A 576716-nucleotide genomic window follows, 5' to 3' on the forward strand; every position below is an offset into this window, starting at 1 on the left:
GCGAAGGTAAGGCACAGTTTACAGTACCTGTCCCCCTCAACGTCTGCCAAATGGCTCAATAGTAGGGTTTGAGGGTCGACCTGAAGGTTCGACCCGGTCACAGCATTTAGCGTAGAAACCACTTCCTCCCAGTAGGGCTGGATTTTGGGACATGACCAGACCATGTGCCAGAAAGTGCCCTCCTCCTGTTTACACCTTTTGACAATTAGGGTCTCTTTGGGGGTAAATCCGCGCCAGCCTCTGCAGGGTGAAGTAGGCCCTATGCAGGAATTTAAATTGTATAAACCTGTCTTTTGCGGCTATCATTGTTGGAATGTAAGAAGTCAGGCACTCCTCCCATTCCTCCTCCCCTAGGGACGGAATGTCCAAACTCCACTTCTCCCGGGTTTTGGTCAAACTAGTATCATGTTCCACCGTTAGGTAAAGATATAAGGTCGACAGGGTTCTCCCCATCACCCTGGAAGTCAGTAGGCGTTCAATGGAGTCCAATTCCAGAGTCAGAGGGGCAGGAAACTGAGCCCCAAAGGCGTGCTTCAGTTGCCAATATCTGAACTGGAAAGAAATTGGAAGCTCATATGTACGTCTCAGTTCTTGGAAAGTCATTAGCCTACCCTGATGAACTATGTGCTTTAAAGTGACGATTCCTCTTTTCGCCCACAGAGAAGGGTCTGGGATACTATTCAGGTGAGGGAGCATGGGGTTGCCGCATAGGGGCATATGTGGGGAGATGTGGTTGGGCTTTCCATAGCTCCTCCTTGCCTCCCGCCAGACCCTCACCGTGGTACGCATCAAGCCCGTCATGGAGGAGCTCGCTCTAAGCCCCCAAAATGGTAGGTTACTCAGAGCTGCATAGGAGCCAAGGATGGCTGCCTCCAGGGGGGCCGCCGGGTTTTGTGTGGGCTGGGAGAACCACCACCGAATTGTGACCAAAACGGCCGCCCAGTAGTAGATCTGAAAGTTTGGGAGCGCCAGGCCCCCCCCGATAGTGGGAGATATAGTATCTGCTTAGCTACCCTGGGGGGTCTCCCAGCCCAGACAAAGGATATCAACAGACTCTCCAGTCTCTTGAAAAAAGTCCTGGGGATGTGGATGGGGGTATTACGAAAGAAATACAGGTACTTGGGGAGATAGATCATTTTTAACAAATTGAGACATGTTACTATTTAACCACCTAGGGGCCATGGAGTTCAGGAGAAAAATCAATTTTACCTCCTTCTGTAATAGTGTCCTATCTCTGTCCCCTCTTCTGTTAGACAATTCCAATGTATGCATAATCATGCACTGCAATCCAGCTGGCTTTGCATCATGACTATCCCTAAAATGGACTGCCACTGGAGATGTCCTCTTTAGTGATAATACTTGAAATGTGTTCTCCTATTCTTTTACGGAACTCTCTTATGGTTTTGCCCACATATATATTTCCACATGGGCAAATGGTTTAATCCTGAATGTATGTTTACCAGTAGAGTCACTGAAAACATTAGTACTTTTAACGTACTTGCATACAGCGCAATGCATGAAAGATTATGCCTCCAAAAACATCTGAAGGTATTTATTATTTGAGAAGTTGGGAAAACATTGAGATTTATTGGACAAACCAGATTTTGGTGGTGGGTCTAAGATTGCAGACTCTATCCAAGTGTCGATGCTAGGCATTTTCGGGAGTATCAGTACTCGTGAAAATGCTCCGATACCAGAAACCGATACCGGAAGTGACGTCAGCTTGGGCGGATCTCGGGAGCAGATAAGCTTGCTGCCTCTCCACATGGCGGTGAGTGCTACATAGTTACATAGTTAGCCAGGCTGAAAAAAGACACAAGTCCATCCAGTTCAACCTTAAAAACAAATAAATAAAATAAAAAATAATCGTACAATCCAGACACCCAACCCTACGCCCACAATCGATCCAGAGGAAGGCGAAAAAAAAACCCAGCAGAGCATGCTCCAACCTACCACAGCAGGGGAAAAAAAATTCCTTCCTGATCCCCCAATAGGCGATCGGATTTTCCCTGGATCAACTTTACCTATGTTAGTACCTAGTTATATTATGTACCATCAGGAAAGTATCCAAGCCTTTCTTAAAGCAATCTACTGAACTGGCCAGAACCACCTCTGGTGGGAGTCTATTCCACATTTTCACTGCTCTAACTGTGAAGAAACCTTTCCGTACTTGAAGCTGAAATCTCTTTTCCTCTAGACGTAAAGAGTGCCCCCGTGTCCTCTGGGTTGACCGTACAGAGAACAACTCAACACCAAGTTCACTATATGGACCCCTAATATATTTGAACATGTTAATCATATCCCCCCTTAATCTCCTCTTCTCAAGAGTGAATAAATTTAGTTCCTCTAATCTCTCCTCATAGCTGAGTTCCTCCATGCCTCTTATCAGTTTGGTTGCCCTTCTCTGCACTTTCTCCAGTTCCCCGATATCCTTTTTGAGAACTGGTGCCCAAAACTGAACGGCATATTCCAGGTGAGGTCTTACTAATGATTTGAACAGGGGCAAAATGATATCTCTTTCTCTGGAGTCCATACCTCTCTTAATACAAGAAAGGACTTTGCTCGCTTTGCAAACAGCAGCTTGGCATTGCATGTTGTTATTGAGCTTATGGTCTACCAAAACCCCCAGATCCTTCTCCACTATGGATTCCCCCAGTTGTACTCCCCCTAGCATGTATGATGCATGCATATTCTTAGGCCCCAAGTGCATAACTTTACATTTATCAACATTAAACCTCATCTGCCACATAGTCGCCCAATTAGACAGTGTATTGAGGTCGGCTTGTAAATTGGAGACATCCTGTAAAGACGTTATTCCACTGCATATCTTGGTGTCATCTGCAAAGACAGAAATATTACTTTTGATGCCAGACCCAATGTCATTTATAAAGATGTTAAAAAGTAAGGGTCCCAACACTGAACCTTGGGGTACACCACTGATAACCTTATGTGACATGTCTGTTGCTAGTGCTACATGGCTGCCCCACATGGCGAGCATCTTTACACCATGTCCCCACATGGTGATCGGTGAGTGCTGTTATTGTCCCACATTGTCTGTTCTGTTTTTCTTCTTACATGTCCCGCATGACGGCCGGTGAGTGCTGTTACATTGTCCCACATTCTCTCTTGCCTAACATGTACCGCATGTGTCTTTCTGAGACCATCCTCTGCTTTTTGTATTGTTACCAACCATTACAATACTGATCGTACCCGACAGATGGATTTCATGTTCCCCGCTGGTTTACTTGACTATACCAAGATGCTGGATGCAGCAGGAAATCATTATCATTAATGAATATATCTTGAAAAACAATAGTAAGTGTCGTGTGAAAAAAAAAGATTAAGGCTCAAATGTGTTTTCACATTTTCCTAATTTTTTTCCCCCCTAACGTATTTCTGTCTTTAAGTGCAATGCAAAGGGATGTGACTGCCAGCAAAATGTCAGCTGTCTGGAAGGTTAAATTAATGAAACCAACCAACGCATTGCAGACTGAAAACTTTGTTCTGCAAAAATATCAAGAGCAGGTTCAAAAGTTCTTATGATACCAGTAATCTCATAAACGCCTCAAAATGAAACACAAGACTGAGGATGGAGAATTTACAGCTGTTACTAGCACTTGCACTCAGCAGCTGACCCTGCAGAAATCCCTTGCCAGACGTGAATAATTTTCCATTGATAACCCAAGGGCTATAAAAATATCTGAGGCGGTTACCCAATTCATCGTTCTTGATGATCAGCCACTATCAATAGTTAACAATGTGGGATTTCGGTGACTTATGAATGTTTTGGAGCCTAAGTACGAAATTCCCAGTCGTCGTCATGTCACAGATGTCATCTTGCCACAATTACACAACACAGTGAAAAAACACATTACCAACATGTTACAGGAGTACACAAAGGCTATCAGTTTCACTACAGACATTTGGAGCAGTAGTGTGAGTCCCGTGTCTCTAATTAGTTTAACTGCACAGTGGATTGATGCCAATTTCACTCAGCAGCAAGTCATGCTGCACGCAGCGATATTTCAAGGCTCTCACACAGGCCAAGCTATAAGGAGCATACTTGAAGAAAAGCTTGACACTTGGGCGATTTCCAAACATTCTGTCCATGTGGTAGGCTGTGATAATGGCAGAAATATGATAAATGGTGTACAAGATGCTGGTCTTCAGAGTCTTTTATGTGTGGCATATACACTGCAGCTGGCTGTCTCAGATTACTTTTATCACAACGCAGCAATATGGATGCTGTGGGAGTTGGGCGCAAAATAGTTGGCCACTTTAAACATTCAAACCTGACATATTCTCAGCTGCAAGATACAGATCCAGCTTGGCCAATGCATTTCAAGACTTCAACAAGATGTTCAGACTCGCTGGAACAGCACTTTATACATGCTGCAGTCTCTGATAGAGCAAGCAGGCCATTGGAGCAAATGTGTCAGAACATGAGCTGCCTGCAATTATTACTGCAAGTCAGTGGAATCTCATGGAGAAGATGATCAACATCTTGGCTCCCTTTTGAAGAATTGACTCTCCATGTGAGTTGTTTGGATTCTTTTGCCTCGGATGTAATTCCTGCAGTTACTGTGCTACAGCGATTCTTATCGAAAGTGGATGAGGACCACAGTGTTAAAACGATGATGAACACATTGCTTGGTGCTTTGCAGAAACGCTTCTCTGACATTGAGCAAAATCCACTTTACTGCATTGCTACCTTACTCGATCCAAGGTAATCAATTATTTATTGATGGCTGCTATTTTGCATTGTTTTTATTTGAATAATTATTGATGTTTTTTTGTTTTTTATGAAGGTGATATTTATAGTGTTATCACTTGCATTAAAAAAAACTATTGCAAGTGATAACACTGTAAATATCACCTTCATAAAAAACACAAAACAAAATCGATAACAAATTACAAACATATATTCTTACCTGCTCTGCCTCTGTGTAATGGTTTTGCACACAGCAGCCCCGACAAGTCCTTTTTTTCCGGGTCCCCCGCTGTTACCTTTCCTTCTAGCAGTGCCCCCACAGCAAGCTTCCACAGTTGTTGCTTTGCTTGCATTATGTTTTTTTTTTTTTCTTCTTCTAGGTATAAAGATCGGTTCTTCTCAAATGCAGATGCTGACAGGCAGGCCAAAGATATGTTCCTGTTGGAAATGCAAAAAATATCTGTACAGGTACTACAGGCAGCTACACCTGAGGCTGAGGTGCTTGAGAAACCAGCTGCCAAAAGGCCTCTCACTGAGCAACAGCCAGGTACCAGTGTAGACAGTGTTTTTCAAGAAACTGCTTGTTCATCTACATTTGAGCACAGTGCTTTCACAGCTGCTACCATACAACTAGAAGCATATCTTGGAGAGGTCACTGTGCCTTGTTCGGGTATTGGGCAGTCAATAAACTGCAATTTTCCACTCTTGGCAAAATGCCACAAAAATATCTTTCAGTTCCTTGCAGTAGTGTGGAAAGTGAGAGATTGTTCAGTGCAGCGTCACACATATTGACTAGCACCAGAAACCGACTTCTAACTGAACATGCAGAGATTCTTTTGTTTGTTAAAAAAAAAAACTTGCCACTTGCGTTTGAATTGGAAAAGTAATCTACTGCCTGTTACTGTCCAACTTTAAAGCATCATGCACGGTTGCACGCTGCAGCTCAAAGCAACTTCTCCACCTGGCGTTTTAGCGTTTCCTCTGCCTGTAAACTGCCCTGCCACTAAATTCCTGAAGTAAAAAAGTGAAATCGCCTATAGTATGCAATGCATGAGGGACACATCGCCAAATATGGAGGCATAGAGTTAACATGCAAACAAAGCTCAAAAACAGGGAGCTCAAACACCTGTAGGAGCAACTACTTTGAGCTGCATTGTGCATGTGCCCTTACTGCTGCTAAGTCCTTGCCATCCTGGAATGAACATAAAAAAAAATTTTGTTCTGTGAAATGTTTGTTTCACGAGTTTCATAAGAAGTTGAACTAGAAGCAAGAAATGTTGTTTGTTTTTTTTTATTTTAAAAATATTTACAATATAATGTAAGCGAGGTGCTTTTTCTAGTTGCTCCTCCTCATGCCTAACATTATTTAACTGTATTGCACTTTGGTTGTTGTGAACTTGTAATGTTTGTTTTACATGTGACATCATCAATGACATTTATTTTCTTGCATCAGGGGACACAGAGCCATAGTACTTACTATGTGGGTTATGGGGCCACTGATGGGTGATGGACACTGGCACGCCCTAAGGCAAGAAATGTACTCCCTATATAACCACTGCCACTACTGGGAGTGCACAGTTTTTTCGCCAGTGTCTAAGGCAGTGATTCTTAACCAGGGATCCGTGGAACCCTAGGGTTTCTCCAGAGGTTGCTAAGGGTTCCTTCAGCATTTGGCAATTTCTGCCTCTGAGATAAGTTCCCATTGACACCATTGATCTTTTTAACTATCTGTAAGGAGGTAATTCTTCCCAATTACCACAAGTGTAAGGACCATTCTTCCAACTGACCATCACACTAATGTATCATGAGTTGTAGATTTCTAATTTTTAGCAGGGGTTCTCTGAGACCGGAGAACTATTTATGGGGTTCCTCTGTGTTGAAAAGGTTGAGAAAGACTGGTCTAAGGTGTTGGTCGTGAGTAAAGATGTGCTCTGCTGAGCGCCACTGGAAGCTTCCCTGCTGGGCCTAGCCATGCTGACTGGATCCATTCTGATGTCCTTTCATGGGCTAAATGAATGGTACCTGGGCCTGGGTTTTGCTTTCAAACACTTCTCTTTTAGAAAGCTGGACCCTGGGATCCAGTACTTTTTGGTAGTAAGGCCATGAAGGTTTTTACTGGCAGGGAGCTGTCGCAGGTCCAGGTTTGTGGGTAACCTGAGGTTCCCCTGTTCCTGAAGGTTTCCTGATGGTTCAAGCCCACCGTGAAGGGTGAAGATTGGGTTTATCTCAGATAACCCTGCTGCGAGGAAAGGTAAGGGAGATTTTCTCAGGAATTTCTCCTATGTAGAATGCTGTTATGCCTATGTCACCACTGGGGGCTGTATTGAGCACTCACGGCCTGATGCTGGAAACAGAGCAGAAGCCTTCATTTCTCCTCTCCTCTGGCCACAAGCAGATCCTCCGGTAAAGAAAGGGGGGTCTGGTCCTCCTCCTGCGCCCCCAATGTTGGTCTTTTTTTGATATGCCAAAAGCAGTTTCCTTTAAAAAAAAAAGAAAAAAGGGGGGGGACGAGAGACCGCACGGCTGCTCAGTGGAGGATTTACCCCCCGCCATGTCTGCTGTTTCACAGGAGGCCTGAGCCGCCGCTCACGCGGGAAAACACTTTCCTTTGAAAGAAAAAGGGGCGCCCGTAATTCACGTGGGGGCGTGGCTAACGGCGTTGGATGCCAGCCACACATGGAGGAAGTTGTTAAAGCACAGAGCAGGAGGATGGCTTGTTCCAGGTTAGTGACACAGGCATTTCCCTTTGGCACATTATACTTTACCAGGCTAGGATTAATAGCAGCTTATAGCTCTAGACTATAGCCTAGAAGTGTACGTTATTTTGCTGGTAGTGCCTCTGCTTTATGCTTTAGGCTATGAGTGGTAATTGGACCAGGAACTCCTCTAAGGGTTCTAAAGGTCAATGGTTTCACAAAAAAACAAATACATTTCCAAAAGAATGTCATCCTCTTCTGAGAGGGATGCAGCTGGTCAGATTGAGCTGTCTGGGGAAACTGTTGTTGCAGCTGCCCTAGACACTTCAGTCCCTGTATATATCACACAAGAGGTTTTTTCTTCTACCATTTGTAATTTGGAAAGAAGATTGATGCTCTATCTCTCCATAGTGGGGCTAAACATAGCAGATTCCCATCTAGTGCTCAGGACCCTCTTATTGAGGTGCAGGAGGCTGGGGATCAGGTAGATCTTCCCAAATATTTGGAAGATACTTATTTATCCTCTTCTAAGGATCCTAATATAGGAGTAGCCTCACAAGACAGGTTGCTTGTGCACTCCCTTACTAAATTGTTTCCTTCAACATTTTTGCTGCCTCTTGAGGAACCAACCTCTAATTTGGGTTCATTAGAACCTCCCCCATCTGGGGATGTTTTTTCCTATTCATGCATGGCTAAAAAGGCATATGTATTCTGAATAGGAACATCCGGATAAACAGTATTATCCTCCTAAGAAATTCTCCACACTTTATCCTGTGGAAGAGCATTTCTATGAAAAAAATGGGGGGGGGGTTCCAGCAATTGATGCTGCAATCGCCTCAGTGAGCAAGAATCTCACATGTCGGTGGATAATGCGCTGATGTTAAGGAATCCAACAGATAAAAAGTTGGCACTTCTTTCTAAAAGCAATATGTCTTTAGTAAGTTCAGTAGCCGGTTCTTGCTGCAATTGGTGTATCCTAGTCCATTAAAGAACAGTTTGTGGACATACTTAAGATTCTGCCTGATCAGCAGGCCCAGCAATGGGCCGGCATATCAGACACACTATGTTTCACAGTAGATGCTATGAAAGATTTTTTAAACCTCGCGGCTTATGCTTGGACTAGTGCATTCTCAGAGTTCTATGGCTGAAAGGGTCAGAAGAGATCTTGGGGCAGAAAGCCCACAAAGCAGGATGTTAAAGCCTCCTTATGAAGGTGCGCCCTCACTCGCTCGGTTGGGGGGAAGGCTCCTGCATTTCTCAAAGATCTGGCAGAAACAATGTCAAGACAAATGGGTGGCTTCTGCAGTTTTCTCTAGGTTACAACTAGAGTTCCGAGCGTTTCCATCTCCTTGTTTTTCTAAGGGCAAATGTTCCCAAGGATCCAGAGAAAAAAGTGTTTCTGGCTCTGGGTTATCTATTATCCCAGTCGGTGATATCAGAGGTTTCCTTAGTGGAACAGGGCACAGGTTTTGATTTTTCTTTTTTTTTGCCAACTCAGTAAAACCAGTGATCTCCGAGGAAAACCAGGTCCTCATATCCGCTGATTGCTCAGGTTACCTCTCATCGCTTTACATCATGGTGGCTGTTTTTTTTTTTTTTTTTCCATATATCTATGATATGCTAGATCCAAAAGCTCACATGGCTTAATATATTCCCGCATTTATCTAGTCGACATCTCCCTTAATCACCAATCCCCTCCACCTCCCGCCCACTATAACCCCCCCCCCCGCCCCCATCCTACCTAGTAGATAATTTTTAACTTGACAATTACTCATGTCTATACCCGTTTGGGTCTATACCCTTAATCCTTCTGAGGTACTCCAACTCCTTTTAAATTCTTGCCAGCTATTCCATTTCTCCAGCGTGTGTTTATTGCTCCTGCCCACCGAGCTGTCCTCCATACATTCCATCTTGTATATCCCTTCTACGGCGTCCACCCACTCCCATATCGTAGGTGCCTCCGGCTCTTGCCATTTTTTTGTGATTAGTTTTTTCCCCGCATTTAATAGATGTGGGATCAAGGACATCTTGTACTGTTTTATGCTGCCCCCTGTAGCATGAAACAGAACTACCCATGGGTCAGCGATTACCACAGAACTGGTTATAGTTTTAATATGCAGTAGGATCTGGTTCCAGTAGCTCTTGATCTTCGGCACCCCCACCATATGTGAGCCATTGTACCTATTTCCCCACATCCACGCCAGCATTCCCCTGACGTGTCTGATTGGAATTAACTCTATCTGGGGAGTAATACCACCTCGATAAGCATTTATAACTCATCTCTGCGGTTTTAGCGTCGATGGCTGAGCTATGGGCCAATTTAAATACTTTACCTAACATTACCTTATCCTTTTGTGAGCCTAATTCCCTTTCCCATTTTTTAACGAATGGAGGCATTCCCACCTCCCCCGCTGACAGCAGCAACTTATACCACCTAGAAACTATCCCCTTGGAGTTCTTTGTTGTACATAATTGTTGCAACGTGCTCAGTTCGTCAGCCGCCCTAATCGGATGTGGTAATTTTTTTTATAAAGCGGGAGAGCTGGCAGAACCTCCACTCGTCAATCACCATTATATCTGTTTTTTGTTTTATTTCGTGAAAAGGTGCTATATTGCCATCCCTCATTACATCTTTAAGCTGTGCTTCCTTTTTTACCCAATTACCTCCTATCTCCGAGCAACCTGGCAAAAAATATTTATTATCCTTTAGTGCCATAAGAGGTGAGTTATATTTTCCGTTAACGTGCTTTTATACCATGTCCCATATTCAAAAAGTGTTACGTGTTAAATTATTTCCTATCTCTAGCTTCTGCCTTTTATGTGGGGGATTCCATATTTGTTTACCTAATTGTGCTCCACAACTTTCGTGTTCAAGTTTTACCCACTTTTTTTCTATATTATCCCTTTTGGTCCATTCGCTCACCCTCGACAGGACCACCACTTTATAGTACATCTGGATGTCTGGGATCGCCAGCCCACCTCTGTCTTTTGGTTGTCTCAAGCTAGCAAAGGCTATTCTGGGTTTTTTATGCTTCCATATAAATTTATTTAGTACTGATTTTAGTTTAACAAAATATGTATTAGGCAACGCAATCGGTAGCATCTGAAAACGGTATAGGATTTTAGGAAATATTATCATCTTCACTATGTTTATTCGCCCCAACCATGATATTGACCCTTTACTTCATCTCTTACACTCCGCCTGAATTTCATTCAGTAGTGGTATGTAATTGACTCGGTAAAGTCTCTTCTCAGAGTTAGCTAATTTTATGCCCAAATATTTAAGCTCCTTTCTCCACGGGAAGCTCCAATTCTGTTGAATTGTTTGCGCCTCCATCTTGTTGGTATTTATATTTAATATTTCGGATTTTGATCGATTTATTTTAAAATTGGACAGTTCTCCGTATTTTTCTAATATCCTTATTAAATTTGGGACGGACCGTTTGGGGTTGCATATGTAAAATAGTATGTCATCTGCGAAGGCGGATAGCTTATGTTCCTCCTTCCCAATTTTTACCCCCATTATAGCCTGACTATCTCGGATTGATGCGAGGAGGGGTTCCATTGACATCACGAACAGTAGGGGCGACAGGGGACACCCCTGTCTTGTCCCCCGTTTCAGTTCGAATTTAGCGGACTCCTGTCCATTAACTTTTACCCGCGCAGTGGGTTGGTTATATAGAACTCTCACCCTCTGTATTATTTTCGGGCCTAATCCCATCTCGGCCATTGTTTGGAACATAAACCCCCAGTCCACTCTGTCGAAGGCCTTCTGTGCGTCCGTAGACAGAAGCAGACTGGGGGTCTCCCTCCGTCGCATCTGTTGGAGCAGAAATAGGGTTCTCAAGCCATTGTCTCTCCCCTCCCGTCCTGGTACAAACCCCACCTGATCTGGATGGACCAGGCTCTTCATCAGATGCCTTAGTCGCTCTGCTAAGATCTTCGCATATAGTTTCGTATCTGTGTTAAGTAACGAAATTGGCCTATAGCTGGTGCATTGAGCTGGATCTTTCCCTTCTTTATAAATTAGTGTAATTGTGGCCGATAAGCCCTCATTACTCATACTGTATTTCTCACCCAACCCATTGAAATAGTGACATATTTTTGGTGTTAAAATTTCTCTATATATTTTATAGTAAAGTATTGTGAAACCGTCCTGTCCAGGAGATTTTCCCGACGCTGATTTTGTCAAAGCCTTGTTTATTTCTTCGACCGAGATTGGCCGATCAAGAATCTCCCTTTCCAGCGTACTGATTTTGGGTAATCTAATTTTTTTTTAGGAAAGCTGCAATGTTCTTTTCGCACATCTCGCCCTGTACCTTCTGCTCGCTGTCTGAATAGGTCTCTTCGAAATATTTCCTAAAAGTTTCTGCGATTGCTTTCGTTGAAAATGTCATATTACCATTTTTATTCATTATTTTGCCAATAAAATTTTTTGTTTTTTCTTTTTGCACCATCTTAGCTAGATATTTACCCGTTTTATCCCCCCAGAGGTAACGTTCACGGGCCCGACCGTTAAAGACCCTCCTGGTTTCTTGTTCCAGGAGATCCTTTAATTCCTCTCGGGTGTTAACTAATTTTTTGTATATTCTATCTCCTTGGGGCTGACTTTTTTTATGCTCTTGTTCTAAATTATAAATCTCCTCCATTAATCTTTTGATTTTCATATCCATTTTTTTTTTTTTGGACCCTACTGCGATCAATATTCCTCTTATATAGGCTTTATGTGCCTCCCATACTATTTGACCTGGGGTTTCCGGGATATCGTTCAGTGCAAAATAATGTTCGATTTCTTTGCCAATCCTAATTCTATCCTCTTCATCATATAGCAGGTCTTCGTTGATCCGCCATGTTGAGGGTCTTATCTTATTGCTTAAATTGTTTATTTTGATCTTAACAGGAGCGTGGTCTGAGGGGGTAGTTGCTTCTATACTAGCTTCGACCATCTGATCTAATAGCCCGTGGTCTATAAAGATATAGTCAATACGGGAATATGTCGCATGTACCGGGGAGTAGAATGAGTAATCTCGACTCTTTGGATTCATATCTCGCCAGGCATCTACCAACTGGTTAGTATATAATTTTTGCTGAATGTTCCTTAGCTGATCGTTTCTCATCCTCTGTATCCCGGACGTGCTATCTAATCCCAGATTGAGGCAAAAATTAATGTCTCCTAGCATTATCACGTATCCCTTCTTAAACTTGGTTAACTTGGTTAATATCGTCTTTAAAAACCCAATGGGATTGGCATTAGGAGCATAGATATTGACTATGGTGCAGTCCATCTCATCTAGTGTACCTCTCAGGAACAAATACCTCCCTTCCACATCACTCATCCTATCCACTAATTGGAATTTCGTTTTTTTTAAAAGCCCATCGCAACCCCTCTATTCCTTGTGGATATTGTATCGCTGTAATACCAACTAGGGAAGTGCTTCGAATATAATCTAATGTTTGATGTCAGGGAGATATGTGTCTCCTGAAGAGCCACCATGTCTGCCTCGTATCGCTTTAACTCTGCCAAGATCTTATGCCTCTTGGTTGGGGTGTTCAATCCCTTTACGTTATATGTTAAAAAATTTATACCGTTCATTTAGCGAATAGCTTCCTAATTCCCTGGCACCTCCCTTCTCCTACTCGGGTACAAATTATATTTTTCTAATGATCTACTTTTCCTCCCTATCCTTCTCACCTCCTCCCCCAGTCCCCCCCCTCACCCCTCTCCCCATCCCGCCCCTCACCTCCCCCCCTCTTCCCTTACCCCCCTCCCCCACCTCCCCCCACCCTGCGGCCAAGGCTCGGCCCTTGTTTGGTAGATGGTCGTATAAGCCCATACCATCTACCAGACGACTTGTTCTGAGGGTCTGAGGCTCCTTGACCTACGCCTCCTCTCTCCTCTCCTATTTAGGCAGGATGAGAGGGTATATCGCCTGCATCCCCTACCCTCCTTCCGCCATCCCCACCAGCCACCTTCTTCCCCCTCTTCCCTCCTACTCCCCCCTAACTGGATTCTATCTCATAATTCCTCTAGATTGTGATAGACCCGACATCTATCATGTCCAGCCTGGAAGTTCCGGAATGCACAGATCTAATCTCTTACAAAAATCTGCCAGATCTTCCGGGTATCTCAACTTCGCAGTTTGGCCATTTTTGAAACCCATTAAACATGCTGGGAAACCCCAACTGTATTTTACATTTCGCGCACTCATCTCTACCAACAGCGGCTTCATAAGCCGTCTTCTCGCTAAAGTCGCGTATGATAGATCAGAGAAGATTTGTATCTCGCGTCCCTTATACTGCAGTGTGGTCTTCCCTCTGAGCTTTCTCCAGAGTGTTGCCTTTTCCTCGAAGTAGGTAAATCTTACAATGATATCTCTGGGTCTCTCTGTGGACGGTTGGCGTATTTTGCCTATCCTATGAATCCTGTCAATTTTTGGGGGACTTTCTCTCCCGTTTCCCCAGCAATCGGAGAATATGCTTTCAAATATCTTCCTTAAGTCTTCTCCCTTTTCCTCCAGGACGGATCGAATCCGTAGGTTTTTTCTTCTACTTTGATTCTCTTGATCTTCCAATTTATACCATATCTCCCTCTGCTCTCGTCTTATTGTTTCTACTTGCTCCTTCAATTTGCATACTTCCTGGGATTGTTCAATGCAATTCTCCGTAGCCTCTACTCTCTCTAGCAGGCTTCCGAGATCCTCTCGGAGCCCACGGATATCCACCTTGATTGCATTTTCAAGACTCAGAAGCATCTCCCGCATTTCTCCTTTTGTAGGGGGAAGGTCTATTACCCTTGACTCATCCGCTTTGCTGTTGTCTATGTCACTATCTATCCCAATATCCTCTCCTAGATGCGAGGTAATATCCTCCTTATGTTTACCTAGACCTTTTTTCTGCTCTTGGTCAGGGTGCTGTTTCTTGCCGGTACCTGTATGTTTGGGGCTTCCTCCTTGCGTTAAGTATTGTTGGATAGTAGTATCTAGACCTTTCTCTTTAGAGGTCCGCGAAGTTCCGCTTTTAGCGGCTTTATTGGCCGATTTACTCATGGTATCTTGTGCGGTCGTTTACCTCCTTCTTGTTTTATTGCTTCCTTCTTCTCCTTGCCCCCCCTCACCTCTTCACTTCTTTTACTCCCCACCTTTAATAGTGTTCTGCCCGTGGTTTTGACGCTATGGTACTCGATTTGTAATAAAATATAGGTGCTAAAATATAGTGTAAATTTGAAGCTATAGTTAGTCTGATGGGACTTACTCCATTTACTTTTTCCTCAATTATAGTCAGGTTTACCAGTACACTGGGCTCCTGTGTGTTAAAACCCTTTACAGTCCCGCTCTCTCTATTGATAGTAGTCTGAGAAAGCTTGTATGATCATATCTATGAAGACACCCCTCACCTTTGTGTAAAATCTACTTAGCTGACCCTACATGTAGTGCACCCAGTATTAGCTTTTCGTATTGCTGACTGTATTGGGCATGCGTTTCAGGGCCTACAGCATATGTACGGAGGGAGCTCCTGGGGCAAAAAAAAAAAAAAACGGGAAACAACAAAGAAAGAGATGTCTCTGTTCGTTTTGCTAAAGCAGACCAGGATATATCCAAAATGACTTGCCAATGTTGGTCCTGACTTCTCATTCGCTGTGGAAAAAGCATATGCTTATACGTTTAGGTTTATCAGAACTGAGCCCAGATGGCTATTCATGCTTTACCTGCTTAAGCAGGATTAATACTGGGTTATTGCTGGATATATCTAAAAGTTTATAACAACTGAGTCCAGATCGTTTTTCTTACATTGCCACTTAATCCGAGGAATTCTGCAGGATAATACACGTTTAAGCTATACCACACTTTATGGGAGAAAAACTAGCCTATAGGAGAAAGTCGTTGGCAGCGGGTCACACCCGGGATATGTCACATATAATTTGTCTGTGTTAGTCCTGATTTCCCATTCGCTGTAGGACATTCGTGTACTTATATCCATAGGTTTATAAAAACTGCACACAGATAGCTATTCGTGCTTTACCTGCTTAAACAGGGTTATACAGGGTTGTTTCAGGATATATCACATTGAGCTTATCTCTTAAATTATAGATAGAAAACCCATCTGAGAATAAGAGTTCTTTAGCTAAAGCCTGTCTGTGAATAAGAGTCCTTTAGCAAAAGGGGGGGGGGGGTTCCCCGTCTCACCTTTGGAGCACAGCCCTGTCAGCATAAAGCAGTTATATTGCTCAGCTAGGGTAACAGTTCACCAGACTCTACACTCGCAGAGAGCATCCCTTCCCCATGCTCGACTGTGCAGACAACAGGCATTTGAATTCTATCACTCTAATGGGGTACAATACCGTCCTTGTTTTTCTGTGCCCTTGTTGTTCTCCGTTCCCTAATGTTCCTGTGTATTCTCCGGGGTTTCGTCCATGCTCCCTGTTAGTATGGAAAGGGGGTGTAGGAGGACCGGGGAACCGCCGGCCAGCGGCTCTCTATTCGGACGGTCCGACTCTGGTGGCGGAGCGGGGGATGCGGCACAAGTGGCGTGTTGTAGCAGGGGGGTGCTCGTATTCGCTCCGGACGGAGCCGCACACTTCCTCTGATGAGAACGCGGCGCCCATCTCCAGCTCCCCGCACACACGCCGCTTGACAGTGCAGGTCAGCCCCTCCCCTCAGGCGCGCCCAGCGACCTCACGTCCTGCGCCCGCCCCTCATGCCAGCTGACATGGCACAGGTTTTGATTTAAACCTTTCACGGTTCCAGAACCAAACAAAGATGTAAGACCTATTCTAGATCTCAAAGATCTGAATCTGCACTTATCACATGGAGTCAATCCGATCGGTTGTGTCCATCCTGCAAGGAGGGGAGTTTTTGGTTTCAATCAATATCAAATATGCATATCTCCACATGCCAATATTTCCCGCTCACCAGAAATGTCTGTACTTTGAAATATAAAATCATAATTTTCAGTTGTGGCCCTGCCATTTGGTTTAGCCACAGCACCATGGGTGTTCTGAAAGATTCTGGCACCTCCTTTAGCCAGATTGAGGGCTCAAGGCATAACTGTTCTAGCTTATTCAGACAATCTACCTTTAATAGATCATTCAGTCTCAGGTCTAAACCAGAATCTGGAAGAAGATTCTGTCCAGGGGAGATGATGCAGGTTAGAGGGCCTTGCCTATCAACATTTTGGAAAATTCGGGCAGTTCGTCTGGCCCTAGAATCTTGGCGGTCAGACTACGGGACTGTCCTGTCAGGATTCAGTCCAACAAGGCCACAGCTGTGTCTTAGATCAATCACCAGTGGGCATGAGAAGTTGTGCAGCCCAAAAAAGAGGTGAATAATATTCTAGCTTAGGCAGAACACATTCCTTGGCTATCGGCAATTTTCATTCCAGGAGTAAAGAATTGGAAGGCAGACTACTTGAGTCTCCGACAATTATTTCCGGGAGAATGGTCTCTTCCCCTCGACATCTTCCTAGCGATATGTCAGAGGGGGGGTATTCCGGACATGGACCTATTCATGGACCTATTCACATCCAGATTCAACAACAAAGTCGACAACTTTGGGTCAGGAGCAAGGGATCGGCTAGCAGGTGGACCAGATGCATTAGTCTTCCCATGGGATCAGTTTAACGATCTATGCGTTTCCTCCAGTTCTTCTACTTCCGCGCCTTCTCCGCAGGATCAAGCAGGAATCAAAGGAGGTGATTCTGGTGGCCCCAGCGGGTCCCAGAAGATCTTGATTTACCAAGATCATGAAGGTGGCAGTAGGAGTCCTTCGGACTCTGCTATTATAGCCAGACCTTCTCGCACACGGTCCGGTATTCCATCCTACCTTACGGACGAAAAATGTATCAAGTTTGACTGTTGAATCCCACTTTATAAAGGATCGTGGGTGCTCTCCTTCGGTAGTGTCTTCTTTTATTAATGCCAGGAAGCCGGCTTCCAGAATCATTTACTATAGAGCCTGAAAGGCATATGTTTCTTGGTGTAGAACCAGGAGTTGGCACCCCAGGAACTATGTCATAGGTAGGATCCTTGATTTCCTGCAAATGGGATCTGAAATGAAGCTGTCCTTGACTTCTATCAAGGGCCAGATTCTGGCCTTGTCGGTGTTTTTTTTTTTTTTCAATGGCCTCTTGCTTTCCCAATCTTGGTGCGTAGCTTATTCAGGGGGTAACGTGGCTTAATCCCCCCTATCAAGGCACCTCTAAATCCTTGGGATTTAAATTTGGTCTTATCAGCTTTGCTGAATCAGCCGTTTGAGCCTTTACGAGAAATTCCCTTGGTTCTTTTGACAAGAAAGATAATCTTTCTGGTTGCCATTTCTTCTGCTAGAATAGTATTGGAATTAGCGGATCTGTCTTGTAAAGAGCCATATTTGATCATGCATAAGGATGAGGTGGTTTTATGTCTTCATCCTGAATTCCTACCAAAAGTGGTAACAGGTTTTCATTTAAACCAAGATATTATTCTTTCTTCTTTCTCCCCAGAGCCCCAATCTAGGGAAGAGAAGGCACTACATTCCCTTGATGTAGTGAGAGTGATCAGAGTCTATTTAAAGGCGACTGCACATATTTTGTTTGTACTGCCAGAGGTCACGAGGATATTGCCTTTGGCGCAGCATAATGCAGGCTGCAGTAGGAGTCCTCTGGCCTCCTGTTTTTGTTGCCTCCCTTTCTTCAGTTACCATTGCTATGGGACATCCCACATAGTAAGTACTATGGCTCTGTGTCCCCTGATGTAAGAAAAGAAAACTGGATTTTTAAATCGGCTTACCTGTAAAATCCTTTTCTTTGATGTACATCAGGGGGCACAGAGGTTCCGCTCTTCTTGTATTGCTTGGCTACAAAACGGAGGACTCCCATTAGTGGGAGGGGTTATATAGGGAGTATACTTCTTGCCTTAGGGCGTGCCAGTGTCCATCTATCAGTGACCTGTAACCCACCTAAGTAAGTACTATGTCTCTGTGTCCCCTGATGTACATCAAAGAAAGGGATTTTACAGGTAAGTTGTTATAAAAATCCTGTTATTTCATGTTCTGTGAAATTTGAGCTTTTCAATTTCAAGGCATAATGCCTGCACATGACTGCACAGTTGTACAATGCAGCTCAAAGCAGCTGCTCCTCAAGGCATTTGAGCTTTTTTTTCTGCCTGTTAACGCCTCCCCTCCATGCCAGCCAATTGCACACCATATGTCATTTCAGGAGTTTAGTGGCAGAGAAGTTTACAGGCAGAAAAAAAATCCAAAGGTTTCCATTTCCAATTTCTTTGGATTTTTTTTGCTGCCTGTAAACTGCCCTGCCACTAAACTTCTGAAACTGCATATAGTGTGCCTGGCCATGAACACATAAGCTAACATGGAGGAGGTATAATAAAAAAAATCTGTGCTTAGTAAAAACGAATAAATCAGCAGCTAAACACCATAACCAGAATACTGGGCACAGAGAAAACAAAAGAAATAAAGTGCAGTGCTTGGCCAATAAATGTGAATATGGCCTAATAAATATAAATGTAAAACAAAAAAACTGTGAAATCAAATACACAAATATTGTGAAAAAAACTTGTTATAAGATGCTTCTGAAACTCAAGTGTCCAATAGAATCAAAAACAGACTGTGAATCCAAATAACCATAAATAAATTGATGCAGCAAAATAATGCAAATAATGTCCCATGTGAATATAAAACAGAACTAGTTAATCTTGTTTGTTCAAAAATACTTGACCACGTGGACCCTTCACCTTTATACACCACTAATAGATGGAGGCTTACCAGATCCTCAGTGACCCCCTGTTAGGGGAGGTCAAACTGCGCAGATTTGATCATGAACCACATAGACGTCTCGATACAGGATGCCAGAGAACGTGCATCAGGTAGGTGAGCGGGCTCTGGACCAGAGAGGAGCAACTAACAGAAGGCACACGTGGTGTGCAACGTTGGAGCGATACAGCAGAAGGTGATACGTCGTTTGGAGGCCTGCTGAGAGTATCCGAGCGGATTTGAAGATCACGTGACATCCGAACGATTGGGACGTTCTCCGGCATCCTGTATCGAGACGTCTATGTGGTTCATGATCGAATCTGTGCAGTTTGACCTCTCCTAACAGGGGGTCACTGAGGATCTGGTAAGCCTCCATCTATTAGTGGTGTATAAAGGTGAAGGGTCCACGTGGTCAAGTATTTTTGAACAAACAAGATTAACTACTTCTGTTTTATATTCACATGGGACATTATTTGCATTATTTTACTGCATCAATTTATTTATGGTTATTTGGATTCACAGTCTGTTTTTGATTCTATTGGACACTTGAGTTTCAGAAGCATCTTATAACAAGGTTTTTTCACAATATTTGTGTATTTGATTTCACAGTTTTTTTGTTTTACATTTATATTTATTAGGCCATATTCACATTTATTGGCCAAGCGCTGCACTTTATTTCTTTTGTTTTAACATGGAGGAGGTAACAGGTAGAGGAAAAAAAAGCTCAAAAGATCTAAAACACCTGGAGAAGCAGCTGCTTTGAGCTGCATAGTGCATGAGGCCTCACTGCAGTGCTAAATGCCAACCAAACACACATCCTTGCCATCCTGGAACCAACATAATTAGTTCTGTCTGTGAAATGTTTTTTCTTTTTTTTTTTACAAATGTAAACATTTTATAATGTCTTGTGAGTTGACTGAGGTACTGTACAGTTCTAGTGTTCTTGCTTCTCCTCATGCCTAAACATTGTGAATTTGCAATGTACATTATTTTATATAACATGTTCTGTGCAATTTGCGCTTTAATAGCTTTGTGACCAGCAAATAAAAATGTTTTATTTCTTTCATAATATCTTTTGGGTTTCAATTCCTCATATTATAAGGAAAATTTAATAATCTTTCATTATTTAAAAAAAATCACAGCACAAAACAGGTATTGATAATTGGTATCGGCGAGTACCTGAGTTAAGGAACAGTACTCTGTGTTAATAAAGTGGCATCAGTGCATCCCTAGTAATTAGACAAGCAAAGACAAGGGCCTGAAAGAAGTGAAGGGAAGCATTTATGGGCTTAGAACCAGATATAGACAAATTGAACAAAAAAAGTATGGATAAAATAGGCTTGGTGACCATGTATGTAGTGCGTGCCGGGACCATCTTAAAGGGATATTGGGCAAACATTGGCAGTCATGTTGGATAACAAGTTAAAACAAATTTTGGGCCCCTGACCTAGTGTAATTTCCAAACATGCGCCCACAATAGGAGATTCTCTAGTGCACAGTGAATATACCCGTTCAGTGGTAAAAAAAAAAAACTGCTTTAACATCAGTTGCAGCACATATTGAGGGTATGTACCCCGTGGGCATTGCGCTGTATGCAAGTACGTTAAAAGAACTAATGTTTTCGGTGACTCTACTGGTAAACATTCTTTCAGGATTAAACCTTTTGTAAATTGTTCTACTACTTACCTTATTTACCAAATAATTTGCCCATGTGGGAATATATATGTGGGCAAAACCATAAGGGAGTTCCTTAAAAGAATAGAACACATTTCAAGTATTATCACTAAAGAGGACACATCTCCAGTGGCAGTCCATTTTAGGGATAGTCATGATGCAAAGCCAGCTGGATTGCAGTGCATGATTATCCATAAATTGGAATTGTCTAACAGAAGAGGGGACAGAGAGGACGCTATTACAGGAAGAGACAAAATAGATTTTTCTCAACTCCATTTACCCCATGGGGTTAAATGGTGACATTTCCTTGCAATGTTTTCTATAGATGCGCTATGTGCATGTCCAACCCTTATGTAGATACCCGTTCTTTTATATATACACTTCTCTTACAGAAAAGTTGTTTTCCCTAATCGTCTTTCAGGACAGCCACTATGAGAGATAGACTCCTCCTCTTCCTCTGGAAACACTGCACCAGCCCATAAATTCTTACTTCCCCTGCCGGACCTCAGTTATTAGTGTTTCCTCCGGCGGGGAGACACTGTGCAAGGAACCAGGCCGATCAGTCGGGGAGGCTGTGGCCATTTTTTCATTAAAGAACCCGGTTGAAAGAAGCAGGGGCTTCGTTTGGAGAAAGCTGGGTTCAAACCGTTCGAAACCAAGCGGGTCGAATGGTTTACTTACCTCACCAGGTACTGCCACCCCTTCCTAGTCGAGCGCGGCTTCGGGTTGTGGGGGACTCCTATCGCGTCTACAGGGACGCAGCTGGCAAGCCTTTCGAAAGATTTCCCTGTACAAGGGTACAGTCCGCACTTTTTTTCTTTGAACCGAGCGGGCCGAACGACGGGCGACGTCGTATCCGGCGGAAACGAATGCTTGACTTCGAATAAGATCGACTTCCGGTTCCGGGTCGTGGAGCTGATAGGAGGGCCGGGCACAAGCTGGAGATGAGTTCGGAACGCACACAGGCAGCGTGGAACTCTGTAGTAAACAGCCACCTGCAGTCATGTCGGAAGCTGAGGCTCAAACAACAGACTCTATCTCCAGCATTCCTAAGGTAAGAGCACTCTGGGGAGGGGTACTCTCTATCTAGGATCCCCCCACCCCAATGTATGGTTCTATCATGGGGGGGGCAGACCCCCTGGGTGGCCAGGGGGGAGGGGAGGCTCAGATTCCTTCTTTTAAAAAAAGGGTCTAGTGCACTCCCAGGGTTGTATCCCGAGCTTTGGATTGACTTTGTCTTTTTTCAGTTTTTTATTTTTTCCTATTTTTTTAGAAAGCTACGGAAAAAACTAGGTCTACGCATAGCTCTAAAAAGAAGTGTGCCTCCTGTAGGGACATTTTAGGGGAATCTTGGACCAAAGTGTTGTGCAACGGGTCCATCTCCCCAGGATACAACCCCACCTCTAGCACAGAGTTCTGCTCCGGTCCAACCTGCTAGTACAGGGGGGACAGAGGTTGCAGACCCTTCAGGGACAGCTAGGGAACTTCCAGACAGTTCCTCTTCCGATTCCCAGGAGGGTTCAGAGGGGGAGGACCAGGACGGGGGGTCCAGGAAAGCCTCCAGATATAAATTATCCCTTGATGAGGTAGAGGACCTCTTAAAGGCAATTTATACAACCCTCGTTATCCAGACGGATAAGAAGCCCCTAACCCTGCATGACCAAATGTATTCAGGTTTGGGGGGAACCAAAAAGAAGGGTGTTTCCAGTGCACAAAGTTTTAATGGAAACAATTTAAAAAAAAGGCTGTATTGACTCCCTCGTTAGGGAAAGGGAATCTGAACAGGAGTCAGGACTAGCAGCTTCAGTCAAAGAGCTCTCGTCCACCTTCTCTTCTTTTAGGTCCCTTTTTGAAAAATGTCAGCTTCCCGAGGACCCGGCATGCCTTTGGAATAAAAATCCCAAATTGAATGCCGCTTTCTCCCAGGTCTCCAGACACACAGATTTGGCGTCTGAAGACATGGGGGCCTTGGCAGATGTCATGGACAAAAGGATTGACTCTCTGCTTAAAAAAACGTGGGACTCGGCTATCGGCAATCTAAAGCCTGAAATGGCAGTTACAGTTGTGGCTCGCAATTTAGAGCACTGGCTCTCACAGATCCAACAACATATTGAGGCAGGCACAGATAAGGAAACCATTCTGTCATCCTTCCCTACTATGCTGCGAGTGTTCACTTACATAGCAGATGCCTCTGCTGAGTCCGTCCGGATGTCGGGCAGAACGGCGGCTCTAGCCAATTCGGCCAGAAGGGCCCTCTGGTTAAAAACTTTCTACCACAGTGGGAGACAATATCCCCCAATCAATTTATTTTAGGGGTAATAAGAAGGGGTACCTCTTGGAATTCTTAAGACCACCCCCTCAAAGGCTCCTTGTCACGCATCTACCCAGGTGCATGGTAAAGGCCGAGGCCTTGCTAGAAGCTCTGAGGGAATTGGAGAATCAGGATGTTATTCTCAGGGTCCCAAAAGCAGAAGAGGGAAGGGGGTTTTATTCTCACATCTTCGTAGTGAAAAAACCCTCAGGAAAGTTCAGATTGATTCTGAACTTAAAGCCCCTGAATGCTTCAGTGAAATACAAAAGATTCCGCATGGAGTAGATTTTTTCAGTAAGGGCTTTTCTGCCCCGCAACCGTTTCATGGTATCTCTGGACCTAAGGGACGCGTATTTACACATCCCTATAGCAGAGGCCTCGCAGAAGTTTCTACGCCTTGCCATAGATTTAGGGGGAGAAACAATACATTTTCAGTTTCAGGCCCTGCCATTCGGGCTATCCTCTGCACCCCGCATTTTTACCAAGGTCCTGGCAGAAGCCATGGCCTTTCTTCGGCTCCAAGGGATATGTATAATAGCCTACCTGGACGACCTGCTTTTATTTGCAGCATCCCCAACACAGTTGGTTAAGGATCTCGATCTAACCAAAGGGGTCCTTACAGACCTGGGGTGGCTTCTGAACTTGGAAAAGTCCAGCCTGATCCCCTCACAACAGATCCCCTATCTAGGTTTCCTGTTGGACTCAACACTGTTGAGAGTTTTTCTACCAAGAGAAAAGGTACAAAAGCTGGACAGAGCAGTGGCCTCTCTTCAGAGCAACCAGCTGGTTTCCATAAGGGTTCTGATTTCAGTATTGGGTCTCCTAACATCTACCCTCCCAGCAGTGCAGTGGGCAGGGCTACATTTTCGTCCCCTACAGACCTTCATCCTAGGGGTGTGGGACCACAGTCAGGAGGCTCTAGACACCCTAGTACATATTCCACACCAGGTAAAGAGATCCCTCTGGTGGTGGAGGAAAGTGATGAATCTGTCGCAAGGGCGTCTGTGGCTCATCCCGGTTTCTCGGGTAGTGACTACAGATGCAAGTGGAAAAGGTTGGGGGGCACATTTGGGTTCCCTTCTAGCCCAGGGCACTTGGGAGGATGGCGAGTTGACTCGATCGTCCAACTGGAAAGAATTAAGGGCAGTGGGACTAGCCCTCAGATTCTTCAAAAAAGAGCTCCGGGGTCACCACATTCAGGTGCGGTCGGACAACTCTTCCGTAGTGGCCTATTTAAACAAGCAGGGTGGCACGAGAAGCGGAGCCCTGTTGTCTTTAGCGACAGAGATCCTGTCCTGAGCCGAAACCTACACCCTTTCGCTCTCAGCAGTTTTCCTGAGGGGGGAGAAAAAAGTGGTAGCAGACTTTCTCAGCCGAAAGAGGCTGAGGGAGGGCGATTGGGTTCTCAACCAGGAGGTTTTCAATCTCATAATAAAGAGCTGGGGGTCTCCAGAGGTGGACCTTTTCGCGTCCAGAAACAATTCAAAAACCCCCTGTTTTTTCTCCCTAAGAAGGGGAGAGGGAGCCTTAGGTGTGGACGCCTTGAACCAGAATTGGCACTTCAGAACTTGCTATGCCTTCCCACCTCCAGCATTGTTGCCAGCAGTTCTGAGAAAGTTTCAAATGGAAAACACAGCTCTGATTCTGGTGGCTCCGCATTGGCCCAAGAGAGCATGGTTCTCAATGCTAAAGCAGTTGGCGGTAGAACCTCCCTTACTCTTGCCCCCTCGGGACGATCTCCTCTCTCAGGGGCCAGTCCTCTGCCTACGAGTACACCAGTGGAAGTTAGCGGCCTGGCTACTGAGGAGGGTTTATTAAAATCTAAAGGTTTTTCAGAGAGACTAGTTTCTACCCTCCTGGACAGTAGGAAAAAGGAAACTCGCCAGATCTATGAAAAGGTCTGGTTACGTTTCAACAAGTGGTGCGCAGAGAGCTCTTTCTCAGTACGGAGCTCCTCCGCAGTTTTGGAATTTTTACAATGTGGGGCAGATAAGGGCTTATCCATTAGTACCCTTAGGGGTCAAGTATCAGCCCTCAGTGTTTATTTGGAAGATCATTTGGCTGCCAACCCATGGGTAGTCAGGTTCTTTAGGGCCCTGTCCAGACAGAGACCGGTCCAGGGTCTGTCCTTTCCCAGATGGAATTTATCTTTAGTTTTACAGAGCTTAACTGGACCCCCCTTTGAGCCTTTAAAGGAGTGTTTTCTGAGAGAACTTACTCTGAAGACAGTGTTTCTGGTAGCAGTAACAACTGCCAGGAGGGTCAGTGAGATGGAGGCCTTATCAGTCAGGGCTCCCTTTTGCGTTATTTTTCCAGACCGGATAGTTTTAAAGACCGATCCGGCCTTTTTACTGAAAGTGGCATCCAGCTTTCATAGAAGCCAGGAAATAGTTTTGCCCTCTTTTTGTCCCAATCCCTCAGGCGAGAAGGAACTAAAATTTCATTATTTGGATGTTAGGAGATGTATCCTACACTATCTAGAACTGACCAAGACATTCAGAAGGTCAGATTCCTTATTTGTTTTGTTTTCCGGGGCCAGAAAAGGTTGTAAAGCGTCCCGGCGCACTATTGCTAGATGGCTCAGAGTAGCCATCGAGCAGGCTTATAAAGTTGCAGGGAAAGAGATCCCAGTGGGTATTAAAGCACACTCCACTAGAGCTATGGCAGCCTCCCAGGCAGAAAGAGCGGGAGCAACGCCAGAGCAGATTTGCAGAGCAGCAACATGGTCCAGCTATTCCACTTTCGTAAAACACTACAGAGTGGATCTGGTGTCAGCAGGTGAGCAGACCTTTGGGCGAAAGGTTTTGCAAGCTGTAGTCCCACCCTAACTGGTAAGTGCTCGTTTATCCTCTCATAGTGGCTGTCCTGAAAGACGATTAGGGAAAATTAGAGTTACGCTTACCGGTAACGTCTTTTCCAGTAGTCTTTAAGGACAGCCCTAGTTCCCACCCGAAAATTGGGGGGAGTCTTACAAAAGACCAGAGCGCAGCAAGATAATGGCATTTGATAAATATGTTATTAATGTGTTCTTGTGTCTCCCCAGCTGGCCGGAGGTAATCTCGATATAAACTGAGGTCCGGCAGGGGAAGTAAGAATTTATGGGCTGGCGCAGTGTTTCCAGAGGAAGAGGAGGAGTCTATCTCTCATAGTGGCTGTCCTGAAAGACTACTGGAAAAGACGTTACCGGTAAGCGTAACTCGAATTTTTTATACTCTTTGTACATTATGTTGAAGTGCACGCTATTCTGTGAATCTGGGTTGCTCACTTATGGGCAACTAATGAAAATAATAGGAATCTTTCTATCTATGACTGAAATGGGGAATTGATATGTGTATAGGTTTGCCTATCTATGATCACCAACTGTTTGCTATGTGCATAAACATTGCTTGGTCTCCTCTCAATAGCTGGGTTTAATGACAGAGGTATTTGCCATCTGAACAGAGCAGGATACACAATGGTGGATTCAGATTTAATCAAGGAGTTGCCTGTATCGGATGAAACCAAAGGATTTCATAAACTCGGGGTTTAAAACCGTTCCACCCACTTAAAATAGATCTTAAAATAGATCTGCACATGTTACAATAGACTTGGAAATAGCCTGAGTGTGTATGATCTATATCCGACGAGCCTGACATGCTAAATCAAATGTTGGGCACGTCGGATGGGATATCAATGTCGTATGATGTGAAGTGTTTGTGGGATCGTCTGGGCGCAGACGATCTCAGATGGGATTTCATTCTTTATTTGGAACCTGGATAGCCCATGCATGAATTGATTATTTTATGGGTTTATTTAGGACTACGTGGATTATAGTGATTCGGGATTGACATTGGCTTATAGCCAAGGATCCCATTAGCTTTAACATATGAGACGATTATACAATATACAAGCTATCTATTTTTTTACATAGTAAGGTTGAATAAAGACACCAGTCCATCCAGTTCAACCTGAGTGAGTGTCTACAATTGTCCCTATCATTGAATAAATAGCCCTCTATTGAATGAAGCAGTTAAAATATCCTATATTGGTAATATTCCCACGCAGCATTTAGATGCAGAAAAAATTGTCACTTTGTGATGTTTTCTTTAGTCCAGGGCAGCACACCACTATGTTTTTAAGCTTGAAACTTTACCTCAGGTGTGGAATTACTATAAAGTAACAAATGAGTTAATAACACCTTGTACTCACTGTAGATAATTGGGAGTGATTTTGTGGTTTTGTATTTAATGGGTGACTACTATTCCCGAAGTTCTGGCCCCTCGGAACGAAACATGTAAACTCTATGCTGGCAATTGACAATAAGGACCTAATGACCTTAGTTACGATGCACATGCCTGAAGAAAAACTTGTGCCTGGATGATTATTTTACAACTACCTCTTGTCTGACTCCCTATCCTTCCCTAAAGGATTTGGGAAGAGAGGATTGGCGATAGGATATTGTGAACATTGGCTTTATAAAAACTCCCGCAGGAGAACTACAAATGCCCTCCCTTCTATTTTCAATACACTGTGCTAACAGAAGGGAAAACAAGGATGTATATATATATATATATATATATATATATATATATATATATATATATATATATATATATATATATATATATACACACAGATCGATCCCGACTCAAGGTTTGAACGATCTCTGTAGAATCACCGGATCTGTGCGTAACCCATACTAAGAGAGAGATTACCTGCAAGCTACAGGAGCCCTGTTTGTGGTTACATTAAATGTATCTGTGAGGACTGTTCTATTCTTACTTAGGTTCAATAAGTTTTTATTGTTCTTTTTCAAAGTAAAAGCATTTGTAAACAGCGAGATCGAAAACGAACCGAGCCATGGAGACAAGGTTCTACCATATCCCTTAAGAGATAAGGGAGCATACAGTGGTGTGAAAAAGTGTTTGCCCCCTTCCTCATTTCCTGTTCCTTTGCATGTTTGTCACACTTAAGTGTTTCGGGAACATAAAACCAATTTAAACAATAGTCAAGGACAACACAAGTGAACACAAAATGCAATTTGTAAATGAAGGTGTTTATTATTAATGGTGAAAAAAAATCCAAACCATCATGGCCCTGTGTGAAAAAGTGATTGCCCCCTAAACCTAATAACTGGTTGGGCCACCCTTAGCAGCAACAACTGCAACCAAGCGTTTGCGATAACGTGCAATGAGGCTTTTACAGCGTCCTGGAGGAATTTTGGCCCACTCATCTTTGCAGAATTGTCCTAATTCAGTTACATTAGAGGGTTTTCGAGCATGAACGGCCTTTTTAAGGTCATACCACAACATCTCAATAGGATTCAGGTCAGGACTTTGGCTAGGCCACTCCAAAGTCTTCATTTTGTTTTTCTTCAGCCATTCGGTGGTGGACTTGCTGGTGTGTTTAGGATCATTGTCCTGCTGCAGAACCCAAGTTCGTTTCAGCTTGAGTACACGAACAGATGGTCGGACATTCTCCTTCAGGATCTCTTGGTAGACAGCAGAATTCATAGTTCCTTTTATCACGGCAAGTCTTCCGGGTCCTGAAGCAGCAAAACAGCCCCAGACCATCACACTACCACCACCATATTTTACTGTTGGTATAATGTTCTTTTTATGAAATGCAGTGTTCCTTCTACGCCAGATATACTTGGACACACACCTTCCAAAGAGTTCCACTTTTGTCTCATCGGTCCACAGAATGTTGTCCCAAAAGTCTTGGGGATCATCAAGATGTGTTGTGGAGAAATTGAGACGAGCTTTGATGTTCTTTTTGCTCAGCAGTGGTTTTCTCCTTGGAACTCTGCCATGCAGGCCATTTTTGCCCAGTCTTTTCCTGATGGTGGAGGCATGAACGCTGACCTTAACTGAGGCAAGTGAGGCCTGCAGTTCCTTGGATGTTGTTGTGGGGTCTTTTGTGACCTCTTGGATGAGTCGTCGCTGCGCTCTTGGGGTAATTTTGGGCGGCCGGCCACTCCTGGGAAGGTTCACCACTGTTCCATGTCTTCGCCATTTGTGGATAATGGCTCTCACTGTGGTTCGCTGGTTTCCCAAAGCTTTGGAAATGGCTTTATAACCCTATCCAGACTGCTAGATCTCAATTACTTTCTTTCTCAATTGTTCCTGAATTTCTTTGGGTCTCGGCATGATGTGTAGCTTTTAAGGATCTTCTGGTGGACCTTACTGTGTCAAGCAGCTCCTATTTAAGTGATGCCTTGATTGTGAACAGGTGTGGCAATAATCAGGCCTGGGTGTGGCTAGAGAAATTGAACTCAGGTGTGGACAACCACAGTTATAGTATGTTTTAACAAGGGGGGCAATCACTTTTTCACACAGGGCCATGATGGTTTGGATTTTTTTTCACCTTTAATAATAAACACCTTCATTTACAAATTGCATTTTGTGTTTACTTGTGTTGTCCTTGACTATTGTTTAAATTGGTTTGATGTTTCCGAAACACTTAAGTGTGACAAACATGCAAAGGAACAGGAAATGAGGAAGGGGCAAACACTTTTTCACACCACTGTATGTTGATAGATCAGGATGCATGTGAGTTCTTGGGGTGGCCAAGAGTGGCCTAAGAAGATAGTACAGGAAAATTAAAGTGAGAATAAAAGATGGGAGGAAGGGTGGTGAGAAGGATGGTAAGGAGGGGAGGGGTATAGAGACAGCGAGCCTCAGATTTACTGAGAATTTTATATTCCCGGGCCCAGGGCAAAAAAGTTGGGATTATTTGGTTTCTCAGGTAGTATTCGTCATCAAAATTATTTTTTAATTTATCTGAAGTAGAGTAATGCCTCCAGATACGCCTATGATGAAATGTACACCCTTCTACTGTGAAACACGGGTGTATCACTGATGTTTTGGGGATGTATGAGCTACAAAGGCACAGGAAATTCAATCAAAATTGATGGCAAGATGAATGTAATATGTTGTCAAATACTGGAGGAAAATTTGCCTTCATTAACCAGGAAGCTGCACATGGGACGTACTTGGACATTCCAACATGACAATGATCCAAAACAAGCCAAGTGAGTTGTCATTGGCTACAGCAGAATAAAGTAAAGGTTATTGAGTGGCCATCTCAGTCTCCTGACCTCAAAATCATTGAGCCACTCTGGGGAGATCTCAAACGTGCAGTTCATACAAGGACAGCCCAAGAATTTACGGGAACTGGAGGCTTTTTGCCAACAGGAATGGGCAGCTTTACCATCTGAGAAGATAGAGCCTCATCCACAAATGCCACAAAAGATTTCAAGCTGTCACTGATGGTAAAGGGAGGCAATGCACGGTATTAAGAACTGGGGTTCCGTAACAGTTGATTGAAAATGGCTTCAGCCAAACACTAACCATGGGCAAAAGAAAGGTTTTCGTGTTTTCGTTCATATTCTCTGAAAAATGGCCAAGAAACCATAAATTCTGCCAGGGTATGTGCTGATCTATAGGAGGAAAGAAGTCTTCTTCCTCTATACTCACTTTTATAAACTGGCTGTTTGTGATAGAATGGTTGTGTGCTGTGATGGAAAGCAGAGACCGTGTTTTCTGCTCCTCATCTCAGCTACATAAACCGGTACATACCTGAGATCAGCTGTGATCCTGAGGATAATGGCTTTTCTCTGTTTCATAAACAGACACCTAATCACCTATACAGCTCTTAGGAATTGTAGAAAAGACAATTTGGTTGCATTAGGCCTTTGGCTGGGTGATCAACTTAATGAAAAATCTGCTTTTCAGCCCACACTTTGCCTAGAATACTTGGGTCTTTCTTTATTGTACATCACAGGACACAGCCAGTTATTATAATAACTACTTGGGTTATACACCACATATAGGTGAATGGACACTGGTAGATCAATCAGAACAATCAAATAGGAAGTGTTTCCCTATATAACCCCTCCCGTACAGGAAGCCAGGAAGCACTTCAGTTTTTTGCCAGTGTCTGTAAGGTGGTGGTCACTGATGTGATGCATGTACTCAGGGAGCATACTTGGAGGCCTGGACAGTTCTATTTAGAATCATGGACTTCATTCAGATCCATTCAAAGGGGCTACTGGCCAAAATGGATGGTACCCGAGCTTCATTGGAAGGAGAGAAGATTGCACAAGGTTTTGCCTGTAATGCAGCCTTATGGACCCTGTGTAATGGAGCCCTGTGCAGTGTTTGTTCTGACCAAGGTGCTTTGCTACAGGGTGCTATACAGGTCCAGAGGAGTGGACCCCACATTAAGGGGAACCCAGTCCCTGAAGATCTTTTATGACAAAACTCGCCATGATGGGTGAGAATTGGACGCCTGTTATGTTCAGAGTCCTGCAGCGGGAATGGTAAGTCTGCATTTGTTTGCAGTTTCTCTTTATAAAAAGATCTGACTGTCTGGTGTTCTCTCAGTAGCTCCTAGGGCCTGTGTGCTGTTTAAAACATGCTCTGTAGACTTCATAGTAGTATAGGCAGGAAGTGGAGTGTTGGCCAAGTGCTCAGCAGATTCAGCTCTTGATACATAATGGCAGCCCATGGATACTAATGAAGTGTGAGTACTTACTATGGGAGAACCGTGTGGCTAGACAAGTCATGATTACATAATGCATACTTACTAAATGTCTCCAGAAGCGAGAGGCGGAAGAGGCAGGTACACCTCCCTCAGGTCCAATGATCTGGCAGTGTTCAGGTCCCCTTTTTGGAGCAATGGCATCAGGGGGTATCTGAACCACCTAATCTCGGATCAAGCCTGGTTAGTACTTGGATGATAAACTGCCCAGGAATAACGGGCTGCAAGTTTTTTTTTTTTTTTTCTCCTAATTGAAAGAGGCATCTGAGACTTCAGTGTTTTGAAAGCATCTCAGACCACAGGTTTTTAGGGCAGTCTGAGGTGGTTTGCTCCTTCTTTAACCAGCAGAAACCTGGTAGGTTAAGTGCACCTCTTGGGACTGTCTTTTACCTTGCATTGGCTTTTGGAGCAGACATTATCATCTCATTATTGTGGGCCAATTAAATGGTAGCAGTTCCAAAACCAACTGAGGACATGAGGTATATCTTAAGATCTCAATCCGTTGAGCATCCTTCTGTTTCATATAGCCTAGATCTGTTCAGTGATGACCTCTGCAAAAGGTAGCTTTCGGTGTCCATAATCAGTAAACGCAAACACTGAGGTGGCAGAAAAAAAAAAAATATATATATATATATATATATATTATATTATAATCAGTAATTGCACGTCTTCCCGCGGTTGTTTGTTTCCAGGCTCATCAAAGATTTCTGTAATTGCAGTGGAAAGTCGTCATTTTTTTTCTTATTTTTTTTTGTGAATCTTCCGTTCTGAAGCTCTATACAGTGCTGGGCTTGCTGAAGACACCTCAATACTCATTACTTGAATATTTTTTTCTGAGGAAGCAGTCAATTCCAGGGGTTCCTTCAATATATTTCTGCAGGAGGAAGCTGTGTTAAGGTCGAAGCACATTCCTTACATACAGTCTTACTCCAGGTCTTGGTAGAGGATCATTCTCTGTCTGGAATCTGAAGATCCAGGCATTGGATTGCTGTGGTGGAAGGCTCTGTTCCCAGGGTGTTGCAGAGCAAAAATTGGTTGATATTCTTTTCAAGAATTTGAAAAATAACCACTGATGCCAGTCTCTCCAAATTGATTTGAGGCTGGCTACAGTTCAGTGGGCTTGGTCTCCACAGGAGAGAATACTGTCCATCATTATCGCAGAAATTTTGGCCAGTACGCCTTGCTCTGGATTATGGGACAAACAAATTGTAGATTCAATCTGGAAATGCCTCTGCAGACATATATATCAAGCACCAGGACGGCACCAGAGGTCATGCATTCACCAAAGGTCATCGCATTCTGTCTAGGACAGTACAAGTGCTTTCCCTATCACCAATACATATTCCAGGTATAGAATAGTGGCAGGGGGAACTCTGCAACTGAATCTACTAGATTCTAAGTTCTACAACAGGTTGGGACAGGTGTGTCTGGGAAGAGAATCCCACTGCCAATAGGAGTAGATGGTACTGGTAACACCTTAAGGACCAGTCCTCCCTTATTTGACGTGTTTCCTCTGTTTTTTTTTTTTTTACATCAGGGGACACAGAGCCATAGTAATAACTGTGGGTTATATCAGCATATCAGGTGCTGGACACTGGCACGCCCCTTAAGGCATGAACTTCCCCCATATAACCCCTCCCATTACTGTGTGTCCTCAGTTTTTACCTGAGTGTAGCCCTGTTCCTGAAGGTTTCCTTTCAAGGCCTCGGAGCCTACCGTGAAGGGCGAAGATTGTTTTCCTTGCAAACCCTGCTGCGAGGAAAGGTAGGGGAGATAATCTCCCCTTCCATGTATTGTGTTGTCATGTCTGTGTCACCACTGGAGGCTGTATTGAGCACTCACCATTCTGACGCTGGAAACGGCAGAAGCTCCACTCTCCTCTACGTTCAAGCCAGCTCAGACCCTCAGGTATGAAGGAGGGTCTGATCCCTTCCTGGGCCCCCAGATTTGCTTTTTGATCTATATGAATGCCAGCTGCCTCTTTTTCTTAAAAAAAAGGAAAACATTTTTTTTTTGGGCAAGTTGCAGCCGCTCGCTGAGCGAAGGATTTACTCCCCCCGCCATGATGCCGGTGCTCACGTGGGAGATTTGCTTCCCAGTTTGACGCAGGCAGGGGTGCTTTTTTTGCGTGGGGGCAAGGCTACATGTCAGATGTCGGCCACACGTAGGAAGTAGTTAGAGCTCTGCAAGAGAAGCTACTGCCTGGTGGTGGAGGGACAGAACAGAGTGGTTGCTGGTCAGGTTTGGTGACATTTTCCTTTTGGCAACATTGTACTGTATAGCTAGGACTAATAGCAGTTATTGTACTGTACTATAGAATAGCAAGTGAAACATTCTTTTGCTGGTATTGCCTCTGCTGTGTACTGTAAGCTATGAGTGACAACGGGACCAGGAACCCCTCTAAGTGTTCTAAGGGGTTAATGGTATACAACAAACTAAAAACCCTTCCAAAAGAATGTCTTCCTCCTCCGAGAGGTAAAAAGAAAAATACGGCCAGTCAAATGAAGCTGTCAAGGGTAGAACACTTCTGTCCCTGTGTATTTCATAAAACAGGTTTTTCTTCTACCATTTAAAAGATTATTGCTATGATGTCTCTCCGTAGTAAGACTAAACACAGCAGATTCCCATCTAGTCCTCTGGGCCCTTTTGTTGAGGTGTAGGAGGCTGGGAATCGGGTAGATCTTCCCAAATATTGCAAGATACTTATTTTTCCTCTTCAGAGGATCCTAACAGGGAGGGAGTAGCCGCACAAGTCAGATGTTTACTCCCTTACTTAACCGTTATGTTGCCTGCCACAGGCTTTTGAGGTATCTACCTCTAATAGGGTTCATTTGAACCTACCCCACCTGGGGATGTTTTTTCCTATTCATGCATAACTTATATATTTGGAATGTGAACATTTCTATGAAATAAATTGGAGGTTCCAGCTTTTAATGCTGCTATCACTTCAGTGAGCAGAGTCTCGCATTTCCAGTGGATAATGCACTGATGTTAAAGGATCCAGCAAGTTAAGGTTGGATTTTCCTTTTAAAGACAAGAGTACTTTTTCAGTTCTGGCTGCAATTGGAGTAGCTCAGTCCATTAACCCTTTAATGTCTGCTCCACTATTGTGGTAGAGCACATTTTGAATCATGCCAATGTATTGGAATGTGGACTCCAAGGGGTTAAGCAACAGGTGTGAGATATCTGAAAGTTCTGCCTGATCAGCAGGCTCGGCAAGAGGCCGGTGTATTTGATGCTCTGTGTCTCACAGATGCTATGAAGGACTCGATCATTTAAGTCCTATGGCTTATACTTGGACTAGTGCATTTTTGCAGAGGTCCATGGCTGAGATATTGATCAGGTGAAAACCTTTAGCCAGTCTGTGTCCCTTCCTTGGGTACGACTATTTAGAGTAGATAAGTACATCCAAAAGGGGTAAAGCTCTCTTTACCAATAAAGGAGGTTCAAACAGTTCTCCTTTAAACATGCAGCCTCTCCTAATGCCTGGGGTATCTGCCTTTAGGCGGTCTCGACAGGGGCAGCACCAGAATCTTTGGGCAGAAAGCCCATGAAGCAGAATGCTAAGGCCTTCTCATGAAGGAGCACCCCCATTCGTTTGAGTGAGGGGAAAGGTCCTGTGATTCTCAGTCTGGCAGGAACAATTTTAAGAGCAGAGTGATTTCTGCAAAAAAAAAATTTCTCTAGGTTACATCTAGAGTTTCAAGAGCCTGGATGGCCCAGTCAGCTTTTGATCTGAGGGTCCGGGTCCTGTTTGTTTGGGTGCTGCCTGTGGGGTTCTTGGGGCTGCTGATGTGGCAGTCTTTATGCAAGGAAATTCCCCTGGATAATCTTTTTTGCTTACCATTTCTTCTGCAAGAAGGGTATTGGAACTAACAGCTTTGTCTTGTAAGAGCCATATTTCATGCATAAGGATGAAGTGGTTTGATGTCCTTATCCTGAATTCTTACAAAAAGTGGTAACAGGTTTTCATTTAAACCAAGATATTATTCTTCCTCGTTTCTCCCCAGAAGCCTTAATCTGGGGAAGAGAAAGCACTACAGTCTCTTGATGTAGTAAGAGCAATCCGAATCTATTTAAGGGCGACTGCTCAGGTTCACAAAGCTCATGTTTTGTTTGTACTGCCAGAGGGTCCAAGATATGGACAGGCAGCGTCGAGATCCTCTATTTTCCAAATTATTTGTCAAGTGATTGATGAAGCTTCAGCTTAAAGAAGAAAATTCTTCCTTCTCATATTAAGAGCACATTCATCCAGGGCGATTAGTGACTCTTGGGTGGTGCATCATCAGGCCTCTATGGCTCAGATCTGTAATACCGCAACATTGGTCTTTGGTTCAGACATTTATCTGATTTTTTTCAAATCGAAATTAAAGGTCATGAGGATATTGCCTTTGGGCACAGCATACACTGCAGGCTGCAGTATGAGTCCTCTGGCCTCCTGTTTCCTTGATTCTGTCTCCCCCCTTCAGTTGCCATTGCTATGGGACATCCCACATAGTTATTACTATGGTTCTGTGTCCCCTGATGTAAGAAAATAAAATAGGATTTTTAAAACGACTTGCCTGTAAAATCCTTTCTTTGATGTACATTAGGGGACACCGAGGTCCCTTCCTCCTTCTTATACACTTTGCTTTGGCTACAAAACTGAGGACTCCCAGTAATGGGAGGGGTTATATGGGGGAAGTTCATGCCTTAAGGGGCGTGCCAGTGTCCAGCACCTGATATGCCCATATAACCCACATAGTTATTACTATGGCTCTGTGTCCCCTGATGTACATCAAAGAAAATTATTTTACAGGTAAGCTGTTTTAAAAATCCAATTTTTGCTTCTGCCACATCTTTTGCGAAGAATCTAGGAGGTGGAAACACTGATATTAGTGTTGGCCAAATTAGCCTGGGAGGGCTTGGTACACTGACAGTAGCGAGTCTTGTGGGGTCGCTCCTTGGACTCTCCCAGTCCAATGGGACCTAATGGTCTTGAGTCCTGTATCTCAGCAATGTTGAGTCCCTGGAAGCCAGCTTCAGGGAACTTCGATTACAGGACTTAGATTTTTTTTTTTTTTTTTTTGCCTGGGGTGAAGCCAGGAAGTGGCATCTGCAGAAATATGTGAGTGGGAGATTTTTTTTTTTCTCCAATCGATAGTGGAAAGGAGATTGGCCTTGAGTACCATTAAGGGTCAGAGTTCGCTCCTATCCTTTTTTTTTTTTCCAGATGCCATTCTTTCTCTCCTTGATTCATACTTCATACAGCGTGTGACTTGGACAGTCCCACCTGTATGGCCATTATTGTGTCCTTGGGACTTGAATTTGATCTTGACTGTCCTTTCAGGGGCCACTTTTTGAACCAATCGGGGAATTCTATTGGTCATTTTATTTCGGAAGATGGCTACTTTGGTTGCTATCACTTCACTAGGTGGAGTGTCAGAGTTGGCGGCCCTTTCATGCAAGGAGCCATTCTTGGTCTCACATAATAAGGTGATGTTCGGTCCTCATCCATTTTTATTGCCTAAAGTGGTTTCTAGTTTTCACTTGTACCAGGACATTGTCTTGCCTTTTATTTTTCTCCTAATCCAAAGTTCGGCAGGAGAAAGATCGCTACATACTCTAGAGGTTGCTCAGGATCTACTTGAGTTGTCGACACAGATCAGGAATCCAGATCTGTTGCAGTATCCTGGGTCTTTAGGCACCCAGTCTCTGTCACCCAACTCTGTAAGGCCACACCTGGTCTTTTGTTGGTATATTTTCAAAGTTTAATAGGGGGATGTGCAGTATTTTGTGCATTTAACTTTACGACTGCAAGGTTCTTGCTGCGGAAATCTGAGCTTGGGTTTACCCTTGTTTATTTGGTCTGTTTCCACAGTTCCGTTTGTTGCCCACCCTTGTATTAATTGCTTGGGGACATCCCATGGTGTATGGATATATTGCCTTTGCCCTGTGCTGTATGATAAGGAGGCATTTTGAATCGACTGTTAATTTTTATTTATTAGTGGATCCAAATTATTAACTACTGCAGTAGGGAACAAACACAAAATATATACTTGGTATCTTTCCAAAGAACTTTTCTGTTTGGTGCAAAGTTTTTTTTTTTTTCTTCTTTATATACATATGCCTATGTAGGTATCACATTAATATTACAAATGTATTTTTATGGTAACAAGGGGCGTAACATATAGTAAGTAGGCAGGCTAAGTTGATGCGGCCCTGGGGAGTGGGTTGTCATCTCATCCCTTTAAAACCAAACACATATACAGGTTCTGTGTCTGATTAAGGTGGTAATTAACCTCCCTGCCGGTATTCCCGAGTCTGGCTCGGGGTAAGATTTCATTACCATAACCGGTAACCCGAAGCCAGACTCGGGATCACATCGCTGGATGGAGGGGGTTACTTACCTTGTCCCCTGGATCCAGCAATGTCTCCCCGCACTGTGACCTGCGAGCCGCAGTGTCTCGCTCGGTCTGTGACAGTGCCGAGCTCCGTTCCCTGCGAGCGTTGCGACGCACGGGTACGGAGTTAGACGCCAAATTCAAAAAGTAAAAAACAGTATAGATACAGTATACTGTAATCTTTTAGATTACAGTACTGTATCAAATAATTACACATCCCCTTTGTCCCTAGTGGTTTGTCCAGTGTCCTGCATGCAGTTTTATATTATAAATACTGTTCTTCATGCCAGGAAACTGGAGATTGTCCCATAGCAACCAAAAAATGTCAGCTTACATCAAAAGTGGTTATAGACTAGCTAGAAAACAGCGATAATAAATTAGAATCACTCACAAAATTGAGCGATAGTAATTTGTGGGGAAATATGTCATCAAACACTAAAAGTAATGACAGCGACAATTCTGCAACTGAGCAAATTTCTGTGTTTTTGATTTGATTACATTATTGAATAATTTTTGTTATATTATTTGATTATTTATAGTTATATATATATATATATATATATATATATATATATATATATATATATATATATATATATATAAAATATTATAATTTATGATTTCATATTTCAAATTTTATCATACCCGGGATGTCTATTAGACTCTTGTTTGGATGGATTTAAGTGAATTTTTTCTAAGAATTACAAGCCTACAATATAAAACGCCAAATTTCCATGCATAATAATTGTACCGCTTTCAGCACCTAAAATCCGTCATAATCATACCGCCAGGGAGGTTAAACTCATTTAGTGCCTTATCTGCATTAAAATGGCCTCAGAATGTGTTTGATTTTAAAGGGATGAGGTGACAACACTACCCAGGGAGTGGGGCGAAACATTGTCTGGATGAATTGAGCTGAGGCTGCTTTTACTTGCTACTCAGACCTGGTGATGTTTGCATGGCTGGGCTACCTTTTTCGATTTTTGCAGCATACTTTGGATCTTGACGGACCTTTCCCCGGCCTGCACCCTCACTGGTCAGTGGCATCCAATACATAGGCTCATCCTCCACCAAGTGAATAACCTGCTCACCTTAATTGCAAAATAAGACCGCATATGGTAAATGATACTCCTGGCTGACGTGTGCAAAGACTCACTCCTCAATCCTCCTTTCTGCTCTCTGGATGACTGTTTCCTCCAACTCCACAACAACTCTCATGTCCACAGTATTGTAATATGTTGGCTGACTGCCAGCTTGAATCGTTCACCTGAAATACTAATCTGAAACTAGCGGGGGGTGGGGGGGTTCTGCTAGGTCAACCCAACATAAGTCTGCCAACATATCAACATATTACAACACACAGCAGGTTTATGCAAAATACAAAGGGACAGATATTGTGTACTTCTGCTAAAGAACACAATAAAACATGTTTATTCCGACAAGCAAAGACATACTAAAATGCAGATAATGAAAAGTGTTTCAATCCAATAGCCAGATGCCGGCTCATCTCCTGGGCGAGAGAACTGCGTGATGTCACGGGCTCGACTCTTCCCTATCCACGTGGCATCCATGTCATTGGGCTTAAATACCCATCATTCCTGTTGCCATAGAGGCATGTACACAACCTCTACTCACCAACCAGGAAGTGTGCATATAAACATGCCACTCATGATCTCCACATTTATAAAACATAACTGCTCCGAGTAGCTGCATCTTTGTGTCCATGTACAACCCAAATGGTTAATTATATTAAACATATAAAAACTTATATAAAAAAAAATGTAAAAATCTGTACAAACATAAAACAAAACCTAAGCCTTCATACACAGCTCAAATAAAACAACCTACACATTTGTCTACCATAATTGGATGTCAGTCATTTCTAATAAAACAGTTGAAGTCAAAGTCAACGTTTAACGTTTGAGGTCAACTGTCATCCAAAATGACTCAAGCTGACTTAAAAATCGAACAAAGCCCCCCCCCCCCCCATGCTCATGAGCTTTTCCATTTTAAACTCCTTGGGTCCCTGTTATGGACCTCCCTAAAATGTCTAGCTAGAATATGATCAGTTTTCCCTTTCTTAATATTATTCATGTGGAAGATCAGGTAAGTTCCCCGTGGGCAATTCCTTGATTTTATTATCCAAAACACACGTTAAACATCATTGGGTGCAAAATATGTTTGAAAATAGGAGCTCTGGTATACAAAATGCGGAACAGTTTCAGGTAGAGGAAGGTGCATGCATAATTTAGAATTCCTTTTATAAAGTGATTAAACTATATTCAAATAGATTTCCATAACTTTTAATTCCTATGACCATATGATATACACAATACCCCAATGCATTTCAACCTTGGAAAAAATTATTACAGTCTTCTTCAGAGGGGCTCCTTTCACATTTCTGCAAGTATATCAAAAAGGACAAATTTTAACATTTCATTATATTGATTTATATGAGTTGCTTTCCCTTTAAGACAACCCGTAATATTTACCCTTTCCACCAACACGTCTCTTCCACTGAAACCAGAGACTTTCCTTAAAAGCAAAAAACCTTTTCCTGCAGATCTTTCCCAGGGCTCACCACAGACACTGCCCACACCACAATAGAGAAGGGGAATGAAATAACCCATCCCATGGATCTAAAGATTTGCAAGAGTTGACAGTATAGTAACCCCCCCCCCCCCCCCCCCTGCACACACAGCAGAGGGTACACCTTTAGTGTACCTAAAAATAATAGTTATAAAGCTATTCATTTATTAAAAATTATTGTGTATGCATTACTTACTAGGATTAGGGAGAGGGCAGGCTTGAAAAATTCTTTGAATATGTACATAGCCATATGGGAGTTTGTATAATTTATTTATTATTTTTTATTTTAAAATTGGTTTATGGCTAACTTCGTTTTAGAATTAAAGATGTGATATATATACAGTGCCTACAAGTAGTATTCAACCCCCTGCAGATTTAGCAGGTTTACACATTCGGAATTAACTTGGCATTGTGACATTTGGACTGTAGATCAGCCTGGAAGTGTGAAATGCACTGCAGCAAAAAAGAATGTTATTTCTTTGTTTAATTTTTTTTTTTAATAGTGAAAAGTTTATTCAGAGGGTCAATTATTATTCAACCCCTCAATTCAACAGAATTCTGTTTGGTTCCCCTAAAGTATTAAGAAGTAGTTCAGGCACAAAGAACAATGAGCTTCACATGTTTGGATTAATTATCTGTTTTTCCAGCCTTTTCTGACTATTTAAGACCCTCCCCAAACTTGTGAACAGCACTCATACATGGTCAACATGGGAAAGACAAAGGAGCATTCCAAGGCCATCAGAGACAAGATCGTGGAGGGTCACAAGGCTGGCAAGGGGTACAAAACCCTTTCCAAGGAGTTGGGCCTACCTGTCTCCACTGTTGGGAGCATCATCCGGAAGTGGAAGGCTTATGGAACTACTGTTAGCCTTCCACGGGCTGGACAGCCTTTGAAAGTTTCCTCCCGTGCCGAGGCCAGGCTTGTCCGAAGAGTCAAGGCTAACCCAAGGACAACAAGGAAGGAGCTCCGGGAAGATCTCATGGCAGTGGGGACATTGGTTTCAGTCAATACCATAAGTAACGTACTCCACCGCAATGGTCTCCGTTCCAGACGAGCCCCTAAGGTACCTTTACTTTCAAAGCGTCATGTCAAGGCTCGTCTACAGTTTGCTCATGATCACTTGGAGGACTCTGAGACAGACTGGTTCAAGGTTCTCTGGTCTGATGAGACCAAGATCGAGATCTTTGGTGCCAACCACACACGTGATGTTTGGAGACTGGATGGCACTGCATACGACCCAAAGAATACCATCCCTACAGTCAAGCATGGTGGTGGCAGCATCATGCTGTGGGGCTGCTTCTCAGCCAAGGGGCCTGGCCATCTGGTCCGCATCCATGGGAAGATGGATAGCACGGCCTACCTGGAGATTTTGGCCAAGAACCTCCGCTCCTCCATCAAGGACCTTAAGATGGGTCGTCATTTCATCTTCCAACAAGACAACGACCCAAAGCACACAGCCAAGAAAACCAAGGCCTGGTTCAAGAGGGAAAAAATCAAGGTGTTGCAGTGGCCTAGTCAGTCTCCTGACCTTAACCCAATTGAAAACTTGTGGAAGGAGCTCAAGATTAAAGTCCACATGAGACACCCAAAGAACCTAGATAACTTGGAGAAGATCTGCATGGAGGAGTGGGCCAAGATAACTCCAGAGACCTGTGCCGGCCTGATCAGGTCTTATAAAAGACGATTATTAGCTGTAATTGCAAACAAGGGTTATTCCACAAAATATTAAACCTAGGGGTTGAATAATAATTGACCCACACTTTTATGTTTAAAATTTATTAAAATTTAACTGAGCAACATAACTTTTTGGTTTGTAAGATTTATGCATCTGTTAATAAATCCTGCTCTTGTTTAAAGTTTGAAGGCTCTAACTTATTTGCATCTTATCAAACCTGCTAAATCTGCAGGGGGTTGAATACTACTTGTAGTCACTGTATACACATACACACACACACACACACACACACACATATATATATATACACACACACACACACACACACACACACACACACATATATACACACACACACACACACACACACATATATATACACACACACACACATAATATATTCCATTTATTTATGTATAGTTAAAGACAAATACAAGTAAATTATAGGGGCGTGGCCTGACGCGGGTTCCGGATGGACGCATAATCCCAGAGCTCCGGTGACAGGGGACTCTAGCGGCCGAAAGCAGCACCATCCGTGCCTTCCACTAGCAGCGTTCTGCTGCGGAAAGCCTCCTCATCCCCCGGGACTATGCCCGGTAAGCAGCGTGGAGTGGAGAAACCGCAGCGGCTCACGGACTTCTACTCCAGGATACCTGACAGGGAGTCCCAAGATGTCGCCCGGGCCTACTCACCGCAGGCAGCCTCACCGCGCATGAGGGGCGCTGAGTCAGGTAAAATGCGGAACAAAACAGCCTCCACTACCAGCCGCCACTCCTACCCCCCCTCCCCATCCACCAGCATCCCAGCAAAGTCGAAACCCAGGCTGGATGGCGGCGGATTGAGCGGGACGGGCAGCCCAGCCACGGACTTAGGGGATGACACCCGGGAGCTACCTGAGCCCATCGAGTCGTTTCCCACTCAAAACCAGCCGGTTTTAGACACAGTACTGAAAGACATGTTACTATCACTCCGTAGCACCATCCAGTCGGATTTGGCTGCTTGTATGCATAGTTTCAATAAGGATCTCAATGCCATAGGTGACAGAGTGGACCATATAGAAACAAAGATGGGGGAATACGCTGGGACTATAAATGACCTGGTTGACGCTAATGAGGAGAAAGAAGGGGAGGTGGAGAGGCTCAAAGAGAAACTGGCGGACCTGGAAGACAGATCACGAAGGAACAATATTAAAATTAGGGGGATCCCCGAAACTGTCTTACAGGCCGACCTAAATGCACACGTGGTGACTGTTTAAGCAAATTCTCCCAGCACTATCAGACCTTGATGTGACGATTGACAGGATTCATCGTCTCCCCAAGCCAACTCATCTGTCTGATCAGGTCCCGAGGGATGTATTGCTCCGGCTACACTTTTTCCATGTGAAAGAGGACCTTATGGCAGCTATGCAACAAAAAGAACGCATCCCGCCGCAACATCAACACTTGCAGTTCTTCACAGACCTTTCACAATACACTCTCCAGAAAAGGAGAAACCTGAATACTATTACCAAAGCTTTGAGGAATCATAAAATAGTTTACAGGTGGGGATACCCCACAAAACTGTCTGTGACTAAGGACAACCGTACATACATCGGAGCTGGAAATGTGCGCAGCTTTGTCTAATGCCCCGAAGCTGATAGATCACGAGTGGAAAACTGTTACAGCGCAGAACGCCAAGTCACATTCATAAGGTTGGACGGATGTACTTGTCTTATTCTGAGGTCCCACTGTCACTGTTCTTAGGGAACCTCAGGCTGAACTTCCCCCCAGTTAAATTTGCAGTGCACGCTGCCCACTGTTCTTATTAGTTTGCGCTCTAATTTGAAGAGAGTGGATGCTAATGCAAGGTCTAACACCTGTTCTGTTTTACTTTTTTCTTTTTCTTCTTCTTTTTTTTTTTTGTTGGGATGCTGAATCATACGAGAATTGCAGGCCGCCTAACATATGATGGACAGCAGAGACTGTTTATCCCTCAATCTGTTGCACAGCGAGAGTCGGTGAGACTACACAGAGCCATAACCGGATGTATCTTCCATGCAAAAGTGAGTACTACTCTAGACACAGTCTATGGGGTAACCTCAGGGATGCTGGAGGACCTCCGTGGACGAGGGGGGGCCTCTTTGGAGGGACCGGATAGCACGCTCCTCTGCACTAACTACCCATATTCTTTTTTTATGGCTCTGAACATCTTATCAATTAATGCTAAGGGGCTTAACCACCCCATGAAGTGACACTCGCTCTGGAAAGAAGCAGAATTACACAAATGCGACATTGTTTGCGCCCAGGAGACCCATTTTATGACTGCCAACGCACCCAAGTGCTCGCACAAAAGTTTCCCACACATATTCACAGCCAATGCGGATACCAAAAGGAAAGGAGTTCTAACAGCCATAAAAGACTCCGTGGCCTTTCACCTGCACGAGACTATAAGTGATCCCCATGGTATATTCCTAATATTGATATGTGATCTAAACTTGACTACCTATACAATTGTGAACGTGTACTCCCCCAACACCCACCAGGTGAGATTTTTTAATGGCCTGATGCAGAGAGTGAGGAAAATTCAAAAGGGGTTGCTAATAATGTGTGTGGATTTTAATTTAACTCTGGATCCAACCATGGACTCTACGTCACGGTCCACTAGGCTACGCTCAGCTCTGCAACCCACTATTCAGCAACACGGCCTCTACGATGCATGGAGATGTTTGCACGCCAACGAGAGGGACTTTACTTATTTTTCACCTCCGCACCAGGTTTATACTAGAATTGATCTGTTTTTGGTGGATCAGCAGACTCTGCTGAGGACATCTTCTGTGTCCATTAAACCGATCACATGGTCTGATCACGCGTCGGTGCTCTCCATGGCGGACTCGGCAGCTGTTGATGCGAGGCCGTTATGGAGAGTCAACACCTATGTACTGCAGAGGGGGGAGTGCAGAAAGTTTTTTCAGGAACGACTAACCGAATTTTTCGCTACTAATGTTGAATCTGTTACAGACACATTTGTGTTGTGGAATGCGCACAAGGCGTATATGCGAGGTATTTGCATTCAGATAGGAGCGCGGTTAAAGAGGCAGAGGCAAAGTACATTTACAGACTTGGTGACGGCTATTGAGGATTTAGAGCTGATCAACAAGTCTAATCCGACAGATCATATATCCCAAAAACTTGCCCAGCATAGACACGACCTACGCTTATTGCTACTTGAAAATTTCGAGAAATATAGTAAACGGAGAAATATGACGTTTTATGCCTGTGACAATAAGCTTCTAGCCCACAAAATCAAGGGCCATAGATATAAAGCCAAAATTCCTTATATCATTCATCCTGTCACTAAACTGAAGGAATCCCACCCTAAGAAAATTGCTGACGCTTTTAGCTCCTATTCTAGCTTGCTTTATAACCTTAAAGATGACCCCACGACTCGCCAACCAAAAAGGGAACAAATTGTTGACTTCCTCTCTCGACTATCAATTCCATGACTCAGGAACAACTGGACTCACTAAATGCTCCATTCACTGAAGTTGAAGTCCAGAAATCAGTAGATTCATTACCATCTAATAAATCTCCAGGACCGGACGGTTTTAGTGGCGAATACTACAAATTGTTTAAAAAAACACTCTTACCCCGTACCTTACTACGATTTTTAACAAAGCTGCTGCCTCTTTCCCGCCGGAGATGTTAGAGGCGTTGATCATAACTCTGCCTAAGCCGGGGAAGGATTCAGTCTCTCCGCCCAACTTTAGGCCGATTTCTTTGTTAAATAGCGATCTAAAAATATACGCCAAATTAATAGCAGCTCGTATGGTGGACATCCTTCCTACGATTATTCATCCTGATGAAACAGGCTTTACTAAGAACAGACAAGGCTCTGATGCGACCTGGAGATTAGTTAATATAATTCATTTAGCTGAAGCGCAGGAGAGGCCTTCTCTGCTTCTAACATTGGACGCAGAGAAGGCCTTGGACCGTATCCATTGGCAGTATCTAAGAGAAGTGCTGAGGGCCTTTGGGTTTGAGGGGGGCATTGAGTCAGCAATTATGGCGTTATATTCCAAACCCTCGGCCAGAGTATAGCTGTCCGGGGTTCTCTCCTCCCCATTCCATATCTCGAATGGTACACGTCAGGGTTGTCCTCTATCACCCTTGATATTTAATTTATTGATGGAACCCTTGGCCATCCACATTAGATCTCACCCACGAATAACAGGATTCAAGCTGGGGAAGGAGAGTCATAGTGTCAGCCTATTTGCTAATGATGTGATTTTGATGTTGACCAACGTGGAGACTTCCCTGGCTGAGGCACATGAGTCCTTATCATTGTTCAATCGTGTTTCATACTATGAGGTGAATGAAGGAAAATCCCAGATATTGGGATTGGGGATAGATGGTGAAACGCAAACTAAGCTGCAGGGCATCTTCCCTTATACTTGGAGTTCCGAGGGTATCAAGTACTTGGGTATAGTGTTGTCTGATAAAACCGGTAAATTGTTCAACAAAAATTATTTGTCCTTCCTGGGGGGACTAGAATCTAAACTGCTGTCTATTTCTAAAACAGAAATGTCATGGACAGGAAGATTAGCTGCTTTTAAGATGATGGTTTTACCTTAATTCCTCTATCTATTTAGGACCCTCCCTATTATAATCCCGAATGGCTTTTTTTCTAAAGCACAATCCATGATTAATAATTTCTTATAGCAGGGAAGGAAAGCCAGGTGCGCTTTCAAGAAGCTGATACAGACGAAAAGAGCAGGAGGGGTGGGTCATGTTCTTTTGAAGGACTACTACCTGGCCGCTATCCTGGCCCAGGCAAGACAATGGTTTGTGCTGGGCCAGGGGCCTAGGTGGTTGGAGCTGGAAAGAGCCCAATGTATTCAGCATAATATGGGAGATTTATTGCTGACATGTACACTACACCCGCGGGAGGTTGGTATTTTGTCTCCCGCTATGAGGGCCACGATAGCAGCTTGGAAGACACTTCTAAGTTAAGTTCGCCTGAAACAGCCCACCAAGTCAATCCCTTTGACCGTATCGAGTCTGCGGCTCCTCATTCCTCATATAAACATCAAAAACTGGCTGGCGAATGGAATCTCTTCAGTGCAGGATATTATGATAGGCCCATCCATTAAAACATTTAGGTCACTGCAGTTGGAATTTGGGTTGAAAGTAAGGGACCAATATACATATAATCAGATCTCACACCTAATAAATACAATCCCTACAACCCAGATACCCCTTCCGGTCAGAGTATATCTGTACTATCAAAATAACAATACAACAATTAAAGGTATATCATTGTTTTATAACTTCTTAAATCACAAGTCCGAGTTTCTGTCGTCTCCGTCTATGAGGTCTTGGGAACTCGAGTTGGGAATTTCCTATTCTGTGGAACAGTGGCAGGAATCCATAAAGGTAGTTTATATAGCGACTAAATCTGTTAATTTATGGGAACTCTCTACTAAGATCCTCCTCAGGTGGTATCTAACTCCGGTGAGATTGGCGGGCTTTCATCCCCATACGTCTCCGCTCTGCTGGAGACTTTGCGGACATAGGGGGTCACTGGGACATATACTTTGGGCGTGCCCAAAGTTGGACAATCTCTGGCGCCAAGTCTTCAACTTGATTGACCGAATCGCTGGCTCTCATATGAGTAACGACCCGGGATTGGCAGTTTTGTCATTGGGGATAGATAGATTCCCAATACGTCACAGGCTGGTGGTTTTTCATATATTAGTGAGCACTAGATTAGCGATTATGAAACGGTTGAGAACGGAAGGTATACCTAAGCTAATAGAGATAATAAGAGAGGTGGATTTACACATAAACTATGAACTAATGTTCGCTGCTTCACAAGGTAATTTAGCATCCAAACAAGCTTTATGGCAGCCCTGGCTGGACTGGTATAGTTCTGCTCAATATAAGTGAATTTGAATACAACTGCGAGATGGTATTCTGCTATAATCCTTGAAGTGAAGGTTTAGCTTTTATCTTGTGTTAGAACATGCACATATGAACTTTACATATCTATATCTAGTTATTGCATCCAGTTATTTTACTTTTCTTTTTTTCTTTCACTGTACTTGTAGTAATTGATATCACTTGTTCTAATACCATACATGGTTCACTGATAATTTCCAGAACTGATTGTATAACTGCTTGACTTTTGTATAAGTTTGTGATATTCAATAAAAACTATTGATACTAAAAAAGTAAATTATATATCAAATTATTATTGGGGTTAAAAAATACCTTTTTTTTTTTTTCAAAATTGTGATTGGTGGTATTGGCAATACCATTACGTGTGTTGATAGCAGTATGTATGTTAAACATATGCTGTGTGATAAATCAGGTGATGTGATCAGAGTGGTAACTAATGAATGTGTGGTGAAGATAATGAATACTCTAATTAAATAAATGTGCAAATAAAAAAAAATAAAAATAATTTGATGAAGTGAACTAGTGACAGTGATAGCGAGAGAGAAATCCATAAAATTGTGATGAGTGCGTATGAGTGTGCTAGGAATAACAAACCTGAATAGGTGAATAAGTGATATGTGCTCATGTAAAACTTTGTACTGAATGAGTAATTATTATGTGCTAATAGGAAGCACTATCAATGAAAGACTTTTTATACGTGTCACAAATGTAGCGATGGTGCTATTATTCAAAAGTAGCTAAACTGATAAATGAAATATTGACTTTTATATTTGCCATTTGAATTACCTCTTATTGTTACTTGCTGTGCAAGAAAAAGCAACCCAGAGAAAAGGTACATGGCCTCTGATAGTGCCAGAATGTCAGTCAATCTAGATTGCAACAAAAATATTTAATCAACATAAAATAATAAACCAAAGAGGAATGAAGAAAACCTCTGCTGTAGTGTCCTCTTACCTTTCCTTACTGCATGTTTGCAACAATCGCCGAGGATCAGCTGATCCAACCCAGCGTGTGCTCTATTTTATATGCTTACTTGATTGATGATTGTGTTCAGGTGCCGAATATTGCTCCACCCACTGGTAATCCCATGGGGGGGGGGGGGGCACCTGAGTCCCAGAACCATCCATTGCCTCTGCCGCATTATGCGTGACGTAATGGAGGAGATAGCCCCGCACATGCTCACTGCGATCCCCACGCCGTCAACGTAGAGGCACCGCATTGTGCGCAGCTCATCCAAGGGGGTATCCCCGCACTTGCACACCACGAGTCCCACACAAGCAGCGCAGGGGTCCCAGCGCGCCTGCGGACCGATACCCACACCGACAGCGCAGAGGCACCGCAATGCGTGCATTGCATACAAGGGGACATCCCTGCACATGTGCACCACGAATCCCACACAGGCAGAGCAGAGGTCCCAGTGTGCCTGCGTGCCGGCTCCCACCTCCCGTCCGGCGACAATCGCGGAACGCCGCCTCCACGGGTACTGCTCCCTAATCCTTCCATAGGAGGATAGGTGTTGTTATGGGAACTAAAAAAGGGAGACAGCCACAATGTGTGTCTCCCCTCCCCCCATTATGGGAAGTCCACGACACCCAGGGCGGCACCCCCAATCAGACAGGGATGGACAGGTCACGAACTCCATGAGATCTGCAAGGAAAATATAATCACCCAAAAGGAAGCATTATAATAATCATGATAGAATAAATTTAAGTAACATTATCAGTATCCATTTTCATAATTTAAGTTATTCATGTGCTCCCGCACCCTAATTTATATATTACTCAAGGTGTGGCCAACATATTGTTTGGTGCACAAAATAAAAACTTTAATGGTATATTTATTTCCTATTGCTGTGGTTACAAACTATTTTTGTCTTAGGTGCTTTCTTGTCTATAAATGTAGGCACTTGAGGTAAGACCTTAACCAATGTTGTATCTCCTTAAAGCGGAGGTCCACCCTAAAATGGACCTCCGCTCATCGGAATCCCCCCCCCCCTCCGGCGCCACAATTGGCACCTTTCAGGGGGGAGGGGGGTGCAGTTACCTGGATAATCCAGGTAACTGCACCCACTTCCGGGATAGCTGTCTGCGGAAAGGGGCGTAGATTACGCCCCTTTCCGCAACTGCCCGCCCCTTTGCGCAAGTGCCCCGCTGCCTGCTGGGAAACACACAGTTCCCAGAGGCAGCGGGGACCGTCCGGATTGCGCCGCGCGGCTCGCGCATGCGCAGTAGGGAACCGGGCAATGAAGCCGAAAGGCTCCATTTCCTGATTCCCATACCCAAGATGGCGGCGGCAGGACCCGACAGACGACCTAGCGATCGGCTTCGGGTGCCGACATCGCGGGTGTGCTGGACAGGTAAGTGTCACTATTTTAAAAGTCAGCAGCTGCAGTATTTGTAGCTGCTGGCTTTTAAAAAAAAAAAAAAAAACGCGGAGTCCCGGTGGACTCCCGCTTTAACAAAATGTTTGTCTCTCCTAAATATGTTCTCTACTTTTTTGCATTGCAAATTATAATACATGAGAATTCTAATCTACTCCCCTTCAGGACTTGCTTCTAGAGTTCTTTTTGTCCCTAACAAGCTCATTACATTCTAAATTCTTAATCTCTTCCATTTCTCTCTGGATCACTTCCTCTTTATAACCTTTTTGGATAATTTTTTTTCACTCTGTATAAGGTATTCATCTATAGGGGATACAGTTTCTGCACACTCTTACAAACTGTCCCTTTGGGATGTTACAAAGCCATGGCTTATGACAGCCATCTAGAGCTATATATACATTACGGCCAGTCTACAGTAGTTTCTGGTGTATATTCTCCCTTCCACATTCATAATCTCCAAATCTAAAAATACTATACTTGTAAAATCATGTTTCCAAGTCAAGACTGTTTTTATCGTTCAACTTAATTCTGTCCATGAAAAGTGAGGAGGCTCCCCTCATCCCCCTTCCATTTCATGAAAAGATCTATGAATATGTGGTAGCTAATCAATTCTATTAGTCCGTTTACCTCATTAAGGCCCGGACCATTTGGCTGGCCAAAGACCAGATCACTTTTTGCGATTTGGCATTGCGTCACTTTAAATGACAATTGCATGGTCGTGCGACGCGGCCCCTAAACAAAATTGACACCCTTTTTTCTCCACAAATATAGCTTTCTTTCGGTGGTATTTGATCACCTCTGCTGTTTTTATTTTTTGCGCTATAAACAAAAGAGTGCCAATTTTGAAAAAAATGCTTTTTTTTTAACTTTTTGCTATAATATCCCCAAAAAATATAAAAAAAAAAAAAAGTTTTTTCCCTCAGTTTAGGCCGAAATGTATTCTTCTACATATTTTTGGTTAAACAAAAATCGCAATAAGCGTATATTGATTGGTTTGCCCAAAAGTTATAGTGTCTACAAATTAGGCAAATGGTTTTATGGCATTTTTATAAAAATTTACTGTTAATGGCGGTGATCAGCGATTTTTATTGTGACTGCGACATTATGGCCGACAGGTTGGAAAATGTTGACACATTTTTGGGACCATTGGCATTAATACAGCGATCAGTGCGATCAAAATTGTATTGATTACTGTAAAAATGTCACTGGCAGTGAAGGGGTTAACACTAGGGGGCAGTGAAGGGGTTACTATGTGTTCTAACTGAAGGGGGGATGGGAATATGCAGGGAAACGTCATTCTCTGTATGAACAGACGATCTGTCAGCTCACTGCTCAGAGAACCGGGTACTCGCATTGGCTCAGGGAGCGAGCAGGGGGTGGTGCACAAGCGCCCCCAATTGGCCGTTGGTTACTGACGTCATAAAGGCGATTCACGCAGCCGAGCCATGCCACCTCAGTACAACTGTGGCAGCTGGTTGGCTAGCGGTTAAATACCACCTCTGACTCATAGTGGGCCAAAAATAAATTGGCCATACTGGGAGCAAAACTGGCTCCCATAGCTACTCCTGTTGTCTGTAGAAAATTCTATTATACCAGAAATGGTTGTCCAAACTCAATACATTTCAACAATAACCTCTGATGTCTCTATTTCATATGCTTTAAAAAAAAATCACAAGCTGTTAAAAGCAATAAAACAAAAGCAGCGCTCTTCATGTTATTGCACACCTTGCTTCCAAACAGTTCAAGATGAATACACCCTGTAACGGGTGAGTCCAAATAATATTTTCTCTGAGCGTACTTTGGGGATCCATCAGATGTAGTGTATAGAAACGCAAAAGCATTCACCACACCTCATGATACTGCTCCCCTCAAAATTTGCACTCACTAGATATACAAAGTATATACACCTTTTGATCATATCTTTCACATCGAGTCACTCAAAATCAGGATCTTCCACCAGTCTCCATATCTCATGACAAAGGTAAACGGACCTGTAATCCTGTTAAGACTTTTTATTCCCATAAGAACAGTCCTTACAAGTTTACACTTACAATAAAACTATTCAAAACCATTAAGTATATATGATCACAACCGTGCAGCCTTCACGGTCTCTCTCACCAATCCTTAGAATTCCTATGCGCGGTAATTCCCGGGTAGAGTTCATAGCTGCTGGCAGTCATTCAAGCCCTGTGGTCATTCCATCTTTGTCAAAAGGCGTCTGTCTACTCGCAAGATCTGAGCTCTCCAATGCCCATTTGACTGATTCCAAAGCATCTATGTTTATTCGTGTAAAGGGAACTAACGTCCACTGTTTATAAGATATAAGATTTATTGGCTGTTATACCCTCTATGATCTTGAGCAGAACCTTAGTATCTTTCAAGTAAGCACTAATAGAAGAGACTATGGCTGTAAAAAAAAAAGTATCTAAATATTGACCCAACCTAAAGTTATAAGAATCCACTCCGTTTACTATGGGCCTCCTGGGGAGGGTTAGCTAAATCTTTGTATTTTCTGAAATGGCAGAAAATGTCAAATAACCGGTGTATGACATCCCAAGGGGTTTAAATATTCTGCTTAGTTTTTGGTAAGAATATTTTTCTTCAAACCTCTTTATTAACCTAGACAATTCATCTCTATAGTCCTTCACAGGATTATTATTTAACACCTTATATGTATTACCAAAATCAAATAGTCTTTGTGTTAATGTCTAAAGAGTATTATAAGAAATAAATACAACACCCCCCCCCAAATGTCAGTCTTTCCAGTAACTACAGTGCTTCTGTAAAGTATTCACAACGCTTCACTTTTTTACACATTTTGTTGTTACAGCCTTATTCCAAAATGATTCAATTCATTATTTTCCTCAGAATTCTACAAACAATACTCCATAATGACAACATGAAAGAAGTTTTAAATCTTTCCAATTTTAATTTAAAAAAAAGAAATACACACAAACATAAGAATTCACAGCCTTTGCCATGACACTCAAAAATCTCAAGCGCATCCTGTTTCCACAGATCATCCTTGATGTTTGATTGGAATCCACCTGTGGTAAATTCAGTTGATTGGACATGATTTAGAAAGGCACACACCTGTCTATACAAGGTCCCACAATTAACAGTGCATGCCAGAGCCCAAACCAAGCCATGAAGTCTAAGGAATTGTCTGTAGACCTCCAAGACAGGATTGTATCGAGGTACAAAAATAGTTCTGCTGCGGTCCCAATGAGCACAGTGGCCTCCATCATCCGTAAATGGAAGACGTTTGGAACCACCATGACTCTTCCTAGAGTGGGCCGCCTGACCAAACTGAGCAATCGGGGTGACCTTTTATTTTTTTTTTTATTCTTTATTTAAATTTTTCATTTAAGTTGCATACAAAACATAATCAAGTATTATAAAAGAAAACCATAGGACCAAAATACATTCATGCCCTTAAATTTTTCACATTATCCTGGTTTTCTTTCTTTACTTCTCGAGTTCTTCTAAAATATCTCCCTCCCACCCCTATCCCCACCCCTACCGACCCATTACCTCGTTAAAAATCATAGATTGTCTAAAGATTTTCCAGTATTTCCATTTCACATGGAATTTCTTTCTTTCTCTTTCTTCCTCCATTCCCAGCCCTTCAATACTATACATTTCCTCAACTTTTCCTAGCCATTCCTTTACTTTGGGTGCTTCTATTTCTTTCCATTTTTTCGGAATCAGGCTTTTTGCCACGTTTATTAATGAGCTTGTGAGGGAATTCCTATACTCCTTAATTGGGGTATCTACTGCATGGAATAGGCATAACCATGGGTTCTCAGGTAACTGTATTTTAGCTATTACTTCTATATATCTTATTATTTCTCTCCAATATTCTTTAATCTTGGGACAATCCCACCATATATGGGCCAAACTTCCCGTTTGTCCACAATTCCTCCAACATTTCCCAGATTGTCCCTCCTGGTACTTTGCCATTATATCTGGGGTCCTATACCATCTTACTAAAATTTTATAATTTGTTTCTATCATCTTACTATTTTCCGTGGATCTGTGCACCATCTTCAATATTTTTTCTATATTTTGGTTTTCACCCCGTGCTCCTATCTCTTCTTCCCATTTTTGAATGAAAGTTGGTACCTCCGCTTCACATTCCCGTCTCAAGACCTTATAAAGCTGGGCAATACCTGCCCTTGGGGATTTCCCCTCACATATCCGCTCCAAGGCAGTCAAATTTTCTCCATCTCTAAGCGGTTGTGGTAGTCTTGAGACGAAATGTCTAAGCTGCAGGTATCGCCACTCATTCAAATCCATCCAATCATTTTCTTTCTGTAATATTGCTAGTGTTTTCAATTTCCCCTCTTTAATTATGTGTCGTAATTGCATATTATCTTGTTTTATCCATTTCCCTCCTATTGTACTTTTACCAGGTGCAAAAAAATCATTATCTTTTAAATAAATTAAAGGGGAATTATATTTCCACTTATTATGTTTGTGTATTCCCTCCCATACTCTAAACACATTTTTTGTGACCAAAGGTGTTGTCTTCCCTAGTGATCTATATTTTAAAGGAGTCCAGATTTCTCTACCTAAATTTGTGCCTGATAAACTGTGTTCTATTTTTCCCCATCTTTTTTTACTTTCTAATTTTGCCCATTCCACCACCCGTGTTAACACTGCTGCTTTGTAATATTTTCTAAAGTCTGGGACATTCAGACCCCCCTCGTCTTTTCCCTTTTGCAAAGTCTTCAGTGGGATTCTAGGTTTCTTGTTGTTCCAGATAAATTTAGAAATTAAAGAATTTATCATTTTAAAATATTGGGGGGGGGTATATATTGGTAATAGCTGAAATTTATAAAGGATTTTAGGTTGAATAATCATTTTTAAGGCATTAATTCTTCCTAACCATGACAGGGGCTTTGTTCTCATTCTCCTTATTTCTTCTCTCAATTCTTCTAGAAGGGGGATATAGTTTATTAGGTACATTTTTTCTATTGATGCAGTCAGTTTAATCCCTAAATATTTAATTTCCTTTTGCCATAGAAATGGGAATTCTCTCTTAATGTCAAGTTCTTCTCTCGGATTTATATTTACGTTTAAGATTTCTGACTTGCTTGGGTTGATTTTAAAGTTAGATAATTCTCCGTATTCCTGTAAAGCCTTTAACAAGTTTGGCATGGAGATTCGTGGGCTGGATACATAAAACAGAATATCATCCGCGAATGCGGCTGTCTTATGTATTTCCCCCTCTATCTCAACCCCCTTTATATCTGGGTTTCTCCTTATCGTCTCCAGGAGTGGCTCCAATGCCAGAACGAACAATAGGGGGGACAGCGGACACCCCTGTCTAGTCCCATTGTTCATTCTGAAGGCTGTTGATAGTACCCCATTAACTCTTACCACTGCCTTGGGGCTGTTATATAGTGCCTTTATCCACTTCAAAATTTTGGGACCAAACCCCATTCCCCTTAGGGTACCCATCATGAATCCCCAGTCTACTCGGTCAAAAGCTTTCTCAGCATCTATTGATAGGAGTAGACTGGGGATTCTACTCTCCTTCATCCTCTGAAGCAGTAATAATGACCTTACTCCATTATCTTTTCCTTCTCGCCCCTCAATGAATCCCACCTGATCTACATGGACTAAGCTAGGCATTAACTTCTTTATTCTAGCGGCCAATATTTTTGCGAACAATTTAATGTCCGTATTGAGTAGTGAGATCGGTCTATAGTTTGAGCATATTGTATTCTCTTTTCCCTCTTTCAATATCGTGGAGATTGTCGCAGTGGAGGCCTCCTCGCTCAGTCCATATTTTGTACCTAGTCCATTATAATATGCACATAAAATTGGGGCTAGTATGTCTCCAAACTTTTTTAGATATTCTATTGTATAGCCATCAGGCCCTGGACTCTTTCCTCCTTTGGTCTCTTTTATTGCCTGTATTACTTCTTGGACTGAGATTGGATTCTCCAATTCCTGCGCCAATTCCCCCGGTATTTTAGGGATATTTGCTTGAAATATATAGTCTTTGATTTTTCCCCTTCTCTTCATCTCTTGCTTTTCTGTCTCTTTTTTTCTCACGGAATATAACTGCCCATAATATTCTCTAAAAACTTCTGCTATTTCCTTAGTTTTATAGACCGACTCTCCCTCTTTATTTAATATTTTCTCTATATAATTCTTCGATCTTTTTTTCCTCAATATCTTTGCTAAGATCTTACTATTTTTAATGCCGCTATAATATCTCTCTTTATTAATCCTATTATATATCGTCCTCATTTCCTGTTCCATTAATTCCCCGAGTTCCTCTCTTTTCATAGCCAGTTTATGTAATAGGTCCACTACCTGTCCACTTTCCCTGCCATTTGCCTTTTTATGTTCTTGCTCTAATCCATGGATTTCCTCCCTCAACTCTCTACTCTTTTTAATACCTTCTCTCTTCCTATTTGTACCTAGTGAAATATATATCCCTCTTATATAAGCTTTATGTGTCTCCCAAATAATATTTTCCATATTCTCTTCATTTAAATTAGTGGTAAAAAAAAACTCCAATTCCTTTCTAATTATTTCCTCTCCCTTCTCGTCCAACAGTTCCCTATTCAATTTCCAGGAAAAAGGAGATTTCTGAAATCCTGGGATTTTGATCTTCAGGCATATTGGAGAATGATCAGACCATGTTCTAATTCCTATATCTGTGGATATCACCTCGTCCAGAACCCTATGTTCCACTAACCAGTAGTCGATCCTTGTGTACGTCCCGTGTACCGGGGAATAGAACGAGTAGTCTCGTATCCTTGGGTGCATAGTTCTCCACACATCCATAAGCTGGTACTGATATAGCCTGTGTTTTATTATTCTCCTCTGCTCCTTCCCAATCCCCTGCACACGGGACGAACTATCCATTTGCGGATTCATACAAAAGTTCATATCTCCAGCTATAATTACTCTTCCTCTTTTAAAATCCCATAATTTCTCCAATATTCCTTTCAGAAAAACCGTTGGACTTCTATTTGGGCAGTATATGTTAGCGAGGGTATAGTCTACTCCCCATAGTTTCCCCTTCAGAAAGAGGAATCTACCCTCCGGGTCGACTAATCTTTCTTCTATTTTATAGTATACCTCCCGTCCTATACCGATAGCTACCCCTTTTGAGTTCCTTGAGTAAGAATCTCCATAAAACCACACCGGGAACCTAGGGGAGTATATTCTAATCTTGCTTTCGTATGATAGATGGGTTTCCTGTAAGAACACTATACCCGCTTCATATTGTTCTATTTCTTTCAGAATTTTAAACCGCTTTGCTGATTCATTTAGCCCCCTAACGTTATATGACAAACAATTAACTATAGACATAGCTTTTAGTCAGGCTGGTTTCTCCTCTTTTCTCACTTAACGAGGTTCTCTGCTGTCGGGTCTTCTTTCTCCCCCCACCCCTCCCACCCCCCCCTCCCAACCTCCTCCCAACCCTCCCAGACCCCTCTTTGGTCCTTGTACCTATATCCAGAATATATCCCCATCCTGGAATATGTACCTCACCCCTTGGGGTGAAGCTCCAAGCCCGGCATTCCGTGTCCCTCCACTCCCCCCCCGGCCTTGAAGGCCCGGTAGACATAGGGGGGGAGAGGAGGGAGCAGATAGTCCAGGGAGGCTCTTCCCGTTTTCACCCATACCCACATTAACTTTTATTTACTTTACCTCTCCCATCTCGTTTCTTTTGTAATAAATTACACCAGCCCCCCCTCCCCCCCTCTCCCCCTACCCCCCCCCTTTACATTAAGCTCTCTGCCCTATTCCCTCTTCAATTAGTCTTTCTTCTCTTTCCGATCGCTTAGGTATACTAATGGTTGGAATCTGTAACTCTGTACAAAAGTCCTGTACTTCTTCCGGAAATTTCAATCTAACCGTCTTTCCGTCCCTATGTACTATCAATGCTGCAGGAAACCCCCAACTATATTTAATATTAGCTTGTCTTAAATGTTCTAGTAATGGTTTTAATTGTCTTCTTCTGGATAATGTTTCACTTGACAAGTCCGCAAATACTTGCAAAGTTGTTTGCTCGTATTGCAACGGGTGTCTCTCTCTGAGGTTCCTCCATATTTTCTCCTTATCTGTATACCGATGGAATTTAACAATGACATCTCCTGGGGTCTCCTCCTTCATTCCTAGAGGCTTTCTAATTCTATGTACTCTATCGATCTTTAACTCCTCGTCCTCTTCTCGTCCTAGTAGGGGGTTAAATATTTTCCTTATTTTTTCTTCCAGTTTCTCTCCAATTTCCTCTGGGAGGGCTCTTATCCTTAGTTTTTGGCGTCTATTTTGATTTTCCTGTGCTTCCATTTTATAGAAGGTATTTCTTTGGTTTATTTGCAGTGCTTTCACTTGCGATTTTAATTCTGCGATTTCTTGTGTTTGTTTCTCAGTTCTCTCCTCAGCCTCTTCTACTCTCCGCAGCAAATGGCCCAGATCCATCCGGACATTTGTAATCTCACTCTTAATTAAACTTTCCATCCTTTCAAACATTGCCATCATCTCGATCTTCGTGGGCATTTGAGCTATACTTCGCTGTTCTTCCCCGTCCCCCTCGTAAGTTTCCATCTCTCTCTCTGTTTGTGTTTCTTCTCTTGTTTTATCTCCTTGGGCTCCTTTTAACTTAGCCATTTCCTTTTTTGCGTTTTTGGTTGGCAAGGATGTTTTTTTTTCTACATCTGGGCTTTTTTGGTTACCCTCTTTAGTTGTCAAGTATTTTTGTATTGAACTAGCGGTTACACTAGTATTTAAACTCTCCCTCGGGGTTTTAGATTCTGTTGTTTTATGTGATCTTCCCCTCATCATGTATCTTGTTCACTTGTCTTGTTTGACAAAATAGTTGTCCTGTATAGAGGGGAGTACCTCTCGGTTCCAATCTTTGCTTTTATTGATTTGAATGGAGGGGCAAGGGGAGAGAAGAATATCCTGCCGTTTCACCTCTCAGGCACCCTAGTTTAGATGGAATACTTCTCTTCACTTTTGCTTTAAGAATGTAAAATTCTGCGACTTGATGGATTTTTTTTTTTACTTTTTTTTTTTTTTTTTTATTAGGGCACCTGTAAAGATCCTGTAAAGGAACAATAAAAAAAACAAAACGTACCCTTCGTCCCTTTTTTCCGATCTCTATATAGCGTAAGAGGGGCGGGAGCACACGTAGAGAGAGAGGAAAAAAAAAAAAAAAAGAAAACGCATAAGGAACAAAAAAAAAAAAAGGGGAATGTCCTTATACTTTTGCAGCTCTATTTCTACTTGATCCAATTGTCTAATCAGCTGCTATCCACCACATAATGGAAAGTTACTCTCCAGAAAATATCGCTCCAAGCTTATCGCATAGTTAAATCGCAGAGTTCATCATTTAATTTGCAGCTTAGTTCATAACATAGTTCATAACCTTTTCAGTCAGTACTAAGCTGTATCAATACTTAGTCCTTAAGTGAGCTTAAAACTCAGTACTAGTTTCAACTATCAGTTTAGTAGTTTCCAGTACTTCCAGCATTTAATCAATTGAGCCACTCCTGGATTCATAGTTTTCAGACAAAATCATTGCTCCATCAAGACCTCTCTTATGTCTCCAGTCACTTAACCCTTTCAGGCCCCCTAGTTTAGATGGAATTGAAAATTCTGCAACTTGGTGGATTTTTTTTTTTTGTATTTTATTTTGCTGGGGCACCTATGAAAATCCTATAAAGAACCTATGAAAAACGTACCATTCATCCCTCTTTCCCGGTCTCTGTATAACGTAAGAGAGGCGGGAAGATACGAAGGAAAAAAAAAAAACGCAGAGGGGGGGGAGGATTCGGGGGGAAGAAAAAAAAGGAATGTCCTTATGCTTTTTCAGCTCTATATTAGCTTAACCCAATTATCTAATCAGCTGCTATCCACCACAGGAAGGAAAGTTACTCTCCAGTAGATATCGCTCCGAACTTATCGCATAGTTAAATCGCAGAGTTCATCACTTAATTTGCAGCTTAGTTCATAGCATAGTTCATAACCTTTTCAGTCAGTACTAAGCTGTATCAATACTTAGTCCTTAAGTGAGCTTAAAACTCAGTACTAGTTTCAACTATCAGTTTAGCAGTTTCCAGTAATTCCAGCATTTAATCAATTGAGCCACTCCTAGGGTTATTAGGCAATCATTGACATTTAAACAAGTCCTCTCATTGGTACGTTCTTACAAACATTTCAATTCCGTAGCTCTCATAGATTCATAGGTTTCAAAAAGAATCATTGCTCCATCAAGACCTCTCTTATGTCTCCAGTCAGTTAAATTTTAGCCAGTCCCAGCTGCTGCATCTCTCCCTCAGTTAGTCATCAAATCTCTTTAGCTTCCACAGCAAACACAGTTCAAACACAGTTCACGATGCAACAGCGCTGGATAACCTAGGGGCTCTGGAGGGTAGTATGCAGAGCATAATATACAGAGGACACAAAGGCAGAGATAAGAGGGGGGGCGTATGGAGGAGACAGAGGGGAGGCCAGCAACCAACAGTCACTCGTGGGGTCTCAGGATCAGGTGTTTTCTCTTGCAGCCATTTTTTTGATTGAACCAGGGATATCTCTCACTTACCCCTGTTCAGTTTCCTGCATCCTTTACTGCTGTCCACCCCGATCTATCAGTCGCTCCTCCTTGGTCTCCTGATCCAATATCATGGGGAATAGGCATCTGCGGGGGTCACCATGTGCTGTCCTCTAACACGGTGTTCTATCCCACTTCACCAGCATCTGCATCAGACTTGCTGCCATGGATCTCCTGCCTCCCCTTCCGTCCTCACAGACACCGCCTCGGGCTCCTCCCCCAGCTTTCCCACATCACATCCTCCCCCAGCTTAGCCCAATGTCATCCACCCACCCCTTCGGTGTATTCCTGAAGGTGACCTTTTAGATGTATGTCTGAGTCTCTTAAAAATATCCATACTCCCCACAGTCACCATCAATTGTGGGAGAAAGTGCCACATCCTTATAGCATTAACTGTTTAGAACCCCCTACGCAGTTTAAGGTTAAACTGCTTCTCCAGTCTCCTTGTGTGCCTCCGTGTCCTTATACAGGACTGAATAGTTTTAATTCCTATGCTGGGATCCCCATTTGAGATATTTCTGATCACTAGTATGTCTCCTCTCAAGCGTCTCATCTCCAGCGAGAATACATTTTGTGTTTGCAGCCATTCCTCGTAATTGAGGTCCTCCAGTCCCCTTCATATGTTTGCTGCCCTTGTTTGGACTCTCTCCAGGTCCAGTGCATCCCTTCTGACAGAAACCTTGAATCAGACTGAGACAGAAGTACAATCAAATCACAGTAGCCTGATCGGGTAGTCAGCCAGTCCAAAGTTCATTAACCAGATTGGGTAATCAGCCAGGCTGAAGTCAGGGATCCAAGGAGAGCAACTGCAAGCAGGAAAAGAAGCCAGGGGGGATGTCAGCAAGCCAGTCTTGAAACAGCAGGAGATTGTTCCTTGTAATGTGACCAACGCGATGGCAAATGAAAAAGTGAGCAGGAAGGCTTTAAATAGGCAGGTCTGACGAGCATCATCGGGAACAGCTGGTAACTATGGAAAGAGAAGAGAGCTGGCAATTAGCTGACAGCTGAGCGGCCAGCCCTGACAGTACCCCCCCCCCCCATGACCCCTCTCCCTCAGAGGGCCACCGGGCTTGAGGGGAAGCCGTCTATGGAACTCGCGGAGGAGAACAGGAGCATGTACGTCAGAGGATGAAACTCAAGAGCGTTCCTCTGGACCGTACCCCTCCCAATGCACCAGGTACTGTATGCGCCCACGGAACCTACGGGAGTCAACAATGGATTGCACCTCATACTCCTCATGGTTCTCAACCTGAATAGGGTGAGGACGTGGCACCGAGGTGGTAAATTGGTTACAGACCAACGGTTTCAATAAGGAGACGTGAAACATATTTGAGATGCGCATACTAGGAGGAAGGTCCAACGCGTAAGCTACTGGGTTAATCCTGCGAAGGATACAGAATGGCCCAATAAACTGAGGTGCAAACTTCAGTCAGGGAACATGAAGCCGGAGGTCGCGAGATGACAGCCAGACCCTGTCCCCAACCTGGTAGGAAGGCGCAGGCAGGTGTCTGCGGTCAGCATGGAGTCTGTACCTATCATTAGCATGACGCAAAGCATCCTGGACTTGTACCCAAGTGTAACGAAGACCATGGAGATGCTCCTCTAAGGCAGGAATACTCTTCGGAAACCGAGTCAGGCAACATGGAAGGTTGGAAACCATAATTCGCCATAAATGGAGACAATCGGGGGGCAGAATTCAAGGTACTGTTGTGAGCAAACTCTGCCCAAGGTAATGGGTCAGATCAGTTGTTATGATGGTCAGAAATATAGCAACGTAGGAATTGCTCCAAGGACTGATTGGCTCGTTCTGCGGCCCTATTAGACTGCAGAAGGGAACGCAAGCTGGATTCCCAACTGTGCACAAAAGGCTCGCCAGAACCGGGAGACAAACTGACTGCCTCTGTATCAGAGACAATCACCTTGGGTAGCCCATGTAAGCGAAAGATCTCCTAAGCAAAAAATGGAAGCCAGTTCCTTAGAGGTAGGCAACTTCTTAAGTGGAATACAATGACACATCTTTGAGAATCGGTCAACCACCATAAGCATAACAGTGTTGCCTTGGGAGTTGGGCAATTCCACAATGAAATCCATAGACAGGTGAGTCCAGGGCCTCTCTCCATTGGGTAAGGGTTGTAGGAAGCCCACTGGAAGGTGTCGTGGAGTCTTACTCTGAGCACACACGGGACAGGCAGCTACGAAGGCAGTAACATCAGCTCGTAGACTAGGCCACCAGAATTGTTGGTAGATGGCCCAAATGAGTTGATTATTTCCAGGATGGCCAGCTGTCTTGGAAGAATGGTAATTCTGGAGCACTGCAGTATGGAGACTTTCTGGGACAAAGCAGCGGTCACAAGGTTTATCAGGAGGAGCATGGACCTGAGCAGCAAGAATTTTGTCACCCAAAGGAGAATTAAGACTGGTGCGAACCGTAGCCAAGATACGATCAGGAGGAATCATAGGAACCGGAACCGACTCTGACTTGGAAGTGGAGGAAAATTGTTGTGACAAGGCATCAGCCCTTACATTCTTAGTACCGGGTAAGAATGAGACCATGTAATTAAAGCTCGACAAGAAAAGAGCCCATCGCGCTCTTCTGAGAGAGAGTCGCTTAGCCTCAGACAAGAATGTAAGATTCTTATGGTCCGCAAGAATAAGAACGGGCACAGTGGTACCTTTAAGGAGATGTCTCCATTCTTTCAGAGCTAAAATGATCGCTAACAGCTCTCTGTCACCAATCTCATAATTGCACTCAGCAGGTGACAATTTATTGGAAAAGTAGCCACACAGATGCATAGCGCTCTCAGAGTTAGGATGTTGAGACAGAAGGGCGCCAACTCCAGTCTCAGAAGCATCAACTTCTAGGATAAAAGGCAGCGTAGGATCAGGATGTGCCAACACAGGAGCAGAAACAAAGGCAGCCTTGAGAGTCTCAAAGGCCTTAATGGACTCCAGAGACCAACTCTGTGGGTTACCGTCCTTTCTGGTCATATCTGTCAGAGGCTTGACCAGAGACGAGAAGTTACGAATAAACTAACGATAGTAGTTGGCAAAGCCCAGGAAACGCTGCAGAGGATGTAAACCCACGGGTCGAGGCCACTGTAGGACTGCCGAAAGTTTTTCTGGGTCCATCGAAAAACCAGCGTTGGAATTGACATAACCCAGGAATGTAACCTGTTCACGATGGAAATCGCACTTCTCCAGTTTACAATAGAGATTGTTGTGGTGGCTCTCCAGGGACTTGGAAAATATGAGGATATCATTGAGATAAACCACCACACACAATTGCAACAAATCTCGGAGGACATCGTTAATAAATTCCTGGAAAACTGCCGGGGCGTTACAAAGGCCAAAAGGCATTACCGGGTATTCATAATGGCCTGTTCTGGTATTAAATGCAGTTTTCCACTCGTCGCCCTCCTTAATGCACACGAGATTGTATGCCCCTCTCAAGTCAAGCTTTGTGAAAACCGTTGCTCCCTTGAGGAGGTCAATTAACTCCGTAATCAATGGAATCGGGTAGGCATTCTTAATCGTGACACGATTGAGACCCCTATAATCTATCCAAGTCTCAGCTCACCGCTCTTCTTTTTCACAAAGAAGAAACCAGCACCAGCAGGAGACGAGGACTTGCGGAAGAAACCTCGAGAAAGTGCATTAGCAACATACTCCTCCATGGCCTTATCCTCCAAGACCGACAAAGGGTAAACCCGGCCACGAGGAGGTATGGCACCAGGTTGAAGGTCAAGTGCGCAATCATAAGGCCGGTGTGGAGGCAAACTACCAGCTTGACCTTTATCAAAGACATCGCCAAAATCACGGTACTCCTCCGGCAAGGAGGGGAGTGAAACGGTGCACAGGACCTTGGATACCTTCAGGAAGCATGTCTCACTGCATTGTGGTGACCAGAAGAGAACCTCAGCACGGAGCCAATCAAAAGATGGGTTGTGCCTCTGTAACCAAGGATAACCAATAACCAGCGGAAATCTGGATGAGGAAATAACTTGGAATTAGATTCTCTCATGGTGAAGAGCCTCTACGGCCATGGACAACGGAACCGTCTCATGAGTCACATGGGCAGGCTGTAAAGGTCTCCCATCAAAAGCCTCAATGGCAAGTGGAGTGTTACACAGCTGCAGCGGAATAGGGTGCTGCGAAACAAATGCAGCATCAATGAACAGGCCTGCAGCCTGTCGATTAGAGTCGATTAGAGCCTGTATCTCGATGGATGACTCGGCCCAAGAAAGGGTGACCAAAACCAGGGGCTTATCCTTCTGGATAACTGGGGACGAAACAACGCCACCTAAGGTCTGTCCAAGACAGGACCTCAAGGTTCGGGCGTTCCCTGGACGGGTCGGACAAGACTTCAAAAAGTGACCTGCCTGGCCACAATAAAGGCACAATCTCTCCCTCCTCCTAAAGGCTCTCTCACCCGCAGAGAGACGCGTGAAGCCCAGGTGCTCTGTTTGATGGACATGAGGCACTTGGCAGCAGAAGCGGAGCACGCGGAACGTCAACAACCCTTTTAAAGGAGGCCACAAACTGAGGGTAACTCAAGACAACAGGTTTTTGCGTCTCCCATAGAGGGTTAGCCCAGGCCAAGGCTCTCTCAGAAAGCAAAGATATCACAAAACCTACTTTGCTTCTGTCCGTGGGAAACGCCTGGGGCAGCATTTCAAAGTACATCTCAACCTGATTGAGAAACCCTCTGCATTGAACTGGATCGCCCCCAAATCGCTGGGGAAGCGGAGCCAAACCAGACATACCTCTTATATAGGTAATACTTGAGGCGGGTGCCTGCACAGAGACTGACGCAGCAGCAGGGGCGGCCTGCTACTCGGGTTGTACCGGAGCAGCCACCGTGGGGGATTCCAGGTGAGCCATGCGATTCAGAAGCATTTGTAACGCCATGGCAAACTGATCCATGCGGTGATCTTGCTCATCCAATCTGGAAAAAATATTACCAACAAGTGGATTGACTGTATCTTCTGAATTCATGGCCTTCGCGTACTGACAGGAACCATGAATCAGACTGAGACAGAAGTACAATGAAATCACACTTGTTTATTAATAAAAATAAAAAGGTAAAAAGAAAAAGCGTAATTAAGCATAGCCAGAGTCCAGTAGCCAGATCAGGTAGTCAGCCAGTCCACAGTTCATTGACCAGATCGGGTAATCAACCAGGCCTGAAGTCAGGGATCCAAGGAGAGCAACTGCAAGCAGGTAAAGAAGCCAGGAGGGATGTCAGCAAGCCAGTCTTGAAACAAACAGCAGGAGATGGTTCCTTGTGATGTGACCAACATGAAGGCAAATGGAAAAGTGAGCAGGAAGGCTTTAAATAGGCAGGTCAGACAAGCATCATTGGGAACAGCTGGTAACTGGAAAGAGAAGAGAGCTGGCAATTAGCTGACAGCTGAGCGGCCAGCCCAGAGGAGGAAGGGCTAAGCCAGCCCTGACACCTTCAGAGGACTGGTGACCAGAACTGGTTGGAAAAGTCCAGATGAGGCCAAACCAGAGTTTTATAAAATGGCTGAATTATAGTTTTGTCCCTGGAATATATCACTTTTTTTATGCATGCTAATGTTCTTCCTGTTTTGGTAGCTGCAGCTTGGCTCAGCATGCTGTTGCTCAATCTGTCATCTATTGGCACCCCATGGATGGAGTCTCGAGTCTTGAATCTCCCATCAGTTCTCCCCCAGCGAATATTTTGTATTCATGTTTTTTTGCCCCAAGTCCATTACTTTACATTTCTCCACATTTAACCTCATTTGCCGTTTACCCACTCCTCTATTTTGTTCTGGTCATTCTGCAAAATTTCTATCTCCTGATGTAAGTTTATTACTCTGCTTATCTTTGTGTCTTCCGCAAAAACTGAGACTGAATTCGTTATCCCATACTCTATCATTTGTAAATATATTGAATAGAATTGGTCCCAAGACAGAACCTTAGGGTACCCCACTCACCGCTCCAGACCAGTCTGAGTACGTTATTTATCACTACGCTTTGGCCCCATCCCTGTAACCATTTTTTTTACTCAAGGACAAACCCTGGGGTCCAAGCCTGCAGACCTCATCTTGTAAATTAAACGTTTATCGGGGGAGTGAATCAAATGATTTTGCAAAGTCCAGATGCACCACATCCACGGGCCTCCCCTGTCTAGATGACAGCTCACTTCCTCGTAGTATGTTAGCAGAATGGTCTGGCAGGAACATCCTCTCAAACCCATGCTGATTATCACTACTGATATTCTTCTCCTCAGTAAAGCTTTGGATATAGTCCCTAATCATCCCCTCCAATAATTTACCTTCTATTGATGTTAGGCTGACTGACCTGTAATTCCCAGGAATTTGTCTCTGCCCGTTTTTGTTTTTTTTGTTTTTTTTAGAGGCTCAACTCTGTCACTAGGGTAACCACTATTACTGCGTTATTGCATGCCTCATTGTTATTTCCTTCTACTCTTGGATTGGGTCTAATGGGTGTAGTGTTGTGGGAAGAATTATCCTACTCTGCCAGTTTCTTTTGCCATCTAAAAAGTCCTTATCGCTTGCATACCTTAGATATTTTTCCACTTTTTATCTTTTACCTCTAATTCCCATTTCTCTACTTTGGCTTTTAATTCATTAGATAATCTCCCAAATTCCTGCCGGTCTTTATGGGGTTCTACAAATTCTTTAATTGTTGGATCTGTGCATCCAAATTCTTAATTTTTGTTTGTGTTTCAATAAGGCTGCTTTCACACTGGAGCGGGTGGGTGCTGACGGTAAAACGCCGCTTTTTTTAGCTGTACTTTACCGTTGTTTTTGTGGAGGTTTTCACCCACTAGTGGGCGAAAAAGGGTTAAAATGACCCACATCAGCGCTTTGCCGGCAGCTCAACAGCTCTGCCCATTCATTTCAATGGACAGGAGCGGTGGAGGAGCGCCTTCACTGCTCCAAAGATGCTGCTTGCAGGAGTTTTCAACGTTCTGCCAGCGCATCGCCTCACTGTGAAAGCACTCTGGCTTTCACACTGAGACTGCAGGGGAGCCTTATTTCAGGCTCTTTACAGGTGTGTTTTTTAGCTCAAAGGTGCCTGAAAACACCTTAGTGTGAAAGGAGTCTAAGAATTGTACTAGTTCCACCCTTTTCCTATTAACAAAATTTATACCAATCCCGTATAGACTCCTTATCCATTAAACCAGGCATATGCAATTAGCGAACCTCCAGCTGTTGCAGAACTACAAGTCACATGAGGACATAGCAAGATTCTGACAGCCACAAGCAGAGACAGATGCATGATGGGACTTGTAGTTTTGCAACAGCTGGAGGTCCGCTAATTGTATATCCATGCATTAAACCATTGTTTGCTACTTCACATCTTAAGTGACGTGGGACCATATTCGCTCCGATTTATTTAGCTTAAGATACTATATCCCACTATGTTCGAGTCTTTTTCTCAAACACGATTTACATTTCTTAAAAAGCTGGCTCAGATCCTCTACTTTCTGGAATGGAAAATACAAAGGCACAGACCTTAGTGTACTTCCGCTAAAACATGTTTATTCACACAAGCAAAGACATACACTTAAGAGGTTTTCGGTAACATGGTCAGTAATGAATGGGATCCTGTACTTTCTCTGTATTACCTTCCCCTAAAAACACCTCATACAAATCCCTTTGTTCTAGTGTAGTAAACACATCAATGATAGCTGCTAATTAGATGTAAAATATGATTAAAACAGTAGTGATACGGGGGCGTGGCTTGACAGAGCATGGAGTAGGACCTATCATGCCCAGGGCTCCGTCCATTGATCCTGTTTACACACAATCCATCGCTCTGAGAGACACCATGCGGGTGGCTGGCTCCTCTGGAGACCCTCCTTATGCCTCGCCTGTTTCCGGGTCTCCCGGTGGTCCGATTCGGCCACGATTGTCCCGCCCGGGGGCCAGTGTTTAGGCGAGCCCCCCGCTTCGGCCTACCTGCGGAGGTCTGCGGCCATCTTGGGACACCCTCCCTCGGAGTTGTGCTGGGCCGGTGGACGCTGTTTTCATCCTGTTCCTCCTGGGCTTCACCCATCCACAGGCTGAGCGGAGAGGTGAGCCTGTGCTAGGAGCTTTGCCTTCAGGAGGGTCCGTGGCTCCAGCCTATACACGGAGGCCGGCGACCATCTTGGTACACCCGCGACCCAGCAGCAGGCCCTGTACCTGTGCCTGTGAACTCCTATACATTCTGCACGATCTACCCTGCCGGGTTCTGGGTGCTGTGCCTGTGCGTGCTATCATGTTCACTGAGGCAAAGCTGGCACAATTCCGCCACACTGGGGGAGAGGAGGCGGGGGATGATGGCAGTGCTGAGCGGACGGTGGGGGAGCGTGGACAGGGAGACGCGGATAAACTGTTGGAGGCCATTACGCTCTGAAGGACATCCCTCACTGCTCAGATTGAGGGGGTCAAGATGGATATGTCTTTGATTAAACAGGACTTTCAGAAAATCCACAAACGGGTCACGGAAACGGAAACCCGTATCAGTACGGTGGAAGATATCCTGTCGCCGTTACAGTCTGGATCTGAACACATGCAGAGGCAGATTACCCAGCTGCTCGCCAAGCAGCACGACATGGAAAATCGCCTGCGGAGGTGTAACCTCCATTTCATCGGTCTCCCAGAAGGGGCGGATGGTAAGGACCCGACGGTGTTCCTGGAGCAGCTACTGGTGTCCACGTATGGTCGGGAGGCCTTCTCTCCCATGCTGGTGGTGGAGAGGGCTCAAAGGATGCCCGCTAGACCTCCTCCTCAGGGCCCCCCCATACCGTTATCGCAGAACTTTTAAATTACAGGGACAGACGCTGTGCTGAGGCTGGCCAGAGAGGGGCAACATCCCAGTAGGAAACGTCAAGGTGGCCATATTTCCTGACTTCTCGGCTGAAATACAGAAACGTCGACAGAGCTTTATGGTGGTCAAGCGCAGACTTCGTGACTGTCATCTGAAGTATTCTATGCTCTTCCCTGCGTGCCTGAGGGTGGAACATGATGGCGGAACATGATGGCTGGGTGTTGTTTTTTGAGGACCCTCTCGCGAGGTAATCTCCTGGCTGGAACGTGGGCCTGCTCATGGCAGGGGCGACTGACCGCACTCTAGGTGTGCCACGTGGCGAGATCCTCTTGCCTCATGGTTACGCCAATACTCGGCCTGTCCTGACTACTTCTGCCTCATTACCGCCTTGACCTGTATCACACCTTTGTGACTTCACCTCATTATGTCTCATCAGCCTGGAGACACAGGTGGAACCCTACACCTCTGCCGATCCCACCACCGCAAATTCTCTTCTCTTCATTCGTTTAGATACTCGGAGTGGACTTCATTTACATTATTGCTCCCCTTATGAGAGCCTTTCTTCTTTTTTACTACTCCTACATTTATCCATCACACGGAGCTGTGGAAGTGTGCTGGTCCTACAAGCTGCATGCATAGTGCGGCGAATTTACGCCCAACCAACCACTGGGAACCACTATGTAGATGAACGGAGGAATTGTTTTGTGCTGCCTATTCTTCAAACCATCTTGCAGGGGTGCTCAGTTAGACCCCATTCTTATTACCCTACATGGCGGCTGGTACGGAACCACTATGACCCAGTGGCTAAAACTGTTCCTCGTCTACTCCTTTTACATGCAGTCTCCTTCTTTCCCAGATGGAAGTTCAGAGTTGTTTAGGGACTATGCCTGCACAAGTTGGGGTGGGTGCAAGGCGGGGAGGGGGAAGGTGGTTGTCCAACAGTTGTTTTTGCAATTTTTCATTGTGCACATTGTGCCCCCAGAACCGAGTATGGGAAGACGGGCATTGGCTGAAGAGGTGCCTCACAAGGTGGTCAACGCACCTCAGTTCTACTCCACATTGTATTTTCCACTTGATCTCGAGTCGCAGTGATGCCTGGCTCCACTAATCCTTGGAAACCGGCCTTGCCAGAATTCCAGAAGGAACTGGGACCTGGCACTGGCTCTTCTTCCCAACTTGCACAGCTATGCAACTATTGACCACTCAGCAAGAATATGCTAGACCAGAGGCATTGGCTATACACAGGGGCTGCATTTTTGCGGCCTTTCTTTTTTCTTCCTTTTTTTATCCTTCTTGTTTTTCCACCTTTTTGTTGCTCTTTTTTCACGTTGTCTGGAGCTGGCACTCTGGAGAGGTAGTTCACAACTGTTGAGGGATGATGCCCGCAAATGTTGGGGTGGGGAGGGGGAGGGGATATTTTCTCAAAATTTCAGTGCACAAGTGTTATTACGAAAGGAGATTGTAACAGGTACATGTCTTAACTGGGTACCCTATCCATGTTTAGCTATATGGCAGGTTTTCATACTGCTCATGTTCTTGGTACTGCATGACCTTCTAGCGGATGTTCCTCAGGAGTACATCCTAGTGAGGTGTTATTTTTCATATGTTATACAATGACATCTATAAAGTTCCTGACATGGAATGTGAGAGGCCTGCGTGAGCAAATTAAACGCTCGGCGACCCTTTCATTCCTAAAGAGGCAGAGGGCAGATGTAGTGGCTCTGGTGGAGACGCATATAGAAGGGAGGCTTCTGATGGCCCTCTGACGCCCGTGGGTGGGGTGGGCATATCATTCCACTCATACTACTCACGCCATAGGTGTTTCACTTTTAATAGCCAAATTGGTACACTTTGAGCTGTGTGAAGTAATTACCGACCCACAGGGAAGATGTGTTTCTCCATGCCAAACTATATGGTCAACAGTTTCTCCTCCTGGCCTTTTACATACCCCCCATTTAGTTTGGCTGTGATTATGGAGGGGCTTGCCCTTATGACCCGCCGCCCCGCAATACCAGCGATCTGCATGGGAGACTTTACCACCCTAGGGCCAGCACTAGATAGATTACAGACTTCACAGGGGACGGCCACAGATACCAGGGAGACAACATTTTTCTAAACTGATCTCCACTCTCCACTTAAGACACTTGATGCTACAAATTCCCTCTTGCAAAGACTTACTCTTCCCACAACTCCATGTCCCACATTGATTTTATTCTTGTATCCAAAACCCTAACGCCGCGGCTATTAGAAGTGGCCTTTTGCCCAAGGTTGTTGATCACAGCCCATATTGGATCTCATGGAGTATTCCAGTCGGTAGGCCCCCAAAGCCTTGGCGCTTAAACCCATTCTGGCTGTCCCTATTCCCGGACGATGATGAGCTCCTGAACCTATGGAAGCTATACTTTGCAGAAAACGAACAAACTGCCTCTATTTCAGTGGTTTGGGACTCTTTCAAAATATACGCGCGCATGACCCTCGCCTCCCACATAAATGCGATTAAGGCGAAATCCGCAGATGTCTTTGATGGGGCAGTAGCGGAACTCGTCTCCACAGAACGGGAATTTGCTAGCAGCCCGACTCAAATTGCAATCTAGAGTAGCTACCCAACTTCAGTTTACAAAGGCCAGGAAAAAGCTGTTTTTCACTAAGCAAAAATTCTTTAAGCATGGGGAAAAGGCGGGTAAGCTGCTGGCATATATGGTCCACAGTGAAGATAGACCTCCAGTGGTCATCACCCTGCATGGACCGGGGGTACAACAGATCACGGATCTGCGTAGTGTAACAGCTGGATTTCGAGATTTCTTTACAGATCTGTACCGCACAACAACAGGCCCCACTGACCAGGGAACAGCCTTCCTTCATGGTATAACCCTTCCCCAACTGACGACTGACCAGATTGATCTTCTTGTGGCTCCCCTCACCACAGACGAAATAGCCTCGGCTATTGCCAGTTTTGCCAGATCCAAATCCCCTGGCTCAGACGGCCTCCCAATTGAGGTTTACTCCCAGTGTATTTCTTACTCTGAAGTTACTCGTGCTATTTAACCACCTTTTTGAGACCTTTTCTTTACCACCGTCCATGAGAGAGGCAGTAATAGTATGCATTCCCAAACCAGGGAAAGATTTGGGATATCCGGAATCATATCGCCCCATATCTCTACTCCAAACTGACATTAAAATCCTTGCTAAAGTGCTGTCACTGAGATTGAATAAAATTATCCTTTCTCTAATACATGTTGACCAGGTGGGATTTGTGCCGGGACGTAATGCATCCTTCAACTTGCGCAAGTTGTTTATTAACCTGCAAGCCATGCATTGGGAGGCAGGATCTCGGGTAGTAGTAACCTTGGACATGGTGAAAGCCTTTGACTCCATGGAGTGGGGGTACTTATGGAAATGTCTCAGGGGGTATGGCTTTGGCCCCAAATTTATTAAATGGGTGCAACTTCTATACCAATCACCCACAGACAGGGTGTCGGTGAACGGATGGCCCTCCGAGCATTTTGACCTCCGCAGAGGTGCAAGGCAGGGCTACCCCCTTTCTGCGTTGCTGTACGGCCTGACAGCTGAGCCGTTAGCCATATCCATCCGGGACAATCCGGAAATTAAGGGACTAGGCTCCGGTACTCTGATTGAGAAAATGGGTATGTACGCGGACGACACCTTGCTGTACCTAGCCGACCCAGGCCCCTCCTTGTGTGTGGCATTACACACAATTGAGCAACTTGGGACCTTTTCTGGGTTCAAAATTAATTGGGAGAAATCTCAGACACTACCAATCGACACTTTCCCACCAACCGAGTCACAAGCCATGTTACCTCTTCAAAGAGTTAGTACCATTAAATACCTTGGGGTACAGGTGTCCAGAATATTGGCAGACTACATACATCTAAATATTGAACCCCTTTTATCCTTAAAACTAAACTCAGGATTTGGGCTCGCCTGCCACTGGGAGTATGGGGGAGAATAAACTTAATTAAGATGATTCTACTTCCCAAAATTTTATGTGATATGGCACTCCCCAACATACCTACAGTACCTTTGAAATATTTTAAGACTCTAGAAGCCCTCCTTAAACCGTTTGTCTGGGGTCCTAACAGACATAAACTGGCATGGCAGGCACTTAAAAACCCTACAAACCTGGGAGGTATGGCGTTGCCTGATCTCCACTTATATTATATTGCGTCCCAATTGTACCACATAGACAAGACAGACAGAGAGCGGTTCCTCCAGCTGATGTGCGCCAGATGCACGGAAGATTCATTGTATGCGATAACAGGCCCCGGAAATGCTGGCTTGGGGAGCGGGGAGAAGGCCCTATTGCGACAATACAGGCGTGTATGGGACATCGCTTCTGCCAAGCAGGGGATTCCCCAATATAATGATTTTACCCCATTATGGCACAACAGGACCCTACTTGAGTTATGGCGAATCCCGGATGTGGATTGCTGGTCCGCTTATGGAATTTTCTACCTACATCATTTAGTTGCGCATGGGACCCTAAAAACTTTTAACGCACTCAAAGAAGAATACAACCTTCCTGATCACATGTTCTTCAGATACTTACAAGTCAAACGCGCAACCCAAAATCAATTTCTACCGTCTCCTCCTCAACCCACTCCGAATGTAATCATGGCGATAGTCAAAAATACAGACTCAAAAGCTTATATCGGCATTCTATAACATGCTCTCCACTCCTGTCACAAATAAACTAGCATATGGCCTTAAGCCTTGCTGGGAAAGGGCTGTGGGACCCCTAGAGGACGAGGAATGGGGGGAAGCCTTGGAACTTTGTAAAACGGGTTCGCCAAGGCTCTTGGACAGACTGACCCAAACCTATATAATCCATCAGGCGTACCTCACCCCCCTTAGGGTAACCAGATACAGAAACTCTGTCCACTTTGTGCCCAATGTGTGAGAGGGAGACGGGCACGTTTATCCACCTGTTATGGTCATGCCCCAAAATACAGGGACTTTGGACACAGTGAGATTCCTTCATGACGATATGGGCTCTCCGGCCACGCATGACCCAAAAATGTGCCTCCTAGGACGCATGCCAGACTCGACCGACAGGTACACAAAGGTATTTCTGCATGAGACGCTATTCATAGCGCGTAAGGTAATAGCTAGGAAATGGATGAGGACTTGCCCCCCGAACATAGCAGACTGGAAGGCAGAAATAAACCATACCCTCCCATATAAAAAATGTATATACACTAATAGAGGATGTCCTGTGAAATACTATAAAATCTGGTACAGGTGGCTGCGAGAGTCTGACACTTGCTTATAACCTGACCTTTGCACTGCGCACGGGGAAAGTAGATGATTCGTGGATTACCAAGCCCATGGGTGACAAAGCGAGTCCCAATATACTGAATGTCCATGTTCTTATTTATCCCATGCATTCCCTGGATATGTTATGATGTGATGATAAAGATCTGAGATGTAGACACAACTGTTAATTGAAGTCACGTATGATATGTACCGTGCCTGAAACTGTACACTACAACATGTATACACTGTAAACTAAATAAAACCTGTTGATTTAAAAAATAAAACAGTAGTGATACAATTAATCAGCTCTATCAAACTAATAAAAAATTATAAAATAAAATACCGAAAATATTGAAATTCTATATCGGAAGGAAGGGTCGCCACTATGTCAACATCCAATAATTATAAAAATGATTGAATGAGTCAAACTCCATCAAAGTATACCACCACAACATGAGTCGGCAGTTTTAACAACGTAAAAAATCTTTATTATACAAGATTTTAAAATTACATATAACATACCGAGACACCCTATTACCAAACAAGGTCAACAGATAGACAAATAGACAAGGAGCTTAGGATTAGATTGTGTGAAATATTGTATAAACCTTAATTGTGTAAGAATTTCACTTGGTAGAGTCTATAAAATCCTTCATGTCAATGCGTTTCACTGAAATTGGCTTCCTCAGGACTTTTTTGGTTATGTGCTAGTAAACCCTGAGACACTACATACAGACAAAGATGCAGAACAACAATTGCTTTTCTCCTGCCAAATGGATAAGAATAATACGCCAGTAGTATGCCCTCCCATTAGTGGGGAGGGAAAGAGATCGCCTCTAAAACAGCCAGAGGTACCGAAGATTCCAGTATTAAATCAGTCCCATTGGACCGTGTGATAAAGATAGATACTCGTCTCAAATATCCCATCCAGAAGATAGCATAATAATGGAAATTAAAGTATTTCATCCAGTGGCATCAAATAGGTACATCAAATATCACTCCAAACTAGCCCATTACCAATGTTGTTAGCTAGTATAGGCAGGTTCACCAGTGTTTTAAGAGATGGGTGGGCTTATAAGGTGAAGCCACAACCATATAGTCCCTCAAAGGCAATGGTAGATGCCTCCTGGATATCAGATCGCTGTTATGTTACCAGCAGGAAATACCCTTAACAGCATAAAAAAAAAACTGTGTGCAGCAGCCCCCCTAACACTTACCTGAGGTCCCTCTCTGTCCAGCGGTGCCCACAAGTGTGTCAGCCATCCGAGGTTCTCCTTCCTGATTGGCTGAGACACAGCAGCGGTGCCATTGGCTCCTGCTGCTGTCAATCAAAGTCAGCTAGCCAATCAGGAGAGCGGGGGCAGGTCTGGGTTGGGGTTCCTGTCTGCTTGCTGTGGGGGCACTGAATAGGGGTGAGGGCCAGGATCACACAGGAGGGGCCCAAGAACAGGAGGATCCAGGCTGCTCTGTGCAACAGAGCAGGTACATTTCAACATGTTTATTATTTTTATAGGAAAAAAAAAACATAATGACTGACCAGGCTTTTTTTCTTCTCTACTTGTCCTTTGTGCCCCTCTTGACTCTAAACTACTATTACAGCAGATACAGTATCTCACAAAAGTGAGTACATCCCTCACATTTTTGTAAATATTGTATTATATCTTTTCATGTGACAACACTGAAGAAATGACACTAGGCTACAATGTAAAGTGGTCAGTGTACAGCTTGTATAACCGTGTAAATTTGCTGTCCCCTCAAACTCACACACAGCCATTAATGTCTAAACCGCTGGCAACAAAAGTGAGTACATCCCTAAGTGAAAATGTCCAAATTGGGCCCAAAGTGTTAATATTTTGTGTAGCCACCATTATTTAATTTTATTTTTGCCTTAACCCTTTTGGGCAATGAGTTCACCAGAGCGTCACAAGTTGCCACTGGAGTCCTCTTTCACTCCACCATTATGACATCACAGAGCTGGTGGCGGTTAGAGCCCTTGCGCTCCTCCACCTTCCATTTGAGGATGCCCCACAGATGCTCAATAGGGTTTAGGTCTAGAGACCTACTTGGCCAGTCCATCACCTTTACCCTCAGCTTCTTTAGCAAGGCAGTGGTCATCTTGGAGCTGTGTTTGGGGTCCTTATGTTGGAATACTGCCCTGCAGCCCAGTCTCCAAACAGAGGGGATCATGCTCTGCTTCAGTATGTCACAGTACATGTTGGCAGTAGTTTCCCAGTGCCGGCAGCATTCATGCAGCCCCAGGCCATGACACTCCCACCACCATGTTTGACTTTAGTAAAGACACACTTGTCTTTGTATTGCTCACCTGGTTGCCACCACACACGCTTGACAAAACAAATAAGTTTATCTTGGTCTCATCAGACCACAGGACATGGTTCCAGTGATCCATGTCCTTAGTCTGCTTGTCTACAGCAAACTGTTTTCGGCTTTCTTGTGCATCATCTTTAGAAGAGGCTTCCTTCTGGGACCACAGCCATGCAGACCAATTTTATGCAGTGTGCGGCTTATGGTCTGAGGACTGACAGGCTGACCCCCCCCATCCCCTTCAACCTCTGCAACAATGTTGCCAGCATGCATACGTCTATTTCCCAAAAACAACCTCTGGATATGAGGCTGAGCACGTGTGTTAAACTACTTTGGTCGATCATGGCGATGCCTGTTCTGAGTGGAACCTGTCATGTTAAACTGCTGTATGGTCTTGGCCAACGTACTGCAGCTCAGTTTCAGGGTCTTGGTAATCTTCTCATAGCTTAGGCCATCTTGATGTAGAGCAACAATTCTTTTTTTCAGATCCTCAGAGAGTTCTTTGCCATGAGGTGCCATGTGGAACTTACAGTGACCAGTGTGAGAGTGATAACACAAAATTGAACACACCTGCTCCCCATACCTGAGACCTTGTAACACTAACAAGTCGCATGACACCGGGGAGGGAAAATGGCTAATTGAGCCCAAGTTGGACATTTTCACTTAGGGGTGTACTCACTTTTGTTGCCAGTGGTTTAGACATTACTGGCTGTGTGTTATTTTGAGGGGATAGCAAATTTACATGGTTAAACAAGCTGTACACTCACTACTTTACATTGTAGAAAAGTGTAATTTTTTCAGTGTTGTCACATGAAAAGATATAATAATATATTAACAAAATGTGAGGGGTGTACTTACTTTTGTGAGATACTGTATGTGTTTCATATAACTTTTAAACAGCACTATTCTTCCTTACTACGATGGACTGCAGACAGTGACAACATAAACTATAACCACCAATCAATACAGTTCGATTAAGGGAGTAAAATAGGTTATGTGTCCCAAAAATGCCTTACTAATTAACCACTTCAGCCCCAGACCATTTTGCTGGCCAAAGATCAGACCACTTTTTGCGATTCGGCACTGCGTCGCTTTAACTGACAATTGCACGGTCATACGATGTGGCTCCTAAACAAAATTGACGTCCTTTTTTTCCCACAAATGGAGCTTTCTTTTGGTGGTATTTGATCACCCTGCGGTTTTTATTTTTTGCGCTATAAACAAAAATAGAATGTCAATTTTGAAAAAAAGCATTATTTTTAACTTTTTGTTATAATAAATATCCCCCAAAAATATATAAAACAATTTTTTTTCCCGCAGTTTAGGCCGATGCGTATTCTTCTACATATTTTTGTTTAAAAAAATCACAATAAGCGATTGTTTGGTTTGCGCAAAAGTTATAGCGTTTACAAAATAAGGGATAGTTTTATGGCATTTTTTTTTCACTAGTAATGGCAGCGATCAGCGATTTTTATTGTGACTGCGACATTATAGCGGACACATCGGACATTTTTGGCAAATTTTTGGGACCATTGTCATTTATACAGCAATCACTGCCATACAAATGCAGTGATTCCTTTGTAAATGACACTGGCAGTGAAGGGGTTAACCAGTGGGTGGCAGTGTAGGGGTTAAGTGTTCCTAGGGGTGTGTTACCAACTGTGGGGGGCTGGGCTTTCTTTTAGTGAACACTGATCTCTGCTCCAATCACATGGAGCAGGGATCAGCGTCACTTGTTGCTAGGCAGAACGGGGAGATGCTGTTTACAACGGCATCTCCCAGTTCAGCCGCCCCGTGAGACGATCGCGGGTATGCCCACGGCGGTTGAGTCCGCGGGACCCACGACCGGACTCACGGGGGTCCCAACCACTCACGTTGGCAGGGCGGCATTAAATATTGGACGTACCTGTACGCCAATATGCCTGCCCGTGCCATTCTGCCGACGTACATTGGCGTGCGCTGGTCGGGAAGTGGTTAAGGAAGTCTGATAACTCAAATGTAAACGAAGGGCTTACATCAAGTAGCTGATTATCCTAGGCAAAAGATCGCCAGCTGTTCTGGAAATTTTATACACAGGCAACTCTTCTCATATTGATTAGTGATTCCAAATGAAGAACTACTGCATTGTACACAAAATATACACCCAGTATCTTTCCAAATAACTGTTCTGTTTGATCAGCGTAATTAAATCTGCATACGCAGATGTGTGTACTCGGTTTCCGGAGGTTATACTGGGATGATGCCTGCACCTGCAGGCATTCTCCCGGTACTGATTTTTAGAGCGGGCAATCGGCTTTCCAGCCATAACAACCGATGCGGCTAAAAGCCGCTCAGCTGTTATGCTGGAGGAGCGGGAGGGGACGTCCCCCGCCGCTCTTATCAGGGCTCCAGTTCAATCGGGATGCACGATCCAATGCCTCTGGCGGCTAGGGAGGGGCTTACTGCTTCATTCCAGTCTCCTTGACGTAAACACGGAAGCGACGTCCGGTTTACTTGGCTGCCAATGGTGCAGGATTTAAAAATATATACAGTATTCAGAATCGCCGAAAACCGGTGATCTGAATACTTTGAAGTGTAAAGGAGGGATCGGGGGTCTTTTAGACCCCCGTTACCTCCATAAAGAGTACCTGTCACCACCTATTACTTTCACAAGGGATGTTTACATTCCTTGTGACAGCAATAAGTGATCAATTTTTTTTTTAAACAATTTATTAATTTTAAAATAAATAAGAAAAAAAAAATGTCCCCGCAAGCGCGCGCAGCAAAGAAAACTCATACGGAAGTCGCACCTGCATATGTAAATGGTGTTCAAATCACACGTGAGGTATCGCCCGGGATCGTCAGAGCGAGGGCAATAATTCTAGTACTAGAACTCCTCTGTAACTCTAATCTGGTAACCGGATTTTTTTTTTTAAAGCGTTGCCTATTGAGATTTTTAGGTACCATAGTTTGTCGTCATTCCACGAGTGCGTGCAATTCTAAAACGTGACATGTTTGGTATGTATTTACTCGATGTAACATCATCTTTCACATTATGCAAAAAAATTGGGCTAATTTTATTGTTTCGTTTTTTTTAAATTCATGAAAGTTTCCCGTTTCCCAAAAAGTTGTGTTTAAAACACTGCTGCGCAAATACCATGTGACATAAAATATTGGAACAATCGCTGTTTTATTCTCTAGAGTCTCTGCTAAAAAAATATATATAATGTTTGGGGGTTCCAAGTTATTTTCTAGCAAAAAATATAAATTTTAACTTGTAAACACCAAATGTCAAAAATAGGCTTAGTCATGAAAGGGATAAATTATACACATGCTTACGTAGGTATCACATTACTATTACAATTGTACTTTTATGGTGTCTTGGAAATTCCACTATACTTTAGTGCTATTGACCGCCCTTTCAGCATAATGGTATAATGCATCCTTAAACAACCCATGTCTCTTCTTTTCCCCAAGTAAGCACAGTCACCGTCTTGGCTCCATCGCTCCTCTGACTACTCTCATCTCTTCCTTGGAGTAGGGATGGGCCAAATTCCCCCCCCCCCCCCCCCCCCGGTTCGGTTCGCACCAGAACATACCGAACAGGCAAAAAATAAGGCAGAACACACTGTCAGAATGTTTATACTGAAATAATAAAAAATTATTGTAATTAGGAAAATATGCAAATCTTTGATTTGGGATTTACGATTTTCTACCAATACCAAAAAGAAATTCAGGTTTGTTTTATCCGTGCTATTTTGAAGACAAGTGACACAAATGATTATTGCTTAAAAATATATATTTATTAACTAAAAATACAGTGCAAAATAATATCAGGTATATTTCGTGATGAAACAAATGAATAAATGTATACTTCTACTTATCAGAGATAAATGATGATAAAGATAATATTCTTCACATTTCTATTATTCAAGTTCTTATAATAAAATACCGCATTTCAATACTACCTATATACCAATAATATTTAAGACTTGGTAACACTTAGTGAATATTTTCCTGTGTCTTCACGAGCTAGTGTAAACACTGTGTTGTCTCTTCTCATAACAGAGCTTCATCTTACACTGTGCACAGCTTGATAATTTAATCAAGACTTATTTTTAAATTTAGAGTGAATTTATTTTACACATATCTTGATAATAAAACCATTGTACCAATATTGGCTTTAGCTTTATGAAAACAGACAAAACAGTGTACCGTATATACTCGAGTATAGGCCGACCCGAATATAAGCCGAGGCCCCCAATTTACCCCCAAAAAAACTGGCAAACTTATTGACTCGTGTATAAGCCGAGGGTGAGACATGCCTGTCCATCCCTGTGTGTGTGTCCGTCCATCCCTGTGTGTCCGTCCATCCCTGTGTGTCCGTCCATCCCTGTGTGTCCGTCCATCCATCCCTGTGTGTGTGTGTGTCCATCCATCCATCCATCCCTGTGTGTGTGTGTCTCCATCCATCCATCCATCCATCCCTGTGTGTGTGTGTCTCCATCCATCCATCCATCCATCCCTGTGTGTGTGTGTCTCCATCCATCCATCCATCCATCCCTGTGTGTGTGTGTCTCCATCCATCCATCCATCCCTGTGTGTGTGTGTATCCATCCATCCCTGTGTGTGTGTGTGTCTCCATCCATCCATCCATCCGTGTGTGTGTGTCTCCATCCGTGTGTGTGTGTGTGTGTGTGTGTGTGTGTGTCCAGCCTACCTGTGTCCCGAGCCTTTGTCCCGAGCCTCCGTCCCGTGTCGTGCCTTGCCTTCGTCCCGTCCCGTCCCGTGCCGTGCCTTGCCTTGCCTCCGTCCCGTGCCCTCTTCGTCGGCGGCCATTGTAAAATTCAAAAGCCGCGCCTCCTCCTTCGCCTGTGATAGGCGGAACACTGAATTTCCCAGCAGCCTGTGTTCCGCCTATCACGGACGTCGTATCATCCTCGTCCGTAGTACGAGGATGAGACGATGCCCGTGATAGGCGGAACACAGGCTGCTGGGAAATTCAGTGTTCCGCCTATCACAGGCGAAGGCGGAGCCGGAGGCGCGGCTTTTGAATCATAGAATGGCCGCTGTCTGTCTGCTCGACAAGCTGATCGAGCGGGCAGACAGCGATGACTCGAGTATAAGCCGAGGGGGGCACTTTCAGCCTCAAAAAAGAGGCTGAAAATCTCGGCTTATACTCGAGTATATACGGTATTTGGAATATAATTATTTCATACTGCAGTTAAAAATAATACAACTCCAATTTGCTCTGCCATATATATTTAAATGGTCTTAGTGATGTATATGCAAAAACAATTCAAATACCAAAAAGGTATACATGGAAAGATCAATACTTTACCAGAACTTTAAGAAGTCTGTCAGTTTGAGAAGATTCCATTATGATGATGAGGAGTCCCCCAGAGGGACCTCTTCCAACCTCCCTACATTTCTCCGTCTTTCAGTGAGGTATAGACGGCTCCCTAGAGATCTCTCAAAACTTCCCATGTCTCCTTTTCCCATCAGACCTCCGATCCCTCTCTGCTATAACACCTTTTATCTCACCCCATAAGTGGGTGTGGATGTCTCATTATTGTGACTGATGTCATATGATGGTGTTTGTTTCCATGACAACCACGACCAACACCCTTTTTGAATAATTACCAATTTCAGCCTCTTAGGGGCAGTGTTTTATCAGAAATTACTTTTAAAGTGGTTGTAAACCCTTAAAAACCACTTTGACCTACAGGTAAGCCTAGATTAAGGCTTACCTGTAGGTCCAAGAAATATCTCCTAAACCTATACGGTTTAGGAGATATTTACTTGAAGACAGCCAACGCAGGCGCACTTGGCAAGCTGCAGATCGCGGCGATATGCCGCGAGTGTCGGCTCCCATGTGCATGCGCGGGAGTGACATCATCGCTGCTCCGGCAAATCACAGCGCCGGAGCAGCGAGACCCACCAAGAAGATGGATGCTCGGAACTACAGAGGACAGCGGTGACTTCGCTGGCTCCTCTGTCAGTTAAGTGACACATAATGGACTACTATTCAATGCATAGTAGTCCATTATGCTTTACCTTTGCAGGGAATCAAAGAGGATTTAAACCCGTCAGGGTTTACTTCCTCTTTAATGTGAATAATATAACCTTCTGACCTTAGCTTAGCAAAACACAATTGTCTAATGGTTGATAATCAAGTGTCAGTATTCCCAGGCACTATGGCGTTTCTTAAAATATATGGCTTGAGAAAATGTACCCCACACAATTAACTGTGTTTGTAAATGTCATGAAAGTGAAGTCATGGTTCTTACGATAAGCCTAAAAAGTTGTTTATGAATGGTTTCATTAATAAGATATCATATTTGCAACCTTATAATAAATATATATATTTTAAACATATTTATATATGAATAATTAATACAGATATATAACCAAATTAGAAAGAGAAAAACATGAGTTAACAATTCAGCACTGCGTCGGTTTAACTGACAATTGCGCGTTCTTGCGACGTGGCTCAAACAAAATTGACGTCCTTTTTTTCCCCCACAAATAGAGCTTTCTTTTGGGGGTATTTGATCACCCCCGCGGTTTTTATTTTTTGTGCTATAAACAAAAAAAGAGCGACAATTTTGAAAAAAAGCATTATTTTTTACATTTTGCTATAATAAATATCCCCCAAAAATATATAAAATGATTTTTTTTTACCTCAGTTTAGGCCGATACATATTCTACATATTTTTGGTAAAAAAAAAATTGCGATAAGCGTTTGATTGATTTACGCAAAAGTTCTAGTGTCTACAAAATAGGGGATAGTTTTATGGCATTTTTATAATTTTTGTTTTTTTTTTTTACTAGTAATGGCGGTGATCAGCGCTTTTTGACACATTTTTGGGACCATTGGCATTAACCTCCCTGGCGGTGATCCCGAGTCTGGCTCGGGCTGGGATTTCAGTACCACGAGCGGTAACCCCAAACCAGACTCAGGATCGCATCGCTGGATACAGGGAGGACACAGGGAGAAGTTACTTACCTTGTCCCCTGGATCCAGCAATGTCCTTCCCGCTGTGTGATCGAGCTGTCCTCTGCCCAATTCACACAGTGCCCGAGTGCCGCCGAGCTCCATTCACTGCGACGTTACGGCGCACTGGAGCAGAGATCGGCGCCAAATTCAAAAAAGTAAAAACACACAAAACACACACAGTACTGTAATCTTACTATACAATAAATGTGTCATACGAGCTTGTATAGGTTCCACACGTCACAAATGATTCATGTACGCTGGATCGTAAGTCGCACTCAGAGCATCCGGTATCCTCTCCGTTAACCAACTTCTGGATCGATTCACCAGGGTGTGAGGCTCCACAAGTCACAACGAACTCCCAGCTGTATCTCAAAGGTTCCAATCCAAAGTAGCTCCGAAGGGGCTCACCATAAAAAGGAAAGTATGGACACAATGCCTCGCATAGTGAAGTTCCACCATTGAAGGTTTATTTATAAAAGATGCGAATTACATAAAAATGACATAAAAAAAATCACGTGATCAAATGAGTTAAATAAAAGTATAAAAGAAAAGCAATATAGGGAGCAGGAAACGCTATCCCTACGCGTTTCGACCTCTAAGTCATCTACTGGGGCATTACCAGGTAATGCCCCAGTAGATGACTTAGAGGTTGAAACACATAGGGCTAGCGTTTCCTGCTCTCCATATTGCTTTTCATTTATACTTTTATTTAACTCATTTGATCACGTGATTTTTTTTTTATGTCATTTTTATATAATTCGCATCTTTTATAAATAAACCTTCAATGGTGGAACTTCACTATGCGAGGCATTGTGTCCATACTTTCCTTTGTATGGTGAGCCCCTTTGGAGCTACTTTGGATTGGAACCTTTGAGATACAGCTGGGAGTTCGTTGTGACTTGTGGAGCCTCACACCCTGGTGAATCGATCCAGAAGTTGGTTAACGGAGAGGATACCGGATGCTCTGAGTGCGACTTACGATCCAGCGTACATGAATCATTTGTGACGTGTGGAACCTATACAAGCTCGTATGACACATTTATTGTTTAGTATTTTGTGTCCACCACCTCTGGTAAGAGTACCTACCTTTTTCTGAAAAATTCTGGCTGTTGATTGAAGGCTTTCCATGGTTTGGGTCAACGGAATATTTGAACTTATTTATTTCGTGCACCATTTGCTTCAGTTGGACATTTAATCACTTGTTCACATATTGATTGCTTATTATATTTTTTATAATTTATTTCACACAAAATAATTCTTATTCATTTTTTCCTATTGGGCAGCATAACATGTATTATGCATGCTGTCAATAAGTAGGTCTTTTCATTACTAAACTTATTGGGTTTAGGAGTGATTTACATTTAGTTTTTTTCACATTTTATGATATTCCAGCGCTACATTTTTTTGGTTACATTTAACAGACAATCGGTGACAGCCTCAGTAGAAAGCACGAGGAGAGGTTTGGTTACGCTTACCTCTCCTCGGTCTTCAGCTCTGTGACCCAATCACGGGACACCAGCGACGATTGGGTCCTGCGGCGATGGTGCTCAGGACCGTGTCGCGAGTGCACCTCCGGCGGCGCGCTCGTGACCCAAGGCTGGGAACTTAAAGGGCAACGTACCTGTATGAGCTTGTACCCAGCCGTTCCATTCTGCCGACGTACATCGCCGTGAGGTGGTCCTTAAGCGGTTAAAATACATAATACAAAAGTAATTGTGAATAAGCCCTCTGGTTTCTTTAGCTTACTCTGAAATACTATTGTGAGCTCAGATTTTGTCTGTAGAATCTCCCTATATATATATATATATATATATATATAATGTGTGTGTGTATGTATGTGTATATATGTATGTATAACCTGGGAGAGGGTACAAACTTCTCCTTGTAAAGCCTCTCACGCACGATAGGACTTTGTACAAACTTTCCCTTAGATGTTTGTACAAAGGGCGTCGGCCCTGAACTTGTATTGCATACACACAGCAGGACTTTTTCAGCCAACTTTCACCGAATTGTGTGGTTTTTCTGCTCTTTACCGCCACCTTTTGTCAACTTCTGTATTGTTGTCTGATCTTTTGCATTGGTTCTGAGCATGCCTGTTTGTACTTTGTACAAAAGTCCTATGGTTTTCTGTACACACGATCAGACTTTGCTCCATCAGACTTTTGTTGCCAGAAAGTTTGTCCGTTGGCACAGCCAACAAAAGTCTGCTGAAAACCAAAAAAGTTTGTCCAATGGAGCGTACACACAGTCGAAAGTTCCTCGGAAACAGCTAATTTGCATGTTTGTTGTCAATATGTCTGATCGTGTGTATGGGCCTTTAGACAGAAAACAATGTCTATTCATTAAAGACCATAAACTCAACTTAACCTCCTAAAAACAAATAATAAAAAAAATAAAAAATAAAAAAAAAACACTCCATTTTACAAGATGGCTTTGGTTCTGCTCAAAGCTTAAGAAAAATATACATGATAGAAAGGCATATATATATATATATATATATATATATATATATATATATATATATATATATATATATATATTATGAATATAAATTCTTTTAAACCCAAACCTTCTGGCAACACGAACACTTTTAAGTCTATGGGACATGAATAATCAAAAGTGCTGATTTTAAAGGCTTATGTAAGTTATTGAAATAAAGTGTGTTTGGGGACCTGGGTCCTGCCCCAGGGTACATGTATCAATGCTAATTGACACAAAGATACATCTTGGGACAAGTTCTTTATTAAAAAATAAAAATGTCCCACACTGTCCGTTCATATTCTTATATCGATCCGCCGACGGACCAAAAAAGAACAAAGAAAAGCCGCCTCCATGGCAGGCTCCTGCCGTGTGATGCTTCATCGCCTTTGACAGTTCTTATATAACTGTGGGCGGGGCCACCTGGTGATGTATCTGGGTGACTCCACCCCCTCTGTTGCACAGGGACTTCCCCTTGGCTTCCCCGTAGCGTCAGAGGGGGCAAGGCCACCTACTTATGTAAAAAGGTGACCCTGCCCCCTCTGACGCCACGGGGAAGCCATCGGAATGTCCCTGGGGCATCAGAGGGGGCAAGGTCACCCTAGTACGCCACGGTTGGCCCCGCCCTCAGTTATATAAGAACTGTCAATGGCATTGAAGCTTCACACGGCGGGTTATTCTTTTTCGGTCTGTCGGCGGAGAGATATGAGATGATGAATGGCCATCGTGGACATTTTGATTTTTTTATGAAAAAAAAAAAAAAAGTCACAGCTTGGGACAAGTCCTTTCATTTATTTTTTTTAACATTTTGACACTTTTTAGTGTAATGGTAGGGGTAGATTTGTACACTGTTAATATTTCACACAGGGGGAGGCTGGGATCTGGAGGTGCCCTTGTTAAAGGGGGCTTCCAGATTCAGATAAGCCCCCCACCCACAGACCGAGCAAGGGTTGTGGGGATGAGGCCCTTGTCCCCATCAGCATGGGGACAAGGTGATTTGGGGGGCTACCATAAAGCACCCTCCCCATGTTGAGGGCAATGTGGCCTTGTACAGTTCGGGAGGTGGTGCTCTCTTGTCCCCCCTCTTTTCCTGCAGCCTGCCAGGTTGCGTGCTTGGATAAGGGTCTGGTATGGATTTTGGGGGGGGGGACATCTAAGCCATTTTTAAATAAAAAATTGGCGCAGGGTTCCCCTTAATTTCCATATCAGACCCGAAGGGCCTGGTATGGATTTTAGGCGGACCCCCACGCATTTTTTTTAAATTATTATTTTGGTTCGGGGGTTCCCCTTAATATTCTGGTAATGGTTTGGGGGGGAGGATCCCAATGCCGTTCTTTTTCAATGAGTTTTATCTATATTGCCGAGACCTGACCATTCATTACAGCCGCAGTCAGTTTTAAATGATGATTTTTCCTGTGGTACTGTTCTAAACATGGAAAAAACACTTTACAGGCATACTATAGACACCCCCCAGGTACGATATTTAAAGGAATATTTAATTTTTATTGTTTCACTTTAAGCATTAAAAAAATCACTTGGATAAAGAAAAGTGCAGCGCTTGCATCATAAACCTGTATCAATAACCTGTATCTTATAAAGTGCAAATGTGCAAAAAATACAACTACATAAAATTAAATATGCATGTATCAATGTGAAACCAAACAATGCGCCATATAACAAGATGCAGCACTAATGTACAATAATAAAGCATAACAAATGTGATCTCCTGGGTGCCTCCTATCTGGAGCCTCTGTGTCCCGGGCGGTGTTCAAAGCAAGTGTCTCAAGTATCCAGAGGAAGTGCAAATAATGCAAAAAGTAAAAACTATCGACTAAAAAGAAAATGATCATTGTCTTTTTAGGAAAATATTAGGATAAAAACAGGTACAATGCTACATGTAAATGCTGCATATAGGTAATCTGACTCCACCAAGTCTCCAATCCGCACAAAGCAAGGGAAAACAATAAACTTGCTTGCAAGGAATTTAGTCACTTATATGGACTTTTTTTTTTTTTTTTTTTTTTTAATATGTAATTATTACATTTCCACAATTTTAGTACAAACATAAAAGTAAAAAAGGAGAGGGAGAGAGAAAGAAGAACAAAAAGGGGAATTATAAAACTTGCTCATCTCTGTAATCTCCAGGTAGATCCCCATTTTTCCTTTCCCCTTCCCCCCCCCCCCCCCCCCCCCCCTGACCCTCCCATCCACCTTCCAATATAGATGGATGGGAGGAAGGGGAGGCTCCCCCCGTCTAAAGTCCCCGAACCTCAGCGTATTTCTTTGTTTGAATTTCATCCATGCCTTCCTCTGAGGCTCCCTACCTATATCCTCATCCCTAAGTTCTTCCATCCTGCATATTTCATCGATTTTTTTTTTTTTTCCCACCGCTCACTTATTTTTGGGGGTTCTACTTCCTTAAATTTTTTTGGAATTAGACTCTTTGCCGCATTTATCAGATGGATTGTAAGGGAATTTTTGTACACTTTCAATGACAAATCCATACAATGGAAGAGACACACCCAGGAGTCTTCAGGTATATGATTTTTAATTATTATCTTAATATATTCTAATATCTCTCTCCAGTATTGTTTAATCCTTGGGCAATTCCACCATATATGTCCCAAATTTCCTGGTTGTCCACAGCCCCTCCAACATTCTCCAGTTTGCTCTTTTTGATATTTTGCCACTATATCCGGTGTCCTATACCACCTTAATAAACATTTATAGTTCATTTCTATTATCCTACTATTTATTGAAGAACCGTGCCCCAGCCTCAAGATTCTATCTAAGTTTTGCTTATCACCCCGTGATCCTATTTAATTTTCCCTTTTTTTTTTTCGAGAAAATTGAGCTCACAAGGCATATGTTAGAGGAATGTATATTTCATTAGGGGTAAGGACAGAGAAAATTGAGTACTGTCCGTGATACTTTTTTTATTTGCACTAACATACAATTTTTCAGGACAAGCTTTCGGGTATGTCCCCTTCTTCAAGGTCCAAGCAGTACTGATTTACAAATTTTTAAGCAGAATGTAAAAACAAAACAAAAAAAAAAAAACACCTCTGAGGGAAAGAAGAGAAAAAAAACAACAAAAAAACACATACAAATCAATGGCAATAAAGATAACAGAAGAGTTAGTGAGATAAGACAGAGGGAGAGCTATGGAATGGAGGGGGGGGGGGGGGGGGGTTGCTAGTCACAGAGGGGATTGTAAAACTTTAGTATAATGAGTAGGGAAACCTATATCTAAATTCAGGCCATTATTTTTTGTGTCAAAAAGAATTATCATTCTTAGTTCAAAGGTTTTCTTTTCCTGGATAGTTCTGAAATTCCCTTTAAGAACTAAGACATTGAGGTCTTCTATAGTGTGGTCCGGTTGTGAGAAGTGATGTCCCACAGGTGTACATAAACTGTCTTCTTTATGTTCCTTGATGGTATGTCTGTGTAAATTCATCCTTGTTTGCAACTTCTGTCCTGTTTCACCAACATAAGATCCTTTGCTGCACCTTTTGCATTGGATGAGGTACACAACATTGCTGGAGGTACAGTTATAAGATCCCATGATATTGAAGGTCCCGTGTGTGTGTGTGTGTGTGTGTGTGTGTGTGTGTGAGACACTTTTGGATAGATTGATCTGGTTGCATAGTTTGCAGCGCTTTTTATTGCAGGGTTTGCTTCCATTATTTGTGACTTCATAATCAGAGTGAAGTTTCCTGCTGATTAGTTTGTGTCTGAGGTTGGGTGGTTCTCTGAAAGCCAATAATGGGGGTTGTTGGAATATTCCTTTCAGAGTGTCATCCTCTGTTATAATGGGTTGTAAATCTTTGATTATCTTTTTGATCCCTTCTAGTGCTGGGTTGTATGTGGTGACTAGAGGTACTCGGTTATTTGTTTTTTTCTCTGTGTATTGGAGGAGATTTTCTCTTTGGGTTTTTAAGGCTGTGTTTATGCTGTTGATGGTTTTCTCTTTGAAACCTTTCTTGTGGAAGGAGTCTGCCAGTGTTCTGAGATGTTTATCTCTGTCTTCTGGGTCTGAACAAATTCGGTGGTATCTGATGGCCTGGCTTTGTATGATGGCCCGTTTACATTCTGCTTAAAAATTTGTAAATCAGTACTGCTTGGACCTTGAAGAAGGGGACATACCCGAAAGCTTGTCCTGAAAAATGGTATGTTAGTGCAAATAAAAAAAGTATCACGGACAGTACTCAATTTTCTTTGTCACAATTGCACTAATACGGCTACAATCACATTAAGTATATATTTTTTTAGAAATGTTGGCACCTCCATCTCCTCCTCCCAAACGAATATCTTATATATCTGTGAGATCCCACCCCGGGATGTTTTCCCTTCACAGATCTGCTCAAAGGCTGTCAATTTCTCTCCATCTCTCAATGGTCTTGGAACCCCCAAGACAAAATGTCATTCAGGTCAAACAAATCTTTCTCTTTAGTGCTTCTAATGTGTTAACCAGTTGCCGACCGCCGCACGACGATGTACGTCGACAGAATGGCACGGGCAGGCATATGGGCGTACCTGCCCGTGCCTTCCCGCGGGTGGGGGGCCCGATCGGTGCCCCCGGTGCCAGCGGCGGTCGGAATCCGTTCAGGAGCGGTCCGGGATGAGGGGGCGGCCATTCGTTCATGGCCACCCCCTCGCGATCGCTCCTGACGAATGGAAGTGCAGCGTGACATCACTTCCTCTCCCGTAATGTAAACACAGGCAGAGGAAGTGATGTAATCTCTCCTCTGTGTCTGTATTTTTCGTTCCGGCACCGAGGAGAGCGGATCGGTGAGTTGCACCAACACTACACAATACAGTAGAACATGCCAGGCACACTCTCACCCCCCCTTCACCCCCCGATCACCCCTGCACCCCCAGTCACAGTGACACCAATTGCTTTTTTTTTTTTTTGCATTGGTGTCATTTGTGACTGTAATAACTGTTAGGGCAGTTAGGGTTAGCCCCCTTTAGTTCTAGGGTACCCCCTAACCCCCCCAATAAAGGTTTAACCCCGTGATCACCCCCCGTCGCCAGTGTCACTAAGGCTGGGTTCACATTGCAGCGGTTTATGAGAACGGATGTGATTCGCACCGCACTGCAGTGCAAATCACATCCGATCTCTGTGCGATTCGAGTTCAGCCATACAGATAGTATGGCTGAATTCGCATCGCACCCGCCGCAAACTCGCACGGGACCCTTTTTTTGGTCCGCAGCAGAATCGGATTGCATGGGTGTTCACACCATGCGATCCGATTCCTGTCCGAGTTTGCAGATTGCACTGCGATATGCGAACTGATCTGGGGGTGTCATTAACATTTCACTGACACTCCCAGCAGTTCGCATAGGGCAGTGTGATGCGGGAACCCGCCGCGGATTCGTGGCGTTCCCGCATCGCTCCAGTGTGAACCCAGCCTAATAAGCGATCGTTTTCTGATCGCTGTATTAGTGTCACAGGTGACGCTAGTTAGGCAGGTAGGTATGTAGGTTCCCTGCAGCTTTTTATAGCGCCAGGGACCCCCATATACTACCGCATAAAGCCCCCTGATTGCCCCCTAGTTAACCCTTTCACCAGTGATCACCATATAACTGTTACAGGTGACGCTGGTTGGTTAGTTATTTTTTTATAGTTTCAAGGCACCCGCCATTTATTACCTAATAAAGATTTAACCCCCTGATCACCCGGCGGGTGATATAAGTTTGAGGGTCAGATAAGGTCTGCGTCGCCCCAGGCAGCGTCAGGTTAGTGCCAGTACCGCTAACACCCACGCGCAAAGCATACACCTCCCTTAGTAATATAGTATCTGATCAGATCTATATTAGCGTCGCCAGCAGTTTAGGTTTCCCAAAACGCATTGTTGGCGGGATCAGCGCAGATACCTGCTAGCACCTGTGTTTAGCCCCTCCGCCAAGCCCAGCCCAGCCCACCCAAGTGCAGTATCGATCGATCACTGTCACTTACAAAACACAACGCACATAATTGCAGCGTTGGCAGAGTCAGGCCTGATCCCTGTGATCGCTAACAGTTTTTTTTTGTAGCGTTTTGATACAGTCGCTGACAGCCTAGGTGCTTTTTTACCTGTGAGTCTCACTAGTGTACCCCTAAATTTAGGGGTGTCTACTTTCCAAAATGGGGTCATTTGGGGGGGGGGGTTGTGCCATCTTGGCATTTTATGGCCTTCAAAACTGCGATAGGTAGTGAGGAGTAAAATCAAAAATTTACACCCTTAGAAATCCTGAAGGCAGTGCTTGGTTTTCGGGGCCCCGTACGCGGCTAGGCTCCCAAAAAATCCCACACATGTGGTATCCCCGTACTCAGGAGAAGTAGCAGAATTTATTTTGGGGTGTCATTTCACATATGCCCATGGCATGTGTGAGCAATATATCATTTAGTGACAACTTTGTGAAAAAAAAAAAAAAGTTTGTAATATTCCCGCAACTTGTGGCAAAATATAAAATATTCCATGGACTCAACATGCCTCTCAGCAAATAGCTTGGGGTGTCTACTTTCTAAAATGGGGTAATTTGTGGGGGTTTTGTGCCATCTTGGCATTTTATGGCTTCCAAAAAGTCGACCACATGTGGTATCTCCGTACTCAGGAGAAGCAGCAGAATGTATTTTGGGGTACAATTCCACATATAACCATGGCATGTGTGAGCAATATATCATTTAGTGACAACTTTGTGTAAATCGCTTGAGGCAAAAAAATAAAATATTCAATGGGCTCAACATGCCTCTTATCAATTTCCTTAGGGTGTCTACTTTCCAAAATGGGGTCATTTGGGGGGGGTTTGTACTGCCCTGCCATTTTAGCACCTCAAGAAATTAGATAGGCAGTCATAAACTAAAAGCTGCGTAAATTCCAGAAAATGGACCTTAGTTTGTAGATGTGACAACTTTTGCGCAAACCAATAAATATACAATTATTGACTTTTTTTTTACCAAAGACATGTGGCTGAATACATTTTGGCCTAAATGTATGACTAAAATTGAGTTTATTGGATTTTTCTAATAACAAAAAGTAGAAAATATCATTTTTTTTCAAAATTTGCGGTCTTTTTACGTTTATATCGCAAAAAATAAAAATCGCAGAGTCAGTCAAATACAGTGGTGTGAAAAAGTGTTTGCCCCCTTCCTCATTTCCTGTTCCTTTGCATGTTTGTCACACTTAAGTGTTTCGGAACATCAAACCAATTTAAACAATAGTCAAGGACAACACAAGTAAACACAAAATGCAATTTGTAAATGAAGGTGTTTATTATTAAAGGTGAAAAAAAATCCAAACCATCATGGCCCTGTGTGAAAAAGTGATTGCCCCCTAAACCTAATAACTGGTTGGGCCAACCTTAGCAGCAACTGCAACCAAGCGTTTGCGATAATGTGCAATGAGGCTTTTACAGCGTCCTGGAGGAATTTTGGCCCACTCATCTTTGCAGAATTGTCCTAATTCAGTTACATTAGAGGGTTTTCGAGCATGAATGGCCTTTTTAAGGTCATACCACAACATCTCAATAGGATTCAGGTCAGGACTTTGGCTAGGCCACTCCAAAGTCTTCATTTTGTTTTTCTCCAGCCATTCGGTGGTGGACTTGCTGGTGTGTTTAGGATCATTGTCCTGCTGCAGAACCCAAGTTCGTTTCAGCTTGAGTACACGAACAGATGGTCGGACATTCTCCTTCAGGATCTCTTGGTAGACAGCAGAATTCATAGTTCATTTTATCACGGCAAGTCTTCCAGGTCCTGAAGCAGCAAAACAGCCCCAGACCATCACACTACCACCACCATATTTTACTGTTGGTATAATGTTCTTTTTATGAAATGCAGTGTTCCTTCTACGCCAGATATACTTGGACACACACCTTCCAAAGAGTTCCACTGTTGTCTCATTGGTCCACAGAATGTTGTCCCAAAAGTCTTGGGGATCATCAAGATGTGTTGTGGAGAAATTGAGACGAGCTTTGATGTTCTTTTTGCTCAGCAGTGGTTTTCTCCTTGGAACTCTGCCATGCAGGCCATTTATGCCCAGTCTTTTCCTGATGGTGGAGGCATGAACGCTGACCTTAACTGAGGCAAGCGAGGCCTGCAGTTCCTTGGACGTTGTTGTGGGGTCTTTTGTGACCTCTTGGATGAGTCGTCGCTGCGCTCTTGGGGTAATTTTGGGCGGCCGGCCACTCCTGGGAAGGTTCACCACTGTTCCATGTCTTCGCCATTTGTGGATAATCGCTCTCACTGTGGTTCGCTGGATTCCCAAAGCTTTGGAAATGGCTTTATAACCCTTTCCAGACTGATAGATCTCAATTACTTTCTTTCTCAATTGTTCCTGAATTTCTTTGGGTCTCGGCATGATGTGTAGCTTTGAAGGATCTTCTGGTGGACCTTACTGTGTCAAGCAGCTCCTATTTAAGTGATGCCTTGATTGTGAACAGGTGTGGCAATAATCAGGCCTGGGTGTGGCTAGAGAAATTGAACTCAGGTGTGGACAACCACAGTTATAGTATGTTTTAACAAGGGGGGCAATCACTTTTTCACACAGGGCCATGATGGTTTGGATTTTTTTTCACCTTTAATAATAAACACCTTCATTTACAAATTGCATTTTGTGTTTACTTGTGTTGTCCTTGACTGTTGTTTAAATTGGTTTGATGTTCCGAAACACTTAAGTGTGACAAACATGCAAAGGAACAGGAAATGAGGAAGGGGGCAAACACTTTTTCACACCACTGTACCTTTAAAAGAAAGCTCTATTTGTGGGAAAAAAAGGACGCAAATTTTGTTTGGGTACAACATTGCATGACCGCGCAATTACCAGTTAAAGCAGCGCAGTGCCAAATTGTAAAAAGACCTCTGGTCATTGACCAGCAAAATGGTCCGGTCTGAAAGTGGTTAATTTTCCCCCTTTCAATATGTGTCTTAATTGAACATTTAAATTTTTTATCCAATTCCCACCCATAGTGTTTTTACCTGGTGGAAAGAGATCATGCTCTTTTAAATAAATTAATGGTGAGTTATACTTCCATCTATTGTTTTTGTGCACTCCATCCCAAACTCTTATAACATTCTTTGTCAATGTGAGTGTTTTTCCTCCTAGCGTTCTACATTATGGAGGTGTCCAAACATTTATCCCTAAATTTATTTCTGCTGTACTATACTCTATATTAACCCATCTTTTTTTACTCTCTAATTTTGTCCATTCCACTACCCGTGTTAGTATTACCGGTTCATAGTATTTTCTTAGGTCTGGTACGCTTAATCCTCCTTGATCTTTTCCCCTTTGTAACATCTTTAAGGATATTCTAGGTCTCTTGTTTTGCCAGATGAATTTTGAGATTAGAGTTTTAATAATTCTGAAATACACCGGGGGAATATAGATGGGGAGCATCTGGAATTTATATAATATTTTAGGTAATATTACCATTTTAAGGGTGTTTATTCTTCCCATCCAAGATATAGGTTTTCTTATAATTCTCCTTGTTTCTTCCTTTAACTCATCCAGAAAAAGTATATAATTCACCTGGTAGATCTTGTCAATTGATGTCAGTTTTACCCCTAGATATTTAATTTCCCCCTTCCATATAAAGGGGAATTCCTTCTGGATATTCTTTTCTTCTTTCGGGTTGATATTTACATTTAACACTTCTGATTTCCTCGGGTTAATTTTAAAGTTATATAATTCTCCATATTCTTTAATAACTTTTAACAGATTTGGCATTGAAATTCTAGGGTCGGAGAGGTAGAACAACACATCATCCGCAAATGCGGCAACCTTGTGTGACTCTTCCCCCACTTCTACCCCCTTATATTGGGATTTCTTCTCGTTTCCAAGAGGGGTTCAAGTACCAACACAAATAGTGGCGACAACGGACACCCTTGTCAGGTTCCGTTGTCCAGCCTGAAGGGCGGGGATAACGTGCTATTAACTCTTATTACCGCAGTTGGCTCACTGTAAAGTGCTTATATCCAGCTTAAGAACCTGGTGCAAACCCCATTCCCTCTAGGGTACCCATCATGAATCCCCAGTCTACTCTGTCGAGCGCTTTCAGTGGCTATCGACAAGAGCAGACTGGGGACTCCACTCTCCTGCATTTTCTGGATCAGCAGCAACGTCCTTACTCCGTTATCTTTCCCCTCCCTTCCTGCTAAAAATCCCACCTGGTCAGGGTGGATCAAGCTCGGCATAAGCTTTTTTTATCCTAAGGGCTAATACCTTGGCAAACAACTTGGTGTCAGTATTCATTATTGAAATAGGTCTATAATTAGAACAAATTGTCCTCTTTCCCTTCTTTCAATACCGTAGTGGTTATAGCTGTCGAGGCTTCTTTACTCAATCCATATCTACTTCCCAATCCATTGAAGTATGAGCAGAGTTTTGGGGTTAATATTTCTCTAAACTTTTTTAGATATTCCATAGTAAAGGCATCCGGCCCAGGGCTTTTCCCTCCTGCCGATTCTCTTATTACCTGATCCACTTCTTGTGTCGTTATTGGGTGTTCTAGCTCCTGGGCTAGTTCCTCTGTTAGTTGGGGGACTTTTGCTTGAGTTATATATTCCTTAATTTTCTCTTTTCTATTCCTCTCTTGTCCTATCTGTCTATGTTTAAATGAATATAACAGCTCGTAGAATTCCCTAAACACTCCTATATCCTTAGTGTTATATACCATCTCCCCCTTCTACCAAACACAATACTTCTCTTTTATTAGGCGAAGCAGTGGACTTCCACTTTCTCAATATAGTTAATCTGGCCGCATATAATATGTGCATAACTAAAGTGCGACAAGAGGAATATTTCCATGTTTATACTTAAAAGAGCCTGCTCAGGTCTAAGCGGATTTAAAATGCCTGTTATCCGTGCTATTACCTTTGCGATTGCACCCCAGAAGCTGCGCACAGATACACAATACCAAAGCATATGTGCTAAAGTACCCACCTTGCCACACTCTCTCCAACACAAATTTTAACCACTTCCCCCAAACTTCTCCATTATGTAAGGGGTTCTGTACCACCTCCACGTTATCTTTTGAGCAGCTTCTCTAAAGTTTGAACATCTAGTAAGGGTGTAATTGCATTTAATTGCGCTCAACCATTGAACTTGTGTGATTTTTATGTTTAAATCCTTTTCCCATTTAAGCAGTGGGGGCATCATTTCAAATTGGGACTTAGTGACGATAATACTATATATCCTCGTAATTCCTTTCCTGTGACTGAACGCAGGTTGCCACATTTCCCAGATTTGTTCTGGGACTGCAAGATGGTAGGTGCCTGTATTAGGTACTATGCTCGCTAGTCTTGCATAAGTCAGAAACTCAGTCGCAGGCAATGAATATTGGGACTGAAGTTTACTAAAGGGCTTTAAATGCTTGCCTTCCATTAAATCGTGGACAAATATTATTCCATGAGCTAACCAGTTTTTTAATCTTAAATCCGTGGTGAAGAGCGATAATGTCGTTATCGGGATGGGGATAGTTCTATGTTTAGTTGCTACATCTCTATTGTTTATAAGATAATTCCACCTGAATTGTGGCTGCAATTGTGGGGTGTTGAGGACACTGTTTTGGATTGCCGATAACCGCAGCATAAATAAGCTCCACTAGGGTACCCCGAGTTACTTGACTTTGTTCACAACTACACCAATACCTCAGTTCAGGAGAGTAAAACCAGAACCGAAGTTGATCTATAATGGCCGCTACATGATAGTCCTTAAGGTTCGGTACTCCCATGCCCCCCGCCTTCCTATGTGTAGTCAGAATGTTAAAGTTACACCTTGCCTTTTTCCCTGCCCATATAAAGTTAGTTAACTGACATTGTAACTTACGGTAAAAGGATGAAGGCAGCTGTATTGGAAGCGCCCTAAACAGATAGAGCAACTTGGGGAGCAAAAACATTTTGTAGGCCGCTAGCCTCCCTGACCAGGACAAGTAATACTTTTTTAGCCTATTTATTTCTTTCTCCAATTCCCCTATCATAGGTTCGAAGTTAAGACTAAAAAGATGAGAGATAGAGCTGGACACCTGAATCCCCAAATATTGCAACGCTCCCTCTGTCCAAGGATACGGGGTCCTGTCCTGAATTTGTTTCTTCACTTCCGAATCAACCCCTAAGTTCAAGATACTGGATTTTGCAGCATTGATCTTATAGTAGGAGATATTATTGAACTCCTCCAGTATTCCATGTATAGCAAACAAAGACCTTGCAGGATCTTCTACAGACAAAATAACGTCGTCGGCGAATAGTGTGATCACATGTCTAGATTTCCCAATCTATATACCTTTAACGAGAGGGTGGGTCCTAATCCTCTCCGCCAAGGGCTCCATCAGTAGGGCAAAAATTAAAGGGGACAATGGGCAGCCTTGCCGTGTCCCATTGGTGATACAAAATTGTTCTGAAAACATTCCTTCAGCAAAGACATGCGCTGATGGTTTCGAATATAGAGCTGAGATGGCGGAGAGAACCTGGCCCTCAAATCCAAATTTCGAAAAGGACTGCTGAGTGGTAACCCCAGTGGACTCGATCGAAAGCTTTCTCGGCGTCCAGGGACAGAAGCACCGCTGCGCTTCTGCCCCCGGACGCCGAGTGGATCAAATTTAATACCCTTCTCGTAGCGTCCGTCGCTTGCCTGCCCACCACAAAACCAACCTGGTCAGGCTGTATCAGGGAAGGAAGAAGCCGGGCTATCCTATTCGCCAACAGCTTGGCGTAAACCTTCAGGTCCACATTCAAAAGAGATATGGGCCTGAAGTTTTGTGTCCTATCTGGCTCCTTCCCCGGTTTAGGAAGAGTGATTATCGTAGCTTGTAACATTTCATCTGGAAATAAGGCCGACAAGGCAGCAGCATGGAACACCTTTTGTAGTTTTGGGATCAGAGTGTTAGCAAAGCATCTATAGTACTCTGAAGAAAACCCGTCTGGGCCGGGCGCTTTATTAACCGGTAGGCTCGCTATTGTTTTTTGAATCTCCAGCATTGAAAAGGGGGCATTCAAAATGTCCAGGTCTGCTTGTTGCACAGTAGGGAGATTAATATTCCCCAAAAATTCTTCTATCAATTCTGTTGTGGGTTGGGGGGTGTTAGGGTCCTCTTTAAGGTTATAAAGACTACTATAATAAAAGCTGAATGCATCAGCTATGTCTTTAGGATTAGTAAGTTTGACACCGGAGTCGGGATGAATTATGAAAGGGAGTTTTTGTTTGATAATCCTATCTTTAAGTTGGGTGGCCAGGAGCTTACCTGCTTTATTGCCATAGGTATAATGATTTGCCTTAAGAGTGTGAATATTTCGTGAGTGCTGGGCTATCAACATGGCTCGTAATTCGTTCCTTGCAGCCGTTAATTTATTACTAAGCAAGAGTGAGGGGTTTTTCTTATTGTCACTTTCTAAGTCTGCTATTTCTTTCAAAATGTTATCCATGTGCTGCCTCCTTGACCTTTTCAATCTCACACTCTCCTTAATTAGGATACCTCTCATGAATGCTTTATAGGCATTCCATACTACAAAGGGGTCTACTTCAGCATTATCATTAATATCAAAAAACTCCTCCAACGACTTTGCTATACCTTGAGCTATACCTGGTACATTAAACAACTGTGTATTGTTCTTCCACCGATTAGCACGGGTGGAACATACTGTGTCACCTACTGTGACAGAGATTGGAGCATGGTCTGACCATTCTATACAGCCAATGTCTGACTGTGATATACGTTGCAGCAGGAACCTGTCCACCAAGAACATGTCAATCCTAGAGTATGATAAATGAACACGTGAGAAATAGGAAAAGTCCTTTTCTGTGGAGTGCTGGCATCTCCACATGTCGTACAAACCAGTGGATCGTGAAAATTTCGTTATAGTGGGTCTACGATAAGATGTAGCCATCGTATTCGCAGTGTCCATTTGGGTGTCCATTACAGCATTCAAGTCACCACACAGAATTAGATGACCCGGCTTGACTTTCTGTATTTTTTTCCACAATTTATTTAAGTAGCTAACTTGTTTGGAATTAAGGACATATGTATTGACCAGCGTATAGACCACATTGTTAATTTCTCCAATCAGAATTAAATATCGTCCAGCACTGTCACAATGGTGAGATATATACTTAAACGAAACTGTATGCCTAAGCAATATCGCAACACCTCTTTTTTTTCTTTAAAGCATTGGCTAGGTAAATGAGGATACTGCTTATGCGTCAACAGGGAATGAGTACCATCTCTGAAATGTGTCTCCTGTAAACACAGGACGTCACACCTCAGAGAGTGTGCCGTTCTCCACATCATATGCTGTTTGTGTGGCATATTTAGACCATTTACATTTAGAGATGAAATTTTAAGACATTGTGCTCGAAGGGATATATTCCTAAGCGACTGACTTAATTTCTGTGGCACTCTGTTGGTGGCTTGCCCTGCTTGCAAAAATGAGTGTCGAGTCAAATCCAGGCAGTCAAAAGGAACTCAGGTGAAGGCGAGAGAAACTGTCTCGTCTGAGCCGGAAGATAGGAACAAAATCCAGTAACGAATGAACTATTAGTGGGTGTACTGAGGAGGAACGAAAAGTAACAAATGAAAACAAAAAAAAAGCTCGCTAATATTAAACAGCGAACGTAAGGCACTGCCGTAGTGCTCAATTAACGTAATAAGAACTTCGCGATTCTTACAGAATCTGAGCTTGTATCAACAGCTAAGAGTAGGGGGTAACGAAACGTATGGATGCCGGGTGAGACGTCCAGAACTTGAAATTCAGTCGAAAACATAGGGCAATGTCCCAAGAAGTAATCCTCAGCCCAGGTCGGCCATTGCCGGAGAACCCTGTCGGCTTCTGGGGCTTGCATCATCAGGTGAAATTATCCGCCAATTTTCTAATGGGCGTAGGCCTTCCTCTAGCGTGTTTACTCGGTAATCCCGGTCGCCTTTGTGAATCACCAAGGTAGCCGGGTGATTCCAACGGTAAGAAATGTTGTGATTTCTTAGGGGCTTCGTTACAGTCATCAAGTTACGCCTCCTCCTCATAGTATGAGACGATAGATCAGGGAAAAAGGACAGTCCTTGTAGACTCAGGGGGGCTCATCCATTTGTCTAATGGCATGCAGCAGCCGTTCTTTGACGCGATAATAATGTATTCTGGCTATGGTATCCCTAGGTAGCTTGGCTGGAATGTGTTGCGGTTTTGGGAGACGATGTATACGATCTATAATCAATTCTTCCAGGGGCAGGTCGGGTAAGGCATCTTTCAACACATTTGTAAAATAAGCCATTAAATCCTGGGGTTGGACCGTTTCAGGGATGCCTCTAATTTTTACGTTGTTCCTCCTGGAACGGTCTTCCAGGTCCGCGACCTTAGCTTTGAGCCAGGTGATGTCATCGTCATGGTCGTTGTGAGCGTCAACCATGCTGTTGAAAGTATCTGTGAATTCCCCCATTTTATTTTCTATGTGCGTGACTCGCTCCCTGACCTCGGTCACTGCTGATTTACACTGAGACATTAAGTGCAGCATATCTGTATGAATAGCACTCCTTAGCGACATCAACATGTCCTTTAGAGTGGAATCCATAACCGGCAGGTTATTAGTAGGAAAGGACGCTATGGCGTCCTGAAATTCCAGCGTGTCATCTAATACTGAGTTTGTCTCCTTCTTCCCCCTCTCTGTAGCCTCAGGTGATAGTCTGGGCCTGGATTTAACTGGGCTAGTGGCGCTGGATGAGGGCTGGGAAGAGTCAGTCAGTGGTCTAAGCTGGCCTCTCTGCTTGCGATCGCCACCTCTCTCTGCTGCTGCTCTGTCAGCCTGTGTGTCTGAGAGGTTCCGTACATCGCCGGCGCCATCTTGGATTAACGAGCGGCCGGAGTGCGGATAAAAGTCCGTCATTCTACGGGATGCTTCCCCGTTTTCCTCCTCCGCGACATCCTCCGAGGCTGTGCAGGTAGTTAAGCACTGGTTGCGGCGTTCGTTGCTGCCCTCCGTCGCTTCTAATGTCGCTGGATGTTTCAGTCCGCCAGGAGCTCCTGTCTCATGCGACCATGCTCCTCGCACGCCGGCTCCGTCCCCCCGCAGACCTGGGATTCTCAATTTCATAGTCATTTGGGCATGATCTGACATAGTTCTTATTTCTATATTTGAAGACTTCATAGTCTAACACCCTGTGTTCCACCAACCAATCCTTGTGTACGTTGCGTGTACAGGGGAGAACAACGTAAAGTCCTTTATCTTCTGATGTTGCGTTCTCCACACATCCATCAGCTGATACTCATGCAGCTGATGTTTAATTGCTCTAAACTGTATATTTCCTGCCCCCTGAACTTGCGATGTACTGTCCAGTTCTGGATTCATACAGAAATTCAAGTCACCCGCCACTATCACCATCTCACTCTTGAATTCCCATCGTTTCTCAAGTGTCTCCTTCAGAAATATTGTTGGACCTCTGTTAGGGGAGTATATATTTGCCAGAGTGTACTTTATTCCCCATATCTTTCCCTTTAGAAATAAAAACCTTCCTTCCGGGTTACATAATCTGTCTTCTAAAGAAGAACACACCTCCCTACCTACCCCTATGGCTACTCCTCTTGAGTTACTTGACATTGAGTTGCTATAATACCACAGGGGGTACCACGGGGAGTACAATCTGACCTTACTTTCATAGGATTTGTGAGTTTCTTGTAAGAAGACCATCCCCGCGTCATACTGCTCGATCTCTTTCAAGATTTTGTACCTTTTTGCAGGAGTGTTTAATCCTCTAACGTTATAAGTCACAAAGTTAACTGTAGCCATACACTATAGGTAGTACCTCCTGTCCCCTTATACATTTAATCGGCCCTTGATTAAGTATCCCATTTCCTGTGGTCCTGACCTGTAAATTCCTACCCCCCACCCCTCCTCCTGCTCCACCTCCACCCCCTGGCCATATCGCGGCCTCTGTACCACCGACCAGGATATACCCCTGTCCTAGTCGCATACCTTACTCCTAGGGGTGAAGCTCAGATCACGGCCTCCCCATGTCCCGCCTCCCCCCAAAAACCAAGGGGGGGCAGGAGCGGGCACCCGTTCAATTACCAGTTTCACCCACCCCCAGCCTCACTTCATATCACAACATATTTTAAACAGAAAAAAAAGTGAAAGGGGAACCCGCACAAGGAGTACCCTCTTCCCCCCCCCCATGTCAGTCTGTTTTTATTCCACTCTCTGCCAGCTTCCTTCTCCACTTGACATTTCTTCTCTATATTGTTCTTCTCCTTCTAGGATGTTTGGGGCAGCTGTTCCTATTTTTTTTGCAGAAGTCCTGCATTTCCTCCACAAATTTTAACTTCCGCGTCCTTCCTTCTCTCTGTACAATTAAGGCGGCTGGGAAACCCCAGCTATATTTGATATTAAGTCTCCTCAATTGTTCCAGTAGGGGTTTAGGTTTCCTTCTCCGTGCCAGTGTCACTGCTGAGATATCTGCAAACACCGGCAATCTCACTTGTTCATATTGAGGTGGGGGCTTTCCTTTTAATCTACTCGATATTCTTGCTTTGTCAGTGAACTTATGGAATTTAACAATAACATCTCGAGGAGGTCCCTTCTTCAAGCCTGGGGGTTTCCTTATCCTGTGCACTCTATCTATCTTAAACTCCTCCCCCTCTCCACGCTCCAACAATGGGTTAAAGATCCTTCTCATTTGTTCCTCTACGTTTTCTTTGTTCTGTTCTGGAAGCGCTCTTATTCTTAAATTTTGGCATCTATTTTGATTTTCTTGGTCTTACAATTTATAGAGGAAATCTCTCTGATTTGTTTGCAACTCTTTTACTTGCATTTTTAATTCCATAATCTCCTGTACTTGTTTTCCCATTTTCTCTTCTGCTTCCTCCACTCTCCTTAGCAAATGTCCCAAATCCATCCTCTCAAACATTGCCATCATCTCATTTTTTGTAGGCATTTGGGATAGACTCCTCTGTTCTTCTCCTTCCCCAATGTCCTCCCCTCTCTCCATCTCTGTCTCCTCTCACGGATTATCTCCCTGTGCCCCCTTTTGTTTAGCTGTTTCTCTCTTAGTACTTTTTGGTACTTTGTACTTTTTTTTCCCATTCCCGGACTTTTAGGGTTTCTCTCTGTAGTTGTTAAATATCATACCATCACTTTAGGGGGGCGTCCTCTCATATTTTATCCTTGTTTTCTCAAAAACAATCTACACAATGAATAAATATATCAATAGATAAATTAATTCACCAATAGAAAACAGCGCATAGCACTACATACATTAGCAATAATAGTCGGGTGCAATCCTCTATATCAAATCCTACAAATAGTCCCCTGTAAGTCCTTAGTGTGCACTCATTTTATAAAAACGACACATATATCCGACTTGTGATTCCGCTTCAATATTCATCAATTATGTAGCCCTTCCACCAGGAATACACCTCCACACGTGCACAAGTAACACGAAAGCCACACTGAGAGATATGTGGAGATAAACAGATCCCCCTTTGGTGTTGCTCTTACCAGACCCTGCTGGTTTCACAGGCCTTTACAAATCACTTTTGCTGGCTCCAAATGCTGGGTTCCATCAACGTCATTGGCCACAGGTGTGCGGAATCTCGCTGAGTGTGTGCTCTCCTCCTGTCGGTGCTCGCACTGTATGAGACTCTCCAATGGTGTGTGCTCAGCCCTTCAATGGCTCATCTGCTCTCCATGACACAGACAAGGAGCCGCTGCTGATCCCCCCCCCCCCAGGTACAAACACGCATATTGAGTGTAAGCGCCTGGAATTGTTCAGCTAACGGGGCGGAGGTTACCTGTAACAAAAGGGTTGATTATCCTTGTTTTCTGTCTCCTTACTTCCCTTAAAGAAAACAGAGACCCGATTGGTTCAGAGCAGAGTCTTTTCAGATCAGTTCATCCAGTATCAGGATGAGATAAAAACTTTTTTCCCAATAAGGGAAGGAGAGAAGCCACCACCCATTACCAATTACCATTAACCATTCAATATTTTTACAAGTCCCCTTTCAGTTTTCTTATAGCAGTCTCAAAGCAGGGAAGCACTCTTTATATCACACTGTCTTTCATATACGAGTGTACCAACATACCAGCCCTTTTCTATATTATAGCGTTTCACATTTCACCCCCGTGCGGCTTATGTTGTTTCTTACTTCAGAGGTGACAGGGTATCTCAATCCCTATTCCAGATGACAGGGAATTTACTTTCTTTATACTTCCACAGCTGAGGTTTAAAAGCACATCCGTATCTCATTTCCTCCCTTTCCACAGAAGGAAATAGTTTTTTGTTTTGTTTTTTCACAAAGTTCCTTTAGTCCTCAACCGACTCACAACCACCAACACATGTATCCCCAAAAAATCACTTTAAGATACTTTCACATAAGGGAGACAGATATGCAGGGTAAAAGGATAAAGAGAGGAGCAGAGGACTTTTCCTTCCACAATTCAATCTTCATTAATCTCCACTTTATATTCGCCAACTTTTTTTTTTTTTTTTTTTTTTTTCAAAACCTCCCCTCTCATAGCCCATGCAGTCATAGTCCCAGAAAGGTATATGATATCCAGTAGTCTTCAGCCACTTCACGAATCAGAGGGGGGGGGGGGCAGGAGAGGGAGGAATGGGGGGGGGTCATGATACTATGCAGCATACAGGCATTTAATCAGTCTGTCTGTATATACACCCAGGCAGGGTTTGCAGCAGCTCTCACACTGCTACCGCTCCCCCCACCTATCTACCTGTAGCCAATCGCGTTCCTTTCTGATGCCACACAAGTGCTGGGGTGCACTGTGTCTGCCGATGCCTCCGCTTATGGTCTCTCCAGTGCCCGACCGTTCTCACTCAGCTGCCACCTGGGTCCTCATCACGGCTGGCGTCCTCTCCGGGCGCTCTCACAGGCGCTGTCCTCCGGCTCCTCCCCGAGCGTCAGGTCCGCATTTCCTCCCCAGAAACACTGTTGTTTGAAGGCGTAATGCAACCTTAGCTCCTTATATGGACTTTTTATTAAATTTTTATCACATTTGTCACTTTTTATTATTGCACATTATTGTTGCTTCTTATTCTATGGCACATTGGTTTCACATTACTTGATACATTCATATTTAATTTTATGTAGTTGTATTTTTTGCACATTTACACTTTATAAGATATAGGCTATTGATACATGTTTATGATTCAAGTGCTGCACTTTTCTTTATCCATTTGGCTTTGTGAATAGTATTTCGTTTATAGTGTTCAGCTGCTGTTTGATGTATTTTAAACTGAGCGCAGATATTTTACATTAAAAAAATCTGTGCTCCTAAAAATATGGCCATTTTTTAAAATGTTTTTTGCATTGATGTCCCCTGGGGCTGGGCCCAGGTCCCCAAACACTTTTTTATGACAATAACTTGCATATAAACCTTTAAAGTGAGCACTTTTGATTTTTCATGTTAATGTCCCATAGACTTTAACAGTGTTCCAGCGGCATTCGAATTTGCCCTGAACACTGCATATTGTTAGCTGTTCGCAGGACATTCGAACAACCAAAGTTTGGCCCAAACTTATGCTCATGCCGAACCGTTCGCCCAGCCCTACCAGGGAGACACTTTTTATTCATATAAACAATAGAGCCTCATGGTTTCATAATTGACAAATCAAGCACATGCATTCCCTCAAACAGGAGGGGTTAGACAACAATCAATGAACAATGACTAGGGGAGTCTTATGGGCATGTCTGGGCATGGGCAGCGTGTATGATTTCCCACCCCCTGTCTCTGCAAGCTATACTCAGTTAGACAATGGAAGCCACATGTCTGGGTTAAATCATGGGCGCTGTCCGACCATAACGCACCCAAAGGCTCCCGTTTACAGTTTTTAGTGAGTCCTTATTCTGCGTTGTTCAGAGAACAACGCATACCCAGACTATACTACCATTTCTGCTGATGGGAGATTATCTGCAGGTGTATGCCATGGCACCCAAAATATACAGGGGTGACATGAGCGTACATTCGCTAAACTGATAATGTCTTTGCAGAGCTAACACATCCCCCCAAGATGATCGTTCTATGGATCGCACAGGGGCCCTTAGCTGGCGGACATTTTCCCACTCTGCAAAAACTTCCCTCTAACCTCAGGAATTTTTCCACTACCAAACAGATCTCAACACTGGGAGACACTATGACAATACATATTAAAATACATCTTCATAAAATTTCCACAACAATGGTAACAAGGGGTGTAACATAGGCAGGCTAAATTCTAATTAGGATTCGAAAGCATGCAACATGTAATCAAAACATTAGTGCTGTGTGCACAATACATAGGCAAAGCATATGAAATAGAATACAGTTATATACAGAATTTATTTTACAAATATCTTAAAGTACAGTACAGGATACCCTCCTTAAATTCTTATTGTTACTTTGCATTGCTTGCTATAAAATTGAGGAATCATGGAGGTACAACGCTATCACCTATGGTGTATGAAAATGCTGCCTGTGTCCTGTACTGTATTTTAAGATATGGTATTTACAGGCAAGTCAAATTTCCTTTGTTGTTCAGAGACCAGCAATTGGTAGGGGTGGAGCTTAACATGCTTTTAAAATACTTATTAACTCCCACCTCATGCAGTAGGTTGTGTGCAACAAAATGGCACTGGATATTTTGTGGGATTCTTTCCTTCAGTTGTGTTATCTACAGTCTCTCCTAATGTATTCCAGCTTGTGAGCTTAGCAAATGAGGTGCAAGAATACAGCCGATCCAAGAAACAGGAAGTAGTCTCATTTTCAAGTCATTCATCCATTGGCATAACAAAGATTCCCAATCTGACTGAGGTTTTCTTGTACAGTTATTGCTACATTGGACTAATGACAGGTAAGTAGTGAATCTGTCAATCTGTTGAGTGTGTTTTTTTTTTTTGTATGGGTGTGTGTAAATGTATGTATACACACACACACTGTATAATTATATATATATATATATATATATATATATATATATATATATATATATATTATATATCTTGTATATCCAAACTTGACTGGTATGTGTTGAAAAATGCAGTTGATCCCCAGCGATTGGCCACAACAAACCAACAGGCACATTTACAGTATAATGCATTCATTTTCAGTGCTAAGAATCCAGCACTGGGTGGTGGGGCCTTTGGTGCCCAAAAACATGTCAAGTTCTGCAATGTGTCCCTGAAATCTAAAGTATCTGTCACACTGAAGCATGTCCCAAGATTTAGTCCTAACCCTAACTAAAGTGATCTAGTTAGGGTTAGTAGTAATAGCACTAGTAAATAACTGACCGCACACATAAGCTATATCACATGGAGGATCTGCTTGTAGCTGTGTCTAATGTGAAATTGAATACACCAATTCTCCATCATATAATGCTTTGCCGGGGTGCAAAAGACTAATAGGCAGGCTTGGGCCTCGTCATGTGCAATGTGGTTATAGCTAGGTTTTATGTAATGTGACCATATGCATAACTGGGTCAGCAGGGCTCCATCCATTGCTGGGGGAGGGAAGGGTACTTTCTGACACCTATTCTCTTAGTGATAGGTTGCCTTGAGCCATTTAAGAAATTCTGCAATTGAAATTAGTTCAGTTTGCCATATTTTTATTTATTTTTTTAAATGTATATTTATTGAAAAAGATTTTGCATAACAGAAAAGAATATACTTTCGACACAAACATTCAGGATTGTCGCTATAGTTATAACAGCAAAAACCGCCGCAGGCGGGGTGTAAAGTGTTGAGACAGTTAAAAGTCACATTAGAGGAGGGGGGTAAAAGGATACACCACAGATTCAAAAACAGAAGAAACATAATGAAAATAAAAATTGTAAGTTGTAGAAGGGACGTATACTTAGAATCCCGAGACCTAGCCTTAGTAAAACATTCCTGGGCGTTCGTAACATCATATTAGAATGGCGTCTGTGGATTAAACGTGGAGTTGTCCCACCTATCCCATATCTTGGAGAACTTTGGAAGGGAATCCTGTACCAGTGCAGTCATGTGTTCCATCCTACGCATATGTGCTATAGCGGAAATCAGCTGTGAATGGGTAGGGGGGGTAGGAGATAGCCAAAGGGCAGGAATCACTCTCTTGGCAGCTAAGAGTATAAAAGCTGTCAGCTTTTTGGCGTGTTTAGATAGCGCTGTAATAGGCAGGCCTAGTAAATAGTGTCTAGGGTCTAGAGGTATATCTATTCCTAACACAGAGTGGAGAACGGATCGGACCGAGGACCAAAAAGGTACAATTAAAGGACAGCTCCGTAATATATGGTAATGGGAGCCGTCATTTCGTAGACACCGCCAACATAGTTTAGATACGGTGGGATCATATTTGTGCAACACTTCTGGGGTTTTGTACCAAAACATCAGTATCTTGTAGGCCGTCTCTCTCTACACACCTAGAAACCTTAGAAGTGGACATCCAGATCTCCTGCCATTGAGAAAGAGTTAAGGAAATCGGTAAAATTTTGGCCCATCTCTTCATATAGAGGTGGGACTCCATCGCAGGAGGGCTGGAATTGTGGAGGATGTGGTATACAGAGGATATGAGGCCTTTCTGACAAGGGCCCTGAGTGCATAAAGTTTCAAAGGTGCTAGGGTTGGTTAAGGTCAGGGCAGGGGATCTGGAATAAAAATAGTGCTTAAATTGGAGGTATAAAAAAAGGAGTTGATTCGGAATGTCGTATTTATTCTGAAGCTCTGAAAAAGATAGGAGTTTACGGGATACCAGATGAACCAAGTGGCGGAGTTGGAAGATGCCTGAGCTAAACCATGGGAACATATTCTTCACAGAGAGACTGTCTGGCAGATCTGGGTTGAAGATGACATTCAACAGGGGAGGACAAGAAGAGGAGAGAGAGAACTTCCCATGACACTTTTTCCATATGGATAGCGTAAAGAGCATTGGCCCAAGGTTTATATGCCTAAGCTGAGCTATAGAGGAGGACAGGTCTGACCACAGCATAGAGCAAGGATGGACAGGGCTAATAACACTCATTTCCAGCTCCGCCCATCTACTGGTAGCGAAATACGATGACCAGGAGATAGCTGCCAAAAGATGAGTTGCATAGTAATACTTCACTATGTCAGGGGCTCCCAGCCCACCATGAGAACGTGGAGCAAAAAGCACTGTTTGGGCGATTCTGTGCGATTTATTCCCCCAGATAAATTTAGTGAAGGCCCGTTGCATATTCCTAAGCTGTGGCATGGGAATAGCTATTGGTAAAGTTTTAAAGAGATATAAAAACTTAGGGAGTATGGCCATTTTTTTTTTTTTGGAAAACTGACATTTTATTGAAATTTCAAATACTACAAAGATATCAAAGAAGGAACAATAAGGTACAGGTAATCAAGGTAAGCAGTCACAGACTACAGAACTCCGCGTGACGGGCTGCCCATACCAAACGGGCCGCCGATGCTTCTGTTCAGTAGTGTGGGCATAAGATCCCAGCTCTTTGGGTCCAGAAACAAAATAGCAAAAGCAAAGAATACAACATTGCATCAACTCAAGCATTACATTACAATGACGTACAGTTACCGGGGGAGTTAGACCCCTGCAGTCTGCTTCTGATCAATTTAGCAAACCTCCCTGTGACCAAAAGAAAGGAGCGTAAAGAGAGCGAAGGAAGATAGGAAAGGTGAGCAAAAACACGAAGAATCGTGCGAACAGCCCCCGAACGGGAGAGAAAAGGTACAGATTAGATAGAGAAGAAGAAAGAAGTGAAAGGAGAAGGAAAGGAAAGTAAAGTAAAGGACGCGCATCCGACCGACCGACCCCGCGCCCCTGCCACCTCCACACTCATAGGGCGAGTGCCTCCATCTTATCCCAAAGGTCCCATACCTTGTTATGTTTGTCGAGCGTGTTATTTAGGGAAGCTGTAAGATATTCCATTCGCCTGACATCTCTAATTCTAGTATGTAACTCAACTAGCGAAGGAATTTCCCGTTTCTTCCATTTTAGAGCAATTAGACAGCGCCCAGCCGTCAGCACATGGGCTAGTAGGTTTTGGGAGGATCGGGAGAGTGTGGTAGGAGGGAGGCCCAGGAGAAATAGCTTGGGGTCTAATGGTATTTGTACTTCAAAAATGGTACGTAATAAGGCCCGAACCGTTTCCCAATAGGGGACAACTCGTGGACATGTCCAGTAAATATGGAACAGTGTCCCAACTGCACTACGGCAGCGCCAACAGCGGGAGTCCGCGGAGGGGTAGATAGAATGGAGCAGGGACGGAGTTTGATACCAGTGCAGCATAACCTTGTATTGATTTTCCTTATATAAAGTGCAAACGGAGCTTTTAGCTGCACGTGACCACACCCGCTGCCAGGTCGCCAAGGGCACGGCCTCCCCCAAGTCCCTGTCCCACTTATCCATATAAGCATGCCGCGGTCCCGTCAGAGAGGAATCCGCTATCAGAATTTGGTAGGTACGTGAGATCATGCCCTTCGGAGACGAGCCCTCCAGGCATATTTTTTCAAACTCACTTAAAGGGGAGAATTGTAGGGTCGGTGTAAAAGATTGTGCGAAGTGGCGGATCTGCAGGTAGCTATAGAATGTTTGTCTAGGTAGATCATATAAATCTTTTAATTCCTGGAAAGATCTAAGTAACCTAATCCTGGTATCCACCAGCTGACCAAAACGAAATGGACCTCTATTAAACCAGGGTTGGGACATTCGAGATGTCAGACTGTCTGGGACAGTGGGTGTAAACAAAAAAGAGGTGGCCGGGGAGGTTGTGGAGGACAACGGATATTTTTTTTTGGAGCGGAGCCACAGTGTGCGAACCAGCGCTATTGGCCCCAATGATTGATATTTACTAAGACTAACTTCCGTACTCCATAACATGGAGTTAGGGTGCGTAGGGGCCAACCAGAGCTTCTCAATTTGAGACCAATGGTTATAGGCGCGTAGCGTACTCCAAGAAGCTATCGGTCTAAGTTGGGCTGCTAAATAATATTTGGTTATATTGGGGAAGGCAAGACCTCCCTGATTCCGTGGGGCAAATAATACAGACCTGGGTAGCCGGTGCCTTCCGTAGTTCCAAAAGAACCGTAGAAGGTCACCTTGGAGCGTCCTAAGGTGCGCCAGAGGGATTGGGATGGGTAGCGTCTCGTAAAGGTAGAGAAGTCTAGGGAGGATTGTCATCTTAATGGTCGCTAACCTGCCAAAGAGGGACAATTTTAGTAATTTCCATTTGACCAGGGACGCCCTAATGTCCATGGCCATTTTTAATACATTAATCCTGCCTAAAAGAGACAAAGGGCAGGATGTCCAGCTCCGAAGCAAGCTATGTGTTTCCGCAATTAGGGAGATAAAGTTGGCTTCATAGAGAGAGCTGTATGTGGCGGTCAAGTGAATGCCCAGGTACTTGAGGGAGACAGGTCACCAGTGATAGGGGAAATTGTGTTTCAAAGAAGTGAGGGTGGGATATGGATGGGGAGCGCTTCAGTTTTAGTTGTATTAACCTTATATCCCGAGAGTCCGCTGAATGTGTCTAAAAGGGTGTGAAGGTTGGGGAGGGAGATATGAGGTTTCGTCAGGGTGAGGAGTATGTCGTCTGCAAAAAGAGATAACTTGTACTCCTTCTGTCTGAGGGAGACACCGCTTATGTCTGGGTTCGCCCGTATAGCTGCAGCTAGAGGCTCAAGACATAATATAAACAGTAAGGGGGAGAGGGGGCATCCCTGTCTAGTGCCGTTGCTGTGTGTAAAAAGCGGTGACATATAAGAAGCCAATTGGACCTGGGACGTAGGAAGAGAGTATAAAGCTTGCAGGGCTGATAGAAAAGAACCGGAAAAACCAAAACATTGAAGAGTGGCAAACATGTAAGGCCATCCTAGCCTGTCAAAAGCTTTTTGTGCATCTAAACTCAGGATAATGGCGGGGCGAGATGTTTTATCGAGTAGGTCTATGAGGTCGATGGTACGTCTGGTATTGTCACCTGCCCATCTACCCAGGACAAACCCCACCTGGTCATTATGGATCAAGGTAGGAATCATAGAGGAGAGCCTATTAGCTAGGATTTTAGTGAAGATTTTATAATCGGTGTTAAGTAAGGCTATGGGTCTGTAGTTGTCTGGTAAAGTAGGAGATTTACCCGGTTTCGGGATAACTGTAATGTGTGCATGGAGAAACTGGGAATGTGGTACTATACCCTTCTGTAGAGAGGTAAAAAGATTTAGCAAATGGGGGCTTAATGTCGGGAGGAAAGTCTTATAATAAATATAGGGTAGTCCATCGGGCCCTGGGGATTTATGGGATGGGAGTTCTTTTACAACCGCTTCCAGTTCTTCTTGCGTGACAGTAACATTGAGGGAATCTACTTGGGATGAGGACAGCACTGGCAATTTCAAGGAAGTACAGAAAGCATCAAAGCTATCCTGAGTGAACACGTGTTTGGGATCACAAGCTAGGCAGTTGTATAATTTTTTGTAGAACGCACCGAAGACTTTAGTCATTGTTAAGGGGCAATAGGTCAGAGAGCCATCGGACTGGAGAAGGAGTTCAGGATATGAGTGAAATGGACAGGGCTTGAGCTTATTCACCAACATCCTATGAGGCTTGTTGGCAAACTCATAAAATTTTTGTTTCGCCCAGAGTAGGGACTTGGAGCATTTATGCATATCTAAAGATTTTAACCGTTCACGTAGGGAGGTCACTGTGCGCAGGCGCGGTACCGAAGGGGAGGACAAGAGCAGAGCTTCAGCCTTTCGCAGTTGCGAGAGAATGTCTAGTCTCTGCGCAGCCGAGTTCCGCTTAAAGCGGGAGCCGGCTGAGATGCACAATCCTCTAAAATAGGCTTTGTGGGCCTCCCAGAGGGTGGACACGTCCCGCACGGACCCTTCGTTAAGTTGAAAAAATTCGGCTAAACTTTGTGACAGATGGGTTTTAGTAGCTGGATCGCGTAGGAGAAAATCGTTGAGTCTCCAGTGGCAAGTTCTAAGGGTGGAGGAGGAAAGAGTGAGGTCGAGTTGAACTGAGGCATGGTCCGACCACGTCATGGGGTTCAACTCCGAGGCCACTGCAGACGTTAGTAAGGGTGCCGTAACAAAAATGTAGTCCAATCTGGAGTACATCTTGTGTGGGGGGAATAGACGGAAAATTGCCTATGTGTAGGGTGCTTGATCCTCCAAATGTCTAATAAATTGTGGGACCTAATGAGTGTGCGAAATGCAGTAGATTGACGTTCTGTTTTAGAGGAAGGGACATCTGAAAACAGGGTTTGTCTGTCTCTTTTAGCGGACATGGTCATATTGAAGTCCCCTCCGATGATCATGAATGGCTGGGCATATATGCCCAGATTTCCCAAGACCTCAGTGAGGAATTGAATCTGACCCGAGTTGGGAGCATAAACATTAATCACAGTAAGAGCGGGACAGGTAGTCGCAGTCCAAGAGAATGTATCTACCCTGCGGGTCAATAAATGAAGACTTAACCCGTAATGGACAGGTTTTTTTAATCAGTATTGCAACCCCAGCTTTACCGGAGGGGTCGGAAGCCATAAAAGAAACCGGAAAATGCTTGGCAGCAAATTTAAGAGAGCTCCCTGGGCGAAAATGAGTCTCCTGGACTAGGACCACGTCTGCATGAGAGGATTGGAACTCCTTCAAAGCTAACCAACGCTTATGAATAGAGTTCAGTCCCTTAACGTTATAAGTACCCTCAAAGCCATCGCTTACAAAATAATTTTAGCTTAAAGTATCCATAGTAAACAGACATTGACCTGATAAAACCATACAAACCAAAACAATGCTGGGTTCCGTGGTGTATCCTAGAAGTAGAAAACCTGTAGTGGTATATAATAACAATAATGCATCTAAAGAGTGAAATAGAAAATAACCATACTGAGTAAAAAAAGGAAGAAAGGGGTGCGCATGCGCGAGGCTTCCAAGATGGCCGCGATCATCTAAAGCTCCGCTGCCTCGCGGAACAACGGAACCCCTACCGCACGGCACGGCTACCCTTCCGCTCCCCGAGCTATAGGGGCGGAATCCCGAAGTGTTGGGGCACATTTCTGAATGACCGGTGGACTGGCTAAACGCAATCTCGGCCCGCTGTTCGCTTCATTGGACGTGAGGGAGAAATCCAAGATGGCCACCGCAGCACAGCTCCTGTCTCAGGATCACAGATCCGCAGGCACAGTGGATTTCAGGTCAGATACAGACTTTCCTCCCCTCCACGCCACCCCAGGCAACCCCAGGGGTCTCCCCAAGGAAGCCACACCGTCCCCGGCCTCCACGGTCTCTCTGCTGGAACGCACCATCCAGGAGTTCTCTCCCTCCCCAGCGGGGACCTACAGAGTTACCCAGACCGCCATGGCCCCCCACGAGGCTGCTCATACAGACCCAGTCTCCCACATGGATGCCCTGTTTGGCAAATTCTCTGAATTATTAGAGAGGGGCCTCTCCCAAACTGCTTTGCAAATCACGGGGGAATTGAAAGCTGATTTTATTAACCTAGGCTCCCGGATCGAAACGATCGAACATAAAATGGAGGATACCATAGCCAGATCCATCCAAAACTCCAGACACATCTACTCAGTACAGGAGCAATTGGACATAGCCATGGCCCGTATAGATGACCTCGAAAATAGGTCACGCAGATATAACGTCAGAATTCGCGGGCTTCCAGAATCAATAACTGATGTGTCCAGGGCGGTGCAAGACCTCATTCAACAGCTAATCCCTGACATCCCAGCTACTAAGCTTGAACTTGACCGGGTCCATAGAACCCTCGGCCCCCCTAGGAAGGATGGCACCCCGCGAGATGTTCTGGCCAAGCCACATCACTTCTCGGTGAAAGAAGAATTCATGAAGAGAGCCAGATCCCTGCAACACGTCAATTACCAGGGTCACCAGGTTCAGATCTTTGCGGACCTCTCCCCCTCCACGATACAGAGACGAAGAGCTCTAAAACCCCTCTTGCTTGCAATGTCCCACAAAGACATAAAATACAAATGGGTATTCCCTTTTGCGGTCAGGTTCACGGACAAAGGGAAGTCTTTTGCCTTCTCCACTTTTCCCGAGGGGGAAAAGCTCCTCACCAAGCTGAAAATCATCTCTCAAGAAGCTGACATGGACACTTCTAACCCTAGCCAGGGATCTAACAAACGACCCACTCCTAACAGCCCACAATCCCCGTTGTGGACCTCCGGAAGAGCCAAGAAGGTCAAGGATAATGCACCCACCTGAGCAACTTCCAATCCCATTATCAGTCTCTCCATTTTGTGACTGACCGTCCGAGGTCCTGGAGAGGGCCGGAGGACTGCTCCCCAAACTTGGAAAGTTTGGCCCTCCAACCCTTTTTGCCCTCCCCTTGCCTAGGACTTGTGCTACCCTTGTTCTACCCTTATACCCATTGCCTCCAATAATCCGGGACGCTATGCAGTACTTTGTCCATCTACTGGACTGCCCATAACCCCGCATATATTTTTTTTTTGTTTACATACCCTCGAAATGGGCCCTAAGGTTGCTTTGAGGATTTCCCAGGGGGCTGCATTCCTCAGAACCCCCCCTGGACGTACCATCCTTCCTTATGCCTTAAGAACAGAGTTCATTTCTTAGCCCCAGTGTCTTTTAGGCATTATGTTTAGCCGTGCCTCACAAGAAAAGTTCCTTTTTATGTATATTGCAGCTTTTATGTTATTGCTATTTAAAGTTGATTTCACAGTTCGGGTAGTTACCCGACTAGGGGTCCCCAGTTCCGCGAGGGACCACATGTGTAACTCTCCCTCCCTCGGCCTTTCCCAGGCGTCTGAGGGTCGGGACTCCTGACCTTATGGGTCGGATGTCTTCATTGTGTTTGCTTGGGATTTCGGGGGGTGTCTCCTGCCCTGATCTCCTCCTTCTCTTCTCAGGAACCCTTTCTTTCCTTGCCCTCTCTCCCCTTCTCTTCCCCCTTGCTGGTAAGCTTCCCCCGTTGAATGTTTGCATGACACTATTTTTTTTCTCCTCAGGTTGGGCTGAGCCAACCCAGTCGACATGGTATCCTGGGAGACATCCTCGGGCCACCGTTCTCAATGCCCTTACCAAGAACCCAGCTATAGATTGGGTAAGTGAGGTCGTTTTCAGATGCTGGGCTCCCCCTCTGCTCCATGGCTGATCCACAGGCTGCTAGGCTTAAGATAGCCTCCCACAACATTCAGGGTCTTAATTCCCCCATCAAACGGAGAAAAGCCCTCGATTACTACAAATCCCTGAAACTTGATATAATTCTGCTTCAGGAAACCCACTTTCCTATCCGGTATAGTCCCAAGTACCTACATGCCCACTTCCCTCAGTTCTTCTTAGCCAACGCGGAATCCAAGACCAAGGGGGTGGCCATTTTGATGGCCAAAACATGCAAATTCAATAAGAGTTTTGAAAAAGCGGATCCGGAGGGCAGATTTTTACTTGTAAAGGGCACTGTGGGGGACCAACTTTACTCCTTGGTCTCCTACTATGCCCCGAACACGGGTCAGGCCAAATTTTTTGAATCCATGCTACGTATCTTAGCACCTCTTTTAGAGGGGACGGTTATTGTCGGAGGAGACTCTAACGTCGCCTTTGATCAAGGACTTGATAAATCCTCCCCCACACGTCCCCGCTTAACCAGGCCCACAAAGGCAAGCTTACGGATTGCCAAATTGCTACACGCTCATGGGCTATCCGATGTCTGGCGGGAATTAAACCCCACAAAGAGAGACTACACTCACTTCTCAGCGCCTCACCAATCATATGCACGCATAGACCACATACTTGTCCCCTCCTCGCTCCTTCCCAGGATGCTCAAAGCCTCCATCACTGACACAGTGATCTCAGATCACTCTCTTGTAATTGTGACGGCCCTGGGGGGCTCGAGTGGGAGACATCCTAGGCATTGGAGGTTAAATGAATCCCTCCTTTCGGAGCCATCACGAGTTATAGATCTCGACAAAGCATTGAAGGAATATTTTTCTATTAATGCGACTCCTGATGTCTCCCCCGAGACCCTGTGGGCGGCGCACAAAGCTTACATTAGGGGAAAATTCATGCAATTGGGTTCTCAAATAAAACGGGAAAGGCAATCAACCATCCTGAAGCTAGAAGAGGAATACTCTAAACTCAGAGCTCTTCACAAAAAGGACCCCCTCCGTACCCCCACGGCCTTACTAGACAGGACTCGCTTAGAACTAAATCTCGCCCTCACCACGAAAGCTGAAAAATCAGTTAGGTGGGCTGGCCACAAATTTTACTCACAGGCGGATAAAATAGGCACTCTCCTGGCCAATAGACTCTCCCCTAGAACCAAGCTGAGCACCCTCCCTCGGATCAGAAGCGCGGGACTCCCGCCCACGTCTAATCCGGTCACAGTTCTGAATGCCTTTCAGAAATTCTACACCTCTCTCTACAGTAGCTCCCCACCCCCCAAAGATAACCTCCTCCCAAAGTTTTTGGAGGGTCTGCCCATCCCGGCCTTATCGGACGTTCACAAACAAGTTATGGAAGCCCCCTTCCAGACAGAGGAGATACTGGAAGTCATCAAGACTCTTAAAAAAAGCTCCGCCCCTGGTCCCGACGGCCTTTCGATCCCTTACTATAAAGCCTTTGCCAACACACTAGCTCCCCACCTGGCCAATCTCGGTAACCATAAAGCTAATGGAGACCCCCTGGATCCCCACCTTAACACGGCGTATATCACGGTCATCCCCAAACCTGGCAAGAACTTGGAAGATGTCAGCAACTACAGACCGATTTCCCTTATTAATAATGATCTCAAAATTCTTACGAAAGTTATGGCCAATAGGTTAGCCTCCTTTATTGGACGCTATGTCCACAAGGATCAAGTCGGTTTTATTCCCGGCAGACAGGGACCTGATCAAATTCGGAGGGCGATCGACATTATCTCCATCTTGCAGTCTAATTGGGAAGGGGGACCCGGACAATCTGGCTTCCTCCTTTCCTTAGATATTCAAAAGGCTTTCGACTCGGTCTCATGGCAGTACATCTTCCAGCTCTTTGACAGGTGGGGATTTGGGGCTCGCTTCCTTGGCTTATTACAGGCCTTATACTCCCAGCCGAGGGCCCAAATTCGAATGCAGGGATACCTTTCTGAGCCAATTCCCATCACCAGGGGGACCAGACAGGGGTGCCCCCTATCCCCCCTCATATTTGCAATAGCCATTGAAACACTGGCGATCGCAGTCCGCCACAATATGGACATTAGAGGTGTCCAATGCGGTAGTCAAACGCACAAATGTGGACTCTTCGCGGACGACATACTGTTGTTCCTCACTTCCCCCCTCACAACCCTACCCAACTTATCCCGGGTATTGGACGACTTTGCCAAGGTCTCAGGCTTGAGGGTTAATTACTCCAAGTCTGTGGCGTTGAATGTTTCTCTCCCCACTCACCAAGTCCTCTCACTCAAACAATCCTTTCCGTTCCAATGGAGTGACACAGCCATCCAATACTTGGGTATCTCCCTCACACCTAAAATAGAGATGCTATATGCCCACAATTACCCCAAATTATACAGACAGCTGGAAACCGACCTCTCCTCATGGTCTAAACATGAATTATCCTGGCTTGGCCGGATTAACTCTATAAAAATGACCCTTCTCCCCAAAATCCTTTACTACTTTCGAGCCCTGCCAATACCAGTTCGGAAGGACCACCTTTGCTCTCTGCAAAGCAAAATACTGAAATATATTTGGGGTAATAAGGGATACCGTCTACCGCAAAACACGCTCTTCCTGCATAGACGCAGAGGGGGGCTGGGTCTGCCTAACCTCCACAAATACTACCTTGCAGCTCGCCTAGCCCAACTCTCCTCGATCTACTCCAAATATGAGAAACCGGACTGGCAGTCCATAGAACGCTGTGCGGTACCCTCCTATACACTAGATTTTTTATTATGGTGCCCGCCCAAAGCCAGGCCGCCCATTATGTCCCCATCCCTTTCTCACTCCTGTGCCCTATGGGACGGCCTTCGCAAAGAGCCGTCCCTAGTCTCCACTATAAGACCCCTTGCTCACATGTTCCGTAATCATGACTTCCCCCCCGGTCTGAACATTGAGGCCTTCAGATGGTGGTTGGACAAGGGACTATACCGGATAGGTCACTTTTTTAATTCCAGGGGTCCGATTTCCCTAGCTTATTGTATCGAACACTTAGAGCTACCAAACACAGAGAGGTTCCGCTTCCACCAAATATCTCACTACTTGAACTCACTTTGGAAAAACAAACCCCTTCCTCCTCCCTTTACTGAATATGAAGCCTGGTGTGGTAGGATCGGGGAGCAGAGGGGTGGTATTTCAGTGATCTACACGGCTCTCACTTCCCCAACGGGTAAATCCCCCTATATGACGGCTTGGGAATCTGATCTCCAGACCTCTGGGAGTCTCGAATCCTGGCAGCTGGCCTTAGCCAGATCCTTTCGTGGGATCCAGAACACCTCACTAATGGAGGCTAGCATCAAATTGATAACCAGGTGGTACCTCACTCCAGTAAGGCTAGCCAGAATATATCCCACGGCTAATCCCTTATGTTTCAGGGGGTGCCAACTTCGTGGCTCCATGATCCACATCTGGTGGGAATGCCCTAGACTCCGTTCGTTCTGGACTAAAATATTCAATTTGATTTACTTAGTCACAGGCTGCCGGGTTTCGAGAACTCCAGAGGTTGCGTTACTCAATACCCCGATTCCTTTGATGTCTGGTAACATTCAGAAACTAACTTATTTTATTCTATTAGGAGCCAAAATTGCGATTGCCTCCGCATGGAAGCAACCCAAACCCTCCTTCCTCGCAGTTAAGAGGAAGATATCGTGGATAATGTCCCAAGAAAAACTATCAGGTATTCTGTCAGACACCACACCTAAATTCCGAAAGGTGTGGGACCCTTGGGCCCGTTACATGGGAATCTCTCTGCTGCCGGGGGTTCCCCCAGGCCCTCCCCTAGGAACCAGACCTCACCCATAAAGCACTCATTCTTACACTGATTGTGAAACATTCCCTCGCTTTATCCTTCCACCCTTTCAGGACATAGCTTACCTCCCCCGACCCCTCTGTTCTCCTCTTCTCCTCCTTTCTTCTCTTCTCTGTCCTTCTAGTCGTTCTAAGATTTTGGTTTGCTCAACAGAGCTGTAATTGACAGGTTCACCATACAGTCCAATTTAATGTAGCGGTACCCACGGCAGACGATCCTCCGACTGTTTTTCCCCTCTGCGAGGGAGGGGCCTGGGAGGATACTCCCTCATCCTGGCACAGCAAGTTCCCTATTAGGGGTGTCGGGATGGGGGCTCCTGGGAGTTACCCTAATAGTCCTACCTGGTGGGCTCTCCCGGGGGGGACACCCTCCGTTTACCTCTTATTGATGTAGCCCCTCGATAAGGAAGGGCTTGCCGACTGTACACTCTTGATAGTATCTGTTTTTCACTAATGTCTCATGTTTTTTTACTTACATTGTGACAGCAGGCCCTCCCTGCTACTGCTAGTTTGTGTACTGTTTTACGTATGTAAGTGCCTTTAATATAAAATAAAATATTTTGAAAGTAAAAGGAAGAAAGGCCAAAAAGTAAAAAAAAAAAAAAAATTGTAGAAAAAGAGCCTGGGGGGTAAAAACCACCCAGGAGTCCACAGCCGCAGCCGTGGAACAAAAGGAGGCACAGCAGGGGTTCCAGCACATCTGGAGAGACCCCCACCACCTTCCAACAATAGCAACAGGTAGTAGGAATGTTATACTATAGTCCCAACAACCAAAAATATGGATAGAAGAAAAGTTACAACCCCTGGTTAGGGGTGCAAACCCCCCCTGTCGGGGGGAAAAAAAAAAAGAGGAACATGGTGAGACAAGGGCCGAGGCCAGAGTTATCCAAACACAGCACATGAAAGTTCTCTTCAAGGAGGGACCCTGGGAAACGGGTTACGCTGGGGAGTAGAGAAGGACTTCTGCGATTTCTGGCGGACAGGGGTCCAAATCCTGCCTGGAATGGTCAAAGGCCTGGGTGTCGCCGGGAGCGGGGTGGGATCTTCGTCTGGTAGCGGTGGTAGACCCAGATTGTGGATGAATGCTTCACTTTCCTGGAGGTCCCTCATGGAATATTGAAACCCATCTTTAGTGGCCGAGAGACGAAAAGGGAAGCCCCAGCGATACGGGAATTGGTGGTTCTGCAGATGTGTAGTTACAGGGCGGAAGCTGCGACGTTTAGCAAGGGTGATTGGGGATAAGTCACTGAAAATTTGAATCTTGGCTCCCTTAAATTCCAAACGAGATTTGTTGCGGGTGGCCATGGTCAAAGCTTCTTTGCTATCGTAGTAGTGGAAGCGTACTATGATGTCCCGCGGGTTGGCCCCAGCAGGGGGTTTTGGGGCCAAGGATCTGTGTGCTCTATCTAGTCTCCAATCTATATCTGGGATTCGAGGAGCGACAACATTGAAGAGGCTGAACAGGTATGGTTTGATTTCTCCCTCGCTGACGGTCTCAGGAACCCCTCTGATGCGTAGGTTTTGGCCGCGTTCCCTGTTCTCCAGGTCTTCCTGTTGGGACTGGAGCTGAGAAACAGATTGCTTCAAACCGGCGTTATCTTCTTCTAAAACGTGCACGTACTGTATTAAGTCATCGAATTTAGTTTCCAGGACATCAGTCCGTTCGCCAATTTGAGCAAGCTCCCCCCGCAATTCATGGGCCAGTTTGCCCATTTCCTTGGAAACATTACTTGTCAGGTCTTGCAGGAGAACTCGCAGCTTGTCATCGAGCACTTCTACTGTCACGGGGGCAGACATTGTGTCCGGGTAGGTGCCTGGTAGGGTATGTGGAATATCTTGAACTGCCGATTGGGAGGCAACCTGCTCATACGTGGAAGAGCCCGGAGATGGGAATGGGGATGCAGACCTACTCAAAAAGCGGTCTAGGGTTTGCGAGGGCCGTAATTCCGGAGATAGAGACTGAGGAAGGTGTTTCGGCCCGTATTTCACCATGAGGCGTTGGGACTAGGTATATATTAGTTATATGCAACGGCTCCCATGAGGAGGTGGCGACTGTGCGTTGCAGGGGAGCACAGGAAGGTGGCAAAGGTCAACTTAGAGTGATTACATGTCTGTCAACCGAGGAAACCCGGGATGTGACCCTGAGATGGAATGTTGCAGAATATAGATCACAGTCCCACAGGAGGGGGTAGCAATTAGACAGCAGCGACACCAAACAAGTGGGGACCTCAGCACATACAGCCACACCAGTTAGCAGAGTGGACAAGGGAGGAACCAGGATGGAGAAAGGCGAGGTGTAGGCTTCAGGGGACAAAGGAAGGGGTTGGGTGGTCAAAGATGGCCGCCGGCTGGGCCAAGGTCACAGTCTCAGGGGATGAAGGCACTGAAGGGATAAATGAGAAGCCTTCCTGGGGTGGTCAGACTCCGCTGTGGCAGAAGTGAATGCCTTCACCCAGGGGAAAGGTAAGGTTAGGGCTGGAGGGATTCAAGTAGAAGATCCTCCGGGTGTAGCAAGATGGCCGCCGGAGCTCACCTCAATTTCTGGAGTGTTGGTGTCCTCTGAGGCTTCCGGGAATTGGCCGCTGGCTCCTTGTCACAGGCGAGGGGTGTCCTGGATGGCTTGCAGTGGCGGATGCTTGCGGGAGTCACCGTGCCTCCGCTGGTCGGAGGACCTGGAGAGCGGAGTAGGCCGCAAGATGGCGGCGCCCGGCCTAGTGCGCTGCTCGCAGCCGCGAGCCGGATCGTGGCGTCAGGACCGGCCAAGAACAGCTCCAACACGAAGCCAAAGTGTCCCGCGGCACAGATGGGTGCTGTAGCGGGCTGAAAAGTGTGTCCCGAGGAAGGATGGACGTGGATGGCGAGAGGCACCAGCGGAGCTCCTCTCGAACACGTCCGTCCTCTTCAGCTTCCGGCCACGCCCCCCAGTTTGCCATATTTTTGGCTAGCATAACACTTGACTTCTCTGCAGCACTTAACCCGTGACACAAGCACAAAACTAACCTTTGCAGCAGCAGACTTAGTTCATCCTTAGAAAAAGAGAGCACTTCCAAAAATTAAAAGTGCAGATTAGCTAACTTTAGAAACATTTAGTAAACCACATATACTCGAGTATAAGCCGAAGCACCTAATTTTACCAAAGAAAAATGGAAAAACGTATTGACTCGAGTATAAGCCCTAGGGTGGGAAATGCAGCAGCTACTGGTAAATTTTCAGGATGCAGTACAGCACTCACAACAAAGAGGCTGCCGGCGTCACTGTGCCCATCATTACAGCCTCACCATGCACATCATTGTAGCCTCACTGTGCCCATCACTGCAGCCGCACCGTGCCCATCGTTGTTGTCTCACACCCATCATTGCTGCCTCATTGTGCCCGTCATAGCCGCGTCAATACTAGTGACTGTGCCCATTCATACAGTCTCAGCAGTCAGTAGCTGGATTGCACAGTGGGCATTTTCCGCTGTATTTTGGAGCTCAGTCTGAAATGTTGTCACCACAGCACGGCCGAAAAGTCCCGCCCTCCTCGTAGACCAGCTTGTTTGATAGACGCAGTGTTCTGTCTATCACACAAGCTGGTCTAGGAGGAGGGCAGGACTTTTGTCACAGAGCGGCCAAAAAATTTCAGTCAGCTCCGAGACACATCGGTCTCCCGCTGTGTAAGGGAGAGAGAGAGGGGAGCGCTGCGGCCCCAGGGCAAGCAGCCTAATGCCCAGTATCCAGCCCTGCCCTCACTCGAGTATAAGCTGAGGGGGGCTTTTTTTCAGCATAAAAAAATGTGCTGAAAAAGTCATCTTATACACGAGTATATACGGTAATCTATATTAAGAATAATGGGCGGGGGGCGTGTCCAAGATGGCCGACTGAGCGGACGCACTAGCTGAGAGCTCCGCTGACCATCCGCTGTAATAGACTCCTAGCCCTGCAGATATCGCCCGTGGAGCAGCTTATCCTTGTCCAAACGGTCCCGGGAGGGGATGACCAAGGGTAGGGGTAGCTCCGGTAGCCGTAGGACCCCCGCATCGGCCAAATCTAAGCCGCGGCCTAACTCCGGCCTATCTCCGGACCCGAAGCCTGCGGCCCGCATGGCGTCCCCGTCGGAAGATCCGGACCCGGCGCTCTCGGAGCAGTCAAATTTCACGGCACTGATGCAGGCTATTACCACCTGCCAATCTACCCTGACGGGGAAGATCGAATCGGTACAGCTCGATATCAGCCTTGTCCGAAGGGATATGGATTCGTTCCGCACCCGGTTGACTGAGGCGGAGCGGCGGCTGGGCGACTCTGAAGACGTTCTACGGGATCACTCCGGGACACTCCGAACGTTGCAAACCAGGGTGAAGATACTGGAAAGTAGGGCGGAAGATTCTGAGAACAGGAATCGACGGAATAACCTTCGTATTGTGGGACTACCTGAGGGGGCGGAAGGAGCGGATCCCCACACCTTCACGGAGAACCTGCTCCGCAAGCTCCTGCCTCAGGCACCCTTTTCAAATTTTTTCACGGTGGAGAGGGCACACAGAATGCCTGCCACCCGGACTATTCCGGGGGCTCCTCCACGTACCTTCATCCTTCGCCTTCTCCACTTCAGGGACCGCGATTTGGTGTTGCGGGAGGCCCGCAAGATGGAGGCTCTTACCTATGAGGGGGCGCGATTGATGATCTTCCCGGATTATTCCATTGATACCCAGAAGCTACGCCGATCGTTTGACCAGGTAAAGCTGAACCTCCGCAACAGACGAATTAAATACAGCATGTTGTTCCCGGCCCGACTTCGTGTACAAGACGGTGAGACGGTTCGCTTTTTCACATCGCCGGAAGATGCTGCGCACTGGCTGGAAACCTTGCCAAGAAACAGAGATGACCGATGAGCTGCCCTTAGGGTGTTGTTTGTTTGTTTGCCTTCCACATGGACCCTACATTTAATTTGAACGGAGCCCTGGCCGGACTTGATAGGCAGGGGCCGGTTTGAGATCCGCTTAGTGGCAATGGCGGTGTTTCTTTCTACCACTTTGTTTCCAGTTTGACTGTCTTTACTGTGCCTGAGCCTACTTTGACTATGACTTTCCTTAATTGGTGGCGATATGCTCCCCCCTTTTTTTGTTTTGCAACAGTTCTCTTTCAAGAATTTGCCCCCGGCTATGGCCGGGTGAATTGAATCTAATCCATCATGCCTCTGCAGGGCCCTCTTATCCGACAAATGGACTGGGCTGGACCTGCGGTGCTCAGACGATTGCACTCATGGTGCTCATCTTTTCATGCACCCCCATGGTTGTTACCAGGGCGGTTTGGTTTGGGGTTAGGGCACACCGAAGTTTGGGGGGTGGTGTCGGGGTGGGGGGTGGAGGGGGGGGGATTTTGGGTATCGTGTTCAGGACATTTTTTTGTAAGTATTATTCACTATATATATCAGTGCTGTTGAGGTCTGATTTTTGGTATGGTTTTGATGTGTCAGGGGAGGAATTCTGGAACTGTCTATTTACTGATGTGGGGGGGGGGGGTTCTCTGGGGGGGGGGGGGTGGGGGGATTTGGAATCGCGGGCTGTTGGGAGATCTCCTGGGGGCTGGGTTGTGGTTTCTGGGAGGCCGCGTCCATTTCTGTGAGATGAATCTATGGCTCCTTTAACCATTCTATCCTGGAACGTGCGAGGCCTTAACTCGAAGCTCAAGCGTTCCCTGGTTTTCACGTATCTTAAGCGATACTCTCCACAGATTTGTATACTGCAGGAGACTCATCTGGCGGGTGGAAGGACGCTGGCCCTTAAGAAACCCTGGGTTGGGGCATACTATCATTCTACTTACTCTGTATATGCTAGGGGGGTCAGTGTTCTGGTGCACAGGTCTCTTCAATTTAACCTATTGGATCTCCATTTGGATCCGGGTGGCAGATATGTGGTGATCCATGCCATCTGTAATGGATTAGAGATGCTGCTGCTGGGAGTTTATGTTCCCCCGCCGGCTACCATGGAGCTCCTTAACAAATTAACCCCTATTATGGCACTGTACCCAGATGCCGCTGTTTTGATGGCGGGTGACTTTAATATGGCCCCGAACCCCTCACTAGATAGGTTTCGGGGGGGGGTGGGTCAGAACTCCCCGCTTATGACCTGGATGGATCTTTATGGGCTCACTGATATCTGGCGGTGGAAACATCCTACTGACAAGCAATACACATGCCACTCTGCCACCTATGCTTCCTTTTCAAGAATTGATCTGCTGCTGGCTGACGCTCTGCTACTGCCCCGCACACTTGATGTGGAGGTCCTGCCAAGGGGTATTTCAGACCACGCTCCCATGCTGCTGCGGCTGGAGGTGGGCCCCACTTTGGGCCCCGCCATGTGGCGGCTCTCCGGGTATTGGGTGACGGACGAGCGGGTTGCCCCGGAGGTTGAGGGGGAATTAGGTGTTTACTGGGGGATAAATGCTGGCACCGCGACGACCACGGTGCTCTGGGACGCTTTTAAGGCCTATGCCAGGGGTCAGTATCAGACTGCCATCTCCAAGGCCAGGAAAAATTCTAGGTTGGCACTGGCAGAGGCAGAGAGGAGGGCGCAGGAGCTTGAGAAAACGTACACACAGGGGGGTGATGAAGCCTCTTACTCGGCCTTGCAGTCGATACACAGGGAGATTGCTTTGCTCAGGACAGAGGGTAGTAGGAAGATTCTGTTGGCCCAATCACAACGTATTTTTGAGCAGGGGGAAAAGACGGGCAGACTCTTGGCCTGGTTGGCTAGGGAAAGGGCCTCTGTGGCGCATATCGCCAGGATCAGAGGAGAACTTGGTGAGGTGCTATCAGACCCCTCTCAAATTAACGACCGATTTGTACAATTTTATAAGGCCCTTTATGCACCTAAGGAGGTTTTTACTCTCGAAGCACTTGGCCACTTTTTGGACCGGGTTGCCTTCCCGCAGCTCTCTGATGAGGACCGTACCCGTCTGGAGGGCCCGATCTCTCTTGAGGAGGTTCAGGCGGCTATTGTCTCCCTCAAGAGCTCAAAAACGCCGGGCCCGGATGGCCTACCGGCAGAATTCTATAAAGCGCACGCGGATACGCTTGCGCCACGATTTCATGCACTACTCCGTACTATGCTAACTGAAGGGAGTCTGCCCCCCACGATGTCCGAGGCGGTGATAGTAGTTATCCCTAAACCGAATAAGGACCCTGAGTACTGTTCCTCCTATCGCCCAATCTCTCTGCTTAATGTCGATGCGAAGATAGTGGCAAAAATTTTGGCAAATCGGCTTAACTCTGTTATTCTGACCCTGGTTCACGGTGATCAAACGGGCTTTATGCCGGGCAAGGGCACTGACATCAACATTAGGCGCCTCTATACCCACGTTTCTAGGGCTAGGGTGGGACAAGGACAGGGAGTGGTTGCGTCGCTCGACGCAGAAAAAGCGTTCGACTCTGTTGAATGGCAATTTCTCTGGGGAGTTTTGGAGCGCTTTCGCTTTGGCCCTAAATTTATTTCCTGGATTCGGCTGCTTTACAATCACCCCATGGCCAGGGTTCGAACCAACGGTACGGTTTCGGAGGAGTTCGCGTTGGGTAGAGGTACGAGACAGGGGTGCCCTCTGTCCCCTGGCCTCTTTGCACTAGCCATAGAGCCCCTGGCCATTCTTTTACGGGCATCGGAGGCATTCGGGGGGCTGCAGGTGGGTCCCCTTGAAGAAAAAATTTCGCTGTATGCGGACGATGCACTTCTTTACCTACCTGATGCATCTGTCTCCCTGCAGAGGGCCTTGGGTATGATGGAGGAATTTGCTTCCTTCTCGGGAATTAGAATTAATTGGGATAAATCCTTGTTGTTCTCACTCCCCCAGGATCCTCGTGCTGAAGTTACGCCGACACCACTGAAATTTGTTCAGGGGTTCCGTTACTTGGGGATTCTGGTGCGGGGAGACCCTAAGCTCTATCTAGTAGACAATGTGTACCCTATCCTAGACGACCTAACTGTTAAGTGCCAGATGTGGAAGTCTTTGCCCTTATCACCGGTGGGTAGAATTAACCTCTTGAAGATGACCTTTTTGCCAAAGTTCTTGTATGTCTTTCGGAACACCCCTACCCCGATCCCGAATTCTTTTTTCCTCAGGGCAGACCGGGTGATCAGTACGTTTATTTGGGCCGGAGCGGTGCCCAGGGTGGGGAGGCTAGCCCTCCAGCGACCTCTTTCGGCTGGGGGCCTGGCCCTACCATGCCTGAAACAATATTATTGGGCGGCGGTACTGGTGACAGTGCGGTGGTGGTTTGTACAATCGAGATCCAATCCGTCGGTCAACCTAGAGGCGGCCATCCTGGGGTCTTATGCTGCGCTTAGTAATGTGGTATTTAGGGGCCCTAAAGCTCACCCTGCGGTCACGTCGAATATGGCGACGACGGTGCGTGTATGGCTGCAGGTGGCGAGGAAACTTAATGGTCCTTTGGAGGTTTCACCTCATACGCCGTTGTGGGGCAATCCGCAATTGAGCCATTTCAAATCTATCCCAGATCCTGCCCTGTGGGCCAAATACGGCATCACGACTATACAGCAGATTATGCCTAGGGGGGTCCTCCTAACCTTTGATACTCTTAAGAGGGAGTTTGGGCTGCCGAATAAGATGTTTTTTAGATACCTGCAGCTGCGCCATGCGACACGGGCCCAATTCCCTGCCCCAATCTCGGTCTGCTCGAACCAAATTGAAAAGTTTCTTATAGGCAAATATGCGGATCGGATCCTCTCCTCCCTGTACCTTAGGCTCTCCATTTCGGAACCCGAGACGGAGTCTGCCCTTTTTAGCAAATGGAGGTCTGATCTCCCATCACTTGAGGAGGACTGGCAGGAGGGCATTCAGAATTACATTCCCCGGATGATCTCTGCGCGCGACAGATTTATCCAACTGAAGTTTCTTCATAGGGCATACTACACTCCACAGAGACTTTCGAGAATATACCCACTAAGCTCAGATAGATGTCCGAAATGTGGTGTGGAGGTTGGGACATTTCTGCATGTGGTGTGGGAATGCCCAGCTATTCAGACCTTCTGGAGGGAGGTGGTGGGAGTGCTGAATTCGGTGGGGGGCCTCTCGGTGGGGCTGGACCCTGTGGTCTTGCTGTTGGGGGTATGTGACAAAGTGGTGGTGGGTACACATAGACAACTGTTTGTATTTTATGCGGCATTTTATGCCAGGAAGACTATTCTCCTTAACTGGAAGAAGGCGGACCCCCCTGGGATTTCACAATGGAAAGGGCTGATTGACTCCGCCCTTCCACTATATAAGCTGACATACATGAGTCGTAAGTGCCCGTCCAAATTTGATAAGATTTGGGGATCCTGGGTGGGAGTGTAGATGGGCAATAGCGGGATGGGTGGTTGCGGGTTTCAGGATGTTCGGATGTTCTCCTGTATTTACTTGCTCATTGCTCAATGGTGTGGGTTAAAAGCGGTATTGATGTGAACTGTTTGTCACTATAAGCTATGTCTGGAGATGTGATTTTTGCTCTCTTTCCCCCCTTCCCCCCCCCCCCTTTTTCCTCTTCCCCTTCTTTCTCCCTTTTGCCTTGTTTCCTTCCCTATACCTTTTGACCATCATCAGCTAAATTATAAGTCTGTTTAACTGACTATACACTGAACACTCTGTTATGTTGAGATGTGCGATGCGCTGTTGTATCGCACCAATGTTTGTTTCATGTATTTAATGGTGATAAATAAAAACTTACCTGTTAAAAAAAAAAAAGAATAATGGGCAGTAGGTACACCCATGTTTGCATGCATATTCTTCATGGAGGTGTTAGACAAGGTGCTATGGGTCATTATAAGCTATAAGCAACAGTCCATGTAATATATTAGGGGTGCTGAAATTAATCGCTGCACCGATGCATCGCGATTCGGGTGTCCCCGATGCGGCACCGATGCATGCGACAGTATTAATCGATTACCGTGACGTCATTGCCCCGCCCCTCCCGGCACAGAGCTCCGAGTGTATCCCCTGTTGTTTAAAATGCTCTCCGGCTCACTTCCAGCTCTCCTCACGTCAGCGGAGAATTCTCAGCCCCGCCCGCTGACTGTCACTATCAAATCAGAAGAGGTGGGCGGGGCTGAGAATTCCTGCTGACATCAGGAGAGACGTGAGCCTTGAGAGTAGAGAGGCGGGCAATGTCGGGACACAGTAGGGAGGGACTAATGAGGGAACTTGAGATACCCATTGGCAGAGAAGCTGCTGCCTACTTAGCCAATGGGTGCACAGGGCGGCCTGTCCATCACATTCTTTGTACCGTGATCTTCCTCTGCTGGGCTCTGCAATAGATGATATCATCAGTCAGAGCCTGGCAGAGAAGTGAGCAGAGGAAGTTTTCTTTGCTATCACTGCACTGGCATCCCCAGCATCCGTTTAGATGAGAAAAAGCAACAGACGAGAAAAGTGAGAGGGGGATGATTCTTCTACAGAATTCCATATGGATCAAGCAGCCAGGTAAGGAGCACCAGTGCCCCCCTCCCCCACTGACTGGCAGTGCCTCCAAACTGCCCCATTGGGCACCAGGACCCCTATCTCCCCTCACTAAGCACTTTAGCCTCCTATCTCTCCCCACTAGGCCCCAGGAACCCTCCCATCTCTCCCCACTAAGCACCAGGACCCCCCATCTCTCCCCACTTATCACCCCCATCTCTCCCCAATAAGCACCAGGACCCCCCCATCTCTCCCCACTAAGCACCAGGACCCCCCTAATTGAGCACCAGTGATCCCTTTTGTCCTCCTTGAAAAAAATGGGGATATTTGTTATAGCAAAAAGCAAAAAATAGTGTTTTTTTTCAAAAGTGTTGCTTTTTTTTTGTTTATAGCGCAAAAAATAAAAACCACAGAGATGATCAAATACCACCAAAAGAAAGCTCTATTTGTGGGAGGAAATAGGACATCAAAAAGGATGTTAATTTTGTTTGGGTACAACGCCGCACGACTGCGCAATTGTCAGTTAAAGTAACAGTGCCGAATCTCAAAAAATGGCCTGGTCATTCAGCAGCCAAATCTTCCAGGGCTGAAGTGGTTAAAGTGGTTGTAAACCCTTACAAACCACTTTGACCTACAGGTAAGCCTAGATTAAGGCTTACCTGTAGGTCCCCTAAGCCGCAGATATGCCGCAAGTGTCGGCTCCCATGCGCATGCTCCCATGCCCATGCGCCGGAGCAGTGAGACTCAGAGACCCACCAAGAAGATGGACGCTCGGAACTACAGGGGACAGTGGTGACTTCGCTGGCTCCTGTGTCAGGTAAGTGACACATAATGGACTACTATGCGATGCATAATAGTCCATTATGCTTTACCTTTGCAGGGAATCAAAGAGGAAGTGAGGTTATTTTTAATTCAAAGTTCCAGTAAATCTCTTTATTAAAAGTCAGCAGCTACAAAAAAAGTGTATCTTCTTTTAATAAAAAGTCACTCACCTGTCCCACAATCCAGCGATGTGGCCACCCAAACCCTCCATTCTCTCCCCCGCCTGTCCACGGCGCTGGCAATACTACTGTGGGTATCCGGCTGTGACAGCTTGCAGCTTCACAGCCGGGTGAGCATGTCTCACTGCGCTGTCCTGAATGGGCGCGTAATCTTTTGGGACCTGTGATGTGTCCCAGAAGATTGCAGGGTGGAAGGGCCGCCTAGGCGGCCGTAGCAGAAATGGGAGTTTGTCAGTAATCGTGATGCATTGTGGAATCGAATCGTTGACCAGATAATCGTAATCGAATTGAATCGTGAGACCAGTGAAGATGCGCACCTCTAATATATATATTTCTTGATCATACATCACGGGATACAGGAGCTTCATTACATAGTGGGTTATATAGGCACCTCTGGTGATTGGACACTGGTTAACCCCAATTAAGGAGAATTCCTCCCCTATATAACCCCTCCCATATGGGAGGCACCTCAGTTTTTTCGTGAAAGTGGGGAAAAAATGGTGTAGCGTTGTGAGTGAATAAAGGAATAACTCAAAAGATTGTATATTAAGGAGTGATAGTAGTAAAACTAGTACTGTACCACATACAAGTGACAAAATGTGTAAAAATGCGTGAACCGAAATACAAATATTAGTTCGCTAAATATGTAGATACACAATATATGTATAAGTGCATACAACTTTTGGTGGATGTCAGTGACTGAAATATAAGTCCCAGCAAAACAGTCCACATATGTTGGGTAGTGAACAAGTATCAATGTTAGTCTTCCCAACGGAAAGATCAGGCAACCCACAGTTCAGTTGGACCGGGAACGACTTGTCTGGAGTAATTTCAGAAAAAATAAATCCTCTTACCAGAGAAAATGGACTCATCTGTTGTATGACACTGGGTCAACTGCGCTTGTAATCCCAGGTGATTTCAATCAGGTATTATAAGTTGGTGGTAGGTCCACGTAAATCACTGCGCTGTCTCTGGATTTCACGGACTTCCAGTATTGGAGGCTGTGACGTACGTCTCCCGGGTCAACAGGGTCCAGTTATTCGCATTGGGGTGCCGTCCCAAGTACAGTGGATATTCAAAAAAAGGAAAAGGAAAAAAGCCTCCAAATGGTGCAGGTCAGACGGTAACCATTGGGCTTATTAAGAAAGGTCATAAAAACCATAATATAAAAACATGTGATCACAAAATAAAATAGAACATAGAAAAGCAATGTGGGGTGCAAAATGCAAGCCCGATGCGTTTCGACAACAAAAGGTCTTCAACAGGGGCATATTGTAACTCTCCACATTGCTACTAAATTTATAAACTAACAACCGGTCCGCCTATTAAGGGGCAGAGCCGGAATTAAAGTCAAGGTGTGTGTAAGGTAGTCGTCCAATGGGTACGCATCAAAGAACCCATGGGCAGTCCGCCCTGCACATCATAGCCAATGGGTGTCAGGCCGTCAATCCCACGTACCCTCTGTTTAAACACAGATGAGCCCCGTACATTAAAAAAATATATATAGACACCATAGCCTCAAATGATACAGTTAGAGCACAGCACTCACGGCTAAGCCTGAAATTCCACATCTCGCTCTCATCCTATATCCCAAAGGATGTGTTTGCCAGTGCAGTTATACATCATCCATCGGAGCATGTGGGGACATGGGAAGTTGCGGGCGTATGAGTGGTCAATCCGTCAGCTGATCCACGTCAGACAAGCCAGGCGCTGGGAGTATACAGCCGTCCAAACCCCTCTCATACAGGGGTTGGGCGCTCACCTTGTATCTCAAAACGGACAGCCTTTACTGAAACAGCGGTGATCTTGCCTCATTAGGTAGATATCGCTGTGTGGATCCTACGGCGTCCATGACATGTGTTTTCCTGTTGCCATGACAATGTGCAGGACGCTGAACAGGCACTTCCTTGTTCTAGATCACATGACTCCCGACGTCAGCGTTCTGTGTATTGAACACAGGCGCTCAACAGACATCATCACTGATAGTGAAGTGGGCGTCGCCGCAGCCTGTGTCCCCATACACAACTTTAGGCAAACAGAACTGAATCACACAACATGTGAGGGAAAACAATCAGTGAATTAAGATACAAATTATGCGGATTATAACCTTAAATATAATCTATCTTGCCTGTAATGTACAATACAATGGCACAGAAAAAGAGCTAAATAGACCTCTATATTTGTAGCAAAATGTAACTTCTGCATGAAAAATGGAACATAATAGTGAGTGTAACCAAAGAAAGGGATAAAAATATAGTAAATGACACCCAATATAAAAACATTGGGATATATAGATACTATGTGCAAAAATTCAATCGTATGAAAGAGGATGTATATAAACATGATGATACATATTTAAATTATAAAGCGCCAAAAGAGTAACAGCAATGGCTATATGCAATCAATAGATTTATGTAGGATCATATTAAACTTATATTAGTAATAATTTTAGAGCACACTTTATATTTCTTCACAGGCTAGTGCCAGAAATATGGAACACCAAAAAAAATATATAAAAATATAATAAAAGTGTATAAGGAGCATATTCGTCTGATGAAAGATGTGTATCTCTTTTGAATACAGATTTATGCTTGATTAAAATTTCAGAATTTCAGGCTTAGCCATGAGTGCTGTGCTCTAACTGTATCATTTGAGGCTATGGTGTCTATTTTTTTTTTTTAATGTACGGGGCTCATCTGTGTTTAAACGGAGGGTATGTAGATTGGTTCACACCCAACACTGCTGGGGGAGGATGTGATGCGGGAAGGCTGGGGGAGGAGCCCGAGACGGTGTCTGTGAGGACGGAAGGGGAGGCAGGAGAACCATGGCAGCAAGTCCAATACAGTTGCTGGTGAAGTGGGATAGAACACTGTGCTAGAGGACCGCACATGGTGACCCCCGCAGATGCCTATTCCCCACAACATTGGATCAGGAGACCAAGGAGGAGTGACTGATAGATCGGGGTGGACAGCAATAATGGACACAGGAAACTGAACAGGGGTAAGTGAGAGATATCCCTGGTTCAACCAAAAGTGGCTGCAAGAGAAAACACCTGATCCTGAGACCCCACGAGTGATTGTTGGTGCTGGCCTCCCCTCTGTCTCCTCCATGCGCCCCCCCCTCTTATATTTGCCTTTGTGTGCTCTGTATATTATGCTCTGTATACTACCCTCCGGAGCCCCTAGATTATCTAGCGCTGTTGCATCGTGAACTGTGTTTGAACTGTGTTTGCTATGGAAGCTAAAGAGATTTGATGACTAACTGAGGGAGAGATACAGCAGCTGGGGCTGGCTAAAATTTAAACGACAGGAGACCTAAGAGAGGTCTTGACGGAGCAAGGATTCTTTTTGGAACCTATGGATTTATGAGAGCTACGGAATTGAAATGTCTGTATGAACTGTACCAATGAGAGGGCCTGTTTAAATGTCAATGACTGCCAATAACCCTAGGAGTGGCTCAATTGATTAAATGCTGGAAGTACTGGAACTTCTAAACTGATAGTTGAAATTAGTACTGAGTTTTAAGTTCACTTAAGGACTAAGTATTGATGCAGCTTAGTACTGACTGAAAAGGTTATGAACTATAATATGAACTAAGCTGCAAATTAAGTGATGAATTAAGTGATGAACTCTGCGATTTCACTATGCGATAAACTCGGAGCGATTTCTACTGGAGAGTAACTTTTCTTCCTGTGGTGGATAGCAGCCGAATAGACAATTGGGTCAAGCTGAAATAGAGCTGCAAAAGCAGCTGATTAGATAACTGGGTTAAGCTAATATAGAGCTGCAAGGGTATAAGGACATTCCTTTTTTTTTCTACCCCCTCTCTGTGGTTTTCTTTTTCTTTCCTCCCGCCTCTCTTACGCTATACAGAGACCGGGAAAGAGGGATGAATGGTATGTTTTTCATAGGTGCTCCAGCAAAATAAAATACAAAAAAAATCCATCAAGTCTCAGAATTTTCAATTCCATCTAAACTAGGGGGCCTGAGAGGGTTAAGTGACTGGAGACATGAGAGACATAAGAGAGGTCTTAATGGAGCAATGATTTTGTCTGAAAACTATGAACCCATGAGATCTATGGAATTTTGCATGAACTGTATTAATGAGAAGACCTATTGAAATGACTACCTAATAACCCTAGGAGCGGCTCAATTGATTAAACGCTGGAATTACTAAACTGATAGCTGAAACTAGTATTGAGTTCTTTGTTTACTTAAGGACTATGTATTGATACAGCGTAGTACTGATTTGAAAGGTTATGAACTATGTTACGAACTAAGCTGGGAATTAAGTGATGAACTCTGCGATTCAACTATGCGATAAGCTCAAAGCGCTATCTACTGGAGAGCAACTTCCCACTCTGTGGTGGATAGCAGCTGATTAGACAATTGGGTCAAGCTGAAATAGAGCTGCAAAAGTATAAGGACATTCCCCTTTTTCTTTTTTTTTTTCTTTTTTCTCTTCCTCTCTCTCTCTACGTGTCCTCTCGCCCCACTTACGCTATATAGAGATCGGAAAAAAGGGACGAAGGGTACGCTTTTTATAGGCCCTGTACAGGATCTTTACAGGTGCCCTAATAAAATAAGTAAAGGAAAAAAAAAATCCATCAAGTCGCAGAATTTTCAATTCTTAAAGCAAAAGTGAAGAGAAGTATTTCATCTAAACTGGGAGCCTGAGAGGTGAAACGGCAGGATATTCTTCTCTCCCCTTACCCTTCCTTTCAAATTAATAAAAGCAAAGATTGGAACCGAGAGGTACTCCCCTCCATACAGGACAACTATTTTGTCAAACAAGATAAGTGAACAAGATACATGATGAGGGGAAGACCACATAAAACAACAGAACCTAAAACCCCGAGGGAGAGTTTAAATACTAGTGTAACCGCTAGTTCAATACAAAAATATTTGACAACTAAAGAGGGTAACCAAAAAAGGCCAGATGTAAAAAAAAAAAAAAACATCCTTGCCAACCAAAAACGCAAAAAAGGAAACGGCTAAGTTAAAAGGAGCCCAAGGAGATAAAACAAGAGAAGAAACACAAACAGAGAGAGTGATGGAAACTTACGAGGGGGAAGGGGAAGAACAGCGAAGTATAGCTCAAATGCCCACAAAGATCGAGATGATGGCAATGTTTGAAAGGATGGAAAGATTAATCAAGAGTGAGATTACAAATGTCCGGATGGATCTGGGCCATTTGCTGCGGAGAGTAGAAGAGGCTGAGGAGAGAACTGAGAAACAAACACAAGAAATCGCAGAATTAAAATCGCAAGTGAAAGCACTGCAAATTAACCAAAGAAATACCTTTTATAAAATGGAAGCACAGGAAAACCAAAATAGACACCAAAATCTAAGGATAAGAGCCCTCCCAGAGCAAAACGGAGAGAGACTGGAGGAAAAAATAAGGAAAATATTTAACCCCCTACTAGGACGAGAAGAGGACGAGGAGTTAAAGATCGATAGAGTACATAGAATTAGAAAGCCTCTAGGAATGAAGGAGGAAACCCCACGAGATGTCATTGTTAAATTCCATCGGTATACAGACAAGGAGAAAATATGGAGGAACCTCAGAGAGAGACACCCGCTGCAATATGAGCAAACAACTTTGCAAGTATTTGCGGACTTGTCAAGTGAAACATTATCCAGAAGAAGACAACTAAAACCATTACTAGAACATTTAAGACAAGCTAATATTAAATATAGTTGGGGGTTCCCTGCAGCTTTGATAGTATATAGGGACGGAAAGACGGTTAGATTGAAATTTCCGGAAGAAGTACAGGACTTCTGTACAGAGTTACAGATTCCAACCATTAGTATACCTAAGCGAATGGAAAGAGAGGAAAGACTAATTGAAGAGGGAATAGGGCAGAGAGCTTAATGTAGAGGGGGGGTGGGGGGGAGGGGGGGCTGGTGTAATTTATTACAAAAGAAACGAGATGGGAGAGGTAAAGTAAATAAAAGTTAATGTGGGTATGGGTGGAAACGGGAAGAGCCTCCCTGGACTATCTGCTCCCTCCTCTCCCCCCCCTATGACTACTGGGCCTTCATGGCCGGGGGGGAGTGGAAGGACACGGAATGCCGGGCTTGGAGCTTCACCCCAAGGGGTAAGGTACATATTCCAGGATGGGGATATATTCTGGATATAGGTACAATGACCAAAGAGGGGTCTGGGAAGGTTGGGAGGAGGTTGGGAGGGGGGGTGGGAGGGGCGGGGGGAGAAAGAAGACCCGACAGCAGAAAACCTTGTTAAGTGAGAAAAGAGAAAAAAACAGCCTGACTAAAATCTATGTCTATAGTTAATTGTTTGTCATATAACGTTAGGGGGCTAAATGAATCAGCAAAGCGGTTTAAAATTCTGAAAGAAATAGAACAATATGATGCGGGTATAGTGTTCTTACAGGAAACCCATCTATCATACGAAAGCAAGATTAGAATATACTCCCCTAGGTTCCCGGTGTGGTTTTATGGAGATTCTTACTCAAGGAACTCAAAAGGGGTAGCTATCGGTATAGGACGGGAGGTATACTATAAAATAGAAGAAAGATTAGTCGACCCGGAGGGTAGATTCCTCTTTCTGAAGGGGAAACTATGGGGAGTAGACTATACCCTCGCTAACATATACTGCCCAAATAGAAGTCCAACGGTTTTTCTGAAAGGAATATTGGAGAAATTATGGGATTTTAAAAGAGGAAGAGTAATTATAGCTGGAGATATGAACTTTTGTATGAATCCACAAATGGATAGTTCGTCCCGTGTGCAGGGGATTGGGAAAGAGCAGAGGAGAATACTAAAACACAGGCTATATCAGTATCAGCTTATGGATGCGTGGAGAACTATGCACCCAAGGACACGAGACTACTCGTTCTATTCCCCTGTACACGGGACGTACACAAGGATTGACTACTGGTTAGTGGAACATAGGGTTCTGGACGAGGTGATATCCACAGATATAGGAATTAGAACATTGTCTGATCATTCTCCAATATGCCTGAAGATCAAAATCCCAGAATTTCAGAAATCTCCTTTTTCCTGTAAATTGAATAGGGAACTGCTGGACAAGAAGGGAGAGGAAATAATTAGAAAAGAATTGGAGTTTTTTTTTACCACTAATTTAAATGAAGAGAATATGGAAAATATTATTTGGGAGACACATAAAGCTTATATAAGAGGGATATATATTTCATTAGGTACAAATAGGAAGAGAGAAGGTATTAAAAAGAGTAGGGAGTTGAGGGAGGAAATCCACGGATTAGAGCAAGAACATAAAAAGGCAAATGGCAGGGGAAGTGGACAGGTAGTGGACCTATTACATAAACTGGCTATGAAAAGAGAGGAACTCGGGGAATTAATGGAACAGGAAATAAGGACGACATATAATAGGATTACTAAAGAGAGATGATATAGCGGCATTAAAAATAGTAAGATCTTAGCAAAGATATTGAGGAAAAAAAGATCGAAGAATTATATAGAGAAAATACTAAATAAAGAGGGAGAGCCGGTCTATAAAACTAAGGAAATAGCAGAAGTTTTTAGAGAATATTATGAGCAGTTATATTCCGTGACAAAAAAAGAGACAGGAAAACAAGAGATGAAGAGAAGGGGAAAAATTAAAGACTATATACTTCAAGCAAATATCCCTAAAATACCGGGGGAATTGGCGCAGGAACTGGAGAATCCAATCTCAGTCCAAGAAGTAATACAGGCAATAAAAGAGACCAAAGGAGGAAAGAGCCCAGGGCCTGATGGCTATATAATAGAATATCTAAAAAAAGTTTGGAGACATACTAGCCCCAATTTTATGTGCATATTATAATGGACTAGGTACAAAATATGGACTAAGGGAGGAGGCCTCCACTGCGACAATCTCCACGATATTGAAAGAGGGAAAAGAGAATACAATATGCTCAAACTATAGACCGATCTCACTACTCAATACGGACGTTAAATTGTTCACAAAAATATTGGCCGCTAGAATAAAGAAGTTAATGCCTAGCTTAGTCCACGCAGATCAGGTGGTGGGATTCATCGAGAGGCGAGAAGGAAAAGATAATGGAGTAAGGTCAATATTACTGCTTCAGAGGATGAAGGAGAGTAGAATCCCAAGTCTACTCCTATCAATAGATGCTGAGAAAGCTTTTGATCGAGTAGACTGGGGATTCATGATGGGCACCCTAAGGGGAATGGGGTTTGGACCCAAAATTTTGAAGTGGATAAAGGCACTATATAACAGCCCCAAGGCAGTGGTAAGAGTTCATGGGGTACTATCAACAGCCTTCAGAATGAACAATGGGACTAGACAGGGGTGTCCGCTGTCCCCCCTATTGTTCGTTCTGGCATTGGAGCCACTCCTGGAGACGATAAGGAGAAACCCAGATATAAAGGGGGTTGAGATAGAGGGGGGAATACATAAGACAGCCGCATTTGCGGATGATATTCTGTTCTATGTATCTAGCCCACGAATCTCCATGCCAAACTTGTTAAAGGCTTTACAGGAATACGGGGAATTATCTAACTTTAAAATTAACCCAAGCAAGTCAGAAATCTTAAACGTAAATATAAATCCAAGAGAAGAACTTGACATTAAGAGAGAATTCCCATTTCTATGGCAAAAAGAAATTAAATATTTAGGGATTAAACTGACTGCATCAATAGAAAAAATATACCAAATAAACTATATCCCCCTTCTAGAAGAATTGAGAGAAGAAATAAGGAGAATGAGAACAAAGCCCCTGTCATGGTTAGGAAGAATTAATGCCTTAAAAATGATTATTCAACCTAAAATCCTTTATAAATTTCAACTATTACCAATATATATCCCCCCCCCTATATTTTAAAATAATAAATTCTTTAATTTCTAAATTTATCTGGAACAACAAGAAACCTAGAATCCCACTGAAGACTTTGCAAAAGGGAAAAGATGAGGGGGGTCTGAATGTCCCAGACTTTAGAAAATATTACGAAGCAGCAGTGTTAACACGGGTGGTGGAATGGGCAAAATTAGAAAGTAAAAAAAGATGGGGAAAAATAGAACACAGTTTATCAGGCACAAATCTAGGTAGAGAAATCTGGACTCCTTTAAAATATAGATCACTAGGGAAGACAACACCTTTGGTCACAAAAAATGTGTTTAGAGTATGGGAGGGAATACACAAACATAACAAGTGGAAATATAATTCCCCTTTAATTTATCTAAAAGATAATGATTTTTTTGCACCTGGTGAAAGTACAATAGGAGGGAAATGGATAAAACAAGATAATATGCAATTACGACACATAATTAAAGAGGGGAAATTGAAAACACTAGCAATATTACAGAAAGAAAATGACTGGATGGAGTTGAATGAGTGGCGATACCTGCAGCTTAGACATTTCGTCTCAAGACTACCACAACCGCTTAGAGATGGAGAAAATTTGACTGCCTTGGAGCGGATATGTGAGGGGAAATCCCCAAGGGCAGGTATTGCCCAGTTTTATAAGGTCTTGAGACGGGAATGTGAAGCGGAGGTACCAATCTTCATTAAAAAAATGGGAAGAAGAGATAGGAGCACGGGGTGAAAACCAAAATATAGAAAAAATATTGAAGATGGTGCACAGATCCACAGAAAATAGTAAGACGATAGAAACAAATTATAAAATTTTAGTAAGATGGTATAGGACCCCAGATATAATGGCAAAGTACCAGTCTGGGAAATGTTGGAGGAATTGTGGACAAACGGGAAGTTTGGCCCATATATGGTGGGATTGTCCCAAGATTAAAGAATATTGGAGAGAAATAATAAGATATATAGAAGTAATAGCTAAAATACAGCTACCTGAGAACCCATGGGTATGCCTATTCCATGCAGTAGATACCCCAATTAAGGAGTATAGGAATTCCCTTACAAGCTCATTAATAAACGCGGCAAAAAGTCTGATTCCGAAAAAATGGAAAGAAATAGAAGCACCCAAAGTAAAGGAATGGTTAGGAAAAGTTGAGGAAATGTACAGCATTGAAGGGCTGGGAATGGAGGAAGAAAGAGAAAGAAAGAGATTCCATGTGAGATGGAAATACTGGAAAATCTTTAGACAATCTGTGATCTTTAATGAGGTAATGGGTCGGTAGGGGTGGGAAGAGGGGTGGGAGGGAGATATTTTAGAAGAACTCGAGAAGTAAAGAAAGAAAACCAGGATAATGTGAAAAATTGAAAGGCATGAATGTATATTGGTTCTATGGTTTTCTTTTAATACCTGATTATGTTTTGTACGCAACTTAAATGAAAAATTTAAATAAAGAATTAAAAAATAAATAAACGGAGGGTATGTGGGATTGACGGCCTGACACCTATTGGCTATGATGTGCAGGGCGGACCGTCCATGGATTCTTTGATGCGTACCCATTGGACGACTACCTTACACACACCTTGACTTTAATTCCGGCTCCGCCCCTTAATAGGCGGACCGGATATATGTTAGTTTATAAATTTAGTAGCAATGTGGAGGGTTACAATATGCCCCTGTTGAAGACCTTTTTTTGTCGAAACGCGTCGGTCTTGCATTTTGCACCCCACATTGCTTTGTTCTATTTTATTTTGTGATCACATGTTGTGTTTGTTATGGTTTTTATAAACCCAATGGTTACTGTCTGACCTGCACCATTTGGAGCCTTTTTTCCTGTTCCTTTTTTTGAATATCCACCGTACTTGGGACGGCACCCCAATGCGAATAACTGGACCCTGTTGACCCGGGAGACGTACGTCTCAGCCTCCAATACTGGAAGTCCGTGAAATCCGGAGACAGCGCGGTGATTTACGTGGACCTACCACCAACTTATAATACCTGATTGACATCACTTGGGATTACAAGCGCAGTTGACCCAGTGTCATACGACAGATGAGTCCATTTTCTCTGGTAAGAGTATTTATTTTTTCTGAAATTACTCCAGACAAGTCGTTGTTCCCGGTCCAACTGAACTGTGGGTTGCCTGATCTTTCCGTTGGGAAGACTAACATTGATACTTGTTCACTACCCAACATATGTGGACTGTTTTGCTGGGACTTATATTTCAGTCACTGACATCCACCAAGAGTTGTGTGCACTTATACATATATTGTGTATCTACATATTTAGCGAACTAATATTTGTATTTCGGTTCACGCATTATTACACATTTTGTCACTTGTATGTTTCACTGAACTTTGTTTGGGTGTTAGCCGCTGATCCCCACTTTAGCTATAGCGCAGTGTTTTTCCCCTCCAATTCACCTCAGTTTTTTCGCCAGTGTCTATGGTGGTTGGTCACATAAAACTTTAGCTCTGTGCAGGTCCCTGCGGGGGCCTAAGGGCTACAACAAACCGGATCTATACCTCGGGCCGATATTTGACTTCCAAGATGGTATGGTACCCGGGCCTCGTCGGCCGAAGAAGCGAGGTTTGGCCTGTAAGTCCTCTCCTATTGGAAGACTGGGCTCTTGAAAACCAGACTTGGTGTACTATACAGAGCGCACAAAAGTTTCTGGCAGAGTCTTTTACATGGTCCAGGTAGGAGGCTCTTTCCAGAAAGAGCCCCAGATAAACCTGAAGGTTGGCTAACACTGCCCGCCGTGATGGGTGAAGGCTGGAATTTGTCTGTTTCAGCAATTCCTGCGGCGAGGACAGGTAAGGGAAGTTAATCCTATATATGATGGATTTCTTCATTTTGAGTAGTTGTATGTCTTACCTGGTTTCCACCACTAGAGGGAGTAAGAGCAGCCTGATGCATACTTGCATGCCTTTCAGTACACACGCTCAGTGAAGCCTGGTTCTCCTGCTGTCTCACGTCTCCACTGCAGTCCCTGCCACAACAAGGTAACGCAGGGGTCCCACATAGTCTGGGGGTCCCACGCAGCTCCGGTGGAGTTCTCCTCCCCCCCCCCCCCCCCGATCCCGCGGTCCTCGTGCACGCGCGCCGGGCGCGTTCCCAGCCTAATGGAGGAGGGGGAGTGTGGTTGTGAGCCGTGCATGTCAGTGTGCATGGCGCTGTACTGCGCAGGCGCCAGGCGGCAGATTTAAAAAGCCCAGAGCGTCAGGGGGCTGTAAGTGTGAGACACAGGAGCTGTGGGCAGTAAGCATCCGAGGGGATTGGATCCAGGCAAACCTTAGACACTACTCAGCATCAGGTTGTGCAGTTTAAGCATATATATTTGTGAGACTTTAAGCACAACAGTGATTGCATTTGTACTAGTACCTCTGCTTTGTAGCTTAGGACTATGTCTCCTCGTAAGAGGGTCTCAGGGGGAGGTAGCAAAGGCACTGGTAAATCACCGCCTAGGTCCAGGGGTTCTAAAGGTGCCTGTAAGTTACCACCCCCCCCCTGCAAGACTGGAGCCAGCCTCTCAAGACGAGTCAGTGCCCCTGTCAGGTTTTGCAGCCTCTCCTAATGTCCCAGCCCCGGTTTATGTCACTGAGGACTCCCTTAGGGCTACATTGGAGGGTTTTGAAGGGAGAATAATGAATTTTATTTCTGCTTCCCTGAAAGATAGCAGGAAAAGGGGTAGATCCCCTCCCTCTGCTGAAATTCCTCTCTCAGATGATTCTTCTGAAAATGAGGAGAGATCCCTGTCTTGGGACAGGGATCAGGAGCAGTTGGATGATTCAGAGGAAGAGGAGAGAGTCCCCTCCTCCCAGGCGCTCAGAAAACAGGTGCAGTATTATACTGAATTGGTGCGTACCACATTCAGAATGCCTGCTGCTGAAGTCGCTACGTCCTCTGTTTCTTCCCTGGGAGCCAGGAAAGCCCCACAGACTGCCTGTTCCTTTCAAAATCATCCCTTAATGGATGAATTGTTGTATGAGGATTGGGGACATCCCGATAAACTATTTGCTCATCCTAAAAGGTTTTCTATGCATTATCCTCTGGAGAAAAGTTTCACCAATAAGTGGGGGGTCCCATCTGTTGATGCGGCTGTTTCTTGCGTGAATAAAAACCTGACTTGTCCCTTGGATAATGCGCAGATATTTAAAGATCCAACTGATAAGAAGCTGGAAACCTTATTAAAAGTCTCCTTTTCCATGGCTAGCGCTGTAGTGCAACCTACAGTCGCAGCCGTGGGGTTGTGCCAGTTCCTCAAGGAACAGGTTAAGCAGATGCTTGGGCTCCTTCCCAGCGAGGAAGTAGAGAAGTATGCAGAGATGTTTCATATTCTGTGTTTCATGATTGATGCGATTTTGGATTCTGTCCAACAAGCATCACGTTTGTCCCTCATGTTGGTACACATGCGAAAGGCTCTATGGCTAAAGAATTGGGCAGCTGAGCTGTCATGCAAGAAGCATTTGATTGGGTTCCCGTTGAAAGGGGAATGTTTGTTTGGAGAAGAATTACACAAATTCGTCCAAAAAATTTCAGGGGGTAAATCTACTCTCCTTCCAGTCAAAAGGAGCAAGCGTCCTTCATTCAGACGTGCTCTCTCTCCCAGAGCATCAAGCTCTAAGCAGTGGCGACGGCCTTCTCACCTCCTTCAGAGCTGAATGACTCCTGGTTACTGCCTTGGTGGTTTATATAGGCCACTGCTGTGGCACTGTTTGACTGAACCCTGATGGGGCAGTCCTGAAGCTTCACCATCCAGGATTATAGGGCTAGTTGTACTGCCCATAATTCTAGAACATTGATGGGCAGGGTCTGCTCTATCCCTGACCATTTCCCCTGGACTGTGAGCCAGTTTACATTTGTAGTCAGTACTCTCTAAGTTACCAGGAGAAAAGATTTTTCCTTTCGCAGGTTCTGATCCTGCAACCACCAGCTTAGGCTTAAGCATGCCTGAGGAGATGAGCACATTGTATAATCCAGGGCTTTTCTTCCTTTGTTCCAAGCCAACAAGAATATCTATAATCTTGTTTATTTTATATTTTAAAGCGGGGTTCCACCCTAAAGTGGAACTTCCGCTCATCGTATCCCCCCCCCCCCCCCCCCGTGTCACATTTGTCACCTTTCAGGGTGGAGTGGGGTGCAGATACCTGTCTAAGACAGGTATTTGCACCCCCTTCCGGGGTCTATGCCGTTTCCTGTCCCGCCGCGCTGTCTGCTGGGACACACACGGGTCCCAGAGACGGCGTGGACCATTCCTAGTGTGCTGCGTGACTCGCACAGTAGGGAATCGGGAAGTGAAGCCTTGTGGTGGCTTCACTTCCTAACTCCCTCACCTAGAATGGCGGCGGCAGCAGCTGAGACCCGAGCAATCGATCGGTCTCTGCTGCCGACATCGCTGGACCCTGGGACAGGTGAGTGTCTATTTATTAAAAGTCAGCAACTGTAGTATTTATAGCTGCTGGCTTTTAATTTTTTTTTTTGTAGGTGGAATCCCTCTTTAGGCTGGGTTCACACTGCTGCGGGGGGAGATCCGGATGTGATTCGCACCGCAAATCACATCCGATCTCCGTAGCGATGCGAGTACAGCCATACAGATAGTATGGCTGAATTCGCATCGCTCCCGCAGCAAACTCGCATGGGACCCTTTTTTTGGTCCGCAACAGAATCGGATCGCATGGGGGTTCACACCATGCAATCCGATTCCTGTGCGAATCGGCAGATCGCACTGCGATATGCGGACGGATCTGGGGGTGTCATTAACATATTGACACTCCCAGCCGTCCGCATAGGGCAGTGTGAACTGCCGGCGGGAGTAATGCGATGCGGGAAAACGCAGCGGATTCGCGGCGTTCCCGCATCGCAGTGGTGTGAACCCGGCCTTAAAGGAGAAGTTTAGCCAAAGCTTTTTGGGCTATACTTCTATGGATCACAGGATTTCAGTTAGTACTGCACTCCTGTGACCTGTTTTAAGCCCCCAGCATGCAAAATATGGTAGGTATCTGCCCAGAATCTTGGACTGGCGGCTTGCACAGCCTCTCAGTGAGTTGCTAAGAGCCTGAGCCACCTGCTCTCGCCCTCTCACAGCCAGAGGGGCAAAGCATTGATCTGGTGATTGACAGTGTCACCAGCTCTCTTCAGGCTGAAGACCAAGAGCTAAGTGATCAGCAGTATTAGAGGTGGCGGGGGACAGCTGCAGCTGGTTCCGGTGCTGCAGCGATCTAGGTAAGTCTGATTGTTTAGTTTTGATTTTTTCTTAGCCCATACTGTTTCAACTATTTAAAGACTTGGATAGTTTAGGTCAGTGTTTCTCAACATTTTTCCAAACGGGGCATCCTTCAAAGGTTTTTTTCAGTCTCGGGGCACCTCTGTCCAAGGTATGGTTCATGTTACTGCATGTTGTGAAACAGACAAATGCTCTAAAACGTGATGTGTTGCTCATTATACACTGAAAGTAAAGCTGTGTCCACTCTAAGGTTTAAACAAATTTTAGATTGCAAGCTCCTATGAGCAGGGCCCTTAAAATCCAATTGCTAACTGTTTTGATAAATGTAGCACCATATATCCTGTAGAATTATTTTTTTCTTTTACCACTTAAGCCCCTGACCATTTTGCAGGCCAAAGACCAGAGCACTTTTTGCGATTTGGCACTGCGTAGATTTAACTGACAATTGCACGGTCGTGCGACGTGCCTCCCAAACCAAATTGTCGTCCTTTTTTCCCCACAAATAGAGCTTTCTTTTGGTGGTATTTGATCACCCCTGCGTTTTTTTATTTTTTGTGCTATAAACAAAAAAAAGTGACAATTTTTGAAAAAACTTATTATTGTTAACATTTTGCTATAATAAATATCCCCCAAAAATATATAAAAAACTATTTTCTTAGTTTAGGCCGATACGTATTCTTCTACATATTTTTGGTTAAAAAAATCGCAATAAGCGATTGATTGGTTTGCGCAAAAACTATAGCGTTTACAAAATAGGGGATTTTTTATAGCATTTTTATTAATATGTTTTTTTTTTTTACTAGCAATGGTGGTGATCAGAGATTTTTATCGTGACTGCGACATTATAGCAGACACATCGGACATTTTTGACACAGTTTTGGGACCATTGTCATTTATACAGCAATCAGTGCTATACAAATGCACTGATTCCTGTGTAAAGGCACTGGCAGTAAAGGGGTTAAGTGAGCCCTGGGGAGTGTTTCTAACATGGGGGGGTGTGGCTGTGTATGACGCATTATTGATCTCTGCTCCGATCATAGGGAGCAGAGATCAGTGACACTGTCACTAGGCAGAACGGGGAGATGCTTGTTTACATTAGCATCTCCCCATTCTTCCTCCCCGTGAGACGATCGCGGGTATCCCCGCAGCAATCGAGTCTGTGGGACCCGTGATCGGAATTATGGAGGTCCCGACCAGCACGCACGCAGCCGGCAAATTTAAAGGGACGTACCTGTATGCCCATTTGCCTGTCCGTTCCATTCTGTCGACGTACATCGGCGTGCGCCGGTTGGAAAGTGGTAAAAGCTAGTAAATGAATCTACCTAATTTTGTTTATACTTTCAAAATAAAAGTATATTATTGAGCTTGTTATGTTTTTTCTTTTTTTTTTCTTTTCTTTCTTTTATTTAGTTTTTTTGGTGATGTGGGATGATGTGAGGAAGTATAGATATGACTGTCCAAGTAACAAATATGCCCAAAATAGAATGGAAAAGTAACTTTCTCTGAGCAAGCTTGCTGCGCCTGCAAATACATTTGGAACTGCGCTAGGTCAATTTATGCACTGCATTTGCGCCCGTTCAAGTGCTCTGGTTCACTGCGCCGGCAAAATCTTAATAAATGTCAAGCCACGTAGATTAATTTGTATAAGTTGAACAGGCGCACCTCTCGACTTATTTTTTATTTTTTTTGAGCTGGTTCACTTCTATAGGTTTTTTTTAAATCTATTTGCACACAGGTCATGTTGGCATTAAGAAAAAAAAAATGAAGAAAAAAAAATGTTTGGGGGTCCCCTGAAATTCCATACCAGGCCCTTCAGGTCTGGTATGGATATTAAAGGGAACCCCGTGCCAAAAACAAATAGCGTGGGGGTCCCCCTCAAAATCCATACCAGGCCCTCCAGGGGCTGGCATAGGTTTTAAGGGGAACCCCGTGGCAAAAAAAATGGTTTGGGGTCCCCTCAAAATCCATACCAGACCCTTATCGAAGCACGCAACCTGGCAGGCCACAGGAAAAGAGGGGGGGACAAGAGCGCCCCCCCTCCTGAACCTTACCAGACCACATGCCCTCAACATTGGGAGGATGCTTTGGGGTCCCCCCCAAAGCACCTTGGCCCAAGTTGATGAGGACAAGGGCCTCATCCCCACAACCCTGGCCGGTGGTTGTGGGGGTCTGCGGGCGGGGGGCTTATTGGAATATGGAAGCCCCCTTTAACAAGGAGACCCCCAGAAACCGGCCTCCCCCCTGTGTGAAATGGTAAGGGGGTACAAAAGTACCCCGACCATTTCACCAAAAAAGTGACAAAAGTGTTAAAAATGACGAGACAGTTTTTGACAATTCCTTTATTAAAGTCTTCTTTCATCTTCTTTCTTCTGGTCTTCCTTCTTCCTTTCTTCATCCTTCGGTTTCTTCCATCTTCTTCTTCCTCCGATCCTCTTCTTCTTGTTCCGGTGTGATTTTGAGGGGGGCCACCACGCCATTTTTTTTTTTTTTTGGTGTGGGGTTTCCCTTAATATCTATACCAGACCTGAAGGGCCTGGTATGCTCTTGGTGTAGAACCCATGTCGTTTTTTTTTTTTTTTTTTAAGTCTCCTAGCCTGGGGGCAACTTTAAAGCTGTGTTTGTAAGTCGCCCCAAGTCGCGCTGTGATTCGCACTCAAGTCATGTCCAAGTTGCCTCCCAAAGTCGCACTGGAAGTCGTGTTGCCCCTGTGGACTGTTAATGATACGGCGTGCATCAATTGTGCCGGCATATGCGTGCGCCGGTTCATACACTCACTTGATAATTTATCTGGCGCACAAATGGAGGTATGAACCGGCACAGCACATTCATCTTAGTAAACCAGCCCCAATCTGACACCACCGTTTTTATCTGCGGCTAAAATAGAGGATTATTTCTCCTCAGCAGGTCTTTATAGACTGCCCTCCCCAATCCGTAATAGCTTGGAGGTGCCAATCTCTATGGAAGAATTAAGAACAACGATAAAGTCAGTTAAACAAGGGAAAGCACCAGGCTTTACAATGCAATATTATAAAAAACTTTCGGTCAGTGTTGGGTACATATGATAAACGCATTCAATGTGTTCGGCCGGACTGCCGCACTCCCTCCAGATACACTTATGGTGCTGAGACGGAAGGAGGACGATCGGCTGGTTCCGGAAACTTTCGGCCCGCGACGGAAACCTTCGGAAGATCTACACGTGCTCACGCCCTCAGCGGCGTGTGAGAGCGGAGTACGCACCTGCGATCCCTGCAGAGGGTTTGTCTGCCAGTGCTAACGACTCCGTTGGTCTGGAGTCCATCCTTTGCGGTAAGAGTCAAACTTTCCCGGTTTCCTTTTGGCCTGGCATCAGCCCAAAGAGTGTTTAACAAAGTACTGGCTCCAGTATTGGCGTTGTTGAGACAACGCAGGATCACGATCGTGGGTTACCTAGACGATCTCCTCCTGAGAGCTTCTTCTGCCTCTGAATTAGAGGAGGATGTGGTGATCACCTTGCAGTCCCTGCAAGAATTTGGGTGCTGTTGAACCTAAAGAAGTCGTGGTTGTACCAACTCAGCATCTGTAGTACCTGGGGTTGCTGTTGGACTCCGGGGAAGCGAGAGCTTTTCTCCCTTCAGACAAATTGCTGACTCTCAGATGTGCGTTCAAACTACTGATGAACCGCAAGTGGTCATTGCTCCGCTTTTGCATGTGGGTGCTGGGGCTCATGGTAGCCTCCTTCGAGGCAGTACCTTATCCCCAGTTCCACACCAGAGTCCTGCAGAAGGAGATATTGACAAAATGGGACAAATCTCCATTGTCCCTGGATCGGCAGATGAGTCCCAGCCAGTCAGGGACTCTCTGATCTGGTGGTTTAGGTCCCCGGTGATTCAGTCCGGAAAATCGTTTCTTCCTCTGAAATGGACGGTGATCACTATGGACGCCAGTCTATCCGGCTGGGGTGGAGTGATGGGGATTCAGTCGGCTCAGGGCCTCTGATCGACGGAAGAATCTAAGTTGCCGATCAATCTGCTCGAATTGAGAGCGATCAGGCTGTGCCTCCACACGTGGTTGATGACCCTCCAAGGGTGTCCGATCAGTATACAGTCAGACAACGTCACGGCTGTGGCGTACATAAATCACCAAGGAGGAACAAGAAGCTCAGCCATTGCTCGGGAGGTTGCGCACAAACTTCGGTGGGCAGGGCGACATGTACCGGCCCTGTCGACCATTTACATCCCAGGGGTGGAAAATTGGCAGGCGGACTATCTGAGTCGACAGATGCTGGACCCAGGAGAATGGGCATTACATCCGGAGGTGTTCAGGCTGCTGTGCCTGAGATGGGGCACACCAGGTGTGGATCTACTGGCCTCCCGTCTCAATCGGAAGGTACTGAGATTCGTGTCCAGGTCCAGAGATCTGTGGGCAGACGCGCTGGTGGCTCCGTGGGATCAGTACCAGCTGATCTACGCCTTTCCTCCGCTGATACTGTTGCCATGTCTGCTTCGCAGAGTGGAAGCCGAGGGGATTACAGTAATCCTGGTTGCCCCAGATTGGCCTCAGCCGGCCTGGTACGCAGACCTGGTGTGCCTGGTGGCAGACACTCCCTGGTGACTGCCGTTGAGAGAGGACCTCCTATCTCAAGGTCCAATCCTTCACCCCGCTTTACCATTGCTGGCTTTAATGACCTGGCTGTTGAAAGCCAGGTATTGAGGAACCGGGGTCTGTCGGACTCTGTGATTCCAACTATCTTCTTCCAGGAAGATACACCATCGTACTTGGAAGGCCTATATCTCCATGTGTGAGAAGGGGTGGCATCCGCGCTCCTTCTCTATATCCAGGATCCTGCTGTTTCTTCAGCAAGTGTAGACCAGAGGTTGGTGTTGAGCACCATCAAGGGGCAATTTTCAGCTCTGGCTGTCTTTATCCAGCGACCCCTGTCGTCTCACTCATTAGTGAGTACCTTTTATGCAGTGGGTGCGACATGTAGTCCCTTCGGTGCGTCCTCCGTTACCTCCATGGGATTTGAACCTGGTGTTGTCGGCGCTTCAGAAGCCGCCGTTTGAGAATATCAGGGAGATTCCTCTGCTGACCTTTCACAGAAGGTGGTCTTTCTAGTGGCCATCACATCGGCCAGGAGGGTTTCGGAACTGGTAGTCCTTGTCCTGCAAGTCGCCGTATCTGGTCATCCACAGGGATAAGGTGGTGTTGCGTCCACAACCGTCCTTTCTTTTTTTTTTTTTTTTTTTTAAACCTCACAAGTTTATTGAACAACTCAGTTATAACAAGATATTACAGTAGGTACAAACATTAGCCTCTTCATAGGTGACGGACAGAAATACATCGTACATTAAGGAAAATTCCTGACAATGATAATATATACTCCAATATAGCTCACTCCACACACGTATGCAGATTTTCCACCCACCTATCCCATATTTTGTGGTATTTGGCTGGACACTCATGATTTCTATACACCAGTTTAATCAAGGGTAGCTTATTATTAATGCCCATTACCCATTCCCGCATAGTAGGCATGGTTGGACGCATCCAGTATTTAGCCACAAGCTTTCGCGCGGTAAACAGCGTAGAGTGCAAAAATGTAGCCAAGTATTGATCAACAGAGGTATCAGGAAATATACTATGTAGGCAACTCTTAGGGTCAAGTTGAAGGGGTGAACCCATGTGGTCATGTAGAAACCTGACAATCTGCCCTCAATACTCCTGGACCAATGGGCATTGCCAGAGAAGATGGTAGAAAGTACCAGTCGTACAAGAGCAACGGGGACACTTCGGGTTATAGTCAGGATGATACTTAGCTATCCGGATAGGGGTGAGATAGGACCTGTGTATCACATAGTACTGCGTTAGTCGGTCAGGTAGGCTAAGCGAAGCCTGTTTAACGTTCTCAAGGGCATCCTCCCATTCCTCCCCATCAAAGGGACCTATGTCCTCTTCCCATCTCAACCTGGCCCGTTCAGTGGTTTGCACCACCAAGCGGGCCCAGAGTAGGCCGTATAGAGTCAAGATCAATTTAGCCGGTTCGTCTCCCATAATTACATCTGTCAAAGCTAGCGACTGTACATTCGGGAAGTCCTGAGCAAATTGCGCACGGAGCGCGTGTCGCAATTGCAAGTAGCGAAAGTGCATATGAGGGGGTATGTTAAATTCCACTTGTAGGGAGGGAAAATCCCTTACGCCCATAGGAGTCACCACCTGATACAGAAAAAGTATCCCTCTAGAAGCCCATAAGTCTACATCTGGTAAGCCAGACAACTCGCGAAGCAGGGGGTTGCGCCATAGCGGTGTATGTGAGTGGTAATAGTCAGCTCCCAGTAATCTAAGGGCTAGTTTCCAAATACTCCGGTGGTGTGGCAGGTTTCGGGACCGGGCATCCCTAACCCCACCACCCCGAAAAATCATCTGAAGGGGAGTATCAACAAGGGATTCAGCCCTCCCGCCCACCAAGGCCTGATATCTGTGACTATCCGCTCTATGGAGGTGATAAAAATGGGAGATCTGGGCTGCTATGTAGTATGTGTGTGTGACAGTGGGGTCACTTTGGACACAGGGTGAATAAAAGAAACCCCCGATATGGTCTGTGATAGCCATATTCAAGGCTGTATATACATTGTATATAGATTGGATGTATACTGTATATGGGGGTTAAGTATCATTGCTGTGAGGAATTAAGTTGTTTTGCATTTTTATTGTTCATTTAAGTCTGTCCTTGTGTGTATTGTAAAGTGCCAGACAGACTGGCTGCCAACCCTTTGTGAAAAGATGTGTATTGGGTGGGATCGTTTGAAGCCTAGCAGACGTCAGGATGAGGTGTTGAGTCTTGGGATGTGTGGGTGGAGCTGGGCCCTTGTTCATGTTAAAGCATGTGCCTTGAATTGTGTATAAAGGTACAATGTTTCTCATTAATAAAGTCATTCCTACTACAGAAGAGACAGAGTGCGTCTCGTCTTTTTGCCAGAGGGGTCGGCTCCTATAGGAAAGGGTCGTTTAGCTGTGGATATTGGTAGCGAGTGGATGTGTGTCTAGGAGAGGGAACATCGTAAACGGCGTTAACCCCCTTTATATTAGGGGTGCCGTTACAGTGTGGAAATCAGGGAGAGCCAGTCCCCCCATAGATGTCGGGTTTTTAAGTGTGTTCCATGCCAACTTATGTCTAGATGGGCCCCAGATAAAGGTGTTTAAGACACCGTCTAATGTTTTAAAGAACGCCACGGGGACCATAACAGGGGAATGCCAAAGTACATAAAGGAATTTCGGCAGGAGGATCATTTTAGTAATATTGATCCGTCCCATAACCCCAATGGGGAGACTGGACCATGCCTTAGTCTTCTCCCGCACATACAGAAGCAGTGGTTCAAGATTAAGATGAATATACTCCCCAGGTTCCCTCGTAACCTGCACTCCCAAATACTGAATGGAGGATACCCTGGAGAGCGGGAGAGAAGCTGCAGCCCGATCCGGGGAGAACAAGTCAATCTGTAGAACCTGCAACTTGGTCCAATTAATACGCAGACCGGAATGACCACCAAACTCCTCTATGACCCCCAGGGCAGCCTCCAATGACCGACCCGAGTCCTCTAAAAACAGTAAGGTATCATCCGCATACATACTTACCGAGTCCACCAGAGAACCGCGTCAGAGGCCTACTACAGCCGGGTGTGCCCGAAGTGCAGCAGCCAACGGTTCTGCCGCCAAAGCATATAACATAGGAGAGAGCGGACAACCCTGACGTGTGCCACGGCCCAACTGAAAGGGGTCCGACACCCATCCGTTAACCGCTACTCTAGCCATTGGGCGATAGTATAGGAGAGTAATCCATTTAACCAAATTGGGGCCAAACCCAAATTTACCCAAGCATTCCCAAAGATAATTCCACTCAATGGAATCAAACGCCTTAGCGGCATCCAGTGACACCACCACCCTCGAGCCCACTCTGTCATGCTCAGCCTGGATATTCATATATAACCGGCGGATATTAATGGCCGTGTTTTTCCCGGGCATAAATCCCGTTTGATCTGGGTGAACAAGTGATAGGATGACTCCACTCAGACGGGTGGCAAGTACTTTAGCCAAAATTTTTATATCTGCTTGGAGCAGCGAGATGGGGCGATAGGAATCCGGGGAGTGGGGATTCTTTCCTGGCTTGGGTATCACTATAATAACTGCCTGCCGTAGAGTATCAGGTAGGGACCTGGAGTCAAATATGTGTGTATATAATCTCAACAATTCTGGCACAAGTGTCTCAGAGTAGTGGGCATAGAAATCCAGGGGAATACCATCCAGTCCAGGGGCCTTAGCCGTTGCAAGGGATGCCACCGCTAGCCTAATCTCATCTGCCGATATCGGGGCCTCAAGAGACTCAACCTGAGCCTCAGACAGGTGGGGAAGAGAGATATCTCGGAGGTACGCCCCCGTCTCAGTTCTCAGCCTATGTACCTGCGACTCATAAAGGGCAGCATAGTAAGCACGAAACATGGTGGCCACTGTTGGCGGATCAGTTACCTCCTCACCCCCATTGTCAGTCAACGAAACCACCACTGGGGGCTTGGAGTCCCGATGCGCCAAGTAGGCCAGCAACTTTCCCGCCCTCTCTCCTTGTTCAAACACCCGTTACTTAACAAAAAACAACTTTTGCTTAGCCTGCTCAATGTGGAGGTGATCTACTAGCCTTGTGTGGTGATGTAATACCTGGGCCTTAGCAGGTGTGGGGTCAGTAGTGAAGTCAGTGGTCACCGAGTCCAGCTCCCGTAGGGCATTAGATAGCAAAGTCTTGGAGGTACGCTTCAACCGGTTAATCCGGTGTGTTAAAGTGGAGCGTACGTGCAGTTTAAAAGCCTCCCAGGTACAGTCAACCGGAGCCGTCCCCTGATTAGTAGTAAAGAAAAAACCCCATTCGTCCCCTAAGTCTTCGCTGTCACTCAAGGCGGTTAACCAGAAGGGGTGAAGCCGCCATGGTTTCGGTCCAGTAGGTCGGGTCAAGGAAAAAGTCGCCCAGCAAGGAGCGTGGTCTGACAATGATCTAGCATAATAGCCCGTGTCTACTAGCCTGGGTAACAACTGGGCGGACACAGCAATATAATCTATACGTGACATGGTGGAGTGAGTTGCAGAGAAACAGGAGTAAACACGTTTAGCCTGATATTTAAATCGCCACAGATCTGTAAGAGAGAATTCCTGAAACGTGCGACCTAGGCCAGTATCTCCCGGTAAATGATCCCCTCGGGTAGAGCTCATTCTATCCACCCCCGGATTCAAAACCATATTAAAATCACCTAGCCAAATTGCTGGGACATTAGGGTGTTGAGCCATAAAAGATAATCCCTCTGTAATTAGTCTATGATCGTAAGGCGGGGGTACATAATAGGTGAGAATAATGTACTGTTCACCGCGCAATAAGCAGTGGATAAATATATATCTGCCCTGCGGGTCTGTCTGCAAAGAAACCAAGGAAAACTGTGCCGTTTTAGATATCAATACAGACACCCCGCGAGAATAGGACGTATAGGTGGCGTGGTAGGCCCATCCAATCCACGGGCGACGCAAAGCTATTTGCAATCTCCCAGTTACATGCGTCTCCACCAGAACTGTGATATCCGCTCTATAAGTTTTGAGACACCCAAACACTGCCGCCCTCTTAATTTTATCCCGAATCCCCCTGACATTCCACGTCAGCAACTTCAGGGTACCCATTGCATGGTCTCAGCCAATATCACAAGGAGAAAAATAGTATCCAAACCACCCGTCAAAACAGTATCCATTCCCATATTCATCAGAGTATACATGAAAAAGAGACATTTGTCTGTTCCATGACCAAATAAAGCTTGTGCCATAAACTAAGCATAAAACATAACATACTATAACATACTATAACATAATAACTATAGCCCATCCCCACCCTCCCTGCTCTCAGCCCCCCCAACTTGGCTGGAGTTCCCTTCCTAAAACAAACCATAGATCACTAGGCAATGTCAAAAACAATAAGCCAAGGGGGTGGACTTTGCCAGATATGGACTCAGTGACAAGACCAAGTCTTCTCCCGTCATAACCCGGCTTGTAGGCCGGAGCCGGACCATGCGTCCATTTCCCACCCCACTCCCATTGGTGCGGTGCCCAGTTCAGCAGCGGGACATAACAGTCCAAGAAAGGGCATGTATCAGGAGAAAGTCAAAGTTCTGCAGTCCCATGCAACAAGTCCAGATGACCCGCGTCCCCCCCACCCCCCCAGGGAAAGGGCCCAATAGAGCCCGCCAAGCGGGTCCCCCAAACTAAGAGGGAGGGGGAAGGGGTATTGTGTAACGAACCAGGGGGATGCCCGCAGAGCGTGGCCATAGGCAGCAGTATATGTTCAGCCAACAAGAGCATCGGCCATCCATGTTAGAGAGGGGGAACAGAAGCATCAATTCAGGGACTGAGGATAGTGAACCACGCATAGGCAGTCCAACAGCGATCTGCTTGCACACGGGCAAATAGAGAGGGGGGAGCAGATAGAGTACTCACAAATCTTCCAATGATTTTAGTCTCGAGGTGGCCGATTTCGAGCCGCGTCTCTCTGTTCCAACCAGGAAACCGCCATCTCAGGATCCTCAAAAAAGTAGGCCTAATCTTCCCCCACTACGCGAAGTCTGGCCGGGTAAAACATGGCGTACTTGAGGTGATGTGCCCTGAGGCGCCTCTTGACTTCCACGAATCGGGAACGACGTTTTTAAACTTCTGCGGAGAAGTCAGGAAACACTGAGATATGTCCGTTCTGAAACGGGATGTTGCCTTTTTCACGAGTAAGGCGAAGGATGGCATCCCTATCCTGGTAATTTAACAGCTTAGCAATGCACGTGCGAGGATGTGCCCCCTCCGGTGGCGGGCGGGCAGGCATTCTGTGGGCCCTTTCAATAATAAATGAGGTAGAGAACGCTTCCCTACCGTAGGCCTTAATCAGGAGAGATTCCAAAAATGTCGCTGGGGTCAGCCCCCTCGGAGCCCTCCGGCAGGCTGATAAAGCGGAGGTTAGATCTGCGGGCCCTATTCTCAAGGTCGTCCTGTTTCTGGGCCAGCTGCTGAAGCTGCCTTTGCACATCCTCCTGGGCATGCTGCAGAGGGAACAGGACATCTTCGGCCTGACTGATCCGGGTTTCAGTTTCCTTCACTCTGTCACGCAGTTTAGCCATGTCCTGTCGGATAAGTGAGACATCCACCTTAACCTCCTCAAGTTTAGTTGTCAGTGTGGTCTGGCAGGTAGAAATCGCCTCATGCACCTTCGCTGTGTCTGAGGTAGCAGGTTCTGCAGCCGGAGTGGACTGTCCGCCATGTTGGCCCTCATGGTCCCGCCGGAACTTTTCAAGAGATGCCGCCGCTGCAGACTGCTTCTTCGTCGGCGACATCGTCCCAATGTATACACAAGAAGGTAGCGGGTATTACACCGGTAAAATCGTAGGTAAAACAGTCAGTGGGCACCCAGGATCACTACAGGAGATCGCGGTAGGAGCGGAGCTCAGGTCACAAGCGTCCTACTCCATTGCTGTCCAGGCCACGCCCCCACAACCGTCCTTTCTACCAAAGGTGGTTTTGGCTTTTCATATCAATGAGGACATTGTATTGCCATCGTGTCCTAAGCCACAGCACCCCAAGGAGGTGGCCCTTCACGCTCTAGATGTGGTTAGGGCTCTGAAGGTGTACTTGTCTGCCACAGCTTCCTTTCAGAAGTCAGACTCACTGTTTGTTTTGGTGGCTGGTGCTAAGAAGGGCATGGCGGTCTCGTCTGCCACCATTTCCAGGTGGATCAGACAGATTGTATTCCAAGCCTACGCCTTAAAGAGGCAGGTGCTTCCCTTTCCAGTCACGGCCCACTCTACAACCAAGCAATCGGAACGTCTTGGGCCTTCCGACACCAACGGTCGCTCAGGTGTGTAAGGCGGCGACCTGGTCGTCTGTCCATACGTTTACCAAGTTCTACAAGGTAGATGTCAGTGCATCGGCTGATGCTGGTTTCGACCGCAAAGGTTTTGCAGGCGGCCATGTAGTTGCAATTGAGTTTTTTCCTGGTGTTCGACAAAAACGCAGTACTGTTTTGTTAATGCTCGGTTGCTTTACCTCTGCACTGTTGCGGTCTTGGGGTTCGCTCTTGTTGAGTATACCCGGTTATATGGTGGAGTTTTTCCACATACTGCTGTTTTTGTGGGGGTTTAGTTTCACTAGTTCCCACTTGGTTGAAGTTTTTATGCTGTTTTTTTCCCACCCCTCATTTGGCACTGCTTGGGGACGTCCCATTTAGTTACAGAGAGGAGCTGTGTCAGTCGGTGAATATAAGGGAAAATAGGATTTTTTGTACTCACCGTAAAATCCTTTTCTCTGTAATTCACCAACCGACACAGCACACACCCCTCCTTTTTTCTACTTTGTACTGCTTGTTGACGTACTGAAGCTGCTGGGAGCAGGAGCAGGGTTGATAGCACAGGGCCTGTCTCCGAGGCGGGATTAAAGTTCTGTGTATTGTGTAACAATTTTGCCTAGTTTCTCCTAATGGCAGGCTATACAACCCATTTAGTTACAGAGAGGAGCTGTGTCGCTCGGTGAATTACAGAGAAAAGGATTTTACGGTGAGTACAAAAAATCCTATTCCATTTCATATTTTTGGTAAAAAAAAATCGCAATAAGTGATTGATTGGTTTGCGCATGTTAAAAAATAGGGGATAGTTTTATGGCATTTTTATTAATATATGTATTTTTTTTTAAAATGGTGGCGATCAGCGATTTTTTTTATTTATCGTGACTGCGACATTATGGCGGACACATCAGACATTTTTGACACATTTTGGGACATTTGTCATTTATACAGCAATCAGTGCTATACAAATGCACTTATTCCTGTGTAAATGACACTGGCAGTGAAGGGGTTAACAAGGAGGTGGCAGTGTTGGGGTTGTGTCCTAGGGGCGTAGCTGTGTTGGGCACATCACTGATCTCTTCTCCAATCATAGGGAGCAGAGATCAGTGTCACTTGTTGCTAGGTAGAACGGGGAGATGCTTGTTTACAATAGCATCTCCCTGTTCTTCCTCGCCGTGAGGCGATCACGGGTATCCTCGCGGCAATAGAGTCAGCAGGACCCTCGACTTGCGGAGCTTTCCGAGAGCACGCCTCTGCCGCTTCTTAAAGGGCAATGTACAAGTATGCAATTCTGGCTGTACGTGCCCCTCTGCTGACGTATATCGTCGTGAGGTGGTTAACGGTAATGGAACTGTCCGAATTGGTGTGACGCCACGCTTCCCTAAAGTAGTTCCTGTACTACTTTGGGCGACTTCAGGAGGCGATTTCTTACCTCCCAACTTCTTGAGATGGGTATAAGGGACACCTATTAGCAAAAGTATGTAGGCATAGGACATTTCTTAAAGGAGAATTATTAAACTTTTATATATATATATATATATACAGTGGTGTGAAAAAGTGTTTGCCCCCTTCCTCATTTCCTGTTCCTTTGCATGTTTGTCACACTTAAGTGTTTCGGAACATCAAACCAATTTAAACAATAGTCATGGACAACACAAGTAAACACAAAATGCAATTTGTAAATGAAGGTGTTTATTATTAAAGGTGAAAAAAAAATCCAAACCATCATGGCCCTGTGTGAAAAAGTGATTGCCCCCCTTGTCAAAACATACTATAACTGTGGTTGTCCACACCTGAGTTCAATTTCTCTAGCCACACCCAGGCCTGATTATTGCCACACCTGTTCACAATCAAGGCATCACTTAAATAGGAGCTGCTTGACACAGTAAGGTCCACCAGAAGATCCTTAAAAGCTACACATCATGCCGAGACCCAAAGAAATTCAGGAACAATTGAGAAAGAAAGTAATTGAGATCTATCAGTCTGGAAAGGGTTCTAAAGCCATTTCCAAAGCTTTGGGAATCCAGCGAACCACAGTGAGAGCCATTATCCACAAATGGCGAAGACATGGAACAGTGGTGAACCTTCCCAGGAGTGGCCGGCCGCTCAAAATTACCCCAAGAGTGCAGCGACGACTCATCCAAGAGGTCACAAAAGACCCCACAACAACGTCCAAGGAACTGTAGGCCTCACTTGCCTCAGTTAAGGTCAATGTTCATGCCTCCACCATCAGGAAAAGACTGGGCAAAAATGGCCTGCATGGCAGAGTTCCAAGGAGAAAACCACTGCTGAGCAAAAAGAACATCAAAGCTAGTCTCAATTTCTCCACAACACATCTTGATGATCCCCAAGACTTTTGGGACAACATTCTGTGGACCGATGAGACAAAAGTGGAACTCTTTGGAAGGTGTGTGTCCAAGTATATCTGGCGTAGAAGGAACACTGCATTTCATAAAAAGAACATTATACCAACAGTAAAATATGGTGGTGGTAGTGTGATGGTCTGGGGCTGTTTTGCTGCTTCAGGACCTGGAAGACTTGCCGTGATAAAAGGAACTATGAATTCTGCTGTCTACCAAGAGATCCTGAAGGAGAATGTCCGACCATCTGTTCGTGTACTCAAGCTGAAACGAACTTGGGTTCTGCAGCAGGACAATGATCCTAAACACACCAGCAAGTCCACCACCGAATGGCTGAAGAAAAACAAAATGAAGACTTTGGAGTGGCCTAGCCAAAGTCCTGACCTGAATCCTATTGAGATGTTGTGGTATGACCTTAAAAAGGCCGTTCATGCTCGAAAACCCTCTAATGTAACTGAATGAGGACAATTCTGCAAAGATGAGTGGGCCAAAATTCCTCCAGGATGCTGTAAAAGCCTCATTGCACGTTATCGCAAACGCTTGGTTGCAGTTGTTGCTGCTAAGGGTGGCCCAACCAGTTATTAGGTTTAGGGGGCAATCACTTTTTCACACAGGGCCATGATGGTTTGGATTTTTTTTCACCTTTAATAATAAACACCTTCATTTACAAATTGCATTTTGTGTTTACTTGTGTTGTCCTTGACTATTGTTTAAATTGGTTTGATGTTCCGAAACACTTAAGTGTGACAAACATGCAAAGGAACAGGAAATGAGGAAGGGGGCAAACACTTTTTCACACCACTGTATATATATATATATATATATATATATATATATATATATATATATATATATATATATATATATATATATATATAATATTAGTTAAACCTCCAAGTCCTTTTTTTTTTAATCAATAATATTTCTTTAGATTGCCTTTGGAAATTTACAAACACAGCAATTTAGAAAGTAGATGAAAGCTTTAGCACTGGGAAACCCTTTTTGAAAGATAAAAAGTGCATTTTATATACAACTATACAGATCAGAACAAAATGAGGGACAAATGAGGAGGAAAGAGGGACAGAGGGATTTTGTTCTAAATCAGGGACAATTGGGACCTATGTGATTTCACTAGACATCTGTGCAAGAAAGTGCACTGATGACTCTAAAATCGCAAAGTCATTCTGAGGCCCCTTTCACACTTGTGCGACTTTGGACATCAGAGTCACATACGTCATACCCCATAAACAAAGTTTAAACAGGCTTTCTCTGAAATTGTGGCAAAATTGCAGATGCAAAATCATGGGAAAATTGTGCGCCTTTCCTTGCGACCTGCATCCATAGACCTCAAGATTACACAGGCATTGCTTAAAGTCGCATCAAAATTGTGCAACTTTCAGGTCACACAAGTGTGAAAGGGGCCTAAGTCACTGTGCTGTGTACTAATATACTTAGAATATAAAGTAGTCCCACCATCAAACACTAGTATGTTCTCAATATAATAGTGCTCAGATGGCTGAAAATCGCATAGATGGTATCACCTATTGAAAGCTTGCATTAGACTCAGGTGCTGGAGTGGTAGTTAGGGCGCTCACCTGTTATTGGTTGAATATACGGGCTAACCCGCCTATTAGTGCTTGTGCCTAACTATTTAAAATAAAATTGAAAAAATATAATGTGAATAACAACTTTTTTGTATTAAGTGCTATGTTAGCAATACCTCTCCCAAAGAATTTTTTTTTTTTAAAAACATTAAACAAACAACAAATGGCAAAAAAATGAATGTGTATATCTCTATCACTATGAGATATGCAAAGTGCAAGAAAGATGCTCAAACAAACCACTTGTTACAATATTAAAGTGCTTATGTAATTTTATATGTGCAAATATGCAAATAAAACCCCTAATTGCAATACTAAAGTGCTGATATGAATATGTGCAAACCGTGCGAGAAAAAGTGCTACGTGCCTAATAAAGTGCCATAATTACAATATTGGCTATGTAAAAAGTATCATGTGCTTGTAAAGTTGCCACAGAACATAAATCCAGTCTATATTGTTCATAAAATCGCTAAATAGAGGCATGCAATTTTTTTCAAAATCGCTAAATGGAAGTATGCAACAAATTGCAAATTTGAAGTTGGTATAAACCCACGCCAAAAGAACAATAGAAGTTTCTTCACAAAGAAAGTGCCAGTGTGCTTCTGTGTTGGTGAATTCCTGGATTGCAACCGGTGCGACTTCCGTGTGTAAGAAAAATGACCGCACTCACCAGCTCCCTTTCCCCATAAGGGGTTAATGCGCCTTCACAGTGTGAGCACCTTTTAGCCAATGCCACATCAGTATAAGCATGGTTGTTACTATAATATTAATGCTGAAATGCAAAACAATATTGTATAGAATCAAACATTAGTAAATGTATTTTCTCTGTAGGTATGTGCTCAGCTCTGTAGCATAGCGGTATGCCCTGCTGCCCTCACAGTTTTAAGCCATGAGTTCAAATCCCACTGACAGCATCACCTGAAAACATGCATTGTACTCAGCAGCATAATTAGCCAATGCACATCAGTTTGGTTTATTCCATGTTTTAATTCTTCAAATGCATGCAATGGTATGTAATTATTCAATTATATTATGGTGTGGAATTCCAAAAATCAAGGAAAAAACATTGTAGGGTCCCCCCAGTACATACAGGCCCTTTGGGTCTGGTATGGACTTTAAGGGGAACCCCACACCAAAATGTAAAATAAAATTGATGTGGGGCCCCCCTCCATACCAGACCCTTTCGAGCATGCAGCCTGGAGGTCAGGATAGGGGGGACGAGTGAGCACCCTCCCCTTCTGAACCGTACCAGGCCACATTCCCCAAAGCACTTGTCCCCATGTTGATGGGGACAAGGGCTTCTTACCGACAACCCTGGTCAATGGTTGTGGGTCTGCAGGCAGGGGGTTTATCAGAATCTGGAAGCCCCCTTTTAACAAGAGGGCTCCCAGATCCTGTCCCCCTATGTGACTAGGTATGGGGTACATCGTACACCTACCCGTTAACCAAAAAAAAGCTGTGAAATGTAAAAAAAAAATCAATAGCCGGTTTTTGACAAGTCCTTTATTATAAAATAGCTCCGAGCTGTCTTCTTCTCTGAGCCATCTTCTCCAGATGCTGTCTCTCCCTCCTCCATCTTCTCCCTAAGCTTTGTTCTCCCAGAGCTGTCTCTCCTGCCGCCGCCATCTTCTCCATTTGCTGTGTTCTTCCGCACCGCTGGTTACCTGCTAATAGAAAAAAGCCGCGCTTCTGTGGCGGTGTTCCTCTGCTGATTTGTCACCCGCTGTGTGGCATCTCTTACATAGCCATGGAGCGGACTCTCCGGGTGACGTTATCGGATGGTCACAGAAGACAACCAAGGAAGAAGATAGGCTTTTTTTTAATAGCAGGTAACCAGCTGCACGGAAGAACACAGCAGCAGGAGAAGATGGCAGCGGCAGGAGAGACAGCTCGGGGTGAAAAAACATCAAACACTAGTAAATGTATTTTCTATGTATGATTGTGCCACAGCTGGTAGATGGTAGGTTAGCTGGTATTTGAACTCATACCGCGAGTGTTGTGGGGACATCTGATCAGACCACTAATACATTGTGCTAAGTACGAGACCTGTATAATAGTGTAGTTGGATTACCGCTTTGTAGCGAACTACAGTGGGACAAAAAAGTATTTAGTCAGCCACCAATTGTGCAATTTGTCCCACTTAAAAAGATGAGGGAGGGCTGCAATTTTCATCATAGGTATACCTCAACTATGACAGACAAAATGTGGAAACAAATCCAGACCATCACATTGTCTGATTTTTGAAAGAATTTATTTGCAAATTATGGTGGAAAATAAGTATTTGGTCACCTACAAACAAGCACGGTTTCTGGCTCTCACAGACCTGTATCTTCTTATTTAAAGAGGCTCTTCTGTCCTCAACTCATTACCTGTATTAACCCCCCTAGCGGTAATCCCGAGTCTGGCTCGGGTTAGGAATTTACTGATAGGAGCGGTAACCCCGAGTCAGACTCGGGATCGCATCACTGGATGCAGGGGAGGACACAGGGAGAGTTAGTTACCTTGTCCCCTGGATCCAGTGATGTCCCCCGCGCTGTGTGATCGAGCTGTCCTCCGCTCGATTCACAGTGCCGAATGCCGCCGAGCTCCGTTCCCTGCGGCGTTACGGCGCACGGGAGCGGAGAACGGAGGCAAATTCAAAAAAGTAAAAAGACACAAAACACACACAGCACTGTAATATTACAGATTACCGTGCTGTATTAAAAATTACACACCCCCTTTGTCCCTAGTGGTCTGTGCAGTGCCCTGCATGCACTTTTATATTATAAATACTGTTTTTTCTGCCTGGAATTTGGAGATTGCCCATAGCAACCAAACCATGTCCCTTTTTCAGTGTTTTAGGATTTGATTACATTATTGAATAAGTTTTATTATTCTTTATTATATTATAAACTATATCATACCCGGGATGTCCGCTAGACTCTGGTTTGAAGAGATTTAAGAGAGTTATTCCTAAGAATTACAGGACTAAAAATAAAACGCCAAATTTCCATGCAAAATAATTGTACCATAAATACATAAAACATGAAACAAACATAAAACATGAAACAAAAACTAGAAAGTCCACTTTTTATGTATAGCAGCGCATGCACATTTTTTTTTCAGAATATGCGTAAGAGTTCAGTTCAGTGTTCAGAAGATAGGGTGCTTTATTCAGTCGACTTGCGTTTGTGATTAAAACCCAGCTTCCACCATACAGATCACCACTTGTGGTACCAAGGACGACCCCCTATGGGAATGCACTCACCAAACATATGAAACCAATAAGCCTTCAGAATGCCATTACAGCTCTCTCCTTTTACCACCAGTTATCTCCTTTGTGGGAAACGGCTTTCACATATAGGAAACAAAAATGCCCAGACATAGCATAATACTGTATAACAATATTTATTATGTAAAAGCAAAATCCATATATGCGTACCAAGTAAAAAACTGTTTAAGCGTTTAAAATACTGTGCCTTATTCCGCTGTGTTGAATCCGTCCGAGGAGAACCGACCGTTTATAACGTGCACCTAAAAGTATGTGCTTCCGTATTTCCTCGGATCGTTGGAACGCAGGGATTGAGGCGCACTTGTCACTTCCGGTATAGTTTCGTCATTTCCGACTTCATCTGAGGGCGTAGCTGTAGATACCGGAAGTGTTCTTTATAATTGTACCGCTTTCAGCACCTAAAACCGAACTGAATCATACCGCCAGGGAGGTTAATGGCACCTGTTTGAACTTGTTATCAGTATAAAGGACACCTGTCCACAACCTCAGTCACACTCCAAACTTGACTATGGTGAAGACCAAAGAGCTGTCGAAGGACACCAGAAACAAAATTGTAGACCTGCACCAGGCTGGGAAGACTGAATCTGCAATGGGCAAGCAGCTTGGTGTGAAGATCAACTGTGGGAGCAATACTTAGAAAATGGAAGACATACAAGACCACTGATAATCGCCCTCGATTTGGGCTCCACACAAGATTTCACCCCGTGGGGTCAAAATGATCACAAAAATGGTGAGAAAAAAATCCCAGAACCACACGGGGGGACCTAGTGAATAACCTGCAGAGAACTGGGACCAATGTAACAAAAGCTACCATCAGTAACACACTACGCCACCATGGACTCAGATCCTGCAGTGCCAGACGTGTCCCCCTGCTTAAGCCAGTACATGCCCGGGCCCATCTGAGGTTTGCTAGAAAGCATTTGGATGATCCAGTAGAGGATTGAGAGAATGTCATATGGTCAGATGAAACCAAAGCAGAACTGTTTGGTAGAAACACAACTGTTTGGAGGAGATAGAATGCTGAGTTGCAACCATACCTACTGTAAAGCATGGGGGTGGCAACATGCTTTGGGGCTGTTTCTCTGCAAAGGGAACGGGACGACTGATCCGTGTACATGAAAGAATGAATGGGGGCATGTATCGTGAGATTTTGAGTGCAAACCTCCTCCCATCAGCAAGGGCATTGAAGATGAAAGGTGGCTGGGTCTTTCAGCATGACAATGATCCCAAACACACCGCCCGGGCAATGAAGAAGCATATCAAGGTCCTGGAGTGGCCTAGACAGTCTGCAGATCTCAACCCCATATAAAACCTTTGGAGGGAGTTGAAAGTCCATGCTGTCCAGCGACAGCCCCAAAACATCACTGCTCTGCATGGAGGAATGGGCCAACATACCAGCAACAGTGTGTGACAACTTTGTGAAGACTTACAGAAAACGTTTGACCTCTATCATTGCCAACAAAGGATATATAAAAAAGTATTGAGATGAACATTTGATATTGACAAAATACTTATTTTCCATCATAATTTACAAATATATTCTTTCAAAAATCAGACAATGTGATTGTCTGGATATGTTTCCACATTTTGTGTCTCATAGTTGAGGTAAACCTATGATGACAGTTACAGGCCTCTCTCATCTTTTTAAGTGGGAGAACTTGCACAATTGGTGGCTGACTAAATACTTTTTTTGCCCCACTGTAAATTAAAAAATTTAAAACATGAAAAAAACAACTTACAACAAATAGGTAACCTAAATGTTTAATACATATAACTTTATAGAATAGCAGACATTACTATGTAATAATCATTCATAACTGCATTTGTTAGCAAAAGAAGTAAAACATCAATAAATGCCCACAAGGTAGAGCACATCTCACATTAAAAGGTTTCTTTCACGTACATGGATCATGGTTACAGTGCAGTGCCAGCATGTCTTTGGAGTGTGGGAGGAAACTTGCGTACCCAGAGGGAACCCACATAGGCACAGGGAGAACATGCAAACTCCATGCAGGTAGCGTCATGGTTGGTATTCGAACCAGCGACCCTTTTTACTGCTAGGCGAGAGTGCTACCCACTACACCACCGTGCCACACTGATGTTGGATTTATTAACATTTGTTCACCGCAAATAGTGCTCTTTTCCATTCACACATTCACCTGTTGGGCGCTATTATTTGCAATAGTGGCCAGTACTTCCTGGCACTATAGTAAATTACCCCCACTGTGTGTGTGTGTGTGTGTGTGTGTGTGTGTGTGTGTGTGTGTGTGTGTAATCTATATCTCAAGTGGAACCGGGAACGGATAGAAAGCGATTTCATGACACACAAGTTATGCACTTTATCCAATATAGTCTCTTTTTTTTTTTTCTTAACACACACACACACACACACATATATATATATATATATATATATATATATATATATATATATATATATATATATATACACACACATACACTTGTTTACCTCTGTTGTGTTTTTTCTGTGATGTTTGAAGCAGAGCCAATTAAGCATGTTCATGTCATTCAGCTGTGTTATTATGTTATTACCATTCAGAGCATTTGACTATTAGTGCTTATGGGTTATGACTAAGCAAAGAAATTTGTGAAACACGTCAACCATGCTCCCCTCCGTGCTGTCATGATGCTGTAACCTCAATGGTTTTTCATGTTGGATGTTTTCATACCAATAAAGCAATTTTCCTTATCCTTGCGGTGCGATCAATCATTTTGTCTCCTGCTTCAGTTACCCAGATCACAGACTGGACCAGCACCTGATCATTAATAAAGGTGTTACTCCCTGTTGTTTGATGCCACATCAGTTCTCATCCATGCTCATCTGTGCCACATCCATAGCACTACAGCGTACATCAGTGTAATAGGTAGTCAAATTAGATTTGAAATTTATGCCCTTTGTGGCCAGGCTGTGTAAGTCTCACATGTGGTATCTGTCAGGGCTGGCTTAGCCCTTCCTCCTCTGGGCTGGCCGCTCAGCTGTCGGCTAATTGCCAGCTCTCTTCTCGTTCCACAGTTACCAGCTGTTCCCGATGATGCTTGTCTGACCTACCTATTTAAAGCCTTCCTGCTCACTTTTCCATTTGCCTTTGCGTTGGTCACATCACCGGGAACCATCTCCTGCTGTTTGTTTCAAGACTGGCTTGCTGACATCCCACCTGACTTCTTATCCTGCTTGTGGTTGCTCTCCTTGGATCCCTGACTTCCAGCCTGGCTGATTACCCGATCTGGTTAATAAACTTTGGACTGCACTACACTTTTTTCTATTTACTTTTTTATTTTTATAAATAAGTGTGATTTGATTGTACTTCTGTCTCAGTCTGTTTCATGGTTTCTGACGGTATCGCCATACTCAGGAGTAGCAGAATATATTTTTGGGTGTCATTTTTGCTATGTACATGCTATGTGTTAGAAGGACAGCTTTGTTTAAAAAAATATATAAATAAATAAAAAAAGTTTTCATTTTCTTTCCACGTTTCACAAAAACTTGTGGAAAAAAGACATGTTCAAAAGACTCATAATGCCTCATAGATTATACGATGGGTGTTTTTCTTTCCCAAATGAGGTAATTTTTTGGGCGTTTTCATTGTCCTATTGCGCCAGGGCCTTCAAATTGTAATGGTGCATACACACAATGGGAATTTCTGACAGAAAAAGACAGATGAGAGCTTTTCATCGGAAAATGTGACCGTGTGTACGCTCCATCTGAATTTAGCTGGCCGAATTCCACCAGCAAAAATTTGAGAGCATGTTTTCAATTTTTCAATCGGAAATTCTAATTGTGTGTATGCAATTTCAACGCGCAAAAGCTCATGCATGTCGTAAAGGGTGTACATTACCGCATTCCTCGCGGTCGGAATTTGGCGTGACCATGTGTAGGCAAGACAGCTTGAGTGGAATTCTGTCAGGAAAACCATCAGACCATTTTCCGACCATAATTCCGATCGCGTGTACGTGGCATAAGAGGTATTCTAGAAATTAGATGTGTAATTTATGCTCCTATAACGCCTGGTTGTGCTCCCTGTATGTTGGGTGTATGTGGCCAGGTTGTGCAAAAGTCTCACACATGTGGTATCGCCATACTCAGAAAGAGTAGCAGAATGTGTTTTGGGGTGTAATTTGTGGTATACATATGCTGTGTGAGAGAAATAACCTGTTAATATGACAATTTGTGTTAGAAAAAAAAAATTGCCAAGAATTTGGTGAAAAAATTACAACTTCAAAAAATTCGCCATGCCTCTTACTAAATGCCTTGGACTGCCTGCTTTCTAAAAAGGGGTCATTTGGGGGGTATTTCTACTTTTCTGGCTTGTTAGGGTCTCAAGAAATGAGATCAGGTGGCCAAAATTTATGAAGAAAAATGACTAATTTACAAATCTTTTTACAAAATGTTTTTTTTTCTATTATTTATAGCGCAAAAAAATAAAAAGAGGTGATCAAATGCCACCAAAAGAAAGCTCTATTTGTGTGAAAAAGACAAATTTCATATGGGTAAAATGTTGCATTACTGAGTAATTGCCAATCAAAATGTGAGCGCACCGAAAGCTGAAAATTGGTCTGGTTAGGAAGGGGATTTAAGTGCCCAGGGTGTAAGTGGTTAAGGAGGCTCAGTCATGCTTTTTTCTATTACAAGGGATGTTTACATTCCAGAAGAAAATGCATGCATAAGTCGCACCCACATATGTAAACAGTTTTAAAACCACAAATGTGAGTATCGCTGTGATCATTAGAGTGAGAGCAATAATTCTAGCATTAGACCTCTGTAACTAAAAACCGGTAACCTGTAGAAATTGTTAAAACTTGCCTATGGTGATTAAGTGCTAAAATTTGTCGCCATTCCACAAGAGGGCGCAATTTTGAAGCATGACATGTTGGGTATCAATTTACTTGGCGTAACATTATCTTTCACAATATAGTAAAAAATTTGGCTAAAAAATTGCTTTTGTAAGAATGCTGTGCAAATACAGTGTAACAAAGTATTGAAACAATCTCCATTTTATTCTCAGGTGTGTTTGAAAATAGAGAGCGACTTCAGGAACTTTACTTCAAGGGGGGCAATAAGATTCAGGAGGGCAGTTTTTTCAGTCTGAAGCCAAAATCAAGAACACCTCAAGAACACATGACCTCAAACTAACCAGAGGAATTTTTCAAAACTAATCTCAAAGCGGTGTTCTGCCCACTGCTACAAAAATGAAAAGCCAGCAGCTACACATACTGCAGCTGCTGGCTTTTAATAATAGGACACTTGCCTGTCCTGGAGTCCAGTGATGTCAGCACCACAGCTGATGGAAACATGCCGCCACCATTGCGGGTAAGGGAACTCTGCAGTGTAGCCTTACAGCTTCACGCCGGGAACCCTAATGCGCATTTGTGAGGCTCCGCCCCTCTCTCCTACTGTTCTGACGGCAGGGGGAGGAGGGTGCCGAGTGGTGATGTCATGGGCTGCAGCCCGGACGTGGGAACATGATACCTGTTCAAGGTCCCCCCCCAGGTGCCAAATGTGGCACCTGAGGGGGGGGGGAGGAGACAAATCAGCGGAAGTCCACTTTTGGGTGGAACTCCACTTTAAAAAGTGTTATTTTAGTGAAAGGATAGTTAATGCTTGGAATAGATTTCCAACAGAGGTAGTGAGCCAGTCAACAATAAATGGCTTCAAACATGCTTGGGACAAACATAGATCTATACTCGAACACACAAAGTTAACAAAAAAAATGCATAACCTGTTAAAAAAAAAAAACGAAAAAAAAAAAATGGGCGGACTCCATGGGCTACTGTTGGTTTTTTTTTTTTTTGTTTTTCTTTCCTGCCATGATTTTTCTGTTTCTGTAGGTGTAAGCTATCTATGTACTATACACCCAAAGTGTGATTGAAAATCTCCCAGAGATGGCATAATCCCATTCAGGCTTAGTGCTAGGACTTTTCTAAGACATTCCCAGCCATTACTGCTAGTAGCAAGCTCTTTTTCTGATTTTTTGCGCTCAGTGTTTGAGAGTTTATTCCTGTGATGAAAACCTGGGAGTGTTATAGCAACGTCCGTACAGACTCCCCTCAGTATAGCCCGTCTCAATATAGATCCTACAGTACAGATGTCTCCCTGTGTGTACCCCGTTCCCTCAGTGCTGACCTCCCTCAGTACACATATCCCCTGGGATAGGCCAGGTATGTATCTATATTCATGCTGGCATCTGCATAGCTTCACATCTACTATCCAGAATCTTACAGCTTCACTGGATACAGTGAGCAAAATATGCTTTTGCCTACCAGATAAATACAGCCACACTGTGCAGTGTGGCAACTAAATTTGCCTGTCAAAAACCAAACATTATCACCAAACTTGCCTAAGTATCCTAGCATCTACCTAGGAGGGTGCTACAATACCATCATGCCAATTTAATTACCTCCTCATCCTCTAGTGCCCTCTGATATCTGTAACCATGACAGTTATAGAATAAATCTGGCCATAGATGGACCTTTCTTTTAGTTCAGCTATTGAGCTGGTGGATGAAGGAATCTCACTGCTGATACATGTATTCTGACAGCTGGAATTGGCTGCAGCTGATGATCAAGAAATGTTTTCCAACATTCCCATTCAACATAATGATCGACTTCTGTTGAGCAGGGACACGCAGACATGGATTGAGATTTGGCTGATACCTGCTGAACCGGACAAATTTTGATCCATCTTTGGCCAGCTTTCAAACATTCTCAGTTGCAAACAAATTTTATAGGTACACATACTGTTAATTCCTTGGAAAAAAAGTTATGACTTTTTCATATATCTTCTTTTTTTTTTTTTTTGCAGGACCCTTCTATCGCTACAAAACTTACCATGACTGGCTACATCAAATTAATGCTCAAGATATCCCGAGCTGGAAGCCCATGATGGCGCGGCTGAGACCTACACCAGTATTTGGTGTTCTGTTTCTTATAATCTCCTATTATTTTCCTCTAAATTATGTTAAAAAGGATGAGTTTTATGAGCAAGCTTTTCTATTTCGCCTTTTTTACATGGTCCCAATCTTCTTCGTTTTTCGAATGCGTTTTTATGTAGCCTGGATATTTGCAGAATGCAGTTGCATCGCTGCTGCCTTTGGTGCCTACCCTGTCACTGCAAAATCACGTTCTGGAGGAGGGCCAACAATAGAAAATGTTCACCTAGAAAGGTATGTTACCTTTATTTAAAGTGCATCTTTGTGATAATAAATGGTATGTTGCTCCTTGTGCATAATTCAGCCAGTATCCCTAAAATCACAATTTTTATACAGTGCATGCTTGCTGTGACGTGTACAAAAAAAGCAAAATATAACTCAAGGTTTCTATATTTACCCGTTTGAAACTTTAGATGTGTATATGCTCCTTGTGGAGCCTTGTTAGTCATGCAGTTCCAAAGGGTCCTGGGAATGTTTTATTTGCTCTAACTTTATATGTGGAGAACATAGTGCCTGGACGTAACCTCATTCAGAAATTGAAGAAAAGTTGAACTGGCAGAATCCTACAAGGTTATAGTTTAACTCTTAAAACTGTCTGGAAGAGGTAAAATATTACTAGCTTTTCAGGACACAGTCACTTTAATCATTATGACTGAGTTATATGAAGCTACCTTCAGGTCATAGGAAAGTGGCAAGCAAAGGAAGGCTGCAAGGACACCCCCCCCCCCCCCCCCAATATGACGTGTCCTATTTTCAGTTAGCCTCCATTTTGTGCTAGAGCCCTTGGCTGATGGACCTCTTCTCTCTGCTGAGAGAGGCTTACCTTCTGTGGAGAAGGCATCTCTCTCCAGCAGGATGATTCTTCTATCAAGATCTGCTGCACCATGGCCAATCCAGCTCTTCATGCAGCTTCCTGATCAGTTGTCTCTGCAGAACCATAGGGGACCGGACCCCATCGGATGGATGTGAAGTGGGCTTGTAACCATGCTTTCACAAACTGGACCCTGCTGAAGGTGGGGGGGGGGGGGGATTTGGCTAGGTTTATAGCCAAGTTTAATTCCAGGGGGAATTAGATTGGATTTATTTACTAGACACATTAAACCCTAAGGCAGGGGTCTCAAACCAGTGGCCCTCCAACTGTTGCAAAACTACAAGTCCCCTGAGGCATTCCAAGGCTGACAGCTACAAGCATGGCTCCCACAGGCAGAGGCATGATGGGACTTGTAGTTTCGCAACAGCTGGAGAGACGCCGGTTTGAGACCCCTGCCCTAAGGGCATACCTTATGGTACTACTTTGATTGTCTGGTTCTAACTAAGTTGGCCATACACTGTATAATTGTGCAGATGGGACAGTTTCATATAGATGCAACCATTACTATGCAGTTCTCTGTCTTTCCTGATTAGTGTAATAGGTTATTCTATATTCTATGCTGTATGAACCTGTTGGGCTGTGCAGATTGGACAACCAGATTGCATGTTGTATGCTCAGCAATAGAAAGTTTGCTTTTTGTAAGGTGCGCCCCTCTAGTTCTGCTCGAGCTGGACTCTAGTGGTAATTGGAAAGACACTCTGACCGGTCGGGTAGTTAAGGCAACCATGCACAATGAATGGATTATCAAGAGTACCATTCTTTATTCCGTGAACATTGAATATATGCACTTAGAGAATACACAAGACACAAGGGGGAAAGGCCCTTTAGTCAACCAATCAAATGACAAAAAACACAACCAATCGTATACATCCACATCTATGTTTGTCATACAATAAGCAAAATGTTTAGGTGATTTCTGCTAGAAATAATTTCTATGGAACATGTATAAAAATATGTTTTTATAACCTTAAGCTCTTATCATGTTTTGCAAGTATGCAAAACCCAAATGTCAGCTGTGAGCACAGGCGCATCCTGCTTCTTGCAGACTTCAGAAGAAACTTGCAAAGCATGGTGTGGGAAGCAGTTTCACTAACCTTCAGTATATATCTGTTCAAGCAGAGTCTAAATGTAATAAGAAGAGTATAAACTTAAAGGGTGACTCTTCCTATCCTTACACTTTTTATATATACAGTATCTCACAAAAGTGAGTACACCCTCACATTTTTGTAAATATTTTATTATATACTTTCATGTAACAACACTGAAGAAATTACACTTTGCTACAATGTAAAGTAGTGAGTGTACAGCTTGTATAACAGTGCAAATTTCCTGTCCCCTCAAAATAAATCAACATACAGCCATTAATGTCTTAACCACTGGCAACAAAAGTGAGTACACCCCTAAGTGAAAATGTCCAAATTGGGCAGTGTGAATGGGGAGCAGGTGTGTTAGGTTTGGTGTATCGCTCTCACTCTCTCTCATACTGATCACTGGAAGTTCAAAATAGCACCTCATGGCAAAACACTGGAAAAAAAATTAATTTGTGCGCTACATAAAGATGGCCCAGGACATGAGATGATTGCCAAGACCCTGAAACTGAGCTGCATTAAGGTGGCCAAGACCATACAGTGGTTTAACAGGTATCGCTCAGAACAGGCCTCGCCATGATCGACCGAAGAAGTTGAGTGCACGTGCTCAGTGTAAAATCCAGAGGTTGTCTTTGGGAAATAGACGTATGAGTGCTGCCAGAATTGCTGCAGAGGTTGAAAGGGTGGGGGGTTTGCCTGTCAGTGCTCACACCTTACACTGCATCAAATTGGTCTGCATGGCTGTTGTCCTAGAAGGAAGCCTTTTTTGACCACTGGGCACTTAAACCCCCTTAATAACCAGACCAATTTTCAGTCTTCAGTGCTCACATTTTGAATGATAATTACTCAGTCATACAACACTGTACCCATATGATTGTTTTTTTACACACAAATCAGGCTTTCTTTTGTTGGTATTTAATCACCATTGGGTTTTTTTCTTTTTTGCGCTATAAAAGAAAAAAAGGCTTTTTTTAAAATAAAAGATACCTAACATGTCACCCTTCAAAATTGCACACGCTCGTGGAATGGCGCCAAACTTAACTACTTAAAAATCCCCATAGGAATGTAAACATCCCTTGTAATAGGAATATGGCATGACAGGTCCTCTTTACGTGAGATATGGGGTCAATAAGAACCCACATCTCACCTCTAGGCTGGAAAGCCTGAAATAAAAAAAAAACGATCCTGGCTTCGATCGTAGCAGTGAGGCGGTAGAAACACTGGAGGGCGGCAGGAGGGGGGGGGATGTCCCCTCCCGCCTCCCGTAAGAATGATCAAGCAGCGGAACAGCCACTATGATCATTCTTATGGTGTAGGGAATTGCCAGCTGAAAAAGATGACATCTGAATGCTGCCTGTAGCTGCAGGCATCATTCAGATATCCCCACACAAAGTCAAGAAAGTCATTTGACAGCTGGCAGGCGGGAAGTGGTTAAAGCACATTTTTTTTGTTAACTCAAAGTTGTCCATTTATACAATATTTCTAACAAATAGCATGTACATACCAAAAATGACACCCCAAAATAGATTCTCCTACTCCTGCTGAGTACGGTGATACCACATGTGTGAGACTTCCACAGCCTGGCCACAAACAGAGGGCGAGCGGCCTATAGCAAAATGACGGCTGGGCGGTGGTTCAGTTATCCTGACTGGGCATCATATGACATCCAGTCTGACACACCGCTCCGCCGATCTTGGTAAAGAGCCTTTGACGTAGGCCCTTTGCCACCTGATCAGCCGGGTCCAATCACGGCTGATCATGATGTCAACAGGAAAAGCCATTGATCGGCTTTTCCTCACTCACGTCAAAAAAAAAACATAATTTGTGTACTAAATTTAATTCGGATTAGTACGAAATATGAGTTTTCGTTAGATTCGTAAACTTGTTGTTAAAATAAAAGTTTGTTATGATGAATTTATCATTATGAGGGGCTCCCACCATCCCTGTGCTGTACTGACTTCCTCTGATTGGTGAACAAAACACCAGTCATGTTTCTGTTAATTTGGATCCGAAATTCGTTAACGAAATTTCGGAAGCATAAAAATTTGTATTTCGGATTCGTATGAATCTACGATTTTCTGGAAATTCGTACAAATTTTCGATTCGTACGAAACAAATCGCACATGTCTAGAGGAGAGCCGATCGGTGGCTCTCCTGACAGGGGAGGTCTGCACTTATTATTAGTGCAGCCCCCCACTCGGATGCCAACACTAGATCCACCAGGAGAACCGCCAGGACCACCAGGGAAGGCGGCAACATGTGGATGGCCAGTTATGTACCCCATGGCCATCCACATGTGCAAATTATGCCCAATCTGTGCCAATCATTGCCCACAAATGGGCACTGACTGGCATAATTATATAGCATGATGCCCAGCAATGCCACCAATCTGTGTCATCAGTGCCACCCATCCATGTTCATCAGTGCCACCTATCAGTGTTCATCCATGCCCATCAGTGCCCATCAGTTCCACCCGTGAGTGCCCATCAGTGCCGCCTATCGGTGCCCGTTGGTGCCACCTCACCAGTGCCCATCAGTGCCACCATATCAGTGTAGTCATATCAGTGGCCATCATTGAAGAAGAAAACGTACTTATTTACAAAAAAATTTAACAGAAACAAAGAAAAACTTGTGTTTTTTTTTCAAAATTTTCGGTCATTTTTAATTTGCGTAAAAAATACAAACTGCAGAGGTGATCAACTGCCACCAAAATAAAGCTCTATTTGTGGGAACAAAATGATAAGAAATTTGTTTGGGTAAAGTGTTGTATGACCGCGCAATTGTCATTTACGGTAAATTGCTGCAGGGCTGAAAATTGGCTTGGGCAGGTAGATGTCTAAGGCCTCATTTAGACAAGGCGGATCCACTTACGTGGAGTCCGCCTGTGTTCCACCAGCTCAGCTGACCTGGGACCTGATCTCCGGTGAGCCAGCAGATGACAGGTCCCTCTCTGCTCACTGAGCGGTGAGGGGCTTGTCGAGTGCCACTGGATTCTATGGAGAGATTGAATGAAAACGGACAGCATGTCCGTTTTTCATCAGATCTCACCCAGTCCGATCTGCCAGCGATGAATCCGGACGTAGGGCTATCCTTTTGCTATTGGCAGATCGGACCGGGACGGATGTCAGCGGACATGTCACCGCTGAAATCCATCGCTCCATAGACCAGCATGGAGTGCTCGTTCAGGTCCGCCGTCAAAACTGACAGGCAGACCTGAACAGTCCGACAGTGTGTAAGGGGCCTAAGTGCCTGGTATGGAAGTGGTTAAAAATGATGCACAAGAAAGCCTGCAAAAAGTTTGACAAAGACAAGCAGGCTAAGGACATGTATTACTGGAACCATGTCCTGTGGTCTGATGAAACCAAGATAAACTTATTTGGTTCAGATTGTGTCAAGCATGTGTGGTGGCAACCAGGTGAGGAGTATAAAGAAAAGTGTTTCTTGCCTACTGTCAATCATGGTGGTGGGTGTGTCATGGTCTGTGGCTGCATGAGTTCTGCCAGTGCTGGAGAGCTACAGTTCATTGAGGAAACCATTAATTTCAACATGTACTGTGACATACTGAAGCAGAGCATGATCCCCTCCCCTCAGAGACGGGACTGCAGGGCAATATTCTAACATAATAATGCCAAACGCCTCCAGGACGACCACTGCCTTGCTAAAGAAGCTGCAGGTAAAGGCGATGGACTGGCCATGCATGTCTCGAGACTTAAACCCCATTGAGCATCTGTGGGGCATCCTCAAACGGAAGGTGGAGGGAGCACAAGGTCTCTAACATCCACCAGCTCCATGATGTTGTCATGGTGGAGTGCAAGAGGACTCCATTGGCAACCTGTGAAGCTCTCGTTAACCCCATTCCCAAAATATTGACAATTTGGGCCCAATTTGGAAAATTTCACTTAGGGGTGTACTCACTTTTGTTGCCAGCAGTTTAGACTTTAACCTCCTCGCGCCCGCCCTATAGCCGAATGACGGCCGTAGAGCAGGCGCGTTCGTCCGGGCAGTCGTCCCTGGACGACCTGATGTTTACTTCCGCAATGCGCGCCGCCGCGCATCGCGGAAGTTCTGTGTTCGCCGTGTCCCCCGGGGACAGGCAAACACAGATCGCTGTAAACGGCCAATCACAGCGGCCGTTTACAGCGTGATCGGCGTGTCCAATGGGAGATGATCTCATATGTAAACATATGAGATCATCTCTCAGCGCCGCTCTCCTTCCTCGCACAGACAGTGCGAGAGGGGAGAGATGAACGGCTGCAGCGGCAGCCGTTCTGCCTGTGAAAAAAATAAAAGTAAAAAAATAAAGTGCCATCCTCCCCTAGCAGTGCCATCCTCCCCTAGCAGTGCCATCCGCCCCAGTGCCATCCACCCCAGTGCCACCTGCCCCCAGTGCCATCCACCCCAGTGCCACCTGCCCCCAGTGCCACCTGCCCCCAGTGCCACGTGTCGTCAGTGCCACATAGTGCCATCTGTCATCAGTGCCACGTATCAGTGCCATCTGTCATCAGTGCCACGTATCAATGCCATTTGTCATCAGTGCCACCTGTCAGTGTCACATGCCATCTGTTGTCAGTGTCGCGTGTCATCAATGCCACTTATCAGTGCCATCTGTCATCAGTGTCACGCGTCATCGGTGTCATGTATTAGTGCCATCTGTCATCGGTGGCACATATTAGTGCCACGTATTAGTGCCATCTGTCATCGGTGGCACATATTAGTGCCACGTATCTTCAGTGCCACGTATTAGTGCCACGTGTCATCAGTGCCACGTATAAGTGCCATGCGTCATCAGTGCCACATATTAGTGCCATCTGTCATCAGTGCCACATATTAGTGCCATCTGTCATCAGTGCCACCTGTCATCAGTGCCACGTATCAGTGCCATCTGTCATCAGTGTCACGTGTCATTGTCCTGGTGCTTCAAAAGTGTAATAAATAGTCAACAAGTTAGAGGTGTAATTTATGTTCCTAGAACGCATGATGGCGCTACCTGCATGTTGGGCCTCTCTATGTGGCCAGGCTGTGAAAAAGTCACACACATGTGGTATTGTAATACTCAGGAGGAGTAGCAGAATTTTTTGGGGGGTGTCATTTGTGGTATACACATGCCACGTGAGAGAAATAACCTATTACAATGACAATTTTGTGGAGAAAAAAAAATGAAAAATCTTAATTTTGCAAAGAATTGTGGGAAAAAAATGACAACATCAAAAAGCTCACTACGCCTCTTACTAAATACCTTGGAATGTCTACTTTCCAAAAAGGGGTCATTTGGGGGGTATTTGTACTTTCCTGACTTGTTCGGGTCACAAGAAGCGAGATAGGCCACCAGTACATCAGGTGTGATCAATTTTGTGCGATTCGCACCACAGTTTGTAGACTCTCTAACTTTCACAAAGACCAAATAATATCCACAAATTTGGGTTATTTTTACCAAAGACATGTAGCAGTATAAATTGTGACCAAAATTTATGAAGAAAAATTAATAATTTGCATAATTCTGTCACAGAAACAAAGAAATATGCGTTTTTTTTCAAAATTTTTGGTCTTTTTTCATTTATAGCGCAAAAAATAAAAACCCCAGAGGTGATCAAATAACACCAAAAGAAAGCTCTATTTGTGGGAAAAAAAGGACAAAAAATTCATTTGGGTACAGTGTTGCATGACTGAGTAATTGTCATTCAAATTGTGAGAGCACCGAAAGCTGAAAATTGGTCTGGGCAGAATGGTGTTTAAGTGCCCAGTAAGCAAGTGGTTAATGGCTGCGTGTTGAATTATTTTGAGGGGACAGCACATTTATACTGTTATGCAAGCTGTACACTCACTGCTTTACATTTTAGCAAAGTGTAATTTCTTCAGTGTTGTCACATGAAAAGATATAATAAAATATTGACAAAAATGTGAGGGGCTACTCATTTTTGTGAGATACTGTATTTGTGTTAAATGTGTAGTGTCCTAAATTGGATGCACATTGCTTTTCAAAGTTACTTGCCTACTGTAAACTTGTTGTTGTTACATAGTAAGGTTGAATAAAGACACCAGTCCATCCAGTTCAACCTGTGTGTCTACAATTGTCCCTATCCCTGTGCATTAGAGAGCTAGGCCCTGTGATCCAGTACTTTTTGGTATTGAGGCCATAAAGTTTTACTGGCAGGCTGCTGTCGCAGGTCCAGGATTGTGGGGTAACCTGAGAGTTTCCCGGTTCCTGAAGGATTCCTATAAGGTCTCAGAGCCTACTGTGAAGGGTGAAGATTGGGTCTTTATCTGATAAAAACCTGCTGCGAGGATAAGGTAAGGGGGATTTTCTCAGGAATTTCTCCTTCTATGTATAGTGTTGTCATGCCTATGTGTCACCACTGGGGGCTGTATTGAGCACTCACCGTCCTGACTCTGGAAACAGCAGAAGCCTTCACTGTCCTCTCCTCCAGCCCGAACAGATCCTCTGGTAAGAAAAATGGGGGTCTGGTCACTTCCTGTGCCCCCAGATTGGCTTTATTCCCCTTCAGGGGGGCATGCCAAGACAGTTGCCTCTCTTTTGAAAAAAAAGGAGAAAAATATAAAGGGCAGACCACGGCCGCATCATCAAAGGATTTAACCCCCCCCCCATGCTTACAGGTTCACCGGACGCTGCTAGCGTGGGAAAACACCTTCCTTGAAAGGAAAGGGGGGCGTAATTCACGGGGGGGGGCATGGCTAACGGCGTCAGACGCCGGCCACACATGGAGGAAGCTGGTCTCAGCGCTGTATGTGTGAAAGCTGCTGCTGGCTGTGGGAGGTACAGAGCAGGTAGATGGCTTGGTCAGGTTAGTGTACACAGGCTTACTCCTTTGGCACATTATACTTTGCTGTAGCTAGGGTTAATAGCAGCTAATGGTGCTGAACTATAGCCTAGCAATGTACATTCTTTGGCATAGAGCCTCTGCTTTATGCTTCAGGCTATAAATGGTAATGTGACCAGGAACTTCTCCAAAAGGTCATTTGTTTTGCACTTTTTTTTTCTTCTACCATTTAAAAATTTGAAAGAAGATTAATGCTATGATGTCTCTCCATAGTAGGACTAAACATAGCAGATTCCCATCTAGTCCTCAGGGCCCTTTTGTTGAGGTGCAGGAGGCTGGGGATCAGGTAGATCTTCGCAAATATTGGAAGATACTTATTTCTCTTATATTCACCGACTGACGCAGCTTCTTCTCTTTCGACCATTGGGTTGTTATGCCACCTTCAGGAGAAGACTAAGCATTACATGTTAACATGTGATAATAAACCTAGAACTTTCTAGTTCTGCCCAAGGGGCAGTCCCTTAGGTAACAACCCCTCAGCATGCTACTGCAGCCTCAGTTTTATTTTGCCTAGCGAAGGAGAAGGACCTAGGAACCCTGATAGGCCCATCGGTCTGTCTTTTTTCTGCAGAAGCTTGGATTTTGGCGCAAGATGATAGATCCTGTAATCTGCTATCAACAGCCATCTGGGTGACAGGCTGGATACCCTCATCCTTTTAGTCTCCCCAGTCTGGCCATCGAGCGTGTGCAGACCAAAGCTGGGTTGGCCACGACAAAACCCCAGCTCCAGAGGTGGTCAGTGAGCTTTTTTGCACCGGGGCGCACATATGACCAGACTGCTGATGTCTGTGTGCCGAGGCCAGAAGCCACCCTGTACTGATCAGAGTGGGTCTGTAATGGAATGTCTCCCAGCTCTTTAGGACTGCTAAGTACAGCTCTCCCTGCCTCACCTCTCTCTCTTCTCTCTCTCTGTCCCTATCTTCCCTCCACCTGCCTGTGGGGGATGCTGCATGTGGCTGCTGAGCTGTGTGTGTGTGTGTGTGTGTGTGTGTGTGTACAGGGGCTCAAACCTGTGGGGGGGCTGCGCTGGCTGGCTGTGTCCTGAGTCCTGTTTCTCATGTTCCTGGAGGTGCCTGTGAGGCTGTGCCTGTGTCCCTTGCAGCGCTGATCACCGCCATTTGTTCAGCTCTGTCCCTCATGGTTTCAGCATCAGTGGCCATCTTATGTGTGGGCAAGGGAAAGCATGCTCTCCTGTGCTTCGGTGGCCATTTTCTAGAAGCCTGAACACGTTTTTCAGCTTTCTCTAGCAGCAGTATGTGTCCCTGTGCTCTGGCGGCCATTTTCCCAGTGTTTTATGTCCTTATACTGGACGCTGGGCGGCCATTTCCTTTGAGCCTGAGCACTTTGCAGAGCGGTTTCAGTGCCACTAGCAGGAACTTCCACTGACACAGAGCAGATCCCTCTGCACCTGGAAGCCAACAGAGACCACAGGCACTACTTGCTGGACAGCGCAGAACCTTTTCAGGGTGGTGAGTCCTGTGGGAAAGAGCCCCTCAGTCAGCAGCACTGAGGGTGGGACTGTCACTGCCCTACCTCCCCTTCGGGTGGCAGACAGGGTAGGGCTAGCATGACTTCAGAAACTGGTGTTTCTTCACCTGAAGTCCAGTCAATTGCAACTTGTTCGCCCTCGGAATGTGCAGTGCCCTTGGACGCCTTGTCGGCGGTCCTCAATTTGTTTGTTGCCAAGATGGAGGCGGTGCAAGGTGCTAAAAAGTGGCCCCTGCCCCCCCCCCCCCCCGTCCTGGGGAGAGCTCTGACGCAGACTCGGGCCCTGCAGAGCTGGTGACCCCTGCTCTGTCGTTTCAGATGAGGCTGACCAGGACAATGAGGATGAGTACCCGTCCGGTCCGTGCGCGACAAAACGCTTGTTGGAGCACTTATCACAGCTGTGCGTGATAACCTGAAGATTCAGGAGCCAGCAGATCCCTCTTCTGATGTAGTGGTCCCTTTTGGGTCCCGTAAGCCAGCCATTCACCTAAGGTGTTCCCGTACACACTTTTCACACTTCAGCATTATCACACATACTGGAGTACACACTTATTTGTTTTACCAATGTCGTCCTCACTGAGAACTTGCTTCACTCTTGGCACACAACACATGGTTTCTTCCCCCCCCCCCCCCCCTTTTTCACTTTGGGTGTTTTATTTCATTCTATTTTTCGGTTGGTTATTTACATTTTTTTCACAGGGGTGTTTTTTTTTTCTTCCTTGCATAGGCTTTGTGGGTAAGTAATACCTCCCTTGGGCATCTGGGATTATTTGAGATCTCTCTGCATGCTGAACACTTATAGGCATGTTCACATACAATATGAACAAGCATTTCTGAGTAATGCAGCCTGGTTGCCTGCTCATCTAACCTTGAGCGAGCAAAGCTATCATACATATGCATGAAATTCCGCTGCAGGTAGGACCTTTCCGCCTTTTGGCTGCTGATGCTCGCACTCCCTCCTATGAAGTTCATTAGAGGGGAGTGAAAAGTGTGATCTCTCGTAAGCCGCACCATTGCACACCGCCTTTGCTTTTCTTCCTGGTGTGCGGTACCATTTGGGAGCGTCGAGGCCCCTCATGGGGGGAGAGACAAGCGGTCTATCTTTGAGAAGGATTTCCACTGTGAATGTTTTCTCCATCTTTTTTGATGTACAATACCGGGTAACTATGCTAGGGTATTAGGTACCTACATTGTATTGAAGTAATTTTCAATGTACACACTCATGGTATTCTTTTTTCATAGCAGACCATCCCTCTGAAGAAGACCCGTATAGTGGGTTGAAACATGTCAGAGTCATATTTCCACTGTCTGTAATTCTGTACAATGCTTGTATGAAATTTTTGTCTGTATATGTACATCTTTCTCACTATTGTTGTTCTTTATTATTTTTAATTATTTGTCCAGTGGAGTTCATTTTTTAACCCATGTGCCATACGTCTTTATGCATTAATGAATATTGATTTTTTTTTTACTTAATATTCTTAGATTCATTTTTTGCTGCCAAAAAACCCCACTGTAGGCAAATTCGTTCCTTTTCTTTTTTTTTTTTTTTTTGTCTGTTTTAGGGATGAGCAGCACTCTCCAACTTTTTGCCATAGGAAATCAGATCACAGACCCATTGGTCAGACAGTCGAGAGGACCACTGGGCTGCAAATGCCCGAAGGTGACCCCCCACCCGAGTTATGGGTGGGGGCAAACCTTCATGCGATAGCACTTTTGTTCGCAGGCTTGTAGTTCCAGGGACATTTTTGCCCTTCCGTGGTCATCCTGTCGGGCTGGGGATGTTTAGCCGAAGCTCCGGGCAGACGAAAAAGCAGTTTGTGAGCGGAAAAAGAGTGGCTCCGTAGCCTTCCTGGCCTGTGAGAGTAGAGTGCTCTTACCATCTGTGGCATTCCTAATAATGTGCTCCAAAGAGCCGGTTGCCAAGGAAGGGAAGATCCGTCAGGGCTTTTTTGGATGCCTGGTCAGCAGACCAGCACTGCAACCAAATCAGGCACCTCAGCACCACTGCTGACACTGAAGCCCTGGATAACAGGGGGAGGGTATCCAGGGCCGTGTCACAAACCTACTTAAGGCCATGCACTAGTTGGTATGCTAGTTCCACGGAGACAGGAGAAGCCTGCTGTTCTCCCAATTTGCGGTGCAGCAGTTTTGCCCACTCAGTGTCTGCGACACAAGTGCGGATGCCAGTACTGGTCGCACAGTTGACCCCACAACCGTAAACAAGGAACGAGCCACTGCCTCGGCATTCCCGTTGTGAGATCCTTAAATGCAGGAGTCCCCTCTACCGGGATTCTGGTTACTTTGTTTAATCTGGATAATGGGGGGTCCACGACCAGAGGAGCCGACCACTTTTTGAGAAGGCTCTCCTAAAAGGGGCAACGCACCGCCATGTATTTGGGGACCGAAAGGTCCGTTGTGGTTGACCCAATTCCTTGTAAATGAACTTCAAGAAAGGGAGAGGTAAATTGGAAATTATGAAAATGGAGGAGAAGCTGTGCACTAAAAATCTCCCTATACCAATTCACAAACCAATAATACCGAAAAAGTGTTGGACTATACCGGTACTCAATTTAATACATAAAGATCAGAGAATATATAATAGAATCATATACATTTTAATACAAAAGGAAAAAAATTACACAAAGACAAGAAAAATTATTAATGCATAAAAACATATCCTATTTAAAAGGCTAGTACACCCCAGATTCTTATGTATGGTTGCTCATGGTGGAGTTCCATTCTAGGGGTACCATTGGGGATTCCTCGACTAGTTTCGTGGAATTTATCCGCTTCATCCGGAGGGAGTCTAAAAGTTAAATATATATTAGAAATTTCATACCTATTCAAAATTCATATAATTATACAATCATATGGGTATATACCACAAAATAAACAAAAATCAACAGAGATATGTAAATATATTTACACAAAAAAGGGGGATTGAAGGAGGGATTTGTTATGAAAAAAAAAAAAAAACCTATCGAACATACAATTGGGGTCACATCCACTCAATATTTCTCCCACCGGCGGACATGGGGGATATAGTGCACATGATGGAAAAAAAAAAAAGGGGGGGGGGGGGGAACTTGTAATCATATTTGGAACCACCTCCAATACAAAAAATTGGACAGAGGTATCGAACCGATGGTAAAGGCCAATGTGTCTCCCAATCGTGGTTAGCTTCCCATTACCTGAATCATATAGATGGTCGCCAATACGCTGTCTGAGCTCACGAATTGTTTTGCCGACGTAAAATGCTCCACATCGGCAAATCGTCATGTAGATAATACCTTTGGTATTACAATTAGAAAAAGTATGTGAATATAATGTTTCACCGTTCGGTAATACAAACTTGTTGCCCTCCTTTATCCATGGGCAACGGGGACATTCATTACATCTAAAAGTTTCCATCATGTGCACTATATCCCCCATGTCCGCCGGTGGGAGAAATTTTGAGTGGACGTGACCCCAATTGTATGTTCGATATGTTTTTTTTTTTTCTTTCACCCCTCTTTCTTTTCCCCTTTTTCTCCTTCCCTCCCCCCCCTCCCCCCCCCCTCTTTTCCCCTCCTTATTCATTCTTTAGTGAGCGTGGTTGGCCTAAACACACATAGATAACGTTTGGTTCAAGTTGTTAAACATGCTATTGCCAACGTCATTTAACTGATGCACAGCCTCTGGCAGGTAATATCTATACTAAATCTACGTTATTTTTTGATTCTCATATTTTTGTATCCACTATATCTTACCCCATTATTATAAATATGATTACAAGTTCCCCCCCCCCCCTTTTTTTTTTCCATCATGTGCACTATATCCCCCATGTCCGCCGGTGGGAGAAATATTGAGTGGATGTGACCCCAATTGTATGTTCGATATGTTTTTTTTTTTTTTTTTTTTTTTCATAACAAATCCCTCCTTCAATCCCCCTTTTTTGTGTAAATATATTTACATATCTCTGTTGATTTTTGTTTTTGTGGTATATACCCATATGATTGTATAATTACATGAATTTTGAATAGGTATGAAATTTCTAATATATATTTAACTTTTTAGACTCCCTCCGGATAAAGCGGATAAATTCCACGAAACTAGTCGAGGAATCCCCAATGGTACCCCTAGAATGGAACTCCACCATGAGCAACCATACATAAGAATCTGGGGTGTACTAGCCTTTTAAATAGGATATGTTTTTATGCATTAATAATTTTTCTTGTCTTTGTGTAATTTTTTTCCTTTTGTATTAAAATTTATGAGATTCTATTATATATTCTCTGATCTTTATGTATTAAATTGAGTACCGGTATAGTCCAACACTTTTTCGGTATTATTGGTTTGTGAATTGGTATAGGGAGATTTTTAGTGCACAGCTTCTCCTCCATTTTCACAATTTCCAATTTACCTCTCCCTTTCTTGAAGTTTATTTACAAGGAATTGGGTCGACCACAACGGACCTTTCGGTCCCCAAATACATGGCGGTGCGTTGCCCCTTTTAGGAGAGCCTTCTCAAAAAGTGGTCGGCTCCTCTGGTCGTGGACCCCCCATTATCCAGATTAAACAAAGTAACCAGAATCCCAGTAGAGGGGACTCCTGCATTTAAGGATCTCACAACGGGAATGCCGAGGCAGTGGCTCGTTCCTTGTTTACGGTTGTGGGGTCAACTGTGCGACCAGTACTGGCATCCGCACTTGTGTCGCAGACACTGAGTGGGCAAAACTGCTGCACCGCAAATTGGGAGAACAGCAGGCTTCTCCTGTCTCCGTGGAACTAGCATACCAACTAGTGCATGGCCTTAAGTAGGTTTGTGACACGGCCCTGGATACCCTCCCACTGTTATCCAGGGCTTCAGTGTCAGCAGTGGTGCTGAGGTGCCTGATTTGGTTGCAGTGCTGGTCTGCTGACCAGGCATCCAAAAAAGCCCTGACGGATCTTCCCTTCCTTGGCAACCGGCTCTTTGGAGCACATTATTAGGAATGCCACAGATGGTAAGAGCACTCTACTCTCACAGGCCAGGAAGGCTACGGAGCCACTCTTTTTCCGCTCGCAAACTGCTTTTTCGTCTGCCCGGAGCTTCGGCTAAACATCCCCAGCCTGACAGGACGACCACGGAAGGGCAAAAATGTCCCTGGAACTACAAGCCTGCGAACAAAAGTGCTATCGCATGAAGGTTTGCCCCCACCCATGACTCGGGTGGGGGGTCACCTTCGGGAGTTTGCAGCCCAGTGGTCCTCTCGACTGTCTGACCAATGGGTCTGTGATCTGATTTCCTATGGCTACAAGATAGATTTCCTCTCTTGGCCGCAAAACGGATTCTTCGCCTCCAGCATATCCGTTCTCCCGGCTCACCGGGAGGCCCTCTTGGGGGCAGTAGGGGACCTGCTGAATCGCAGGGTGATTGTACCTGTTCCAGAATCGGAAAGTTTCCAGGGGTTCTACTCAAACCTGTTTGGACGTACCCCTGTCCTTCTTGGGAACTACAATCTTGGATCTAAAAGCCCTCAATCACTTTGTAAAAGTGCAGAGGTTCAGAATGGAATCAGTTCGCTCAGTAGTCGCTGCACTCCATCAAGGGGACTCCCTGGCGTCCTTAGACATCCAGGGTGCGTACCTGCACATACCCAATGCCTCCAGCATCAAAAGTTTCTGCGATTGCAGTTGGGGTAGCCCACTACCAATTTGTGGCTCTCCCTTTTGGTTTTGTATCAGCCCCCCGAGTCTTTACCAAGGTATTGGCTCCTGTTTTGGCATTGCTACGGCAACACGGGATCGCGATCGTGAGTTACCTAGACGATCTCCTCCTGAGAGCTTCTTCCGACTCAGAGTTAGAAGAGGATGTGGCAATTGCCATGCAGACCCTGCAAGAATTTGGGTGGCTGTTGAACCTAAAACAGTCGTTGATACCAACTCAGCATTTGGAGTACCTAGGCTTGCTGCTGGACTCCAGGGAAGCGAGAGTGTTTCTCCCTTCAGATAAGCTGCAGATTCTCAGAGCCGCAGTAAAACTGATGAGCCGCAAGTGGTCGTCACTGCACTTCTGCATGGGAGCCCTTGGACTCATGGTAGCCTCCTTCGAGGCAGTACCATATGCCCAGTTCCACACCAGAGTCCTGCAGAAGGAGATCTTTACAAAGTGGGACAGATCTCCGTTTTCCCTGGATTGACAGATCCAGGTGAGCCAGTTAGTCAGGGGTTCCCTGATCTGGTGGCTGAGGTCCCTGGTGCTTCAGTCCGGGAAGTCGTTCCTACCTCTGAAATAGACGGTGATCGCAACAGACACCAGCCTATTCGGCTGTGGTGGAGTGATGTGAGTTCAATCGACCCGGGGCCTCTGGTCGATGGAGGAATCCATGTTGCCGATCAATCTACTCGAACTGAGAGTGATCAGGCTTTGCCTCTCCACAATGGTCAATGAGACTGCAAGGGCGTCCGATCAGGATCCAGTCAGACAACGCCACTGCTGTCGCATACGTCAATCACCAAAGAGGAACAAGAAGCTCGGCCGCCGCACGAAAGGTCGCTCACATACTTCGGTGGGCAGAGAGACATGTACCAGCTCTGTCGGTCATTTACATTCCAGGTGTGGAGAACTGGCAGACGGACTATCTAAGTCATCCGATGCTGGACCCAGGAGAATGGGCGGAGGTGTTCAGGCTACTGTGCCTGTGGTGGGACACACCAGACGTGGATCTTCTGGCCTCACGTCTCAATTGGAAGGTGCCGCGATTCTTTTCCAGGACAAGAGATCTGTGGGCAGACGCGTCAGATGCGCTGGTGGCTCCATGGGATCAGTACCAGCTGATCTAAGCCTTTCCTCCACTGAAACTTTTACCATGTCTGCTTCGCAGTGTGGAAGCCGAGGGGATCCCAGTAATACTGGTTGCCCCAGATTGGCCTCAGCATCCTTGGTATGCAGACCTAGTGCGCCTGGTGGCAGACGCTCCCTGGTGATTGCCGCTGCGAGAGGACCTTCTTCCGATTCTCCATTCTGCTTTACCATCGCTGGCTTTAACGGCATGGCTATTGAGAGCCAGGTGTTGAGGAACCGGGGTCTGTTGGACTCGGTGAAACCAACTATGTTGAGAGCATGGAAATCTTCTTCTCGGAAGATATATCCAAGTACCTGGAAGGCCTGCATCTCCATGTGTGAGGCGAAAGGATGGCGTCCGCGCTCCTTTTCTATATCCAGGATCCTGCTGTTTCTTCATCAAGGGGTGGACCAGAAATTGGCGTTAAGCACCATTAAAGGACAAATATCAGCTTTGGCTGTCCCTTTTCAGCGACCTCTGGCATCTCACTCTATAGTGAGTACTTTTGCCCAAGGGGTGCGACATGTCCCTCCGATGTGTCCGTTACCCCCGCAGAATCTGAACCTGGTATTATCGACGCTTCAGAAACCGCCATTTGGAAATATTAGAGAGTTCCCCCTGTTGACTCTTTCCCAGAAAGTGGTCTTTCTAGTGGCCATTACATCAGCCAGTAGGGTTTCGGAACTGGCGGCCTTGTCCTGCAAGTCGCCCTATCTGATTATCCACAAGGATAAGGTGGTGTTGTGTCCACAGTCGTTTTTTTCTGCCGAAGGTAGTCTCGACGTTTCACATCAATGAGGACATTGTGTTACCATCTCTGTGTCCTAAGGCCGCGTACACACGGGCGGATTGTCTGCCCAACTAAGTTCATCAGACAATCCGACAGACAGTCCGTTCAAAATTTGAATGAACGGACTTGACCACACACGATGAGCAGACAGTCCGCTGAAAGCGTGCGTGATGACGTGTACAGCGCGTACGACGGGACTAGAAAAACGACGTCCTATACACTGCAATGCAACCTTCGGCCGTGTAAATCCTTTCTGAGCATGCGCCATACTTAGTCCGTCCAACTTGCCTAAACACGAGCGGACTGTCCACTGAAACCAAGTTTGGACGGACAAAATTACGAAAATTCCGTAAGACTTTGTTCGTCAGACAGTCCGCTGAAAAAGTCCGCTGAAGCCCACACACGAGCGGATTGTCCGCTGAAACACGATTCAGCGGACTAAGTTGGACAGACAATCCGCCCGTGTGTACGCGGCCTAAGTCGACACATCCTAAGGAGATGGCCCTTCATGCTTTGGACGTGGTTTGGGCTCTGAAGGTGGATTTGTCTGCCACGGTTCCCTTCCTGAAGTCAGACTCGCTGTTTGTTTCGGTGGCTGGTCCACAGAAAGGCATGGTCTCATCAGCCACCATTACCAGGTGGATCAGACAGATTGTAGTATAAGTGTCACGTACCTGGTGATGGAGCCTGATATGCAGAGGATGGCCTCTCTTACAACTCTGACTTGGAGCCCCTGATAGAGCTGACAGGAAGCACCGAGATGCAGAGTCGCACGAGTGCCTGGTGGGATCGCTGAACCTGGAGCTGGATCGGAGCACTCGGCCGGGCTGTAGAGGTGTCTGTAGAAATCCCAGAGCAGTGGTAGGCAGGTAGCTGGAACAAGTAGACAACTGATCCCCACAGGCAGGAGTGCAGATGCAGCAGAAGGAATGGTGGCACCCTCAAGGCTGAAGAGAAGGCAAGTACAGGCAGGCCGGGTCATACACAACGGGCATGTCAGGAACAGGGGCTGAATCAGAATCAGATTACAGGCCAGGTCGTCAACAGGCTGGCAGCGGAGTGGCAGAAGGAGCAGGCAGGTGCGGAGTGGGGGACAAGCTAGGGTCGGATGCAGGCAGGAAACAGGAACATCAGGAAGCAAGCCGGGTCACAACAGGAACAGAAGTCAGGTAGCTAATTGCAGGTTACACAGGGAACGCTGTAGAGCAGACAGCACTGAGCTTGGAAACTGGCTGAGTTTAAATAGCCTGTTTGGGCGGACAAAGCTATCACATGGTGCGTGCACACCAATGGCATCCTGACAGGGGCAGAGGTAATAGGTCATCTTCTTCTGCAGCCATCTTGGGTGCTGGCATGCCCTTCCTGACAATAAGCCTACGCCTTGAAGGGGCAGGTGCCCCCCTTTCCGGTCACGGCCCACTCCACCAGGGCAATCGCAACGTCTTGGACCTTCGGACATCAAGCATCTGTCGCTCAAGTGTGTAAAGTGGTGACCTGGTAGTCTGTCCACACGTTTAAAGTTCTACAAGATAGATGACAGTGCATCGGGTGATGCATGGTTTGGCCGCAAAGTTTTGCAGGCTGCTGTATAGTTGCAATTGCATATGCAATTTTTTCCTTTCTTCTTTTTTTTGGGTAAAAACGCAGTACCTTTTAATGCACTGTTGCATTTGTTACCGCAGTTTTTGGTGTGGTTTGAGGGTAGTGCTTCTCCGTTGAGGAGCACCCTGTTTTTTTGTGGTGGTTTTTCCACACACTGTAGTTTTTTGTGGGTAAAGTTTGTACTAGCTCCCACATGCCATGGTGGATGAAGTTTTTTATGCTGTTTTCCCACCCCTCGTTTTGGCACTACTTGGGGACTTCCCGATGGTCTAAAGAGAAGAAGTTGTCAGTCAGTGAATATAAGAGAAAATAGGATTTTTTTGTACTCACCGTAAAATTATTTTCTCTGTAATTCCGACTGACACAGCACCCGCCATATTTTTCTTTGTTATACTGCTTTTTGACGAACTGAGGCTGCAGTAGCATGCTGAGGGGTTGTTACCTAAGGGACCGCCCCTTGGGCGGAACTAGAAAGTTCTAGTTTTATTATCACATGCAATGCCTAGTTTTCTCCTGAAGGTGGCATAACAACCCAATGGTCTAAAGAGAAAAACCTGTGTCAGTCGGTGAATTACAGAGAAAAGGATTTTACGGTGAGTACAAAAAATGCTATTTTTTCCTCTTTGGAGGATCCTAACAGGGAGGGAGTAGCCTCACAAGTCAGATGCTTGTCTACTCCCTTACTTAACCCTTTTGCCCTTTTGTTGCCTGCAGCACAGGCTGTTGAGGTATCTACCTCTAATTAGGTTCATTTGAACCTCCCACAACTGGGGGTGTTTTTTTTCCTATTCATGCATAGCTTATGTATTCTGAATGGGAACATTTCTATGAAGAAATGGGGGGTTCCAACAATTGATGCTGCAATCACCTCAGTGAGCAGAGTCTCACATGTCCAGTGGAAAATGCACTGATGTTAAAGGATCCATCAAATTAAAGTTGGAACTTCCTTTTAAAGACAAAATGTCTTTAGCAGTCCTTGCTGCAATTGCTGTCTCTCAGTCCTTTAACCCATATTAACATCTTCTCCACCATTGTGGTGAAGCACATTTTGAGTCACGCTAATTCATTGAAAAATGTGGACTCCAAAGGGTTAAGGAACAGTTTGGAGATACCTGAGATTCTGCCTGATCAGCAGGCTCGGTAATGGGCTGACGCACTATGTCTCACAGTAGATGCTATGAAAGACTCTATTGTTTAAGCCTTATGGCTTATACTTGGACTAGTACATTCTCTGAGTTCTGTGGCTGAAATATTAATCAGCCGAAGCACCATGTGAAAGCTCTTAGCCAGTTTGTTTCCCTTCCTGGGGTATGGCTATTTATAGTGGATAAGTACATCCAAAAGGGTAAAGCTCTCTTTACCAGTAAAAGGAGGTTAAAACATTTTATCTTTTATCGTGCTGTCTCTCCTATGCCTAGGGCATCTGCCTCTAGGCAGTCTCGACGGTCTCAATCGTCAGGTTCAAGGGAAAGTCCCCAAGGGCAGCACCAGGATCTTGGGGGCAGAAAGCCCACAAAGCAGAATGCTAAAGCCTTCTCATGAAGGAGCACCCCCACTCGTTTGGGTGAGGGGAAAGGTTCTGCGGATTTCAAAATCTGCAGGAACAATGTCAAGAGCAGAGGGATTTCTGCAATTTTTTCTCTAGGCTACGACTAGAGTTCTGAGAGCCCAGATGGCTTAGTCGGCATTTGATCTGAGGGTCCAGGGTTCGGGTCCCTGTTTGGGTGCTGCCTGTGGGCTCCTTAGACTGCTGATGAGGCAGTCTTTATGCAAGAGTTTCCGTCTCAGAGAATGTTCCTAAGGATCCAGAGAAAAAAAGTCTCTCTCTCTCTGGCCTCTGGATCAACTGTTATCCCAGTCGGTAATATCAGAGGTTCCCTTTTGTGGAACAGGGTTTTTTGTCTCAAACATTTTAAGGTGCCAGAACCAAACAGAGAGGTAAGACCCATTCTAGATCTCGAAGCTCTGAATCGAAACTTGAGCATCCGATCCTTTCATAATTGGATTGGCTGTGTCCATCTTGCAAGGAGAGGAGTTGCATATCTCCATGTGCCAAAGTTTCCCGCTTACCAGAAATTTCTGCGGTTTGAAATTTAAATGATTTTTTTCAGTTGTGGCCCTGCCATTCGGTTTAGCCACAGCCCCACAAGTGTTCTGAAAGATTCTGGCACCTCCTTAAGCCAGGTTAAGGGCTCAAGGCATAGGGGTCCTAGCCTATTATAAGATCTACTTTTTTTTTTTTTGACATTAAAGGTAAAGTTTATTTCCACATTTTAAATACAAATAACATGGGTATATAATCGACACAATTGAATCATTCCAAGCCGTAACAAAACAAAAACGTGCCAAAAATGTCTTTATAAGCAGTGACAGAAGTGTTACAGATTGAGAGCCAATCTCCTCCACTATGGGCCTAAATAGCCCCTGGAGGCTAAGTCATTGTTTAACACCTCAACTCTAAATATTCCCATTTGTTCCCAGTAGGTGAGAGGAAAACGAGGTAGGAAAAGTAATAGTCTATAGAAAAAGCAGGGTAAAGTAGATAGATAGAAAAAGGAAAGGAAAAGAAAAAGAGTGCCTATACCAAATAATATAATAAGGTAGCACACAACTGGTGATGTAGTATTGAGATTTAGGGTCTATATTCCCTAGGGCTAAGCTTCAATACCTGAATGTTTTGTCCGAGACACAGATCCGGGGCTAACCGTTGACCACCAAACTCGTACTCCTCCCTGATCCAGCAGATCCCAATATGCCTGGGAATATCTTAGGCTGCATTCACACCTGAGTGTAGTGTTTTCAAGCAGAAAATCGCGCAAATTTACTGCGATTTTTGCTCCATTTTTTGCTGCGTTTTTTACCGCGATTCTGTGCAGGGCAAAAGGTCACCAATGTTAAAAGAAGAAAAACGCCCAAATCTGCTCAATTCAAGCGACAAAAAAGGGTCCGGAACTTGTTTGAGCTTCAGGCTTTCGGCTTCAGGCGACATGGAGTGGAGATATGAACCATCTCCATAGAGAATAATAGATTTTTTCCCCTCTAGCGTTTTGTAGCTAAAGGCTTCAAGCTACAAAACGCTCAGGTGTGAATGGGGTCTAAAGACAAACCACGGAGACCAGGTCTTATGGTAACGATCCACTCATTCATTTGATTGGGCCACTGTGTCCTCCAGATAAAGGAAACTTTGTTTAACCAATCCTTCAGGGTGGGGGTTGCTTTAGATTTCCAGAAAAGTGGAATAAGGGAATTGGCTGCATTTAACATATGTCTCGTGAGTGAATTCTTATACTGTCTAAAATAAGTGTTTGATATATGTAGCAAACAACATGCAGCATCCAACCTAAGTCTGGTCTCCGTGATTTGAATGATCAAATCCCTAACCCCCGACCAGAACGGCTTCAATAGCTCACATTGCCACCAAATATTGAGCAAGGTGCCTTTCTCTGTATCACACCTCCAGCACCTGTCGGATGATTGTGGGTACCATTTGTGGATTTTCTCTGGAGTGGCATACCAATGAGTGAGTACCTTGTAGGCTGTTTCTTGCATTCTTGTGCTCAGGGAGCATCTGTGCGAAAAAATGCAAGCTCTGTCCCATTGGTCATCAGAAATCGGTATTCCCAATTCCGGCGTCCACCGCTCCCTGAGTCTATGGTCCTCCCTTGGGCTCAAAGATTGTAACCAGGTTCTCCCTTTGAACACAGCGACTCGAATTCAGTTAGGTCTCTCAAAGTGAGTCCTACGGGCAGCGTCATTAACGTAGCTGCGCAATTGGAAGTACGTCCACATAGGCATATGTGGCATGTCACAATCTAGTTTAATTTAAGTTGTGCAAAGTCTTTCATCACTTTGATAAGGAAGCAGTTAGCTGCCATGAGCGGTCTGCTCAGGTTAGTCAGTGTGAGCAAAGGGTTTCTCATACCCGGGGGAAAGTCCGGGTTAATTCGCATAGGGGTCTCAAAGGGGTGGCGAACTCGGGATGTTTGGTCAATATATGAAATATATTGAGGGTAGTGCCAATGATAGGATGCGATAGCATGGATATGGGGTATTTAGCTCGCGGGATACAGGGCGAGAATCTGAGGGGGATTATGCTAGTTTCTTCCTCCAAGAGAACCCAGTCTTTGAGATGAGAATGACAATGCCAATCAATATGTGCAACATGTGTAGCATAATAGTAGTATTTGTAGTCGGGGACACCCAGGCCCCCCCTGTCCTTGGGTCTGGTCAGAAGGGCCTTCTTCAGTCGAGGTGGCTTGTGCACCCAGATAAATTTCGTCTGGAGGGAATGTAGAGATTTAAAAAAGCTCATGGGTATCCTAATCGGTAAAGTGCGTAACAAAGCACTTTTGGCAGAATGACCATCTTACAGATGGCAGCCCTGCCAAACCATGAGAAATACCCTGAGACCCACTTCTGTAGATCCTGTGCTATACTTTTAAGAAGGGGGGGGAAATTCTGCGCAAACGTCAGTGACAGTCTGGGGGTCAGCCAAATTCCTAAATATTTAATAACCGACTCGACCCATTTAAAGGGACTATTAACCTGGGCCTTGATCAATTGAGCTGAGGGAAGGGAGATGTTCATAGCCTCAGATTTAGAATAGTTTATTTTGAGGTTAGATAAATAACCAAAATTGGCAAATTCTTTCAAGAGAGAGGGGATGGAGATGTTAGGGTCCGTCAAAAAAACAGTAGGTCGTCGGCATATGCCGCAACTTTGAAGACCTTCCCATTGAGTTGGAAACCCCTGATGGATGGATTTGCGAGGACATGTCTTATAAATGGTTCAAGGGAGATAATAAAGAGCAGGGGCGACAAAGGGCACCCCTGTCTAGTACCGTTTTTAATATACACTATGTCCGATAGTGTCCCGTTCACCTTGAGCCTGGCTGAAGGGTTCTGGTATAATGCCGAAATCCAGGCCATCATGTTTGGACCCAGACCTGTATGTTTGCACGTCTCCAACATATAGTCCCAAGCTGCTCGATCGAAGGCCTTCTCCGCATCAGTTGACAGGAGAAAGCCCTCGATCTTTCGCTGGTTTGCCAAATGGATCAAGTTTAGGGACTTTGTAACATTATCTTTGGCCTCCCTGCCAGGCATGAACCCGGCCTGAACGAGTCCTATCAAATCATGAAGCAAGGGTGTCAACCTGTTGGCCAAAATTTTTGCTATGAGTTTGACTTCAATATTCAGGAGGGAGATTGGCCTGTAGCTGGAGCAGTTCAGTGGATCCTTCCCATCTTTAGGTATGACTGTGATAAAAGCTGACAGGAAGTCGTTAGAGGTCATTCCCTGAGTTGTTATTGAGTTCATAGCGTCTTTAAAAGGGGTAAGTAAGATGTCCAAGAATGTCTTATAGTATATGGCGCTAAGCCCGTCAGGCGCTGGGCTCTTGCCCGTTTTCAAATCCCTGACGGCCATCTTGATTTCAGCATCCTCTATGGGCCTATCCAACCGGATACGGTCTCCCTCGTCTAGTGTGGGGAGGTTAGCTGCCTCCAGGTAAGCCTGTATCGCCTGGGCTCGATTGCCCTGCATGTCTGGCGGTTTGTGCATAGGTGGGAGATTATAAAGGGTCGTGTAGTAATTTTGGAAGTGTCGGGCAATGGTCGCGGTGTCACTGTCAATTCTCCCTCCCTTACCTTTGATACCCTTGATGTGGCTATAAGTTGTCTGGGTTCTCAGGGCTCTTGCTAATATCTTGCCTGTTTTATCCCCGTGCTCCTAAAATATCTTCTTCTTAAAAAATAAGAACCTCCTGGTAGTGTTATCGAAGATCTGTTTCAGGGTTTTTCTGGCTTCGAGTAGCGCCCCCGCTGAGTCAACGGTGAAGGAGTGTTTGTGGAGCGATTCTAAAGTACGAATTTTAACGGTCAAGTCTGTAACTACTTTGTCCCTCTCCCTTTTTTTCCGGGCACCCATGCGGATCAACTCGCCCCTAATATGGCATTTGTGGGCTTCCCATAGCATAAGGGGGCTCATCCCGGGTTTATTATTCAGCTTGAAATATTCAGTCAAGGAGGAAACTAAGTCAGGTAGTAGCGTCGGGTCCGTTAATAGGGATGAGTTTAATCTCCACGTGTTTTGTTTGGTAGGGGGGTCCGTCAGGTCCAATGAGACGGAAATTGGGGCGTGATCCGAAATAGTTTGCAGTCCGATGCGAGCATCGCTCAGCAGTGGAAGATCCCTCTGTGTAATAAAAATATAATCGATTCTCGAGTGGCGATTGTGGGGGACTGAGAAGAAGGAATAATCCCTCCCCTCTGGGTTCAAGTGGCGCCAGGTGTCAACTAGATTCAGTGATTGTAGAAGCATCTTAATGCTCTTTACTTCTTTATATGTGATTGTCGTCTTACCAGTGGAGGTGTCTTCAGTCGGTATAAGAGGAACATTAAAATCCCCGCCCAGTATCAATCTGCCAGAGCTAAAGCTTAGCAATTCGCCGATAACCTTCCGGCAAAAAGTAAGCTGGGCTGAATTGGGAAAGTATACGTTCGCCAGTGTCAGGGGGACCCCCTGGCACACCCCTTTGAGAAAAATAAATCTCCCATCTGGGTCGACTAGTTTGTCCGTTACTTCAAAAGCAGCATCTCTGCTCACCAGTATCGAGACCCCTTTTGATTTGGTCCCGGGACTGGTAGCGTGGTGCGCCTCAGTGAAGTATGAATCAGTAAGCCTAGGTATGTGGTTGGTCTTAAAATGGGTCTCCTGGAGAAATTCAAAACTAGGCCTACCTTTTTTAAGTTCTCTCATTAGAGTGGTTCTCTTCTCGGGGATGTTGAGCCCCTTAATATTGTGGGAGATCACCGTAGGGTTACGACCTACATCGGAGTATGCCATGGCTCAGACTCAGGGAGGCACGGAGGCCAGAACCTGCAAGTACAGCTCAGAAATTATTTGTGCAGACGTGAGAAAATAATAAGTCTTTACTTGTTTAAATACTATGGTAAGGCAGAGGAAAGAGTGAAAGAACAGCAGAGAGTAGGAGATGAATGAGAGAACGATAGGGAAGTGTATGTTACTCCCCCTTCAGATGGGCGGACCGTCCCAGGGGGGTTGAATTAGTGCGTGTGGACGGGTCCAAAATGAACCCGTCTGAGACACTATTGTGGGGTGCGGGGAGGCCCTCCCCGGAGACAGCAGCACCCACCGCGTGAAGCACACCAGGTTATCCACCCAGGTGCCCACACTGTGTAGAGGAGCAACACTCAGTACCAAGCTATCAACCAAACTAAAGTGAGTACTCGACTGTCCAAATGGGAGTCGTCGAGTGTGGCCCATTCTAAGCACATAAGAAGTACTGAATGGTCTGTCATACATCAACGAACGAGTAAAGCGTATCAGAAAAAATTAACGATAAACGATGAGCAATTGTAATAAGGAACAAACATAGCATCTGGTCATACATAACCTCTAAAAACAGTTGGCATGTGGACCTCCCGAGACCCGACCAGCAGAGGACCATCCCCAACTAAACATCCCCCTACAGCTACAAGACGGCCCAAGGGGCCATCTGGCTTCTAGACCGAGTTGAGTCTACACTCCTCCCGGCTCAAACCATACAAACAAATCCACCAATGGTCGGGACCCGGGGGGCCAGCAATTCTCGAGCAACATTGCCTAATTGCTCTAGTAATATCTGTAGAGCCAACTGGTCAGAAGTTCCGGTGAGTTGGGAATCTGTCTCAAGAGCCTCCTATGAGCACTTCGCTCCCAAACAGTTCCATAGATCAGGCGTGCAAACAGTCAAGCGGGAGTCTCCTAACCAGGTAGCTCAATGGACCTGCATAGAGTGGTAGGCAGGTGGTAATCCAACGGCCTGTCGGACCAAGACTTATAAGATCTAGCAGGACCCCCCATGGACTCCTGAAAAGGGGGAGAGGGATGGGGGGGAGATAAAAAAAAAAGACACACACACACCCCCCCCCCCACCCCCACCAGACAATAGGAGCGTCTGAACTTCACTGTGATTAAAATTGTAAGCGTTCCAGAGGCGAAAGAAAAAGCAGGAACAAGGAAAAAAATAAATAAATAAATAGAAATCCCAAACAGGCAAGGGCACTTCAAAATGTCTAGGCTTCCATCAGAATCCTGGAGGAATGAGGACGGCTTTAGGGGGTACCCTTTGGTGGTGATTCATGGCGTCCCTGTCTCTGTCTCTTGAGGTGTTTCTCTGGCGATGCTAACGGAGAGAAAGGTGGGCTTCTATCCTTAGGTGGCAGTGAGAACTCCTGATACCAGTCAGGCAAGGAAATCAACTCAATCTGGAGGGCAGCACAAAACTCCGGAAGGTCCACGGGTGTGCGCAGGATGTGTTGTTTGCCTCCGTGGGTGACCAGCAGGGCGAAAGGGAAACGCCATGAATAACGTAGGTCTTTCTCTCTTAGTTTGTCCAGGAGGGGCCGCAGAGCCCTGCAGTTTTTTAGGGTAATTTGGGAGAGATCCTGAAAAAGTTTGATACTTTCCCCATTAAAGATAATCTGATCATTCCTGCGTGCCCGTGACATGATGTCCTCTTTGAGGGCAAAGCTCTGCAAGCAGCAGATTATATCTTGGGGGGGTGATGTGTCTGGACCCCTCGCTCTGAGCGCCCTGTGTGCTCTGACAAAGTCTATGGCAGTGTCCTCTGGCCGATCAAGAAGGGTATTGAAGACCCTCTGCAAGACTGAGGTGATCTGATCCGCCATAACTGATTCCGATATGCCGCGTACCCTGATATTGTTACGCCTCCCCCTGTTATCCAAATCTTCTAAATGTCTGTTCATTTCAATGAAGTGGAGGGAGTGTGCGGTAACTGCTTCATCCAGTCTATTAATGGATTTATCTCTGTTTCCCTGCTGTCTCTGTGGCTGCCATTTTCTCTTGCAAGACAAGGAAACTAGTCTTAAGGTCCGTGATGGCGGCGGAGAACGAGGCTTTAATATCGGCTGCAAAGCATGACATGTCCTCATAAGTAAGGGGGTGAGCAGTACGGGTACTTCTCCTACCGTTATCCTCCGCGGCTGATTGTGAATCTTCACTGTAGTCCTCCTCCGCATGGCCCGGCACCATCTTGCCTCCCTCCGCTGCCTTCAGCGCTGAGGCCTGGGTTTTAAAAATATCCGAGATGTTTCTCCCGGTGTTAACAGCTTGAGAGCGGCGGGATCGAGTCTGGTGCAGATGCCTGTTCTGTTTGCTCATCTTCGCTGGTTCGTCGGTGAGAACAGACAGGCTTGAGCCACTTAGCCGACGGAGCTCCTCTGTTAAGCTGCCAAGCCATGCCCCCCATAAGATCTACTTTTAATGAATCATTCAGTCTCAGGTCTAAAACCAGGATCTGATCTCAGTCTTAAATATCTGAAATCTCTAGGTTGGATTCTCAACCTAGGAAGATTCTCCTTAAAACCATCAAGGAGATTACGGTACTTGGGGGCTGGTTATAGATACCATACAGAAGAAGGTATTCTTACCCCAGACAAGAATCAGTTCCATTGTAGGACTAATTCAACTTATAAAAACAAAAGAACGTTCCTTCATTCGGCTGTGCAGAAGATTTTTAGGGGAAATGGTGACCTCCTTCAAGGCCATCCCTTACATACAGTTTTACTCAGACTGCTTCAAGACACCATCCTGTCAGTCTGGAATAAAAATTCAGGCCTTGTTTGTTTCCAATACGCTTGGCTCCTGACATAGTCAGAGCCTCAATTGGTGGTTGTTATCCAGCAAAAGGGAACATATTTATTGTATTAACAACCGATGCCAGCCTTCTAGGCTGGGGAGCAGCCCTGGAAGAAGATTCTGTCCAGGGGAGATGGTCCAGGTTAGAGGATCTGGCCTATCAACTTGTTTGGAAGTTTCAGGCAGTACTTCTGGCCCTAGAATCTTGGCGGTCAGACTACGGGACTGTACTGACAGGATTCAGTCTGACAAGGCCACGGCGGTGGCTTACATCAATCACCAGGGGGGCACGAGAGGTTGTGCAGCCCAAAAAGAGGTAAATAATGTTCTAGCTTGGGCAGAACACAACACTCCTGGCCTATCAGCAATTCTCATTTTTCAGGTATACTACTTGAGTTTCCAACAATTATTTCCCGGAGAATGAGCTATTGACCCCACATCTTCCTTGCGATATGTCAGAAGATGGGTTATTCCAGACATGGATCTTTTTGCATCCAGATTCATTAACAAAGTTGACAACATTATGTTGAGAACAAGGGGTCTGCTAGCAGGCGGAACAGACAGATTAGTTTTCCCATGGGATCAGTTTTCATTGATCTTTGCATTTCCTCCAGTTCGGTTACTTTCGCGCCTTCTCTGCAGGATTAAGCAGGAACGAAAGGAGGTGATTCTGGTGGCCCCAGCGGGTCCCAGAAGATTTGCTGAGATCATAAAGATAGCAGTAGGAGTCCTTCGTACTCTGCCATTATAGCCAGACCTTCTTGCACAAGGTCCGGTATTTCATCCTACCTTACGGATGAAAAATTTAACAGGTCTGACTGTTGAATCCCACTCTATAAAAGATTGTGGGTGATCTCCTTTGGTAGTGTCTACTTTGATTAATGCCAGAAAGCCGGCTTCCAGAATTGCTTACTATAGAGTCTGGAAGGCATATGTTTCTTGGTGTGGATCCAGGGGATGGCACCCCAGGAAGTATGTCAAGTATGATTCCTGATGTCCTGCATATGGGATCTGAAATTAAGCTGGCCTTGACTTCTATCAAGAGCCAGATCCCGGCCTTGTCATTGTTTTTTCCTATGGCCTCTTGCTTCCCACTCTTGGTGCATAACTTATTCAGGGGATAGCACGGTTTATTCCCCCTGTCAAGGCACCTCTAAATCCATGGAATTTAAAATTGGTCTTATCGGCTTTGCTGAATCAGCCGTTTGAATCTTTATGAGAAATTTCCTTGATTCTTTGACAAGAAAGATAATCTTTTCTGGTTGCCATTGCTTCTGCTAGAAGAGTATCGGAACTAGCGGCTCTGTCTTGTAAGAGCCATGTTTCTTCAGGCATAAGAATGAGGTGGTTTTATGTCCTCATCCTGAATTCCTACCAAAAGTGGTAACAGGTTTTCATTTAAACCAAGATATTCTTCCTCCTTTCTCCCCAGAGCCTTAATCTAGGGAAGAGAAGGTACTACGTTCTCTTGATGCAGTAAGAGCGATCAGAGTCTATGTAAAGGCGACCACCCGGGTTCGCAAAACACAGGTTTTGTTGTAGTGACAGAGGGTCCTAGATGTTGACAGGCAGTGTCAAGATGCACTATTTTCCAAATAGATTTGTCAAGTAATTATTCAAGCTTCAGCTTAAAGAAGAAAATTCTTCCTTCTCATATTAAGAGCCCACTCCTCCAGGGAGATTGCCTCTTGGGTGGTGCATCATCAGGCCTCTATGGCTGTGATCTGTAAGACAGCGACTTGGTCTTCGGTTCATACGTTTATCAGATTTTATCAAATCAATATTAAAGGTCATGAGGATATTGCCTTTGGGCACAGTATACTGCAGGCTGCAGTATGAGACCTCTGGCCTCCTGTTCTCTTCTTTGGGATACGCTTGTATTGCTTGGCTACAAAACTGAGGACTCCCAGTAATGGGAGGGGTTATATAGGGGAGTACATGCCTTTTAAGGGCGTGCCAGTGTCTAGCACCCGTCAGTCTGATATAACCCACATAGTAATTACTATGGCTCTGTGTCCCCTGATGTACATCAAAGAAAAGGATTTTACAGGTAAGCTGTTTAAAAATCCTATTTTTTTGTAGCTGCTGACTTTTAATAAACAAAAACATTTACTGGAACTTTGAATTAAAAATGAAAAATAACCTCACTCCCGCCCCGGAAGATTTAGCTTCTAAATGACCGGGCCATTTTTTGCGATTTGACACTGTTACTTTAACTGACAATTGTGCAGTTGTGCGACGTTGTACCCAAACAAAATTGACGTCCTTTTTTCCCAACAAATAGAGCTTTCTTTTGGTGGTATTTGATCACCTCTGCGGTTTTTACTTTTTTGTGCTAAAAACAACAATTTTGAAAAAAAATATGAAGTTTTTACTTTGCTATAATAAATATCCCAATTTTTTTCAAGGAGGACCAAATGGATTACTGGTGCTCAATTAGCGGAGCTATTTTGAAAGCCACTCCATCCAGTGCCTGCACCAAGCCAGGAAGACCGTGGGACAAAGAATTTAATGGACAGGCCTATAGGGGACACCCGAATCGCGATGCATCAATGCGATTCACTTTAGCACCCCTAGTGCTTATGCATTTGCATAGTTCTCATATGAGTATAATGGGCGTTTCCCATTTGATTTTGAGACCAGTTTGCCCTGATATCATTGAAGTACTTTTTGAGTGTGCATACATTAATGAATATATGCATGTATGGATTACCTTAAAGACCTTTTGTAACCTCTCTACTTGTTTTTAATGTTTAGTTTGAATATTTATTTTAATTTCTAGCTAATGAATTTCTCACCACCATAAAAGTTAGAAGATATGTATGAAATAAAGTAATTATTATTATAAGCCTTTTGAATCCAATCAACATCGATAATATTAGATATGCATTCACAGCACAGTGGTGTAGTGGTTAGCACTCTCGCCTAGCAGTGAAAAGGGTCCCTGGTTCGAATCCCAACCACGACACTACTTACCTGGAGTTTGCATGTTCTCCCTGTGCCTGCATGGGTTTCCTCCGGGTACTCCGGTTTCCTTCCACACTCCAAAGACATGCTGGCAGGTTAATTGGCTTCTGTCCAAAATTTGGCCCTAGTATATTTATGGGGACCTTGAATTGTGGGCTCCTTGAGGGTAGGGACTGATGTGAGTGTGCGATGTACAGGGATAGGGACAATTGTAGGCACTCACTCAGGTTGAACTGGATGGACTGGTGTCTTTATTCAACCTTACTATGTAACTATGTGAGTGTGCAATGTACAGGGATAGGGACAATTGTAGACACTCAGGTTGAACAGGATGGACTGGTTTATTCAACCTTACTAACCTTACTAGGATAATTTCAGCACCCTTATTTTTATGAAATACCTATTTACAGAGTTGTGCATACAATACATTGATTTTATACTTTTATTAACCATGACTATTTTAATAACTGACGTACTACCCACTACACCACGGCGGCACAGTGGCACTCACCTAGTAGTACGAAGAGTCGCTGGTTCAAATCCCAACCACGACACTACCTGCCTGGAGTTTGCATGTTCTCCCTGTGACTGTGTGGGTTTCCTCCAGGTACTCTGGTTTCTTCCCACACTCCAAAGGCATGCAGGTAGGTTAATTGGCTTCTTTCCAAAATTGACCCTAGTAAATGAATGGGGACCTTGGATTGTGGGCTCCTTGAGGGTAGGGACCTATGTGAGTGTGCGAAGTACGGGGATAGGGACAATTGTAGACACTTAGGTTGGACTGGTGTCTTTATTCAACCTTACTAACTATGTAACTATATTGCATATGTTTGTGTTGTTTTTTTTATTTTACGGATTAGGAGTTTTCTGCAGATCATTTTTTAGACTATAATAGTGCCAATTGATGGTCACGACGACGTGAGAGCCAAAAAGCCCCCATTTTCCACTCTGGTCACACTGGTTTTTATGACAAATTTTTAAATACATATACCCATATATATTGTAAAAGTTTGGCTAGAATTTGCTTAATATATAGATCTGACAATGATAACATATTCGACTGTTTATTCCCTATATAGAATTGGTTCTGTTTGGTAGAGGCTCACGTCTCCTGTTAATATAATGGCTCTGTATATGTATATTTGCCCTCTTTTGTCGGACTATGGCAAGATGGCGCCAGGCTGAAGATGAAAAAGTGATGATATTGTGGACCAGAAGTGTTTGCTGGAACACGTGGTTGTCCACTATCAGACTATAGCAAAATGGCTCCGGGCTGGAAACAGGAAGTGACCTCAATGCGGACTGGAGGTGTTGGCTAGAACATATTTCCAGCCACAGCTATTGGCTTGCATTCCATCTAGTGATACCACATCATATTGGATGGAAACATTGCATTCTATGTCCCAACTGGGACAAGATATGTGATGATACATTTTTTAGCCATTCTATCTTTTTATCCTACACAGGGAGCAATACAAGAGCCTTACTGTATGGTGAATTGAATTGCAATTTGTATACCCATTAATTCGCATATTATTATTGTACAGGATTTATATACCGTAGCGCCAACAGTTTGCACAGCGCTTTACAACATGAGGGCAAACAGTACAGTTGCAATACAATTCAATACAGGAGGAATCAGAAGGCCCTGATCCTTAGAGCTTACAATCTAGGAGGGAGGTTGAAATGTGGGGGTTTGTTAGTTGTTAGGCAGGTGCTGAATAGGCTTCTCTGAAGAGAAGGGTTTTCAGGGTTCGTCTAAAAGAAAACCGAGTAGGAGATAGACAGATTGGGGTAGGGAGTTCTATAGGGGAGGCTCGTGAGAAGTCCAGGAGGGTGAGAGCGTGGGGGGGGGGAGGTAACAAGATAACTAGAGAGCAGGAGGTCTTGGGAGGAACTAAGGGAACATGTAGGTTGGTATTTTGAGACTAGGTTAGTGTTGTAGCTGGCGACCAAATTGTAAATGGCTTTTTAAATTGTTAAAATTTTGAATTAAATTTGTTGGGTGAGTGGAAGCCAGTGAAGAGATCAACGGCGAAAGGTAGCAGACACTAAACAGTTGGTAAGGTGGATGAGCCTGGCAGCAACATTCATGATTGATTCATGATGTAAAGGTGATCCCATTAAGAGGGCGTTGCAGTAGTCAAGGTGGTAGATGATCATAGAGGGCCGAAAGGATAGTTCAGAGTCCAGGATTACACCTAAAACCTTGACATGCGATGACAGGCTGATAGTAGTGCTATTGATCTTGACAAATAAATCAGGAGAAGAGGCACGTGGGGGAGGAAAAAACATGAGCTCAGTTTTGGATGGATTGAGTTTGAGGGAGTGGTGTAACATCTAGGCTGATTTGTCTGTTAGTAAATTAGTGATACGTGAGGAGACTGAAGGAGTAAGCTGAGGGATAGAGAGTTAGATTTGTGTGTCGTCAGCATAGAGATGGTATTGGAAGCCTTTTACCTGACCAGGGAGGAGGTGTAAATGGAGAATGAGAGGTCCAAGAACAGAAACTTGGGGGACCCCAACAGAGAAAGGGAGAGGAGGAATTAGCCCTTGTACACACGGTCGGACATTCCAACAACAAAATCTGTCGGATTTTGTCAGGCGGATTTTGTCCGAAACCGGTGTTGCATACACACGGTCGGACAAAGTTGTTGGAAAATCAGATTCTGAACGTGATGACGTTTTTTCGTTACGACGGGACTACGTTCAGGCTAGTAGCCAATAGCTTTGGTCTAGGAATTTAATCTGAGCATGCGTGGCACTTTGTCCAATCGGATTTCTCTACAAACTATCAGACAAAGTCTGACCAGATCATGTTGTCGGAAAATTTTATAGCCCAGCTCTAAAACTTTGTCGGTCGGACACAGTCCGATGGAGCCCACACATGGTCGGATTATCCAACAACACGGTCCGATTGGACATTCTCCTTTGGAATGTCCAACCGTGTGTACAAGGACTTAGAATTGTAAGTAACGCTAAAGGTGCAGTAAGTAAGATGAGAACCAGCAAAGAGTACAGTCATGGAGACCAAAGGTGTGGAGGAGAAGGGAGTGGTCCACGGTGTTTCAGGCACCATAGAGGTCCAGGAGTAGGAGTACCAAATAGTGGATGCAGCTGTTAGCAGATAATTTGTGCATTTTAGAAGAGCAGTCTCCATGGAGTATTGAGGGGGAATCCATACTGAAGGGGGTCAAGAAAGCTATTCTCAGCGAGGTGGTCACTAAGTCGGTTGTAGACCAGACGTTGAAGGAGTTTGGATAAAAGGGGAGCAAGGAGATGGGGCATAGGTTAAGATTGGTGGGTTCTAATGAGGGCTTTTTAAGTATGGGGGTGACTAATGCATGTTTTAGATAGCTGGGGTAGATGCCAGAAGAGAGGGAGAGAATAAAGATGGGAGTTAGAGTGTGTAGGATAGAGTCAGAGGGTGACCGTAGCATTTATGAGGGAACAGGGTCCAAGGAGCAGGAGGTAAGGTGGACGTTAAAGAGAGGTTTAACAACCTCATCTGTAGTGGCCAGGTTCAATGAAGGAAGTAATGATTGTACCTGTGGACATGGAGTGTTAAGTGGAGAAGGTACAGTGCAAATCTCCTCACAAATTGTATCAATCTTATGTTTGAAGTGATTTTAGATCTCCTGGGCAGTGAGCGAGTTAGTGGGTGGAGCCCGTGGAGGACAAAGTAGAGTTAAAGGTAGAGAAGAGTTGACAGGGACTGGATGATAACCTATTAATGAGAGTGATAAAATAGGTCTGCTTGACAGTGAGGAGGCAGTAATTGTATTTTTGGAGGGAAGATTTATATTGGTTGAAATCTTTCTGAGACTTCGTCTTGCGCCACAGGCATAAGCGCGCCTATGTTTTTTCAGACTTTGTGTCATCTGTTTTCTGAAGTTTTAGGGGCTGTGGCCTGATTCTATGTGTAGTGAGAGGCACCAGTGTTTCCTGGGAGGACAACAGTGAAGTGTTTTAGACAGAAGTTGGGACAGGGCAGTGGTGACATTTTGTCATGGAGGTGGTCATTAGCCAATTAAAGAAGAGAAGGGTTGAGGTGGCAAAGGTTTCTACGAGTAACTATTTGCCAGTTGAAGGGAGAGCAGGTGTAAGAGTGGGTCAGAGTGAAAATAGAGTAGTGGTCAGAGTGAGGGAAAGGATTGTTGGAGAGGTTGCATGGAGTGCATAATTGGGAGAAAATAAGGTCAAGGGTGTTACCGTCAGAGTGAGTAGGAGCATGTATCCATTGCTTCAGGTCAAAGGAGGTGGTTAGACTGAGAAGTTTAGAAGCAGCCGGAGTGTTGGTATTAACAGGGATGTTAAAGTCACCAAGAATGATTGTGGAGATTTCTGAAGAGAGAAACTAGGGTCATCTTGGAAAAGGGCCGCAGGAGAAGCAGTGTCCGATTCTTGAAGACAGGTTTCAGTAATAGCGAGCAATAAATTGGACGTGGAGAAAATTGAGTTTGTTACAGACATAGCAGGCATTCCAGAGGGTGTCAGAGAAGGAGTCTGGCTTTGAGAAGAAGAATGGAAACAAAATTGTGTGGATTGTGGCTACTGCCAAAAGGATGCAGGTTGATGGTTCCCTTGGGTACAGTTAAGCAATGGAGGCCCAGGGTTTGGGGATGTATCACCAGAGATTGGTAGAAGAGTGAGGGAGGTAATGCGGGAGTGTGATTTATATGAAGGGACATGCCCCAGCGTTCAGGAGATTTTATTAGACATCAGAATCAGACTTGCAAAATAAACATCCAAATGGGGAGAGGGCTGCAGATGGTTAAGCAGAAAGAATAACCAGACTTCTGTTTTTTACAATTTTATGCTGTGAGATACGTGAGCTTGGATCGCTTAATATTGACTGACTACCCACCTTCAGAGGTGCATTTATACACACGCATATGATCTCTTGGTGGGATCATTCTATTCGGTAAATGTAGCAAAATAGTGTAGCGCTAATTCATCTAGAACAAATATTGATATACTCAAATTGTGATCATAAAATTAAAAAGTGACTCCCGTGGAGGTGAAAATTCAAATATTCCAGAAGATTTGTAAATATACATATAAAGTCTTTATAAGGTATCATCCATATAAAGCAATATGATCAACAGTCCCACAGATCAGATAGTCCAGTCGGGTGATGAATACCCCAATAGACAGGATGGTATAATCACACTGGATCTTAGGTGGATCTCAAAGGGATGGAAATCATATAGAAAGATGTAACACTCTTACCAGATGTGTTGGATACAATTACCATATGGCAATGTATCATCCGAGCTTGTAGCGCTACAGACACTAGCGCAAGGAAAAAGGCGACCAGGCTGGATCCGGACAGTCAAGGCTGAAGGACACCCATCCAAAAGGCGGCACATATCCACGCCAGTAATCTTGCGATGGAATAAATCCACAAGGATCCAATACGATGCACCCAAATGGCTCAGTATAAATCCAATACATTATGGAAAAAAATGGAAAAGAACTCCAAAGGTGCAGGTTAAAACAGACTAAAACTTTATTCACATCATACATATAAACAGATGTAACAAAAAAGGTGATCATATAAAAATATATATAAAAGCAATGTGTGAAGCACAAGATAAGCTTGACACAATAGGTCATCGGCTGGGATATATCTCAAACCCCCCTACATTGCCAAAGTATTTTATAAACTAAAAGAATCATGAAAAATAATTAGAGGGCATAACAGAAATTGAGGACACTGACTGCCCTAAATTTACAAAAAAATAAGAGAATGTAGATCAGATTAGCCCACACAAACCCTTCACGTACATAATCACTATATTAAAAAATAAAATTTATACAATGCACATGAATATACACTCTCCAATCGTGAATTATAACTAATGAAGCAAATTATTTTAGAGATCGGATATGTGGCAGCTCATATACAAACCCCATATGAATTCCAGCCAGACTAAACCAACATGGCCACGGACGTGGTCAGCGCTGTAAGGGCATATCCTGGGCGTGTAATACGCGTCCTCACCTTCCTACACGGAAGTTCAGCACCGCCACAATGCCCCAGGACAGCCCCGCTCGTACACAAATCCGCTCCTCCAATCAGAGCGCAAGACCCACGCGTGTCATCAAGGCAGCCGCGTCTACATCCTTACGTCATGACGGCGACGCACCCCCGTCACGCGTCATCATCACATGACCTCCGAGGGCCAATAATACTGGACACTGCTACCGCTGAAGAAGAAAGTGTCAGCAAAATATGTATGGATTCAAATACACATCATCAATACACATCATTCAGGATTGGGCGGTTAAACATCCTAATGCAGCTGAGTGACACCAAAGCAGATGCAAACATATGCAACTAATTGGGGACACACAATCGAACTACAAAAGAAACCAGAGTAATTAAAAGGCTATACACATCAAAACAACTCCAAAAAAAGACTCTCAAAAACTTTAAAAAGTTTCCTAGACATTAATCATGTGTAAAAAAACAAAATAAAAACCCAAGAAGTGCCACTCACGCCTGATTAATTAAGCTATTGATGTCCCATTCGACATTCATGCCATGGGGTGAGTAGCACTTCAATTGGTATATGCACTAAGTTTCAAGTCTTGAAACCCCACGTACACAGGAATCCCCTCGCCAATGAGGTACAAATTTGTCTATGACCTGGAACTGAGTACCTGTCGGGTCTTTATAATGGTGTTCCAGGTAATGGGGGGGGGGGGGCACTGTGTTTAGTACACCCCTTTTTAATTTTGGCTAGATGTTCATTCACCCTAATAGCAAATGCTCTGATATTACACCCCAGGTACTGTAATTTGCACGGGCACGTAATAAGGTAAATTATACACCTAGTAGTGCAAGTGATAAAATGTTTAATTTCATTATTGCGCAACGTCACCGTGGAAGTGTATGCATTGGTCATGCGTCTGCCCAGATTGTTATGTAGGCATACATTGCACTTCCTGCACCCGAAGTATCCCTTGCATTGATGAAAAAAGGAAACGGTTTTGGGGGGATCAATGGCATTGGGAGCAATGTCACTCTGGACAGAGCAGGCACCCCGAAGGACAATGCCCGCCCGTTCTGGGAGAGACGGTCCGAAAACCCGATTGCAACGTAACACTTTCCAATGTCTAGCCACAATTTTCTTAATTTCTTTGTGCTGAGTCGAAAAAGATGTAAAAAATGACAAATTAGATTTATTCTCCCTCAAAGGCTTAGGATGATTGATTAATAGAGAACTCCTCTCCACCATAGACACGGTGCCTGTATCAGCATCCAATGCCAGGGGTGTGTATCCTTTTTCAAGGAATCTCTGGTTCAATATCTGGCACTGTTGCTGGAAAACTGTATCATTGGTGCAAATTCTTCTAAGCTGAAGAAATTGCCCACAAGGGACTGATTTCAGCCACTGATTCATAGTTTCATAGTTTGTAAGGTTGAATAAAGACACCAGTCCATCCAGTTCAACCTGAGTGAGTGTCTACAATTGTCCCTATCCCTGTACATTGCACATTCACATCGTCCCTACCCTCAAGGAGCCCACATTCCAAGGTCCCCATTCATATACTAGGGCCAATTTTGTAACAGAAGCCAATTAACCTACCTGCATGTCTTTGGAGTGTGGGAGGAAACCGGAGTACCCGGAGGAAACCCACGCAAGCACAGGGAGAACATGCAAACTCCAGGCAGGTAGTGTCGTGGTTGGGATTCAAACCAGTGACCCTTCTTACTGCTAGGTGAGAGTGCTAACCACTACACCACTGTGCTGCCCAAGTTGTGGTGACAACTACTGTCAGTGGGTTTGAAGTAGGTCTTAAACTCAAGACCAGGGATAGGGACAATTGTAGACACTCACTCAGGTTAAACTGGATGGACTGGTGTCTTTATTCAACCTTACTATGTAATGTCTAGCCACAATTTTCTTAATTTCTTTATGCTGAGTTGAAAAAGATGTAAAAAATGACAAATTCGATTTATTCTCCCCCAAAAGCTTGGGACGATCGATTAATAGAGAACTCCTCTCCACCCTAGACACAGCCTCTATATCAGCATCCGATGCCAGGGGTCTGTATCCTTTTTCAAGGAATCTCTGCTTCAATATTTGGCACTGTTGCTGGAAAACGGTATCATTGGTGCAATTTCTTCTAAGCCAAAGAAATTGCCCACGAGGGACCGATTTCAGCCGCTGATCGTGGTGACAAATACCGACAGGAATGTATCCATTCTTAGTACTGGGTTTGAAGTAGGTCTTAAACTCAAGACCACCTGGTTTACTAATCACAGCGTCCCTCACCATTACCTGGAACACCATAATAAATACCCGACAGGTACTCAGTTCCAGGTCATAGACAAATTTGTACCTCACCGGCGAGGGGATTCCTGTGTACGTGGGGTTTCAAGACCTGAAGCTTACTGTATATACCAATTGAAGTGCTATTCACCCCATGGTTTGCATGCCGAATGGGACATCAATAGCTTCATCAATCAGGCGTGAGTGGCACTTCTTGTTTTTTACACATGGTTAATGACTTTGAAACTTTTTTTTAGTTTTTGAGTCTTTTTTTTTTTCTCTGTGTATAGCCTTTTAATTACTCTGGTTTCTTTTGTAGTTCGGTTGCATGTCCCCAATTAGTTGCATATGTTTGCATCTGCTTTGGTGTCACTCAGCTGCATTGGGCTGTTGTTATAGCCCCTGTACACACGGTCAGAAATTCGAACGGAAAAGGTCCGATCGAACGTGTGTGGGCTACATCGGACTTTTTCCATCGGAATGTCCGACCAACAAAGTTTGAGAGCTGCATATAAAATTTTCCGACAACATGATTCGCAACGTAGTCCCGTCGTAACGAACGAACGTCATCACGTTCTGAACGATCAGATTTTCTGACAACTTTGACCGTGTGTATGCAACACCAGTTTCGGACAAAATCCATTGGGAAAAAATCCGATGAATTTTGTTGTCGGAATGTCCGACCGTGTGTACAAGGGCTAACTGCCCAATCACGATGTGTATTTGAGTCGATTCATATTTTGCTGACCCTTTCCTCTTCAGCGTTAGTAGTGTCCAGTATTATTGGCCCTCGGAGGTCATGTGATCATGCTGGCGTGATGAAGCCGCGTCGCCATCATGATGACGTCATGGTATAAGGACGTAGACGTGGTCCCCGTGATGACGTGCTGCATGTCTTGCGCTCTAATTGGAGGAATGGATTTGTGTACGAGCGGGGCTGTCCTGGGGCATTGCGATGGTGCTGCACTTCCGTGTGGGGAGGTGAGGGCACGTATTACACGCCCAGGATATGCCCTTACAGCTCTGGCCACGTCTGGTGGCCATGTTGGTTTTGTCTGGCTGGAATTCATATGGGGTTTGTATATGAGCCGCCATGTTTCAGCTTTTTGAGTAGTGATTTCCACTGACCTATCTGATTGGCCCTCATCGGGTCACATATTTGATCTCAAAAATAATTAGCTTCATTAGTTATAATTTGCGATTGGACAGTGTGTCTATGAATGTATATTGTATTCATGTGCATTGTATATATTTTCTTTTTTAATATATTGATTATGTACATGAAGGGTTTGTGTGGGCTAATCCGACCCGCATTCTCTTATTTTTTGTAAATTTAGTGTCCTCACTTCCTGTTATGCCCTCTAAGGGGAGGGGCTTCTTAATTATTTCCCATGATTCTTTGAGTTTATAAATACTTTGGCAATGTGGGGGGGGGGGGTTTGAGATATACCCCAGACGATGACCTATTGTGTCGAAACGCATCAAGTAAGCTTATCTTGTGCTTCCCACATTGCTTTTATATATATTTTTATATGATTACCTTTTTTGTCACATCTGTTTATATGCATGATGTAAATAAAGTTTTAGTCTGTTTTGAACTAAACCATCTGAGTTCTTTTACATTTTTTCATATTTTCCATACTGTATTGGATTTATACTGAGCCATTTGGGTGCATCGTATTGGATCCCTGTGGATTTATTCCATCGCAAGATTACTGGTGTGGATATGTGCCGCCTTTTTGATGGGTGTCCCTCAGCCTTGACTGTCCGGATCCAGCCTGGTCTCCTTTTTGCTTGGGCTAGTGTTTGTAGCGCTACAAGCTCGGATGATACATTGCCATATGATATTTGTATCCAACACAGCTAGTAAGGGTGTTACATCTTTCTATATGATTTCCATCCCTTTGAGCTTCACCCAAGATCCAGTGTGATTATACCATCCTGTCTATTGGGGTATTCATCACCTGATTTGGACTATCTGATCTGTGGGACTGTTGATCATATTGTGTTTGTATAGGTGATACCTTATAAAGACTTCATATGTATATTTTCAAAACTTCTGGAAATTTGAGTTCCACAGGTGTCGCTTTCTGATTTTATTATCACAGTTTGAGTATATCAATATTTGTTCTAGATGAATTAGCGCTACACTATTTTGCTACATGTGAATTTTGGACTTTGAGTGTTGGCAGCTTTTTTATATTTTAACATATTGTTTTTTTTGTTTTTTAGCGCAGTTCTTTTTTCACATTTATATTCGGTAAATGGCCAATCCTTTAGTTTGGAGTACCATGGTGATACACATTCGCTCCTTCAACGCTCCCGCCCATTGAAATCAATGGGGCAGCGCGGCTATACCACTGGCAAAGCACCGCTGAAGTGGCGCTTTGCAGGCGATTTTTATCCCTTTTTTGGTCACTAGCAGGGGTTAAAACTGCCCTGCTAGCGGCTGAATAGTGCTCGCACTGCCCCAGTGTGAAAGGGGCCTTAAATTAAAAGGAGAGGGTATGGCCTGTTCATGGGAGTATATGGTTTAACCACATCCGGACCGCCGCACACCGATATATGTCCCAACTGTGAAGATGAATATCTTTGTTATGACAGCAGCTAGCTGCCATAACTCCGGTATCCTCTTTTTCAGCGGGTGATCCGGTTTCCGATAATAGTGGTCTCTGCGGCAGATTTGCCACAAGATCACTTTTATTGGCGGCAGTAGAGGGTTGCCCTCCGCCGCTTACCGGAGCCGTCGGTAGCGACAGAGGCGTTCAGATTCTTCTCCTTCCTGTGTATGGAGACGAGGGAGGGGAAGATGGTTTCCACCTGTCTCCATGCCATTGCAGGGCGGAAGCGACGTTAAAACATCACTTCCGCCCATAGCTCGTTTTGACCCCAGATCTCATATTTAAAGGTCCTGTCATGGCTTTTTTTTTCTATTACCAGGGATGTTTACATCCCTGGTAATAGGAATAAAAGTGACAATTTTTTTTTTAATCACTTCAATACCAGGGACTTGGACACCTTCCTGCCCAAGCCAATTTTCAGCTTTCAGCGCTGTAGCAATTTGAATGACTATCGTGCGGTCATACAACACTGTACCCAAGCAATTTTTTTTTATCATTTTGTTCCAACAAATAGAGCTTTCTTTTGTTGGTATTTGAGCAGCTCTGCGATTTTTATTTTTTGCACAACAAAAATAATTTTGAAAAAAAAAGTTTCTCTTTTGTTTCTGTTAAAATTTTGTAAATAAGTATGTCTTCTTCAATGACGGGCACTGATATGGCTGTACTGATGGGCACACATAGGCAGCACTTATGGGCACTCATAGATGGCACTGATAGGTGACACGGATATGTGCCTCCGATGGGCACTGATGACACTGATGGGTGGCATTGCTGGGCATCACTGATGTATATTGTTAATGGTGCCAGCCAGTGCTGACAGAACTGATTGGCACAGATTGGGCATTCATTTGCACATGTGGATGGCCATGGGGTACATACTTGGCCATCCACATGTTGCCCCCTTCCCTGGTGGTTGTCCTGGCGGCTTCCCTGGTTGTTCAGTGTGGGCATCTGAGGGGGGGCTGTGCTGATAAAAAGTGCAGACCTCCCCTGTCAGGAGAGCTGCCGCTCGGCTCTCCTCGTGTCTGTCAGACACTAGTGGGGAAAAGCCATTCAACGGCTTTCCCTGTTTACACCGGGATCAGCCGTGATTGGACATGGAAAAGAGCCTCAGTCGGAGGCTCTTTACCAAGATCAGTGTAGCGGTGTGTCAGACTGACACAACGTACTGCCGAGATGCATACCCCCACAGGCGCACGGGGGCTTTTATCCTGAAGGATTTCATATGATGCCCAGTCAGGATAACTGAACCACCGCCCGGCTGTGATTTTGCTATAGGCTGGGCGGAAAGTGGTTAAAGAACATTGTAAAAATAAAAGGTAAAATAAGAAAAGGATGGGGAGATGGCAAAGTTATTGATTTTATTCTTCTCCTCAGTCTTCACGAGGGAAACGGGGGGCTTCAGTAACCAAAACTGCAGGGTTTATCCTCATGACTCATCACAGGAAGCACCTCCATGATTAACAGAGGACAGCATTAAAATTAGACTTAGGAAACTTAACACTAATAAATCACCGGGACCGGATGGCTTGCACCCGAGGGTACTTGGGGAACTCGGTCAAGTAATTGCCAGACCATTGTTCCTAATTTTTACTGACTGGAATGGTACCAGCTGATTGGAGAAAAGCCAATCTAGCACCAATATTTAAAAAGAGCCCAAAATACATCCCTGGGAATTACAGACCAGTTAGCCTAACATCAATAGTATGTAAACTCTTGGAGGAAATAAGGAACTATATACAAGATCTTAGTAATGAGAATGGTATCATTAGCAGTAATCAGCATGGATTCATGAAGAATCATTCTTGCCAAACCAATCTACTAACCTTCTATGAGGAGGTGAGTTGCCAGTTAAAGGAAGGCCCGTAGACGTGGTGTATCTTGATTTTGCTAAAGCATTTGACACAGTCCCCCATAAACGTTTACTGTACAAAATAAGGTCCTTTGGCATGGACCATAAGGTGAGTACATGGGTTGAAAACTGGCTACAAGGACGAGTTCAGAGGGTGGTGATAAATGGGGAGTACTCGGAATGGTCAGGTGTGGGTTCTGTGCTGGGACCAATCCTATTTAATTTGTTCATAAACGACTTGGAGGATGGGGTTCTCAATCTCTGTATTTCTGTATGTATTTGTGTATGATACTAAGCTAAGCAGGGCAATAACTTCTCCGCAGGATGTGAAAACCTTGCAAAAAGATCTGAACAAATTAACCGGTTCCCGACCAGCGCACGCCGATGTACGTCGGCAGAATGGCACGGGCAGGCATATTGGCGTACAGGTACGTCCGATCTTCAATGCCGCCCTGCCATTGTGAGCACGCCGCCGCCGGCTGCACGCTCGCGTGCCGGTCGGGACCCCCTTGAGTCCGGTCGCAGGTCCCGCGATCGTCTCACGGGACGGCTGAATGGAGGAAATGCCATGTAAACAGCATTTCTCCATTCTGCCTAGCAGCTAGTGACGCTGATCTCTGTTCCATGTGATTGGAGCAGAGATCAGTGTTCACTAAATGAAAGCCCAACCCCCACACAGTAACACACCCCTAGGAACACTTAACCCCTACACTGCCACCCACTGGTTAACCCCTTAATTGCCAGTGTCATTTACACAGGAATCACTGCATTTATATAGCAGTGATTACTGTATAAATGACAATAGTCCCAAAAATGTGTCAAAAATGTCCGATGTGTCCGCCACAATGTCGCAGTCGCAATAAAAATCGCTGATCGCCGCCATTACTAGTAAAAAAATAAATAATAAAAATGCCATAAAACTATCCCTATTTTGTAAACACTATAACTTTTGCGCAAACCAATCAATAATCGCTTATTGCGATTTTTTTTTTTTTTTACCAAAAATATGTAGAAGAATACGTATCGGCCTAAACTGAGGGAGAATTTTTTTTTTTATATATTTTTGGGGGATATTTATTATAACAAAAAGTAAAAAATAATGCGTTTATTATCACTCTATTTTTGTTTTATAGCGCAAAAAATAAAAACCGCAGGAGTGATCAAATACCACCTAAAGAAAGCTCTATTTGTGGGAAAAAAAGGACGTCAATTTTGTTTGGGAGCCACGTTGCACGGCCGCGCAATTGTCAGTTAAAGCGAAGCAGTGCCGAATCGCAAAAAGTGGCCTGGTCTTTGATGAGCAAAATGGTCCGGTCTGTAAGTGGTTAATGGGGTGTGCAACTACATGGCAAATGAGGTTCAATGTAGAAACATGTAAAATAATGCATTTGGGTGGCAAAAATATGAATGCAATCTATACACTGGGGGTAGAACCTCTGGGGGAATCTAGGATGGAAGAGGACCTCGGGGGTCTTAGATGATAGGCTCAGTAATGGCATGCAATGCCAAGCTGCTGATAACAAAGCAAACAGAATATTGGCATGCATTAAAAAGGGGATCAACTCCAGCAATAAAACGATAATTCTCCCACTCTACAAGACTCTGGTCCGGGCGCACCTGGAGTATGCTGTCCAGTTCTGGGCACCAGTCCTCAGGAAGGATGTACTGGAAATGGAACGAGTACAAAGAAGGGCAACAAAGCTAATAAAGGGTCTGGAGGATATTAGATATGAGGAAAGGTTGCGAGCACTGAACTTACTCTCTCTGGAGAAGAGACTCTTGAGAGGGGATATGATTTCAATATACAAATACCATACTGGTGACCCCACACTAGGGATAAAACTTTTTCGCAAAAGGGAGTTTAACAAGACTTGTGGCCACTCAATAAAATTAGAAGAAAGGTATAACCTTAAACTACGTAGAGGGTTCTTTACTGTAAGAGAGGCAAGGATGTAAAATTCCCTTCCACAGGCCGTGGTCTCAGCGGGGGGCGTTGATAGTTTTAAGAAACTATTAGATAACCACCTGAACAACCGCAACATACCGGGATATAAAATGTAATACTGACATATAATCACACACATATGTTGGACTTGATGGACTTGTGTCTTTTTTCAACCTCACCTACTATGTAACTATGAAAAAAAATGTTTTCCCCTCTGAGCTCGCATGCAGAAGCGAACGCATGCGTGAGTAGCGCACGCATATGAAAACGGTGTTCAAGCCACACACGTGAGGTATCGCCATGATTGGCAGAGCCCTATATCTTCTCTGTCAAAACATGCAACTCAAAACATGCAACCTGTAAATTTTTTTTTTTTTTACACATTGCCTATGGAGATTTTTAAGGGTAAAAGTTTGTCGCCATTCCACGAGCGGGCGCAATTTAGATCTGTGACATGTTGGGTATCAATTTACTCGGTTATCTTTTACAATATAAAAAAATTGGGCTAACGTTACTGTTTTATTTTTTAATTAAAGTGTATTTTTTCCCAAAAAAAGTGCGCTTGTAAGACCGCTGCACAAATACGATGTGACAAAGTATTGCAACAACCACCATTTTGTTCTGTAGGGTGGAAAAAAAGTATATAAATAAGTAATTTTCTAGCAAAAAAAAGTTTTAACTTGTAAACAACAAATCTCAGAAAGAGGCTCGGTCCTTAGGTGGTTATTGTTATAAAGACAATTGGATGCTTCCATGGAAAACAAATAGTGAAAATGTTTTGTATAGGCGTTATTTTCTGGGTTAGATTTGTTTCAGTTGAGCATAGTTTGGGAGTATTAGAAGTTATTTATTCATTAGCGTTTGCCAACCCATCAGATCGAGTAAATAGCCACCAGTGTTTCCACAGCTTATGAAATTTAACAGTAGATCATTTTTGCATTGCAAGAGTTTCTTCCATATTATATACAGTATTGACCTTTGCAAACCAGTCCTCGGCTGTTACGACATACATGGCTTTCCAATAGATTGGGATAAGTGCCTTAGCTGCGTTTAGAAGATGCCTAGTAGGCGATCTCTTGTATTTCCTTAGTGAGTTAGAGTTTATGTGTAATACGCAAGCTGTAGCATCTAAGACCAGTGAAGTTTCAGTAATTGGTGTAATCCAGCGTATGCTTTGTTGCCAAAAATCAGGGATTGAGGGACAGATCCATCACGTGTAAAAATGTGCCTGTATTTGAGCAGCATCTCCACAAGTGTCCGAAGTTGATGAGGGCCACCACCTGGTTTTCTGTGGAGTAATAAACCATTGTTTGAGGATTTTGTATGTGATTTCCTTAATTTTTGTGCTTAGCAAGCACTTATGGGCAAAGATGCAAGCTCTTTTCCATTGAGCATCTGAGATTTTAAGTTCAAGTCCCCATGCTTATTTATGCTTATTATTTTCTTTTTGATCTTCATGAATTAGCCAAGAGTAAGCTAATGAAGCCATTTTGTGGACAGGTGTCCTTTTGTAGCAAATCATCTCAAGTGGTGTCATGGGGTTGCAATAGGAAGCTCTATGTTGGTTGTTTTGCAGGAAATCATGCAATTGTACATAAAACCAGTAACCAGAAAGTGTTCCTTTAACTTGTTCTAGAAGCGAGTTGTATGATTTTATTTTACCTTTTCGAAAGCAATGGAATGCTAGGAGTGATCTGCTGTGTTTGGGTTTTGGGGTTTTCTATTGTTCGTACCTGGTGGAAAGTCAGGGTTGTCAGTAATGGGTGTTAGAGTTCCCGATATGGTGGCGAGGTTTGTGGGACGAGGCTGTTTTATGAAATGTTTCTAAGGTTGTTCTCATTAACGGATGTTGATTCATGGTTTTAGGTAGTTTGGAATTAAGGGTTCATGGAAAGTATAGTAAATTTTGTGGGGTGCTTGATATTTCTAGTTTCACTCAGTCTTTGTTGCTAGAATGACAATGCCAATATGTTATTCAAGTGATTTGTGTGGCCTGGTGATATGTTTTTTTAATTGGGTAGACCCATTTCTCCTTTTTGGTTTGGTGAGGGTGAGCAGATGGAGGTTGATCCTGGGTTTTTTGTTTGCCCAGACAAAATTTCGTTGTATCCTTGTTAATTGTTTAAATAATAAGTTTGAGATTTGGATTGGTAGGGCATTAAAAAATACAATGGTAGCATTGTCTTTAACCACTTCAGCCCCGGACCAATAAACACCTTAAGGACCAGAGGTCTTTTTCCAATTTCGCACTGCGCTGCTTTAACTGGTAATTGCGCGGTCATGCAATATTGCACCCAAACGAAATTTGCGTCCTTTTCTTCCCACAAATAGAGCTTTCCTTTGATGGTATTTGATTGCCTCTGCGATTTTTATTTTTTGCGATATAAATGGAAAGAGAACGAAAATTTTGAAAAAAAATATATTTTCTTCTTTTTGTTATAAGAAAAATCGAATAAACTAAATTTTAGTCATACATTGAGGGCAAAATTTATTCAGCCACATGTCTTTAGTAAAAAAAATGTCAATAAGCGTATATTTTTTGGTTTGCGCAAAAGTTATAGCGTCTACAAACTAGAGAACATTTTCTGGAATTTACACAGCTTTTCGTTTATGACTGCCTATCTCATTTCCTGAGGTGCTAAAATGGCAGGGCAGTACAAACCCCCCCCCCATGACCCCATTTTGGAAAGTAGACACCCCAAGGAAATTGCTGATGGGTATGTTGAGCCCATTGAATATTTATTTTTTTTGTCCTAAGGGATTGAATAATGACAAAAAAAAATAAAAAATTTACAAAAAGTTGTCACTAAATGATATATTGCTCACACATGCCATGGTTATATATGGAATTGCACCCCAAAATACATTCTGCTGCTTCTCCTGAGTACAGGGATACCACATGTGTGGGACTTTTTGGGAGCCTAGCCGCGTATGGGACCCCGAAATCCAAGCACCCCCTTCAGGATTTCTAAGGGCATACATTTTTTATTTTACTCCTCACTACCTATCACTACCTATCACAGTTTTGAAGGCTATAAAATGTCAAGATGGCACAAAACCCCCCCAAATGACCCCATTTTGGAAAGTAGACACCCCAAGCTATTTGCTGAGGGCCATGTTGAGACCATTGAATATTTTTTTTTTGTCCCAAGGGATTGAATAATGACAAAAAATAAAAAATACATTTTTTTTTACAAAAAGTTGTCACTAAATGATATATTGCTCACACATGCCATGGTTATATGTGGAATTGCACCCCAAAATATATTCCGCTACTTCTCCCGAGTATGGGGATACCACATGTGTGGGACTTTTTGGGAGTCTAGTCGCGCACGGCACCCCGAAAACCAATTACCACCTTCAGGATTTCTAAGGGTGCAAATTTTTGATTTGACTCCTCACTACCTATCACAGTTTAGAAGGCCATAAAATGCCAAAATAGCACAAAACCCCCCAAAATGACCCTATTTTGGAAAGTAGACACCGCAAGCTATTTACTGAGAGGCATGTTGAGTCCATGGAATATTTTATATTTTGCCACAAGTTGGGGGAATATTACAAACTTTTTTTTTTTGCACAAAGTTGTCACTAAATGATATATTGCTCACACATGCTATGGGCATAAGTCAAATTACACCCCAAAATAAATTCTGCTGCTTCTCCCGAGTACGGGGATACCACATGTGGGGGACTTTTTGGGAGCCTAGCCATGTACGGGACCCCAAAAACCAAGCACTGCCTTCCGGATTTAAATATAAAATGCTACCAAAAAAACTGTTAGCGATCGCAGGGATCAGGCCTGACTCTGCGATCGCTGCAGTTATGTGTTTAGTGTTTTGTAAGTGACAGTGATCGATCGATACTGCACTTGGGTGGGCTGGGCAGAGGGGCAAAACGCAGGTGCTAGCAGGTATCTGGGCTGATCCCGCTAACAATGCGTTTTTTTGGAACCCTGAACTGCTGGGGACGCTAGTATAGATCTGATCAGATCAGATATTGATCTGTTCAGATTCTATACCACTACAGGAGGTTTATGCTTTGCGTGTGGGTGTTAGCGGTACTGGCACTAACCTAGCGCTGCCTGGGGCGACGCAGACCCTGACCCTAAAACCTAATTGATATCACCCGCTGGGTGATCAGGGGATTAAACCTTTATTGGGTAATAAATGGTGGGTGCCCCGATGCTATAAAAAGCAAACTAACCAGAGTCACCCGTAACACTTATACGGTGATCAGTGGTGAAAGGGTTAACTAGGGGCAATCAGGGGGTTCAAATTTTTATTAGGTAGTATATGGGGGTCCCTGGCACTATATAAAAACCTGACGGGGAACCTAAATAACTAACTGGCTAACCAGCGTCACCAGTGACACTTATACTGTGATCGCTGGTGAAAGGGTTAACTAGGGGCAATCAGGGGGTTAAAACCATTATTGGGTAGTATATCGGGGTACCTAGCGATATAAAAACCTGGCGGTGAACCTAAAAAAATAACTAGCTACCTAGCGACAGTAACAACACTGATGCAGCGATCAGAAAAATGATCGCTTAGTGACACTGGCAAAAGGGGATGAAAGGGTTAACTAGGAGCAATCAGGGGGTTAAAACCATTATTGGGTAGTATATCGGGGTACCTAGCGATATAAAAACCTGGCGGTGAACCTAAAAAAATAACTAGCTACCTAGCGACAGTAGCGACACTAATGCAGCGATCAGAAAAATGATCGCTTAGTGACACTGGCAAAAGGGGGTGAAAGGGTTAACTAGGAGCAATCAGGGGGTCAAAACCATTATTGGGTAGTATATCGGGGTACCTAGCGATATAAAAACCTGGCGGTGAACCTAAAAAAATAACTAGCTACCTAGCGACAGTAGCGACACTGATGCAGCGATCAGAAAAATGATCGCTTAGTGACACTGGCAAAAGGGGGTGAAAGGGTTAACTTTAGGGGCAATCAGGGGGTTAAATCTTTATTGGGGGGTGATAGGGGGCTACCCTGGACCTAACACTAACTGCCCTGACAGTTTTAACTGTTGCAACTGACACTGAATGCATTGATCAGTAAAGAAATGATCAATGCAATCAGTGACACTGTGACTGGGGGGGGGGGGTTGTGTACCTATGTGTCAGTGTAGTGTTTTGGTGCACTTACTTTGTGTCTTCTCCTCATAGTCCGGTCAAAAAGACCGCCCCGAGGAGAATGACATCACTTCATCCTTCCTGTGTAAACAATACACAGTGGGAGGAAGTACGTCATTGGTCAGGAGTGATCCAGAGGGGGTGGCCAGAAACCAACGGCCATCCCCTCATCACGGATCGCTCCTGGAGGGAAACGGACCGCCGTATCCAGCGGGAGGGGGTCCGATCGGACCCCCCACCCGCTGGAAGGCAGGCACGTACATCTACGTGCTTGTGCCTGCCTGTGCCATTGTGATGACGTACAATGGCAATACGGCGGTCCTTAAGTGGTTATAATCGCCGCTCTCCCAAACCAGGAGAAGAGTTTGGAAGTCTATTTCTTAAGATCTATTTTTATGCTCTTTATTAGGGGTTAGAAATTTGCTTCAAATTGGTAGTTAATTTCTGGTGTTGGTTTAATTCCCAGATATTTAAGGGTTTTATGTTCCCATTTATGCAGACAAATTAATTGTGTTGAATTGAGTTCATCAAACGGTAGAGTAAGATTAAGGGCTTCAGATTTGCTAAAATTTATATTGAAGTTTGAAATGTAGCTGAAGGTTTTAAAGATTTTATTTAGGTTGGGGATGTAAATGTGGGGTTGGGAGAGGATGAATAATAAGTCATCTGAGTATGCAGCAGATTTGTATTCTTCTTGAATTGTAAGCCATGTATCACTTTTTCTAGATTTAGCATTCTAGTATGTTGGGATGATCCGAACACCACCTGGTTCGGATCCAGAACATGTGAACGGACTGAAAGTTTGCACGAACATTCGTACACCATTAGTCTATGGGACTCGAACAGGAGAAATCAAAAGTGTGAATTTTAAAGGCTAATATGCACGTTATTGTCCTAAAAATGGTTAGGGGACCCAGGCATGTATCAATGCAAAAGAAAATTTTAAAAACAGACGTTTTTCCGGGAGCAGTGATTTTAATGATGCTTAAAGTGAAAAAATAAAAATGAAATATTCCTTTAAATATCGTACCTGGGCGTGTCTATGGTATGCCTGTAAAGTGGCACGTTTCCCCTTGTTTCGAACAGTCCTTGCACAAAATGACATTTCTAAAGGAATAAGACATTTAAAACTGCTTGCGGCTGTAATGTAATGTTGGGTCCCGGCAGTATGGATAAAAATTGAGAAAAACAGCATGGTTAATCCCCCAGCCCATTACCAGGCCCTTTGGGTTTTGTATGGATATTAAGGGGTACCCCGCACCCAAATTAAAAAAAGAAAAGGCGTGGGGCTCCTAGGCACTATATACTCTGAACAGCAGTATACAGGCAGTCCCCGAGTTACAAACAAAATAGGGACTGTAGGTTTGTTAAGTTGAATCTGTTTGTAATTTGGAACAGGTACGTTTTTTAAGTGTAGCTCCAGCCAAAAAAATCTATTTTTAAGCTTGTTTGGATAACATAGGGAAAAGGATTATCATCACCCATGTAACATTTGTTTTGCGGTCTTTGCCCCTGTTCAGAAGATTTCACCTCACTTTCTGTCCCAATGACAATTGGATTTAGTAAATTTGGGGTTTCTGGGAAACAAGGATTGGTGATAAAGCATCCGTGGAAACACCTTTTTCCCCTTATTAACTCTTACAGGAGAGAATTTCCCTTCCTAGGGGTAGATTTCCTCTCACTTCCTGTTGTCTCCTTCCGTTTGTAAGTAGGAGTCGTTTGTAAATCGAATGTTTGAAAGTAGGGGACGCCTGTATTTACTATACGGCCTGCCCTATATACTCTGCAGAAAAATTGGATCTTTGGTGGTGGTGCCACAACACTGTAAGCCCTCACAGTTACTTTTGATGGGAGCAGGAACGTGGGCTTAGGCAGTGGTGGTGGTTCCACAACACTGTAACCCCTCACAGATTCTGTTGAGTGCAGGAACTAGCCTTGCTGTGAATTATTAGATCAAAAATTGTGATTACGCTCCCCTGTTATTAAATGGAAAAAACAATCAGTGCACATATATACCAATACAAAAATTGCAAGCTGAACACCCAAAGGAGCAATACACAAAACACCTCAATAGAACAATAATATACAAAAATGATCACATATTGTGTAGCATCAGGGAAAATATAGCAGAAAAAACACCACGTAGTGAGGAAACTCTTCTCTTCCACCAGTATTAGTATATTCTTACCAGCTGGGATGGACCACTGAGTATTCAAATGGTCAAACAGGCAGATTCACACATGTGGTATGCAGAAACCAAACTGCTATGCTTCCCAGGCATGGACAAGGCAGTCTCCAATTATGATCCTCCACAAGCCTCAATCATCAGCTGTGACCAACTTCAGGTGTATGCATAATATCAATCCAGATGTAAATATGCAGAAAATGGCTCCAATGTAAAGAAAGCCCCAGTCGGAGGAATTAAAAAAATAAAATAAAAAATAAGTAAAAAACGATCTAAGTGTAGCAAAATCAGAGATCGTTTTATTTAAATTCAATAAAAAGTTCAATAAAGTTTAAAATCGTAATAACAGTCCAAAATAGATACATGTACTGTGTATAATGTCTGTATAGTTATAACTTCAACCGCCGCAAGATGCCACTGTGGCGGCATAAACAGCCAGGCACACTGCAAAGACTAGACACAGTGGGTGACGTCCGCAGGTAGCTCCTCCCCCCCCCCCCCGTACGTACGTTACGTCTGATTGGGACTTTTGTCAGCGGTGGGACAACATGGGTCGAGTGTCCCTGTCGGAGGGTGGAGAGGAGGTTGGTGCTATTATCATAAACCACCATTTCTGGCTGAAGCAGGCATGGCGTCAACCACCTCTGAGCCTGGCCCTGCAGAGCTGCCAGAATCTCTGCCCCAGTGTGGCTCATGTCCCCTAAGCAGACCAACTCAAGCACGGCATCTTGCGTAGCCCCTAGAATGCCTACGGAGCACCGCTGGTTCCAAGGATAAATCTGCACAGGAAGAGGCCTTCTCTCATCTATCAGGCACCCACTTAGTCCGTGACCTCTTCATCCCTCCTCGCCACTGGAGAAAACCTGGCAGTATACTACAGCTGGGGAAACACGACTGCCAGTTTCTTGTCCTTCTTGGGCACCCCCTCTCTCTGAGCTCACGTTACTGCCTTCATCAGAGCCTTCAAGATGTTGCACATCCTCTTGTAGCATGTACCCGATGCTGTGGTCAAACAGTTTCGGGGGACTCCTCAGGACTTGATGGTGGGGCTAGGGAAGAAGTGACTAATGGCATTGAGCCAATAGAATAGGCCACTTTGGCAGCTGCATTGGCAGCCATACTTCTTTTAGCCTGGGTGACGGAGGATGAGGGTGGCTTTTTCATCCACTCTACCAACTCTTCTGCATGTTTCGGCTCAACACAGCCAGTTGCCGGAAAAAAAGACTAGTGTGCCCCACGGCCACATGCTGAGGATGCACCATATCCACGACCAGCACTGCTAGCTGTAGACACAGAGCCTGCTTGCCCTCTTTTAGTGGCCTCTGAGCATCTGCCTTTCCTTGGTGGCCTTCCAGACATGCTGTAAAATTGGATTAGCAAAAAGCACACAGATATATATATATATATATATATATTACAAAATACACTGCAGCTAACTGAATCAACTGCCTGCCTGAAGTAGATTAGAAACAGTACAGCAGGAATGGTCTGCAGTGAGATCTAGCTAACTGAATAAACTGCCTGCTCAAAGTAAATTAACAACTTACAACTCTCTCTCCGCCAGCAACACGCTACACAAGGCCGATGTGCAGGCAGCCTTATATAGTGTGGGCCATAGACTTAACCCCCTGAGCAATTAATGGTCAAAGGCACCCTGCCTTTGGCCAATTATGGCTTTCTTTGCTTACGGTGCTGTGATTGGCCAAAGTGTATGCTTAGCCAATCATCAGCCAGCAATGCACTGCGATGACGCAGTGCATTATGGGGCGCGACGTGCCACTCGAATTTGGTGTGAACATCCTCATAATGTTTGATCTTCGTCTAACGATTGAACAGCCGAAGCTCATCCCTATTAGTATAAAAAGGAGAGGGGGAAGTGGGCATCCCTGTCTAGTCCTGTTTCTAATATTGATTGGGTCTGAGAAGATGTCATTGATTTTTAGCTAGTGGGTTTTGGTAGAGTGCTTTGATCCAGGTCATCCTGTTATTCCCCATTCCAATGTATGTGGTAAACCTATAATCCTATGAAACTCGATCAAAGGTCTTTTCAGCATCTGTAGATAACAAAGGGCCTTTAGTTTTTAGCATGGTGTCAACTTTAGTGCCTTAATTATGTTGTCCCTGACCTCACGGCCCAGCATTAAGCCTACTTGTTATGGTCCTGTAATTTTGGAAAAAGGGGTCTTATTCTGTTAGCTAATATTTTTGCTAATAGTTTTACATCCGCATTAAGTAAGGAAATGGCTCTGAAATTTGAACAGTCTGTAATCTTTCTCGGGCGTCGGAATAACTGATATATAGGGCATGAGGAAGGATCTGGAGGGGTTTTATTTAATTTTTTTATTAGAGAGTTAAAAGCTGCCAATAAATGTTTGGAGAGGAGGTGGGCATAGATTTTGTAATAATGGGATGTACATTTTGTGTGGACCCTGGTTTTAAGTCTGTGATGCCAGATAGTAATTAGTTTACTTGAGGCAGGGCTCAAGTCCTGCGGGAACGCATAGGAACGGAGTTCCTGTACTTTTTTCTACGACAGGAACTCAGTTCTCGTTAGCATCCGCGTTCTGCAAGACTTTGAAGTATGCGAGCTGTGTGGCAGGTGCTACACCAGCAGCCGCCGACACAGCTCGCAATAGTAAGTGCCACCCACCTGAACATTCAGGCATTGCCAGTAGTGGGCCCCATGACAGCTTCCGCTTTGATCTACCTGTCAATCCCAGCTAGCTGATGGGTAGATCAGGTCCCTGCTGCTAAGAGATTGTATTTAGTCAGACCTCTCGTAATGCTATCCTCCCTGCTGGCCCCTCCTGATTTTCTGTCATGTCATCCGCCGACCCCCCCCCCCCCCCCCCCGTCTCCTGCATACTTGCTCTGTGTTCCCGCTGAATCCCCCCTGCTCTATCTAGTGCCATATGATGAGAGAACCCAGAGGAGGAGCACAGCTATTCTGCTCACAGGACATGCAGGGAGAGAGGTGAGCTGAGGGAGGAACATCAGTTTGGGGTGGTAAGCTGAGCACAATACCTGGCAAAGTTTAATGCCAGGAGGGAAGTTTATGTGGAAATATGTGAAGGGTTGGAATAGCAGCTAGTGTGTGTTGGAGCCCTGCAGAGTTTGCAGGCCCCCAAACTAACGTACATCTCCTAAGCAGGAACACATCACTATCTCCCCAAGCATTCTGTCCAGATAATGTGCAGTTAATTTATGACCTTTCCGTTTAACCCTGTGTTATCCAAACTCTGTTAAATGAAAAGTGTAACCTCACCACATTAATACTCTATATACAAAATAACATTCCCCAATAAAGATCAGAACATGATGTTCACATTCACATGTAAGCTGATTATTCAGAGAATTACCGTATTTATGTTTATTGAGGATTTTTTGTTTTTGTTTTTAGGTACTAACAGTTAAGCTTCATACACACAATACGAAAATTGGATGAAAAATACCACTTTTGATGCGTTCGTGCATATGAGCGTATCATTTTTTCTTTTTTTTTTGGTGGGGTAGTGGATCTTAGGTGGGAGTTCCCACACTTTTTTCCCCAGAACTTGACCCCTGATTTAAGGTAATAGGTTTTTCTACTTCTGTGTTTTCTTTTGGAAGTGAAGGTATTTTACTGTTTAATAGGAATTCCTGAACTATGTCGTCTTTAGTAGCTGTTAGATGTGAGGGTTTGTGGTTGAAGATTGTAGAGTTTGGAGTAAAATGTGTGAAACAGGGCTGCTATTTTTTCTGGATTGTTTTCTGGTACTCCTTTGGAGTTGCGGATAGCATGTACTGTATGTGTCCAGAGGCTTTTGCATCTTTAAGGGCTCTGACTTAATATTTCTAGCCTTTTGTCTCCATGTTCATAGAAGTTTTTTTTTAAAGCGATCTTAGTTTTTAAGTCTAGAATTTGTTGTAGGGATTTTCTGCATTGAATAAGCTCTGTTTCCTTTTTAGTGGATAGGGATTGTTTGTTGCGATTCTAGCTAAGCTTGATAGTTAATTCCGAGACTTTGCTCTCTCCTTTCTTTTTTCTCACGCCCCATTTTATGAGTTCACCTCTGACACTTTTATGGGCTTCCCATATGTTTAAGGGGGTAGTATCTGTGTTTGAGTTAATTTCAAAGTCGTTTTTATTGTGTCTGATACGTCTTTTTGGATTTTTTGTTTCTGATTGTGTGGTCAGTTAGTAGGGCTGTGTTTAGTCTCCAGTTAAAAGTTGAGGTTTTTGGTGTCAGTGGTTTTAAAGATGTGGGTGCATGGACCGGAAGTGATGATATGCCCATTTCAGCCTTGGATATGGTTTTGAGATCTCTTTGGGTCATGAATGGTAATTCAATTCTTAAATGGCGTTTTTGAGGGGAGGAATAGAAGGTGAAGTCCATATCTGTTGGGTGGGTGGTTCTCGAGGTGTCTACTAGGGACAGAGCTTGCAGAAGTGTTTTGATGCGTTTCTGTATTTTATATGCAACATGTGTTTGCCCAGTTGAAATGTCCTGTAGTGGGTTTAATGGTATATTGAAGTTTCGGTCTAAGATGATACAGCCAGTTGCATATCATTTTATATCATCCATTACTTTTTGACAGAACGTTGTCTGCTCTCTTCGGGAAGTAAACATTTGCGAGGGGTACCGGGTTGCCTTCCCAGGTTTGTTTCAAGAATAGGCAACGACCGTCTGGGTCTACCAGTTGCTGTGAAGGAACAAAGGGGGAGTTTTTGCATAATAGTATTGATACCCCTTTAGTTTTTGCCAAGGGGTTGGTGGCATGGTAGGCATTTGTGAATAGGGATGGCCGAACTGTTCGGCCGGTGGTCGGTTCGCGGACTATTGTCGCTGTTCGCCCGGCGGACTTGCGTGTTTACTGTGTAAAAGAACTTTGACCTATGATGACACATCCATCATGGGGTACATGACAGCCAATTGAGACATTACAGCACATGGACACTTGGACATTCCCCCTAACTTATAAATAGACCCGATCCGGCGGCCATTTTACATTCTTTCTACTGTCACTATAGGGAGAGGTTGCTGTGTGGAGCAGGGAGAGACTGCATGACCCAAATCGCTAGCTATTAAGTCCACAAAAGTTCTTTTAAGGACTGGTATGGTATAGGTGTAGTTCAGGATATAGGTTTGAGGCACTGCTATTCAAGTCATTGTTGCTGCAGATTGTCTTTTGTCAGGGCTGAGAGAGGGACAGATAGGACGCCGTGTGTTGCAGAGAGGGACAGTCAGTTTAATCATTAGCTGTTACTATTAGGTCCACAAAAGTCCTTTTCAGGACTGGTATGGTGTAGTAGCACAGGATATAGTTTTGAGTGCTATTCAAGTTATTGTTCCAGCAGCCTGTGTTTTGTCAGTTTAAATAGGGACAGGCAGGAAGCTGTGTGTGGCAGTGAGGGACAGTCAGTTTAATCAGTAGCTGTTACTATTAGGTCCGCAAAGGTCCTTTTCAGGACTGGTATGGTAATAGGCTTGTACACATATAATATTCTTTCTTCCAAATATAGAAAGAATATTATACTTGACTGCTGCCCTTCTGCTGCAGTAGTCCTTTATGAGTATAGGGACTGAGGTACAGTCTGCTAATCACAACCTACTAGTTCCACAAAGGTCCTTCTAAGGACTGGTAAGGTATAGCGTACTAGAGTATATAGGGTTGAGTGAGGTACAGTCTGCTAATCCTTAAGGACTGGTATAGGTCCACAATATATAGGGTTGAGGTGCACTACTGCTGACTGCTGCCCTATTCTGCAGCAGTCCTTTATCAGTATAGGGACTGAGGTACAGTCTGCTAATCACAACCTACTAGTTCCACAAAGGTCCTTCTAAGGACTGGTGAGGTATAGTGTACTACAGTATATAGGGTTGAGTGAGGTACAGTCTAATCACAACCTACTAGTTCCACAAAGGTCCTTCTAAGGACTGGTAAGGTATAGCGTACTAGAGTATATAGGGTTGAGTGAGGTACAGTCTGCTAATCACAACCTACTAGATCCACAAAGGTCCTTAAGGACTGGTATAGGTGTACTATTTGGTGTGCAGTATATAGTTGTGTAATACACGTATAAAATACTTGCACATATAGAAAGCATAGTATAGTGCGTTTCCACTGTCCAGCATTGTCACTGCTGAGCGGTTCTGCAGCGATACTACAAAGAGTGACAAACGCAATCCAAAAAAAAGTATTGTAACTGGTGTGATAGACCAGTGGCCCCCAAAAACAATTGATTGAAACGGGGTTTTATATACCTTCTTCCACATACATACTGCACTTCTGTAGAGAGTTTTGTCACAGGGTCATTTAAAAAATGACAGGCAGAGGAAGAGGCAGGTCCTTCCGCAGGGGTGGTAGGGGTAGGGAAGGAGCAACAGGCTTGAGCCAAAGTGGGAAATTGCAGAAGGTGCGTGCGATTACGTCAAAGGAAGCACCAGAATTGGTTGAGTGGCTCACTCAGCCTTACTCTTCTACACCCTCTGCTGTGCATATTATGAGGGGCTCCCACCATCCCTGTGCTATGCTCATTATGAGGGGCTCCCACCATCCCTGTGCTATGCTGACTTCCTCCTGGGGCTGCTTACGGTACAGGTGTCAGTGCTGTATATCACGGTGCTGGTGCTGGTGATCATCTCCTGTACCCTCTTCTTTGCCTACCCTGACCTTCCCTCGCCTCCATTGTCTCAAGAGTCCTGAATTGTCAGAATTTCACATATAAAAAAAGAATGCTTGTAGTTGTCGATCCCAGATTCACCTCATACATGTGTTATGTCATTGGCCATGTGGTGGGACTATGTGTGCACAGCTAGTAATTATTTTGTGGCTGCAAATATGACCTGTAGGTTTGTAAAGTTCACCATCCCTGTGCTGTGATGACTTCCTTCTGGGGCTGCTTATTATGAGGGGCTCCCACCATCCCTGTGCTATGCTCATTATGAGGGGCTCCCACCATCCCTGTGCTGTGCTGACTTCCTCCTGGGGCTGTACCTCTGCTGTGCATATTATGAGGGGCTCCCACCATCCCTGTGCTATGCTCATTATGAGGGGCTCCCACCATCCCTGTGCTGTGCTGACTTCCTCCTGGGGCTGCTTATTATGAGGGGCTCCCACCATCCCTGTGCTGTGCTCATTATGAGGGGCTCCCACCATCCCTGTGCTGTGCTGACTTACTCCTGGGGCTGTACCTCTGCTGTGCATATTATGAGGGGCTCCCACCATCCCTGTGCTATGCTCATTATGAGGGGCTCCCACCATCCCTGTGCTATGCTGACTTACTCCTGAGGCTGCTTACGGTGCAGGTGTCATTGCTGTATGTCACGCTGCTGATGTCAGTGCTCTCTATCACGGTGCTGGTGTCAGATCACTCTATCACGGTGCAGGTGTCATTGCTGTATGTCACGCTGCTGGTGATCATCTCCTGCACCCTCTTCTTTGCCTACCATGACCTTCCCTCTCCTCCATTGCCTTTATGCGCTCCACAGTCCTGAATTTTCAGAATTTCACATATAAAAAAAGAATGCTTGTAGTTGTCGATCCCAGATTCACCTCATACATGTGTTATGTCATTGGCCATGTGGTGGGACTATGTGTGCACAGCTAGTAATTATTTTGTGGCTGCAAATTTGGCCTGTAGGTTTGTAAAGTTCACCTCCCATTGAAGTCAATGGGGCCCGCCGCGAACGTTATGAATTTACGTCAATTAACGTTACGTCATTGGCCATGTGGTGGGACTATGTGTGCACAGCTAGTAATTATTTTGTGGCTGCAAATTTGGCCTGTAGGTTTGTAAAGTTCGCCTCCCATTGAAGTCAATGGGGCCCACCGCGAACGTTCGCGAAACGTCCCGTCGGAAGTTGGTCCATCACTATTTGTGAAATAATTGTCTGTTAAGCGTGGAATATTTCCATTCTTGAAGTGTGATTCCTGAAGTTAAACGATTTGTGGGTTTGCCTTTTTCAGTTCTTTCAAGAATTTGGATCTTTTTTCGGGTATGTTTAGTCCATTAACATTATCTGAGATGAGGTTCCGTGACTTTTCTAACAACGAGTAGGCTACATTGGTGGGAGATATAATAAAAAAGAGTAATTAAAAAAAGTGAAAGGGGGTGGGTGTTAAGGTAACTTTACCAATTTAGGTTAGGGTAATAGGTGTTGAATAAAAAGTTGTGTGGAAAGGAGGGGGTAGCTTTTATAGAACCAATCCTGTGAGCTACTATGGGAGGTCACTGGAACAGTTACAAGTTTGTGTTGTGTGATTTCCATTGATAAAGGTAAAACCGTATATAGTATTGGGGGGGTGGGTGGGGCTTAGGTGTGAGGAGTGCTTGTTGTAAGGTGTTCGTCTTCTAGATTCCCCTGGATAGCCTAGGCTGGAGTGGCTCAATGGAGGTCCCAAACGCCGGCGGTTAATCAAATACACATACTCGTGGGTACGTGGTAACTGATTACAGGGTTTAATGGAAAGTGGACCGTCTTTTATGTGGTAATTTACAAAGCCCTGCCCTGTGAGGGGCCCATAGGGTGGATTTTACACATACATCAACAATTTTCTTAAACTCATGACATTATGTAAGTCAAAGGTTAAATACAATCTTCTGACAGTTATTTTGCCTTTTCAGCATCTGCTGACTGACCATATTCTTGCGTAACCAGTCCTATCTATCCCTGTGCCTCTTACCACAGACAGATGTTTCCTGATATGTCAACATCTTGCATCTTAATTCTGAACCTATTGAAATGCACGCCTAAGCATATTATCTTAGACCTTTGACTTAGTACATCTTTGGTAACCTCAATAGGTATTCCCTTATACTTGTGAGTGGATAACTCATGGTTTATAGGCTATTGAGGTTCACTGAGTGGTGAGTTTAGCAGTCTGAGGTTACCCTGAGGTATGTTACAGGTTAAAGGTCTTGCTAGTTAACTTTGACCCTTGCATATGTAGATCATTAAACATAGGGAATTTTTAACTGTGGAAATGTGTATTACTTAATCTTTGGCTTAAAATAGAGTACAAGATAAAGAGATAATAACTTCAGTTATCGTTTTGTCAGGGAAATTCTCCCTATAAGCAAATAATTTCTTTGTGCTTAAAAGCACAAATGCAGCTCTATCATTTAATGTCAGGAAAGTGGCTTTTATGTTTCCAAGTAACACAGACAAACACTGGTATCACGTTGAGCTCAGCAGAATCCTCCCATTGAATGCTTTACTCCTTTGTTTATACTGTCAACATGAATAAACAAAAGAATGTGGTGGCTTCAGAATCGGCCAATCAGACACTTGTATTCTGTCAAAAAAAACAATCACACACGCATGTATATATTCAAATAGATATACAGTGATGGGGTGTCCAGACGCCGTGAGCACATTCCCACTGCTACCAATGATCCGAGCCATACTCTAGCATGGCTCCGTGGGCCATAATTTTGTATGGTTATGCCATCGTTCCCATGTACGTAGATCTGCTTACTTAGGCGTTTAGATGCAGTCGCCATGGAGTGGCTAGTCCCTTGTTGAGGCTTTAAAAAACATCCTTAAAAGAGCAAACAGATCTGCCGTGTCCATGGGAAGGTTTCCGCAGCCAATGGTCTTCCACCAATGTCTGTATGTTCGAATATCCTCACATGAGCATATTACAGCAAAACTGACACTGGGAGAAATCTGACAACATACATGAATAAAAAATTGCCTGCCCTTCATGGAGATAAATGACATGTCAAACTTTCAGTTACGTTTCTTTAAGAGTGCGAGCCTCAGACATGGTTAACTTTTAACCATTTCCTGCCTGTAGGCCATCATATGATGTCCTGAACTTTGGGGATATCTGATGCTTGCAGCTACAGGCATCATTCAGATATCTTTTTTGGGCAGCGATTCCCTGCACCGTAAAAAAAAAAAATCATAGCAGCTGTTCAGCCATTTGATCATTCTTACAGGCAGCGGGAGGGGACGTCATCTCTCCCCAGTCATCTCTATGACCCTCGGAGGCCCGGGCATTTGACGTCACATCTGTGCCGGCGGAAGTAAACAATGTTGGGAACACGGCTGGAAAGGCCGAGACCGTTTTTTTATTTATTTAGAATCTGTCTTTTCAGCCTGACGTCTTATTTACCCATAAAGAGGACCTTTCATGCACTATTCCCTTTAGGATGTTTACATTCCTTGTATTATGGATAAAAGTGATAAAAAAAAAGATTTTAAGAGAAATAGTACAAAGAAAATAGAAAAAAAAATGAAACACCCCCGTCCCCTTGTGCTCAAACACAGAAGCAAACGCATATGTAAGTCGTGCTCACATATGTAAACAGCGTTCAAATCACACGTGAGGTGTAGCCCAAGACCTCTCTAAACAGGTAACCAATTTAAAATGTCGTCTATGTAGATTTTTTTTAAGTACTAAAATTTGGCGCCTTTCCACAAGTGTGCGCAATTTTTAAGTGTGACATTGTAGGTATCTATTTACTCTGGGTAACATCATCATTCACATTATACAAAAAAAGTGGGCTACCTTTACTGTTTTTTTTTTTTTTTTTTTTTAAACACGTTTGAAAATTTGGTGCGAAAAATACTGTGTGACATAAAATGTTGCAATGACTGTAATGTTTTCTTTATTGTACATCATGGGACACAGAGCCTAAGTAAAAACTTAATGGGTTTTGGGCCACCTTCAGGTGTTGACACTGGTATTCCCAATACAAGAAGTTATCTCCCCTATATGACCCATCCTCCTTCCAGGAGTACCTCATTTATTTCACCAGTGTTTAAGGTGTTGGTCACGAGTGAAGATGTTCTCTGAGGAGCTCCAGGAGGGATTGATGCTGGATTTAAAAAACCTCCACAATCGGATCCATCCTAGTCACTGAGGCCACAGTATGGTACCCGGGCCCGCATAGAAGAATGAGGTTTTGCCTGTGAGGGCTGGACCCTAGGAACCAGGACTTTTTTTCTTTTCTTGCTACATTACCTAAAGTTGCTCCTGAGGGTTGCTATACAGGTCCAAAGGAGTGGAACCCCTATTAAAAGGGACCCGGTTTACTAACACAGCCCGCCATGATCAAGTTTGGATCTGTTTAAAATGGTATCCTGCAGTGAGGATAAGGTAAGGTAAGAAGCTTAGGAACCATAAAAGTTCACCTGTGCCTTTTCTTCCATATATTAAACATTGTAATGCCTTAAAACTCCTCTAGAGGGAAAAAAATTGGAGAAAGTGGCAGATTGGTCCGTTTTGGATAAGGCACCTCATCACAATAGTTGATTGAATAAAGGGAGATAAAAAGGATGGGTATTATTGCAGTACCAAAATTACTCAATCAAATGCAATCATAAAAAATATATATTTCATTACATAGTATCAAATGCACACACAATACATATAGACAAATATAAAAGTTAATAATGAGGAGCTCATCAAAATTATAAGAGGCCAAAATGGTATGGGCCTTTGTACAGTTGCAGATCAGGTCTTCCCTACATGTTTCGCCAAAGCATTGGCTTCCTCAGGAGAATAAGACGTGACCAATATTTAGAGAGATGGCTCTATAGAAAGAAAAAAGGAACATAACATAAAGTTAATATTCCATAAAAACTATAAAAGTAAAAAATAGAGACATGCTGTGTGATGTTTGGGGCAAAGAAAACTGACAAATCTGTATTCAAGATCCCACCCCACCCACAGATAAAAGAAATCAACACCCTTGATACCCCAAGCATCCCAATACCTACCCCGATATGCCCACTGGTAAGGTCAGCAAGGTGTCCGCCCGAGGGTGGCAACCCAACTCCACCATAGTGTGGCTGCAGGGGGCAAGAAGCGACCAATAAAACTACAATGACAAAGAGAATATTAAATGGAGACAATTGGTTCATAGGTCAATAATTTACCCAATGGGAACAGCCAACGAAGACCAGTAATGATTCAATCAATGAGAGAAAAGATTGTTTTTTAAGGGTATGGCTGAAACATGATAACTAGGATAAAACAAAGGAAAGATGATGAGTGAGTGAAACAAAAAAGAATGTTGAATGATAGATCTGAATGAAGAGGTTGCAAGGATGAATGATGGCTATAACTTACCCATCAAGGTAATGCACATATCAAGTTGTCACTGAGCAGCTCGGGGGAATAAAGAGCAAGACAACTTGAGTGTGTCTGCCTGGACTGAAAGCCAAACACTCATAGACTATCCAAACAAAGAAGCCCTGCAGCGAAGACAGAAAATGAAGATTAGAAAAGAAAACGGCATGATAAAGAAGGGAAGTGTGGAGTGAGAAGTCCCCAGCTTGTATAGTTACATAATAGGTGAGGTTGAAAAAAAAAGACACAAGTCCAAGTCCAACCTATGTGTGTGATTATATGTCAGTATTACATTGTATATCCCTGTATGTTGTGGTCGTTCAAGTACTTGTCTAATAATTTCTTGAAACTATCAATGCCCCTCGCTGAGACCACCGCCTGTGGAAAGGAATTCCACATCCTTGCCACTCTAAAGTAAAGAACACTCTACGTAATTTAAAGTTAAACCTCTTTTGTTATTTTGAGTGGCTTTGAGTCTTGTTAAACTCCCTTTTGTGAATTTTTTCTTTTTATACCTATATGTATATTGAAATCATATCCCCTCTCAAGCGTCTCTTCTCCAGAGAGAATACATTCAGTGCTCACAATCTTTCCTCATAACTAACATCCTCCAAACCCTTTATCAGCTTTGTTGCCCTTCTTTGTACTCACGTCATTTCCAGTACATGCTTCCTGAGGGCTGGTGCCCAGAACTGGACAGCATATTCCAGGTGCGGCTGGACCAGAGTCTTGTAGAGCAGGAGAATTATCGTTTTATCTCTGGAGTTGATCCCCTTTTTAATGCATGCCAATATTCAGTTTGCTTTGTTGGCAGCTTGGCATTGCATATCATTGCTGAGCCTATCATCTACTAGGACCCCCAGGTCCTTTTCCATCCTAGATACCCCCAGAGGTTCTCCCCCCAGTGTATAGATTGCATTCCTATTTTTGCCACCCAAATGCATTATTTTACATTTTTCTACATTGAACCCCATTTGCCATGTAGTTGCCCACCCCATTAATTTGTTCAGATTTTTTTGCAAGGTTTCCACATCCTGCGGAGAAGTTATTGCCCTGCTTAGCTCAGTATCGTCTGCAAATACAGAGATTGAACTATTTATCCCATCCTCCAGGTCGTTTATGAACAAATTAAATAGGATTGGTCCCAGCACAGAACCCTGGGGAACCCCACTATCCACCCCTGACCATTCTAAGTACTCCCCATGGGACCTTATTTTAATAGTGTAATAGAAAAACAACAGTAGCAGTGCCCCTGTAGAACCAGCGATGTGCCGCTGGCTCAATCTGTTTTTAAACCCTCCACCCGATCAGTGTAGTGACGTCACCAGCCCAGGAGGGGGCGAAAAACTGCCACCGCGCCTGCACAATATCCACATACAGGGCCTACAATGCCCAGAATGCCTATTGTGACGTCAATCACGTCACACGGCCCCAGCAACATGGTGTGAAGGGGTGTGAGCAGAGACATCAGAGCACTATCCAATGAGATGAAGTGTTGGGATAGAACAGGCACCAATAGGGGCCGAAGTAAATATAGGTAGATGGTATGAGATGGGGAAGGGGGTGATAGATGGCCGATGGGGCGGGCCTAGTCTCCATAGACACAGGCCCTTGGTTAGTATGGATATAACCACCCCAAACGGATGAACCACCGCACACAAAAAAAAAACTGTGGGGAGGGGAGACAGGGACGGCTGGGGGAAGAGAGATGGGGGTGGATAGAGGGGGGGGGGATGGATCGATGGGACAGGGAAATGCATTTAACAGGGCTCGCATAGCATGTACCCGACCCAATCATACAGATTGTCACCTCTAAATCCAGCCGCATGTGAAAAAAAAAAGAGGAGAATCGTAGAGTGATGTTTAATAAAGTAAATAATAAAGGTGAATAGTAAAGAATACTGATAATTACATTGGAAAATACATTGCATTTAGAAAATGCATATAAATGTGGGTTTATTAATAAACACATATGCCAATAACGAGGTTAAAATATAATGGTAACAATGTGATTCCAGACAATAGACCTGATTATTGTATAAGTGGACCCGAGGATGGTAAAGGGATCCAAAACAGAAGACAATGGGTAACCAAAGCATGAGTATATGGGGGAGGGGAAAAGATGAGGGGAAGGGAGTAGGATTGGGGAAAAAAAGGGGGGGAATCGGCTAATGCGATTGAATAATAGTCGAAGGCCCTCAAACAGACACCAAGAGATGACAAGCAAAGATGCATGAGATTAATACATTTTTAAATCTATATGAATATATAGAAATTGAATGTAGTAATATGTACAAATGCTTCCAAAATTAAAGAAAAGACTTAAAACGAATATACTTGTTTAAGCCTGGATATTTGGTGACATCTAAGGTGTATATTTACTTGGTTTCTAACTGCAACAAAGTTGTATCAATTGCTTAATTTCTCTAGAGGGAGTAAAGATACACATTTCCCTTTTTCAGCAGCTCTGTGTACATCTACAACAGCATGGTGTGTCCCTGTATTGGGGGGGGGGGGGGCTAAGCAGCTAGGGGTACATTTTGTATACTGCATAAGGTATATTACATCCTATCTGTAAGCACAAAATGTTTGAGCAGATGATTATTCAAGGTGTGACAGCACTAAAGGCTGTTTCACACTTATGCCGCGTACACACGATCAAACAATCCGGTGGAAAAGTCTGGTGAACTCAAGTCCGCCGGACAATCCCCCTGTGTGTAGCCTCCGGCTGACTTTTTTTACCCAAAAGTACGGCGGACTTAGAAAGTAGTTTTGCACTCCAATCTTCCCGTCGGACTCGCATTTCGGCGGACAATCTGGCCGTTGGTATGCCAGTCCGCCGTACTTTTGAAATGAGCGGACTTTTCCCGCGCGGAGAAAAGTCTGCTCATTTTGAGCGTGTCTCCAGGTAGATGGTGCCAGCAAAGGAGGCGTCGCTGGCCCCATCACCTGGTATGGACTTAAAGGGGAAAAAATCTGCGTGGGGGTTGCCCCCAGGTCCACATCAGACCCTTGTACGAGCACGCTACCCGGGACACAGTGCGCGGCGACTTATATAGGGACATCACCGGATGATGTCCCCGCCCAGTATGATGTCACAGTCCCAGCATCCTCTGGGACTGTGACATCATACTGGGCGAGGACATCATCCGGTGATGTCCCTATATAAGTCGCCGTGTCCCGGTCATTGTGAGCAGAGAGAGCGACGAGGCAACATCTGAAGAGGAGAACAGAAGACGTCAACGGCGGCGTGGGCAAGTCCATTCATTTCAAAAGTACGGCGGATAGTCCGGCGGATTAGTCCGCTGAAAAAGTGCCGTGTGTGGGCAAGTAGCCCGTTCGGAAAGTCCGGCGGATAGTCGGCTACGTGTGTACGCGGCATAACAAGTAAACCCCACTCCTGTGCACGGCTTTCTCATACAAACATTTTTATGTATACCTGCCTTTTAGCATTATTCATTAATGCAATGAAGCCAGCTTCTTATATAGAATTATTCCCTCTGTTCCTGCCTGTAATGCCGCGTGGCGGCTGCAGCCTCCTTCTTTTGGGTCTGTGTCTCAGACCCGAATGCCATGTCCGCGCACGCAGGCTTAGGTTAATTTGAAAGAGGAGGGCGGCAGGTCAATAGAAGGGACGTGGCCTAAGGCAGTCGGCACCGTGTACACCATGTGGACGCTGAGTCCTGCACAGAGCAATCAGGCTTACACCTGAGAAATCTTTAAAAGCAGCACTCTTATGACTAAAATGTCTCTACCAGAGCAACTGAATAAAGTGCTGCCATACAGGAGCGCTGGAGCACATGAGGGGTGTACACAGGCATTTCCAGTATGGGAAAATACAGTGTTTAGCAGCAGATTAATCTATGTTGCATTGTTATTTCTACTATTGCTCAGCAAATTGTTCTTGGCACAATGGCTTCCAAGTTTACCACAAAGACACCTAAAGTTCCACTCGCAGGTGCTGGGAACTCCAGTCATACCTCCACACTGTCATCCTCTCCGGAGATACCAGTTATGGCAAGCCAGGGCAAGTCTTTGGAACCGATTGGTGGTGCAACTGCTTCTCACACTTTTGCCCCTGTATACGTGACTGAAGATGCATTTACCTCTGTCCTGCAGGGCTTAGAAGGAAGGTTATCGGCTTTAATCGCATACTCTATCCAAGTGGACATGAATTGTGCTAGATCCCCCTCCCCCACTTCAGACCATTTACCAAGGTAACAGTGGGGACAGGATGAGTTATTACCCTCAGGCGATCCAGGGGAAAGACAAGCTGATTATTTCCTCTGTGGAGGAAACAGTTGTTGATTCAGCTTCGCAATCAAAGGTGCAAATCCTTACAGAAATGGTTCGCTCCACTTTCATGCTCCCCCTATCCCCCTAACAGAGTTAGCTGAAAGTCCAGTTTCTTCCTTGGGGTCTTTAAAACTTTTACAGCCTTTTCATACGTTTCCTGTCCATGCATTACTGCAAAAGCTTATTTATGCTGAATGGGATCATCGGGATAAGCATTTTTTCCCTCCCAAAGAGATTCTCTGTTCTCAGTGGAGAAATTCACCAGAAAGTGGAAGGTCCCAGCAGTTGACACTGCGATTTCCAGTGTGAATAAAAGTTTGACTTGTCCAGTAGACAATGCATAAATGCTTTAAGATCCAACAGATAAAAAGTTGAAATCCTCTTTCCTTGGCATGGTCCATTACTCAGCCTGCAGTGGCAGCAATAGGCAACTGAAAGTCCCTAAAGGACCAATTCACAGATGCTCTTAAAGAGCTTCCTGCACAACAGGCCAGTGAGTTAGTCGAACTAACAAATGCCTTATGTTTTGCCATAGATCTATGAAGGACTCTCTTCAACAGGCATCTCGCCTTGCACTTGTACTAGTACACATGCATAGGACCCTTTGGTTAAAAAATTGGTCAGCTGAAGCTCCTTGCAAAAAGCTGCTAGCTAGTTTCCCCTTTCATGGGGAGTGGCTATTTGGTGATAATTTGGATAAATACATCCAAACAATTTCTAGTGGGAAGAGTACTCTTTTGACAGTCAAAAGAAAGTATAAATGTCCTTCATTTAAACAGACTTTGTCCTGCACTAGGGGCATCCACCTCTAGGCAGTGGCGATGGCCTCTGCCATCAGACTCTAGCGGAAAACCTCAGGGTCAGGCCCAGGCTCAAAGGAAGACCTGGGGCCGGAAATCTTCAAAACAGAATACTAAAGCCTCATCATGAAGAGGCGTCCCCCTTCACCAGAATGGGGATAAGACTTCTGCATTACTGAGAAGTCTGGCAAAGGAAAATTCAGGACAGGTATGTCATCTTAAAGTGTCTCTAGGAAACAAACTAGAATTTCTGAAGTTTCCACCGTCTCGTTTTCCGAGATCAGACGTTCCCAAAGATCCATGGAAAAAGCAATCTCTGTTTCAAGCATTAGACCGATCATTGGCTCAGGGGGTGATCATACATATGCCGACAGAAGAGCAAGTTTTGGGGTTTTATTCAAACATGTTTACGGTACCAAAACCAAATGGGGTTGTTAGACCCATTTTAGATCTAAGGAATCAAAATCAGTTCCTGAAGATCCGCTCCTTTTGCATGGAGAGTTGATCAGGTCAGTAGTTTCCATCCTACGAGGAAGAGAACTTCTGGCGTCCATCGATATCAGGAGGTATGCATATCTGCATCTACCTATATTTCCCACTCACCAAAGATTTCTGCAATTCGAAGTAGAACATCACTTTCAGTTTGTAGCCTTGCTCTTCGGGCTAGCTACAGCACCCCTGGTGTTCACAAGAGTACTGACCCCACCTCTAGCCAGGCTAAGGGCACAGGGCATAACAGTCTTGGCGTACCTAGAAGATCTATTGTTAATAGACCAGTCAGTGGCTCACGTGAAGCAAAGTGTACGCACTACAACCAGCTACCTGGAAAGTCTGGGTTGGATTCCGGATCTCGGACCACGGACCTCCCAGGTTAAAGAATTGTCCTGTCAGGATCCATTCTGACAATGCCATGGCTGTGGCCTATATGAATCACCAAGGGGGCACCAAGAGTCTCTCAGCTCAGAGAGAGGTGAACCATATTCTAACTTGGGCAGAAAATAATGTTCCGTGCTTATCGGCAGCCTTCATTCCGGGAGTAGAGAATTGGCAGGTGGACTACTTAAGTCGCCAGCAGTTATTCCCGGGGGAATGGTCTCTTCAGCCCAAAGTATTTCGGGCTGTTTGCCGAAGATGGGCGACTCTGGACTTAGATCTTCTAGCGTCCAGATTCAGCATGTAGTTAGTCAACTTGGTATCCAGGACGAGATCCACTCGCATGAGGAACAGATGCAATGATAACCCTGTGGGATCAGTTCTCATTGATCTATGCATTCCCTCCTATTCAGTTGCTGCCACTGTTTTGGTTAGAACCAGTCAAGGTCCAAGATTATGTCTGCCCCTAGTCAGATTACCAGTATTCGGGTGTGGCCACTCCAAAAGCAAAATTCACTGAGACAGACACCGTGTTCAGTGTATCAAACTTTGTTTATTTTAGTTCCTATTTTCAACTTGTATACCGATACCGATAGCTGGACATTTCGTTATCAGATTAGACAGGCTTATGCAAACTACAAAGTGACCACAAAAACGTATACATCTTATGATAATTCTGATAATGCATGACAGTACATAGATTTTAAGCTGGGTCCCTGTCCATATAGGGGAGTAGCATTCTATTAAAGCCATATAGGGTATCTTACTCCTCTACATCAATGTCGTCTTTTGGGTGTAGAACCAGGCGCAGTCTTTTCATTAACTCTTGCTGTTCCATGATAAGGGAGGGGTGAGTTGTGCACATTATCTATTGAGTATGAGTTTAAGGCTAATAAGCAGAAGCTTGTTTGAAACATGTACTTATATATTTAAAAACATATTATGAAATAGACTTTTCATTGTGATATTTCAATCATATCCATTACACCAACTTCTTTGCAGGATCAAGCTGGAAAGAAAGCCGGTAACTCAGGTAAATGTCTATAATGTAAAAACAAAATAGATGCAGCGCTAATAAAACATAATTGAATTACGTGATAAATTTGTGAATAATGAATACAGTTCATTAACCACAAAAGGAAAAAAATAAGAAAGAAAAAAATGTGATCAGAAAAAAGAGAACGAATGCAGAGTCCCATTAGAATCAATGGTGAAAAAAATGTACTGTATTTATCGGGGTATAACACGCACCGGCGTATAACATGCACCCCAAGTTTAGGAGGGCATTTTAAGGAAAAAAGCTTTAGGAGGGAAGTTTAAGGAAAAAAAACTTACTTTTAAATGCTGGTCAATGCAGCCTTATCAGTGTGCATCTGCAGCCTTGTCTATCATTGCAGAATGATCAGTGTCATTTGCAGCTTTGCAGTGTCATTTGCAGCTTTGCAGTGTCATTTGCAGCTTGGCCAGCGCCGTTTGCAGCCTTGCCCATGTTTAAATTTCCCGCCGCCGAAAAAGACCGAGCCGACTTACTTGGCTCCGCTCGTAGTCCCGCCACCCTGCTGTTTCTCTAGCGAGCGCTGCCGAAAAAGACCGAGCCGTCTGTACTTTGTATTCGGCTGGGCTCCGCTCGCAGTCCCGCCCAGTGGTTAATTAACGCAAATTCATTATTCACAAATTATCACATAATTCAATTGTGTTATTAGCGCTGCATCTATTTTGTTTTAATATTTGTGTAAGAAGTACTAGGTACTGGACTTTTTTGGTGCTGGCTGATTATATTATATATCTCACCTTGGTTATAGTGCAGCGTTTGCTGGAGGGCTTTTTGAAAATGTCTATAATATAAAATGTTAAAAAGAAAGGGTTGGGACTTTGACGAAGCATGCGATTTTGGAAGCAACAAGCAGAAGAGCAACAAAAATCAAATAGTGTAGATTTATTAACTATAGATTAAATGTATAGCATAGGGCACAAAGATACACATTGTATAATCCATGATCCATCATAAGTAGTAAATATATTGAAGTATTACACATCAAAAACATCAATCCCACAGTTCATACATCAAAAGCATTGACTTCATGTGCAAGCAATTTTGCACATAGTAAAAAATCTATAGAATTAAGTAAAAACATTTGGACACTATTAGTATGGCTACTGTTGCCTTTGATAGCCCTAGGCACCTGGATGGAATGAGCAGTATGTTCAACACACCCAGGTATTGTTTCACAGTACACTCACTTAGTGGTTTTTGTTTTCAACACTCACTTGTTTTGTTTCTTTTTCTGTTGTCGATTTAGTTCACATTTAATTTTTATTTATCCTTACACGATGGTGTTTACCACTGTTGGAGCATTTCCATTGCCCTCAACATGATTTCACTATCTCACATTTCCTAATACTGTGCCACACCTTTTTCTAATCCAATTCACATTATATTTCAGTCACTTAGATATCTCAATTAATTAATTTACACTCACACATTCAATCATTCATCCTAGGGTGATGATCACTTTTGGTTCACATCAATGATACATTGCCTCATCGCGACACCGCACGCTCTGTCTCAGCTCCCGTGTCAGTTGACACTCCTGGCTACTTCCGTTGCCCGTGATTGCGCCTCTCGCCATTCCCGGACCCGTAAGTATGGGTACTTGATTTGGATACACTGTCCCTTTTCCCCCATTTTTCTTATTTATTATACAAACCTGACTAATTGTTGGCACACCATTTTTCGCCCCACAGATATTCATCATATATCAGCTCCTGATGAGTGGCAATGTAGCCACGAAACGCGTAGAGCTTTAAATACTACAAATCACATCCAAACATGCAGTTTTACTAGACTCTGGAATGTTTTTACTTAATTCTATAGATTTTTTACTATGTGCAAAATTGCTTGCACATGAAGTCAATGCTTTTGATGTATGAACTGTGGGATTGATGTTTTTGATGTGTAATACTTCAATATATTTACTACTTATGATGGATCATGGATTATACAATGTGTATCTTTGTGCCCTATGCTATACATTTAATCTATAGTTAATAAATCTACACTATTTGATTTTTGTTGCTCTTCTGCTTGTTGCTTCCAAAATCGCATGCTTCGTCAAAGTCCCAACCCTTTCTTTTTATCGTATCAATAGGGATGGAGGTCATCTGGCCTCATTTAAAGTCCCAACATTTTCTCTGCAATCTATAATATAAAATGTAAACTTGTTCTGAATGGCGAAATAGAAAACTAAAGCAGCTGCCACACACAATGTGCTACTCACTAGAAATGTAAAATTATAAAAATGTGGCGCTCGCAAATATTAATAAATATTGTGGGCGGCACAGTGGTGTAGTGGTTAGCACTCTCACCTAGCAGTAAAGGGTCACTGGTTCGAATCCCAACCACGACACCACCTGCCTGGAGTTTGTATGTTCTCCCTGTGCCTGCGTGGGTTTCCTCCGGCTACTCCGGTTTCCTCCCACACTCCAAAGACATGCAGGTAGGTTAATTGGCTTCTGTCCAAAATTGGCCTTAGTATATGAATGGGGACCTTAGATTGTGGGCTCCTTGAGGGTAGGGACCAATGTGAGTGTGCTGTGTACAGGGATAGGGGTAGACACTCACTCAGGTTGAACTGGATGGACTGGTGTCTTTATTCAGCCTTACTAACTATGAATCTATGAAACTATGTGTAACCAAGTGTGGATAAGTGCAGATGTGACTATACAAAGCAAAAAACATGTAAATAAAGTCCAAATGGCTGAATGTTCTGATCTGATATGGGAAAAAAAAAACGTGCAATGGACAACAGATGCTCCAGGACTTTTCAGGTGCAAAAACGCTACCCCCACATGTGTCCCCACTCACCAAATGGCGATGACCCCCAGCTTTGCAGTCTGGGGGGTCACTTCAGGCTTATGTGATGGTATCCAGAGAAGCTCAGGAGTGGTGTTGTGCACATCAGATCTAAGGATTTCTTGTTGAAATTTCACCAGGCACCAAAAAAGGATAAAACTTTGAACTGATAGTGAAAAGTACCATTTGAAAAGGGATTTATTCCATATACAAATGGGTACTTACAAAATAGTTGATAAAAACAGGCATGTAAAGGGATTAGAGATGGAACCAAAGCTGTTCACGGCATGCATTCCAGAAACAAGGAAGTGCGTTCCAAAAGCTGAGGGTCATCGCCATTTGGTGAGTGGGGACACGTGGGGGTGGCTTTTCTGCACCTGAAAAGTCCTGGAGCATCTGTGATCCATTGCATGTTTTTTTTTTTTTCTCCCATTGCGCATCAGAACATTCAGCCATTTATTTGGACTTTATTTACATGTTTTTTGCTTTGTATAGTCACATCTGCACTTATCCACACTTGGTTACACATGTTTATTAATATTTGCGAGTGCCACATTTTTATAATTTGGTAACTCTGGTAGCACCAGCATGGCCCAGAAAGTCATGGTACACAGAAATCTTAAACATGGCAGTGGAGGGTCCATGGCCCCTCCTACTAAGGCCAGACCTGCTCTCACAGGGGCCGATATTCCATTCTACTTTACAAAAGCTAAATTTAATGGCCTGGCTATTGAAACCTACATGTGTGGGCTTTCCAGGTCAGTTATCTTTACTTTGATTAATACAAGGAAGCCAGCTTCCAGAACTATATATTATAGAGTTTATGGAAGGCTTATGTTTCCTGGTGGGAATCCAAGGGTTGGCACCCTCAGAGATACATCATAGGCAGAATTCTTGACTTTCTACAATTAGGCGTAGAGCTGAATTAAGTTAAGTATTAAGGGCCAAGTCTCAACCGTATTGCTTTTATTTTCGAAGACCGCTTGCTAAGCATTCTTTAATCTGGGATTTTATGCAAGGGGTGATGCTGATTAATCCACCAGTTAAATCACCCTTGAGCCCTTGGGACTTAAATTTAGTTTTGTCAGTGTTACAAAAACAGCCATTTGAACTGAGGCAGCATATTCCCCAAGTCCTTCTGACAAGGAAGCTGGTATTTCTTGTTCATACATTATGGGACACAGAGCCTTCATTACATAATGGGTTAGATAGGCACCTTCGGTGATTGGACACTGGTTAACCCTAATTAAGGAGAATTCCTCCCCTATATAACCCCTCCCATTTGGGGAGTACCTCAGTTTTTCTGCGAGTGTCTAAGGTGGTCACGTAAAACGTGCCATGAAGAAAGCTCTATTCAGGTCCCTGCGGGGGCTTAGGGGCTATGCTGACCGGATCCATATCTCGGGCCGATTTTTTTGGACTCCCAAGATGGTATGGTACCTGGGCTTCGTTATCCAAACAAACAAGGTTTTTCCTGTAAGTGTCACCTTGGAGGACTTGGCTCTGGAAAAACCAGGCTTGCTGTACTATTAAAACAATGGCACAAAAGTTCTGGCAGAGTCTCTTACAGGTCCAGGGAAGAGGTTCCTCTGAGTAGGAACCCATAAAAACCTGAAGGTTTGGCACAACAGTACCCGCCATGATGGCTGAAGGCTGGAAACTGTCTATTTTTAGCAGTTCCTGCGGCGGGGACAGGTAAGTGAAGTTGATCCTATATTTGACATATTATGGATTTCTTCAGAGAGCAGTTGTATGTCTTTCCTGGTTTCCGCCACTAGACGGCGTAAAGAGCAAGCCTGGTGTAAACTTACATGCCTTTCCAGGATACACACTCAGTGAAGCCAGTCTTTGGTCCACTATCCTCCTCCGCTGCAGACTCTGCCACAAATAGTGTAAATATGGGGTTCCACGTAGTCAGGAAGGTCCCATGCAGTCCTCTATGGTGGTCCTCTTTTCCCCCTCATCCTCGGCTGCCGCCATGTTGTCCTACACGCATGCGTTTTTACACTCTTTGCAGAGGAATAGAGGGGGGTCGTGGTTGCGGTGCCGTGCATGGCATCAGGTTGTGCAGTACTGAGCATATATGTATATTATAAGACTTTAGCACAACAGTGATTGCATATGTGCTAGTGCCTCTGCTTTGTAGCTTGGGACTACGTCTCCTTGTAAGAGGACCTCAGGGGGAGGTAATAAAGGCACAAAGAAATCACCGCCTACGTCTAGGGGTCCTAAAAATGCCTGTAGATTAACACCCCCCCGCCCCCCCCCCCCCCCCCGCAGGACTGGAGCCAGCCTCACAGGATGAGTCACTGCCCCTGTCAGGTTTTGCAGCCTCTCCCAATGTTGCAGCCCCAACATATGTAACAGAAGACTCACTTAAGGCTACATTGAAAGGTTTTGAAGGAAGGATTATTAATTTTATTTCAGCTTCCTTAAAAGATAGCAGGAAAATGGGTAGGTCCCCTCCCTCTGCTGCAGTTTCTCTTTCAGATGATTCTTCTGACAATGAGAAAAGATAGGAATCAACAGCAGTCAGATGAATCAGAGGAAGAGGAGAAAGTTTCTACCTCTCAGGCAGGTCCAGTATTATACTGAGTTGGTATTCAGGATGCCCTCTACTGAGATTTCCACATCCTCTATTTTTTACCTTTCCAATTCATCCTTTAATGGATAAATTGTATGAGGACTGGGGACATCCTGATAAACTGTTTTCTCCTCCTAAAAGGTTTTCTATGCTTTATCCTCTGGAGGAAAGCTTCAGCAAGAAGTGGGAGGTTTCATCAGTGGATGCGGCTGCCTCTTGTGTGAACAAAAGCCTCATCTATCCTCTGGATAATGCTCAAGTATTTAAGGATCCAACTGATAAGAAGCTGGAAACCTTATTAAAAGCCTCCTTTTCCATGGCTGGTGCTGTAGTCCAACCTACAGTCGCAGCCGTTGGTTTATCCTAGGTTGGATTCTGAATCTAGAAAAGTCTTCCTTGCAACCTTTTAAAGAGGTTGGAATATCTAGGCATGTGTCAGGACTGGCTTAGCCCTTCCTTCTCTGGGCTTGCTGCTCAGCTGTCGGCTAATTGCCAGCTCTCATCTCTCTCTCCACAGTTACCAGCTGTTCCTGATCATGCTCGTCTGACCTGCCTACTTAATGCTGTCCAGCTCACTTCATCTCTGCCTTCGCCTTGGTCACATCACTAGAAACCATCTCCTGCGGTTCTGTTTTGCTAACATCCCTTCTGGCTCCTTATCCTGCTTGCTGTTGCTCTACTTGGATCCCTGACTTCTGGCTTGGCTGATTATCTGATCTGGTTATTGAACTCTGGCCTGGATGACTACTCAATCTAGTTAGTTATGCTTTGACTACGCTTTATCCATTTACCTTTATTATTTTTATTTAATAAGCAAGTGTGATTTAATTGTACTTCTGTCTCGGTCTGATTCATGGTTTCTGACAGCATGATCCTAGACACCGCTCAAGGCAGGGTTTTCCTGCCAGAGCCAAAAGCCAAGGCCCTAAGATCTCTGGTCCGCCTAGTATTAAACAAAGAGTCCCTCCATTCGGTTGTGTATGAGACTGTTGGAAAGATGGTCCCCTTCCTTCGAAGCGGTTCCTTTCACCCAGTTTCACTTAAGGCCTTTGCAGAGAAGCATCCTCGTGGCTTGGAACAAGAAGCTTCATGCCTTAGATCTTCCTATGTGCTTATCCCGAAGGATACGCCAAAGCCTCAATTGGTGGTTGCAGACCAAAAATCTTTTAAAAGGCAAGACCTTTCTTCCTCTACCATGGAAGATCTTAACCACAGATGCCAGCCTGATAGGCTGGGGTGCAGTTCTGGCAGAAACATGTACTCAGGGACCATCTGGTCTGCAACCGAAAGGCTCTTGCCCATCAATATCCTAGAAATTCAGGCAATTTATTTGGCCCTCAGAAACTGGTCTTCAAGACTACCAGGTCATACTATTCGGGTACAGTCCGACAATGCCACAGCAGTGGCTTACATCAATAATCAAGGTGGCACCAGAAGTCTGGATGCCCAAAAAGAGGCGAATCACATTCTGGCATGGGCAGAAAAGCATTTTCCCTGCCTATCTGCAGTCTTCATTCCAGTGGTAGAAAATTGGCAAGCGGATTTTATAATCTGCCAGGAGCTTTGTCCAGGAGAATGGGCTCTCCACCTCCCCACATATTTCAGATCATATGTCAAAAATGGGGAACCCGGATGTAGACTTGTTCGCATCCAGATTCAACAGGAAACTGGTCAACTGTGTCAAGAAGGGATGTACTTGCTCAGGGGTCAGATGCTCTGACAATTTCATGAGATCAGTACAATCTAATCTATGCCTTCCCTCCAAATCTGCTGCTTCTGCAGTTTCTGTGGAGAGTCAAAAGGGAAGCAAAGTCGATCCTTTTAGTAGCTCCGTCTTGGCCCTTGGTATGCAGAAATCATAAAGATGTCAGTAGGCAGGCCTTGGGTCCTTCTACTCCAGCCAGATCTGCTCTCACAAGGTCCAATGTACCATCCTGCCTTACGAAGTCTAAATTTGACGGTTTAGCTGCTGAGACCCATATTCTGAAGGACCGTGGGCTCTTGGATTCAGTCCTTGCCACTCTGGTTAATTCCAGAAAGCCGGCCTCCAGGCTTATTTACTATAGAATCTGGAAGGCATATGTTTCCTGCTGTGAATCCAGGGGATGGCATCCTATAAAGTATATCATTAGCAGAATCCTGGCCTTTCTACAGTCAGGCCTAGAGATGAATGTGGCCTTGAGCGCTATCAAGGTACAAATTTCGGCCTTCTCAGTATTTTTTCAGAAGCTACTTGCTTCACATTCCCTCATCTGGGCCTTTGTTCAGGGGTCACTGCGCTTAAATTCGCCAGTCAAACCTCCAGTATGCCCATGGGATTTGAATTTGGTTTTGTCCGCATTACAGGGACAACCTTTTGAACCTTTGCACCACGCTTCTTTAGCCCTTTTGACGAAGATGTTGGTCTTTTTGGTAGCTATATCTTCTGCTAGGAGAGTATCAGAATTAGCAGCTCTTTCTTGCAAAAAGCCATATTTGATTATTCACAGATTAGAGTAGTGATGTGTCCGCATTGGTCCTTCTTACCAAAGGTGTTTTCAGGATTCCATTTGAATCAAGATATAATCCTACCATCCTTTTTTCCAGATCCGCAGTCCGCAGAAGAAGAATCTTTTACACACTCTTGCTGTTAGGGCAGTCAATAGTTATCTGCAGGTAACCGCTCAGATACGAAAGACGGATTGTTTATTCATCCTGCCAGAAGACCCTAAAAAAGGCCAGGCAGCCTCAAAATCCACTCTATTCAGATGGATTAGACAAGTTATTTTTCAGGCACCTTTTAAAGTTAAAGCGCACTCAACTAGGGCTGTTAGTGCTTCTTGGGCAGTGCATCACCAGGCCTACATGGCTCAGCATTGCAAGGCTCGACTTGGTCTTCAGTCCATACATTCACTAGATTCTAGCAGGTGGATGAAAGTTTAGTCCCTCTGGTCCGTTTGCGGTCTATGTTTCTGATCTGTGTCTCCTTCCCCTCAAATTGAGCATTGCTTTGGGACATCTATGGAAATTAAGGCTCTGTGTCCTGTGATGTATGGACAAGAAAATAGGATTTTTGAATACAGCTTAACTGTAAAATCCTTTTATTTGGAATACATCACGGGACACAGAGCTCCTGCCCTTCAATGGGTTTTTACATGGTTACGTATTTCTTTGCTACAAAACTGAGGTGCTCCCCACATGGGAGGGGTTATATAGGGGAGGAATTTTACTTAGTGTTAACCAGTGTTCAATCACTGAAGGTGCCTATCTAACCCACTATGTAATGAAGGCTCTGAGTCCCATGATGTATGAACAAGAAAAGGATTTTACAGGTAAGCTGTATTCAAAAATCCTATTTTTTTGGTTGATATATCCTCAGCAAGGATGGTTTCAGAATTGGCTGCACTTTCTTGTAAAGAGCTATATTTGATGATTCATGAGGACAGAGTGATGTTACTCCCTCCAAGCTTTTTGCCAAAAATAGTTTCAGGTTTTCACCTGAAACAAGATATTGTCCTGCCATCGTTTTTTCCTAAACCATGTTCCAGGGAAGAAAAGTCACTACATTGTCTTGATGTGGTGAGAGCAGTGAAAATCTATTTAAAGGCAACTGCTCCGATTGGCAAGACTGATGTCTTCTTTATTCTGACAGAGGGTCCGAAGAAAGGACAGGCAGCATTAAAATCCACTGTCGCTAACTGGATTCGGCAAGTTGTAATTCAAGCTTATGATTTAAAGGGTAAGATTCCCCCATTTCCAGTTAAGGAGCACTCTACCAGATTGGTTAGTGCTTCTTGGGCAGTGCGTCACCAGGCCTCCATGGCTCAGATCTACAAGGCCGAAACTTGGTCTTCAGTGCATACATTCACAAAATGTTATCAAGTGGATGTAAGGAGGTATGAGGATATTGCCTTCGGGCACAGTGTGCTGCAGGCAGCAGTTTAAGTCCTCAAGTCTGGGGGTGCCCTATGGGATGTTTCTCCCTCCCCTCAAATAGCATTGCTATGGGAAGTCCCATTACTTTATTACTTAGGCTCTGTGTCCCATGATGTATGATAAAAAAAAATGGATTTTTATAACAGCTTACCTTTAAAATCCTTTTCTTGGAGTACATCATGGGACATAGAGGTCCCTCCCCTCTTTTATGGGGTTTAACCACTTGCTTACTGGGCACTTAAACCCCCCTCCTGCCCAGACCAATTTTCAGCTTTCAGCGCTGATGCACTTTGAATGACAATTGCGCGGTCATACAACACTGTACCCAAATGAAATTTTTATCATTTTTTTCCCACAAATAGAGCTTTCTTTTGGTGGTATTTAATTCCAGCTGGGAGTTTTATTTTTTGCTAAACAAACAAAAAAAATGCAAAAAAAAAAAATCATGTTTAATATTTTGTTATAACATTTTACAAACAGGTAATTTTTCTCCTTCATTGAAATGCGCTGATGAGGCGGCGCTGGTGGGCACTGATAGGCTGCACTGTTGGGCACTGATGGGCACAGTTAAGGTGGCACCAATGGGCACAGATAAGGCAGTACTGATGGGCACAGATAAGGTGGCACTGATGGGCAAAGATGGGCACAGATAAGATGGCACGGATGGGCACTGATGGGTACCACTGATAGATGGAACTGATGGGCACTTATAGGTGGCACTGATGGGTGGCACTGCTGGGCACTGATGGGCGGCACTGCTGGGCACTGGTAGATGACACTGATGGGCACGGATATGTGGCACTGAGGTGCAGCGCTGTTTTTGCGGCAGATTGTGGGCACTGATAGGTGGCACTGTGGGCACTAATGGGTGGCACTAATGTTTCACTTTGTCCCCTACTTAGGTGGCACTGGCAGGGGGCAGGTGGGCACTGATGATCTGGCCGTGATCGGGACAGATGTCCCGGTCACGGCCGTCGGTGATCGGGTTTCTTTTTACTCCTCACGCTATCAGCGCGAGGAGGAAAAATAGCCGATTACCGTCTGTTTTGTCACATGATCAGCTGTCATTGGCTGACAGCTGATCACGTGGTAAGGGGTCGGGATCGACCCCTTGCTCGGATCCGTGATCAGGCGAGTCTCATAGACTCGCTGATCAGAGCGCGCCACACGCGCCCCTTAGGGGGCGCACAGGCCGCTCGTGCACGGGACGACGTCGATAGACGTTGTCCCGGCAAAGCAGGTCCGCGCTGTAGCCGTCATTCGACTATAGCGCGGATCTCTAGAGGTTAAGTATATTTCTTGCTACACAAACTGAGGTACTCCTGGAAGGAGGAGGGGTTATATAGGGGAGTGAACTTCCTGTATTGGCCATACCAGTGTCAACACCTGAAGGTGGCCCATAACCCATTAAGTTACTACTTAGGCTCTGTGTCCCATAATGTATGCCAAGAAAAGGATTTTACGTGTAAGCTGTTCTAAAAATCCTATTATTCCCTAGGGTATCTGCTAACAAAAAACATATATGATGTTTGGGGGTTCTGAGTAAGTTTGCAAAAACAAATTATGATTTTTGATGATGGGTGTGAAGTGCCAGAATTGGCCCGGATGGGAAGTGGTTAAACAGTTGTTATATTAACATTGTTAAACTTAAACCTTTAGACCCCTTTCACACGTTTCAGGCATTTTAGCACTAAAATTAGCGCATTTAAAGTGCCACTCCTCCCTACTCAGTGTGAAAACACAAGTGTTTTTACACTGGGGCAGCGCTCTTGCAGGACGGGAAAAAAAAATCCTGCAAGCAGCGTGTTTGGGGCTCCCAAAAATGCACTGCCCATTGAAATGAATGGGCGGCGCTGCCAAAGCGCTTCGGCAGCACCACAACACAGATGCTTTTAACCCTATCCTCATCCGCTAGCGGGGGTTAAAAGTGCCCCACTAAAATGATGGTAAAGCGCCACTAAAACTAGAGTTGCAGATGAGAAAAGAAAAGGCTTGCCTTGATGCAGAAAAGGTGAAGCAGGAGAGAGTACGCATGGAACAGGAAAAAGTATGCCCGGAGGCTGAATGAACTCGGCAAGATGCATCTCTGAAAATGCAGCAGGCGATCCTAGAAGCTGACGTCGAGAGGCTGGCATTGGACCGAGACACTGCTGCTGCCATTGCAGAACCATTAAAAGCAGCTGCCTACAGTGAGTCAAGAGTAAGTGGCAGCATACTGGGTCCAGAGGAGGGCCACCAAGATTCCATGTAGCGCACTTAGAATTATGTCTACCAGCTCTGTAACCCAAGCAGTACTTCACAGCAAGAAATCAAATATGATGTCAGTGACATCAGTCAGACATCAAGCAGGACAGCAGGAGGCTGACCTTGAACCCTAGTGCTACAAGCAAGAAAAATCTGGCCGATATCCAGGTTGTCCAGCTCCAACCAAACCTCCTACTCAGCAAGATACTCGGCCTTCATACAAGCAATGAACACCTGCTTTCACTCCAAGGGAGTATGAAACAACCTGGGACAAGCCACCAAACTTATGCAAGTATGACCTCAGCCTGCCTAAGGAAGAGACTTCTATCAGGTATGCCTATACACCACACCACGATACACCAGCAGCATACCTCAATGCTAATCAGGCTACTGTGGACTTTGCCAAGTTCCTTGCAAAACATGAGTTAGTTACCCAAGTTGTCAAATTCAGTAATTGCCCCCAGCATTGAAGCATGGCAATCATCTTTCCAGAGTACCATCAAAGGTCTAGATCTATCTTGCAGGGAACAGATAGACCTCCTTGTAAAGTAGCTTGGCAATGAGCATGCCAAGAGAATCAGAGACATTACCACTTCAGCCCCGGAAGATTTGGCTGCTCAATGAACAGGCCATTTTTTGCGATACGGCACTGCGTCAGACAATTGTGTGGTTGTGCAACAACGTACCTAACAAAATTGTGATAGAAAGCGCTATAAACAAAAGAAGAGCGGCAATTTTGAAAAAAACACAATATCTTACTTTTTGCTATAATATCCCATTTTTTTTTTTTTTCAACATTTTTGTTTCTCCTCAGTTTAGGCCAATATGTATGCTTCTACATATTTGTGGTAAAAAAATCACAATAAGTGTATATTGATTGATTTGTGCAAAAGTTATAGTGTCTGCAAAATGGGGGATAGATTTATTGCATTTTTATCATTTATTTTTTACTAGTAATGGCGCGTCTGCTATTTTTATCGGGACTGTGATATTGCGGCAGACAAATTAGACACTTTTGACACATGTTTGGGACCATTGACAATTATACAGTGATCAGTGCTATAAAAATGCACTGATTACTGTATAAATGTCACTATCAGGGAAGGGGTTAACACTAGGGCGCGAGCAAGGGGTTAACTGTGTTCCCTCACTGTGTTCTAACTGAAGGGGGGTGGGACTTACTACGTGAGATGGCAAATCGCCGTTCATACTTTGTATGAACACGATAGGTCTCTCCTCCCTTAAAAGAATCGAGATCTGTGTCACGAGCGATCATGACACACATCGATCACGGGTGCCTGGCAGTCATTGGCCACAATGGGAAGCAACATAAGGTAACTTTCTGGTTGGCAAGTGGTTAATATAAACGACCCTGAAAAAGGCCTTACAAACATCTGGAACAGCCTGGATAGATGTTATGTCTCACCAGATACTATAGAGAGTACACTACCAGAGACTCAGAATTCTGTGACCTGTGTATGGAGTACCAAGTTGCTAAAGCAGAAGGAGACTTACCTGGCCTGCCTTTGGTTGACTCAGCTAGAAGTATCCACTCCTTAGCACAAAAACGTCCTTATAAATTGCACGAAAGATGGATCACTCATGGCTATAACTACAAACTAAAACACAATGTACCTTTTTCACCCTAGAGAGTTTGTAAACTTTGTAGACATACAAGTGTAGTCGATGATTATTTAGTCATTATTATAATGTGAGTAATTTTCAGGAGCAGCTCTATTCTTCCAGAGAGATGCACTTTATTGAAACTTCAGTCAGAACAAAGTCCATAAATACTTGCAACAGATGACAAAATCCAACAGAGTAAATATAAAATAGGTGACAGGTTATTTGTGCAGCATTCAAACACCTTCAGAGAACCCAGTTCCTTCTGTCTCTCCTTTAGCCGAAATGGGTTTCCTTCTTACCTATGACCATGACGACTTGGGATGCCCAGTGTTCAGGAGAGCAAAGGAGGGCAATCGGGTAGCAATGTCCATTGAGGATAAGCTCTTCCTGAAAGTTATGGAAAAGAGCATAGAGAAAGATGGGTCTAATAGCTAATACCTCTTCCCTTTAGGCCACAAGAATGAAGTTTGCCCAACAGGAAGCAAGTATATAAATGCGTCACTTCCCCAAGACACAATTTTCAAAGAAAGCCAGAGATGATAGAATGTTTCTTTTCCTTCATGGGGAAAATATTAATGAATGGTCATGCAGAGATATGCCCAAACCTCAAAGACTTAGAGCAGGGATCTCCAAACTATGGTCCTCCAGCTGTTGCAGAACTACACATCCCATGAGGCATTGAAAAAACTCTGACCTTCACAACATGACTAGGCATCATGGGAATTGTAGTTCCAGAACAACTGGAGGTCCATAGTTTGGAGACCCCTGACTTAGGGGAATGCTGGTACTTTCCTATATTTGGAGTCTATCACCCTAACGAGCCAGAACAATGGCATTTTTTTTTTTTTTTTGCAAATCTGTTTATTGGAATTTAGACAGTGAACAAGCAACCAAAAGCAAAACAAAACAGACAAAAACAAAAACACATACATTGGTCACGATTAGTGTTACAGGCGTGACGTGTAAAGAGTTGCAATATAAGACAGTGCGTTACATACAAAACATGTCGGAGAATTCAAGGCATCTCACCGGCCACAGAGAGCCGTCTCCATGTGCAGTAGGACGACTCGGGACTAAACCACGCTACTCAGATATATAACATTTCCACTGGTGCATATTCCTATTTATTAACAAACGAAAATGCGTTAAGTAGGCTGTGGGTCTGAGGCCGTGGAGGCATCCGCAGGGAGAGAGGGGGAGGAGTGGGCTTACGCCAGCTGAGCGCAATGGCCTTGCGGGCATAGAAGAGAAGTAGCCCAGCTAGGGTGCGCCGCGCCACAGTGGGAATTAGATGCTCTAGCAGGCCGAGTATGCAAGTTTCTATAGAGAGTGGGAGCGATATGGAGGTGACCTGTGTAATGACCCCTAGTATCTCCTTCCAATAGTCAACAATGGCTGGGCAGGTAAAAAAAATATGAATGAAGTCCCCCGGTATTGTCCCACAACGCCAACATCCCGGGGGGGAGGCGGGGTTCATTTTGTGCAGTCTGTATGGGGTGAAATATGCTCGGTGGGCCATCTTAAACTGTATCAGCCGATCTCTCAGGGAGACCAGGGATCTGAAGGGGAAGTCCCACATGTCATCCCAATCATCGTTATCAAAGGTGGGAATGTCTTGCACCCACTTATCTCTAAGTTTCCCCAAAGTAGGGAGGGAGGTCATTATCAAATGGGAGTAAAGTGTTGAGGTGGGCTTAGTGTCACAGCTGGACTTGAGGAGGCCCTCCAGTGCGGATTGGACAACCTGGGGGGGAGAGCTGGAGAACTGGCACCTGAAGGCATGGGAGAGTTGTAGATACCTAAAAAAATAACTCTGCGGGACGTTGAAATCAGAAATCAACTTGGGGAGTGGAGCCAGCGATTGGTCAGAAATCACCTGGTCCACTGTTCTAATATTGAATTTAGTCCAAGCATGGGGTTCAGGCAGTTTGTAAAACTGCTCCAGGGTGGGGTTTCGCCACAAGGGGGCAGCTGGAGAAAGTGCATTGGTAGGGTATTTTTCAATTTTAAGTCCTACCCCCCATGCACGTAACGTGGTGCGCATGGAGGGGGTCAGTGGGTACGGGGCCTTCGGGCCACGATAGAGTAAAAATTTCAACGCCTCCAGCGACCCCAACACCGCCGCTTCAACCAAGGTGGCAGGGTTTGTTGTATCAGGAGTGAGCCACCAAGCTGCTGTAACCAGCTGGGTGGCTAGAAAATATTTGTACAGGTCAGGGCACGCCAGTCCTCCCTGGGAGGACGGACGCGTAATTGTTGACCATCCATACCTGGGGGACTGGTTTCCCCAGATGAAGGAGGCAAACAGACTATGCAGACGGGAGAAAAAGGATTTGGGAATCCAATGTGGGGATTGGCGAAGTAGGTAGATAAATTTCGGTAGGATTTTCATTTTTATCAGGTTTATCCGCCCTAGCAATGATAGGGGTAGTGACTCCCATGCCTTCAGACGCAGCCGTGTCTCATGAACCACTGGGGATAGATTTAGGGGTACGAAGTCCGAAGCCTGCCTCGAGACCACAACCCCAAGGTACCTGAAGGTCTCCACCCACTGCAGGGGTAAATCAGGGGGGGCAGTGTCGCAAGCTGCTGGGTCTATGGGGAACAGAAGCGACTTCGACCAGTTAACCTTAAGGCCCGTGATCGTGGAGAATGAGTCAAGAATTTGTAATGCCCCTCTGAGTGAGGAGTCTGCATCGTTAAGGAAGAGAAGGAGGTCGTCCGCATACAGGGCGACCCTCTCCTCCAGCCAGCCAACACGCAGGCCCCTGACATGCAGGGAGGTACGTAAGGCCTCCGCCAGTGGCTCCATTGCAATGGCGAATAGGGCCGGAGAAAGAGGGCAGCCCTGTCTCGTGCCCCTGGACAAAGGGAAGGACCGCGAAAGACTCCCCCCCAACTTAATGGCCGACGTGGGGTGTCTATAGAGCGTCTGAAGCCACTTAATAAATACCAAGGGGAACCCCATTCTGCGGAGGACCTCCCACAGAAAAGGCCACTCTACAGTGTCGAAGGCCTTCTCTATGTCTAGGGAGGCCACCACCCTGGAACCCTCAGTAAGGTGCTGAGCATGGATGTTAGTAAACAGGCGTCGTAAGTTGATGTCAGTGGCTCTATTAGCCATAAAACCAGTCTGGTCTGTCTCTATCACGGATGGCAGTAGGGGCTGTAGTCTCGTAGTAAGCAATTTGGTAAGAATTTTGAAGTCCGCATTTAGGAGGGCGATAGGCCTATATGAGGCACATAATGTGGGGTCCTTAGGGGCCTTGTGGATTAGTATAATGTGTGCATGGCTCATGGAGGTGGGAAGGGTGCCCTCCGCCAGACAGTGAGTATAGAGCTGGGCCAGCTGGGGGGCAAGTAGGTCCCCGTGGGTTTTGTAGAACTCCATAGGGAGGCCATCTGGACCCGGGGATTTCCCTGCGGGAAAGGAGCAAATGGCCCTCCGTACCTCCTCCGGGGTAATGGGCCTTACCAAATTTTCTCTCTCGGCGTCCGAGAGCCAGCCGAGTGCCAGGGGGTCCAGCCAAGGCGCCAGGTCCTGTGGCCTGAGATCCGAGGGCAGTACGGAGGTATAAAGGAACTATAGTATTGCCTAAAAGTGTCCAATATGTCTGGAAGAGAGGAGACCGATTCCCCTGAGGGGGACACCACACTAGGTATCACCGTCAGGGGCAGGTCGTGTTGAGCTAACATTGCCAGGAGACGACCGTTCCGGTCCCCCTGTTCAAAAAACCTTTGCTTGTTGCGGTAAAGATCCAGTCTGGCAAGTTCTGTGAGGTGGAGGTGTAGTTCTCGTTTCGTCGCATTAAGGGCCTCGAAACTAGAGTCAGTAGGGTCAGCTGCATAGGCCTCAGCCTGGGTATCTACCTTGCTCTGTAATTCAGTCGTGGTGGTGGCTTGTTCTCTACGGATCCCAGCTATGGAGGAGATATAATGACCTCTACTGAAGGCCTTGAATGCGTCCCAAGTAACCTCTGGGGAGGAGGACCCTGCATTAATTTGCCAGTATTCGGTAAGGTGGGGCGGGATAGTGTTGACCAAATCGGCATGGGAGAGCCAGTGGGTTCCCAGGCGCCAAAGGGCCGAGGTTCGGGAAGTGGGGGAACGGACATTAAGGAGGAGGGGGCAGTGGTCCGACAGCCCGCTGGGCAGGTACGTGGCGTCTAACACTTCCGAAAGCATGGCTGGATTGGCAAAAGCTAAGTCGATGCGTGAGGACATCTTATAGGTGGTGGAAAAGCATGAGTAGGCCCTAGTCGAGGGGTGTTTCCACCTCCAGGCCTCCGTCACTCCCATGGCTTGTGCCCAAAGGGATAGGTCAGGGGAGCAGTGTTTGGGGGGGACCGGTCTGTCTAAGTCTGGGGCTAGAATGGCATTAAAATCACCCATAAGTAGCAGCCTAGCGGGGCAGTACGGGGTAACCTTTTCCAGGATAGTGTATAAGGTGGATGCTGAAATGGGAGGAGGCAAGTATACATTTACCACTATATATCTCGTTCCCCAAACTGTGAAAACCACTATCACGTATTTACCCTGAGGATCGGTGTGAATCTGCTCCACTGCACATGGAAGGGATTTGCTAATCAGCACCGAGACCCCCCTGGCATAGGTAGAGTAGGAGGCATGAAAGGCTCTCTGGATCCATGGCTTCCTCAGTGCCAATAGTTTGCTGGCCATAAGGTGCGTCTCCTGAAGCAGCACCACATGGGGGGAGTGCAATTTCAGATATTTAAAGAGAACTGCCCTTTTAAATTTAGAATTGAGCCCCCGGACATTCCAAGATAGGATGTTAAAAGAGGACATGTCACGCGTGGCCATCAGAAGGTGCCACTATTATGTCAAGGAGACAAACCTGAGCGTCAACATCATGTACCAAGAGCCGCCTAGACCCAGAGAGCCTATCGTAGGAAGAATCGTGACCAGACAATAACCATACAAACAAAAAAGTAAACACATTAACAAAAAGCAAGCATACCCTTGGTGACCGCGAGGGGTCAACCCTGCCCATAGCTGATGGCATCCCTGGAAACTGGGGATCGATCAGATAGGGCCTATACCCAAAAAATAACAATTTAACCCCTTAAACTGTGCACGGTAACAGTCCAATGCCGTGCGTGAGAACGTGTAGAAATCCTCCAGGGGGCAGTCCTCTGCAGGTCTGCAACAACACTTCGTGCCACCCAAGTGCCACAAGGGGAGAAAACAAAAAACAAAAATCCCCCCAAAACAGGGGGAAAATATAGCTGCCACGGTGTATTCCAGCCGGGTGGAGAGGTATATCCCCGGCACAACTTCAAACTTCACCGAGACAAGCCAGAAGGGGGGGAGAGCAACAACTTATCTTGTAGAGTTCCTTGTGGATAGCTCACTTAAAATAGGATATCGTAGACAGGTAAGGATGAAGGGCCGGTACTTGGGCCTAAAATGACATGAGTTCAGAGTTTTCCCGTCATTTACATTGCTGTCCCCCAGTGAGCCCCAGTCAACCCCCGGGCCCCCATAATGGAATAGTGCACGCCATCTCAGCGCAGCCCGGTAAGCCAGGCATCCGCCTCGGTCGGCGTGTCAAAAAATTTGACAGTGCCTTCATGCTGGATTCGCAGGCGACTAGGATAGAGCATGCCATATTTAATATTGCGGTCTCGGAGTCTGCGCCTAACATCAGTGAAAGTCTGCCGTTTTCTCTGTAGGTCCGGGGAGAAATCGGGGAACAGCATGATGCGTGCATTACCATATTGCAGATTCGGGTGCTTCCTGGCCTCGGCGAGTATACGATCTCTATCACGGTAGTTGAGGAAACGCACCAAGAAGGCACGCGGGGGCGCACCTGAGACAGGGCGACCCATCGGAACGCGATGTGCACGTTCTGCCACATACGTAGGAGGGACATCAGTCAATCCCAGTAAATCCTTGAAGAAGGCTTCTGCAAAGTCCGCCGGGTGGTCTCCCTCTGAGCCCTCAGGAAGGCCCAGTACCCGAACATTATTACGTCTCATTCGGTTTTCGGCGTCGTCTGACTTCGCCACTAAGGCTTTAAGTGTGTTGCGTATGTCCGTGAGTTGGTCAGCGTGCTGTCCCGTTCGATCCTCCACCTCAGAGATCCGGTGTTCAGATTCTGAGAGACGCCCCCGTATTTTATCCAGGTCATTACGGATAAGGTTGCACTCCTCTGCCAGGTGATCGATCCGTACCAATAGAGATGTCCTGCTGCTTTCAATCACTGCTAAGATCATGCTGGTGTCACCTGTGGGAGGCTGGGGTGAGGAGGGCGTGGGAATGTCAGCTGGGGAACTGTCATCCATGTCGACCAACAAGGCCTGCAGCTTCTGGAGCAAGGCAGGGTCCCCGCGGGGGGTGGGGCTGTAGCCTGTGCCCTGGGCAGTTGCACAGGTTTCGGAGGCTTCTTTGAAGGCATCAGATGGCTCCCCGGCCGGAATAAAGCAAGAGACGGGGACTGCGGAGACGGGGGGGCCAGCAGGTGGCGTTATTGCCTAGTAAAATGGTCGCTATGTGCAATGCTGGCGGTGCAGACAGTTGTCAAGAGAGTCCGTAAGGTGGCAGGGCCTCAGATGTAGAGGTTGCGGGCGGCAGTTCCAGCCGAGGGGGCAGTTCAGGTAACAGGGAGCCACCGGAGGAGGAGTCAGGGGGACCAAGAGCGTACTCGGTACGGCCGGATGGAGCAGGAGAGGCTCAGCACGTGGCACTGGAGTCAGGAAGGAAGGTCACAGTATGCCTGGGAGTGGAAGCAGATGCCCTACGCTGCTGGCAGGCCAGGGCGTCCGTAGATGGGGTCCGGAGCAGGTACAGAGGGGTCAGGAGAGTTCCTGGGTGTAGCAAGATGGCCGCCAAGCACCACAGAGTACTATGCAGGGGAGCCACGGCACTGCTGCAGGAAACAATCGGCCAGTAGAACGGTTATATCACTGAGGGAGGCTGAGAATAGACCCAGGCTGTGCAGAAGGCTTGTAGTAGATGGCAAGGCCGCAGCTGGGTGCACCAAGATGGCCGCCGTACTGGGAGCAGAGTCCAAGTTCAGGCCCAACAGCACACAGGGCGCAGCAGGAGGATGGAGGGCTAGTAGGGCAGCCGGGGATGTCACCAACAGCGTCCGCTAGGCCGGCGGCGGCCGTCCGGCGGCGCAGGAAAGTGCGGTGGGCTGGAGGCTGCACTAGGCCGCACCGGGCCGCGGCCTCGACGGACGTCACCGGGGGTCCCGCGGGCCACCAGACCCCACCGGAGATGCAGGGGAGCCGGCTAGAGGACAAGGGAGGGCCCCGCGGCGGCCGTCCGGCGGCGTAGGAAAGTGCGGTGGGCTGGAGGCTGCACTAGGCCGCACTAGGCCGCACCGGGCCGCGGCCTCGACGGACGTCACCGGGGGTCCCGCGGGTCACCAGACCCCACCGGAGATGCAGGGGAGCCGGCTAGAGGACAAGGGAGGGCCCCTTACCACACCGCTGGTCCAGAAGAGGGTCGATGGGCAGGAAGACGGTCGGGAAGATGGCGGCGGTCACCAGCGTGCAGGCTCCCAGCCGAACGCGGGCCAGAATCCGCACAATGGACCTGGCAGCAGCATCAGGCAATGGAGGGAAGCAAGTGGGTATGAAGGATTCAGTTTTTGGGCTGTGTATGCCAAGGATGTCAAAGGACGGGGCCTAGGATGTCTGGAGCTCTCCACAGAGACGTCCTTCGCCGCTCACATCCGGACACGCCCCCCAGAACAATGGCATTTTTGCCTACAGACTACAATCCTGCAGACTTAGCGACACAGTAGCTGACCTAGAACAATCTAAAAACAGGCTAATCTCTGCTGTACAGAGAGAAGTCTTTGCCAAAGAAATCAACTGCATTGCTAACTAGAAACCTGTTCCTAAAGACAGTGTTCTAAGGAAGCTTAATCCAATCCTTGATGTAAATGGCCTGCTGAGCGTAGGAGGCCGTTTAAAAGAAGGCAAGTTCGTTTTCAGAGAAACATGCTTTAGTAATTTTAGGTCACCATCATATTGCCTTCTCATTCAACACTACCATGACCAAACAAAACACCAGGGTCGACTGTTTACTGAAAGAGTTGAAGTGAATAATTGGAGCTAAGAGATGTGTGAGCAGGTTCCTTTTCAAGTGTGTTATCTGTCGTAAACTTTGTGAAATGACACAAAAGATGACCAATTTACCATCTGACAGACTTGGCATGGATCCGCCTTTCACCAATGTTGAACTTGATGTTTTTGGCCCCTGGTCTGTAACCACCCAGTACACTAAAGGGGGACATTCAAACAGTAAACGCTGGGCAGTCATATTCACTTGCATATATATCCAACCTGTCCATATTGAAGTGATTGAATCAATGGACACTTAGTTTCATTAATCCTCTTAGACGTTTCATTGCAATCAGATTCCCAGTGAAACTCATTCGCTCTGACCGAGGTTCTAACTTTGTAGGAGCAGCAAAGGAACTGCAAATTCCTTCCAACTTGGATAATCTGTGTAGAAAGATAGCGTAAGCAAGGCTGCACATGGACTTTCAACCCACCTCACTCTTCTAACATGGGAGGTATTTGGGGAATTCTGGACATCTTTTTGCAAGTAGGAACTGCAAGGCTTACCCATGAAGGCCTAATGACCTTTATGGCAGAGGTAACAGACATCATTAATGCCAGTCCTTTGACATAGATTTCAAGTGACTGAGGATCCAGTGATTGACACCTACTATGTTATTCACGCAACAGACTGGCCTTGGTGCTTCAGCTGGAGAGTTTTGTGGAGAGGACCTTTACAAAGGTCAGTAGAGACGAGTACAAACCCTTGGCAATACCTTCTAGAGTCGATGGGGGAAACAATATATTTCTACTCTTCAACTAAGGAGAAAGTGGCACATTGAAAAAGCCAATCTTAAACCTGGTGATGTTATGCTCATGAGATTGCCAGACACAAAGCAATGAGTGGCCTTTAGGTCTGGTCACCAGAGAACTGCCAAGTGAGGACAAGCATTGAAGTCAAGATCTTCCAGCAGAATGAGGCCAAATTATTCCTAAGACCAGTGGCCGAACTTGTTCTTTTGCAGTCTGCAGAAGAATCTGTTAGTGACGTCAGACGGAGAGTGTTCTGCCCACCAGGCTTATATTCAGTTTATTTATGTTTATGTGCTATAAATGTTTACTTACACTTCTTGATGTAAACCAAGCTAGTTATATGCAGAGCACAAGTGCCACCCACTATTCCCTTTTTCTGGGATAGCTTGCTCTTTTGCATAGTTACATATTGTATTCTCTTAGACTGTGTTAATAAAGTTGTTAGGAACCAATGCATTCTGGGAGAATTCTCTAGAGGAAGTGAGTCAGCCACCATTTTAAGAATATACAATAAGACAGGCTGTTTCTCCAATCTCTCACCATCACCTCTTAGTGAGCTGAAAATAAGTTTTTGTTATCCCATTCTGTGTTATGAGGCATTTTCTTTATTATATACAATATTGTACGGATTGTTTTGTCAATTTGTAGTTTCACCTGGCTTGTTCTAATAAATCTAAGATCAAAGAAATATGATACCTGAAGTTTATGGAGCAATAAGGTTTAGCTCTCTGTCCTAGAGACAGATCACTTGGTGTGTGAAAATAATTGATAACTCCAAGAGGGAACTTGTGAGAGCCATTTCAGTTATTGAAAATTCTACAGATTGTAATCCTCAGTATTTTTGAGGGGAGGGTGCCATCTAGTGGATAAACATTTATATGACCTTTTCATATCCAAAGTAATGAGCGTGGTAGCTTCTTAAAGACTATTGGTAAAAGTTCACAACATAACATTAACGAGTCAGGCCATTATAATGGCAATGTTGGCCATTGAAAAGTCCTGTGTAAAGTTTAACGCCGTTCTCTTGTTCTGGGAGCTTTTGCAGCTGGTGAGTTATGGTTGCTTTGGGTTGCATCTCTGTGTTTTCCTTTTTGGAATGGTGATTTTAATGGTGAGGGAGCAGTATTATTGGCTGGTGGAAGATAGAATTCTATGTACCAAACTGGTAAATCTACTGGGGCAATTTGTAGATTTTCACAGAAATTAGCCAGGTCATCCAGAATATGGAGTAGATGGTGTTTCCCATTGAAGGAGGCTTGCAGAGCAAACGGGAATTTCCATCTATAGCTTAGGCCTTTCTTCCTCATAATTTCCAGAAAGGCTTTAAGTGCTCTCCTGTTTTTAAGTGTAATGGGAGACAGGTAATGGAAGAGTTGCTCTGGGTCTCAGGGCTCTACGAGCTCTATTGAATTCTATTGGAGATTCAGAGGGTCATTCATCAAGTTGGTAAAGATGGAGGTTAATGCAGGTTTAATCTGGTCCAGGGATACTGTTTTAGGTACTCTCCTTACTCTGATGTTGTTTCTCCTTCCTCTATTGTCCAGGTCCTTTATTTGTCTATTCATATCAGTCATGTGCTGTGAGTGTGTAGCTGGGACACATTCTAGTTTTTGCAGGGCTCTGTCCCTCCGTTTTCCTGCCCTATCACTTACAGCCATTTGCTCTGTGAGCATTAATAAGTCAGCTTTTAAGTCTGTTCCAACCATTGGGCTCAATTGTTTATAAAAGTGAGTACGGCTGCAGTGGAGAAATACCCCAGACGATGTCTATGCAGACGAAACGCGTCAGTGGACTCCACTACTTATTTATTATGTAAAGCGCTAGATCAACTACTTAAACCCAGTTTCAAAAACACTTACATTCCCAGCATGCCGGAAATGCAAACTTTCACATTGGTTGTGCTCTCAACCAAACTTTCAAACCATCCAATGGCTGGTTTCATAACTGATCACATGTGCAGCATTATGGCAGTTGAAGAACCATTAGAGGCCAAGATGGCAGCTTCCTTGACTGAAAATGATAGAAGGGTTTACTTCCACTTTAAATGTAAGTTTGATATTTGTTTTAATAAATTTAGTTGTTTAATGGAATTACGCTATATGGCCTCATCTTTTCATCCCGTATGTCCATCTTCGGGAGTTTGGCCTGTTTTATGATTGGAGGATACCTGTTCTGTGTGCATTTATTTCCTGGAAGAGATCTTCCCCATTGAGTTCCGTGTTCCAGTGCCCGTTGGTTTGATTGATCTACAGTCACCTCATACTAAAGCGTGGTTGACCCTTGGAATATATGTTCTTTTGGGTCAGATATATTCGGTAAGCCTGCATCCTTTAAGGTGGTGGTATTGGCACAAGTGTGTTTGCACATTATAATCCTGAGGATTGGAGGGCATATCTTCTTTTCTCCATTGCACCGAGGGGGACTTTGATTGCTCTTTTGAGAAAGGACTTTATTGAGTTTGAGTGATACTCACTTTTATAATTTTTATATATGTGCTTACATTGAAGACATTCAATTAATATTTGTTAATTTTTCGATAATTGTGATAATTCATGTCATTTAAATCACATACGATATATAGGGGAGAGACAGATTTGGTCACAGATTTGTGCACGTACGTTTTTGTAATTTTCAGTGCTACGCTTTTTTATTATATAGCTTTTAAGTCTGTAATAGCAGCTGAGAAAGAGTTCGTAATGTCTGCTTGTCAGAAACCATGAATCAGACTGAGACAGAAGTACAGTTAAATGTCACTTGCTACCCGCCCACCGTCAAATGACGTGGGGGGGGGGTGCTGCAGCTCTCATTCTGGGACGTCATATAATGGCATCCCAGAATGGCCGCCCCCCTGGGGGGTGTGCAGTGCGGCGATCACGGCCAAACCATGTTGCTAGGACATGGCGAGACCTCGATCTCTGTAAAGAGCCGCGTCCAGCAGCTCTTTAACCATGTGGTCAGCTGTGTCCATCACATCTAAACAAGGAGATGCCAGTAATAGGCTCTCCTAGCCTCACACTGACAGAGTGTGAGGAGAGGAGAGCCAATCAGCGGCATCTCCTCATAGGGGGACATCTAGGGATGTAATCAGGGCACTGATTACAATAAATAGTGTCACAAAACAGTGCCTGCCATTGCCCACCAATGCCAGCATATAGTGCCCACCAGTGGCAGCAATCAGTGCCCACAAGTGCCACCAATCAGTGCCCATCAGTGATGCCAGTCAGTGCTGGAAATCAGTGCTACCCCCCAGTGCCGCCTACCTGTGCCCACCAGTGCCGCCTATATGTGCCCACCAGTGTCACCTATTAGTGCCCATCAGTGCCACCCAACAGTGCTCATCAGTGCCCATAAGTGCCTCCTCATCAATACCCACCAGTTCAGCCTATCAGTGCTGCCTCATCAGCGCACATCAGTGATGGCGAAAAATGTCTTTAGTTACAAAATTTACTGACAGAAATAAAGTAAAAAACATTTTTTTTCAACATTTTTTTTTTTTGTAAAACATAAAAGCCCAACAGTAATTAAATACCACCAAAAGAAATCTCTATTTGTGTGAAAAAAATAATAAAAAAATGTGTTTGGGTAGAGGTAGCATGACCGTGCAATTGTCATTCAAATTGCGACAGCGCTAAAAGCTGAAAAATGGCTTGGGCAGGAAGGGGTGTAAGTGCCTGGTAGGCAAGTGGTTATAATAATAATAAAAAATGTAAACAGAGTAAAAATTGTCAAAACATAGCCAGAGTTCAAGTACCGGAATGGATAGTCAGAGCCAAAACATCAGGGACCCAGGGATGAGCGTAACAGCAAGCAGGATCTGGAGCCAATAAAGTATCCTTTTTTTTTTTTTTTTTTTTTGCCACTTCAGCGAGTTTCGATTGCTCTTATGTATACTTTTTTTTTTTAAATGTGTAATTCCTTCTTAATAAAAAAGGATACTTGCAAATCATATATATCACAGACTTCATCCTAAACGTTTCTTCGCTCCGTCACACCACTTCCGATTCCCCCCCCCCCCGCTTCCACATTGTAGCCTTGCTGTCAGTATTATTTCCATTCCCTTTCCCTTTCCCATTTCCCGTATAGGTCTTAGGCTCTTAATTGTTGTGCATAGTTCCATGTTTTCTTAAAATATTTCCAACCTTTCCATTTATCTATTAATGCGTCTCTCTTATTCCCATTACCAACACTTAGACTTTCCATGATAAATGTTTCCTCGACTGCATCCACCCACTCCCAGATCGTTGGACATTCCACCTCCTGCCATTTCTTAGGTATCAATTTTTTTGCTGCGTTTAAGAGGCGTGGGATTATTGATGCTTTATATTGTTTTACCCCCCCTTCTATACCATGGAACAAAACTATCCATGGATCCGCTTCCACTACTATTTCAGTAACTTCTTTTACGTATTGTAAACTCTTTCCCAAATATTTTTTTATTTTGGGGCTACTCCACCATAAGTGTACCGTCGTTCCTATCTCTTTGCAACCTCGCCAACAATCCGCCGATTTTCCTTGATATTTAGAGATCTTGTCTGGGGTAGCATACCATCTAGTTAGACATTTATAATTCATTTTGGTGGTTTACTATCAGTTGATGAACTATGGGTTAGTGTAAATATTTTACCTATTGTTGCTTTATCTCTGTGTTCCTTTTCCCATTTTTTGACATATGGCAGGATCTCCAACTCATCCCCCATCAACAGTAACTTATATAACCTGGATAATTCCTTTAAAGTTATCTTTTGCGCAGAGCCGCACCAACGGAGTCAACTCATCTTCAGATCTTATTGGTTGGGGCAAATGTTTAATAAAGTGGCCTAGCTGAAGATACCGCCACTCATCAATCACCATTAGTTCCTTGTGTACCAAATCCTGATATATTACAATTTTCCCTTCTTTGACTATATCTTTTATTTGTATTTTATCTTTTTTCATCCAATTCCCTCCTATTGTCTCACATCCTGGTGCAAAATATTAATTCTCCTTCGGTGCTATTATTGGTGAGTTTTAGTACCCATTTAATTGTTTATATACCCCATCCCAAATCTTGAGTGCATTCCGTGTCAATTCATTTGTATTCGGGTCAAGTGTCCTATGTTTTGGAGGGTTCCACACTATCTTACTAAGTTGTGCCTTACTATATGTTAATTCTAAGTTCACCCACCTTTTTTCCTTTTCTTTTTCCTTTACCCGTTCAACTATTCTTGACAACACTATCGCCTTGTAGTATTTTTGGATATCAGGGACAGCTAACCCTCCTCGTTTTTTTCCTGTTTCAATATTGAAAAGGAAATTCTTGTTTTTTTTGTTCCAAACAAAGTTCATTATCAAAGATTTAAGCTTTGAAAAATAAGGATTAGGTAATGCGATCCGCATCATCTGGAATTTATAGAGAATCTTTGGTAGTAGAAACATCTTTAACACATTGATACGTCCCATCCAAGAAAGTGATCTATTAGCCAGTCTTTTAGTTTCAGTTTTAGTTTTGTCTAATAATGGGAGATAGTTTAATTTATATATTTTCTTCAAGGAGTTCGCCAATTTTATTCCTAAGTATTTTAATTCTTTCTTCCATGAGAGTTTACATTCCTTTTGGAGCTGTCGGTCTTCCTGTTTACTAACATTAATATTTAACCACATGCTTACTGGGCACTTAAACACCCTTCCTGCCCAGACCAATTTTCAGCTTTCGGTGCTCTCACACTTTGAATGACAATTACTCAGTCATGCAACACTGTACTCAAATGAATTTTTTGTCCTTATTTTCCCACAAATAGAGCTTTCTTTTGGTGGTATTTGATCACCTCTGAGGTTTTTATATTTTGCGCTATAAATGAAAAAAGACCGAAAATTTTGAAAAAAAAACGCATATTTCTTTGTTTCTGTAACAGAATTATGCAAATTATTAATTTTTCTTCATAAAATTTGGCCACAATTTATACTGCTACATATCTTTGGTAAAAATAACCCAAATTAGTGGATATTATTTGGTCTTTGTGAAAGTTAGAGAGTCTACAAGCTGTGGTGCGAATCGCACAAAATTGATCACATCTGATGTACTGGTGGCCTATCTCGCTTCTTGCGACCCGAACAAGCCAGGAAAGTACAAATACCCCCCAAATGACCCCTTTTTGGAAAGTAGACATTCCAAGGTATTTAGTAAGAGGCATCGTGAGCTTTTTGATGTTGTCATTTTTTTTCCCACAATTCTTTGCAAAATTAAGATTTTTTCATTTTTTTTATTTTTCTCCACAAAATTGTCATTGTAATAGGTTATTTCTCTCACATGGCATGTGTATACCACAAATGGCACCCCCCAAAAAATTCTGCTACTCCTCTTGAGTATTACAATACCACATGTGTGGGACTTTTTCACAGCCTGGCCACATAGAGAGGCCCAACATGCAGGGAGCGCCATCATGTGTTCTAGGAGCATAAATTACACATCTAACTTGTTGACTACTTATTACACTTTTGAAGCACCAGGACAATGACACGTGACACTGATGACAGATGGCACTGATACGTGGCAATGATGACACTTATACGTGGCACTGATGACAGATGGCACTAATATGTGGCACTGATGACACGTGGCACTGATGACACGTGGCACTAATACGTGACACTGATGACAGATGGCACTAATATGTGGCACCGATGACAGATGGCTTTAATACGTGGCACCAATGACAGATGGCACTAATACGTGGCACCGATGACGCGTGACACTGATGACAGATGGCACTGATAAGTGGCATTGATGACACGTGACACTGACAACAGATGGCACGTGACACTGACACTGATGACAAATGGCACTGATACGTGGCACTGATGACAGATGGCACTAATACGTGGCACTGATGACACGTGGCACTGATGACAGATGGCACTTATACGTGGCACTGGGGACAAATGGCACTGACAACAGGTGGCACTGACGGGGGGTGGCACTGACGGGGGTGGCACTGACGGCAGGTGGCACTGGGGCAGGATGGCACTGGGGGAGGATGGCACTTTTTTTTTACACCTTTTTTTTTACTTTTTTTTTTTTTCACTTACGGCCGCTGCAGCCATTCATCTCTCCCCTCTCTCACTGTCTGTGTGAGGAGGGAGAGCGGCGCTGAGAGATGATCTCATATGTTTACATATGAGATCATCTCCAATTGGACACGCCGATCGCGCTGTAAACGGCCGCTGTGATTGGCCGTTTACAGCGATCTGTGTTTGCCTGTCCCCGGGGGACACGGCAAACACAGCGGCGGCGCGCATTGCGGAAGTAAACATTAGGACGTCCAGGGACGGCCTCCTGGACGAAAGCGCCCGCTCTACGGCCGTCATTCGGCTATAGGGCAGGCGCGAGGTGGTTAAAATTTCAGATTTTGCTTGGTTGATTTTAAATTTCGTCAATTCGCCATAATATTCCAGGGCCTTAATTAACTTGGGCATTGTACTCCTAGGTTTACTAATGTAGAACAGTACATCATCCGCAGATACGGCCAGTTTATGTACCTCATTTCCAACCTTGATTCCCCTTATCTCTGGGCCATTTCGAATCGTGGTGAGCAGTTGTTCTAGGGATAGCACAAATAAGAGGGGTGATAGTGGGCACCCTTGTCTAGTCCCGTTTTTCATCTCAAAGGGAGGGGACGGTGTCACGTTTATCTTTATAGTTGCTGTGGGATGATAATATAATGTTTTAATCCATTGGACCATTTTTGGTCCAACTCCCATTTTTTCCAATGTCTGGAACATGAATCCCCAGTCTACCCTGTCGAAGGCTTTCTGGGCATCCGTCGACAGTAGCAGCACAGGGGGTCCCTCCTCCTTCATCTGCGATAACAGCAACAGGGTTCTCACCCCTTTGTCCCTTCCCTCCCTACCTGGGACAAAGCCCACCTGGTCCGGATGAATCAGTGAGTTCATCAAGGCCTTCATCCTGTCAGCCAATATTTTTGCAAATAGTTTAGTATCTGCATTTAGTAGCGATATTGGTCTATAGCTAGAACACAAAGTCCCATCTTTCCTCTCCTTCCGAATTATGGTTATCGAAGCAGACAGGGCCTCCCTACTCATCTCGTATTTCGCCCCTAGTCCATTCATATATCTACATAGTTTCATGATTAAGATATTTTTAAACTTTTTATAGTAAGAAGTTGTAAACCTGTCAGGTCCAGGGCTTTCCCAGGGGCCGAGTCTAATGCATTATTTATTTCCTCCTCCTCTTAGGCAATCTAGCATTTTTTAGGTACTCTTTTATTTTTCTTCTTTTTTCCCTATATCTGATCCTCCTGTTTTACTGAATATAGCCTCTCATAATAGGTTTTAAATACTTCTGCTATTTCTTTTGCTGTATATACCTTTCCACGTTTTAATTTTTCCTATGTAATTTATAGATTTTTTTTTTTTTTTTAAGCATTCTTGCTAGAGATTTGGTAGGTTTATTACCCCCCCCCCCCCCGATATCTTTCCTTAGCTATTTGATTGAAAGTTTTTTATTTTATTTTTTTGTCTCCTGTTCCATTAAACCTCGTAGTTCATCCCTTTTAATTATTCATTTTTTGATATAGCATTCTATCTTGGTTGTGATATTTGTGCTGTTGTTGTATATTTCTTCCCTTATTATTTTAATTTTATGAGATCTTTTTTTTTTTTTCTTGTTCCAAGCGCCATCAGGATCCCCATGATATATGCTTTATGGGCATCCCATAGGGTTTGCCTTGTAATATCGTCAGTGTTGTTTGTTGCAAAATATTGTTCTAATTCTTTACGTACTATTTCGTACCCTTCCTCATCGCGGATTAGTTCTTTGTTTAAATGGCACAAGAAGGCTGGTCTTTGATTACTAGGGATTTACAATTTCATTCTTACGGGGGCATGATCTGATAATGTAGTTATTTCTATACTAGTTTCTATTACTCTTTCAAGTGCTCTGTGGTCAACAAGGATATAATCAATCCTAGAGTATGTCCCTTGTACAGGGGAGTAAAACGTATAGTCTAATGGCTTTGGGTGTTGAATTCTCCACACATCGATCAATTGGCACATGTTCAGTTTTTGTTTTATTTTTAATTGTACGTTACTCGTCCCCTGTACCCTGGACGTTCTGTCCAATTCTGGGTTCATACAGAAATTCAAATCACCCATCATGATCACATAACCACTCCTGAAGTCCATCAGTTGCAGTAATACTTTGAAGTATTTTATAGGATTTCTATTTGGGGAGTAAATATTAACCATTGTACACTCCATTTCACCTAATTTACCCTTTAAGAAAATAAATCTTCCCTCTGGGTTAGTCTCCCTTTCTTACAGGGTAAACTGAATCTTCTTTGCAAACCCTATAGCTACTCCCCTTCCCATGTTTGTTATTGTATCCCCATAGTACCAATTCGAGTAATCCTTAGAATAAAGCTTAATGTTTGATTCATGAGATATATGCATCTCTTGCAGAAAGACCACCTCTGACCCGTATTGTTTTCGTTGATCTTATGCCTCTTATTTGGTGTATTTAGCCCCTTTACATTGTAAGTCATGAAATTTATGGCCATCATTTTTGTTGTCCTAGTTTTCTATGCAGACCTCTTTTCTCTTGCCTATACCGGGGTTTTATGAGTTTATTTTTATTTCTACTGAAGTCTCTCCCCTCAACCCTCCACCAACCCATTCTTCCTCTCCTTTATCAAGCAAGGAGCTAAATATTGTTTTAATAATTTTTCTTAAGTCTTCCCCTCTTGCCTCTGGAACGGATTGGATTCTCACGTTTTGTCTTCTATTTCAGTTTTCTTGGTCTTCAAGTCTGTATAGGATTTTCCTTTGATTTTGATATGTTTTAACTTGCTCCTTTAATTTGCTTAACTCCTGGGCCCGATTGTTCATTCTCTCTTCCACCACCTCCACTCGTTAGTATGTTCCCCAAATCTACTCTTAACATGTTGATATCTGCTTTAATGGCATTTTCTAGTTTCAAAAGCATCTCCGTCATCTCTCCTTTTGTTAGAATTTGATCTTCACCTTTACTTATTTCCAGTTCACTCTCAGTTTTTAAATCGTCTCTAGATTGATCAGGTGTCTCCCCTATTTTTTTCTCTGTTCCCTTCTTCTTATCAGTTTTAGGAAGCTGCTTCTCCGTTCCTACCCCTCTAGGGCTAGCTCCTTGAGTCATATACTGTTTGATCGTACTATCTGATACTTTACTTTTTGGGGTTTTAGGGGAGCCTCCCTTAATAGTTTTACTCGTAGATTTACTCATGGTGCTTTTCTTAAACCCTCTTAGTTTCCCCAGTTTGTTTCTCCTTTCGTCACCAGGAAAGTCAGTAAAAACCAAAAGCTCACTCCTCACGGTTTTTCTTGATAATTAGTACCACACCTACTTTGGCGGACTTACACTTATACTGACTAATCAGTGTCTGTACTCGCTTGAGTTTAAGGTTTGGGATTCAGACGTTTATATACAGGTCTTCAGCTATTTTACAGCGGGGAGAATGCGTCTAGTATATATACTGATGGAAAACTGAATTTCCAACAAGCAATACAGTTCTATACAATCATATATATGTATGATTAACTGGTCTGGTGTCGACTAATTCAGGCAGTCAAAGTAAAATTGCAATTTTTATTTTCTATACTGTTCATTCAATTGCCCTTTTATTTTCCTGTTGCGACTCCGATCACCCAATCTGATTCAAGGTACACACTAACGGAATCTTATACAGTCGCAGACTCTGTCACAGTTCATAAATATTCAGAAACTTCCTCCGCTGTCATGCTAAAATTACACTATTACAATACTATAGTTAGTGGTAGCGTTGTGATACAACTGTGGAATGAAACACCACTATACTCTATTTCCTAATACGGGCATTAATAAAATCCACCAACCAATTTTGCAGTACAATACAGTTCAATGATTTGCCCTGATTGTTATCTGGTACAATTGCATTAATCAAACATTCATACTGTCAAACTATAGGGGAGCTCCAGTGCTCTTAAAGATCATAGCTGGTATGAGATATGTTGCACAACCATTTATAATCGGATACTCCGTGACATCTTTTAATTTATAAGCTTTTAGCTAGAAAAGGAAACAAAGCGGCACATCTGCATTACATCTAAACCATTTCCCTTGGGGTACCTTCTGTTTCTGCCCTTCCCCTTTACTTGCAGTTTACTGTGGGACCCCTATCTTTTGTTCCTCCACTGGCCGCACTTCTGCTAGGAAGTATCCATGTTGTGCTGAATTCTCTCTGTAGGAATTAGCTGGTTTGGTGAGGGGCTGGAGCAGGGGGGGGGGAGGCGGCCGCAGGTCTCACTCACGTTCCCGTGGGCTTCCGAGGCCAGCGAGTGAGCAGGTTCCGGAGCGGGTCCGGGAGGTGTCTTCAGCTGATCCGGAGCCTCACACTCCGGAGATATCAAGCTCCCCGCATCCACGCGCATGCTGGCATCAGCAAGCCCCTCCCTCTGTGTTGGACGTATTGTCCTCACGTCATCCCGCTTTCCCAATCTGCATGAGCCACGAAAATCTTTAACAGGAACACAAGAGCGGGTCTCTAGAGATGTGACCAAGGTGAAGGCAGAGATCATCTGGGCTGGACAGCTAAAGTAGGCAGGACTAACAAGCAGGATATCAACAGTTGAGTCACTGTGGAGAGATAGGAGCTGGCAATTAGCCAACAGCTGAGCGGCCAACTCAGAGAAGGAAGGGCTGAGCCCAGCCCTGATACTGCTGCAATTTCGGTTATGTCAGCGTATGTCGGGGAATATTTAGGCTCGGTGGGATCTCTTACCGAGTCCTCTGAAGCGGGCAGGGAGATTTCATCATAATCTTCTTCATTCTCTCCTGTTCGTCTGTGAGGCGGCGCCATCTTGTGTCTTCCACCACTGTTTTTGTAATTGTTTTTTTTTTAAGCTGTTTTTTGAAGATTACAGGGATTTGCTTGCCAGATGGAGTGGATGCTGAGTGGAGGTATGGTTTTGGGATCTTTTGTGAAGTCTGCCCATAATTTCATCTGGAAATAGGCAGGGCACTGATAGGCCAGTACAGCCGGCCCTGTTGTACCCGGCCCGGTGTCCAAGGGGGGTCCGAGCAGACTCTCAGTCAGTCAGCGCAGAATTAAAAAAAACGGGCTTTCCAAATTACACCACAGCTAAGCTGCTCCCACTGGCTTAGGGGGGTGTATTATTACTATTTTCTGGGCCCCTCTCTGATATGTGCTGGTGGGAGTGAGGGACTTTTTTCCTAATTTTTGGCACGTGAGCAGTGCATTCTGCGCTGCACTACATGTCCCGGCCACCTGCGGTGGCTGCCCATTTCGTTCCCTGGCAGAGTGATCTTCCTCCACTCTGGAGTAGTTGGCCCCAGGGAGACAAAGAATGAGATGCTGGGAGGCGGGAAGGCAGCTGACAAAGTCTAGAAGGAGAAGGGAAGCCAGAATTCATTGTGACTGCTGCAGTACCCCTGTAGGGGGGTGAAGGATGTACACTGCTCTGTGCAGTCTGCACATTACTATGTCACCTTCTATAATACACAGGCAGCAGTCAGCAGGTTTTCTGTCACAGTTTGTCACGTGACATGGCTATTTAGGTGCTGATTTTGTTAACTTATTAGTTAATAAGTTAACAAGGGCACCCACAGTCATGTCCTAGGACACACTGTGACAGTGTCAGCTATGATAGAGCACCTGCTGCCTGTGTGTTATTATAATGCTGATGATCTTAACCTGCCTGGGTTGCTGTCTAGTATAAAGGTTTCTTTCACACAGAGAGGGATCTGTCCACTGATCATATTTACATGAGATTATTTTTTCAAGGTGGGCCCAGTGACGGGGTTGAGGGTGGAGCTGAAGGAGGCCCCCATCAGGTAGGCTGTACGGGGCCCCTTGGTTTCTATCAGCGGCCCTGGAAATGGGTAGTTTCTACCCTCAGGGATCTCAGGCTGCAGGAGCTCTACTAGCAAGCGGCCATCCAAGCTGCATGCCAAGCTAAGCCCCTATTCACTTTCTATGAACTTTGGATACATCTATTTGATTGAACAAAGCAGTTGCAATTCAACTGTTCAAATTCTGTGCCATGTGAACAAAAACACTAATGAAAAATATACACAAAGAGCAGCTCCCTAGAAAAGTGAAAGAAAACACCTGTAGAGTGATAACAATGATTAGGGGCGCTCTGTAAAAAGCATTATTCTAAACCACCGATTTGTAAAATAATTTCTGAACCACTAAGTTGCAATGGCTGTGACAAAAATACTTACAACAATATAGTGATCACCAGAGTAAAAATATGTACATAAAAAATGACAATAATTACACTGGAAAATAGTGAACATCAGTGAACCACTGTACGTAATAATAGTAATGAACAATGTAAAGTCCCAATAACGTGTCTCCACAAAGAATAAATTCTGCCAAATTCTATCGATCCGGAAAGTGAAAAACAAATGATAATTGTGATATAGTATCAAGTTGGGAAAAAGGCTTGCGACTCCCTCCACCATATACGTAGAACTACACCAGTAGTGAAGATACAAGTCCAAACTTACCAGATCCGTTTGACCACTTTAATTAAAAAGTAAGTCAGACAACGCTTGTACAGGAAAATGCCTGCTCATATGGATACTGATGCAAATGATAGTAGATGGTGTATCTCTCTTCAGACTCAAGCAGCAAATTTGAAAAAATACTAAAAGATCCATAGCATAATACTGACTTTCATAATAAAAAATAGGTAAAAAACAGACAGCCAAAGGGCTCCTTACATGGTTTTGTGCCTGACCTGGCACTGCTCTCTCTGACCGAAAGAATCACTCTCCAACCCAAGGAAACAATCCTTCCGCATTCGAAATTTGGCGTGCGTTCCAGGCCTGCAGACCGGCGAACCAGAGGGCCGGAAATAGCGTTAGAATAGCATGACCAAGTGCCGCTCCGACGTACGTTTCGTTGTTAACGTCTTCAGGAAGCTCGCTGGGTCACTGGTAAATGTCGCTTATATCGGATCACTTATCGAATTGTAACGAATAAAAAAGCAGGTCGTGCGCAGCCTCAGTACAACCAAGGCAAAACACACAACTAGCAATAATAATTGGCAATCATATCGAATTAACAACGGATGACACCGAATTGTGACGGACACGATTGTCAAATATATAAAAAAACTGACAAATTATAGCAGATGAACAATACCGGTCATGCGCAGCCAATAAGGCAAAGCAACGAACAATACCGATTGGCATTTATACCGAATCCCACTTGAATAACGAAGTCAATGGTAAACCATATCAAATCCTTATCGAATTGTGACGGATACGGATGCCAATAAGATCGAATCACTAAAAAAAATTGTAATGAATGGAGAAAAAGGTCGTGTGCAGCCCCAGTGTCACCCAGGTGACAACAACGAACAAATGCAATTATTCACATACGTACAATGTATAATTAGTAGGACAAGGTGCCAACACTACATTTTACATTCAAAGGTAAAAATATAAAAAACAGATCATAAACAGATGGCAAGTGGGTTACTAATCTTTCACATAATTCCAACATAAACAAAATCAATATAAGAAAATATGACGATAAAAAGTTTTTTTTTTTACAAAACACTTTATAAAAAAAATTATATATATAAAAAAAAATAAGAAAATATATAAATGTGCGAATATACATATAAAAAAAACCCCCCAAACCATAGGGGGAAGACATGTACACACACACATTACCAACCATAAAATAAAACACATAGATAAAAAAATAATACACATGCACCTGTCCCATGTGGGAGCACATAAATGCTCCAAAGGGGCGGGGCAACCTGTGCAATAGCAACCAGAGGTAATCAAACCAAGATTGACACTCAAATAAAAAACATATGATAAGAATTTAAAGCAGGGTAACCCTAGTCTGGTGTACCTATATGGACAGGGGGACATGGAGGAAAAATTCCCAAAACTGTTTTCAATCAATTAGTCATTGGATAAGAAACTATTTAGATCAAGTTCAATGTTAATTCCCAATGGCTGTAAAGTTTGTAATTTATAAATCCATCTGGTTTCATTTTTTGAAATTTCTCTTTTCATATGCGTTCCTCTCCAATGTCTTGTGATTTTATCAATCCCATAGAACCTACACAAGGAAGGATCGCTATTATGGTGCTGTTTAAAGTGTCTCGAGACACTGTGGTTGGGAAAACCTTTTATATTTGCAAGATGCTCATTTATTCTAATCTTTAATTGTCTTGTAGTACTGCCTACATATTGCAATGAACATGGGCATTCCAATACATAAGTGACGTGATCTGAATTACAAGTAATGAGAGGTTTAATCTTAAATTCTTCTCCCGTTACACGTGATGTAAAATTAAGCATTATTTTAGCTATCTCAGGACCCCTAGTAACTTTACATGCACGACATCTGGTACAGAAGTGAAAACCAGAACCATCCAAGAAAGTCACCAATTTCTTTGGCGGGTCTGGTACATTTCGAGCTAGCCGGTTTCTAAGGCCAGGGGCCCTCCTATAGATGAACCTAGGCCTGTTTGGAATGGTAGATGCAAGGTCTTTATCTTTTTGTAAAATGGGCCAATATTTTTTGAAAATAGTATCTAATTGCTTGTATTGTCTATTGAATCCTGTCACAAAAGCTAATTCACCCTTAAATGTAGATTTGGGCTTGGGGGTCAATAGGGATTGTCTCTCCATATTTGACACTTTATCAAGATCTCTACTTAGGGTCTCTGGCCTATACCCTTTTTCTAGGAATCGCTCTGTGAGAATTTCCGCTTGTGTGACAAAATCAACCTCATTTGTACAGTTTTGCCTGAGTCTCATGTATTGTCCCTTGGGGACTGCTCCAATCCAATGAGGGTGATGGCAACTGTGCGTGGGCACGTAGGCATTCCTGTCAGTGGCCTTAAAGGTTTTGGTTAGGAACCCTCCACCTTGTTTGGTGATGGTAAGGTCCAAGTAATTAACCTCTTTCGTACTTAATTCTGCTGAAAATTTTAAACCATATTTGTTCATATTTATTGTCCCCAAGAAAGATACAAAACTGGCCTGATCACCCTGCCAAAACAGGATCATGTCATCGATGTATCTTTTATAGAACACCAAAGACCTATTCATATCAAGAACAATGCTCTCAGATTCCCATTTATTGAGTACAATATTGGCTATACTCGGGGTATACCGTGCCCCCATGGCCACCCCCCCTATTTGATTATAGAAATCATTATTTGCCCAAAAGTAGTTATTAGTCATAGCTAACTTTAACCCTTTTAGTAAAAAATTGATCTGCAACTTTTTAAGGTTAGATTCTTTATTTAGTGCCCATTTTAGTGCATCCAGTGCATCATGGTGCTGGATGTTGGTATAAAGGGATTCAATATCTATTGTAATCAAAAGGGTGTCATCAGTGGCTACCCGTACTTGCAAGGAGATTATCAAATCTCTACTGTCCTTAAGATAAGGAGGACTCCGAGGGACTAGGGTTTTAAAAAAGCCATCTAAATATTCACCCAACCTTGAAAAGAGGGACTCCATCCCGCTTTTTTATTTGTTACAATTCGATAAGTGATCCGATATAAGCGACATTTACCAGTGACCCAGTGAGCTTCCTGAAGACGTTGACAACGAAACGTACGTCGGAGCGGCACTTGGTCACGCTATTCGAACACCATTTCCGGCCCTCTGGTTCGCAGGTCTGCAGGCCTGGAACGCACGCCAAATTTCGAATGCGGAAGGATTGTTTCCTTGGGTTTGAGAGTGATTCTTTCGGTCAGAGAGAGCAGTCCCAGTGCCAGGTCAGGCACAAAACCATGTAAGGAGCCCTTTGGCTGTCTGTTTTTTACATATTTTTTATTATTAAAGTCAGTATTATGCTATGGATCTTTTTGTATTTTTTCACATTTGCTGCTTGAGTCTGTGAAGAGAGATACACCATCTACTATCATTTGCATCGGTATCCATATGAGCAGGCATTTTCCTGTACAAGCATTGTCTGACTTACTTTTTAATTAAAGTGGTCAAACGGATCTGGTAAGCAGTTTGGACTTGTATCTTCACTACTGGTGTAGTTCTACGTATATGGTGGAGGGAGTCGCAAGCCTTTTTCCCAACTTGATACTATATCACAATTATCATTTGTTTTTCACGTTCCGGATCAATAAAATTCGGCAGAATTTATTCTTTGTAGAGACACGTTATTGGGACTTTACATTGTTCATTACTATTATTACGTACAGTGGTTCACTGATGTTCACTATTTTCCAGTGTAGTTATTGTCATTTTTTATGTACATATTTTTACTCTGGTGATCACTATATTGTTGTAAGTATTTTTGTCACAGCCATTGCAACTTAGTGGTTCAGAAATTATTTTACAAATCGGTGGTTTCGAATAATGCTTTTTACAGAGCGCCCTTAATCATCACATCTATTTAATTATTTGCATTTATTGACAGACAAGAAATAACCAAAAATTCAGATATGTTGAGCTAACATTGCCCATCAGAACTAACGTTTCTAGATACAGGTATATATAACTGACTGGGCCTATCAGCCATTCCCAATAGATACATCAATCAATTATTAGGAACAGCATGTTCCCCTATCCTCTTGACATCTCCAACCTCGATCTGACGAGAAAGGAGATCTTTCTTTGCAATTTTACAGGAGTATTGTATCATCTGGTAACCATCGTAAAATTTGTCTCCTGTATCTTGGTATTTATAGATGATCCACATGTAAAGAAAAGCATGCTTTGCCGTTGATGTGTCATAAAATGATGCCCGATATCTGTCTCCCATGCTCTTAGGCATGGTAAATGATGGTATAATCAATAATTGATATACAACTGTCAAAGCATGGGGAAAAGCACCCTCTTCTGAACAATAGGTCTCATATAGTTTGGTTTTGACTGAAATTTCCAGAAGAGTGCAAAGACTGTAGGAAATGAGTCAATTGGAGAGCTCTCCAATAGTCTAACCTAAAATTGCCCGTTGTATCCATAAGCTCTAATAAGGATGGCCAATTACTATGATTAAGAAAATGACATGCCTGGAAATAGCCATTCTGCCTCAGGGATTGAAAGACTGAGTCCAGCATTCCTGGAGGGAATGCAGGGTTCCCAAGGATCGGATAGAGTGAAGAATTAGTTGACGTAAGAGAAAACTTAAAAAAAATAAAATAAAATGAGGAGCAAACTCGAATAGTCAACCCCACTAACGGGTGCTTCTTTATGTCATTTGGTATTAATGGATAGCACCAGGGTTTCCTAGTAAGCAAAACAGTACTTTTTTTTATGCCATATAATTTTTATTAAGTAGAATAGTACAGATACAGCTCAATAAAACAGTACGATGTGTACAAAGAGCATAATGTTACATCCGTCTGAATGTAGTCGTCATATCACCTTACACATATAACAAGCTTGAATTCCAAGGAGTGAACACATATCTGGCACCGACCATTTAGTTAATGAAAATCAATCAACAGCAACATGCCATAGAAGAAAAAGTAAGTAAGGACTAGTTAAAAAAGAACACAACCTTGAGGAGGATGACCCATGGGACAATTCAGTGTCAATTTATTGGATAGGGTTATCTGCACGTGTGGGATAGTCGGTCGCTCCCTTCTCGACCTCTGCATCCCGAATGGGAACTTGCTGTGCAGAGGGAGCTAGGAGTCAACCGTCCTGATAGGAGCCTACAGTTTAACCCAGTAGTTTAATAGTTGTGATTTCTAAGTGTAAGAGGCATCCGTTACAAGAGTCTATAAGAGTGTGTGCTAAATATATATTGTAGTAATGCAAGACATAATGATTACTGAACAAGAACAAGAGTATGTAATTAGTATGCGACAGAGTGGATCTCCCAAATTCAGAGGCGAAACCAGCAGGCATTCCCTCGTCGGGGCTTTCCGTAGGTAAAGTGAGATGGAAGTGCCTGAGTATCAGAACTTAGAGAACATGCTCTTTATACTTTATGAATCAGAAGATAAAAGAAGGTACCCGAAAGTTGCGCCTCCAAAACCAATGGTGTGTCCAATCTGTCCGCGTGTGTGTGTATTGTAAGAGATTATAGAGTTGAGGTAAAGAGTAACTCGGGTCACCCGGATGAGCTCAGTAAATTGCAAAGAGTCTTTTTGATATATATGGGTATACTATCAATGCATGCAATAAGGTATCGGAGACATGGGAGGGAAGGATACATATATTTATGTCCTTTCCGTTTCCCCTGATACTTTTTGATTAAGTCAATGTGCTCTATTGGGTCTTTTTCCCGATATTGCACACTTTAGCATTTTAACTAAATACTATTTACTATTTCTTGTATCTTATTACCACAGGTGTTGCCTGTCCACTACTACACCACCGGGTGATTATCCTTCCTCCCTCCTAGCTTTGGGGGGGAGGTTGTGGACTCAAGTGTGACCTCTCGTAAGGCGTATCTTTTTCGATTGCGACGCCTGTGGTGGAGCCGGAGCCCTGCCTCTTTTGTTCATTGAGCTTTTTCTTTTTAAGTGAGAAGAATTCCTTGTGGAACTAAATTGTTACCATTTGAATACATTTATGGGGTAAATACATACATTAATATATGTAAGGATACTATGTTAAACATTGTGCATAGAAAATAATTGTTACACATTTCTTTAACAGTATGTTCCTCTGAGGAAGACCCAAGGCGGGTCGAAACGCGTCAGCACCACCTGTATTTCACATCTTTGATCTGCACTACTTGATGTGAATTTGTCAATGTAATCCCATCTGTATTTTGCATTCCGGATTTGTATTAGTCTATGTGGATATGTAAATGTTTATGTGCATTTGCTTCTCCTTTTCTTCTTTGTGGTTTTAACATTCTGTTACTATGGAAGCTCATGTTTTACTGTCATACCAAAGGGGTTCTATTTTGTTCCCTTTTTTGAATAAAAATAAATATAAAATTCTTTTTTATTATTATCCTATTGTACTATTGCTCATTTTTTTCATCTTGCTGCCTAAAAACCCTATTTTCTGCGGAGTCTTTCCATGTAATGTGTAGGTTTGTTGTGTTAAGTAGAATCTGTTTGTAATTTTGAACTGGTACATTTTTAAAGCGTAGCTCCAGTCAAAAAATCTATTTTTAAGCTTTTTGGAAAACCTAGGAAACGGTTATCACCCCTGTAACATTTTTTTTTTCCCGTCTGTGCACCTCTTCAGAAGATTTAATCTCACCTTCTGTCCCAATGACCAATGTTTTTTGAAAATGTTGGGTTTTTAGTAAAACAAGGATTGGGATGAAGCATGAGTGAAGAGGAGACACGTTTTTCCCATATTGACTCTTAGCCTCTGTACACACGGTCGGACATTCTGCCAACCAAATCCGTCGGATTTTGTCCGACGGATTGTGTCTGAAACTGTTGCATACACACGGTCGGACTAAGTAGTCTTATTTTGCGGTTGCCAAGAACGCGGTGACGTAAGCCGTGTACGGCAGGACTAGAAAAGGGAAGTTCAGCACCACGTCCGGCACCCTTTGGGCTCCTTCTGCTGATCTCGTGTTAGTAGAAGTTTGGGGAAAGACAATTCGCGCTTTTCACATTAGTGATTCAGATCGCTACTGCGCTTCGTTTTCTGCTTGTCTTTGCGTATCTGATAATCAGTGCGTGCAGTCATTAAGTATTTGTTGATCATTGTGGACTATATTTTGGTATAGTACGCTTTGAAAGGCATTTTTTATTGTCGGCTTGCTTCTGCTATTCAGGTCGTTCTTTCAGGCCTTGCTGTTTATCGGTGCTTTCTGGTGTCCGTTCTGACGAGCCGACCGTTTTCAAACCATGTTTCGTCTACGTACTCGTCGTACAGTTTGTGCTGTGCAGGGGCTTCGTGTTGGGGTTCTTACTTTGACACAAGCCCGGTCCATGAACAGGGAGGGGAGGCATTTGTGGACTAAGAATTGGTTGTGCCAGCGTGACCGGTCTCGCACATGCCTTTGCTCCGTGAGATCCGCGAGAATAATCCTGATCATTTCAGGAATTATCTCCGGATGACGGACCCCGTTTTTCACCGTCTGCTGGCTTTGCAGACCCCTTATATCACCAGGCAGGATACCTGCATGTGGCAAGCCATCACTCCGGAGCAGAGGCTCATTGCCATGTTGCGCTACTTGGCGACAGGGAGAAGCCTTCGGGACCTCAAGTTCTCTATAGGCATCTCCCCCCATGCTCTGGGGATCATTATTCCAGAGACCTGTTCTGCCATCATTCAGGTCCTGCAGAAGGACTATATGAAGCTAAGTTTTATCCTTAAACATCACATTCTATGTATTTCATGATTGCTAATGTCTTGCATTTCTTTCTTCATTCCCTAATTACCATCATTGCAATATGCTCTAATTCATATGCTCTGCCCCTTTGTCCTCATGCATATTTGCCTCACTAACTTCCCCACCATGCTCTTCTTGGTCCATAAAACTATAGTTTAGTCACTTAATGTTTTTTGTCAGCTCCATAGTATTGCTTTCCCCTAAACACCCCCTAAAATGTCTACAAATGTGATGTGTGTGCTTCAATTCATGCAAAGTGACCTTTTTTTAATTTTTTGGGTTGTGCCAAACTCATTAGTAACCCCCTCTCCCCAACTGCTAGCTCAGCTGATAGCAATCCTCTATCTGATGACTTGACCAAACCCAATACACACTATACCCACCTTTTTGATGCTCACATTTATGGACAAATTCACCAAAGCATGTAGTGTAAGGGCCTGCCTCAATACTTTCAAATGGAATTTTTTTTTTAACACATTCATTTTCTTGCTATGTAATAGCAGAATGTCAAAATGTGCTTCCATTTTGTTTTTGTTTTGGTATTATAACACTTCTTACCTGTCCCTTGGGCTGCCAATAGTGTAAGTAAGGAGTGGCTTCCCAAAGTATCACACATTATTTAGGCATTCAGCTCTCAATCAAGTGGAGAGGGTTACCTGTCCTAAACATCCCCCCTCATTTTTTAGCAAGGGCCCATCATATGGGGGGCTGATGACTCTCATAAGGGGACCTTATACTTTAGGCTTTAAATACTCAGTTCCCAAAATGTTATACTAATTTAGACCAAAAATGTGGGTGCCTAATCTGCTTGCAATGTTGATTTGTCAAATTACTAATTTTTGTTCTTGTTTCACTACACAGTGTCCTTCAACTCCACAGGAATGGCAGACTGTGGCCTCCCACTTTGCCATTTTTTTTTAAGTTGTGCCTTTTTCACCAACAGTGCAAACCCAAGTTCAGAGCGAGATGAGGGGGCAGTCTCTTCTTCAGATAATGTTATTATGTTGTGGGTCTGCTACACACACACCTTCTTTTTGTAACTAATGTATGTAGTGCATTACTGACCAAAATCGTGCTCATTTTCAGCACCATGGCAGGAAAATGGCATGATTGTCCAAATTTACACCTCACTCTGGGTGCTTTTTTACTAAAGGCACATCCACTATGCACTACAAGTGCACTGCAAAAGTACACCTGAAACTGCACTTAGAATGCAAAGTTGCCTTTAGTAAATCACACTCCTTTTCAGCACAAACTAAAATTTGACTACAAATACATTTTAATGCGCAACGAAAAAGGAAGCCACAAATTGTTGATAATTAAACTTTTTAATACAAGCACATTCACATGTGCGTTTCGAAAAGGTTTTTACAACAAACCAAGAGATTGTGTGTATCCAAAACAGAGTTTAATCAGAATTTAGTTTCCTTGTTGTTTTTGTGTAAACAGGCATGTATTAAACCGTAAAATACTGAACACAGGAACTTACAAAGTTCAACTTTGAAAAGTAAAGACAATATCAGACCTGAGTATGTACAAACTGGGCTGAAATTGCCTTCATCACATGGGGTGTCACCCCTGAAAAATCCAAATTTGGAAGATGCACACAGTGTGTCAACATGTGCTATCTCCCATCATGGGGGATCAATGTACATGCTTTGGGGCTGCAACCCCTTCATCTCAGACACTTTCCACAAAACATGTACATTTATTCCCCATGATGGGAAATAGTGCATGTTTACACACTCTGCATCTTCCAAATTTGGAATTTTGATAAATACAACATTTTGTTTTTAAAGTAGCAAAAATAAAACCCTATCTAGTTTTTGTTGTTTCACACTCTCCCCAAAACATCAATGATGATCTTCATTTTATTTTTTACATCATTGATGTTTAGTTGGATAATTTCCAAATCACGATTGCACCCCATTATCTCGCCGATCAAGATCTGGGCACTTTCAATGGTAAAACGGGAATCTTCTTCCACGTCACCTACAAAACAAAGCAAAAAAACACCCCATGTAATAAAAATATGGTGATATGCATTGCTGAGCTTACCGGAAGCTGTGTTCTCTGACACTCACCTGTTGTGGTGACAATTTGTCCAACCTCCATGATCTCTCCTTCCTCCTCCTCCTCCTCCTCCTGCTCCTCTGTTTCTGCTTTTGGATGTTGCTCTTCTTTGGGAGGGGTGTGGTCCCTGGTGTCCTCATACTTGCCGAGTCTTCTCTCCCCTATGAGAATGTAAACAAAGAATAATTAGCACACAGAGGGCAGAAATCGGAATCAGAAACATTGCTTGGAAGTGTTGTACAATTGTGTTTTTGGCCCGAGTTACAAGGTGAGAACATTATTGGGTACACTTTATTAAGCTGGAATACTTCCCTGCAGAACGATGTTTCTTACCAACGAACAAAACCATGAATTTGAAAGTGGCCATTTTAAAATGCACAACATGAAATCAAAGCACATGGAGCAGTATGCAAGCAAGAAGAATCATATGAACACACTACAACTACTTACTTTTGTCAAGAACACGCTTGATCCTTAGGTACTGCTCGTGCTCCCTCAGTTTTAGGTCTGACCAGCGTTTTCACAGTTGATCCTTGGATCGGTGTACCCCAAAATTCTTATGAAAACTCTTCACAACTTTATTCATGATCTTGTCCTTTCTGATATTTGGGTTTGGGTAAGGTCCATACTTCCCATCATAGTCGGTCCTGTTCAATATGTCGACCATCTCCAACAGACATATTTGAGGCCTTAAATCTTGTCTTCCTGGATCGGGACGTTTCAGGCTCCGGGCTTTCCTCACCCTCCTCCTCGTTAGTGGAACTATTATTAGTGTGCACCTGCGTTCTCTCCGCCATGTGCTCTCCCCACTGCGCCAGAAGCGAAGGGGCGGGGAATAGTCTAGAAAGAACACCAGGGGCGGGCGGAGTTTCATACATGCGCACTGTATATAAAACGCAACACGCGTGTATCGTCCGTATGATCTGGGAAGAGAGTGAGGCGCGGACGTGACGAACGTGCAAACGAAGGTAAACTTTTTAACTTGGTGCTTCTCTAGACTAGACTGCTTCTATCTAGGCCGATGTTGGGACAAGATTAGGAGGGTTTTTAATGGCATTATTAGTATTTGAGGGTTTGTCTTGTGTAGTGTCTTGCAGACAATATGGATCCATTCCAAAATGAAAATTTTATGGGGCTATTCCTAGAGCTCTACAAGGAGATCCCCTGCCTGTGGCAGTTTCACAACGAGTTTTATGCCGACATAACAAAGAGGAACGCAGCGCTGGAGAAACTGCTTTCTTTGGTGCGGATCATGGTCCCCACGGCAGACATGTCCTATCTGAATAGGAATATTGGGGCCATGCGGATTGCATATTTCAGGGAGAGAAAGAAGCACCTGGAGTCCTTGAGAGCAGGAGATACAGATGCCGTTTATTACCCCAGGATGGTTCACTTTGACAGGCTGCATTTTCTGGTAGACCAAGGGGTACTCAGGCCACCACTCTCCAGTCTTCCTTCAAGGCATCCTTCACCCCCAGCTGAGGCTTCTGATGTCCAACCTGGGCCTTCCAGGCAGCAACATGTGGTGGGACCCAGCTTGAGACAGGTATTGCATTGTTGAACATATTTCTTGTGTTACATTTATTGATGTTAACTAGATGTTCTTATTGATCAGTAAGTTGTGATTTCTCAAAGTGGTTTACATCTCAATAGACAGTAGTGACCAAAAATGATTGGGACGCGAAAGAAAAATGCTGGTCTCAGAATGATAGTCTGTTCTATTTGGTAACATTCAATTATCAAAAGCCAGGAGCACAAAATGGTGTGATTGATGATCAAAAAACTAAAGCTATGTCCCCTTTTCATACACAGGAAGACCTCAGTCGGGGGGAGGCTGTGGCAAGTGGCAGCTAGGAGGTCGACCAATGCCCTCCTTCTCCTCCTGCCCCAACTACAGGAGCCCAGCCACAGCCTGGAAGGATGCCTGGTGGGAAGTGCCCAAGGAAGACGAGAGAGTGATGGCCTGGGTTCAGTCTGGTCTGCCAGAAGATGCAGCCTCTTGAAGATCCACATCCTGGGGACATAAATGGCATCTGAATTTCCTGTTCTCTAGGACTTTGGGACCAGACTTCTCTCCCTGAGATATCTACTCCTCAGGCCACCAATTTTTTCTATTCTAATTTGTTCATGTCTGCCCTGGGGGCCAAAGGCTGCACCAAAGTAAGAAGTTTCTCCAGCGATGTGTTCCTATTTTTATTTTATAGCGACCAAAATAAAGGTTTTTTTTTGTTTGATGAAATACTTGTGTAATGTGTTTTCCTTCCAAAAGGCCAGTTTATTTGTGAGCAGGCAGGTACATTTCAAAAATACAAAGTGAAATGAATAACAAGGGGTACCAACACTAAACAACCTCCTGTAGATTAAAAAAGAAAAACCAAAGATGAAAAATAAAATAATGTTGTTGTGGTAAGTTTACACACAAAACACACCCCAAAAAAAGGAGAAATGAGCAAACTGTCTTTAAAGGAGATTTTTAGGAATTAAAAATAAAAAAGCATCCAAAAAAGAATAAACAAAATCTAAAATTGTGTAGATGTGACGCAAACTAAAATTGTATTGCTGAAATGGTTAAAAAAGAGTAATGAAATACGTTCGGGAGAAGTGTGTGTGACTATGATCATCAAAAGAAGTTCGTTCTTGCAGCATTGTAAAGAACAAGAGAATGCGCTTGATGAAAGAATTTTTAACATTGCAGCGTGACGAATGTGCTATATCGCTTACGAGCAGTAGTTTTACCTGAACGAGCGCTTCCGTGTCGGAATTTGAATGTGAGCATGCGTGGCACCTTGTCCGTCGGAGTAGGCTACACATGATCGGAGTATGTCCGATCGTACCAGTTTGTCGGAAAATATTTCCAGCAAGTTGGAAAACTTGGTCCGACGGAATCAGTACGATGCATACCACACACAGTCGGATTATCCGACAACGCGGTCCGATAGGACACATTCCGACGGATTCTACGACCGTGTGTACAAGGGCTTACAGGAAAGAATTTCTCTTCCTAGGTGTAGATTTGATCTCACTTCCTGTTGTCTCCTTCCATTTGCAAGTAGGAGACGTTTGTAAGTTGGATGTTTGAAAGTAGGTGCCTGCCCTATATTCTCTGCAGAAATTTGGGCCTAAGGTGTTGGTGTTGCCACAAGTTAACACTGTAAGCCCTCAAAGTGACTCTTCGTGGGCGCTGCAGCGCTCTGCTGTGAACTATTATATCAAGAATTGTAATTGCATGCCATTGTTGAACAGTGGTAGAAAATTTGGGCCTTTGGTGGTTGTGGTGGTAGTGGTGCTGGTGCCACAACACTAAGTCCTCACAGTTACTCTCGGTGGGCGCTGGAACGGGCCTTCTGTGAAATATTATATCAAGAATTGTAATTACATGCACCTGTTAAACAGGGGCTGAAAAATTGGGCCTTAGACACTGGTGCCACAACACTGCAACATCTCACAGAAATGCTAGTTGGAGAGCAGGAATGAGCCCTGCTGCAAAAGTATTGCATCAAAAATTGTAATTACATGCCCCTGTTAAACGGGGCTGAAAAATTGGGCCTTAGGCAATGGTGCCACAACACTGCAACCACTCATAAATATTGTAGTTGAGAGCAGCAACGAAACCCTTCTGCAAAATATTGCATCAAATTGTAATTACATGCCCCTGTTAAATAGGGGCTGAAAAATTGAGCCTTAGGCACTGGTGGCAGAGCCCAGAACCAAAAATGTTCTTCCAAGCTATCAGCAGGATCATTGAGGAGGAAGAGGATAGTCAGTCAGCATAACTGGATAGTAACTCCGCATCAGCATAGGCAGTCTTGAAGGGATGCAACATTTAAAAAAATAATTCGGTTACATCAGCTTCAGGCGTTTGGTAGCTGGTGGTGATCCAAGACTGATTCATCTTTATAAAGGTCAGTCGATCAACCGAGTCGGTGGACAGGCGCACCCTGTGATTGGTTACAAAGCCTCCAGCAGCACTGAATGTGCTTTCCGAAAGAACGATGGATGCAGGACGGGCCCGTAGCACAGTTGCATACTGTGCAAGCTCTGTCCAGTGATCCATCCTCAAGACCCAGTAATCTAGAGGATTTTCGGTGGGAAAGGTCCAAATCAGATCTTGCCCCTAGGTATTCCTGCACCATGTATATCAGATGCTGGTGATGGTTGCTGGAACCGATCATACCTTGGAACTATGGACTAAAAAATTGTCTGAACGCATCGGTCAGACGGCCACCTTCTCCACCGCTCCTTCTGTGACTGACCGAAGCCTCAGCAACACGTTGTCCAGGACCAGGAATTTGTAACCTCCCAGTCTCTGGGAACACATTGCACAGACCTTTCTGCAAGACCTCCCGAAGATGTCGCATCCTCTGCTCCCTCTTCAACGGCAAGATAAGATCCGCAACCTTACCCTTGTACTGTGGAGAGTTGCCAGGCAGTAATGATTCCTCTCCTTGATCCGCTGAATACGAGGATCCTTCCGCAGGCTTTGCAGGATCAGGGAGGCCATGCAGTGTAGGTTAGCTGAGGCATTTGGTCCAGAGTCCTCTGGGTCACTAAGGATGACATGATCCACAGCCACCTCCTCCCAGCCATGTACAAGTCCAAGGGTTTCTTGGGACTGTAAATCATCCCTAAAAGACTGCTACTGATGCTGAGTGCCAGGCTCCACCTCCATGCTGACACAATCCTCATCCTCCTCCGCTTTCTGTGTGATTGGCAGGCCATCAGGAACACTGTCTGGATAAATGGGGCCTTGAGAGGCAAGGAAGTCCTCCTCTTCCTGCCTCTGTTCTGCCTCAATTGCCCTGTCCATTATTCCACGCAGCGTGTGCTCCAACAACTGGACAAGAGGTACAGTGTCACTGATGCATGCACTGTCACTGCCCACCATCCTCGAAGCCTCCTCAAATGGTGACAGGACAGTGCATGCATCCCTGATCATGGCCCACTGGTGTGGGGGAAAAAAAATGAGGTCCACTGACCCTGTCCTGGTGCCATAGTCGCACAGGTACTCATTGATGGACCTCTGCTGCATGTGCAGCCACTGCAGCATTGCCAACATTGAGTTCCACCTGGTGGGCATGTCACAGATTAGGCGGTTCTTGGGCAGGTTCATTTCCTTTTGGAGGTCAGCCAGCCAAGCACTGGCATTATACGACTGGCGGAAATGCACAGACTTTCCTGGCCTGCCTCAGGACATCCTGTAAGCCTGGGTACTGGCCCAAGGACCACTGCACCACCAAGTTAAGGATGTGAGCCACACAGGGCACATGGGTCAGTTGTCCCTGTCAGAGGGCAGAGAGGAGGTTGGTGCCATTGTTGCAAACCACCATTCCTCAGCTGGCATGGCATCAACAGCCTCTCAGCCTACCCCTTCAGAGCTGACAGAATATCTTCCCCAGTGTGGCTCCTGTCCCCCAAGCACACAAGCGCAAGCATGGCATGGCATCTATTTGCCTGCGTACTTGCATAGCCCCTTGAACGCCTGCGGAGCACCGCTGGTTCCGAGAACAAAGCACAGGAAGAGGCCATGGAGGAAGAAGAAGAGGAGGGTGGAGGAGAGAGAGGTGTTTCACAACCATTAGTAGCATTTTGGAGGAGTGGTGGTGGAACAACCTCCAACACTACTGCACCTTGTCCTTCATCCTTCCCAGCTGCCAGAAGAGTCACCCAATGCGCCGTGAAAGATGGATAACGTCCCTGTCCATGCCTGCTGGCAGCCCTGTTCAGCGAGGCATGGACATTGCCTTCCACATGCCTGTGGAGAGCCGGAATCGCCTTCTGTGAGAAAGTGTTTTTTGGGAACCTGCCACTGAATAACAGCGCGCAATTGCGCAAACTCACGGAAGGGGGCCGAGTCTACCAACTGAAAAGGCAGCAATTGAAGTGCTAGCAATTTAGCCAAGCTATCATTCAACCACTGGGCATGTGGATGGCTGGGAGTGAACAGCAGCTGGGGCAGGGACATTTGCCTGGTACAATCGGACTTCTGTGTACTGCTAGCAGATTGCCCGCAAGTACTTGGCTGTGACACACCTAATTCTACGTTTATGGGGAAAATTGATGTTGCACTATTCTTACTCTATTGTAAGAGGCGGGCTATTACGCCTTCTACTCTATTTAATACCGTATAAATGTCTCTCAAATAGTATATAAGGTAAATGCGATATTTGAGTGTGCAATATAGTCTAGATGGTTCTATATGACTTGAAATTAATTGCAGTGTGGGAGGCAGGATGCCCTCCAGGGGCCAGCTTAAGGGCAGCACACTGACTGAATCACACCGCAGAGCTCCGCCTGTGCAGGGTGCTGCCTCTGCGTGTTATTCCAAAGGTTCTTTGGTGTGGGCCTTTTTTGAGACAAGTGCATCAGATCGCACCGCTGCTATTTGCAACATATGTCTCAAGCATATCTCACGTGGCCAAAACATCAGCCGCTTGGGCACCACATGCTTGACCAGACATATGTTGACCTGCCATGCAGTTTGTTGGCAAGCGTACCTTAAAGACCCACACCAAATAACAATGCGTACCTTTCCTTGCTCCTCATCAGCTGGGATCTCCAACCCCACTATATCTTCAGTCCTCTGAAACTTGCACTGAGAGGAATGAAGGTGTAGAATTAGGTGTAATGATAAATGATTATTCCTGCGCTGCTCCTAGTAAAGGCTACCTATATGAATAGCTGCATACACCGATATGGACCAAACCGTGTCCAATAGAGAAAGTTTATGGGGGAAATTGATGTTGCGCTATTCTTACTCTATTGTAAGAGGGGGCTATTACACCTTCTACTCTATCTAATACCATATAAATGGCTCTCAAATAGTATATAAGGTAAATGCAATATAGTCTAGATCAGGGATGTCCAAACTTTTTTCAAAGAGGGCCAGATTTGATGAACTGAACATTCGCGAGGGCCGACCATTTTGCCTGACATTCTTTGAACCATTAAAATTCGGTCTAAGCGTGTCCATCCGAGCACTAATACACGGCCCAACAAGAATTGTCTTGCCTTTGTGGCTGTGTGTGGTGAATAGATGAACACAAGTGTATTATTTGGATACACCATATTTATTGACGTATAACACGCACCTTCACTTTAAGAGGGAAGCTTCAGGAAAAAAAAACTTAAAATTTTAAAGAACTGTGAAGCAAAACAAGGGTCAGTGTCTATCTGCAGTCCCACAATTGCTAGGAATGCAGCGCTCACCATTGCTAGGAATGCAGCGCCCACCATTGCCAGGGATGCACCCACCATTGCCAGGGAATTCACCCACCATTGCCAGGGAATTCACCCACCATTGCCGGGAATGCAGCCACCATTGCCAGGAATTTCACCCACCATTGCCAGGGATTTCACCCACCATTGCCAGGGATTTCACCCACCATTGCCAGGAATGCTGCCACCATTGCCAGGAATGCAGCCACCATTGCCAGGAATGCAGCCACCATTGCCAGGAATTTCACCCACCATTGCCAGGAATTTCACCCACCATTGCCGGGAATGCAGCCACCATTGCCGGGAATGCAGCCACCATTGCCGGTATTTCACCCACCATTGCCGGTATTTCACCCACCATTGCCAGGTATTTCACCCACCATTGCCAGGTATTTCACCCACCATTGCCAGGAATGCAGCCACCATTGCCGGGAATGCAGCCACCATTGCCGGGAATGCAGCCGCCATTGCTAGGAATTCACTCACCATTGCTGGGAATGCAGCCACCATTGCCAGGAATGCAGCCACCATTGCCAGGAATGCAGCCACCATTGCCAGGAATGCAGGCACCAATGCCAGAAATTCACTCACCATTGCCGGGAATGCTGCCACCATTGCCAGGAATGCAGCCACCATTGCCAGGAATTTCACCCACCATTGCCAGGAATGCAGCTACCATTGCTAGGAATTCACTCACCATTGCCAGGAATGCAGCTACCATTACCATCAGTGCAGCCATGGAGGGCAGGACGAGCGCCAAAGACATCTTACAGGAGAATCTCCTGTTTACACAACGGCCTCTTTAAGAGAAAGTCCCACCTCCTTTGATGGACAGTACAGTCATCCAATGGCAGAGACGGGACTTCCTATTACAGCTGCCGTGTAAACAGGAAATTCTCCTCCTGTGTGCACAGCACTCGTCCCGTCTCCTCCCTCTGAGGCAGCCGGACTATATATCTTTTGTGGCCCCGGCGCTGGGAGATCGCCGGGGGCCACAAAAGATATATGTGTTTAAACAACCAGGCGGGCCGTTCAAAACCAGACCGCGGGCCGCGATTGGCCCGCGGGCCGGACTTTGGACATGCCTGGTTTAGATGGTTCTATATGACTTGAAATTAATTGCAGTGTGGGTATTTTGTAAAAAGGTATCATAAAATAAGGTGCCAAAAAATATTAAAATGCACTATAAAAGTCTATAAACACACTTGCAGAGGTGCTAACACCCAGTCATGTTGAGTGTATATAGAACTCCCAGGAATGTATTGGTGTTAAATATTATCACATTAAAATCCAATATAATATCAAATTAGAAAACCGAAAAAACAATAAACAAATAATAAGTAAACGCACTACAGAGGCAGCTTATGCATGCATATAACACTTCAAGTGTTGGACTATATGTGTTTAAATAACATCAATATCCTGTGAAAAAAAAGTGCCAAGTGCTCATAAAATCAGTGCAACTATTTCAATGCACTAAACCGAACTTGGAACTATCTGCTTGCATCATATCGCCTGGTGTTGGATAGTATTATAAACAATGGTGATAAATAACAGTGTTAAATATAATAGAATAAATAAATAAAGTGCCAAAAATAAATATAAAGTGCACAGTGACAGACTACAAACACCCTACAGAGGTGATAGCACACAAAGATGTTGAATAATCACAAAGAAATATATTAAATGTGAAATATTAGGTATCAAACTCCAAATTGAAATCCTATAAGGTGCAAAAATGCATAAGAAAAATAAATATTTATATATATATATATATATCAAATATTTTGAGAATAAAATGATCCCCTCTTTCTGGGCTCACGCTGCTGTCTTCTTCTAGCTGGGTATCATCATCAGAGCCTTCAAAATGCTGGGCATCCTCCTGGAGCATGTACCCAACACTGTGCTCAAACAGTTCGGGGCACTCCTCAGGAGCACATGGTGGGTCTAAGGAAGAAGTGACTGATGCCATTGAGACGAGGGAAGAGGCCATGTTGGCAGCTGCTTTGCCAGTACCCCGAGCCTGGGTGAGAGAGGATGAGGAGGGCTTGGTCAACCACTCTACCAAGTCTTCGGCATGTTGCAGCTCAACACGTCCAGCTGCCGAAAATAAGGACAAGCGTGTCCCATGGCCACGTGCTGATGAGGATGCACCGTGTCCATGACCAGCACTGGTGCCTCCTAGATGCGGAGCCTGCTTGCACTCTTTTATTGGCTCATCACTGTATGCCTCACCTTGTTGGCTTTCCAGACATACTAATGCCTGCAGGGAGATGAGTAAACCAGCAATTGGGGTAGCTTTAGGTGCACACTGTGCAGATGACCCAGTACACCAACTGTAATTACTGGAGCTGCCTGCACTATAGGGTCAGCAGAAGAACAGCAATTGGGGTAGCTTCAGGTGTACACTGTGCAGGTGGCACAATACACTGATTGTAACTGCTGCAGCTGCCTGTAGTATAGGATCAGCAGAACACCAGCAATTGGGGTAGTTTAAGGTACACACTGTGTAGATGACACAGTACACCAACTGTAATTACTGGACCTGCTTGCGGTATGGGATCAGCAGAACACCAGCAATTGGGGTAGCTTTAGGTGCACACTGTGCAGATGACACAGTACACCAACTGTAATTACTGGAGTTGCCTGCGGTATAGGATCAGCAAAACACCAGCAATTGGGGTAGCTTCAGGTGTACACTGTGCAGGTGGCACAATACACTGACTGTAATTGGAATAGCTTCAGAGGAAATAAACACACTGTCTCTCCGTCTATCTCTGAGCCGCAACACACTAAGCAAGGCCACCGTGCAGGTGGCCTTATATAGTGTGGGGCGTGTACTAAACCCTCTGAGCCCTAATTGGCCACAGGCAGTCCGCTTTCCGATGAGAGTGGTCTCTGCGACGGATTCGCTGCGAGATCACTTTTGTGTGTTTTTTTATTGCATTTTAGTGTAAATATGAAATCTGAGGTCTTTTTGACCCCAGATATCTAATTTAAGAGGTCCTGCTATGCTTCTTTTTTTTTTTTTTTTTTTTAAATAAAAGTGTATAAAAGTGACACACTTGTTTTAAAAAAAAAAAAATGTGTAAAAATAAAAAATAAAATGTTCTGCTCGCGTGCAGAAGCAAACGCATACGTTAGTAGCACCTGCATATGAAAACAGTGTTCAAACTACACATGTGAGGTATTGCCACGATCAGTAGAATGGGAGCAATAATTCTAGCCCTAGACCTCCTCTGTAACTTAAAACATGCAACCTGTATAATTTTTTAAACTTTGCCTATGGAGATTTCTTTTTTTTTTTAACATTACTTCTTTATTCAACATTTTCTTATTTACCAGTTTTACAATATCCATACATACAATTTTAACACTGATTTTACAAAGTATATATTTTTAAATTCTAATTTCTTATTTCCATCAATCCCCAGCAGTGACTATATACAGTGCCTTGCGAAACTATTCGGCCCCCTTGAACTTTTTAACCTTTTGCCACATTTCAGGCTTCAAACATAAAGATATAAAAATTTTATTTTTTGTGAAGAATCACCAACAAGTGGGAAACAATTGTGAAGTGGAACGAAATCTATTGGATTTTTGAAACTTTTTTTAACTAATAAAAAAATGAAAAGTGGGGGGTGCAAAATTATTCGGCCCCCTTGCGTTAATACTTTGTAGAGCCACCTTTTGCTGCGATTACAGCTGCAAGTCGCTTGGGGTATGTCTCTATCAGTTTTGCACATCGAGAGACTGAAATTCTTGCCCATTCTTCCTTGCAAAACAGCTCGAACTCAGTGAGGTTGGATGGAGAGCGTTTGTGAACAGCAGTTTTCAGCTCTTTCCACAGATTCTCGATTGGATTCAGGTCTGGACTTTGACTTGGCCATTCTAACACCTGGATACGTTTATTTGTGAACCATTCCTTTGTAGATTTTGCTATATGTTTGGGATCATTGTCTTGGAAGATAAATCTCCGTCCCAGTTTCAGGTCTTTTGCAGACTCCAACAGGTTTTCATCCAGAATGGTCCTGTATTTGGCTGCATCCATCTTCCCCTCAATTTTAACCATCTTTCCTGTCCCTGCTGAAGAAAAGCAGGCCCAAACCATGATGCTGCCACCACCATGTTTGACAGTGGGGATGGTGTGTTGAGGGTGATGAGCTGTGTTGCTTTTACGCCAAACATATCGTTTTTCATTGTGGGAAAAAAGTTTGATTTTGGTTTCATATGACCAGAGCACCTTCTTCCACATGTTTGGTGTGTCTCCCAGGTAGCTTGTGGCAAACTTTAGACGAGACTTTTTATGGATATCTTTGAGAAATGGCTTTCTTCTTGCCACTCTTCCATAAAGGCCAGATTTGTGCAGTATACGACTGATTGTTGTCCTATGGACAGACTCTCCCACCTCAGCTGTAGTTCTCTGCAGTTCATCCAGAGTGATCATGGGCCTCTTGGCTGCATCTCTGATCAGTCTTCTCCTTGTCTGAGCTGAAAGTTTAGAGAGACGGCCAGGTCTTGGTAGATTTGCAGTGGTCTGATACTCCCATTTCAAAATGATCACTTGCACAGTGCTCCTTGGGATGTTTAAAGCTTGGGAAATCTTTTTGTATCCAAATCCGGCTTTAAACTTGTCCACAACAGTATTACGGACCTGCCTGGTGTGTTCCTTGGTCTTCATGATGCTCTCTGCGCTTTCAACAGAACCCTGAGACTATCACAGAGCAGGTGCATTTATACAGAGACTTGATTACACACAGGTGGATTCTATTTATCACCATCAGTCATTTAGGACAACATTGGATCATTCGGAGATCCTCGCTGAACTTCTGGAGTGAGTTTGCTGCACTGAAAGTAAAGGGGCCGAATAATTTTGCACGCACCACTTTTCAGTTTTTTATTTGCTAAAAAAGTTTAAATTTTCCAATAGATTAAGTTCCACTTTACAATTGTGTCCCACATGTTAGTGATTCTTCACAAAAAAATTAAATTTTATATCTTTGTTTGAAGCCTGAAATGTGGCAAAAGGTTGAAAAGTTCAAGGGGGCCGAATACTTTCGCAAGGCACTGTACCCCAAGTAGAATTACCTACACACAACCCTTCATAACAAAACAAAAAGAAACAAATAAAAAAACAAAAAAGGGAAAGAATAAAAAAAACAAAGCCCACTCCCTCTCCACCTTCTCCTCCCACACCGCTCAACACTTCCCATACAGCCCATATTTTTCCCTGTCCACTCTCTCTTCTTACAGTCTTTACTATTATATTTGGAATCCAAGAGAATAAGGCCAGACCTGATGTTATTAACCAGGGACCCCACAGCTTAACTAATATATCCATTGTACCCCTATTCTGATAAACCCTTTGGTCCATTAATATTACCTCATTTGCCTGGGATCACCATTCCTCAAATACTGGTACACTGGAGGACATCCATTTTCTAACTATTAACTTACAGGCTATAAATAATAGTCTACCAATTGAAATTTACATTTCCTTGGCTATAGCTCTTCATTAAGATAACCCATTAAACATATTTCGAGGTCCAATTCTATCTGGCTGTTATAAACCCCATTAATTGTAGACACCACTTCTCGCCAGTATCTGACCAGTTTAGGACATTTCCAAAGCATATGGCGCAAATCTGTCTGGGATTGCTTACATCTTGGGCAATCTGAAGTTTCCCTATATGGAGTCCTATATGTCCTATAGATAGTAAACAGTTGTGATAAGCATTGCGTAGATGATAAAGAAACCATTGATGCCCTCTTAAGAATATTTTGCCAGTCCTCCTCCCGTATAACTCCTGCTCTAGCTCCCAACCCCTTCTGCCTGGGCTATCCAAAATATCTTGATAATTCGCCCTAATTTGGCTATATACTAGCGAGATTAAACCTTTGTTTCCCTGTCCCTGCTAATAAAGATATCAATGGCATTGGTCTTATATTCATCCCCCCTCCTTTAAACTGGGAATAGACTGCATGTCATAGTTGTAGATATTTATCAAAGTTATGCTGCAATTTATATAATTCCTGTAGCTCCTGAAAAGACCTTATAGCACTTTGAGCATAAAGCTGTGGAATATATTGTATTCTTTTTAGAACACCAATATTCAAACCCCTCTAGTTTACAGAGTTCTGAAAAGTACCTATTCCCCATATTGGAGAGAATTCTGACACCCCTTCATATTTCGTTGTATGCCTCATTGCCTGCCATCTTTATTCATTAGCGCCAATGTTGGGCTAAAGTGAGTGCAGGCAAATAATCCTGATTCTAGCTGAGCCATAGCCATAAGGTTATAGCTCGAACATTGACTTAATAGTATGGCCTGTGTTGGATCTCTCCAATCCATCATCCTCCACCCTGCAAAATGCTGCAATTGGGAAGCTATAAAATACACTCTTGGCTTTGGCACTGCTAGACCCCCCTTCTTTAGTTCCCTGAAGGGTAGACAGTCTAATCCTAGAGCTCTTACCTTTCCATAATAGCTTACGAAACAGAAAATCAATGTTTTTGTAACCATTTTAACGGAATCCATATAGGTGAATTATGTAAAACATATAATTGGGGGGCCCACATCATTTTTGTGAGGTTTGCTCAGCCCATGACTGATGGGGGTAATTTGGACTATGCTATACTCTTTTGTTTAAATTTCTCCAGGATGGAAGTTAAATTATACTGCAAATAATCTTTCAACCTTGGGTATATCCATATTCCTAGATATTTAAAATACTTCACAACCTTAATTTGTTGGGCCTCCTTCGGTATATTAAAACTGAATTCATCAAGTTGGAATAAGATCGATTTGTCCTAATTAATAGTAAAGCCTGAGAATGGGTCATTAAGGATATCAAAGAATTGTCTGCATCACTAGGAACAACAGTGCGTTGTGCATATATAATGATATCTTTTCGTATAGAAGCTTGGTCCATTGTATAAGGTTATGTCCCATGCCAAACTTATCTAGTACCTCCCACATGCATGTCCTCTGGATTCTGTTGAACGCTTTCGCAGCGTCGAGTGACAGAATAGCCCTCCTCCCCAGGTTGTCTGCTGGTAACTGCATATTTAAGAACAGTCTCCTCAAATTGATCGCTGTAGACCTAGTATGTATAAAACCGGATGGATCAGTCCTTGCATGACTCTACCCAATCTAGCTGCCAGGATCCTGGCCAGAATCTTAGCGTCCAAGTTTAATAACAATATCGGGCGATAAGGATCCTTTGGCTCCGGAATCTTATCCGGCTTTAGTAGCACTATAATACAAGCTTCATTCATAGAATCCGGAAGTTTAAAGGTTTCCCATGCATGGTTAAGTACCTTCAGTAGTTCCGGTAACAGAACATCCCTATAGTATTTATACACTTCTGACGGTAACCTGTCTAAACCTGTGGCTTTAATGTTTGGGGCTTCTAGCACTGCCCATCTTAACTCCTCCAGAGTCAGAGGGGCATTGAGTTCCTTTCTAGCCACACTAGAGAGAGAAGGCAATTTTAAAGGGTCCAAAAAAATCTAAGAATTGCCATAGAATGTTCAATCTTGCTCTGATACAGATCACTATAGAAAGAGAAAAAAAAAAAAAGTCTTTCATTTTATTTTAATGGTTCGTAATCTCACCCCCTATTTTATGAATGGCAGAAATAAAATACATTTTCTCCTGAGATTTTGCTACTACAGCTAGCATATGACCTGGTCTCTGCCCTCCCAGCCGCGACATCTGAAGAGAAAACAGGCCTTATCAACCTTATCCAATACCAATCGTCTATTTAATTGTGTATCCCTCCAGGCACAGCGGTTGGGAGTGGTAGGGTCCTGTATATATTGAGCTTCCTTTTGCCAAAACTCTGCTGCTAATAAAGATTCACTTTCTAAGTTAAATTTTTTTGGACACTTATTGCCTGCAATAGGACCCCCCTCAAAAAAGACTTCATGGTGTCCCAAACCACCTGGCTTGAAGCAGGGTTCTCATTCATGGAGAAAAAAATCCCCTAAAGCTCGACTCGAATCTCCCTGTGACATTTCCTTTAACCAAAAAGCAGGGACCCACCAATTAAGCTTCATCTTAGGCTTTATTTTATTTAAAGAGACTAAAATGGGGGAATGATCTGACAGGCCCATAGTCAAATATTGTATATCAGACACACCTGGTAATGCTAATTCCGTGTCCAATGTTAGATCTATTCTTGATAGTCTGATACATATTAGAAAAGCAAGAGTAGGTATAAGACAATGGATTTTTAAGTCGCCATATATCCTGTAGACCCAATTCTCTACAATATCTAAGAAAAGGAGTATCCCTTGAGGGCCAGCTGGATATCTATCTCTACTAGGATTGCAAACACTGTTAAAATCTCCCACAATCAAAAGAGGCATCCCTCGATGATCTAACAAGAATTCACCTATCTGGTGAATTACCTCGCCATTATATGGTGGAGGAATATATACAGATCCCAATATAAATTCTATGGAGAATAATTTACACATTAACAAAATGTATCTACCTTGTGGATCCAGCAGCACTTGCCTGCAGGAAAACTGTATTTTAGAAGAGATTATTTTACTTGTACGAGCCAGTTCACACAGGGGTGACCTGGGATCCGACTTCAAGTCGCCCAAGTCTCTCCAAGTCACTTGGTTAAGAAAATCAATAGAAGTTAATGGGGCCATCTTAATGTACACTACTGAAGTCGCTCCGACTTCAGAAAAGGTTCCTTTACGACTTCAATCCGACTTCTAAGCGACTTGCTGTTGTGATTAAAATGGTATTTCTATATACCTGACAAAGACCAGCTAGGTGTAACTAACGCAATTACAATACTCATGAAACCCTTTATACTAATGCTGCAGCATTTGGGAGACAAACATCCTGACAAAGACAATAAGAGACGAATCATGACCAAAGTTCAGGAGTTGTCTAATGTATTGTAGGAGGGGCTGCATTTTATATGCACCCTTATCAGCCAATCATTGTATAGAACATGGGTGTGGTTAATACAGAGGCGTTCATTTCATATCATTTCATATCATTACATATTATTACTCATGTCATCTGCTTCTGAATCACAGTCATGGGATATGTGGCCCAGACATATTGTGACACAATTTCTTTATCTAGACAGCATAGAACGAGACTGCCTATGCAAGCTATATTTCCTTATGTGCATGTTTACAGAAAGACTGCTACAGTCTGCAGATACAGAATCTAAGCACAATCCCATATGAACTTACAAAGATGGAGTCACTCTGGTTCAGCCATATTACTACACTTGCACCCATTGATTTCAATGGAAGTTGCCTCCAAGTTGGATCCCCTGTCTTAACTGAAGCAACTTTCCAGGAAGTAAAAATAATTTTCTAGGCAAACCCCTCCCTCCCACAGAGCTGATTATTATGTGATTGGCCACTGGCAAAGTCCCCTGTCCTGGAGGCAACTTCAAGTTGCCTTGTAAGTTTCCTCAAGTCGCGCTGTGATTCATACTCAAGTTGTGTCCAAGCTGCCTCCTAAAGTCATGCTGGAAGTCGTGTTGCCCCTGTGTGAACCGGCTCTACCTCTAGCATATGTAGAACAGAGTGATAATGAATTGGGTACCTTTTATTTTGCAGTAAATTCAGAGTCCATTCAAGAACTTGGGAGAAGACTCCTGGAAATTGAGTTACCAGGTAGCTCAATCAAATTTTCAAAAGAATATGAAATTTCTGTTCTGTGTTCCTGCTGGAGTTATCCCCTTTTGCTTCCTGTGCAAGGAATGTTGATAAGCAACTAAGCTAATAAAGCAGAACTTTACCCAAGTCCTGTTTACACCATTGGGACTTACACAGTTCCAAGCAACTCATGTCCCAGGAATTATGAAAAAAATGTCCTGAACTAATTTTTACCAATGTCATTGTGACTTGCATAGACTTTTGGCTCCTTTTTTTTGGTGGGAGGAGAGTGGGTACCTAGTTTTGATAGGTACCCGCTCCCACTTCTGCTGGAAACGCCTCCCTTCCTGCCCATAACCTCCTGTCACACATGGAAGGTCCCAGAAAGCTATGGGTCTGGTCACAAAGCACAGCACAACTCGTGCATTTACGGTGGGGCGTCAACTATGAAGTCACATGTAGTCACAGCTGGCTTCCCACCGTAAATCAGGCAACGCTGGAGATTGGGCAAGAACCAGCCTGGGTGAGAACCACACCAAATTTCTGGACAGGTGTATTTTTCTTAAAGTGGATGTAAACCCCATGTCATCCTTTCTAAACTACTGCCATATTGGTTATCGACAAGCATATATATGCCTCCTGCATGTATCCCTACCTGACAAATGTCTCCCCTCTGTTGTGAGAACTGAAAAACTGCAGATTCTGTGGGTGGGTCTGTTGTCTGGAGCTCGGTGGGATGAGTCGTGATGTCAGTAGACTCCCTGCCCACCTCTACACTCCCCTTGTTAATATGCATTTTTTCCTGTGTATTTCTTGCACTGGACTTCTGCTATGATCTCTAACATCCAGTAAAAAAACAGGAAAGTAACCACATGAGTTTAGCATGCCCAATTATGCTGAGGTGGGGAACATCCAATCCTGCAGAGCAGCAGAAGAAAGGAGTGGGAGGGAATTTAAAAATAATGCACGTCTCTTAGGCTAGTGCACGAGATATGTAAATCACCTGTCACTCACAGCAAGGGGGAGGCTTTGACAAAGTTTTTCTCTGTTTGTCAAGATTTATCTCACTGAATAAGAAGAGGATTGCTCAGAGCTGGACTAACTCTGTGTGGCAAGACTGGGCTCAAATGATAGGAAATCTTATACTCTACAGTATGACATTAAAAGAAAAATTTTCAGGTTTACATCCACTTTAAGTCAGCAGCTTACGATATTTATACTGACTGAAAAACCTCTACACTTTGGCAGTAAAAAAAAAGTAAACACTAACCGGGTGGCATTTATGCAACTAAACTGTATAATAGTAATAATGTTTTTTTTCCTCATAAAATGTTGTTTTTATATTTAGACCATGCTTGCGCAGTGTGTTTGTTGACATGGTCACTTGTAGTCTTCACTAATGGTGCTTGTGACTTGGTAACAATGCAGTCACAGTGCGCTTCATGATGGAGTATTCTTTTAATGAACATTGCATATTTATAGTAAAAAGAATGAAAATAACTTTGAAATGATACTAACATGTTAAACTATATGGGATTTTAGTTATTGGTTTTAAAACCAATATACATTTTTATCTGAAAATTATTTTCTAAATATGTAGTTTATTCTAGTGTCTTTTCTGCTGGTTTTATTAAAGATTTTCCTGCCTATTTCAATCTTGTAGAAGTACAGATGGAGCAAAAACTGACATTGAGTATGACTACGAGACAATAAAGAATATAGACTGCTATGGAGCAGACTTCTGTGTGAAGGTGAAGGATGGAATGCGTTGCTGGAATATGAGTGTGCAATGGTGGCTGGCACAGTACATCTATAAGAATTCACCCATCAAATCTTTTGTTTTTGGGTAAGTGTAATGTTCCCAGGTGACTGTTAAATTCTGATTCGGCCCTTACACAAAAATATCAAGATACACTTCTTTATTGAGCCCCCTCGCCCACCCTAAAAATGCATTCAGTATAAAATAAAATACAAAGACTAAGGAGAGAACTTACTTAATATTTTTTTTTTTATTCATTTATATAATAATTTAACACCAAGAACATAGCAATAACAGAAATGACAGTATAAAAAAATATGAAAAATGCTTTCTTCACAACATAAATGCTACAATATTCTAAATTGTATCAGATAACAATAATTTCCTCAGCAACCCAAACCCTCCCACCCTCTTCCTAACTTCCCCTCATCTTCCTAACTTCCCCCCATCCCTGCACCCTATGAGTGTGTACTTATATCCACTAATTATACGAAAAAATAAAAAAGTATAATTTACAAAAGAAGGGGGGAAAAAAAAGGAACGAACAAAAGAAAAAAAGGAAGAAAAACGGGGAAAAATATAAATATGTCCCAATCCCCCCTTAAGGGGGATACCCGCCCTCATATAGCCAGGATTTCCACATTCTGATAAATTTCCCATAATTACCCTGTCGAGTATATATCACTCTCTCATTTCCCACTACTAAAATGACTGTATCGACCCAACTCTGCAGCAGCGGTGGGGGGGTATGTGCCTGCCATTTCTGTGTAATCATTTTTCTTGCCTGGAAAAGGCATCTCAAAACTGGCTCCAGAATTTCTTTCGGAGCTCTGCCCCTCTCCACACTTCCCAATAAGCAGATCTTAGCCGTTGGTTCCAGGGTGGCGTTACAGATTTTATTTATACTGTCTACTACTTCAATCCAATACTTAAATAGCTTTGGGCATCTCCATATCATGTGGATGAAATCCCCTGATGCTCCGCATCTAGGGCAAAGATCATCTTGTTTCCATCCAAGACTAAACATTTTTGCTGGAGTGTAGTATACCCTATGGAGCAGAGATAGGTGTGACACCTTCTGTGAGGGAGAGATTGAGACCAACCTTCCTCTTTGCAGGATTTCTCCCCAATCCTCTGTTGTTATTGCCCCTATGTCTCTTTCCCATTTAGCTCTACTCTTAGAGAGTCCTATTCTGCTTATTGTTCTAGCTTCCAAACTAGTACTGTATATATTTTAGAGATTAGGCCTTTAGAGACATCTGAATTAATTATACTGGTTAAAATCTAAAGCTGCGTCTATTCGATTATTTGTGACCTGAACTGGGTCTGGATCGCATGCCTAAGTTGTAACCTAACCACAACTCTCTAGGAAATATAATTGCGCCAAACTTAGTGTAGTATATAAGGTAAATAATATTTAATCTGATAAAATCACACAGCCAATTGTAACCTAACCTAGGTTAGGTTAGAACTGAGGAAACAATGGATATTGTGAAACGCGTCTTCTGATTGGTCGACGTGTCGCTTCCGGTATACAGAGCTTGCGCTCCACGCTGAAACGCACTTCCGGTTCCGGTACTCGGACCCTCTGGACGCTAGAAGGCACTGATGCTGCCTATTGCCATCATCTGGACATCCACGAGGCGGCGTTTTCTACAAAACCAAGACTGCTACACTGAAGCCTCTACTGCTGAACATCTTTAATGGCCGTTTCAGCTATTCATCATCTTCGCTCCTCCGGATAAGAAGTGGCTGATTCCCCCCCCCCCCCCCCCCGTTACATTTTATGCCTGACTACAATGTCATTTTGTGAGGAGCCAATTGGCTGTGTGATTTTATCAGATTAAATATTATTTACCTTATATACTACACTTAGTTTGGCGCAATTATATTTCCTAGAGAGTTGTGCTTCTCCTCTCAAGACAGTTGCTGCCACTGGTTAGGATTTTAAACTTTTATGGACCATACCTAAGGAACTCTGTGGACACTATTTGTGCTTTTTTGTGCATGTGTACATGTATATATGTGCATGTGTGTATATATACACATTTATATATCTTATTTCCCTGGATCCCATTTTCTCTCTCCCCCCCCCCCCCCGTTTTTTATTATAGAGGTTTTTGGACGGTGATTGATTTTTGCGCCATCTTATTACTATTTCTTAGCAAAATACAGCATGGAGATGTGTTTGCTTTGAATATTAAAAATTGATTAAACTGTATTTTTGGTTTGTGGTGCTCAGATGCAGTTATGTTCAGCTATAAGGAAGAAAAATATGCTTGCCTTACCCCCAGACTTCTGCCCCAGGATGCCCTCACAAGCCTGAAAAATATCCTGGAAATATTGAGGATTCCATGAGTCACAAAAAGATGCTCCAGCACTGCTCTTGGGTATCTTCTTGTGAAATTTTGGATCCTCAGTTTTTGTTCTCGCTGGCAGGTCCCCCCTCACCCATGCACCACAACCAGTATGTAAGATGATTATCTTTCTCTTTTTTTCTTTTTCGATTTTTTTTCTCCATTTATTTAGATAGGGGTTGTAAATATTTTATGACGCCTTTAGTATTTCTGCAATATTATAAAACATCCATGTCTTTGATAGACTGTAGATCTGATTTAGGACTAGATCACACCATGAATAATACAGGAACACATTGTGGGTTCCTCTTCAATTAACGCACGATCAGGGTGCAGTGCAGTGTCTTTCCATTCATTTGAATAGGCTGAAATTGTGCAAATGTAATGCATGCGCTACTTAAATAAACACATAGAAACATTGTTGCCAACATTCCCCATAACAATTTAGGGACTCCTTTTTTTTTTTTTTTTTTTGCCTGTAGACGGAGTATTATTTGCATTAGGGATGGGGCATTTGTTTGAAGGCGTGGTCTAGCAGGGTTTAAAAATGTAGCATGCAGAGTGAAAAATGGGCATGATTTCAATTATGCTAAACAATGGGTGTGGCTTAAATGGGGTGTGGTTAGAGTATGAGATGACTTACACAGTGGAGAATGTGGTAAGGCTCCAGATGACGTCTTAAACATGAAACACATATGGTGTGGCCATAGGACGCACTCTTTCGCTCAGAGCTGCGGAAATCAGCGGCAACTGTAATAACACTGCATGCTAAACACATTGGCAAATGAGAGTACATTTCTTAATCTAATAAATTGTAGTTTTAAAATGATACTGCACTATGGATACTCCTCTTTTCCATATGGATTAACCGGATGAGGTGGCTATCACACGCTGAAATACGAAGATCCCAGGCAAACACCACATAGCGACACAGGGGCTTACACTGTGAAGGCGCAACTGCCCCTGTAGGGGTAAGGCATCTGGTGAGTGCAAAATCACTACTTGCACGAAAAAGCGCACTGGCACCTTCTTTCAGCAAATTAAGGATCAGTTACAGCACCTGTCATATAATGCACGAGTCACTTTCCTCACATTTATGGACTACAAATATATTTTTTAAGCTCATTTAATTTACACATCTAATTTATTTATTTTTACTAAATCTCATATACTAATATAACATATATAATTTTTTTTTTCTTTTATGAATTTTTGGCACTTGGCACTTTGAGGTTTGTTTACAGCACACTTGAGTTGGGCAACAAAACTAAGGTTATTTTTCATGTTTATACATTTTTTTTTATTGAAAGTTTATAACTATTCCATAGGTTTTTGTTATCAGAGTAGGCTCATTTAAGTATTTTTTGGTCTGATATCCAAAAACCCACCAGGGGGTCTAATACACATAACATATTTTACATAAAGTACACACTTTGGAAAAACATAAAAGGCACAGAGAAGTCACAAGGGTTATCTATACTTGTAAAAGATCACACATAACACAGTTCTACCAACCCCCGACAGAGGGTCCAACACAGCACTTTGGTTTTAAGTACGAAAAAAATATTGTTATTTTTTGCAATTTAATCTAATTTAAGGACGTTATACCCAGATAGAGGAATTTGGTCAGTACACTCTTCTTTTTAATTTACTAAAGGGTAGCGCCATTTTTTACTTCCTCTTCCCTTTTTCCATATTTTATAAATTATTTATCACTGAAAGTTTATAACTGTTTCATAGGTCTCTGTCATCAGAGCTTGCTTGGCTCATTTAGGTAATTTTTGGTTTGACATTCAAAAATCCACCAGGGAGTCTAAACACATTTTTACACAAAGTACAACTTCTGAAAAACAAAAAAGGCACTGAGAAGTCACGAGAGTAATTCATATTTCAAGAGGATCATATAGAACACAGTTCCATTAACACTCGACAGAGGGTCTAACACAGCACTTTGGTTTATAGAATAAAAAAATCGTTTTTATAATTTTTATTTTTGCAATTTAATCTAATTTAAGGACAGTATACCTAGATAGAGGAATTTGGTCAGCACACTATTCATTTCTTACTAGAGGGCAGCGCCATTTCTACTCTCTTTTTTTCAATATATATAGGGAAAGAAAAAAGTGTGATGGAGAGAGAAAGAAATAAAGGGAGAAAAAGGGATGGAGGGGAGAGAAAAAGAAAGTGGGGTGGAGAGTGAAAGCAAGAAGGAAAGGAAAAAACAATGAAAGAGGGACAGAGAGATAAAAAAGAGGGATGGAAGGAAAGAGAAAAGAAAGGTGGAGGGAGGCAGAGAGATCCAAAAAAAGAGGGATGGAGGAAGAAAAAGGAGAGAAGGAAAGAGGGATGGAGGGAGATAAAAAAGAAAGAGGGATGGAGGGAGATCGAGAAAAAGAGGGATAGAAAAAGAAGAAAAAAATAGGGGGAGGGGGAGAGAGATTTTTCTTTAGAAAGCCAGAGCAAGAAAAAAAAGAAGAGAAAATAGACTGGTGCTACACTTATTTCTTGACAGATTACAGTAATGTTCATAGCACTGTTATTCCTCGCCTGAATCAGTAACATCTGTAGCGAGGCTCAACAGCAGCTCCATGCACACAGCGATAATGGAGCCAATGCACCCATTGGCTGCGACAAGAAACCTGGAAAGAGCACCCATTGGCTGGGACATGTTGCAGCCTCCTGCTACCTCCTCAGCCAGGAGCTGACTCAAGTTGTCTGCTACATTCCTTCCTCTCCCTCCATCGTTCAGTCCCAACTACCAGCCTACCCACCTCACTGTGTGAGTGGCCAGGGATGACACCGGGTGATGGTGAAGCAGTGTAACATTTTTTTGAAGGATCAGATCCACCCCTGCCCAGGACGAAACCTATTTTCAAGAATTTTGGCCGGGACATGTGTCTGAATTCCATGAATGTCCCAGCCAAATCGAAACTGTTGGCAACTATGCATTGGGGTGTCATTGCCTTAAAATTGACACCTACAGATTGCAACTGCAGTGCCTTTTGAATGCGGTGCAGGAAACGTGCACAGCAAATTTTCCACGTTCTGGGTGAATGGGCCTATACTGCATATCTGTGTTGTGCTTTCACCTAAGCTTAGTTATCATGTTTTGCTACACAGCTGTATTCCTGTATCGATAGCCAGGAATTCTTCTGATTATATGATTATGCTAAAAATGTTTTTAACATCAATTAAAATTGTTAGAATTGAACAGTACAGGGCACAGGCTTGATATTCATAGGCATGAAGTTATAGGCTGGTAGTATCAGGTTATTGGACTTCCCTTGGTGTCCCCCCTATAACCCAACCCACTTTATGAGTCTACAGCTTTTGTTAGTGTCCCAAAATGATGGACCTCTTCTACCATACAGAGAAAAAACTATTTGAACAAACAATTCTCTGCCTCAAAGTGGTTGTTAAGCCACAATAACCTGTGTACACCATCAGCACTGCCTCCTATTACAGTGCCCGCATTGTGTTTGAAAAATAAATGCTGCAAATACTTAATTTCACAGTTGAGATTGCGATCACACGACTATCCAGCTTTCTCCTTTCCTCCTCTGAGAGATGCAATGGGCGAAGCTGAGATTCCCCTGCTGACGTCAATCTGGAGAGGAGGAGAGAGCTGGCTGGTCATGTCATCGCAATCTCGGCTATGAAATGAGGTATATGCAGCATTTGTATTTATAAATCACTCGCAGAGGGGGAGCACCGCAGTAGCCGGAGGCAAGCAGGTTAATGTTATAAGAGCAGTAGGAGGGGGAGGGGTGGCACTGCCACAAGCAGAGAGGATAGGGAGGAGGAGGGAGGACGACACGAGCAGAGAGGAGACAGATAGCAAGCTGCAGGGTAAACCGATCAGTGTCAGGGCTTAGCAGCCATCATACATAGTGGTCAGTTTACAGAAAGGAGGGGAGTAATTGACAGTATCAGCCAGGTTTTTTTTACAGGGGACCAAATGACACAGGACATGCACTGTGTCATATAACATGCGTTAAAAGAGCAGGCTCTTTTTTTTTTTTTTTGTTTGGTTAACAAACACCTTAAGCCACTTCTCACTGCCACTTCAGACCTGGCTGTCAGGGGTTGGACAAGTTATCTCTCCTCACAGACCAAGTGTTAAAAATAAAGCCACTGCACACTGGAAGGATCACTGGTGTCCACGTTTATTAGAAAGGGTATCCACAACCTTGACATTGACAGTCCTCTTCTAGGAGTGCCCCTCAAACACACTTCAGCCATACAGCTTAGTCGTATGCACTGTACACACAACCGTTTTTTCCGTCGGAATAAACTCTGAAGGTTTTACCAACAGAATTCCACTGAAACTCTCTTGCGTACACACGATCACACCAAAGTCCAATCGCCAAGAACGCGGTGACGTACAGCAGGTACGACGGGACTAGATAAAGAAACTTCAATAACTACTGCGCCACGCATTTGGCTCCTGCTAATCTTGTGTTGGTAGAAGTTTGGTTAGAGATTCGCGCTTTTCTGACCCCTGCTTTTTCAGATCATTTTACTGCTGTTCAGTTTGTGCTTGTGGGTTTGTATCTGGGTTTCAGTGCATGCGGTCAGTTCATATCTGCTTTTCAGTGCGTTCTTGTCTGCTTGTTTGCTGATTTTCAGCTCGCTCTTCACAGGCCTTGCTGTTCTTCGTGCGTTCTGTTAAGTTCGTTCTGACCAGCCGACCATTTTGAAACCATGTTGCGGGTACATGCTCGTCGTACAGGTCATACAGGTCGTGCTGTGTGGGGGCTTGGTATTGGGGTTTATACTTTGACCCAAGCACAGTCCATGAACAGGGCGAGGAGGAGTTTGTGGACCAAGAATCGGTTACTCCAGCGTGACCAATTCTCGCACATGCCTCTGCTTCGTGAGATCCAGGAGAATAATCCTGATGATTTTAGGAACTTTCTCCAGATGACAGACCCATTTTTCACCATCTGTTGGCATTGCTCACCCCTTATATTATGAAGCAGGACGCCTGCATGTGACAAGCCATCACTCCGGAGCAGAGGCTGGTCGCCACCTTGCGGTACTTGGCGACTGGGAGAAGTTAGCAGGACCCCAAGTTCTCAACAGGCATCTCCCCCCAGGTTCTGGGGATCATTATCCCAGAGACCTGTTCTGCCATCATTCAGGTCCTGCAGAAGGACTATATTAGGTTAAGTTTTATCCTTTAACATCACATTCTTTGTATTTAATGTTTGCTAATGTATTGTATTTATATAATGCCCCCTTTATCCTCATGCATGCTGGAAGCTTTTGATGCTCTTTTTTGGCCTACATGCATATTTGCCTTCACTTACCTCCCCAGCATGCTATCCTGGGTCCATATACACCTATAGCCTAGTCCCTTAACAATTTATTTTGTCAGCTCCATTGTACTGCTTTACCCAATAGACTCCCTAAAATGTGCACAAATTAAATGTGTGTCCTTAAATTCAGGCAGCGTGCCAGAGGCTTTTTTTGGCTCCCAAAGTCACCTCAAACCCACCCCCCCCCCCCTAAATTTTTTACAGTGGGGGAGGAATATAAGTGGACCTTCCATTTTTGTCTTGAAATATGCCTTTTTTTCTGTTTTGACTCCACAGTTCCCTTCAACGCCACAGGAATGGCAGACTGTGGCCTCACATTTTGCCAACTGTTGGGATTTTCCCAACTGTGGAGGGCTATAGATGGAAAGCACATCTACATCGTGCCACCACCCCATTCGGGGTCTTACTATTAAAACTAGAAGGGGTTTAATAGTCTAGTGTTAATGGCGGTGGTGTCGGCATAATATGATTCCCTCTGTGTGGAGAATGGCCGGATGGAGGAGTCTTTGCCCAGACGGAGTTTTACCAATGTTTCCAGACTGGTGGCCTGGCATTGCCACCTGATGCGGACAGTGTGGAAGGACTCCCCTTTGTCTTTCTTGCTGATGAAGCATTTGGTCTGGGCGAGCAACTGATGAGGCCATTCCCCCAAAGGACCCTCACCCCAGAGAGGAGGGTTTTTAACTATCGGCTGGCTAGAGTGAAAAGGGTTGTTGAGAATACCTTTGGGATAATGACCAGCCAGTTCTGCCTGTTTCTGACAGCAATCCATATAGCGGACTACAAAATCAACCATATCATCCTATCCTGCTGCATATTGCAATTTTTTTAAGGAAAAATATCCAAAATTATATTGCCTCAGTTGGGCCGGAGGCCGGACTTTCTATTAATCCCCTGACAGACCTGGATTTTGGCTGTACTGGCTTGGCCCCCCAAAGCGCCTGTGAAGTTCGGCAGAAATATGTAAATTATTTTATAGGTAGGGGGGCCATTGCTATGCCAGACAATGTCTAAAAAAAATATGATCTGATAAAATTAAATTTTTTCTTTATTGCTTGTTTGTTTTTGGCTGTCTCCTAGGTTCCCCTAGTGCACTTGTAGTGCCAATTGGATTTTCCTTTAGTAAATAAGCCCCATTGTCATTGTAAACACAAAATGACTTTAAAAAAAAATGGTATTGACCATTGAAATAAGCCACACATTGTTGATGAGCAAAGTTTTTACTCTCTGCACGTTCACACATGTGCGTTTTTAAAATTTTGGGTAAAAAAAAAAAAAAAATGTTTTTGTATTTTTCAATTTTTTTTACATTTTTATTTTTATTTTTTTGTTCAAAATAGGCATGTTTATTAACATTTAACATTCAAAACTCTGGAACTTACAAAGTTTAACGTAGAAAACCATAAGGCAATATCAGAATATTATAGTATGTCCTAAATGTCTGGATATTGCGTTTATCAGATGGGCTGATGTCACCCCTGTAAAAGCCAAATTTTGAAGATGCACACAATTTGGGATTCAAAATGGGTATTTCCCTCCTATGCCTAATGTCAATATGTGCTATCTGTCATCATGGGGGATGAATGGTCGTGTTTTGGGGGTGCAACCCCTTCCTCTAACCTACTTAATTTGCACCCACAAAACGTGTACATTGAAATCCCCTGATAGCAGATAGCACATGTTGACACACTGTGTGCATCTTCAAAATTTGGCTTTTACTACCGTATTTATCGGCGTATAACACGCACTTTTTCCCCCTTAAAATCGGGGGAAAGTCGTGGGTGCATGTTATACGCCGATCCCCACTGTCTGTGAGGCTAAAATACTGAGCGCCGCCGAAAAAGACCAAGCGGCGCCAAAAAAGACCAAGCCGCCTGCTCGGCTCCGCTCGTAGTCCCGCCTCCCTGCTTTTTCTGGAGCGAGCGCTGCCGAAAAAGACCGAGCCGACTCTACTGTGTATTCGGCTTGGCTCGGCTCGCAGTCCCACCCAGTATGGGCGGGACTGCAAGCCAAGCCGAGTACACAGTAGAGTCGGCTCAGTCTTTTTCGGCAGCGCTCGCTCCAGAAACAGCAGGGAGGCGGGACTACGAGCGGAGCTGAGCAGACGGCTCGGTCTTTTTCGGCGCCGCTCGGTCTGTCTCGGCGGCGGGATATTTAAACATGGGCAAGGCTGCAAACGGCGCTGGGCAAGCTGGAAATTACACTGGCAAGCTGCAAATGACACTCTGCAAGGCTGCAAACAGCGGTGGGCAAGCTGCAAATGACACTGATCATTCTGCAATTATGGACAAGGCTGCAGATGCACACTGATAAGGCTGCATTGACGGGCATTTAAATGCAAGTTTTTTTTCCCTTAAACTTCCCTCCTAAAACATTTTTCCTTAAAATTCCCTCCTAAACTTGGGGTGCATGTTATACGCCGGTGCGTGTTATACCCCGATAAATACGGTAATTACAAAAAAAATTGGTTTAGCACAATAATGAAAATGTTTGCATTTTCAAGAACTTTTAAATTCTCGCCAATACATCAATCATGTTCTTCATTTGTTGTTCAAGCAAATTTAGTTTATTTCTTATTATGTTAATTTCACGATTCCATGTCATGATGTCCTGGATTAGCAGCTGTGCACTTGTGAATTTTGGAGCTTGCTCTTCCACAACCAAAAAATCACCTAAAATTTTTTGGGAAAAACATGTATTATAAATATGCAGGCTTACATATATGACATGAAGCTGTGGTGTCAGACACTCACCTGTTGTGGTGACAAGTTCAACCACTTCCTCCACCTCTCCTTCCTCCATATCCCCGGGTGTGTTGTTTTTTTGGGGAGTTCCCCTTCTTTGTCAGGTGGGGGGGGGTTCCTGATGTCCTCTGACAGGTGCCCTCCAAGTCTTTGGTCCCCTATGAGAATGAAACAAAAGCACACAGATATTTAGGCATGACCAAATGTATTTAATCTGTATCTGCCCAAAACATCATATTAAATGAGCGAACAATGTTTCCTACGACCAATTACTGTGCCCACTAACCTGCAACTTGCCATCAGCGCAGCCTATCAGTGGCCACCAGTGCAGCCTATCAGTGCCCACCATCAGCGCATATCAATGAAGGAGAAAAATGCTGTATAGCTAGGATTAATAGCAGTTATTGTACTGTAATATAGCCTACTATAGCCTAGCAAGTGAAACAGTATTTTGCTGGTACTGCCTCTGCTTTGTACTGTACTTTTTTTTTTTTCTTCTACCATTTAAAATATTATTGCTATGATGTCTCTCCATAGTAGGGCTAAACCTAATCGATTCCCATCTAGTCCTCTGGGCCATTTTGTTGAGGTGCAGGAGGCTGGGGATCAGGTAGATCTTCCCAAATATTGGAAGATGGCTATCTTTCCTCTTCGGAGGATCCTAACGGATCCTAACAGGGAGGGAGTAGCCGCACAAGTCAGGTGTTTGTCTACTCCCTTACTTAACCCTTGTTGCCTGCAACACAGGCTCTTGAGGTATCTACCTCTAATAAGGTCCATTTGAAACCTCCCCCACCTGGTGATGTTTTTCCCTATTCATGCATAGCTATGTATTCTGAATGGGAACATTTCTATGAAGAAATGGGGGATTCCAGCTATTAATGCTGCAATCACCTCAGTGAGCAGTGTCTCACATGTCCAGTGGATAATACGCTGATGTTAAAGGATCCAGCAAGTTAAGGGGGACCCTGTTCACGGCTGGCTTGCTCCCAGGTTTCCCGGTGGTCAGATCGCGGCCGTGATCGTCCCGCGCGGCGGCCGCGTTTAGGCAAGTCCCCGGCTTCGGCCTACTTGCGGAGGTCTGCGGCCATCTTGGGACACCCTTCCTTCGAGCTATCGCTGGGCCTTCGGACTCTGCCTTTCTCCTGTCCCTCCTGGGCTTCCTCTGCTTACAGACTGAGCAGAGAGGGGAACACTCTGTCAGTTCTTTGCCCTCAGGATGGTCCATGGCTCCGGCCTGTGCACAGAGGCCGTCGGCCATCTTGGTACACCCGACCCTCAGGCTAGCAGCAGGCCCTGTCCCTGGGATTTCCTCCACACTCTTCCTGATTTACCCTGATGGGCTTCAAGTGCTGCACCTGTGCTTAAGATCATGTCCCCCCCAAAGAGCCAAAATCAGCAAAACTGGCACAATTCCGCCGGACTGGGGTAGAGGAGGCGGGGGAGGATGGCGGTGCTGAGCGGAGGGGAGCGGGGACAGGGAGACATGGATAGACTTCTGGAAGCAATCACGCTGTGCAGGACATCCCTTACTGCCCAGATCGAGGGGGTCAAGATGGATGCGTCTCTGATTGATTAGACAGGACTTCCAGAAAATCCGCAAACGGGTCACAGACGGAAACCTGCATCAGTACGGTGGAAGATATCCTGCCACCATTACAGAGTGGATCTGAACGCATGCAGAAGCAGATTAACCAGCTGCTTGCCAAGCAAGATGACATGGAAAATCGCCTGAGGAGGTGTAACCTCCGTTTCATCGCTCTCCTGGAGGGAGCGGAGGGTAAAGACCCAACGGTATTCCTGGAACAACTACTGGTGACCACGTGCGGTGGAGAGGGCTCATAGGATGCCCCCTAGGCCTCCTTAGGGGGCCCCCCCTCGCATCTTTATCACAAAACTTTTAAACTACAGAGACTGGCGAGAGAGAGGGGTAACATCCCAGTAGGAAACATCAAGGTGGCAATATTTCCTGACTTCTTGGCCGAAATACAGAAACGTCGACAGAGCTTTATGGAGGCCAAGCGCAGACTTCGTGACCATCACCTGAAGTATTCCATGCTCTTCCCTGCACGTCTGAGAGTGGAACATGATGGCCGGGTGTTGTTTTTTGAGGACCCTCGCGAGGTCATCTCCTGGCTGGAGCGTTGGCCTGCCCACGGCAGGGGCGACTGACCGCACTCTGGGTGAGTCACATGGCGAGATCCTTTTTCCTCATGTTTCCGTCATTATTTTGTCTATCTTAACTACTGCTGCCACATTGCCATCTTCACCTGTATCGCACCTCTGTGCCTTCACTTCGGAATATCTTATCGGCCTGGAGAGACAGGTGGAACCCTATACCTCTGCTGACCCCACCGCTGCAAATTCTCTTCTCTTCATTCGTTTGAATACTTGGAGTGGACTTTAGCTATATCATTGCTCCCCTTATGGGAGCCCTTTTTTTTTTTTTACTACTTTTATCCATCACACGGGGCTGTGGAAGTGTGCTGGTCCTACTAGCTGCATGCATAGTGCGGCGAATTTACACCCCAGCAACCACTGGGAACCACTACTATGCAGACGAACTGAGGAATTGGGTTGGGCTGCCTATTTGTCATAATTCGCAGGGGTGCTCAGTTACACCCCATTCTCATGATTTTACGTGGCGGTTGGCTTGGAACCGCTATATGACCCAGTGGCTAAAACTGTTCCCCATCTTCTCCTTATACACAGTCTCCTTTTTTCCCAGATGGAAGTTCACAGTTAAGGGATTATGCCTGCACAAGTTGGGGTGGGTGTAGGGTGGGGAAGGGGTTGTTCATCAGTTGTTTTTGCAATTTCTCACCGTGCATATTGTGTCCTCGGAACCGACAATGGGAAAATGTGCATTGGCTGAAGAGGTGCATCAGAAGGTGTCTAACGTACCTCTGGTCTATTGTATATTGTATTTTCCACTGATCTTGAGTTGCAGCGATGCTTGGCTCCATTAATTCTTAGAGCTTGGCCTTGCCGGAACTACAGACGGAACTGGCACCTGACACTGGCGCCTCCTACCAACTTGCACAGCCATGCGACTATTGCCCACTTTGCACAAATGTGCCTGACCAGGGGCTGCATTGTTGCAGCCTTTTTTCTCTTTTTTTTTTTTTTATCCCTCCTATTTTACCCTCTTTTTGTCGCTCTTTTTTCACATGTTTTCAAGAGATGGGACTCTGGGGTGTTAGTCACAACTGTTGACGGATAATGCCCACACATGTTGGGGCGGGTGTGAGGTGGGGAGGGGAATGTTCTACAGGTATTTTCTCAAAATTTAAGTGCACGAGTGTTATTACAAGAGGAGATTGTAACAGATACATGTCTTGCATATGCTCTATGGCAGGTCCTAATACTACTCATGGTTTTGGTACTGCATGATTCTCTAGCGGGTGATCCTAAAGGGGACATCCTGGAGAGGGGTTATTTTTCCTACGCTATACGATGACATCTATAAAATTCCTAACATGGAATGTGAGGGGCCTGCACGAGAAAATTAAACGCTCGGCAGCCCTTTCATTCCTAAAGAGGCAGAGAGTGCATGTAGTGGCATTGGTAGAGACGCATATAGAAGGGAGGCTTCAGATGGCCCTCTGCCGCCCGTGGATGGGGTGGGCATATCATTCCACTCACATTACTCACGCCAGAGGTGTTTCACTTTTAATAGCCAAATCGGTACACTTCAAGTTATGTGAAGTAATTACCGACCCACAGGGTAGATATGTGTTTCTCCATGCCAAACTATATGGTGAACAGTTTCTCCTCCTGGCTTTCTACATACCTCCCCCATTTAGTATGACTGTGATTATGGAGGGACTCATACCTTTATGACCCGACACCCCGCAATACCAGCGATCTGGATAGGAGACTTTAACACCACCCTGCGACCAGCACTAGATAGATTACAGACTTCACAGGGGGCAGACACGGATACCAGGGAGACAACATTTTCTAAACTGATCTCCACTCTCCATTTAGTAGACACTTTGCGCTATACATTCCCCCTTACAAAGACTTACTCCTGCTTTTCGGCTTCCCACAACTCCATGTCTCGCATTGATTTTATTCTTGTATCTCAAACCCTAACACCGCGGCTGTTAGAAACTGCATTTTGCCCAAGACTGTTATCTGATCACAGCCCATATTGGATCTCATTAAGTATTCCTGTCGGTAAGCCCCCAATGCCTTGGCGCTTGAACCCATTCTGGCTGTCCCTATTGCTGGACAATGATGAGCTCCTAAACCTATGGAAGCTATACTTTGTAGAAAGCGAACAAACTGCCTCTATTTCAGCGGTTTGGTAATCTCTCAAAATATATGCCCGCATGACCCTCGCCTCCCACATAAATGCAATTAAGATGAAATCCACAAATGTCTTTGATAGGGCGGTAGCAGAATTGACCTCCACAGAAAGGGAATATGCCACCAACCCTACCCCAGAGTTAGCAGCCCGACTCAAATTGCAAACCAGAGTGGCAACCCAACTTCAGTTTACGAAGGCCAGGCAAAAGCTGTTCTTCACAAAGCAAAAATTCTTTGAGCATGGGGAAAAGGCGGGTTAGCTGCTGGCATATCTGGTCCACAGTGAAGATAGACCCCCGGTGGTCATCACCCTACATGGACCGGGGGGACAACAGATCACGGATCTGCGTAGTGTAACAGCTGGATTTAGAGACTTCTTTGCAGATCTGTACAAAACGACTACAACAGACCCCACTGACCGGAGAATGGACTTCCTTCGTAGTATCACCCTTCCCCAACTGACGACTGACCAGATTGACCTTCTTAAGGCTCCCCTCACCACAGACGAAATAGCCTCAGCTATTGCCAGTTTTGCCAAATCCAAATCCCTGGGGCTCAGACGGCCTCCCAATTGAGTTTTACTCCCAGTTCGGTGAATTTCTTACTCCAAAGCTACTCATGCTATATAACCACCTTTTCGAGACCTTTTCCTTGCTCTCATCCATGAGAGAGGCAGTAATAGTACTCATTCCCAAACAAGGGAAGGATCCGGGATATCCGGAATCATATCGTCCCATTTTCATGCTCCCAGTAGACATTAAAATCCTTGCTAAGGTACTGTCGCTGAGATTGAACAAAATTATCTTCTCTCTAATACATGTCGACCAGGCGGGATTTATGCCGGGTCGTAATGCATCCGTCAACTTACGCAAGTTATTTATTAACCTGCAAGCCGCGCATAGGGAAGCAGGATCTCGGGTAGTGGTAACCTTAGACACGGCAAAAGCCTTTGACTCCGTGGAGTGGGTGTACTTATGGAAATGGAATGGCCCTAAATTTCTTAAATGGGTGCAACTTTTATACCAATCCCCAACAGCCAGGGTGATGGCGAACGGATGGCCCTCCAAGCAGTTTGACCTCAGCAGAGGCACAAAGCAGGGCTGCCCCCTTTCACTGTTGTTGTATGCCCTGGTAGCTGAGCCGCTGGCCATATCCATCGGATAATCCAGAAATTAGAGGACTAGGCTCCGGTACTCTGAGAAAATCAGTATGTACGCGGACGACACCTTGTACCTGGCTGACCCGGGTCCTTCCTTGCGCGCAGCACTACACACAATTGAACAATTTGAGACCTTCTCTGGTTTAAAAATTAACTGGTGAGAAATCTCATACTACCAATAGACAGTTTACCACCAACCGAGTCACAAGCCATGTTACCTCTCCAGAGAGTTAGTACCATCAAATACCTTGGGGTACAGGTGTCCAGAATATAGACAGACTATATACATCTAAATATTGAACGCCTTATATCCTGTGTGAAAACTAAGCTCGGGATTTGGGCTCGCCTGCCACTGGGGGTATGGGGCGCATAAACTTAATTAAGATGATCCTACTTCCCAAAATGTTATGTGTTATGGCACTCCCCAACTTACTTGCCTTTGAAATATTTTAAAACTCTAGAAGCCATCCTTAAACCGTTTGTATGGGGTCCTAACAGAGACAAACTGGCGTGGCAGGTACTTAAAAACCCTACTGACCTGGGAGGTATGGCATTGCCGGATTTCAACTTATATTGCGTCCCAGTTCTTCCAATTGTATCACATAGACAAAACAGACAGAGAGCGGTTCCTCCAGTTAATGTGCCCCAAGTGGGCCAGATGCACGAAAGATTCACTATATGCGATAATAGGCCCCGGAAATGCTGGCTTGTGGAGTGGGGAGAAGGCCTTATTGAGACAATACAGGCGTATATGGGACATCGCTTCTGCCAAGCTGGGGATTCCCCAATATGATTTCACCCCATTATGGCACAACAGGACCCTACTAGAGTTCTGGCGAACCCCAGACGTGGATTGCTGGTCCGCTCATGGGATTACCTACATCATTTAGTCATGCATGGAACCCTAAAAATCTTTCACGCACTCAAGAAGGAATACAATCTTCCTTCCCACATGTTCTACAGATACTTACAGGTCAAACATGCAATCCAAAACCAATTTATACCCTCCCCTCCTCAGCCCACTCCAAATGTAATCATGGCAATAGTCAAAAATACAGACCCTCAAAAACTAATATCCGCATTCTATAACATGCTCTCCACTCCTGTCACAACTAAACTAGCGTATGGCCTTAAGCCTTGCTGGGAAAGGGCTGTGGGACCCATAGAGGACGAGGAATGGGGGGGAAGCGTTGGAACTTTGCAAGGAGGTTTCGCCAAAGCTCTCGGACAGACTGACCCAAACCTATATTATCCATCAGCCATACCTTACGCCTCTTAGCCAGATACAGAAACTCTCAGTCCACTCTGTGCCAAATGTGTGGGAGGGAGACGGGCACTTTCATCCACCTCTTATGGTCATGCTCCAAAATACAGGGATTTTGGACACAGATAGTGAGATTCCTTCATGACGATATGGGCTCTCCAGCCACACTTGACCCAAAAATGTGCCTCCTAGGGCTCATGCCAGACTCAACTGACAGGTACACAAAGGTGGTTCTGCATGAGACACTATTCATAGCGCGTAAGGTAATAGCTAGGAAATGGATGAGGACTTGCCCCCCGAACTTAGCAGACTGGAAGGCTGAAATAAACAACACCCTCCCATATAAAAAATGTATATACACCAATAGAGGATGTCCTGAGAAATACTATAAAATTTGGGACAGGTGGCTGCAGGAGTCAGACCCTCGCACTACGCAGGTAGGTCAATGGCATATGGATCACCAAGCCCATGGGTAACAGCGAGTCACAAAATACTGAAACCATGTACTTATTTATCCCATGTATTCCATGGATACGCCATGGTGTGATGATAAAGACCTGAGATGTGGACACTACTGTTGTTTGAAGTTATGTATGATATGTACCATACCTGAAAATGTACACTGTAGCATGTATGCACTGTAAACAAAATAAAACCTGTTGATTTAAAAAAAGAAAACCTTTAGCCAGTCTGTGTCCCTTCCCGGGATACAACTATTTAGACTAGATAAGTATATCGAAAAGGGGTAAACCTCTCTTTACCAGTAAAAGGAGGTTAAAACAGTTCTCCTTTAATCGTGCAGCCTCTACTATGCCTGGGGCATCTGCCTTTAGGCAGTCTTGATGGTCTCAATCGTCAGGTTCAGGAGAAAGTCCCCAAGGGTAGCACCAGGATCTTGGGGGCAGAAAGCTCATAAAGCAGAACGCTTAGGCCTTCTCATTAAGGAGCACCCCCACTCGTTTGGTTGAGGGGAAAGGTCCTGTGAGTCTCAAAGTCTGGCAGGAACAATGTTAAGAGCAGAGGGATTTCTTTATTTTTATTTTTCTCTAGGTTATATCTAGAGTTTCAAGAGCCCAGATGGCTCAGTCGGCTTTCAATCTGAGGGTTCGGGTCCTGTTTGAGTGCTGCCTATGGGGTCCTTGGGGCTGCTGATGCTGCAGTCTTTATGCAAGAGTGTCCGTCTCCTCAGAGAGTGCTCCTAAGATTCCAAAAAAAAAAAGCCTCTGGATTAGCTGTTATCCCAGTCGGTGATTTCAGAGATTCCTTTAGTGGAACAGGGTTTTTTTGCCTCAAATCTTTTAAGGTCCCAGAGCCAAACAGAGAGGTAAGACCCATTCTAGATCTCAGAGATCTGAATCAGCACTTAAACATCCGATCCTTTCATAATTCGATCGGCTGTGTCCATCCTGCAAGGAGGGGAGTTGCATATCGCCATGTGCCAGAGTTTTCCGCTTACCAGAAATCTCTGCGGTTTGAAATATAAAATTATTTTTTCAGTAGTGCCACTGCCATTTGGCTTAGCCACAGCACCACGAGTGTTCTGAAAGATTCTAGCACCTCTTTTATCCAGGTTAAGGGCTTAAGGCATAACGGTTCTAGCCTATTAGAAGGTCTACTTTTAATAGATCATTCAGGCTCCACTCTAAAATCAGAGTCTGATCTCAGCTGTAGATAGCTGAAATCTCTAGGTTGGATTCTCAGCCTAGGAAGATTCTCCTTAAAACCATCAACGAGGTTACTTGGGGGCTGGTTATAGATACCATAAAGAAGATATTCTTACCCCAGACGAGAATCGGTTCCATTGTAGGACTAATTCGACTTATCAGGATAAAGGAAAATTCCCTGCAGGAGATTTTTAGTTGAAATGGTGGCCTCCTTCAGGGCCGCCCTTTATGCACAGTTTTATTCAAGGACTGCTTCAAGACACCATCTTGTCGGTCTGGAATAAAGAAGATTTAGGCCGTGTTTGTTTCCAAGATGCTTGGCTCCCAACAGAGGTCAGAGCTTAAATTGGTGGTTGATATCCAGCAAGAGGGAAAATCTTTATCCTGGAAGGTTTTAACAGATGCCAGCCTTCTAGGCTGGAGAGCAGCCCTGGAAGAAGATTCTGTCCAGGGGAGATGGTCCAGGTTAGAGGACCTTGCCTATCAACTTTTTTGGAAGTTTCAGACAGTACATCTAGCAATAGAATCTTGGCGGTCAGACTATGGGACTGTCCTGACAGAATTCAGTTTGACAGGGCCATGGCGGTGGCTTACATTGATCACCAGGGGAGGCACGAGAAGTCGTGCAGCCCAAAAAGAGGTGAATAATGTTCTAGCTTTGGCAGAACACAACACTCCTTGCCTATCAGCGAATTTTATTTTTCAGGCGTACTACTTGAGACGCCAACAATTATTTCCGGGAGAATGATCTCTTCACCACGACATCTTCCTTAGCAAGATGTCAGATGGGGTACTCTGGACATGGACCTATTCGCGTCCAGATTCATTAATAAGGTCGACAACTTTGTCGAACAAGGGGTCCGCTAGTAGGCGGAACAGACGCATTCGTCGATCCCAGGGGATCAGTTTTCACTGATCTGTGCATTTCCCCACGCCTTCTCCGCAGGATTAAGTAGGAACAAAAGGAGGTGATTCTGGCAGCCCCAACGGGTCCCAGAAGATCTTAATTTATCGAGATCATAAAGATGGCAGTAGGAGTCCTTTGGACTCTGCCATTATAGCCAGACCTTCTTGCACAGGGTCTGGTATTTCATCCTACCTTACGGACAAAGAGTTTAGCAGGTTTGACTGTTGAATCCCACTCTATAAAAGATCATGGGTGATCTCCTTCGGTAGTGTCTGGTTTAACTAATGCCAGGAAGCCGGTTTGCAGAATCACTTACTTTAGAGTCTGGAAGGCATAGGTTTCTTGGTGTGGATCCGGGGATTGGCACCCCAGGAGTTATGTCAATAGGCAGGATTCCGGATTCCTGCATATGGGATCTGAAATGAAGCTGGCTTGACTTTTATCAAGAGCCAGATCCAGGCCGTGTTGATGTCTTTTCCTATGGCCTCTTGCTTCCCACTCTTGGTGCGTAGCTTATTTAGGGGGTAACACTGTTTATTCCCCCTATCAAGGCACCTCTAAATCCTTAGGATTTAAAATTGTTCAAATTCATCATGCATAAGGATGAGGTGGTTTTATGTCCTCATCCTGAATTCTTACCAAAAGTGGTAACATGGTTTCATTTAAACCAAGATATTATTCTTCCTTCTTTCTCCCCAGAAGCCTTAATCTGGGGAAGAGAAAGCACTACATTCTCTTGATGTAGTAAGAGCGATCAGAATATATTTAAAGGTAACCACTCAGGTTCGCAGAACACAGATTTTGTTTGTACTGCCAGAGGGTCCAAGATATGGACAGACAGCATCAGAATCCACCATTTTTCAAATTGATTTGTCATGTGATTGTTCATGCTTCAGCTTAACCACTTCAGCCCCGGACCAATTGTCAGCCTAAGGACCAGAGGTCTTTTTACAATTTCGCACTGCACTGCTTTAAAGAGGAAGTAAACCCTGATGGGTTTACTTCCTCTTTTTTTCCCTGCAAAGGTAAAGCATAATGGACTACTATGCATCGCATAGTAGCTCATTATGTGTCACTTACCTGACACAGGAGCCAGCGAAGTCGCCGCTGATCCCTGTAGTCCGCCGCGTCCATCTTGCTGGTGGCGTCTCGCAGCTCCGACCAATGACAGCGGCGAAGCCGTCACTCCCGCGCATGCGCACGGGAGTCGCGCCTCGCAGCTCCGCCGCTGTCATACGGCGAGGCCGCGATGACGTCACTCCCGCGCATGCGCACGGGAGTCGACAAATTTGGCAAATCCATTCTTGGATTTGCCGCATTTAGTGCGCATGCGCGCCGCTGTCTACGGCGCATGCGCCGTAGACAGCGGTGCCCATTTTCGGGCAAATATCTCCTAAACCATATAGGTTTAGGAGATATTGCTTGGACCTACAGGTAAGCCTTAATCTAGGCTTACCTATAGGTCCAAGTTGTTTGGAAGGGTTTACTTCCTCTTTAACTGGTAATTGCACGGTCATGCAATGTTGTACCCAAACGAAATTTGCGTCCTTTTCTTCCCACAAATAGAGCTTTCTTTTGATTGTATTTGATTGCCTCTGCGATTTTTAGCGATATAAATGGAAAACAGACAGAAAATTTCAAGAAAAAAAGATATTTTCTACTTTTTGTTATAAGAAAAATTGCATAAACTCAATTTTAGTCATATATTTAGGGCAAAATTTATTCAGCCACATGTCTTTGGTAAAAAAAGTCAAGAAGCGTATATTTATTGGTTTGCGCAAAAGTTATAGCGTCTACATACTAGAGTACATTTTCTGAAATTTACACAGTTTTTAATTTATGACTGCCTATCTAATTTCTTGAGGTGCTAAAATGGCAGGGCAGTACAGACCCCCCCCCCCAAATGACCCCATTTTGGAAAGTAGACACCCCAAGGAAATTGCTGAGGGGCATGTTGAGCCCATTGAATATTTTTTTTTTGTCCCAAGTGATTGAATAATGACACAAAAAAAAAAGTTTACAAAAAGTTGTCACTAAATGATATATTGCTCACACATGCCATAGTTATATGTGGAATTGCACCCCAAAATATATTCTGCTGCTTCTCCTGAGTACGGGGATACCACATATGTGGGAATTTTTGGGAGTCTAGCCACGTAAGGGACCCCAAAAACCAATCACTGCCTTCAGGATTTCTAAGGGTGCAAATTTTTGATTTCACTCCTCACTACCTATCACAGTTTTGAAGGCCATAAAATGCCAAAATGGCACAAAACCCCCCCAAATGACCCCATTTTGGAAAGTAGACACCCAAGCTATTTACTGAGAGGCATGTTGAGTCCATGAAATATTTTATATTTTGCCACAAGTTGCAGGAATATTACATTTATTTTTTTGCACAAAGTTGTCACTAAATTATATATTGCTCGCACATGCTATGGACATAAGTGAAATTACACCCCAAAATAAATTCTGCTGCTTCTCCCGAGTACGGAGATACCACATGTGGGGGACTTTTTGGTAAACTAGCCACGTACGAGACCCCGAAAACCAAGCACTGCCTTCAGGATTTAAATATAAAACGCTACCAAATCGCAGGGATCAGGCCTGACTCTGCAAACGCTGCAGTTATGTGTTTAGTGTTTTGTAAGTGACAGTGATCGATCGATACTGCACTTGGGTGGGCTGGGCGGAGGGGCAAAACGCAGGTGCCAGCAGGTATCTGGGCTGATCCCGCTAACAAAGCGTTTTTTGGAACCCTAAACTGCTGGGGACGATAGTATAGATCTGATCAGATATTGATCTGTTCAGATTCTATACCACTTCGGGAGGTTTATGCGTGGCGCGTGGGTGTTAGCGGTACTGGCACTAACCTAGCGCTGCCTGGGGCGACACAGACCCTGACCATAAAACCTAATTGATATCACCCGCCGAGTGATCAGGGGGTTAAACCTTTATTGGGTGCCCTGATGCTGTAAAAAGCAAACTAACTAACCAGAGTCACCCGTAACACTTATACGGTGATCACTGGTGAAAGGGTTAACTAGGGGCAATCGGGGTTAAAAGCTTTATTAGGTAGTATATGGGGGTCCCTGGCGCTATATAAAAACCTGACGGGGAACCTAAATAACTGGCTAACCAGCGTCATCAGTGGCACTTACAGTGATCGCTGGTGAAAGGGTTAACTAGGGGCAATCAGGGGGTTAAAATCATTATTGGGTAGTATATGGGGTACCTAGCGCTATAAAAACCTGGCGGTGAACCTAAAAAAATAACTAGCTACCTAGCGGCACCAGTGACACTAATGCAGCGATCAGAAAAATTATCGCTTAGTGACACTGGCAAAAGGGGGTGAAAGGGTTAACTAGGGGCAATCAGGGGGTTAAAACCGTTATTGGGTAGTATATGGGGGTACCTAGCGCTATAAAATCGGGGGGGGGGGATTTGTGTGCCTATGTGTACCTGCATGTCAGTGTAGTGTTTGGTGCACTTACTTTCTATGTTCTCGTCGCAGTCCGGTCAAAAAGACTGCCCCGAGGAGAATGACATCACTTCCTCCCTGCCTGTGTTTACAATACACAGTGGGGGGAAGCTTCTCATTCGCCAGGAGCTATCGAGAGGGGATGGCCAGAAACCAACGGCCATCCCCTCATCCCGGATCGCTCCTGAAGCGAAACGGACCACCGCATCCAGCAGGAGGGGGTCCGATCGGACCCCCACCCGCTGGAAGGCAAGCACGTACATGTACGTGCTTGTGCCTGCCGGTGCCATTGTGCCGACGTACATTGCCATGCGGCGGTCCTTAAGTGGTTAAAGAAGAAAATTCTTCCTTCTCATATTAAGAGCACACTCATCCAGGGCGATTAGTGCCTCTTGGGTGGTGCATCATCAGGCCTCTATGGCTCGGATCTGTAAGGCCGCGACTTGGTCTTCAGTTCATACGTTTATCCGATTTTATCAAATCGATGTTAAAGGTCATGAGGATATTGCCCTTGGGTACAGCATATACTGCAGGCTGCAGTACGAGTCCTCTGGCCTCCTGTTTTTTGTTCCCCCACCCCCCTTCAGTTGCCATTGCTATGGGACATCCCACATAGTTATTACTATGGCTCTGTGTCCCCTGATGTAAGAAAATAGGATTTTTAAAACGGCTTACCTGTAAAATGCTTTTCTTTGGTGTACATCAGGGGACACAGTGGTCCCTCCCTTCTTCTTATACACTTGTATTGCTTGGCTACAAAACTGAGGACTCCCAGTAATGGGAGGGGTTATATGGGGGAAGTACATGCCTTAAGGGGCGTGCCAGTGTCCAGCACCTGATACCCCGATATAACCCACATAGTTATTACTATGGCTTTGTGTCCCCTGATGTACATCAAAGAAAATTATTTTACAGGTAAGCTGTTTTAAAAATCCTAGTTTTTTTTTTTCAAAATTTTCCATTTTTTTTTGTTTAGCAAAAAAAAAAAAATCCCAGCAGTGACTAAATACCACCAAAAGAAAGCTCTATTTGTGGGAAAAATTTTAAAAATAAAATTTGGGTACAGTGTTGTATGACCGCACAATTGTCATTCAAAATAGGTCAACGCTGAAAGCTGACAATTGGTCTGGGCAGGAGGGGGGGGTTTAAGTGAGCAAGTTAATTGGTTAAATTAAAAATCCACCGGACTTCTTGTTTACACAATATGCCAAATTTGTCCCCACCTCTAGGAAGTTTATTTTTTCAATACTTTGAATGGTGAAACTGGACGTGTCCTTTAAATGAACATCATTCCTGTGACGAGGAATGTAGGTGGCATGTCCCTTTTCTATATCATAGAGGTGATAGAGAAGATGATCCCTTAATCTGCAGGTGGTCCTGCCTACATATTGAATAGAACAAGTACTACACGTGATAACATAAACAATGTAATGCGTATTGCAGTTTATGAAAGACTGTATTTGATATGATTTACCCGTAGAGGTGAATGTAACAGTGTCCCCCCTTTTATGAAGGGACAATATGTTCAAGACTGACCACCTCATCTGTATGTTCCTTTAAACTGTAACCAATATGCAGTATGTTTTTTTTTTACTGAGATGGAGGCTAGGGGACAACAATCCATCTAAAGAAGGTGCTCTCCTTGATACCGTGCATATGCAATTCCTTAAAATCCGAGAGTAAATGTGGTCATTAGACAATACCGGTAGATATTTAGTGACTATCTTTTTGACCTTGTGAAATTCAGCACTAGCACTAGCGGCACATTCAGCAGAAAGGCAAAATGATGGCACTGAGATGGCGCATCAAAAAAGATGTGTGCCTAATGAATACTATTCACAACACCTCTACTGTCATGGTACACACAAAAGGTGGAAAAGACATAATGAAACCCCAAGTCGTCATGGACTACAACCATACTATGGGAGGTGTTGACTGAGCTGACCAGGCCTTGACTTTTTCCCCAGCCATTAGAAAGCAACAAAAAAATATAAAAAAAAATCTTCAGGCACCCTTCTGGAGCAGTGCCTGTGGAATGCTTTCATTCTTCTAAAAAAAAAAGTGTGACAAGCCTGTTGTTCATGCGGACTTTTGTTTGGAAAGTTGCCGAACTTATATTTCTCAAGCACCAAACCCCAACTACTGTAAATAGATCTGGACATCATGCTGCTGATGTTGTGAACCCAGAACACCTGACTGGTCGGCACGTTATGGACCACATTCCACCAACGGAAAAGAAGGCAGCACCCACAAGCATGTGTGTGGTTTGCTGCTCTAAGCGTGACGACACTGGAAGGAAAATCGGAAAAGAAACCAGGTTCTACTGTCCTGACTGTTACGTCGGACTTTGTGCTGTACCATGTTTTAAAATTTTCCATACCCGGGACGTTTACCGAAGCAATATGACTACCAATATTGCACCCTTGTTTGGCAAAAAAAATTCAGTGTTTTTGATTATATTATTTACTAAAATGTATTGAATAAAAAGTATTATTATTATTATTTATAGTTATTTATTATAATTTATGATTTTTATTATTTTAAGATGAAGATCTGTCGACAACCTGGATGAAATGTAGGTTTCTTCCATATGTAAACTTTATCTGTATCATAATCAATTTGGTCTCTGAGAAGTTTTTCTTTTTTAGTGGCAATAACACCCCTTTCTAATTTATCCAACTTTCTATTGAGTTGGCCATCGAGATCTGAAAAGCCGGGTCTGTTTTGTTGTTCCGTAAGCTCTCTTTGAATGAGGGCCATTTCACTTTGTATACGATCCAGCTCTTTTTTCTTAAAATCAACAATGATTTTCATTGATTTAAAAGAGCATGTGGAAAGGGTGTTGGTCCATTCTAGCTTGGATTCCTCATCAGAAAATTGGAATGTGGGGAATTTCTTAATACCGGGGGGCTGAGAAATTTGCTCTAATGTTAGATATTCAGTGAGACAGTTGACATCCAAAAAGGCTTTAATTTCTTTGGTCATTGTCAACTTTGTCTATGTGAAAAAGTTGTGACATTTGGGCAGCTAAATAGTACTTGAAGTCTGGTAAAGCCATACCGCCAAGATCTGTGGGATTTTAATTTACTCCAAGGAAATTTATGTCCGATATTAGCCCATATAAATGACTTAAGTATTGCTTCCATAGATTTTAAATGCCTAAGCACCAAGTACACTGGTGAGTGCCAAATCATGTATAAGATTTTGGGCAATATTACCATTTTCACAAGATTTATTCGTTGAGTTTTTTGTTTAAGCATCTCAAAGAAGGGTAAAGAAAAATAAAGGGCCGAGAAGGGGGCTGGGGAGTCACCAACCCCTGGGACTTTTAGGGTATCAAATCATAAAATTGACAAAAAAATTTAAATAAAATAATATAATTTTATTAATGTTATGCAAAGAAATAATATAGATTAAACATTCATAAAAACAATAATTTTGCCCATTAATGCATAAACAGGCGTATTATCAAAGTTGACCAAGATTTCAATTAACCATACAGGAAAAACGAAGAGAAAAGCTGCAATCATTCAACATGTTTCGCCCAAATCGGGCTTCTTCAGGGAAGTTATTTAAGCAGCCAGAGAATTAGCACTAAAATGATAAAAATATAACATGAATGTTACAATAAATCAATGCATAGGGTAAAGATATTCTTACAATGGTCCAAAAGGGGATAGAAAATACAGTAAAGTATAAAATTGTTCAAACATTTGGTAAATGCATGTATTAAATCCAATATTGACTGTAAAGTAAATACAATTATGCATAGTATCTCGCCAAAGTCGCCAGAGACTCCCTGTATCAGTAATGAATTTTCATAATATCATTAGAAAAACGATTGAAGTACAGCATAGGGTCTATATTTTTTTTTTATATATATATATGTAATGAGAGAGTAACTCTACGGAATCCGCAATGGTAATTACCTGGGTAATTTCATTGAATCAATAAGACTGGCGAAAAGTTATGAAAAAATTCAGTGGTGTGTCAGGATAATCCAAGAATAAGGATGTTTTTAATAACAGTTAAAGATATTGGGAATTGATACTGAAAGAAAAAATAAGATTGAATTAAAGAAGGACATAAATAAACAATACGGGAGCCAAAGCATACAGACCTCCTGCAGGATCTACCATATAGAGATCCCCAGCGAGGTCTGACTTGAACAGTTGGGGCGGTGGCAGCTGGATATAAGATAGCCTACCTTTTCACTGCACAATATTATATCCAGCTGCCACCGCCCCAACTGTTCAAGTCAGACCTCGCTGGGGATCTCTATATGGTAGATCCTGCAGGAGGTCTGTATGCTTTGGCTCCCGTATTGTTTATTTATGTCCTTTAATTCAATCTTATTTTTTCTTTCAGTATCAATTCCCAATATCTTTAACTGTTATTAAAAACATCCTTATTCTTGGATTATCCTGACACACCACTGAATTTTTTCATAACTTTTCGCCAGTCTTATTGATTCAGTGAAATTACCCAGGTAATTACCATTGCGGATTCCGTAGAGTTACTCTCTCATTACATATATATAAAAAAAAATATATAGACCCTATGCTGTACTTCAATCGTTTTTCTAAAGATATTATGAAAATTCATTACTGATACAGGGAGTCTCTGGCGACTTTGGTGAGATACTATGCATAATTGTATTTACTTTACAGTCAATATTAGATTTAATACATGCATTTACCAAATGTTTGAACAATATTATACTTTACTGTATTTTCTATCCCCTTTTGGGCCATTGTAAGAATATCTTTACCCTATGCATTGATTTATTGTAACATTCATGTTATATTTTTATCATTTTAGTGCTAATTCTCTGGCTGCTTAAATAACTTTCCTGAAGAAGCTCGATTTGGGCGAAACATGTTGAATGATTGCAGCTTTTCTCTTCGTTTTTCCTGTATGGTTAATTGAAATCTTGATCAACTTTGATAATACGCCTGTTTATGCATTAATGGGCAAAATTATTGTTTTTATGAATGTTTAATCTATATTATTTCTTTGCATAACATTAATAAAATTATATTATTTTATTTACATTTTTTGTAAATTTTATGATTTGATACCCTAAAAGTCCCAGGGGTTGGTGACTCCCTAGCCCCCTTCTCGGCCCTTTGTTTTTCTTTTCATAATTACTGGGACGTGGTATCCGTGCCGTTCAGATTCCTTCTCTCAAATATAAACTTTTTTTCTTAATGTCTATCTCAAAGAGGGGTGTTATATGAAGCTGTATTTGAATAGCCGCATTGAAAAGAATTTGGACTTTCTTGCTGTTTGTGGTCTGCTGGCTCCTTCTGTTTAAGGAAACAATTCCTAACTTCCCATTGCTCTGAAAGAGACTTTTAAAGTTTACAACAGCGGTATAAGTTTTAATACCACAATAGAGCTCACACTTGCCGTGCCTGTGCTGCTGTTGGGGCTTTGGAGGTGTTCAGGAGGGACCCGGCGGTGCCGATCGGGGTCACTGGTGTCAGGCTGCGGTTCAGCAGTCTTCTCTCCCCCTCCTCGCTCTCTGCTCCTTGTGGTTGAGGTGCTGGTCGGTCTCGGTCTTCATAAACAGCTGAGTCCATTGTGGCTTGTGGGAGTGGGCAGTGCTCATGAGTGTCCTGACTACCGGAGCTCTCAGATTGACTTGGGAAGAGACACTGGCGCTTGTGCTGCCTTCTGCCTGGGGACCAAGCAGAGGATCGTCCATCATTGGTAAAAAAACTGTAAAAAATTGTCAGAAGAATTCATAATAAAAACAGGAACTCGGCTAAATTCAAAAAATAAGAACTTTAAAGAAAAACTTGGGGGGAAAAAAACTGCGATATAAAAAAAAACATAGAAGCAGAAAAGGACAGGAAAGGAGGAAAGAAAAAAAAAAACTATATACATAAAAACTAAACAAAGTAAAATAAACCAAGAAATAAATAATCAAGGAGACAACAGGAAGAAAGAGGAATGGAGAGAAGAGGGGGTAACAGAGCACCCAAAATATGGAAAGAGGGGCAGGGAACTTTTAATACTGATGCAAGAGGATAGCGGAATTCCCCAAACACAAAGTTGTAAATCCACAAAAGAAGCCGCAGTTGCAGAACTCACAAAATATGCATGGCCGTTAAAAGACGGGGAAAATAAAGTGTCACAATACATGGCAGGTGAAGAATTGGAAGCTTATTGCACTAATACAGCCAATATGCATGAACGCTCAGAATACTCGGCTCAAAAGACAAGTGAAGTGAAAAAGATGGATAAGAGTGTAAAATTAACACCAATAGAGAGCCTACATTTTTTTTTTTTTTTTTTTTTTTTTTTTGCCACATCAGTGTTTCTATACCAGAGACTAGGTTCAGCTTGTCGCTCACTCGTGTCTCATTCTCAATTCCACATCATCGTGGCGTATTTAGTTGTACAAATATTTGACTTAGTGTAAACACATAAAAATTTTGTGTCCTTTAATTTAAATACAAAGGTAATAAAAAACCCCTAGTGTTTGTAGACTACCCATCGTGCCGATATCTATTGTCCTGGTACCTCATATCTAATACAAATTTCCCTCTCCCTACTCCCCACCTCCACCCCCCCCCCTTATCCCCAGCTCATAAGAAGACATACTAAACAGTTAAATACATAGTAAGAATAGGTGGTAGAGATATACAAGCTAGAGGGCACTTGTTCTATCACAGTTACTTATAGGGGAATCCCTAGTTTTCCCAATCCAGAGCCCCATATCTTTTTGAACTCCTTACCATTACCCTGCTTAAGAAAGAAAACCCTTTCATTACCAATATTTTTTCTTATATTGGCCAACCATATTTCTGGTAGTGGGCTAGAGTGTGCTTGCCAGTTCTGGGCAATTAACTTCCTTGCCTGGAAAAGGCATCTAGTAACTGGTGCAAATATATTTTTAGAGATATTATATCCCTCCGGTATAGCCAACAAGCAGGTCCTCACTGTTGCCTTTAATGTCAACCCGAAGATCTCGTTCACATGATCTATAACTCGTGTCCAGTATCTAAAAAGTTTCGGGCACCTCCAGAACATATGAATGAAATCTCCAACCTGCCCGCATCTGGGGCACTGATCATTATCCCTCCATCCCATTTTAAGCATTTTCCTAGGTGTATAATATACCCGGTGAAAAAAGAAGAGTTGAGAAGCTTTCTGTGACGGGGAAATAGAAACCTTGGTTCCCTGTTCCATTATCCAATCCCAATCGGGTATGGACACTGGACCCACATCACTTTCCCATTTCATTTTACTTTTAATCATACCGCTTCGATCTAGCAATTTGTCCCCCAGCCTAGCGTATATAAGCGTAATCAAGCCTTTGAGCGTATCTCGAGACATGATTTGAGATATCACCGGGACCTGGATCAACTGTATCTCCTGCGATCTAAATTGGGCCTGAATTGCGTGTCTGATCTGGAGATATTTGTAGAATGAGCGGTTTGGTAGAGAAAATTCAGATCTTAGGTCAGAAAATGATCTAATAGCTGAGCCCTGAACAATTTGCTCTAACCTATGTATCCCTTGAGTTTCCCATTCCCTACATCTTTCCACTTTAAATAGCTCGTCTAGGTTTCTATTATCCCATAAGGGGGCCAACACGGATATCTTCTGGTATCCTAGTAAGGCCTTAACTGTTTTCCATAGTTTAACTGCCTGAGTAATTGTTGGGCAGTGCATATTAAATGAGTTTGCCTCCAGCGCCTCCACAAGCATCTTGTGCGGACAGCCTAGCATTAACAGCCTATGGCAGGGATTAGCTTCACTTATTGCCCTTGCTCCAGCTAAATGCTGTAGCTGGGCCGCTAAGTAATAGAGTCTAGGATATGGGATCGCCAACCCCCTTTGTTCCAACGGGAGCTGCAAGGTCCGTAAGCTAATCCTCGAGGGGCCCTTTTTCCATATAAGAAGTCTAAATAAGGATTCTATTTTCTTAAACCATCCTTCCCCTATCCATATTGGTGAGTTATGGAGGAAGTACAAAATTTGAGGGAGCCATACCATCTTGACCAGATTGCAGCGGCCCGCCATCGAAAGGGGGAGGCGACTCCAGATATCAGCCTTTTGTTTTAATTTTACTAGGAGAGGAGATAAATTGTCTTCCAGGTAAGAGTTTACGTCCCTAGTAATCCACACCCCTAAGTATTTAAACTTCTCAACCTGTTTCAGATTCTGAATCTCTTGAGGGGCGCAAATTAACCCCGGTTCCAGCGGCAACAAAGCGGATTTATCCCAGTTAATAGTCAATCCTGATATGAGACCAAATTCTCTAATTATCTTCATTGCCGTTTTCACCGAGGCCTGAGCATCCCCCAGGAAAAGCAGGATGTCATCAGCAAATAATGCAATTTTTTCCTCTACCTGTCCTCTCCTAAATCCCTGTATATCAGGGCTAGCCCTAATAGCGATGGCTAATGGCTCCACTGCCAAGACAAACAATAAGGGGGAAAGGGGGCACCCCTGCCTTGTACCTCGTTCCAATAAGAAGGTCTCAGAAAGCTCATTATTAATTTTAATTTTCGCTCTTGGGTCTGTATAGAGCAGTTTTATCCATTTAAGAAAGTTTGGTCCGAACCCAAATCTAATAAGCACTTTAAATAAATATTCCCATTCAAGGCTGTCGAATGCTTTGGCTGCATCCAGAGTCAAAATTGCTCTGGGGCCTCCATTATCTACTGGAATCTGGGCATTCAAAAGCAGTCTACGGATATTGATACTAGTAGATCTATTCGGGATAAAACCCGATTGGTCAGGGTGGATAAGCTTGTGGACAATTCTTTTTAGACGTGTTGCAAGCACTTTTGCTAATATTTTAACATCCGATCCCAAAAGCGAGATCGGACGATATGAGGCCGGGTCCAATGGGTCTTTATCCTCTTTAGGAATCACCACTATCGTGGCTTCCATCATCGAGGAGGGCAAGTCTCCACACTGCAAGGACTGCTTCAATGTCTCCAATAGTTGTGGGAGCAGGACCTCCCCATATCTCTTATAGACCTCGATTGGTAAACCATCGGGTCCTGGTGCTTTTAGGTTAGGCATCTCTGTCACCGCTCTTTGGAGTTCCTCGATAGTAATTGGGGCCTCCAAAACTGCTAAGTCTTCTGCTATTACTGTTGGCATATTCAGATTCCCCAAAAAGCCTGCCATAGCTCCCCCTTCACTTCCTCCTTGGGATTTATATAGTGAGCTATAGTAATGATAAAATATGTTATTGATACTGGATGGTTCAGAAGTGATCTCTCCCTCTAGGGTTCTAATTGATATCGCTGAGGGTGACGTATTTACTTTAACCAAAAATGACAGCATTCGCCCCACTCTTTCTCCCTCCCCAAAATTTGCTTGCTTCTGCAGTATGCGTCTATTGTCCATCTTATACCTAATAATTGTCTTAAATTCTTGCTGTTTATCCAGCCAAGCCTTCTGTGTAGTAGGATTCGGATTCATAATGTACTGTCTTTCTGTCTCTAATACCGCCTTGGTAGCTTCCTCTTCCTGTTTTTTCATCTCGGCCCTACTTCTGGCGATTTGTTGAATAAAAAGACCTCTTAAAAAGGCCTTTAAAGAGTCCCAGATGACCCCCACTGATGCTGTGCCCATATTAACCTCAATGAACTCCTTTAACATGGTTGTCACCCGATCCGTATCCTTCATTAATTCCAACCATACGGGGTCCAGTTTCCATTGGCCAGAATATTGTTTCTTAGCTACACAAAGTGTCAATATTAGGGGGGAATGGTCCGAGACTCCTCTCGGGCCATATTCTACCTCATCCACTCGTGACATCGCACTGTTGTTAACCAAAGCCATGTCGAGTCTTGATAGTGTAGAGAAAGTTGCGGAGTAACAAGAATATTGTCGCTCCCCCGGGTGCCGAGTGCGCCATGCATCGCATAGGCCAGCTTCAAGTAGGAAACGAGCTAGCCTCGTTTCCTCTTTCGCCGTTGGTGTTTTTCCAGTTGGAAACCTGTCCAAGGATTTGTCCAGGACCTCATTAAAGTCCCCCACTGCTATCACCGGGGTATCAGGTTTATCTATTACAAAGGCTAATAGCTTGTATAAAATCTCCAGTTTAGCTGGAGGAGGGACATATATGTTGGCTATCACGTAGGGACTATTTTCAATTTGACAATATAAAAAAATATACCTACCCTCTACATCTATACAGCTATTATAGCAAGAGAAACGAATCGCCCTGTCAACAAGGATGCTAACCCCTCTTGCATAGGTTGAGAATATGGAATGGAACTGGGTCTGGAATTTCCGACCTTGTAGGCACCGAATCGTATCGCCCGTTAAGTGAGTCTCCTGAAGGCATAATAGTCCGGGTCCTTTACCCTCTAAAGCTGACAGGACCACTTTTCTTTTGGTCGGGTCTCCCAGGCCCCGCACATTCCATGATACTATCCTAATTCTTTTCCCCTGCATCCCTACTTAATAACCTAACAATTGGGCAGTTTTGAAAATAACAGAAAAAACGGTGAAGAAAGTGTATAAATATATTAATACCAGAAAAGAGAAAAAAAGAAAGGAAAGAACCTTCCCCTCCTCTTCCCTTCCCCTTCATCTTACATACGTATACTCTATATAGTGCATACCATTTTCTCCCTTCCCCTCCTAGATAGTGCATCTCCAAGCTTATGTATCTTTGTATTATTTTTATTATCATTCCCTCACCCAAATTTGTATATCCTTGTATTACTTTTATTGTCATTCCCTTACCCCGCCCTCCCTTCCCAACTCTCCCACCCAAATATTTGTGTACTTGTGTTATTTTTATTGTTGTTCCCTTTCCCCTCCTTCCCACCTCAACTCTCCCCCCTCCCCTTTCCCCAACCTCCCTCTCCCGCCCCCCTCGCCCCCCCCTCCCTTTTTACCGAACTCCCTCTCCCACCCCCCTCGCCCCATAGGGCTACCCCCCAGGGGTACAACTGTGATTTTCTTGCAACACTCCCACCACTCACACATACCAAACCTACTCGGTGCTCTCACCCCAATTTTCCACCCACTCATGGGAACCCTTTATCCCCCACTACAAATACCCACTTATACTCCACGCACCCTTACTGCGCAACCCCTACCCCCCACTCATATTGTGCATAATACCAATGTAACAATTTTCAACAAACTTACCCCTTATTCCTATCCCCCCCCCAAAAATATATACCCCCGAATCCCTTGAAAACCACCCAACTGCCCTGTAACATATATTTATAGGTCTTTTTTACTTGCATCTAACCATTGGGATGCTTCCTCTGGGGTATTGAAAAAGAGCGTCTTTCCTAATGCAGTCACACTTAAGCGGGCTGGATAAAGGAGTGCATATTCTAACTTATATTTAACCATTTCTCTTTTTACTGGTATAAATTCAGCTCTTCTTTTCTGGAGGTCAGGAGAGAAATCGGGGTACAAAGACACCCTAGCTCCCTTAAACCTAATGTCTCCTCTCATTCTGGCCTCTCGCAGCAGAGACACTTTATCCTGGTAATTAAGAATTTTAAGCATTATAGGCCTAGGACGCTCCCCCATATGGCGGGTTTTTCCCGGGGTACGATGTGCCCGTTCTATTGCGAATATTGGGGTAAATGTTTCCGCCCCGAAAAGTTCTCGAAACCACCCCTCCAGAAAACCTATTAGATTAGTCCCCTCGCAATGTTCAGGGAGACCTAGCACCCTAATATTATTTCTTTGATTCCTATTCTCCATCTCGTCGAGTTTATCCGCTTGTGTAGTGAAGGGGAGGTGTGGCCGGATGTGAATGGGAGTGAAGACGTGTGAGGAGTGAGAGCATGGAGCTGCTCTCCCGCTCCCCACCCTGCCTACCTTGAGTTCTTCGCTCCACCTGGATCCTGTGTGCCCCGGGCTGCCTGGCGTTGCTTGGAGGCTCCCCTGTGCACTGCCTTTTCTGTGGCTTCCATGCCCCATGCTTGGGCGGAGATCCCCTACCTGAGTCGAAGTGCTTGCTGCCGCCGGGGCTCGGAGTACGGGGCCGCTGTTGCTGATGGGTGGTTGGTGGAGAAGGGGCCGAGAATCTCGCTGAAATCTCGCGAGATTACGAACGGCTCCCGGGCTCCCGTAGTACTGCTGCGCTTTTCGTTCGGTTTGAATCAGGCGCGCGGACTCGTGCGGCGTGTCGTGCGCCCCAGGAGCTGTACGGCGGGCTGGGCAGGTGAGAGGGGGTGCCTGTAAAGAGCTACCTCTTCCCCTCTTACTCGCTGGTTTCTATCCTTCTCCTGTTTACCTGCCAAATACGGAAGGTGAGATGAGTGGCATTTAAATGTAACTGTACCGACTGCCTAACCTCATGGGGAAGTGAGGGGAAGATCTGGATGTCCTGTATACTCTTCTTACGGATCCATGGATTATGCACCAGCAACTGAGATAAGTGTTTCTCCTTCTTCGGGTCTTTAATTATTATTGATGTGAACTACTGACCTGGTTTGCCCTACTCTGAATATACATTGTGAACACACTGTGAATACATGCATATGTTTGCAAATATAAATAACTCATTATAGGGCGGTGAGTCTCTCGCTATTGAGTCATTTGCTGAGGCTGGAAGTTAGGAGTTAATCAGCATCGTCCCCCTATGATAAGCAGTATTATCTATACTTTTTTTTTTCTTCTCTTCTTCTGTGGGATATAACTATCTTTTTATTATTTGATTAGCTGATAAGCAGAAGCCGTCAATTTGTAAGGTGGGTCTTTACGTGGCTACTTAATCCAATTATGTCGAGAAAAAGATCCCCTGAGGAACAAATACCCTTAGAGGGTCAACAAATTACTCGTGCCGCCAAGGATAAAACTAATCAAATGGCGGCAGCATCAGCAGCGGCAAAATTGGAGCGCTACGCCCATTCTGGCCCAGTCTCACCCAGTAATTCAAGCACTCAGCGAGGAGATTTACATAATAAAGATACTAAGAACTTATCTGCTGATAGAAGGAGCCAAGGCCAGTCTCTGGCCAACCCCATTTTACCAGCTGCTAAATTGGGGGGCAATAAGGGAGGGGGGGGAGGAAAATTATCAATAGCAACAATAAATTCGGAAACAACGCTAAGCAGCTCCCATGCAGTGATGCCGAGTAATGCGGATGAGGAACCCACATTAAGAGACATTTTGAACGCAATTAAGGAATGCAAAAACTCGATATCCAATTTTGATGAACAGCTAAAATATATAAAGGAGGAACTATTGTCCATGAGACAGGAGTTGAATAGGACTATACTAAGAACTACCGAGCTTGAGGAACGCATGGGTGCAATGGAGGATGAGTTGAGGCCTATGAGGCTGGAAATTGATTCATTTAAAAAAGCAGCCACTACACAAGCGGATAAACTCGAGAGCCTACATTACTAGATGTGTTAAAAGCAATACAACAGTCCCAGAGCCTCAGAGGTAATCTGACTGGACAAGTACAGGAGCTCAAAGAAGAATTTATTTTTCTTGGCCAAGACGTACAGAAAATAAGGGAGAGAAAGTCTGTTTTGGAAAACCTGCATCAAAGAAATAGAGGATTCAACGCAGCCATTGGGCAAAGATGTTACCGAAGCAATGAAAAAATTTGAAGCTAATGCTCATAAGTTGAAAGATCTCAAATCGTTTGACATAACATAAGGCTGGTGGGCCTCCCCGAGCATTCTGAGGGAGCAAACCCAACAGAACTCATAGAAACATGGATTTGGGAGACAATTGCAAAATATCTTATTATGTCTTTCTCAGTTGAAAGAGCACATCAAGTACCAAGTAGGCCACTACTTGCAGGAGCCCCCCACAGCCATTCCTACGACTTCTTAACCAACAATATATTAATGAGGGAATTAAAAGGAAAAAGAGGAGGGGAGGGAAAAGTGAGAGGGGGAGGATGGGAAAATGTAACAGGTAGAACAAGTATTGATAGGACTATAAATGAGACGATGACTAAAAATAAGTAACAATGTCAAAGTCCCTGATGGTAAAAGGGGAGAGAAGAGGGGAAAAAGGGATAGGATACCAACAAGACAAAGATCATATTCTTAGAAGACCTAGAAATTTCAAGTAAGTTATGTTTAATGGAACTAAAATTATGTTCTGTCTGAACTTTTCTCCTGACGTTCAAATACAGCGGGCTAAATTTCAAGCTGTAAAAAACAGGCTGCAGACCCTGCATCTGTCTTATTCAATGCAATATCCTGCTAAATTAAAGCGGGAGTCCACCGGGACTCCGCGTTTTTTTTTATTTTTATTTTTTAAAGCCAGCTGCTACAAATACTGCAGCTGCTGACTTTTAAAATAGTGACACTTACCTGTCCAGCGCGCCCGTGATGTCGGCACCCGAAGCCAATCTCTCGATCGTCTCTCAGGTGCTGCCGCCGCCATCTTGGGTATGGGAATCAGGAAGTGGAGCCTTTCGACTTAATTTCCCGGTTCCCTACTCCGCATGCGCGAGTCGCGCTGCGCAATAAGGATGGACCCGCTGCCTCTGGAATCTGTGTGTTTCCCAGCAGGCAGCGGGGGACTTTCGGAAAGGGGCGTAATCTACGCCCCTTTCCGCAGAGAGCTATCCCGGAAGTGGGTGCAGATACCTGTACTGTACAGGTATCTGCACCCCCCTCCCCCCTGAAAGGTGCCAATTGTGGCTCCGGAGGGGGGGAGGGTTCCGATGAGCAGAAGGTCCACTTTAGGGTGGACCTCCGCTTTAAGAATATAGGCAAAAGATGCAGTATTTTTTTTTTTTACAAGCCACAGACAGCTGTTGAATGTCTGGATGGGCACTGTGGTTAGAGCAGTGGGGAGGGGGTTGGGGAGTGGGAGGATGGGAGGGAGTTGAATATATATATATTTTTTTTCCCCTCCCTCCCTTCTAGAGGAGTATCTATGTTGCTAGTAAACAAATTGGATTTCTCCCATAGGCAGGTCCAAATGGATACAAAAGGGCACTATGTTTTTTCTGTACTGCACATTGTACAGAAAATCATACTCCCTAGCTATCATATACACACACATGTACCTCCATCTTATTCCTCAGTGGTATTTAAAGAGCTATTGAACTTCACGTCTGGCTAAATGGAAGCTTCCTGGTTAATAGGAGATTTCAATAATTATCTTAATCCTTCCTTAGATGGATTTAGTCTGGATACAACTCCAGGAAATTCAGTATGTATCCCCTTTTCTGGATACATTTGGGAGATAGGCCTTATGGATGTCTGAAGAATGCTTCATCATATAGAGAGAGTATTTTCCTGCTTCCCTAGCACCCATGGGACTTTATCTAGAATAGACATGACATTGGTTACATTAACAATGCTACCTGTCATATCTGAATTTACACATGCAGCTAGAGGATTATCGGATCAATCCCCATTGGTTCTTAAGTTGAATTTAAATGTAACACATACCAGTACTTTATGGAAAGCCAACCCTTATAAAAAGGTAATCTCGACACAAAACAACGTGGTCAATAGATGCCCCTTATTGGTTTGACTTTTTTCCTTCAAAACAGAAAATAAAACTTGATATTTTGACTTATAGCACTATTAATACGTCCACTGTATCGTCACAGATCTATTAAAATTAGAGTTGAGTGGACACCTGGATGTTCGGGTTCGACGAGTTCAGCCGAACTTCGGAAAAAAGTTTGGGTTCGGGACCGAACTTGACCCCGAACTCCATTGAAGTCAATGGGGACCCAAACTTTTTTAAATGGCTCTAAAAAAGTAATGGAAAGGGCTAGAGGGCTGCAAATGGCAACACAATGTTGTTAAGAGCATGGCAAGTGCTCTGCAAACAAATGTGGATAGGGAAATAACTTAAAATAACATAAAATAAATAAATAAAAAAAGAATACATGCTGGAGGCCCCCTTCTCAGAAGAAGAGGTACAGGAAGTGATTAAGAACCTCAGAAACTCAACAGCACGATGCCACACATATGGTGGGAATGCCCCAGAATACGCCCTTTCTGGAAAAAATTATTCAGTTTAATGGATAAGTTAGTGGGAAAATAAAATACTTTGAAATAAAAAAAATGTAAATTATAATCTTGACCTAGGAGGACGAGGTCCATATGAAGTAGGAGGTTGAGGTGGCGGTGTAGGTAGAAGCGGTGGAAGAGGACGACGAGGTAGCCAACACTGTGTGGCAACACGCAGGTAAAATCACCTGGTTGTATCCAGGATGGGAAATGTGTGCCCTATATTCAGGCTTTATGCAGACTTTTACAATTAGAGGGGAAGAGTTAATGAGCCCAGCTGAAGTAAGTGGGCTCATTAAGACCTCTACAAAAAACCCCAGCATGCTTAGGGAGATGCTCCATCCTGGAACCAGTTTTGTGTTGTATAGACTGGGGAGTGTGACACCTGTTCTGTGCGGTGAGTTAACGCCTGTGTGGCAAATCTCTACAACAGAGACAGGGACTGGTGCAGCACAAGGCTGCACTCAGTTGTTAGACAGGGAATCTAAGTGTGTAATTAGAGGTCAAGCTGACCAGGATTTATTTTCATGTTTTATTTTTTGTTTGGCTGTTATATGTTTCACTGCATGTAGCATAAATAAACTGCATCTTTTGTTTTTTGCACCTACAACGCTGTCTGCTGTGCCTGATTTTGTGTTGTGAACCCATCCAGGGGGTCACACACACCCGCTGCCGAGCTAACCCCTCACAACTGGTTCAAAAATACAACAATGGCTGGGTAAGCTGGTGATGTGTCGAATTCTGTCCCCCGTCGGATAGTGTCCGCACTGTACTGCGCTTGCTCAGTATGTAGGACAAGGGGAAAATCGAAAATCTCCGAAGATGAACGGTGCTGCTCGGTGAGTCCAGGTTTAAGCCACACCATCCAAGGTTCAATCTGAGTGAAGCGAGGGCCGTGCCCGAAGCATGGCAAGCGAAGCATGGTGAGCGAAGCAAGCCCGTGAGGGCCCCTGTTACTATGTGCTACCATATGTCCACTTGGATGGTGGGGCTTAAACCTGCACTCACTGCGAAGGCGCCATTCATCTTCTGAGATTTTTGGAATCTCCTTGTCCTCGGGCTGGACACTATCCGATGTTCAGACAGTTTGTCAGAACACCGGTATACAGGTCTATTCTGCACATGGTATGGACAAGTCCTGTGGGATCCATGCCTGGTTCATTTTAATGAACGTGAGCCTGTCCACATTGGCTCTGGAAAGGCGGCTGCGCTTGTCTGTGATAACGCCCCCTGCCGTGCTAAATGCACGTTCAGATAATACACTGGCTACAGGGCAGGCCAGCACCTCCAAGCGTAAAGGGCAAGCTCAAGCCATGTGCCCAATTTGGAGACCCAGAAGTTGAAGAGGGCAGACCCGTCACTCAGTACGTTTAAGCGTGTGCACACATACGTTCTATCTCAGCTGGTGGTGCTGGTTCTTGTGGCGTGCTGACAAAGCTTTTCCACATTTCGGCCATGCTAACCCTGCCTTCTAAAGGTGCTGGCATTGCCCCGGTTGCGCTGGCGACCTCTTCCTCCTCCTCCTGCCTTCGCCTTGTGCTTCCACTGTACCCCCGCTGTCAGGTGGGAAGGCCACCAGCAGCATGTCTACCAGCGTGTGCTTTTACTCGCGCATCTTGCGATCACGCTCCAGTGAGGGAATTAAGGATGGTACGTTGTCCTTGTAACAGGGATCCAGCAGGGTGGCCACCCAGTAATCAGCACCAGTTAGAATGTGGGCAACTCGGCGGTCGTTGCGGAGACACTGCAGCATGTAATCGCTCATGTGTGCCAGGCTGCCCAGAAGCAACGAAAAGCTGTCCTCTGTGGGAGGTGTATCGTCTGTGTCCTCTGTATCCCCCCAGCCATGCACTAGTGATGGCCATGAGCTGGTCTGGGTGCCACCCTGCTGTGAACATGGTTCCTTCTCTTCCATCTCCTACTCCTCATCCTCCACCTCGTCATCCTCCAGAACTGTGCCCTTGCTGCCGGACAATTGTGTACCTGGCGTTTGTTGGTGGAACCCACCCTCATAGCCACTTGTGAATGACTGCCCTGAAAGCCTTGGAAATGATCCCTCTTCCTCCTCCTCCTCCTGTGCCACATCCTCTTCCATCATCGCCCGAAGCGTTTTTTCGTGGAGGCATAGAACTAGGATAGTAATGCTGAGAACGGCGTCATCGGCACTGGCCATGTTGGTGGAGTACTTGAAACAGCGCAGCAAGGCACACAGGTCTTGCATGGAGGCCCAGTTATTGGTGGTGAAGTAGTGCTGTTCCACAAAGCGACTCACACGTGCGTGCCGCAGCTGAAACACCTGCTGCTGCTCGCACAGTCTGGCCAGCATGTGCAAGGTGGAGTTCTACCTTGTGGGCACGTCACATATGAGGCGGTGAGCGGGAAGGCTGAAGTTACGCTGCAGCGCTGACAGGCGAGCAGCAGCAGAGTGAGAACGCAGAAAGTGCGCACAGACGGCCCGAACTTTCTGCAGCAGCTCTGGTATATGTGGGGAAATTTTTAAGGAACCTCTGGACCACCAAGTTCAGCACATGCGCCAGGCAAGGGATGTGCATCAAACCGGCTAGGCCCGGAGCTGCTATGAGATTTCACCCATTATCGCACACCATCAGCCCGGGCTTGAGGCTCACTGCCACCAACCACTCATCGGTCTGTTGTTCCATGTCCTTCCACAAATCCTGCATGGTGTGGGGTTTTTCCCCCCAAACAGGAAAGTTTTAAAACTGCCTGCTGTCGTTTACCCCTGACTGTGCTGAAGTTGGTGGTGAAAGTGTTACGCTGACCGGATAAGGAGGCGGTAGAGGATGAGGAAGCGGAGTAGGAGGAGTTAGAAACAGGAGACAAACTGAAGCGCCCTGCAATCCTCGGTGGTGGAAGGACATGCTCCAAACTGCTATCCGCCTCAGGCCTAGCCGCCACTGCATTTACCCAGTGTGCTGTTAGGGAGATATAACGTCCCTGACCGTGCTTATCCATAGTTAGATGGACCTTGCCACAGATGGCGTTGCGCAGTGCACACCTGATTTTGTCCCCCACTTGGTTGTGCAGGGAAGGGATGGCTCCCCTGGAAAAGTAGTGGCGGCTGGGCACAACATACTGTGGGACAGCCAATGCCATCAGGCTTTTAAAACTCTGCTTCTCCACCAGACGGAATGACAGCATTTCAAAGGTGAGGAATTTTGAAATGCTGGCATTCAGGGCCAGGGATCGCGGGTGGCTAGTGGGGTACTTCCTCTTCCGCTCCAGTGTTTGGGAGATAGAGAGCTGAACGTTTCCATGGGACATTGTGGGGATGGTTGGTGACCCAGGTGGTAGTGTTGCTGGCAGATCCTCTGTTTGCGGGTTGGCAGGTGCCACTGTCACTACGGAGGTGGATGAAGAGACTGCAGCAGAAGAGGAAGCAGGAGGAGCCAGAGACCTTTCTTGGTTTTTGAAATGTCTACTCCACTGCAGCTCGTGCTTTGCACTTAGATGTCTGGTCATGCAGGTTGTGCTCAGGTTGAGAACGTTTATGCCTCGCTTCAGGCCCTGATTGCACAGCGTGCAAACCACTTGTGTCTTGTCACCAGCACATTTTCTGAAGAACTGCCACGCTAGGGAACTCCTTGGACCTGGCTTTGGTGTGCTCGGTCCCTTGCTGTGTTGGGCAGTAGCAGGCGTACTGTCTAGGGGACGGATGCTCTGCTTTTGCATCCTGCTCCCTCTTCTGCTGTGCTGGTGGCTCTGTGCGACCACCGCCTCTTCCGCCAAACTACACTGGTCACCTGCATGACGTTGATTCCATGTGGGGTCCAGGACCTCATCGTCCTCCACATAGTCCTCCACATAGTCCTCCACATCGTCCTCCACATCGTCCTCCACATCGTCATCCACATCGTCCTCCACATCATCTTCCACCCAGTCTTCACCCCTGCCCTCCTTGTCGGTCTGCACAATTGCAAAAGCAGCAGCAGTTGGCACCTGTGTTTCGTCATCATCCAAGACGTGCTCCGATGGTCCTCCCATGTACTCATCATGAAACAGAAATGGTTGGGCATTGGTGCACACAATCTCTTCCACTTCTGTGGATGGCCCACGGAAACCCTGCTAACAGAGTCATCAAAAAGCAGAAGAGACTCCTGCATGATTTGGGGCTCAGACTGCTTGGCTGATTTGCAAGGGGGTGATGTGAATGACTGATGGGCATCGGCTGCAGGTGCCAACTCTGATCTTTCATCAGGAGACTGGGTGGGAGACTATGTCAAGGAACCGTTCCGGCCTCAACATTCGTACAGCCACATTAGGCCCAACCAAATACCTCTGCAGCCTCTGTCGCCTACTCGCACCTGAGGAAGGTGTTGTGCGTGTAGCTGGCACAGATCGACTATGTCCTCTCCCTGCAACAGGAGCTCCACCAGCAGCACCACGGCCGGAGCCACGTCCCTTCTTTGACGTTCTCCTCATTTTCCAAATTTAGGATCTTGGCCTAAATGGGTGTTTTTGCAATAGCAGAATACACCCAGAGTATGTAAACAGTGTATCTCAGAGCTACAGAAATGGCGAAAATGCTATTCCTAAAAAAAATTGTTGCCCTAAATTTTTTTTTTAATAGCACAATAAGAAGAAAAATATATAAATTGTGTAACGCACACCTCCACATATGCAGAAAACACTGCAAAGTTTTTTTGTTTTTTTTAATGCAATAGCAGAATACACCCAGAGTGCGTAAACTGTGTATTTCTGAGCTACAGAAATGCCGCAAATGCTATTCCTAAAAAATGTTTTTGCCCTAAACAACGTTTTCGAATAGCACAATAGAAGAAAACTATATAAATTATGTAACGCACTCCTCCACATACACTGCAAAATATATATTTTTTTTGCATTAAATGGGTGTTTTTGCAATAGCAGAGTATGTTTTTGCCCTAGATTTTTTTATATTTTAATAGCACAATAGAAGAAAACTATGTAAATTGTGTAACGCACACCTCCACATACACTGCAAAATATTTTTTTTGCCCTAAATGGGTGTTTTTGGAAGAGCAGAATACACCCACAGTATGTACAAGGTGTATCTCACAGCAACACATGCAGTGCTGGTGCACTGAGCTTACAGATGAGTTATATTTTCTCTGGCACTGGGCTCATGGCAGTGTAAAAATACTGTGCACTGCAACCCAACCAGGTAAATCTATGTAGATCGCTGAGTTATTAGAATAGATTTCTGAAAATGGACTCCTAGATAATTCTCTCTCCCTCAAAGCAGCAACAGGAACCTTGCCCTACACTGTATCTTTTCTCTCAGTGCAGTGTAAAAAGCTTGTGCATTGCACCCACACAACTAAATAAAATGTAGATCGCTGAATAATTAGAATAGATTTCAGAATCAGGACTCCTATTATGTAATTCTCTCTCTCACAGCAGCAGCCAGGAACCTTTCCCTACACTGCCTAAAGCAGAGTGACAAGCTGTGCTGTGTGCCTCTAGCTTAAATAGAGGCTGGGTCACATGCTGCACTGGCCAATCACAGCCATGCCATTAGTAGGCATGGCTGTGATGGCTTCTAAGGGCACACCAGTTAAACCAATGTTGATTGGCTGCTGCAGGGCTTTTTAAAATGCGCCATTACGTTGCCGAACACCGGACCCGAACCCGAAGGTATAGTCAATTGTTTGGGACCCAAAAAGCCAAAAGTTCGGTACGAACCCGAACTTTACAGTTTGGGTTCGCTCAACCCTAGTTGGGATTCATTAAAAGCTTATGAGAGAGGTCTGTTTATTTCACAAATATCTAGAATTAAAAAAAAGGCCTAGGGCTTGGGGAGATTTGGTGATGGAAGATGAACTTCAATATATAGAGAACCCTACTAAAGAAACACAGCAGCTATGGATACAAAAACAGCTATATACCGGTATATCTCATAAAAAAAGCAGAGCAGAAAAAAAAATTTCTTCAGCAACCCTATTTTGAGGATGGGGAAAATATGGGTCATCTTTTGTCTGCAATTGTAAAATCCCAAAAATCAAAGTCACAAATGGTGGAATTACAAATTTCTCCTACTGAAACTCTGCAAACAACCTTGAAGATTTCATCAGCATTTATTAATTTCTATAAAAACTTGTGTAGTAGTAAAGTATCCTATATATATTTATATTCTATATATGTGGTCCAAAACCACAGTTTTCTAAACAATACCAGAAAAAGTCCCATTCTATGTTATCAAACCCTTTCAATTCTTTAAACAAATAGATACTTTGTTTAGAGATCTTATCTGGAGATATAAACATCCTCAGATCAGTTTGGAAACTCTGCAGCTGCTTAAAGCGGAGGTCCACCCTAAAGTGGACCTCCGCTCATCGGAACCCTCCCCCCCTCCGGCGCCACAATTGGCACCTTTCAGGGGGGAGGGGGGTGCAGATACCTGTACAGTACAGGTATTCTGCACCCACTTCCGGGATAGCTCTCTGCAGAAAGGGGTGTAGACTACGCCCCTTTCCGCAAGTGCCCGCCCCTTTCTGCAAGTGCCCCGCTGCCTGCTGGGAAACGCACAGATCCCAGAGGCAGCGGGGACCGTCCTTATTGCGCAGCGCGATTCGCGCATGCGCAGTAGGGAACCGGGAAATGAAGCCGAAAGGCTCCATTTCCTGATTCCCATACCCAAGATGGCGGCAGCAGAACCTTACAGACGATCTAGAGATCGGCTTCGGGTGCCAACATCGCGGGCGCGCTGGACAGGTAAGTGTCACTATTTTAAAAGTCAGCAGCTGCAGTATTTGTAGCTGCTGGCTTTAAAAAAAAAAAAAACGCGGAGTCCCGGTGGACTCCCGCTTTAAGGATGAAGGAGGTGTGACTGTCCCTAATGCCAGGCTTTACTATCTGCCATCTCAACTTCCTCAATTAAACGGATGGAACATTATAGATGAGTATGCTATACAACATATTTTCCCAAATACAGATAAATCCATTAGTGCAGTTAATAGTTTCCTACCAATTTTTTTTAACACGCAGATATCCTATATTCTATTTGGTACTTGGACCAGTGTTCAACGAGAAACTCATTAAGAGGGTTACACACAATATATGCCCATATGGAATAATCTACAACTGCCTAAAGTGGCGAAACGTAAAAATTTTGAGTTATGGAAAAAGACAGATATTCGGTTTCTTTCCCAACTGTGACAATGATGTTTTGCAACAATTTGATAAATTGTCAGAGAAATATAATTTGTCTAATTAAATTTTTTTTCAATACATACAGCTACGGCATGCCTTATAGTCCCAAGCAAAGAAATGTATATTAAATAATAATCCTTCATTAATCTTAAAGAGGAAGTAAACCCTGATGGGTTTACTTCCTCTTTCATTCCCTGCAAAGGCAAAAGCATAATGGACTACTATGCATCGCATAGTAGCCTATTATGTGTCACTTACCTGACACAGGAGCCAGCGATGTCACCGCTGTCCCCTGAAGTCCGGCGCATCCATCTTTTCGGTGGGGTCTCGCAGCTCCGCCGCTGTCATTCGGCGGAGCCGCGATGACGTCACTTCCACGCATGCGCACGGGAGCCGACACGCGCGGCAGCTCCGTTGTTGGAAATGCTGCGCTCAGTGCGCCTGCGCGCCGCTGTCTACGGCGCATGCGCCATAGACAGCAGTGCCTGTCTTCGGGCAAATATCTCCTAAACCGCATAGGTTTAGGAGATATTTCTTGGACCTACAGGTAAGCCTTAATCTAGGCTTACCTGTAAGTCAAAGTGGTTTGTAAGGGTTTACAACCACTTTAACTATGGCTGTTAGTACTATTACTCCTTAGTGATGAGGAATGGGGACAAGCCTTGAAAAATGTATTTAAGGTATCCTTGTCCTCCACACAATGTATGACTCAACTATTCATTATCCACAGAGCTCACTATACTCCGTTAAAACTGTATTCCTGGGGTAAAGCAACTACATCTAATCGCCCAAGATGTATAAATGGTACGCTTATACGTATGTTGTGGCAATGTCCCAAATTGCACCGCTACTGGGAGTCTATATTTGATATTTTGAATTCCTTGTGCTCCACACGGGTATAGCCTAACCCAAAAGTAGCATCGTTAGGGGTTATGTCGGTACATACTCTCCCAGGTGAGGTGCAAGTGACATGGCTGAGAACTATGTACATAGCAACTTGTATTACAAAAATGGATATCAAATTCCCCACCAAAGACAGACCAATGGATTAAAGCAATTAATCTTAATTTAAGATGAGAAGAACTGACCTATAAACATAGGAGATGTCCTAAGAAATTTGGAAAGATCTGGCATTGGTGGTTAGTGTCTGATCTGGTTGAGAAATCAGAGGTGCATATTAATATGGACCATTAGATAAGAAAGCTAACACTGGAGCAAAATTAATATACCGTATTTATCGGCGTAGAATTTTAAGGAAAAAACTCGCATTTAAATGCCCATCAATGCAGCCTTATCAGTGTCCATCTGCAGCCTTGTCCATCATTGCAGAATGATCAATGTCCATCTGCAGCCTTGCCCAGTGTCATTGCAGCCTTGCTGTTGCATACCTGACGGTAGAGCCTGGTATTAAGCGGATGGCCTCTTACACCTCTGACTCGATGCCCCTTGGTAGAGCAGACAGGAGGCACAGGAGTGCAGAGTTGCACGAGTGCCTGTGCCACGTACCTAGTGGTAAGCCCAGAATGCAGAAGGAGACCTCTCTTGCGTCCCCGACTCACGGCCCCTGATGGTGACAGGAGGCACGGGAGTCAAAGGTAGCATGAGTGCCTGGCAGGATCATCAGCCGGAGGATGGATCAGGCTGACTTCAGGAACTGTAGCTGGACAAGCAGGCCTCAGTGGCAGCGGACAGGAACCAGTAGACAGCAGGAGACCAACAGGAACAGGTAGATCGCTCAGGGGCAGGCACACAGAAGAGTCTGGCAAGCCGGGTCAAACCAGACAGTCAGTACAGCAACAGATGCAAGAGGCAGAGGCAGGAACGTGGAACAGGCCGGGTCGGTAACGGATGAGCACGGATGAACCAGAGGATGAGACAGGTGCAGAGTCATAGACAAGCCGGAGGTCACAGGCAGGCAGAAGGCAGGGAAGGTCACAGGTCAGGCCGGGGCAATACACAAACGGATCATATTCAGGCAATAGTCTCAGGAACGCTGTAGCTCAAGCAGCAAGATCTGAAGGGAGAACTGGGTTCAAATAGCCCGCCTGGCGCCGGTAACCGTGCGAACGCACGCACACCCGCACAAACACGGCCAGGCACCTGCAGGCGCGCACAGACAGGCGACGGACCAGCCTTTCCCGACAGCCTGATGGATCGCAGACCATGAAATCAGAAGCAGCTGCAGGATGAGCGGCAGTACAGCAGGATTCTTCAGGCAGGAGAGAAAAACGAGCCGGGTCATACACTGGCGGACATGTCAGGAGCAGGTGCGGAGGCAGAAGAGTAGTCAAGATACAAGCTGGGTCGATGATGGGCTGGCAGTGAGGTAGCAGAATGAGCAGGCAGATGTGGTGGTCAGACAAGCTGGTTCAGGTGCAGGCAGATAGCAGGAATCGTCAGAGGCAAGAAGGGTCGGGTAACAGGAACAGATCTCAGATACAGGTAACAGGAACACAAGGGAGCGCTGTAGAGCAGACAGCACTGAGTCTGTGCACTGGCCACATTTAAATAGCTTGTTGGGCTCCAAAAGCTGTCACATGGTGCGTGCACATGTGCGAGCTGTTGTGCGCACAGGCGCACTGGCGGCGATCTGGCTGAGGAAACAGGCTGTCTTGGATTCCCATCTTGAACACTGGCATGCCCTTCCTGATACTGCACACGTATGTGTGCATGCTCACACCTGCGCGCAAAGGCACGCGCAGATGCACCTGAGGTGTTCTGGCTGAGGTCACAGTTTGCCTTCCTGATGTCTGGATCACAGCATGCCGGGCCAGCAGCTACCCTGTAACTGTTCAGTGAGTAGATCTGCCATGGAATGTCTCCCAGCTCCGCAGGACTGGTAAGTACAGCTCTCCCTGCCTCGGCGGGACTGAGCAGCTGGGCATTCCCTGAGAGGTCGATTCAGGGGTCCCCTCACCTCCCTCTCCTCTCTCCCCCTGTTTCTATCTTCCCTCTCTCCCCCCTCCAGGGTGAATGCTGCATGTGGCTGCTGAGCAGTGTGTGTGTGTGACTATACAGGGGCTCCATGGGCTCTCACCTGATATGGGGGGGCTAGCTGATAGCGGTGGTCCTGGGTCCTGTGTGGTTTCCCCTGGAAGGTGCCTGTGAGGGTCTGCTGTGAATGGTGCAGCGCTGTGGCTTTGCAGGGGTTTTTTATTTCTACCTCATGGCGATGTTTGGCAGCCATTTTAGGTGTGGGCAGAGCAGGCTGACTGTCTGGGCTTCAGCGGCCATTTTCTATGTGATTCCTATTAAGGCACTGGCGGACATTTTCTGGGAGCCTGGCCATGTTTTCAGTGTTCTCTGGCAGCAGCATGGCTCATGTGCTCTCACAGCCATTTTCCCAGTTTTTCCTGTCTGTGTACTGGACGCTGGGCGGCCATTTTATTGAAGCCTGAGCATTTTTTGCTGATCGTTTAGCAATCATTCCAGCGGTTATCACAAACTCGGTTTTGATTTCCCCTGCACCTGTGCGCACTCAGGGACTACAGGCACCACTTGTGGACAGTGCAGACCCCCCCAGGGTGGTGAGTCCGGCGGAAATGAGCCCCTCAGTCAGCGGCAGCAGGGAGGGTGGGACTGTCACTGTCCTAAGTCCCCTTCAGATGGTAGACAGGATAGGGTCAGCATGGCTTCAGAAACTAGTGTTTCTTCCCCCAAAATCCAGGCAATGGCAACCGGGTCCCTGCAGACTGCGCAGTACCCATGGACACCTTGATGGCGGTCCTCAATTCTTTTGTTGCTGGATGGAGGCAGTGCGTGAGAAGATGGGTGCAATAAGGTGGCCCCTGTTCCCCCCCCCCCCCCCGTCCTTTGGGGAGAGCTCTGGCACAGACTCGGGCTCTGCTGAGGCTGGTGACCTCTGCTCTGTCTTGTCAGATGATGCTGACCAGGACTGTTCGGACAGTGAGGATGAGCCCCGTCCGGGTCTGTGCGCGACAAAGCCCTTGTTGGAGCACTTACAGGGCTCAAGTCCTGCGGGAACGCATGGGAACGGAGTTCCTTTACTTTCCACAACAGGAACTCAGTTCCCATTAGCAGCCACGTCCTGCAAGACTTTGAAGTATGCAAGCTGTGTGGCGGGTGCTACACCAGCAGCCACTGTCACAGCTCACAATAGTACGTGCCACACACCAGGGGTGAACTGACCATTCAGGCATTGCCAGTAGGGGGCCCCATGACAGCTTCCTCTTTAATCTACCTGTCAATCACAGCTAGCTGATGGGTAGATTGGGTCCCTTCTGCTAAGAGATTGTATTTAGTCAGACCTCTCGTGATGCGTTCCTCCCCGCCGGCCCCTCCTGATTTTCTGTCTCCTCATCCCCCCCCCCCCAGTCTCCTGCATACTTGCTCTGTGTCACGCTGAATCCCCCCCCCCCTCTATCTTCAGTGCCATATGATGAGAAAACCCACAGCTATTCTGCTCACAGGACATGCAGGGAGAGAGGTGAGCTGAGGGAGGAACATCAGTTTGGGGTGGTAGGCTGAGCACAATACCTGGCAAAGTTTAATGCCAGGAGGGAAGTTTATGTGGAAATATGTGAAGGGTTGGAATAGCAGCGAGTGTGTGTTGGAGCCCTGCAGAGTTTGCAGCCCCCCAAGCTAACATACATCTCCTAAGCAGGAACACATCACTATCTCCCTAAGCATTCTGTCCAGACAATGTGCAGTTAATTTATGACCTTTCAGTTTAACCCTGTGTTATCCAAACTCTGTCCAATGAAAAGTGTAAACTCACCACATAATAAACACTCTATATACAAAATAACATTCCCCAATAAATATCAGAACATGATGTTCACATTTGCATGGAAGCACAATTGAATGAATGCTGATTATTCAGAGAATTACCTTATTTATGTTTATTGAGGATTGTTTTTTTTTGTTTTTTTTTATTATGTACTAACAGTTAAGCTTCATACACACAATATGAAAATTGGATGAAAAATACCACTTTTGAAGTGTTCGTGCATATGAGCATATCATTTTTCTTTTTGGTGGGGGAGTGGATCTTGGGTGGGAGTTCGCACACTTTTTTCCCCAGGACTTGACCCCTGAGCACTTATCACAGCTGTGCGTGATACCCTGAAGATTCCGGAGCCAGCAGGTTCCCCTGCTGATGTACCGGCCCCTTTTGGGTCCCACAAGCCAGCATGTTCACCTATGGTGTTCCCGTATCTGACTTATTTGCAAGTTCACTTACCGGGAGTGGGGTCGCACACAACTGACCTTTTTGGTCCCCAGGCACAAGGCGGTGCATTACCCCTTTGAGGAAAACCTTCCCACAAGTGGTCGGCTCCTCCGGTCGTGGACGTCCAGTATCCAGGTTAAATAAGTCACCATGATTCCGGTAGTGGGAATTCCTGCATTTAAGGATCCCGTGGACAGGAAGTCCAAGGCAGTGGCTCGTTCCTTGGTTACGGTTGTGGGGTCTGCTGTGCGACCAGTACTGGCATCCGCACTTGTGTCACAGACACTGACTGAGTGGGCAAAACTTTTGCACCGCGAATTGAGAGAGCAACAGGCTTCTCCTGTCTGCGTGAAATTAGCAGACCAACTAGTGCAAGGCCTTAAGTACGTTGTGACGCGGCCCTGTATCTAGGGCTTCAGTGTCAGCTGTGGTGCTGAGGCGCCTGATTTTGCTAATATGCTGGTCTGTGACGGATCTTCCCCTCCTTGGCGACCGGCTCTTTGGAGCCTCTTTTGAATGGCATTAGTAAAAATGCCACCGGTGGTAGAGTACACTACTTCCACAGGCCAGGAAGCTACGCCGTAGGCAAGGGCCCCCTTTTCTGTTCACTAACGGGTTTTCAGTCCACCTGAAGCTTCGGTATAAGATTCCCAGCCCGACAGGATGATCGAACAAGCCTGCGAGTATAAGTGCTACCGCATGAAGGTTGTCCCCACCCATGTCTCGGGTGGGGGGGGGGGGGGTCGCCTTCGGGAGTTTGCAGCCCAGTGGTCCCCTCGGTTTTTGACCAATGGACCTGCTATCTGATTTCCTTAGGCTTCAAGATAGTTTCTCTCTTGGTAGCCAAACAGATTCTTCCTTTCCAACATACCTGTATCCCCGGCTCACCGGGAGGCCCTCTTGGGGGCAGTAAGGGACCTGCTGAGTCGCAGGGTGGCTGTACCAGTTCTGGATCGGAACGTTTCCAGGGATTCTATTCAACTATGCTTGTAGTTTCCAAGAAGGAAGGGGTGCATGCAATCTTGGACCTAAAAGCCCTCTATCACTTTGTTAAAGTGCAGAGGTTCAGAATGGAATCAATTCGCTCAGTAGTTGCTGCACTCCATCAAGGGTACTCCTTGGCGTCCTGGACTCCAGGATACATACCTGCACATTCTCATATGTCTGACACAGCAGTAGTTTATGCGATTTGCAGTCAGGGAAGCCCACTACCAGTTTGTGGCTCTCCCTTTTGGTCTGGCATCAGCCCCCGAGTCTTTACCAAGGTTTTGGCTCCGAGTTTGGCATTGCTACGGCAACGTGGGGTCGCGATCGTGCAATATATAGACTCTCCTCCTGAGGGCATCTTCCACCTCAGAATTAGAGGAGGATGTGGCGATCATCATGCAGACTCTGCGAGAATTTGGGTGGCTGTTGAACCTACAGAACTCTGTGATTGTACCGACTCAGCGTTTGCAGTACCTAGGCTTGCTGCTAGACTCAATGAAAGCGACAGTTTTTCTCCCTTCAGACAAGCTGCAGACTCTTAGATTTGCGGTAGAACTGCGGATGAACCGCAGGTGGTCGTCGTTTTGCTTTTGCATGCGAGTCCTGGAGCTCATGGTGGCCCCCTTTGGGGCTGTACCGTTTGCCCAGTTCTACAGAAGGAGATCTTGTCGAAATGGGACAGATCTCAGTTGTCCCTGGATCGTCGGATTCAGGTGAGCCAGTCAGTCAGAGAATCGCTGATCTGGTGGCTGAGGTCCCTGGTTATTCAGGCCGGAAAGTCGTTCCTCCTCCTAAAAGTGGACAGTGATCACACAGGACACCAGCCTTTTCGGCTGGGGTGGAGTAATGGGGGTTCAGTCGGCTCAGGGCCTCTGGTCAACAAAAGAATCCGAGTTGCCGATCAACCTGCTCGAATTGAGAGAGATCAGGCTGTGCATCTCCACATGGTCAATGAAACTGCAAGGACGTCTGATCAGGATCCAGTCAGACAACGCCACTGCAGTGGCATAGGTCAGTTACCAAGGGGGGACAAGAAGCTCAGCCGCGGCACCGGAGGTTGTTCACTTCGGTGGGCAGAGCGACCTGTACTGGTTTTGTCGGCCATTTACATTCCCGGAGTGGAGAACTGGCAGGTGGACTATCTGAGTCGCCAGATGCTGGACCCAGGAGTATGGGCGTGGCATCCGGAGATATTCAGGTTACTGTGCCTGAGGTGGGGCACACCAGACGTGGATCTTCTGGCCCCTCCGTCTCAATCGGAGGGTGCCAAGATTCATGTCCAGGATAAGAGATCCGTGGGCAGACGCATCAGACGCGCTGGTGGCTCCGTAGGATCAGTACCAGCTGATCAATGCCTTTCCTCTACTGAAGTGGTTACCATATCTGATCGCAGAGTGGAAGCCGAGGGGATCCCAGTTATACTGGTGGTCCCAGATTGGACTTGGCGTCCCTGGTACGCAGACCTGGCGCGTCTGGTGGTAGATGCTCCTGGCGACTGCCATAAGAGAGGACCTTCTGTCTTAAGGTCCGATTCTCCATCCTGCTTTACGGCTTTAACGGCATGGCTATTGAGAGCCAGGTGTTGCGGAACCGGGGTCTGTCGGACTCATTGATCCCAAATATGTTGAGAGCACGTAAATTTTTCTTCTCTGAAGATTTATCATCGTTCCTGGAACGGCCTACATCTCCATGTGTGCGGAGAATGGTTGGCAACCACGCTCCTTTTTCCATATCTTTTTTTTCAGCGACCCCTTGCGTCTCACTCGTAGTGAGTACCTTTGTTCAGGGGGGTTCGTCATGTAGTCCCTCCGGTGAGTCCACCGTTACCCCCATGGGATTTGAACCTGGTGTTATCGGCGCTGCAAGATCCGCTGCTTGAAAATATCAGGGAGTTTCCCCGTTGACTCTTTCCCAAAAAGTGGTCTTTCTAGTGGCCATCACCTCGGCCAGGAGGTTTTCAGAACTGGCTGCCTTGTCTTGCAAGTCGCCTTATCTGGTTATCCATAGGATAAGGTGGTGTTGTGTTCGCAACCGTCCTTTCTACCGAAGGTGGTCTCGCTTTTCACATTAATGAGGACATTGTGTTACCATCTCTCTGTCCTAGGCCGAAACACCTTAAGGAGGTGGCCCTTCATGCTCTGGATGTGGTTCGGGCTCTGAAAGTGTATTTGTCTACTACTGCTCCCTTTTGGAAGTCAGACTCAATGTTTGTCTTGGTAGCTGGTCCCAAGAAAGGCATGGCGGTCTCATCAGCCACCATTTCCAGGTGGATCAGACAGATTGTAATTCAAGCCTACGCCTTAAAGGGGCAGGTGCCCCTCTTTCCGGTTACGGCCCATTCCACAAGGGCAATCGGAATGTCTTGGTCCTTCCGACACCAAGCGTCTGTCGTTCAGGTGTGTACGACGGCGACATGGTCGTCTGTCCACACGTTTACCAAGTTCTACAAGGTAGACGACGGTGCATCGGCTGATGCCTGGTTGGCCACAAAGTTTTTGCAGGTGGCTGTATAGTTATATTTTTTCGCTTTTCCTGGTTTCTCGATAAAAACACAGTACCTTTAAGAATGCACTGTTGCATGCGCTGTTGCATTACTTCCGCAGTTTTTTTGTGCGGTTGTGGGTAGTCACTCCTGTTGAGGGTACCCTGGTTTTGTGGTGGAGGTTTCCACACGCTTTTGTTTTGTGGGTATAGTTTTACTAGTTCCCTCTTGCCATGGTGGAAGAGGTTTTTATGCTGTTTTTCCCACCCCTCGTTTGCCACTGCTTGGGGACATCCCAATGGTCTAAGAGAGGAGCGGTCAGTGAATATAAGAGAAAATAGGATTTTTTTTGTACTCACCGTAAAATACTTTTCCCTGTAATTCACCGACTGACACAGCACCCGCCCCTCCTTTTATCTTTACGTTATACTGCTTGTTGATGTAGTGATTACTGAAAGGCAGGGTGGAGGGTTGATACCTAGGGGACCGCCCCCTGGGTGGAACTGAAAGTTCTGAGTGTTGTGTTGTGTTACAACTTTGCCTAGTGTCTCCTAAAGGGAAAGGTATACAACCCAATGGTCTAAGCTCTGTCGGTCGGTGAATTACAGAGAAAAGGATTTTACGGTGAGTACAAAAAATCCTATTTTTTGCGTAGCGGAGATACACAGAGCCTGATGTCCTGTGTCCTCGGCTCCTCTCGCAGTCCCGCCCCTTGGCCCGGGTTCTATGATGGACATAACACAGGTCCAATGGCGAGACTGGGCGAGACTGCAAGTGAGCGGAGCCGAGCCTAGCTGAGTACACACTCGGCTAGGTGTATATCGGTGCTTGGTCCTTCAAAAAGCAGGGATCTGCGTATAACATGCACCCATGATTTTCCCCTGATTTTAAGGGGAAAAAGTGCATGTTATACGCTGATAAATATGGTATATAAAACAGCTATCATATAGAAATAATGTGAAGGAGGTTAATGAAAAAGGGACTAACGAATGCAGTTATAGAGGGGAGATTATTTATTTATTTTTTTGCTGATTTGTTTTTTGTTAGGTTGCTGTTGTAAAAAAAAAAAAATTAATAAAAAATTATTTGATTGAAAATAAATATTGTAGTCAGCTGGGTCTCGAGTGGTCCGTATTCCTAAGTATTTGATTTGATTTACTCTCTGTAACGGTAACGTGGCCCGGTCTTTTGGTGGTGTGAAGCTGTCTAGAAAGAGTATTTGGGATTTATCCCTGTTGATTCTGAGACCTGAGAAAGAACCAAAACCTTCTATCAAGGTGGATAGGGACATAACGGAGTCATCTAGATAGAGCAGGGTATCATCTGCATAAGTGCTGATCTTCTCTGTGATGGGCCCAGTACTCAGTCCTACTATGTCTGGATGTGAGCGTATTATGTTCGCCAGTGGTTCTGCGGCAAGTGCATAGAGCAATGGAGATAGAGGGCATCCCTGTCATGTACTTCTAGTAAGAGGGATCTGCTCAGATAGCCACGTGGGCCTGATCTCATAGTTGAACCCATTTTATAAATCTAGGCCCAAGGCCAAATTTTCCTAGGTGCCACTTGACTGAGTTGAACGCCTTGGCCATGTCCAAGGTGACAATTACCCTAGAGCCAAGATTTTCAAGAGATGTCTGAAGATTTATGATTAATCGTCTGTGGTTGAATGAGGTGTTCCTTCTTGGCATAAAGCAGGGGTGCCCAACCAGTGGCCCGCGGAGCCCTCTGATGTGGCCCGCGACCTCCTGCTCTGGGATGGTGGGTTGGCAAGCCCAGATTGCATTTTGTCTATCCCCCATGCCAGAGCATCAATTTTGTGAATGAAGTCAGCGGTAGAGGAAGCAAGCAAATGCAGAGCAGTGCAGCATAAGCCAATGCTTCCTGTATAGCACTGGCTCCTGTCACAGGTGGAGTGATACCAAATGCACTCTGCCTGGGACAGCAAGTTTATTACTAAAATCAGTGTATATATGAACATATCTGTTCTGCAGTGGTTACTGGGCTGCTTTTATACTGATCCATAGGTGTAACTTTCAGAAAGTGCACCACACCTGTAGGATATGATAGAATTCTATGGCAAAGTACAGCTAACCTGCAGGAAAGCCACAGGTGCGGGCAGACCATCAGTGTAAAAGTAGCCTTAGGCCCCTTTAACATGATTTGTCTGACCCAAGCACCCTCCATTCACCTCTATGGAGCGGCAGATGACAACAGACTTGTCTCCGTTTACACCTGCCTCCTTCCAATCAGATCTGCTAAAAAAAAACTTAAAGTGGATCTGTCTGTCCCCTTCCATTTCATCAGATGAGAGGGCCCATAGAGTAGAGTGGGCTGTGTCTGCTTTGCAGACACAGAGTGGACACAGAACTGTCATTGGCACATTGTGGCCCGCGACTGGTTACTAAGTCGCTTAAGTGGCCCTGGCTCTTCAAAAGGTTGGGCACCCCTGACATAAAGCCTGACTGGTCTTCATATACCAAAGCTAAAATTACTTTATTGAGGTGGATGGCTAGGACTTTTCCCAAAATCTTGACAGCCACCTGGTGTAAAGAAATGCGGCAATATGATTCTGGGAGACTCGGGTGCTTGTTAGGTTTTGAGATTAATATTATTAGTGCTTCTCTCATGGAGGCAGGTAAATTTGAGTCTTCATATACAGAGTTATACAAGAGGCATTTTGGAACAAGCAGTTCTGATTAGGTTGAATAGAGTTCTATAGGTAGGCCATACTATCCCGATGACTTAGATCTGGGGAATTCAACTATGGCCCGGTGATCTTCTCTGCCATCAGTGGTGCCTCTAATTCTGCAGCTTGTTCCTCAGTAAGTTGAGGAAAGTGTATCTCAGAAAGGAATGATTCCATTGAGGAAGTGTCATCCGATACAGAGGTTGTGTAGAGCGTAGAAAAAAAATTCCTAAAAATTACCATCACCTGACTAGGCTCTGGCAAGACCATTCCCAGGAGAGTGGAGTGAAATCACCACTGGTGGCCTCTCCTCGCAATAAATTAGATGGGCCAAGAGTTTCCCAGCTCTCTCCCCATGCTCAAATATTTTTTACCTATGAAAAAACTGTTTATGCTTTTCGTAGTGCATTTGTTCAACTACCCTAGATTATATTTTAAGATTGTTTGCCCTGTCAGACATGGGGTCCTCTAGAAATGCTCTCTCCGCAGTCGCGTCCTGGCTAGGGCAGTGTCTGAGGTCCTTTTCAGTCTCTTAATTCTTCTAAGTGTTGAACGGGCATGAGTCTTAAAGGGATCCCAAACTACTTGCGAGGATGCGGTATCGTCATTGGACATAAAATATTGCTCCCTGTCCATTGCTAAATCATCATCTTCAGGCAGCAATGTTATCTAGAAGGGGTTCAGCCACCAGGTAGCTGGAGGGCGGTTGTGTTGTAAGGACAATATGGCCCAATAGGGACAGTGGTCCAAGAGCGATCTAGGGGAGAAAACTGTAACCTGCAATCTGGGTAGGAGAGAATGGGAAATGAGGATAAAGTCTATCCTGGACATTGATGTGAGAAAGAGAAACAAAAATATGCCTGCAACATGGAGTGTTTAGTTCTCCGGGTATCCACAAGATTGAAGTTGGCTATCAGTCTAGCGAATCATGTAGACTGGGGTGGGGGCTCAGTTGTAGGGCTTCTGCACAGTTTGTGAAGGCTAGGGTTGAGAGTAATGTTAAAATCACCCAGCCAAACAATTGGTACCGAGGGATATTGTGAGATAAAGCTAAAACCATCAGACAAGATCATGGAATTAAATGGTGGGGGGTACCTAAAATGTCATTATCAGTAACAGGTCCCCATATATGGGTGCATATAAAAACACATACCTGCCTAGGGGGTCAACCTCAGAACCCCGGAGCTCAAAATGGGTGTTTTTTTTTATAAGGATAGAAACTCCTTGAGAATGAGTTGTATGGATGGAGTGGAAAGCCCATCCTATACATGAGTGTTTAATTGCCATCTGTATTCGGCCTTCAGCAGTTTCAGTTTCTACTAAGGCTATTACATCGGCATGTTGCTTTTTGAGTAGTGAAAATATAGTAGATCTTATATCGTTATCTCTCATGCCTCGCAAATTCCAAGTGAGGAATTTGAAGGTGGCCATAAGGCACATAAAGCATATTGTGGAGTTCCAGGTCTCCCCAACACTTCTCACAAATGTGTGGGTGATTCATGGAGAGAACAGTATAGCACTATGTCTCGTAACAACTTAGAACTTGATACCTCCTCCCCGCCCTGCACTTTACCCAACTGGTGTGGGTCTTCAACCCAAACTGCCAACAAACAATGTCCAACCTGTGAAGAAAGCATTATAGATCAACAATAAACATAAGGCATTAGCTACGGTTTGTATGCTCAAACAGTAGATGAATGAGAATGATACATGTACCAGAGTATTGTCCTCCTCATTCCAGCATAGGTTGCATCATTTTTTTTGGTGGGGTGAAACTTCACTGTTAAATTAAACACATTATAGGACTGTGCCAACTTGGTAAGGTCGGCTCTCTGGTGGGTTATCTTCCACCTGGAAGAAATAGTAACTTTGTAAATATCTAAACGAGGATGATGAGAGTAGGCTTCAGCGCTATAAAGATTCAAAAGCCATCTTGAGGAAAAAAAGTAGGTGTGAGTATATTGTTATAAATATGAAGCAGCAGTAAACCAGCATTCCCCAGCATATAACGTCAAGGAAATGCTGTCTGAGTACATGTCTGCAGGCCTGCAGCTCAAATAGCAAACAATCCTATGTCTCAGGGGTGCTTGATACTGAGCAGAGTAATGATCATTCCATCAATCATATACAGTGCCATGCAAATGTATTAACCCCCCTTGGCATTTTTCGTGTTTTGTTGCCTCACAACCAATAATTAACATACATTGTTTGAGGATTTACATCATTTAATTTACAGAACATGCCCACAACTTTGAAGATTTTTTTTTTTTTTTATTGTGAAGCAAACAACAAATAGAACAAAATAACGGAAAAAGTCAATGTGCATAACTATTCACCCCCCTAAAGTCAATACTTTGTAGAGCCACCTTTTGCAGCTATCACAGCTCCAAGTCGCTTTGGATAAGTCTCTATGAGCTTGCCACATCTTACCACTGGGATTTTTGCCCATTCCTCCTTGCAAAACTGCTCCAGTTCCTTCAAGTTGGGTGGTTTGCGCTTGTGAACAGCAATCTTTAAGTCTGACCACAGATTTTCTATCGGATTGAGGTCTGGGCTTTGACTAGGCCATTCCAACACATTTACATGTTTCCCCTTAAACCACTCAAGTGTTACTTTAGCAATGTGTTTGGGGTCATTGTACTGCTAGAAGGTAAACCTCTGCCCTAGCCTCAAATCACACACAGAGTGGAACAGGTTTTGCTCAAGAATATCCCTGTATTTAGCACCATCCATCTTTCCCTCAACTCTGACCAGTTTCCCAGTCCCGACTGCTGAAAAACATCCCCACAGCATGATGCTGCCACCACCATGTTTCACTGTAGGGATGGCGTTTTTTGGGTGATGTGATGTGTTGGATTTGTGCCAGACATAGTGTTTTCTTTGATGGCCAGAAAGTTACAATTTAGTCTCATCCAACTAGGGCACCTTTCTCCATACATTTTGGGAGTCTTCCACGTGCCTTTTTTCAAATTCAAAACGTGCCATTTTGTTTTTTTCTGAAAGTAATGGCTTTCTTCTGGCCACTATGCCATAAAGCCCAACTCTTTGGAGCGTCCGGCTTATTGTCATCCTGTGTACAGATACTCCAGTCTCTGCTGTGGAACTCTGCAGCTCCTCCAAGGTTACCTTAGGTCTCTGTGCTGCTTTTCTGATTAATGCCCTCCTTGCCCGGTCCATGAGTTTTGGTGTGCGGCCGTCTCTTGGCAGGTTTACTGTTGTACCATGTTCTTTCCATTTGGTTATGATAGATTTGATGGTGCTCCTAGGGATCATCAAAGATTTGGATATTTTTTTATAACCCAACCCTGACTTGTACCTAAACAACAGTGTCCCTTACTTATTTGGAGAGTTCCTTGGTCTTCATGACAGTGTTTGGTTAGTGGTGCCTCTTGCTTAGGTGTTGCAGCCTCTGGAGCCTTTCAAAAATGTGTGTATATACAGATCATGTGACACTTAGATTGCACACAGGTGGACATCATTTCACTAATTATGTCTTCTGAAGGCAATTGGTTGCACCAGAGCTTTTTATGGGCTTCATAACAAAGGAGGTGAATACATGCACACATACCAATTATCAGTTTTTTATTTCTGAAAAATTGTTTTATGTATATATTTTTCTAATTTTATTTCACCAACTTAGACTATTGTGTTCTGATCCATCACATATAATTCAGATTTAAAAAAAACATTAGACTAAAGGCTGTAATGTAACAAATGTGTAAAAGAAAAAAAAAAAGGGGGGGGGGAATAATTTTGCAAAGCACTGTATGTGGATAGGCTAGAGTGTAGTTCCAGGAGGATAAGAGAAAAAATATAGGGGGAGAAAGGGTTTGAATAGGTACACAGAGTTTATCCTCGGGTACCCATGTAACTATGAGAAGACTCGGCTGAGTAATAAGGCTTGAAAAAAAAGGTAAATCATAGTTACTTATCTGGATGCTTCTCTCTGCTCAAGCCAGACAATAGCTGCTTCTGGGTCTTCAAAGAAATATGCTCTATCCTCTCCTTCCACACCGAGGCGAGCAGGGAACAGCATATTTTATATGCTTGATGTGGAGGCGTCTTTTGGCTTCTGTAAAATTTTTGTGTCGGCGCTGCACCTCTGCTGAGAAATCTGGAAAAACAGCAATGATCTTATTTCCAAAAGGGATATTCCCCTTCTTTGCTTAATCGCAGAATAGTATCTCTGCCCCTATAATTGAGGAATTTGGGGTGCGCATCGGGGAAGTTCTGTGTTGGCTGTGTCCCTTGGACACAGCTAATCACAGATCGTGCTAAATGGCCAATCACAGCAGCCATTTAGCACTCGATCAAAGTGTCTAATGGGAGATGGTCTCATATGTATACAGGAGATCATCTCTCATCACCGGCTCTTCCTCCTAGAGAGACCGCTTGTGAGGAGGGAGAGTGAATTGCTGCAGCTTCAAGGTAAAAAAAAAAAAAGAGGGGGGGAATAAAGTGCTCACAGTGCCATCTGTCAGTTCCACCTGTCCCCAGTGCCATCTGTCATCAGTGTCATCTGTCAGTGCCACGTATTAGTGTCATCAGTGCCACGTATTAGTGTCATCTGTCATTAGTGTCACGTATTGGTTCCCTATGTCATCAGTGCCACATATTAGTGCCATGTGTCATCAGTGCCACATGTTCATGCCATCTGTCATCATTGTCACGTTTCATCAGTGTCACATGTCGTCAGTGCTATCTGTCATCAGTGCCACGTCAGTGTCATTGTCCTGGTGCTCCAGGGCCTTCAAAAGTGTAATAGGTAGTCAACAGGTTAGATGTGTAATTTATGCTCCAAGAACGCCTGATGGCACTCCCTGCATGTTTGGCCTCTCTAAGTGGTTAGGCTGTGAAAGTCCCACACGTGTTACTGTAATACTCAGGAGGAGTAGCAGAATGTATTTTGTGGTGTCATTTGTGGTATACACATGCCATGTGAGAGAAATAAGCTATTACAATGACAATTTTGTGAAAAAAATCTTAATTTTCCGATTGATTTAACATTTTTAATAGACTTCAGCAATTAACAAATTATGTAATTTTGTTTGGTTGTTTGTTCAGAATCTCTTTTATTTTGAATTGTGTAGCTCAATAGCTACTGTATGTATCATTTTGGTCTATTTAAAGTAATGTATAGAAGGTAGGGCCCGAAAGTGACTCAAGCCCAGGGGCCCCCACCACCCTAAGTCCTGCCCTGTTCGCGTTCCATCAAAGAAATACAGTCGTGGTGATCCTACTAGGTCACAAACTTGGTTTTGAATTAGAGAGGTTAGTATTGTTTGAAAATTTTCATTCTCTCCCCCCTTTTCTTTCTCCAGACAAACAGGATGAAGAGACGCATGGTTTAGAATCGTGCAAAAAAAACAAAACAATGAAACAGCCTATTAGACGTGTGTATTTATGCATGTGTGCAGCTATCTACATACACCTGTTTTATATGTACATCCATTTTCAGGGACTCACTGAATCTGAAAAAGATAACATAAACAAAAGTTATTATTCTATCAAACAATACAACATTCTTACGTGTACATTGGGAAATGGTCACTGACCCTTCCTACTTTGCAAACAATAGTGGAAAGGGAACCTCCTGGCAGACAAATAGGAATAGTAAGCACTGGCAGTGTTTTGCCAAAAACTGTTAGACCCAATACATTCAACTTACAAACTTCCAATTTCACTGACCAGCCCTCCACAGTTGAATATCTTAGAATGTTTCATCCCTTCACTGAAAGACCCAAACTTTTATCTACTTGCAAGCTAAATTTCCACTTTGACTACAATAGGAATATTACAACTTGTACATTCTTCAAAAACAAAAAACAAAACAACTCTCTAAAGCCTCCTACACACGATCGGATTTTCGTCAGGGAATTGTGTGATTACAGACTGTTTGCCTAAAATCCGACCGTTGGTATGCTCCATCAGACAATTGTTGGCCAACTTTCCACCAACAGATGTTAGATGGCAGGGTAGTAAATTTTTGGCGAACAACAGTCTGTTGTCAGGTTTTCCTATCGTGTACACAAGCCGGTCGCACAAAAGTCCAAAGTACAAACACGCATGCTTGGAATCGATGATCACCAATAGGGATGAGTCGAACACCTCCCTGTTCGGTTCACATCCAGAAAATGCGAACAGGCAAAAAATTTGTTCGAACACCATTAAAGTCTATGGGACACGAACATGAATAATCAAAAGTGACAATTTTAAAGGCTTATATGCATGGTATTGTCATTAAGTGTTTGGGGACCTGGGTCCATGTACAGTGGTGTGAAAAAGTGTTTGCCCCCTTCCTCATTTCCTGTTCCTTTGCATGTTTGTTACACTTAAGTGTTTCGGAACATCAAACCAATTTAAACAATAGTCAAGGACAACACAAGTAAACACAAAATGCAATTTGTAAATGAAGGTGTTTATTATTAAAGGTGAAAAAAAATCCAAACCATCATGGCCCTGTGTGAAAAAGTGTTTGCCCCCCTTGTTAAAACATACTATAACTGTGGTTGTCCACACCTGAGTTCAATTTCTCTAGCCACACCCAGGCCTGATTATTGCCACACCTGTTCACAATCAAGGCATCACTTAAATAGGAGCTGCTTGACACAGTAAGGTCCACCAGAAGATCCTTAAAAGCTACACATCATGCCGAGACCCAAAGAAATTCAGGAACAATTGAGAAAGAAAGTAATTGAGATCTATCAGTCTGGAAAGGGTTATAAAGCCATTTCCAAAGCTTTGGGAATCCAGCGAACCACAGTGAGAGCCATTATCCACAAATGGCGAAGACATGGAACAGTGGTGAACCTTCCCAGGAGTGGCCGGCCGCCCAAAATTACCCCAAGAGCGCAGCGACGACTCATCCAAGAGGTCACAAAAGACCCCACAACAACGTCCAAGGAACTGCAGGCCTCACTTGCCTCAGTTAAGGTCAGCGTTCAAGCCTCCACCATCAGGAAAAGACTGGGCAAAAATGGCCTGCATGGCAGAGTTCCAAGGAGAAAACCACTGCTGAGCAAAAAGAACATCAAAGCTAGTCTCAATTTCTCCACAACACATCTTGATGATCCCCAAGACTTTTGGGACAACATTCTGTGGACCGATGAGACAAAAGTGGAACTCTTTGGAAGGTGTGTGTCCAAGTATATCTGGCGTAGAAGGAACACTGCATTTCATAAAAAGAACATTATACCAACAGTAAAATATGGTGGTGGTAGTGTGATGGTCTGGGGCTGTTTTGCTGCTTCAGGACCTGGAAGACTTGCCATGATAAAAGGAACTATGAATTCTGCTGTCTACCAAGAGATCCTGAAGGAGAATGTCCGACCATCTGTTCGTGTACTCAAGCTGAAACGAACTTGGGTTCTGCAGCAGGACAATGATCCTAAACACACCAGCAAGTCCACCACCGAATGGCTGAAGAAAAACAAAATGAAGACTTTGGAGTGGCCTAGCCAAAGTCCTGACCTGAATCCTATTGAGATGTTGTGGTATGACCTTAAAAAGGCCGTTCATGCTCGAAAACCCTCTAATGTAACTGAATTAGGACAATTCTGCAAAGATGAGTGGGCCAAAATTCCTCCAGGACGCTGTAAAAGCCTCATTGCACGTTATCGCAAACGCTTGGTTGCAGTTGTTGCTGCTAAGGGTGGCCCAACCAGTTATTAGGTTTAGGGGGCAATCACTTTTTCACACAGGGCCATGATGGTTTGGATTTTATTTCACCTTTAATAATAAACACCTTCATTTACAAATTGCATTTTATGTTTACTTGTGTTGTCCTTGACTATTGTTTAAATTGGTTTGATGTTCCGAAACACTTAAGTGTGACAAACATTCAAAGGAACAGGAAATGAGGAAGGGGGCAAACACTTTTTCACACCACTGTATCAATGCAAAAAAGTGTTTTTTTTTTTTTTTTTTTTTAAACGTCCGTTTTTTCGGGAGCAGTGATTTTAATAATGCTTAAATTGAAACCATAAAAGTGTACTATTCAAATCAATAATATACTCACTAATGCCCTTTCACCTGTGTATTTACCACTGTGCTTCCAGCAAAATAACCCTTCCCCACTAAGCAGCCACTTAAAATAATGTGTAATTTCTGTGTATTTGTAGCTTTTATAAATAATTGAAACACGTGGCGCTAAACCAAGTGACTATTACACCACTAAATATTATACTACAAAGTGCATCAGATATAGCTCTAAAAATTGTATACATAAACAAAAAATAAAAAAAATTATTAATAGTAAATAAACATTAAAAATAAATAACCCAGTGAATAAGTGATAGTTCACACTATACATTTAAACACTCCTCAGGGAGTAATGCAGAGCATATGCAGTGTTCATACAATGTTGCAAGAGTCCGTGAGTCTCCAAAACATATTTCACTTTAACAAGCAATTTTGATCAGTGTTTTTTTTTTCTCTCTCAAACCGCCTTTCCTTCACCACACCACTGTGAAATGTGATTCCTCTCCCCCTTATGTGAATTAACTCACCGACTAAATCAGCCTCACACTCAATGGGTTTGGCAGAAAAGCGCTTTCCAAACCCTTTTTGCAGGGATGTGGATGAAAGGCATACAATCCTTCACTTCAGCAGAAGAAAAGCTGACCCAATTGGCACTTTCATAGACAGTGCTCTCATGAAATAGAAAAAAGGAAATGCTCCCATAGCATGATACCGTAAAAAAATCTTTTAATCGCACATAAGAAGATCCTCTTAAGTTACACTGGGTTATTTATTTTTATTTAATGTTTATTTACTCTTAATAATAATAATTTTTTTTTTTTTTTTTTTATGTATACAATTTTTTTTGAGCTATATCTGATGCACTTTGTTGTATAATATTCAGTGGTTAAATAGTCGCTTGGTTTAGCGCCACGTGTTTCAATTATTTATAATAGGAACAAATACACAAAAAGTGTACTATTCCTTAAAATTTCGTAACGGGGGTGTCTATAGTATGCTTGAAAAGGGGCGCATGTTTCCCGTGTTTAGAACAGTCTCACAGCAAAATTACATTTCTAAAGGAAAAAAGGTAATTTAAAACTACTCGTGGCTATAATGAATTGTGAATCCGACAATGCACATAAAAGTAAACTGATAAAAATGGCACGGAATTTCCCCACAGGGAACCCCGAGCCAAAGGTTTAAAAAAAATGCATGGGGGTCCCCTTAAATTCCATACCAGACCTGATCTGGTATGGATTTTGAGGGGAACCCCACGGCAAAAAAAAAAAAAAATGGTGTGGGGTCTCCTCAAAAATCCATACCAGACCCTTATCCAAGCGCACAACCTGGCAGGCTGCCGGAAAAGAGGGGGGTGAGAGAGCAGCCCCCCTCTCTCCTGAACCATACCAGGCCACATGCCCTCAACATTGGGAGGGCACTTTGGGGTAGCACCCCCCAAAGCACCTTGTTCCCAATGTTCATGTTGATGGGGAGAAGGGCCTCATCCCCACAACCCTTGCCCGGTGGTTATGGGGGTCTGCGTGTACCAATTCACACGGGGGGCCGGGATCTGGGGGTCCCCTTGTTAAAGGGTACTTCCAGATTCGGTTAAGCCCCACAACCACCGGGCAAAGGTTGTGGAGATGAGGCCCTTCTCCCCACCAACATGGGGACAAGGTGATTTGGGTGGGGCGCTATCCCAAAGCACCCTCCTAGTGTTAAGGGCATGTGGCCTGGTACGGTTCAGGAGGGAGGGAGGCCGCTGTCATCCCACCCTCTTTTACTGCGGCCTGCCAGCTTGCGATGAGGGTCTGGTATGGATTTTTTAGGGGATCCCACTCCATTTTTTTTTAAACTTTGGCGCAGGTTCCCTCTAATATCCATACCAGACCTAAAGGGCCTGGTATGGAATTTAGGGGGACCCCCACGCGTTTTTTTTTTTACATTTTGGTTTGGGGTTCACCTGTGGGTAAATTCCATGCCGTTTTAATAAATTAACTTTTATGTGTATTGTCAGACCGACAATTCATTATAGCTGTGAGTAGTTTTAAATTACTTTTTTCCCTTTAGAAATGTCATCATGCTGTCAGACTGTTCTAAACATGGGAAACGTGCCCTTTTACAGGCATACTATAAACATCCGCCAGGTACAAAATTTAAAGGAATATTACACTTTTATTGTTTAATTTTAAGCAGTATTAAAATCACTACTCCCAGAAAAACGGCAGTTTTTAAAACTTTTTTTTTTGATACATGTTCACTGACAATGCCATGCATACAAGCCTTTAAAATTAGCACTTTTTGATTTCTCCCATAGACTTTTAAAGGATGTTCCGCGACTTTCGAATTTGACGCAAACAACCAAAATTGTTCGCTGTCCGGCGAACAGCCAATGTTCGAGTCGAAACATAAAGCCTATACATGCTCACCTAACGCGATATTAGCAGAAGGTTCCCAAAGGGTGGCGCTCAAGCTGAAATTCTTCGTAGTACGTCACTACGTTCATGTTTGTTGGCAGACAATTGTGTGCCTTTGTATGCAAGATAAAATCCAGGCACAAGCCCATCCGACAAAAGTCTGATGCTTTGTCTGCGGAAAATCCAATTGTGTGTATGAGGCTTTACTCTTATGCCCCGTACACATGATTGGATTTTCCGACAACAAAACCATTTTTTTCCCGAAGGATGTTGGCACAAACTTGTCTTGCATACACACGTCACACAAATTTTGGGCAAAAATTCCATACGTGAGAACGCGGTGACGTACAACATGTTCAACAAGCTGAGAAAAAGGAAGTTCAATAGCCAGTGCGGCTCTTTCAGCTTGATTCAGGGCATGCGCAAACTTTTGTGCGACAGACATGTGTACACACGATCGGACTGCTCTCAAACGTTTGTGTGCAGAAATTCTGACAGCAAATGTTTCGATGGAGCATACACACAGTCTGACTTTCCGTCAACCACCTCACATTTCCCGTCTCGAAATCTGGGGCATTCGTTTCACGTTCCTACAAAAGTACAATGGCCACTATAAGCAGGAGGGCCACCGCGGTTGGTTCTAACATATTACTACAGACTATGAGAAGAATAAGACAAACATTTAGATACAAAAGCAAGGGAGACATTTCATAGTTACCATGCTACTAATAAAAAATAAAACCCCAAGACAAAAACCAGACAAAGCAAAGACAAAAATAGTTTGTTGCTAGTTTAGGCTTTACCCAGCAATGTTCTCTCCGGTGGGCTAAAATGATACACACTACAAAATAATTTGGAAATGATTTTCCACTTGAGTAGCTGAATCTTAATTAATGTGGAAGAATTTTAACCAGATAAACATGTACTAGGCATTCTTATTCCAAACTTCCAAGGTCTTCTCGTTCTGGAGTCTCGTTTTGAACTCAGTGATGAGTTTTTCCAGCCTCCAGACATAAAAAAGTACCATCCAAAGGAATACACCTTGCTGTACCCTCTGACCATATATGCCAACTTATAAGGGGTCTAATGGCCAGATTTCATGTACTATGCAGCTGTCCGGCTGGGGGTCCTGCCCCCGCTTTGCGGGCCATTGCCCATAGGATTTGAAATGCTTTTTAGCAGGCTCTGCGTTCGGAGACCCCTTGAGCTTTACCTTCAGAGCAGTTATTGTTTGCGCCTTTATCACTATAACCGGGCCCCCAGAATTCCAATTATTCTACACTGCCTAACTGCTAGAAACTACTCCTCTCATTATATACAAATACAATCGCTCGCCGGATTTCTGACTATTCCAAACGGCCTGACCGGTCTTGTGTCATACAGTCCTATAAACGTGTTCGCCAGACAACCACAAAGCACGATGAAATCCTCCGCTACACAAAAAAATATTATGGCTTCTTTCTATCTGTACCAAGATGTTAAAACAACAATGGATGGGGATGCCTCCTACTGTTTACTCTCTACCCAAAAATGAATTATAGTATGAAACTCTGCAAAACAACTGGAATTAAATGTAAAAACTAAAGTGATTCTACTCAAAATGGAATTCAGCACAAAAACTTACTTTCTAAATCTTTTTCCTTGCTTGCTGTTTCTTCCAAACACTTGGATGTCACTGCTAGCTGCTCCTTCAGTAAATCTTTCTAACAGTGGCAACCCGTCCATAGGGGGTGCATGGGCGCCGCCCGCCCCCCAATACCAGTCACACAAAAATGGTCCCTTTAAGATAAAAAAGTAAGTGCACTGTACGTGCACTGTGTTTGGGCGGGTGCCGGTCACAGTGTACTATGGAAGCATCATGCCAATGCAATCCTGTGATTGCAGGCTTCATTTGCGGTGGTTTTGGATGCCCTGTGGCGCTATGCAGTGTGCCTCTACATGCTCATTGGGTCATTCTCCTGCATCTCCTTATGTCTGGGCGCACCATGGATGGGCGGCGTGTTACTTTCGGTTTTGGCTCTGTGTGGATGAGAAGCCCAGGTAATGTTACTAACAGCCTGTAATTATCTGTCCACCCCGCACATATACAGCAGCACCTTGTGCTGTATGTATTTTCAGTCTGTGATTAGAGGGTGGAGGGAGCCGTGTTGTGCTTTTACCTCTGCCCTGGAATCAACCTCTGCTCCATCCCTTCACCCAACAATCTGCTGGAGCCTTCATTACACATCTCCTGTATGTGTATGCCACAAGGGCTTCCAGCACTGTGTCCTACAGTCATCCTGTACAGGTCTGTGTTCTCTCTCTCTGTCTCTCTCTATCTATCTGTATATCTATATATCTATCTGTATATCTATATATCTATCTGTATATCTATCTGTATATCTATATATCTATCTGTATATCTATATATCTATATGTGTATCTGATAGATATACAGACAGATAGATAGATACACAGACAGATAATCTGTCTGTCTGTCTGTACATCTATCAGATATACAGATAGATAGATATACAGATATATTATCTATCTATCTGTCTGTCTGTACATCTATCTGTCTGTCTGTATATCTATCTGTCTGTTTATCTATCTGTCTGTATATCTGATAGATAGATATACAATCTATCTATCTGTATATCTATCTATCTATCTATCTGTATATCTGATAGATATACAGACAGACAGATAGATAGATTATCTGTCTGTATATCTATCTGTATGTCAGACAGATGGATAGATATACAGACAATCTGTCTGTATATCTGATAGATAGATAATCTATCTATCTATCTATCTGTCTGTATATCTGATAGACAGACAGACAGGTAGCTATACAGACAGGTAGCTATACAGACAGGTAGCTATACAGACAGGTAGCTATACAGACAGGTAGCTATACAGACAGGTAGCTATACAGACAGGTAGCTATACAGACAGGTAGCTATACAGACAGGTAGCTATACAGACAGACAGACAGGTAGCTATACAGACAGACAGACAGACAGGTAGCTATACAGACAGACAGACAGACAGGTAGCTAGACAGACAGACAGACAGACAGGTAGCTATACAGACAGACAGACAGACAGGTAGCTAGACAGACAGACAGACAGACAGGTAGCTATACAGACAGACAGACAGACAGGTAGCTATACAGACAGACAGACAGACAGGTAGCTATACAGACAGACAGACAGACAGGTAGCTATACAGACAGACAGACAGACAGGTAGCTATACAGACAGACAGACAGACAGGTAGCTATACAGACAGACAGACAGACAGGTAGCTATACAGACAGACAGACAGACAGGTAGCTATACAGACAGACAGACAGACAGGTAGCTATACAGACAGACAGACAGACAGGTAGCTATACAGACAGACAGACAGACAGGTAGCTATACAGACAGACAGACAGACAGGTAGCTATACAGACAGACAGACAGACAGGTAGCTATACAGACAGACAGACAGACAGGTAGCTAGACAGACAGACAGACAGACAGGTAGCTAGACAGACAGACAGGTAGCTAGACAGACAGACAGGTAGCTAGACAGACAGACAGGTAGCTAGACAGACAGACAGGTAGCTAGACAGACAGACAGGTAGCTAGACAGACAGACAGGTAGCTAGACAGACAGACAGGTAGCTAGACAGACAGACAGGTAGCTAGACAGACAGACAGGTAGCTAGACAGACAGACAGGTAGCTAGACAGACAGACAGGTAGCTAGACAGACAGACAGGTAGCTAGACAGACAGACAGGTAGCTAGACAGACAGACAGGTAGCTAGACAGACAGACAGGTAGCTAGACAGACAGACAGGTAGCTAGACAGACAGACAGGTAGCTAGACAGACAGACAGGTAGCTAGACAGACAGACAGGTAGCTAGACAGACAGACAGGTAGCTAGACAGACAGACAGGTAGCTAGACAGACAGACAGGTAGCTAGACAGACAGACAGGTAGCTAGACAGACAGACAGACAGACAGGTAGCTAGACAGACAGACAGACAGACAGGTAGCTAGACAGACAGACAGACAGACAGGTAGCTAGACAGACAGACAGACAGACAGGTAGCTAGACAGACAGACAGACAGACAGGTAGCTAGACAGACAGACAGACAGACAGGTAGCTAGACAGACAGACAGACAGACAGGTAGCTAGACAGACAGACAGACAGGTAGCTAGACAGACAGACAGACAGGTAGCTATACAGACAGACAGACAGGTAGCTATACAGACAGGTAGCTATACAGACAGGTAGCTATACAGACAGGTAGCTATACAGACAGGTAGCTATACAGACAGGTAGCTATACAGACAGGTAGCTATACAGACAGGTAGCTATACAGCCAGGCAGACATACATACATACATACATACATACATACATACATACATACATACATACATACAGCCAGGCAGACAGAGATAGAGATACAGACAGATAGAGATAGAGACACAGACAGGCAGGTAGACAGATAGAGATAGACAGACAGGTAGATATATTATCCATCTGTCTGTCTGTATATCTGTCTGTCTGTATATCTGTCTGTATATCTGTCTGTCTGTATATCTATCTGTCTGTATATCTATCTGTCTGTCGCCTTGGTCCCATCACAAGAAACCATCTCCTGCGGTTCTGTTTTAAGACTGGCTTGCTGACATCCCTTCTGGCTCCTTATCCTGCTTGCTTTTGCTCTACTTGGATCCCTGACTTCTGGCCTGGCTGATTACCCGATCTGGTTATTGAACTCTGGCCTGGCTGACCACTCGATCCAGTTACTGGACTCTGGCTATGCTTTCTCTATTTACCTTTTGATTTTTATTCAATAAACAAGTGTGATTTAATTTTACTTCTGTCTCGGTCTGATTCATGGTTTCTGACATATGATTAGTCAATACATACCGCCTCTTGACTTTATAGCATAATATAGGAAACGTCAACATCTCTTAAATCCTTTTGTCCATGAAAGGGAAAAATAAACCCCCCGTATTGTAAATGGGAGGAAAAAATTACCTTTCAACTTCCGCATCTTCTAGGCAGTCAGACTATTTTCACTCAAGACATGAAATGAAATATTGAACACCAATGCAACTAAAGCCAAAAATATTAATTCCTGCAAAAGGATTACTTAATTTCACAAAAATGCTAAAATTCAAGCAGAATTATTTCACCCGGAACCAAAGTTCAGCAGAAACAAAAATGGCAGTACTACCAACTGAAATTCAGTCGCTAATCCTGCTAAAACCAGCACAAACCCGAAATTTCTCCCCACAAAAACTGACTACACCAAATGAACACTTAACCACTTGCCAACCAGACGCCGTCATTATATGACTGCAGATCGGCTTGTTCCTGCGAATCGCCGTACCTGTATGCCAGCTCCTTTAAGAACCATAGCAGGCACGAGCCAGAACGAGGATCTGTGTATGTAAACACCCAAATATCCATTCTGACAGGAGACACAGATCTACTGTTCCTAGTAATTAGGAACAGCGATCTGTCTCCGTCTCCAGTCAGTTCCATCCCCTCACAATTAGAAACACACATGAGGGAATGCCATTAACCTCTTAATCGCCCCCTAGTTTTAACCCATTTTCTACCATTTACACAGTAATCGGTGCATTTTTATAGCACTGTTCGCTGCTTTTAATGTCAGTGGTCCCCTAAAAAGTGTCAAAAGTGTTTGCTCTGTCGCAATGTTGCAGTCCTCCTAAAAAATCACAGCTCGTTGCCATTACTAGTAAAAAATAAATAATAAAAATGCCTTAAATCTATCCCCTATGTTTTAGATGCTATAACTTTTTGCGCAAACCAATCAATATACGATTTTTTTTTTTTTACCAAAAATATGTAGAATACATAAACTGTGTGTGTATAAATATATATATATATATATATATATATATATATATATATATATATATATAATTTTTTTTTCTAAATTGTTTTTTTTTTTTTTTTGTTTATAGCGCAATTTTGTTTGGGTGCAGCGTTGCACGGCCACGCAATTGTCGGTTAAAGCGTCACAGTGCCATATCGCAAAAAAATGACCTGGTCATTTAGGGGGCAACAGTTGTTAAATGTATACAGACTAAACACTTTAGGCTATATTGCCAATGTATCCAAAAATTCCAAAGTTATATAAAATACAAAATAATGTGACTTAAACCTTCACTCCTGTTCCCAATATCCCAAAATCAAATAATACTTAGCTCTGAAAGTTGAAGGTCAACAGATCCACAGGACAGTTGGCTATCCTGGCTGCATGCTTGATCTTTTTATAGCTCAGAACAATAGAGCTCCCCCCATGCTATCGATAGTCCTATATCCCAGAGACCACCCACAGGGTGTAGTCACAGAGTGTAGCCCTTTTAAACCACTCACAGGTCCTTTTTGTGAGTGATGTCAGCAATACATGGTTGCACTTCCCCCCACAGCCACATGGTTAATTGAATATGCGGCAGCCATTTTAAAACAGAGTCAGCCTGCCCATTCATACACACAGCTTAGTTATGCCTCGTACACACGATCAAACAATCCGGTGGACTCAAGTCCGCTAGACAATCCCCCCATGTGTGGGCTCCTGCAGACTAAAAGTATTTTTGCACTCCAATCTGTCCGCCGGACTCGCATTTCGGCGGACAATCCAGCCAGTGCCAGTCCGCCGTACTTTTGAAATGAACTGACTTTTCCCGCCTGGAGAAAAGTCTGCTCATTTTGAGCGTGTCTCCAGGTAGCCGGGGCCAGCGAAGGAGGCGTCGCTGGCCCCGTCACCTGGTATGGACTTAAAGGGCTGTGTGTGGGCAAGTAGCTTGTTCGGAAAGTCCGCTACGTGTATACGCAGTATTACTTATACCAAAAACAGAGGACTTCGATATAGGTTGCCTTCCCAATCAACATACCTACCTACAATAACAGAACTATAATATACAATTAAAATCTAGCTATTATACAGAAAGAGACAAAAAAAAGGTTCTTTTGCGAAGCAGACCTTATCTGATACAGCGGACAGAGAATCAATATCCCGAACACAGAACAGAAAATTTTTTCTAAAAAACTTGAAGTATGGTTGTATTACCATGGGCCGGTATTTTGTTGGTGTGGTTCTGGATCCCTTTTACCCTTCGAGGTCCACTGGATTAGGAAGTCCTGTTGGCTCAAACGCTGGCTCGCCATCTGTCTTGGAAATTATGAACTTTGCCTATAAGCAAATAATTCTGTTACGCTAATAAGCACAGTTAAAGAGCGCTTTTGTATAATGCCAGTAATGCGCACTTGCAGATCTCCAAGTAACACAGAGGCTGGTATCACATTCAACATAGTAGTCCTGCTTGAATAGGGCAGGTCTGGTTTATAGGGCTGAACAGGGATAACAAAGGAAGGCGGTGGCTTCGCAATCAGCCAGAAACGTCTATCAGACACACGTATAATTTAAAATAGATATCCAGTAGTGACGCATGCAATTGGCAGTGTGCAGAGCAATGTGTGCAGTTTTCCACGGACATACAGCACAGGCCTCCAAAACAACGTGCCTCACATTGTGCTGGGTGCAAACACTGCAAACATTGCTCTAATCAGGACCGTGTACATATTCCCACCGTTACCATTGGCGAGAACCGTACTCCACGAGGCTCAGCCAGCTATGTCTGTGTACGGTTATATTATTCCCATGTACGCGGGTCTGTTTGCCAGGAGCATAGATGCAGTCACCATGAGGTGGCCAGCCTCTTGGTGAGGCATAAGCAAACATCCCTTAACCACTTCCCGACCAGCGTACGACGATGTACGTCGACAGAATGGCACGGGCAGGCATATTAGAGTACAGGTACGTCCAATATTCAATGCCGCCCTGCCATCGGGAGCGCGCCGGCGGCGGCGTGCTCCCGCGCTGGTCGGGACCCCCGTGAGTCCAGTCGCGGGACTCGCGGACTCGATCGCCGCGGGCATCCCCGCGATCGTCTCACGGAGCGGCCGCATGGAGGAAATGCTGTGTAAACAACATTTCTCCATTCTGCCTAGCAACTAGTGATGCTGATCTCTGCTCCATGTGATTGGAGCAGAGATCAGTGTTCATTAAATGAAAGCCCAACCCCCCCACAGTTAGTAACACACCCCTAGGAACACTTAACCCCTACACTGCCACCAACTGGTTAACCCTTTCACTGCCAGTGTCATTTACACAGGAATCACTGCATTTATATAGCAGTGATTACTGTATAAATGACAATGGTCCCAAAAATGTGTCAAAAATGTCCGATGGGTCCCCCACAATAAAAATCGCTGATCGCCGCCATTACTAGTAAAAAAAAATAAAAAATTATTAATAGAAATGCTATAAAACTATCCCTATTTTGTAAACGCTATAACTTTTGCGCAAACCAATCAATCGCTTATTGCGATTTTTTTTTTACCAAAAATATGTAGAAGAATACGTATCGGCCTAAACTGAGGGGAAAATTTTTTTTAATATATTTTTGGGGGATATTTATTATAACAAAAAGTAAAAAATAATGCGTTTTTTTCAAAATTGTCGCTCTATTTTTGGTTATAGTGCAAAAAATAAAAACCGCAGGGAAGATCAAATACCACCAAAAGAAAGCTCTATTTGTGGGAAAAAAAGGACGTAAATTTTGTTTGGGAGCCACGTCGCACTACCGCGCAATTGTCAGTTAAAGCGACGCAGTGCCGAATCGCAAAAAGTGGTCTGGTCTTTGACCAGCAAAATGGTCCGGTCTGCAAGTGGTTAAAGGGCGAAGAGATCTCCCACAGGAAGGTTTCTGCAACCAGTGGTTCTCCACCAGTGTCTGTATGTGTTGACATGCTTGCATGACCGTATTGCAGCAAAACTGACACTGGGGGACACACTGGGCAACATCTGACAATATACATCAATAAAAAATTTCCACAACAGTGTGCATATGTATGTATGTGTGTATATGATATGGTAGGGTAGCACAGTTTTTCTAGCAATCTTTCAGGTGAAGGCAGCATTAGAGCGCAGGGCGAGCAGGAAGCGCCCTCCGCCATCACCTGCATCTTCTGAAGTTTCTAAGCCAGGATCTGTATTTTCTGTGGGCTTTAAAGGTGCCTCCCCTGATTCTTTCAAGGGTCAGGTCCTCTGCCTCTCTAATCGCACAGGAGAAGGCACTGGTGACTGCATTGATTACTTCCACCAGAGAAATGTTTAAAATTGAGGACTCTGCTGGGGTGGCCAGTGACGCGCATTTCCCCATTGGTATGTACAATCCAGCTAGGTTTTTCCTTACCCCACATACTTTAATACGTTTATTCGATTGGGAACGTCTGAAGCGTTCTCTTGTGGTTCCATATCACTTTGCGGTACGTTACCCCTTTTGGGGAGGCCCTTCTGAAGTAGACCTCCTCTCCCTTGGTGGATCCCCCTATTTTGAGGTTGAATACAGCATCCAGGATACCATTGGAGAAGTCTCCCTCCTTTTAATGCTCCTGTGGAACGCTGGGCAGAATCGGTCACCATCTATCTTTACCATTGCTGGGTCGGCGTTGCAGCCTGTGTTGGCCACAGCCCTGGTGTTTCAGATGCTTACTGAATGGGCCAAGGGCCTGCAGAGAAGTTTGTCGTCCTGGTAAGTGGATTAGGTTTATGTGAAATACGTTCCCTGCAGGACTCTGGGTGGGTCCTGAACCTCAAAAAGTCTGCCTTCACCCCGACCAGGAGGTGAGAGTGTCTGGGGCTCCGGGCCCGAGTCTCGAACACAGTGTTTTTCCTAGCGGACAAGCTCCAAAAGCTTCAGACTGTGATTAATATTTTCCCACAAGCAGTCCTCCTCCGTCATCTAGCATTCAGGCTTTGGATCTTATGGTGTCCGCCATAAAGGCCATTCCATATGCATAGCTCCATAAGAGATCTGCAGAGGGAAATCCCGTTGTCATTCGTTCATTCACAATGGACAAGTCTCCCGCTCCCCTGGACAGCAAGATTCATCTGGGCTGGTTGACAAGGTCCTCCCTCCACTGGTGGCTCCGGTTTCCTCCACCACGACCTGGAAGTCCTTTCCCTCCTTTACTGGATGGTAGTCACTATAAATGCCAGCCTGTCTGGCTGGGAAGGTGTCCTGGGTTTGAAATCCACACTAAAGCACTGGACTCTGAAGGAGGCTCGGCTACTCATCAACATCCTGTGACTGCAAGTGACCAGGCTTCACTGGACCTCTGAATTAATTTTCTCTGGGGGCTCTTGGTCAGGAGGAGATAGTGCCTCAGCAGTGGCTTACAGTATATCAAAGATGAAAAAAAACACACAAGGCTTGTGTGAAAATCAGTGCTAAAACCTGGTAGTTGCAACAGTAGTGTACAAACACTCATATTATTGTTAGACCCCTTTCACACTGGGGCGTTTTTCAGGCGTTTTTCAGGCGCTTTAGCGTTAAAAAAAAGCGCCTGTAAAGCGCTTGAAAGAAGCCTCATCTGCAGTCCCAATGTGAAAGCCCAAGTGCTTTAAGAACCCTTTCACAATGTCAGCGCCCGGAAAACGCTCGTAAAGCGCCGCTTAAACTAGCAGCGCTTTACCAGCGTTTTTCGAGCGTTATTGGGGCGCTTTTAACCCCTGCTAGTGGCCAAATAAAGGGTTAAAAGCGCCCACAAAACGCTGCTGCCAATAGCGTTTTTCAGGCGTTTTTCTGGCGTTTTACAGGCGCTTCCCATTGATTTCAATGGGAAGGGGCGCTTTATTCACCGCTCCAAAAGCGCTGCAAAGAAGCTGCTTGCAGGACTTTTTTTGACGCCCTGCCAGCGCAGCGCCTTGGTGTGAAAGCACTCGGGCGTTTACATTGGGATTGCAGTTGCAGCTTCTTTCAGGCGTATTTTTTAACGCTGAAGCGCCTGAAAAACGCCCCAGTATGAAAGGGATCTCGGTGTGAAAGCACTCGGGCTTTTACATTGGGATTGCAGTTGCGGCTTCTTTCAGGCGTATTTTTTAACGCTAAAGCGCATGAAAAACGCCTGAAAAACGCCCCAGTGTGAAAGGGGTCTTAATGTAAAAGGGAGACATCAATAGATGCAAATAAGTTATAAAAAAACAAAAAGGATCTCAAAAGAATTTTCTGGTGAGTGAACCCCTTTAAGTTAGTCTTTGGTGTAAATGCAGCAGTGGGTAGTGAGGCTGCTTCAGGCACAGGCTGCAGACCCAGAAACTGTGAGAGATCAAGGCAGGAAATGGAAGAGAAAGCGCCAGGCAATTCTTAGTGAAGCATTATTTTATTAATATTATATTATTATTATTTTTATTAAGCAATTACTGACAATATGGATTACATTAACACAGTGCTCAGTGGGTGAGAGCTTGTGTCCAGCATGGGAACGTAAACTGCCAGTATGTCCCTTTGATGGCAAACCACGAGCGCTGTGCATCAGCGGGAAGCTGAAGCCTCGAGGGACCTTGGGTGGGCCCCGACTGGGTTACGCGTGTGAAGGTGATCTAGCATATCGGAAGCACAGCCACGCCTTCTTCATCAGCTCATGATGGAGGCATGGCCATACTTACCTTGCTTACAGTATGTCAACCACCAAGGCAGAACAAGCAGTGGCACTGGAGGCATCACATATTTTTTCGGTTGTGGAACAGCACGTTCTGCTTCTCTCCACTGTGCACATCCCTAGGCATCAAGAATTGTCAGGTTGATTACCTCAGTCACCAGATTATGGATCAGGGGAGTGGTCCCTACACCTGGATGTGTCCCATCAGTTCTGCCTATGCTGGGAGACCCTTAGATGTGGATCTTCTGGTGTTCTGCCTCCCAAGGTACCAAGGTTGGTAGCGAGAGCAACAGATGTGCTGGTGGGACAAGTATCATCTAATTTACGCCTTTCCTCCTCTCAAGCTGCTCCCTCATGTGCTGTGAAAGCTAGAGGCTGAAGGGTGTCTGATTCTTCTAGTTAGTCTCTTCATCTCTAGTAGTAGTCACGGATGTTCCCTGTTTGTTTTTCTTTGGGAGGTCCTCAACAGTCCCAGGATACAGTCTACCACCCTGCTTTGCCGTTTCTGGCTTGGACAGCATGGCTATTGAAGCCAGGTTTTGAGCAGTGGGGTTGTCAGGTTCAAGATCCCTGCAATGATAAAGACACACAAGTCTACCTCTCTAAAGAGAAAATGTTGCACATGGAAGGCTTATATTGCCTGGTGTCAGTCCACGTTCTTTTCAGTGGCTCGAGTTTTTGCCTTTCTCCAATGAGTATTGCACAGCAGCTTGTCTCAAGTACCATTAAAGGCAGATTTCTGCCCTTATTGTCTTTTTCCAGCATTCCTTGGCCACGCCTTCCTTGATTCTCACTTTCATCCAAGGGATGTGTTCTCCATTGCTACTGTGGGACCTAAACTTGGTTCTTTCGGTCCTCCAGAAGCCTCCTTTGGGAGAATTCACGATGATCCTCTGCTTACTTTTTCTCAAAGGTTGCCTTCTCTGTCCCCATTACTTCTGTCCGGTGGATGTCAGAACTGGCAGCCTTATCCTGTGAGTCTTGCACAAGGATTAGGCAATTCAGTGTCTGTACCCTTCCTTTCCTCCAAAGTTGGTGTCGAATTTTCACCTAAATGAGGACATTGTCCTGCCTCTCTTCTGTCAACAGTCATTGCATCCTAAGGAGGTTGTGTTGTACTCCTTGGATGTGGTTCAGGGTGGTTTTTGTGTGCCTGTCTGCTACAGCCTCCTTTCCGGAGGTCGGATTCTCTTTGTGCTCACAATTTATCCAAGAAAAGGCCTGACGGCCTCCTCTGTTACTGTATCCGGTTGGCTTAGGCAGTCGATTGTTCAGGCGTACGTCATGATGGGTCGGGCTCTTCCCACCCAGGATGCTCCACCAGGTTGATTAATGCCTCCTGGGTGTTTAGTCCTCAGGCGTCAGTGTCTCAGGTTTGCAAGGTGGCTTCCTGGTTATCTGTGCACACTTTAAAAAATATAAATAAATATGTTTTACAAGCTGATGTGTTTAAATTTTTCAGATGCTTGTATGGGCTGCAAGGTTTGGTACATCGCTGTTTAGAATTCCTTGTTTTTGGTTTTCCCACACCTTCTTGAGACAATGCTTTGTCCCTGTGGTCCAGAATCAGAAGAGCTGTGTCCTAAGAAAATCAGAGAAATTTAGATTTTTGTTACCATTAAATCCCTTTTGAGTTAATTGACGGACACGGCGCCCATCCCTATTTATTGTAATTTATACTTCGGACATTGCTTTGCGACTAACTGGCTGGCCTATATCAGAGTGGGGGTTCAGGCAGGAAAAATTGCTCATTCTGTAGGTGTTGCTGTGTTTTTTCTACCTAGTCCTGTATATAAAGACTATGGTAAATAAAACAGAAGAGTTGTGGCTGTCATTGAGCACAGAGAAAGGGATTTTATGGTGAGTAACAAAAATCCTGTTGTTCATACAGGTAGCACAGGCTACCTGCTAAGTAATTTAGGCTTTCATCCAGGTATTTCTGCTTTGCACCAGTCACAAGCACTCCTTTATGTCTGTAATCCGATGTTCCGGGAACACACCTGCTGATAATGCTGGAACACCATTTATGTTTAATAAGGAGTTTCTTAAAGCCACCAACATCAAATCTGCTTTTGAAGTTTGAATGTAATTGGTAACACAAGAAGCAGAGAGGAAGTTCACTTTGGCTTAATAAAGTACACTAACTCTGTATGTGGGAGTGGGTGCTTATTGTTCAGGAAATACACAGAACTCAGATTAAGGAAAAACTAAATTAAGCTTTTACCTTTTTAGCTGCTTTAGTAACTTACTTCAGACAACTGCTTGTGACCTGAAATTACCTTTTTTTTTTTTAAGTCCCACTCTGGATTTCTGTTAATTTTACCAATGGACTGCATGGATCACATGATTGTTTCTCTAGGCGCAAAAGGTATGTATACCTGCCATGTTCCTTTCAGTGCTCTGGAAAGTGAGCAGGCACTTGTCCTCCTGTACAATAAAGGACTGCTGGTTGTGCATGATGAAATCCAAGTGCTGCAGTTGGCCAGGCAGCAAAGCAAAGGAACTTTGAGGGATCAGTCATGCGGAGGGAAGGAAGTCTGTGGCAAAAAAAAAAAAAAGAGCAGCTGGGAGTTTATACTTTATATAAGTATTTTAGCCTTTATTTTATAATGCATTATTGTATTGATTCAGGATTTAAAGAATAGGTGGGCACTTGCCTGAAGTGTTTGCTTGTAAATTAAACTTTTTCTGTTTTCTCTTTTTAATAACAGGAGTGCATGGACAATGCTGATCAGTGCTTACTGGCATGGAATCCACCCCGGCTATTACCTGAGCTTTTTGACTATCCCCTTGTGCTTGGCATCTGAGGGGATGATGGATATGGGATTGAGACGTCATCTTTCTGATTCTGGCAAGTTGGTGTTTGACTGGGTGCACTGGTTCCTGAAGATGAGAGCATACGACTACATGTGCATGGGCTTCGTTCTCCTCACCTTCTCTGACACTGTGCGTTACTGGAAGTCTATTTATTTTGCTATTCACATCCTGGCCACCTTCTTCATAATTTTAGGCCGAATGCTGGCTCCAAGAGCACCCAGTGTAATTAGAAACAACAAAAAAGAAGAAAAAAACAAGACTAGTCCTGATAGTTAAGCTGGTGTTGTATCCAGTGTGACACTGGCCTGACACTATCATCAGGCCACAGTATTCTTGTTCTTGGTAAACTGGATGGCAGAACTTGGACATGTCATGTGCTACACTTGCTGTAGAAGACATTATTTTACCTGTATACCACAGGGAAGATTTGTTTTCACAGTATATTATTTGACCTTTTAGTCTCTGTAAATTTGTGCTTCTTGGAGGGAAACATAATTCCTGGTATTATTGACCATCTATGTTATTGTTTTCAGTAGAATTTTGCCCAGAGGCATGTGACTTATTTCTATTTTTCACATCAGTTGTTTTGCCATTTATGTACCTACATTTGCCATATCTTTATTATAATTTCTTTGGTTCGCTTTTAGTGCACAGAATTGGGATTTTAATTGTAATCAAAAAGCAGCTCAAACATCGATCACATTTTCTGTTGGTGATACATTTGCCAGTCTCTATTTTTCTAAGTTCCATGTAATAAATATACACAATCATATACGTAAATTGTTGTCAAAATGAATGGTTTGCCCTCAGGGTGTTTGATGTTTGTCATGGGCTTAGCACTACTTGTGCTAAACCTCTGTGTATGTATATGTGTGTGTGTGTATATATACGCTGAAGAACAGCTGCTAACACCATCTATGTTACTTGAACAGCAAACTGTACAAACTTTACAGCTATACAGCACACACTAACTCCAAAAATTGAGGCCAGTATGGCTGGCAAATCTTAAGGCGTATGTCCTTGCATTACCGAAATTTACTACAGACCTCCCTCTCCCCCTCTAGAGCATGTTCCAGCATGAATTTTTACATTGCTCCTGCTGCGAAAAACTGCCAAACTGCCTAATCATAATAATACAGTATAAGACACAGGCAGAGTATTCATAGACCTTCAGTTATAGGCCATTGGACATTGGCAGAGCTTTCTTTTTCTCTAGAGCTTGCTCCCTGTATGCCTCCTCTACGGTAGCTACCCCCACCAGGTGAGTCCTCAGTTTATTTTCTAGTGTTCTAAGGTAATCAACCTCTTCCCCTTCATGTTGAAATCACTCTTAGCATAGTTAGTTTTTTTATTTTCAAGTTCTTCAGTTAACTCCTCACTGCCATCTAATATCACAAATTAAAGCAGTATATCTGCAGGCTCATTAAAGCTTGGGAGCCGTGCCCAGACCTCATGCTGCAGGGACAGCCATACTGTCGCTTTGGGCACTGGATCCTGCATGGGCTCCCACCTTGTGCAATGCGTGTTGTCAGCCACAGGTTTCTATACAGAGCCATGGTCCCTTCCTATGAAACCCAGTCCATAAAGACCACTTTGGGGGGTATGTCCTCCATGACAAGCAAAGCATGGACTTTATATAACCATCCAGCTTTGTAAACGGGTAAGACATGTTTTACCCTATATGCGTCTGATGCTTAGTGTTAAAGACCAGAGTGATATTTGAATGGTATTTACTAATGTGTACGTTTTTCAGTTTTGGATCTAAAAATGTAACCACAGAGTTTAGTCTCAGGTGCATAACCAGACATCTCACCACTTTACTGCCACTTCTATTTAGAGCCATTATATGGTACTCTGTTATATGAAGTATGTTAAAGCATATCTTCATTAGTTTGCCTTTTTCACGCTATTTCCTTTTTTTAACCTCTTAAGGACCAAGCCTCTTCCTGAGATTTGTTGTTTACAAGTTAAAAACAGTTTTTTTTCTCTTTCGTTCATTGACGGACACAGCTCCATTAATCTTGACCGTAGTGTTATTACGCCACCTTCAGGAGAGGACTAGGCAGGACATGTAATACATATGAACGGAACTGTACAGTTCCACCCAGGGGGCAGTCCCTCTGGTAAAAAAAAAAAACCCTCAGCCTGCTTCCTGCAGCTCAGTTTTTTCTGCCTAGTGAAGAAGGACCTAAGCTCCCTTCCGGGACCATAGGTCCTGGGGATTTTTTTTCTGCATTTTTGCCTTTTGCGCTAGATTTTAAGCTCCTGTAATCTTCTATCAGCAGCCGGCTGGGTGACGGGCTGGATAATATAGATCCTTGTAGTCTCCCCAGCCTGGCCATTGAGCGTGTGCATGCTGGGTTGGCCACGACATGCCCCTCAGGCTCCAGCGGCAGCCGGTGAGCGCAATGCTCCGGGGCACATATGACCGGACTATGGATGTCTTTGTTACAGTGTGCCGTGGTCCGCAGCCACCCCATACTGCTCGGGTGTGGGTCTGTGATGGGGTGCCTCCAGCTCGTCCGATGGCAAGTACAGCTCTCCCTGCTTCGGCAGGACAGAGCAGCTGGGCAATCCCTGGGAGGTCAATTAGGGGGGTCCCTCTTCTCCCTTTCTTCTTTCCCTGTCCCTGTTTTCCCTCCCCCTGTGGGGGATGCTGCATGACTGGGCTGTAGTGTGGTGTGTGTACCTGAACCAGGGGTCCTCTGATCCTTGATTGGGGGCTGAACTAGCTGTCTGTGTCCTTGTGCCGTCATATGTCTCTCTGCTGGTGTCTCTGGGCTCTGCATGTGCTGCCACCATAATCGCTGACCGCCGCCATTATCTGTGTATGTTTGTCAGCCATTTTATGTTAGTCTCTGTGAGAAGCATGGTAAGCGGCCATTTTCTCAGAGTTCGGGAGCCATTTCCCCTGAGATTTTTTTTCTATACAGGGCACCCGGCGGCCATTTTCTTTTTCTCCCCAGCACTGGTTCCTGTACCTCAGAACAGCGTTTTTTTTTTGTCTTGGTCACCTGGGAACTGACACTGGACACATTCATCAGTAACAGCACGGCACAGCACGGCACAGCACGGCACAGCACTCGGTCAGGGTGGTGAGCCTGCAGTGGGGGCCCCTCAGTCTGTAGCAGCTAGGAGGGTGGGATTGAGCACCTTGCCCTAAGTCCCCAAGGGTGGCAGACAGGGTGGGTCAGCATGGCGTCAGAAGCTGGCGTTTCTTCCCCAGACTTCCCTGCAATTGCAACCGGTTCATCTGCAAACAGTGCAGTGCCTTTGGACGGTTTGTCGGCAGCCCTTGAAATGTTTGTTGCCAGGGTGGAGGCGGTGTGCGGGTGCAAGGAGGTAAAAAAATGGCCCTTGCCCCACCCGTCCTCTGGGGAGAGTTCTGACTCAGACTAGGGCCCAGCAGTGACTGGCGGCCCCTGCTCTGATGTGTCAGAGGACACTGACCAGGACTGATCGGACAGTGAGGATGATTCTGTGTCTGGGTCCGCGCAGGAAAAAGCGCTAGTTGGAGCACTTATCGCCACTGTGGGTGATACCCTGAAAATACAGGATGCTGTAGGATCCGCTGCCGAGGTGGCAGGCCCTTTTGGGTCCCGTAAGCCAGCCCATACACCTAAGGTGTTCCCACATCTGACTTACTTTGATAAGTTCATATACAAGGAATGGGGAAGCCCGCGACTGAACTTTTCAGTCCCAAAAAGAACGGCAGTGTGTTAGCCCTTTGAGGAGAGCCTTCTCAAAAAAAAGGTCAGCTCCTCCGGTCGAGGACCCCCCCAGTATCCAGGTTAAATGAAGTAACCACGATCCCTGTAGAAGGGACCGCTGCATTTAAGGACCCTACCGACAGGAGGGCCGAGGCAGTGGCCCGGTCCATGTTTACGGTAGTGGCCACAGCATTCGTGTCACAGACCCTTACTGAGTGGGTAAAACTATTGCACCTTGAATTGGAGAAGCAGCAGTCTCCTCCAGTCTGCATGGAACTAGCAGACCAGTTAGTGCATGACCTTAAAATATGTCTGACGCGGCCCTGGATACACTTCCTTTGCTCTCCAGAGCATCAGTATCAGCAGTTTTGCTGTGGAGCCTGATCTGGGTGAAATGCTGGTCTGCAGACCAGGCATCTAAAAAAGCCTTGACGGATTTGTCTGTCCTTACTGAGCGGCTATTTGGAGCCTTGCTGGATGACATTATTAAGAATATCACAGGTGGGAAGAGCATGTTGCTCCCACAGTCCAGGAGGGGGGAAGGAGCCACGGCGCAGGCAAGGGCCCTCCTTTTCCGCTCAAAAGAGGCTTTTTCATCCACCCGGGACCTCAGGTAAATTCTTCCAGTCCGACAGGGCGACTACTGAGGGACAGAAGCGTCCCTGGCCTTGCAAGCCTACGAGTAAATGTGCTACCGCATGAAGGTTTGCCCCTGCCCGACACACGGGTGGGGGAGTCACCTTCGGGAGTTTGTAGCCCGGTGGGCCTCTCGGCTGTCCGACCAATGGGTCTGATTTCATCTGGCTACAAGATAGAGTTCCTCTCTTGGCCACCAAACAGATTCTTTCCCTCCAGCATACACTTACGCCCAGCTCGCCGGGAGGCCCTGTTTGGGGCAGTAGGGACCTGCTCAGCCGCAGGGTGATAGTGCCTGTTCCAGAGACTAAAAGGATTTCAGGGATTCTATTCCAGTCTGTAGTCCCCAAAAAGGAATCCTGAACCTGAAAGCCCTCAATTGCTTTGTAAAAGTACAGAGGTTCAGAATGGAATCAGTTCGCTCCGTAGTCGCTGCACTTCATCAGGGGGACTTCCTGGCATCTCTGGATATGCAGGACCCATATCTGTACATACCCATATGCCTCAGGCATCAGAGGTTTCTGCAATTTGCAGTAGGGGAAGACCACTACCAGTTTGTGGCTCTCCCCTTTGGCCTGGCTTCAGCACCCCGAGTCTATACCAAGATATTGGCTAGAACGTGGGATCGCAATTGTGGGTTACCTAGACAATCTCCTTCTGAGAGCAGCTTCTGCCTCAGAATTAAGGGAGGATGTGGCAATCACCATGCAAACTCTACAGGAATTTGGGTGGGTGTTGAACCTCAAAAAGTCGGTACTAGACTTTTTACTAGACGGCGAGAGTGTTTCTCCCTTCAGACAAGCTGCAGACTCTCAGAGCCGCGGTGAAGCTATTGAGGTGGCCGTCGCTGCGGTTCTACATACACGTTCATGGTTGCCTCCTTTGAGGTGGTACAATACACCCAATATCATACCAGAGTCTTGCAGAAGGAGATATTGTCCAAATGGGATAAATCTCCGTTATCCCTGGATCGGCAAATTTGGGTGAGCCAGTTAGTCAGGGACTCTCTTTTCTGGTGGCTGAGATCTCTGGCCCTTCGGTCTGGGAAATCGTTCCTGCCTCTTCATTGAACGGTGATCACAGCGGATGCCAGCCTGACCGGCAGGGGTGGAGTACTGGAAGTACAATCAACCCAGGGCCTCTGGTCGAGGGAGGAATCCCAGCTGCCGATCAATGTGCTTGAGCTATGAGCGATCAGGCTATGCCTCTCCACATGGTCGATGAGACTACGAGGTCATCCGATAAGAATCCAGTCAGACAACGCCAGGGCGGTGGCATATGTCAACCATCAAGGCGGAACGAGAAGCTCGGCTGCAGCACAGGAGGTCACTCCCATCCTTCGGTGGGCAGAGCAACACGTACTGCCCCTCTATCAGCCATATACATCCCGGGAGTAGAAAACTGGCAGACGGACTAAGTCGCCAAATGCTGCACCCAGAAGAATCGTCACAGAAGGTGTTAAGGCTTCTTTGCCTGTGGTGAGGTACACCAGATGTGGATCTTCTGGCCTCTTGGCTCAATCGGAAGGTGCGGAGGTTCGTGTCCAGGACAAAAGATCCTTGGGCGGACATGTCAAACGTGTTGGTGGCTCCATGGGAACAGTAACAGCTGATTTATGCCTTCCCTCCGCTCAAACTCTTACCTCATCTGCTCCGCAGAATGGAGGCTGAGGGGTTTCCAGTAATACCGATTGCCCCAGATTGGCCTCGGCTTCCTTGTTACGCCTGGTGGTGGATGCTCCTTGGAGGTTGCCGATGCGAGAAGACCTTCTGTCACAAGGTCCGATACTTTTTTTTTTAACTGTAAATTTTTATTATGAGATGAAAAGAAAAATCAGCAAAAAGATACATAGCCAAATGGGCATACCCTGGCAGTAAACTTGTCAAACAGGTAGGGTACATACAGATACAGGTATGCAGACATGGTGTATAACACAGTAACATATCAAAATTCTAGCAGGATACTCGGTTTTGAAGGAAGGGGAGGTTTGCAAAAGGGATGAGTGAGGACATATAAGAGTACAAATATATAAAAAAAATGAAAACAGGTATAACCATAGTTTGATTTGCGGACATAGTATAGGCAAAAACTGAATGAGGGAGAAAAATCAGACAAGAGAAAAATATACGGGTAGGTCTAGTATAGGTACTTTGGGTATATTCTTGATTGTGGGTAACATCAAGCTTATGAAGCAGATATAAATTGGATATGATACCCAGGATGTTCAGTGCAATGGGCTACTCCTGGGGTCTGCTATCCAAAGTTTCCAGGCATACAGGAACTTATCGGTTGTGAGGTTAGCTTTAGCAAAGGCGTATTCGAATACAAAATGGGTATTCAGCAATATGAGAACTTGTTTCAGGGTCGGGGAATGAACCGATTTCCAACTTTTTGCAATAGCTAGTCGGGCGGCGATAAGGATGTGGGTCAGTAGGGCGTGCAGGTGGTGCGGCCACGAGAGGACGGATAGATCTAGTAGTAAGTCAGTGGGAGAGAGCGGGAAAGTTATTTTGCAAATCTGGTGTATTAGGTTTTTAATTTTTTTCCAGAATGATTGTATATAGGGGCAGCTCCACCAGATATGCAGTAATGTACCTCTGTCACCGCAGTTCCTCCAACAATTAGGTGAGGAAGAGGGAAAAATTTTAGCCAGTCTGGTCGGTGTGTAATACCAACCATGATAAAGTTTCATCAGAGATTCCCAATGTGAGATGCAGTGAGAAAAGCGTGCCGGAGCATTCAGAGCTTTCTGCCAAGTTTCTGGGGGAACTACGTGCTGCAGTTTAGATGACCAGTATGCAGTGCGTGCGGGATCAACTTCTGGGTCTGGCGAGGTGAGTAATCTGTAGATGAGTGAAATGCCTCCCTTTTTTTGAGATTTATTCCCAAAAAACTGTAGTAGGGGATCCTTGAGTGAGTTCTTGGCGGAAAGAGGAAGATTTGCTAGGATGGACCTGATCCGGAGATATAAAAAGAATGTTGTGGAGGGGACATGATAGATGCATTGTAGTTGGGAGAAGGATAGGGGAGTTGCTGAAGAAAATAATGTTTTCAGATTAGTAATCCCAGCTGCGGCCCAGACCCCTATGGGGAGATCGGGAGAGAATACTTGGAGGGCTTCTAGGGGGACCAGTGGGAGAAGCGTCAGGGAGACATGAGCAGTGTTTTGAAAGTATGTTTGCCATACTCTAAGGGATGCGTTAATTGAGTCAAGTGGGTAACGAGAAGGTTTAAAACGCAACCAGATAGCTGTCAAAATATTAATTGGGTCTGTCATTAAGGTAGCAAGTTCTATTTGCTTCCAAGTGGGTTGTAGGTCTGAGGACCACCATGTTTTGAGTTGATCTAGTAGGACAGCTCGATAATATGCTTTGAGATTAGGGGCTCCCATGCCACCAAAGCGAGTGGGTGTCAGGAGGATAGTATTTTTAATTCTGGGGTGTTTGTGCTGCCAAATGAAAGCATTAAGTATCCCTTGGAGCTTTTTAAGATGGGCTTGTAGGGGCGGGAGGGGGATGGAGCGAAAAAAGTAGAGAATGTGGGGGAGTAGATACATTTTGGTTTGTGCAATTCTACCTGCCCAGGAAGCCGGTGTAGTCAGTAGGTCTTTGGTTAGGCGGTGAAGTTTGCCCAGTAGAGTTTCAAGATTGGTTCTCACTAGAATGGAGCTGGGGTATGTCAGCTGTATACCTAAGTACGGGAGGAAAGAATTAGTAGCCCACATGAAAGAGGTCATTGTTGAAATCTGGGACACGGTGTGTGGGTCTAGGCCAAGATTCAGCATTAAAGATTTGGAATGGTTAACTTTGTACATTGATACAGCGCTGAAGGAGTCCAACGTGCGTTGAACCTCAGAGAGTGAGGTAAGTGGGTCGGTGAGGGCAATGATAACATCATCGGCGTAGAGGCCAATTTTATGTTCTGGGTCTGCCACCGTGATGCCTTTAATTTGGGGGTTTTGTCTGATAGTCTGCGCTAAGGGTTCCATTACCAGGGCAAATATCAATGGGGACAAAGGGCATCCTTGGCGGGTGCCATTGGTGATTTGAAAAGGGTTCGATATTATGCCCGAGGTCCACACCCGTGCACTAGGGTGCGTATAGAGTCCCAGAATGGCTGACAGGAAGGAGCCTGAAAGCCCTACCTTGCGGAGGACTGCCTCCATATAGGGCCAGGAGACTCGATCGAACGCCTTCTCTGCGTCCAGAGAGAGGAAGAGAGAAGGCGTTCGCTTACATTCGACCCATTGAATCAGGTCGACAAATCGTCTGGTTCCATCTGCTGTCTGCCTTCCCGGGACGAAGCCCACTTGGTCACGATGTATTAGGTCTGGGAGAATTACGGCTAGTCGCTGGGCTAGAAGTTTGGCATAAATTTTGGTGTCTGTGTTGAGGAGTGATATGGGACGGTAGTTCGCTGGGCTATCAGGAGGTTTTCCTGGCTTAGGGATAGTGACTACAAGTGCTTCTAGGGATTCCTTGGGGATCTGTCCAGTGCTCGCAAATTGGTTATAGGTTTTGCAGAGATAGGGTACGATGATGTCAGCATATTTCTTATAGTACTCGTTGGTAATGCCATCTGGGCCCGGGTCTTTATGTAGGGGGAGCTTCTTAATGAGAGAATGGATTTCTTCTGGGAGGAAGGGGGCCGATAAGGAGTCCAGTTGTTCAGGGGTGATCGTAGGGAGCGATACAGACGCTAGGAAATTAGCTATATCGGCTTGGGAAGGTGGGGGGAGGGGTCAGTGGTGTTGAGGTTGTAAAGAGCATGATAGAAGCTGCTAAATTCGTTAGCAATATCGAGGGGATTAGTAATACGTGTTTTATTGGAGGTTGTCAGAAAGGAAATTTTTTTGTGAGTGAGTTGTCGCTTCAGCTGTTTGGCCATAAATGCGGTCGGTTTGTTCGCTGAGGAGTAGGATTGTAGCTTAAGGCGTTTTATATAGTATTCAAACTTCATGTGGAGGTGTTCGCTAAGTTTAGCCCTAAGGTTTTTTAAGTCAGCGGAGATCATGTCCGAAGGGGAGGATTTGTTTATGGCTTCCAAGGTTCGAATCTGTTGGAGCAAGGTAGCCGTGGTGGCCGCACGGGCCTTTTTTTGCTGTGCACCCAACTTAATGAAAAGGCCGCGTAGGCAGGCTTTATGGGCATTCCAGATGACAGCGTGGTCATCAATGGAATTGTCATTGGATTGGAAATAGGAGAGGAGTTCTGCATGTATTTGGGAGGCAAGTTTAGGATCATTAAGGAGGGATGAATTCAATCTCCAGAGAGTGTGCCTGGGTGATTGTGATAGCGGGGCTAGTTTAATAGTGACAGGGGCGTGGTCGGACCATGAGATAAGTCCTATACTTGATTCAGAAATTGACTGTAATACATGTTTATCTGTGATAATCAGGTCTATTCTGGAGTAGGATTGATGCGGGGGGGAAAAAAAAGGTGTAATCTCTCTCTGAGCCGTGCATGCATCTCCATGAGTCATAAAGGTCTTCGCGGGCAAGCATAGCTGCTAGGGCAGAGGGTCTATGCTTGGCGTGTGAAGTTGAGTCCAGTGCGGGGTCAGAGAGACCGTTAAAGTCTCCGCATATGATTAATGGTGACGATCTGTACGGAGCTAGTTTGGCCATAAGGGTAGTAAAAAATTTCTTTTGTGCAACATGAGGAACATATACATTTACAATGGTTAGAGGACGGGTATTGACTGTGGCCGATAGAATTATGTATCTCCCCTCTGCATCCTTCTCGAATTGGTGTAGCTCAAAGTCTACCGAGGCGCTGACAGCTATCATCACCCCCCTCTGTTTCCGTGAAGCATTCGCAAAGAAGGTGTGAGGGTAGCGTCTGTTAGAACATTTGGGGGGATCAGTTTGTGTGAAATGAGTCTCTTGAACACAGAGGATGTCAGAGCGGAGATTAGACGCCTCTCTCCAGAGGAGGCTACGCTTAAATGGGGAATTTAGGCCTTTAGCATTGATAGTGGAGATCGTGAGGGCCATGCCTATAGGGAGACAACGGAGAGGGAAGACTCAGAAAGAGATTACTGTAGCGAACACAAGTGAAGAGAAGGCAATACAATAAGTATCAAGTGTGTGCTGTGAAAACAGGGTTTGCAAACCTCTAATAAAAAACAGAAAACAAAAAACCGGATGAAAACAAAACAAGAGAGCAAGGGTGTTAAGGGGGTGAACCGTATGAATACGGGTATCTGTTCGTGTGCCTAGCACACTCTAATTTGGGGGGTGTAAAGAGGAAGAGTGCACCAACAAACAAACAGTAACGTTGTTCAAGTTCAAAGAAACTAAAGCAAACAGTAGTAAGTTAATATACTTGCAAGAGTCAGTCCGTCCATAACGGGGAGATCCATGTTCGGACCGGAGTGTACCGCGGAGTCAGGTTTCACGCTCTCTTCGTGAAGTAGTATCTTTTCCAGGAGGGAGTGAAGAAAAATGCTCATTAGTGCGGCGGGAGTCTCTCGGGGGTAGCGGGAGGAAACCCCAATTGGTTAATTTCTTATAGCCATCTTTGGGGTTGAGGATGGGGATCACTTGCTGCTGATAGCTCACCAATAGTTTCGTGGGGAAGCCCCACCTGTAGGCGATCTTTTTTTGTTGCAGGATGGATGTGACTGGAGAGAAAGTTCTGCGAAGTTCCATCGTGGCCGGGGGGGGGCCGGTGAACAGTTTGACATCGTTGTAGGGAGGTGGTAGAGACTTTGATAATCTGGTAGTGGCAAGGATCTGTTCCTTAATATGAAAAAAATGGATGCGCGCTAGAATGTCTCTGGGGACGTCATCAGGCAGATGAGAGGGTTTAGAAATTCTGTGAGCCCGGTCAATTAAAATGTCAGTGTTGCTCAGATGAGGCACCAGTGTGGTAAATAGTTGCTGTAGGTATGGAATAATGTCCGGTGGCTTAACGGATTCCGGAACCCCTCTGAATTTGATATTATTGCGCCTAGCGCGATCTTCCAAGTCCGCCATTTTTAACTTTAAACGGTGGATTTCTGCGGAGTGATGGTCATGTGCATCCAAAAGTTCATTGTGAGCTTTGGAGTAGTCTTGCAACGTCTCCTCGATGGTATCTGTTCTCTCCTCCAGGCAATCCACTCTGTCGTGAATCTGGGACAACGAGAATTGCAGTTCTCTGTGGAGATCAGTTTGGAGTGTGAGCAGCATGGTTTTTAACGTGGCTTCTGAAACTGGGTTATCTGATACTGGGACTGCCGCAAGAGAGGGGGTTCGGTCTGCATTCTGTCCACCTGCCACAATTGCAGACCAGAGCTGCTTCTTCGCGTGAGGTTCCTTGCCTGGGGATTGTGCAGGGGAAGAGGCCAATCTCTTACCTCTATCAGCGTGAGGTGTGCCCAGCGGCATAGGTGGTGGTGGGAGGGTGTCCATCTCAGTCCCTTGGAGAGTGCTGGTGTCCTCTTCTGCATGACGAGGATGGGGTTTCCCATTGGAGCGTTGAGGGCTGGGAGAGGACCTGCGAGAGCTCCCGGAGCCGGCGCCATCTTGGGCCTCCTGCATGGTGGCAGATGTGTAATAATGAGTGAGGCGGCGCGGCGCAGGGGGTTTCTGTCGCTTCTTCGACATGCCCCGGAGTCCGGATGTGTGTCTCAGTCCAGGCGGTATGCCTATTCGGGGTGTGCAATAGCTGTGAGTAGCTCGTCTCCCCGCTATGGAATGGAGGTAATGACTCAGGCAGGCATCTCAATTAGGGGCTAGCCATGCCCCTGAGTTAGTATGGATTGAGTTTGAAATAAGGCCCACACCCTGTGGAGTTATGAGCTATGAAGAACAAGGTGTAGCAGGGTGTAGCAAGATGGCCTCTATGCTCCAGTATAGGCCGAAGCCAGGGCCTTGCTGGGAGAGAGCTGCTAGTGATGAGGCGTGCCTGGTGGGGTGGGATACCGGTGGCAATGGGTCAGTTCTTAGGGATCTGTGGGGATATCCCAGCAGGGTCAGCAGGGTCTGGAGGATGTGGGATAAGGAGGAGAGGCTTGGAGGGGAGCAGGCAGCTGAGTGTTTGGATCAGAGCAGTTATCCCCACAGGGGGACTCACCAGGCCGGGTGGAAGCAGAGTTGAGGATCCCAGGAGGTTCCCACATGCAGCGGATGTAGCGGTGCGGCGGCGGGATGCGTTCGATCCGGCGGCGGATCCGGACGTCCCGCAGGAAAGTCCGGGGATTCTTGAGGCCTAGTAGGCCGCAAAATGGCGTTCGGCGAGGCGGCCCCCAGCGGCCGAAATGGGAGGAATCCTGCAGCGCACGGGAGGATGAGGACTTCCAAAAGCAGCCCAACTGGTGGGGAGCCCTGTGAGGAACAAGGTGAGGTAGTTTTTTGGTATGTAGGGCACTTAGAAGCTGAGGATGGCAGTAGATAAAGATAGGCCCGGCGGAGCTGTGCTAAAACACGTCCGTCCTCGGTTCCGGCCGGCCACGCCCCCCAGGTCCGATACTTTTAACGGCATGGCTGTTGAAAGCCAGGTATTAAGGAACCGATGTCTGTCGGACTCGGTAATTTCCACTATGCTGAGGGCACGGAAATCTTCTTCTCTGAAGATATACCATGGTACGTGGAAAGCTTCTATCTCCATGTGTGAGGAGATGGGGTGTCCACACACCTATTCAGTGTCCAGGATCCTGCTGTTCTTGCAGCGTGGAGTGGACCAGAAGTTGGCCTCGAGCACCATCAAGGGACATATATCAGCCTTGGCTGTCTTTTTCCAATGACCCCTGGCGTCTCACTCATTGGTAAGCACCTTTGTGCAAGGGGTCTGGCATGTAGTCCCTCTGGTGCGTCTACCCTTACATCCGTGGGATCTGAATCTGGTGCTATCGGCGCTTTAGAAACCGCCATTTGAGAATATCAAGGAAATTCCCTTGTTGACTCTCTCAGAAAGTGGTCTTTCTAGTAGCTATTACATCTGCCAGGAGGGTTTCTGAACTGGCGGCCTTGTCTTGCAAGTCACCCTATCTGGTTATCCACAGGGATAAGGTGGTGTTGTGTCCACAACCCTTTTTTTTGCCGAAGGTGGTTTTGTCGCCAAGACATTGTGTTACCACCCCTGTGTTCTAAGCCGACAAATCTTAAGGAGGTGGCCCTCCATTCCCTGGATGTAGTCTGGGCTCTAAGGGAATTTCTGCCATGGCTCCCTTCCGAAAGTCATATTCTCTGTTCATTTCGGTGGCTGGTCTGAAAAAATGGCTGGCGGTCTCATCAAACACCATTCCCGGATGGATCATACAGATCGTGGTCCAGGCTTACGCCTTGAAGGGGCAGGTGCCCCCCTTTCCTATCACAGCTCATTCCACCAGGGCAGTTGGGACCTCTTAGGCCTTCCGACATCAAGCGTCAGTCTCTCAGGTGTGTAAGGCGGCGACTTGGTCTTCCGTTCACACTTTCACAAAGTTGATGTAAGCGCATCTTCTGATGCCTACTTTAACCGCAAAGTTTTGCAAGTGGCCGTGTAATGTTGCAATTTACACTCTTTCTGCATTCTGATGCATATGTTGACAGCAGAGGGGAAGGACTTGAGTCTCATGACTTGACTTAAGTCAGACTTGAGTCACCTGTTTGAAGACTTGCGACTTGCTTGACTGAATTCAATAAATGACTCGACTTGACTTTGACTTGTCACTACTGACTTGTGTCTTGACTTTGACTTGGGCTATATGACTTGCAATGACTTGGCAAGTTGGCACCATAACACTACCACCATTAACTAGCACTAAACGTAACCACCACTAATACACTAACTGCAAACCACCGTCTGTCTACCCAATCAGCGTCTCATGCAGACAGACAGCGGACATTGCAGTGTTCAAAAGCCGCGCCTCCTCGTCTGTGATAGGCGGAACACTCAATTTCACAGCAGGCAGTGTTCAGCCTATCACGGACATCCTCTCATCCTCGTCTGTGTTATGAGGATGAACGGATGTCAGTGATAGGCGGAACACTGAATGCTGGGGAAATTGAGTGTTCCGCCTATCACAGACGAGGAGGAGGTGTGGCTTTTGAATACTGGAATGGCCGCCGCCCACCGGGACGCCGCCGCTCAGGTACACTGCTGCCTGACTATAAAGTTTATACTATATAATTTAATATAAATATATATGTATATATATATATATATATATATATATATATATATATATATATATATATATATATATATATAATTATATTGGCAGAGAGCCAGGAAAAGTCCTGTTTGGGGTTTATACATCTCCCAGGCTCCTCTTGTACACATTCAGAAATCTCTGATCCATGATCCAGTTCAGGTCTTGGTCCTCATCCCCAGGCTAATTTAAGCTCACCTGAGCCGAGTCTTTACCTTTGGTCAGGTCTGTCAGAGGGGTAGCTATAGTTGCAAAATTTGGAATAAATCTTCTCTAATACCCCGCAATGCCAAGAAAGGCCCTGACCTGCTTCTTGTTTGTGGGACGTGGCCACTCCTGGATGGCCTCCATTTTACTCACTTGAGGTTTTATGACACCACAGTCAATAATGTAGCCCAAATACTTGGCTTACTCTAGACCAATGGCACATTTTTTTGGATTTGCCATAAAAACCTTCTTTGAAGAGGAAATCAAGGACAGCCTGGACACGAGGCAAGTGAGACTCCCAGTCAGTGCTATATATCACTATGTCATCTAAATAGGCTGATGCATGTCGTTGGTGGGGTCTTAGGGTCCTATCCATGGCCCTCTGAAATGTTGCGGGGCATTTTGCAACCCAAAAGGTATTTTTTTATATTGAAATGAACCCTCCGGGGTCGCAAATGCAGTCTTCTCTTTGGTGCTACCAGTCAGGGGTATTTGCCAATACCCTTTTGTCAAGTCCAAAGTGGTAATCTAGTGAGCTTTGCCAAGTCGGTCTATAACTTTGTCTACTCTGGGCATTGGGTAGGTGTCAAACCTTGTCACTGCATTAAGCTTCCTGAAGTTGTTACAGAACCTCCAAGTGCCATCCGGTTTTGGGACTAACACAATGGGGCTAGACCAGTCACTATTGGATTCCTCAATAACATCTAGCTCCAACATTCTTTTAACTTCATTGCTGATGTCTTTTCTCCTCGCTTCAGGAATTCTGTACGGTTTGAGCTTGACAGGTACCCCAGGTTCAGTAACAATATCATGCTGAACTGCTGAAGTCATGCCAAGTAACTGAAAATTTCTCTCTTATCAGGAACTCTAGCTTCCTGTTTTTGGGAACATGACAATGTGTCTGGAATCGTGACCTCAGGGATCAGAGGGGACTCAGTACCCTTAAGCGTTACCGGGAGGGACCTTGAAGTTAACGTCAGTCTATCCTTCCAGGGATTTAACAGGTTTATATGGTAAACCTGCTTGGGCTTCCTTTTTCCTGGTTGATACACCTTGTAGTTGACATCCCCAACTCTTTGAATTACTTCAAAGGGACCCTGCCACTTAGCCAGGAACCTGCTCCCAACAGTAGGAACTAACACCAGGACCCTGTCAACAGGTGAGAAAACCCGGAGTTGGGCCCTCCTGTTGTATATTCTCTGTTGGGCTGCCCGGGCCTGCAGTATGTGTTCTTTTACCATTGGCATGATTGCTGCAATCCTCTCCTGCATTTGAGCGATGTACTCAATGACACTTTTATGGGGTGTCTGCTCCCCCTCCCAAGTGTCTTTGGCTATGTCTAAGAGTCCCCGAGGGTGTCTCCCATAAAGCCACTCAAATGGAGAGTACCCTGTAGAGGACTGGGGAACCTCCCTGATGGAAAACATCAAGTATGGTATCAGGAAGTCCCAGTTTTTCCCATCCTTGTCAACAACCTTTTTTAACATTCTCTTTAATGTATTGAAAAGAGTGCTCTGACCGGGATCTGTTCAAATAATATACAATACTGGTACCAGCATCCCAAAAGGAGATATAGACACAAAAAGTTTGGAGGTAAGGGACTTTTGCGGCACCAAATATTGAAAGAAAAATAAGAAAAGGTGTTCTAAAAAATAAATAAAATTTGTATATTACATATACGTTACACAAAATATAAAAAAAAATGTCAAACATTTTATACAATTCCCTATGGTCTATAAATGACAAATATTGCCTAAACGCAGGTGACATTTTCTTTAAAGACCAAAAGAGGTTCCATCCCAGTATGTTCAACATGTTTCGCCATGATCTGCTTCTTCAGGAACAAGGGAGTAGAGATATGAATATCACAGAACAGCAAATATGTTACTCTTTAAACTATACATAAAAATAAAAAATGCATCAAAGTTACAAATTATTAATAAATAACAGAACAACAATGATATAGTATCAAAGATTGCAAGTGCAGAGAGAGAGAGAGAGAGAGAGAGAGAGAGAGAGAGAGAGAGAGAGAGTCAAAACCCCCTCCCTCCCAAGTCCCAGATATTAAAAATTTGCCCTTACCATAAAAAAAAAAAAAGGGGAAAAAAAAAAAGAAACATCTATACCAAATGGGATTTATCTTCCTCACACAATGTTTTCCATTGATCCACATTGCAGACAATGCTGGTCTGCCCTCATATATGGCCAAGGAGACCCGCAGAGAGGGTAATAATTATTACAACTGTCTCTGAAAAATATACATAAAATAGTGCCTGAGTGAACTGTGAAATAAAGCTACTTTCCAGATCATTAAGACATAAGGATGCAAGCAGGTGAGGGTCCCACCCAGGTCATCATTAAAGGGAACACACCTACCCACCTTATGGATCAGTTGCATAGAGTGGCTGTATATCAGGGAGCTCTGAAAAAGGGCAAAAGATCCTCAAAGTGTTAATATCCACGGGATATAATAGAAAACAAATAGCAAACAAATGTATAATCCCCTCAGGATTATTGTGCTACTATGGCCCCATAGACCATGAAATAAACTGCATTTTGGAAAAAACGCATAAAGACGCATCATGAACTTCAAAATATAGAAGTGTCTCACCTCTTCACGGTTTTGGGCTATAAATGTTCAGATTGAACCACTGGCTCACAGTTTGAGACAGCAAACGAAGGGAAAGGAGGAAGGGGAGCAGAGGAATAACACCCCCTCTCCCAGACACAGCAGACCCACAGCATCCAAACTGGACCAGATCCTATCCACCTTGCAATTTAAAAAATAGACAGAATTATATAAAGTGTGTATATAGTGAGTATACAAACAGGTGTGCTCTGAAAATACTTATACAAAGTAGCCACAGAACTGCCTTTTTACCTGACAACACCACGCAGGATGGAACTCCCGAGCTTCCAAACACTCCCAGCCTATCACATGGCAGACCAGGTTTAAATAGCCCTCTCCATGGCACCAAAACGTGACATGTGACATCACATTGTCATGGCGCCAAGTGGACACAATGGGAGGGCTTCCTGGGTCATCAAACTACCGCAGGAACCATAAATGAACATCACTTTCGTTGCAGCTAGGTGTCAGCAGGAAGGGAGAAAGACTACCCCTGCTGACACTTCCTGTACACAGTTAGAAATGGCCCAGAAAGCTACGCAGAAAGATGACCCTTAAAGGGAAATCCACAGCGGGTCCTGAAAGGGCTCGTGCGCCCCCACAAAAAAGAAGAGAAGGGGAGCACATTCCCCCATAAATCAGGACCCTTGGGTGTCCATACGGGCCCCCAGTGGCGAAAAAGAAGGCACCACGAACCAAGATCTGTGATAGAAGATCAATGGAAAAAAAAAATTATAAAGTAAATTCCCTTTCTCTCCTCTTTTACCTCCTCCTTTTAAACTTCTGTTAGAGGTAATTTTATCCAAACACATATCCGCAAAATATCAAAGAAAATCCCAATAGTTATGCAAGTATATATGTGACCCGACATTCGACAACCAACGAGTGGCCCTGACAACAAGGCCAAACCCTAAAAGCAAATAACGGATGACATAAATACACCTACAATAATCATACATTAAGCTAAAGGCACCAAACATTCAAGTTTTACCCTCTAAGTGGACCCACCCCCACATAGCGATGATCTCTAAACAAGATGGAAGAAGAAAATGAATAGAATATACCTGAATAAAACCAAAGCCACCTCTTTACAAGAATGGCTTGTAACCGATACCCTCATTGAGGCCAGTGAAGCGAGTCGCCTGCAAGGAATAAATCCATCTTGTTTCAAGTTGTAATTTTTTATCACGATCGCCCGCCCCCCCCCCCCCGACCCTGTAAAGGGAGGTGCTCCAGGCTAAAGAAGCCAATAGACTTGAGATTGAAATTATGATACAGCCCCACATGGCGGCTTATGGGGGCTTCCATTTTCTGTTTCGATATTAGAGAGACATGGTCCCTTATGCGGCAAAACAGAGGGCGCTTCGTTTTACCCACATAGAAAGCTCCACATAGGCATTTCATGAGGTAAACTGATCCAACTGACTGACAATTAGTCCTTTGTTTAGGGTGTCCAAACGTTGCCATTTGGGAGCACTACATTATTTTTCTTTCAATATTTGGTGCCGCAAAAGTCCCTTACCTCCAAACTTTTTGTGTCTATGCTCTTTAATGTCTTATTGAAGTGTTCCACCAAGCCATCTGTTTGAGGATGGTACACTGAGGTTCGCAACTGTCACCTTAACCACTTTCAGACCGGACCATTTTGCTGGTAAATGACCAGAGGTCTTTTTACAATTTGGCACTGCGCTGCTTTAACTGGTAATTGCGCGGTCATGCAATGTTGTACCCAAACAAAATTTGCGTCCTTTTCTTCCCACAAATAGAGCTTTCTTTTGATGGTATTTGATTGCCTCTGCGATTTTTTTTTTTTGCGATATAAATGGAAAAAGACCGCAAATTTTGAAAAAAAATGATATTTTCTACTTTTTGTTATTAGAAAAATCCAATAAATTCAATTTTAGTCATACATTTAGGCCAAAATGTATTCAGCCACATGTCTTTGGTAAAAAAAAAGTCAATAACTGTATATTTATTGGTTTGCGCAAAAGTTGTCACATCTACAAACTAAGGTACGTTTTCTGGAATTTACGCAGCTTTTAGTTTACGACTGCCTATCTCAGTTCTTGAGGTGCTAAAATGGCAGGGCAGTACAAAACCCCCCCAAATGACCCCATTTTGGAAAGTAGACCCCCTAAGGAAATTGATAAGTGGCATGTTGAGCCCATCGAATATTTTATTTTTTTGCCTCAAGCGATTGAATAATGACAAAAAAATTTATTTTTTTTTTTTATATACAAAGTTGTCACTAAATGATATATTGCTCACACATGCTATGGGCATATGTGAAATGACACCCCAAAATAAATTCTGCTGCTTCTCCTGAGTACGGGGATACCACACGTGTGGGATTTTTTGGGAGCCTAGCCGCGTACGGGGCCCCCGAAAGCCAAGAACCGCCTTCAGGTTTTCTAAGGGCGTAAATATTTGACTTCACTCCTCACTACCTATTACAGTTTTGAAGGCCATAAAATGCCAAGATGGCACAAAACCCCCACAAATGACCCCATTTTAGAAAGTAGACACCCCAAGCTATTTGCTGAGAGGCATTTTGAGTCCATGGAATATTTTATATTTTGCCACAAGTTGCGGGAAAATTACAAACTTTAATTTTTTTTATTTTTTTTTTCACAAAGTTGTCACTAAGTGATATATTGCTCACACATGCTATGGGCATATGTGAAATGACACCACAAAATAAATTCTGCTGCTTCTCCTGAGTACGGGGATACCACATATGTGGGACTTTTTGGGAGCCTAGCCATGTACGGGGCCCCGAAATCCAAGAACCGCCTTCAGGTTTTCTAAGGGCGTAAATATTTGACTTCACTCCTCACTACCTATTACAGTTTTGAAGGCCATAAAATGCCAAGATGGCACAAAACCCCCACAAATGACCCCATTTTAGAAAGTAGACACCCCAAGCTATTTGCTGAGAGGCATGTTGAGTCCATGGAATATTTTATATTTTGCCACAAGTTGCGGGAAAATTACAAACTTTTTTTTTTTTTTTTTTTTTCACAAAGTTGTCACTAAATGATATATTGATCACGCATGCCATGGGCATATGTGAAATGACACCCCAAAATAAATTCTGCTGCTTCTCCTGAGTACGGGGATACCACATATGTGGGACTTTTTGGGAGCCTAGCCGCGTACGGGGCCCCGAAAACCAAGCACCGCCTTCAGGCTTTCTAAGGGCGTTACAGTTTTGAAGGCCATAAAATGCCAAGATGGCACAAACCCCCCCAAATGACCCCATTTTGGAAAGTAGACACCCCTAAATTTAGGGGTACACTAGTGAGACTAGGTAATAAATGGCGGGTGCCCTGAAACTATAAAAAAAATAACTAACCAACGTCACCTGTAACAGTTATATGGTGATCACTGATGAAAGGGTTAACTAGGGGGCAATCAGGGGGCTTTATGCGGTAGTATATGGGGGTCCCTGGCGCTATAAAAAGCTGCGGCGAACCTAAATACCTACCTGCCTAACTAGCGTCACCTGTGACATTAATACAGTGATCAGAAAAACGATCGCTTATTAGGCTGGGTTCACACTGGAGCGATGTGGGAACGCCACGAATGCGCGGCGGGTTCCCGCATCACATGCCTCCCGGCGGCAGTTCACACTGCCCTATGCGAACTGCTGGGAGTGTCAGTGAAATGTTAATGACACCCCCAGATCAGTTCGCATATCGCAGTGCGATCTGCAAACTCGCATCGCATGGTGTGAACACCCATGCGATCCGATTCTGCTGCGGACCAAAAAAAGGGTCCCGTGCGAGTTTGCGGCGGGTGCGACACGAATTCAGCCATACTATCTGTATGGCTGAACTCGAATCGCACAGAGATCGGATGTGATTTGCACTGCAGTGCGGTGCGAATCACATCCGTTCTCATAAACCGCTGCAATGTGAACCCAGCCTTAGTGACACTGGCGACGGGGGGTGATCACGGGGTTAAACCTTTATTGGGGGGGTTAGGGGGGTACCTTAGAACTAAAGGGGGCTAACCCTAACTGCCCTAACAGTTATTACAGTCACAAATGACACCCGCCGGGTGATCAGGGGGTTAAACCTTTATTAGGTAATAAATGGCGGGTGCCCTGAAACTATAAAAAAATAACTAACCAACCAGCGTCACCTGTAACAGTTATATGGTGATCACTGGTGAAAGGGTTAACTAGGGGGCAATCAGGGGGCTTTATGCGGTAGTATATGGGGGTCCCTGGCGCTATAAAAAGTTGCGGCGAACCTAAATACCTACCTGCCTAACTAGCGTCACTTGTGACACTAATACAGCGATCAGAAAAATGATCGCTTATTAGGCTGGGTTCACACTGGAACGATGCGGGAACGCCACGAATCCGCGGCGGGTTCCCGCATCGCATGCCTCCCGGCGGCAGTTCACACTGCCCTATGCGAACTGCTGGGAGTGTCAGTGAAATGTTAATGACACCCCCAGATCAGTTCGCATATCGCAGTGCGATCTGCAAACTCGGATCGCATGGTGTGAACACCCATGCGATCCGATTCTGCTGCGGACCAAAAAAAGGGTCCCGTGCGAGTTTGCGGCGGGTGCGACACGAATTCAGCCATACTATCTGTATGGCTGAACTCGAATCGCACAGAGATCGGATGTGATTTGCACTGCAGTGCGGTGCAAATCACATCCGTTCTCAAACCGCTGCAATGTGAACCCAGCCTTAGTGACACTGGCGACGGGGGGTGATCACGGGGTTAAACCTTTATTGGGGGGGTTAGGGGGGTACCTTAGAACTAAAGGGGGCTAACCCTAACTGCCCTAACAGTTATTACAGTCACAAATGACACCAATGCAAAAAAAAAAAAAAAAAAGCAATTGGTGTCACTGTGACTGGGGGGGCAGGGGTAATTGGGGGGGTGATCGGGGGGTAAAGGGGGGTGTGAGTGTGCCTGGCATGTTCTACTGTATGTGTGGTGTGTTGGTGCAACTCACCGAACCTCTCTCCTCGGTGCCGGAACGAAAAATACCGACACGGAGGAGAGAATACATCACTTCCTCTCCTGTGTTTACATTACAGGAGAGGAAGTGATGTCACGGAGGATTTCCATTCGTCGAGAGCGATCGCGAGGGGGTGGCCATGAATGAATGGCCGCCCCCTCATCCCGGATCGCTCTCGAAGGAATGCCGACCGCCGCAGGCACCGGGGGGCCCGATCGGGCCCCCCACCCGCGGGCAGGCAGGGACTTGTATATACGCCCATATGCCTGCCCGTGCCATTCTGCCGACGTATATCGTCGTGCGGCGGTCGGCAAGTGGTTAAACAACTTGCACAGCTCCCTAGTTATTCGCGACATAAATGGGTAGGGATGCCCACCCGACTGAACACCATAAACAGCTCTTTGGCAATGTTTTTAGCAGACGTGGTGCGTAAGGGAACTGCTTCAGGGTAATGGGTAGCATAATCCATGGTTACGAGGATTTGCTGATGACCCCGGGCAGACTTGGGGAGTGGACCCACAAGGTCCATGGCAATCCTCTCAAAGGGCACTTCGATAATAGGCAAGGGCACTAAAGGACTTTGGAAGTGGGGTAGTGGGGCTGACATCTGACACACAGGACAGGATTGAAAATAATTCTCAATATCTTTCTGTACCCCGGGCCAGTAAAACCTGCGCAACACCCTTTCAGTCGTTTTTTCAACCCCTAAATGGCCTCCTAGCAAGTGCCCATGGGCAAGTTCCAACACCACCCGTCTGTATGGCTTGGGGACCACCAACTGTTCAACCACTTCATCATTCATTTTACAGACACAATATAATAAATCCTGATTGCTGCTGAAATAAGGAAAACAGGGCCTGTCCCCTGGTTCGACAGGTACCTCATTAACCACTATTACATTTTCCCAGGCCCTGGCAAGGGTCTGGTCTTTTCTCTGCTCAGTACCAAAATTTTCTTTGTGCACATTAAGGTCAGAAAACTCCAACGTAGGCTCAGATTCAGCAGATGGCTGTGCAGCTCTACTAGTGGTGGGGACTTCCTCAGTCTCCTCCAGTTCTCCTGCCATAACAGACAGAGGAAAACCCGGGGAGCCCTGAGAGGAATCCCCTGTACCCACATTGTCAGTAGTGGCCAGGAGTTCTGGCTCTGCCACTGAGTCAGGTACTGCGACCGGGTCGGGATGATCCCACAGTTCCCAAAACTTAGGGAAGTCTCTACCAATGATGGCCTCGTGCACCAAGTGGGGGACAAGTCCAACCTGATGGGTCACTGTACCTAAGCCAGTTTAAAACTGAACGGTGGTTATAGGATACTCCCAGGTATCCCCATGTATACAGATCACAGCAATTTTTTTAGCATGACAATTCACAGATTCAGAGTCAATCATTTCAGCTGTAACCAAAGTCACTAGACTTCCAGAGTCCAGCAAGGCTGTAATAGGCTCATCATTAACAGTCATTTGGCACATTGGTTTTCCCATATTTGGCGCTGCAGCACATGAAACAGCTGCAAACATAGACTGCCTTCTAATAGATAAATCGCACTGCATTGGTTCATCTGTCAATGGACAATTTGCTGCAACAAGTCCCAGTTCTTGGCAACGAAAACAGCTGACGTTTCCCCAGTTTGGTTTGCTGACAGGCAGTGGTTTCCCTTTTTTTGGGATGCCAAACTTCAGTCCTGCCACCAAAAATCCCCCCCCCCCTATTTCCTTGCCATATTTACCACTTTTCCACTACCCCTGGAACAGTGTTACCAGTTGCCTGGGGAGACCGTGGCTTTGGGTGGAAAGTCCGTGCAGTTGTAGGGGTGGGGACCAGGTTTTCTGCAGCAAAGTACCTTTCAACGAGTTCCACCAGGTTGTCCACTGATTTGGGGTCTCCTTGACTCACCCACTTCTGCAGGGGAATTGGTAGTGACCTCAGGAAGCGGTCCAAGACCACACGCTCCACTATTTGTGGCCCAGACAGGGACTCCGGCTGTAGCCATTTCCTCACCAGGTGAATTAGGTCGAACTTGCTGTTGTGCAGCGTTTGTTTTCTGCTGTGCAGCGTTGGATATCATCAATTATTTTAGGATTCCCTCCATGTTTAGTCACTCTAGATACTGGCCTTTTAAGTAGTAACTTACTACAGCTGGTTGCAGCCTCCACCATATGTAACCTGGGGGACAAGTAGCAGGTACAAAGCTCCCTGGGATGAGCAGTTGCTAAGGCACAGATACTAAATCCAGTGATGTAGTGACAAACAGTGCTGTGTTTATTTGTGTTATATACAAGTCCATATATAGGTGCTGTACAGTGTTCCAGAAAACAAATAACAGACAAAAAATAGAAAAACACAAATCCTAGCCGTGTCTCGGCTCTAACTATACAATATGCAAGGCCCTCACTACCAGGCAGAACAAGCCTACCGCTTGTCAGTCTCTACATAAACAGATTTTTTTTTTTTTTTACCAACCTTTTCCTTTTCACAGACCTACTTTGTCTGTATGTCCCAAGCAGAGAGCAAAGGCTGTCTGCTCAGGTGAGCTTAAATTAGCCTGGGGAAGAGGACCAAGACCTGAACTGGATCATGGATCAGAGATTTCTGAATGTGTATGAGAGGAGCCTGGGAGACATATAAACCCCGAACATGACTTTTCCTGGCTCTCTCTGGGACGCTCTGCTACAATATATATATATATATATATATATATATATAAAATTAGTGAGAAGTAATTTAATATATAAATAAGTAATATATATACTAGTGAGAAGTAATTTCCTTGTTCCTCATCCCTGCCATTTTTATATGGACAACCACCTCTACATATCCTCTTCTTTAATAGAGAAGATATCTTGTCAGTACAAGGTTTAGTATATTGTATATGCATAGTATATTTTTATACAGTATTTTTTTTAATTCTGCTGTAGTACAATGCACAATCAAAAAATAAAGCCCACATCTTTGGTTCAAAAAGAATCTCGCTCAGAATTGTCCATTAGGTCACTTGTTTTACATATGTTAACAATTGTGTTTTTATATGAAACTTGTACATAGGTGCTAGCTGATTAAATCATAGTGATTATCACACTGACGTGCACTGTAATTAAATGTTATTTTATCAGGGCATAATGCAGAGGATACAACTGCCACTGACTATAAATGTATAGGGTGCTTTTTACAAAGTATATTAAAACCCTAAAACTGATCCATTGCACACCCCCATATCTGGCATTTTAAGTGGCTATTCTCATCACCATTCAAGTGTCCAGATGTTGGAATTGTGTCCACTAATTTTGATGTTATAAGTTATTGCTATTAGTTTGAAGTTCAAACTTTGAACTTAGTTATTTTCCCCCTCAGCAAGGACTAAATTATTTCAGACGTGTTGGCCATTTCATTGCTGAGTGTTCTGCTCCTTGTCTGATGTTTGGACATTCAAAGTGTTTATTTAATATGCCAAGAAAAAAAGCACAAAGCAGTTTTTTAAATGTTGAAAATAAAACAAAACCTTTCCTGAACACTGACTTTTTACTAATTTAAAGGTGTAAATGGGGTAGATCAGTATTTTGACTTGATTTGTGACTTGACCAAAATAAATTACTTGACTTGACTTGCTTTACTTCTAGCAGATACTCAACTTGACTTGCTTTCTTTTTGCCACAGTAACTTGGGACTTGCTTGAGACTTGAAGGTTAAGACTTGAGACTTGCTTGTGACTTGCACATGTGTGACTTACTCCCATGTCTGGTTGACCGCAAGTTCTGATGCGGCTGGTTCAGATGGTCACTCCTCTGTTGGGGAGCACCTCTGGTTGGGAGTGAAGTTATGTTTGCTGTTCCCACCCCTCATTATGACACTGCTTGGGGACATCCCTACGGTCAAGATTAAGGCTGCTTTCACACTGGGGCGGTATTCAGGCGTTACAGCGCTAAAAATAGCGCCTGTGTAGCGCCTGAAAAAAACCGGCCCCTTTCACTCCAGTGTGAAAGCCGGAAGGCTTTCACACTGGAGCGGTGCGCTGGCAGGACAGTGAAAAAAGTCCTGCTAGCCGCATCTTTGGAGCGGTGAAGGAGCGGTGTATTCACCGCTCCTACCCATTGAAGTCAATGGGACAGCGCGGCAATACCGCCGGCATAGCGCCGCTGCAGCGGCGCTATGCGGGCGGTTTTAACCCTTTTTCGGCCGCTAGCGGGGGTTAAAACCACCCCGCTAGCGCCCGCAGACCGCCGCTAAAACGATGGTAAAGCGCCGCTAAAAATAGCGGCACTTTACCGCCGACGGCCGCACCGCCCCAGTGTGAAAGGGGCCTAATGGATCTGTGTCTGTCAATGAATGAAAGAGAAAATAGGATTTTCCCAAGTTCGTCTTTCAGGACAGCCACCTTAGAGAGACCCTGGCTCCTCCCCTCTCAGGAAACACCGCCTTCAATTTCAAGATTTAAGCCTCGTCCTCCCTCTGTTCCTCAGTTATGGTGTTTCCTCCGGCGGGGAGACACCGCTAAGGAACCTTAGCTAAATCAGTTGGCGAAACTGAGGCTACGTATCTGAAATGGAGCTCTGACTCCGTTCGGCAGTCCGATTCTGTCGTACTGACCGTCTTACATGTACTCTATCTTCGCTTGGTGAAAGCAGGAAGTTTTAGAGGTTCATCCGTTCGTTCACCCAGGCGGGTGTTACGACGGGTTCGGCAGTCTGGGCGGCCAGAGAGCTGGTTTTTGACTGACCGTCTTTTACATGTACCCTAATCTTCGCTTGGGGAAAGCAGGACGTTTTAGAGGTTCTCCTGTTCGTTCACCCAGGAGGGTGCTGCAACAGGGTAGGCAGTCCGGTCGGCTGGGGAGCTGGACCCTCGTACTGACCTTTTTTTTTTTTTACACGCACTCTAAACTTCGCTTGGGGAAAGCAGGAAGTTTGGGGCGGTCCATCCCTTCGTTCGCCCAGGGGGGCACTGCAACGAGACGTCCAAGGTCCCCCTGTGTTAGCAGTCGGCTTGGAGCTGGAGGCCGGACCGGATGACGGGCGACGTCAGTTCCGGTGGGGGCGGACTTCTTCGTCTTCCGGTTCCGGACGCGGCACGTGAAAGGGGACCAAGCGTTCGGCTGGTGCAGCCTCTCTTTCTAAAGTTGTACAGGCAGCTGTAGGAGGCACGTTCGCACCACTCTTCCTCAACAGGAGAATGTCTGAAGCAGAGGCTCCAAGAGCTCCTGGAGATAACAGCACCAGCCACTCAAAGGTAAGGGGAACCCTGGGGAGGTGTTCCCTTACATTATAACCAGTAGCTCCACTGGTGTTTTTTCCCCCTTGGTGGTCGGGGGAAAGGGTAGTGCGTCTGGGATCCTGGTGGTGGTTGATCCTGGGGGGGGGCACTCCCGGTGGTCCTCTATGTAGCGCTGGTGTTTCTTTTTCTTTTTTAATTTTATGCTGCTCTCTCTTTTATTTCTGTCTTTCAGAAAGCCACAAGCAAGTCCCCCCATGGTTCTAGGAAGAAGTGTCCTTCATGTAGAGCCTCTATGGGGGATTCCTGGTCCAAGGCACTTTGCAGAGAGTGTATTGAGGGATTGGTTAGAGAGCAGGCAGCAGAACAGGGGGCAGATCTGGCGGCTTCTGTGAAGGAACTCTCTAATACTTTCCAGTCCTTCAAGACACTTTTTTCTAGTTTACAGTGGCCTCAGCCCCAGAGCACTCCTACACCAGCGCAGCAGAGTGTACCATCTAGCCCTGTGGATGTTCCTCCTGCAGGTGGAGAGAATCCAGGGGGTCCCAGAGAGGAAGCTGAGGAAGAGGTTGACAGTGTCGGCTCAGACTCCCAAGGGGAATCTGACGATGAGGGGTTGGATGGGGAATCCAGTAGAACCTCACGGTATAAGCTTTCCCTGGAGGAAGTGGATGAGCTCTTAGGAGGTATTCATACCACTTTAGGCATACAAGAGGAAAAGAAGGCATTGTCACTCCATGATCAGATGTACAAGGGCATGGGGGAACAGAAAAAACGGGTGTTCCCGGTGCATGACATCTTGATCGATGCCATCAAGAAGGAATGGCAGGATCCTGAGAGGAAACCTTTCTTTTCTGGGGCATTAAAACGAAGGTTTCCTTTTTCGGAAGAGGAGGCTCTCGTCTGGAATAAATCTCCCAGATTAGATGCTGCTTTTTCCCAGGTGTCCAGACACACTGATCTGGCCTTCGAGGACATGGGGGTACTTTCAAACCCTATGGATCGAAGGATGGATTCACTCCTAGAGAAAGCCTGAGACTCATCACAGGGGAATCTTAAACTGGCCATGGCAGCCACAGTGGTGGCTCGTAATATGGAGTATTGGCTTACCCAAATTAACGCGCACATTGAAGGAGGGACGGCAAAGGAGACCATTCTATCCTCCTTTCCCATGCTGCTTAAGGGGATAGCATACATTGCGGATGCTTCAGCTGAATCCGTGCGAATGTCTGCAAGGTCCTCGGCTCTGACCAACTCAGCTAGGAGGGCTTTATGGCTGAAGACCTGGCAGGGGGACAATGTGTCAAAAGCAAAGCTTTGTGGGATCCCCTTTACAGGAGACTTGCTGTTTGGGCCAGGTCTTGAAGCAGTGCTTGATCGCACGGCGGATAAGAAAAAGGCCTTTCCCGTTAAGAGGAAAATTGGGGAGCAGTCAAAGAAAAAGACTCTTCCTCAGAAGAAGTTTGAAGCCCCTAGAACTAGTCGGCAGAGGAAAAGTTGGGGGCTCAAGGGCAAAGGGCGCGGGGGAGCAATTTTTCGCCCTCCTGAACAGCCCAAAAAGTCTCAGTGACAGGGTCACAGTGGGAGGAAGGTTGGGGGCCTTCCTCCCACAGTGGGAGATGATCACCTCCAATCAGTTCGTGTTGGGGGTCATCAGAAGAGGTTACCGTTTGGAGTTTTCAGAACTCCCCCCTCTGAGACTCCTTGTCACCGAGCCAAAATGTGCAGAAAAATCGTCTGCCCTTCTTTCCTCTCTGCAGGAGTTAGAGGAACAAGAAGTGGTAGTACGGGTCCCAGCAGGAGAGACAGGCAGGGGCTTCTATTCCCACGTGTTTGTGGTTCGCAAGCCTTCGGGAAAGTTCAGGCTTATCCTGAACCTGAAGCCTCTGAATGTCTGTCACCTACAAAAGGTTTCGGATGGATTCAGTTTACTCGGTGAAAGCACTTCTTCCACCAAACTGTTTCATGGCATCGATAGATTTAAAAGATGCATACCTGCATATTCCCATCGCAGAGACCCACCAGCGTTTCCTCAGACTGGCAGTAAGAACCTCGGTAGGGGTGCTACATCTACAGTTGAAGGCACTTCCCTTCGGGCTATCCTCTTCCCCCCGGATCTTCACCAAAGTAATGGCAGAAGTTCTGGCTTATCTGCGTCTCAGGGGAATCTCGGTGATCGCGTATCTCGACGATCTTCTCCTGTTTGCCCCTTCTCCGACACAGTTGACTCGAGATTTACAGACAACAAGAGACCTGTTAGTAAACTTGGGTTGGCTTCTGAACCTGGAGAAGTCCAACTTAGATCCTTCCCAGAGGGTCACCTTCCTGGGATATGTGTTGGACTCAACAGTACAGAAAGTCTTCCTCCCTTCAGAAAAAATTCAAAAGGTAGACAAGGCACTGTTGTTTCTCCAGGGCAGCCACCAGATCTCAGTAAGGAGGGTCATGTCGGCATTGGGTTTGCTGACGTCCACGCTCCCGGCGGTCCAGTGGGCGGGATTACATTACCGTCCCCTGCAATTATTTATACTGAAGGTTTGGGATCACAGCCAGGGGTCCCTGGATTCTTTGGTGTCGGTTCCGGACCAGGTAAAGAGGTCCCTCTGGTGGTGGAGAAAGGGAGCAAATTTGTCCCAGGGCCTAGAGTGGGTTTTACCAATATCCAGGGTGGTCACAACCGATGCAAGCAGCTCAGGTTGGGGTGCACACCTAGACTCCCGCCTGTTACAGGGTACCTGGGAGAGGAGGGAGTCGAAGAGATCCTCGAATTGGAGGGAGCTGAGGGCAGTAGATCTGGCTCTCAGGACCTTTCAGAGAGAACTCAGGGGGCATCACGTAAGAGTCAGGTCGGACAATTCCTCAGTGGTAGCCTACATCAACAGACAGGGGGGCACCAGGAGCGAATCCTTATGGGCCCTAACAAAAGCCATCCTCGGGTGGGCCGAAGCAAATGTCCTGTCCCTGTCAGCAGTCCACTTGAAGGGGGAGCAAAATCAGGTGGCAGATTTCCTCAGCAGGAGAACATTGAGAGAAGGCAACTGGGTTCTCAAACAGGAGGTTTTCGAAATGATCACCCAGAGGTGGGGGATTCCTTCGATAGACCTCTTTGCCTCGAGAGAAAACGCGAAGGTAGCCAGCTTCTTTTCTATAAACAAGGGGGACGGGGCGTTGGCGGTGGACGCACTAGCACAGAATTGGGGTTTCTCCAGGTGCTATGCTTTCCCCCATCCCGTACTGATTCCGGCAGTGTTAAGGAAGTTTCAGGTGGAGAACACTACCCTTATTCTAATCGCACCTCACTGGCCCAGGAGGCGGTGGTTCTCCATTCTGAAGAGCCTGTCTGTAGAACCCCCCTGGATTCTCCCAGTCCAGGAGGATCTCCTTTCTCAGGGTCCAATCTGCTGTCCTCAGGTAGAGCGGTGGAACCTTGCAGCTTGGCTTCTGAGGAAGAACTGTTGAAGGGCAAGGGCTTCTCAGATAGCTTAGTAGCCACGCTCCTAAACTGCAGGAAAAAGGAAACCAGGACCATTTACTTAAAGGTATGGAGGCGGTTCAATAGCTGGTGCTCAGAGAGCTCCTTCAATGTGCACAGCTCTGTAGCCGTTCTAGAGTTTCTACAGGCTGGGGCAGATAAAGGTTTAGTCCTTGGAACTCTGAAGGGTCAGGTATCCGCTTTAAGCGTGTTTTTAGAAAGGCAGCTAGCTTCAGACCCTTGGATAATGAGATTCTTCAAAGCCCTAAGTAGGCAGAGACCTGTTTCAAATTCCCCCTTCCCAGTTTGGGATCTTTCTTTAGTTTTACAATTTCTCACAGGAGAACCTTTTGAGCCATTGGAATGTTGCTCATTAAAACTGATCACTCTCAAAACGGTGTTTTTGGTGGCGATCACTACAGTAAGGAGAGTGAGTGAACTCGAAGCCCTTTCTGTTAGGGCACCTTTTTTTCAGGCTTTTCCGGACCGTTTGGTTTTTAAGACGGATCCGGCCTTTTTGCCTAAGGTAGCCTCTAGTTTTCATAGAGCCCAGGAGATTGTGCTACCTACTTTCTGTTCAAATCCAGTAAGAGAACAGGAACACATCTTTCATAGATTGGATGTTAGAAGATGTGTCCTTCATTATTTAGATTGCACAAGTCAGTTCAGGAAGTCTGATTCACTTTTTGTGTTATTTTCAGGGGCTAGGAAGGGTTCCAGAGCCTCTAGACGTACGATAGCCAGATGGTTAAGGTTAGCCATTGGGCAGGCTTATGTGGCAGGGGGGTTAGAACCCCCAGTTGGGATTAGAGCACACTCAACCAGGGCAGTGGCAACTTCTCAGGCAGAGTGGGCTGGTGCATCTCCTGAACAGATCTGTAGAGCTGCAACGTGGTCTAGTTTTGCTACGTTCGTGTAACACTATAGACTGGATCTTCTGTCAGCCAAAGACCAGGCCTTTGATCGTAAAGTGCTGCAAGCAGTGGTCCCACCCTAAGGTAATGTGCTCGCTTATCCTCTCTAAGGTGGCTGTCCTGAAAGACGAACTTGGGAAAAACGGAGTTACGTACCGGTAACATCCTTTTCCGGGAGTCTTTCAGGACAGCCCCGGTTCCCACCCAGGTTTTTGGAGATCGTCGGGAACTCGTCACACGAGACCGTCAGGTAAGATTGAAAGTTTGTTTGTTTGACGTGTTCTTGTGTCTCCCCAGTTGGCCGGAGGTACTCTGGAAGAACTGAGGAACAGAGGGAGGACGAGGCTTAAATCTTGAAATTGAAGGCGGTGTTTCCTGAGAGGGGAGGAGCCAGGGTCTCTCTAAGGTGGCTGTCCTGAAAGACTCCCGGAAAAGGATGTTACCGGTACGTAACTCCGTTTTTTGTACTCACTGTAAAATCCTTTTCTCTGAAGTTCATTGATGGACACAGCACCCTCCCCTCCTATTCGTTTACCTTATACTGCTTGTTGACGTACAAGAGGGACCGCCCCATAGGCGATGTTTAAAAAAATTCTACAGGCTGCATGTTTTGCGTTAAAGAGGTGGCTTAGGGCTAGAATTGTTTCTCTTGCTCTTACAATCATGGCCGTACTTCATGTGTACTTTGAACAGCGTTTACATATGCCGGTGCTACTCATGTATGTGTTTGTTTCTGCATGGGAGCTTGTCGGGACGGGGCATGTTTAAAAAAAAAATCTTATTTATTTTACCTTTTTTATTTTTACACTGTTTTTAAAAAAATATTTATAAATTTTGTCACTTTTATTCCTATTACAAGGAATGTGAACATTCCTTGTAATATAAAAAAAGCATGAAATGACCTCTTAAATATGAAATCTGGGGTCAAAAAGACCTCAGATCTCATATTTACACTAAAATGAAAAAAAAATAAAAAAAATTGTCATTTAAAAAAATGATTGAAAAAAAAATGGCCCTTTAAGAGCTATGGGCGAAAGTGACGTTTTCCACCCTGCAATGTCATGGAGATGAGTGGGGGCCATCTTACCTTCACTCGTCTCCATGCACAGCTAGTGAAAGGATCGGATCGCCTGCGCTGCTACCAAAGACTCCGGTAAGCAGTGGAGGGCACTGGAGCGCAGCGGGGGGGGCCCTCTCACGCCACCAATAAACGTGATCTTGAGACAAATCCACTGCAGAGACTACTTTTATCTTGTAGCCGACCACCCACCGGATACGAGAATACCAGGGTTATGGCAGCTAGCTGCTGCCATAACAACAATATCTGTCCTCAAATTTAGGACGTATATCGGCATATGCTGTTCGGCAAATGATTAAGTTGATTCTGCCAGCAATACCTCAATGCGTTTCCTGCAGTGTCAGACGCTCCATTAGGGGCACCACACCCCTAATCCATGTGCCCGGCCCCTAATCTACATGCAGTGTGCCAGATGCATGGATTTCAGTGGGTGTGTCTTTTTTTTTAAAGCACATAATTAGAGCCTTAGGCTTAAAAAAAAGCATGGGCTTGTGGTGCAGAGCACTGTGCCCTTAGACCACCAAATTGTGTGACAATAGCGAATTAATATTTGCTATCGTCTTCCTGTTTCTCCTGGCCAATCAGGAAGCAGGCCTTAAGACCCTATTAGCCGAGAGGAGAAGCGACCTTATTGGCTGCCGAGGCAGAGGAGGAGGAGATGCAGGGTGAAGCTGCCTGCGACCTAGATGGGGTGAAGTGCAGGGCTGGTGGGTGGAACGACGGGGCAGTTGCGGGTGATTTCCTGTCCTAGGGTGAAAATCAACATTAGCTAGATGTGCTCAACCCAAGCAAAATAGCCTTTCCCAACCAGCAAGGCAGCCTGTGATGCAAGTTTTTGCCACCGTCCAAACCCCACAGACTTTTTAATTATCTCAATGAAACCAACAAATGTGATCAACGCAAGACATATGACCAACAGGCACCCAAGGAAATTGTTTCAGAAAATGTCAAAATAGTATTTGGGAACAAAGAGATATAGGACATAATTCTTTTTTTAAAAGGTGTTTATTTTAATTTTCAACATTACAACTTAAATGTTAAGCAGTATAACGGTGTTACTTATTACATACAGAATATGATGTATACCCTTTATGTTTATATACGGAACACTTTATAAGCCGGCACGAGTAATCCAGTTATCCTTTAACCACTTAACAACCGGCCCATAGCCGAATGATGGCTACAGGGCGGTTGCTTAACTCTGGGAGGCCGTCATTTGAGGTCCTCCCAGAATTCTGCTCTCGCGCACCCCCTGGGGTGCGCATTCAAGAGCATCCGTGACCGGATCACAGCTCATCGCGGCCGTTTACCACGTGATTGCTCCATCAAATGACGGAGCGATCACTTGTAAACAAACCAGTGTCATGTTATGATGCCAGTTCCTCCCTCCCCTCTCTGTACCGATCGGTATAGCGGAGGGGGAAAGATCGGTGTCAGCAGCAATGTGGGCTGGATCTGTAGTGCCCACAGTGCTGCTCAATGACTATTAACCCCTCAATTCCCTGCCAATACTCTGCAATGCCCTGCCAATACTCTGCAATGCCCTGCCAATACTCTGCAATGCCCTGCCAATACTCTGCAATACCTGGCAATAATCTGCAATACCCTGCCAATACTCTGCCATAAATTGCCATACCCAGCCATACTCTGAGATACTCTGCAATACCCAGCCATACTCTGCAATACCCAGCCATACTCAGTGATACTCTGCAATACCCAGCCGTAGTCGGTAAAACCCTGCAATACCCAGCCGGAGTCGGTGATACCCTGCAATACCCAGCCGTAGTCGGTGATACCCTGCAATACCCAGCCACAGTCTGTGATATCCTGCAATACCCAGCCATACTCGGTGATACCCTGCAATACCCAGCTATACTCTGTGATACTCTGCAATACCCAGCCATACCCGGTGATACACTGCAATACCCAGCCATACTCAGTGATAACCTGCAATACTCGATGATACCCAGCCATGCTCGGCCATGTTGGCTGTACTCAGCCTCTGTATGTGGCCAGGCTGTGGAAGTCTCAGACATGTGGTATCGCCGTACTCAGGAGGAGTAGGAGAATCTATTTTGGGGTTTCATTTTTGGTGTGTACATGCTATGTGTTAGAAATATTGTATAAATGTACAACTTTGTGTTTTAAAAAAAATGCATTTTAACCACTTCCTGCCCGCTGGCCATCATATGATGTCCTTGACTTTGTGCAGGGATATCTGAAGGATGCCTGTAGCTACAGGCATCCTTCAGATATCAGATTTTTCAGCCGGCGATTCCCTACACCATAGGAACAATCATAGCAACTGTTACACTGCTTGATCGTTCTTACAGGAGATGACTCCCCCCTCTCGCCGCCCTCCTGTGCTTCTACCGACTTGCCAATATGATAAGCCAGAATCATGTTTTTTTTTTATTTCAGGCTTCCCAGCCTAGAGGTGAGATGTGGGGTCTTATTGACCCCATATCTCACTGTAAAGAGGACCTGTCATGCCATATTCCTATTACAAGGGATGTTTACATTCCTTGTAATAGGAATAAAAGTGATCAAAAAATTTATTTTGGGGGAAAAAAATTCAAACTAAAATAAATAAAGTAAAATGAACAATAAAAAAAATAAAATAATTTAAAGCGCCCCTGTCCCCATGTGCTCACATGCAGAAGCGAACACATACGTAAGTCCTGCCCACATATGAAATCGGTGTTCAAAGAACACATGTGAGGTATCGCTGCGAACGTTAGAGCAAGAGCAATAATTCTAGCCCAAGACCTCCTCTGTAACTCAAAACATGTAACCAGTAAAAAATTTACAGCGTCGCCTATGGGGATTTTTAAGTAGCGATGTTTGGCGCCATTCCACGAGCGTGTGCAATTTTGAAGAGTGACACGTTGGGTATCTGTTTACTCAGCGTAACTTCATCTTTCACATTATGCAAAAACATTGGGCTAACTTTACTGTTTTGTTTTGTTTTTTTAGCACAAAACTGTTTTTTCCCCAAAAAAAGCGTTCGAAAAATTGCTGCGCAAATACCGTGCGAGATAAAAAGTTGCAATGACCACCATTGTATTCTCTAGGGTCTTTGCTAAAAAAAATATATATATAATATTTTGGGGTTCTATGTAATTTTCTGCAAATAAATTATGATTTTTACATGTAGGAGAGAAATGTCAGAATTGGCCTGGGTGCTCCAGAACGCCTGATGCATGTTGAGCCTCTGTATGTGGCCACGCTGTGTAACAGTCTCACATGTGGTATCACCATACTTGGGAGTAATAGCAGAATGTGTTTTGGGGTGTAATTTGTGGTATGCATATGCTGTGTGCGAGAAATAACCTGGTAATATGACAATTTTGTGAAAAAAAATAAAGGAAAAAAAATCTTGATTTTGCAAAGAATTGTGGGAAAAAATCGCAACTTCAAAAAACACATCATGCCTCCTACTAAATACCTTGGAATGTCTTCTTTCCAAAAAGGGGTCATTTGCGGGGTATTTGTACTTTTATGGCATGTTAGGGTCTCAAAAAACGAGATAGGCCATCAGTCCTTCAGGTGTGATCAATTTTCAGATATTGGCACCATTGCTTATGGACTCTATAACTTTCACAAAGACCAAATAATATCCATCAATTTGTACTTCTCTTATATTCACCGACCGACACAGCTCCTCTCTGTAACTAAATGGGTTGTATAGCCTGCCATTAGGAGAGCTAGGCAAAATTGTTACACAATACACAGAACTTTTAAGCCCGCCCCAGGGGGGCGGACCCGGTGCTATCAACCCTCCTCACTGCTCCCAGCAGATTCAGTTTTTATTTTGCCTAGTAAGGAGAATGACCTAGGAACCCTGCGGGCCCTCTCGGTCCTTGTTTTTGCTGCAGGTTTGATGTTTTTGCGCAAGATGAAAGATCCTGGGATCTTCCATCAACTACCTGCTGGGTGACAGGCTGGTTAATGATTATCCTTGTAGTCTCCCCAGTCCGGCCATCGAGCGTGAGCTAAGCTAAGGCTCGGCAGGCCACGACATGCCTCAGCTCCAGAGGTGGTCGGTGAGCTTCATTGCTCTGGGGTATACATATGACCGGGCTACTGCTGTCTGGATCACAGTATACCAGGCCAGCAGCTACCCTGTAACTGCGCAGGAGTAAGTCTGTGATGGAATGTCTCCCAGCTCTTCAGGACTGGTAAGTACAGCCAGGCCCGTACTGGGGCAAAAAATAGGCCCGAGCATTTTGCATTGAGCAGCCCATGACATGTTAACTGGCCCCTTCCCCACTCTCCTCCCTGACAGATCCCCTGAGGGGAGGGGGAACCCAGTGTGGGGGAGGGGTGAGGTGGGACCAGGAAAGAGCATGGGGTTGGAGAGCACAGGGAAGAACCTTGATGGGGTGGGGCGAGAGCACAGGGGAGAGGCAGAGAACACAGGGAGGAAGAGGAGAGCACAGGGGGGCAGCATAGAGCATGGGGGAGGTGGAGCGCACAGGGGGGCATTGGAGAGCATGTGGGGAGGTGGAGAGCACAGGGAAGGGCGGCAGAGAGCACAGGGAGGCTGGAGGAGAGCATGGGGGTGGCGAAGAGCACGGGTGGTGGAGAGCATGGAGGCGGCAGAGAGCATGGGGGGTGGAGAGTATGGGGGAGTGGCAGAGAGCATGGGGGAGGTGGAGATATGGGGGGGTGGCAGAGAGCATGGGGAGCTGGCAGAGAGCATGGGGGGATGGCGGAGAGCGTGGGGGATGGCAGATGGCATGGGGGGAGGTGGAGAGCATGGGGGGATGGCAGAGAGCATAGGGGAGTGGCAGAGAGCATGGGGTGGAGGTGGAGAGCATGGGGGGAGGTGGAGAGTGTGGGGGGTGGCAGATGGCAGGAGGGGGAGGTGGAGAGCATGGGGGGATGGCAGAGAGCATAGGGGGATGGCAGAGAGCATGGGGGGGAGGTGGAGAGCATGGGGGGATGGCAGAGAGCATAGGGGGATGGCAGAGAGCATGGGGGGTGGCAGAGAGCATGGGGGGGAGGTGGAGAGCATGGGGGGAGGTGGAGAGCGTGGGGGGTGGCGGAGAGCGTGGGGGGAGGTGGAGAGCATGGGGGGTGGCGGAGAGCGTGGGGGGTGGCGGAGAGCGTGGGGGGAGGTGGAGAGCATGGGGGGTGGCGGAGAGCGTGGGGGGTGGCGGAGAGCGTGGGGGGTGGCGGAGAGCGTGGGGGGTGGCGGAGAGCGTGGGGGTGGCGGAGAGCGTGGGGGGTGGCGGAGAGCGTGGGGGGTGGCAGAGAGCGTGGGGGGAGGCAGATGGCATGGGGGGGAGGTGGAGGGCATGGGGGGGAGGTGGAGGGCATGGGGGGGAGGTGGAGGGCATGGGGGGGAGGTGGAGAGCATGGGGGGATGGCAGAGGGCATGGGGGGGAGGTGGAGAGCATGGGGGGAAGGCAGAGAGCATGGGGGGATGGCAGAGAGCATAGGGGGATGGCAGAGAGCATGGGGGGTGGCAGAGAGCATGGGGGGGAGGTGGAGAGCGTGGGGGGTGGCGGAGAGCGTGGGGGGTGGCAGAGAGCGTGGGGGGTGGCAGAGAGCGTGGGGGGTGGCAGAGAGCATGGGGGGAGATGGAGAGCACGGGGGGAGGTGGAGAGCATGGGGGGTGGCAGATGGCATGGGGGGGAGGTGGAGAGCATGGGGGGATGGCAGAGAGCATGGGGGGAGGTGGAAAGCATGGGGGTGGCGGAGAGCATGGGGGTGGCAGAGAGCATGGGGGGGAGGTGGAGAGCATGAGGGGATGGCAGAGAGCATGGGGGTGGCAGAGAGCGCATGAGGGGATGGCAGAGAGCTTGGGGGGTGGCAGAGAGCATGGGGGGGAGGTGGAGAGCATGAGGGGATGGCAGAGAGCATGGGGGGGGGAGATGGAGAGCATGAGGGGATGGCAGAGAGCTTGGGGTGGCAGAGAGCATGGGAGGTGGCAGAGAGCATGGGGGTGGCAGAGAGCATGGGGGAGAGGTGGAGAGCATGAGGGGATGGCAGAGAGCATGGGGGGGGAGGTGGAGAGTATGGGGGTGGCAGAGAGCATGGGGGGGGAGGTGGAGAGTATGGGGGTGGCAGAGAGCATGGGGGGATGGCAGAGAGTATGGCAGAGAGTATGGGGGGAGGTGGAGAGTATGGCAGAGAGCATGGGGGGAGGTGGAGAGCGTGGGGGATGGCAGATGGCATGGGGGGGGGGGGGTGGATAGCATGGGGGGATGGAAAAGAGCATGGGGGGATGACAGAGTGCATGGGGGGTGGCAGAGAGCATGGGGGGAGGTGGAGAGCTTGGGGGTGGCAGAGAGCATGGGGGGAGGTGGAGAGTATGGCAGAGAGCATGGGGGGGTGGCAGAGAGCATGGGGAGAGGTGGAGAGTATGGCAGAGAGCATGGGGGGATGGCAGAGAGCATGGGGAGAGGTGGAGAGTATGGCAGAGAGCATGGGGGAATGGCAGAGAGCATGGGGGGAGGTGGAGACTATGGGGGGATAGCAGGGAGCATGGAGAGGCGGTGGAGAGCATGGGAGGAGAGGGGGAGGTGGAGGTGGAGGTGGAGAGCATGGGGGGAGGTGGAGAGCGTGGGGGATGGCAGATGGCATGGGGGGAGGTGTAGAGCATGGGGGATGGCAGATGGCATGGGGGGAGGTAGAGAGCATGGGGGGATGGCAGAGAGCATGGGGGGGTGACAGAGAGCATGGGGGGTGGCAGAGAGCATGGGGGGTGGCAGAGAGCATGGGGGGGTGGCAGAGAGCATGGGGGGGTGGCGGAGAGTATGGGGGTGGCAGAGAGCATGGGGGGATGGCAGAGAGCATGGGGGGATGGCAGAGAGCATGGGTGTGGCAGAGAGCATGGGGGGATGGCAGAGAGCATGGGGGGATGGCAGAGAGCATGGGGGGATGGCAGAGAGCATGGGGGGATGGCAGAGAGCATGGGGGGATGGCAGAGAGCATGGGTGTGGCGGAGAGCATGGGGGGATAGCAGAGAGCATGGGGGAGGTGGAGAGCGTGGGAGGTGGCAGATGGCATGGGGGGGAGGTGGAGAGCATGGGGGGATGGCAGAGAGCACGGGGGAGGTGGAGAGCGTGGGGGGTGGCAGATGGCATGGGGGGATAGCAGAGAGCATGGGGGGATGGCAGAGAGCATGGGGGGTTGGCAGAGAGCATAGGGGGATGGCAGAGAGCATGGGTGTGACAGAGAGCATGGGGGGAGGTGGAGAGCATGCGGGGGGGTGGAGAGTGTGGGGGGTGGCAGATGGCATGGGGGGGGAGGTGGGAAGCATGGGGGGATGGCAGAGAGCATGGGGGGATGGCAGAGAGCATGGGGGGAGGTGGAGAGCGTGGGGGGTGGCAGATGGCATGGGGGGAGGTGGAGAGCATAGGGGGATTGGCAGAGAGCATGGGGGGATGGCAGAGAGCATGGGGGGATGGCAGAGAGCGTGGGGGGTGGCAGATGGCATGGGGGGAGGTGGAGAGCATAGGGGGATGGTAGAGAGCATGGGGGGATGGCAGAGAGCATGGGGGGATGGCAGAGAGCATGGGGGGATGGCAGAGAGCATGGGCGGATGGCATAGAGCATGGGGGGATGGCATAGAGCATGGGGGGATGGCATAGAGCATGGGGGGATGGCAGAGAGCATGGGTGTGGCAGAGAGCATGGGGGATAGCAGAGAGCATGGGTGTGACAGAGCATGGGGGGGAGGTGGAGAGCATGGGGGGGAGGTGGAGAGCATGGGGGGGAGGTGGAGAGCATGGGGGGGGAGGTGGAGAGCATGGGGGGATGGCGGAGAGCATGGGGGGATGGCGGAGAGCATGGGGGGATGGCGGAGAGCATGGGGGGATGGCAGAGAGCATGGGGGGATGGAAGAGAGCATGGGGGGATGGCAGAGAGCATGGGGGGAGGTGGAGAGCATGGGGGGATGGCGGAGAGCATGGGGGGAGGTGGAGAGCATGGGGGGGAGGCGGAGAGCATGGGGGGATGGCAGAGAGCATGGGGGGGAGGTGGAAAGCATGGGGGTGGCGGAGAGCATGGGGGTGGCAGAGAGCATGGGGGGGAGGTGGAGAGCATGAGGGGATGGCAGAGAGCATGGGGGGGAGGTGGAGAGCATGGGGGGATGGCAGAGAGCATGGGGGGAGGTGGAAAGCATGGGGGTGGCGGAGAGCATGGGGGTGGCAGAGAGCATGGGGGGGAGGTGGAGAGCATGAGGGGATGGCAGAGAGCATGGGGGTGGCAGAGAGCGCATGAGGGGATGGCAGAGAGCTTGGGGGGTGGCAGAGAGCATGGGGGGGAGGTGGAGAGCATGAGGGGGTGGCAGAGAGCATGGTTGGGGGAAATGGAGAGCATGAGGGGATGGCAGAGAGCTTGGGGGTGGCAGAGAGCATGGGAGGTGGCAGAGAGCATGGGGGTGGCAGAGAGCATGGGGGAGAGGTGGAGAGCATGAGGGGATGGCAGAGAGCATGGGGGGGGGGAGGTGGAGAGTATGGGGGTGGCAGAGAGCATGGGGGGGGAGGTGGAGAGTATGGGGGTGGCAGAGAGCATGGGGGGGGAGGTGGAGAGTATGGGGGTGGCAGAGAGCATGGGGGGATGGCAGAGAGCATGGGGGGAGGTGGAGAGCATGGGGGGATGGCGGAGAGCGTGGGGGATCGCAGATGGCATGGGGGGAGGTGGAGAGCATGGGGGGATGGCAGAGAGCATGGGGGGATGACAGAGAGCATGGGGGGTGGCAGAGAGCATGAGGGGGTGGCAGAGAGCATGAGGGGATGGCAGAGAGCATGGGGGGGTGGCGGAGAGTATGGGGGTGGCAGAGAGCATGGGGGGATGGCAGAGAGTATGGGGGGAGGTGGAGAGTATGGCAGAGAGTATGGGGGGAGGTGGAGAGTATGGCAGAGAGCATGGGGGGAGGTGGAGAGCGTGGGGGATGGCAGGTGGCATGGGGGGGAGGCGGAGAGCATGGGGGCATGGAAGAGAGCATGGGGGGATGGCAGAGAGCATGAGGGGAGGTGGAGAGCATGGGGGGAGGTGGAGAGCGTGGGGGATGGCAGATGGCATGGGGTGAGGTGGAGAGCATGTGGGGGGTGGAGAGCATGGGGGGATGGCAGAGAGCATGGAGGGAGGTGGAGAGTATGGCAGAGAGCATGGGGGGAGGTGGAGACTATGAGGGGATAGCAGGGAGCATGGAGAGGCGGTGGAGAGCATGGGAGGGGAGGTGGAGGTGGAGAGCATGGGGGGAGGTGGAGAGCGTGGGGGATGGCAGATGGCATGGGGGGAGGAGGAGAGCATGGGGGGAGGTGGAGAGCGTGGGGGATGGCAGATGGCATGGGGGGAGGTGGAGAGCATGGGGGGATGGCAGAGAGCATGGGGAGAGGTGGAGAGTATGGCAGAGAGCATGGGGGGATGGCAGAGAGCATGGGGGGAGGTGGAGAGTATGGCAGAGAGCATGGGGGGAGGTGGAGACTATGGGGGGATAGCAGGGAGCATGGAGAGGCGGTGGAGAGCATGGGAGGGGAGGTGGAGGTGGAGAGCATGGGGGGAGGTGGAGAGCGTGGGGGATGGCAGATGGCATCGGGGGAGGTGGAGAGCATGGGGGGAGGTGGAGAGCGTGGGGGATGGCAGATGGCATGGGGGGAGGTGGAGAGCACGGGGGGAAGGCAGAGAGCATGGGGGGATGACAGAGAGCATGGGGGGTGGCAGAGAGCATGAGGGGATGGCAGAGAGCTTGGGGGGTGACAGAGAGCATGGGGGGTGACGGAGAGCATGGGGGGAGGTGGAGAGTATGGCAGAGAGCATGGGGGGAGGTGGAGACTATAGGGGATAGCAGGAAGCATGGAGAGGCGGTGGAGAGCATGGGAGGGGAGGTGGAGGTGGAGAGCATGGGGGGAAGTAGAGAGCGTGGGGGATGGCAGAGAGCATGGGGGGAGGTGGAGACTATAGGGGGATAGCAGGAAGCATGGAGAGGCGGTGGAGAGCATGGGAGGGGAGGTGGAGGTGGAGAGCATGGGGGGAGGTAGAGAGCGTGGGGGATGGCAGATGGCATGGGGGGTGGCTGAGAGCATGGGGGGGTGGCTGAGAGCATGGGGGGGTGGCTGAGAGCATGGGGGGGGTGGCTGAGAGCATGGGGGGGTGGCTGAGAGCATGGGGGGGTGGCGGAGAGCATGGGGGGAGGTGGAGAGCGTGGGGGATGGCAGATGGCATGGGGTGAGGTGGAGAGCATGGGGGGGTGGAGAGCATGGGGGGATGGCAGAGAGCATGGGGGGATGGCAGAGAGCATGGAGGGAGGTGGAGAGTATGGCAGAGAGCATGGGGGGAGGTGGAGACTATGGGGGGATAGCAGGGAGCATGGAGAGGCGGTGGAGAGCATGGGAGGGGAGGTGGAGGTGGAGAGCATGGGGGGAGGTGGAGAGCGTGGGGGATGGCAGATGGCATGGGGGGATGGCAGAGAGTATGGGGGGATGGCAGAGAGCATGGGGAGAGGTGGAGAGTATGGCAGAGAGCATGGGGGGATGGCAGAGAGCATGGGGGGAGGTGGAGAGTATGGCAGAGAGCATGGGGGGAGGTGGAGACTATGGGGGGATAGCAGGGAGCATGGAGAGGCGGTGGAGAGCATGGGAGGGGAGGTGGAGGTGGAGAGCATGGGGGGAGGTGGAGAGCGTGGGGGATGGCAGATGGCATGGGGGGAGGTGGAGAGCATGGGGGGAGGTGGAGAGCGTGGGGGATGGCAGATGGCATGGGGGGAGGTGGAGAGCATGGGGGGATGGCAGAGAGCATGGGGGGATGACAGAGAGCATGGGGGGTGGCAGAGAGCATGAGGGGATGGCAGAGAGCTTGGGGGGTGACAGAGAGCATGGGGGGTGACGGAGAGCATGGGGGGAGGTGGAGAGTATGGCAGAGAGCATGGGGGGAGGTGGAGACTATAGGGGGATAGCAGGAAGCATGGAGAGGCGGTGGAGAGCATGGGAGGGGAGGTGGAGGTGGAGAGCATGGGGGGAGGTAGAGAGCGTGGGGGATGGCAGATGGCATGGGGGGTGGCTGAGAGCATGGGGGGGTGGCTGAGAGCATGGGGGGGTGGCTGAGAGCATGGGGGGTGTCGGAGAGCATGGGGGGGTGTCGGAGAGCCTAGGGGGTGGCGGAGAGCATGGGGGGGTGGTGGAGAGCATGAGGGGGTGGCAGAGAGCATGAGGGGGTGGCGGAGAGCATGAGGGGGTGGCGGAGAGCATGGGGGTGGCGGAGAGCATGGGGGTGGCGGAGAGCATGAGAGGGTGGCGAAGAGCCTGGGGGGGTGGCGGAGAGCATGGGTGGAGGTGGAGAGTATGGGGGATGGCAGAGAACATGGGGGGATGGCAGAGAACATGGGGGGAGGTGGAGACTATGGGGGGATGGCAGAGAACATGGGGGATGGCAGAGAGCATTGGGGGAGGTGGAGAGCATAGGGGGAGGTGGAGAGCATGGGGGGATGGCAGATGGCATGGGGAAGGTGGAGAGCATAGGGGGAGGTGGACAGCATGGGAGGATGGCGGAGAGCATGGGGGGGTGGCAGAGAGCATGGGGGGAGGTGGAGAGCATAGGGGGAGGTGGAGAGCATGGGGGGGTGGCAGAGAGCATGGGGGTGGCAGAGTCTATGGGGGATGGCAGAGAGCATGGGAGGAGGTGGACAGTATGGGGGATGGCAGAGAGCATGGGGGGGGTGGCAGAGAGCATGGGGGGAGGTGGAGACTATGGGGGATGGCAGAGAGCATGGGGGGAGGTGGAGACTATGGGGGATGGCAGAGAGCATGGGGGGAGGTGGAGAGCATTGGGGATGGCAGAGAGCATGGGGGGGGGAGGTGGAGAGCATAGGGGGAGGGAGGGAGGTGGAGAGCATGGGGGGATGGTGGAGAGCATGGGGGGATGGTGGAGAGCATGGGGGGGAGCTGGAGAGCATGGGGGGATGGTGGAGAGCATGAGGGGATGGTGGAGAGCATGGGGGAATGGCAGAGAGCATGGGGGAATGGCAGAGAGCATGGGGAGGAGGTGGAGAGCATAGGGGGAGGGGGAAGTGGACAGCATAGGGGGAGGGGGAGGTGGAGAGCATGGGGGATGGCAGATGGCATGGGGGGATGGCGGAGAGCATGGGGGGATGGCAGAGAGCATGGGGGGATGGCGGAGAGCATGGGGGGAGGCGGAGCCTATGGGGGGATGGCAGAGAGCATGGGGGGAGGCGGAGAGCATGGGGGATGGCAGATGGCATGGGGGGAGGTGGAGAGCATGGGGGGAGGTGGAGCCTATGGGGGGATGGCAGAGAGCATGGGGGGATGGCGGAGAGCATGGGGGGTGGCAGAGAGCATGGGGGGAGGTGGAGAGCATGGGGGATGGCAGATGGCATGGGGGGAGGTGGAAAGTATCGCAGAGAGCATGGGGGGAGGTGGAGCCTATGAGGGGATGGCAGAGAGCATGGGGGGATGGCAGAGAGCATGGGGGGGAGTCGGAGAGCATGGGGGGATGGCAGAGAGCATGGGGGGGAGGTGGAGAGCATAGGGGGAGGGGGAGGTGGAGAGCATGGGGGATGGCAGATGGCATGGGGGGATGGCAGAGAGCATGGGGGGGAGGTGGAGAGTATGGTAGAGAGCATGGGGGGGGGGGGGGGTGGAGAGCATGGGGGATGGCATGGGGGGATGGCAGAGAGCATGGGGGGGAGGTGGAGAGTATGGCAGAGAGCATAGGGGGAGGGGGAGGTGGAGAGCATGGGGGATGGCAGATGGCATGGGGGGATGGCAGAGAGCATGGGGGGAGGTGGAGAGTATGGTGGAGAGCATAGGGGGAGGGGGAGGTGGAGGTGGAGAGCATGGGGGATGGCAGATGGCATGGGGGGATGGCAGAGAGCATGGGGGGAGGTGGAGAGTATGGCAGAGAGCATGGGGGGGAGGTGGAGAGCATGGGGGGAGGTGGAGAGCATGGGGGATGGCATGGGGGGGTGGCAGAGAGCATGGGGGAGGTGGAGAGTATGGCAGAGAGCATAGGGGGAGGGGGAGGTGGAGAGCATGGGGGGATGGCAGAGAGCAGGGGGAGGAGGTGGAGAGTATGACAGAGAGCATGGGGGGAGGTGGAGACAATGGGGAGATGGCAGAGAGCATGGGGGGGAGGTGGAGAGCATGGGGGGGTGGAGAGCATGGGGGGATGGCAGATGGCTTGGGGGGATGGCAGAGAGCATGGGGGGATGGCGGAGAGCATGGGGGGATGGCGGAGAGCATGGGGGGGAGGTGGAGAGCATAGGGGGAGGGGGAGGTGGAGAGCATGGGGGATGACAGATGGCATGGGGGGATGGCAGAGAGTATGGGGGGGAGGTGGAGAGTATGGTAGAGAGCATGGGGGGGGGGGAGGTGGAGAGCATGGGGGATGGCAGATGGCATGGGGGGATGGCAGAGAGCATGGGGGGGAGGTGGAGAGTATGGCAGAGAGCATAGGGGGAGGGGGAGGTGGAGAGCATGGGGGATGGCAGATGGCATGGGGGGATGGCAGAGAGCATGGGGGGAGGTGGAGAGTATGGTGGAGAGCATAGGGGGAGGGGGAGGTGGTGAGCATGGGGGATGGCAGATGGCATGGGGGGATGGCAGAGAGCATGGGGGGGTGGAGAGTATGGCAGAGAGCATGGGGGGAGGTGGAGAGCATGGGGGATGGCATGGGGGGGTGGCAGAGAGCATGGGGGGGAGGTGGAGAGTATGGCAGAGAGCATAGGGGGAGGGGGAGGTGGAGAGCATGGGGGGATGGCAGAGAGCAGGGGGGGAGGTGGAGAGTATGGCAGAGAGCATGGGGGGAGGTGGAGACAATGGGGAGATGGCAGAGAGCATTGGGGGGAGGTGGAGAGCATGGGGGGGTGGAGAGCATAGGGGGAGGTGGAGAGCATGGGGGATGGCAGATGGCTTGGGGGGATGGCGGAGAGCATGGGGGGATGGCGGAGAGCATGGGGGAATGGCGGAGAGCATGGGGGGGAGGCGGAGAGCATGGGGGATGGCAGAGAGCATGGGGGGAGGTGGAGAGCATAGGGGGAGGGGGAGGTGGAGAGCATGGGGGATGGCAGATGGCATGGGGGGATGGCAGAGAGAATGGGGGGAGGTGGAGAGTATGGTAGAGAGCATGGGGGGGGAGGTGGAGAGCATGGGGGATGGCAGATGGCATGGGGGGATGGCAGAGAGCATGGGGGGGAGGTGGAGAGCATGGGGGGGAGGTGGAGAGCATGGGGGGGTGGAGAGCATAGGGGGAGGTGGAGAGCATGGGGGATGGCAGATGGCTTGGGGGGATGGCAGAGAGCATGGGGGGATGGCGGAGAGCATGGGGGGGAGGCGGATAGCATGGGGGATGGCAGAGAGCATGGGGGGAGGTGGAGAGCATAGGGGGAGGGGGAGGTGGAGAGCATGGGGGATGGCAGATGGCATGGGGGGATGGCAGAGAGAATGGGGGGAGGTGGAGAGTATGGTAGAGAGCATGGGGGGCGAGGTGGAGAGCATGGGGGATGGCAGATGGCATGGGGGGATGGCAGAGAGCATGGGGGGGAGGTGGAGAGTATGGTGGAGAGCATAGGGGGAGAGGGAGGTGGAGAGCATGGGGGATGGCAGATGGCATGGGGGGATGGCAGAGAGCATGGGGGGGAGGTAGAGAGTATGGCAGAGAGCATGGGGGGGAGGTGGAGAGCATGGGGGGGAGGTGGAGAGCATGGGGGGAGGTGGAGAGCATGGGGGATGGCATGGGGAGTGGCAGAGACCATGGGGGGAGGTGGAGAGTATGGCAGAGAGCATGGGGGAGGGGGAGGTGGAGAGTATGGGGGGGTGGCAGAGAGCAGGGGGGGAGGTGGAGAGTATGGCAGAGAGCATTGGGGGAGGTGGAGACAATGGGGAGATGGCAGAGAGCATTGGGGGGAGGTGGAGAGCATAGGGGGAGGTGGAGGGCATGGGGGATGGCAGATGGCTTGGGGGGATGGCAGAGAGCATGGGGGGATGGCAGAGAGCATGGGGGGTAGTGGAGAGCATAGGGGGAGGTGGAGAGCTTGGGGGATGGCAGATGGCATGGGGGGATGGCAGAGAGCATGGGGGGGGGGGTGGAGAGTATGGCAGAGAGCATAGGGGGAGGTGGAGAGCATGTGGGGATAGCAGATGGCATGGGGGGATGGCAGAGAGCATGGGGGAGGTGGAGAGTATGGCAGAGAGCATGGGGGAGGTGGAGACTATGGGGGGATGGCAGAGAGCATGGGGGGATGGCAGAGACCATGGGGGGAGGTGGAGAGCATAGGGGGGGGGAGGTGGAGAGCATGGGGGGATGGCAGAGAGCATGGGGGGAGGTGGAGAGTATGGCAGAGAGTATGGGGGGATGGCAGAGAGCCTGGGGGGAGGTGGAGACTATGGGGGGATGGCAGAGAGCATGGTGGGAGGTGGAGAGCATGGGGGGATGGCAGAGAGCATGGGGAGGGGGTGACAGAGAGCATGGGGGGATGGCAGATGACATGGGGGGATGGCAGAGAGCATGGGGGGAGGTGGAGAGTATGGCAGAGAGCATGAGGGGAGGTGGAGACTATGGGGGGATGGCAAAGAGCATGGGGGGAGGTGGAGAGCATGGGGGGATGGCAGAGAGTATGGGTGCGGTGGAGAGCCCAGGGGGAAGCAGCAGAGAGAAGCAGGATAGGAGGAGGGGTGGGGGCGGCTGCATATAGAAGAATAATTCTCTCCATCCTCCTTCTGCAGTCTCGGAATGCTTCTCCTCTCCCTCTCGCAGGCATTCCGCTACTGCAGGAGGAAGATGGAGAGAATTATTCTTCTACAGTATATGCAGCCGCCCCCACCGCTCCTCCTATGCAGTTTACAGGGGGGCTGAACTCACGGTTTTTCGGGTACTTCCGAAGGTGTCTGCTCTGGCTCCTCCCGGCACTGACGGCTGACCTATACGGGCGGCTGCGCAGCCACTCAGAGGCTGCCGAAGGCATCTCTTCTAGCTCCTCCCCCCCGGCGCCGATGGCTGAGCTTAACTGGCAGCCGGGCGGCCGAGGAGAGGCTGGATGAGCCCGCAAGGAGATGCAGCCTGGCGTCTGCAGGCCCACCGGGCAAGCGCCCGGTTTGTCCTATGGCCAATCCGGGCCTGAGTACAGCTCTCCCTGCCTCGGTGGGGTGAGCAGCTGGGCATTCCCTGGGGGGTCGATTCGGGGGCCACCTCACCTCCCTATCTTCTCTCCCAAGTCCCTATCACCCCTCTTTCCCTCCTCCGAGGGGTGTGGCTGCATGAGCTGTGGGCGGTGTGTGTGTGTGGGTTCGCTGGTTTCTCACCTGTGAGGGCTCTGTGCGGCTGGCATTGGTCCTGGTCCCGGTCTGGGGGGTCCCAAAAGGGTCTGTAGAGGTTGTTCTGGCTGTAGGCAGGCAGCACATTTCTATTTTTGTTCTGTCACCGCATGGCGCTGTCCGGCGGCCATCTTGGATGTGGGAAAGCCTGTATTCCCCTGGTGAGCTTCAGCAGCCATCTTCTTTAGGATCTCCTATTAGTTACATTGGCGGCCATTTTCTTGAAGCCTGAGCGCTCTTTTCACCGTAGTTCTCTTGTGGCAGCATTACATGTCCTCTCACTTGCGGTTTTCTGTGTCCACTGTGTGTACAGGATGCTGGATGGCTCCTTGCTGAACACTGAAGCTAGCTCTGCTGAACGTTTCACCGCTGTTATAAGCAGCTGTAGGGACTACAGGCACTGCTAGTGGCATTCACAGAATGCCCCAGGGTGGTGAGTCTAGCGCTAAGTACCCCCCCATGCGGCAGCAGCAGGAGGGTGGATCCTTCACTGTCCTAAGTCCCCTTGCAGGTGGCAGACAGGCTAGTGTCAGCATGGCTTCACAAACTGGTGTTTCTTCCCCCCGAAATCCAGGCTATAGCAACCGGGTCACCTGCGGATAGCGAGGTGCGCATGGACACCCTGACGGAGGTCCTTGACTCTTGTTGCTAAGATAGAGGCGGCGCATGGAAGGAAAGGTGCACGTAAGAGTCCCCTGCCCCCCTCCCCCCCTGGGGAGAGCTCTGATGCAGACTCGGGCCCTGTTGCGGCTGGTGACCCCTGCTCTGACCTATCAGACGTGGCTGACCAGGACCATTCGGACAGTGAGGATGATTCCCTGTCCGGGTCCGGCCGCGACAAAGCGCTTGCTGGAGCACTTATAACAGCTGTGCGTGATACCCTGAAGATTCAGGGGCCAGCGGATCCCTCTGCTGATGTACCGGTCTCTTTTGGGTCCCACAAGCCAGCACGTTCACCTATGCTGACGACACCCAAATCTATTTCTCTACCCCTCAGCTCACTCCCTCTGTCTCCTCACGTATCACTAATTTACTATCAAATATATCAGTCTGGGTGTCACATCACTTCCTCAAACTCTATCCAAAACCGAACTTATAATTTTTCCTCCCCCATATGCCCCTTCCCCTGATCTCACTGTCAAAATCGATGGCACAACCATAAGCCCATCCCCTCATGCCAAGGTTTTAGGTGTAGTCCTGGTCTCTGAACTCTCCTTCAAGCAACACATCCAATCACTGTCCAAATCCTGCCGCCTCAACATCTCCAAAATACGTCCCTTTCTAACCAGACACAACAAAGCTATTAATTCACTCGCTGGTCATCTCCCGCCTCGACTACTGCAACTCCCTTCTCATTGGCTTGCCTCTACATAGTCTATCACCTCTTCAATCTATCATGAATGCCGCTGCCAGATTCATCCACCTTACCAATCGCTCTGTGTCTGCTACTCCTCTCTGTCAATCCCTCCACTGGCTTCCGCTCCGCCAAATAATTAAATTCAAAATACTAACTACGTACAAAGCCAACTCTACTCCCAGCTACATCACTAGCTTAGTCTCTAAATACCAACCTACTCGATCTCTTCGTTCCTCTCAAGACCTCCTGCTCTTTAGCTCCCTCATCACCTCCTCCCATACTCGCCTCCAGGACTTTTCCAAAGCCTCTCCAATCCTATGGAATGCTCTACCCCAATCTGTCCGCCTATCTCCTACTTTATTAGCTTTTAGACGATCCCTGAAAACACTTCTCTTCAAAGAAGCCTACCCTACCCACACCTAACTGTATTTTCATTTTCTCCATCAGCTCATCCCCCACAGTTACCTTTTGTTTCAACTTGACCCTCCCTTCTAGATTGTAAGCTCTAACGAGCAGGGCCTTCTGATCCCTCCTGTATTGATTTGTATTGTAAGTGTACTGTCTGCCCTCATATTGTAAAGCGCTGCGCAAACTGTTGGCGCTATATAAATCCTGAATAATAATAATAATAAGTTGTTCCTGTATTTGACTTATTTTGACAAATTCATCTACAGGGAATGGGGTAGCCCGCAACGGACCTTTTCGGTCCCCAAAAATTTGGCGCTGCGTTACCCCTTTGAGGAAAGCCTTCTCAAAAATTGGTCGGCTCCTCCGGTTGTGGACCCCCCAGTATCCAGGTTAAATAAAGTAACCATGATCCCGGTTGAGGGGACTCCTGCATTCAAGGATCCCGCGGATACGAAGGCCCTAGGTGGTGGCTCATTCCTTATTTATGGTTGTGGGGTCAGCCGTGCGACCTGTACTGGCATCCACACTGGAGTCACAGACACTGACTGAGTGGGCTAAACTTTTGCACCGTAAATTGGGAGACCAGAACGCCTCCCCTGTCTGCGTGGATCTAGCAGACCAACTAGTGCAAGGCCTTAAGTACATTTGTGACGCAGCCCTGGATACTCTCCCTCTATTATCTAAGGCTTCAGTGTCAGCTGTGGTGCTGAGGCGCCTACTTTGGCTGAAATGCTGGTCTGCTGACCAGGCATCCAAGAAAGCCCTTACGGCTCTTCCCTTCCTTGGCGAGCGGCTCTTTGGAGCCTCCTTGGATGACATTATTAAGAATGCCACTGGTGGTAAGAGTACACTACTCCCACAGGCCAGGAAGGCTAAGGAGCCTTGCTGCAGGCAAGGGCCCTCTTTTTCCGCTTACAAGCGGCTTTTTCGTCTGCCCGGTGCTTCGGCAAAACGCCCCCAGCACAACAGGACGCCCATGGACGTTCAGAAGCGTCCCTGGAACCGCAAGCCTAACAAGCTTGCCACCAAAAGTGCTACCGCATGAAGGTTTGCCCCACCCACTTATCAGGTGAGGGGTCATCTTCGGGAGTTTGCAGCCCAGTGGACCTCCCGGTTATCCGACCAATGGGTCTGCCATCTGATTTCCACAGGCTACAAGATAGAGTTTCTCTCTTGGCCGCCAAACAGGTTCTTCCCCCTCCAGCATACCCGTGTCCCCGGTTCGCCGGGAGGCCCGGTTAGGGGCGGTAAGGGACTTGCTGAATCAGGGGGTGATTGTACCGGTTCCGGAATTGGAACGCTTCCAGGGGTTCTACTCAAATCTGTTTCTGGTTCCCAAGAAGGAAGGGGTATGTCCATTCTTGGACTTAAAAGCCCTTAATCACTTTGTAAAGGCGCAGAGGTTCATAATGGAATCAGTTCACTCAGTAGTCACTGCACTCCATCAAGGGGACTTCCTGGCGTCCTTGGACATCCAGGATGCTTACCTGTACATACCCATTTGCCTTCGGCATCAAAAATTTCTGTATTTGGCAGTTGGGGTAGCCCACTACCAGTTTGTGGCTCTTCCTTTTGGCCTGACATCAGCCCCCCGAGTCTTAACCAAAGTACTGGCTCCAGTATTGGTGTTACTGAAGCAACGTGGGATCGCGATCATGGGTTACCTAGATGATCTCCTCCTGAGAGCATCTTCCACCTCAGAATTGGAGGAGGATGTGGCGATCACCATGCAGGCCCTGCAAGAATTTGGGTGGCTGTTGAACCTAAAGAAGTCGGTGGTTGTACCAACTCAGCGTCTGGAGTACCTGGGGTTACTGTTGGACTTCAGGGAAGCGAGGGTTTTTCTCCCCTCGGACAAATTGCTGACTCTCAGGTCTGCGGTCAATCTACTGATGAACTGCAAGTGGTCGTCGCTCCGCTTTTGCATGCGAGTGCTGGGACTCATGGTGGCCTCCTTCGAGGCAGTACCTTATGCCCAGTTCCATGCCATAGTCCTGCAGAAGGAGATATTGACAAAATTGGACAAATCTCCGTTGTCCCTGGATCGGTAGATCCAGGTGAGCCAACCAGTCAGGGATTCCCTGCTCTGGTGGTTGAGGTCCCCGGTGCTTCAGTCCGGAAAGTCGTTTCTTCCTCTGAACTGGACAGTGATCACTACGAACGCCAGTCTGTCCGGCTGGGGTGGAGTGATGGGGATTCAGTCAGCTCAGGGCCTCTGGTCGATGGAAGAATCCAAGTTTCCGATCAATCTGCTCGAATTGAGAGCGATGAGGCTGTGCCTCCACACGTGGTCGACATGTGTTCAAGGGCGTCCGACAGGGCCGCTGATAGAAATCATGGGGCCCCGTACAGCCTACCTGACAGGGCCCCCTTCAGCTCCACCCTGGCCCCGCCCCTGGTCCCTCCTTTAGCCCCACCCCTGGCCCCACCCATTGTCCCTCCCCAGACCCCGCCTTGAAACAAAGTGTAGGTTTGGCTACAGGTGATATTTTTTTTCTCCAGTCAGTTATAGGTTTGATTATCCAAAAGAAATACTGTTTTCAGATGAGAACATACCTCTTTAATATCTATATGTAATACAAACCATTAATGAATAAATAAAATGGTATTTTGGAGAGTATTGGCAGGGTATTTATTGCAGAGTATTGGCAGGGTAAGTATTGCAGAGTATTGAAAGGGTATTGCCAGGGTATTGGCGGGGTATTGGCGGGGTATGTATTGCAGAGTATTGGCGGGGTATGTATTGCAGAGTATTGGCAAGGTAAGTATTGCAGTGTATTGGCAGGGTATTGGCAGAGTAAGTATTGCAGAGCATTGGCAGAGTATTGGCAGGGTAAGTATAAAGTATTGCAGAGTATTGCAGAGTATGTATTGGCAGAGTATGTATTGGCAGAGTATGTATTGGCATTGTATGTATTGGCAGAGTATGTATTGGCAGAGTATGTATTGGCAGAGTAGGTATTGCAAAGTATTGCAGAGTATTGCAGAGTATTGCAGAGTATGTATTGCAGAGAATTTGCAGAGTAGTAGTAGATGTTGAACTTCAAGCATACACCTCACCTGTGTAATTGTTAGCTCTAGCAGGGCAGCAGAGATCACTTCCTCCCTCTTCTTGAGTGTCCACAATAGCTTGATCGCCCGGCCCCTGCACTCTCTGCTCCTCTCACTCTGCTACTTCTTCTCACGCGGAGAGAGAGAGAGAGGAATATCACTCCGCAACACCATAGGGTATGCTGGCCGGTATGCTGGAGCAGGAGGAGGGTATGCTGGAGCAGGAGGAGCGGGAGCAGAAGGCGTATTCTTCCGCGCCCGAAATACAACAAATAGTCCCTCCCCTGCAGCCTCATACAGAACAGACTAATCGCATCTAATAAAAAAAAAACCTTACCGAACGGGGGTGGGGTTGTGCGGACAATGATCGGTGGAGGAGAATCTTTTTTTTTTTTTTTATATATTAATTTTGCAGTTCAGGTTGCCCGGGCCCCCCCTGCTGGTCAGGCCCGGTACAGCAGGGCCAGTTGTACTGGCCTATCAGCGGCCCTGGCGTCCGACCAGGATACAGTCAGACAACGCCACGGCTGTGGCGTACATAATTCACCAAGGGGAAACAAGAAGCTCAGCCGCTGCTCAGGAGGTCGCTCACATACTTCAGTGGGCAGAGCGACACGTTCCGGCCCTGTCAGCCATTTACATCCCGGGGGTGGAAAATTGGCAGTCGTCAGATGCTGGACCCAGGAGAATGGGCATTGCATCTGGAGATATTCCAGCTGCTGTGTTTGAAATGGGGCACGCCAGATGTGGATCTCTTGGCCTCCCGTCTCAATCGGAAGGTGCAGAGATTTGTGTCCAAGATGAGAAATCCGTGGGCAGACGCGCTGGTGGCTCCGTGGGATCAGTACCAGCTGATCTACGCCTTTCCTCCACTAAAACTGTTGCAACGTCCACTTCGCAGAATGGAAGCCGAGGGGATTCCAGTAATCCTGGTTGCCCCAGATTGGCCTCAGCGGCCCTGGTACACAGACCTGGTGCGTCTGGTGGCAGACGCTCCCTGGCGACTGCCACTACGGGAGGACCTCCTATCTCAAGGTCCAATCTTTCACCCTGCTTTACCATCGCTGGCTTTAACGGCATGGCTATTGAGAGCCAGGTGCTGGGGAACCGGGGTCTGTCGGACTCTGTGATTCCAACTATGCTGAGGGTGCGGAAATCTTCACGGAAGATATACCGTCGTACCTGGAAGGCCTACATCTCCATGTGTGAGGAGAAAGGGTGGCATCCGCGTTCCTTTTCTATATCGAGGATCCTGCTGTTTCTTCAGCATGGGTGTGTCCTCCGTTACCCCCATGGGATTTGAACCTGGTGTTGTCGCTTCAGAAGCCAGCGCTTGAGAATACCAGGGAGATTCCCCTGTTGACCCTTTCTCAGAAGGTGGTCTTTCTAGTGGCCATCACATCGGCCAGGAGGGTTTCGGAATTGGCAGCCTTGTCCTGCAAGTCACCTTATCTGGTCATCCACAGGGATAAGGTGGTGTTACCATCATTGTGTCCTAAGCCGAAGTACCCCAAGGAGGTGGCCCTTCACGCTATCGATGTGATTAGGGCTCTGAAGGTGTACTTGTCTGCCACAGCTTCCTTTCGGAAGTCAGACTCACTTTGTTTCGGTGGCTGGTCCTTAGAAAGGCATGGCATTCTCGTCGGCCACCATTTCCAGGTGGATCAGACAGATTGTAGTCCAAGCCTACACCTTGAAGGGGCAGGTGCCCCCCTTTCCAGTCACGGCCCACTCTACAAGAGCAATCGGAATATCTTGGGCCTTCTGACACCAAGCGTCTGTCGCTCAGGTGCGTAAGGCGGCAACCTGGTCATCTGTCCATACATTTACCAAGCTGATGCTTGCTTTGGCCACAAAGTTTTGCAGGCGGCCGTGTAGTTGCAATTGAGTTTTTTCCTGGTTTTTCAATAAAAAAGCAGTACTGTTTTTGCTAATGCGCTGTTGCATTACTTCCGCAATGTTGCGGTCTTGGGGATCATTCCTGTTGAGGATGCTCGGTTATATGGTGGAGTTTTTCCACACATTTTTTTTGTGGGTTTGGTTTCACTAGTTCCCACTTGCCATGGTGGATGAAGTTTTTATGCTGTTTTTTCCCCACCCCTCGTTTGGCACTGCTTGGGGACGTCCCATTTAGTTACAGAGAGGAGCTGTGTCAGTGAGCGAATATATGAGAAAATAGGATTTTTGTACTCACCGTAAAATCCTTTTCTCTGTAATTCACTGACTGACACAGCACCCACCCCTCCTTTTCTCTACGTTATACTGCTTGTTGACATACTGAATCTGCTGGGAGCAGTGAGGAGGGTTGATAGCACAGGATCCACCCCCCTGGGGCGGGATTAAAAGTTCTGTGTATTGTGTAACAATTTTGCCTAGTTCTCCTAATAGCAGGCTATACAACCCATTTAGTTACAGAGAGGAGCTGTGTCGGTCGGTGAATTACAGAGAAAAGGATTTTACGGTGAGTACAAAAATATTTTTTACCAAAGATATGTAGTAGTATACATTTTGGCCAAAATTTATGAAGAAAAATTACTAATCTACTAAATTTTATAACAGAAACAAAGAAAATTCTTTTTTTTGTAGAATTTCGGTCTTTTTTCTTTTATAGCACAAAAAATAAAAAACACAGCGGTGATTAAATGCCACCAAAAGAAAGCTCTATTTGTGTGAAAAAATTGACAAAATTTTCATATGATACAGTGTTGCATGACTGAGTAATTGTCATTGTGAGAGCACCGAAAGCTGAAAATTGGTCTGGTTATTAGGGTGTTTAACCACTTAAGGACCGCCGTATTGCCATTGTACGTCATTGCAATGGAACAGGCAGGCACAAGCACGTACATGTACGTGCCTGCCTTCCAGCGGGTGGGGGGTCCGATCGGACCCCCTCCCGCTGGATACGGCGGTCCGGTTTGCAGCAGGAGCGATCCGTGATGAGGGGATGGCCGTTGGTTTCTGGCCACCCCCTCTCGATCGCTCCTGGCCAATGAGAAGCTTCCTCCCACTGTGTATTGTATACACAGGAAGGAGGAAGTGATGTCATTCTCCTCGGGGCGGTCTTTTTGACCGGACTACGAGGAGAAGACAGAAAGTAAGTGTGCACCAACACTACACTGACATGTAGGTACACACAGGCACACAAACCCACTCCCCCCCAGTCACAGTGTCACTGATTGCAGTGATCATTTATTTACTGATCACTGCATTCAGTGTCAGTTGTAAAAGTAAAAACTGTCAGGGCAGTTAGTGTTAGGTCCAGGGTAGCCCCCTATCACCCCCCAATAAAGGTTTAACCCCCTGATTGCCCCTAGAGTTAACCCTTTCACCCCCTTTTGCCAGTGTCACTAAGCGATAATTTTTCTGATCGCTGCATTAGTGTCACTGATGTCGCTAGGTAGCTAGTTATTTTTTTAGGTTCACCGCCAGGTTTTTATAGCGCTAGGTACCCCGATAAACTACCCAATAATGGTTTTAACCCCCTGATTACCCCTAGTTAACCCTTTCACCAGCGATCACAGTATAAGTGTCACTGGTGACGCTGGTTAGCCAGTTAGTTATTAAGGTTCCCCGTCAGGTTTTTATATAGCGCCAGGGACCCCCATATACTACCTAATAAAAATTTGAACCCCCTGATTGCCCCTAGTTAACCCTTTCACCAGTGATCACCGTATAAGTGTTACGGGTGACTCTGGTTAGTTTGCTTTTTATAGCATCAGGGCACCCACCATTTATTACCCAATAAAGGTTTAACCCCCTGATAACCCGGCGGGTGATATCAATTCGGTTTTAGGGTCAGGGTCTGCGTCGCCCCAGGCAGCGCTAGGTTAGTGCCAGTACCGCTAACACCCACACGCAAAGCATACACCTCCCGTAGTGGTATAGAATCTGAACAGATCAATATCTGATCTGATCAGATCTATACTAGCGTCCACAGCAGTTTAGGGCTCCAAAAAAACGCATTGTTAGCGGGATAAGCCCAGATACCTGCTAGCACCTGCGTTTTGCCCCTCTGCCGCAGAGTCAGGCCTGTTCCCTGCGATCGCTAACAGTTTTTTTGGTAGCATTTTATATTTAAATCCGGAAGGCAGTGCTTGGTTTTGGGGGTGATAGGGGGCTACCCTGGACCTAACACTAACTGCCCTGACAGTTTTTACTTTTACAACTGACACTGAATGCAGTGATCAGTAAATATTTACTGAGAGGCATGTTGAGTCCATGAAATATTTTATATTTTGCCACAAGTTGCAGGAATTTCAAATTTTTTTTTTTTTTTTGCACAAAGTTGTCACTAAATGATATATTGCTCACACATGGTATGGGCATAAGTCAAATTTTTGGGGTGCAATTCCACATATAACTATGGCATGTGTGAGCAATATATCATTTAGTGACAACTTTTAGTAAACTTTTTTTTTTTTTTGTGTCATTATTCAATCACTTGGGACAAAAAAAAAATATTCAATGGGCTCAACATGCCTCTCCACAACTTCCTTGGGGTGTCTACTTTCCAAAATGGGGTCATTTGGGGGGGGTTTTGTGTTATTTCTGCATTTTATGGCCTTCGAAACTGTGATAGGTAGTGAGGAGTGAAATCAAAAATTTGCACCCTTAGAAATCCTGAAGGCAGTGATTGGTTTTCGGGGTACCGTACGCAGCTAGACTCCCAAAAAGTCCCACATATGTGGTATCCCCGTACTTAGGAGAAGCAGCAGAATATATTTTGGGGTGCAATTCCACATATAACTATGGCATGTGTAAGCAATATATCATTTAGTGACAACTTTTTGTAAACTTTTTTTTTGTGTGTCATTATTCAATCACTTGAGACAAAAAAAAAATATTCAATGGGCTCAACATGCCTCTCCACAACTTCCTTGGGGTGTCTACTTTCCAAAATGGGGTCATTTGGGGGGGGTTTGTACTGCCCTGCCATTTTAGCACCTCAAGAAATTAGATAGGCAGTCGTAAATTAAAAGCTGTGTAAATTCCAGAAAATGTACTCTAGTTTGTAGACGCTATAACTTTTGCGCAAACCAATAAATATACGCTTATTGACATTTTTTTTACTAAAGACATGTGGCTGAATAAATGTTGCCCTAAATGTTTGACTAAAATTGAGTTTATTCGATTTTTCTTATAACAAAAAGTAGAAAATATCATTTTTTCTCGAAATTTTCGGTCTTTTTCCATTTATATCGCAAAAAATAAAAGTCGCAGAGGCAATCAAATACCATCAAAAGAAAGCTCTATTTGTGGGAAGAAAAGGACACAAATTTCGTTTGGGTACAACATTGCATGACCGCGCAATTACCAGTTAAAGTAGTGCAGTGCGAAATTGTAAAAAGACCTCTGGTCCTTAGGGTGTTTATTGGTCCGGGGCTGAAGTGGTTAAGTGCCCAGTGGTCAAGTGGTTAAGCATAAGCAATACCATTCAGCTCCCCTCTACCAGAATCATGGCAGCAAGGGCAAGAATGCATCTCGACTCCGCCATATGGGTACTTCAGAGATAAAGTAACTGAGAAACAACAAAAACGAAACAAAAGACTAGACAAACATACCAAGCATACACACAACATTAACACACATCACTGTCCCCCTGTTTATGTCAAAGTACCTTAATCCACATCACCAATGCAGCTGCTTATTACACCGGTTGTCTTTTAATCTTTACTTCCTTTTGGTATCATATTGCCTATTCCAGCTGCCTCCAGGCCCAGTCCAATCCCTAGCCACCATAATTAGGATAATTGCGAGGATAGGACTGTCCCCCAAAAGCAGCCGGAGACATCCAACCATGGCTGCCACTCTTTATTGAATTTTTTTAAACAAGCTCTATTCTTATATATAATTTTGATTTTGGGAAGTTCCCCATTAATAATGCCATACAGAGATTGGGTTGTTGGGGAGTCACTCTCTTTACGATTCAACAAAATCACTTTAGGTGCATAGAATAGGATGGTACGGAGTAAAATCCGAGCAGGTGCTTTATTTATTAAAGGTTGTAAAGGTAAATGTTTTTTCACCTTAATGCATTCTATGCATTAAGGTGAAAAAACATCTGACAGTGTATGCGCCCCCAGCCCCCCGTTTTACTTACCTCACCCCTCGAAAGTCCCGTGCTTGTCCCCCGACGTCCTTTCCACCGTTCAGCCTAGCCGCTGATTGGCTGGAGTGGATGAATGGAAAGCAGCGCAGCCATTGGCTCACGCTGCTGTCAATCACATCCACTGACGCGGAGCGTCGGGAGGCGGGGCCATGTGATACAGTGAGCGGCTATAGCCGCCGGCTGTATCATGGGAGCGCGCCCGCAGATGTTTCTCACCATGCGAGGGAGCTCGCATAAACGTGAGAAGCATCTGCGGGAGGAATCCGAGACAGCCGCCGAGGGACCCCAGAAGAGCAGGTTCAGGGTCACTCTGTGCAAAACGAGCTGCACGGTGGAGGTAAGTATAACGTATGTTATTTTAAATAAATAAAAAAATTCACTTTACAATCCCTTTAAGTCATTCAGGATGCCCAGTAGTCCCACTTCTGGGGTCCGGGGTAACGGCAGGGCAAGTTGGTCTTCAAAGAAATTAAACAGGTCCTTCCAGTAAGAGTTCAGTCCTGGAAAGCGCCAAAACATATGATATAAATCAGCGTTATCAATGGTACATCTAGCACAGGTTGCATAGTCTCTGAAGCCCATACATGCCAGTCTAGCTGGGGTATAATGTAAATGATGGATAAACTTGAATTGAACATATTGATCTGCTGTGCTTATGATATGCTGAAAACAGACTACTGTAGCCTCCTCCCAATCCTCCTGCGTTAACTCAGGTATCAACCTTCGCCATTTTGTATAAGAATTGTGAAATGGGTCCACCCCTGCCCCAGTGAGATGACTATAGAATGTTGTGACCAGTTTAGTAATGTCTGGGTAGGATAATAGATCCTCCATTGGGGATTCCTTGAGCTCTATGGTCAGGGAGCCAAACTGAGCCCGGATGGCATGCTGGAGGAGCAGGTATCCGTAAATTTTAAAGTAAAAAAACTTGTAGGAAAAAACGTTTTTCTGTATCATACATCATGGGACACAGAGCCTAAGTAATAACGTAATGGGTTATAGGCCACCTTCAGGTGATGGACACTGGTATATCCAATACAGAAAGTTCACTCGCCTATAAAACCCCTCCTCCATCCAGGAGTACCTCAGTTTTTTTGCCAGTGTCTAAGGTGTTGATCATGAGTAAAGATGTGCTCTGAGAAGCTCCAAGAGAGGGATCCATGCTGGATTTAAATAACCTCCACAACTGATCCATCCAAGCCCCTGAGGCCACAGGATGGTACCCAGGCCTTGCATAGAACAACAAGGTTTTACCTGTAACGCCTCTCTTTGAGAGCTGGACCCCAGGAACCAGGACTCTTTTTGGTCTTGCTACATTACCTAAAGTTGCTCCTGAGGGGTGCTATACAGGTCCAAATTAGTGGAACCCATATTATAGGGGCCCGGTCTTTGAAGGTTTACTAACGCAACCTGCCGTGATAGGTGAAGTTTGGATTTGTCTGTTACAGCAGTATCCTGCAGCGAGGATAAGGTAAGAGAAGAAGCCTAGGAACTGTAAAAAGTCCACCTATGCCTTTTCTTAATCCTACATCACGGGACACAGAGCCTTAAGTAATTACTTAATGGGTTATGGGCCACCTTCAGGTGTTGACACTGGTATAACCAATCAAGGAAGTTCACTTCCTATATAATCCCTCCTCCTTCCAGGAGCGCATCAGTTTTTTTCGACAGTGTCTAAAGGTGTTGGTCAAGAGTGAAGATGCGCTCTTAGGCGCTCCAGGAGGGATCCATGCTAGATTTAAAAAACCTCCACAACCGGATCCATCCACACCACTGCAGCCACAGGATGGGACCTGGGCCTTGCATAGAATGAGGTTTTGCCTGTAATGCTTCTGTTTGAGGGCTGGACCCTAGGAACAAGGACTCTTTTTGGTCTTGCTACATTACCTAAAGCTGTCCTGAGGGGTGCTATACAGGTCCAAAGGAGTGGAAACCCTATTGAAAGGGACCTGGTCTTTGAAAGTTTAACTATGCTACCTTCCGTGATGGGTGATGTTTGGATCTGTCTGTTTTCAGCAGTATTCTGCAGCGAGGAAAGGGTAAGAGAAAAGCTTAGGAACTGCAAAGTCCACCTATGACTTTTATTTCATATGTTACATTATAATGCCTTAAAGTCTCCTCTAGAGGGAGTAAGAATGCACATACCTTTTCAATCTGTGCTACAACAGCGTGTGTCCTAGCAGCTTTGGGGAAACTGAGTAGCTGGGGGGGGGGGGGTACATGTACTATGGTACATTACATCTGTAAGCAGTTTTGGGAAATGCTATGCTGCCATTACAGTGTGAAAGCGCTAAAGGCTGATTCATAAACTTCTAAAGTACCCCCGCCGCCCCTCCCCCCCCCCCCTCGACATTTTTTACTTGATATGCAAAAGAAGCCAGCCTTTTTTCAAAGGGAGACAGTAAGGAGGCATAGTGACTGCAGCCTCCTCTCCTCCTGGTCTGTGTCTCAGACTGAATCCTGAGCCGTCCTCACGCGGGCTGAGGTTTTACTTTTGTACGGAGGGAGGGCAGAGGAAAGGGGTGTGATTAAAGTGCTCAGGCACCGTGTGCTGACTTCGCGTCCTTGTGAAAGCACACGGTGCACAGGCAATCAGATTTACCCCTGAAATGGCTTAAAAGCTGATGTTCTGATAACTAAAGCCTCATACACACGGTCGGACTTTGTACAAACTTTCCCGTGGACTTTTGTACAAAGGGCGTGGTCCACAAGTTTGTATTGCATACACACGGTCGGACTTTTGGACAACAAACACGAACGTAATGACGTCACAACGTACTGACGCCGCTTCAAAAGAGGACGTTCAATGACTCCAGCGCCACCTTTGGTCAACTTCTGTATTGTAGTTCGATCGTTTGCATTGGTGCTGAGCATGCGTGTTTGTACCTTGTACAAAAGTCCGATGCTTTTGCATACACACGGTCGGACTTTGCTCCATCGGACTTTTGTTGCCAGAAAGTTTGTCCGTTCGCACAGCCAACAAAAGTCCGATGAAAACTGAAAAAGTTTGTCCGATGGAGCGTACACACAGTCGGATGTTGCTCCAAAACAGCTAATTTGCATGTTTGTTGTCAAAAAGTCCGACCGTGTGTACGGGCCTTTAGTGTGTCTAAACAGAGGAGCTGAAGCAAGAGCTGACACAGGAGCACTGGAGCACATGAGGAGTGTATACAGGCATTTGCACTACAGCAAAAGACATTGTTTAGCATCAGATTAATCTATGCTGCCATTGTTTTGTTTTTTTCTATTCCTCAGCAAATAGAACATTTCCTAGAGTGCCTCTGCTTTTGCGCTTAGTACTATGGCTTCCAAGGTTACTACTAAGGAACCAAAAGTTCAACCCCCAGGCGCTGGGAACTCCAGCCATGCCTTCACACTGTCATCCTCTCTGGAGATACTAGATATGGCAAGCAAGAGTGAGTCTTTGGAACCGATTGGTGTGTGCAATTGCTTCTCGCACTTCGGCCCCTGTATATGTTACTGAAGATGCATCTTCCTCTGTCCTGCAGGGCTTAGAAGGAAGATTAGCGGCTTTAATCGCATCCTCCATCCAAGGCGATAGGGAGCGTGTTAGATCCCTCTCTCCCACTCCAAACCCTTTACCAAGGGAACAGTGGGAACAGGATGAGTTGTTACCCTCAGACAATCAAGAGGAAAAACAAGCCGATTATTCCTCTGCGGAGGAAACAGTTGATTCAGCTTTACAATGTGAGGTACAAATCCTTACGCAAATGATTCGCTCTACTTTCATGCTACCCCTAACCAAGTTAGCTGAAAGTCTGCTTTCCTCCTTGGGTTCTTTGAAACCTTTATAGTCTTTGCATGCGTTTTCTGTCCATGCATTACGAGAAAAGCTTATTTAAACTGAATGGGATCATCCGGATAAGTAGAATCAGTTTGCTTTTCTTCCTGATCACCTGAGGGTAACCTCTCATCCTCTACCCACTGTTCCCTTGATAAGGGATCTAAGGTGGGGGAGGGGGGATCTAACATGGGCCATTTTCAGTCACGTATACAGGGGCTGAAGTGTGAGAAGCAATTGCACCTTGGATTCCCGGTTTATCTATTCCTCTGCAAAGGAGACAACTAGAGTTGAACCTTTTTTCAGCTTCACAATCTGAGAGATTTCTGGTACAAATCTCTTATGCCGGACTTTGACAGCAAAGGTCCAACAAAACGAATCCATCGGTCAATTCGACCGTGTGTGGGCTTCATCAGACCTTTGCTGTCAAAAAATCAGACGGACTTTAGATTTAGAACATGTTTCAAATCTTTCCGATGGACTTGAGTCCGGTTGAAAAATCTGTTCGTCTGTGTGCTAGTCCAACGGATGAAAACCGATGCTAGGGCAGCTATTGGCTACTGGCTATGAACTTCCTTATTCTAGTCCGGTCTTGCGTCATCATCGGTCAAATCCCTAGGACTTTGGTGTGATTGTGTGTAGACAAGTCCAATTCAATGGAAGTCCATTGAAAAGTCAGACGGAATTCAGTCCCTCAAAGCCTGGTCGTGTGTACATGGCATTACTGAGATGGTTCATGCCTCTTTCAAGCTACCTCTAGTAGAGTCAGCTGATAGTTCAGGTCAGTAGTTTCTATCCTACAAGAAGGAAAACTTCTGGCGTCTATCGGCCTCAGGGATGCATATTTGCATGTCCATATATTTCCTGCTCACCAAAGGTTTCTGCAGTTCAAAGTAGAACAACAGCATTTCAGTTTGGGTCTTGCCCTTTAGGCCAGCTACAGCACCTTGAGTGTTCACAAAAATGCTAGCCCCACCTCTAGCCAGGTTAAGGGCATAAGGCATAAACAGTCTTGGCATACCTAGACAAGCTATTGCAAATAGACCAATTGGTGTTCGGAGTAAGGTGTACGCATTACAACCAGTTACCTTGAAAAGGCTGGGTTGTGTTCTCAACCTAGTGAAGTCTCCCTTAAAACCACTAAAAAATCTGGAGTATTTGGGTCTGATCATAGGTATATCCCAGAAAAAGGGTGTCCTTGCCCAGGAAAGAAACAACTCTATAAGAGAGTTGGTGTGGATGGTCAGGTCAAAAGGAGATCCCTCCATTCACCTTTGCATTAGGTTGTTAGAAAGGATGGTGGCTTCATTCAAAGCAGTTCCCTATGCCGAGTTCCATTCGAGACTGTTGCAAAACAGTATTCTATTTGCTTGGAACAAAACGATCCAAGCTTTGGACTTGCCAATGCAGCTGTCCCCAAGGGTGTCCCAAAGCCTCAATTATTGTTTACTAGAGCTGCACAATTAATCGTTAAAAAATTTTGATCTCGATTTACCCCCTTTGACGATCTCTCCTGCAGAGGTTGCCAATTCTTTCCTATAAACAAGTGGAGAAACTGCTCACTCAGCTGTCAAAAGAAAACATCTGGGCAGTAGGGATGAGATTCACATTTGAGTCGAACTCATGTTTGACTCAAACATTGCCTGTTCAGTGAACAGTGAACAATTTGGGCTGTTCATGGAAAATTCGAAAAGCTGGAACACCCTGTACAAGTCTATGGGAGAAATCTAAAGTGCTAATTTTAAAGGCTAATATGCAAGTTACTGTCCTAAAAAGTGTTTGGGGACCTGGGTCCTGCCCCAGGGGACATGGATCAATGCAAAAAAAAAGTTTTAAAAACTGACGGTTTTTCAGGAGCAGTGATTTTAATAATGATTAAAGTGAAACAATAAAAGTGTAATATTCCTTTAAATTTCGTATCTGGGGGGTGTCTATAGTTTGCCTGTGAAGGGTGCATGTTTCCCGTGCTTAGAACTGTCCCTGCACTATTAAGGGGAACCCCGCATCAAATTAAAAAAAAATTGAAGTGGGGTCCCCCTAAATATCCATACCAGACCCTTTATCTGAGCAGGCCGCAGGAAAAGAGGGGGGAGCGAGAGAGCGCCCCCCTCCTGAACTGTACCAGGCCACATGCCCTCAACATTGGGAGGATGCTTTGGGGGTCTGTGACCCCTCAAAGCACCATGTCCCCATGTTGATGGGGACAAGGGCCTCATCCCCACAACCCTGGCCGGTGGTTGTGGGGGTCTGCGGGTGGGGGGCTTATCAGAATCTGGAAGCCCCCTTTAACAAGGGGACCCCCAGATCCCACCCCCCCTGTATGATCTGGTAAGGGGGTACAAAAGTACCCCTACCATTTCACAAAGAAAGTGTAAAAAATGGTTAAATAAGACAAACACACTTTTGGAAAATTCCTTTATTAACCACTTAAGGACCGCCGTATTGCCATTGTACGTCATTACAATGGCACAGGCAGGCACAAGCACGTACATGTACGTGCCTGCCTTCCAGCGGGTGGGGGGTCCGATCGGACCCCTTCCCGCTGGATACGGCGGTCTGGTTCGCTGCAGGAGCGATCCGTGATGAGGGGATGGCCGTTGGTTTCTGGCCATCCCCTCTCGATCGCTCCTGGCCAATGACAAGCTTCCTCCCACTGTGTATTGTATACACAGGAAGGAGGAAGTGATATCATTCTCCTCGGGGCGGTCTTTTTGACCGGACTACGAGGAGAAGACAAAAAGTAAGTGTGCACCAACACTACACTGACATGTAGGTACACACAGGCACACAAACCCCCCCCGATCCCTCCCCGCCCCCCCCCCCCCCCAGTCACAGTGTCACTGATTGCATTGATCATTTATTTACTGATCACTGCATTCAGTGTCAGTTGTAAAAGTAAAAACTGTCAGGGCAGTTAGTGTTAGGTCCAGGGTAGCCCCCTATCACCCCCCAATAAAGGTTTAACCTCCTGATTGCCCCTAGAGTTAACCCTTTCACCCCCTTTTGCCAATGTCACTAAGCGATAATTTTTCTGATCGCTGCATTAGTGTCGCTATTGTCGCTAGGTAGCTAGTTATTTTTTTAGGTTCACCGCTAGGTTTTTATAGCGCTAGGTACCCTGATATACTACCCAATAATGGTTTTAACCCCCTGATTGCCCCTAGTTAACCCTTTCACCCCTTTTGCCAGTGTCGCTAAGCGATAATTTTTCTGATCACTGCATTAGTGTCGCTATTGTCGCTAGGTAGCTTGTTATTTTTTTAGGTTCCCCGCCAGGTTTTTATAGCGCTAGGTACCCCGATATACTACCCAATAATGGTTTTAACCCCCTGATTGCCCCTAGAGTTAACCCTTTCACCCCCTTTTGCCAGTGTCACTAAGCGATCATTTTTCTGATCGCTGCATTAGTGTCACTAGTGTCGTTAGGTAGCTAGTTATTTTTTTAGGTTCACCGCCAGGTTTTTATAGCGCTAGGTACCCCGATATACTACCCAATAATGGTTTTAACCCCCTGATTGCCCCTAGTTAACCCTTTCACCCCCTTTTGCAAGTGTCGCTAAGCGATAATTTTTCTGATCGCTGCATTAGTGTCGCTAGGTAGCTAGTTATATTTTTAGGTTCACCGCCAGGCTTTTATAGCACTAGGTACCCCGATATACTACCCAATAATGGTTTTAACCCCCTGATTGCCCCTAGAGTTAACCCTTTCACCCCCTTTTGCCAGTGTCACTAAGCGATAATTTTTCTGATCGCTGCATTAGTGTCGCTAGTGTCGCTAGGTAGCTAGTTATTTTTTTAGGTTCATTGCCAGGTTTTTATAGCGCTAGGTACCCCGATATACTACCCAATAATGGTTTAACCCCCTGATTGCCCCTAGTTAACCCTTTCACCCCCTTTTGCCAGTGTCACTAAGCGATCATTTTTCTGATCGCTGCATTAGTGTCGCTAGGTAGCTAGTTATTTTTTTAGGTTCACCGCCAGGTTTTTATATCGCTAGGTACCCCGATATACTACCCAATAATGGTTTTAACCCCCTGATTGCCCCTAGTTAACCCTTTCACCAGCGATCACCGTATAAGTGTTACAGCGCAAGGTTAGTGCCAGTACCGCTAACACCCACACGCAAAGCATAAACCTCCCGTAGTGGTATAGAATCTGAACAGATCAATATCTGATCTGATCAGATCTATACTAGCGTCCCCAGCAGTTTAGGGTTCCAAAAAAACGCATTGAGCGGGATCAGCCCAGATACCTGCTAGCACCTGCGTTTTGCCCCTCTGCCCAGCCCTCCCAAGTGCAGTATCGATCGATCACTGTCACTTACAAAACACTAAACACATAACTGCAGCGATCGCAGAGTCAGGCCTGATCCCTGCGATCGCTAAGTTTTTTTTGGTAGCATTTTATATTTAAATCCGGAAGGCAGTGCTTGGGTTTTCGGGGTCCCGTACGTGGCTAGGCTCCCAAAAAGTCCCCCACATGTGGTATCCCCGTACTCGGGAGAAGCAGCAGAATTTATTTTGGGGTGTAATTTGACTTCTGCCCATAGCATGTGTGAGCAATATATCATTCAGTGACAACTTTTTGTAAAAAAAAAAAAAATATTTTTATTTTTTGTCATTATTCAATCCCTTGGGACAAAAAAAAAAATATTCAATGGTCTCAACATGCCCCTCAGCAAATAGCTTGGGGTGTCTACTTTCCAAAATGGGGTCATTTAGGGGGGGTTTTGTGCCATCTTGGCATTTTATGGCCTTCAAAACTGTGATAGGTAGTGATAGGTAGTGATAGGTAGTGAGGAGTAAAATAAAAAATGTATGCCCTTAGAAATCCTGAAGGCGGTGCTTGGATTTCGGGGTCCCATACGCGGCTAGGCTCCCAAAAAGTCCCACACATGTGGTATCCCTGTACTCAGGAGAAGCAGCAGAATGTATTTTGGGGTGTCATTTCACATATGCCCATAGCATGTGTGAGCAATATATCATTTAGTGACAACTTTGTGCAAAAAAAAAAAGTTTGTAATATTCCCGCAACTTGTGGCAAAATATAAAATATTCCATGGACTCAACATGCCTCTCAGTAAATAGCTTGGGGTGTCTACTTTCCAAAATGGGGTCATTTTGGGGGGTTTTTGTGCTATTTTGGCATTTTATGGCCTTCGAAACTGTGATAGGTAGTGAGGAGTGAAATCAAAAATTTGCACCCTTAGAAATCCTGAAGGTGGTGATTGGATTTCGGGGGGCCGTGCGCGAATAGACTCCCAAAAAGTCCCACACATGTGGTATCCCCATACTCGGGAGAAGTAGCGGAATATATTTTGGGGTGCAATTCCACATATAACCATGGCATGTGTGAGCAATATATCATTTAGTGACAACTTTTTGTAAATTTTTTATTTTTTTTTGTCATTATTCAATCCCTTAGGACAAAAAAAATAAATATTCAATGGGCTCAACATACCCATCAGCAATTTCCTTGGGGTGTCTACTTTCCAAAATGGGGTCATTTGGGGGGGGGGGGGGGTTGTACTGCCCTGCCATTTTAGCACCTCAAGAAATGAGATAGGCAGTCATAAATTAAAAGCTGTGTAAATTCCAGAAAATGTACTCTAGTTTGTAGATGCTATAACTTTTGCGCAAACTAAAAAATATACGCTTATTGACATTTTTTTTACTAAAGACATATGGCTGAATACATTTTGCCCTCAATGTATGACTAAAATTTAGTTTATTCAATTTTTCTTATAACAAAAAGAAGAAAATATCTTTTTTTTTCAAAATTTTCGCTCTTTTTCCATTTATATCGCAAAAAATAAAAATCGCAGAGGCAATCAAATACCATCAAAAGAAAGCTCTATTTGTGGGAAGAAAAGGACGCAAATTTTGTTTGGGTGCAATATTGCATGACCGCGCAATTACCAGTTAAAGCAGCGCAGTGCGAAATTGGAAAAAGACCTCTGGTCCTTAAGGTGTTTATTGGTCCGGGGCTGAAGTGGTTAAAAATAAAAAATTTTTTAAAAAAGATTCCAGCGGTGCTAATCCATTCTTGCTACCCAGCGATGGATGATCATCTCTCCGGGGTCCAGCGATGGCTGATCTGATCCAGCGATGGGTGATTTTCAGTCCAAAGCTGTCCATACATGCATCCGTCTTCTGTCTCCACTGAGGAGACACTGGGGGGATCCCAGCGCTGACGTTTCTTATATTAGGAGGGCGGGGCCACCTGTCACCTGACCCCGTCCCCTCTGACGCTGGTGAGGGAAGCCATGGGGTTCCCCAGTGACATATGGGTGACCCCGTCCCCCTCTGATGTAATGCAGGTTTCCGTTACATCAGAGGGGGGCGGGGTCATCCATACGTCACTGGAGAACCTCTGTATTACGGGAGCCGACAATTGAAAGTGATTTTAAGAGACTTTTTTTCCTTGCGAAATGACACTTTGTGCAGGGACAGTTCTAAGCACGGGAAACATGCGCCCCTTCACAGGCATACTATAGGCACCCCCCCCCCCCGGTACGAAATTTAAAGGAATATTACACTTTTATTGTTTCACATTAATTATTATTAAAATCACTGCTCCTGAAAAAAATGCCTTTTTTTTTGCATTGATCCATGTCCCCTGGGGCAGGACCCAGGTCCCCAGACACTTTTTAGGACAGTAGCTTGCATATTAGCCTTTAAAATTAGCACTTTAGATTGTGAACGTTCGAGTCCCATAGACTTTAATAGGGTTCTAAAGTTCACACAAAGTTTAGGTCTGTTCGCAGGTTCTGGTGCGAACCGAACAGGGGGGTGTTCAGCTCATCCTTTCTGGGCAGTGTGCCAAGTTTTTTAACTTGCAACATTGTAATTAAGCTTCCTTCTTAGATCAAACTGATAGAACTTCTGTGTAAATAAATAATGTAAATAAATAATCTGGGCAGACTGCCAAGTTTTCAATGTAAATGCAGGAATTTAAAGTGGAGGGCCACCCTGAAAAAAAAAATACATAAAAAATGTGAAAAAAATCTGAAAAAAAAAACTTACCAGAAATGCCTGTTGCTAGGCACATCATCCTAATCTGCCTCTTCCGCGGAGATCTTCTGGTCTTCTCTCCTCCGTGCTGCGTCTTCTGGGTAATGGGTCGTGCTGTGTTCTGGGAACTGTGTGTCCCAGAACACAGCGCGCCCCATTCACAAAGCGCTGCGCGACTCGAGCATGCGCAGTAGGAAAAGGGCAGTGAAGCCGCAAGGCTCCACTGCCTGTTTCCCTTAGCCAAAATGGTGGCGCCGGGACCCGAGACCGAGAGACGGGTCAGCCTCGGGCGGCTGACATCGCGGGCGCCCTGGACAGGTAAGTGTGCTTATTAAAAGTCAGCAGCTACAGTGTTTGCAGCTGCTGACTTTAAAATATTTTTTTTTAAACCGGCCCTCCTCTTTAACCACTTAAAGTCTAAATCTTTTTCTGACACTTCTTTCTTAAGTTTATCAATATTTTTTGCTACAAAATTACTTGGAACCCCCAAACATTATATATATTTTAGCAGAGATATATATTTTTATTATATATATATATATTTTTTTTCCAAAAAACATGTTCCAGGGAAGAAAAGTCACTACATATATAACAGCGAGTGTGGTCCCAGTAGCCAAAGGGGGGTTCTTAATTGAACAGATCGCGTTTCCTCTTCTAAAGGGGGCTAAGTTCATAAAACATGTTTTAGTAGGGGCCCTCTATACATGAAAATAAGTTACTACATTATCTTGCAAACTAAGGAGCCAAACACTACTGCTGATAAATCTCTCCTCCCCTCCCGGAGAGGTGCGGTGGCAGCGTCCCATATTACATTGACATATCAAACGTGCCCTTTGTATAAGCATTTTCCCATGGAGAATAAATTGTTGCGCCCCAGACCTTGTACAAGGCACTGTGTTCACTCTGGCAAGGTGCTAGACGGTGATCACAGCCTCCTCATCAGGTCTGCGTTTGCAGACCTGAATGCCGTCCGCGCGCATGGACTAGTGTCATTCTTGAAACAAGGAGGGGGCGGGTATTGGAAAGGGCCGTGGTCTAAAAAGCAGGGGGGCGCTGTGTGGGATGGGGCGCACACGCTAAGGGGCGGAAGATGCTGAGGGTGCCAAATCAGGCTCACACCTGAGGCTTTTAGACAGACGCTCTCATTATCAGAGATCTCCATCAGAGCAACTGAAGGTAAGGGATGTATCTATCAGAGCAACTGACACGTAAGGGATGTATACAGGCATTTCCAGTGCAGGAATTACAATTGTTACTCAACACCAAAAGCTGATCTTTATGGTGGCATTGTTTTGCTAAACTATTGCTCAGCAAGTAGTATATTTTTCTTAAAGTGCCTCTGCTTTTGTGCTTAGCACTATGACTTCCAGAGCTACCACAAAGGTACCAAAAATTCCACCCCCAGGTGCTGGAAACTCCAGTCATGCCTCCACACTGTCATCCTCTGTGGAGATACCAGTAATGGCAAGCCAGGGTGACTCATTGGAACCAATTGGTGGTGAAACTGCCTCCCACACTTGGTAATTGTTGGTTATCCTCGCGCTACAATGGTTAAACAAAAGAGCTAATATGGTTGCAGCAAACCACAGACAGAGGTGCAAACCCTCCCCTCAAATTATAATAATGATAAAGAATGGTGTTGCGCTCCACACAAAAACGAAATTAAATCCAATAATAGTGAATAAATAATCGCATACAAAATCTAAAAAGCACACCTATGCGATTATAGCAAACAATTAATTTAACCTCCTCCCGCCCGCCCTATAGCCGAATGATGGCCTTAGAGCGGGCGGGTTCCTTCGCCTGGCCGTCCCTGGACGGCCTGGTGTTTACTTCCGCAATGCGCACCGCCGGGGGCGCTCATCGCGGAAGTTTTGTATTCGCTGTGTCTCCCGGAGACAGGCAAATACAGATCGCCATGAACAGCCAATCAAAGCGGCCGTTCACAGAGCGATCGCAGCTGCCAATGGGAGATGATCTCAAATGTAAACATATGAGATCATCTCCCATTGCCGTGTCTCTCCCTCCTCACACAGAGACAGCGTGTGAGGAGGGAGAGCGATCTGTGAGTGATACATTGTTTCAGTGTCAGCCCCAGTGCCAATTGTCAGCCCCAGTGCCAGTGCCATCTGTCAGCCCAGTGCCATCTGCCAGTAGTGCCAGTGCCACCTGCCAGCGCCAGTGCCACCTGCCAGTGCCACCTGCCAGCGACAGTGCCATCCGTCAGCCCCAGTGCCATCAGCTCCAGTGCCGCCAGTGCCACCTGCCAGCGCCAGTGCCATCCGTCAGCCCCAGTGCCGTCAGCCCCAGTGACGTCAGCCCCAGTGCCACCTGCCAGTGCCACCTGCCAGCGTCAGTGCCATCCTTCAGCCCCAGTGCCGTCAGCCCCAGTGCCGTCAGTGCCAGTGCCACCTGCCAGTGCCACCTGCCAGTGCCACCTGCCAGCGCCAGTGCCACCTGCCAGCGCCATCTGCCAGCCGCAGTGCCATCTGCCAGCCCCATTTGCCAGAGCAAATAGCCAGCACCATCTGCCAGTGCCAGCCCCAGTGCCATCTGTCAGCGACATCTGCCAGCGACATCTGCCAGCCCCATCTGTCAGCCCCATCTGTCAGCCCCATCTGTCTCCAGTGCCACCTGCCTCCAGTGCCATTTGTCATTGCCACGTGTTGTCAGTGCCACGTGTCGTCAGTGCCACCTGCCACGTCAGTGTCACCTGTGATCAGCGTCACCTGTCAGTGTCACCTGCCACATCAGCGTCACCTGTCAGTGTCATCTGCCAAATCAGCGTCACCTGTCAGTGTCATCTGCCAGATCAGCGTCACCTGTCAGTGCCATTTGTGACCAATAAAAATGTCACAAAGATTGTATTCAGCTGAGGAGGCATATGATATCCTTGCAGCCGATGAGAGCAATGGGGAGGTTTCCGCTTCGGATTCCTCCTCATATTCAGATTGTGACTCTGACGTGGACTACGAGCCTGTCCTCAGCAGCGGTACCATGACAGCCTCAGAGGAGGAAGATGATAGTCCGCCCGTCAGACGAAGGCGCACTGGTGAGGAGGCGGTACCATCCACCAGCACCGCAGAGCCATCCACCGGCAACCCAGTGCCATCCACCGGCACCACAGTACCTCGGCAAAGGCCACGTACAAGTGGGGTGTCAACTCGGCCCCAAAGGGTTAGGTCCCATGCCAGCCTTCCCTATTCCCTCCAGAACCCCTTGTGGCTTCCTCCTAACTCAGGAAAAGCCAACGTTCCCCCTTTCACTGCCAACCCAGGAGTCCAGGTGGACACACACAATTTTTCCCTGATGGACTTTTTCCACCTAATTTTTACAGAGGACATGCTTGAATCCATTGTGGTCCAGTCCAACCTATATGCCCATCAATTTATTGAAAGCAACCCAACGTCCTCTTATGCCCGTCCCTACAAGTGGAGAGCCCTAACAGTGGAGCAGTTTAAAAAATTTTTGGGCATCACATTTTGTATGGGACTAAACAATAAAAATGAAATATGCGCATATTGGTCATCCCGCCCCATCTATCACATGCCCATCTTTTCCTCAATAATGTCCCGGACCAGATATCTAACGATAATGAGATTCCTACACTTTAACGACAATACCCAGTGCCTTCCCCGGAATGACCCAAATTTTGATAAACTTTACAAAATTCGGCCGCTAATGAATTATTTTTCTCAGATTTTCCCCCAGTTGTTTACCCCAGACCAACACATGTGTGGATGAGTCCCTGATAAAATTTTCTGGCAGGCTGGGCCTAAAGCAATTTATTCCCTCAAAGGGCCCGCTATGGGGTGAAAATGTATAAATTATGGGATCGAGCCACAGCGTATACATATTCCTTCATGGTATACGAAGGGAAGGACACCCAGCTACATCCCCCTAATTGCCCCGAATACATCGGATCGAGTGGAAAAGTTGTTTGGGAACTCATAAACCCACTCCTGGAGAAAGGCTACCATCTGTATGTGGACAATTTTTATACCAGTTTACCCCTGTTCCGCAACCTCCATAGAAAGCAAACTCCAGCATGTGGCACCGTAAGAACGAACCGGAAGGGCTTTCCTCAAAGCCTCGTCAACAAAAGGCTAAGAAGAGGCGAATCGGCGAGTTTACGGAACGAGGAAATTTTGGCTGTGAAGTGGAGGGACAGAAGGGATGTCTACATGCTTTCTTCGATCCACAACAACACTTTTGTTGAGATCACCAGGAGGGATGGCCCAATACAAAAACCCACTTGTATCCATGAGTACAACATGTTCATGGGGGGTGTCGACTTGAACGACCAGATGCTCGAACCCTATCTTGCCACGAGAAGAACATACAAGTGGTATAAAAAAAATTCAATTTATTTCTTTAATTTGGCCATATACAACACATATGTAATTTATCGTAAGTCCACAGAAAGACCCATACCCTTCCTTGGCTACCAGGAGGAAATCACCACTGCCCTTATATACCCCAACGGCCCACCACAAAACATTCGATCCGATGTAATTAGCAGACTCTCTGAACGCCACTTTCCTGATAAAATCCCTCCCAGACCAACAGGCCGAAGACATCAGAAAAAATGTCGGGTGTGCAGCAAACGAGGAGTGAGAAGAGACACCACTTATCATTGTGCCCAATGCCCTTCCCAACCAGGCCTCTGCATAGGTGACTGTTTCCGCCGTTACCATACTTCAGTGAATTATTAGTGAAGTATGGTAACCATAACCCTCACTTCCTGCCATTTATCTTCAAACCCCTTATGCCTCTGCTTGCTCTATAACTGACCCTGGCTTGTTATTCGACCACTCTTCTGCCTACTGATTCTGTTTATGCCTCTGCCTGATCTGGAACTGACCCTGGACTGTTATTCGACCACGCTTCTGCCTACTGATTCTGTACATACCTCTGCCTGATCTGGAACTGACCCTGGACTGTTTGACCATGCCTTTTGCCTGCCTCTTGGACTGATCTTGTACCCTCTGTGGACTAGTGGGATTCATAACAGGGGTCTCACATATGTGAGGGGCTCCAGAATAGTTTTTTTGGATGAAGAAGACAATTTCCTTTGTTTTCTCATTCCTAGATTAGGGTCTGGAGACTCGGAGGCTTCAAAGAGATTTGGGTGGGAGAAGCCTCTACCCCTATACCCATTCTGTCCTGAACAAGGCCCTACTTCTGCCTGCTGCCTGTAGGACCTATACCATCATGCCTCTGCCTGTCGCATGAACTGACCACACCACGTGGATGGACCATGTTCCTGCCTACTACCAGGACCAATATTTTGGCAATGCTGACGATCTCTGCCTGTACTGACCTTGGACTGTATATGGACAGTATCCCTGCCTGCTGCCAATATTGACTATGGACAGTATACCTGCCTGTTGCCTGGAAAATTGTGTTCACTTTTGCTGACCAAGTCCCTGCCTGCTGCTTGGACCAGTGCTATCATCCTGTGGACAACTGCGCTGCTAAAACCACAGGTAATCTTTTGTTTACTCTTTTCTCAGTAGAATGTATTTTGGGGTGTAATTCTTGGTATGTGCATGCTATGTGTCCCTGGAACACCTGATGGTGTTCCTTGCATGTTGGGCCTCTGTATGTGGACAAGCTGTGTAAAAGTCTCACATATTTGGTATCGTTATACTCAGGAGGAGTAGTAGAACGTATTTTGGGGTGTCATTTTTGCTATGTACATGCTATGTGTTGGAAATATCTTATAAATGGACAACTTTGCGTAAAAAAAATGTGTTTTCATTTTTTTTCCACATTTTCCCAAAACTTCTGGAAAAAAAATGAACCATTCAAACAACTCAATATGCCTCATAGATTATACGTTGGGGTGTTAGCTTTCCAAAATGGGGTCACTTTGTGGGCATTTCCGTTGTCCTGGTGCTCCAGGGCCTTCAAAAATGTAATAGGTGGTTGAGAAATGAGATGTGTAATTTATGCCCCTAGAACGCCTAATGGTGCTATTTCAATATTGGGCCTCTGTATGTGGCCAGGCTGCGTAAAAGTCTCACACATTTGGTATCGTTATACTCAGGAGGAGTAGTAGAACGTATTTTGGGGTGTCATTTTTGCTATGTACATGCTATGTGTTGGAAATATCTTATAAATGATCAACTTTGCGTAAAAAAAATGTGTTTTCATTTTTTTTCCACATTTTCCCAAAACTTCTGGAAAAAAATGAACCATTCAAACAACTCAATATGCCTCATAGATTATACGTTGGGGTGTTAGCTTTCCAAAATGGGGTCACTTTGTGGGCATTTCCGTTGTCCTGGTGCTCCAGGGCCTTCAAAAATGTAATAGGTGGTTGAGAAATGAGATGTGTAATTTATGCCCCTAGAACGCCTAATGGTGCTATTTCAATATTGGGCCTCTGTATGTGGCCAGGCTGCGTAAAAGTCTCACACATTTGGTATCGTTATACTCAGGAGGAGTAGTAGAACGTATTTTGGGGTGTCATTTTTGCTATGTGCATGCTATGTGTTGGAAATATCTTATAAATGGTCAACTTTGCGTAAAAAAAATGTGTTTTCATTTTTTTTCCACATTTTCCCAAAACTTCTGGAAAAAAATGAACCATTCAAACAACTCAATATGCCTCATAGATTATACGTTGGGGTGTTAGCTTTCCAAAATGGGGTCACTTTGTGGGCATTTCCATTGTCCTGGTGCTCCAGGGCCTTCAAAACTGTAATAGGTGGTTGAGAAATGAAATGTGTAATTTATGCTCCTAGAACGCCTGATGGTGCTATTTCAATATTGGGCCTCTGTATGTGGCCAGGCTGTGTAAAAGTCTCACACATTTGGTATCGTAATACTCAGAAGGAGTAGCAGAACGTATTTTGGGGTGTCATTTGTGGTATACACATGCCATGTGAAAGAAATAACCTATTACATTGAAAATTTTGTGAGAAAAAAAAATAAAAAATCTTAATTTTGCAAAGAATTGTGGGAAAAAGATGACAACATCAAAAACCTCACCATGCATCTTAGTAAATACCTTGGAATGTCTACTTTCAAAAAAGGGGTCATTTGGGGGGTATTTGTACTTTCCTGACTTGTTCGGGTCGCAAGAAATGAGATAGGCCACCAGTACATCAGGTGTGATCAATTTTTTATGATTTGCACCACAGCTTGTAGACTCTCTAACTTTCACAAAGACCAAATAATATCCACTAATTTGGGTTATTTTTACCAAAGATATGTAGCAGTATAAATTGTTGCCAAAATTTATGAAAAAAAAATTATAATTTGCAAAATTTTATCACAGAAACAAAGAAATATGCGTTTTTAAAAAAAAATTTCGGTCTTTTTTCATTTATAGCGCAAAAAATAAAAATCCCAGAGGTGATCAAATACCACCAAAAGAAAGCTCTATTTGTGGGAAAAAAAGGACACAAAATTCATTTGGGTACAGTGTTGCATGACTGAGTAATTGTCATTCAAAGTGTGAGAGCACCAAAAGCTGAAAATTGGTCTGGTCAGGAAGGGTGTTTAAGTGCCCAGTAAGCAAGTGGTTAAACTGTATCTATACCCTATATGCATAAAATCATTATAAAGTGACTAATAAGATATTCAGGTAATACACATATTCCTAGTATCATTTATAAAGTGATCAGTATAGAAATTCAAGTAGTCTACGTATTCCTAATAAAGTGCAAGTGAAACAATAAATAGCGGAATCGCAGGTAATAATAATAATAATCCAAAAGAGTGTGCAATCCAAAATGTGTCTCAATCCATAAAAGTGCATCCAAGTGAAAAAAATATATATACGTTAAAAAATTGTATAAAAGTAAGATCCAACAAATAAATAAACAAAAAAATAAAACTAGATATAAAACACAATCCCAAAAAATTCATAAAGTGTCTCTATTTGTCGAAAAAATAGCAATCCGTATCAGGTCATGCAAATAAGTGAGTCCACACTGTGCTGTGTAATAGGCTAATTCTGTGAACAAACACGGGATAGTTCCACCGGTGATCTTACAACTCCTCAAAGCAGGTGCTCGCACACTGAGTGCAGAGGGTACCTTACCTCACTGCTGTCAGTTAGACAGCAATATGCTTCAATGGTTAAGGTGTATGTCCTCAGCTGATATAGACACCGAGGCAATTCCCTCCAGGTACTCAGCCATGGACCACAGATCAAACCCGGAAAAAAGAAGAGGGGCTCCAATAGTGAAGTAATGTCAAACAGGTTTTATTGTAAAAAGGACATAGTCCTGGGTACTCACATTTAGTAGCACAATTAACCACTTAAGGACCGCCGTATTGCCATTGTACGTCATCACAATGGCACAGGCAGGCACAAGCACGTAGATGTACGTGCCTGCCTTCCAGCGGGTGGAGGGTCCGATCGGACCCCCTCCCGCTGGATACGGCGGTCCGTTTCCCTCCAGGAGCGATCCGTGATGAGGGGATGACCGTTGGTTTCTGGCCACCCCCTCTGGATCGCTCCTGACCAATGACGAACTTCCTCCCACTGTGTATTGTTTACACAGGAAGGAGGAAGTGATGTCATTCTCCTCGGGGCGGTCTTTTTGACCGGACTACGAGGAGAAGACTAAAAGTAAGTGCACCAAAACACTACACTGACACATAGGTACACATAGGTACACAAACCCCCCCCCCCCCCCGATCCCCCCCCCCCCCCCCAGTCACAGTGTCACTGATTGCATTGATCATTTCTTTACTGATCAATGCATTCAGTGTCAGTTGTAACAGTTAAAACTGTCAGGGCAGTTAGTGTTAGGTCCAGGGTAGCCCCCTATCACCCCCCAATAAAGATTTAACCCCCTGATTGCTCCTAGTTAACCCTTTCACCCCCTTTTGCCAGTGTCACTAAGCGATCATTTTTCTGATCGCTGCATTAGTGTCGCTACTGTCGCTAGGTAGCTAGTTATTTTTTTAGGTTCACCGCCAGGTTTTTATATCGCTAGGTACCCCGATATACTACCCAATAATGGTTTTAACCCCCTGATTGCCCCTAGTTAACCCTTTAACCCCCTTTTGCCAGTGTCACTAAGCGATCGTTTTTCTGATCGCTGCATTAGTGTCACTAGTGTCGTTAGGTAGCTAGTTATTTTTTTAGGTTCACCGCCAGGTTTTTATAGCGTTAGGTACCCCCATATACTACCCAAAATTGGTTTTAACCCCCTGATTGCCCCTAGTTAACCCTTTCACCAGCGATCACAGTATAAGTGTCACTGGTGACGCTGGTTAGCCAGTTAGTTATTTAGGTTCCCCGTCAGGTTTTTATATAGTGCCAGGGACCCCCATATACTACCTAATAAAAATTTGAACCCCCTGATTGCCCCTAGTTAACCCTTTCACCACTGATCACCGTATAAGTGTTACGGGTGACTCTGGTTAGTTTGCTTTTTATAGCATCGGGGCACCCACCATTTATCACCCAATAAAGGTTTAACCCCCTGATCACCCGGCGGGTGATATCAATTAGGTTTTAGGGTCAGGGTCTGCGTCGCCCCAGGCAGCGCTAGGTTAGTGCCAGTACCGCTAACACCCACACGCAAAGCATAAACCTCCTGTAGTGGTATAGAATCTGAACAGATCAATATCTGATCTGATCAGATCTACACTAGCGTCCCCAGCAGTTCAGGGTTCCAAAAAAACGCATTGTTAGCGGGATCAGCCCAGATACCTGCTAGCACCTGCGTTTTGCCCCTCTGCCCAGCCCACCCAAGTGCAGTATCGATCGATCACTGTCACTTACAAAACACTAAACACATAACTGCAGCGATCGCAGAGTCAGGCCTGATCCCTGTGATCGCTAACAGTTTTTTTGGTAGCATTTTAAATCCGGAAGGCAGTGCTTGGTTTTTGGGGTCCCGTACGTGGCTAGGCTCCCAAAAAGTCCCCCACATGTGGTATCCCCGTACTCGGGAGAAGCAGCAGAATTTATTTTGGGGTGTAATTTGACTTATGCCCATAGCATGTGTGAGCAATATATCATTTAGTGACAACTTTGTGCAAAAAAAAAAGTTTGTAATATTCCCGCAACTTGTGGCAAAATATAAAATATTCCATGGACTCAACATGCCTCTCAGTAAATAGCTTGGGGTGTCTACTTTCCAAAATGGGGTCATTTTGGGGGGTTTTGTGCTATTTTGGCATTTTATGGCCTTCGAAACTGTGATAGGTAGTGAGGAGTCAAATCCAAAATTTGCACCCTTAGAAATCCTGAAGGTGGTGATTGGTTTTCGGGGTGCCGTGCGCGACTAGACTCCCAAAAAGTCCCACACATGTGGTATCCCCATACTCGGGAGAAGTAGCGGAATATATTTTGGGGTGCAATTCCACATATAACCATGGCATGTGTGAGCAATATATCATTTAGTGACAACTTTTTGTAAATTTTTTTTTTTTTGTCATTATTTAATCCCTTAGGACAAAAAAAAAAAATATTCAATGGGCTCAACATACCCATCAGCAATTTCCTTGGGGTGTCTACTTTCCAAAATGGGGTCATTTGGGGGGGGGGGGGGTTTGTACTGCCCTGCCATTTTAGCACCTCAAGAAATGAGATAGGCAGTCATAAATTAAAAGCTGTGTAAATTCCCGAAAATGTACTCTAGTTTGTAGACGCTATAACTTTTGCGCAAACCAAAAAATATACGCTTATTGACATTTTTTTTACTAAAGACATGTGGCTGAATACATTTTGCCCTCAATGTATGACTAAAATTTAGTTTATTCGATTTTTCTTATAACAAAAAGAAGAAAATATATTTTTTTTCAAAATTTTCGCTCTTTTTCCATTTATATCGCAAAAAATAAAAATCGCAGAGGCAATCAAATACCATCAAAAGAAAGCTCTATTTGTGGGAAGAAAAGGACGCAAATTTCGTTTGGGTGCAATATTGCATGACCGCGCAATTACCAGTTAAAGCAGCGCAGTGCGAAATTGGAAAAAGACCTCTGGTCCTTAAGGTGTTTATTGGTCCGGGGCTGTAGTGGTTAAGAGCAAAAGTTACAGCTAAAAAACGAACAGACTCCTCGTTCGTACCCTGGACGTCGCTTCCGGTATCCTCCTAGGCCAATCCTACGCGTATCGTCATTGATCACGTGACTTCATCAGGGACTGAATATAAGCACTTTCCCATGGAGAATAAATTGTTGCTCCCCAGACCTTGTACAAGGCAGTGTGTTCACTCTGGCAAGGTGCTAGACGGCGATCAAAGCCTCCTCATCAGGTCTGCGTTTGCAGACCTGAATGCCGTCCGCGCGCATGGTTTAGTGTCATTCTTGAAACAAGGAGGGGGCGGGTATTGGAAAGGGCCGTGGTCTAAAAAGCAGGGGGTGCGGTGTGTGGGATGGGGCGCACACGCTAAGGGGCGGAAGATGCTGAGGGTGCCAAATCAGGCTCACACCTGAGGCTTTTAGACAGACGCTCTCATTATCAGAGATCTCCATCAGAGCAACTGAAGGTAAGGGATGTATCTATCAGAGCAACTGACACGTAAGGGATGTATACAGGCATTTCCAGTGCAGGAATTACAATTGTTACTCAACACCAAAAGCTGATCTTTATGGTGGCATTGTTTTGCTAAACTATTGCTCAGCAAGTAGTATATTTTTCTTAAAGTGCCTCTGCTTTTGTGCTTAGCACTATGACTTCCAGAGCTACCACAAAGGTACCAAAAATTCCACCCCCAGGTGCTGGAAACTCCAGTCATGCCTCCACACTGTCATCCTCTCTGGAGATACCAGATATGGCAAGCCAGGGTGACTCATTGGAACCAATTGGTGGTGAAACTGCTTCCCACACTTCACCCCCTGTATATGTAACTGAAGACACATTTTCCTCTGCCCGTGCAGGGCCTAGAAGGAAGATTAGCAGCTTTAATCACATCTGCCATTCAAGTGGATATGAATCATGCTAGATCCCCCTCTCCCACCTAAAACCCTTTACCAAGGGAACAGCGGGGACAAGATGAGGTATTCCCCTTAGAGGATCGCGAGGAAAAACAAGCCGATTATTCCTCAAAAGAAACAACAGTTGATGAGCCTTTTTCAGCCTCTCCTTACGGAGATGGTTCGTTCCACTTTCATGCTACTCCTAACAGAGTCAGCTGAAAGTCCAGTTTCTTCCTTAGGTTCTTTAAAACCTTTATAGCTGAATGGGATTATCCGGATAAGCATTTTCTCCCTCCGAAGAGATTCTCAGTTCTCTATCCCATGGAGGAGAAATTCACCAAAAAATGTAAAGTACCAGCAGTTGACGCTGTGATTTCCAGTGTGAATAAAAATGTAACTTGTCCAGTAGACAATGCACAAAATGCTTAAAGATCCAACAGATAAAAAGTTGGAATTCCAGTTAAAATCCTCTTTTTCCTTGGCAGGGGCCGTTATTCAGCCTGCAATCTGTGCAATAGGCATCTGTCAGTCCCTAAAGGATCAGTTCACAGAGGCTCTTAAGGAGTTCCCTGCACAACAGGCCCGTGAGTTGGCCGAACTACCAAAGGCATTATGTTTTGCCATAGACGATATGAAGGACTCTATTCACCATGCGTCCCGCCTTGAGCTTGTGTTAGTAGACATGCGTGGGACCCTTTGGTTAAAAAATTGATCAGCCAAAGCACCTTGCCAAAAGCTTCTGACTAGTTTCCCTTTTCATGGGGAGCAACTATTTGGGGATGATTTGGATAAATACATCCAAACAATTTCTAGTGAGAAGAGTACTCTTTTGCCAGTCAAAAGAATATATAAACTTCCTTCATTTAAACTGACTTTTTCTCCTGCGCCAGTGGCATCCACCTCTAGGCAGTGGTGACAGCCTCCACCATCAGCCTCTAGAGGAAAACCTAAGGGTCAGGCCCAGGCTTAAAATAAGACCTGGGCCTGAAAATCTGCAAAGCAGAATACTAAAGCCTCATCATGAAGAGGCGCCCCCCCTCACCAGATTGGGGGAGGGGAAGACTTCTGCAATACTCAGAAGTCTGGCAAAAGGAAATTCAGGACAGATAGCTCATCTCCACGGTGTCTCTAGGATACAAACTAGAATTTTGGGAGTTTCCACTGTATCATTTTCTGAGATCAAACATTCCCAAAGATCCAGGGAAAAAGCAATCTCTTTTTCAAGCATTAGACCAATTACTGGCTCATACAGATTGCCGCAGAAGAGCAAGGTATGAGGCTTTATTCAAACCTTTTTATGGTATCAAAACCAAATTGAGACGTCAGACCCATTCTAGATCTAAGGAGTCTAAATCGGTTCCTGAAGATCCGCTCCTTTCGCATGGAGTCAATCAGGTCAGTGGTTTCCATCCTACAAGGAAGAGAACTTTTGGTGTCCATCAACATCAGTGATGCATATCTGCTCAGGTTTCTGTGATTCGAAGTAGAACAGCAGCACTTTCAATTTGTAGCCTTGCCCTTTGGGCTAGTTACAGCAAGTACAGGCCCCACTTCTAGCCAGGTTAAGGACACAGGGCATCACAGTCTTGGCATACCTAGGCGATCTATTGCTAATAGACCAGTGGTTCGCTTGGAGAAAAGTGTACTACCAGTTACCTCAAAAGTCTGAGTTGGATTCTCAACCTAGAGAAGTTTTCCTTAAAACCCGCTTACAAAACTGGAGTATTTTGGCTTGATCATAGACACAGCCCAGAAAAAGGTGTTCTTGCCTCCGGCAAAAATCAACTCCATATGAGAGCTGGTCTGGATGCTCAGGTCAAAAGCAAATCCCTCAATTCACCTTTGCATGAGGTTGTTGGGAAAGGTGGTGGCTTCGTTCGAAGCAGTCCCCTATGCCTATTTCCATTTGAGACTGTTTAGTATCCTGTCTGCTTGGAACAAAATGATCCAAGCTTTGGACTTGCCAATGCGGCTGTCCCTAAGGGTGTCCCAAATCCTCAGTTGGTGGTTGCTAACCCAGAATTTGCTGAAAGGAAGATCCTTCAAACCAGTTATCTGGAAAGTGGTAATGGCAGATGCCAGCCTTTCAGGCTGGGGAGCAGTACTAGAGAAGACTGTCCAAGGACAGTAGTCAATAAACGAAAGAGCCTTGCCCATCATCATCCTAGAGATTCAGGCAGTGGATCTGGCTCTGGCTCTGAAGGCCTGGACTTCCAGGTTAAAGGATTGTCCTGTCAGGATCCAATCTGACAATGCCACAGCTGTAGCCTATATCAATCACCAAGGGGGGACCAAGAGTCTCTCATCACAGAGAGAGGTGAACCATGTTCTAACTTAGGAACATTCCTTTCTACCCATCAGCAGTCTTCATTCCAGAAGTATAGAATTGGCAGGCGGCCTTCTTAAGTCGTCAGCAGTTATTCCTCAGGGAATGGTCTCTTCACCCTGACATTTTTTGGGCTGTTTGCCAAAGATGGGGGACTCCGGACATAGATCTTCTAGCGTCCAGATTCAACATGAAGTTAGACAACTTTGTGTCCAGGACAAGGGATCCACTCGTGCTGAACAGATGTGTTGGTGACCCCATAGGATCAGTTCTCACTGATCTATGCATTCCCCCCTATTCAGTTGCTGCCACAATGTCTTTGCAGGATCAAGCTGGAAAGAAAGCTGATAATTCTGGTAGCACCAACGTGGCCCAGAAGGTCATGGTATGCAGAAATTGTAAAGATGGCAGTGGAGGATCCATGATCCCTTCCACTAAGGCAAGACCTGCTCTCAAAGGGCCAATATTCCATCCTACTTTACGAACACTAAATTTAATGGCCTGGCTATTGAAACCCACATTCTGAAGAAACGTGGGCTTTCCGGGTCAGTTATCTCTACTTTAATGCAAGGAAACCTGCTTCCAGAACTATATATTATAGAGTCTGGGAGGCTTATGTTTCCTGGTGTGAATCCAAGGGTTGGCATCCTCAGAGATATATATCAAAGGAAGAATTTTCATCTCTACAATTAGGTGTGGAGATTAAATTGGCCTTGAATACTATTAAGGGCCAAGTCTCAGCCTTATTGATCTTATTTCAAAGACTGCTTGCTACGCATTCTTTAGTCCAGGGTTTTATGCAAGGGGTGATGTGGATTAATCCGTCTGTTAAATAACCTTTGAGCCCTTGGGACATGAACTTTGTTTTGTCAGTGTTACAGTGTTACAGCCATTTGAAACGATACAGCATACTCCCTTAGTCCTTCTGACAAAGAAGCTGGTGTTCTTGGTTGTTATATCCTCAGCAAGGAGGGTTTCAGAATTGGCTGCTCTTTCTGGTAAGGAGCCATATTTGATTATTCATGAGGACAGAGTGGTGTTATGCCATCGTCCTGACTTTTTATCAAAAGTGGTCTCAGCTTTTCACCTGAACCAAGATATTGTCCTGCCATAATTTTTTCCAAAACTATGTTCCAGGGAAGAAAACTCACTACATTGTCTTGATGTGGTGAGAGCAGTAAAAATATGTTTAAAGATAACTGCTCAGATTCGAAAGACTGATGTCTTATTTATTCTGCCAGAGGGTCCTAAGAAAGGACAGGCAGCGTCAAAATCCAATGTCGCTAAGTTGATTCGGCAAGTTATAATTCAAACTTATGATTTAACCACTTGCCGACCGCCGCACGACGATATACGTCGACAGAATGGCACGGGCAGGCATATGGGCGTACCTGTACGTCCCTGCCTTCCCGCGGGTGGGGGGCCCCCCCCGGTGCCAGCGGCGGTCGGTATCCGTGCAGGAGCGATCCGGGATGAGGGGGCGGCCATTCATTCATGGCCACCCCCTCGCGATCGCTCCTGACGAATGGAAGTGAAGCATTGCATCACTTCCTCTCCTGTAATGTAAACACAGGCAGAGGAAGTGATGTCATCTCTCCTCCGTGTCTGTATTTTTCGTTCCGGCACCGAGGAGAGAGGATCGGTGAGTTGCACCAACACGACACTACACAGTAGAACATGCCAGGCACACTCACACTCCCCCTTCACCCCCCGATCACCCCCCCAATTACCCCTGCCCCCCCAGTCACAGTGACACCAATTGCATTTTTTATTTTTTATTTTTTTGCATTGGTGTCATTTGTGACTGTAATAACTGTTAGGGAAGTTAGGGTTAGCCCCCTTTAGTTCTTATGTACCCCCCTAACCCCCCCCAATAAAGGTTTAACCCCGTGATCACCCCCCCGTCGCCAGTGTCACTAAGGCTGGGTTCACATTGCAGCGGTTTATGAGAACGGATGTGATTCGCACCGCACTGCAGTGCAAATCACATCCAATCTCTGTGCGATTCAGATAGTATGGCTGAATTCGCGCCGCACCCGCCGCAAATTCGCACGGGACCCTTTTTTTGGTCCGCAGCAGAATCTGATCGCATGGGTGTTCACACCATGCGATCCGAGTTTGCAGATCGCACTGCGATATGCGAACTGATCTGGGGGTGTCATTAACATTTCACTGACACTCCCAGCAGTTCGCATAGGGCAGTGTGAACTGCCGCCGGGAGGCATGCGATGTGGGAACCCGCCGCAGATTCGTGGCGTTCCCGCATCGCTCCAGTGTGAACCCAGCCTAATAAGCGATCGTTTTTCTGATCGCTGTATTAGTGTCACAGGTGACGCTAGTTAGGCAGGTAGGTATTTAGGTTCGCCGCAGCTTTTTATAGCGCCAGGGACCCCCATATACTACCGCATAAAGCCCCCTGATTGCCCCCTAGTTAACCCTTTCACCAGTGATCACCATATAACTGTTACAGGTGACGCTGGTTGGTTAGTTATTTTTTTATAGTTTCAGGGCACACGCCATTTATTACCTAGTCTCACTAGTGTACCCCTAAATTTAGGGGTGTCTACTTTCCAAAATGGGGTCATTTGGGGGGGGGTTGTGCCATCTTGGCATTTTATGGCCTTCAAAACTGTAACGCCCTTAGAAAGCCTGAAGGCGGTGCTTGGTTTTCGGGGCCCCGTACGCGGCTAGGCTCCCAAAAAGTCCCACATATCTGGTATCCTCGTACTCAGGAGAAGCAGCAGAATTTATTTTGGGGTGTCATTTCACATATGCCCATGGCATGCGTGAGCAATATATCATTTAGTGACAACTTTGTGAAAAAAATAAATAAAAAATAAAAGTTTGTAATTTTCCCACAACTTGTGGCAAAATATAAAATATTCCATGGACTCAACATGCCTCTCAGCAAATAGCTTGGGGTGTCTACTTTCTAAAATGGGGTCATTTGTGGGGGTTTTGTGCCATCTTGGCATTTTATGGCCTTCAAAACTGTGATGGGTAGTGAGGAGTGAAATTACAAATGTATGCCCTTAGAAATCCTGAAGGCGGTGCTTGGCTTTCTGGGCCCCGTACGCTGCTAGGCTTCCAAAAAGTCGACCGCATGTGGTATCCCCGTACTCAGGAGAAGCAGCAGAATGTATTTTGGGGTACAATTCCACATATAACCATGGCATGTGTGAGCAATATATCATTTAGTGACAACTTTGTGTAAAAAAAGAAAAAAAAAATTTTTTTTGTCATTATTCAATCGCTTGAGGCAAAAAAATAAAATATTCAATGGGCTCAACATGCCTCTTATCAATTTCCTTAGGGTATCTACTTTCCAAAATGGGGTCATTTGGGGGGGTTTTGTACTGCCCTGCCATTTTAGCACCTCAAGAAATGAGATAGGCAGTCATAAACTAAAAGCTGCGTAAATTCCAGAAAACGTACCTTAGTTTGTAGATGTGACAACTTTTGCGCAAACCAATAAATATACAGTTATTGACTTTTTTTTTTACCAAAGACATGTGGCTGAATACATTTTGGCCTAAATGTATGACTAAAATTGAGTTTATTGGATTTTTCTAATAACAAAAATTAGAAAATATCATTTTTTTTTCAAAATTTGCGGTCTTTTTACGTTTATATCGCAAAAAATAAAAATCGCAGAGTCAGTCAAATACCTTTAAAAGAAAGCTCTATTTGTGGGAAAAAAAGGACGCAAATTTTGTTTGGGTACAACATTGCATGACCGCGCAATTACCAGTTAAAGCAGCGCAGTGCCAAATTGTAAAAAGACCTCTGGTCATTGACCAGCAAAATGGTCCGGTCTGAAAGTGGTTAAGGGGTAAAGATTCCCCCTTTTCAAGTTAAGGCGCACACTACTAGATCGGTTAGTGCTTCTTGGGCAGAGCATCACCAGGCCTCCATGGCTCAGATCTGCAAGGCCACAACTTGGTCTTCAGTACATACATTCACAAAGATTTTTCAGGTGGCTGTAAGTAGGTATGAGGATATTACCTCCAGGCGCAGTGTGCTGCAGGCAGCAGTATAAGTCCTCAGGACTGGGGTGCCCTACGGGAGGTTGTCTCTCCCTCCCCTCAAATAACATTGCTATGGTACATCCCATTAAGTTACTACTTGGGCTCTGTGTCCCAGGATGATGATAAATAAAATAGGATTACCTCATGGGACACAGAGGTCCCTCACCTCTTTTTGGGTTTTAAGTATAGTGCTTTGCTACAAAAACTGAGGTACTGCTGGAAGGAGGAGGGGTTATATAGGGGAGTGAACTTTTTGTATTGGGTATACCAGTGTCCATAACCTGAAGGTTGCCTATAACCCATTAAAGCGGTTCTTCACCCTAAAGGGGAAGTTCCGCTAATCTGATCCCTCCCCCCTCCGGTGCCACAATCGGCACCTTTCAGGGGGAGGGGGGGTGTAGTTACTTGGATAATCCAGGTATCTGCACCCACTTCCGGGCAGACCGCCGCAGACGCCCACCCCCCCCCCCCCCCGTTGTGTTCTGGGAAACACACAGTTCCCAGGACACAGCGGGGATCTGAAGAGACGCGCATCGCGACTCGCGCATGCGCAGTATGGAACCGGGCAGTGAAGCCGCCATGCTTCACTTCCCGATTCCCTGACAGAGGATGGCGGCGGTGGCAGCAGCGAGACGAGCGATCGCTCGTCATCTGCCGCCGACATCGCTGGACCCTGGGACAGGTAAGTGTGATTTTTTTAAGTCAGCAGCTGCAATATTAATAGCTGCTGGCTTTTAATATTTTTTTTTAGGTGCAGAACCACTTTAAGTTATTACTTAGGCTCTGTGTCCCATGATGTACTCCCAAAAAAATATTTTACAGGTAAGCTGTTATAAAAATCCTATTTTTCAATTTTTTTCACTATCTGTGTCCCATTGCAGAGATTTCCCTTCACTTCCTGTCCAAAAACCAATCCTTACAATGTAAGGGAATTCCTTGTGAACCACCAGGTCACCAGAACTAGTGTCCCCATTGGAAGATTTCCCCCATTACTTTTCTGGGGCCTACCCAAAAATTAGGACAAATAGAGGATGAATATCATTAACGGGAGGCAAAGATAACAATAAAAACTGAAGGTGGTCTAATCCCTCTCCACCTTATACAAAATATTAAAAAGTTATACTTTAATAATGCACCCTGGGCATAAGGACACATTTTTTAGTAGAAGTAAAGTCACTATAAGACCCCTAGGAAGCATAGCATGAAGGTTGTCTGAAAAACACAGAACTTTGGTGACTCGCAAACCTCTTTTAACCAGTTTGAGGACCATCTTGTTAAACCCCTGGTTCCTTTCCAGGCCTTTTTTCGTTTTCAGCATTGTGATACTTCAACTGCGCCATAGAACACCGTAACCAAATTAATTTTATATAACATTTTTGGGGACAGAACTGTCTCTTATGCCGCGTACACACGTAGCTGTCTATCCGATGGACTTAGTCTGGCGGACTTCCCGCCAGACTGTCCGTCGGACTTTCCGAACGGGCTACTAGCCCACACACGGCACTTTTTCAGCAGACTAATACGGCGTACTAAGTCCGCCGTACTATCTGCCCTACTTTTGAAATGAACGGACTCGCCCACACACGCGGAGGAAAGTCCGCTCATTTCAAGCGCGTCTCCAGGGCCCACGAAGGAGACGCCGCTGGCCCCGCCACCTGGTATGGACTTAAAGGGGAACCCCAACGCCGAAAAAAATCTGCGTGGGGGTCCCCCCAAAGGGGGAGACCCCCATGTGACATCAACCCATGTGACCTCAAACGATGACACCGCCCCTTGTCCCTATATAAGTCGCCGCGCAGCGCGTCCCTGGCATTGCGGCCGGAGAGAGCTTCGAGTCAACATCTCCAGGAGAAGAAGAAGAAGAAGAACGGAAGTCAGTGGCGGCGACAGAAGACCGGGCCACTGCCTGTAAAAGAGCTATAAGAAGGCGCGGTGGCCCGGCAGAAGAACCGAAGAGGGGGGACAAGACCCCCGAAGTCGGAAGAAGAGGCCGCAGCGACGAAGAAGAATGCTGGGCTCCTCCACTAGCAAAAGAGCTACAAGAAGATAGCGGAGGAGTCCGGCGAGAAGACCCCCGAAGACGGAAGACCCCCGGAGCTGTGCAGTAAATTATTTTATCTTGTGTGTTGTTTTTTTTTACAGGTGAATGGGTAGGGGTACATTGTACCCCATACTCATTCACATAGGGTGGGGGTCTGGTATCCGGGGCCCCCTTATTAAAGGGGGCTCCCGGATTCCGATAAGCCCCCCCGCCCGCAGACCCCGACAACCAACGGCCAAGGTTGTCGGGAAGAGGCCCTTGTCCTCATCAACATGGGGACAAGGTGCTTTGGGGTGGGGGGGCCGCGCGGCCCCCCCTTCCCCAAGGCACCCCCCCATGTTGAGGGCACGCGGCCTGGTACGGCTCAGGAGGGGGGGGGCGCTCGCTCGCCCCTCCTTTCCTGGCTGGCCGGGTAGCGTGCTCGGATAAGGGTCTGTTGTGGACTTTGGGGGGGACCCCCACGCCGATTTTTTTTCGGCGTTGGGGTTCCCCTTTAAGTCCATACCAGGTGGCGGGGCCAGCGACGTCTCCTTTGCGGGCCCCGCCTACCTGGAGACCCGCTCGAAATGAGCGGACTTTTCTCCAGGCGGGAAAAGTCCGTGCATTTCAAAAGTACGGCAGACTGGCGCACACACGGCCGGATTGTCCGCCGAAATGCGAGTCCGGCGGGAAGATTGGAGTGCAAAACTACTTTTTAAGTCCGCCGTACTGTCGGGTCAAAAAAGTATGCCGGAGGCTACACACGGGGGGATTGTCCGGCGGACTTGAGTTTGCCGGACTTTTCCACCCGCTTGTTTGATCGTGTGTACGCGGAATTAGGGGTATTTCATCACTGTTTTATTTATTTTTAATATATAAAGGAAAAAAAAAAAGAAACTCTTGTATATTTAGACTGTGTGAAAGTTGGTCTACAAATTATGATCTATTGTATTTTTAATATTTTTGAACCCTTATGTTCTGACTACCTATCACATTTCTTGAGGCCCTAAAATGCCAGGACAGTGCTGTCAGGAACTAGAAGTGACCAGAACTGTGTGACTGTGACAGAGTGAACCAGACATAAGGTGAAAGTACGTTTATTAAAGTAAATGCATATAAATGTGAATACACTACCAATACAAACTGTGTGAACAAACCAAACAACCCAACAGTGAAGATAAACAAACAAACCAGCATATGTAGCAAAAGGGAGTACCAGAATCGTAGACAAGCCAGGCCAGGGTCATAAATAGGAGGTCAGCAGATGGGGGCGACAAGGAGAAAGGGATCAGGTAGCAGGATAAGGTTCCAGGGATGCAGGAATAGATAGGATCAGGTACAACAGGGGCAGGAGGCAGGAATCTAGGTTCAGGATCAGGTATCAGGTAAACAGCCTGCAGGTCAGGGCACAAGGACAATACCAGGGCAAGGTGTGTGCACTTGCCGAGTATTTATACAATGGCTGCTATCAGTCATGTGACACCTGACTGCAGAAGGTAATACATGCTCCACACTGCCAGGATCCCTCCGCTGGTGGACGCCAGTACTGCGGACCAAAGATTACATAATTCCAGCAGGAGACACCTGCTGGTGGATCTCAGTACTGCACGCCAAATGATTGATATTACCAGCGGAGGGAACCTTGCCTGACAGTACCCCCCCTCGAAGGAGCGACCTCGGACGCTCCAACTAGCGGTTGCTGGGGAAAGTCCATTGCGTCAAGCTGGGCCAAGAGCAAAGTCGCATCAGGTTGGGTAATAAGTATGTCAAGCTGGATAGCAGGCACAGGAACCTCAACCTGAGTAGAAGGCACATCGAACTGGGCAACAGGCACATTAAGCTGGGCAGCCAGCATGGGCACATCAAGCTGGGAAGCAGGTACGGGCACATCAGGTTGGGAAGCGGGCACTTCAAGCTGGGCAGCGGACAGGAACACCTCAGGCTGGACAGCAGACAGGAACACCTCAGGCTGGACAGCAGACAGGAACACCTCAGGCTGGACAGCAGACAGGAACACCTCAGGCTGGACAGCAGACAGAAGCACATCGGGCCGGGAAGCTGGCACATCGGACCGGGAAGGCAGGCAGCGGCACATCAGGCTGGAAGGCAGGCAGCGGCACGTCAGGCTGGAAGGCAGGCAGCGGCACGTCAGGCTGGAAGGCAGGCAGCGGCACGTCAGGCTGGAAGGCAGGCAGCGGCACGTCAGGCTGGAAGGCAGGCAGCGGCACGTCAGGCTGGAAGGCAGGCAGCGGCACGTCAGGCTGGAAGGCAGGCAGCGGCACGTCAGGCTGGAAGGCAGGCAGCGGCACGTCAGGCTGGAAGGCAGGCAGCGGCACGTCAGGCGGGAAGGCAGGCAGCGGCACGTCAGGCGGGAAGGCAGGCAGCGGCACGTCAGGCGGGAAGGCAGGCAGCGGCACGTCAGGCGGGAAGGCAGGCACATCAGACTGGAAGGCATCGGACTGGAAGGCATCAGACTGGAAGGCCGGGGCATCAGACTGGAAGCCATCAGACTGGAAGGCCGGGACATCAGACTGGAAGGCATCAGGCTGGAAGGCCGGGACATCAGACTGGAAGGAATCAGACTGGAAGGCCGGGGCATCATACTGGAAGGCCGGGACATCAGGCTGGAAGGCATCAGACTGGAAGGCCGGGACATCAGACTGGAAGGCAGGCTGGAAGGCCGGGACATCAGGCTGGAAGGCCAGGACACCAGGCTGGAAGGCAGACTGGAAGGCCGGGACATCAGACTGGAAGGCATCAGACTGGAAGGCCGGGACATCAGACTGGAAGGCCGGCACATCAGACTGGAAGGCCGGGACATCAGGCTGGAAGGCCGGGACATCAGGCTGGAAGGCATCAGGCTGGAAGGCCGGGACATCAGGCTGGAAGGCCAGGACATCAGACTGGAAGGCAGACTGGAAGGCAGACTGGAAGGCCGGGACATCAGACTGGAAGGCCGGGACATCAGACTGGAAGGCCGGGACATCAGACTGGAAGGCCGGGACATCAGACTGGAAGGCCGGGACATCAGACTGGAAGGCATCAGGCTGGAAGGCCGGGACATCAGGCTGGAAGGAATCAGGCTGGAAGGCCGGGACATCAGGCTGGAAGGCATCAGACTTGAAGGCCGGAACATCAGACTGGAAGGCCGGGACATCAGACGAAGGCATCAGACTGGAAGGCCGGGACATCAGACTGGAAGGCCGGGACATCAGACTGGAAGGCTGGGACATCAGACTGAAAGGCCAGGACATCAGACTGGAAGGCATCAGGCTGGAAGGCCGGGACATCAGGCTGGAAGGCATCAGGCTGGAAGGCCGGGACATCAGGCTGGAAGGCATCAGGCTGGAAGGCTGGGACATCAGACTGGAAGGCCGGGACATCAGACTGGAAGGCATCAGGCTGGAAGGCCGGGACATCAGGCTGGAAGGCATCAGGCTGGAAGGCCGGGACATCAGGCTGGAAGGCATCAGGCTGGAAGGCGGGGACATCAGGCTGGAAGGCCGGGACATCAGGCTGGAAGGCATCAGGCTGGAAGGCCGGGATATCAGACTGGAAGGCAGGCTGGAAGGCGGGGACATCAGGCTGGAAGGCCAGGACATCAGGCTGGAAGGCCTGGGACATCAGGCTGGAAGGCATCAGGCTGGAAGGCCGGGACATCAGGCTGGAAGGCATCAGGCTGGAAGGCCGGGACATCAGGCTGGAAGGCATCAGGCTGGAAGGCCGGGGACATCAGGCTGGAAGGCCGGGGACATCAGGCTGGAAGGCAGACTGGAAGGCCGGGACATCAGACTGGAAGGCAGACTGGAAGGCCGGGACATCAGACTGGAAGGCCGGGACATCAGGCTGGAAGGCATCAGGCTGGAAGGCCGGGACATCAGACTGGAAGGCATCAGACTGGAAGGCCGGGACATCAGACTGGAAGGCCGGGACATCAGGCTGGAAGGCCGGGACATCAGGCTGGAAGGCATCAGGCTGGAAGGCCGGGACATCAGGCTGGAAGGCCGGGACATCAGGCTGGAAGGCCGGAGCATCAAGCTGGAAGGCATCAGGCTGGAAGGCTGGGGCATCAGACTGGAAGGCATCAGGCTGGAAGGCCGGGACAGACTGGAAGGCATCAGACTGGAAGGCCGGGACAGACTGGAAGGCATCAGACTGGAAGGCCGGGACATCAGGCGGGAAGGCATCAGGCTGGAAGGCCGGGGAATCAGGCTGGAAGGCCGGGGCATCAGGCTGGAAGGCCGGGACATCAGGCCGGGACATCAGGCTGGAAGGCCGGGACATCAGACTGGAAGGCATCAGGCTGGAAGGCCGGGACAGACTCGAAGGCATCAGACTGGAAGGCCGGGACATCAGACTGGAAGGTCGGGACATCAGACTGGAAGGCATCAGGCTGGAAGGCCGGGACATCAGGCTGGAAGGAATCAGGCTGGAAGGCCGGGACATCAGGCTGGAAGGAATCAGGCTGGAAGGCCGGGACATCAGACTGGAAGGCCGGGACATCAGGCTGGAAGGCCGGGACATCAGGCTGGAAGGCCGGGACATCAGACTGGAAGGCATCAGGCTGGAAGGCTGGGACATCAGACTGGAAGGCATCAGGCTGGAAGGCCGGGATAGACTGGAAGGCATCAGACTGGAGGGCCGGGACATCAGACTGGAAGGCATCAGGCTGAAAGGCCGGGACATCAGGCTGGAAGGCATCAGGCTGGAAGGCCGGGACATCAGGCTGGAAGGCATCAGGCTGGAAGGCCGGGACATCAGGCTGGAAGGCTGGGACATCAGACTGGAAGGCCGGGACATCAGGCTGGAAGGCATCAGACTGGAAGGCCGGGACATCAGGCTGGAAGGCATCAGGCTGGAAGGCCGGGACATCAGACTGAAAGGCCGGGATATCAGGCGGGAAGGCATCAGACTGGAAGGCATCAGGCTGGAAGGCCGAGACATCAGACTGGAAGGCATCAGACTGAAAGGCATCAGGCTGGAAGGCTGGGACATCAGGCGGGAAGGCATCAGGCTGGAAGGCATCAGGCTGGAAGGCCGGGAACATCAGGCGGGAAGGCATCAGGCTGGAAGGCCGGGACATCAGGCGGGAAGGCATCAGGCTGGAAGGCCGTGACATCAGGCGGGAAGGCATCAGGCTGGAAGGCCGGGACATCAGGCGGGAAGGCATCAGGCTGGAAGGCCGGGACATCAGGCGGGAAGGCATCAGACTGGAAGGCATCAGGCTGGAAGGCCGAGACATCAGACTGGAAGGCATCAGACTGAAAGGCATCAGGCTGGAAGGCTGGGACATCAGGCGGGAAGGCATCAGGCTGGAAGGCATCAGGCTGGAAGGCCGGGAACATCAGGCGGGAAGGCATCAGGCTGGAAGGCCGGGACATCAGGCGGGAAGGCATCAGGCGGGAAGGCATCAGGCTGGAAGGCCGTGACATCAGGCGGGAAGGCATCAGGCTGGAAGGCCGGGACATCAGGCGGGAAGGCATCAGGCTGGAAGGCCGGGGCATCAAACTGGAAGGCATCAGGCTGGAAGGCCGGGACATCAGGCTGGAAGGCCGGGGGATCAGGCTGGAAGGCATCAGGCTGGAAGGCATCAGGCTGGAAGGCCGGGACCTCAGGCTGGAAGGCCGGGTCATCAGGCTGGAAGGCGTCAGGCTGAAAGGCTGGGACATTGGGCTGGAAGGCATCAGGCTGGAAGGCTGGGACATCGGACTGGAAGGCATCAGGCTGGAAGGCTGGGACATCGGACTGGAAGGCCGGGACATCACACTGGAAGGCCGGGACATCAGACTGGAAAGCATCAGACTAGAAGGCCAGGACATCAGACTGGAAGGCAGACTGGAAGGCCGGGACATCAGACTGGAAGGCCGGGACATCAGATTGGAAGGCATTAGGCTGGAAGGCCGGGACATCAGACTGGAAGGCCGGGACATCAGACTGGAAGGCCGAGACATCAGACTGGAAGGCATCAGACTGGAAGGCCGGGACATCAGACTGGAAGGCATCAGACTGGAAGGCCGGGACATCAGACTGGAAGGCAGACTGGAAGGCCAGGACATCAGACTGGAAGGCCAGGACATCAGACTGGAAGGCCGGGACATCAGACTGGAAGGCATCAGGCTGGAAGGCCGGGACATCAGAATGGAAGGCATCAGGCTGGAAGGCCAGGACATCAGACTGGAAGGCATCAGGCTGGAAGGCCGGGACACCAGATTGGAAAGCATCAGGCTGGAAGGCCGGGACACCAGACTGGAAGGCATCAGGCTGGAAGGCCGGGACACCAGACTGGAAGGCATCAGGCTGGAAGGCCGGGACATCAGACTGGAAGGCATCAGGCTGGAAGGCCGGGGGATCAGGCTGGAAGGCATCAGGCTGGAAGGCCGGGACATCAGGCTGGAAGGCCGGGTCATCAGGCTGGAAGGCATCAGGCTGAAAGGCTGGGACATTGGGCTGGAAGGCATCAGGCTGGAAGGCTGGTACATCGGACTGGAAGGCATCAGGCTGGAAGGCTGGGACATCGGACTGGAAGGCATCAGGCTGGAAGGCTGGGACATCAGACTGGAAGGCCGGGACATCAGACTGGAAGGCCGGGACATCACACTGGAAAGCATCAGACTAGAAGGCCAGGACATCAGACTGGAAGGCAGACTGGAAGGCCAGGACATCAGACTGGAAGGCAGACTGGAAGGCCGGGACATCAGACTGGAAGGCATCAGGCTGGAAGGCCGGGACATCAGGCTGGAAGGCATCAGACTGGAAGGCCGGGACATCAGGCTGGAAGGCATCAGGCTGGAAGGCATCAGGCTGGAAGGCCGGGACATCAGGCTGGAAGGCATCAGGCTGGAAGGCTGGGACATCAGACTGGAAGGCCGGGACATCAGACTGGAAGGCATCAGGCTGGAAGGCCGGGACATCAGGCTGGAAGGCATCAGGCTGGAAGGCCGGGACATCAGGCTGGAAGGCATCAGGCTGGAAGGCCAAGACATCAGACTGGAAGGCATCAGACTGAAAGGCATCAGGCTGGAAGGCTGGGACATCAGACGGGAAGGCATCAGGCTGGAAGGCCGGGACATCAGGCGGGAAGGCATCAGGCTGGAAGGCCGGAACATCAGGCGGGAAGGCATCAGGCTGGAAGGCCGGGGCATCAAACTGGAAGGCATCAGGCTGGAAGGCCGGGACATCAGACTGGAAGGCATCAGGCTGGAAGGCCAGGGGATCAGGCTGGAAGGCATCAGGCTGGAAGGCCGGGACATCAGGCTGGAAGGCCGGGTCATCAGGCTGGAAGGCATCAGGCTGAAAGGCTGGGACATTGGGCTGGAAGGCATCAGGCTGGAAGGCTGGGACATCAGACTGGAAGGCATCAGGCTGGAAGGCCGGGACATCAGACTGGAAGGCATCAGGCTGGAAGGCCAGGGGATCAGGCTGGAAGGCATCAGGCTGGAAGGCCGGGACATCAGGCTGGAAGGCCGGGTCATCAGGCTGGAAGGCATCAGGCTGAAAGGCTGGGACATTGGGCTGGAAGGCATCAGGCTGGAAGGCTGGGACATCAGACTGGAAGGCATCAGGCTGGAAGGCTGGGACATCGGACTGGAAGGCATCAGACTGGAAGGCTGGGACATCAGACTGGAAGGCCGGGACATCAGACTGGAAGGCCGGGACATCAGACTGGAAGGCCGGGACATCAGACTGGAAAGCATCAGACTAGAAGGCCAGGACATCAGACTGGAAGGCAGACTGGAAGGCCAGGACATCAGACTGGAAGGCAGACTGTAAGGCCGGGACATCAGACTGGAAGGCATTAGGCTGGAAGGCTGGGACATCAGGCTGGAAGGCCGGGACATCAGGCTGGAAGGCATCAGGCTGGAAGGCTGGGACATCAGGCTGGAAGGCATCAGGCTGGAAGGCCGGGGCATCAGACTGGAAGGCATCAGGCTGGAAGGCCGGAGCATCAGACTGGAAGGCATCAGGCTGGAAGACCGGGACATCAGACTGGAAGGCCGGGACATCAGACTGGAAGGCCGGGACATCAGACTGGAAGGCATCAGACTGGAAGGCCGGGACATCAGACTGGAAGGCCGGGACACCAGACTGGAAGGCATCAGACTGGAAGGCCGGGACATCAGACTGGAAGGCCGGGACATCAGACTGGAAGGCATCAGACTGGAAGGCCGGGACATCAGACTGGAAGGCATCAGACTGGAAGGCCGGGACATCAGACTGGAAGGCAGACTGGAAGGCCAGGACATCAGACTGGAAGGCAGACTGGAAGGCCAGGACATCAGACTGGAAGGCCAGGACATTAGGCTGGAAGGCCGGGACATCAGACTGGAAGGCATTAGGCTGGACGGCCGGGACATCAGACTGGAAGGCATCAGACTGGACGGCCGGGACATCAGGCGGGAAGGCATCAGACTGGAAGGCCGGGACATCAGACGGGAAGGCATCAGACTGGAAGGCCGGGACATCAGGCGGGAAGGCATCAGACTGGAAGGCCGGGACATCAGACTGGAACGCTGGGACATCAAACTGGAAGGCCGGGACATCAGACTGGAAGACCGGGACATCAGACTGGAAGGCATCAGACTGGAAGGCCGGGACATCAGACTGGAAGGCATCAGACTGGAAGGCCGGGACATCAGACTGGAAGGCAGACTGGAAGGCCAGGACATCAGACTGGAAGGCAGACTGGAAGGCCAGGACATCAGACTGGAAGGCATTAGGCTGGAAGGCCGGGACATCAGACTGGAAGGCATTAGGCTGGAAGGCCGGGACATCAGACTGGAAGGCCGGGACATCAGGCGGGAAGGCATCAGACTGGAAGGCCGGGACATCAGACTGGAAGGCATCAGACTGGAAGGCCGGGACATCAGACTGGAAGGCATCAGACTGGAAGGCCGGGACATCAGACTGGAAGGCATCAGACTGGAAGGCCGGGACATCAGACTGGAAGGCAGACTGGAAGGCCAGGACATCAGACTGGAAGGCAGACTGGAAGGCCAGGACATCAGACTGGAAGGCAGACTGGAAGGCCAGGACATCGGACTGGAAGGCCGGGGCATCAGACTGGAAGGCAGACTGGAAGGCCAGGACATCAGACTGGAAGGCAGACTGGAAGGCCAGGACATTAGACTGGAAGGCATTAGGCTGGAAGGCCAGGACATCAGACTGGAAGGCATTAGGCTGGAAGGCCGGGACATCAGACTGGAAGGCCGGGACATCAGGCGGGAAGGCATCAGACTGGAAGGCCGGGACATCAGACGGGAAGGCATCAGACTGGAAGGCCGGGACATCAGACGGGAAGGCATCACACTGGAAGGCCGGGACATCAGGCGGGAAGGCATCAGACTGGAAGGCCGGGACATCAGGCGGGAAGGCATCAGGCTGGAAGGCCGGGACATCAGGCGGGAAGGCATCAGACTGGAAGGCTGGGACATCAAACTGGAAGGCCGGGACATCAGACTGGAAGGCATCAGGCTGGAAGGCCGGGCCATCAGACTGGAAGGCATCAGGTTGAAAGGCCGGGACATCAGACTAGAAGGCATCAGGCTGGAAGGCCGGGACATCAGGCTGGAAGGCCGGGACATCAGACTGGAAGGCCAGGACATCAGACTGGAAGGCAGACTGGAAGGCCGGGACATCAGACTGGAAGGCCGGGACATCAGACTGGAAGGCCGGGACATCAGACTGGAAGGCATTAGGCTGGAAGGCCGGGACATCAGACTGGAAGGCATCAGACTGGAAGGCCGGGACATCAGACTGGAAGGCCGGGACATCAGACTGGAAGGCATCAGACTGGAAGGCTGGGACAGACTGGAAGGCATTAGGCTGGAAGGCCGGGACATCAGACTGGAAGGCATCCGATTGGAAGGCCGGGACATCAGACTGGAAGGCATCAGACTGGAAGGCCGGGACATCAGACTGGAAGGCATCAGACTGGAAGGCCGGGACATCAGGCTGGAAGGCATCAGGCTGGAAGGCCGGGACATCAGGCTGGAAGGCCGGACATCAGACTGGAAGGCCGGGACATCAGACTGGAAGGCATCAGGCTGGAAGGCCATGACATCAGGCTGGAAGGCCGGGGCATCAGGCTGGAAGGCCGGGACATCAGACTGGAAGGCCTGGACATCAGGCCGGGACATCAGGCTGGAAGGCATCAGGCTGGAAGGCCGGGACATCAGGCTGGAAGGCATCAGGCTGGAAGGCCGGGACATCAGGCTGGAAGGCCGGACATCAGACTGGAAGGCCGGGACATCAGACTGGAAGGCATCAGGCTGGAAGGCCATGACATCAGACTGGAAGGCCGGGGCATCAGGCTGGAAGGCCGGGGCATCAGGCTGGAAGGCCGGGGCATCAGGCCGGGACATCAGGCTGGAAGGCCGGGACATCAGACTGGAAGGCCGGGACATCAGGCTGAAAGGCATCAGGCTGGAAGGCCGGGACATCAGGCTGGAAGGCATCAGACTGAAAGGCCGGGACATCAGGCTGGAAGGCCGGGACATCAGGCTGGAAGGCCGGGACATCAGGCTGGAAGGCCGGGACATCAGACTGGAAGGCCGGGACATCAGACTGGAAGGCTGGGACATCAGACTGGAAGGCCGGGACATCAGACTGGAAGGCATCAGGCTGGAAGGCCGGGACATCAGGCTGGAAGGCATCAGACTTGAAGGCCGGAACATCAGACTGGAAGGCCGGGACATCAGACGAAGGCATCAGACTGGAAGGCCGGGACATCAGGCTGGAAGGCATCAGACTGGAAGGCCGGGACATCAGACTGGAAGGCTGGGACATCAGACTGGAAGGCCAGGACATCAGACTGGAAGGCATCAGGCTGGAAGGCCGGGACATCAGGCTGGAAGGCATCAGGCTGGAAGGCCGGGACATCAGGCTGGAAGGCATCAGGCTGGAAGGCTGGGACATCAGACTGGAAGGCCGGGACATCAGACTGGAAGGCATCAGGCTGGAAGGCCGGGGCATCAGACTGGAAGGCATCAGGCTGGAAGGCCGGGACATCAGGCTGGAAGGCATCAGGCTGGAAGGCCGGGACATCAGGCTGGAAGGCATCAGACTGGAAGGCCGGGACATCAGGCTGGAAGGCATCAGGCTGGAAGGCCGGGACATCAGACTGAAAGGCCGGGACATCAGGCGGGAAGGCATCAGACTGGAAGGCATCAGGCTGGAAGGCCGAGACATCAGACTGGAAGGCATCAGACTGAAAGGCATCAGGCTGGAAGGCTGGGACATCAGGCGGGAAGGCATCATGCTGGAAGGCATCAGGCTGGAAGGCCGGGAACATCAGGCGGGAAGGCATCAGGCTGGAAGGCCGGGACATCAGGCGGGAAGGCATCAGGCTGGAAGGCCGTGACATCAGGCGGGAAGGCATCAGGCTGGAAGGCCGGGACATCAGGCGGGAAGGCATCAGGCTGGAAGGCCGGGGCATCAAACTGGAAGGCATCAGGCTGGAAGGCCGGGACATCAGGCTGGAAGGCCAGGGGATCAGGCTGGAAGGCATCAGGCTGGAAGGCCGGGACCTCAGGCTGGAAGGCCGGGTCATCAGGCTGGAAGGCATCAGGCTGAAAGGCTGGGACATCAGGCGGGAAGGCATCAGACTGGAAGGCCGGGACATCAGACTGGAAGGCATCAGACTGGAAGGCCGGGACATCAGACTGGAAGGCATCAGACTGGAAGGCCGGGACATCAGACTGGAAGGCATCAGACTGGAAGGCCGGGACATCAGACTGGAAGGCAGACTGGAAGGCCAGGACATCAGACTGGAAGGCAGACTGGAAGGCCAGGACATCAGACTGGAAGGCAGACTGGAAGGCCAGGACATCGGACTGGAAGGCCGGGGCATCAGACTGGAAGGCAGACTGGAAGGCCAGGACATCAGACTGGAAGGCAGACTGGAAGGCCAGGACATTAGACTGGAAGGCATTAGGCTGGAAGGCCAGGACATCAGACTGGAAGGCATTAGGCTGGAAGGCCGGGACATCAGACTGGAAGGCCGGGACATCAGGCGGGAAGGCATCAGACTGGAAGGCCGGGACATCAGACGGGAAGGCATCAGACTGGAAGGCCGGGACATCAGACGGGAAGGCATCAGACTGGAAGGCCGGGACATCAGGCGGGAAGGCATCAGACTGGAAGGCCGGGACATCAGGCGGGAAGGCATCAGGCTGGAAGGCCGGGACATCAGGCGGGAAGGCATCAGACTGGAAGGCTGGGACATCAAACTGGAAGGCCGGGACATCAGACTGGAAGGCATCAGGCTGGAAGGCCGGGCCATCAGACTGGAAGGCATCAGGTTGAAAGGCCGGGACATCAGACTAGAAGGCATCAGGCTGGAAGGCCGGGACATCAGGCTGGAAGGCCGGGACATCAGACTGGAAGGCCAGGACATCAGACTGGAAGGCAGACTGGAAGGCCGGGACATCAGACTGGAAGGCCGGGACATCAGACTGGAAGGCCGGGACATCAGACTGGAAGGCATTAGGCTGGAAGGCCGGGACATCAGACTGGAAGGCATCAGACTGGAAGGCCGGGACATCAGACTGGAAGGCCGGGACATCAGACTGGAAGGCATCAGACTGGAAGGCTGGGACAGACTGGAAGGCATTAGGCTGGAAGGCCGGGACATCAGACTGGAAGGCATCCGATTGGAAGGCCGGGACATCAGACTGGAAGGCATCAGACTGGAAGGCCGGGACATCAGACTGGAAGGCATCAGACTGGAAGGCCGGGACATCAGGCTGGAAGGCATCAGGCTGGAAGGCCGGGACATCAGGCTGGAAGGCCGGACATCAGACTGGAAGGCCGGGACATCAGACTGGAAGGCATCAGGCTGGAAGGCCATGACATCAGGCTGGAAGGCCGGGGCATCAGGCTGGAAGGCCGGGACATCAGACTGGAAGGCCTGGACATCAGGCCGGGACATCAGGCTGGAAGGCATCAGGCTGGAAGGCCGGGACATCAGGCTGGAAGGCATCAGGCTGGAAGGCCGGGACATCAGGCTGGAAGGCCGGACATCAGACTGGAAGGCCGGGACATCAGACTGGAAGGCATCAGGCTGGAAGGCCATGACATCAGACTGGAAGGCCGGGGCATCAGGCTGGAAGGCCGGGGCATCAGGCTGGAAGGCCGGGGCATCAGGCCGGGACATCAGGCTGGAAGGCCGGGACATCAGACTGGAAGGCCGGGACATCAGGCTGAAAGGCATCAGGCTGGAAGGCCGGGACATCAGGCTGGAAGGCATCAGACTGAAAGGCCGGGACATCAGGCTGGAAGGCCGGGACATCAGGCTGGAAGGCCGGGACATCAGGCTGGAAGGCCGGGACATCAGACTGGAAGGCCGGGACATCAGACTGGAAGGCTGGGACATCAGACTGGAAGGCCGGGACATCAGACTGGAAGGCATCAGGCTGGAAGGCCGGGACATCAGGCTGGAAGGCATCAGACTTGAAGGCCGGAACATCAGACTGGAAGGCCGGGACATCAGACGAAGGCATCAGACTGGAAGGCCGGGACATCAGGCTGGAAGGCATCAGACTGGAAGGCCGGGACATCAGACTGGAAGGCTGGGACATCAGACTGGAAGGCCAGGACATCAGACTGGAAGGCATCAGGCTGGAAGGCCGGGACATCAGGCTGGAAGGCATCAGGCTGGAAGGCCGGGACATCAGGCTGGAAGGCATCAGGCTGGAAGGCTGGGACATCAGACTGGAAGGCCGGGACATCAGACTGGAAGGCATCAGGCTGGAAGGCCGGGGCATCAGACTGGAAGGCATCAGGCTGGAAGGCCGGGACATCAGGCTGGAAGGCATCAGGCTGGAAGGCCGGGACATCAGGCTGGAAGGCATCAGACTGGAAGGCCGGGACATCAGGCTGGAAGGCATCAGGCTGGAAGGCCGGGACATCAGACTGAAAGGCCGGGACATCAGGCGGGAAGGCATCAGACTGGAAGGCATCAGGCTGGAAGGCCGAGACATCAGACTGGAAGGCATCAGACTGAAAGGCATCAGGCTGGAAGGCTGGGACATCAGGCGGGAAGGCATCATGCTGGAAGGCATCAGGCTGGAAGGCCGGGAACATCAGGCGGGAAGGCATCAGGCTGGAAGGCCGGGACATCAGGCGGGAAGGCATCAGGCTGGAAGGCCGTGACATCAGGCGGGAAGGCATCAGGCTGGAAGGCCGGGACATCAGGCGGGAAGGCATCAGGCTGGAAGGCCGGGGCATCAAACTGGAAGGCATCAGGCTGGAAGGCCGGGACATCAGGCTGGAAGGCCAGGGGATCAGGCTGGAAGGCATCAGGCTGGAAGGCCGGGACCTCAGGCTGGAAGGCCGGGTCATCAGGCTGGAAGGCATCAGGCTGAAAGGCTGGGACATTGGGCTGGAAGGCATCAGGCTGGAAGGCTGGGACATCGGACTGGAAGGCATCAGGCTGGAAGGCTGGGACATCGGACTGGAAGGCATCAGGCTGGAAGGCCGGGACATCAGACTGGAAGGCCGGGACATCAGACTGGAAGGCCGGGACATCAGACTGGAAAGCATCAGACTAGAAGGCCAGGACATCAGACTGGAAGGCAGACTGGAAGGCCAGGACATCAGACTGGAAGGCAGACTGGAAGGCCGGGACATCAGACTGGAAGGCCGGGACATCAGATTGGAAGGCATTAGGCTGGAAGGCCGGGACATCAGACTGGAAGGCCGGGACATCAGACTGGAAGGCCGGGACATCAGACTGGAAGGCATCAGACTGGAAGGCCGGGACATCAGACTGGAAGGCAGACTGGAAGGCCAGGACATCAGACTGGAAGGCCAGGACATCAGACTGGAAGGCCGGGACATCAGACTGGAAGGCATCAGGCTGGAAGGCCGCGACATCAGAATGGAAGGCATCAGGCTGGAAGGCCAGGACATCAGACTGGAAGGCATCAGGCTGGAAGGCCGGGACATCAGATTGGAAAGCATCAGGCTGGAAGGCCGGGACACCAGACTGGAAGGCATCAGGCTGGAAGGCCGGGACACCAGACTGGAAGGCATCAGGCTGGAAGGCCGGGACATCAGACTGGAAGGCATCAGGCTGGAAGGCCGGGGGATCAGGCTGGAAGGCATCAGGCTGGAAGGCCGGGACATCAGGCTGGAAGGCCGGGTCATCGGGCTGGAAGGCATCAGGCTGAAAGGCTGGGACATTGGGCTGGAAGGCATCAGGCTGGAAGGCTGGGACATCGGGCTGGAAGGCATCAGGCTGGAAGGCTGGGACATTGGGCTGGAAGGCATCAGGCTGGAAGGCTGGGACATTGGGCTGGAAGGCATCAGGCTGGAAGGCTGGGACATCGGACTGGAAGGCATCAGGCTGGAAGGCTGGGACATCAGACTGGAAGGCCGGGACATCAGACTGGAAGGCCGGGACATCAGACTGGAAGGCATCAGGCTGGAAGGCCGCGACATCAGAATGGAAGGCATCAGGCTGGAAGGCCAGGACATCAGACTGGAAGGCATCAGGCTGGAAGGCCGGGACATCAGATTGGAAAGCATCAGGCTGGAAGGCCGGGACACCAGACTGGAAGGCATCAGGCTGGAAGGCCGGGACACCAGACTGGAAGGCATCAGGCTGGAAGGCCGGGACATCAGACTGGAAGGCATCAGGCTGGAAGGCCGGGGGATCAGGCTGGAAGGCATCAGGCTGGAAGGCCGGGACATCAGGCTGGAAGGCCGGGTCATCGGGCTGGAAGGCATCAGGCTGAAAGGCTGGGACATTGGGCTGGAAGGCATCAGGCTGGAAGGCTGGGACATCGGGCTGGAAGGCATCAGGCTGGAAGGCTGGGACATTGGGCTGGAAGGCATCAGGCTGGAAGGCTGGGACATCGGACTGGAAGGCATCAGGCTGGAAGGCTGGGACATCAGACTGGAAGGCCGGGACATCAGACTGGAAGGCCGGGACATCAGACTGGAAGGCCGGGACATCAGACTGGAAAGCATCAGACTAGAAGGCCAGGACATCAGACTGGAAGGCAGACTGGAAGGCCAGGACATCAGACTGGAAGGCCGGGACATCAGACTGGAAGGCCGGGACATCAGACTGGAAGGCCGGGACATCAGACTGGAAGGCTGGGACATCAGACTGGAAGGCATTAGGCTGGAAGGCTGGGACATCAGACTGGAAGGCCGGGACATCAGACTGGAAGGCCGGGACATCAGACTGGAAGGCCGGGACATCAGACTGGAAGGCCGGGACATCAGACTGGAAGGCCGGGACATCAGACTGGAAGGCCGGGACATCAGACCGGAAGGCCGGGACATCAGACCGGAAGGCCGGGACATCAGACTGGAAGGCATCAGACTGGAAGGCCGGGACATCAGACTGGAAGGCAGACTGGAAGGCCTGGACATCAGACTGGAAGGCCAGGACATCAGACTGGAAGGCCGGGACATCAGACTGGAAGGCATCAGGCTGGAAGGCCGGGACATCAGAATGGAAGGAATCAGGCTGGAAGGCCGGGACATCAGACTGGAAGGTATCAGGCTGGAAGGCCGGGACACCAGACTGGAAAGCATCAGGCTGGAAGGCCGGGACACCAGACTGGAAGGCATCAGGCTGGAAGGCCGGGACACCAGACTGGAAAGCATCAGGCTGGAAGGCCGGGTCACCAGACTGGAAGGCATCAGACTGGATAGCTGGCTCTGGCACTCCGGGCTGGAACTCTGGCTCTGGCACTCCAGGCTGGAACAGATTGGTGGGTGTGGAGGCAGGTTGGGTTAATGGTAAGATCATTTTGGTTGGGAAAAACCTTTCGTTTTTTATTGGCTTAGCCACTGAAGCTCTGTAGGTGACTGCAGGATTGTAGGTAAGGGGTGCAGCAGACTGGAAAGGAGGATTGTGATATGGCAGAGAAGAGATACCAGTAGCTGGGGGAAGATCTTGTGGGTTTGTAGGCAGCGGAGAAGAGGCAGGTGGGTTGAATGCAGGATAAGTACAGGGAGCAGAGACTGGATAGGAGTATTTGGTTGGAAGCAGCGTGTACTGGGCTGCAACTGAGGTTGACATGGCTGATGAGGAAACATACTTTTGGGTAGGCTCATATCTGATGGCAGAGGTGGATTGTTTGGCTGGGGCTGATTGCACCATGTCAGACCATGCTGAAAGTATAGGTTGTACAAACTGAAGTTTTAAGCCTCCCTGTCCAACAAAAGACTGAGCAGACACAATGCACTCAGCAATCACCTGTAGTAGTGTTCACAAAAATCAGCAGGATCATCTTCAAAAAGCCATACTAAAGATACAACCTGATTCATATTAAAAGGAGGAGTGAAATCATCATGGCCATCTGGGATACAGGGCAGGGCCAGCTCAGTACAGATCTTGATCAAAGGCTGCACCTCCCCAAACAATATATAACCCTGATCGATCAGGGAGTGAGCCAAACGGATAGCTGCAAACAACTGGTCACTAGACCATCCTTTCAAAGCTTGGCGGCAATAATCACTACTTTCAGATGCCAGCAGAAAAAAAATAATCTCATCAGCATTCATGTTTGCAACCAAACTGAAGCAAAATGGTTCCCATGTGCAGCCACTTCTTGTTAGGAATGGCCCTGGTATTCTGTCATGAACTAGAAGTGACCAGAACTGTGTGACTGCGACAGAGTGAACCAGACATAAAAAGGTGAAAGTACGTTTATTAAAGTAAATACATATTAATGTGAATACACTACCAATACAAACTGTGTGAACAAACCAAACAACCCAACAGTGAAGATAAACAAACAAACCAGCATATGTAGCAAAAGGGAGTACCAGAATTGTAGTCAAGCCAGGCCAGGGTCATAAATAGGAGGTCAGCAGATGGGGGGACAAGGAGAAAGGGATCAGGTAGCAGGATAAGGTTCCAGGGATGCAGGAATAGATAGGATCAGGTTCAGGAGGCAGGATGCAGGAATCAAGGTTCGGTATCAGGTAAACAGCCTGCAGGTCAGGGCACAAGGACAATACCAGGGCAAGGTGTGTGTGCACTTGCCGAGTATTTATACAATGGCTGCTATCAGTCATGTGACGCCTGACTGCAGAAGGTAATACCTGCTCCACACTGCCAGAATCCCTCCGCTGGTGAACGCCAGTACTGCAGACCAAAGATTACATAATTCCAGCAGGAGACACCTGCTGGTGGATCTCAGTACTGCACGCCAAATGATTGATATTACCAGCGGAGGGAACCTTTCCTGACAGTACCCCCCCTCGAAGGAGCGACCTCGGACGCTCCAACTAGCGGTTGCTGGGGAAAGTCCATTGCGTCAAGCTGGGCCAAGAGCAAAGTCGCATCAGGTTGGGTAATAAGTATGTCAAGCTGGATAGCAGGCACAGGAACCTCAACCTGAGTAGAAGGCACATCGAACTGGGCAACAGGCACATTAAGCTGGGCAGCCAGCATGGGCACATCAAGCTGGGAAGCAGGTACGGGCACATCAGGTTGGGAAGCGGGCACTTCAAGCTGGGCAGCGGACAGGAACACCTCAGGCTGGACAGCAGACAGAAGCACATCGGGTCGGGAAGCTGGCACATCGGACCGGGAAGGCAGGCAGCGGCACATCAGGCTGGAAGGCAGGCAAGACTGACAAGTGCAAACACCCCCCAAATGACCCATTTTTTGGAGACACCCTAGTGTGTTTTAAGAAGTGTCATCATGCATGTTTTGAAGTTCTGTTTTGCCACACTTTTCTTGGACTATGAAGGTCATTTTAAATTGTTTTGTGTTTTTTTTTTTTAACACATTTTTCTCACACACAGCATGGGGCATACTATTTTACACTCCCAAACACACTTTGCTGCTCCTCTAGGGATATAACATGTGTGGGACCTTTTTTCACAAAATAGGCTCTTAGAGGGGCTCTAAATTCAAAAAGCACCAGGCTTTGAAGGGGCATAAATTATGCATCTGTTTTCCTGACTTATCATGGTATTGGAGGTCCCACTTTGTAAATTCTCTATTTTTTTTTAGTGTCCACTGGGGATGGACTGCTTCTTAATAATGGAGAAGTTTTTCTGTGCTTTACTAGTTTCTTTATTTTACTTTGAATTTTTCAACTTCTCACTGCCTTTTACAGTAACAGTAGAAGCGGTGTATCTCGATTGGTGTAACCTTGCTAATTCCTTGGGAGCTGTACCCAGACTGCATGCTTTGCGGATGACATAATGTTGGATGTGAAAATGATTGCGCTAACCTGTAAACACACACGAATGTGACAAAATTCTTATAAACAGAAAAAACAACAATGTAGCGCTAACAAAAAAATGCATATGAAAAAGTGAAAAAAGTGTTATATACTGAAAAGAAAACCCTGTATTGACAAACTGGGTATCGCTCAGATTAGTGAAACATAATAAGTGTCCATAAGAATACAATATACTCTGAAAGGTAAACAAGTAGTTCTGTCCCAAATTCCTATATGTCAATCACAGATGTAATAGTTCATATTATGGAGGGATAGGGACACATCCAATAGGCATCCGAAGGCAGTGACATCAGACAGATAAATAAAGAATAAAGAATGGGTACTCTTACCAGAGTCTATGGACCTGCATGTGGATAACACCAGGTCAACCAAGCATAAACAGGCGAGTCCACGATCTTACAGGAACGGCACGATGGATAGGTCCTCGATCTCTCAGGAACAATACAACCAATCGCAGTTGATCCTTGGTTTTATGCTAATAAACAGCATAAGTGCTTTTTTGAACTACACTATGGAAGGCTGCTGTTCTTTGGACTTCATTGAGAGAAGGTCGGAACTCCTGAGGACATCGTGGAGTGTTCACTTCCAACTGAAGGATCAACTGCGATCGGTTGTATTGTTCCTGAGAGATCGAGGACCTATCCATCGTGCCGTTCCTCTGAGATCGAGGACTCACCTGTTCATGCTCAGTTGACCTGGTGTTATCCACATGCAGGTCCACAGACTCTGGTAAGAGTACCCATTCTTTATCTGTCTGAGGTCACTGCTTTCAGATGCCTATTGGATGTCTCCCTATCCCTCCATAATATGAATTATTACATCTGTGATTGACATATAGGAGTTTGGAACAGAACTACTTGTTTACCTTTCATATTATATTGTATTCTTATGGACACTTACTATGTTTCACTAATCTGATTGATACCCCGTTTGTCAATACAGGGTCTTCTTTTCAGTATATAACACTTTTTGCACTTTTTCATATTATTTTTTTTGTTAGCGCTACATTGTTATTTTTCCTGTTTATAAGAATTTTGTCACATTCATGTGTAGCAGCTGCTTTTCTGTTGGTTTACAGGTTAGCGCAGTAATTTTTCACATCACGCATTTACCTATTTTGACACTTTTTTATTGCTGTAATCCTGCACACAAGTCTTTTCACTATCCATTATGGATGTTTTTGAATATAGGACCACCAGGTCCATTAACACTGATGGTGTATTTACCTAACGACAACAGAGATCCATCTCCAATGGGATACAGCCTTCTTGGAACAATATACTAAAGAAAAAATGGTTCCTAGAGGGCTTCGTTGGGATGTTTTTCCCCAACAAGGGGACTCTGATATTGAGTCATGGTTCTGCTATTTCAATGAGGTGGGGATTAAGCTCCTTGGTCGATACAAAAAAGTTAAGACTAGCTGCTATCGATGGGGAGATCAAGGACCTGAAGGAGAAACTTGCTCCTTTTAATACCACCTCTGAATATGTTTCCCTCTCTACTACATTGAGAAATCATTTAGAGACAGAAGAGAGGAATCAACGTAACAAGAAGCAGAAGAAATATAACCGTGACACGATTGATTATAAAACTAATCTCGTTTTTGGTTGGCAGAAAAAGATTGGTCCCTCAGCATCACTACAAGGTGAATCTGTAGAGATGGAGATTATCAACTCCACTCAACCGACTGTCGACAGGATGTTGGTATATGCACCAGCTGTGAAGGAGGGTCCAATAAAATCACACCAACCCCCACAAGGTTCTGTGAAAGCCCAGACATCCAGGAATGGACCGCATACCCCTTCAAAATTTGACCCTGCCTATCGTCCCTTAAATAGAGGGAAGGGAGGGAGAAATAATGGTAGAGGCTTACCACGTGGTCGGGGAAGAAATCCCCATCAGAATGAGGGAATGAGAGCCCCTCCACCATGGTGGCAAAACCACCAGGATGAGTATGGTCGTGATGTTTATGAACATGAGTATATCACACGAACACCTGTTTATATACATAATCTATTTCTTCCCCTACATATGGTTATGCTGGGGGGAGGATGATTCATTTAGTCGTTCTCCCTACCAGTATACTCAGAATCAACCTGGACCTTCCTATCAGTCGGCTTTTCCTGGGGCAACCCAAGAATACCTACCCTGTTTCCCCTAAAATAAGACCTAGCGTGAGTGTCGGTGATGGCTGCAATATAAGCCCTACCCCCCAAATAAGTCCCACCCTCTTTCCACGAAAATAAGCCCTACCCTGAGAATAAGACCTAGAAGGACTTTAACTAGGGCTTATTTGGGAGGTAGGGCTTATATTGCAGCCATCGTCGACAATCACGCTAGGTCTTATTTTAGGGGAAACAGGGTAGGAACTCCAGAAAGAAGAGAGGTGCCAGAGGGGGGTGGAGGATCCAAGGCAAAAAGAAAAAGGACCTAGCCTGCCCTGGTATCTTTCATTTTAGCTCAGTATCTTTAACCAGTGAGGAAAAATTGGTGTTAGACAAGGGACTGAAATACATCCCTCCGAAGACACTCAATAAATTCTCTACTTTTATTGATATCCAAAAATGTATTAGAAAACTAAGCATTCAGAGACACTTTCTTTCTTCCCCTTCCAATACGAGTTCTGTCGTTGAGGATGAGTATACACACAAGGGCCTTTCAAATCTGTCATTGTTTAATCCCCCAGGCACTGTGGCTCTGGCTATTAGTGTGTTTCGCAATTTAGTTTTGCGAGACTTATATAAGTTACCTCCTAAAAAAAACTTATTTGGATCCCAATATAAAAAAGGGATTCAAAATCACTTTGTGAGCAAAAAAATTTGATTATACGCCCCACCGACAAGGGCGGAGAAATAGTCATGTTAGACAAATATAAATACATAGCCAAAATGGATGAGATTTTGGCAGATACTGATACTTACTATTCTCTTATCCATTTTGATCCTACTAATGGCTTCAAATGATCTTTGACTGAATTGGTCAATGAGGGATATGCCCTAGGTATTTTGGATAAAAGAGCGGAGCCATTTAGTTCCCCTTGCACCTGGGATTCCAACCATAAACTACCTTCCCAAGGTTCATAAACACCTTGTCGATCCCCCTGGACGACCTATAGTCAGCGGGATCGACTCGGTTACATCCAGAATCGGGAAGTATGTCGATTTTCCCCTTCAGCCTCATGTCCGCCGTGTACCTTCATATTTGAAGGACACTGGGGATACTATTAGGTTATTACAGACAGTTAAATACAAAGAAGGTACGATTCTAGTCACAGCGGATGTGGCTGCATTATATACGTGCATTCCGCATCAGTTGGGGTTTAGTCCTGTTGAATACTATCTATCTAAGAACACCTCTCTCCATTTATTTCAACGTAATTTCACTATGCAACTTCTTAAGTTTGCTACTCAGCATAATTATTTTTGGTTTCAGGAAAAGTTTTTCTTGCAGATTACAGGTGTGGCTATGAGGGCTAAATTTGCCCCCAGCATGCCCAATCTATTTATGGCCAAGTGGGAGGAGGGTGTTGTCTATGCCCCCAGGAGACAAGAGTTGGTCGTCTGGGCATGGTACATAGATGACATCCTCCTCTGGAATGGTGATCGCGCATCACTTGACAGGTTTATGACTTATCTTAATGTGAATAATAGGGGTATACGTCTCGGCTATGAAGCTAGTGTTACCTCTGTTCACTTTTTGAATTTGGAGATCCAAGTTGTTGACAAACAACTATAGTTTAAAACACATTTTAAATCTACCGACCGGAATGATTACATCCCAGGTTGATAGTTGTCACCATCCACAGTGGCTGAAGTCGGTCCCTCGGAATCAGTTCCTCAGATTGAGGAGGAACTGTACCCGATTGGATGATTTCTATATTCAGTCAGCTGTTCAGAGAGATAGGTTCCTGGAGAAAGGCTATCAGGCTGCCACTTTGGATGATGAGAGGATCTCAAAATTAGACAGAAACACAATGCTATTGCCTGCCCCTTAGAAGGGTCAGGATGATCGATTTAGGTGGTCGTTTTTTACAACTTATTCGGATCAATCTAGACAGATTAAAAGCATTATTCAAAAACATTGGGGTGTGTTGCGTAGACAGATTTTTAAGCTCCACCATCTCTACTAATGCCGGTGTTATTTTCAGAGGGGCTCATTCAATTCAGGGACAAATAGCACCAAATGTTATCGATCCACCTAGACACACTCCTTTCTTTCAACAGTGTTAGGGATATTATCCCTGTCGCAGATGTAAAGTCTGCCTGCACAATGTTTGTGGTAAGTGTAAAAGTGAGATGCTTTCATCTACACTCACACAACATGTTTACCATATGGAACACTTTACCACCTGTGCAACCAAGTTTGTCGTCTACATGTTGACTTGTCCTTGCAATAAACATTATGAATGTTTTTCCTTCCGGGTCAATGAACATCTGACCAACATAAAAGGTGGTAAGACTAATCATAGTGTTCCTCTGCATTATCTGGAACACCATGATCGGGACCCTACAGGAACACAGTTTGTCATTATTGACAAATTTGTTCCTCATTGGAGAGGCAAATCTCACCTTCGTGGGGTTTCCCGCCTTGAAACCCAATGGATTTATCATCTTAAAACCTACTCACCGTTCGGTTTGAACATTGAGTGGGACATCAACTCCTTTATAAATAAAGCCTAAGTTCGGGAGCTATTTTTTCTTCAGTCTTCCATACAAGCTAGTTGATGTTGTAGTTATTCATTTTTATGCTGAGTAGGGTTATTAATATACATTAAGAGGGAAGTTATTTGACTGTAGAGGTTTTCTATATGGAACTACTATGTATTTTTGTTTATGTTGAAGCTAAAAAGGTTTTTTATTCATCGAGGCTTTCTATACATGTATTTTGTTGGAAGTCAGGATGTTTTCTGATCCATTATGAGGTAGATACTTCCAATTGGACGGAAAGTATAGTGACGAGATGCACCCTTGTTCCCTATGGTGTTGGCGCATGGGTGCATATGCGTATGAGGGGCATTTTATGATTTGTTTTTTGGGTGTCCAGTTTTGTGCAATATTGGTGGTTGAGTATATGCGCATCCCTGTGATGACACCTTTTGATGTGATGGCTCGACTATCTCTCATTTTTGCGGCTTGAGTCGATCTGATTAATGCCCTTCCCCTTTTTTATTATAGCCACTAGATGGGAGTCCTGTGCGCCAGTTGTTCTTTAAGATGGCGAGCGCGCACCCGCTGCCTTCTATTAGGGCGCGCGTGTGCGCTTGTACTCGTGGGTGCAGTTGTGTGGTCTTGAGCCTTGTACCTTTTGACGTGCGCTTGCCAGATGGTTGGCGTGCGTTCGCTGCGCTCATTGTGGTGTTACGTATGCACCTCTTGCGGCACTTCCGGATGGCAGGCGCGCGTTCGTTGCGTCCTGTGATGGGTTGCGGCCTCTGATGTCATTTCCAGGCGTGATGTGATGACCAAGCCTCATTCCGAGGCTTGTGTCATCTTACTGCGCTTTCATGTTGGTCATGTTCGATCCGTGATTGGCCTTTTTTTGGCCAAACTGGTCAGTAACAAAGTTAGGGATAGGCCAATGAATATCATAGGTTTGAAAGATCTATTTTCGCTGGCTTTTTGCCCATTTTCACAGGCATTTTAGATATGGTTCACTCCACAACCCCATTTCTCTTACTTCCTGGATCTCTAGGTATTGGAGGGTGAGTTTCATAGGTGGGGAGAGATTGGCTCTCAGAGTGGGGGGTGTGATTAATGTTAACCATGAGTTGGGTTCCCTCCTATCCGGAAACGTTTTAATACCAATTGTTGATTGTGACTAGGGATTGGTGTTTGGTTTTCTATAGTTATATATATATATATATATATATATATATATATATATATATATATATATATTTATATTTATATTTATATTTTATGTATGCTGGTTTTATGCCAATAAACAGCATAAGTGCTTTTTTGAACTAAAATATGGGAGGCTGCTATCCTTTTTTGTTTGGTATATGATGTCCTGAGGACATTGTGGAGTGTTCACTTCCAATTGAAGGATCAACTGCGATCAGTTGTATTGTTCCTGAGAGATCGAGGACTCACCTGTTCATGCTCGGTTGACCTGGTGTTATCCACATGCAGGGCCACAGACTCTGGTAATAGTACCCATTCTTTATCTGTCTGATGTCACTGCCTTCAGATGCCTATTGGATGTCTCCCTATCCCTCCATAATATGAACTATTACATCTGTGATTGACATATAGGAGTTTGGGACAGAACTACTTGTTTACCTTTCAGATTATATTGTATTCTTATAGACACTTATTATGTTTCGCTAATCTGAGTGATACCCCGTTTGTCAATACAGGGTCTTCTTTTCAGTATATAACACTCGTTGCACGTTTTCATATTAATTTTGTTAGCGCTACATTGTTATTTTTCCTGATGACATAATGTTGCTTTGGACACAGGATAATACTTGGGCAAACACTTCGAGTGGAACTGAGTGCAACTAGTGTAGTTAACCACTAAATGCTGTACAGCTTCAGGGCCATGGTGCATTACTGTGGTTCCCAGACCCTGAAGATGCCCATCATGACAGGTGAAGCCTGGACCAATACAGGAACCAGCAACGTGAAATGGTAAAACAGGTAATACCGTTACTGAATCGATACTGTAGCTTTACAGCAAGCATAAGACTTGGTATCTCCTTTAATTGCAGTACACTTATTTAAAGGGAAAGTAGGGCCAAAGCTCTTTTTGGCCTACTTCTCCTGTGGGTCACAGGTGTGCACAAAACAGAAAAGGAGGGCGCACCGACCTAGTGCATTATCGCTGACAGAGCTTTATTCAAATCGAACACAGCAAAATGACTACTCACAAACGAGTATTGATAAAAGGCATAATCAATACAGCAGGGTCCACTTCTCCAAACATCAACAAGCCTGGACCTGAGGTCAAGTAGATCGAACGATACCCCAACACAATGGCTGACGCGTTTCAGGGGAGAACCCCTTTCCTCAGAGCCTAAACGGGCCAGCTTTTGAATACCCATTATTCTGAGGGGGGCTGCAAGACGTTAGACACTACCTTGTGAAGCTGCCTGTACCACATATTGAGGACCCTGACACCAAGAGTGCAGGAGAAGTTGTTTCTTTCACAGGTGTGCACTTCATTCTGCACACCCGTGACTCAAATTTAGCTGACAGCTGGCTAAAGTCTACTGTTGGCTGATGACACTCATCTGGTCCAGGCTCTGAAGGGATCCCAACTGTAATGTCGGGATCCATCTAGATGCCTGACTGGCAGTTGGCCTCTCGGCATACCGCTCTGAGCCTGAGCCAGCTTCAGAAGCTGCAGTGAGTGCTGGAGAGGCAGAGCAGAGCCAGTGCCTGACAGTCACCAGCTCTCTGGTAACCAAAGGCTGAATTTCAAAGGTTCATAATAGGTAAGATTCAATAAGTTCTCAGTCTTATGAGCAGCAGAGAACAGATTCAGCATCAAATAAATGCAGCATACACTTAGTTTAGTATGTAGGGTTTTTTTTTTTAATCCCAAATGTCTCTTTTCAGTGTGTCCTGAATATTATTTATTTTTTAAATAAAAACTGCCAGGAAATTGTAAATGTTTGTGTAGCGCTAACCCCCGATGGAGCTGCTGATTGGGCCTGCACTCTACCAAGAAACCCCACTAACTTGACTCAATCCCCTTGGCACAGCTGTGGTGCAATGTAATACAGTACAATATAAAACAACGCAAAGTACCTGTATTATACCCTCCGGATCCACTGGCTTCACCTGGTGGGAAGAAACAGTATGCCACACAAAACTGGATACTTAACCAGAAATATCTTCATTGCAAAATATTTACATAGGTGATTACAGGAATTGTGCTGTCATCCCAACGTAGGACGGCAGCACAATATCTTTCAATATAAGACAATACAAAATGAAAATATATGTATAACCTGGAAGCTCCCCCTGCATTAAATGCTATACGTCAGGCCTCACTTAAAGTACTTTTATCCGGGGGGCTTCTTTTCTTCGCTAACTAAAGTCACTCCTTTGTATTTACAATCCAAAGTTCATAGAGGATTAAGCTGAAATGCTCCTGGTGTAACTCCAGTAACTTATTTACAAACGCTGGAGGGGCCAAGGTAGATAGGCCTCAAGCCTGCTCAGTTTCAGTTGCTCTGTTGTGCCTCCGTGGAACTACAGGTTCCAGTGAGGCCTGTATGTGAGTCTAACTGCGTGCAAAAGTTAACAAATGGTGGGCTGCAACCCACTCACCAACTGGATCAAAGTTCCGCGTGATCACTTTGGTCCGGTGACTGTAGCTGGCCTTTCCGTCAGCTGGGCCAGACACTCTGTATCGCTCCGCTATCAATCCGGTTCTCTGATTCTCCGCTGAGTCTCTCTGTCTCTCAATCCGGCCACCGTCTTTCAGGCTCTGTCAGCTAACCTCACAAACAAACAGGCTGGCACTCTGCGATGGCTGTCAGCCACTGTCTCCGGGAAACCTCTCCACAGATCCACGCAGGCAGGCAGCGTGGTCCCAAGAGACCTAAAATGGCCACTCGGGTCCCTTTTATTCCCTACCCAGCATGCACTGTGTAAGAGAGTGTTCATGGGTAGGTCACAGACTCCTGGGTAACAAGGTCAACCTTCAGAATCCAAACAGTCACTTCCTGTACAAGTCTTTAGGTTGTTATGAGGTAATAATAAACAGGTGCTTTACCCCTAGTTGGACACTAGATGGCTCTGATATGAAACCACAGTAATGTCCATAAACCTTACATTAAAGCATACCTAACCACATCAATAGGAAAGGATGTCAGCGCTACATTTGAAAGTTTAAACACCTGTTAAGTGAGAAAAGAGAATAAAGTGATAGGGGAGGAAAGGGATCTTCTCTAGCCTTAACAGAATCACATCCATCCTTACTGAATGTCACATGCCAGGGTTAGACTTATGCAGAACAAAAAGTTTTCCTTCCTTAATTTATTTTACTAAATAATTTAGTTTAGTTAAATTGATTAAATTTGTTTAAGTTCTTTTTGGAATTCATTTTGTTTGTTTTCAAATTTGGCATTCAAATTTGAATCAGCATTTGAAATCAAATTTATTATATTTGAAATTTGGAAGATGGCTCTATTATATTCAATTATTTTATTTTCTGTTGTATTCTTATTGTATTTAAATATATTCTATTCAAATGTATTCTATTTGTTTTTTTCTATTCTATTCCTCTATTTACTTGTTTTATTATTTTCTAATCTATTCTCTTCTATTATATTACTTTAATTCCTATTCTATTTTATTTTCTATTGTATTTTGTTCTGTTTTTACGCTTTGTTTCTTTTGTATTCTATTTTTTTATTTTCCATTCTATTTTATTCTAATCCAAATGAATTATATTAAAAATTAAAATTTTGGGAGATGGTTATATTCTATTTTATTCTATTGTTTTTTCTATCCTATTCTATTGTTTTCTATTCCAAACTGTTCTACTCAAATTTGAATTTGTGTTTTATTTTATTCTATTGCTTTTTCTGTTCTATTCTTTTATTTTCTATTCTTTTCTTTATTTCTATTCTTTTATTTTCTATTATATTTTACTCTATTCTTTTCTTTTCAAATTTTTCTTTTTTTCCATTCTATTCTAATAAATTCTATTCAAAATTCAAATTTTGGGAGATGGTTATATTCTTTCTATTTTTTTTTCCTATCCTGTTCTATTGTTCTCTGTTTTTATTTTCTCCTATTCTAAACCACTACAGTCAAATTCATTCTTTTTGAATTTTGAAAGATGGTTATATTCTATTTTATTCTATTCTATTGTTTTTTCTATTCTATTATTTTATGTTCCATTTTATTCTATTTAATTCTAATCCAAATTAATTCTATGCAACATTAGAATTTTGAAATACGGTTATATTCTATTTCATTCTTTTTTATTTTATATTATTTTCTATTCTAAACTGTACTATTCAAATTCGAGTTTTTTTATTCTATTTTTTCTATTCTATTCTTTTCTAATCTATTCTATTCCTTTTATTTATATTCTATTTTATTCCATTCTTTTACTTTTTATTCTTATTTTTATTATTTTTCTGTTCTGTTTTTATTTTACATTGTATTATTTTCTATTCTAATCTGAATTACTTCTATTCAAATTTTGGAAGATGGTATTATTATACAGGATTGTTAGAGCTTTACAACGTTAGGGCAGACAGTACAATTTCAATACAGGAGGAACCGGAAGGCCCTGCTTGTTAGAGCTTACAATCTAGGAGAGAAGGTCAAGTAAAGGATAAATAACTCTGGGGGATGAACTAATGAAGAAAATGTAAGTACAGTCATTAGGTGGAGGCAGGATAAGCTTCTCTGAAGAGAATTTTTTTTCAGGGATCACCTAAAAGTGGATAGAGTTGGAGATAGTATAACACATTGGGGTAGGGAATTCCAGAGGATGGGAGAGGCTTGAGAGAAGTCCTGAAGGCGAGTATGGGAGGAGGTTATGCGGGAGCTAGAGAGCAGGAGGACTTGGGAGGAAAGAAGAGGACGATTAGTTTGGTATTTTGAGACTAGGCTAGTGATAATAGCTGGGGGTGGCTTTGTAAGTTATTGTTAGCATGTTTAATTTAATTTGTTAGGCGAGTGGCAGCCAATAGAGGGGTAGCAGACACTGAGTGGTTTGTAAGGTGGATGAATCTGGCCACAGCATTCATGATGGACTGAAAAGGGATGGCCTATTTAACGGTAAACCAATGAGGAGGGAGTTGCAGTAGTCAAGGAAAGGGATAACCAGGGAGGGAATCGGGAGCTTTGTGGTTTCATTGGTTAGGAAAGGACACAGTTTGGAGATGTTGAGACACCAAGCTCTGGAAAGTGATTGGATGTGGGACCAAAAGAAGAGTTCAGGGTCCAGGTTAACACTTAGCATGCTGGCATGTGTGGATGGTTGTGCCATTGCTCTTGACAGAAAAGTCAGGGGAAGAGGCACATAGGGGAGGATATATTATGAGTTTTGTTTTGGACAAGTTGAGTTTGAGGAAGTGGTGTAACTTCCAGACAGATATGTCAGTAAGTTAGTGATGCGCTAGGAGATTTTAGATCTGAGGGATGGAGCGATAGATTTGGGTGTCATCAGTGTATAAATGATAGTGAAAGTCATGGGAGGCTAACAGCTGACCCAGAGAGGAGGTGTAGATTGAAAATAGGAGTGGTCCAAGAACAGAACCTTGGGGGACCCCAGTGGAGAAAGGAAGAGGAGAGGAGGAAGTAGAATTGTAAGTGGCACTAAAGGTGTGGTGGGATAGGTAGGATGAGAGCAAGCGAAGAGCACAGTCACAGAGACGGAGTGAATAATGTCCATTGTTTTTTTCTGTTAGTCATTTGTGAGTTTTAAAAGAGCAGTTTCTGTGGAGTGCTGAGGGCAAACTCCAGACTGGTGGGGACTCAAGAAGGTTAATAATGAGTTAGTTGTAGACCAGGCATTCAAGGAGTTTGTTTCAATAATTATTTTTCAAGTTTTTCACAAAAGACTTGATTTTGAATACTGCATAGATCCATATTCTGAAGAACATACAAAGAATAAAAAAGTCGAACAGTGTATTTGTATAGGTAGGCTAGGAGAACATGCTCCCTAAGACAACTAATCATAATCTTTGGTAATAGTGATTCATTACTACTATCTCAAGTGTTAATCTTTAAAGGGCTGCAAGATAGACTACAAGTCTTAACCACTTTAGCCCCGGAAGAATTTACCCCCTTCCTGACCAGAGCACTTTTTGCAATTCGGCACTGTTGCTTTAATTGACAATTGCGCGGTCGTGCAATGTGGCTCCCAAACAAAATTGACGTCCTTTTTTTCCCACAAATAGAGCTTTCTTTTTATGGTATCTGATCACCCCTGCGAGTTTTATTTTTTGCGCTATAAACAAAAAAAAGCGACAATTTTTAAAAAAAAACATTATTTTTGACATTTTGCTACAATAAATATCCCCCAAAAATATATAAAAAAAACTTTTTTTTTCCTTCAGTTTAAGCCAATACGTATTCTTATACATATTTTTGGTAAAAATAAATAAATAAATTGCAATAAGCGATTATTGATTGGTTTGCACAAAAGTTATAGCTGGGATTTGGTGACAATACGGGTGCTTTTAAAAAAAGAGAAAAAACCTCATCTCTTAAACATTACATTAAATGAGTGAAAAATACTACAATAACACCCATAAGTGCTTGGGGTGGTGTACCAACCCACTAAACATACAATAAAACCAAAAACAATTGCAAAAATAATTAAATAGTCACAAGTAGATACTGGAGAAAAACATATATACAAGTCCATACAGTGATTAAACTCCACAGATACAATTGTGATTGACTTCATCTACATTCATGTGCCAAAATACAATGAGATCTTTTGAAATTAGTGAAAAATCCCTTCACCACAAATTTGAGCACAAAGATACAGTAGTCTCCTTACCAGATTGTAATGACTACTTTAATTAAAAAGATAGTCAGTTGAGCTTGTGCAGGTAAATGCCTGCTCACATGGAATATGATACGGACTCTATGGAAAACACCTTCCTCCTCATAGGCTCAGACAGGGCATGAAGAAAGAGCAAACAATATCCATAGCATAATAATGTTTATTTAAAAAGAAAATTTAAAAACATAAAGCCAAATGGCTGCTTACATTACTCAGTGCCCGACTTGGCACTGGGGCTGCTCGCTTATCAGATCGTTGCGTGGTGTGCTCGTGGTTTCTCATTGTGTACGGCGTGCGTTCCACCAAATGCGACCGACAACCAAGAGGACCGGAATTTTGCATATACGAACTTGACCAGGTACCGCCTCGACATACGTTTCATTTTCACGTCTTCAGGAAGCGTACCTGGTCACAGGGTCAACGTTGTTTATAGTGTGTCAATCGATCGTAAAGCGCCAATGGGAAGCAAAAATTTGTGCGCAGCCTCAGTCCCACTCAAGGCATAATGAACGGACCACCGTTCGCGGCATAATTTGCTTACATTCTGAAATTAAAACCTCTCACTAAAAATAATGCCATTATTAATCAAACAACATCAGAGGGGAAAACTATATAAAAATATATAAATACAAAGTCTCTATTTATTTGCAATTCATGATGACTCTAGATCATTAGCAATAGAGTATCCTTCTGTTATTCATATAGTTGACCTCTAGATGTCACTCTATATGAAGAGGGTACGCCTTATCACTATTAAACTGGCACTAACCAATAGACTAATTGTCCATTTGCACATTACTCATTTAGAGTACTCTATTTCCATTATTTCTGTTCCAAAAACTTTAAACAGCCCCTATTTTCTTAATAAAAAAGATGTACAAATCTATGTGATCCTCATCATCGTTTCTGTTTTATCCACCTCATTCTCTCCTATACTTTTCTTGTTTAATATGCACCTACATTTATATCTTAATATCTTAATGTTCATTCATCTTTATTGCAGATTTTAATGCCATGCTCCCAAATTAAGGAGAAAAAGGGGGGGGGGGGGGCCCACTTGCCCGGCATGGAATACCCAACCTTAATCGTTGGACAAAAAACTATTTAGATCAAGCTCTATATTCATTCCTAAGGGCTGCATTGTTCTTAATTTATATATCCATTTTGTTTCATTTTTTGATATTTCTCTTTTCATGTGTGTCCCTCTCCAATGTTTTGTGATCTTAACAATACCATAAAACTTACAGAGGGTAGGGTCACTATTATGATGTGATTTAAAATGCCTTGACACGCTATGGTTGGGAAATCCTTTATTAATATTTGTAAGGTGTTAGTTAATTCTAATTTTTAATTGTCTAGTTGTTCGGCCTACGTACTGCATTGAGCATGGACACTCTAACACATAAGTAACATGATCCGAATTGCATGTGATTAGTGGTTTCGTTTTATACTCTGTTTGTGTAACTTGGGATTGAAACTGAGCAACCTTCTTAGATGAACCCGGCTTTCTAGTTAGTCTGCAGGCCCTGCAACTAGTACAATAATGAAAGCCGCATACATCTAGAAAAGTTGTCACCCTTTTTGGGGGATCTGGGACATTACGAGCTATTTGATTTCTCTGGTACCTGGTGCCCTTCTATAGATGAATTTAGGATTATGTGGAATTATGGATACCAGGTCTTTGTCTTGCAACAGGATGGGCCAATATTTTTAAAAATGGCTTTCACCTGTCTATACTTTCTATTGAACCCTGTCACAAAAGTTGTGGCACCTTGGTATTCAGATTTAGCTTTTGGTACCAATAGTGTTTTTCTATCCATCTGGGACACCTGCGTCACCACCTTCGTTAGAGTTTTATAAGAATAACCTTTTTCTAAGAACCTACTTGTTAGTATCTGGGCCTGTGAATAGAAGTCGTTATCTTCCTCACAGTTGCGTTTTAATCACATATATTGTCCTTTTGGAACTGCTCCTATCCATTGTGGGTGGTGACAACTGTGTGTGGGCACATAACCATTTCTATCAGTGGCTTTGAAATATGTTTTAGTGACAAACTTTTTTTTGCTTTTTTGCGATAGTAAGGTCCAAGTAATTCACTTCCACATTGCTGTGTTCAGCTGTAAACTTTAAACCGTAGTGATTACCATTCATTTGATTCAAACATTCTTCAAAACTCTAGATTGCCCTTCCAGAAAATAATAACATCATTGATGTAAATATAGAAAGTGTTTATGTGGCACTTGAAAGGGTTAATCCTGTGTCTAGGGTGGTCCCTTCAACCTCTCAGACCTTAGATCCAATGTATTGTATAAATTCAGATATATCTGGAATCAATTCTCAAAGGACAAATAAAACCACACACACACCATGGGGTCCTTCGAGAACTAAATGTATTGAGTTATCACAAAGTGATTGATATAGTAAATTTCACGTCACACAGAATAAGACATTCGCAGTAGACATCAAGACGATTACAGCTGGTCAAGACAAAACGCTATTGTTCTTTGTTCTAAGCTGGCTAAAATAATATGAGAAAAAGATAACAAGAGACAGTACATGATTTCTCCAGTAGCTAAAGGAATGCTGAGAAAATGTGTGAAAGTTTTAGATAAGTGTGTGAGAACAAATGAGTTAGAAGAATCTCATGTTGAGACAGTTATCTGAGAAGTTAAAGGGGTGTTCAAACTGTACATATTGTAAAATGGATGTTTGTGAATATTAAGATGGCTGACAGAAACAAGATGGATGCTTAACATAACCTTTCAACCCCCTCTTAAGTCATGGAATTACTTTTATACAGATCCGCAGCCTCCTGAAATCTACGGTTCTTGCTACGTTTGTTATATTCATTTACATAAAGCTGCAGATATTGTGTATATGCGTGAGAAGGTTGGTCTGGTGTAGTGCATTTGCTAATACAAAGTAGAATAAGCTTGAAAATCAGGTAGCCTATCAATCCTAACAATAGTACTATGATAATCATAATCACTATGTCCTTTAACCATGAAAACATTCCACCTAAGCCCAAACTAGAAAAGAGGTTCCATCCATAATTACCTATGTCCCTTGCTTGTTTCATTAATTCGGTGTGTTCGGTGTTGACTAATAACATCATAGTAGTCTGGGATTTCCAGGCTGGTATTGTGAAACCATGTACAACATTTGGGTTTTTTGGATTGTTCCTAATGCAAGTGACTGAAGTAACTGATCAATTCACTCTATTCTTATTATCATCAGTTATGTATTCCTTTGTTTAGTCCCTATAGTTTAGATAATCTATCAATATATTACGCCGAGCACATGTTATTGTTAATATCACAATGCTACCACCCTTGGCTATGAAATCAATACACGGTCTAAGATCAATCAAAATCTCATTTATTTCCCAAGGAAATAAGGAAAATGTGCATCAAGTATCAGTAAAAGTTACAATAATACATAGCATACAATCACAGTGCAATCTAAGCCTTATACTTATCGATCCTCGTGACTGGGTCTTCTGATGGAATAAAGAGGACAGAGAGAGACCTCATGGTTGCAAACCTTTTTGTCAAACATACCTCAGCCATACCACACCCTACTGCCAGTCCCATTTGGTTTGGACCAATCAGTGTTCACATGACAGCCCTCCTAATATCACTGACTGTCCTGCCATATTTGGCTTTGTGGCCAGTCCCATCTGATGTACCCTGGGCCGTCTTAGTCATCAATCTCTTTGAAGCTTGTGTGCACCAGTTGGGCTGAAGGTAACTCCTTTGATATGCAGATTCTGCCACATTCCTCTACACATTCTAAACATGTGTCATGCAAACATCAACATGGCTGAGTTCGGCTGTACAAACAGCTGTGTAGATGTATAATAATAATTCCTGTCTGATTCCAACATATTCCGCTTTGCGCCTAAAAGGCGCATACCACCCTTCTTCAGACACATCTCCTTTTGAACAGTCCATAACTGTCTTAACGTGTGTGGTTCCCCAACATGTGCTTCCGAACCAGCACCTGTGGCACAGTCCTTAGCTTGTGTAACGCGTGGTTGTTTCCAACGAGCGCTCCAGAGACATCTCTTATGGAACAGTACACAAGTGTCTTACCACGCTGTGTTTTCAACGTGTGCAGAAACAGGTCCTATGGAGCAGTCCATAATTGTTTTACCACGTGATGTTTCCCAACACGTGCCGCTTTGCCACTGAGTGACACATCTCCACCATTCTTCAGCGACAGCTTCCATGTCACCATTCTGCATCTTGGGTATCTTCAGGATGGCAGTACAGGCAAGGGGTGCCCATTCATTCACCATTCACCAGCACCCATTCAGAGCGACATATCACCCAGCTTTCAGACCCAGAGTCTTGAGGAGGGCCTTTCTTGCCCATATTACTAGCCCACAATACCCATAGGTCACACTCTACCACAAACATAAATCAACTTATTACCATAATATATACATATATATGTATTACGCACCCCGCTCCCAACCTCCTATAACCTTTTACTGTAACTACGGGTCGTGATTAGGCAGGCTTGCTCGCAGCGGCGTTGCAGGGCTCTGACTTGGCAGCAACGTCTCCAATTTGTACACAGAGAGCTCACTGTCAAATCGTCCCTCGACTTGCATAGACAACTGGGAGACCCTTCTAGATAAATATCGCTTAACTACACATATAAGTTTACAACAATTACCAAACCCACACAATTCTACCCCTGTGCCTGGATTTCAGAGATCATGCCCATTGTGTACCATGCACCTCTACCTACAGTTAGGTTCAAGGAACCCTCTAGTCCCATGACTAACACTACACCGGTATTCTTTAGGACAAAGAAACAAAAACTCGCCTATGTCCTAAATAATACCTGGGTGCCTTCTTCCCAGCAATGATCTCTCCATCCAGAATACAGAGAGAAATAACTTCCCAACATTATTCGTTCCTCCCCATGTATTGACCTGGCCTACAAAGGACATCATGGTCATGCTTCCGACAAAGGAAAATATCAACCTGCCTCCAGCGTTCATCTTCTCTGATCACATGTGTGATATAGCCTCAAATGCAACAAGATAGAGTCCCCAGTCAGTAAGCCCATTGATGCCACCAAATATACAGACCAAGTCTGCACTTCTGTATATGAGAACATACAGCATAACACCTTTCACAATCCAACCTAGTACCACCCATACAGGCATTCGACCACTATTTTGGATTAGTGTAAGCAACGTGTTTTGGCAAAATCTTACTGAGCGGTGACGCTAACTCATCAGGCCACTGCCCCTCATACAGAGACAGTACAATCAGCTTGATGTTGGCTGATATTTCCACCTGCCACAGAGTGCGCGCCAGAGCCAATGACAGGTTTCTGTCCTCCCTACCAACCTCTCAACATGGTTGACAAAATCCGGAGCCACTCTGACCTGAGTGTTTCTGTGACTTCATTGAATGTTATCAAGGATGCCACCAATCTCCCAGGGTAACAAAGTCACGCTCCTTCTCTGAAGCTATGGCTGTGAGTTTGTTCCTCAGGAGGCCGATGTCCCCTCCATTAATAACACCCATCCCAGCTATTGTTCCCCCCCAATATAGTGCTGAATACATCCCTCCTCTTTCGGGTTACTCCTCAGAAATAAGCATCCTGCATGGACCTCATTCTCATCTTTGGGAGTAAGTCACTGGTACAATAACCGCACCTGATTCAGTGTATACTCAGCACATATAGGGTGATAGGTTTTTGTCAACCAACATGAGATGTTGCAGCACCATGTGGTGAAGTCCTACTGTACCCTGGTAGCCAGCGTTTGTTCCCTTTATTTTAACGGAGCATGCTCCTGTGTGTATTTACTGGCATTATCTGTGCAGGGTTTCAACCTCTCAGGTGAGACACCAACCGGGCGTATCTTCCTCATGTCTAGTTCTGGTGTCCCACATGTCCTGTAACCGAAAGCTTCTCTCTAGGACCGCTAGGATTGAGACACCACCCCTACGAGGAAGTTTTCCCCCATTGATGTGTCACCTGGCACCCTTTAGTCTGATCCACAGCTACCTTATTATGCATAAGCGCCAGTATGCCTCCTGGGTACCTGCACCATATTAACTCCGTTACACCAATACATTAAAACCTTTCTTCTTTCAATTCCTCCTTCCAACAAAAAAAACACATATTTTACATTTTCATGTTTTGACGGATTGGATGTGTCATAACTCTTCCCCAACCTCCAACCCATTGCACATGTATAAATAACATGTTTGCATTCATCAGGAGAGACTTCAGCAAAAATATTTCACAAGTTCTCTTGCTAGGCACAGTCTTTCAGATTCAGCATTAGCACCAAATTGTCCATACGAAAAAAAACAGGTATTAATCTGAATCTTTCAGTTTTCCTTCTCTCCTGATGTTTATCAGAACTAATTTGTGGTATGGTGTGGCACAGACAAACTGCCAACCAGATGATCATCTGTCATCCATGTTCCAGAAGCCTCTCCAATTCTCGCTCCACTTGGATTCTGGAAATGAAAAACAAGAGCAGTATCAAATTCTTATCCACAATATCTGATCGCTTACCATGTTTACTTATAGTTCCCTCCTTGGAGCTCAGGACCTCAGTATTCCTGGCTTCTGCAACTCTGACTAAACTATCCAAACAACCATGACCTCTTTTAGGCTACACCCACTGTAAAATGGATCCCCATGGTATGATCAAAAAACGTTTAAAACTGAACGTCAGTGTTGCTTCTCAAAAACTTCAAATTTTACAAACTAAAAAAAACAATGCATCTATCTGTATCTTTACGATGTATGCACTACCCCTTTTCAGGTGACTGGTTCTAACTGAGGGCATTGTCAATTCCCCCCCTTTCAGGTGGATTAGACCTACTACTTTTCCACCTGAATAAAAATATAACTAACATAGAGGACTAAACCAATATCAACAAAAAAAAATTTTAGAAGAAAAAAAAAATAAAAAATAAATAAATAAAAAAAAAAAAAAAATGAAAATAAAAATAAATTTTTTTTAAAAAAAATTAAAAATCTGGCCATGATCACACAAACAACATGACAAGACAACCATCATAAAACAATGACAAACACTCAACTTTTAGTTAACAACATCCATGGACTTCTCTCCTGCAAAGAGTGCTTATTCCAATCTGAAATACAATTAGTTAATGGGGAAAACGAAAAACAAAACAAAGCATATGTATCATCACAACATTTTAGCTTCATTTGTAACTCTTTTTAGTACTATTATTTTTCATTGTTTGCAAACAATTACTAACTAATGAGCTCATGGTACCATGTGATAATCGATTATGCATTTACAATAACCTAACCCATGTTCTGTTATATTTTACCACTGTTGTTACTTTGAGAGACCTGCAAACAAATGCAAATGCCCGTATACGAATCAGTTTAACTTCTTCCTGGTCTCTGGAAAAAGGAACACACAAGTGATTACACACAATTCTTATGTTAATCAGCAGTATTGGATACTCAGGAAAAGTTTACAAAGACTGACAATAAGAGAAGAGTAAAGAAACACAAGATTAAAAAAAACTCATAACAGAAACATCTTTTAACCACACAAAAGAAAAACCACAATACCAATTCAGGGGTTTATCCCTAAAAGTACCAAACAAAAAAAATGTATATCTATATCCAGGTCCTCTATCATATTCTGAACTTGAAACTTACATCAAACCTTTTTCGTAGCCGGGAAACATTGACCAGAATATTCTTACCATGCTTGCAGCTCACTAAGTTCTGCTAACATTGTTTCCCCCAGTGCTATATTTGAGTAACCATGCGTCTATCTCCATTTTGACTCTACGCAACTGTCCTACATATTGCTTTTTAGTTCCTAGACCCCGCATTTGCGTTTTACACGGGAAATGGGTTTGATTACTATTGGTTCCGTGCTGTGGATGGCTACCCCACCTGGCTGAATAACACACATGATGCCTTGGGGTCGTTTTCGGGTATAATTTCCTTTCGATATCATTATTCGCCGCCCGACAATATTTTGAAGTGTGACCCCCCCTTTTACACAAAAAACATTTTAGTTCTGGTTTCCCTGCATAGGCCATTTTTTTAGCATATGGCGCTGGAAACCCACATTGCTGGATAATATTACTGCGATTGGAATGCACAGACTTTACACTTAAGTTGTCTGAGGAGTCATCCGAAGTGTCAACTCCTGAGTCAATTTCAAGTGCAGTTATCCCACCTTTATTTGCTTCTTCCACATCGATTCCCATCACAGTACTATCATTTGCAGTGATACTAGCATACGGGTTTTCTTCATATTTCACTTCTAGCTTTTCTATACACTGAGCATGTGTGGAGGGTACCTCCACTATTGCACACTTGGAGGATAATTCCATTATGGCTGCTTGTGCCTTAAGCCTTGTGATAACCTGCAAATTCTCAGCCTCCCTTTGATTCAAAGAGGCAATGCAACTTTCTCTCAATTTACACGTTTGTTCTAATTCATCTAATCTCTGTTGCAATACACATTTCTCAGCCACTAATTGTTTAATCCGACTACAAGCATCCGCATCAGCCTTTTCAATCCTGATTGATATATCACTTACCTGTTCCATCACTTTTTCTCTATCAGCAAACCATTCTAATTCTTTTTGTTCCGCAATTTCTTTCATTCTCATTAACATGCATAAGGCATTGGCCATTCTCTGTTTCCTGCCTTTTTTTGATTTATTAAATATGCGACTGTTATGTGTATCACATTGTTTTAAAAGTTCATTAAACTGATATGTTAATTTACCTTTGTGAGTAATTTGAAATCTAATCCCACCATGCTTGCTAATGAAACCTTCAATGGCTTTCATTGATATGCTAATTAGCCTATCCACACTAGATTGCTCAACCAGTTGCTTAGACAAAAGAAAACAGATAACAAATGGACAACAAAAAAAAAAAAAAAATACGAACCGTTTAAATTTCCAGTGACTTGTGGTTCTACAGCATACAAGACACAAGGCACACTCTTAATCAATGCCTTGGTCTTCTATTGGACCAGAGCTATTTCACTCTCACGTGTGTAGAAATAAAAACCTATACTTCCCCCACTTTTTCCTCAAAGATGTATGGTAATTCCTGCCACTCTCTAACCAACACTGTGCATTAGCAATACACTAAACAATCAGATACCAAGCACACAAAGACATAGAGGAAGCTGTTTAGAAGCTAGCTTTGACCTGTAGTCCCCCTCCAAATACAAAAAAACAACAACAACAAACAACAAATACAAATCCGTTTACCCACGAATTTCTGTAGGAGAACACACTCTTATTCAATGTCGTCCTATACGATAGCAGGTCATAGGGAATTTCTATTGGGACAGAAAGTTTTTTTTCCACAATCACGTGGATATTTCCACTTTTCCCTCAAAATTGTATGATTTATCCTGTCAATCTGCGGTTATATCACATAACCAGGGATGATCAGTCCCTTATCTCGCCAGTGCGCCAATTAGCCCTCTGGTTACAGTTTGCAAACACAATACGTACATATATATATATATATCAGTCACAATTCTCACCAGGTTTTACGCGTGCGTTTATACCAGTGAAATATCTCACAGAATTTTCCTGCTCATCCAAGCGTGGTTTCAGAATTCGCGAGCCAGCGCTAATCTTGTCCCCACTAAAGATGACTTCCAGTTCTGGGTGGCTTTGAGCATCTGTGCTTACAGGGACTCAAACAAAAATACCTTAGATTTTTGTGGATTCTGTGTAAAAATATGTTTTACACGCCTTCTGGGGTGCCAAATGAAGTAACTGATCAATCCAGTCTAGTCCCTATAGCTCAGCTAATCTATCAATCTATTACGCCAAGCACATGTTATTGTTAATATCACAATGCTACCACCCTTGGCTATGAAATCAATACACGGTCTAAGATCAATCAAAATCTCATTTATTTCCCAAGGAAATAAGAAAAATGTGCATCAAGTATCAGTAGAAGTTACAATAATACATAGCATACAATCACAGTGCAATCTAAGCCTTATACTTATCGATCCTCGTGACTGGGTCTTCTGATGGAATAAAGAGGACAGAGAGAGACCTCATGGTTGCAAACCTTTTTGTCAAACATACCTCAGCCATACCACACCCTACTGCCAGTCCCATTTGGTTTGGACCAATCAGTGTTCACATGACAGCCCTCCTAATATCACTGACTGTCCTGCCATATTTGGCTTTGTGGCCAGTCCCATCTGATGTACCCTGGGCCGTCTTAGTCATCAATCTCTTTGAAGCTTGTGTGCACCAGTTGGGCTGAAGGTAACTCCTTTGATATGCAGATTCTGCCACATTCCTCTACACATTCTAAACATGTGTCATGCAAACATCAACATGGCTGAGTTCGGCTGTACAAACAGCTGTGTAGATGTATAATAATAATTCCTGTCTGATTCCAACAGTGACACATCTCCTTACAAAAGCTTTGACTAGATTAGGTAATCCTGCAATGAAAAAATCTGCATCAAGTTCACATGTGGCCTGCCATCCCTTGTGACCCAGTCCATTGTATTGTGCAATGAACAGGGGGGTGCTAGCAACAGGAATACACAGCTTCCCCTCTTTGCAGATTAATCCTGTTTTAGGGTCCTTTTGTACCATCCCATCACAGTTCCATTGCGCAATATCATCAGGGGTGGCAAAAGCCTGCAGTTCTGTGAGCCAATGTGTCTCTTTCAGGGAACATGCCTGAGGTGTTAGCATGGGCATTTGAATGTCTGCCTTTTGTGTAGATGCAGCTTCTTTAGCTATTCTGTCAGCTAGTGCATTACCTTTGGCTATATCAGTCATTTGGCCGTTATGTGCCTTACAGTGCATGATAGCTAGTTTTGAAGGCAACTGAATTGCATCTAGTAATGCCGTGACTAGGTCAGAGTGTGAGATACTCTTTCCATCTGATGCCACATATCCTCTGCGAAGCCATATTACACCATGGTCCCAGACCACACCATGAGCATACCTGGAATCGGTGTAAATGTTTACCTCTTTTCCTGCAAACAGCTGGCATGCACGGGTTAATGCTATCAATTCAGCAGCTTGTGCAGACTGATAGGGTATTGGATTGGCCTCGAGGACAGTATCCGGCAGTTGGACAACAGCATATCCTGCATGATAGACATTATCACTTGGTCTGCTGCAAGAGCCATCATCAAAAACTGTTTGTGCAGTAGGAATTAGTACTGAAAGCATATCTGCTCTAGGTGAAGTGTCCTGATGTATTGATTGTGTACAGTCATGAGGTGGTGGTAAGTCATCCTGTTCTCCTTTAAGACCTAATAAGGCATTCAAAATTGGAGCTGGGCCAGAGTTTGTTTGAACTTTTTATTTTCAAGTTTGGATTGGGCAGGAGGATGACTTCATACCCACTCAATCTTTGTGCTGACATATGCTGAGTATGTAAAGTTTTGAGGAGTGTGGTAACATTGTGTGAGGTGTGTAAAGTAGTGTTATGGCCCAAGGTAAATGGTGCTGCCAACTCTACAACCATAGAACAAGAAGCCAACGCTCTGAGACAAGCAGGCCTGCCTTGCACCTGTACTGGAACCACCTTTGAGAAAAAAGCTACAGGGCGCAGTCTCCCACCATGTTCCTGGGCCAGTACTCCTGCCATGGTTCTGCAATTTTCCCTAGCAAACAAGTGAAACATTTTGCCAAAATCAGGGAGGCTGAGGCTCGGGCTGGTAACCATTGCCCTTTTCAACATGGTAAAAGCATTTAACATTTCATCAGACCATTTTACAATATCAGACATTTCAGAGAGGGTTGCTTGTCTCAATATATTGTCATAGAAAGAACAGTCAGGTATCCATTGGCGGCAGTAACCAATCATTCCAAGAAAGGTTAGCAGGTCTTTCTTGGTAAGTGGGCGGGGCAGACCCACTATAGCAACAGTTCTTTTGTGACTTTCCTAACTCCCTGAGACAGCGCAAACCCTAGGTACTCAACCTCCTGTTTACACAATTGTAATTTTTTCTTAGACACTTTGTGACCACACGTATGTAACCATTTCAATAAGGATAGCTCGGCAGTCCTTCTCTGAAGAACTACAAATCAAAAGATCATCAACATATTGCAACAGTACAGAACCATGAGGGGCAGTCCAAAGCCTGAGGGTGGCTTGGAGTACTATAGAATAGACCACAGGTGAGTCTATGTAGCCCTGGGGCATTCTACACCAGGTAAACTGGTGATTGTGTTGGTCAATCGACACAATAAAAGCAAAGAGTGGCCTTGTCTCCTTGTCTACAAGGACAGAGAAAAAAGCATTCTTTAAATCAATTACAGTAAAACATTTGGTTGTTGCTGGAATGGAGGACAGTAGTGATGGAACATCAGGTACAATGGGTGCTATTGGGACTATGAGGTAATTTATGGCCCTCAGGTCCTGTACAAATCTGAAGGAGCCATCCGGCTTCTTTACAGGGTTAACAGGTGTGTTGTATGGAGAAATAATTTCCTCCAGGATTCCATCCTGCAGAAACTTTTTCACCATTGGCACTATGCCATCCATCTTTTCTTTAGAGAGTGGATACTGTTTGTGATAGATAGGAAATGCACCTTCTTTTAAAGTGGCCTTGTATTGTGTGCATGAAACAAGTCCTACATCCAGATCTGATGTAGACCAGACCTGAGGGGTCTATATCCTCAAAATCTTCCTCACTATTTTGTTGTGACAGCATCAATAAACCTGGTTTGCATGCTACTATAGTGATTTTATCTGAGGAAATGTCTAGACCTCCTTTTGAGTTGGTTCTAATTGTGATTCCTAGTGGTCCAAACTAGTCTCTTCCCAACAAATTTACAGGATGCCTTGGTATTATCCTAAAAGAATGTGTGCATATGGTGTACCCTTCATCATCTTCTATTGGTAGGGGTGGGGTCCTATATGTTTTTGTCAGTATCCCATTAATTCCCAAAGAGGGTTCCGCTGATTCCCACTTGCCTCTGAAATGATCTTCACAAATAGTACTCCTAGTGGCAACGCTATCGACGAGATAGGGGAGGTGTTTCCCATTTATTGAAATAACAACCATTGGACTGCCAGTGAAATCATCTGAGACAAAAGGAAAAGCTGGGACACTACTCTCCGGGCCCCATCATTGTTGATTTCCCCATTTGATTGGAAATGTTGGACCTTGTTGGATGGATGCCTGTGGTTGTTGTGTCTGGTTAGGGACAGATCTGGAATCGGGAGTCTGAGGAGCGGTGGGGTGAGGACACTGACTCACCCAGTGATCCTCAGCACCGCAATTGAAACATCCATTGTTTGTAGAGCGACTCGTCCCTCTTCCATTTCTGCCTTTAAATCTGCCTCTAAAATTTCCTCTGCCTCTAAAGTTCCCCTTCGTATTCCCTTGGAAATGTTGTGTGGAGACAGGCGACGGCTTTGGTATATCAAAACAACCTGCTGCATATTTCTGTGAAAGAGCTTTGCCAAAGTCAGTTCTAGAAAGTGTTGACCATTCAGTAATCATTTGTTTGACTGGGACCACTAAATGGTGTTTGAGATTACTCAGGAAAGTCTGGATCAATCCATAGTTGTCACAATGCCCAAACCGGCTTTCTGTCCATCCTGCCATATGATCCACCCAAGGGTTAACTAGGTATTGCTCCATTTAATTTTCCTATGAAAAAAAAAAACAATTTATCGTGCTTGACTGCCACCTAGTGTTGCAGACAATCAGACAACGGTGTGAATCAGACAATTAGACAATACCTCAACTTAGATTCTTTTAACAAAAAAATATGGTACGGTCCGTGATACTTTTTTATACTAATACGGTTACAATCACTTCAAGTCTGTAACAGAATAAATTTGGAACAAGTTTAAGAATATTTCAGACATACAATAAACGCACAATCTTGCTCATGGAGCTGCTGTTTTGTTTCAGACAAATTTAAACCACAGATGAATTTAACTTGCAATGTACATTAATCTGTTTACCTTTCCCAAAATAGCTTTACCCAAATTGTAACTTTATAACCTCCGGGAATACTACTCGCCAAGTATGCCTTTTGGTTCTGGAAACAAAATAGCAGTCCACATATACACACTCAGCACAATTCATTCAGCGTGATACTTTTAAAGCAAAGCAGTTATACAATCATACACAAAGTTTACACAATACATTGATCATCAGTCACTTGTTCTGTCCCGAACAGAACTAAAACTCTAGAGTACTCTGTAAATTTTTCTAAGGTCACCAAAACCTTTTCTTCTAAGGTCACCAAAACCTTTTCTTCTAAGGTCACCAAAACCTTTTCTTCTAAGGTCACCAAAACCTTTTCTTCTAAGGTCACCAAAACCTTTTCTTCTAAGGTCACCAAAACCTTTTCTTCTAAGGTCACCAAAACCTTTTCTTCTAAGGTTACCAAAGCCTTTTTTTCTAAGGTTACCAAAACCTTTTCTTCTAAGGTTACCAAAACCTTTTTCTTCTAAGGTTACCAAAACCTTTTTCTTCTAAGGTTACCAAAACCTTTTCTAGTGTCCCCAAAACACTATATGACCCCTAAGGTCATGACCGGTCAACTTATCTATACTTATGAGAGGTTCTATAACCCAACAGCAATCTCTGTGGGATGGAAGCCAAGTCACACACCTGACACCTGGACCCCGGCAAGTCAATTTCACTCAATAAGAATAGAATCAACTTACCGAATCCGTTAAAAGTAGCTTTCCAATTCCGTTAAGGGTAAATAAACATCCATCCCGGGACAAGCCCCCAGTGCTGAAAGGGTTAATCCTGTGTCTAGGGTGGTCCCTTCAACCTCTCAGACCTTAGATCCAATGTATTGTATAAATTCAGATATATCTGGAATCAATTCTCAAAGGACAAATAAAACCACACACACACCATGGCGTCCTTCTAAAACTAATTGTATTGAGTTATCACAAAGTGATATAGTAAATTTCACGTCACACAGAATAAGACATGCGCAGTAGACATCAAGACGATTACAGCTGTTCAAGACAAAACGCTATTGTTCTTTGTTCTAAGCTGGCTAAAATAATATGAGAAAAAGATAACAAGAGAAAGTACACGATTTCTCCAGTAGCTAAAGGAATGCTGAGAAAATGTGTGAAAGTTTTAGATAAGTGTGTGAGAACAAATTAGTTAGAAGAATCTCATGTTGAGACAGTTATCTGAGAAGTTAAAGGGGTGTTCAAACTGTACATATTGTAAAATGGAAGTTTGTGAATATTAAGATGGCTGACAGAAACAAGATGGATGCTTAACATAACCTTTCAGCACTACCTAGATAATAAATAAATAAATCCTATATGGTTTCTAATAATTGTGAATTCTCAGTGAAATAAATAAATTATCATAGATATACCTAATCTATATATAAAACCTCATATAGTGCATCAATTTTCAAAAAGGTATAAAATGCAAAGGGAATGTTACCAATATCACAAACTTCAAAATTAATTGTATAAATAAATCAATATGTGCAAATGTGCAAAGGTGTAATTCATAAAGCACACCATCAAACCAAAAAATTGTGTTGCTCCCAATAAAAAATATACAGTATCACAAACGTAAAGAAAAATAAATAAATTTGTATAAATAAATTAATATGTGCAAAAGTGCAAATCGTAAAGCACACCATCAAACAAAACATATGAAGAAAATCGTGTTGCTCCAAGCAAACTAAAACTTTAAAGTGCAAAGTGCATATAAATCAATCCATTCAGATGTATCCAAATTGTGCAATAAGTCCAACGGATAATGATGACCATGCAAAGTGAATAAAGGTGCAGACTATTCCGTTCCTCCACACTTCAGTGCTTAAGGTGCACCCCTTGTTTCCCCCAGCCCCTCACCTCAAAATAAGGTCCCTAAGGACCGGATTGCACTTCAGGGATAATGGGCTGGTAATCTTCCACCTCCTCTTAGATATAATCTCCAGGACACCAACTAAAATCTCCACAACTCCCAATCCGGGTTATATCATAATGAAGAAAGAGAATAAAGGGGCCTCCAATGTGTAGTATAATCGAGAAACGTTTATTAATAAAAATATCCACACTTACATATAGATCCAGTGATTCACAAATGTAAACAATGATACTTTCGGTCTCGGCCACGACCGGAAGTGATGATAGACACCTAGCTCCCCCCTGATGCGTTGCGTCACATACCACGTGACTTTCTCAAAGGTAAAGGGGTCAGGTGTCGCTCTTCCTTATATATGGCTCACCCAGCTGTCGCATTAATCATATGGCAGTGGAACAGGCCCAATACACATATCACATACTTTTCGGCATTCTCTAACTTATATTTATGATACCCATTTCGGCATTAAAATTTAATTATAATATCATTGTACTTAATATTAAAATTAGCTATGTTTAAAATTTAAAAACGTAACTTGGTAAATAAATACTCGATGTGGCCATCTTGTGGATAAAGTGTAGAATGCATTACAACTAAATAAAATAATAATTAACAATCTGAGTGCTCAATGTGGCCATCTTGTGGGTGAATCATAAAAAGAATTTCAACAATAAAAAAATATAAAATAAAGAAAAGGGCCTAATAATAACGCCATCCAGTGGGCCCTTAATAAATAGATCTATTCATCAATTGCATATAGAAGAATTTTTTTTTGAGTATAAAAGTACTATACATAAAATATATAAAAAATGGGGAAATATATATAAATACCCCCAGAGATGGCTACAGGGCTCATATATTAATAGCCAAATAACAAAAATTCGTTTTTTTGTAAAAACCAAAATCTAAAACACTACCATCATCAAAAATATAGAACTATGGAAGGTAATCTATAAAAACATCAAGGAACATCAGGTGATAATAACATAACTAATAATTAGAGATAAAGCAGTTCAAATCAAATTCAACGTTATGTCCTGAAGGTGCTAAGGTACATAATTCGTGGATCCATCGGGATTCTGCCTGGCTTATCTTTATAATTTTATTATCACCCCTCCAATGTGGTTTGTACTTTTCAATCCCACAAATCATTAATAAGGAGGGGTCTTTTTTATGAAATTTGGCAAAGTGTCTTGATAGACTATGTTTGTCAAAGCCTTTTTTAATATTTTGGACATGTTCTCTCAACCTCTTCCAAAGTGCCCTTTTAGTCCTCCCCACATATTGTATTGTACCTTCACTGCGACATGTGATAAAATCATTAATTGTATATTCATTTCCAGTAACTACTGAAGAAAAGTTAGACTTCTTTTTGTTTTCCATTGTGTGTCTTCACATGTAGCATTTTTTACACGGGTAGAATCCCTTACCTTCAAAAAAGGAAAGGAATTTCTTGGGCGGATCTAGTACATGTTTTGCTAGACTATCCCTCAAAGTGAGGGGTCTTCTATAAATAAATTTGGGTTTTACTGGAAGGATCTTACATAGGTGATGGTCTGTTTTAATAATTTCCCAATGTTTCTTAATTATTTTTTCGATTTGTTTAAACTGAATATTATAGTCCATAATCAGAGGGACCATTTCCTTTCTTTCTTCTTTTTTTAATATTATCCTGTATTAATTGATTTCCATCTAGTTGCAATACAGTATTAATTTTATCTTTAATAAATTCAGTTTGGTATCCTTTTTGGACAAATCTCTCCCCAATCAATTCCGCCTGTTGGAGAAATTTTGAATTGTCAGAACAGTTCCATCTTAATCTTATTAATTGTCCCCTCTGGATCTTTTCTAACCATCTGAAATGATGGCAGCTATCTAGAGGGAAATAGCTGTTCCTATCAACAGATTTAAAATATGTGTATGTTTTTAATCCTTCTTCCGTTCTTTCAATTACCAAATCTAGAAAAAAAAAAATTTCTGTACTAATTTCCCAAGTAAGCTTAATGTTTTTATTATTCATATTTAATTTGAAACAAAATTCTTCTAAACTTTCTCTATCTCCAGCCCAGAACATAATCAAGTCATCAATGAAGCGTTTGTAGAGTATTAATTGGTGGGGCATCATGTTATACAGGGTTTCTTCTTCCCATTCGGCCATATATAGGTTAGCCACACTAGGGGCATATTTTGCACCCATAGCAATCCCACAAATTTGCTTGTAGTATGAATTGTTGAATCAAAAATAGCTTGAATTAAGTCCAAAGCACAAGCACTCTATTATAAATCTCCTCTGTCTACATTTTAGATTGCTAAGGTTTCTCAAACCCCATTTCGTCGCTTGTATTGCTTCTTCATGATTGATAATCGTATATAGTGAAGTAACATCTGCTGTTATTAAATATATTGGACCTTCATTTAGATTGACGCCCTTCAACAGTTGTATGAGATGTTTCGTATCTCTCAAATATGATTTTGTCTTTCTTGCTACAGGCTGCAGGAAAAAATCAACATATTCGCCAATTCTTTCACAAACTGAGTTTATCCCGTTTACTATGGGTCTACCCGGAGGTTTCTTCTCATCTTTTTGTATTTTCGGGATCGTATAAATTACCGGTATTCTGCATATATTGGGCACTAGATATTTTGCTTCCTTTTTATTTAGGGGACCCTTTTCCGAACGCTTATGTATAATTTTAGCTAGTTCTTTTTTGTATCGCATAGTCGGATTACTTAATAATTTCTGGTAAGTATTCTCATCACTCAGTTGGCTATTTAGTTCTTCATTATAATCTTTTTTCGATTGTATGGCTATGGCTCCTCCTTTGTCCGCCTGTCTTATGACAATATCCTTTCTAGATTCCAATTTTTTAATCCCCTTTTTTCTTTGATATCGCTGGGATCCGGCATCTTTTTTATTTTTAGTTCATGCAGATCTTTCAAGACCACCTTTTTGAAGACTTCAATGTGTCTATCATTTGTTACTGGAGGATTAAATACTGATTTATTTCTTTTTTTAACCAAATTAAAGTTTGAGTATATAAACACACATGGAGTTATACATCTGCAGAAAAACCGGTGCAACAAGCACCAACCAGATTGTAGGAGAAACAAAACATACATCTTATGTCTGACATACAACAGCTAAATGTCCCATCTGCCACACATATTATCATCATACACACGGGAGGTCAAGGGCAACAGCCCCGAGGGTCGGGGTCTCAGGCATCGTCTGAGGGGGGGGGGGCAGGCCCATCTTTAGTGTGTAGAGTAAGCCTCAACTGGAGCAGCTATCAGTGCTCTGCAGCCACCTGTCCCAAATCTTAGAAAATTTCTCTGGGCAACCTCGGTTAGAATAGATAACCTTTTTATATGGTAAAACATTGTTCACAGCCCTCTTCCACTTCTGGACCGTAGGGGAAGTAGGTCTGAGCCACAGCAGGGCTATCTGCAACCTAGCAATAAAAAGGGTCTCCTGTAAAAATGTCATTAAGTGTTTGTCCTCCTCAGGAAGAGGAAGAAGGCCAAGAATACACTGCCGTGGGCATAACGTGAGAGGGGAGCCCATGTTATCATGGAGGAACTTAATCACCTGCGCCCAGTATCTCTGAACAGGCGGGCAAGACCAAATGAGATGATAAAAGGAGCTGTTAGCATCTCCACATGTGGGGTCAATGTCCAACTTAAATTTGGACAGGCGAGCGGGGGTGAGATATGTGCGGTGGAGCATATAGAGATGAGTCAGCCTATCTGACATTTTGGGAGAAACCACCGTTAGTATGTCTCCCCATTGGTCATCCTCCATACTCCCAACATCTGCCTCCCAACGTGCTTTCAGCTGGTAAGCTCTATTTGTGGCCTGAGGGGTAATAAGGAGTTTATAGAAACAAGATATCAGTTTCCCTGAGTCATCCCCAAGCACCAGATCCGTTAGGGCCGTGGAGTCCAGTGGTGGAGAGGAGCACCCAAATTGAGTCTGAGCTGCGTGACGGACCTGCAGATAACGGAATAGCATATGGTTGGGAAGGTCATATTCCTCCTTAAGCGCCTGAAACGTCTTTATGCCCTGAGCTCCGTATAACTGAGACAAATATACTATCCCCCTACATATCCAAACCTTGTAATCCAGGACACTCAGCAGCTCGGGTAGGGAAGGAGCGTGCAGGATGGGAGCCTCAGTTAACTTCTGCGCCCCCCGCCAAATTCTGCTATGGTGAAGGAGCATGGGTCGACCAGCTCCCAATCGGGAAAGGCCCCTATGATTGCAAAATAAGATCTGGAAGGGGTGCGCCACCACATCGGTGATCGCTGTGCACACTAGGATTGAGTATCGAACCCTATCATAGGTATTGATATAATAAAAGTGGGATAGCTGGGAAGCCATATAGTAGGCTGCCAGGTCAGGTAATGCTGCCCCTCCCAGATGTGCAGGACATTTGAGAGTCTGCCAGGCCAATTTATGCCTGGAAGAGCCCCAAATGAATGAGTTTAGGATCGATTCCATGTCTCGGAATATATGAGCTGGGATAGATATTGGAGCGTGCCAGAAAATATAAAGTAGTTTGGGGAGGAGGATCATTTTCACAAGTCCCAACCGACCAATGAGCCCAAGAGGAAGCCTAGACCAGACCTGAGTCCTATATTTTAAAAAGGCAAATAGTGGTTTGACATTCAAGCAGACGTAGTCCGCAAGGGAACGAGAACACTGTATTCCCAGATACTTAATCCGGTCCGTACGCACAAGGGGAAGCGCCGCCTGCAACGACGTGGGGGCAGTCGCATCTATGGGGAGAATTTGGGATTTAGACCAGTTAATGCGGAGCCCCGAAAAATTACCGAATCTTTGTATCAATTCCAAAACCGCTGTTAATGAAGGGCCCGCATCTTCTAGGTACAACAGCATGTCATTAGCGTAGAGGCTGAGAACCTCCGACAACTGCCCCCTGCAGAGGCCCCGGATATCAGGGTGCGCTCTGATGGCAATGGCCAGAGGCTCCACAGCCAGCGCGTACAACATAGGTGAGATAGGGCATCCCTGGTGCGTACCGCGTGATAATGGAAAGGGATCAGAGATCTGTCCATTCACCAGTATGCGAGCAGTGGGGGCCTGATAAAGGAGCTGAATCCAGTGCACAAATCTAGGGCCAAAGCCAAACCTACGCAGGCACTCCCACAAATACTACCACTCCACTGAGTCGAACGCCTTAGCGGCGTCCAAACTAACCACTACTCTGGCACCAGGGTTATCATGTGGGGCCTGTAGGTTCATAAAGAGCCTCCGCAGGTTAAACGCCGTATTTTTCTTAGGCATAAAGCCAGTCTGGTCTGTGTGAATAAGGTGGAGGATTACTTTAAGTATAAGGGCAAGAATTTTGGCTAATATTTTAATATGTAATTGCAATAGAGAGATTGGGTGGTACGATTCTGGGCATAGGGGATCTTTGTCCGTTTTCGGAATTAGAATGATCAGGGATTCACTCAATGGTACGGGGAAGTGAACCGGTTTCAAATACATGGGAATAGAGCTTGTGGAGTTTAGGGACCAACACCTCCTGAAACTGAGTAAAATTCCCGAGGGAGGCCGTCTGAACCCGGGGCCTTGACCGGCGCCAAACATGCCATGGCCTCGGCAATACATTCCTCAGTAATGAGGGCATTAAGAAACTCAACCTGAGAGGCCGTGAGAACGGGGAATTCCACCTCATTCAACAGGGCCCGCAGATGTTCCGGAGAGCCATTGGCTCCCGAAGCACAGAGATCCTTATAGAAGTTTCGGAATTCCCGAGCTACCTCCACTGGGTCAGACAATTTCTCCCCCGTGGCAGAAGTCAATTGAACCACCACTGGGGGACTATGGTCCAAAAGGGCCATGTATGCCAGTATCCTCCCCGCCCTCTCTCCATACTCATATGTTTTCTGCTTACTATAAAAAATAGTTTTGCCAGATTTTTCATAATGTAGGTGGTCAGTAAGTCTAGAATGTAGGTGCAGCCTGGCAGAGTTCGAGGGCGTGGGATCCGCCACAAACTCCTTTCCAGCTCCCCCAGAGTCTCCTCAGCCATATAACCAGCCGCGAGGAGGCCCTGTGGCGGTTAATGCGAGTTGACAGCATCATGCGAGCATGTAACTTAAAAGCCTCCCAAACCGCTGAACGGCATCCAGATCGGGAAGGACCATCAGCCAAAATGGATTCAGCCTCCACAGGTGAGCAACGGGGACAGTAGGTAGGTCAATACAGGCCCAGTAGGGCGAATGGTCTGATAGGGTCCTGGCTCCAAAACCCACATCCCGTAAATACGGGAGCAGGGTAGGGGAGAGCAGGATCATATCTATAAGGGACATGGCATGGCGAGCAGGTGTAAAGCAGGAATACGCTTTGTGGGTGGGGTATTTATATCTCCATGTATCCGTCAAGGCAAGCTCAGATAGGAACCTTCCGAATCTAGTGATAGAGGGGCAGGGCAGGTGCGTATCAGACTGGGTAACCCTATCTAGAGTGGGATCGATCACTGAATTGAAATCACCCACCCATATGGTAGGCAGCGTAGGGTGCTGCAGCATGAATTCGACCCCCTCCCGAAGGGCCCCAAATTGGAAAGGGGGGTATATAGAAGGCCAACAGGAGGAACTCTAGCCCCCCCACCGTAACATGCAAGAAGAGATATCCCCCACGCCTGTCAGACTTCAAGCTGTGTAGGTGGAACTGGGTATGCTTAGCCACCAATACGGCGACCCCCCCTGGAATTATTCGTGTAGGGAGCATGGTACATCCATCCCACCCACGGCTTCTTAAGGGACATCTGTAACTGCCCTGTCATGTGAGTTTCAACCAACACAACAATGTCTGCACGCATCTGCTTAATACATGACAGGACAGCCACACGTTTCTGCCTGGCCCCCAGTCCCCGCACATTCCAGGTGACCAGTTTAAGGGTACCCATCTCTATCTGTGTACTTTATACAAAACAGGTGGATCATCTGTGGGCCACCCAAAGTGGAAGCCTGCATACCCGTCTGCATATAGGGAACCAGTCACCCCCACCCCCCCCCTCTTCCCAGAACCTCTCCCGCACCAGATAAAACAGGACAGATAAAATAGTACAGCAGATCAGTAGTCAGACACAATAATAAAAAATTTAAAAACAGACATATAAGGCAAATGATGGTGAAAAATAAACTAAGCTAAACAGTGCACGGAAACGGTGCCTACTCTGGACCAGCAAGGCAACCCGAGCTCCACGCTTCCCTTCTTTACTGCGTGGGCTGAGGCCAGCCAGGGAAACTCAGCTTGAACAGTCAGTGATAGTTTCATAGTTTCATAGTTAGTAAGGTTGAATAAAGACACCAGTCCATCCAGTTCAACCTGAGTGAGTGTCTACAATTGTCCCTTCACATTGCACACTCACATCGGTCCCTACCCTCAAGGAGCCCACAATACAAGGTCCCCGCTCATATACCAGGGCCAATTTTTTTTGGACAGAAGCCAATTAACCTACCTGCATGTCTTTGGATTGTGGGAGGAAACCGGAGTACCCGGAGGAAACCCATGCAGGCACAGGGAGAACATGCAAACTCCAGGCAGGTAGTGTCGTGGTTGGGATTCGAACCAGTGACCCTTCTTACTGCTAGGTGAGAGTGCTAACCACTACACCACTGTGCTGCCTGTACTACACCACTGTGCTGCCTGTAATGCGCGCCTCCGGCCACAGCAGACATTTTGGAGGGCACATGAGGACAGGTAAGGATGAAGGCCGGACGCGCCCAACACCAACAAGGGGGATGAACAAAAGTTAACTGTGCTGCACAGCCAGGTAGAAACACACAGCATCGAACGCCAACAAAAATCGGGGTTCAGGAACCCGGCTGCAAAAACCATCCACAAAAAGAAGGGGACCAAAACAAAGTGCAAAAATAAAGTTAAAATTAAAAAGGGAAGGTTGAAGTTATAAATGTAGGGCACTTGGCAGGGAGTGGACAGTCGGCGCCAAGAGTCAAGATTGCCATACAGGGCTAGTCACAGAAGGAGAGGGAGAGGGACAACCGCCAGAATTTACTCGCATAACGAATAGTATCCATCTCCCACAATGTCCGGTGAGTACAGGGCAGCACAGGGAGAAAAAGTACCTTAGAAGTAGCAGGTTCAGGCTCGGGCATCAGCAGGGGCCTGGTCCAGCCAGGAGAGTACCGCGATGGGATCCTCAAAGAAGTGTGTTTTGCCATCTCGGATAACCCGCAGCCTCGCAGGGAACAGCATCGCGTAGACCAAGTGGCGAGCACGGAGCCGGCGCTTCACCTCAGAGAATTGCGCCCTCTTCCTCTGGACTTCGGCGGAGAAATCTGGAAACGCTGCAATGCACTGGTTCTCATAAGGGATATTACCCTTCTCCCTGGTGAGGCGCAAGACCACATCTCGGTCCCGGTAGTTCAGCATTTTTGCTATAAAGGTACGAGGTGGAGCGCCCGCCAGCGGGGGTTTGGAGGCCAAGCGGTGAGCGCGCTCCACTGCGAAGGTAAAGAAGGCCTCCCTCCCGAAGGTGGCAATCAGCAGGCGCTTGAGGAATGCGGGGGGTCCGATACTTCGGCCCTCTCTGGCAGCCCCACGAACCGAAGGTTACACCGGCGTAGCCTGTTTTCGATGTCGTCTTGTTTGCTCAGCACAGCATTCAACTGGTGCTGCAGCCGTTCGGTGGTTACTTGAAGGGGTGGAATGTCATCTTCTACCTGCCCAATCCTGCGTTCCGTCTCACCAACTCGTTCCCGCAATTTGTGTAGGTCCTGTCGGATAAGGGATATGTCAACCTTAACTTCCTCTATTCTGGAGGTAAGAGTAGTGCGACAGAGCGTAACGGCCTCAAGGATACGAGCAGTATCATCCGATGGCGGGGTATCCTCACTCGGCCCCGACGTGGCGCCATCTTCCTCCACGAGGTCCGGGCCGTCCGCCCGGAATTTGCCAAGCTTCGCTAACGCGCTCTGGGGTCTCTTGGTCGGCGACATGCCCAAAAGGTGTATGTTGACAGGAGACAGTAAAAAGTGCCCTCAGGTGGGTCAAAATCGGTCCGTTAGGATAAAAACAGGATACTAGGCAGCCGGAGCTCTCTAGATGCGTCCTACGCCATGCAGCTTCAGGCCACGCCCACTGATTTATTTCTTAAATTAGTGAATTGTACCCCATTCAATTTTGGGAGTCTCGTGCCTCTACCTTCTCCCGATTCACTTAACATATATTTCTTTATATTAATACTTCTCACAATAAGAAAATCATATTTGAGAGATACGAAACATCTCATACAACTGTTGAAGGGCGTCAATCTAAATGAAGGTCCAATATATTTAATAACAGCAGATGTTACTTCACTATATACGATTTTCAATCATGAAGAAGCAATACAAGCGACGAAATGGGGTTTGAGAAACCTTAGCAATCTAAAATGTAGACAGAGGAGATTTATAATAGAGTGCTTGCGCCAGGGCCGCTGATAGAAATCACGGGGCCCCGTACAGCCTACCTGACGGGGCCCCCCTTCAGCTCCACCCTGGCCGCGCCCCTAGTCCCTCCTCCAGCCCCACCCCTGGCCCCACCCATTGCCCCTCCCCAGACCATACATAGTGAAATGTAATGTTAGTTCAACATCTTTAGGCCGGGTTCACACTGCTGCGGCTACGAGAACCGGATGTGATTCGCACCGCACTGCAGTGCAAATCACATGCGATCTCTGTGCGATGCGAGTTCAGCCATACAGATAGTATACAGATAGTATGGCTGAATTCGCATCGCATCCCGGCCCAAACTCGCACGGGACCCTTTTTTTGGTCCACAGCAGAATCGGATCGCATGGGGGTTCACACCATGCGATCCGATTCCTGTCTGAGTTTGCAGGGTCCTGTGCGAGTTTGGGGCCGGGTGCGATGCAAATTCAGCCATACTATCTGTATGGCTGAACTCGCATCGCACAGAGATCGCATGTGATTTGCACTGCAGCCGCTCCAGTGTGAACCCAGCCTAAAAAAAAATGGGTATTCTTTTGTGTTTACATGTGCTAGAATTCATTAAAGTGCAATTATTAAAATTATGTTTCAAAAGTACAAAATTGCTTACGATTTTTAAAATGTAATCATTAAGTATGACACAAAAGCAGGTCAGTCCAGTTTTGTGTCATCTTTTATGCCTCAAGATCAAGAATACACACCTCCAGGGCCGCTGTTAGAAATCATGGGGCCGCATAGAGCATACCTGACAGGGCCCCTTGGTCCCGCCCACAACCCCACCCCTGGCTCCGCCCTTGACCCCATACTGTCACAAAATCTGGGGGAAAGGTGGCAGGAGCTGAAACATGTAAGATGTTCCAAAAGGTGAACCTTTAAAGTGGTGTTACACCCCCAAAAAAATAAACATTAAAAGCCAGAAGCTACACATACTGCAGCTGCTGGCTTTTAATAAATGGACACTTACCTGTCCTGGAGTCCAACGATCTCGACACCCGCAGCGGATGTTTCCATCAGCTGTTGGGTGCTCCACCACCATTATGGGTAAGGGAACCCGGCAGTGTAGCCTTTCAGCTTCACGCCGGAAACCCTACTGCACATGCACGAGGCCCCGCTTCTCTCCCCGTTTGGCCCAGGGGCCAGAGGAGGAGGAGGGAGCCCCGCGGTGACATCACAGCTCTGTGGCAGGGAATCCTGAAAGTGGAAAAGGATAGCTGATACCCTATACCCCCCCCCATTTCCCCCTCAAAAGGTGCCAATTGTGGCACCGGAGGGGGGAGGAAGAAGATGAGCAGAAGTTCCACTTTTGGGTGGAACTCCGCTTTAATAACCATTATTATTCTATTATTTTATTTTTTTACCTGAATGGACACAAGTCAATTCATATCTGGACTCCTGTAGACCTACATGGGGCTTTCAATCGGTCCACATCAGTGGCAGGCGATGCTCAAAATTTATGAGGGGGACGCAAACAAACTGAAAATCATATGAACATCATATGCAGCTACTGTACCCATCAATTGCCGCCACTGTGCCATCAATTTCCGCTACTGTGCCATCATACGCAGCTACTGTACCCATCAATTGCTGCCACTGTGCCATCAATTGCCGCCACTGTGCCATCAATTTCCGCTACTGTGCCATCATACGCAGCTACTGTACCCATCAATTGCTGCCACTGTGCCATCAATTGCCGCCACTGTGCCATCATACGTAGCTACTGTACCCATCAATTTCCGCCACTGTGCCATCAAACATAGCTACTGTGCCATCAATTGCCGCCACTGTGCCCATCAAACTTAGCTACTGTGCCATCAAACGCAGCCACTGTGCCCATCATACACAGCTACTGCACCCACTGGTCCACAGGAAAAACTGACAGGCGGACCTGATTGCAAGGCTTGGGTGAAAAATTCTTAAAGGGGAGTGATTTGGGGGTGGTACAAATGCATCTTGGCTGTGTGTTTTTACTGTCCCTTCCCCCATCACATGTGTAAAGTAGCATCTCACTATGTGCTTATGGTCACTATGATGATCAGGGCACAGCAGGTTCTCTATGGCTCTGTCAGTGTAACATGCTGTGTGTTGCTGACTTTCTTATGGCTGTGCTGAGTTATAGTCTGTAACACACAGCACAGCCATGAAAATCACAACCACACAGTCATGTTACACTGACAGAGCCATAGAGAACCTGCTGTGCTTTGATCATCATAATGACCATGAGCACACAATGGGGAGTCAGGGGACTAAGCCTCAGCCTGTGTGATGTGTGTCAGTGTGTGTGATGTGTGTAAGGGAATTGCTTGCCTGTGGGACCAGCATATGGATTACTCTCTCGTTCAGTCTCTCCATCAGGCTGCAGCAGCACGGCACTTATTGAGGGAAGGGAGCCGCATTACAATTGAATCCATCCGCCCAGGAAAGCATACAGTGAGCACAAGGTACACAGATGCAGAGCAGGGATTGTATGCCTCCACCCGAAAATGGAGAAAAAGTCCCTCTTCTTCTCTCACCTCCTGGGCCCCTCTATTAACCTGATGGGGCCCAGGAAGGTACAATATACCTTGCCAATCAAGTGGGAGCAGGTTAATAAAGTTATTTAGCAAATTCGTTTTTTTTAGCTAGAAATCTGCTCGGGCCCCCCCTGCTGGCTGGGCCCGGTACAACAGGGCTGCTTGTACTGCCCTATCAGCGGCCCTGGCTTGCGCTTTGGACTTAATTCGAGCTATTTTTGGTTCAACAATTCATACTACAAGCAAATTTGTGGGATTGCTATGGGTGCAAAATATGCACCGAGTGTGGCTAACCTATATATGGCCGAATGGGAAGAAGAAACCCTGTATAACATGATGCCCCACCAATTAATACTCTACAAACGCTTCATTGATGACTTGATTATGATCTGGGCTGGAGATAGAGAAAGTTTAGAAGAATTTTGTTTCAAATTAAATATGAATAATAAAAACATTACGCTTACTTGGGAAATTAGTACGGAAAAAATACATTTTCTAGATTTGGTAATTGAAAGAACGGAAGAAGGATTAAAAACATACACATATTTTAAATCTGTTAATAGGAACAGCTATCTCCCTCTAGATAGCTGCCATCATTTCAGATGGTTAGAAAAGATCCAGAGGGGACAATTAATAAGATTAAGATGGAACTGTTCTGACAATTCAAAATTTCTCCAACAGGCTGAATTGATTGGGGAGAGATTTGTCCAAAAAGGATACCAAACTGAATTTATTAAAGAAAAAATTAATACTGTATTGCAACTAGATAGAAATCAATTAATACAGGATAATATTAAAAATGAAGAAAGAAAGGAAATGGTCCCTCTGATTATGGACTATAATATTCAGTTTAAACAAATCGAAAAAATAATTAAGAAACATTGAGAAATTATTAAAACAGACCGTCACCTATGTAAGATCCTTCCAGAAAAACCAAATTTATTTATAGAAGACCCCCCACTTTTAGGGATTGTCTAGCAAAAAATTTACTAGATCCGCCCAAGAAATGCCTTTCCTTTCTTGAAGGTAAGGGATTCTACCCATGTAAAAAATGCTACGCGTGCAGACACACAAAGGAAAACAAAAAGAAAAAGTCTAACTTTTCTTCAGTAGTTACTGGAAAGGAATATACAATTAATGATTTTATCACATGTCGCAGTGAAGGTGTGGTATACCTTCTAGAGTGTCCTTGCTGCATACAATATGTGGGGAGGACTAAAAGGGCACTTTGGAAGAGGTTGAGAGAACATGTCCAAAATATTAAAAAAGGCTTTGACAAACATAGTCTATCAAGACACTTTGCCAAATTTCATAAAAAAGACCCCTCCTTATTAATGATTTGTGGGATTGAAAAGTACAAACCACATTGGAGGGGGGATAATAAAATTATAAAGATAAGCCAGGCAGAATCCCAATGGATCCACGAATTATGTACCTTAGCACCTTCAGGACATAACGTCGCATTTGATTTGAACTGCTTTATCTCTAATTATTAGTTATGTTATTATCACCTGATGTTCCTTGATGTTTTTATAGATTACCTTCCATAGTTCTATATTTTTGATGATGGTAGTGTTTTAGATTTTGGTTTTTTAAAAAAACAATTTTTTTTTATTTGGCTATTAATATATGAGCCCTGTAGCCATCTCTGGGGGTATTTATATATATATATATATTTCCCCATTTTTTGATATATTTTAGATATTTTATATATAGTACTTTTATATTAAAAAAAATTATTCTATATGCAATTGATGAATAGATCTATTTATTAAGGGCCCACTGGATGGCGTTATTATTAGGCCCTTTTCTTTATTTTATATTTTTTATTGTTGAAATTCATTTTATGATTCACCCACAAGATGGCCACATTGAGCACTCAGTTGGATTGTTAATTATTATTTTATTTAGTTGTAATGCATTCTACACTTTATCCACAAGATGGCCACATCGGGTATTGAGCACTTAGTTGGATTGTTAATTATTATTTTATATAGTTGTAATGCATTCTACACTTTATCCACAAGATGGCCACATAGAGTATTTATTTACCAAGTTAAGTTTTTAAATTTTAAACATGGCTAATTTTAACATTAAGTACAATGATATTATAATTAAATTTTAATGCTGAAACGGGTATCATAAATATAAGTTAAATAGAGAATGCCGAAAAGTATGTGATATGTGTATTGGGCCTGCTCCGCTGCCGTATGATTAATGCGACAGCTGGGCGGACCATATATAAGGAAGAGCGACACCTGACCCCTTTACCCTTTGAGAAAGTCACGTGGTATGTGACGCAACGCGTCAGGGAGGAGCTAGGTGTCGATCGTCACTTCCGGTCGCGGCCGAGACCGGAAGTATCATTGTTTACATTTGCGAAGCACTGGATCTATATGTAAGTGTGGATATTTTTATTAATAAACGTTTCTCGATTATACTACACATTGGAGGCCCCTTTATTCTGTTTCCCCATTATGATATAACCCGGATTGGGAGTTGTGGAGATTTTAGTTGGTGTCCTGGAGATTATATCTAAGAGCAGGTGGAAGATTACCAGCCCATTATCCCTGAAGTGCAATCCGGTCCTTAGGGACCTTATTTTGAGTTCAGAGGCTGGGGAAAACAAGCACTGAAGTGTGGAGGAACGGAATAGTCTGCACCTTTATTCACTTTGCATGGTCATCATTATCCGTTGGACTTATTGCACAATTTGGATACATCTGAATGGACTGATTTATATGCACTTTGCACTTTAAAGTTTTAGTTTGCTTGGAGCAACACGATTTTCTTCATATGTTTTGTTTGATTGTGTGCTTTACGATATGCACTTTTGCACATTTGCACATATTTATACAAATTTTTTTTTTCTTTACGTTTGTGATACTGTATATTTTTTATTGGGAGCAATACAATTTTTTGGTTTGATGGTGTGCTTTATGAATTACACCTTTGCACATTTGCATATATTGATTTATTTATACAATTAATTTTTAAGTTTGTGATATTGGTAACATTCCTTTTGCATTTTATACCTTTTTGAAAATTGATGCACTATATGAGGTTTTATATATAGATTAGGTATATCTATGATAATTTATTTTTTTCACTGAGAATTCACAATTATTAGAAACCATATAGGATTTATTTATTAATTATCTAGGTAGCGCCACATAAACACTTTCTATATTTATATTTCTGAGTGCAGAGAACACTTTTATATGTGAGCAGCTTCCTAAAATTAAGATCAGACCCATCTGGCGAAGGTTGTGCGCAACAGTATTTATTAAATTTACAACATCATCAATGTATCTTTTATAAAAAATGAGAGTTTTATTCTTATTTTTATAGATGGTTTCTGATTCCCATTTATTCAAAACTATATTGGCTACACTGGGAGCATAGTGTGTCCCCATGGCCACTCCTCTTATCTGGTTATAGTAGTCATTATTAGCCCAGAAAAAATTGTTACTCATTGCTAGATCAAGGCCTTTAATTAAATAGTTTATCTGAAGCTTTTTTAGTTTGGATTCTTTTGTCAGTGCCCACTTTAATGCTATAAGTGCATCCTAATATTGGATATTAGTATACGGAGACTTGATGTCAAAAGTGACTTTTAAATTCCAAGTTTCTAACTTCATTCTGTACCATATCTTTGAAAACCTCAATATGATGGTGCATTCCTTTGTTGGGATTAAATACAGAATTATTATTATAACCCACTTTGTACATAGGGGGGATCTGTGGTAGAAGTATTTCTTATTATATTCGAATTTGCTAATTTTTTTTGATATTAAGTTTCCTAACATATTTTTTGATGCCAACAAATAATTCTAATTTGTCCGCATCTTTGTTCGGTGCATACTTTAAACCTTGATTTAATAATTCTAATTGTTTCTCTGAGAGCTAAACTCCTGCTATGTTCTTGCAGGGGGTGGGGGGTGCTGAGTAGAATATGATACGGCTCTTTCCATCCCCTCCATCCCCCCCCCCTGGTGTTGGTTTTGATGGGGTCCAGGTCTCCCCCTAAAGTTCCCTCTGAATGTACCTCTAAAGGGTCTCGGGGGGGGGGGGGGGGTTAATGGTTCCTAGTAGATTCATAGTAATTATAATCATTCAGTCTATTATTTAAGGGACCATACCTATTATAGGTCTGTATTGGATAGGAAGAAGGATAGGGAGAGGGATAAGGTTAGGGGTTGGGTGGTGGATAATGATGGGTTTTTGGATTCCCTAGCAGTTTGTTACTTATTTTTTTAGGGGTGCTAGAAGCTTTTTTAGCTTTAAACACTGGTTCTATGATGGGTTCCTATTCATTGGGTGTTTCCATGCCAGATGTAGATAAAAGGGTTTCTTGCCATTTATATACTTTATTTTGTTCAAAGTCTTTAATGTCCCTCTGATATTTTTTTTTTTTTTTTTTTTTTTTTACCATCATATTTAACTAGATGGGCTGCAAATAGGTACTCGGGTACTCTGATGGGCTGGAGACAGGTACTCCGTTACTCTGACGGGCTGGTGACAGGTACTCAGGTACACCGATGGGCTGGTGACAGGTACTGGGGTACTCTGATGGACTGTGACAGGTATTCGGGTACTCAGATGAACTGTGACAGCTACTCAGATGGGCTGTGACAGGTACTCGGGTACTCAGATGGACTGTGACAGGTACTCAGGTACTCAGATGGACTGTGACAGGTACTCGGGTATTCGGGTACTGAGATGGGCTGTGACAGGTACTCGGGTACTCAGATGGGCTGTGACAGGTACTCGGGTACTCAGATGGGCTGTGACAGGTACTCGGGTACTCAGATGGACTGTGACAGGTACTCGGGTACTCAGATGGACTGTGACAGGTACTCAGGTACTCGGGTACTCAGATGGGCTGACAGGTACTTGGATACTCAGATGGACTGTGACAGGTACTCAGATGGGCTGGGACAGGTACTTGGGTACTCAGATGGGCTGGGACAGGTACTTGAGTACTCAGATGGGCTGTGACACTCAGGTACTTGGGTACTCAGATGGGCCGACAGGTACTCCGGTACTTGGGTACTCACATGGGCTGGGACAGGTACTCGGGTACTCACATGGGCTGGGACAGGTACTCGGGTACTCACATGGGCTGGGACAGGTACTCGGGTACTCAGATGGGCTGGGACAGATACTCAGGTACTCAGATGGGCTGTGATGGGTGATGACAGGTACTTTGATGGCTGATGACAGGTACTTTGATGACTGGTGACAGGTCCTCTTTATTGGCGGGGTAATCAGTGTGTGTTGGTGTACACTAAGTGGTAACGAGATGTTACCGCAATCTCCTTCTCACACACGATCGGTGTGTGAGGAGGAGAACCCGGTAACATCTCGTTACCGTGGTTTGTTTACATTCTGTGACCGGCTGTGATTGGACACAGCCGGTCACGTGGTAAAGAGCCAATTTCATTGGCTCTTTACTGTGATCAGGGTTGGGCTGTGTCAGGGTGACAAGTCGCATCCCCGATCGCCACTCTGCACGTGCCCTAGGCACGTGCACAACGCCGTGAATGTACACAGTACATGTGACCGGTTGTGATTGGACATGGCCGGTCACGTGTATGGGGGGTAGATCGGGGATGCCAATCACACAGATCGGGGATGGGCTGTGTCCGATGGATACACACCATCCACGGAGGCCCGCAGGAGCGACGAAATACCAAGGACATCATATGACGCCCACCCAGGATGGGAGATCCCATCTGTGGGTGTCATTTGAATATGGCCCGGTATTGAAGTGGTTAAAGGAGAAAACTTATCCTAATATAGTCCTTCTGCAGGACCTAAATGATGGCAGAACAGGTCTCTGGGATAATGATCCCCAGAGCCTTGGGGGAGATGCCTCTTGAGAACTTGAGGTCCTGCAGGCTTCTCCCAGTCGCCAAGTACCGCAACGTGGCAACTAGCTCCGGAGTGATGGCTTGCTTCATGCAGGTATCCTGCCTGCTGATATAAGGGGTCAGCAAAGCCAACGGAAAATCAGGGTCCATCATCCTGAGATAATTCCTGAAATCATCAGGATTATTCTCCTGGACCTCACAAAGCAAAGGCATGTGCGAGAATTGGTCACGCTGGAGTAACCAATTCTTGGTCCATGAACTCCTCCTCGCCCTGCTCATAGACTGGACTTGGGTCAAAGTATAAACCCCAACACCAAGCCCCCACACAACACGAACTGTACGAGTACGTACCTGCAACATGGTTTCCAAACGGTTGGCTTGTCAGAACGAACTTAACAGAATGCACTGAAGAACAGCAAGGCCTGTGAAGAGCGAGCTGCAAATCCACAACGAGCAACAAGAACGCTCTAAAAAACAGACACGAACTGACTGCACCCACTGAAGACCAGATACAAACCCACAAGCACAAATTGAACAGCAGTAAAATGATCTGAAAAAGCTGGAGTCTGAAAAGCGTGAATCGTCTCTAACCATACTTCGACTAACACAAGATTAGCAGAAGGAGCCCAAAGGGTGGTGCACTGGGTATTGAACTTCCTTTTTCTAGTCCCGTCATATAGCATGTCATCACATTCTTGACGATTGGACTTTGGTGTGATAGTGTGTACGCAAGACAGTTTCAGCGGAACTCTGTCGGAAAAACCTTCAGAGTTTATTCCGACAGAAAAAATGGTCGTGTGTACAGGGCATAAAAGACAATCTGAAGAATTAATAGCTTGAATAATCGACTGAACAATCGTGTAAACAGCAAATGCAAATCAATCTGCCCCAATCTGTATATATGTTTATTTTTCATTATTTAGATAAATATCAGTAATCAGATTTTTTTTTTTTTTTTTTTTTTTTTTAATACCACCAGTTCATGCCAATAGCTATTGTGATATTGCTTTATTCTGCTTTGCTTTACTCCATTGTGCTTTGCTCTGCTATGCTCTGCTGATGATTTGTGGACTGTCTATATGTTGTTTTTTTTGTTTTTTTTTACATTTTCCAAATACTGGTATAGGTCTGAGCATATATAAGATATCAATATCTCCCTCTCATTTGTTGATTGCTTCTTGTAAACTATTTATAAATTAGATCAGTGTATGTAACGTGGATTCCATGGTTGAAGGGGGTAGCGTAAGCATTTTGAATAATAGTTTAATAGATAAGGTGGGACAATATATATAGATCACCCTTTATTAGTAATTTTACTATTGTTACTGTCTACTTTATTATTATAGCTACCTGCTGATCTCCTTAGATCTCCTATATTATCCATTTTTTTGTCATATAAACATTTATATTTACAAATAATTTGCATACCTCCCTGCATACTGGTACTTCAGATAAATTTAATCAACTGGACATTTTTATTAATTGAATTGCACATCAGCACTTTAGATAAATATAATTATAATTAACTGAACATTTTTCGTTATTAATTGATTTTGACTTACTTTTAGGATACCCCTTTTTTATTCTTTCTTTTTCAGCACTTTTAACACCTCATCTGAGTTTAGCTGTTTTTTTCTCTCAAAACCTGCTCACATATTTTTATGCATACTTACACTTGAATTGATATATAATTGGTATATAATTCCTACAATTTGCCCATTTTGAATTTTAGTATATTATTCTGTATAATTATTTGCATTATTGCATTATTATTATTGGTTGAACACTGCACTTTAGCTAAAACGTATGTCTTTGTCTTTTCTCTGTAATTTACATATAAGTAGTATATAAGGGGTACTATAACGCATAATATTAGTGGAAAGATAGGGAGAGTGAATATACAATATATAGTAATATAACACATAATTTAAATTTCAACGAGGGGGTGAGTTTGTGGGGGGGGGGGGAATAATGGTGAGGAGGGGAGCAAAAGCTAATCAATCAGAATGTGGGAAAGGAAATTCCATAAAACCATATATGGTGCAGGATAAGGTAGATCGAAGGGTGGAACAGGAAGTGGAAAATGTGGATGAAATATTCCCTTCTTCAGAGGGGCAAGTGAATAAAAATCTTGCTGCGAAGGAAAAGCTCCACAGAAAAATCAGCGACACCAGCAACAAAAGATGGAAAAAGGGAAAGAAAAGGAAATTGAAAGTGAAGGAGATAACTCTCAATCACTCCCTACCAAACAGGCATGGCAGAGATGATGTCACACTTAGAATGTATTATTAAAGGTGAATTGAATGCAACTAGAGCGGATATTCAGAATGTACTAAAAAGGGCAGAAGAATCTGAAGCACAGTTAGATGAATACAAAAAAATCTATCATGGAACTACGTGAGAGGGCGGAACTGGATTGGATAGAAATGAGGAATATTCAATACATGTTGGAAGATCAAGAAAACAGTAAGAGACAAAACAACTTAAGGATCCGCGGGTTGCCAGAATCCGTGAAAAATAATGACCTAGAAACCATGGTCCGCGATGTGTGCAATAAAATAATGAAAAAAGAAGCACCATCTCCCATAGCCTTTGACAGAATACATAGAATACAAAAAACAATGAAGTCATCATATACAGTGGGGATGGAAAGTTTGAGCACCCCAGGTAAAAATGTGTATTAATGTGCATAACAAAGCTAAGGAAAGATGGAAAAATCTCCAAATGGCATCAAATTACAGATTAGACATTCTTATAATATGTCAAAAAAAGTTAGATTTTATTTCCATCATTTACACTTTCAAAATTACAGAAAACAAAAAAATGGCGTCTGCAAATGTTTGGGCACCCTGCAGAATTTATAGCATGCACTGCCCCCTTTGCAAAGCTGAGACCTGCCAGTGTCATGGATTGTTCTCAATCATCCTCTGGAAAGATCAGGTGATGTCAATCTCAAAGGTTTTAAATGGCCAGACTCATCTGACCTTGCCCCAACAATCAGAACCATGGGTTCTTCTAAGCAGTTGAAAACTGAAACTGAAAATAGTTGACACTCACAAAGCTGGAGAAGGCTATAAGAAGATAGCAAAGCGTTTTCAGATGTCAATATCTTCTGTTCGGAATGTAATTAAGAAATGGCAGTCATCAGGAACAGTGGAAGTTAAAGCAAGATCTGGAAGACCAAGAAAAATATCAGACAGAACAGCTCGCAGGATTGCGAGAAAAGCAATTCAAAACCCACGTTTCACTGCACGATCCCTCCAGAAAAATCTGGCAGACACTGGAGTTGTGGTACACTATTCCACTATAAAGAGATACTTGTACAAATATGGTCTTCATGGAAGAGTCATCAGAAGAAAACCTCTTCTACGTCCTCACCACAAAAATCAGCGTTTGAACTTTGAAAATGAACATATAGACAAGCCTAAGGCATTTTGGAAACAAGTTCTGTGGACCGATGAGGTTAAAATATAACTTTTTGGCCAGAATGAGCAAAGGTATGTTTGGAGAAGAAAGGGCACAGAATTTAATGAAAAGAACCTCTGTCTAACTGTTAAGCATGGGGGTGGATCAATCACGCTTTGGGGTTGTACTGCAGCCAGTAGCACAGGGAACATTTCACGAGTAGAAGGAAAAATGGATTCAATAAAATTTCAGCAAATTTTGGATAGTAACTTGATGCCATCTGTGAAAAAGCTGAAGTTAACCACTTCAGCCCCGGACCAATTGTCAGCCTAAGGACCAGAGGTCTTTTTACAATTTCGCACTGCACTGCTTTAACTGGTAATTGCGCGGTCATGCAATGTTGTACCCAAACGAAATTTGCGTCCTTTTCTTCCCACAAATAGAGCTTTCTTTTGATGGTATTTGATTGCCTCTGCGATTTTTATTTTTTGCGATATAAATGGAAAAAGACTGAAAATTTCGAGAAAAAAATATATTTTCTACTTTTTGTTATAAGGAAAATCGAATAAACTCAATTTTAGTCATACATTTAGGGCAACATTTATTCAGCCACATGTCTTTAGTAAAAAAAAATGTCAATAAGTGTATATTTATTGGTTTGCGCAAAAGTTATAGCGTCTACAAACTAGAGTACATTTTCTGGAATTTACACAGCTTTTAATTTATGACTGCCTATCTCATTTCTTGAGGTGCTAAAATGGCAGGGCAGTACAAACCCCCCCAAATGACCCCATTTTGGAAAGTAGACAACCCAAGGAAATTGCTGAGGGGCATGTTGAGCCCCTTGACTATTTTCTTTGTCCCAAGTGATTGAATAATAACACAAAAAAAATAACAAGTTTACAAAAAGTTGTCACTAAATGATATATTGCTCACACATGCCATAGTTATATGTGGGATTGCACCCCAAAATATATTCTGCTGATTCTCCTGAGTATGGGGATACCACATATGTGGGACTTTTTGGGAGTCTAGCCGTGTACGGCACACCGAAAAACAATCACTGCCTTCAGGATTTCTAAGGGTGCAAATTTTTTATTTCACTCCTCACTACCTATCAGTTTCGAAGGCCATAAAATGCCAAAATAGCACAGAACCCCTTAAATGACCCCATTGTGGAAAGTAGACACCCCAAGCTATTTACTAAGAGGCATGTTGAGTCCATGAAATATTTTATATTTTGCCACGAGTTGCAGGAATATTACAATTTTTCTTTTTTTTGCACAAAGTTGTCACTAAATGATATATTGCTCACACATACTATGGGCATAAGTGAAATTACACCCCAAAATAAATTCTGCTGCTTCTCCCGAGTACGGGGATACCACATGTGAGGGACTTTTTGGGAGCCTAGCCACGTACGGGACCCCGAAAACCAAGCACTGCCTTCCGGATTTAAATATAAAACGCTACCAAAAAAACTGTTATCGATCACAGCGATCAGGCCTGACTCTGCGAACACTGCAGTTATGTGTTTAGTGTTTTGTAAGTGACAGTTATCAATTGATACTGCACTTGGGTGGGCTGGGCGGAGGGGCAAAACGCAGGTGCTAGCAGGTATCTGGGCTGATCCTGCTAACAATGCATTTTTTTGGAACCCTAAACTGCTGGGGACGCTAGTATTGATCTGTTCAGATTCTATACCACTACACGAGGTTTATGCTTTGCGCATGGGTGTTAGCGGTACTGGCACTAACCTAGCGCTGCCTGGAGCGACGCAGACCCTGACCCTAAAACCTAATTGAAATAACCCGCTGGGTGAACCTTTATTGGGTAATAAATGGTGGGTGCCCTGATGCTATAAAAAGCAAACTAACTAACCAGAGTCACCCGTAACACTTATACGGTGATCACTGGTGAAAGGGTTAACTAGGGGCAATCAGGGGGTTCAAATTTTTATTAGGTAGTATATGGGGGTCCCTGGCGCTATATAAAAACCTGACGGGGAACCTAAATAATTAACTGGCTAACCAGCGTCACCAGTGACACTTATACGGTGATCGCTGGTGAAAGGGTTAACTAGGGGCAATCAGGGGTTTAAAAACGTTATTGGGTAGTATATCGGGGTACCTAGCGCTATAAAAACCTGGCGGGGAACCTAAAAAAATAACTAGCTACTTAGCGGCACCAGTGACACTAATGCAGCGATCAGAAAAAACGATTGCTTAGTGACACTGGCAAAAGGGGGTGAAAGGGTTAACTAGGGGCAATCAGGGGGGGGGGGGATTTGTGTGCCTATGTGTGCCTACATGTCAGTGTAGTGTTGGTGCACACTTACTTTCAGTGTTCTCCTCGTAGTCTGGTCAAAAAGACCGCCCGAGGAGAATGACATCACTTCCTCCCTGCCTGTGTTTACTATACACAGTGGGGGAAGCCTCTCATTCGCCAGGAGCGATCGAGAGGGGATGACCAGAAACCAACGGCCATCCCCTCATCCTGGATCGCTCCTGCAGCGAAACGGACTGCCGCATCCAGCGGGAGGGGGTCCGATCGGACCCCCCACCCACTGGAAGGCGAGCACGTACATGTACGTGCTTGTACCTGTCGGTGCCCTTGCACCGACGTACATTGCCATGCGGCAGTCCTTAAGTGGTTAAAGAGAGGATGACTTCTACAAATGGATAATGATCCTAAACACACCTCAAAATCCACGGGGGATTACATCAAGAGGCATAAACTGGAGGTTTTGCCATGGCCTTCACAATCTCCTGACCTCAACATTATTGAAAATCTATGGATGGACCTTAAAAGAGCAGTGCGTGACAAACAGCCCAGAAATCTCAAAGAACTGGAACACTTTTGTAAGGAAGAACGGGCACAGATACCTCAAACAAGAATTGAGACTCTTGGCTGGCTACAAAAAGCGTTTACAAGCTGTGATACTAGCCAAAGGGGGCAGTACAAGATATTAACTTTGCAGGGTGCCCAAACTTTTGCAGACGCCATTTTTTTGTTTTCTGTAATTTTGAAAGTGTAAATGATGGAAATAAAATATAACTTTTTTGACATATAAGAATGTCTCATCTGTAATTTGATGCCATTTGGAGATTTTTCCATCTTTCCTTGGATTTGTTATGCACATTAATGCACATTTTTACCTGGGGTGCCCAAACTTTCGATCCCCACTGTAAGATAGCGAGAGATGTAATAGTGAGATTCTCCCAATACGAAATAAAATAACAAGCTCAGCATGGCGTGAGAAGTACTGAAGCTATTGAATATGATGGCGCTATGCTAATTATTTTTTATGATCTGTCACAGAAGTCATTAGCTCTCGGAACCCTGAAACCCCTGATTAAATCAATTACAAGAGAAAAAGATTTTTTATAGATGAGGATTTCCAGCTTGTTTGATAGCTAAAAATCAAGGAATATAAGCTACCTTGCGATTTCCAGAAGACTTGAAAGAATTTTGCAGTAAATTGGACCTGCCATTCATTTAGAAAATTGGCAAAAGAAACCTCCAGAATGGGAGAAGTTTAAAAATCAATCATGGAATAAAGTATAGAGGTTTCTTAGTAAAAAGGAAAGAGAAAGGGAAGAAAGGGGAAGATGGGAGAAAAGTAAAATAAGCAATAAGATTTCAGGTAGGGATAAGATAGGGAAAAATAAGAAATAAATAATAGACTTTCAGGTAGAGATGGGATAGGCTGCAGAGAAATAGTCCCGCTCCGGGAGTGGGGGTGCAGAGGACCTGGTGGTTGCCCGCCTGTGCCCCCGGAACAACCCCTGAATGGGGGGAGAGGCCCAGGGGCCCATGTGGGCATTTACAGCCCCCCAAGGGAGGTTCAACCAGGCTTATGCCTGGCAACAGGAGCTAGCCTGGTGGATATAACATTGATATTCATTGTAAGGAGGGGTGAGAGGTGGGAGGAGGGTTGTATATAGAGGGATGTTTGTGGGGGGGGAGAATGGGAGAGGAAACCATCAGAGCTTTTTCCAACGAGAATTCCGATCGTGTATACGCGGCATAAGAGTGACAAGAGTCCAGGGCCAGATGGGTACACTTCCCTATATTTTAAAAAGTTCCTTGGAACCCTGACGCCCTACTTCCATCTATATATGAACTCCATTGTGGGAGGAATGAAGATGCACAAGGAAGCTTTGGTGGCATATATAACAATCTTGGCAAAGGAAGGGAAAGATCCAACATTATGCGCCAGCTTTAGGCCAATTTCCCTGATTAATGAAGGTGTAAAAATATATGCGAGGATCTTGGCCGAAACGTTGAAGCTGTATATGCCAGATTGTATAGAGCGAGATCAGGCAGGCTTCGTCTCTGGTAGGGAAGCAAGGGATAATATACTAAGAACAACCCTTATAATGCATGAAGCAGAAAAGAAGAAGAACAGATTTTTTTCTCTATCAGTAGATGCCGAAAAGGCTTTCCATAGGGTAGATTGGGAATGTATGTTGCAGACACTATATAAATTTGGCATAGGTCCATGAATGCTTAGGTGGATAGAGGCTTTATATTCCAACCCTACAGCTCAAATTCAGGCGAATGGAACTATGTCCACTCTCTCCCCTACTCTGTGTTCTCTCTAGAACCCCTCCTAGCATCTATAAGAGCCAATTATGAAATTGAAGGTATAGAGGTCTCTGGGCAAGAGCATAAGATATCTGCGTTTGCAGACAATATTATGCTATATAAAACGAACCCTAAGCAATCACTCTCTAAGATCCATGAAGAATTGGGTGAATATGGGGTGGTTTTGAATTTTAATATCAATAGGGAGAAAACGGAGATACTAAATATTTGTGTTCACCCAAAGGAGAGAAGAAAACTTAGGCCGCGTACACACGCGGGGACTGTTCGCTCAACTTTGTCCGTCAAACAGTTTCAGCGGACAGTCCGCTCAAAATTAGCATGGACGGACTTGGCCACACACGACGAACGAACAGTCCGCTGAAACCGTGCGCGATGACGTGAACGGCACGTACGGCGGGACTAGAAAACGACGTCCTATACACTGCAATGCAAACTTCGGCGTGTAAATCCTTTCTGAGCATGCGCGGAACTTAGTTTGACGAACAAGCCTACACACGAGGGGACTGTTCGCTGAAACAAAGTTTCGACGGACAGTTTTTCGGAATTTCCGAAAAACTTTGTTCAGCAGACTGTCCGCTGAAAGCCCACACACGAGCGGACTGTCCGCCGAAACACTGTTCAGCGGACAAAGTTGAGCGAACAGTCCCCGCGTGTGTACGCAGCCTTAGAGCTCTTTTCCCCTTTGTGTAGGAAGGAAAATGGACTAAAATATCTGGGAGTATTTCTATCAGTATCAACAATAGACTTATACCAGGATAATTATTTGTCTCTCTTGAATAAAATTAAACAAGATCCGAAGGGTTACCCTGCATATAGGCTGTCATGGTTTGGTAGGATAAGTGTAATCAAAATAATGATCCTTCCAAAAGCCCTATACATATTTCAAAGCCTTCCAATTAATATCCCAGGGGCCTATTTTAGAACTATTAGATCCTTGCTGCAGAAATTTTTATGGAATAGAAGAGGAAGTCATATTTCTTATAAAATAATGAGTAGACCTAAAGATAAAGGGGGGGGGGGTGCTCCTCCCAGATCTTCAGAAATACCATGCAGCAGCAGTATTGAGAATTTTGGATTGGGTTCATAATGCCCCACATAAAAAAATGGGTATCAAAAATGGGTATCACGGTAAGATAATATGAGTAAAGTCACCCTAGGTCAGAGTATCAGGATTCCAAGGGAATATAGAGGTCTCCCTAGAAAAATGGCCCCAATTACAATAGAAACATTAAGAGCATGGGATATGGTACTCAAGGGTACGACAGGGCAATACAATAGTCCCCTGATGCCTTTGACGGGAAATAATTATTTCCCCCCAGGGGAAGATAATAAACTGTATTCAAAATGGACCCATTCGGATCGATTGAGATTAAGAGATGTCCTAAAAGTAAACGCCCTTTGTTCATTAGCGGAGCTATGACAAAAATATGATACACCATGGGATGGCTGGAGATACAGACAGCTCCAACACTTTGAACTAGAATCCCTCCCAAAACCCCTTAGTTTGGCTAATACGTTAAATCCATGGGAAATATTAGTTGATCAAGGGGGGATAAGTAGACAGGGGATTTATAGAATATATGGGATGCTGATAACTTCTATGGACGATGGGTTAATGTGTCCCTTGGGGAGGTGGGAAATAGAACGTAACCAATCAGTACCAGAGACGCTGAAGGGTAAGGTTATGGATTATGTCTACTCCACCTCAACGGACACAAGGATAAAATAAATGGATTATAAACTATTGACTAAGTGGTACCATCTTCCATCCAAAATGCATAAAATAAATCATGATCTATCATCTTTATGTTGTAGGGATTGTGGGAAGGAAGGAACCCATGCTCATATATGGTGGCAGTGTAGTTCGATCCAGCCATAGTGGGTGGAAGTATTGTATTTAATTAAAAAGATTGATGGGACAGAAATAGAAATAGACCCCTGTAAATGCTTGTTCCATGTGATTGGGGGCTCTAGGAAAAAGTATAGAACCGCACTTATTCCATTTCTGCTGAATGCAGCGAAAGCTCTAATTCTGAAACATTGGAAAACAAAGGAAATACAAATGATAAAGGAATGGTTTAGAGAAATAGATAGAATGAGGATAATGGAACAATTAATATGTTTCCAAAGGGATTCAGAAACAAGATTTCAGGGTATTGGAAGAAATGGCTAGAATTTAAACAGTACCAGAGTTCTGGGAATTATGAGGAACGGAGGGAATAGCTAGGGGCTTGTCCCCTGATGCTCCATCTCCACCCTCCCCTCCTACTGTAGAGGAGGGGAAGGTGATGCCCCTCCCCCTTTTTTCTGTTTGTTTACACAATTTGAAAGAGGATAGTAATGGGGATAAAGAAATTAGAATTTCTCTTTTTTCCCAGTGAAAGTAAGATAAATAGACACGGGTAAGAGGGGTATACATTTGTTTATATTGTGGTAATGTAGTTCACATAAAGATACAAGAGGGGGGATGGGAGGGGGAGGGAAGTAAATTCCCTCTTCCCCTCCCCCCCCTTTTTTTTGCACAATTGGAAGGAAGATGGTAATGGGGATAGAGAGATGGGAATCTCTCGCCCCCTTGAAAGTAAAAAGAGACATGGGCAAGAGGGGTTATAGAATTGGGGTAATGTTTCACATATAGAGATGTATGTATATATGTGTATGTATATACGAGTATGTATATGGATAAAAAAAAATTCTTGTTTTGTGGGGTGGGGATGTAGGAATGGGCTTGCTCCCATTTTTTTTCTTCTTCTCTTTTTTCTTGTTTGTCATTTAGATGGCCCAAGTGAATTAAGGTTATATGCTGCGGTATAGATTCATTTTTGTATTTAAGTGCATGTTAGAGGATAGACCCATTTGTGTACCTATACCGTATTTATCGGTGTATAACACGCAACCCAAGTCTAGGATGTAATTTTAAGGAAAAAAACTTTTAGGAGACTTTAAGGAAAAAACGTACATTTAAATGCCCATCAATGCAGCCTTATCAGTGTCCATCTGCAGCCTTGTCCATCAGTGCACCCTTGCCAAGTGTCCATCTGCAGCCTTGCCCAGTCTCTTTTCAGGATTGCCCCTATTTAAATTTGGCGCCGATCCCCCACTGACTGAGCGGAGAGGTGCGAGCGGAGCCGAGATACACAAAGCCGAAATATACTCGGCTTTACTCGGCTCCTCTCACAGTCCCGCCCACCTCCACTGATTGCGAGAGGAGCGATCGTCACTGACATACAGAAAGCCGAGTGTACTTCGGCTAGACTCTACTCTGCTCACAGTCAGGGGCAGGACTGCGAGAGGAGCTGAGACTAGCCGAAGTACACTTGGCTTTCTGTATGTCAGTGGTGCTCGCTCCTCTCGCAATCAGTGGAGGTGGGTGGGACTGCAGGAGGAGCCGAGTAAAGCCCAGTATACTTCAGGCTTGGTGTATCTCAACACCGCTCGCTCCTTTCCATACAATCAGCAGGAGATAGGCGGGGATCGGTATATAACACGCACCCACAAAAAAAAGTGTGTTATATGCCGATAAATACGGTATGTATTTTTTATGTATTTATGTGTATTTTGGGAATGTTTTGCAAAAAGGAAAAATAAATAAATAAATAAGCCATAGTATTCCTGCCTACTTGCTTGCATATATATGTTCCAATACAACGAATAAAGCTCTGAATAAATTTGGACTATTACGTGTGTGTATTCAGATCTATCCCCAGGTACCCGTTGTAAGCACCCCGGGTTGGATTGGAGAGCGAGTGAATCCTGACTAAAATGAACCCTTACAGCAGGGATCAGCAACCTTTTTCCACTTAAAGAGGAAGTAAACCCTGATGAGCCCACCATGTCCCCGTTGTCCCCACTGCAGGGAGCATCCATCTTCACCCCCTCTGCCTTCCGGAGCTGCAGACTCCAGGGTCTGTGACTGGCCGAGGTCACGTGACGTCACTCCCATGGGAACTGCCGGTGTGCATGCGTCGATGACATCAGCGCAAGCCTATATGGTAAATATCTCCTAAACCTGAAGTTAAACGTGGTCTGTAAGGGTTTTCAACTCTTCAGAAGCAAGGCCTGACACTCACAACATGGAGCCCTTTACTTCCGTTTGGAAAGCTGAGATGCATTGCGCACGCCATAAAACATATAGTGGCGTCGGATGAGCTTCTGCTTGGGGTTTAATCTGATGGGGAATCCCATAGTGTCCTGCAGGAATTGGACTACTTGTGGCCAAAAGCCCTGCATCTTAGGACAATCCCAGATCAGGTGGTAGAATGTGCACATAGGACAGTTGGCTATTTGGTCCTGTCTGTACCTCGACACTCTAGTTGGGGTAAGGTATGCCCGATGGGTGATGTATATCTGTGTGAGGCAATCTGACAATTTGGGGGATACCAGTTTGCAATGATCTAGGGCTTCACTCCATTCCTCATCCTCGAGTGCCCCAACATTTTCCTTCCACCTACCCTTTAGTGCATAGGCTGACCTGCTCGCCGAGGGTGCGAGTAACATATTGTAGCATGTAGATATAGTTTTTTTGGGGGTCTGAGCCACATATTACGGCCACAAAGGGGTTCACTTCAAGTGGGGTAAAACCTGCTGAGAATTGCGTTCTAAAAGCATGACGGAGCTGAAGATAACGGAAAAATAGTGAGGTCGGGAGTTCAAATTAGTCTCTTAGCATATCAAATTGTTTTAGATCACCGTTGGAGGTCAAGTGGCATAGGTAGTATATGCCCCTGGATCTCCATAGTTCCGAGTCTGGTAGGGAGTGAAATTCTGTCAGGTCAAGATTAAACCAAAGGGGAGTGTGTTTATGCAGTGCTGGTGGTTGCATTTTGGTCATCATTATGTCCCAGATACGTCTGTAGTGGTGTAATAAAGAATTTGGATAAGTTGAGATTTTGCGTTAGACCAATAATGGTTACAAGGGGGTCCCTGGTTGAGTGGGACCACTTGGGGCAAAGGAGGTTAAGAATCTTGCTCAATATGGAACAGTTGTGATTAGTTGTGCTGCCATATAATACATATTGAGGTCAGGTTGTGCTGTCCCTCCCAAATCAGTATGGTTCTTCAATTTGTGCCATGGAAGTTTATGCCTACTTTTCCCCCATATCAATGTTATAAGGATAATTTCCATTGCCTTGAAGTGGCGAAGCACCAGATATACCGGGGAGTGCCAGAGTATATATAAGATTTTGGGTAACAACACAATTTTAACACAGTTGATGCACCCCATAACTCCCAGCGGCAATCTGGTCCAAATTTGAGTCTTGTACTTGAGCATATCAAAGAGAGGTTGTACATTTAGTTTGACATAGTCTGCTGGTGTCCTGGTAATGTGTATACCCAGATATTTAATATGATCGACTCTTTGTAGAAGGAGTTCAGCCTGTACCTGGGTCTCTGGAAAGCTATCTAATGGAAGTATTTGTTATTTGTCCCAATTAATTTTTAGTCCTGAGAAGGAGCCAAATCGTTCTGTAGTGGCTAAGGCCTTTTGGAGTGCCTCTGTCGATCGGTCAATGTATAGCAGTATGTCATCGGCGTAGGTGCTGACTGTCTCCGTTATGGGCCCTATTTGGAGTCCTGCTATGTCTGGGTTGGATCGCAAGGACACTGATTAGGGTTCTGCTGCAAATGCGTATAACAAAGGGGAGAGTGGATACCCCTGGCGTGTGCCTCTGGTAAGGGGAAACTGGTTGGATACCCAGCCACTAGCTATAACCTTGGCCACCGGGCTCTGGTATAGCAGTTGACCCCACTTTATGAACCTAGGTCCTATACCAAACCGTTGCAAGCATGCCCATAGGTAGGTCCATACGATGGGATCGAATGTCTTTGCTGTGTCCAGCACAACTACCATTCTAGTGCTCGTATTGTCATGTTGCGTCTGCAGATTAATGAATAGTCCCTTCAGATTAAAGGAGGTATTCCTTCCTGGCATGAAACCTGCTTGGTCATCATGTATGAGGGAAAGAATAACCGCGTTGAGGCGGGTAGCCAGGATCTTAGCAAGGACCTTGACATCGACTTGCAATAGGGATATTGGGCGATATGATTCTGGACGGTGTGGGTCCTTACAGGTTTGGAGATTAATACTATCGTGGCTTCACGCATTGAGGAGGGCATTATGGAGGTCTTGAAATATGTGGTTGTATAGTTTGTGGAGTCTAGGGACTAGAAACTCGGAGTATGTCGACTAAAGTTCCACCGGGAGTCCATCGGAATCTGGTGACTTGGAGCAGGGGAAGGCCGCTATGGCTTCAGCTAATTCCTCTGTGGATAGGGGTCTATCAAGATCCGTCATACGTTGGTCCGTAAGGTGTGGTAGTTGTATCTCACCTAGAAAAGATTCAATGGTTGGTTGAGCATCTCCTACTGTAGAGGTGTATAGGTTGGTGTAGAAGTCCCTAAATATCTCAGTGACTCTTCTGGGTTCTAGTATCATCGTGCCATCATCAGAGCTAAGTGAAATAACTATGGCAGGGCGGTCCTCGCAATGTACCAGGTAGGCCAGTAACTTGCTTGCCTTTTCACCATGTTCAAAAAGATTTCAGAAGCTTTGAGAGTGTAGCCTCAAATAGGTAAAATTAGAAGAATGTACCATCATCCATAGATTAATTAGAGAATGTTTTTTTTGGGGTTATAGGGTTAATAGGATATCTGTACATGCTAGCCTTTTCATACCAAACCAGAACCAAAAAAGTTGGTGTTGGACTATACCGGTACTTTATATATAAAGATAAGAGAGAAATTAGAGATAAAAATTTAATACAAGTTTAATGAATAACAAAAATAACAGAATACAAAATATGACGCTTAAAATGTTAATACACCCCAGATTCACGTGTACAATTACTCATAATAGAGTTCAATTCTGGTGGCGTAGATCAAAAATTCCTCAACTAGTTTCGTGGATTGTCCACTTCTTCAGGAGGAGGTCTATATAATAAATAAATAATAAACAATTCATAACAATTAACAATTAATATTAATTATACAGATAAAGTATTGTAAAGTCAGTAAAGATGACAATTGAAATAAGGGGGATATAGGGAAATTTCACTCACCCAGAAATTCAAGGAAAAAAGGGGAGGGGGAGGTAAAAACAAAATGTGGAGAAATGGGTCCCCTCTATGTTCCCCCACCGGCGGACATGGGGGATAAGGTGCGTATGGTACTGGAGAGAAAAAAAAATTGGTTTGAGAGACATTATACACAATGGGGGCATATATGCATGTAGAAGCAAATAAATGCACATATACCCTTACTAGGGCAATAATACATAATTAAGTACTCCAGATAATATACCGATTGTTTACCTGGTAAGGGTATACGAATAAGGTAAAAGCAGATGTCCAATAACGTTATGGATTCAATATCTTGAGCCTATAAGGGTATACTGTTACTAGTGAGGATGGATAATTGCTGCAAAAAGTAAAAAGAAAATCAAAGGTAGTATATTATGGATATAGAAATTAGATCTAAAGATTATTTAGGGGTATGCTACCTGGCTGATGTAAACCCCCAGAGTGACGGGGCCGCTAGTACGCCAATGCCAGAGCCAAATCTGGGATAGTGGATGTAATGGGTGTGTATGGCAAAAAAGCACACCCCCATCCTACGTTGCTGTACACTCAATAGTCCAAAGTTGTGGCACTATTCCATATCTCAATAAGGGGAAACCAGAGATAGATCTATGTAGTAACAACAGAGGTATCTGGTGCAGCCATACTAGAATACTCGAGTAATATTAGGAAGAAACATTACCTGATAGGCGTAGATATTGAAACTAAAGCACTGGACCTGTACCACCACAAGCCCAAACACAGCGGTCTAAACAGACCGCTGTTTTATGGGATCCCCAACAGGTGTTCCGTCAGGCGTATCCGTCGGCGGCGTCTGACGTCACATCCTCAGCGCCTCCGCACTGCGCAGGTGCGGCGCAGATGAGCGTCGAACCGGAAGTGCGCTGGGAAGGGCGAATAGACAGCGTAAATACCGGTGTCACGGTCCTAAGAACCTGCAAGCCCAAGGGGGGGAGAAGGCAACAACTCACCAACCAGGCCAGGAGGAGCACATGTCCGCCGGGGGGAAGACAAAAAAGCCGGGACTCCAAAAAACAAAACAAAACAAAGCAAAACAAAACAAAACAAAACAAAGTAAAGCAATGCAAAACAAAACAAACAAAAAAACAAAACAAAAAAAAATATTTCCCATGAATCTGAGTGAAGGAAATCTCACACATATAACAAAAATATTATCATAGCAATTCATTTAAACATAAGTACTCTACAAATACAGATAATACAATAAAACATTTAATGATATAAGGCAATATAAATGCCACAATTTAGAGTAAAAAGGGAGCAATTCCCGAAAAGGAGTATTAAGAGGGGAAGGGGGGAGGGAAGAATTAGAAAGAGAAGGGGGGGAAAGAAGGGGGGGGGGTATATTTGATAGGATATTATTCAAGCTTTATTATCTAAAGAAAATATTTATATGAAATTGTCTCATTTAGTCCCGGGGAGTGGGTAGCATTGAGACGTTCGATCCAGAGAGTTTCCCTCTGTAGGATCGTCCGGTCCCAATCCCCACCCCTTGGGTTAGGAGGAATCACCTCTAATACAAAAAATTGGACGACAGAGGTGTCGAACCGGTGATGGAGGCCAATGTGTCTTCCAATGGTTGTAAGTTTGCCATTTCCTGAATCATAAAGGTGATCCCCAATGCGTCTAAACTCTCAAATTGTTTTACCAATATAAAAAGCTTTACACTGGCAAACCATCATATATATAATACCCCTAGTGCTGCAATTGGAAAAAGTACTTGGGCGTAGTAGTTCACCATTAGGTAGCATAAAATTATTTCCTTCCATGATCCATGGGCAGCGGGGGCACTCATTACATTTGTATGTACCTCGAGTGGTATGACATATCGGGGGATGTGTAGTGTAATGGCTTTTAGTTAGATGGTCCCGCAGAGACTGGGCTCTGCGGAATACTAGCTCCGGGGTGGATCGAACAAGTTGGGATAGTATATGATGTTCAGTGAGAAGGTGACAATTCTTACTTAAAATATCCCGAAGGGTTGAATGATGGACAGAATAGGTTGTAATAAATCTGACAGACTCTTTTTCTGTAGTTTTAGGTCGTTTATGCAGTAACGTATTGCGGGAACATGAAGTTACTCTATTAAATGCTTTCCTCAAACAGGTCGGGGAGTATCCCCTCAATAAGAGGCGATTACGTAACGCGTCGGATTGTAGTTTAAAGTCTGTATCCAACGTACAGTTTCTGCGTAGGCGCAGGTTCTGCGCAAAGGGAATGCTGCGTATCAGCGGTTCCGGGTGGGCACTGGTAGCATAAAGGAGGGTGTTTCCTGCCATAGATTTCCGAAACAAGTCTGTGTAAAGGGTACCATCAGGATGTTTAATTAGTAGATCCAAAAAGGAGATTCTTTCAGGATCCAAATTAAATGTAAACTTTAAGTTGAAATGGTTGTTGCCTAAAATCTGTATAAATTGTAATAGCTTATCCCTTGTTCCCGTCCAAACCAAAAATAGGTCATCCAAATATCCGTACCAAAGTAAGGTGTCTTCTAAGAAGGGGGCCAGTTGGTCACAAGAGTGAACATATCTCTCCCAACCACCCACATATAAATTTGCATATGCAGGTGCACAGGAGGTGGGGGAACATAGAGGGGACCCATTTCTCCACATTTTGTTTTTACCTCCCCCTCCCCTTTTTTCCTTGAATTTCTGGGTGAGTGAAATTTCCCTATATCCCCCTTATTTCAATTGTCATCTTTTTTTTTAATCAAATAAGTTTTTATTGCAAAACATATATGGTACAAACCAAACATAGACAGGAAATACAGTCGTACAGCAGTATTGGTTTTTACGTCTAAAGGAATACTGGAAATACAAAGTACAAATTGACCCGGTTTGTAGACCGCTGAGACATAGGACATGTCATTAAAACTGAAAAATAAGAAAAATAAGCCAAGAACATAAACAAAAGTGGCATTCTCTCTGAGACCATATTGCATTTTGGGACAGCTATATAAGTACAGTGTTATGCACAACGTCCAGCATCCCTCTACCCAGTCCTGCTGGTCCCTCCTCTTACCCCTCATAAATGCCGGGTGAGGGAGAGACATAGAATTAGCCCCATGAAGAGATTAAGATTGTCTATGTGCCTCCATGCACATGCCCCTGGACCCACATTCAGCCCTGTAAAAGTCTGTCCTGTATAAGTTGGTGGGGGGCTACCCCCGGAACCTCGAGCCATCCCTGCCACATAGCATTAAATTTTGTGTGGTGTGTTTCTGTGTTGGTATGTTATTTTTTCCCTGATCAGCATCTGGTTCACTTGGTCCGTCCATTGCTGCCTGGTGGGAACCCTGTGTGTTATCCACAATCGTGCTATTAATTTCCTGGCTACATATAATAACCGAATAATGTCAGTATGAGCCGAAGGCGTTAACGATTCTTCGTCTAGGGCCCCCCAACAGGCAGACCAATGGACACCGCGGAATACTAACAGAGAATACAGAAGAGATAGTGTCAAGGATCTCATCCCAATACCTTTTTAGTTTTGGGCACCTCCAGAACATATGCAGGAGATCCCCATGGTCCCGCATACATTTTGGGCAAAGGGGGGATCCCCTAACACCCCAGCTGTGCAGTTTAACTGGCGTCCTATAAACCCTATGCAGTAGATATAGATGGGAGAGTTTATGGGAGAGTCTTCCTACACCATATTAATTTCCTAAACTGAGAGTCAATTTTATCGAACCAACGTTTCGGAATCCAGGTCGGCGAGTTATGACAAACGTAGAGGAATTGTGGAGCCCATACCATTTTGATGAGATTCACCCTTCCCACTACCCATAGCGGTAGTTTGCACCAAGTTTTACATTTCTCCCTGAACTTAAGTAATAGTGGTAGAAGATTCAGATTGGCGTAGTTCGTCACCTCGGGGGATACCTGTTCCCCCAGGTATTTAAAGGACGCAACCGTCTGTATCATGTTTGCGCATGGGGGTAGAGGTGCCGTTAAAGGGGATAAGGGCATTAATACAGACTTGTCCCAGTTTATCGTGAAACCGGATAATGTACCAAATAGGTTAATCAAGTGCATAGTTGCTGTTAGGGAACCCTGTGTGTCCCCCAGGTAAATAAGTGTGTCATCCGCGTATAGTGATACCACATCCGTCCCAGTGGGCCTGCAGAATCCAACAATGTCCGGAGCCGACCTCATTCTTGCTGCCAGTGGTTCGAGCGCCATGGCAAAGAGCAGGGGCGACAAAGGGCACCCCTGTCTCGTGCCTCTATACAGCATGAATGGTTCGGAGAGTTCTGCGTTAGCTCTAATTCTAGCCGTAGGCTTAGCATATAATAGTTGGACCCAGCTAATAAATGTACTGCCTAACCCCATCCTCTCCATCACTTTCCACAGATAAGGCCATTCAACACTATCGAAGGCCTTAGCTGCGTCCAGCGAGAGGACGGCCTGATTACCGGGGTTATCCACAGGGACCGGTAGAAATAAACGGCAAATATTTAGGGCAGTCGAACGTGTGGGAATAAACCCTGATTGATCCTTATGGATCAGTTTATGTATTACCAGGGACAATCTCGTTGCCAATACCCGAGCCAATAGTTTAACGTCCGTCGTGAGCAAGGAGATGGGCCTGTATGCGTCCGGGGATGTCGCTACCTTACCCGGTTTTAGGAGTACAATTATGATTGCTTCGTTCATAGAAGCAGGCAGAACCCCTGTCTCTAGGGCGTTGTTAAACACTTTCAAGAGAGTGGGCAGTAGAACACTAGCGTAACGCTTGTATACCTCGGATGGAAGGCCATCTGCCCCCGAAGCTTTATTATTATGGGAGTGTTCCAGTGCAGAGGCCAATTCATCCTCGGTTATGGGGGCATTCAACAGCTCCCCATCCGACGCAGACAAGCATGGAATATCACATCCGTCCAGGAAGCTCACAATCTCCCCGTCACCGGGCTGCACTTTGGATGAGTACAAGTCTGCATAAAAGGACCGAAATATCTGTAAGATCCCAGGGGCGTCCGAGTGGGTCACCCCCTGCGAATCGCACAGCAAGTGAACCATAGGTGTAGAACCCTGAGCCTTTGCCAGCAGAGCCAGCATATGACCTGTCGATTCCCCTTCCTCAAAGTGTGTTTGTTGTAGGAAAAATCTTTTATTTTCTGCCAGTTGCAAAGCTACTTGTCTGGACATAGACTGCGCCCCCAACCAAGTTCTCTTTGTGTCCTCTGAGGGGTTGGCAATATAGGCCTGCTCTGACTCTCTGAGTGCCCTACCGACCTCCATTTCCCAAGCTTTAGTATTCTGTTTTATACCATTTATAGTAGTGATAAATTGCCCTCTAAGGAAGGCCTTAGCTGCATCCCAGACTACATCTATAGAGGCCGAGTCTAAATTGTCCTGCAGGAAGAGTTTAAGGTCACTCGCTATGGGGTCAGGCTGCGGAAAGAGTGTAAGCCAAAAGCGGTTAAGCTTCCAACTCCTAGGTGTGAGGTCAGTAGATAGGGACATCTCAATCCACAAAGAGGAGTGGTCGGATATGTGTCTATCCCCATACCCAGAGTCACTAATTAGGGGGAGAAGGGCGGAGTTCCCCAGTCCCAAGTCTATTCTAGACAAGCTCCCAAACGCTGGAGAGCAACAGGAGTACAATCGGGTGTGGGGGTGGGCTCTCCGCCAGACATCCACCAACCCAAGTTCAGCTAATAGGGCAGCAAAGGGAGTATCACCATTAGGGTGGGAGGGAACCAAAGGAGGCGTTGGAATCTTATGCCACATGCCATTGACATAGTTATTAAAATCGCCCATCGCCAGTAGGGGTATGCTAGGGAACTGTGCCATAAACCCAGCGAGGCGCCTGAGGATCTCAGCTGAATACGGAGGTGTGATATATATACGTTGGCGATAATGCAATGTACAGTAACAATCTTACACAGCAAAAAGATGTACCTCCCCCTGGGTCAATAACCTGTTGGGAGCAAGAGAATTGGGTATGTTGTCTAATTAGGATACTCACTCCCCTTGCATAAGCAGAGTATGTAGAGTGGAATTGCTGGGTGTAGATAGGAGTGAGCTTATTAACATTCGTAAGAAACTAGGGTGGAAAGATGCATTTAACACATATACAGCAACAACAAGCAACTGATAAGTCGCATCACCTGAGATGCCCCAAAAAGGGGGAGAAAAAAGTCCTTCATGAGCAGCAGTACCGAGGAAAAGTCGCCCAGACGGGTGCAGATATGCTGGGATATAGTCCGTGTCCATTGTGGTCCTGAGAGAGAAAAAATTAAGCAAAAGGAAAAAGAAAAGAGAAACAGTTAAACAGCAAAAAACTGTGGTATCTTCTGTATCGAAGCCCGCCGGGCTCCCAAACGGGAGAAGCAGCAGACTAATAGCCCCCATCCGGAACTCTGGGGCGGGGGGAAGGCCATGGAAACACCCATAGAAGACTCTTCTAGATGGTAAACAGGGTTTCACATGTGCAGGAATCATGTAGCACTGGTGGGTCTGTAATGGAGCCATAAACCTTCGCCTTCCGCCGGGCCTGAAGAAATGTAAGTCCAGTCAACTTGTCTGAAGGTGTCATTATCGTGGAGGAGATCTTTGAAGCTTGGCGGCTTTGAGTGCGTCGTGCTCCTGGTCAAGCCACTGTGCCGCTGCGCAGGGCGATTAAAAAAGTGCGTAGAGCCCAGAGCCGTAACCCTGAGCCGGGCCGGATATAGCATACCATATTGAATGTTAAGGTCCCGAAGGCGTCGCTTAACCTCAAGAAATGTTGCACGCTTTTTCTGAAGCTCTGCTGAAAAGTCCGGAAATAGCGAAATCCTGGAGTTCTCAATCTCCATTTTGTCTGACAACCCCCGCACTTTAGAGAGAATGGTGTCCCTGTCTCTATAGTTGAGGAGTTTAAACAAGAAGGGCCTGGGGCGGTTGCCCGGAGGTAGGGGGCGAGACGGTACCCGGTAGGCGCGTTCCACGGTGATAAGGAGTCCTTACCAAAGGTGGCAATTAACCAGTTTTCAATAAAGTCAACCGGGTTTTTACCCTCAACACGTTCCGGAATCCCCAGAGCACGAATATTATTGCGTCTCATGCGATTTTCCATCTCATCAAGTCGCATAGCGTGCTGTTCGGTAAGATGGCAATTATATTTCAGATCCCTTTGCATGGGGGCCAGATCATCTTCTACTGTGCTCAGCCTGCCTTCAAGGGCAGCTGTCCTCTCCCTGAGCTTTTGCATGTCATGGCGGACAAAAGTTATTTCAGCCTTAACCCCTTTGATGTCCTCTGAGAGGGCTGCAATAGATTGATTACAGGAGGTAACAGCAGCAAATATGTCCCTTAGCGTAGGCTCTCCCTCTGGTACTGGAGAGGGGATGGTCTGTGTCTCAGGCCTATCACTGTCTCTAGGTGTACTCACTGTGCGCCATGCTGCGGACAATCCATCATCATCCTCCAAGGGGACTGTGTCATCTGCCTCAGGAGAACTTTCAGGGGTAGCTTGAGGTGAGGGCTGGCCAGCCAGGGCATCTTTGTACGATTTACCACCATAGAGGAGCTTTTGTGCCGCTTCCTTGTACTGGTCTCTGGCTGCACGCCGAGCGCCGGCACCATCTTGGCCTGGGGGGTCCGTCAGCCCCTTCCCTCCGGTATGGCGTCTGGACATCACAGCGGGGGTCCCGAGATATATCGCGGTGGTCCGGGATGATTCTCCTAGCGTGGCGGGAGGTAAGGGCTCCAAAAATAGCTTTTCAGATCAGACTGTAAGGATGTAAGCACGGATGGCCGGCAGAGCTCAAGGCATGCACGTCCTCCTACATCAGCCGCTAAGCCACGCCCCCTCAATTGTCATCTTTACTGACTTTACAATACTTTATCTGTATAATTAATATTAATTGTTATGAATTGTTTATTATTTATTTATTATATAGACCTCCTCCTGAAGAAGCGGACAATCCGCAAAACTAGTAGAGGAATTTTTCATCTACGCCACCAGAATTGAACTCTATTATGAGTAATTGTACACGTGAATCTGGGGTGTATTAACATTTTAAGCGTCATATTTTGTATTCTGTTATTTTTGTTATTCATTAAACTTGTATTAAATTTTTATCTCTAATTTCTCTCTTATCTTTATATATAAAGTACTGGTATAGTCCAACACCAACTTTTTGGTTCTGGTTTGGTATGAAAAGGCTAGCATGTACAGCTATCCTATTACCCCCATAACCCCAAAAAAAAAACATTCTCTAATGTTCAAAAAGGTTTTGTTTGCAAAAGAATAATTTACGTTTTGATTTCTCATATTGCATCTGCGTGACCACCCTAAAATGGAGCTTGAGTGTAGCAGCTCTCTCCGTTGAGGGGTCATGCAGAAATTCCTGCTTTGCTCTAGTTAGATCATCTATCGCTTTCCTTAGATCAGCCGAAGAGGCTTGTTTTAGACTATTTATGCATGCAACCAGGGTAGTTTTGACATGTAATTTAAAGGCGTCCCGGACTATGTGAGGCGGAGCAGAATCATCATTGTCCGCAAGAAATTGTCCCCATGCTACCAATATATCATCGTCCTCCGACAGCAATGTAAGCCAGAAGGGATTTAATCTCCAAGCAGCAGGTGGTTGGTTATAGGGTAATGTTAGGGTGGTCCAATAAGGATTATGGTCCGAGAGTGATCTCGGTGAGATACCCGCATCCTACAGTCTGGGAAGCAGTTAATGAGATATTAGAATTAAATCTATTCTAGAGGCCGTGCGGTTGGAGGAGAAGCACGAGTATGCCCGAGCATCCGGGTGCATGGATCTTCATGTGTCAATGAGGCCGAAGCTTCCAATGAGCTTCGCAAATCTGGTAGATAGGGGCAAAGAAAGTGGAGGTGGTGGGACCTGTAGTCTATCAAGGCTGGGGTTAATGGTTGTATTAAAAGTCCCCTGACCAGATTGCTGGGACAGCTGGATGTAAAGCCATGTAGTCCAGACCCTCAGATACAAGTGTAGAGTTAAATGACGGGGTATATACATTGCTAATAGTAACAGGGGATCCCCGTAAACTACTGCATGCAGCAATACAAACCTACCAGACGGATCAATCCTAGAACCCTGGAGCTTAAAGTGGACAGCTTTGGCAACAAGTACAGTAACTCCCCTGGAGTGGGAGGTGTATGATGAGTGATATGTCCACCTGACCAAGGGACGTTTAAGAGCCATCTGGAGGCGGCCCTCTATATGGGTTTCTGTCAGAATAATCATGTCAGCGTTTCTTCAAAAAAGAGAACACGGCAGATCTTTTCATTTTATCTTTTAAGCCCCTTACATTCCAGACAAATAGTACTTTTAGGGAGGCCATAGATTGTGTGAATGGAATAGTAATGCTCAAGGGTTCTTGGTAATAACAGTGAGTCCCCTGCCCACATTCAAGCAGCACGCAGAAAAAATACATAGTGATATCATACATTGTTTGCTGTACCATTAGACATTTACTTGTATACATTGCGACAATGTTCCTCTAACCAATAAAAGTAAAATTTCCCCCCTTCCCCACCCAACACTGACCCTAACTGTAAACTCGTGAACAACTGAGACCAACCCGTATGAGAAGTGCAAGTATACCAATTGAAAAATAGCCCAAAATACAGTTTCTGCAGGCACCTCTTGGCTGTAAATAAAAAGGCTTTGACAGAAAGAAGAAACGTTAGAGCATTCCAGTCCAGGTTGTCAGAAATAGGTGTGGGGGCGAAACTTTGCTGCATAACGATACATAACATAGGACTAAGCTCACATATTAAAGTGAGCATCTGGGTGAACTGTTCTGTAGCTTCCACTGAGCAAAAGGTATAAAACATAAAAATGAAAAACAAAAACGTATGAGAAGGAGTTTCAGGTCCAACATCACATAATGTGGAGGAATACAATAGCAGAGTCTTGAACTGAGAAGGGGTGAAGAACAGGAGTCTCCCATATGTCCTGAATATGAGTGAGATATCTTAGCTGTGGGGAAACGTGGGCCAACAGTGCCCTCCGGTGGCAAATAAGCATGTGTAAAAGGGAATACAGTTCCAATGTGTACTGATGCACAGATAGAATTTAGGCATTAAGTCTTGGTGAATTCACCTGAGAGGCAGTTCTAGGTACATAAAAACCCAAAAACGTAACGCTTAAAATAGAAAACACCTCGTGGAGAGAAGTGTTATTATAACACACAAAAAATATAAATGTAATAGATAGCGTAGCCAAGCTACACCAAATAAAGCCAAGTGCACTTAGTATAACTACACAAGTGTGAAAAAGTCTTTGTGACTTGTGACATGAAAAAACAAAAAAAGTTCAAATAATGGATGTACGAAGTGGCCTGGGACTATACCAAGACCCTACATAAGAAAAGACAATAGTCTCTATAACCCTAGATGATCACTTCACGGTAGAGAGTAGTCAGGATCTGTTGCAATGCCACACGTCAAAATACCCCAGAGGTGAAGACAGCAGCTGGATGTGACTCTACATACAGATATCACGTTATAAACAGGAAAGGTAATGGATATGCTTACCTGAAGGTGTGGACCCACACACCTTGGTGGTGAGTCATTCAGACATCAAATTGCGATAGACAGCAATTCCTCCATCCAGGTGATGTAAACCTCATCTATGCCAATACACCATCCAATCTCGTGGTATCCAATCGGGGACATTTTTTCAGCTCCAAGGTGGTAAAAAGGACAATCACACCCCAAATAGGTGCGTAAAAAATGCAAACAATAAAGGAGGGAAAATAACAAAAAGCCTCTTCATAGCCTGCAGACTTTCTACGCTATGTACATAGCCTGCAGACTTTCTACGCTTTTTTTATTGATA

At 45.3% G+C, this 576716-nt stretch overlaps 1 protein-coding gene across 1 annotated transcript; it reads left to right on the forward strand.

The window, feature by feature from the left end:
* Positions 1-108521: 108521 nt before the first annotated feature.
* Positions 108522-394878, forward strand: LOC143957012 (membrane-bound acylglycerophosphatidylinositol O-acyltransferase mboat7-like). Its single transcript, XM_077467160.1, has 5 exons — positions 108522-108534; positions 108700-108873; positions 174351-174711; positions 311616-311798; positions 393993-394878. The coding sequence occupies exons 1-5, from the start codon at positions 108522-108524 to the stop codon at positions 394372-394374; spliced, it is 1113 nt and encodes a 370-aa protein (XP_077323286.1). The 3' UTR covers positions 394375-394878.
* The last annotated feature ends 181838 nt before the right edge of the window (positions 394879-576716 follow it).

The sequence above is a fragment of the Lithobates pipiens genome, unplaced genomic scaffold, assembly GCF_037356315.1.
Source record: "Lithobates pipiens isolate NorthernLeopardFrog02 unplaced genomic scaffold, aLitPip1_a1.2 Scaffold_48, whole genome shotgun sequence".
Classification (NCBI taxonomy): Eukaryota; Metazoa; Chordata; class Amphibia; order Anura; family Ranidae; genus Lithobates; species Lithobates pipiens.

Coding starts and splice junctions, on each gene's coding strand:
- LOC143957012 (XM_077467160.1), top strand. Junction 174,712..311,615: donor GAAAATGTTCACCTAGAAAG/GTATGTTACCTT, acceptor TCAATCTTGTAG/AAGTACAGATGGAGCAAAAA. Junction 311,799..393,992: donor ATCAAATCTTTTGTTTTTGG/GTAAGTGTAATG, acceptor TTTTAATAACAG/GAGTGCATGGACAATGCTGA.